This window comes from Lutra lutra, chromosome 12 (genome assembly GCF_902655055.1).
Source record: "Lutra lutra chromosome 12, mLutLut1.2, whole genome shotgun sequence".
In the NCBI taxonomy this organism is placed as follows: domain Eukaryota; kingdom Metazoa; phylum Chordata; class Mammalia; order Carnivora; family Mustelidae; genus Lutra; species Lutra lutra.
Window position 1 is genome coordinate 14,034,131 of NC_062289.1, and position 520,697 is coordinate 14,554,827.

At 41.4% G+C, this 520,697-nt stretch overlaps 4 protein-coding genes, 3 long non-coding RNA genes, 1 other non-coding gene and 4 pseudogenes across 39 annotated transcripts; 4 read left to right on the forward strand and 8 right to left on the reverse strand.

Moving 5' to 3' along the window:
- Nucleotides 1-27,129: 27,129 nt before the first annotated feature.
- LOC125081823 (uncharacterized) lies at nt 27,130-33,923 on the reverse strand. Its single transcript, XR_007121793.1, has 3 exons — nt 31,177-33,923; nt 29,836-30,011; nt 27,130-28,844 (listed from the first exon to the last, which is right to left on the reverse strand). It is a non-coding gene; the product is annotated as an uncharacterized LOC125081823 (long non-coding RNA).
- A 1,077-nt stretch (nt 33,924-35,000) lies between these two features.
- ZCCHC2 (zinc finger CCHC-type containing 2) lies at nt 35,001-97,930 on the reverse strand. Of its 6 annotated transcripts, none has more exons than XR_007121789.1 (16): nt 96,604-97,929; nt 81,871-81,982; nt 78,817-78,893; nt 76,463-76,534; nt 72,022-72,134; nt 60,254-60,348; nt 57,923-58,006; nt 55,940-55,997; nt 53,788-53,923; nt 52,651-52,715; nt 51,966-52,060; nt 47,477-47,605; nt 41,484-42,977; nt 40,385-40,529; nt 36,068-36,156; nt 35,001-35,236 (listed from the first exon to the last, which is right to left on the reverse strand). XR_007121789.1 is itself a non-coding variant. In XM_047696524.1 (14 exons), the coding sequence occupies exons 1-14, from the start codon at nt 97,561-97,563 to the stop codon at nt 40,462-40,464; spliced, it is 3,558 nt and encodes a 1,185-aa protein (XP_047552480.1). In that variant the 5' UTR covers nt 97,564-97,929; the 3' UTR covers nt 39,223-40,461. The 6 variants fall into 6 exon arrangements, 1 of the variants encoding a protein (XP_047552480.1); XR_007121788.1 differs by having other exon boundaries at nt 35,430-36,156; XR_007121792.1 differs by lacking the exon at nt 40,385-40,529 and having other exon boundaries at nt 96,604-97,930.
- A 55,190-nt stretch (nt 97,931-153,120) lies between these two features.
- LOC125081935 (uncharacterized) lies at nt 153,121-190,380 on the forward strand. 11 transcript variants are annotated; one of them, XR_007121832.1, is made up of 10 exons: nt 153,121-154,551; nt 156,005-156,051; nt 158,029-158,243; nt 158,785-163,969; nt 164,808-165,048; nt 166,085-166,240; nt 167,246-167,329; nt 170,482-172,073; nt 180,084-180,312; nt 181,132-184,822. It is a non-coding gene; the product is annotated as an uncharacterized LOC125081935 (long non-coding RNA). The 11 variants fall into 11 exon arrangements; XR_007121830.1 differs by having other exon boundaries at nt 153,122-154,551; nt 167,246-167,365; XR_007121833.1 differs by having other exon boundaries at nt 153,122-154,551; nt 166,085-166,200.
- On the reverse strand, nt 185,155-185,257 carry LOC125082742 (U6 spliceosomal RNA). Its single transcript, XR_007122068.1, has one exon. It is a non-coding gene; the product is annotated as a U6 spliceosomal RNA (small nuclear RNA).
- A 2,327-nt stretch (nt 190,381-192,707) lies between the features above and the next one.
- On the reverse strand, nt 192,708-197,161 carry LOC125081936 (uncharacterized). The gene is made up of 2 exons (XR_007121834.1): nt 196,073-197,161; nt 192,708-192,911 (listed from the first exon to the last, which is right to left on the reverse strand). It is a non-coding gene; the product is annotated as an uncharacterized LOC125081936 (long non-coding RNA).
- A 132-nt stretch (nt 197,162-197,293) lies between these two features.
- TNFRSF11A (TNF receptor superfamily member 11a) lies at nt 197,294-248,757 on the reverse strand. Of its 5 annotated transcripts, none has more exons than XM_047696877.1 (10): nt 248,643-248,757; nt 227,663-227,744; nt 226,161-226,286; nt 222,179-222,322; nt 218,932-219,025; nt 217,108-217,202; nt 215,765-215,878; nt 212,424-212,476; nt 210,251-211,016; nt 197,294-199,543 (listed from the first exon to the last, which is right to left on the reverse strand). In XM_047696877.1, exons 1-10 carry the CDS (start codon nt 248,715-248,717, stop codon nt 199,197-199,199), a joined length of 1,896 nt encoding a protein of 631 aa, XP_047552833.1. In that variant the 5' UTR covers nt 248,718-248,757; the 3' UTR covers nt 197,294-199,196. The 5 variants fall into 5 exon arrangements, with proteins under 5 accessions (XP_047552833.1, XP_047552832.1, XP_047552836.1 ...); XM_047696876.1 differs by having other exon boundaries at nt 210,251-211,019; XM_047696880.1 differs by lacking the exon at nt 248,643-248,757 and adding an exon at nt 237,818-239,304 and having other exon boundaries at nt 210,251-211,019; nt 218,932-219,020.
- A 1,774-nt stretch (nt 248,758-250,531) lies between these two features.
- LOC125081728 (heterogeneous nuclear ribonucleoprotein A1-like) lies at nt 250,532-251,609 on the forward strand (annotated as a pseudogene).
- Nucleotides 251,610-252,397: 788 nt separating this feature from the next.
- On the reverse strand, nt 252,398-264,795 carry LOC125081729 (tubulin alpha-1C chain-like; annotated as a pseudogene).
- Nucleotides 264,796-267,632: 2,837 nt separating this feature from the next.
- RELCH (RAB11 binding and LisH domain, coiled-coil and HEAT repeat containing) lies at nt 267,633-378,762 on the reverse strand. Of its 7 annotated transcripts, none has more exons than XM_047697108.1 (30): nt 377,995-378,762; nt 354,996-355,085; nt 347,020-347,091; nt 346,853-346,908; nt 346,639-346,752; nt 344,411-344,614; nt 344,218-344,309; nt 343,325-343,609; nt 340,206-340,281; nt 338,644-338,739; nt 338,471-338,494; nt 326,006-326,118; nt 321,606-321,696; nt 318,616-318,687; nt 313,672-313,812; nt 312,715-312,879; nt 310,762-310,909; nt 306,021-306,177; nt 305,197-305,320; nt 303,253-303,301; nt 301,205-301,284; nt 299,377-299,483; nt 298,338-298,437; nt 293,167-293,249; nt 292,326-292,389; nt 290,768-290,906; nt 286,856-286,972; nt 282,067-282,155; nt 278,861-278,931; nt 267,633-267,995 (listed from the first exon to the last, which is right to left on the reverse strand). In XM_047697108.1, the coding sequence occupies exons 1-30, from the start codon at nt 378,521-378,523 to the stop codon at nt 267,938-267,940; spliced, it is 3,606 nt and encodes a 1,201-aa protein (XP_047553064.1). In that variant the 5' UTR covers nt 378,524-378,762; the 3' UTR covers nt 267,633-267,937. The 7 variants fall into 7 exon arrangements, 6 of the variants coding, with proteins under 6 accessions (XP_047553064.1, XP_047553060.1, XP_047553059.1 ...); XM_047697104.1 differs by lacking the exon at nt 267,633-267,995 and adding an exon at nt 271,919-273,638 and having other exon boundaries at nt 301,205-301,275; nt 377,995-378,761; XM_047697103.1 differs by lacking the exons at nt 267,633-267,995; nt 293,167-293,249 and adding exons at nt 271,919-273,638; nt 292,592-292,674 and having other exon boundaries at nt 377,995-378,761.
- Nucleotides 378,763-378,952: 190 nt separating this feature from the next.
- PIGN (phosphatidylinositol glycan anchor biosynthesis class N) lies at nt 378,953-485,225 on the forward strand. Of its 7 annotated transcripts, none has more exons than XM_047697395.1 (32): nt 378,953-378,970; nt 379,050-379,137; nt 381,310-381,459; nt 394,191-394,319; nt 395,094-395,346; nt 397,656-397,777; nt 398,254-398,352; nt 400,469-400,575; nt 405,581-405,705; nt 407,375-407,505; nt 408,887-409,003; nt 409,755-409,795; nt 412,554-412,613; nt 414,552-414,644; nt 415,360-415,415; nt 423,882-423,960; nt 424,903-425,085; nt 430,768-430,907; nt 433,670-433,769; nt 433,874-433,966; nt 435,136-435,227; nt 438,267-438,375; nt 440,849-440,957; nt 450,713-450,815; nt 456,720-456,822; nt 458,808-458,894; nt 461,577-461,632; nt 461,924-461,999; nt 463,839-463,912; nt 473,985-474,027; nt 476,202-476,254; nt 483,174-485,225. In XM_047697395.1, the coding sequence occupies exons 5-32, from the start codon at nt 395,126-395,128 to the stop codon at nt 483,337-483,339; spliced, it is 2,838 nt and encodes a 945-aa protein (XP_047553351.1). In that variant the 5' UTR covers nt 378,953-378,970; nt 379,050-379,137; nt 381,310-381,459; nt 394,191-394,319; nt 395,094-395,125; the 3' UTR covers nt 483,340-485,225. The 7 variants fall into 7 exon arrangements, 6 of the variants coding, with proteins under 6 accessions (XP_047553351.1, XP_047553349.1, XP_047553348.1 ...); XR_007121896.1 differs by lacking the exon at nt 378,953-378,970 and adding an exon at nt 476,622-476,705 and having other exon boundaries at nt 378,983-379,137; nt 483,216-483,417; XM_047697393.1 differs by lacking the exon at nt 378,953-378,970 and having other exon boundaries at nt 378,983-379,164.
- A 19,598-nt stretch (nt 485,226-504,823) lies between these two features.
- Nucleotides 504,824-505,306, reverse strand: LOC125082521 (ubiquitin-conjugating enzyme E2 C-like; annotated as a pseudogene).
- Nucleotides 505,307-518,241: 12,935 nt separating this feature from the next.
- Nucleotides 518,242-518,778, forward strand: LOC125081730 (eukaryotic translation elongation factor 1 epsilon-1-like; annotated as a pseudogene).
- Nucleotides 518,779-520,697: the final 1,919 nt, after the last annotated feature.

The following is a 520,697-nucleotide window of genomic DNA, read 5'->3' on the forward strand; positions in this document are numbered from 1 at the left end:
GACAAGCTTAGAATAACAAGGTAGATTGGGAAAAAGAAAACAACAGATGGAAGACAGAGGATTTCTAGGGCAGTGACACTACTCTAGGATTCTGTCAGGCGGTTACATGTCACGATACATTTGTCCAAACCAACAGAATATACAACACCGAGAGTGAACCGAAGGCATACTAACGGGCTCTGGTGACAATGAGGGGACAGTGAAGGTTCACTGATTGTAACAAGTGTCCCACTCTGGTGGGGGGTGTTCACAGTGAGGGAGGGAGGTTACGGACGCTGGGGGCATGGGCTATGTGGCAAATCCCTGCACCTTCTGCTTAACTTTCTGTGAACCTAAACTGCCTGTTAAAACATAAGAACACACATTTTGCCGCTCCTCCCATCAGCCCAGTGGGGCCTTCTCCCGCACTCTTTGACTCTGCGCTTGGCCATGTGACTTGCTTTGGCACACGGGGGCGTTGGCAGTTTGAAGAAACAGAGGCTTGACTAGCACATGGACATTGGGGCTTGCCTCCCCCTGCTGCGGGAAATCCTGAGACCACCGTGTGAAGAAGCCTGGGCTTGCCGCCTGGAGTCTGACAGACCATGTGCACTGGAGGCCCAGCCCTGCCCCTGGCAGAGGTCCCCCTTCACCATCCAGCCCCAGGAGGCAGGCCAGTGCAGAAGATGCACCCTGCCAACCCACAGCAATTAATCATTGCTGGCTTAAGCCACCATGCTTTGGAGTGGTTGTTAGATAGCAAAAACTACCTGATTTGAGTAGGGACACAAAAAAGCACAGATTTCAAAGGAAAAAAAAATTGATGGATTTAAGGACATCAAAAGTAAAGCTTTCCCTTTAAACCAAGACACCCTGGACAAAGGTAACACACAGGAGATGTACTGGAAGAAAGTATTTTGCAAAACTAGGACAAAAGCTTAAAATCCAGAATATCTAAGAACCTCTTGCAAATCAGCAAGAAAAAAAAAATAGAAAAGTGGGCAAAATGTGAAAAAGAAATTCACAGAAGTGAAACTGGAACGACCAATATATGAGGAGCCTCTCACGCTCATTAATTGGAGAAATGCAGATTGTGTTTAAAATGAGATATGACCTTACAACCATCAGACTAACAAGAACTAAAAAGTTGTGTAATAGGGGCACCTGGGTGGCTCAGTCAGTTAAGTGTCTGCCTTCAGCTCAGGTCATGATCCTGGGATCAACCTCCACATTGGCGGGAGGTGGGAATCCCTGCTCAGCAGGGAGTCAGCTTCTCCCTCTCCTTCTGCTCCTCCCCCTTGCTTGTGTGTGCTCTCTCTCTCTTTCTCTCAAATAAGTAAAATCTTTTAAAAAATAATAAAAATAAAAATAAATAAATACAAAGTTGTTTAACAGCAGGTGCTACCAAGGATGTAGGGAACTGGAACTCTTTGCTGCACTACAAAGGGACAGGAGTCACCTGCCGCCACTCTGAGCATAGCTTATTTCATCTAGTTTACAAACAAAGGTGAAACCAAAACTATTTTATATTCTTACCTGAAAGCAGGCACTCATGCAAGAATCACGGGGTTGTTCTTTGAGTTAAGGGTTTATCATGGCCCTGGTCTTATTACTTCGGTTACACACGGTTGCCCAAACATTATTCTGGATGTGTTGTAAGAGTATTTTCAGTTGAGCAAACATTTAAATTGGTGGACTTATGCACAGCAGTAGATTGTCCTCCTTACCGTGGGTGGGCCCCATCCAATCAGTTGAAGTCCTGGATAGAACAAAGACTGACCTCCAAGAGCAAGAAGGAATTCTCCAGCTTGACAGCCTTCAGGCTGGCACCCCAGCATCGGCTCTTCAACCTGACGGCCCACCCTGTGGATTTTGAACTTGTCAGCCAATTCCTTAAAATAAATCCCCTCTCCATATATACACATCCCATTGGTTCTGTCGGGAGGACCCTAATACGTCAAGGAACTTGTGTAAGGAGCCGATCAGAGAGATCGCCTGAAGAGTTTATGCGGTCAGCTTTTGACGACGGGATTGGTGGGCTGGCTCCGTGATAAGTAACAACATCAGAGACACACAGTGGAAAGAGATGCTCAGACTTCACGTAGGCAGCACTCAGTTTCCGACAAACAGAACTGCTGGTACGAGAGGGAAACATCCCTAAAACAACAAGGACCCACCACCAGTCCCAAAGCTCAGTTTCAACCACAACAATTCACCGGACGGCTCAGCTTGATTTCCCAGGATGTGAGACAATTCCATGGAGGGAAACCAAGCTGATTTAAAAAAATTGGAAACAACTCGATTACGTAGGATCTTTTTTTTTTTTTTAATTTTCCTGGTTTGTTTGTTTTGCTTTTTGCTTTAATCACTTAGTAAGTCCCAGCAAGAATCCTATGTAGGTCAGGTTGGATGCCAGGTTAAACGTTAATGAAATCCCAGGGAAATCTCTGGACTGGGAGTGGGAAGAGAAAGTGGGTCACTCAGGCTGTCGGAATAATAGGACCACAGGGAACGTTTCTCCCTGTTTTAAGCTTCTAATACTGCTGTCATGAAACTGACCAATACATAACCTTTTCTAAATTTACGCATCCTTAGGGACAAACAAACAAACATGCTCATCTTTCCTCTCCACCATGCTTTGGAGAAGCTGGGCTCATGCCCCAGGAGACTAGAATCAAAGCACTTTTTCCTGGTCATTATACACGATTTAACTACAGGCAAAAGAGGACACAAAAAATAATCAGTGCCATAATAGATAGGGAGATGGAAACAGGATTCTAGGGTTGGGAGGAATCTTAGAAATGTGTTTTGTCGATTCCTTCAGCTCTTGGGCCACACGTAAACTCTCAAAGCCCTTAGGGATTACCTCTAAAGACAATGCCTAAACTGTTTTAGAAACTTCTGGAGTCTAAGAATACTTACTGTCAGGAAATCAGCCTGGTGAGTAAGTTCAGGCTCCACTCACACCCATTTCCTCTGGCTCTGAGCTCGGGCAGAGACAGCAGCTGGACACATTCTAGCCCACCCAGGGGCCACAGGTGAAACTTGTCACCAAAATAGTCCCTGCCTCTCCACCCCACCCTCAGCTTTCTCTCCTCTGAGTTAAATACTCTCTTATTGTTTTCATTCTCCGAATTAAACCTACCTGTACTGAATCTTTGCCAAATAGCCCAGGAGGGGGTTGGTTACTGCTGGCTCTAGGGGGACCAACTGTCCCAGTATGCCATGAGCTTCCCCAGACACGGGGCTTCCAGCACTGAAACCAGGAAGGTCCCAAGCAAACGGGGACAGTTCACTGAGCTCGCTCTCCAGGGAGGAGAAATGTCTCCCCCCACCTGAACTCCCACCAGATTTCAAGGAAACTGCTAAAATAATAGATTCATCTCTGTGCCTCCTCAGGGTTTCATGGAGCCCGACTTCTCTCCCTCAGATGCATTGCCCAAAATGTGTCGCTGTTACTGGGAGAACTATGGGCGACGATCCATCCTCTGGTGCTAAAAGGAAGCATCTTGGTTAATGACATGTCACTGCACAGAGACAGGAAGATCCATCCCGAGTGCCCGTGCGTAGCTGTGTTGTGAGCACAGCCCCCCGTCGGGAGGGGATGCGGCAGGGCAGCGGTCCCAGCGGGCAGAGCACCCATAGCGAACTCAGGAACGGACGCGGAGTGTGTGAAGGGGAAGCGCAGCGGAGAATGCCAAGGTGGAGGTTGGTGAGAACAGCCTCAAGCGGTGCAGGAGAGGAAGAACTTACTTCATCTTTTCTTCTCTCCACCCACCAGGGTCCCTGGCTGGGGCCGGCACATTAGACAAAAGCCAGGTTAACGAGGGGGACCTCACAGGAGTGTATTTGCACGAGCATCCCGCAGGCACAGGACAACCCCCAGTGGGGAGTAATTCCAGGGGTGGTTAGACTTGGGCTTATTTCGCATCTTTTTGTTTTTGTTTGAGAGAGCATGACAGAGAGCACGAGCAGGGTGGGGGCAGAGGCAGAGAGAGCAGCAGACTCCCCACTGAGGGGGAAGCCTGACGTGGGGCTCGATCCCAGGACCCTAGGATCACGACTGGAGCCGAAGGCAGACTGCAATCGACTGAGCCACCCAGGCACCCCTATACTGCATCTTAACAAAAGAAAAATACATGTTCACAGAAGTGATCAGACCAAGAAAAGGACTCAGAGTTTCTAGGGAGGCAGATCGTGAGGTTAACATCTGGGGAACCACGGGAAGACAAGGGCTAGGTAGTAATGTGCCGTGTGGGTTCCTCTGCCGTGGTGAAGGTCAGGGTCGAGGGCTAGCTCTGGCGCTTCACTTCTGTCCTTCCCGGCACAGAGGGAGGTGGAACACCTTGACAAATTTCTATCTCCTGCTTGTAGGTGACTAGGGAGGGCAGAGAGCTGTTCTTGTATCTGCTTCTTCTCAATTGCTTTCGGCTCAAAATCATCCTCTGCCAAAGCGGCAGGTTTGGGGGTGGCGCATTCTGCTGCCCTCCAAGGGCTGGAGCAAAGGCAAGACAGGGAAGAAGATCGGGAAGTCCTCAAAGAGAGAAAAAGGAAAAAAAAAAAAAAGGAAGATCATGGGAAGCATGAAGAGAAGCCTGTGTTGGTGGGAGAAGAAGAGACTGCTGCTGCCTTGAGTTCACGCCCCGGGAAGGGGGCGGGGAGGGGAAATCACATCAATTCACTGGGATAGCCCCGCTATCTCTGGATTCCCCTCACACCTTCCTGGGGAAAGGTTCCCAAACTCTAGGATTTCATGGACTAGAAGAAAAGAAAAACGAAAAAAAAAAAAACAAAAAACTCAAGGATTAACTTCAAGCAACAAAGGACATAAAAACTAAAAGTACCTTCGACTGAGCTCATTATTTCCAAAAGCCAAGGACATTGTGCATTCTCAGAGGAAGAAAGCTGTCGTTGGCAAGCCCGAGCCAACAGGCACCCGTCCGACATTGTTCTTATTTCTCCCATTTGGCCAAGGAATGCTGAAAACCTTGCCACAGACTGGTGCCAGGTGTCAGCCTGGCATTTGCGAGGCACTGTTTTGGTGAATCTACACATTCAGCCGTAAGTTTCTTTAGAAAAATGGGAAAAGCTAACACTTCCGGAACGATTCTCAGGGGCCAGCCCCTGAGCCCAGGTGGTATCTCCTGAAATCACAGACATCGCCCAGCGCTGTTTACTGGTCTCGTATTCCAAATAAGGAAACTGAGGCCCGGAAGTATTAAAAAAAAAAAAAAAGTATCCATGGTCAAGTGAGAGAGGAAGGTTTTAGTCCAAGTCCCCTGACTCCGGGGCCAGCATTTTAAACCACGATGCTGCATTTTGTTCCTTAACAGAGGAAGACTTGCAGGACAACTTGGGAGGGTTTTCCCAAGCTCTCCATCAGCTTCCAGCTGAAGACACGCAAGGGTCTCCCCAGGACTATCTCTCCCGAAGCAGAAATACTTAAGAGATTTAAACGCATCAATGCCTGCTTCTGCTTCCTGGCCTCTCCCCTCCACTGGCTTACCTCCCGGTCCCATCTTCCTGCCTGGCCCCAGGTCGGCTCCTTGCCTGACACCCAGGGTGGATCCCGCCTGTTCTCTCCAGTTGCTATTCATATCTCCATCCGTCCAGAGGCTTCCTTCCTGCCTCCCCTTTCTCTTCAAGGTCTTCCCTTTTCGGTGCTTGGCCTTGATGTCTACCTCCGACTGAACCTCACCATCAGAGTTTCAGAGAGATGTTGCCAGGAAGAGCTCCTTTCTCATTTTTTTTTTAAATACAGCGACCTGGTGCCCATCGACAAAGTCTTAGACAAAAGCCAATGCTGGTGACACCAGCCACAGGGGACCAGGTGACTAACTGATGAGAAATTGGACTGTCCTTCTATTCCAACATAGGTCTATTACTGTGTGAATACTTTATCAGTTCACCATTTGTTGATTGGTTTTTTTGAAGATTTTATTTATTTGAGAAAGATAGAGAATGTGAGAGGGGGGATGGTCAGAGGGAGAAGCAGACTCCCTGCTGAGCAGGGAGCCCAATGCGGAACTCGATCCTGGGACTCCGGGATTATGGCCAGAGCTGATGACAGTAGCTTGACCAACTGAGCCGCCCAGGCGCCCTCCTGATTCGGTTTTATTAGCAATCTCATAGCGAGGGAAGCTTTCATGAAGGCTATCTTATACACTTGAGGGAAACGTGCTGCCTTAGTTGACTACGCTGTGTGTATATTAGAACATCGGCATCTAGGCTGGAAGGGAGTCTAAAATCTCCCCCTGACATTGTTCCAGACAGATGAAAAGGCCTCGCAGTTCTAGAAATTTCTAGAGAAGGCTCTTCCATCCTCATTGCTAGGAATTTTTTCTTCCTTTAATCCAAATCCTATCTGCTGTAGTTTAAACGTATTTCTTCTGGGTGCTCTTAGTAAAGCTAAAAATACTACCATCCCTTTTACTTTTTAATGTAGACTTCTTATCTGAAGGAGAAAATTATTTGATCTCTCTGCATTCTCCAACCTTTAGAAGCTAACCTTTCTATCCTCTTTCGTACAGTTGTAGAACTGGGAAGGGACTGCAAATATATCCCATTTAGAGATTCTTAAACCTAGCACTTCAAAGTGCCCCATGGGCCAATGCCATGCCAGGGTCCCATCCCAGCTGTGCCAAGTCAGAATCTTCTCAAGTGGGACTCCAGAATTTATTTTTAACAAGCCCAGGTGATTCTGATGTTGACCTTGTTCAGACAGTCATCTGGGAACCTTGACTCAGTCCATTTCCTTCTTAAATTTCCCCATCCTCCATGGGGAGGGGTCCCCATGGAACCCATCCAATGAGGGCACAACTACTACAACCCAAGAAAACCCTCCCCATGACCAGAGGCACCCCCCCCCCCCGCACCAGTCATTAAAGTCTTTTCCTAAGCTAAAATCTGCCTCTTTGAAGTTTGCATGAGTTATGCTAGGTGTGGTCCTTGGTGTCAGAGTATTTGTAAGTTTCTCCATTAACTTTTCCAACCTCAGTAATATCTGAATCACATTTCCAGGCCAACATTTAAAAAAAAAAAAAAAGTTCGCGGGGGACGCCTGGGTGGCTCAATCGGTTAAGCATCTGCCTCTGGCTGAGGTCATGATTCCAGGGTCCTGGGATCGAACCCCACATCAGGCTCCCTGCTCAGGGGGGAGTCTGCTTCTTCCTCTCTCCCTGCCCCTCTCCCCACTCACGCTCTCTCTCTCTTGCGTGCTCTCCCTCTCTCAAATAAATAAATAAAATCTTTAAAAAAAAAAAGAAAAGGATAAACTGTCCCTTTCTTCAGTAACTGGTCACATGCTCAGGGAAACTACATATCCTTGTATTTGGATACAAAAGCCTTGGTTTAGTCATCAGCACTTTGATGAAAAAGGAATTGTCAAAAGGTCTAGGTCACAGTTCTCAGACTTTAGGGTGAATCAGCACCACCCAAAGGGCCTGTCAAAGCCAATTCCTGGGCCCCACGCCCTGAGTATCTGCTTCAGTAGGTTTGGGGTGGGGCTTGACAATTCTGTTCTCTAGCTGCTGCCACTGGTCCAGAGAACCGCCCACCACCTACCTTTGAGATCCAGGGGCTAAGGAGTACATCCTGAGGGCAGCATTTATTTCCCTGTGGAATGAGAATCTTCCATATCAGAATCAGCTGGCAAAGCTTTCAAAAGTGCCAGTGACTAAAGGACTCAGGATCGCAGCATTGCAACGCACTTTCCACTTAAACCTTCTTGCTAAAATTTGAGACCTCCTCTACTGCGGGTTGGACACTTTAAAGAGCTTTGGAGAGGCCCACGGTTCTCAAAGTGTGGTCCCCGCTCAGCATCGTGAGCATCACCTGAGAACTTGCTGGAGATGCACAGAACATTTGAGCCCCTGGCACAGAGGAAGCCCGTGGGAAGGGCCAGCCCCCCCACCACAACTATTTCCCCTGCTTCTGCTTCTTGCCAGTTTTCTTTTGTTTTATTTTTCACCAGAGAATATGTAAGTTTATTCTTTTGGAGTTTCCTAAATTTCATGGGGTTGACGTGCCAGCTGGGGAAGATGGCCTGGAAAGAATTCTGAGTTTGAAGGAAGCTTTTCTACTATATTGTGGACTTAAAAAAAAAAAAAATGTATTGTGGGAAAAGAACCATAATATAAAACATGCCATCTTCATCATTTTTAAGTGTAGCATTCAGCGGCATGAAACACATTCCCACTGTCGTGCAACCATCACCAACCCCCATCTCTGGAACTGCTCCAAGCCCCCACACCCCCACCCCCGCCCAGACTGCAACGTTGTCCCCATTAAACACGAATTTCCCACCCCCCACCCCCACCCCCACAACCCCTGGCAACCACCAGCCTACTTTCTGTCTCAGTGAAGTTAACCGTTCCAGGTATGGAGTCAAGCAGGACTTGGCATCTTCACTTAGCAGAAGATGCGCCAAGGTCATCCACGTTGCAGGATATGTCAGAGTTTCCTTCCTTTTCCCCCTCTTACTTATTTTCTATGGTGGTTAGAAAACACATCACATCCCCCATCTTAACCATTTCTAAGTGTACCTCTCAGTAGTGTTAAGGGGGTTCACGTGGTTGTGAGCCGGACCTTGGAAACTTTTTCATCTTGCAAAGCGGAAAGTCTCGCCTCAGGAAGCCCCTCCCGGCCACGCCCCCAGCCACACCCCTGCCCCGCCCCTGCCCCGCCCCCAGCCCCAGGCCACCGCCTTTCTACCTTCTGTTTCTAAGGAATTTGAAGACTCTGGGAACCTCAGGTGGGTAGTAGGATCACGCGTTATCATCAGCCTTTTTAGGGCCGGCTCTTTTCAATCAGCATAACGTCCTCAAGGCTCATCCGGGGGGAGCTTGTCAGAATTTCCTTCCTTTTTAAGGCCGGATAATATTCCGCCGTGTGTGGGGCCATTTTGTTTATCCCCCCGTCCACGGACCGGCCTCCGGGTTGCTGCCAGCTTTCGGCCGCCGTGAAGCTCGCCGCGGTGCCCGGAGCGTGCTCCCAGTGCTCTCCGCTGAGCAGCGACGCTCTTCTGGCCGCACACGCGCTCCCTCCCGTTCTTGAGCCCGACACGGGGAAGGCAGGAACGGACTGTGACCTGGAGGGTTCGCAGTGGAGTCCTAGCTCGGGGTGAGTCCCGGGGCCTGGTTAGAAACGCCAGCTTCTGCGGCGGATCCCAGTGGATCCCAGCTCTTCCTGCTGAACCCCTCCCCCAACCCCGAATGTATTCTGCCGCAGAAGCAGGGGCCACACCGACCTTACTACTGTTGGGTTCCGCAGGCCCCGGTCCCTGCCCCGCCGGCAGAGGAGCTCAGTGTATACGCTGATGAGCGAACAACGCTCAGTGCCAGGGGCGCCAGGAGAAGTTTCTAGGTCACAGACTCTCTCGCCTTCGCCCAGGGTCCAGAACCACGGTTTTACCGTAGTCCTTGTTACTTGCTCCGATATGTAATGGGGTCTAGAAGCCCGTTCTCTCCGTTCAGAGCCCTCCCTGCTGTTCCTAGGCCCAGCCCTTTCTTGTTCATGCCATCCCTCTTCCCTGGTCCTGATGGCCACTGGAGTTCTCCGTGGACAGCCCCCTAGTGGACACTCTGGACTTCCAAGTCCATATTCCCACCTCTGGCCTCCAACGCTAGCGGAGTTCCCATCTTGCTTTGTCTTTGGCCCCTGGAGACATGTCTCAGAGTTAAGATGGGCTGAGCCTCCAGCCTGCTCCCTCCTTCTGGGCATCAGGTCTAGCTCCTGTCCTGCAGAAAGTTGGGAGGAGGACCAAACAGATACTTGCTGGGTGACCTGAAGCTCTAGGGCCTTAGAGCAGGCAAGCCACCGCAGTCTAGCATGACTTCTGGGTCGCAGACGACTGTGAAGTACAAAGTCCCCTGGACTTAGAAGGCTCAGGGTTAGGGCCCCAGTAATGGAGTCAGGAGATGTGGAAGGCATCCCATACCACCCTAGGTCCTGGAAGCCCACAGACAGGAGAGATGTTTACCTTCCAAAGCACACTTGTTCATCTGCCTTGGATTTATGGTTCAAGTCTTGTGGTGGGGAATTTAAATACCTAGTGGACAATGAAAGACAGACGATCCCTGTTGGCTCAAATACACCATTTTATAAATGCTAAGCTATCCCTTTGTTCACACTCACCCAACCTGTGCAGCACAAGCTTGATTCTGAGTTGTCAGAGGTTGAGGACGACCACAGTCTCTTGGCATATCAAAGACTCTTGGCCAATCCAGCCAGTCCGGCTCCTGGAGAGTTATACCAGGGGAATCTGGAAGAAAATGTTAAGTGCTGGTGTCGGGAATAAAATCAGTGGAATGTGAAGAATTTAGAATCAAAGCATTTGCCAGAATTCTTCTCTGGATACCCTATAAGATTTGCTGGGTATGCTAGACTAGTGTGTAATTTCTAAAAGTGTTTTTCGTGTACATCTTTAAAATATTTATTGAAAGCTATGGATTCATAGCACTGTACTGAAAGCTCAGGATATGAATGACGCCTTTCGTTGGCCATGCCAAATTTAATTTGTATACTAAGTGAAAGCAGTGACATTTGTGATTTCCAATGCCTCTCGCTTGTCATCAGCACAGTGAAGTATTCAGAATTAATCTCATAGGCAATGTTATTATCCCTAGCTTCTATATTGCTGCATATAAAAGATTAAGGAAAGTTCTATGCTGCAGAACTCATTTTCATACACACACGGCTTAGAAGAAAGAAAAGAATGCTATTTTAAAATGTGTATTTTCAAAGAACAGCAGCTCTCCAAGTGACAAGAGAGCAAACAGAACCGCTTTTAGAATGAAAGGGTAGGGTAAGTCGGAGGCAAGGGACCACACAGGTTTGGATGACGACTACGACACAGTCTTACTCTTAGGCTTGCATCTAGTACAGTGGGTGAGACCAATATACCAAAATAGTAGTGACCATATTTTCTAGATTCAAATTTAGGACGCATGGGCTTGAAAAGAATGGGTGCACTATGAGGGGACTACTGGACCAACTGTTTGGAATGGTAGCAGACTGAGGACATGTGTTGCCATACTTAGAACAGAAGACAGTAAGGAGAGCTCTTGAGGAGTGATGTGTAGTGTCACATGGCTTCACGATGCCATATTGTCCTCAGTGGCCCCGAGATGCCGAGAGCTCAGCACTGACTGCTCGCTGTCCACCCTTCCCCAGGTGCCGAGCCAGGGGCGGCAGGGGACAGTGTCTGTGCCAGCTGCACACTCCCCTCTGGCCAGTCACATGCGTTCAAAACGCGGGAACCAGCCAGGGCTGGATGGTGTCAGAGCCTCGAACACCGAGGTGGCATCAGAAGCCCAGATCTACCACTCATTTCAAGTTCTGGAATAAAAATGTAAAATAATTCTTCACATAATATTTCATACTATTGGAGAAGAAGGAGAAGGAGGCGGAAGATGCAAAGAAAAAGAAGAAGAAGAAGGAAGAAGGAAAAAAAGAGAAAAATCTGTTCGGCCTGAAGGGATTGGTTATTTACATATTGCCAGTGGAACTAAAAATAAGTTTATTCTTGCAGAAAAGGAATCTGAGATTCCATAACAAGGTATCAAACCCTTTACCCCCTTTGACCCCATAGTTTCACTTTGGGAGGCTGTACCTCAAAATTGAAATAGTTTTCAATGAAAACCACTAATACTCAAGAATAAGGAACTATTAATCAATAATATATTTTTAGCTACCAGAGGTTGGGAGGCTATGCTGGTAAATAGAAATGCGTAAAGGAAATAGTGAAGGAAAGAACATGAGTTTGTATGTACATACTGAGTACATCTTTGTAAATTGATGTGTATTATCAATACATACCCAGAGAGAGTATTTGTGCAACAAATAGCTATTTTGTGTTTATTCGGTTTTTTTCTCTAAGTTGCTTGCACTGTTTTGTTTTTTATTTTTGTAAAGCATGGGTATACAAGGGTGTTGTTTGAACCATCACGGTTTCATCTCACTGAGTTTCTTACTGGGTTATGTTCTTGCAAGGCACGATTCACGTAATGTGTTACTATTAAAGGAATGGTCTTTGGTTTATTACCATATTTTGACAAATTACAGGCAATTCAGTGTTGTCTCTTTAATAAAGTCACTCCACAGGGGCGCCTGGGTGGCTCAGTGGGTTAAGCCGCTGCCTTCGGCTCAGGTCATGATCTCAGGGTCCTGGGATCGAGTCCCGCATCGGGCTCTCTGCTCAGCAGAGAGCCTGCTTCTCTCTCTCTCTCTCTCTCTCTGCCTGCCTCTCTGTCTACTTGTGATCTCTCTCTGTCAAATAAATAAATAAAATCTTAAAAAAAAATAAAAATAAAAAAAATAAAGTCACTCCACGGTTTTAGGATACTTTCTTTGGCAGAGGCAGAAGGACAGTCCTATCACTCCCATCACATTCAGGAATATGCTGGCTCTCGGTCCTGGCAGTGTAGGTCACACATGTGAACGTCAGCTGTCATGTGACAGAGCTCAGAAGCGAGGAACTGTTGTGATATTTATGACAGTGTTGTTCCCGAATTATTAATACCGGGCTTCCTGAGCTTTTCAGTCTTAAAAATTAATTACAGCTCCTCTTTTTTTTTTTTTTTTCGAGATTCTATACTGATTGAGAGAGAGAAAGAGTGAGGATGTGCACAAGTGGGGGGAAGGGCAGAGGGAGAGGAAGAGAGAATCTCCAGCAGACTCCAAGCGGAATGCAGAGCCCGACGTGGGGCTTGATCTCGCCACCCTGAGCTCACGACCTGAGCCAAAGTTGGGAGTGGGATTCTCAACCGACTGAGCCACCCAGACACCCCTACTTACATTTCCTCCCTTTTAAATGCCCTCCTTGGAGTCCCTCCCATTCCCCCTCTTGCCTACTCATACTTTCTCAATCAAGACCCCCCAAGGAGCCTGCCGTTGTCTGCAGCTTCTCTCTTTCAGGGGGTTTTTGGTTATGAGACTCAGTAAATGCTTTCCTGAGCTCTCTGCAACACCGAGAGCTGGGGACCACCCGTCTCCTTGGAACTCCCTCCCCCAGCATGTGACCATGTCTGACGTGCAGACGCCGGGAGCAGTGGGTATCGATGACCCGCAAGGTAAGGGCTCCGCAGAGGGGCTTGCCCGGCAAGGCAGGCCACTCCTCATCCCCTAGGCCACACAGCCACCCTCGTCGCCAGCTGAGCACAAAGGAGGGAGTGGATCCCGACAGCCCCTGCTGGGACCCCACCCCACCCCTGCTGGGCCACAGGCAGGTGGTGGCCATTCTGGAAACTTCTGATATAGGATGGACACGATGGCGGAAGCCTGTGGAAACAGTCAGATGCGGCCGCCCCACCCCTGTGCTCTTTCTAACGTCCAAAATATGGAGTTGAGGAGTGGGTCTCTTTGTGGCCAAACCCTTCTTTAGAAAGTTCTGGAATTCCTCCCTCCAGTACTCAGCTTCTACCAGCCAAATGTGCCATCTATGGAAAGCCTTCCATGACGGTGGAGTGGACAATGGCTGCCAGAAAGGGCTGCAGCCAGAACAGGGGTGGGCATGAGGGGCTGCCTCCTCAGCCCCACAGAGGGCTCCAGGCACCCCCGCGGGGCAGCAGCTCCCAGCTCCCGGTCCACAGACTGGAAGGTGGAAAGCAGCTGACACCAAGCAGGTTCTGGGCCTTCCAGCAATACCTCTGGGCTTGGGTTCCGCCTCACAGTCAAGGCTGGTCCTGGCTGCCCTGGTTTCATGGGATAATCTGACTTTGAAGGGCAGCCAGGGAGGGGCCTGGCTGTCCTCCTTGAGGTCCAATGGCTAATGTCCTTGTCACAGACCCTGGAGGGGGGTCTACTCCTGTGCCCGCATCCTGCTCTACTCAAAGGCTCACCTCAGCGAGTAATAGGCGGAGACTGGTCTCTGGGATTCCTGTCTGGACCCATGAGCCCTGGGAATGGCGCTCGGTCCAAATCCCCCACAAAGTCCGGGTCTCTGTGGGCCTTCAGGTAGGACCTGCTTCTGGTGGTGACAAGGAGCACCCGGGATAGAAAACTGAGAACAGAAGGAGGGAGGAGGGAAGGGGTGCTTGTGTGTGCATGGGCCTGTGTGTGCATGTGTGTGTGTGTGCATGTGTGCACGCGCACGTGTGTACAGGTGTGTGTGTGTGTGAGTGAAAGGCTTGGCGGTGAGCTGGTCCGGCAGGCCGACCGACATGTGAACTGGGCAGTTGTGGACCCCACAATCCTGAGGGAACAGCAATACCTGGGTAGACATTCATTGTCTGCCCTTGGGAGCCGGAGAAAGAGCTAGAAAGTCTCTTCTCCCCACACATTTGATTTCCGGGACAGGCAGCCTGCAGAGCCAGCCAGCTGGCAAATGGCTTTGTCCCTCTCAGCTCCCCTGGCTGATGAGAGCTCGGGAGGGGGTCATGGGGGGGCGCTAGAGGCTTCCGGCTCCCTGGGCTAAGCGGCGGCCACGTCTGTGATGCCCGTCTGCAGGAAGGCCTGGCGACTTCCAGAGCTCAGGAGAGAGAGAGACTGATGTCCCCTTTCAGCCCCTGCGGAGATCCTCCCCTCCGCCCACCAAGGGCTGGTGTTAGGAGGTGGGGTCTCTGGGGGGCACTTGAGCCGTGGGGGTGGAACCCAGGGAATGTGGGTGGCGCCTCATAAAGGAGGCTCAGAGCCCCCTCACCCCTGCCGTCCTCCCCGTGAGGACAGAGTGGGAAGCCCGAGGTCTAGGACGACAACGAGGAGGCCTCACCAGAACGGACCATGTGGGCGCCTCATCCTGGACACGCAGCCGCCAGAAACGAAAGAACTTTCTGATGCTTACAAGCCACCCAGTCGGTGGTATTTTGTCGTAATGGCCTGAACAGACCCGGACAAAGCCCAAGTCCAGGCAATTAGCCCACCCGTGCCCCACGCCCCCGGCCACCTCCCGCCTATCGCCTTCGCTCCTCCGGGGGTTTCTCTCCCCACCTCAGGACCTTTGCTTCGGGGTCGGGCTCCTGGCTCCTCTCCTGACTTGTCCTCTCCTCTCACTCCGCTCCTTCTCCTTCCCCTTCCCTCTTCCCGCCGCTGGGAGCTCCTGGTTCTAGCAAATCAGAGCCTGGTGGCTGCAGCCCTGGGAACCTGGCAAAACCCCAAACAGACAGCAGCGCACCCCCTCTCCCCAGTCCCGCCAGAGCCGCCCGCAGCTGGGCTCGGGGGCCACCGCCGTGCAGACCAGCTGCTGCCCATCTGCTGTCATCCCCCCCTTTTTGCCAAGTGACATCTCCCATATCAAAGACACTGCCCAGCTGTCAAAATAAGGGCTCGTCTTTTCATACAGAGGACAGAACTGCAAAGAGATGATGTAAACACGGAAACAAAGTGGAGGAAGGGGCGGTGGCTGGGTGGCCGTCCTCCAAAGTCGCCGTTTTTCCAGAAGCCCGGACCGAAATGACCTTCGCGGGTCCTTAGAACAGCGACTGACAAGCACATCCTTCCAGCCAGAAAGGCCTGTATCAAAGGAAAGCCGAGAAAGGGATGGAGAGTTTGATCTCCAGAGGAGAAAGACGGACAGCATGCAAAGTGTTCAGGACAGAGGGACGGCCAAGCCTGGGAGTTAATCATTCCCTGGGTCCCCGGAGAACAGTGTGTGAGGAGCACACCGGCAGGCAAAGTGAATTCCTAGGTAAGATAACGAGGGAGCCAAGACAGGCAGCCCGGATGCCCGGAGGCAGGAAGTAGGGTGACCTTCTTAAGCCCTGACGGGAGCTCGTCCTCCGTTTCCACAGAAACATCCCTCATGGGCACACCTCCTCCGGAGAATGACAGACTTTCTCACATCAAACTGAAGGCCCTCCTTCTTTGTTCTTGCCCTGTTACCCTAAGCAAACCACTTAAATGTTCTCTGCCTCGGTTTCCCCAGTGGTAAGGTGGGGAATCTGAAGACCAGACCTGGGGATAATTTGGAGGCTCCCAGGAGATCCCGGTTGGGGCCCTCCATGGGGGGTGGCACTGGGTATGGAAATGTGAACCCGCTGGCGGCCTGAGTTTATTTTTAAACGTCGCTGGATTTCATACAACATAATGATAGTCTGCAGTGTGTGCTCAGTGGTGCACACCCCACCCACCACTTCTTCTGTGTCGAAGCCATCCAGCCTCCAGTCAGGCAACAAGGTCAAAATCAGATCCAGGAGGAAAAGCACTCAAACGCTAGGCTCTCATGCTCCCCCGCCCCCTGCCGGCCACCAGCACGGGGAGGCCTGCCCCAGGGGGATCAGTACGCACCGAGGCTTTGGGACTATGGTCTTTTGGGCCCAACTGTAGCTGCTGAGAGCTGCTGTGGAAAAGACACATTCCAAAAGATGTGGTGACCCGAACCCATGGAGATCCAAAATCACTTATCTATCCGCCCGAAGACCCCAGAGAGAGAAATGGAGGGGCAGCCCCCAGAGGTTCTGCGGGGCCCATAGCATCATAATAACCCCCAGCCTAATAAAAAGGGGGCACGTCTCACTCAAACAAGCGCTGCAAGGATTCTTGATCCCTCAGTTAATCCTGAGCACTGAGAACAGAGCCCGGAAGCTGGGTAGTTCTTGCTGGGATGCAGGACCGGCTGAAACGCTGCATAAGCGTCCAGCACGCAGAAGCTCCAGAAGCCACATGGAAGCAGCTAGAAGTCACTGCAGTGCAGAGTGAGGTGGTTAATCTAAGAGCGGAGGTCCAACACCGGGAGGCGAGGATGGTGTCTGCAGACTCAGAGCCAGACTGGGGACAGGTCGCTGTGATGCTGCTGCCCCTGCCATCGCTGGAACGTGTGGGTCCAGGAGGTAAGCGCAGAAGGAGGCTCTCCGTGCCCGTGCAATGAGTCCTTTCTTCCCGGTGTCCTTTGGAATCTATAGCAGCTGTGCCTATAGTAACCAGCTAGTAAGTGGACTGCAGAATGGAGAAAAATATCTAGAAGGGGTATCGCCATAACCAGGGGCAGAAGTGACTCCGCGATGAGCAAGTAGTTTCAGAGCCGGCCCTGCCCTACTGTTCCTGGGGCAATAACTAGCCGTGGCTTTGGATGAGGAGAACGTGCATTTGAAATTCTGCCCTGGGAGACGTGTTATGGGGTCTCTTAGATGCTCGCCTTTCCTAGGAGAAGCAAGCTGTCCCTGCTTTTATCCAGTGTTGGACCCTCTAAGACACTCTCCACAGCGGATCAGAACCGAAGGGGCCCTACCCAAGGACTGCCTTAGCAGATGTGATGGCCAGTCCGCTTCGCTCTTGGATATCAGAGCTAAGAGGCGGTTGGTGATGAAGGGGAATCAGAGACTTGAGGTGTGGAGGTCTGGAGGGAGCAGGTCTGTGAGCAGGTAGACGAAGCTGGCAGGGGACGAGGAGCACCCAGAAGAGGGTGTCCAGGGAGAAGCAGAGGTGCCCAGGGAGCAGGGTCCTGCCGGCCAGTGTGCAGAGCCCTCAGGTCCAGACAGTGACCCATGCTAGTTCTCACCTGTCACGGGTATCCTAAAAATGAATTTTTTAAAAAGTAACCTAAGACTCTTACTAGAGCAGATACATGGGCCCTGCTGGTCTGGGAAATGATAATACTCTACATGGGTGCTAGGAATCCGGTGATCTAGCAGCTGCCTAGAAATCAGGCTTTGGTATCGTCATCAAAGCACGAGAGTCCTGGTTTCTCAGCATATCCAGCCCGAGTACGGTTTAATACCCTAATGACAAGATAGCTGCTTACTTTGACATTCCTTATTCTTGTTATCGTTAGGAAGATTAAGGACTGCTTTTACTGTGATGACTGTTTGGAGAGTCTTCATATTCTCCAGTAAAAAGGGGGCAGGAGAGGAGGAGGAGAAGGCAAATAGAATGTTTCCATCCAGCGTGAAATAACTGCTGGTTTCTTTAGCATCAAATGAGAAGACAAAAAAAGCCAGGTACTCCTGGGGGCCTAGAAAACAAGGCATGTTTGGCAGGAAAGCTTGTTCAAGGTCCTGCTAATTCCCCAGAGGTATCTGTGTCAACCTCTTCAGGCCTCCAGAGCGTTCTACGACATGGCAGGTTCCTGTCAGCTAAAGCCCGCTTGTCTCTCGAGGGTCACTGCTTCCAAGCCCTGGTCCATCAGGACAGCTGTGCTTTCTGCTCCCAGGCAGAAGTCCGGTCTCCAGTTGGAGATGGTTGTTACTTTGGAGCCTGGAAAAGAGCATAAGGCATCCACGGGAGGAACTCCCTGTGGGGCTTGGGGCGCGGGGAAGGGGACGTGTACTTTCTAGCCCCACCGCCACCGGGCTGGCTTTCTGGGGTTGTGTTGGGTGTTCTCAAGAGAGGAGCGCCTGGAAGCTTCCCAGACAGGGCTGACCTGCTGGCAGAGCACACACTGCCAAAGGGCTCCCGGGGAGCCCAGGTGACCTACTTAGCGCTGCTGGGGCGCGGCGGGCGTCCGTTTCTGAGCGCCGGGTGCTCAGAGCCGCGCGCTGCCCACCCCACCGGCCGCCGAGGAGGCCATTCCTTGCCTCTCCACCCGAGTGCCTTCTCCTCCGTCCTGGTGTCCAGGCAGCAGCCAGGGCGGTTTCTGCCCAGGCGGCGAGGTACAGAAATGCCTGCTTGGTCCCCTGGCCCTTGAACACGGGGCCTGGCTAACGGGGTCACATCAGGACCACTGTGCCGTTCTGTTTCAGGACCCACTTCCCGCTCGCCTCAGCTCCGCCTCCGTGAGACAGAGGAGGCCAGAGGGTTGGAGGTAGTGACCGGGGGCCTTTGGATGGGTTTCAAAAAGTCCACAACCCCTGGAAACAGCTGGTGATACCCTGTGGACACGTGAATTGGAGGGACCTGTCAGGCCAGAAGGGTTTAAACCACTGACATAGGGGTCTCCTTATAGGAAAGGAAAGGTGATCGGAGTCATGGAGTCTTCTCGAATAGGAGGTAGACAAGTGACTCCAGTGTTTCCCACCAAGAAGTGTAGAACATTGAGGGGAGTCCAGGCTCCAACATCAGGATCGTGTCCCGTCTCTGTCACCGAGTTGTCTTGTGACTCTGGGTGTTTCTTATCCTCTTTGAGGAAGGACAATTGTGTCCACTAAATACCTGAGACCCTAAGCCCTTCCCCTGGGGTGTGAAGCCTTCTGTGGCTTTGTGCATCCCTTCTGTAACCCCATCTCCCGCTCTCTCCAGTTCCCTCCCACTTCCTACACTGGCATCCTCTCTCCTGAATGTTCTCTTTACCGCCACGTGCAAACCAAACCTGGTGGGGGGGGCAGTCCTGAGGGCAGTGCTGCAGCTGAGGCTCTCAGGTGACCTCCGTGTGGGCCAGGTGCTCCCCTCGCTCTTCCAGGACCCCCTCCCTCCTCCCTGACCCTGCCACACCCCATCCTTCTCTCCTTCTTACTGCCCCTCCATGCCTGGTACTAGGGATCTCCCGAGAAACAGAACCAAGAGTACAGAAAGGTTTATGATGAGGGACAGGTGCGTGCAGTTACAGAGCTTGAGAAGTCTCTCGATCTGGGATGGTGGCCCAGGACCGCAGGTGGGGAGCTCCAGTACAAACCCGAACACCCGAGAACCAGGAGTGCCAATGGTAGCAAAACCCTAGCTTCTGTTCGATCAAACCCTGTGCCCGCTCCGTGTCCCTGCTCACGTGGCGGTCCCGATGGAGACAGACGCCAGCCCCATGGGGCAGTCTTTCCTTAAATGCAGGACCTGAACATGCGGGACCCTTCCTGCTGCCCAGCACACCCGCCCTTCCCTGGCCCCCTCCTGCTTACTTTGCTCCCCACAGACCCCATGTGTCTCTACATCCTCCCTCTCAGCTGCTCATTGGGTTCCAATTTCAGGTGACACATGTCGTTTCTGCAGATTTCATTCCCGCTGCTCTGTCCCCCGGCATCTGTGTCATACCCTGTGCCCTCTCTTGGGGGACAAGGGCCAGCTGCCCCTGCTCGCCTTCACGGCAAAATGATTCCGTTCACGGTCACGGCCACTCACTTTTCTCCTCCCCTTGTTGACTGAAGCCACTTCACTCAGACTCTCATCTGCTCCTCTCTGGAAACTGCCCTTGCCAGAGTCACCAGTGACCTTGAGGAGATCATCAGTGTCAAGCCTCGGTCCTCATCTTAGTGACCGGTCTGCACACCCTCCTTGAGACATGTTCTTCACTTGTCTTCCCAGACTTCACTGTCACCTGCTGCTGGGTCCTTCATCTCCTAGTTGGTGCCACCCCCTGCCCCCCGGCCATTGAAGTGACTGAGGGCTCAGTATTTGGACCTCTTCTCCGTCCACACTGCTAATAATGCCAGCGGCATGGTGATGGCTCCCCAGTGTCCCCCTCCGGCCCAGACCACTCCCCTCAGGCCAGGCTACTACATTTGTGCGTGAGTTTCTAGTGGGCCTGCCCCCCACAGAGTTCTCCCTAACTCACTAAGGTCACCAGCTTCCTGGGAGAATTACCACCAGAGAAATCATGAAGTCACCCTACAAATGACAGACAGGAAGCAACCCTTTGGGTTCCATAAGCAAAGGGAAGGAAAGCTCCAAGAACTGGATGTCGTCAAGGAGAAGGGCTGCCTTCCTGAAGACTGCTTCAGGTGTCGTCAGCAGAGAGATTGTAACAGGAGGAACCCCTTCAAGGTGAAGATGAGCTCATGGAGAAAAACGGGCAAGGCGTGCCCTTCAGAGGTCAGACCAGAACGGAATGGGGGACTCCTCCCCTTGCCAGGGCAGGGACCCCTCCCAAAGCCTGTCTTACAGGAAGCAGTCTATCACTTCTCTGGGCCAGGGGCTATCGTGCCTTCCCTCTTCTCCATGGGAATTTTGTTGTTTCTACTTTGCCACTGTGTGTTGAGTGTGGGGAGTGGGACAGACAACTTACCCGCCTTAATTCACTGGTCACCAGAACACAGGAGCAACATACGGTCTTGAGGGAGAAGAATGTACATGACTAGAGATCCTGGGTGCGAGTTTGTGTTATCCCCCAAGAGAAGGGGATGAGTGTTTCCATGTGTGGGAAGAATGAGATGGTTTGATGACCAAAGGGATGGACTGTGGCAGAGACGGTGCAATATCCTTTCCTTGTAGGGTCACAGGAAAAGCAAGTTTCCCAGTCTCCTCAGTAGTGGGTGGGGCTATATGACCAGCTTAAGTTAATGTAATACAGGCCAAGAGTGGTCCGTAGAAAGTTACCCTTGTGTAATCCCCCCTTTTATCCCCTCCCATGGTGACCATGGAGGCCACATCTCATGGACATCAGTGCCATAGGATGGAAACAACCTAAGTCCCTAACTGACTACATGACACAAAGTCCCGGAACGACCTTCTGACCCTTGTAACATGCGTCCTTTCTCCCACTCCACCTGGGACCACAGTGGACTCGGAGTAAGACTTTTAGAGCATCAGGTCACTGAGCTTTTAGGGTTCTGTGTTAGTTGGCTTACCCTGACTTACACAGAAGGTACTCAGTAATTACAGTGACCGAATGTTCTAATTTCAGAGCCCAAGCTTTTAACCATTGCATTCTCTTGGCTGGCCTTCTGTATGCCATCTCTCTCTCTCTCTTTCTCTCTTTTTCTTTTTAGAGATTTTCATTTATTTATTTGAGAGAGAGAGAGAGAACATGAGCAGGGGGAGAAGGCAGAAGGAGAAGGAGAAGCAGATTCCCTACTGAGCAGGGAGCCCGGACAAGGAGCTCCATCCCAGGACCCTGAGATCATGACCTAAGCTGAAGGCAGATGCTTAACCGAGTGAGCCACCCAGGTGCCCCCCCTCCTTCTTTATAATACAAAATTCTTTTCTGATGTTAAAAGTAGTACCTGCTCAGAATTCAACAACAACAAAAACAAATAAACGGATTAAAAATGGGCACAGGACTTGAACAGGCATTCTCCAAAGGAGATGTACAAATGGCCAACAAGCACATGAAAAGATGCTCTCAACATCATTTGTCATCAGGGAAATTCTAAACCAAAACCCACCACGAGATATCACCCGAGACCTATCAGGACGGCCGTTCTCCAGAACCCAGAAAATATCAAGCACTTGGGAGGATCTGGAGAAATCAGAAGGCTGATGCCCCACTGGTGGGAATGTGAAATGATGCAGATGCAGCGGAAAACAGCACAGCAGTTCCTCAAAAAACTAAAACCAGAACTATCCCATGATCCAGCAATTCCACTTCAGATATATACTGGGCCTCAAAGAGCATTAGCATAACACTGCTAATAACAGTAGCATTAGCCACAACCACCAAAGATGGAAGCAACCCAAGGGTCCACCGAGGAGTGATGGATAAACAAAATGAGGGGTACACATACAACGGAATATTATTCAGCCTTGAAAAGGAAGTAAACTCCAACATGCTACATGGATGCCCCTTGAAGACCTTATGTTCAATGAAATAAGCCAGCCACTATGACAAATGTCGAATGCTCCATTACAGATTCTCCTTAGGGAGGCTCAAATTCACGGAGACAGAAAGTAGAAGGGGTTGAGGGGAAAGGGGAAGGGGGAGTTGCGGTTTAGAGGCTACAGAATTTCAGCTTTCCAAGTTGAAACAGTTGGGAGGTTGGTGGCCCAGTGAACTGGATGTACCCTTGCAGATTGGCTAAGATGGTAAGTTTCATGTTAAGTGTTTTACCACATTAAAATTCTTTGAAAAAGTTATTACATGCTTATTTTTAAAACATGGCAAAATACAAAGGAAGTTTTAAAACACAGTATCCTTGCTCCCTCCGGTAGAGATTACCACTGTTGAGAGTCTTTTTAGGTAGTGCAAGTGGAGTTGTTTTCTAAAACATTGATTCAACAAAATAGAGGGAAAGCCCAGTCTTGGAGAAGAAAGCAGTCCTGCTAGAGAGAGGAGGATTTGCCCACTTTCTGCTTCCAGGCAGACTGGAACAACGCCAGTATTTCTGTCTTCACATTTGAATCTGGTGAATATTGTCTTTGTGACAAGAAGCACAGAGGCCTCCAGCAGAGGCCAGCATTTGGACAAACTATAATTCGTTCTAGATTCAGGACCATACAAATGGATACCTGGGGCATTTCTTTACACACATATTCATTCATTGGATAAATATCTGTTGGTCGTCTCCATATGCTAGACCCCGAGCTACGGGTTCAGGACACAGCAGGAAATAGAAGAGGACACTTACCTTCCAGTTGGGGAGAAAAACTGTAAATAAGTAAACAAACAGAAATTTCAAACAGAGAAGTGTTCTGAAAAAAAAAAAAAAAATAGGACAGGGTGGTGCTATGGAAAGGAAGAGGGAGGGAGGAGGAGACATCTGGGCCGAGATCTGGAAGATGGGAATGAGCCCCCACAGGAAGTGCTGGAGACACAAAAGGACATTACGTCACTCACGTGAACAGACTAGAGGAGTCTGTGGCGATGACGTCAGAACAATGTTTACCTCCGGGAGGACCCTGGCTCAAAGCATGGGGGAGCCTTCCGGCGAGCCGGCGTCTGTTTTCTCTACCTGGGGGAATATATACGTACAGGATTGTGTAAAAGCTCACTGGGCTGCACACTCTAAAGTTTGTGCACTTTCTTATATGAAGGTTGTACTGCAATAAACATCAAATAAAATACCCCCTTCCCAAAAAAGAAAAGAGAGCACAGCGGGGGGCGCGGTGGGGTTTCCAGGCAGAGGGAACAATAAAGCACAAAGCCCTGCAGGGGGCGCTGCCCGGGGACCGAGGAGCGGCGGGGAAGCCCAGCCGGGAGGCGGAGGGAAGGGGCCAAAGCGGGCCACCGTCGCATTAACTGCGGTTATCCCTGGGGAGAGAGCTAAGACTGGGGCTCTGAGACCGGGGATGTTTAACTGGTTTACTCTTTTTTTTGTTTTTAATGTTTTTGAACATGTCTCCATGTGTTCGATGTATCATTTTAAAAATAGATAAATGAGGCCATTTGCGTTTGCTTTGTTTTTTCCTGCCTTTCCATCTGTTGTTCTCAGGAAGTTGATGGCTTTGAAGGGCCTTTCCTCGTCTCAAGGGAAAAGATCCAGGGGTGTGAAGCCCGCCCCACTTCTTCGTATCTGGGCTGCGGTCCTGCCCTGCCCGCTCGGAGGATCATCGTTGCTTGATTCCAGGAAGAACCAGAGGGAACCGTGGCGATGCGGGGGGCGAGGGAGGGGATGTAGGCGAGGGGTTTTGGGGGGGGGGGGATGGCTCCTCGCTTCCTTCCTTCGACATTTACCGAGTGCTTATGTGGACAGACCCGGCTCGTCTCGCAGACGCCCCCAGGTCTAGTCTCTCCCTTCTCCACCCAGGATGGACGCAAACGCTGAGGTCGCAAACCCGAGGCAGATGGCGTAGGATCCTGGGGGGACGGAGAAGGAAGAAGACATCCGAAAGGGAAGATTTCCGGGCCTTGCGGGGCTGCCTGCCGGTGTGGGGAGGCTGCGTCCCCAGCCCCCGGGCAAGGGCCCTTCCTCGCCTTCTTCCAGGCGCGCAGTGGAGACGGCGCGGGGGCGCAGGCAGCGGGGAGGCCGGGCCGCGGGGCGCCTCGGGGACTCGCTCCTGCCGGCCCCCAGGGTGCTCGTGGGCTCGACGCGGCGGGCGGCGGGCGCGGTTGGCTCCTCCTCCTGGGGTCCCCACGGCCTCCCGCAAGGACGACAGTCTGCGGGCCCGGCGGTCTCCGCAATTTCTGGAGTTGGCATCCTCCGTCCCGCACCACGACACTCCCGGGGGCGGCCTCCTCTGGGCGGCTCTCTGGTTCCTAAAAATGGCTTGAAGAGCCTGGGTGGGGGGTACCTTCCCGGGAACCAAGATGCGCCCCTGACGAGGGCACAACCCCCTCTCCCCCCGCCTCGCGGGCTCCAAGAACCTCCTTGGAGCGGGGAGAAGCGACCCCGGGCCGCCCCTGCGCCCTCAAACCGCACGACCTTCTATCCCGGGTTCCACGTGAGGGTCTCATCCCAGGACCACACTGAGGCCTCCGCCCCAACCTATTTTTGTCCAATGCATATTTTCAAGCTTGCTTATTTACGGAGAAGCAGTCAGAGGCTGGATTTGGTCACAAGTCACCACCAGACTTGGGGACAGCAGGAGTCCTCTGTCCCCTCAACTCCTTCTTCAAAAAGGCCCAATTTCTAGGGAAGCCAAACTCTTCGTTCCATTGAATTCTGGAATCAGGGTGAGAATTTCCAAATCGATGAAACCGACTCGGTGAGTGGCCTCATTGCCCCTGCAGTTCCACTCCTGGTCCGGGATAGCAGGCCTCTGGGCACAAAACCGCTGCTCAGCACCATCGGTTTTCTTTGTAATTCTATGTGCATGATTCCACCACTTCAAAACATCATTCTCAGAGGGGCTGTGGCTTCCCCAGGCCACACTGTACAGGGAGACTACTTAGGGGTACACCAAGTTCGAGGAACGCAACTAGAAACTGTGCTCTCCATGGGTACAACTGAAGAAACAAGCATGCTTAACATCAGCCACACAATTATAATTTCTATTTATTTTCCTAATCATCAAAACCTAGATTTCCAGCATCAGAACACCTGGATTCTCCTGGTTCTGGTTTTTTGTTTTTTGTTATTTTCCTAATTCTGTTGAGACCTGGACCCTTCCCATCTCACTCTTATTTCCCTCATCCAGTTTGAAACCACAGACGGCTAGAGGAGATCGAACTTTCTACAATTCTACCATTTGCTGCCTCTGCACCCCTCATTCCTCCTCTCAATTCATTTAGCAGAAGGTTTCCCCCACCTCAGAGCTCAGAGCTTCGGGACCTCCCCTCTTCCCTAACCTCAGCAGCACCTGCCACCTGGCCTCTTTCTAATGGTCTGTCCTGATGGCAGATGCCTGCTTGACAATGTCCCTCCCCTGCGTCATCCATTTTCCCATGTAGACAACAGGGGCAGCGGGCTCTGTGGCCAGAAGAAACATTCGTTTCTATTAGAACTTCCTGTCAGCCTGGAACGAGAGATGCTGTGTCTGTACCAGCCTATTCAATACAACTTTCTGCCATGAAGGGAATGTTCTCATCCAATATGGCGGCCAACTACTGAACGCTGGAAGTGTGGCTAGTGCGACTGAATTTTAAATTTTATTTAAACATTTAAAATGTTTAACAGCTATTTTGAGGTATAAAAGGCATCCGTGAACAGCATATCAAGTGTTAAGATGGATGATTTGACATATATACCGGGATACCATTACCACAATCTAGACAACAAATAAACCTGTCATGTCCAGAAATTTCCTCATGCCCATTTGTATCCCTCCATCCTTGCCCCCCACACTCAGGCAACCACTGATCTGCCTTCTGCAGTCTGTACTCTTTTTTTTTTAAGATTTTATTTATTTATTTGACAGACAGAGATCACAAGCAGGCAGAGAGGCAGGCAGAGAGAAGAAGGGAAGCAGGCTCCCTGCTGAGCAGAGAGCCCAATGCGGGGCTCGATCCCAGGACCTGAGATCATGACCTGAGCTGAAGGCAGAGGCTTTAACCCACTGAGCTACACAGGCACCCCTCATTGCCGTTTTAGCTTTAGTTTCCCTGCTGCCTAATGATGGTGAACATCTTTTCATGGGCTTGATATTGGTATATCTTCTCAAGTAAAGTGTTCTTATCTTTTGCTCATTTTGTAATTTTTTTTTTTTTTGGTATTGAGTTTTGAGGGTTCTTTACAAATTCTAGATGCAAGTCCCTTACCTTATCAAATACATGATGTGCAAATATCTTCTCCCAGTTGATGACTTGTCTTTTCATTTTCTGAGTGTTTTTCAAAGAGCAGAGTTTGAATTCAATGAAGCCCAATTTATTAATTTATTGTTTCTTATGGATCATGTTTTCAGTGTGGCACCTAAGAAATCTTTGCCTAGCCCAAAGTCACAAAGGTTTTTTCCCCTATGTTTTCTACTATAAATTTTATAGTTTTTGTCTTTACATTTAGATGTATGGTCCAATTTGAGTTAAATGGACCATTAAATGTACTATTTGGTATCTGGAGCAAGGTGGGGATTATTCAGTTTTTTGCTTATGTATTTCCAATTGTTTCAACACCATTTGTTGAAATGACTATCCTTTGTCCACTGAATCACCTTGTACCTTTATGGAAAATCAGTTTTGGAGGCGCCTGGGTGGCTCAGTGGGTTAAGCGGCTGCCTTCAGCTCAGGTCATGATCCCAGGTCCAGGGATCGATCGAGTCCCGCATCTGCTCCCTGGTCAGCGGAGAGTCTGCTTCTCCCTCTCTCTCTGCCTACTGCTCTGCCTACTTGTGCTCTCTCTTTCTCTCTCTGTCAAATAAATAAATATATACATCTTTAAAAAAAAAAGAAAATCAGTTTTTGATACACGTGTGGGCCTATATCTGGCCTCTCATATTCCACTGATGAATTAAAATTTAAACTTAAATAATACCTGTGGCCAATGGCTACCAAATTGGACATTTCAGGTTTAAACTGTAAGCATCTCAGAACAGGTGCTATATATAAATCTCACCAGAGAAAACTTTTTGCTTTGCCTTAGGCACCAGAATAATTTTATCTGGACCTTCTTACCATACGACTGCTAAAGTGGAATTAAATTTTCACTGTTTCTCAGAAAGCAGACTTCAATTTTCCTCTTCCAGCTTATTATTGGGTCTTTAAGGGCTGGAGGCCCAAAGAGACAGGGGAACTCCAGGCTCTGAGGTCCCATGTTCAAATCCTGACTTAGAAATTTACTAGCTATGCGGCCATAAGCAAGCTGCTTCACGTTCCTTTCTCAGTTTCTGCATCTATAAAATGGGCATCGTGAGTATAACCTATTTCATAGGATTGTTTCAGAATTAAATAATACATGGAGAGCTTAGGCAAATACCTAGTACATGATAAAGCTTCAAAGCTAGTCATTATTATTATTTCATGTGAAATAAAACACAGCAGCAGAAGAGGGAGACATTGTGTACTTTCTGAACCCCCGTTTCCTGTCTTCAGAGACACTTGGCTGTGTTTTTGTGTGGGTCTCAAACACTTTAGCTTCAGTATATTCCACAGCTGTGCGGGTCCTGGGACCATTATACCCATTTTGCAGATGAGAATTAAGGTACTTAAATATTTGTCCAAAGTCACTCAGCTACAGCAACTACCATTTGAGGCCTGAGCTGAAAACCTGGCTTACTTCTTCTTTTACTACACATATCTCTAAAAATACACTAACGAGGAACTCGGTCTTTTGTGCCCCAAATAAGGTTAAAGGATTCATGAGGAGATGTCACTGCAGGCCCACAGTTACTACTGAATTAATTAATATTCCAGTAATACTGAATTTCAGAGAAGAGACTTTACTCTTCTGAAGAATGAGGACAGGGCGTCTAAATCCAGGTTTCAAGGTTTGTAAACTTTGTGCTTTTAACTTAATGATGTTCAAAGTCAATGGACCTCTAAGCAGCCTGGAAACTTCTGAGATGCCCCTGCTTGGGTCTCTCCTGGGTGTTCCGTGCAGTTGGGCCAGGCTGTGCCCTGGAGTCTGCATGTCACAGGCCCCCAGATGGCCCTTGGATGACACTGGGAGAAGCGCCATGACCCACGGCGCTCCTTGTCTTGCACCGGACCCTTCCAACTTCGTGTGCAACCAGGAATTACTGCCGCATTAGCCAGAGCAAACACACCTCCGGCTTTCCCTTTCCCTCAGGTGGAAAGTCTGATTTAGGGGGAACAGGTTTTGCACCAGCTCGGCAGTCACAATGATTTATTTTCACCTGGGCCATACCCACTGTAGAGAAGCTCACTTTCGCTTTGTCATGTTTTTCCATATAGCCATATTGAAAATATGTCTGTCTTAATACTGAACAGATCCTTTGGTATTGTGAAGTATTGGGACGTCACATCAGCGTGTCGTGAGGAGGGTGGAGTAGGGTGGAGTGGGAGGAGGGTTCTGGAGACCCACAGGAAAAGCCCCTCTCTGGAGCTGAACTTCCTTCCCAGTGCCAAGCACAGATTTTCCATCCTGTGGGAAACAGATGGGATTAGTGGTCTAGCCTATTGTCTTTTCTTCCACCAAGGCCCTATGAAGGTCTGTGCATTTGTGTTCCAGAAAGGAGTCCCATCTGCACCAAGGAGGGACAGGCAGCACCTGCAAACCCAGCCTGGGGCCTGCATTTTAAAACTGACTTACTTATTCTTTTACAACGCATGTCTCCAGAAATGAATGGGGGAGGAACTCAGCCTTTGTATCCCAAATAAGGTGGAAGAAGTTATGAGGGGATGTCACTGTTGGCCTGCATTGTCTGTCTTCCAGGCAAGTAATAAATGGGGTTGGCGGTGGCCCAGACCCTTGAAAGTGCCTGGTTGTCCCTACAAGGAAGGGACTTGGAAGCCCCCAGGGTCTATCCCCGCTGCCAAGTGATCGGTGCCAGCTCCAGGTCAAGGGCTTTGACACCACCGAGGAGTCCACTCCTGGCACACTGCTGACTGTTTAAGGAGGTGCCAAGGGCAACTGCTCTGTGTTGCCTCTGACGAGAATAACGACAGAGTGAAACCCTCTGACTGGTTTCCGTCTCCTAACATTCCCACGTTTCCATTTCGTTGCAGCAGAAGGAACAAAGCACTCACAGAATCAAAAGACAAGGAGCAAATCTGATGAAGGATTCATACCCAAAACATACACAGAACTCTTAAAACTCAACATAAGAAGGCAAACCACCCAGTGTTTAAAAATCAGCAGAAGTTCTGAACAGACACCTACCAAAAAAGATGACAAGCAAGCCGATGAAAGGATGCTCCCCATCACAGGTCATTAGGCATCTGCAGGTTCATACATAACACACCACTGTGGGCAAACTAGAGTGGCTGATAGCACCAAACGCCGGCGAGGATGTGGAGCAACAGGAACTCCCGCACCATACAGGTGGGGATGCAAAATGGACGCCAGACAAAATGGACGCCAGACAAAATGGACGCCAGGTTGGCAGTTTCTTAAAAAACTAAACACATCTTACCGTGTGGTTCAGTGATTACGCTCCTTGGCATTTGTCCAGAAGTTGAAAATGGATGTCCACACAAAACTTGCCTGTGGATGTTTAGGGCAGTTTTATTCATAATTGCCAAATCCTGGGAGCAACCATGATATCCTTCAGCAGGTGTGTGGATATATAAATTGTGGCCCATCCAGACACTGGATTGTTCGGCAAAAAAAGAAAAGAGTTATTATTTCATGAAAAGACATGAAGGGACCAAAAATGCAACTTACGTTGCGAACGAAGCCAATCATTCAGTCACCATAATTACTGAGTACCTTCTGCTAAGTCAGAAGGCTACATTCTGTATGATTCCAACTATATGACATTCTGGAAAAGGTACAACCATGGAGATAATACAATGATCAGTGGTTACTGAGGGTGGGAGGGGAGGATGAAGAGGCAGAGCACAGAGGATTTTTAAGGAACTGTTCTATAGGATGCTACAATGGTGGGGGGCTCCTGGGTGGCTCAGTCAGTTAAGTGTCTACGGTTGGCTCAGGTCATGATCCCAGGGTCCTGGGATAGAAAACCGCATCAGGCTCCCTGCTCAGTGGGGAGCCTGCTTCACCCTCTCCCTCTGCCTCAGACTTGTGCTTGCCGTCTCTCTCTCTCTAATAAATGAATACATTATATTAAAAAAAAAAAAGATGGTGGATGCATGTCACACCTTTGTCAAAACCCACAGGATGTACAACACAGCCATGAACTCTAATGCAATGAACTTTAGTCATTGAAGTATCAATATTGGCTCATCCATTATAAAAAGGAAAGATATAAAATGCACGCATAGGATGATTACAATTTTATGAAATAGAAATAGCTAATACAACGCAATTGAATCCACAGAAAAGAGGCATTTCCAATTTTGGAAGGCGCTAACACAGGAAGGCGGGTTTTGAATAAGAAAACATTCCTGAAGGAAATGGAAGGATGTGTTAGAGCTCCCTATATGCTAGGGCGGGTATTGGCCTTGAACGTATTAACCCGCACAGGGCCCCCTGACAAACCTGTCGTCTGTACCTATGGGTAAGGGAGCTCGCTCAGAGAGAGGCTCCAGCTCCCAGCCCGTCTTGGGATTCAAACAGGTGCATGCCCATCACGAGGACATATTGCCTTAAAAAAAAAACCTAACAATTCGACTGAATTTAAAAAGCTGTGCAGGAACCGCTTTAAAACAAAGCTATAACATCACGTATTTGTTAGTAAACAGATCCTTCTGAAACGCTCGGAAAGTGCTTGCCTAGCGGTTTCAGCGTTGCCCCAAGAAATCGAATCCTGCTGCTCTGTTGGGCGAGGTGAAGGCGAAGTTAGACCACTCACCTTTCTCTCGCTCCATAAATCCTCCGGAGCGGATCAGAGGCGGCTTCCCTGGAGGCCTCGTTGCTCCTGCGGCGGCCCGGGGACTCCTCCGTCCCTGGCTGGTGTGAGGTTGAGTGGTGACTTGTGGGGCAGGTGGGGGTCCCCGGGGACGGAGCCTGGGGCGGGAGGCGGCGGCCGCCCAGGACCGGGCCCGCAGTCGCGACAGCGCCCCCTGCCGGCCGCGGACGGCGCTCGCGCTCAGGCTCAGGCTGGTGCCGGCGGGAGCCAACACCCCGGCGTCGCGGGGAAGGTCTGCTCTGCGCCTCCCGCTCCCCACGGCGTCAGAAGCGGCCCGCGACCGCGCTGCGCGCCCCCGGCCGACCGCGGGACGCGGTTTCCCCGGCCCGTCGGCTCCCTAAGTTCCCAGCAGCAGCTCCAGGCAAGCCTCGTGCCCGTGTCGCCGAGGGGGAGAGGCCCTGGGTCTCTTTCCCTGTTCGTTCGCGGGCCCGCGCCTGCCACGGTCCCCGGCCACCGCCACGGCCAAGCTCCCCGGCCGCGACTCCGGACCCCGTCGGCGTGGGCCACTGATGGCCGATTCTTCCCGCGCGCGGGGGCGGGGGGTATTCTTTTGCTCCTCGGGGCACACCCTCGATCTCCATCTTCGAGTTCTCATGTCAACCTGCTTCGTTGGCTCCGCTTTGCTCCCACTCCCCCCCGCCCCGAACTTGGGTACTTGCGTTCTGTAGGTCTGAGTTTGGGTCGGGGCGAGTCCGGGAACCTGTTTATCGGGTGATGCGGCAGGGGATCCAAGGCCACACTTGGCGACAAACACTGGACTGGCACATGTCACTCAAGCGCCACAAACTCACGGATGAGCAGACGAACTCGTGACCGCCTTCCCCGCCTGCTTCTCCTCCTGCCTCCCCGCCTCCCCGGGGCTCGCGCTCCTTCACCGAGGCTGCCCCAGCTCTGGCGAGCCCCACCTGCCTTCGCTCCCGGCCCAACCGCAGTGGTTCAGCTTTGCCGAGGTTTTCTTCGCCCTGTCTCACCCCTTCGCTAAGGAACATCTGACCTCCTGCTTCCAGGCCCCGTGAAAATGTTGTGGCCTTTGAAGACCCTTCCCCAGTTGCGGGCGGGCAGGCCGAGGTCACCTCTCCACCCTCCCTGTGATCCCGCGGCTGGTCACCAGGTCAGGAGCGAGTGAGAACCCCTTGCCACACTCTGAGGTCCCAGCCAAGGGATGTTTGCAGAGTGGCTGCCGAACTGTGCACGGGCCTTCCCATCAGATGCTATTTTTGTACCAAGGAAACAGAGCACCAAGAAGACGAACCGCAAATTCCACACTCACACATTGGAACTTCAAAGACACTGGAAGGTGCATCTTTATTTAGATGAGGCTGATCTCTGTCGGGGGTCAGCAAGCTTCTTCCATAAAGACGCAGACTGTCGCTATTTCAAGCTCTGTCCTAACTTTCAACTTAGCTGTCCTAGGACGAAAGCTGCCGTAGTAATACATAAATGAGTGTCTGTGTTCCAATGAGCTTTATTGGTAGACATTGAAATTTGAATTTCATATAACTGTCACGTGTCATGAAGAGTTACTCTTTTTCAACCATTTAAAGATATAAAAATCATTCTTATTTGTGGGGCTTAGGTGTCACCAGTCTGCGAGCCATGCCTAACCCCGCGTCCTTCGGCATAAGACTCGTATAGGAGCTTGATTTTTTTTTTTTTTTTTTGACCAAAAAGCCTCGCAAATGAAAAGTTATCAATACAAGCAGAGAAGAACGGAACAACGGCTGGACGGGGGTGAGGAGGAACAGAAAGGGCGCTCCCCTTGCAGCCAGAACTGTTTATGCCGCCATCTAGCGGTCAACTCCCGTGACGTCGGCTCTGAGGGCTCTCCGCCCCGCCAGGACCTGGAAAACATTCTCCCCTCCCATCAGCTCAGGGCCATGGCTGGGGTTTGTGTTCCTGACCACACCCAACAAGGACTTCAAATCCGTTAAACCAAAAGTAAGGGTGAAGGCAAAGAACTCTAAACCTTCAAGAAACCTGTGAAAAAGCAAACTTTAAGTCAGAATTTTGGGATTAGTCCAATTTCTACTACCTTTTCCCAAGCAAGCACTCAGCTTTTGGGTAAGAAAAAGAAAGGTTGGAAGGGCCAGTTGTTCAAGATGACAGAGTTTAAGGCCGAGCCTGCCCGTGAGTCCCGCTGGCCTCCAACACAGGAAGATCTGTACCAACACACAGACATGCCTGCAAAAGTCCTGCAACGTGGGCACAAAGAAGTGGAGGAGCCCAGTGGGTAAGATCCGTGGGTTCCATTCCAGTGTGTCACTGAATTCTCTGTGCCCTGGGTGGTTAGCCTTTATGCCATTTCCCCAACTGTTAAAACGGGGCAAAACACCTACTTCAGAGGGTTGCTGGATGCTGAAATGAGCTAAGGGTATCTTGGCCTCAAGGTATCAGCTACCACGATGAATTTCTTGAGCACCTACTACATGTCAGACATTGAGTGCTCTCTATATTTTGCCAATGAGATCCTTGTAACTGTCTTACAGAGTGAACTCCTTCCTCCATCCTGTAAACAAGCCTGTATATAAACATAAGTAAATAGGTGTACTGTGGCTGGGTGGTGGTGTGGTGTGGAATCATGAAGGGTGTCAGCTCTTCCCCCACGTTCATGTGATTTAAGCATCCAGTACACAACGGAGTGACCATGTGACAAACGTGACCGAACCCTGATGTGCTGGCAAGAATGAGCACTGAGGGGCGCCTGGGTGGCTCAGTGGGTTAAGCCTCTGCCTTCGGCTCAGGTCATGATCTCAGGGTCCTGGGATTGAGTCCCACATCGGGCTCTCTGCTCAGCAGGGAGCCTGCTTCCCTGTCTCTCTCTGCCCGCCTCTCTGTCCACTTGTGATCTCTGTTTGTCAAATAAATAAATAAAATCTTTAAAAAAAAATACTATTAAAAAAAATGAGCACTGAGTAACTGTTAGGTAATGTGGTGGCATTCTTAGAATTTAAGAAGGCTTTCAGGGTGGGTGTGACCCGTCACTGTTCCTGCCTGGAGGTGACCTTGCTGCCGTCACTCTTGGCCTTTGGATTGTTTGTGAATGATGGCAGCTGGTAGAGGGAGTGCCTGGGACCATCTACATGTTGGAGCTTCCAATAACCAGTGGTTACGTGTCTCTTCTGCTTGCCCTGCTACTTTATCTCGCCCATTTCTGAAGGTCTGTAAGTTTACAGCTAATGGAATATTCACATACTGCTCAATTTATCAAGACCCCTGAGGACAATGAAAAACAGAGCTCCAACAGAATATTTGCGCATGTTTAAAACCCCGGATGTTGGGGAGAGTTGCTGCTCCCTGAATGTATCTGAGATAGGCAAATGCTTAGAAGCTAGTTCCCAAAGTCCCAGGGTTTCCGATCTTTGCAAAGCTTCCCTTATCCCACATCTTCAAGTCCCTCAACGAGACACAGAAAAGAGATGTTCGGACCTACCAGGATCCCGGCCCTATCCTCTCTCAGAAACCCAGAGACCCCAGGGCTGTTAAGACCATGGGTCTCTCCGCGGAGACGCACCCGTGAGGGCAGGCAGTGGCACAGGAGGTAAAGCACAAATCTGAAGCCCGGTCTGCACCATCGGTGTGTCTGTGGCACTCACCCCATTTGAACCTCGAGTTCCAAATCTGTGAGATGGGAAGGAGGAAGATCCTATGTCCTCCACATAGTGCTGACCAAGGAGCACAGGGACAAAGTGCAGAGGAAACCATCAGGCACCATCAGTGTGTTTCAAAGGTTTATAATAAACTTTGAATGCGATGACTGAAAGAGGAGATGGCTCGAATTACTTTTATGGCCAGCTGCCTGCGTTCTTTAAGGTTTGGGGCACAGGCTCACAATCTCAAAGGTTTTCTGTCTTTCGTCCAGTTTTCTCTAAATTAGGCCAGTGGGAAAGAACATCTGCTGGCTTGCATTGTCCTTGTCCCCCACCAGGTGGCGCCGCTTCCCAGTTAGCAGTTTCTTTTGGCGAGAGGCTGGCTGAGACCTCCTTTTACACGGATCAAGTTGGAGCTGCAGGAGGAAAAAGAAAAAAAAAATGAGGAACCACCCGGCCCCCCACCACACGCCCCCACCCCACCCAAATTCCAAGCGAGCAAAATGGGAGCTGGGGATAAGAGCGCTGCTGGCGGAGAACTGCAGTCCCCGCCCACGGGGTAGACTGCGGGGCGGAGGGTCTCCGGTGCCTGCGTAGGGATGTGCCCACCTTCCAGAGCAGACAGGAGGAAGCCCGCCGGCCTGTGCTCCCGAGATGGACAGAGTCTGCAAACACGCACGCGGTTCAGGCAACGTGTCCCCACTCCCATCCAGAGGCCTCTCATTTTCAAAATAAGAATTTAAGAATTTGGTTCATTTCTCAAGGTACGGCCAGGAAAGTCGCTCTTGCATGTCATGAGCACAAGAGCTGCAAATCGTAAGCGGCGGCGACATGCGGGTGTCGGACTGGCCTTGGGCGCCCAGACCGCGCCCGCCACTGTGCCAACGGGCGCTCTCTGGGAAAGGACAGTGCTGCCCTCTGTGCACGGTCAGTGTAAAGGGGACCTCGAATGGACCCCTGCCTCTCAGCCCTTGGACACTAGAGTCCATTCTCGTAATAGCTGGTCCCTCAACACCCCTCCCCCAGCCCCCAGTCCCCCACCATGCAAGGAAGGTCCAGAGACAGGGTGACCATGTTTTCCTCATTCCCCCACACCTCATTTCCCTGAAAATAAATGGGCCCTCCTGTGGGGCGCCGGGGTGGGGGAAGTCAGCATTTTTCTTTATTCTTTTGAGATGAACTGATTGAAGGGTTATGGGGTTGAGCTACTGTCCCAGCTTGCCTCCATTTGGTTTCACTGCCTTAACCTTAGAGTGCTTTTGTAATCAGTATGTAGAATTGAAAAAAGGTGTCTTCCAAGCTCAAATGGACGACGCTCTTAAGTGCTAGATGCTACCTGTCAAAAAAAAAAAAAAAAAAAAAAAGATTATTTTACACTGTGCTTTAATCTTTATGGAACCTTCTCAGAAAGATTTGATTTTTAGCACTTACATAAAAAAGTAAATGTGGATTTGCCTTGTAATGTACTTCTTCTACTCCAGTGTCGAATAATTGGGACTGGGCCACTCAACCCAGGGCTGCCACCATTTGGTAAGCTCTCCAACGAGAGCTGATTTTTGAGGACAAGGAATATTTTGTTTTTTGTCAGTGGACAGAGCTGAAGTAGCTAATCTCAACATAAGAACGAACTATGTTGCCAGGTCCTTCACCACCCAGAGGACCAGACCTGCTGCCCTCCTCCCGGACTCAGCTCTCTTTCCCGTCTTCAGGTCTCCTCGCCAACAACCTCCATCCTCCTGATCCTCAAAAGCAAATTTAACAGACATCCAAGTGCCTTCTTGGTGCTATTTCCCAAAGTTGGACCTTTTGCATATATTAAAATACAGTCTTGTTTTCTATTTGGGGAAAATGAAACTCGGAGGCCCAAGGTTCCTTCCACTTGCCTCCTCCGGCCCTGCTTCTCCCCCTGCCTCACCCGCACCCTAACCAGTCTCTGAACGGCCAGACCTTCCTGCCTCCACCAGCCAAGTTTCTGTAAATACCATAGTCAACATGTTCCTCCTCTACTGAAAACCTGGAAACTTCCAATGTTGCATTCCATCAGCCTCAAAACCTCCAACCTGAGTCTGGTTTATCTCTTGAACCACAAACCTCACACCTCTTCTAAAACGTTCCCTCTCCCACACCTGCCTTCATCTCCTCCTCCCGCCTCAGCCACCAAACACTGTCCCTTACAGTCCCATGCCCCCTCCACACGGGGACCCTCCAAGGCCCAGCCCTCTGCACGCTCCCTGCACAGAGCCACGGTTCGCGGGCCTCCCCCGAGCCGAGCCTTCCGCGGTGCCACTGCGTCCGCCCAGGAGGGTGTCGCTATGGACTGTGGGTGGGATGCGGTCCGCATGAGTGCGAAGCATTCGGAAAACGATCTGGCAAATCCTGGAAAACTGAGGATTTGGGAAGGTCCTACAGCCCGGCACTGGCACTCCTGGATTTGAAGCCCAGAGAACCGTCACACACACAAGCCCGGAGACAGTGGCCAAAGCGTGCCCGCGGGAGCGAAAATCGAAAACCAACCGGGTGTGGACAGAACGGCTCAACTGTGTGTGTGTGTACTTCTCCCCTCGGCAGGGAACACTGTGAAGGTAGTGAAGAATAAACCGCGGGACATCAGGCCCGCCACACCCGATGAGCAGAGACCGTCACAGGAGACTACCCGCGACCTGCCTTTTCTGCGAAGCTCAGGAAAGAGCGAGCCAGTGTGGTGTGGGGAGGAGGGCCGAAGGGGTGAGGGGGAAGACGGCAACAGGCAACAATACAGTTTCGGACAGTGGGCTCCTGGGGCAGCAGAGGAAGGAGGAGAAGGGACGAGGGACAGGCAGGGGGCACAGGTGGCAACACGGGTGGCCTGCGCACTAACTGGCAAGCGGTTCCTCACGAGCGCCCCAGCGCAGGTGCATCTGCTGGCTGAGCGGGGAGCTGGCTCCTGGGGCTGCTCAAACCCACTGTCCGAATGGGCCCGGAGGGAGGGAACACTCAGAAGGTGGCTCCGGACAATCGGGCCATCATTCCTGCCTTGTGCGCCCGAGCGCCTGCGCGCCCACGGCTGCGAGTGCTGGGGGACGGCGGAGGGGCCTGGGCCGAGCCCCCGGTCACCGCCGCTAGGCAGGACAGAGCTGTGCACACCCGCGAGGCCAGAGTCTCCCCGTGAATGACTCGGTGTGCAGAAACAGACTAGAGACTGGGTTGGAGAAGACAGAACCGGGGGACACAAGCTACTCCACACTGTCCTGACAGCTGCCTGGAAAACACAATCGTCATAAATCCCAGAGAGTAAATCAGGTCCCTGCACCTGCGGGGCGGGGAGCCTCCATCGGAAACAGCCCTGGGCACACAGCGCGGGCCCTGGGGACAGAAACACAGGCTCTCCTTCCAGTGTCACACAGGTGACCTACAGGGTAAGACTGGTGGGTGGGGGGCAGGGAAGAAACTCAAGAACATCCAAATAGTAAAAAAACAAACAAAAAACTTGGGGATTCGCCACCCCACATTACGGGGGAAATGGGGTGATTCTTTAGAAAGAAAAAACAAATCACCACGTGTGATGTCCTCCTCCTTTCACTTTAACACAATTTGCAATAAACCACAATTCTTAAGCTGTTTTTCATTTTTTTTATTGCTGTTAATTCAAGGAAAAAGGGTTGCATAAAATCCAATCTGTTCTAGAAATATAAGTGGCCTTTCCAGTACATAACATTTCAAATATCAAAGTATATGGTAAACATACAAATAAGAAGAAGGTAACATACCTCCTATGTACAGTACAGTATTTTAAATCATAAAATAAGCTCCGTGAAGTACAACTGGCAAGGGATTCACAATGCGGTCCGCACGTGGCTTATCAAAACTCTCACCGGAACAACTCAACTGCAGCTTAACAATTAATTTAATAATGTGGTCCAAAAATACCCAGATCAAATAAAATATATTTAATCAAAATAATTTCCTTTACTTGAATTTTTCTTTTTAAATTAAAGCTTTCATCTACCCCTGCATCCCCGCCCCTTTCCCCTTTAACTCCCACCCTGAAAGTTAGTTTCAAAACGTGCACCGCTGTTATAAATATAAATGCTACCTGTGAAGCATTAAATGAAGCTTCTTTTGTCTTCAAGTTTTTCCTTTTATCTAGCAATCTGTTAGGCTTCTGCACCAAGACCAAATATTTAAGTCCCTCTGCTGTACACCGACGTTACTCCACACAACAAAAACCTATCCCTTCCGCTCCGTACTGAGGAATGGGAAAACAAAACCGGCCCCGACCCTTATCTCGGACTATACAGTGGTAGTTGCTCATTGCTGTTCAACGCAGCAGTTCCAAAAATACACCCAATCTTCCAGATAATCTCAGTGCACTTTAGGAAATCAAAAATTACCTGGAAGCAATTTAGTACATAGATTGGCTTTAAAAAAAACTTTTTTTTTTTTTAAAACAGCAGCATTAAACTTAGTGACATGACACTGACATGATTAATACCATCTTAACACACTCAGAATTCAGTCTTTCACATTATAATCAAGCATAGTGGTAAACTTATCAAAGTGACTTTGCTACGAGAGCCGGGTTAGGGTACAAACCTGACTTTTGCAGAAACCAGAGCTTCTGCTCAGATTGCAATAAACCATACACATTTTTAAACACAACGTAACACTGCTACAGTTGGTGTGAGAAAAGAAGAACTCTTTACTCAGGTAGTGTCTCTTTAGCACGACACAGTGGTAGACTACAAGTAAGATCGGCTGTCGACTTTCATTACACACAGACACACAGAACAACACTCACACTAGTTTGTTTACTTTATTATGTCTCTCTGAAGCAACAGGCTAAAAAAGTATGATGAAGTAAAAAGTTTTTTGGGTTTTTTGTTTTGTTTTTATTTTTTTATTTTATTTTATATTTTTTTAAGAAAAAGCTCTTTGTCCTCTTCAGACTTCGTATTTTTTTGTTTCATATGGTTTTACTTCTTCCGCTCTCTTCCACTTACTTTAATATTGATTTGGACCACAAGCACTGCATATAGTGTTTACGGGATGCTGTTTGGTACATATATACACACAGTTCAGGGGACTTGATGTGTCCTTTCACAGGAAGGTGAAACATTCCACCCTCGATTTATAGGAAGGGCAGGTCATGGAAGTGGGGACCGATGCGTGGCCAACTGCCCCGGCCACGGGTTGCTGGAAGGAGGGTGGCGGGGTGATGTGTGTCCTTTAGGGGGAAAGTGAGAAGAGTGCGGAAGAAGCAAAATTTCTCTTTTTCAAAACCATATGACTATCACCAGTGTCGTAAAAAAAGGTCAAATACACAGTTTTAAAGATTCAGTAAACATTGCACACAGCAAGTATTCAGTGTAAAAAAAAAAAGCACAGCAAACATTTTCCTTTTGATAGTTTGTCTGGAGGTTTAAGTTACATGTATCATACAGATAAGCCTGTTGTTGAACCAGGAGACCAGAGGCTCAAAAGCAATGCATTCTTTTTTGTTTTGGACATCGGTACAAGAGAAATGAAAAATCCCAACTGCATAGAAATCTAGGAAATGTATAGACAAAGAAACACAAACCAAATACCTTTCCTTTCCTCCCCTCCACACCCCACCATGACTCCCCAACGCGTCAGGGCACTGAGCAGTCAAGCTTTACTTGTTTCAGTCTGCGGGATCCAACGTATCATTAGAAGGGGGGAGGGGAGGTGCGTATCTCAGTCTGTAAGTGCCTAAAACGGGAAAACAGAACTGCTAAGTCACTGCTTACAAGGCAAGGCATCACAAACCACAAGACAGCAAACGGCATGCTCGGCAGAAGGCAGCGTCCTCCGCACTACTATGGTTCCAAAATGGGGAAATAAACTACCTTCAAAAAGTAGTATGAAGTTTGTGCTTTAAGTTCAACCTAAAGCTATCAAACTCGACCTTCCTGTAAAAATGCCAAGTATACACTCGCAATGCAAGCTTTTTTTTTTTTTTTTTTTCAGGGTGAGATTTGGCAAAAAGACAAAAGCCAAATCCAGGCGAAAGAGAACAGTCTGGCGTCTCCGCTGAATGTGCGGTCTTACGCAGACTCATCTAAGAACGTTTTCTTGTTTCTGGTGGTAATAACATTAAACAGAGTTCAAATAATTCCCTTATTCCCAGACCAGCGCTTAAACATTTTGTCCCTTAAAATGCAACAGCATTTTTTTTTTTTTGGAAGCATCCGCTGGAGGGAAAGGGGCAGCATGAGGGAATGTGCGTGAGGCCAGCTGGCTAGGCACTGATCCACTCAAGAGAAACTAGAAATCACACATGTCAGAGGACCACGTGACTTCCTACATCTTCAGTATCTGAAAAGTCTGCTTACTCTAAGCAACAGGATTATAGCTTTAAAAAAAAAGTGCTGCAAGCAAGAGATTTGACATATATAACGCAAATTCCCATGGTACTCCTTCCAAAGTGCCTCAGTGGTTTTATGCTTTCCTTGGAAACTGAATTCCTCTCCCCTTCCTTGCGCTGCGTGCCCTGGGTCTACACTAGGTCTTCCCACTTGCATTTCAGGATTTGTTACCGAAAGCACAACACCCGTAAAGGAACACACACCAGCTCTTTCTGCCACACCGGGGCCACCGTGCTCAGTAAGGCAGGGAGAAACGGGCACACTCAAAAACAAGTCCTCTGGGAGCTCTCATGATTACCTTGTTGACTGGCCTCCATGGACGACTGCTTGCACTCCTGTGCGTAGTGTCCGCTCACGCCACAGTTGTAACATGACACGTTCCCGTTCTTCTTGGGCCCCGAAGCGCTCGTGTTGGCAACGACGTTAGGTGCTGGGTAGACAGGATAGAACCTCCCAAACCCCGCCATCTGCTGCAGGCCGTAGTTGGCTTGGCTCCCCATGACCGGGTCATGCACCAGCCCGTTTGCATATGGAGTCTGAGGCAGAAAGAAAGGAAGTTGGTTTCCGTTGCTCTGATGTGCTTGGTTGAGGTAGCTGCCATTGCAGAGGGACGGCAGAGTGAAGAACGACGGGACTCGGTACATCGGTCCGGGCATCGGGTTGGGATAGTAGTAGCTATTCAGCTGCAGGCTCCCGTTGGTCCCGCAGCTGCACCTGCGCCCACACGAACCGCAAGGGCCCGAGCCCACCTGCTGCGGCGGCAACACCGTCCCGTTAGCGTTCGTGTTTCCCACCGCACTGATGTAGGACGTGCTGTCACTCTGCGCAGTGCTGTGTGTCAAAGCGGGGCTCGGGCTGGGGGCGGGGCCTGGGGTGTGGGTGGGGACGGCGGGCGGCCCGGCGGGCGGGGCCTGACTGAGGCCCGCCCCCGCCGACGGGGTCGACGTGGCCGCCGGGCTGAGCACACTGGAGCTCTGGCTGGGCAGCACGCTGGCGGCGAGGGGCGAGCCGGGCAAGGTGTAGGAAGCTGGTGGCTGGGCGGCTGATAGGCCGGCTGCTGGAAGAACTACCTTCACATTGGTAGGCTGAGGGACGGTCCCCGTGTTTCCCTCGATTTGAGGCACCATTTGATTGAGTCCTACCACCTGGGATGCAGATTTTGTGATGGGGTCCGTGGTAGCAACAGGAGATCCCGGAAAACTACCTGGGCTGTGGACAGGAAGAAAGGCAGTGTTTGGTGATCCAATGCTCAGACTCGCGGGGGGCTGCTGTGGGATGTTAGCTGGGCAACTCTCTGAAGACCCCTGTGGGGGCGGCAACTTTAACCTCTGGATTGTGAGGTGTAAAGCGGGGGTGCTGCTGTGGGGGAGGAAGGCTGACGGAAGAGGTAAAGGGGAAGCCAGTAATTCGAGGTGTTTTTCGGATTCTCCAGTAGAAGCTGCTGGCCCCAGGATTCCAACAGGGGTAGAATTTGTGGATTCCCTTATTGCAGAAATAGCAACAGGACTGGGAACGAGCATCCCTATTGTCTTGCCATCGGCAGATTTGGGTGGAGGAACAACAACGTCAGACTTCTGGGCACCATTGTGCATGACACAGTGTAAAGTTGGCATAAAAGAAATATGCTGATACTTGGGTGCGGTTAGGGGATCTTCTAAAAGGCCTCCGTTGTCGCTTCCTAATGAAGCAATCTGAACAGGTGGCTGGACAGTGACGGTCTGGTTGACAGAACCATAGCCTGTAAACCTGGTTGTTGACGGATTCCCAGAATCCTCAGAATTGCTGTCTGTGTCTAAGGGAAACATATAAATAGATGTTAAAGCATGCATCACTCTCATCCCTTGCTAGAAATAAATTTTATCTTTTTTTTTAACTTTTATTTTACATTTTATTTTTTTTAAAGTAGCTTCTATGCCCAGAGTGGTTCCCAATGCGAGACCCGAACTCACCACCCTGAGATCAAGACCTGAGCTGAGATCAAGAGTCGGACGCTTAACCGATAGAGCCACCCAGGTGCCCCAAATTTTAAGTGTATCTAAAATGAACTCTGAAGTTTAGAACTGGAGGAGATATGTCCCTCGGTTTCCTGACCACCAAGCTGACCTTCATTTAATTTTTTACTTCCTATGGACTTCATTTAAAAAATATAGAGATTCGTTAAAGGCAAAACTATGGTGACAATAAAAAGACCAGTGGACGCCAGGGGTGGGAGTTGAGGGCAGAGACGAAGAGGCAGAGCACAGGGGACTTTCAGGGTGGTGATAATGATCTGTATGATATTATAATGGTAAATACAAGACATTATACATTTGTCTACTGCCACTGAAGGTGTAACCACCAAGAATGAAGCCTTAGGGCACTGTGGGCACTGGGTGATAACGTGTCAATGGATGTTCATGCTTGGTAAAAAGTGCACCACTGGGGCGCCTGGGTGGCTCAGTGGGTTAAGCCGCTGCCTTCGGCTCAGGTCATGATCCCAGGTCCTGGGTTCGAGCCCCACATCGGGCTTTCTGCTCGGCGGGAAGCCTGCTTCCTCCTCTCTCTCTCTGCCTGCCTCTCTGCCTACTTGTGATTTCTCTCTGTCAAATAAATAAATAAAATCTTTAAAAAAAAAAAAAAAGTGCACCATTCCAGTGAGTGCTAGTGATTAACGGGGCAGGCTGTCTACGTGGCAGCAGTACAGGGGAAAGCTCTGTAGTACCTCCCTCTTCATTTTATTGTAAACCAAAAACTGCTCTAAAAAAATTAAGTCTTTACAAAAAAAACCCAAACAAAACCAAACCATGGAGAGATAAGCAACAAAAGGTTAACTGGAGACTGAATGAAGCACAACATAAACAGAGCTTTATTTAATATCACCTTATTACTGGGAAAAGGATTGGGTCTTTTTAACTTTAATCAATTTTAAGCAATGCACTTGATCTGTATTCTGCACTGCCAAACCCAAGGTCTTCACATGGGTTTCACACACATGATGCCATTTAAAGGAGCTCAATTACAAGACTATCCTTCACCCGAGCATCTAGCAGTAGGGAACGGAAGAGAATGGAATAAATATCTGGTAAGTATTCGTACTTTGACATATTTCAGTGGGAAAAAAGAACATTTAAAGCTCCTAGGATAGTCATAGCCCAAATGGTGCTGGAGCACAAGCAGCGAGGCAAACACGAGAGCGCCGCATTTCTCCCGTGGCCAAACAGCAAAGTGGCAAATCCAAAATTACACTTTACATGGCGTTACTGCTACAATCGCTCTTAGGGCTGTATGTAGAAATAGCTTCAATCTAGACTTCCCTTGGGTGTCGTGACTTCTGGTATAAAGAGGGCAAAAGATAAGGTCTAGACCACAATAGGTAGGTATTATAAACCCAGATACTGCAATAATTCGTAGAGAAACCATGCAATTAAATGTAGTGCCTATTTTAACATTTTTTTTTTGCTCATAAATACAAGCAGAACTGCATCATATACATAAAAATGTTTACACATATTAAGGTAAATGCTAGCTATACTCAGCAAAGATGTTAAAAACTTCTGAAACAATACTAAAAACAAATCGTACTAGTAGTCTTTCTCAAGAAAGGTTAAACAGAACCTGCTTAATGACACAGGATGCCAACAGTGTTATTGAATCGATTATAACAATTTAGGAAGAAGAGTTTCAACATATAAGTGATTCTAACATGAACTTCCCTGAGTAACTGAGGTGTTTCTTCCTAAACACTTCAAAACAAAATATATCCAAATATTAGTAACTTATTCAAGGCATTTTATCTGTTCCGTAACACCACAGGAATACACAAAGACCAACATTTAAGTCCAAAGAAGACAGATCATTTTTCAGGTGGTTAACTACATTTCTGTATGAACTGGGCTTTCTTTAAATCTCAAGTCATGGCAAACGGCCCTATGAGTTTAAACAATCCCAAGTGGTTTTCTGAGTATTGTAAGGACTCCTCTAGCTAATGAGAGATGGTCTCTCCCTTTTCTGCACTGGCTTTCAAAAGTAGGAAGTCTCAAAACAAAACCCCATTATGAGCAACAGAACAACAAAGTCACATGCTTTTTAAAGCAACCTTTTCATGCACTCAAAATTCTAAAAATGATTAAAGCTTTTTCCCACAGTGGATATTTTTCCCCCTGCTGGTTTTAGACATTCCAAATGATTCTTCATTGAGGGAAGGTTCAACTGAGTCACTTGAAAACCGAGCCTATCTGAAAACGGCAAGTTCCTCCATCCAGGCTGCCAACTCGCCCTATTGGACGGCAGGAAAGGGAGGCTGCAAAGGAACCCGGGTGCACAGATGTGCTCTTCCCAATTCTGACCAAGGGGCCAAATGTGCACTGTTAGCTCAAGAGCCCCTGGATTATTGGCAAATCCCACAGAATCAAGCAGAGCATGTGAAATGAAACACGCTAAAAGCCTATCTATCTTGGATAAGGCGTAAGAATGCTCTCATTTAACCTTCATAAGAGCTCTGGGCAGTTATGTTCATTTTTTTTTTTTTTCTTTCCCGTTAGCAAAGTGCAGATCAGAAACAGTGTTGCCTCCAATGAGAACTCATGGTCGAGTCACTACATGCTTCCTTGGTAGGATTTCAGAACAACTGCACGGTCGAGACAGGCTGTGAGTGCACATCGTGATGCAGGAGCAACTCCTGCTGTAGCTCCCTAAGACATGATCTGATACTCTAACACAGGAGCAAAGGTCTGGGAAAGCTATACACTGCCCAGCAAGAAGCCACACATGGCTGAAATACTGTGGTGGGAGTATTTACACAAATACTCTTTGTGGCCCAAGAGAAATCAGTTAATACTTCCCACTAGCATGGGTACATCTTATAACCAAAATGTTCCTAATCAGATATTTATAACCAAGATGTTACCAATCAGATGTGTTTATCATGTGTAAAGAATGATATCCTCATTCAATATATACATTTTTGAGATCTCATTTCCAGAATGGTAGGGTAAGGTTCTCTGACACTTCGCTTCTGCATATAAGGAACAAGAATCCTAGCAAAAACTGTCAAAATCAACTTTTTCAGAACTCTAGAAATTAACTAAAGGCTTGCAGCAACCTGAGGAGTGTTTATTCCAGAAAAGCTATTGACTCTCTTAAGAAGAGCAAGCACTGTGGCATTTTACCTTGCCCTAATTCCTATATATTTTCTCTAGCTCAGAAGTAGCTTTATAAAGGAAAAGTTCTGCAGCTACAGTAGCTTTATAAACTAGCAGCCTAGCAGCCACTAGAAAAAGCATGCATTTGGAGCTATCTAAAAGCCCCATCCCCAAAGAGCTGTCACTATTGGCCTAGCAATTAGAGCTCACTCTGTTAACAGCTGCTTACCCATGCGGCATTTGTCACAATCAACCAGCAGCAAATGTTTTAACAACTTGGCTGCCTCAGGCAGTGTTACCACTTGGGGCTAACAAGAGCTTGACCAAAAAACTTTAAAAGAAAAAAAACGAAGAATGAGATGTCCACAAGGAGTTTTAAAAAGCTTCCACATATTCCTAAAAATTTTAAAAGGCCATGCTCGTATCTTGAGCTGTATGTAAGCCCAGGAAAGACCTGAGAAAGCCCTACATTCTTACTTTTGGCTGACTCTGAGCTTCTGTTTAAGGAAGAATTGAGAACATAATACATACAGAAAATAAATAGCAAAATGGCAGATGTGAATCCTATGTTATCAGCAATTACAGTAAAATTAAATGGATTAAACATTCCACTCAAATGGCAGAGATAGGCAAATGGCTAAAAAGCCACAATCCAACTACATGCGGTCTGTAAGATTTACACTTCCGATTCAAAGACATGAATAGGCTTAAAGTAAAAGGACAGAAAAAGAAGTACGCTATAAATAATACCTAAGAGAGCTAGAGTGCTGTATTATTTTCAGATAAAATAGACTTTAAGACAAAAATTGTTATTAGAGACTAAAAAAGGTATTTTATAATGATAAAAGGATCAATCCATTAAGAAGATATGTATATCATAAATAAGTACTTCCAGCAACACACACATTTTTAATTTTTCTACACTGAACTCTTTATTTTATTATGACTGTTTTCTTTCTACTTAATTTCATATGCAGGGAAATAAAGCTTTAAAAAAATCAACACTGCTAGGAACTGCCAAGTCAGTGGTCTATAAGACACCCTTTATACCAATTAAATTTAAAATCAATAATGACATTTATAGAAACATAAAATTATGTATGTCTGACTGATTTTAAGAGACAACATACATTTTCCTCTGCCACCCCCATTTCCCTTCCAGAGAGCAAACCTCTGTCTTTTTCTTCTTCACTCTCAAAGCTTTCTCTTCCATCATGTCGTGGGCTAGAAGGAGAACTGTAACTCTCTGAAGAGGTTTCTCCACATGTGTCATGTCCAGATCCAATGTCCAAATTCACATCTAAAAATAACAATTCTATTTTTTAAAAATCATGTTAAGTAGTTTAAATTAATTTCTAAATTGAACCATTAGAATTAGTTACAGCTATAAAAAATTTTTTCTTTCAGTTTGTCTATAAACACCTAAAAGGCTGGTCCTTGACCTAGGTAAAAATTCATTATTAAAATACAATTTTAATCGAAAATAACAATAACAAATACACTCTTAAAATAAAGGCAGAGGGAACAAGTCAATCTTACTGATTTTTTAAAAAATCAGAGTTTAGTTTCTTTGTAGGGTCTGCTCAGTCCTAGCACATGAAGCCATTATCTAAGTCTAGATCTTTTAGCTTCTCAGAGCTTATTGGAAAATACATTCTTTAATAGAATTCAAGAATAGAACTGACTGCCAAAAATGCTTATTCAGTGAAATCACTGTGCCTGAGTATTTAAAAAGACTCAAATGCTTCCCATCTAGACTGAGCAGCCCCTTGAGTTCTGCCCAGAAATCAGGCCCACATCGAGGTGGGGTAACGGGTGTAGTACAGAACTTGTCATGATCAATCAGTCATATCTGTTTTGGGCACAGAGGAAAGATTATTAGTATACCTAGTACTAGACACTCGTGCACTGGTGCAAACTTAGATAACTCTTCTATTCATTTCCGTAGACTCGGCAGCTAACATAGTTTCTTTCTTGCAGCAAGCACTCAACATGTGTTTAGAGTACAAATCCGCATATAAGGAATTCTGAAGGCATTTCGGAATTATATAGATGAGTGAACCATTTCTATGGCAACCTGGTAGAAGCAGTAAAAGGTAACTGCTTGGACAAAATATGTTTTAGAAAAAAGATACGGTTTGTATAATACTGAACTAGTTAGCTGACTAATCTGTGTCCTTTGAAGGTATTAAATTTATAACAGAGTTAGTACAGTTAAGGATGACCTAGCCTAGCCCACCCACTCCAATGGTAAGGAGACATTAAAGAATAAAGTCATTAAGAATGCAGATGCTGCAGTTCCCTTTGGGTAATAAAATGCCAAACTGCCAAAGGAAAACGGCACAAAATCTTATGAGCCTTTAAGAGTGGCAGAGGAGTGACTTGGGCAAGTCCTAGTTTTACAGAAAAGTAAGCTGGAGTGTACTTACACATGGTAATAGGTTCTGCATTACCAGTCACAACATGATAAGGAAAAGGATGCGAGCCAACACTAACGGCGCTCAGAAGACCATCTAATGCGCCATGGCGGCCAAACAGCCCGGCACCAAACTGGACTGATGAAAGTAAAACCTATACCACTGTGGCGTGTATGGAAATCACGCATATAAATATCTCAAGCAGCAAAATGAACAAAATTAACAATTCTACTGAGGGAATCAAAGATCCAAGGACAGCTCTCACACCAGAAATGGTACACTAAAAGGGAGCCCCTGGAGTAGGATGAGCTGAGATTTGCTCACTAAAACTCAGACAGTGAAACCCCAGTGGAGTCTTTGAAACTTCAAAGCCTAAGTTCTGGAATGTGTTTAAAAAAAAAAAAAAAAAAAAAAAAAAAGAGCAGCTATTTCTCCAAATGCCAATTTATAGAATGATTCACTTTAGATTACATAGCTAGTAGATACTCTCATCACCGAACTGTCAAATATAATCATTTGCAGTTTTTCAGGAGCTATACACATCAATCTATACTAAACATAATCCTCTGTTCGAGGATCCAGAAGGTACAGAGTCTCGAACTTTTCTCATCAGGAATTACGTTATCCTCTGGAGTCAGGAGGCGTGGACGGGGAGGATGAAACAATTATGCTGATGGACGGTCCACCCACTGTCCTTTCGAACAGAAGCATACATTTTTTTAATTTGTTCTCTCTCAAAGGGTAAAAGGTTATACATGCTATTAAGAAGACAAAACCCCAAAACTTGTCATATTCTAGTCTAACAATAAAAATCCGGGTTATTAGTATGTTCGAACCAACAGAAGTTCGGGTGGACCAAAGAAGTATGTAGGTCCGTCAGATGACAGAACCATATTAGAGGAAGCTGGAGATTTTTAAGTCTCTGAAATGTCTTGAAAGAACTACTGAGAGGTCAACTATCTCACAGCCCCTCCAAACTTCCTGGTGCCACAGCCCGCAACGGAAGAACGGGGTGGAAGAAACACAGGTGATACAGTGGGACAAAGTTCTTAACAGCGCAGATGAAGTAAAGCAAACAGCATTTTAGTGGACAGATTTAAAGCTGGAGGTTTTAAAAGCAAATATACTGCAAAGAATACAGATGACAAATAGGATGCCTGCTTTTTTGGGAGGACACAACATGAAGGGAGGCAGTAAGGGACTTCTCTTGCTTCCTTTTGTATCTTTAGAATATTGAACTATATAAATGTATTATTACTCAAGATGGAAGTTAAATTTTAAGATCAAAAATGAGTAATACTCCTCTTGGTTATTTAAGGATGCAGACAACCTCCCCATCAGAGGATCTGGTATTTTCAACTCAAATACAGTTTCTACACTTTAAGACATGCAGGATTTTTCCATAAAGAAAAAAATCTTAAATATATCTTGAGTTTACCGAACGCTTAAAGGTAATTCCTTCTTTATACCCTAATGTTTCAAAGGGACATTAATAAATAGAGGGTTCTGTGTTTTTTTTTTTTTTAAATTGGAGTCGGCAAACATCTGAGCTACATTTGACATCAGTGCCAATTTAGAGATCTTACATACAGTCACACTTCAGGACACAGAATAAGGTTAATCTTAATAATAATAAAAAAAAATCCTGATGTTATATTTTCAGAATACTGGAAAATAAAGAGCCCAAGGAATTGGGAGGTTGGGATGTTATTTAGAAGTTCTTAATAACCTACAGTTATGTTTTCTTCTACCTTCGAATAGGGAAAGGAACTAAATTACGGGGCACCGAGGGGCTCAGCAGGGTGAAATCCTTTTCATGTGCAGCCATATTTAATTCTAACAATCTAGGGAAAGAGGTTCTTACTCCTGTTTTACAAATGAGAAAAATAAGGCTTCGGAGAGGCCACACATTTACAAAACTAGTGGAGTACAACAGTCAAACCTATACTGGGCTGAGATCAAAGTCCACAGAACTTCTCTGCAATGAGGGAGCTAACGAGCAAAAAAGAGCTGTGTGCTTCTTTGGGGAGCAGCAGTTCCCACATTATGTGAGAGACAAGGAACAGGGCAATGTTCTGAGGGTGGCACAAATTTCGACTGGGAAATGACCCAACGTGGTAAGTGATCTAGGAGACAAACATGTGGGCAGTGCAGAAAATGAGCTGGAGGGAGGAAAACCAGAGACAGGGAGATGTGCCGGAAGTAATTTCCAACCATCCACTGACAGAGACCTTTCGTTGTTCTTATTTTAGCTCTTCCTCCTCCTCCTAGCTGCCATTACCAAAGGAAACCTCAAAGACAGTTAAGTGTTACAATAAACTCATCAACAACGTGGGGTTTTTTCCCATGTCATTTTCTCCCCCAAAGACAGTTCAGTTGGCTAATTCAATGAGTTGGCCAGATGAATTTAGAATCAAAATGTAACTCTATTTCCTGTATCAATTTTCAGTCTCTCTGAATAAATGGCTGGCTTAAAAGCAAACTCCATTAAAAATACATATTCTGGTTATTCGTGTTGTATCACAACTGAGTGTGCTAATATTTGAATAAAATTTACATCTAAAAAACCCTTAACTTGTGAGGTCAGTCCACTCAACAAATGTGTTAGGTACACGCATGAACAAAAAACATTCTCCTACCAGTCTACGGCCTTTTATTCTCTTTTATCTTTCCTATTGATAGTAAACATGACCTTGAAAAGTTATCATTGAGCCAGCAGAAAGGACATTTCTCAAATGAATACAAAAGCAAAAAAAGTAAAGAGACCTTAAAATAAAAGTGGGTAAATGGAAACTAGACAAATCTAGCACAATAAAAATCCGAGTGTCTGCGTTCCCCTAAAGCTCCATAAAACCCCATGAAGGGTGGCCAGTAGAACAGGAAAATGTCAACAAGAAACCAAAAAATGACTTTATACAAGAACAAGGACAGGTTTCCACGAGGGTAGAAAAGATCTTCCAGCAGTGACTGGCTTGAGAAGCAGACAAGTGAGGGGCCGGTTGCTACCAGAGGAAGGAGGAGGTGGTAAGTAGAACTGTGGCAAAGGAAAGGTTTACCTCCATTGCTGAATCCTACATCCTCAATTAATGCCATTTATTCAGACACTGCTGTTCGCATCAGTGCGAATTCCAATCAGTGCGAAGTACAGTATCAAGATCTGGCACAACACTCCAATACCTATTATAATGGGTATCATGCTAAATACATTTAGGTGATGGGTATTTAACAGAGAAACTTCCTTACCTTTCACAGAACCACCATGGGCATGTTGAGAAGTGGAGAGTCTAATACCATTTATTCTACTATTCAATCTGTTGTCAGTTTTCTTCATTTTCTCCCTAAAACCAAAGTACACACGTTAGCGACATTTTTTATAAGCTTCTCTAGAGAACACAGTTAAGTAGTATTACTAAAATTCCCCTCAGGGACGCCTGCGTGGCTCAGTCAGTTAAGCGCCTTCAGCTCAGGTCATGATCCCAAGGTCCTGGGATCCAGCCCTGGTTTGGGCTCTCTGCTCAGTGGGGAGCCTGCTTCTCCCTCTGCCTGTCACTACCCCCGCCCCCGGGCTTGTGCTCTCTGTTTCTGACAAATAAATAAATAAATCTTTTAAACAAATAAAATAAAATTCCCCTCAATTTTTTTATAATAAAAAAATTTTTGTAAGCTATAATCTAAATGCAAGATTCACCTTTAATCTGAGAATTCTGAACCTCTCCAAACTGAGCAGATTTGGCAATAGCTTTATTTCAATCATTTGCATTTGTTGATAACTTTGAATTTAAAAAAATTAAGCCCTGCAGTAAAAATAGGAGGAAAACTAGTCGAAAAATACCATCTGTATGATGTCAACTAAACAGGCCCAAAGTCAAACCCCCCATGTTGCCTTTCTTACCAATTTCTATTACTGGAAACATTACATGGAACCTACTTTTCTATTTGTGGCTTTCCTTTCTTCTTATTTATTGATGATAAGCCTCGTTTCTCAGTTGAATGCTAATGGAAAGAATAAAAAGAAATCAAACAGACTAACAATAAACCACACTGTGGAGTTATCCTTCTGAGATCAAACATTCTAATAAATTCTGATTTCTAACCTACTTCCTGAAGATACCTACCTGAAGCACTAAAATCTGCACATTCTCTGGTAACTACTTAATATTAATTTAAGAAAAATACCTACTTTGTTTTTTGCTTTTAAAATGGACCTGTATTCTTTCTTCTGACCACAAGATAAAACACAGTCAAGAAACTGGTAGTTGCTACACCTTCAACAGTATTCTCTTAAAGTCCAGGTTGTTAAAACTTCCAAAAGGTTTTGACAACTTTAAGAAGAGAAGGTGTAGGCACTAAAGTAGCGAGAGAAAAGGTATAATCAAATGAACTCCAAAAATAGGCCATTAAGTAGGACTAAGGTAACATACAATTTCTCAAAATATGCTTCAATGCTTTAGTTTGTAAAAACGCATTCCAGTAAAGGTTAACATTTGGATCTGAGCGTTGGCCAGAAATAAAAACCAGGTTAACCCATCTATTTTCTAGAAAGAACGTGGTTCTCCCCCGAGCTGCAGAGTAAGCACCCCACTGCCTGCAGCGTGACCCCACCTCATGGACACACGGACAGCATTCTGCGCTCTCCCTCCACCAACTCCTAAGAAAGCAGGCGTTTCCTAATGACAGTCAGGACTCAGGGAAAGTACCCCAATGATTCGCGAGGGAAGGTCTGTTTCCAAATTCATGTCACCAGCAAGAAGATGGTGATTGACATGTGACTAATTGTTTCAAAAGCAAAAAAATTTGTTGGCAAAACCATCTAATGTATCCCTACTTAGAATAAACATGACAGGATTTGTATCAAAATGTACTAAATTTTTGAGCAATAAAGGCAATCTCAAGGTATTCCTTCAGACCCCAGAAGAGCTCAGACTTTATATTCCAGTTACATTTACATGTAATCCGACATTTACATTCAAAGTCCGACACTCCACTCTCCGAGATAATAATGCACAGAGGACTCCCCTCTTCTAGAGCAGCGATGTGCAAGGACAGAAACAAAACCCTCCAATACCTGGTCAGCTAAGGCCACACAGTGCTCCGGGTGCGGAATGGTGGTACAGCTCTGCTTCCTCCAATCCACGATTCCATTCTGTTCGGAATATTGCATGGTGAGCCCATCCAATGGAGAACAACTTGTACCAATAGTGCTATCAGAAAAGTTCACAGAAGTATGAAAATCTACCCTCAATAATGGAGCCTACCATATCACAGCATGAAGAAGCTCTGTCTTTAGTATATTATTTTTTTACACAATGCCTAGTGACCTCTCTCAGGGGGAAAAAAAAAAGTATAGTTTATACTAAAAGACTATTACACAGCTATCTAAGAGTTAATTCCTTTCTCTAAGTAAATTAGTAACAAGTGCACGTGGTCTTCAGACTCTCTGCTATGGTCGTCCTGTACCACCCACAGGGGCACGTAGCCCCAAAGGGCGAGGATCACTGAGAGTTGTATATGTCTAAGGCATGTTAAAAGGACAGGATGACATGACTGAAAACCAAAAGAAACATAACAGAAACAGACTCAAAAAGAATCCAGGGAAGGGAGGTACTGAGCAGGGCCTTTAAAATAACAGTGCTTCAGAGGTCACTGACTACAGGACGATGAGACCTTTTGGAAGAATCTTGGAAAATATAAAAAAGAACCAAATTTCAACTCCGGAATTGCAGAAGGAACTGAAAGTAAGAACTCAATGGATGGAAACAGACTAACAGAGTCTGCGAGGAGGAACTTTGGTCAGAAGAAACTAGACTGGAGCACCGAGAGGAAGGAAATACAGAGAACACCGAGAAAGGGACAAGACACACAGGGCACGGTGAGAAGTCTATTATCCAAAGTCGTCCAGGTCTCAGAAAAGAGAACAAGAGAATCAGGCATGAGAGCATGGCTTGGACTTCTCTAACCCCAAAAGGTAACAGGGTTCAGACTTGAGAAGTAGAATTCAGTCAAAGACAGTTACAAACATGTCCTAGGCGAAGTGCTGAAAACCAGACAATGAGAAAATCCTAAAAAGCAAGCAGAGTTTGAAAAGTGCACCAACTTCCAAAGAGCAACAAGAAGACTGAAGCGATGAGGGCTGGCTGTCTTTTAGCACCCCTAGAAAAGCAGGATCTGGGACGGCATGGTTGACAGGGGAGGTGACCCTAGGAAGCAGGAACAATGACTACATGCAAACAGGAAAGGAGGAAAAACCAACGTGAGGGTCCGTTACTGAGGTTGCCAACAGAAGCAGCAGAGGTTCAAAGCAGCTGAGACCTCCCAGAATTGTCTAACCGAAGGATCGGAAGCTGAGAGCTCTGCAGTCAGTTGAGTGCTGAGCCCCGGGGACAAATTAACTTGCATTTCTGGACTGTGCCTGTTTGAGAGCCAACTCAGTCCCCAGACTCAGCAAGTACCCCAAGGGGGAAGGTGGCCAGTCTTACGGCTTAGGCAGCACGGGAGACAACGAGGGGAGCCAGAGCTGGGCTGAGGGGATACCACACGAGTGACCAAAGGCGTTCGACAGCAAGACCGTAAAACTGAGTTTAAAAGTGCTCACAGAAAGTAACCGCCAACCTAGGATCCTATATCCAGTAAAAATACAGACCAAATAAACACTTTTTCCAAGTAAAAACAAAGTGAACGCATCACTGGCAGACAGGATGCAGGAAATACTCCGGTGTTCTGTAGCAAGAAGGAAATCACAGACGATGCTAAGACCCTCAGGCCAGAATGAAGGACCCTGGAATTCTGACCGACGAGTGAGAAAGAGTTTCGCGAGCTCTAAAACACAGGAATAACAATATGTGACATTTACGGTTTATACAGGGAAGAAGGAAAGGGAAGTGACAGGGATTAAAGGTCCTCACGGGGTGAGTGGTGCCAGCACAGTTGACACCAGGCCTGGGTAAGTTACGGACGCAGAATACAATCTCTAGGGTAACCCCCAGAAGAACTGAGAACGGGACAGAACAATCAAGGTCAAGACAAGAGAAAAACAGAATAAAAGCCACCCTACAGCAGAAAGGAGAGAAAGAGAAGGCAACACAGAAAAGGTGGGACACATAACAAGCAAACAGTAGAATGACAGACTTACAGCCAAATGTGTCGGTAATTCAAGTAAATGTGACCCAGTTAATTAAAAATGCACAAAGATATTTACGTTTTAGAAATTAGATACGTACTTCACGAGGGGACTTTTCCCGGTGTGTTTCTTGTGGATTATGGTGTGCTGTAACACGTCTAGAGTAGAGGAAAAAAACAGCTCATTATGCCAAATGCTTCTGCAAGAATCCGAAAGGATGATGCAGCTCATTTACGGGCTGTAACAGTGTCGGCACACCGTGCAGAACACTTCCGAGCATTTTCCACAGAAAATTCCTTAAAGAGGCAGTTTTTTTTTTTTTTTAAGATTTTATTTATTTATTTGACAGACAGAGATCACAAGTAGGCAGAGAGGCAGGCAGAGAGAGAGGGGGAAGCAGGCTCCCCACCGAGCAGAGAGCCCGATCCGGGGCTCGATCCCAGGACCCTGGGATCATGACCTGAGCCGAAGGCAGAGGCCTTAACCCACTGAGCCACCCAGGCGCCCCTAAAGAGGCAGTTTTTAAAAGACATACTGAACTACTGAATTTCCTCAAATATCCTCTCAAATGCGGTCCTGGCCACCTAAGAGCAAACTGGTTTTGTCTGAAACTACGGAAGTTCGCTGTGACGTGCTACTATGAAACGGCGACCTTCCGTTTCAGGCTTTTATTTTAACCGTTAAAAAAATGAAGCGCCTCAAACATTCAAAAAATACCTATCTCTTAATATAAGAAACGCCCACATTCCCCGGCCCCAGGTCTATTCAACTGACTCCTGGACAGCATGGGTCCCCTTACATACAGAGGCTTTTTCTGATGGGTAAGTACAGTACTAGAAACCTATTTGCTCTTCCATATGATTGTCTGAACATTTTCTTCTCGCTAGCCTACTCTATTATAAGAACACAGTAGACAGTACACCTACAATACAAACTATGTGCTAAACACTCTCGGTAAGGCTTCCTGTGAGCTCAGCTGTGGGCGAGTCAGTTCTGCCCAGGATCTACAACGGCATGGGGGTCAGCACCTCTAACCTCCATGTTGTAACAAAAATATATCACAGAAACAACCAAAGGCCTCCTCCATCCCCTCCGACCACCCCCTCCACGGGTGAGCTAGCTGAAACATTCCAGTGCGTGTGATCATTAAGACTTACAGCCCCTGACCTGGTCAGACCCAGGTATTTGCTGTTACACGCAAGGCTGCTGTGAAGACTTCATGTCCCCTGGGCACATGGACAACAATTTTCACAGCAGCAGAACCGCTGGGCAGTAGCATAAAATTAATTACTTCCAACCTCACTGCACAGTGTCAAGTTCCTGTCCAAATTGAGTTGTACCAATTTATATCCCATCTGCGGCAGATCAGAGTTCCCATTACTTCATACCCCTGGAAACGTCACTCGAAAAAGCTTTGCCGATCTGATGAGCATGAAAAGATACCTCACTGTTTTTACAGTGTGCATTTTTCAGGCCGCTTGTGGGGCTAAACACTGTTTAATAGCCATTCAAATTTCTTCCATGAGCTCTCTTTATCTTTTGCCCCATATTTCCAGACTGACATTCTCATTGATTTTTTGAAAGAGTATTTCTAGTGTCTGGATGGAGTCTTTCTCCAACTGTGAGTATCCTCTGAATGTCTTCAAATTGTCTGGTTTGGGGGTCACATGTTCAGTTATTTTAGATTAGAAAGATCTCTGCTACAGTCATGCTCTGCTTTGTCAAGAAAGCTTTCTTGTCCCAGATGATTAACATTTAGAAGTTCAGTTTTATAATTTACATGTTACATTAAGTTTATGTTACATATATTTTGTTATTCACTTGCAGTTTCTGGGCTTGACATAAGTATACATCTAATGAGATAATATTTTTTTCAATCGGAAAGCCAGCCAACATCATCTATTGACTAGTCTATTTTTTATAATGCCACCTGTTACATAAATTATAATTTATAATGCCACCTGTCACATTCCGAGTTCCCAGATGTCTGTTTCTTGGCTCCTTAATCTGTTCTACTGGTCCATTTGCCTCTCCCTATGCCCATATCAGACAGAATGATTTACTCCGGTGAATCCACACTTACCTTCTTCTTGACTTGAAGCTTCTGAACTGTCTTCCTTTAAGTGTTCTAAGATTTTAGAAGTCTTCAGAGAGGACTGTAAGTTATCTGCAGGAAGTATTCAATATCATTAATCTTTAGGAAAACTATAACAAAAGAAAACACACAGAAGGATTCCTTTCTCCCAAGAAGGGGAGAATGGACAGTTAGTGGTAAAGGGAACATTTCTGCTAGCTGGGTCCTTTAAGAAACCCAAGTGACAGAGCATTAAAAACAGGCTCGGGTGCCAGGTGAGAAGCAGCACGAGTGAGTGCTTCCCAACGTCACCGGGGGCTGTGGACTGTAAACCTCTCATGTGCTGTAAACTACTACTTTTATAAAACACGATCCCGTGTGGCCATGTCACGCTGCTCCACAGACTCCGTCTACTGTCACTTTCTATTCTTCTATCACAGAGCAGGGACAAGTGATTCAGAGGCCAACACGGGCCGGTCACCAAACACATTCTCAAAGCCCCGGAAGACTTCTCCATTACGATACAGACCAGTGCGATTCCAGAACTTAAAACTGAAGTCACTTGGGAGTTTAACAATTTTGTTTTCTCAATCGTCAGAATATAGAACACTACACTCTATCCTAGGGAGAATAAGGGTAGAGCAGTCATTCTTTTCAAAAGAAGTGCAAAGGAACTTTGACAACAATGTATTCTTTGGTGAAACAACGGGGTCATCCTGACGAGATTTTCCACAATCCCAAAACATGTATGTTTAATACATTTTCATTTTGCAGCAATCTGATACCTTTAGCGCTGCTCGCGTACTTTAAATACTGTAAAGCTCTCATGATGAGTTTTCTATTATTTAACTAAGCACTACTCATTTGGGCCAGTTTTCCCAGGCAGCCTGCTAAAAATCTGAATGTGAAGTTTAACTGCATGTTTCGATGCTTTTTTAGAATTAAATAGATGCTAGTTAAGGAGTATTCCTTAAAAGTACTTACACTCAGGCCAAGTGGAAGCACTGACTGTTAAATCTGTATAGTGCTATGATGATTAGGATTTTCCTTTAAAAAAAAATACAACTACTGCCACCATTCAGACACAAATTTAACCACAGGGTCGTTCATCTTGTCTTATTAACTTGTCATTGAAAGTCATTCATTCTACTTGCTACTTGTTTAAAATATTTAAGGCACAAGTGCCCCATGAGAGAAACTGTGACAAGTTAGCCCGGGTTATAATATCCAATCATTTTACTTTTTATAACCTCTTTTTCTTCCACCTCAAAATGATGAAATATGCTTTTTCTTTCCCCTTTGGTTATAAGAAAATATGACTTTGTTGAAAGCAGAAGAAAGATTAAAAAAAGCGAAGAGCCACTTGCCAGAGCGGCTGTGCTGGAAGTCAGCACGTTCTCCTAAAGCACACCTCCACGTTCCTGGCAAAATATTTGTTTAAACAGGCAGTTGAGAAAGATGACATAAAATGACGCACAAGGCCAACTGTGATGAAGGATGAGACATCAGGGCAAACACCAACCCACAGGAATAGAAGGAAAAAAAAATGGGGAAATCTTCAGGAGGCAGTATTTCAGTTGGGTCCTAAGACAGATGATTTTAACAGGCTGTGCCAAAAGGAAGGACATTTAAAAGTTCAGGTGCAGAATGAGCCAAGATACCGGGACAGGAAATGGCAGGTGTACTGGGCGGACACCAAGCCAGAGAGACTAGCAAATAAGGTACAAGGAGGCTCATGGCTCCAATTTCAAAGCAAACTTCTGAAGTTGTGAGAAGGGGATTAAGCCACTGATCCCCGCAGTAATCCTGGCACAGGTTAAAGTGAAGGGAGAAGCTAGAACCCGAGAGGGGCGAGCTTGGTGCAGGGCGTGCAGGAAAGGAAGGCTGCACTGCCAACGCCAGGCCCGGGAGGAGGGGCAGAAAGGAAGACCTGCTCTGTCCCTTGCGCCCTGGCCTGCCAGTGACCGAGCACAGAGAGGAAAGGGGAAGAGGGTGAGGCCTGGGTTTCCAGCCTCGGAGGCCAAGGAGGTCATTATGGGAACAGGGGACCCAGGAGGAAAGGAAGACGCTGAGAGGGTCTACACCGTGCGCTGAGAGGGTCTACACCAGGCGCCCGGCAGCACGGCAGCTCCACGACCTGCACACCAGGGTGATGAGACCCGGGAGGACCCAGGGCTGGGACCCACGGGTGGGACAGAGCTGGCTTCCGCCCGGGGGTCAGTCAGATCTGGGACAGCAGCTTTCACGCAGCGTCACGGACGACTACAGAGGTTCCCAACCGAATGCCGCCCTGCCCCGACCGGACCCCGGCACCGGGGACAGGCGAGGGGAGGCGCTTACTGAGGCTGTGCAGGGGGTCCACTGGTCCGGCCTGGAAGAAGCTGTGCACCCGCCGGCTCTGCAGGAAAGCTCGGGAGGCCGTGGAGAAGAGCTGCCTGCGCGCAAGGAGGAGACGGTGTTAGCGCCACGCGGCCAGGTTCAGCCTGGGTGCCCAGGCCAGCGCACGCGGCCCTTTACTTCGGGTTAAAAAAACAGACGGTTTTCCTAAGGAAAAGAGTATTATTTTCTAACGCACTTCCCATAGGAGGAAGTGGACAAAAGAAACCTATTTGCAAAAATCGAATACACAGGTGTATTTTTAATTTTCTGTAATCTAGTGGTAAGGTTGCAATTCTGGCAGAAAAAATATATATACATATGTTATGTCCATCTTTTGCCCAAGTGGTCCAACAGCCATCTTTCTGCTCAGAGTAGAACGGCTGATTCCTTCATTCTTCTTCACAGGTGCTGCTTTTCCTCACCTGCCTGTCCCATGAGGGCACTCCCCCGCCAATCCCCGAACCTAAGAGCCTAGGACGCCAGGGTGCCAGGGGCCTGAACCTGTGGCACGCGGAGGTCTGGGCAGTTACGAGCAGGACTGCATCCTTAGGCAGGACTCACTGATGATTCATTCCGGGGTGCTTCGTACCATGAGTCTGAGCCGTTATCTTTGAAAACCAGCTTTCCTCACATTTTATTAATGTAATTAAGATTTCAGCGGGAAGTCTTCTCGGCAAACGGACCCAGCAACAAGGGGTATAGTTACAGGACAGTCTCCTGGAGAGTTTCCTCAAGGATCTGAACACCAGCCCAACCACTTAAAAGCTGAATCGCCCTGAACCAGTTACTAACCCTTTCAGCTTTACTCCCCTCCTAGGGAAAGACACTACCAGTTCATCAAGGTTAGGACACTCACAGCACACGTAACTGTTCGCCCTGCTCAACAAACACACCTCCTTCCATTACTTCTGAACACATTAAATGCTCATTTAAAATTCTTAAATTTCTCCCCAAGGTGTTTGACCTGTCATTCATATTAATTATAAAGTCATTAGATACCATACCAAGAGATGACCCTGTGGACCAAAATTACCTTGTACATTAGGCAAAATTGCTTCTTGGTATGCAAATGTGGAAATAAATATTCAATTGGAAGACAAACAGGGGAAATGAAGAGATGGGAGGAAAACCGAGCAAGGAGCTGATCTAAATTTCCAGGTCTGAACACATTACCTACAGCTGGGGATTAAAACCCAATGGCAGTGGTGAAACCTATTACCTGGTTACATTTACACACCAGCCTGTCCACTGACAGACAGACACACCTTTAATTCAGGCTTGAGTCCCAAGAGACAGCCTAGATACCACCCATCAATCCACGAACCGAGTGCCGGACCGCTGTGCGAACACTGAGCCACGCAGACAAGCCACACCTGAGATGAAGGCACAGGCCGGAAATCGGCCTCCGCACTAAAGTCAAGGTTTCAGGAATGCAGAACCACAAGATGGTAATCATACCTGTCTATAAAAACCAAACTGGCCATAAACTAACATATTAAATAAGAAAAACAAGATTATATTTGGACAGGACAGAAACCACCCAACCCCAAAGGTACGTTTCAGTGCCATATTTCTCTCTTCCTGATTTACAGTGATCTGGAACTGAACTCACGCGCCATGTCCTGTACCAGCCCCATCTCTACTGCTCCTATAAACTCATTTTCTATTTCCCACGTACAATAATTGCCCCTTCCTCTACAACCGCTCCTTTTCTTAAGTGACATGAATGATAATCATACTTACCCAAAATTCACAAACTGAGAATGAGGTCTTCTCACATCCTATTAATGGTGTTGGGACCACAAACCAGCCACACAAATCAAAGATTTTTTTAAGGGAAATATTGGGGGGGGGAACGTATTCTAAAAATATAGTTTTTGAAGAGTACAGTCTTTTCAAGCAGGATACAAAACCCTAAAACCGTCAGAGAAAAAGACTGATAAATCCTATCTCAGAAAAATGTAAAGTGCCCACATGGTCAAGAAAGAACAACAAACAGGGTTCCTTTCTTTAATCCAACAAATAACTTATAAATCAGTAAGACCAATAAAAAGTGGAAAGGACTGAAAAAGCCATTCACAGGAAAGTGCAAATAGAGACTAACTACAGACTCAAACACAGACTAAAAGAAGATACAGTGTTCGGGGCCCCTGGTGGCTCAGTGAAGGTTAAGCCTCTGCCTTCGGCTCAGGTCATGATCTCAGGGTCCTGGGATTGAGCCCCACATCGGGCTCTCTGCTCAGCGGGGAGCCTGCTTCCTCCTCTCTCTCTGCCTACTTGTGATCTCTCTGTCAAATAAATAAATAAAATCTTAAAAAAAAAAGATATAGTCTTCCTCTCTAAGATTGGCAAAGATGAGAGATGGAGTATATCTTACGTCTGCGGAGTTACAGAGATCCAAATGCAAGGCTTTCTTTCAGGGTATCAAGGGCTGCTACCTCCTTAGAATCCTCAGAAGTAACTTGGAATCATTACATATTTAAAAATGTGTAACTTATGACCAAACAATTTCAATTCTAGAAATATCTCTCACAGATAAACATATCCAAATGTGTTAAGAAACATATGTGGATATTCACTGTAATACTGTTTGTAGTCTCAGAATATTTAGAATCGGAATGGCCATTAAGTACACTCATTATGACACCACTAAAAATAGATTATGTGGCAAATAAAAAGACAGCAATCTTTTTACATGTACCGATGTACTACCATGTCCAATATATTTAATAAAGAGTAAGTGGTAGGAAAGTGTGCATAGGATTTCATTTGCACAGTAAATATGCACAAATACATAAATACAGGGTATGCATCTGCACAGAAAATTTCTGAAAAGTTACATAAAATTTTTTTAAGGAAGGCTATTTCTAGTGACTAAATTTGGAGAAAGGGCAATTCAGGACTTTCTGTATCACACCTTCCTCTACATTCTTCACAAGTAGCTCAAACAACACCTTTATAGTAAAAATGATCTTAAAACACACGCACCCACACACCTCCATGATCATCACTGAGGAGAACCCTAAAAGCTGTTAATAAGAAAGAGTCAGACACATACTTCTTAATTGCCATCTTAGCCAGGAACCAAATTTCTAAAAGTGGCTCCTTATGGAAATATTTTTTCCCCTCTAAAAAAATCTCACACTTAGAAGTTGCAAATACAGTAAAAAATGCTTTTCTGAACCATAAACAGCTGATCTCTGACACCCCAACCCCTGGCAAGACATCAGTATCTCCTACAAAGACATTCTCTTACAATCAATAATGGGACATTAACACTTCATGATAAATTAAGACCTAATCCTCAGACCCCATTAAAGTTTCTCCAACTGACTCCGAAGTGTCCTTTTTACCACCAAGACCCAGTTCAGGTCCTATGCCGCACCCAGCTACCATGGGAGCTCCTCAGCCCTCCCGCGGCTCTCATAGTTTTAAGAGGACAGCCCCTGTGGTTTGTGGAACGGTCACAACTTTGGTTTGTCTGATATGCCCTCACCACCAGATTCATAGCAGGAATCTTAGAGGACTGAGGCTTTGTTTTTTTTGCTACAGCCTATTGTGTGGTGATTCTGATTGACGCCCTCATCACTCACCAAGTTCCGTTCCTGGATTAGAGAGGGACCTGTTAGGCTTCACCACTCTAAAGCCACCCTTCCTCCTTTTAGGAATAATAAACATTACTGTGTGGGAAAGGACTTTGATACTATAAAATATCCTCATTCAATCTACTCATTATTTATTTCAACAAGGACTCGTGGTTTCCTCCTCTATTCAATGTTACTGTTTCATTTATTTTGATGTTCGATTTGCTCCAGATAGGACTATAGGAGCCCCTTCAAGCTGGTGTCTGGAGCCTCGTGACCGAGCCGCTCCACTCCTTGAGCACTGCCAAGCTTTCTGGCCCAGCAGGCCCATCTCGTACTGCTCCTGCGCCAGCGTTATAATCACCTCTTCCTCCGAGGAGCCCTAGTTCTGTGCAGAGCAGAATGGTTACAAGTCAAGCTCTGGGCACCAGGCATTCCCACGGCAACTGGCTGTGGGTGCTTCCAGACCTTCTCAAAGAACAGAGCCAGGGAACACAGGTATACACACACAGCCATTTTTATTTCCATATATATACCCCAAATCACAGGTTCACGTCCCTATCTTCAATTCCAATCAGACGCTCCAGGGTGCATTCTGGCGGTCTTCCTTCCCGTACTGTAACCCCATTCCCCAACAGAAAGACACCTGTGCCTCACGGTTCCTAACATTCTTACATCAGGTCAACCCTGTAGTAATCTATTCCCACTCCTGCTCCCTCCCACCTCCTGTGCAGGTGCCCTCCTGACACCAGCGGAGCTCGAGCACCTGCCGGCCACCTCTCCCACCCTACGAGGCCTCCGAGCACAGTCCCTGTGACTGAATGACGCCTCACTCCACTTAGGGCCCCTTTTCTAGTCCCTTAAGGCGCGTCCTCTGAAAGCGCTGCTGCCTCCGGCCTTGCTCTGAGTGGCTTGAGGACGTATGCGTTCGGGACAGGGAGGGAATCGATGAGGACTGTTAAAAATGACAGTCCTACGAAGAGCCCAGACACTGGGATTACTAAGACTTGAACCACTGCTTAGCACATCTCCTAGAGGTCATATGCATCAAGTTCTAATACCTAAGCTGAATAACAGATGCCTGAGAACACGGACGAGTATTTCAGAAACAGCACCAGCAGCACGAAAACCAGATCTATCAGCTACTAATAAACTCTAAAGTTCTAATAATTAAAAAGTGATCCTGGAACAAAAATGAGATTGTTGAGAGGAAAAATCCAGGAACACAATGTTATCTACTTAGAAATGTAGGAAATCAGTACTATAGGAAAGAATCAATTCATTGTTTGGGAAGAAAAACAGATTTCAATCCTGGCCTCGCTTGGTGAAACAAAATAAATCCAAAACAAACAATAAAAATAACAGAAACTATCACCCCCACAAAATGTAAATTGATCGTGTTTCAAGAGAGGGATAGCTTCAAGCCTGTCGAAGTAAGTGAAGAATATATATGGCCCCAATTCAGAAGCTACCAAGTGAACAGCCGGTCCCATTCCTACTCCCAGAGCCCCTCTTCTTCCCTGGACACAAGCATCTTTATTACTGTGTTTTTCAGAGATATCCTTTGCACACAAACACGTACATATCCTTTAAAATGGTGACATTCTAGTAACTGTTCTCACCTGGCTCTCCCCCAGCACTCCTGAAGGCACCTGCTGCTCTCTGTTGTTCTTCTGCAGTAAGGCCACAGAGCATTCCAATGAATGTTCCATGACATTAAAATGACTCATCCTGTGAGTTAACCAAGTCTCCATCAACATCTAGCTGTTTCTAGTCTTTTCTAGTCAAAAATTACAGCACTTATTTTTGCATGTCAGTGGGAATACTCCTGTATGATAAATTACTAGAAATCTGACAACATCAGCCTAGGCCAGTCAGAATAGCTAGTATCAAAAAGACGAGAAATAACAAGTGTCAGTGAGGATGTGGAGAAAAGGGAACCTCGTGCATTGTTGCTGGGGATGCGAACGGTACAGCCACTATGAGAACAGCACGGAGGGGCCTCAAAATATAAAAAATAGAAATACCGCACAATTCAGATGCCACCTCTGAATATTTACGCAAAGAACATGAAAACGCTAATCTGAGGAGCTATCTGCACCGCTGTACTGAGCGCAGCCTTGTTCACAACAGCCAAGACGCGAAAGCAACCCACGTGCCCATCCACAGGCGAATGGATCGATTCTTGGCTTCAGGCTAAGATCAAGGGAAGAAAGTGTGGTACACAACATGGAATACTACTCAGCCACTAAAAAAAAAAAGAAATCTTGCCATTTGGGACAACATGGATGGACCTAGAGGGGATTACATTAAGCGAAATAAGCCAGAAAGAGAAAGACAAACACCGTATGATTTCACTTATATGTAGAATCTAAAAAACAAATCAACGAAACAACAGAAACATACTCCAATACCGAAAATTGGTGGTTGCCAAGGGAAGAGGGTAGAGGTGTGGGTGAAATAGGCGAAGGCAATTAAGAGGCACAGACTTCCAGTTATAAAATAAGTAAGTCATGGGATGAAGAGTACAGCACAGGGACTAGAGTCAATGATACTATAACTTTGTGTAGTGACAGATGGGGACCACTCATGTTGTCCTGACTGTTATCCTATTATATACATACTTGTCAGACTGCTGTGTTACATGCCTGAAACTAACACAATGTTGTATGACGACTATACTTCAATTAAAACTAAATTTAGGGGGGCACCTGGATGGCTCAGTGGGTTAAGCCTCTGCCCTTGGCTCGGGTCATGATCTTGGGGTCCTGGGATCAAGCCCTGCGTTGGGCTCTCTGCTCGGCAGGGAGCCTGCTTTCCCCCCTCTCTCTGCCTGCCTCTCTGCCTACTTGTGATCTCTCTGTCAAATAAATAAATAAAATCTTTAAAAAATAAAAACAAACTAAACTGAATTTAGGGGTACCAGGGTGGCTCACTTAGCTAAGTATCCAACTTGACTTTGGCTCAGGTCATGATCTCAGGCCTACTTAAGATTTCTTTCTCTTGGGGCGCCTGGGTGGCTCAGTGGGTTAAAGCCCCTGCCTTCGGCTCAGGTCATGATGCCAGGGTCCTGGGATCGAGCACCGCATCTGGCTCTCTGCTCAGTGGGGAGCCTGCTTCCTCCTCTCTCTCTGCCTGCTTCTCTGCCTACTTGTGATCTCTCTCTCTGTGTCAAATAAATAAATAAAATCTTAAAAAAAAAAAAAAAAGATCTCTCTCTCCCTCTCCCTCTGCCCCTCCCCACCCAAAGAAATTTACATTAAAAAAAAAAAAAACTAAATTAAAAATATTTAAAAGTTAGGGCACCTGGGTGGCTCAGTGGGTTAAAGCCTCTGCCTTAGGCTCAGGTCATGATCCCAGGGTCCTGGGATCGAGCCCCACATTGGGCTCTCTGCTCAGCAGGGAGCCTGCTTCCCCCGTCTCTCTGCCTGCCTCTCTGCCTACTTGTGATCTCTTTCAAATAAATAAATAAAATCTTTAAAAAATATATTTAAAATTAGAAAAATATAGTGGCCACCTAAAAAAAATAAAACTCAAATTTTTAACTTACATTTCTGGTTCTGAGCAGCTTTTCATATGTTAAAATGACACCTGAAATTCCAGTTTCTCTGTGCTATTTGTTCATATATGCTCCCATTTTTCTCCCTACTTTGGACTATTAAGTTTTTGTTATCTTAACTGACTTTTATGAGGTTTTTTTTTTAATGAGAAAGAAATTATTACAAGTATTTTTTCTTGAATTTGAGGTTTGTCTTCACTTTGTTTATATTTCCTTTACAGAAATTTGCATTTCTGAGTATTTGAATTTCCATTTTTAATCGTTTCTAGGTATTGTGTGATACTTTGAAAAATCTTTCATACACTTATAAATTTCATGTTTCCTTCCTTGCATTTAAATCTCTGAGCCATGTAGGGTCATCGCAGGGTCCCGGGATCGAGCCCCGCATCGGCATCAGCAGGGAGCCTGCTTTCCCCCCTCTCTCTGCCTGCCCCTCTGCCTACTTGTGATCTCTGTCTGTCAAATAAATAAATAAAATCTTTAGGGGCACCTGGGTGGCTGAGTGAGTTAAGCCGCTGCCTTCGGCTTGGGTCATGATCTCAGGGTCTTGGGATCAAGTCCCGCATTGGGCTCTCAGCTCAGCAGGGAGCCTGCTTCCTTCTCCCTCTCTCTCTGCCTGCCTCTCTGCCTACTTGTGATCTCTTGTCAAATAAATAAATAAAACCTTAAAATAAAATAAAATAAAATCTTTTAAAAAAATAAATCTCTGAGCCATCTAATTTTTTTATTTTTAAAAAATTTTTTATTATTATTTTTTTGTATAAACATATAATGTATTTTTATCCCCAGGGGTACAGGTCTGTGAATCGCCAGGTTTACACACTTCACAGCACTCACCACAGCACATACCCTCCCCAAAGTCCATAACCCCACCCCCCTCTTAGAGTTAATTTTGATGTAAGGAATGACATATGGTTCTAGCCTAACTTTTTCCCCATATGGCTATAGAGATGCACCTAACATTTAACAAACAACCTGGGAATGACTTTGTATTCATGAAGAGATAAACTGAAACACAGAAACATAGACACATAGACCTAATATAGTATTTTAATCTTCATCTAAAAAATCATCACTGAGAAATGTTATACTACTAAAGGTAAGTTGTTAAAAGTCTAAAAACACTAAGACCCACAAAGATAAATGGTAAAGGACAGATGATCTTAAAAAATACACAAATGGCTAAACTTAGAAAAAGATACTGAATTTCACTAACAAAGAAAGTGAACATTAAGCCAGTGAGATAATCATTCTCCTATCAAATGAGGAAATAGTTTTTTAAATGATACTCAAATCTAGCCAAGCTGTAATGAACTAGTAAACTCAAACACTAACAGTAAATACTGTTTATGTAACATTTTCATAAGAAAAATAATAATATATGTATTATCAGGGATCCTAAAAGAGGATCATACTCTGTAAATCAGTAAATCAATTACAAAGACTCTCTCTTCAGTAATAACTCATAAATCTAGAAAGTTTTTTATGCATAAAAATGGTCAAAGCTGTATGGGGGGGTGGAAACTGTTCTTCCCAACAACAAAGAAAGAGTCAAAGAATTACACAGCCAGATGGGACATACTCTGTAGACATTCAAAATAATCTTGAAGAATTAAATAGAAAATCCTTATACTGTGAGAAAGAAAATAGATATAAAACTTGCCTCACTAATATTACAAGCAAAACAAAAAACTAAAAGGAAAATTTAAAATGTCAGTAATAGTTATTTGAGTAACTGTCATCTTTTCATTACTTTTCTGAATTTCCCGAATGTTCTATATTGAGCATCTGTCAGATTTATTAAGAAAGCCCCAAGCTATGGAAACAAACTGAGCGACTCTATAGTGAGCAGTCTGTATACAAATATACTGAGTAAGACTTTACTGTATTTTATCCCCCTCAACAGGAGCAGTATGCAATAGGACTGGGAGTCAATGACTGGTCAGCCGCGGGGTCTCAGGCAAGGTAAAGGCCTCGTAGCCAGCACAGTCCGGCTGGGAACAAACAGACCCCGACGCCAGCACGGACAGGGTGAAAGCGGACTTCCTCCTGGAGATGTCCTAAAGATGCACACTCTGCCGCTCTCCACACCCCACAGCCTGCCAGCTGGCCTCCTCTCCATCTCCTCCTGGGCCGCCCGCCAGGTTCTTGCTCCAGACAGGGTCACAGCTGGAGAAGCTCCCTCCTGAGTCACCTTGGAGGCAGCGGTCTGAGTGCTCCCCACCCCCTACGGCCGGGTGCTCAGCACGTTCCGCGCGGACCAAGAGCACTCCACAGCCCAGTACATCGCAGGACCGAGCCCACTTCCGCGCTGCGGGCTAAGAATCTGCGCCTTAATGAGATCCCCTGGGATGCATGAGCCCCCTGACTTTTGAGTAGCACAGGGGACCCTGGAATTCAACCCCCTCTCCCTCACCATCACCCCCGGAATGCTGGGGGACCACTCCCTGCAGCTCCCGGGCTGTCTCTGAGCCCTCCCGCTGGGTGCGCTGAGCCGCCCCAGAGAGCCAGGTCTTCAATGAACAGCTGTGCACCTCCCTGCTTGGACTAGAAGCCTGCGAGCCCATCCGGGTGGGGGTGCTCCCCTGCCCTATCACGAGGGCTGCGAAGGTGGGGGGAGTCCCCTGCAGCTGCCTTCCAGACACTGCGGCCTCTGTTGTAGTCACGCTCCCACAGTCATACTCAGCGTGGCCCCTGCCTCGCTGTCTCCCCCATTCCTGGTCCTCCAAGGTGTCCAGGACTTTCCAAGCCCACATGGGTGATCAGCCAACACTCTGGGCTCTTAGCCTCGCTGCCTCTTCCCCAGGGATTTCCTCCGTATGTGTCTGTCTCTGCTCGACCCTGGATCTTGTCATTCAATGAGCACACCCCTCTCCTTCCCAGATTTCTGCTTCTCTCCCTCGGGGAGCGAACATCCCCCCTTCTTCCCAGCCCGCCCCATCCTGACAGTGCTGGCTCCCCGGCACAGGGGGAGCGCCAGGCACTGAGCAACACCCCTCTCTGCCCACTCTCGGCCTCGGCAAGGCTACTCCAGAAAAGGGCGCCAGCTGGGGATCGGATGGCGGCGGGAAGCCCCGCTCAAGCCCAGAATCAAGGCCGTATGTTTCAACGCTGCTTTTCCTTAGTTTACTTATTAATAACTGCAAGTCTCCAGGAAAACGGCATTTGTTTCCTCGGCCATTACCGCCCTCATTTCTCTCTCCTAAAGGGAAACATGCACAGAGGGGGAAGTTGCAGCAATTAAACAATCACGGAAACCACACCCCAAACCTCTCAGAGTCACAACCACCGGTCCTGCCTCGGAATTCCCTAATTCAGGCATTTCACACTCTGACCGGCTTCATTACCTGCTTACTCCCACGGCGCTGGATTCTTCAACTGCGGTTCACGCTCCTGTCCGGTTCCCCTATCCTCACACTGGGAAGCTGTCCGTTTTTGGGTTTTTTTTTTTTTATTTTTTTACAGATTTTTATTTATTTGACAGACAGATCACAAGTAGGCAGAGAGGCAGGCAGAGAGAGAGAGGAGGAGGAAGGCTCCCTGCTGAGCAGAGAGTCCCCCATGTGAGGCTCGATCCCAGGACCCTGAGATCATGACCTGAGCCGAAGGCAGAGGCTTTAACCACTGAGTCACCCAGGCGCCCCAAGCTGTCCGTTTTTAAACACTGCACGCACTTCCCTAAACTCCTTTGCCCCGGTGTCCTTTCATCACATCCAAGAAAGTCCTTATCCAACCATCTGCTTTCCTAGCACTTGAACCTGAAATGCTGGAAAGATGTTTTTAAAAATCCACACAGCAGGACAGCCCAAGACCACTATAATTTACTGATATTCCATCTCAAATGGGCTCCACACCCTGGCCAGCCGATGAGGTTTCCTGCATCAGATTGTGCATGTCCCCACACAAGTCCCGGACGTCCCTTCTGCTCTCCAACATTTGGTCCCCACCCTCAGGGTAGCCATTCTTAAGCAGATTCTTACTTTAGGAAAAAATAGAAGCCAATAGGCAAGAGATCCCTCCACTTCCCATCACAAAATAAGCATAGTTACCCACATTCACACCCATCCTGCCCACACAGAGCCCCTGGGCCACCATTACCCCACTTGCCCACAGCACGCTCCGGGAGCTGACCCCAGTGCTGTGCCTGACCCGCCATGTCCCAGCCGTCGCCACTGTAACTTCCCCGCCCTACAGAAGAGCTGGTCTTCAGAGTGTTAATTTCTTTTACTTTCCAACCCTAATAGGTTAGCCTAATCTTACTTACTTGACAACTTAAAATAGAAAACATCTCTAAAGTTGAGCTCTTGGACCAGGAGCTCTTTTAATAAATATTTTATGGGGAAAACAAGAGGGTCACTGTATGTTGGTATATTTTAGAAGCAATTATTTATGATATCGGAGAGCTGAGGAGTCCAGTGATCAAAGTAATTAGTTTGATGTTTCCTAGGGTGAGCCTAGACCCAAATAATACACAGATAAAAGTCCATTTTAAGAAGCACCACAGAAAGTGATCTCCCTTGAACTCCATTCTAAGACCCCCGATGCCCATTATCTCATCTGTGACACCGCTGTCAGTGAACTGTTACCTTAGGATGGGCTCTAGGTCAGGATGTCGCCGTTCTTCCCTTTTCAATGAACCCTGATTCAGGGCTCTTAAGATGGTCTTGTCAAAAGTCTCTGAAGACACTTCCTTTGGGAGCTAGAAAAGAAAAACAGCAAGGCCAATGTTAAGCTTTTCACTTACTGCTAAGTAGGTTACAAACCAGAGGCATAAAAGCAAGATAAATGTCTCTTGCTCAGTCATCGTCCCAAAACAGTTCCTTCTCCAAATCTTCAGGGCACAGGCTCCGTACTGAAGCAGCATTGATTTTACTACTAGGAAACGGTCTTCTGCCTTCTGGGCATACCTCAGGGCTCTGGAACAGGGCAGAACAACCCCGCAGCCTTCAGCACGCTCCTGGGACGTGCCCGCAAACCGCTCACGCTCCAGGTGCCACGTGCCACATGAAGTGACCATCCACACGGAAGCGCTTCAGTGACATGGAACTACATTTTGCCTAGCGTGGCCATGATTATTTTAATCCTCAAGCAGGATTCTGAGAAGTGTTACCCCTGCTTTTACAGTTCCCACCCTCGCGCCTCCTGCTCGGCATCTGAATCTCAAGCAATGCCAGACTGACAGGCCGACGCACCAGATAAAGAATTGGGTGTGAGAGGTGGGGCGAAAACTCTCTGTCTGGCTCACGCACTAACTGAAGGGTGAGTAACCCTCCCCGCCACGTGCCGGTGGTGCCCGCAGAGCGATATACCAGCAGCCACACATACAGAAAATCATGACTTGGCCAAGAAAGGTTTTATTTAAAAACAAAATTTTAAGTCATTTTGTTTATTAAGTAGCTCACTTTTTAAAATTCCTAATGAAGCAATCATTTATAAAACTAACTTCCCAAGTCTTTCAAGAATTCCAAGTTTTAAACTTAGCCTCTGATAACGAGTCTTTACAACGAACTCCTGAATTCCTGGCACTTTTCACTAAAACGAGGAGCAGAAGCGTTAACACAGTCCCCGAGGAGCTGTGGGAAGAGAACAATGTGACAAACTGTCAGCTCACACGCTGCTCTCTCACCGGAGAAGCCCAAGCAAGGACGCTCTCATCAAATCCGCATTTTGAGTCAACAATTCAGGGACAGAAAAGTTAACAAAGACAGCATAAAGTATCACTAATTTTAGGCAGTGAGACTATGGAATCAAGATGTTTTGTCAGAATGAAGCTCTTCCTGGTTCTTTTACCCCGTGGTACGGCGGAAGGGCCTGCCGGCATCTTCACACCCCTGCGCAGAGCGAGGCCTCTGGTCACTATCGGGAAGAAACAGCTCCCGAATCTACACATTTTCCAGAGAAAGGACTATTTCAGTATTTATATTATTTTAATACAGATGCCGTAGTACCCATTTTATGCATGTATTTCCGGAATATCTGTACACAGCCAAAGCGAACCAGCCTCGGTGCAGTCTGTTTCCACCACGGAATCACTGCTGGCCCCTCCAGCGCCGGAAGGCACGAGCACACGTTTCCGCCTGGTCACTGACGGCGCACGTGATGGGCCAGAGCACGGATGTGCAGTCATCAGTATTTGCAAAATGCTTTATTTTCAAGTGGTTTTTATCTTCAATTTCCAAGGACTATTTCCAGTCCTGGAGGAAGGCACATTTGCTAAAAATACAGCTTTAAATCATGTCTCTTCTATTCTAGTCACTTCTGAATTTCCTCACCTCTCGGTCTGTGTTCCAGGCCCAGCCCCCACCCCCGGGCCCCAGCTCAGCCTCGCACCAGCGTAGAGCGTAGGGAAGCATTTCTCCTCGCCAGCACAAGCTTCTCTTTAAAAACTTTGAGGCCTGGGGCGCCTGGATAACTCAGTCAGTTAAGCGACTGCCTTCAGTTCAGGTCATGATCCTGGGGTTCTGGGATCAAGCCCCGCATCAGGCTCCCCATTCAGCGGGGAGTCTGTGTGTCTCCCTCTCCTCCCTGTACATGCTCTGTCACTATCCCTGCCTCTCTCTCTCTCTCAAATAAAATCTTAAGAAAAAAAAAAATTCAAAACACTGAGGCCTAATGGAGAACCATCGTTATCCTTTAGTTTTCGTAACTCTTCTCAGCCATCCCTCATTCATTCAATCAACAAATATTCAAACCCCAACTCTGTCCTTGGTCCTGCTGTAGGCTCTGTGGATACAGCAGTGTAGGAAGCCACGAAGCCTGCCTGCGTGGCGCTTCCAGCCTTGCTGTGAGAAGCAGACAGCTGCCAGACGCAGCTTCAAAGCAGCAGGGGAAGAGGGCCTGGATGCAAGGACAGAGGCTGCCATTTACATGGGAAAAAAGGATTGAAAGCACTGACCTCAGACTCCCTCTTCCACATTATAGCAAACAGTAAGTGCAGTTAAACAGCCTCTACAAAAGTTAAAGGTTGTTAGGATGCACAGGCTGTCAAAAGGACACTTCTGCTCGTAACTTTCATAGACGATTTTAAAAGGTAAAAAGTAGAAAAGATAAATGGTAAACTCGAAAGGATGTTTGAGAAGAGGCAATTAGCTTCTGGAAGCATACAACGTTGCCAATTATTTCATGTAATGATAAGGCATCTGTCCCACTTTAGAAAAATTCTATATTCAAAAGTTAACTAACTAGGGGTATCATTAACTACCATGATTCTGAAGAGTGACTTAGAGGGGGCGGTATTTTCTTCAAGCACTTAAGCTTTTAGAAAAATTGGACAATTGCAAAAAAAATCTGTCAAGACGAAGAACGAGCTGAAGCTTACGGAAACCCAAGAGAAAAGACTCTGCCCGGTGCCAGGCCCGAGGCTGGAGGTCAGTCACGTGCTCTCCATTGAAGTCTCTTGGCAGGACACGGGACAGATGGGTAGCACCCCGATTCCATAACGCCTCAGGGAACTGGCCTTGACACGCGGCAGCCCTGGACCCCCACCGCGCCAACGCCACACGGCAAGACATTTCAGCCTTAGCTCCATCTCCCTGCAACCTACCCCCAGTGTTAGACTCCACCACGGAAAGGGCAACCCAAGAAAAAGAAACGAAGCACGTTGCTCTCTGACCCGTAGGACACCGGTTCATGACTACATGCCCTTCAACTTGGATAGATTTATTCTACTGAGACAGAGAAGTCAGATAGAAATGGGAGAGATTTTTAAAAGCACAGGTGTGGCGGTGGTGCGGGCCAGCCCTTCCCAGCTTCTTCAAAAGGCAGACCGTTAGCCAGGAGCTAGTATCCCTGGGGAGCCAAGGGCCCTCTTCTCTGCACGACAGCACTCCTGCGCCCGGTCCTTCCACCACCCTCTCCTTCCTCACCATGCTGTGGACCGCTGACGGGCCATCCACGTGGGACCTTCACCAACCGAAATGAATGACCCCTCCCCGCGCCGCAGTTAGGTCACCATCTTCAAGTGGCAGAAGGCGCTCTCAGCCCTTAACCAGGAAGGCCCACTTTAAAATAAGCTGAAGGAAGATATTCAAGTTGTCCCTGGGTGTTAGCGGATGAACACTGTGACAGCACATGGAACCATGTCGCCACAGAGCCAGCACCTACCAGGCTGCTCATAACTCTGCCACCTGGCGACACAGTGACTTCTAGCTTTCAGAACGGAGACCCACCACGTGATCTGAAAGACTACCTTTACAGTGACAAGCAGACAACTTAGAAACCAGCATGGTGCTGAAAGTTTCCCATGTTACAGGTTCAGTAACTACATCCCACCTTCACCCAAAAGTTAGGAATGTTTCCTGGCTTCTGGACTTTCTATCTCCTTATTAGCAATACATTTTAAAGTATATTTGCTTATTGAGAAATAGGAAGGTACTGGTTAACCATTTAAGCCCATTTCCTCCTTTTAATATTTAGCTCGACTCATACACACTTCAATAAACTAGAATTTAAAGAAACGGGCAAGCGTTTGACCAAAATGACCTGAGATACCTTTTACCTCTGCAAGTCAATGGAAGATGTTTCCATTATCCCTTATTCTCAACACCCCGGAGAGTCTATCACAGGGTGTGTGTGTGTGTGTGTGCGCGTGTGCGTGTGTGTGTGTGCTGGAACTCAAAGAAGGAACCAAGGGACATAGATTTAAGGAAGTCCACAGAGGGAGCTGAAGAGCTGTTAGGGCTCAGAAGCACAACAAAGGCTGACAAGCCTCCTCACATCGGGCAGACACACCCTTTCACAGGAAGCACCCTCGCAAGCAGCCACCATTAATATACACCTTGGCAAGGAACAAGGAGTAAGGTTCCACTTCTTTTAAATGTGGAAAACCCTTCATTTCCTTATATGGGTCACATAAGAAAACTTGGGTTTAGAATAACATCACATTTTCTATAGGTAACGTTCATGGAGAATTCTAAGTCAACCTTCATATATGTAGTTCAACCTTCCTGGTGTCTGTTTTGATATTAAGGTTTCTGGATTCTACATACTACGTAAAAATCATTTTAACAACAAAATCTGTACTTTTACCTTCAGTAGAAATTCCTGTAGTTCTTGGTGGGTTTTTGTTACTGTTGTGACTGAAAGATCAGACCAATTTACCTGATTAAAAAAAAAACACACACACATATTATATAGTTATTTCTTAGGCAGGAACTGGCTGGAAAAAGCCACATGTAAAACAAAGGGCCTTACTTAAATTTTATTAAAATTAACAACTAGAAGTATAAAGTTAATCTGGCATTGTCATTAATTTCCTCAAAATCGTTAAAATTAACAGCACATTGACATACTCTACTCAAAAAAATGTTTTAATAATTCCTTTCACATCGCATGGTTTTGTTAAAGTTGTCTTTTAAAATGTGACTACATTATAGTAATTTTTCAAAAGGGAGAAGTTGCACGACTCTAAAATGACACTTTTGATGGTATAGATCTATATAGCAAGAAAGATAAAAATTCTATCTCCTAGAAATTATTAAACATAAATTCTTCAGGGAAATAGCTAGAGTTTACTGCCCCTCTTTGATAGTACCACATTGTATTTTTATGGGATATATGGCTTATGAAGAGATTTCATCTTTACCTCAATTCTTTAAAATCTTTTATGGTGGATGGGGCAGGTATGATGACCTCCCATTTCCAGATGGAGAAACTAAAACTCTAACGGTTCCCTTACTGACGTCTGACCCCAAGGAAGCAGAAGAGCCAGACTGAAATCTGTTATGCCACTTTACCTCTTGGACACTTTTAATTCAGTGGACTGGATGGCGGCCCACTAATAATGTCTACTTTACAATTATTTGAGCCAAGTGAAACTTACATTATGCAAATACCTCAGTCTTACCGGCTAGTCACACTGTTATTAATCAGATAGTTAATAATAGATAAGAGATTGTATCTACCAACCCTCAAAGCAAATATCCTCATTAACTGGCACATCTTTTAAGTGATTTTTAATTATTCGAATGTTCGCTGAGCAGCTACTTGTGTCAGACACTGTTCTCAGTGAAAAGGGACACAGGAGTGTACAAGACAGCCGAAGTCTCTGCTGGCTGAGGTTCAGGGTCTGGTGCATTAGACAGATTACAACAAATGAATAGTTAAGACTTCCCCTCGGGGTTCCAGGCTCCAGAGAAAATGAACAGGGCATGGGGCAGGAGTAGGACAGCACATCAGAAGGGTGCCAAGAAAGACCTCACAGGAGGGAGCGTTTGAGCCAGCCTAGGAGTTGAAGGGATGTGAGCTGTGCCATGGTCTGGGAAAGACTGTTCCAGAGCTGGGGATGACAAAGCTTGGAGGAAGGAACAAGCTAAGAGCTCCAGCAACAAACGGAGTACTCGTGTAACTGCCTGAAGAGAGTGCAGTGGCTTCTGCCACGGGTTATCATCACATTAAGGGAAATATGTGGAGTTAAGGACTTAAAATTTGCAATCTGAGGCTACTCCCCGCACGGAGCAGAAGCCAGAGTTCTGATATTCATTCAACAAATGCACTAAGCAAGTCGGATACAGTGGGATGACAAAGGATGAAGAGTCCTGCTCTCCATGAGCTAATAACCTACTGGAGAGGAAAAACGTCACCCAAACAGAAGACCGGGAAGCTGGTGAAGGGAGGATACCGCGGAATGAACGGAAACACACTCTGCTGGGGCATCAGAAATGACTTCATGAGAAAGGCACAGCTAAAGTTTGGCGCGCAATACCTTTGGGGAAGAACTGAAGTGAGCGAGCACAGAAACGTGGCGTCGGTCCGTTGGGCTTCAAGGCGCTCAGTCCAACCTTGGGAGAAAGGGCTAGACAGTGAAGCCCAAGCAGGGAGGAGTAAGGAGGACGTGGACGAGGAATCCACATGACAGTCAACAGGCAAAAAGGAGACATGGGGAGGGACAAAGCTGGACTCTACGGTTAACTAGACAGCTGTCTGAAGGACAGAATGACAGGAAAGCAATTAGAGATAAGAAGACAAGGCGACAAAGGCCAGGGAATAAAACCTTCGTGGAGAAAGAAGAGGAGGAGAAAAATATCAGGGAAAACCATGCCAGGAAAAGACAAGGCCCATGATCTTGATTTAAAAAATACTAGAGAAAACGTTTACTTTTACTTTTAAAGATACATCTTACACCTTAAATCGAAGGCTCTTACTTTTTTTTTTTTAAATAAAATCGTCAAGTAACTTTAATGTGATACAATTAAAAACTTGGCAAACCATGCAGCACATATGAAAACAGGATATTCCCTTAATTAAGACAAACGTACGTATACGTACAGCTTTTTCTTAAATTAGCAAACCTGCTGTAAGTTTTTCCAAAGACCAATTTTCATTTTTCCCAAAAGGTCATTTAACACGGTACATGAGACCCCCATTGGGGCAGAGGGGCTTACTTTGAAGGTGTACTCCCAGTACTTGTCAGCCCTTTTTCTCTGGACTCCTTTCAACATTATCTTCTCAATGTGCACGGCTGAAAGAGAGAAAACAAGAGGACTGGTTCCACAGATGCAGGCTTCGGTCACCCAGTCCGACAAGTGCTAAATGACTAAGCTATTTAGCTTCACCTTTACTACTGGTCTTAAATCATGACGTAAAACTGGAAAGCGCAGAAGCACAGCAACGTGCTATTCATCCGTGAATTTTTTCCTATATCCATTGAGCATGCCGAGGACCTCAGCGGTTCTCCAAGCATCCTGTTAAGCACCAATAAATAAATAAAATACACCTACAGGAAAGATTATTTTTCTAGAGGACCTTCTTCAAAATGTTTGTTATTCCAATTACCGCCAACAGCACTTTATTCAATTTTTCATGCATGGTAGGTGTAAACTAGAAAATACCTAGTTTTTGTTTAAACTGAAAAAAGAACTATGGGGTGCCTGGGTGGTTCAGTGGGTTAAGGCCTCTGCCTTCAGCTCGGGTGGTGATCCCAGGGTCCTGGGATCGAGCCCCGCGGGGCTCTCTGCTCAGCAGGGAACCTGCTTTCCTTCCTCTCTGCCTGCTTGTGATCTCTGTCAAATAAATAAATAAAGTCTTTAAAAAAAAAATAAGTAAACTGAAAAAAGAACTTTCAAATGTAATATGTAAAACTGATAAAAATTTCTTTCCATTTGGGAATTTAAAAATTGTTGTTCTCAACAGGACCCTTAATATCATATAATAGTATTATAAATGTAATGTTATTAATGAACTTCACTGTAAAGCTTCACTATAGCAAAATTTTTCACAACTGACTACACAGATAAAGTAGTGGTCCTATATTACATATGTAATTCTGAATTGAACTAGGTAAGATGCCACCTTATTAATGAAGTAAGTAAATGTGCAAATTCCGGAACTACTCATTTAATACCATCTTTCAGGAAGTAAGTGTCTTTACAAATTGAAAAGAGCCAGGCTACTAACCGTAATACAGGGACTTGAGGGGGAGAAAAAAAAAAGGCAAGAGAAGCTGTTTCTCAGGGTATGAATAGAACAAACAGCATGTAAGCACTAATGAGACTGTAGTCATGAACATGACAAAGGTCACGGGAGTCAGGAGAGGGACTCTACAGACTAGGGTCACTGTTAATTCAGGGGGCAGGAGATGGTGAAGAAAAGGAAAAGGATTTACTCAGAGAGAAAAAAGTTAAAATAGATGAAGAAGAATACACAAAGTAACAGAAGCAGACAGAAGAATTAAGATTGTTATAGACCACGGAGAATGAGCAATGGGGAAACAGGAAACGTAAAGGTACAGAAATTTGGGGGAAAGCAGACACTCCTAACAAAGGAGATACCACCATCATTATTTTGTGCCAAATTTCCATATATACAGTGTTTGGTGGCCCACTTCTAGGAAAAGGGCCCCTCACTGGGTGAGAAATGCTGAGGACGGAAACAAAAGAAAATCTCAAAAGCCAGGTGGGAAGCCTGGAACTCCTCAGATCTGATGCAGTACAACCAAGGCCAGTGCGGGGCAGGGAGGGCTGCCATTTTCTTTCCTATTAAATTATGTAAAGGACAATGCTATTTAATAACAACCATCTGAACCAATCTACGTTCAGAAAATACAAAGCAGCTCTACTTCTGCCAATCCGTGGGCTATGTAAGGGTAGGGGACCACTGGGGCATTATGGGGTAAGGGAATGGGGTTAGGTCTTCAGCCTGATCTCTCAGAATCAAGACGAGCAAGACAAGAGTATGGTGAGGGATGGCCAGTAGGGAGACCCTCCAGCCCTCATAAATTAAAACTAAGGAGCAGAGATCACATGCGTTGGTTCAAAACTAAAGAACGTGAGAAAAATCACCTATAGTACCATCTTGTGGGTGTTAGCATTTTGATGTCATTTTTTGTTTTTCTAAAATGTTTTCTATTAAAAAGAAAAAAAGGACCTTCATTGTAAAAGCAAACTCTGCTTCGGGTCACTCGCACGTGCAATGAGTGTGGCTGAAGGAGGCTATGAGTCAGGTAGTTCTATAGTCTTGAACAGGCTGGAATAGGTAATTATGTAGACTTTTTTAAAATACATTAAACATGCATACCTATTTCTCCTCTTGTGAGGAAAAATGCACTACACAAAAAGGACTATTGTTGGTTCTGAAAGGAGACACACAATGATGTTGATTCGCAGCTGCCATAACCATGTGTGGCGCTTGCTGCACACACTTCACTGGGCCCAGGCTTCGGGGGGCGTCTGTGTTCTCCATTCCAATTTTCCCCTCAGGTTAACTGACTCCCCGAATATTAAGAGAAGTGAATATCTGAACTCCCTTCTTTTCAGATGAAAATGTCCTTTCAATTCCCCCATCCCAGCCCTCTTGATATCTGCCTTACTGTAGGAAGCATGGGTTTGTAAGAAATTTCTTCGCTTTCTTACAGTGAACTTCCATAAAATTTCTTTTTTCAGTAAATGCTGAGCACATTCTCCAGATAAAGCACTCAACCAAATACTTTGGGAAAATGTGAAGGTTTTTGCACTCCAAAAGTACGCAACTAGATTTAAGAAAACCGACCGCAAGGCAGAACCAAGTAAACACAAGCCAGGATGGGCCAAGGGTTGAGAAGCAGGAGCCCAGATGCAGATCCAAAAGGTGGGGGACTGGGGCCTGAGCCAAACTTAGGACCTGGAGGATATCTCTACTCCAAAAAAGAGAGAAGAATTAGAGTTAACCAAGGTAACTAGCACTCTGCAACTTTCCCCTGTAGTTTACAAAACACAAGCATACCAGGAAGCCAGGGTGGCTCAGTCGTTAAGCATCTACCTTCGGTTCAGGTCATAATCCCAGGGTCCTGGGATTGAGCCCTGCCAGCATCAGGATCTCTGCCTGGCAGGAAGCCTACTTCTCCCTGTCTTCTCCCTCTCCCACTGCCCCTGCTTGTGTTCCCTCTCTCACTGTGTCTCTCTGTCAAATAAATAAATACAATCCTTAAAAAAAACTAAACAAAAACAAAAAAACAAGCATACCTTCTCGCTGGGTTCTATGAGGTGCCACAGGAAGTCCATCATGAGGTATTGGGGCTTGTTCTAGTAAACCGGCCTCGTTACTGGGCGTGTAATCACCATGAGCAGAATCGTTCTAGGTGAGAAAGAGGGGCACGTGTTAGTCTACTGCACAGACTAAGAAGAGTCAACTCCACAGAAATAAACCATATTCAAGTCTTATACTTGTAACAGCAACGATTTTAACAGCAATTTTTAGAGCTCAAATAGCTGATTATATGTTACGGGTAGAAAGGCACAAACTGGCACTCATCAGTAAGGAAAAAGAATCAGTATTTATCTTCATTTCACAGTAATATTCTACCCATTATTTCCTGTCTCAATGTTCTTGGGACATATTGCACATTATTACTTGGGACTTCCCAGTAATGTCAATTCAAACCAAAGTGAACCAGAATCAAAGGAACACAGATAAAAGAGTATATCCTTTATGGTAACACCCCATATAACTGAGAATTTTCTTTTTTACATTAATTTCGGAATTTCTATTCACTACTTGATTTTAACAAGATGCTCTGGTAGGAAAAAGTTTTACAAAATGTTAGCATCAGGATCTGCCAAATCTTTTCGAACAAGAATGAGTGTGGCCAGTGGGTTTACCATTAGTCACGGTAAGCCACCTAACAGCGACTGGGCCCTAAATCTGAGTTTGCTCAGCCAATCACTATCCTCCGTGAGCTGGAGGAAGTTTTACTTCTGAGAGAACTGCCTGGAGTCAGGAAGGGTTGCTTATCTCACCACGGCTCTCCAGAACCAAAGCAGCGCATATACTGTTCCTACTACACACTGATTAAGCCAAAAAAAACCAGCCTTAGAACTCTTTATCACCATGTACACCTTACACCTTCACATTCAGAATCTCAAAATACTACTCAGAACAAACCACCCAGTTTCAACAGACAATTACAATTTGACAAACGTGCAATAATATACATTAATTTAAAAAAATTGTGTCAATTTAGAAATGAAGCAAACACAAGACCCAACACTTCCCTAGAATCCTAATTTAAAATATTTTGTTCTGCCATCTTAAAAATATTTTGTTCACGCATGCTGGCCTGACAGCAGGTATGGGCTGCACGTTGACAGCTCTATTTCTGGGAAGAAAGCATCTTATTAGACACTCCTGGGAGCTAAGCTTCAGCCTTACATATAGCTTGTCTTCCCGTAGAAACCCAAGGAAATAAGCATTTGTCTACACAGAACCACTTAATAAGAAGGACAGCACAGCTCTCTTCATCAACATCCAACTTCCAAAACATTTAGCATGATGGCATTCACCGATTTTCAGTATTAATGATTTAAAAAAGGTAGACCGCAAGAATTCTTCTAGCAACAACAAACTTATCTGTTTCCTAACCTAGACCATATAATCAATGACAAAGTCATAAAACAGCACTGGCCTAACACTGCTGTAAATACTTCAAAAAAATCAGTGTAAGTAAGCACTGTACTCCTCTCAAATACTTGTGTTCACTGGAAGTTTAGTTGAGTAAGTCAAACATTTTTTTATAGAATATTTTTCTACACTGCTCATTTGTGATTCATAAATTAAAAATAACACCTTCAAATAGAAATGCAAAATCCGCCAAAAAACAACAACAACAAACAAACAAACCCAGATAGTTTTCATCAGGGAAACGCAAATCAAAATCACACTGAGATACCGCTTCGCACCCATTAAGATGGCTGTTCTCCAAAAAACACAGAACACGACAGTGACTGGTGAGGATGTGGAGGAACTGGAACCCTTGTGCACCCCCCAGAGGAAGGGAAAATAGAGCAGCCTCAGCAGAGGCAGAGCAGCAGTCCCTGAGATACTGAGTTACCACGTGGTCCCGCGACGCTGCTCCCAGGTGGAGAAGCAAGGGACGTGAACAAGTAATTTTTTCATGGCGGCATCACTCCCAACAGCCAAAAGGGAGAAGCTCAAATGTCCACCACTGGGCGAACAGATAAACAGGATGTGGCTTGTGTACACAACTGAATGGGATTCAGCCTACAGAAGGAATAAAACTCGAATACATATTACAATGTAGATGAGTCCTGAGGGCGTGGTGCTAAGTGACATAAGCCTGGCACAAAAACACAAAGTATTATTCCACTCCCATGAAGTACCTAGAATGGTCCCCGTCACCGACAGGAAGCGGAACAGTGGTTACCGGTGCAGGGCTGGGGCACAGAGGAGAATCTGCTTCATGGATGTAGAGGGTCAGTCTGGGATAAAAGAAAAGTCCTGGAAATGGATGATGGCGATGGATGCACAAGAATGTGAATGTATTGAATGCTACTGTACTGTACACTCAAAAAGGTGTGAAAATGGCACATTTTATGTTATACATTTTATAAAAAAAAATAAAAAATTTTTAAAATAATTTTATTATGCTGCCTCCACAAATATTACACTGAAGCAACCATGAGAAAGTAGTCCGCTTCACATTCAATATCAAATTTTTAAGTCTTAAGTTATACTTTTAACAGCCAGTAAAAGGTCTCCTATTCAATAACCTAGGGAGAAAAATGAAGTTCGAGAGTCTTTCCAAGGACCTAAGTTCATCAACCCATGAAAATACCTACTAATTAAGTTTTCTCCCACCCTACATTTCAGCATGCTTCAATGCTATAAAATTATTTAAACTAAGTTCAGAAACTATGTATAAAATTCGCAATTTTATCACTTCAGTAAAAATTTAATCTAACGCCTTTGTGAGCTTCAGAGGTCAGAATCAAGTTTAGGAGTCCCAACAGCGAATGGCTCTCTGTTCTGCTGTCTCCCCTTTCCACATGTCAAATATGCTTCCTTTACTCTCAGTAGGGGGAAGGGTGTCATAAAAGTTGAGAAGCACTGGTTTATGGAATCTTCCAGAGAGACGTTACACTCCCTTTCTCTATTAAGTTCAGATTCCCAGGAAAACGCACTATAGAAGACATGCCAAAACTGGCATTTTACAAAGACTAGTTAGATTAAAGTGTCAGGAACAAGGGAAAAGTGGCGAATTTTTCTCTGCTTGGATCAAAAAATGAAATTTAAAAATTCTAAGCCGGTAAAATATATGCACAGGAACACACAAAAAAACATGAGAATGTGTGTGCTCTCCTCCTTTCTGTAAGTCATCTGAGTAAAGCGTTTTCTGTGCTAAGGTGAGCCTTAAGAGCCTTAAGAGCTCCTAGTTAGCGCAAATCTACGTCAGGTAACACGGCAGGATGGACAGTTCATTCATTCCAGAGATTACTCCAATTTAACTTTTATACATGTATATCCAACACAATTACAGACTTGAGATTTCACCAGTGTGAGGAAAGCCTGTAACAGTCAGTTGCCTGGACAACCCAAAAGAGACTCTTCTGGGGCGCCTGGGTGGCTCAGTGGGTTAAGCCTCTGCCTTCTGCTCAGGTCATGGTCTCAGGATCCTGGGATCGAGCCCCGAGTTGGGCTCTCTGCTCAGCAGGGAGCCTGCTTCCCTTCCTCTCTCTCTGCCTGCCTCTCTGCCTACTGGTGATCTCTCTCTCTCTGTCAAATAAATAAAATCTTAAAAACAAAGCAAAACAAAACAAAAAAAAAATACAAGAGTCTTCTAACATACCATGGAGAACAAAGGTCACAGTGGTCTCCTTTTATTTTAACAAAGGTCAAGCTGTAGATGGAGTTTATTTTAGCTCATCTAACAGTGTTCTGCATGCTTCCTCTTGTCCTTTGATGCAGACTAAATTTAAAAACACCAGGACATTCTCTATTAAAAAATAAAGAAATTCAGAATTTTGTAGCTTTTTTTTTAATGGACTAAATTCTTCAGAAGTTTTTATACACTCATCAAGTGAGACTTTGAATACTAACATTAGTATCTAACCACAACATCTTATTAAGTTTCTGTGGTAAATCAAATAGAGCTAAAAATACTTTGATGGCCCTCCCACTGAAAGGTGGATCTAACCCCCCAGCCGGCTGGTCTCAGCTGGCTTTCCCAGACATGCCTGACCCACAGACTGTGAGGGAAGGAACATTCGGGACTGCTGGGGGCAGGTCCCCAGAAGCCCTGGGGCCTGAGCACCGCCCCCTCCACCCCCAGCCACCACCTACATAGTGCACTTGCCCCGAGGAGGCCGCACTGGCGGGGGCGGGGGGAAGCTATAAGTCCCAGCCACCACCTCCAGACACCCCGCAACCAAGACAAGCCTCCCTCACTCTTCATCGCCCGTCTACACCCCTGGCCCATGGAACTCTGGGAGATAATAATAAAATGGGTCTGGGTTAAGCCACCAAGTCTGGGGATAACTTGTTACACAGTTATAGGTTTGTTCGTTTGTTTTAAGATTTTATTTATTTATTTGACAGAGAGAAGACCACAAGTAGGCAGAGAGACAGGCACAGAGAGAGGGAAAAGCAGGCTCCCCGCTGAGCAGAGAGCCTGACACGGGGCTCGATCCCAGGACCCTGAGACCATGACCTGAGCCGTAGGCAGATGCTTAACCCACTGAGCCACCCAGGCGCCCCTACATAGTCATAGATTTTAAATTCTCTTCTTTCCATCACCAGGGTCCCAACTAAAGCAAGTTATTATTTAAGCAAGATTCACAGAAAGCCTTACTTCGAATGTGAGAAAATGATTAGTTACAAGAAACATGTCCTGAGATGTCCAATTCCATCCATTTTGGTGGAAGAAGAGGGAAGGCGCCAGGGAGAAGGGAAGAGTTCCTTGCTGCCTCTCCAAGAGGCTGCTGAGAAGGGGCAGGCATTTGCCTCATTTCTACTCAACCCACGGTAAAGCCTGGCATCGCCTTCCAGCAACTGAGAAAGGGCAAATGCTGTGCGGGAAGCGGCAGGACCAGTAAGCAGCGCAGGAGAGCCCCGCGGCCAGCACCTGCCGCGCCACAGCTCAGGGGCTGGGGGACAGCACCATGAGAGTTTCTGCTGGGATCGGGGCTCACCTCACTTGTAACTTCTTGTTTCTTCTGGCTAGAAGGTGTAGACAAATGTGGCAGAACGGACCATAAAGCAGGGGTCAATGCACCCTAGCCACTGAATGGGGGGGAGGCCCAAAGTTCGTTGTACCCATGTGTCTTCTCTGCCACCGGAGCCCCCAGACCCGCCGTGGCCACTGCAACTGCAGCTCTGCAAGGTCTCCTCGACGGGACATGAAGTGGTGACCTGTGCAGAGCACGGCTGGATGGCAGCTGGGTGGGTGGAATGAGAGGTAGGAGGGAAACATAATTTCCTACGGATTCTGGAGAGCTCCAGGAATTTATTACGAATTTTAAAAACGATTCAAATTGTTGACATCACTGTCTTTTCCAGTGAACTGAACTAGGAGGATATGCAATTAGCAAAAGAATGCTGATAGGGAAGCCTACTGGGGAGCAGGAGGAGGGCAGCTTTCATCCCAGAAAAATGTCACTGGCCTTGAGGTTTTCCTTGTAAAACTCCCCTCATGTTTCTGCTTTCAACGCCAATAGCGCAGTCTCTAGTAGGCGCCTGTAGCTCACAGGTGGATGGGGGAGGACTATAAACTTAGACCACAAACTGCGAAAGTATGGAAGGCAGGGCTAGGGGGAGGGTGACAGCCTCCCAGCCTAAACCGAAGCTGGGATCCCTCCACCACCTTTAGACCCAGCATCTGTGTTTACCAACCAAGCTTCTGCTTTCCTACTACAGAAGGGAAAAGATCTCCTCTTATTCCCTCGAACTAGGAGGCTAAACCAGGAACAGCAACATCCCCTGGGCTAGGACCCCCCAAACCTTTAAATCCCACCTTACCAGATGTTTCAGGGGAGGTGAACAGAACACACCCCTGTTCACAATCCGGCAGGTCCAGCGAGGAATGTGTTCTCCTCCCCAGCGCATTACACCTGCCAGCTGCCCTTGCCTTCTCTGGCCAATCCAGAGGAGATGAGGCAGGAGGCTCAAAGGGTCCTTGGAAGGAAGCGAGACCGGGGCTCAGAAGCCTGACCGCCCAGGGCACTGTGGGGCCCTCCAGCTCCTGCAGCAGAGCCCCAGCCTTCAGCGCCAGCGGGGAAACGTTCCCGGAACCATGCAGACACACAAGTTACTGTGTTTAAAATGGATCTTTGACAGTGACTAATGGATAGGTTGGTAAATAGGACAGTGCAGAGAAACGCTGTATTAGGACTTGCATTTAATGCCACCTGTTAGAACAGGCACCATCCCCAAACAAACCCACCCAAGACCACTCTCTTCATCAGGTACCCTCTCCTAAGCTTGATGTCCTCTCTCTCAAGCAGCTCCGAACACACACGACGCTGTTCGTGGTGGCTTCTAGGACCACCGCCGAATCACAGTCATGTGACACCCTCCCCTCACGAAAAATAACATGCTGGGGGAAAGTTGGGTTTCCTTAGATATTCCTAACAAGAAGTATAAAAATCCCCCATTCTTAGACTACAGATGGCTCACTTCAGGGAGCAGTTTTTCACTTTCTGATCCTAAGCAGGATACTGGGTCAGCTGGGCATCTGACTCCTCCGCTCCTCAAAAGGATCACAGATTGGAGATCAACACCAGGCGACCACAAACAACTACTTAAGGAAGAGGTTGGCCTACGATGTAGGAGTTCTTCACCCTATCAAAGCACCATCCACAGGTCTGCCCAACTCATGCACGCCCCCCACACAAAAGGCTTAACTTGGCCTATAAATGGCCTGAGTTTGGAATAATAACTAATAAATACAATTACTGACCATTCACCTATTGGAGATTCAGTTCAAATCTATACTGCTCCATGCTTTTACCTAAAGCAGCAACTCCCTTTATCATTTCCAGAACAGTTGTGCCTGTACTACAGAGCTGCAAAGACTGTTATAAAGTAGCCGAGAAGCATAATTCATACAAGGCAAAAAAAACCACTTCCTGATGTACTTTGTCTTAAAACAATTTATCATACTGGTATTTTTCAGAGCCATATCTAAAAAGCCTAAGCATAAGAAATTTTGAGTGAGCTTTTAGGATACATGCATCGCCGACAAAAAAAAAAAAAAAAAAAAAAAAAGAGAGAGAGAGACATGAAGCCTAAGTCTTTGAGGAACTTAAAATTTAGGAGGAAGGTCAATTTTATAAGTTAAGAATATTTCAAAGTAAAGTTTAAAAAAAAAAAAACAGGAAAAAAGTCATAGAAGTACCAAAATTACAGCACAGAATACCCACACTGCTGGCATTCAGAGGCAGCAAAGAATCTTATGAGAAGACAGCCACAGGGACAATTCCAGCAAACATCACACAGGAGCTCTGAATGGAAGATGGGATGTGTGAAGAAAGTGGGAGACAGGGCTTTTAAGACCAAAGACTTACTAGAGGCCAGGTCCCGCAGTCAATGCAAAGTACGTGATGCGATTAAACACTGCTTCAGGAAGACATATCTGGAAGTGGTATCCAATAGGGAAGAGGTGGAAAGGCTGAAAACAGCAGAATTGGTGCTAAATAAAGTCCCAGAAGAAAATGGCACAGCAGGGATGAGGGGAGGAGAGGATTAAGGTTATCAAACCAATCAGAGTGATTAGTTTAATGGTACTGCTGAGAGAATTGGATTAGCCTGGAAGAGTTTGGGTTGTTTTTCCTAAATCAATGATTCATGCTTTTCATACACATCACACATAAAGTGACAGTGGACGTGGCAGAAAGACACACAGCCAGCGCACCCAGACAGATTTTCAATTTCACTGCAACCTGCTGGCAACCCACTCCTTTCCTGCCAAGGCCCTCTGTGACCCAACCCCTACCAGCTCTTCCAACTCTGGCATTTCCGTTCATCCACTGCAACCCGACTGTGCTAGTCCCTCTTTGGACAATGGACAGATCCACGGATATGTACATCTTACTCTTGTTTACCCGGCATTTTCATACATGCGATCGGGGTCATCCTCCCAGCAGTTACATGGAAGGAACGCTGATGTTATCCGATTTCTGCCTGAGCAGCCGGGATCTTGTAAAGACTAAACAACTTGCCAAAGCGACCTGTTTAAAACCTGTGCGTGACCTCAAGTAAGTTAATTCTTGAATAAGCATGAAACATTTTGAATGAGCCAAGACACTGAGGAAGGAATTAAAGGCCAAAGGTTCCCTGGGGCATAGGAAGGACAGGAGGGAAATGTCCTACCAAGGGCCCAGTAGCCTCGCCACGTGTAACAGCAACACGTGACAAGGCACTTCCCTTCTAGAGTGACTGTTTACACAGGCTGCGAGAAGCAGGCTCTGCCACAAGGCCTTCTCTGTGAGGAAGAGGAGCGCTGCTCCACAGTCCTCGGTGATGGAAAAGTCAATAAAGGTGAAGCTCAGTTGGCTTCAAGGCTAGTGCATGTCACTTCTGCCTCTGTCTTTAAAAAAAAAAAAAAAAAATTAAAACATTAAAAGTTTAGCTTAATATTTCTCAAGAAAAGACAAAAATAATAAGCTTAAAAATAGTGAATTTAGTAGCTTCTATTTTAAAGAGCATAAAATGTTCCTTTTTTGTGCATGGATTGCAGGCCGTGCTCTGAAGTAACTAAAAATTATGTAATCTAACAAAAATGCAAAACAGCTTTAAATTATAGGATAGTTTCCTGACTAAATGTGAAAACTGGATAAAGATTTAAAGTAGATTGCGGTTGCATGGGAGTTAATGATCATCCAAAATCAGAATATGTATGTATGTTCCCCATTTCTATCCCTGAACCCGCTATGGAGAAAATATGTATTTTAATAATTTGTGACCCAGAGAAATGCTTCCTTTGGTTTTCTTTTATCTGTGGCATACCAGATCTTTACAATGTAAATATTAAAAATAAATGCCCTAGGGGTGTCTGGCTGGCTAAGGGTCCAATAACTGATTTGGGTTCAGGTCATAATCTCAACTCGGGTCATGATCTCAGGGTCATGGGATTGAGCCTGGACTTGGGTTCCGAGCTCAGCACAGAATATGCATGAGATTCCCTCTCTCTCCCTCTGCTTCCCCGCATGCTCTCTCAAATAGATAAATTTTAAAAAGTTAAAAAGAACTGCCCCAAATAAATGCCTCAAACACTGCCTTTACAATTCCCCATCCTTCCTGAATGCCAATCAATTTAGAGGTATGGTAATGGAGAACAATAAGGAGAATACTATGTAAGTGGGAAGAAAAAAACGAAAGCCCATTCCTGAATACAACTGATAAACACAATGTGGATGGCTACATCTCAGTGGAAAAGGAAAGTGCACTGAGCATCATTCTCAACAGAAGATTTGTACTCAAGACAGTATGTGAATTATTTTGCATGTTACCTCATTAATTCAATTACTACAACCTCAAAAGAAAGTCATTAATGCCATTTCGCAGATAAGATTGAGGCTCAGGAACTTAAGTAGCCTGGCTAATGTCACAGAGTGAATGGCAGAGCAGGAATGTAAGCCAAGTCTACTGCTAAACAGGCAGTCACTCTTCAAGGCCTCTGGTCACCTCTGCAGCATACTTCCTTTCCTGTCCTCTTCCCCACAAAAAAAAATCATAAAAGGTAGTACAAACAAAAGGTGTGTGTGTATAAATATGTATCACACTAGTTAACGTGCGGGAAAGTAGTTTCTTCCTCTCCCTCTCTACCACCCTCTCCTCCTATTGTGGGTCTAAGACTTTCCTTGAGTTCTTGCCTGAGAAAAATCTCTATACAGAAAAACAGAAGTAAATGGAGGATACCGGTAGCTCCCATTTGCTACTAAAATAATCACTAACTCTCAAATTCTAAAAGCCTCTTCCAGGAAAATGGCCTTTATTAACTGAACTGTTCTTATATTTTACTGCAGCCAAACCCATCTAAAATTTCCCACAAAAGATACGGCTGGAGTGCGCCTGGGTGGCTCGGTGGGTTAAAACCTCTGCCTTCAGCTCAGGTCATGATCCCAGGGTGGTGGGATGGAGTTCTGCATTGGGCTCTCTGCTCAGCAGGGAGCCTGCTCTCGCGCGTGCGCGCTCTCTCTCTCTTTCTCTCTCTCTTTCGGCCTGCTTCTCTGCCTACTTGTGACCTCTGTCAAAAAAATTAAAGTCTTAAAAAAAAAAAAAAAAGATACGGCTGGTTCTGTCCCCCACTGGTAATTTGTGAGATGCTATTCCCATTCCTCTTACCACCACCTTCCAAACAAGACTAAACTTTTACTTATAATTGCTAACATTTAGCAAAGATCATGTGCCAGACATTATTCTACAAGTACTCATTCATTTGATCCTAACAATCTCACATGAGCACTGTTATTATCCCCACCGTAGGAGGGAGGAAAGCCTTCTCCACGCCTACGGCTCCAGTGTTGCTATTCAGTTTAAAATCTCCCAGTGGTGGCCAACAATTAAATAAAGGTATTTCTTGTCTGGGAGTTTAGAGTCATTCTTCTTAAAAATCACTTTTAGAAAACATCTTCTTAGTGCCTGATGGCAGGAATCCTGACCACTGACATTTCCCCTCTCATTTTCAGTCATGCTCACACTAGGATTAGTGTTGCCACATACACATTCAAGTTCTCTTACAGTAGGAGCATATATGTTAACACTCTTTTCTTCCAGGCCTCAACACTACCAGTGCATTTTCTGTCCTATCACAATGACTTGCGATACTCTGTCAAGTACCGTATTAATTAACCTATGCTATAAGAAAGTAACAATTTTTTGAGTTTTCTTCATTGATTTTTGTAAGACACACGGCCACTTAATTTTTTTTTATTCAGGTTATGTTTCTTGTGAATTCAAACAACGCTAAATACTATCTACCACACTAAATACTATCTGAAGTTTTCAGTTTCTGTTTTATTCAAGATATTTGCCAAGCAACTATGTTTTGAGGATACTGAAAACACAATCTCCAGAGAAACACCACCACACAAACAATATTAACTACTAACCGCTACTATGATAGTCTATGCATTTTATGCTTTTTTTTCAGCCTTTGTGTTGCTAATTGAGGGTTAAGTCCCCAAAATTAGAATATCCATTTTCAGGAGCAGTTAGGAGAGTCTTTAAGCGTGCAAAGATAGGAAGCTTGGCTCTTCTCTTTTCAATGAAACACCAACAAAACTACATCTTCTAAAATACTTATGCATGGGGCTCCTGGGTGGCTCAGTGGGTTAAAGCCTCTGCCTTCGGCTCAGGTCATGATCCCAGGGTCCTGGGATGGAGCCCCGCACCAGGCTCTCTGCTCAGCAGGGAGCCTGCTTCCTCCTCTCTCTCTCTGCCTGCTTCTCTGCCTACTTGTGATCTCTATCTGTCAAATAAATAAATAAAATCTTTTAAAAAATAATAAAATACTTATGCAGTTTTTTGTCACTATTGCTAACAGGCCATTTACAGTTTGGGTTCCTAATAAGGGATCCCTTTTTAAAACCATTTTTTTTTTTCAGCTAGGCTACGTAGGCAATCTGTAACGTTATCAACACAGCAAACTACATCAATCACACACATGCATACTGCATGCTGAATTTTATCTAAGTGACTGGCAGTCCACAGGAGTTGAAGAAGATGAACTTTATGCACAAGTCTCCTAAAAGCAATATTTAAGTTGTAATCCAATGTAACATTTACTCTAAATCACATAACATTTTCCAAATCACATTTTTAAAAAAGCTCGAGAAATATTACTTTTCAATGTAAAAATCTACTTGAATCTTCCTTCAGTTTTCGAAAATGACCCAATTTGTATATTCTAGCGGTAAGCTTGTGGACTTGTCCCCTCAACTATCAGTTATTATGGTAAACATTAGGTCACTAAACAGCTGCTGGGACTGGTCAACTTGAAAGCATATAATTAACATAAAATTCGTGTTAAAACACAAGTTGCTTTTTTTTTTTTTAGATTTACTTATTTATTTGTCAGAGAGAGAGAGAGACAGCAAAACGTTATTAGTTTCTTACAGAAAACTTCAAAAGAGAAGCTGCTCCATATTAAGTACTGAATACGAGTCTTGAAAGAGCCAGAAACACTAATAGGGGCTTTTATTCTAATGGAAAAATAAATCAGTTCCACTTTATGCGTCTAGTATGGATGAAAGTAGGGAGAAATAGAATGATTCCCAGCCGAAAGTTACACACACGTGTCCAGAAGGTTACTTCCGGGGCAATAAAAGTCGGCCCCACGAGCTCCCCGCGGCCATTCTCAGAGCGCACCATCCACGTGGTTCGCAGCTCTGCCCCGCGCGGGGGCCTATAGCCCGCAGAGGCCGAGGGGAGCCCCGGGGAGGTGCGGCCCCGCCCCAGCCCGCCCTCCCAGGGGCGGAACCGGCGCGCCAGTCACGTGGACGGCCGCAGCCGCCATCTTGCAGGGAAGGGGAGGGGAGGAGCCCCGAGGGACGGGTCCCCAAACGCGTCGGCCTGTCCGCGGCGGCGCGTGACCGGGGGAAGGCGGGGGCCCTCCGACGCGCCACCGCGCGTCCCCGCGAGGGACGTGCCAGACTCGGGCACCTCCCTGCAGACTCGGAGGTGGGCCCTGCCCCACCGGGAGCGTCCCAGCGGCGCAAGGCCGAGCATCAGCGGTCTGGGCTGCGGCGAATCGAGATGCAAATCCATCCACCCCCATCAGCTGCCTTTGGAGTGACAGCTTGGGAGCAACAAGATCGGCGGAAATGTCTTCAAGGCCAGAACTAGCCACAGCTGAGGACCTCGGAGTCCAGGCTACCACGCAGAAAGTGCGGGGTCAGAACAATTTAATGAGACGTGAATGATTTGTTACGGTAACCCTAAGCTACCCGAGGAAAAAGTTCATCACGCCACCAGTGTCTAAAAATAGCCTTCAGCGTCACCTATAGTACGTGTATCCCGTATGATTTATTCTCCTACTTCAACGGATGGCCCCAGCACAGGACACTGCCTGAGAAGTAACGATGGCAGGATGCCCAACCTCACTTTGCCCACTCCTCCCAGCACTCACCGGTAGCCAGAAAAGGCCACACACTGCAGTCCAGATGAAAATCTCATTACTCTAGTATACACGCATATCTCCCTTTCTCTAGTCGCCTTCCGACCCTCTCATTACAAGCAAAATTTAATGGAGGGGAAAAAAAAGACTCCTAGCAGTTAAAATCAGAAATCGGTTATCCTTGTTGGAATGATATGAATGGAATAAAACTGTTCCACTGTGACATTTTCATATACCTACAATCTAAGATCACCTTAACACTATATAATTTAAAGAAAAAAAGATACAAGTATTCCTCCTGATTTCAGGCTTTCTTCTCCAAATATAAGTGGCTTATAGGACTTTTCTGCAATTATTTCAGTGACTAGGCTGAGAGTGGAAAAGGACTTTTATCAACAGTATACACAACTGCATATTAATAGTAAACAGACACTAGAAGACAAAATTTGAAGCTCACCAAAATACTGGATACTAGCATTACTACACTAGAGTCTGATACAATATACCCTAAAATGCGAGTCACTTCACAGAAGCCTCGTTTTTAAAAGGAGGATCTCAGCCTAAATTATCCCTAAATCCCTTCCAGCCCCCAAATTCCTTGATTCAATGGTATTGAGTCCACACAGCCGTTAGAGAAATACAATGCCCAGTTTTAGTTCCAGAGTATTGAATGACAGCAATACATAAGTTGAATTAACTTTCAAGAAAGGAAGCAGAAAAAAATCCCCCTTCCCAATACATCACTCCTGGAGATCACCTAAGTTGAAAAGTATGACAACCAAATTACTACCTTTTAAATGACTGTAAACCACGAAAATAAACCTACTGTACCTAATTTTTTATTCTAACTGAAACCTGCTCTCCTCTCCTCCATTAAATTATTACGATCAAGGACTTTATATTGGGCCTAGATTACTATTAAACTGCTTTCACGGCTCTATAAAATTTCACCTTAATGTTTGAGACAAGTGACTCATCTGAATTCTTGTCTACACTATCGTGTTTAACAACTTTTAGAAAATAACATGTATGCCTACATTAAAGGCCCAGCAAATACCCCCGATTTAAATCTGTAGGCAAGACTCAAGTCCGACAGAAAATAAGTTATGCCAGAGGTAAAAGGTGTAAGCAGCCCGCTCTAGGAGAGGTTTCTTGACCCAGACAACCTGCGCTACGGCTCCTCTAGTTTTTGAGTCAATTCGCAGCTCTCCACATCAAGCTTTCTCTGGGAACACCAAGTTAGCAACAAGAGCCAAAAGCCCTACGACCCCTTTTAATAAAACTCAGGCATTCACTGAGCAAAAAGAGCCCCTTTGTGAAGACAAGGGCAGCACGCCGAGAGCGCACCTTTGGAAACACCTCAGCGAGGGGACAAGGCAGAGCTTTGAAACTGCAACCAGAGCGCCAGATGGCGAGAAAGAGAAGGCGCTGCCCGGGGCTAGACTGAGGCTAACACAGTCACCTCCAGCGCTTCGCCTTTCCAACCACCTGGGGCGGGAGATGCTCTAAGCCAAAAACGTCCTAAGATCCTTCCTCCAAGACGGGGGCCAGGCTGAGAGCTCCATGTTTTCCGTAGCAACTCCGGCACGGAAGAGACTTCTAGAGCATTCTGTTATGGCGGGTGCCTGAGTGTGCATGGGTGGGGGTGGGGGGGTGAGGGTGGGAGAGTGGAACTGAACCGCCCAGCAGAACGAAAATTAGTATTACGGGGCCGGGAGCCGTAGGGTTGGGATTCCGAGCCACCTGGGCTGGGCCAGGCTCGGCCAGGCGGCGTCCGAAAGCCAGGCCGGGGAGGCCGCCGGGGCGGTGACCGCAGCGCGAGTGCCGGCAGGCTCGCGCGCCTTACCTGGGCCCGGGGGCTGGCAAAGTTGCACGGCTCCACCTCCACCTCTGCGTCCTCGGGGCCCCCGCGGAGCGCAGTGCGGAGCCTCTCCAGGTGCTCCCTCAGGGTGACCCGCTGGTGGAAGGAGAACGCCGGGTGCAGCGAAGCCATGGTGAAGAGCAGCAGCAGTTCCTCCTGGGCCCTGAAGCCCAACCCGCCGCCGGGCCGGGGCTCGGCGCCGCTGCCTTCCGGGCCGGAACCGTCCTTCTCCGCGTCCTCCTCGCCTTCGCCGTCCTCCCCGCGCTCGCCGGGCTCGTCCTCCACGCCTCCCCGCGAACCCTCACCCCGAACCGCGCGCAGGCTCTTGAGCACCGAGTCCACCTGGGGCAGGAGGCGGTGCAGGCGGCCGGCGGCCTCACGGTTCTCCGAGCCCAGCAGCGCCAGGTAGACGATGAGGCGCGAGCGCACGGCCGGCTCTCGAAAATCGGCCAGCGGCCCCGGGTCCGAGAGGCCGTTGGCCTTGGCCTCAGAGTCGCGCAGGTAGTGGTAGTCCTTGCGTGCCAGGTCCTCCAGGCACGAGCCGAGGAAGCGCAGCTCCAGCGGGTTGCACAGGTCCAGCAGCCCGCACATGAACTCCAGGCGCTGCGCCGAGCCCAGCACCAGCCCAAACCACTCGTACACTCGTTCCTGCTCGCGCAGCGCCGCCGCGGGCCCGCCGCCTCCGCCGCCGCCCGGCATGCCCACCCCCGCCGCTGCTCCGCCAGCAACAGGCTGCCCTAGCCCCCGGGGCGGCGGCGGAGGCGGCGGCGGCGGCGGCGGGGGGCCCCGCGGCGGGCCCGCGGGCGGCGGCGGCGGGGGACGGCAGTCTCGGCGGCGACGCGGCGGCGCCTTTGCGCCCGGCCGTGCGTCTGCCTCAGGCTCCTCCGCCTCGGGCGGCGGCTCCACGGGGTGCGTCGGCTTCAGCGGCAGCTTCATCCTCAGCATCCTCGGCTAAGGCGGCGCGGACATGCGAGCGGGGGCGGGCAGGCGGGCGGGGCCGGGCGGGGGGGCGGGGGCCGAGGCGGCGGCGCGGCCGTCAGGAGCGGGGCCCCTCCATGCGGCCGGGGGAGGGCCGGGGCCGGGGGCGGGTCTCGGCCGCCGAGGGGGGCGGTGGCCGGCCGGCGGGGTCGCCGGCGTCGTCTTCCCGGGCCGGAGGCGGGGCGTGCCCGCGGCGGCTCCTCCCCCTGGGCTCCGCGCCGGCTCTGGAAGCCCGAGTGCGGGTGGGAGCAAGCAAGCGAGTGTGTTCTCCTTCCTCCTCCCTCTCTCCCGTCGTCCGCCCTGGGCTGGGGCAGGGGCGCCTGAGCGGTTCCCTCGCGAGCCGGTGTGGACCCAGCGGCTGGGAGAGGAGGAGGAGCATCCGGGCCGGGCGGAGATGCTTGCGGGCTCCGCGCAGGTACCTCAGCCAATCAGTGGCCAGAGTCGACGGTTGCGTAGTTCTCCCCGCCCCCCAGGGGCCGCCTCTCAGAGAAGCCACGCCCAACTGCTACCGGACCGGCTCTCCCTCTCTCTCAGCGGCTTCCGCGCGGTCCCAAGAGCAGGTCTTCGCCAGTTTAGGGTCGGACGCGGGTGGGACGGAGGGGCGGTGGCCAGGTGCGCCCGAGCGCGACGAGGGGCATGCGAGGCCCACGTGAGAGGACTGAGGGGGATTGTTTCACGTTTTCCCAGGGCCCTAGGCCGACTTTGGACTCCTGACTCCCCTGCTCTGTCTCCTCGCGGGGGCCGCCGCCCCACCTCGGCCAGCGCCGCCCGGTTTCCTCCGAGGCCGCATCGAGCGTGTCCCGGCAGCGGAGGTTCCTCTGAAGCGAGCGCGCCAAGCCCAAGACGAGCTCGCTCAGCCCTCCACAGTCCGGCCGACTTTCGGGGAGTCGGCAGAGGCAGAATTCCCCGCACAACTTCACAAGGATCGGTGGCGTTGGCTCTCTGAGTTGCGAATTGGGGAGCTGGCTCGGGAGGCAGGGCTGTGGCTGTGGTTGGGGAGCCCGGACGCCTCGAGCCCGAGAAAGCGCCCACGCCGGGTGCTGGCTGCACAGAGCGGAGGTGGGGACGCGCGGCCCCGGGGGCGCAGAGGCGACCCGACCCGAGGGACTTCCGCGGCCTCTGGGCCGAGGGGGGACGCGCTGATGTGGACGCCCCTGGCCTAACGGTTGCCTCTGGTCTGTAACGCTCTCGGGAAATTTTTTGCAAGACAGTTTAGCGAAAGTTCCTCTCCGCCCCCACCCCTCAACCTCCATCTTTTGGGGATCATTTTATTTGCTAAATAACGTTATCGGTGCCTAACACTAACATTTTGGATCCTTGTGCCGGTGTAAATTCCCGGTGATTTCGAGGAACTGAATAAGCTACCTCCTTGACAGGCTTTCAACATTTTTTTTTTTTTTTTTAGTTTTGTTACATATTTAAGGTTTGAGGACCTTTAAAATGTTTCTCTCACATTGTAGGTTTTTTTTTTTTTAACGTAGCCCCAATTTTTAATACCCATCTGGATTTTCTGAGCGTTAATTTTTAAAAGGTGGGTTTGATTTTAAATCCTTAATGTGTTTGTTTTTGTTTTTTTTTTTTAAGATTTTATTTATGTATTTGACAGACAGAGATCATAAGTAGGCAGAGAGGCAGGCAGAGAGAGAGAGAAGGGGAAGGAGACTTCTCGTTTAGCAGAGAGCCCATGCGGGGCTCCATGTGGGGTTCGATTCCAGGACCCTGAGATCAGGGCCTGAGCCGAAGGCAGAGGCTTAACCCACTGAGCCACCCAGGCGCCCCATTAAATCCTTAATGTTTTAAGTCCTATTCCAGCCCAGCTATATAGCAGGAGTATGTAAAAAATAAGAATGACATTGTAACTCTGAAATGTTGGGACATCTATGGGAGAGCATGCCCTTTATCTCACAACTTTATACCCTAAAAAAAAAAAAAAAAAAGTTGTGAGAGCCCTTTATCTCACAACTGTATACCCTAAGAAGCTAATTTATAGTTGAGTAAAGGGCCGCACTGAAGCCCAAGTCAGTTTCAGCAATAAAACAGGGAAAGGGAATTATTTTCAACACATCTGAGATTGGCAAAATATATGAAAGCCATTCTTCCATGAAATTTACCATTTCTTTGCATTCTTTGGCTATAATGTAGAAATCGCTACAATCAGGAGAAACCTTTGTAAAGACTTTTATTAACAGTCCTTGCTCCCTTTTGCTGTCCTCTTCAACTTCCCTGGAATCTTTTACCCTATCTCATCTACCTCCCACATTTCTAAAGCATGGGCTGAAATACTTTAGGCAACCAATAATTCTATTAGCCCAGCTAGATCCTCACAGGCTCCTACTGAGTCACCTGTCTAGATCCAGGTGTCTCATGCAGTAAGATAATATACGTTGGGAGGTGATTTTTATATGTGACCCAGGCAGAAGTTCTTTACAGTTTCCTTGGCAACAAGAAGCCATTTGGTAGGAGCTCTCAGCGATACCTGACCCATGAATTTTATATTAGAATTCAGATTTGTAAAATAAGATGATAACATTTGTCCTTCTATCTACGGCCAATATTAGAAAATGCAGTGATCAGAGCTTTTGCATATATACGACATATATACAGTGATTTAATGATTCTGCTTGTCTTCCGTCAGCTGGACAATTTGCTATTTATACCCCAGTGCATTGTTTCAGACCTCTCTCCATACTGCAACTCACTAGACCAACTCAACTTTTTTTCCACCCTTTAAAAATGAGAGAGAGGAGGGACGCCTGGGTGGCTCAGTTGGTTAAGCAGCTGCCTTCGGCTCAGGTCATGATCCCAGCGTCCTGGGATCGAGTCCCACATCGGGCTCCTTGCTCATCAGGGAGCCTGCTTCTCCCTCTGCCTCTGCCTGCCATTCTGTCTGCCTGTGCTTGCTCTCTCTCCCTCTCTCTCTCTGACAAATAAATAAAGTTAAAAAAAAATTATAAAAATGAGAGAGAGGATACATTCATTGGGCAAGAGGGATGTACTACTACAGTGCCTTTCTGGGAGTGGCCCAGATGGAAGTCCCAGGATACATTCCTTCTACATTTTTTAGCTGGCATTCTTCTGTAAAGAAGAGCTTTCCCTGCACTCTTCTCCACACTTTCTCTTTGAACATTCTTATAGACTTGGATTCTTTTTTTAGTCACTCGGTACCATGCTATTCTTTTTGATACTCAAATTTGGCTACGTGTAGGTATGTTTAGTTGGGAAAAACTACCCAGATGATTGTAATAAGACACCCTAGGAAGGTATTCCTCCCACCAAGCCTACCTATTGAGAAAAGGGCTTCTCAATCTGCTCTAGATTCTCTGGTATTTTACATATTCCCTGGTAATTATTCAGATGGGCCAGATACTGGTACTGTGGTAATGGTGGGTACATTTTTATCTAAGTTGTTCACAGAAGGATATATACCATCAAGGACGTCTTTAAGGACACAGAGTGCTGTTGTCTCTTGTCTCCAGATGATATTGAAGGCATATTCAATATACTATTTAATGCATATTCACTGTGTCTTACTTGCCTCTTTAACTATGAAGCATATTATTGACATTACTGTCAAAATATTTATATGTAAGCAGAAGACTGGTTTCAAGATTCTACTTTGGATTAAGACACTAGCCAGTGATTGAGGATTAAGGAGACTTTGCAACCCTTCCTTTTGTAATCAGGTTACTGTGAGGAATTTCAGTAAAAGCACAGTTAATGGATGGTTCAGAGCAGACTAATCATGATATCAAGTCTATAAGAAGGATGCCCAGATACAGCTACTTCTAGCTCAGATAAAGCAACTAATTTGATCCATACCAAGAATTTGTTCTTTCAGTCTTTGTGAGTGTTGACTTATTTGCTCCCTCTCCCATTACACCTCTCTGTTTCCTCCATTAGAAGATAAGTCTTAATGTGTTTTGTACTTAGTTTTACGTCTTGGTATTTAGAATACAGTAGATGTTAATAAATGTTTGCTGAATAAACAAATGAATGAATAATGCTCTAGGAACCAAAAGTAACTGCCAACTACTCCTGGGGTCACCTGAAAGGGAAAAGAAAACACCTGTGTCCCAATATTGCCAGACCAGTCCCTGAGATTCATTCTGAATGAATTGGCTTAGGTTACACGCCCATTACTGATTATTCACTGGAGCCACAGAAGTGGAGTCAGTTTCCTCGGAACTACGTGGGTTCCCCTCAAAAAATCCAGGGCTGTTGGAAGAAAGCGAGGGAAACGTGGATGACTGGAGAAACAACAAATGTGTGTCCAGTGCCATTGCTCTTACAGTCTATACTTTTGATCACAAGTCGTCATGGATTTAAGGTACCTCAAAAATACATTTTTGTTTAGTTAGATCATGCATTTAAGAGCTATTAAATATTGTTGTTAAAGATTACAGTTAAAAAGCTGATCTTAAGTTCCTGCAAACAACACATAAATTATTCATTGATATATAACTTAAGGAAAAATTAAGTATATATTTAAAATTAAAAAGATAAGTTTTGATAAGACTTACAAAAGCATCTTATAAGACATATTTGATATAGAAATGATCAGTATTGATGCTATGACAGCATTGGCAAGCTGGGAATCCATGCCCAACACTAATGTGTGGCACCTTTCCTGGGAGACTAGTGTTTGGTTGAATTCAGAGTCTCCCTGGAGCTGTGGTTTCATTTGTCAGAGAGATTCTTAGGGACTCAGATGGACCAGATGGCCCAAGTTCTCTCACTTGTACATTGAAATGTGGAGAAGCCCTGGAATCCACAAATCTTTGAAGCCAGTCCAGAAATAAACCTGATTCTAAAGTGGGTTGATTTGGAAAATCCTCAGACTACTGGCTTGTGTTAGAAATTCAGGAACTAGGGGCATCTTGGTGGCAAGGTCAGTTGAGCATCTGACTTGGTTTCAGATCAGGTCCTGATCTCAGGGTTGTGAGATCAAGCCCTGAGCTGGGCTCCATTTGGAGTCTGCTTGGGATTCTCTCTCCCTCTGCTTCTGCCCCTCCCCATCTCCCTCTCTCAAATAAATAAATCTTAAAAAAAAAAATTTCAGGAGCTTGATGACATTAGATACTTGCCTGGTACTCTGGGATGTCTACAAATAGACCTTGTGCCCAACTGTTCAGAAAGGTAAAGGCTGTCTCCCCAGAAAAGACAACACTGCTTCCTAGGCACTGATGGGAAGGTAGAGTTGAAGTGTCCGAAGTTTGGCTTGCTAGATAGAAAATCACTATTCCAGTAGTGGTCTCTGGAATGGAATTTGCTGAATTCATATACTGCTTTAAATATGGTTACATCAAATTACTGGTGAGCTGTTAGTTGTCAACCCAGGTCAAACCCACTATCTCTTATCTTTTTCCTCATAAAAGAAGCCTATTTTTTTTTTCCCCAAGCATCCAGCCTTCTCCCAAAGATCCCATATCCTTTGAGGGACACCTTTGCCGGCTCCATAGATAGATCTTGAGCAGTAACCCAATCAGGAGAGCCCAGATTTCTTGCCAGTGGGTCCAGAAATCTGGAGCTATTGGGATACGTCAAAAGCTACACCACCTTAACTACGTGGTCACAATAAGCATTACTGATAATGGGATAATCTAATACCATATTCTTCCTCCTGTTGTGGATGCCATCGGAAGAACATACTACTTGTAGTTTTCTTGACAAAATGTTTACACTGAATGTAATCATGGTGAAATAAAACAGATCAGATTGTGGGACATGATACAAGACAACTGGCCTGAATCTTAAAAAATATCAATGTCATGAAAGCAAACGTAGGCAGGGGACTACATTGTCCTAAGCTAAAGAAAACTAAAGAGGGGCACCTGGGTGGCTCAGTGGGTTAAGCTTCTGCCTTCAGCTCAGGTCATGATCTTAGGGTCCTGGGATCGAGCCCAAGCATCGGGCTCTGCTCAGCAGGGAGCCTGCTTCCCCCCTCTCTCTCTGCCTGCCTCTCTGCCAGCCTGTGATCTCCCTGTCAAATAAATAAAATACTAAAAAAAAAAAGAAAAGAAAAGAAAACTAAAGAGGCACGATGACTAAATGACCAAAGAGGCATGCCAAGGGGCATGATGACCAAATTAATGATCTGTGATTGGATCCTGGGCTTAAACAAAACAAAAAAACCCTCGGGGCACCTGGGTGGCACAGTTGGAGGAGCATAGGACTCTTGGTTTTAGGTCAGGTGGGGATCTCAGGGTCATGAGATTGAGCCCTGCGTGGAGCCCCTCATTGGGATTCTGGCTCCCTCTCTATCCACCCCTCTTGCTCGTGCTCTCTCGCTTGCTTGCTCTCTCTCTAAAATAAATATTTAAAAAAAAACAAACTCTAAAAGACATTTTGGGGATTATTATGTAAGTTTAAATAGTGACTTTAAAAAAAAAAGATTTTATCTTAGAGAGCCGATGAGTGGGGAGAGGGGCAGAGAGGGAATCGCAGACTCCATGCTGAGCAAGGAGCCAGATGCGGGGCTCCAGCAGAGCTCAATCGCAGGACCCGGGAGATCACTGCCTGAGCCAGAATCAAAAGTTGGACGCTTAACCTACTGAGCCACCCAGGAGCCCCTTAAATACGGACTTCTTGTTAGCCATGGTTGCTTTATCAATAATAACTTTCTTGGGTGACATAATGACCTTGTGGTTATATAGAAAAATGTCCTTGTTTTCAGTTGGTACCTGCTGTAGCATTGACGGTTTAAACGTCATGGTATCCACAACTTATTTAATTAAAAATTAGAGAGAAATAAGTGTGGTAAAACATTGACAATAGGCAAATCTAGGTGAAGGGTATATGGGTGAACATTGAACCATTTCCCCTTTCTGTAGGCGTGATTTTCTTTTCAAAATAAAGTGAGAAAGTGGAGGTTACAAATACAGATCTACAGGATGATTAAAAGGCACAAAGTATATATATTAAATTTATGAATGTTGTTTATCCCATTTCGAATTAACTGGTTTTATAAATGGGACAAAATATTAATCAAAGTCCTCTTTAAAACTATATACAAAATGGAATAGTAAGATTCGTGAAAGGAACAGGGAAGCCTAATGGAGAACTAGTTTTCTAAATTTGTTACCTCCATATATTGACCTCCCCGAAAATTAAAGAGTGAAGCTGGTTAGGATCAACCTGTAATGGCTTGCAGAATCGAAGTGTCCCAAGAGCCAATTTGGCGATGCGTTCCAAAGCAAACCTGGGATCTAGCCAGATGCAAGCAAGGTCATCCTCAGGCAGAAGCATTTCTAAAGAAGGGTGCAAAATAATCTGCTGGAACCAAAATAGAGAAATCTTGGTTAAGTACCAGGAGGATGGTATTCCATGCGGAGCATGTTACAATTAAATTACCTTCATTTTTCTTATCTGCCTTCTACCAAAAGTGATTTAAGGAGATTTCTTATAATCTAACTAGGGAAAATGGAGAGTCAATGCATTTGTTCAGGTTAACGTGAGACTTCCCCGTGTAAACCATCGTTGCATCTGATGGATATGACTTTGCCGTCCCCAAAACGACACACTTTGGCAGGAGAAGACTGAGCTCTTTGGGCTTTTCCCTCACTCCCATGGAAAGTCTTTAAGACCATGTAGTTTTCACCCTAGGATTCTGATTCGGAACCTAATAACCTTTTGATTAGCAATTCAGTTTCCTATTGACTTAATGCTGGGAAACAGGATATCCCTAGAGAATGGAGATATATAATCCTCTCCCAAGGAAGCGACATTTCATACTGAAATAAATACACTGACATTCTGCTTATGATTCTTTGTAGGTTTAGTTAGAGGGGGTCACTCCCCTGAACCTTGTCAATTCTGAGTAAACAAGATCACTTTCTTGGATCCTGGCTTACATACACTACCTTGAGCAGCCCACTATTCTTGTCTGAGATAATTTTAACTTCTACACATTTAGGTCCAAATAATACAATTTAAAGATTTTCTCTTGGAAAAAAAAACTATTTGAAACAAGTTCTTAAAACTCTAAAATTTTAAAAATGTTCCTTAGCAGCTTTAGAGAACAGATTACAAATTTTTATGTGAAGAGGAAAATGTTAAATACTAAAGACTATTACTTAAATCCTGTAAACAACTGATGCTGTATAAGATTTAATTAAGTTTTTAAAATTTACGTTTAGAATACATATATATTATATATATATATATATATAAATAAGTGGTGAATTTTTTTAGTTCATTAAAAAAACTTCAATTAAAAACCACCAATTTCTGATGTAGAAAAATACTTGTTTTATTTTTCACTTTTTCAACTGATTTTGATGGAACTATGTGGATACAAGTGAAGCAAATATAACCTAAATTAAACAGTCCTCTTGCCACACTGATCCCAGAGCACATCTACACATCAGAACACTGGTGCTGTAGACTAACTATAGTTGAAATATTAAAAGAAATATTTATTTTGCTTTTAAACATCAAGTCAGAATTTATTTTTCTTGCATTCAATATTTGTACTTAAAACGTTCAATCAACATTTACAACTTTAAGGTTTTAAAGGTTTTTCTTCAAAATTCTTAAATATTTTGCTATTAAAAAAGGCATGAGAGGGGCACCTGGGTGGCTCAGTGGATTAAGCCTCAGAGTTCTGATTTTGGCTCAGGTCATGATCTTAGGGTCCTGAGACCCTAAACCTCTGGGCTGGGCGTGGAGCTTGCTTAAGATTCTCTCTGCCACCCCCTGTGCCCCGATCCACTCACCCAAATTCACTTTCTCCCTCAAAAAAAAATGTTTTTTAAATAAATAAATAAATAATATATTTATTTATTTATTTGATAGACAGAGAGGTTGAGAGCAGAGCAGGGCAGAGGGAGAGGGACAAGCAGACTCCCTGCCAAGCTGGGAGTGGGGCTGGATTCCAGGACCCTGTCATGACCAAAGCCAAAGGCAGACACTGAACCTACTGAGCCACCCAGGCACGGGGAGAATAGTTTTATTTCACAGAAATGTAAGCTAAGTCCAGACCTTAAGATTTTATCTACATAGATCTACTGATTTTCAGATTGAACTGTGCTCGTGTAAGATTGGCAAACTCGCGGCGAACGTCACCGTTGCTGTTGAAATTCGGAGAGCGCGCAGAACCATTTCAATTCTATCGGAAGGCTTCGCCTGCTGATGTCAGAAGGGGGGATGATAGAAGGACTTCGGCTAAATTGTCCTTTCCTGACTTCTAGCCTCCGAGGAGCCTTGGGCTTCAACTGGCGACCTCAGGCAGTCAGCCACACGGAGGAGATGACTGCCTGGGGCCAAGGGAAGACTCACAGGCACCCCCACCCCCCGCTCCCCTTCTCAAACCCCTCCCCCTTTCTCCTTCCACGCCTCCGCCTCTGACCTCAAGGTCTCCATGTTCAACGTCCAAAGGCCAGGAGGAAAGCCCTTCTGTGGATTCATCCTAGCCTCTGCTCCCACCTGGGAAGGCTCTGGCGAGGGCTGCAGCACCACTCACCTCCCTACACTTCCTGCCCGTGAACTTAACGGAGGGACCAGATGAGCTGACGTCACCTAGCGGCCCGATGACCCAATCGCGCAGAGTGGCCCTGGTTCCCTCCAGCTCCACGTCTTCTGGACTGGCCGGTGTAGTCCCGACTCCGGCGACGTGAAGCCGTCAGAGCAAAGAAATGGCGGGAGAGAAGAATCATTTCGCTGCAGCAAAGCCTGAGTCTTTCTGAACAGCGACAGTGATGAAGACTGGTTATTGGGTATTGAGCTGCATGCTGTCGAACCAATCACTTTAGACATAGTTTCTCTTAATCCTCATAACATTCTTCAGATAAATGCCATTTTATAGATGATTTTATAAACTGGGACTGAGAAGGTGAGCCATTTTCCAAGGTTTCATGCCAGAATGTGACGGAGGCCTGATTCAAACCCTGCTTGGCCCCCCAAAACTGCCTTTCCAACCACTGTACCATCTAGAGAATGTGGAAGACTTTCGATTCAAGGAGCGAAAGGATTTAAAGTAACATTTACCACTAGTTTCCTCACTAGAAAAGCCACAGGTGTTCGCTATTAAAAATCTGAGTAATAAAAAACTTTGATTAATGTTAAGAATTTGAAATTAGCCATCATTCCACTGCCTACAGGTAGCTACTATACATTCCATTTCCAGTATTTTTCTGTGATTGAATGTGTGTGAGCATGCATGTATGTATGTGTGTATATTTGTGCAGAGTATATATGTATTATAAACTAGTTTGGGGGGTGCTACATTTTTATCTTAAGACTATACTGTAGATTTCCCAATTTGGGGGTTGTTCATTGCTAGTATATAGAAATATAATTCATTTTTGTATGTTGATCTTGTATTCCACACTTTGCAGATTTACTCATTTTAGTAGTGTATGTGCGTGTGTGTGTGTGCACGCATGCTTTAAGATTTTCTGTACAGAATCATAAGTCTGTGAATAAAGACAAGTTTTGCGTTTTCCTTTCTGCTAGTGTGCCTTCTTAAATTCTCTATTTGCACTGGCTAGAATTTCTAGTGCAATGTTGAAGAGGTAAGAGTGAAAATCCTTACCTTATTCTCAATCTAGTGGGGGGGGAAATGCAGTCTTTCACTATTGAGTATGATGTTCGCTGTATCTTTTTCTTAAGTGCCATTTATCAGATTATGGAAGTTCCTTTCTATTCCTAGTACGCTGAAGGTTTTTATCCTATATAGGTATTGGATTTTGTCACATGCTTTTTCTGGGTCTTGGAAGTGATCATGTGGTTTTTGTACTTTATTCTATTACATGGTGTATTATATTAAATGATATTTAGATATTGAACCAATCTTGCATGCCTAGGGTAAATCCCACTTGGTCATAATGTATCATTTTTGTTATATGTTGCTGATTTCAGCTCTCTCGCAGGCCGCCTCTCATCATCTAGGCTGCCTGAGTAGAGCTAAGTCACTGGGAGCTGGGAAAAGGGGTGGAGGGAACAGCCCCAGGCTAGAGTGCCACAGACTTCCACTGATCTTACAGAAGTTCAACAGTTGATCGCAACCAAATTCTTCTCAATTTGTTGTAGGACTTGGGTCAATTTACAGAGTTCTGCAATGGCCGTTTTTGATAGTTTTGTCCAATTTCATCAGTGCTTTTTGGGAAAAGGATTTGGCACGCTTCTCCCTCAGTCACTCAGGCACCCCTAACCCCTGCCTTCAGCCACCCCCCAACCCCAGCGGTTTCTGTAGGGACGGGCTATACATCCCTAACTTTTCCCAGTCTACTTTAGTTCATGTTGTTTCCACTTTATGCAAAATGTAGAAACCTTGTGAGGTGTAGGTTCATTGACTGGTGTTAGGTTTATACATAAGTTTGTTCACCTCAAAATACATAGGTTCATTTACCATTTCTTTTTTTTTTTTTTTTTTTTTTTTGACAGAGAGATCACAAGCAGGCAGAGAGGCAGGCAGAGAGAGAGGAGGAAGCAGGCTCCCCGAGAGAGCAGAGAGCCCGATAGGGGCTCGATCCCAGGACTCTGAGATCATGACCTGAGCCGAAGGGAGCGGCTTAACCCACTGAGCCACCCAGGCGCCCCTCATTTACCATTTCTAAGAGGCATATGTAAACACTCAGTCCATCTCCCGTCCTATCCTATACCTATGGGTATCTGCAAAAAAATTTTTAGGGTTTAGCTTGAATAGTCACAAAGCCCCTTTTCATTTAGAAAGCACAAATGCTTTTAATGAAGAAAGAAAATTATAACAAAAACTCTTTACATATGTTATGTATCTGTGAATAACACATGCCTTTTCTTAAGTTTAAAATTCTTGAAAGGACAAGGAAGTCTTTGTGTTTTAGGGACTAGTGCCTAGAATAATAGCTGTAATTCTTTCACCATATAAAAGGTACAGAGGGTTATTTGGGGCGAAGGTATTATGTGCAGAGTGAGTGATCTGTGTGTACTTGTAACACCTTTGCCCCCATGAGATCACACAGAACTGAACTTACATAACTTTTACACCAGGAGAGAACCAGCAGCCACCACTATCTTGTGACTACGTGATCACTAATCATTCATGTCTCTTTGACATGTCAGGAAATGGTATATTTTCCACTCCTGATTGTACTAGTTTGTAGCAATATAATTGAGGAAAAGTTTTTAGGGTGTGGTCTTTGTTTTAGTCATGTTTCCTTTTCGGAGAACAAATAGTTTATTTTTCAATGCTGTCTCTTAGCATTTATAGCATAATATATAGCATAATATATTATTAGCATAATATATATTTTTTTCTCTTGCCCCAAAATTACTTCTTGGAGAGGTATGCTGTTAATTTTCTGCTATGTGTATGTTCACATGTCTGGTTACATGGCATTTATCTATTGTGGAAGGTTAATTTTTAGCAATCCGAGAACATGTTTATCTAACCTACCACGAAGAGGCATGCTAAGTTTGTGCTTTATTCCTTGTCTGGAATGTTGCTTATCTTCTCCTCATTCCTCTAAATCTCACCTGTCCTCAGGGACTGAGCTCACATCTCCTCTTTCAGGAACTCTTCCATGACCATCCCATCCGGAAATGGCCTTTTTCTCTTTCCTTCCTTCCTTCAGCAAATATGTATTGAAGATTCACTCTTTGTAAGACATCATTTAGGCAATAGAAGTTATAGGCAAGTTGTATCAAATCATTTCGCACGTGCAGATATGTGTTTATATCTTATTTTCTCAGTTAAATTGTGAGTTGCTTGGGCTATATCCTCCATCCTATTACTTACATTCCTTATAAAATGTAGTCAGGGGGCGCCCGGGTGGCTCAGTGGGTTAAAGCCTCCGCCTTCGGTTCGGGTCATGATCTCAGCATCCTGGGATGGAGCCCCATATCAGGCTCTCCGCTCAGCAGGGAGCCTGCTCACCCCCCCACCCGCCTCTCTCTTTGCCTACTTGTGATCTCTGTCTGTAAATAAATAAATAAAAATCTTAAAAAAAAAAAATGTAGTCGGGTGCTTCTATTTAGTAAGGGGTAGGGAAGTTTAATTTATATGATGACTACATTTGTAGACTTTCTTTAAAGATACTGAAGTATGCAAGACACAAATAGTTCCAATATTTATATTATTTAATCATTCCACCCCAGATATCTCAATACAGGTATGGAACTAAATTTTGAAACTATTCAAAAATCTGTCACTTTGTCACAGTTACATAATGACTCCCACCTAGCTCCCCTCGTCTCCATTATTTTTCCAGGTTCTGTAAGACTGGTGTGTGTGTGTGTGTGTGTGCATAACCATATAAATATAACACCATATAAAGCATTAAATAATCCCAGCCTGTGTCAGATTCCCAGATAGTGTGCCTGAGAGTGCAGGGCCCAGGAGAAAGAGCATTGTCCCTGAAATTAGGACATAAAGCTTATAATCCCTCACTAATGTCCATCTCCTCCTTTGCAAAATATAGGATATGGGAGGTATTGGGCTGAGTGATTGCTACAATCTCTTAGAGCTCTAAAATTACATGAGCTTCTGCAGTCTGATTCTTTGAATAAAAATCAGGAAGTGGAACATCAGAATTTGCTGTACAAATATAGTCTACATCACTTGCAAATTTTAGCCTGCTGTCTCCTCCTTTTCTAATGTTTATGATGAACCATCTTTGTGAAACCTGTTTTCCCAGTTGAGAAGGCCCTTCTCACCCTGTCTGTGTGTGTGTAAGTCTCACCCTGCTTCAGGTCAGATTCTATCAGTCCCAGAGGGAAGGAACTAACCTGTCTTCTCCAACCATCTGGTCCCCCGAGCCTCCCCGCCCTCTGAGCTACCACACCCTCTACCACCCAGTCCTCTTTTCTCCCCAGTTATTTCTATGTGTAATTCTTGTCTATCCTATAGGACGTGGGCCATATGTTCCATTTCTTTTCATGACTCTGTGTTAAATAAACAAACTGATTAAAGCTTGATTTTTAAATTCAAATATATTAGTAAACTGCTAAAAACCTTTCAGAGGCATAGGTAAAATGAAGGATATTTTCATATAAATTAGGTGTGTAGCAAACTGTCTTAATGGAATATTTGCTTCATATAAGTTTGAAGAACTTGTTTTACCGGTAATACTTATATTAAATAGGCTATTTTGGAGCATAAACTGCTACAACCAATTTGTAAAACAATGTGACAATATGTATCAAGAATCTTAGGGGCGCCTGGGTGGCTCAGGGGGTTAAAGCCTCTGCCTTCGGCTCAGGTCATGATCCCAGTGTCCTGGGATCGAGCCCCGCATCGGGCTCTCTGCTCAGCGGGGAGCCTGCTTCCCCCTCTCTCTCTGTCTGCCTCTCTGTCTATTTGTGATCTCTGTCTGTCAAATAAATAAAAAAATTAAAAAAAAAAAGAATCTTAAAAGTGTTTGTACCTTTTAATATACTTATTTCTGGGAAGGTATTCTAAGGAAATAATCCTAAATCAGAAAAAGAAAAAAAAAAGGCTTTATACGAAAACATGTGCATAATAGCTTAATCTGCAATCTTACTATCCCCAGATAAGTGAATGGGCAAATATATCATATACACATGAGACAATATTATGTAACCATTACAAATGGAGTTCGTAAAATGTGTACCAATACAGGGAAATGCTCTAGCATAATGTTAAGCGAAAAACAACAGGATATAAACGTTTACAAATAGCAAGGTCAAAACAATAAGCAAAGGGGCGTGTGGGTGGCTCCTTCTGCTTAGCACCTGACTCTTGATTTTGGCTCAGGTCGTGATCTCGGGTTCCTGAGATCAAACCCCGTGTGGGACTCAGTGCTGGGCTTGGAGCCTCCTTGGGATTCTCTCTCTCTCCTTCTCGTTCTGCCCCTTCCCACCCCGGCTCATGCTCTCTCTGTACAAAACAAAACAAAAACAAAAATGCAATATGCAAAACTATGAGTAGAAAAAAGAAATGGAGGAGAGTATACTAAAATGCTAAAAGGCGTTATCTTTTTATGGCAAAATTGCAATTTGAATTTCTCCTCTACTTTTTTGCTTTGTTTTCCACATTGTCGAAATTGAGCATACATTCAATTTGGAATGGAAAACAATATAATTTCAAATATGGGGTCACCAAAGATTTAAGTTTCAAGCAGACATTTTTTTAAGAACTCAAATATCTTAGTTATTTAGCATCTGAAGAAGATGTGGTTGTCTAAATAGAAGTTCGATCTTTTCTGTCGCCCTCTGAGTGTCGTCAAGTCTGAAGAGTGATCCAACCACTCGGTCACTAGTTTGAATCTCTTCCTCAAACTTTCTGCTCATGCTGTCCTGTGGAGTCCTTGAACTATTCGCACTTCCACTGAGTTGAGAATAAGCTTTGAAGATAGAGACTCACACCTCCCTTCCTCCACTTGATGGTCAGTATCCCAGCTCAGTCAGGGAGTTTTCAGTCTGTCCTCCACCCCCACACCCCACCCCTGCAAAGAGGCAATGGTTTCTTACGTTTGACTGATCAGGGTGACAGGGATTCTTGGTGATCTTTTGACACGTCAAGAACCACACACAAAATAAGTCAGCCGTGGGACATACACACTGCCGCAGCTATTCGGCAAATTTATGACACTAATAAAGCAAGTGCCTTTTGCTTAATGCTGGACCGAATTTGCCTGGTACTAAGTTTTAAAACTGCTTAAACATCCCGTTTAGGAATATCTGCCTTAGAATAATTCGTGTATTTTAATCAGAAGGAATCACAAAGGAATGATTCTAAGAGGATCAGATACTACCCCTGGAAAGGGAAAGAGAGTATCCTGAGAAACAGAACTGAAACCAAAGTGATAAAAAATGAAACGAAACTGAAACCTAGCCCGCAAAGCTGTTAAAAAAAAAAAAAAAAAAAAAGTCCTGATCTTAACAGAGTCGTAGCAGGTAACTAGATACGAGCCAGTATTATCAAAAGTAAGAGAATTAAATGTCTTAAATTGTCCTAGGTTACATTTCTACTCAAAATGAAACAGGTCACCAGCTGTGTGATCTTGCTAAAGTTACTAAACATCTCTGAGTGTTCGTTTAGTTGTCTGTGAAGATGGGTATGGTAGCACACATCAGCCAAGATTAAATACAGACTCTCAGGGCTGGGAGGGGGGGGCCTTAGGGATTGTCAGGCATGACTCTCTCCCTACCCTCCAACCAGGACAGGGCCTCATTCTAGTCATGCCTCCTCCCAGTCCCTTGACATTCAGGGCCACATCTCTCCTGTCAGGACAGCAAGCTCTCGTAGCAGCCAGTTTCTTCAGGGCCCACTCAGGGCCCAGGCAAACTGAGTCCCAAGCAACATGAGGGACAGGGTGAGAGAAGAAATGCTGAGAGGACATGAAGCTGATCTGGCTTCATAAGACAGCTCTGTGGGGACAGCTGAGGGGGCGAGGTGGCTCGGTCTGTGCACCATCAAGTGATGACCAAGCCAGGCACAGGAGATGGTGATGGGGATCACAGGGTAAGGGTGCCATGCAGACAGGACACAGGACTCAGAAGAGAAGAGCCCTGGGCTTGTCTAAATCCTCTGCCATCACCATCTTGAAACTCTTAATAACCTTTTAATAATTTCATTTTAGGGGCACCTGGGTGGCTCAGTGGGTTAAAGCCTCTGCTTTCGGCTCAGGTCATGATCCCAGGATACTGGGATCGAGCCCTGCATCGGGCTCTCTGCTCAGCGGGGAGCCTGCTTCCCCCTCTCTCTCTGCCTGCCTCTCTGCCTACTTCTGATCTCTGTCTGTCAAATAAATAAAATCTTAAAAAAAAAAAATTTCATTTTACCCTGGCCTCCACCAATTATGTAGCTAGTCCCGGTATGACATCCAAGACCCACTTAGCAGAGCGCTGGGGGAAGGTGAAGAGGGGGACACAGGGAAATCAAGAACTGCCTTAGCATGTGTGACTTTTTCCTATGACCCAGTGAATGGTAGGACAAGGCTGCATTGTTCTTCCTGTACCCTGAGGATGGACTTAGCACCTACAGGATTAATCTGAGGGTTCACGGGGACTGGGATTCATTCCCACAGAGGTAGCTCCACGGAGGTATCTGGGAGCGGGGGCAAGGGCCTGGTTGTTGTCATTTCTCCCCCTGTATTTTGTTGAGGTAAAATTAACGTCACGTAGAAGTAACCATTTTTTAGTTTAAAGTATAGAGTTCAATGGTGTTTGGTACGCTCACAGTGTTGGGCAGTCTTCGCTTCTATCTAGTTCCAAACCATTTTCGTCCCCTCAAAAGGACACCCCATACCCATGAAGCAGTCACTCCCATTCCCCACTTCCCTCAACCCCTGGCAACCACTAATTTGCTTCCCGTGTCTATCGGCTGACCTACCGCGGACGTGCCACAGACACGGAAGCGTGCGCGCTGGGGCCTTGTGTGCCCCACTTCCTTCACTTACCGTCATGTTTTTGAGGTTCACCCACATTGTAGAATGTCGCCCGTAGCCCTGGGGCATTGTGGACCAACTACGTTCCATTGTGTCAACACACCACACTTCGTTCATCCATACCAGCCGCTGACGGACGTGTGGCTTGTTGCCACCTTTTCACTGTCGCAAATAGTGCTGCAATGAACATCTGTGCACAGATAACAAATGTCTGAGTACCTGTTTTCAGGTCTTCTCCAGTACATCCCTGGGATTCTGGGTCATATGGTAATTGTTTCACTTTTCGAGGAACCACCAAACTGTTACCACAGTGGCTGCACCATTTTACCTTCCCACCAGCCATGCAGGAGAGTTGCAGTTTCTCCACCTCCTTGCCAAACCGGTTATCTTCTGTTAACTTTCTTTCTGATTGTAGCCATCCTCACGGATGGGAAGTGGTATTTTGCTGTGGTTTTGATTTGCATTTTCCTAGTGACAAATGATGTTGAACAACTCTTCATGTGCTTGTTGGTCATTTATACATCTGCTTGGAGAAATGTCTATGCCAGTCCTTTGCCCATTTTTGAATTTGGTTGTTTGTCTCTTTGTCACTGAATTCTAAGAGTTCCTTATATGTTTGATACAAGTCCCTTACTGAATATATAATTTGCAAATACTTTCTCCCACTCTGTAGGTCGCCTTTTCACTTTCATAAATAGTCTGTTGATGCACAAAAGCTTACAGTTTTTATGAAATTCAATTTATTTTTCTTTTGTTGCTTGCATTTTTTTTGTCATTTTTAAGGACTCCATTGCCAAACCTAAGGTCAGGAAGATTTACTGCTATGTTTTCCTCTAAGACTTCTACAGTTTTAGTTTCTAAATTTAGGTCTTTGATCCATTCGATGTGATTTTGTATACACTGTAGAACAGAGGCCCAACCTCATTCTTTGGCTTGTGGAGATCCAGCTCTCCCAGTGCCATTTACCAAAAACCCGTTTTATTGGCTTGGCACCCTGGTCAGTTAGCCACAGACTTATGCATTTATGTCTGGACCCTTGATTCTATTCCACTCATCTGTATGTCATAGTTTGAATGGGTGTGGATAAGCATGTGTCAGAATGGGCTGTGATCTGCCTTACACAGAGTCACGATAACACGTCAATAACCTGGACAAAGGTTGAGACACATAGCGCTTGGTAAATGTGAGAAAGAGCAGAGCTTTGAACATTAAGCATAAATACTGCAAACACATGTGCAGAGGCCACAATCTAGGGACTTGTCCAAGAACTTGGAATACAAATATCTAAACAAAGACAAGCTGAGCGGCCTTACTTGGCACACCTGTCCTAGAAGCAATGGTTCTTATCTTGGTGGCTGAACTCATTCTACAAATACAAGTAAACATCTTAGGGAAGGGCAGATCCATCATGAACACTGCAAACAATTCAGAATATGGTGCTCCGTAGGCTAAAACTAGAAAGAAATTACGATGTGTGAACTTGAAGCTACTTTAAATCATCCCCCTGTTTTCCATTTGGTTAACATAACAATTTTTTCTCTCTCTCTAGACAAAATGATCAAACTTTCTAAGAGTAAATTTAGTTCAAATAAATTCAATCAGGTCATCCAAATGACTTATGATTTACTATTTAAATTTTAACTAAGTTAGTATTAATTATATTTTAATGTTATTATTAGTATGTTTATATATTTAATTATAATACATTGTGTTATTCTATTTTCTTAATTATTAGTAATCCCTCATTCATGAAAATGCTTAAAAATAACTCTTTAACTCAACAGTTTATCAAGGGTTTACCTTGTGTGCCCGGCTGGATGACGACATTGGTGTATTCTTTCAGCGAACACTGTCCGAGCACACGCGCACACAGTCTGGGCTCAGGGTGGGGCAGGAGCAGGCCCTGTCTTCCTATAGCTGCTGGGTCCTCGGTTGGTCCTATGAAGGGCACTGAAGCAGAAGTCACTTTTCCAGGGCCCCACCAGCTGCGTCCTGCCCCAGGACTCTGAGCTTACAGCTAGTCAGGCCCACAGGTGTGGGGTCCCCTAGCCTCTCAGCTCAGCCAAGACACATAGGAGCTTCTCCTGTGGAATTCTGCGGGGACGCTAAGGGAACTCTCCAAAGAACAAGAAGAAAGAAGCAAACAACGAAGCAGAGAAAGGGACAAGTTTACGGAACATGGATTATTTATCCCAAGGGAACAGAGTTCTTGATTTCAGTCTCACTAGAAGGGTCTTTTCCTAAACCCCAGTTTTCTACACACCACCCCCTACCTACCATGCTCCTCCCCTTGGCTGCCACAGACTTACAGGTGCCCCGAGGGAGGGACAGGACCTTTCCTGGGGCCTAACAGGCTATTCTCATTAGGTTACAGAACCTTCAGGCTTTCTCCAGGGCTCATTATCTTAGGAATGAACCTCTCTCCAGTCCTTGGCCCACCCCTAACCTTGGCAGGGCTGGGAGGCAGAGGTGCAAGGGGAAGTCACAGGCCATATGTCTGCATATTTAAAAGTCATAAATCAACTAGGAAACTGTCAAATGACACGTCCTCCTTCCTTGATGTAGATGTAACTTCATCATGACATGGATGACAGGTTCCTATTTAACCCTTGAGCACAGCCTACCCCTATTTCTCTTCCTGGTTTGTTCCACAATCTTTCATATCTGTACGTAGACACTCCAGTCAACCATCCCACGTTCTCTACTATTCTTACTACCTTTTGTTGTAATTGTAACTGTAATCGTTTCATGGTAATAATCTACAATATCTCAATAAAAATTAAATTTTTTTTAAAAAGAGGAGGAGTAAAGAATGAAGAGAAAGAGTCTGTGTTGGGGGGGTATGTGTGCAGTATGGCCCACACACCCAAGGGAGAGGTGCCCCTGTGCTAGGCCTGTCTGCTTCATAGGAGCCCCCCCCCCCCACTTAGGACAAGGAGTCCACAAGGAGCCTACTCCTTGTTCCGAGCTCCTCCTTTCCAAACCATGCTCCAGGTAGCCAGGGCCGTGGAGTTCCCTGCCGAAACAGCCTACAGCCCATTTCTGAGACCTGCACAGCCTTTCCCTCTTGCTGTCACTCTGACTGGGTCTTGACCCACTGCCCGTGTGGACACCTTTAGAGCCCCGGGTGGGCCAAGGGGTGGCTGATTGTAAAGACTATGAACAGCATTCGATTCAGCAAATGAAGAGCTAGAATGCTGGTAACCCCGCATGGTGGTGACCCAGGGAGGAACGAGGGCAGGCGCGTTGTTTCTCTCCTCTGGAGCCACAGAATTCTGGAAAGGAGAGCAAGAAGGCAGAGCCAGGCGGGTCTACTCCTTGAGCTCCTGTAAGTGGGACATGGTTCATAAGACACACAAGAAGCAAGATCCACTGTTCTGCTCCTGCCACTCACTGGCCGTCAAGTCCAACATCAGGTACAATCGGAAGATGAAAGCGTATACATCTGCATTTTGCTTCATCATTTCACTCTTCAAATCACAGGTTGACTGTACTTCTCTGGGAAGAAGGGCTGTTGATTTTGGCATCCAGCACCCCACAGTTCCAAGTGCAGTAACATTTTCTAGATCCTTCTGGCTCCACCAGGATGTCTGCCCAGGAGGCCCACAGTGGGGAGGGGCTGCCTCTCGTGCCAAGTCCTGAGACCCGAGAGCTTCCTGAGAAGCACAATAAGCCCACTCTCGGAGGATAAACTGAGCGAGGCTGTTAGGGCATAGGAGGAAGGAGGGCACAGGGGAGAGCAAATTGCTGTGGAAGAAACTTCTGGATTAGTATTCATAATTATCAGTAACAGAATCATCCGTCAGTCATGAAAGTGCTGCATGCTTAGCGTTTGGAGAGCTTCTTTCTCTATTCCCCGCCTAATTTATATTTCACAGCAGACTTTTGGAATTACTGTCTTGCGTCTTTATGCCCTGCTTAGTTTTCCTCCCAAAAGGATTCGAAGCAGCTTATCTCCTTTAAGGTTAATATGTTTGGATCCTAAAACTTTTCAAAATGCATTTGGTTTTGTATCTGCCAACCAAAATGTCTCTTGGGAGATTGTCAGAGAAGGTAAATAATCAAGGAGGGAGAGCCAGAATTGAGCTAGAGGACACTTGCGTCCCAGCGTATTGGAAACATGCTCCTGCTGTGGCCACACTGGGAGAAAAGTCGAGATGCTTTAAAAAATGACTTCTATGGCATTGGTCTGGGGAACAGGGCCTGACACACCGCTGCCTAGAGTCACACAGTGTCCCAGTCGGTGTGTGGCAGCCCTGTGGAAGGGCCAGGGATGTCTGGTGCCCTCTGTCACAAATACCATTTACCATGCGTGCCATGTTGGAAATCACTAGGTCGAGCCACATCTTATGCTTCTCCACCTGGATGGCTCCAAGGGCTCCTCCAGGGCTGGAAAGGGCGCTCATTTGTATTTATGTCCTAAGAACAAGTCATCACGACTGACATGTGGTAGGCACTAAGTAAACGTTGAGCAGAATCTGCAAGTGAGCTTTTTATAGATTCCTCCAAGTCATTTTTAGAATGTTGAGCCCTAAAAGTTTAAGGACAGAACTATTGATCCTGCAGGTGCCAGGTTGACAATAATTTATTAATCCATATTGGGGAGATATTAAGTCTAAAAAGGAGGAGACTGCAGGACAGGACGGTTTTATTCAAACACTAGAAAGTTTGTCCCAGGAGCAAGCTGGGAACCACTGAGTGAAAAACAGAGAAAAGGTGAAGTTTCTTAAGGACAGTATCATGGGCTAGGCCTTCGGGAGCCGGGCATTCTCATTGCTGCTGGAACGAGGGTACAGGCACAATTTTTCTGGGAGAGAATTTGGTAATATGTATGGAAGTTTTAAATATGCATAGAAAATTTGACTCGAGAATCTGGAGTCTCATTTCTAGATTTTGTTCTTTGAAATTTATCAGCATCAAAAAGATATGTGTACATGGGTGTTCAACACAATATTGGTTATAATAATGACACATTTCAAACAACATGAACTTTCTAGATAAATCACGATCTCTAGATACTCAGGTGTATCCATTTCCATTGAATGGAATACTATACAGTGGTTAAAATGGTGTTGTAGAGTTACACTTATTTGAATGAAAATGTTTGTACCATATGGATAAATAGAAAAAGCAAGATACAAATGGCACAATTTTAATTTAATATAAATATATTTGTAGTTGCTAGAGAGATAGAGACAGAGATAGAAATTCATGAGGAATATACATCAAAATGTTGATGGCAGTTATCTCTGTGGGTGTTAGGAATACAACTAATTTAACATTTTTGGTTTTATCTGTTATATCTAAACTTTGAACTCTGGATATGTGATACTGTAATACTAATTCTAATACTAATGCTAATTCTAAAGAAAATTGGGACTGATGAAAACATGCCCCTCCTGTCCGTTAAGTCAATGAGCTTTCTGTTGCCTGAGGTGCTCAGCTGTAGTGGAAACTGTTTCAGGGCCAGATGTTGTAGGAGGAAAGCTGGAACAGAAGAAGCAAAACCACTTCCAACCGTAGATGCTCTGATTCCATGAAGGAAGATGGTGACATTAGAAATTGTGTATAAGTTCTTTTCATGCTTTGTCAGGTAAACATGGTTTTTCAGAAATAATATTTAAAGATTTTTTTTTGCAAGGCTTGTTTTTGATGGTGAGAATATCATTTAAAATCAGAAGTTATATTCTTTGTTTTTTAAACAGAGCAAACCCTTTATTTCCAAGTTTTACATACTTTCCTTAGCAGAGGAAAGAGAGATCAGGAACTCAATGATTTTTATTTTATTTTACTTTTTTTAGTGAGGGAGAGAGCAAGGGGAGGAGGGCAGAGGGAGAGGGAGAGAGAGAATCCTCAAGGAGACTCCACACCCAGCAGAGCCCAATGTGGGGCTCAATCTCATAAGATCTGAGATCGTGACCTGAGCTGAAATCAAGCGTTGGATGTGTAACTGACTGAGCCACCCGGGTGCCCCAGAAGTTATATTCTTAATATATTTGCCTTTTTCTATGATTTCTCAATGAGCAACAAAGTACGAACTGGAATATTCTCATTTTGTTCACTGGTTTGGCACGTAATACATTTGTGTCTGTCTCTGAAAACAGAAGTAATATTCGCCTCTCAGGCCCCTGGGCGCGACGTAAGCTCCGTGAGGCCAGACATTGATTTATGCTGCTCCGGAGCCCGGGACAGTGCCTGGCACACAGAAGGCACTCAGCAAATATTTTGTGAATGAATAAATGGATGTTGGCATGGGAGGATAAGCAACTTGGAAGAAAGCTGCTCTGCAAATACATGCTTTGGGCTGTATTCATTTTAATTACTTTAAAAACATGAATTGGTAAACGGAATTCCAAAACAAAAAGTCATTTTTTTATGCAATCAATTTTTCAAATTACTAAACTTCTTTCAAAGTCAGGTATGGTCTCTCTACAGCTGTATATTTAAAAACTGAAAACCACAGATCATGTTCTAGATCACTACTACTCAACAGAGCTTTCGGCAACAAGAGAAATATTCTCTATCTGCACCCTCCAATATGGCGGTCATTAGCCATGTGATGGCTAATGACGTACTGAGCACGTGAAAAGTGGCTGGTTGAAAAGGAGACGCTGAATGTTAAATAGTATTTAGATTTAGAAAAATTCTTGACCACACAGCCTTCCTAATCTCCAGTAGTACTGCAACATTCTGGACATTCCATACATTTATTTGTATCCAAAATAAGGTTTCCAAGTAAGGTTGTATCCAAATAAGGTTTATTATACAATCCCCATCCTAGCTCTGATTCTAGAGCGCCCTTTTCACCAGCTGACTACTGAGGAATAGGGCTTTGGTGGTGTTAAGATATAAATACAGGATTTTGTTTGTTTTCACTTAAGGATCCCTGTGACATTATCTGCAAAGCAGACCTCGGTGTCTGGGGATTGGGTGAGGCAACCACTCAGGAGGGCCAGCCCACTGCCTTCCCCAGAAGCCTTCATGAAACATTCATGCCAAGTGTTCTTCTTTAATGGACTATTTATCTTAATTCTTCATCTCGTTGATGTGTAACTAACTGTCCTATGGACATTGGTATGATATGGATGGTACCATAGGTCAAATAACAGGAAGCAATTTAGGAGAAAAGCAAAAATGGAGAGAGAAGGCAGTTAAACAATATATTTTTGTGGGACTTAACCGGAAAAAAATTGTTGTGAGGTTTATGAAGAATTATAGCCAGTTGCTGAACGAGGTGCAATCAGAAAACAGCTAAGCTTCAAACACGGGACACTAGAAGCCTTGGCGGCCATTCCTGAGTGCTTTTGATGCTGTATGTCCATTTCCAACCTGTCACTAATTCCTATGTTTCAGATTGAACTCTTCTTCTCCAGTCCCATTGCCAGCATCAGAGTCGAGGACTTCAACCATCTGTCTAACCCCAGTGCCATAGACCGAATGTTGGTCTCCCCCCAAATCCTTATGTTTAAATCTTAATCCCCAATGGGAAGGTATTAGGAGGTGGGGCCTTTGAGACGTGATTAGCTCAAAAATACAGATTCAAAGGGGAACGTGCACTGCAATGTTTATAGCAGCATTATCAACAATAGCCAAACTATGGAAAGAGCCCAAGTGTCCATGGACTGATGAATGGATAAAGAAGATGTGGTGTATATGTACAACGGAATATGACTCAGCCATCAGAGAGAAGAACTCTTGCCATTTACACTGGCATGGATGGAACTCGTGTATTATGCTAAGCGAAACAAGTCAAAGACAGATACCATATGATTTCACACACAGGTGTGATTTAGGAAATGAAACAGATGAACACAGAGCAAGGGGGAAAAAAAAGGAGAGAGACGGGGAAGCAAACCATGACAGACTATTCAAGATAGTGAACAAACTGAAGGTTGATGGAGAAAGGAGGGTGGTGGATGGGCTAAAGGGTCATGATGGACATAAGGGCTAAATGGGTGATGGGCATAAAGGAGGCACTTGTTGTGAGTACTGGGTGTCACGTGTAAGTGCTGAGTCACTAAATTCTGCTCCTGAAACCAATATTACACTAGATGTTAACTAACTAGAATCTAAATAAAAATTTGGAAGAAAAAAAAAAAAAAGAGGCGGGCCTTTGTGAGGTGATTAGGTCCTGAGGACGGAGCTTCATGAATTGGACTAGTGCTTTTTGTGAGACCCAGAGAGCTGCCTCCCTCCTTCTGCCATGTCAGGACACAGGGAGGAGATGGCTGTCTATGAACAGAGAAGCAGACCCTCACCAGACACGGAAGCTGCCAGCGCCTCAATCACGGACTTCCAGCTTCCATAACTGGGAGAGATAAACATCTGTTGTTTATAAGTCACCCAATCTATGGTACTCTGTTACTGGAGCCTGAATGGACTGAGACACCTAGTTCAAAAGTCCTTCTGCAATCCTCTCCCGGGTGAATGTTTCTGGAACAATGCTTTCATCCTTCCCCCAGGAACAGAATGGAATGAATGTCACTCTTCTCACCCAGGGGCTATAATGGCTTGTGTTCCTTCTTGCAACAGGTCCCGATTTGATACCCGATGCGAGGTAAGAATGAATGACTGTCTTTGCTGAGAAAGGAGAGTCCCATCTACCACAAATTGATATGTTGTCCTTGGGCAAGTCGCCTTATCCCTGGGCCTGAGATTACTCATCTAAATTCCTCATCCTAAAATAGCACCATGAGATTCAACATATTTAAGTTCTCATCCAGCCCCCACACAACCACTTTAAAGCATTTGCTTGCCTTTACTCTGAGACAACTTGTTCTGGCCTCATCCTTGGCCTTGGGGTCCCGATAGAAAGGAGCACCATGCTGAGGAGCAATCACTTGCTTTAGTTTTACTCTTTAAAAACTGCGTCCCCTTGGCAGTGACGCAGTCATTAAATTAGAGTGTGTTCTGTTGTTCCCTGGAAGGGCACATGAGTATAACCTCTCTAGCCTTCCAAGCCTTCTCTTTCTCTTTTCTCTTTGTGGCTGGAGGGAAGACGTCCCCCTCCTCATGCCTTCTGACTCATTGAGGCATATTTCCCCACGAGGCTGTGCGACATCGAAGGGCCGCCTCCACTCCCAGCAATGCCTGCAAGAGTTTTCCCCAACAAGATGCCGCATTAGCGTACACTCCAAAGCCTTCTCTTTACTTCATTCCAGATCCCAAAGATCCAACTGATGCAACAAAAAGTTATATTTATCTGTGAGACCCACAAAAGATAGTGTGATAATAAAAGATGATGAAAAAGACAAACACTGGTAACATAGAGATTTGAAAGCTATATGAAATGGTAAGAGAAAAAAATTCATCATGGAACACTAGGAAATCAGCCATGGTAGATTACACTCTCTGGGGGCTGTTCCTCCTCCCTGCCACTCAACTCTTCTCTCCTAAAGCTCTTGTTTCACTGCATTGTGGGTATTTGTTCACATGGCCAATTAACATTGGATTTTGGTTACTCCGGGATAAAAACCAGATTTTGCTTACCTCCACATCTCTAGTCCCCAGTCCGGTGTTTAGAAAACAGTGGATGTTCTATGAAGGTTTACTAATGAGAAGGAGAAGGGAAAGTGTTTCTGAGAGAAGAATAGAGAAAGCCTATTGAGAGAGAAAATTGGAGTCTAGCACATTAACTAAAAGGAACACAATGAGTCTCTGTGCCATAGGAAAGGTTATTTTATGCAGCCGAAATGTCATGTTTTCCTTCCAACTTATTGGAAAGGTACCGAGAATTACCCACGGAATTGGGGTTGGGGGTGGACAGAGAACAGGATGGGGGAACGGGATGGGAAGAACGGGATGAGATTCATTGCAGATGGTGAATTTTAGAGAGGTGTTTTTCACACAGATAGTGTCTGATAGGCTGTAAAAATGAAAGCAAAATAAATTAATCACCAAGTGTGAAAGGACTTTGAGTCTACTAGGAATGATTTGGTTATACTGAGAATTAAGGATGAGTAAAAGAATATGCCCAAATGGATAATGGCCTCTAATAAGAAATGGAGGAAAGAGAGCTTCTACCATCACTACTATCATCACCTCTGCAACACCATCATCCGAGGAGCAGAAAAACCTGTCAGTGTCAGCACACGGGCAAACATTCACATTGGAAGACACACCTTGGAGACAGATGCCCCTTTCATCATTAGATACAAGAGGCAAATGAGGTAGATAGATAATGTGATTTTAGTATCATCATTACTGAGCACCTCCATTAACATAAGATTCCCCAAAGGGTTAGTATTCTGTTAATGTGGAAGAGGATGGATTTCAGGATTTTTATATCTTCTGAAACAGATGGTTATAAATTTAAACTTCAGGAAATACAAGAAGGAAGAAACTCAGTCAAAAAACCTTAAAGTCCTAGTTTCTTATTTTCCAGGCCAAACCCTGCAGTATCATTGTATAAATAGTTCTGAGACTCTCTTCTATTTTTCTTCCTTCCTGGAGATAATCCGCAAAGTGTCTGTCTGGACACATCTAATGGTTAGCCAGATGGCATTCCAAGAATCGCTTTTCTAAAAGTCTGCGATCTCGTCAGATGCATTGGAATGATCTGAGCTGGTGGCAGGGAAGCAGCATTAAGTACAGAAGCTGTGGAATGGAGGGAAGGAAAGAGGATCAAAGAATGCCAAGGGAGGAATATTTACTTTAAAAGGCAGAAGGAACGTTTGAGGGTGAGATGAGAAAACCTTATATGTATTAAGTCTGCCACAATCCTTGTGACGCAGTGTTGCCCTGAGCTAATCTTAACACTATCAACATATCTTAACAGCAGAGTAAATGCTATATTAGGGCTTATAAATATTTCACAATCAGGCTTGTTAACTGCAAGACTTTCCTTGCAGATTTGAAGTGGAACAGCTTTGAAAGGAGATTATAATGGCTTTTAAGGCAAAGCTGACGAGCCTTCCCTTCAGAGAAAGCCAGCTGCTGACTGTTCCAGGAGACCCCAAAGCTCACTTCAGACCCGTGGGCTGACGCTGAAAATGTACCCAGAGCTTTAGTACTTTGATTTAAGGCTGTGCTACCTGTCAAAACACACCCTCCCTACACCACTTTTTCCTTCACGCTCTCCCAGTGGTAAATAGAATAAGTCAGAATAAGCTGCGGACCAGTCACTTAGAGATTAGTGAATGAGCTTCCGTTTCGGTCCTGAGTATAAATTTTTAAGGGTATAATTTAATGTTTTTAATACATTCCCAGGTTTGGTACAACTGTAGCTCTTCTTATGGCTTAGTCGTATTCCACTGTGCAGACATTTCACCTTTGTTGTCCATCCATTGGCAGACACTTGGTTGTTTCTGCTGATTGTGAATGCTGCTGTTAGGAACATTCACGTGCCAGCGTTTGTTTGAGTACTTGCTTTCAGTTCTTCTGAGTATTTATCAGGAGTGGAATTGCAGGGCCATGCAGTAATTCTGTTTATCTTTTCGAGGAACTGCCAAACTGTTTTCCAGAGCGTCTGCACTATTTATTTTATTTTATTTTAGGTTTTATTTATTTTTTAGAGAGCATGCATGCACATGTGCTCACACAAGTCGGGGGAGGGGTTGGAGGGAGGAAAACGTAGAGCGAATCTCTCAAGCAGACTCCATGCTGAACATGGAGGCCTATGCAGGGTTCAATCCCACAACCCCCGAAATCATGTCCCCAGCCAAAAATCAAGAGTTGGCTGTTCAACCGACTGAGTCCCCCAGGCACCCCTGGCTACACTACTTTACATTTCCCCCAGTGATGATGAGGGTTCCCATTTCTCCACATCCCCACCGACACTTGCTATTTTCTATTTTGTTTTGTTTTATAATAGTCATCTAGTTGGTAGAAAGTGGCATCTCATTGTGGTTTGGATTTGTATTTCCATAATAACTAATGATGTTTAACATCTTTCAAGTCCTTTTTGGCCATTTGTATATGTTCTTTGGAGAAGTATCTATTTAAGTCCACTGCCCATTTTTAAGTTGAGTAGTCTGTCTTTTAGTTGTTAAGTTGGGAGAGCTCTTTATGTAGTCTGGATTCTAAGCCTTTATCAAGTATATTATTTACAAGTGTTTTCTCCATTCTATGGATTACCTTTTTATCTTGTTGATAGTATCCTTTAGAGCACAAAGTTTTTAATTTTGATGGAGCCTAATTGTTGCTTGTGGTGTTGGTGTCATTTCTAAGAATTCAGTGACAAATCGGAGGTCAGGAAGATGTACCTTTGTTTTCCTCTAAGATTTTTATGCTATTAGTGCTTACATTTTAGTCTTTGACCCATTTTGAGTTATTTTTTTTCTACGGTATGGGGTAGGATCCAATTGTATCCTTTCACATGCTGATGTCCAGTTGTCCCAGCACCACTCGGTAAAAAGGCCACTCCTCCACCACTGAATGATCTGAGCATCCTGACAAAAATTAATTGACCACAAATGTATGGATTTATTTCTATACTCTCAATTCTAGTCTATCGATCTATACATCTGTCCTTAGGCAAAAGAATGAACCATTACAAACCAAATATACAATAATATAATAGTAGCTATGTAGTTATGATTCTTTGTTTCTTCATATGGCTTTGAGGTATTGCCTAGTGTTCTCTTATTAGAGACTGAAGGACTCCCTTCAGCATTTCTTGTCAGGCAGTCCTACTAGCAATAAACTCTCTCAGTTTTTGTTTATCTGGAAATATCTTATTTCTCTTTCATTTGTGAAGGAAAGTTTTGCCAAATCTTGAATTCTCAGTTGAGAGGTTTTTCTCATTTAGCCCTGCCAAAAGTATCAAAAATGATCAACTCATGGTCTGTCTTGTTTCATCTTCTGCCTCAACACAGATAACATTTTTGAGAACTACAGAAAGAAAAAGGAATCTTAGTGAAATTGAAAAAAAAAAAAAGGTTTGAATTGAATGGAAACAAATGTATGAGATATCGTCAAAGATGTACTTAGAAATGTATAGCCTTAAATGCATGTATTAGGAAAAAAAAAGCAAGGCTGAAAATCAATGACCTAAGTATCTCAAGAAGTTCAAAAGGAACACCAAATTAAACCTTAAGAAAGTAGAAAAGAGGGGCGCCTGGGTGGCTCAGAGGGTTGGGCCTTTGCCTTCGGCTCAGGTCATGATGTCAGGGTCCTGGGATAGAGCCCCACGTTGGCTTCTCTGCTCAGCAGGGAGCCTGCTTCCCCATTTCTATCTGCCTACCTCTCTGCCTACTTGTGATCTCTCTGTCAAAAAAAAAAAAAAAAGTAGAAAAGAAGAAAAAAAAAAATGAAGAGTACAAATTAACAAAGTAAAAAACAAATGTACAGGGGCGCCTGGGTGGCTCAGTGGGTTAAGCCGCTGCCTTCGGCTCAGGTCATGATCTCAGGGTCCTGGGATCGAGTCCTGCATCGGGCTCTCTGCTCAGCAGGGAGCCTGCTTCCCTCTCTCTCTCTCTCTGCCTGCCTCTCCGTCTACTTGTGATCTCTGTCAAATAAATAAATAAAATCTTTAAAAAAAAACAACAAAAAAAACCAAATGTACAATAGAGAAAACCAATAACACCGAAAGCTGGCTCTTTGTCGAGACAAATAAATAGGATAGATCCCTAGCAAAACTGAAAAAGAAAAAAGGGATAGGCACAAACCACTTATATTAGGACTGAGTAGGGAACATTGCTAAATATCTTACAGACTTGAAAAATACAATATAAAAGACCATGAATACCTTTGTACCAATAAATAATAAGAAAATTTAGATCAAATGGACAAATTTCTAGGCAAACATAACTTATCCAAATTTATATAGGATGAAAGAAGAAATCTGACTCTGATGTCTACCCAGGAAACTGAATTGAAGCATTGATTCAAAGAAAACTCTAGGATTAGATGATTTCACTGGTAAAGTCGTTCATATATTTAAGAAAGAAGTAATAAAATACACCTAATTGGAAAAAAAAAAGATAATGGGTGGATGAATATAAAAGGTAAAATAATAAAAATTCTAAAGGCTACTGTAGCACAAAACCTCATGACCTTGGAGTAGACAAAGATTTCTTCTTTTTCTTCCACTTCCACTCCTCCTTCTCCTTCTTATTTTGGGTAGGCAACATATCCAACATGGGGCTTGAACTCACAACCCTGAAATCAAGAGTCACATGTTCTACCCACTGAGCCAGCCAGGTGCCCTAAGAATAGACACAGATTTCTTAAGTAGGAAACAAAAGACACTAATAATAAAGAAAAGACCATATCGTAGTTAAGAACTTCTGTTCAACCCAAGAAACCACTGAAAGAAAAGGCAAGCTACATGGCCAGAGATACATTTGTAATACACACATTTTACAAAGTGTATACTCATTCCCAGAATATATAAAGACCTACAGATCAATTTTTAAAAGTATAGAAAACAATTTAAAAACCGAGCAAAGGACTGATAAGCTTATAAATAGATGATTAACTTCATTAGTCATCATGGTAATGCTAATTAAAACCATCACGGGGATGCCTGCGTGGCTCAGTTGGTAAGTGTCTGTCTTAGGCTCAGGTCTTGATCTCGGTCCTGGGATCAAGCCTCACATTGCCCTGCCTGCTCAGCACAGAGTCTGCTTCTCCCTCTCCCTCTGCCTGCCACTCCCCCTGCTTGTGCTCTTGGTGTCGTGCGCACTCTCTCTGTGTCAAATAAATACAATCTTTAAAAAAAGCCATCATGTGATACCACATCATACCCATCAAAATGGCTAAACAGAAAGAAAACCAAATAACTGATAATACAATACTACAAACTGGTGAAGATGTCAAACAACCAGAACTCTCATATGCTGTAAGAGCACGAATCAGTAAAACTACTTTGGAAAACCCTTTGGCAGTTTCTGCTAAAGTTGAAAACATGCAGACCCTATGATCCAGCATTTTCACTCCTGGGTTCATTCCCAACAGAAATGAATGTGTGTGTGTGTGTGTGTGTGTGTGTGTACTAAAAACGACATGTTTCAGAGTGGTCATGGCAGCATTCTTCATAATTGCCATAAATTGAAACAACCCCAAACACCCATGACAACAGTTCGAGCAGTAAATGAACTGTGATATCCTCATGCAAAGGAAAATTGTGAGAGCAACGAAAACGAATTATTACCACCCACAGCAGCTCTGATGTATCTCATAAGTGTAATACTGAGCAAAAGAAGCCAGGTCTCCAAGGGTATTTATGGTGAAATCTCATTTAATTTACATACAAATGTATATCTGAAGGTCAGAACACGCAGGCAAACTCTAATCCACACTGTAGAAGCCTGGATTACCTGTGAGGGCTCAGCACTGGGAGGACAGGAAACACACTGGAGGGTTTGGGGGTGCTGAGAATGTCGTATTTCCTGTTCTGGGGAGCGGTTCCACTACTGGGTGCTTTGGGAAATTCAACAAGTGGCACAACTGTAAGTTGTGTACTTTTCTTTATGTTGTGCTTCCACTAAAAAAATATTTTAAAAAACAACCAGCGGGGCTCCTAAGTGGCTCAGTCAGCTGAGTGTTCGACTCTTGATTTCGGCTCGGGTCACGATCTTGTGAGATGGAGCCCCACATCGCTCGCTCGCTGGGTGTGGAGTCCGCTTAGGATTCTCTCTCCCTCTGCCCCTCCCCCCACCAAAACCCCAACCAAGCAAACATAGGAACAAAAACCTCATTGTGGCCCTCTGTGCTTTGGCTCCCAGGACCTGAGTCTGGCAAAGGGGCCGTTGTCTAACCTGGGTCTCTCTTTATCTGTTTCCACTTTGCTGTCCTTTTGTCCCGAAGGCAGATGACAAATGACAGATGACAAATAATCAAGCCCTCGCTTCAGAATGTGCTGGAAGCTTCTCATTCCCCTTGTTTCTCCCTTGCATTCCTTCAAACTCGGATGCACCTATTCGTCTTCTGTCTTGCTCTTCTGGTCACACACTACTCTCCCCCTTCCTTTTCATCTTCTGCTCCACCTCTTCTCCGTCATTGTTTTCCATTTCTTGTCTTCACTCCCTCCCTGAAGGAGGTATGTGCAGGAAAGGGGAGTGAGCATGTTGTTTTCATTGACCAAGATTTTGCCTTCTTTGTTGTCCTGTTGAAAAGCAGACAGATTGAAAATATTCACTCTCCCTAAGAAGCACTGTTGCCTTCAGGTTGTTCCCATTTTAGCTTTCCCTAAACGGGAGTGCTGTTAAAATACCAATCATAAGAAAATGTCCCATCTATTATAAATGATTGCCTCTGGATGGCAAGATCTTAGGTGATTTTTATTCTCAGAGGTTGTTTTTTTTTTCCTTAATATGTATACATTTCTGTGTTTTAAATGTTTCTACATTTTTGGTAAAAGATTATTTTCATTAAAATATTAGTAACAACTTGGCACATCAACTCTGTTAGGCTTTGAATTTTGTAAGTTTTGGAAATTAAAGGTTCTAGGAGCAACAAAAATTTTAACCAGTCTCTACTAATGACGTTAGAGAACATCGTGATGGGGTTCTTTTTGCTTTTTGTTGAGTTGTTGATCGGAGATGCCAGGTAAAATATAGGAGGCCCAGTTATAGTTGAAGTTCAGATAAGCAATAAATCTTGGGCATACACGAAAAAATCATTCATTGTTTTGTATTTTTATTTGCTGAACCTAGCAACCTTAACGGTGATGGATCTTTCTCTGTGAGTCACCACCCTCGTGAAAAAAAGAGGTTCACTGCCCTTGCTAAGCATGAGATGGGCAGGCAGGGATGGAGGGAATGTCAAGCTTTAGGCAGAATTCTTCTTTAGGCCTTTCCAGTAATTCTCTCTCTTATGGTGCTGCTCTCCAGCCAGATCTCTGTAAGGGCTAAGCAGTGTTCACTTGGGTTCAAATCCTAGCACCAGCTTTTATTTGCTTGATAATATTGGGCAAGTACCTCAGTATTCATCTATAAAACAGTAATACCACTACCACAAGCTTTCCACGTTATTGTAAACATGAAATAAAATATTCGTGAATTACTTAGCTCAGCGCCCACCATCAAGTTCTCTACAAACAGTGGCTCTTGTTATTTTTTAGAGAGACCGTGTCTCTTTCCTTCACACCACCAAGGAAAGGACATAAGACAAATGCACAAGTGACTCCAATACAAGACACATGATGATGGGGGTGGAAAGAGGGAAGGCACCGTGTTTCAGAAGTTGGGAAGAGAGAGGGCTACCTCTGTTCTTGAGATCGGATGTTTCACACCAACACCTGAACATGAACTGCGATCTAGGAGGCTATGTATGAATTGGGACTAGATTGCAGAATTTGGAATAAGGCCATTCTAGATGGGGACAATGGCTTGAACCAAAACACAGAGATGGAAAAGTAGGGGGCATGGACTGAAAACAGCAAACGATTTTGTTTGAGAAGGAAGAGTGAGGGAAAAGGTCAAGAGGTCTGGTGGCCGTAATGCCTGCCCCAGGGGTCTGATCTTCATTCCACACCCAACACTGTGACAGTAAAGGTGCCTTAGCAGAGCCAAGACAAGACGAGGCTACTCAAGAGATCATTCTGCAGCCATGCACAGAGAGGATGGAAAGGGACATTTCCTAGTGGCCAGGGGTAAGGGTGCTGAGTTCAGGATCCATTGAAATAATGCTGATCTCATGATTCCCTGGCTTTAAACTCAGGTGGCTTCTCACTCATGATCAAGTCTAAAATGCTTTAGGTGCATGCCTGAGGCAGTGTCATAGCCCAAACCCATCCTGGCTTCGGTCAATGCCTCTTGCTGGCTGTCTGGTATCTCCATGCTCTGACCACATGGGCCTCTCTTCAGCTCCTCAGGCTGTCCAGGCCATCCCACGTTTCAGCCATCGCATTGGCTCTTCCCTTTTCCTGACACTCTCCCAGCATGTGGCCCCGGCAGCCCCCACTCGTTCTTCCGATCGCAGCTACACGGACCCTCCTCTGAAAGCTGTCACTGAAGCTCCAGTCGAGTTAGGCCCTCCAGGTTTCTGCTCCCAGAGCACCCAATGGTTTTCCTGGGCACACCCGTTATTATTTACAGGTTTGTAATGAGTTTCCTACCGCCTCTACCTCAAGGAGGGCAGGGACGCAGTGGGCTCGTACACCGCTCACTGGCTTCAAACGCAGAGCAGTAGACTAGCAGTGAATTCTTGTTGACTTCTTCATAACGGTGAACAGTAATGAGATCCCTCCAGTAGGATGATGGCAATGGGCATGATGGAGAGAAGAGGGCAAATGTGAATCTGTAAGTCCAAGCTGGTCCTTCTCCAAATGGAATGTTCTAGAATAAGCCAGGAATGAACTATGGATGGGACCCAATCAGGCCTGCTTCCTGTTTCTGTAAATGCAGCTTTGTTGAAACAGAGCCACGCTCGTTCATTCAGGTGTCACGGAGGGCCCCTTTCTTGCTATGCCACAGGTGGGCACCTGCACCTGACAAAGCTGAAAATACTTACCACCAGGCACTATGCCAAAAAAGTTTGCCAAGCCCTGCTCTGGAAGAACAAGTCGAGGTTCACCATACTAATAACAGTGGTTATCTGTGTGTGGCAGGATTATAGATGAGCTTTAGAGTCTCCTTAATTTTCTGCATTATTCATACTTTCTTCGAAGAACATATATTTTTACAATCCATAAAACAATAAAGGTTATTAAAAATCAGAGTGAGTGCCCCACTCATTCTTTTTAGTTTTTTATTTATAAGTGTTTTATGCTTCTTTCAGGAAAAAAAAATTTTGTTAATTGGAGCAATTTTCTGGGCTGGCTTTGGAGAATGTAGTGAGAGCCCTGAGAGCCAGAGGAAATCCCATTCCCCGCCACTTCCTGCACCAGTGGGACTATGCTTTTCTGCTCTTTGATGAGTCTGGCTTTTGATTCTGAATCTTGATGAACATTTCCATGGAACTTGGAATCCAGTAATTGTGTACCTGCCCTATACTGTACATGCCCATGATTGGCATCTTTATGAGGAAACCACTGAGTAATATTTTCTATATTTTAGTAACAATTATTAATATTAACTAAAACTGCAAAGCAGACACAATTCTAACAGTGAAGATTTTTTTTTAAGTGCTAGCCGATGACTTTCATTAAATCTTTAAACATCTCATAAAAAAAAAGGTCAAATTTCCCATTTAGACAACTCTCTCCTTCCTTTCCTTCCAAAAAGTCCCAAAGTAATTTAAATAAATGATTATTATGGAAATTTTCTGCTAATAATTTTTCATTAACATGAAAACTCTGTGAGAACAAGAATAGTCCTGTCTGCATTGTTCGTGACTGCGTGCTGGCGCACGGAACCATGAGAAACACATAGGCAGAGCTCAATGATAAATATTTGTTGAATGAACGACTACAAGAGAAATAGGTAAGAAAAAACTGGTCCCTAGGCAGAGAAGTCTTCTCCAAAATATGAGAAGAATGCACACTCTTTTTAAAAAAATTAACATATAATGTATTATTTGCCCCAGAGGTACAGGTCTGTGAATCATCAGGCTTACACGATTCACAGCACTCACCACAGCACATACCCTCCCCAATGTCTATCACCCAGCCACCCTATCCCTCCTTCCCAACCCCCAGCAACCCTCAGTTTGTTTCCTGAGATTAAGAATCTCTCATGGTTTGTCTCCCTCCCAATCCCATCTTGTTTTATTTTTTTCCCTCCCTACTCCCCATGACTCCCCACCCTGCCTCTCAAATTCCTCATCTCAGAGATATGATAATTGTCTTTCTCTGATTGACTTATTTCCCTCAGCATAATACCCTCTAGTTCCATCCACGTCATTGCAAATGGCAAGATTTCGGGTTTTTGATGGCTGCATAGTATTCCATTATATATATATATAATATATATACACACACACACATACATATATACACACACATCTTTTTTATCCACTCATCTGTTGATGGACATCCAGGTTCTTTCCATACTTTGGCTATTGTGGACGTTGCTGCTATAAACATTGGGGTGCACGTGCCCCTTCGGATCACTACATTTGTATCTTTAGGGTAAATACCCAGTAGTGCGATTGCTGGGTCACAGGGTAGCTCTGTTTTCAACTTTTTGAGGGACCTCCATGCTGTTCTCCAGAGTGGCAAGAATACACACTCTGGGGGCACCTGGGTGGCTCAGCGGGTTAAGCCGCTGCCTTCGGCTCAGGTCATGATCTCAGGGTCCTGGGATCGAGCCCCGCATCGGGCTCTCTGCTCTGCGGAGAGCCTGTTTCCTCCTCTCTCTCTCTGCCTGCCTCTCTGCCTGCTTGTGATCTCTCTCTGTCAAATAAATAAATAAAATCTTAAAAAAAAAAAAGAATACACACTCTTAAAAACACTTAGAAAATTAAGAAAAAAGGAGAAACAACTCTCTCAACTTGAAAGCTATCATTGTTTTTTGTTTTTTTAATTTAATTTTTTAAAGATTTTATTTATTCATTTGAGAGAGAGACAGAGAGAGAATAAGCAGGGTGAGGGGCAGAGGGAGAGGGAGCAGCAGACTCCCCATGAGCAGGGAGCCCCATATGGGCCTTGGTCCTGGGACTCCAAGATCATGACCTGAGCTGAAGGCAGTCACTTAACTGACTGAGCCACCCCGGTGCCCTGAAAGCTATCCTTGTTATTCAGCTGCATTGTTTTCATCCTTTTTCCACATACATAATTTCTAAATGTCACATTAACTGTATATATGCAATTGTCTTCCTTTTAAAATTAATCTTACAGGGCTGTCTGGGTGGCGCAGTCAGTTAAGTGACCTCCTCTTGGTTTCAGCTCAGATCGTGATCTCGGGCTTGTGGGATTGAGCCCTGCATCCTGCTCTGCACTTGGCATGGAGTCTGTTTGAGGCTGTCTTTCCCTGTCTCTCTGCCCCTGCCCCCCTTCATGTGCAGGATCTCTCTCAAATAAGTAAATCTTTAAAAATAAAATAAAATTATATTAACCTCACAGGATGAGGGTTTTCCATGTAATTTTGAAGTCTGTGTGGACACTAATTTTAATGATGATATGATAAAGTGATTGAATTGCATTATGTTCTCAATAATTCCCAGTTTCTTTTTTTTTTCTTAAGATTTTTTTATTTGACAGAGAGAGAGAGAGAGAGAGAGATGGTGAGAGGGAACACAAGCAGGGGGAGTGTGAGAGGGAGAAGCAGGCTTCCTGCTGAGCAGGGAGCCTGATGAGAGGCTCCATCCCAGGACCCTAGGACCATGACCTGAACCAAAGGCAGATGCTTAACGACTGAGCTACCCAGTTACCCTAGTTCTCAGTTTCTTTTCTTTTGCCATTGTAAAGAACGCCACAATAAGTACCTTTGTGGGTCCAGGCATTTTTTTCAAAGAGCCTGGAGAGCCCGGATTACGTTTGGGTAACAAGTAGCCCCCAGATCTCTGTGCTTTCAGCATTGATGGTTTACTCATTGCTCATGCTGTATGTCCACTGCAGAAATGGGAAAACGGAATGAAGTCTTATAAAACTCAAGTTCCCTTCAATTCAAGGAAGAGTTGCTGAGTGCTTGTCATAAGGCTCCCTGCTAGCCCTGAATGTGCTGAAAAGATTTTCTGATGAGTCACAGATAAACGAAAACTGGCAACGACATTTTCATAACATGCTGTGTAAGAGCAGGAAGAAAAATCAATGAAGGCAAAAGACCATTTTTCTAGTCGAGTCATTCATATGCCATGTCTGCATTGTTTTACTTGTCTCTTTTTCCTATATGCTTTTAAAAACCCTCCTCTGTGCATCAAGGCCAGCCTGGCAGGTCTCTGTGCCAGTGGTATAGCCAGAGCAGACACGATGCCAGGCTCTAGGATCACCAGCCTTGGTTTTGCAACACCCTTGTGCTCCCATGACCTTGAGAGCTGTTGTGAAATTTTCCAAACAAAACACACTTCAAATTACCAAAAACAGTAAAATAACATAAAAATGCCCTTTGAGCAAATATTCGCAGTGCTAGGATTTTCCGAAGGAAATAGTCCACCAAAGGAAAAAAACGATAGACTCACAAAGAAAGACCTTTGTTATAGGTGTTTGTAATGGCAAATGATGGTAGGTAAATTGGAGGATATTTACAAGACCAAGTATCATGAATCAGTAAGCATTTCTAAGTATGAAATTTTCATAGATGCTTATGATTTAAGGTAAAAACAGGGGGGAAGGGATAATACATTTCCATCTATATTCTACAATTATGTATAAAATATTAATACACTCTAAAAGGGACTGGTAGACATGTTGCAATGAGCACTGGGTATTGTATAAGACTGATGAATGACTGACCTCCACCTCTGAAAACAATAATATATCATATGTTAATTACTTAAATTTAAATAAAAAAAACATTTAAATTTAAAAATAAAAACAAATAAATAAAAAATTTTAAAAAGTCTAGTAGGAACTATGGCAAATGGAATGGTTGGTCTGTGAGGTATGGAATTTTGCATTATTTTAAAAGATTTAATATCCCTGTTGTTTTTGTTTTAATATTTGAAATAATTAAGCATTTTTAAAAAATAGAGTAAAGTCCATTCCTGAGAGGGATGCTGGGTCAAACTAATGCTTTTTAAAGTTGGAAACAAAGCCTGAGGTAGGTAACTAATATTGTGCTGGGAAGCTAGTCTGTTAGCTCTCTCGGAAGCATCAGTCCCTCCTTTGCCTGCTGTCCTCTTATTATTCATTACTCAGGACCTGAATTATTTAGATAAAATTTTCTGAAATAGAGCAGTTTGGAGAAAGAACAGCCCTTGGTATCCAATCCTTTGCTACCACTTTCCAAAACTTGCGAAGCGAACAGGTTTGAATCCACGGGCATGCTTCTGTGCAAAATACGTGGGTCTGAGAAACACGAGGCATTTTCCAGAACGGACTACACCCAAGTCTTTCATTTCGTTATGGATTGGGCACCCAGTGGACACCCCACAAATCACTGATGAGTTGTGAAGGAGAAGAAATTATATTGCTCACCGAAGCCCGAGGCGTGGAGGGGCCGTGTGCTCCTGAGCAGCAGGTGTCTTGCAGAGGAAGGCGGGAGGGACAATGGGCTGAGGCCCAGGGTCCCCTGGGGAGAGTGCACGCCATCACAGCCGACCACCCAGGGGGAGCTTCCAGAGCCAGGGCACCCCAGCACCGGTGAAGGGAGGCGAAGAGTACTACTCTGGGGTCTTCCCGTGATTTTCACGCCCATGTTGATGAAAGGTGGCAGGGGTGGTGAATGAAGACCGCAGAAGAGCTGCTGGGCTCACGGAACTCACGGCGCTCTACGACATTCCTTACTGGAAGCTCGCTCCAGCCCCGCTGCCGCAGGGACAGGCTCTTGGAACCACTATGCAACCTTGAGTGAAAAATTCTTTGGAAACCTTCCCATGCTTTGCCATTTGAATCCATGATACACCAACAAGGCCAGAGACTTTTTTTTTTTTTTAAGTACTTTTAACAACTCCCCTGTGTTGCTGTGGGTTTGTTTGTTTTTGGTGTTTTGGGCTTGCCTGGAGCAGATCCAGGTTCCTCACTCGGTCAGCTGGGCGACGGGCACATCATGGCAGCCGGAGCCTTCTGAATCATACCACGGCATCCGTCTGGGCAGCTGGTGGCCACGTGCCACAATGTCACCTTGGCTGCGCTCCTGCAGACAGTGTAGGGGCTGTTGACAGCAGCATCTGCTCTGCTTCTCTGTGCTGAGGCTGAACAGGGAAGGGACCAGCGTGGTTGGAGGGGGACCTGGAGGAGCCTTAAACAGCCAGTTAGCCTCTGCTCAGGGTAGTGAGACTCGATGCACTTGCACTGAGCTATGGCGGTGGGAGTGCTCAGGTCGGGCCGGCTCGAGAAGGCCCAGGTCGGACCGGCCGGTCTGGGTGGCCCAATGGGCCCCACCGGCTCTGTCCCCAGATGTTCGTTTACCCTGCTTTGTTGCAAATTGAGCTGACCTAGGTCTACCCCCTGGGTGATTATAAAGTCTCAATTCCCTTTGCAAAATATTCTGAGGCCCTTAGTAGAGATGAGAGAGCGACTGCTAAATGGGAATAACAGATTAGATGTGGGTCTTCCCTTCTGGGCAGATGATTCCTTCACTGTCCCCTCTCGGCGAAGCCCCAGAAGGCTGGGTTCCCCACTTTCACTTTGCTTCTTAGGGTCTTCTTGAACGAAGAAGCTTACAGAAACAGCAACAACAACAAAACCCCCTTTATTTAAATTATCTGATGTTTCCTTTGCCAAAGATTTAAAAGACGCAAAGATTTCAGAAAACTGTGGGGAATGAGCCTTACTGCCAAGTTGCCGGCAGGAGAGAACACTCTGAGTGGTTTTCAATCGTCTGCTGTAATAAATGATTAATTTCCCCATTATATTACATTAAAGGGATTAGAAATGATACTACCCTCCTTTTATATCCAATTTTATGAGTCACTTGTACAGGGGTGTAGCAGGAGTAATAAAAATGGGCCAGATAGTTAAATAAACCATGTGCCAGCAGTAGGCTTCTGTGTGATGGGAATTTCTGTTAACCCTTCCTGTCCCCTGGGGGAGGGAGATGGAGTCCAAGAAGGGAGGTCCTAGAAGAGAGGCTTTCTTCTGAAACAGAGGCCCCCAGGGCTACAGTGGGATCAGAAGCCAGTGCCCGGGGGCCTCTGGCCTCTGGGGAACCAATCCCACACCCTTCTTTGGTGTAGGGCTTGATGAGCCTTCCCTGAGACCAGGCCAGATCTCCCACAAGCTCCCTGCACTGGTTTCCTAGGGCTGCCATAGGAAATCCCACCAACGAGGAGGTTTAGAACAACAGAAATGGATTCTCTTACAGTTCTGGGGGCCTGAAGTCTACAGTCCAGACTATCTGCAGGGCCATGCTCCCCGTGAAGGTTCTAGGAGGGAACTACTCTAGCTCTCTCTTCCCGCCTCTGGAGGTTCCTGGCTTCTGGTAGAATGACTCCAGTCTCCACATGCTGTTCTCTTTCTGTGCGTATCAGACTCTAAACATCCCCTTTTCCAAGGACATGAATCAAATTAGATTAAGGCCCACTCTCATGTAGGACCCATCATAACTAATTTACATTCTCAACGACACTATGTCTAGCTCAGGTTACCATCCTGAGGGGCCAGGGGCTGGGACTTGAACAGATGAGTTTTGGAGAGACTAAAGAGACACGACACTCATCTAGGTGGGCTTTTTCCAGACACTTCTCTTGCAGATTTAGACTCTCCATCCCAAAGCTGCGGGTAAGTTGCCAGTCCATCAGGTTTGTCAATTCATACCCTGAGACCTGTTCTCCTCCCCAGTCCCCACACCCTTTCAAGAGGAGAAAAACTTGCTTGTGGGAAAGCCCACACACAGGTGAGGAACCCCAAATTTGGTTTGTGTCCTCCCTGTTCTCATTCCCATTTCCTCAGATTATAATCCTTTCCCCAAATCTCCTTTCAAGTCACAATCTGGAATTTACTCACCCTGAAGGAAGGCAGCATGTGACTGTGGAATCTTACTGTTAGGTCTCCCAGTTCACCTGTCCAAGCCCCTTCCACAAATGACCTTGACATATCTGATACCAAAGCCTCAAGCCCAGTGAATGATGTTCATTGTGGAATTCTGGGCCCTGGTGACAAAGAGGGACAGTTTTTGTTTTTTGTTTGTTTTGCCAGGGCAGGAAGGGCTGATCTTAGGGTTCTGAGGTCATGGTCATGAGGTCAACTCATCTAGCTCTGGTGACTATATGTGGGTTTTCTTGCCTTACATTCAAATAACATCTTCCTTGAAGGCTGGGATTCTGAAAAAGGAGGGTGGGTAGGTGGGGAAGGGGTGAACATCCCAGAATTACCTGCAAGGCTAACATAGGATGACTCCCTACCATCATCACTCTGATACACTCTGCCCTTGAGGTGAACAAGTCTATCTGAGCTGTCAGTCGAGTTGGGGGGCAGGGGGCAGTGTACATTGAAATTCTGCTCAGAGAGCTCAGAAAACTTTCGACACTCAGCTCCTCCTCAACCACCACCAGGAAGAGATAGTTTAAGTGAATACAGTGAAATACTTGAGTTCATTTCTGCGTATTTGTTACTGTTTTCTATTTGTTGCCCTTGTTCTTTGTTCCTATTTTTGTCTCCCACTTTTTTTCTACTTTTTGTGGTTTTTAATTGAACATTCCCTATGATTTCATTTTCTCTCTTAGCAAATCAGTTCTATTTCTTTTTTAAACTTTTTTAGTGGTTGCACTAGAATTTGCAATAAATTTTTACAATGAATCCAGGTTCAATTTCAAATATCACTATACCATTTCACAGGTGGTGTGAGGGCCTTCCTCATCCTAATTCCTTCTGCCTGTCCCTTGCAGTCACTCATTTCACTTACATCTAAGTATACATAGTTGAAAACATTGTTGCCATTATTATGTGGAGCAAAATGTTATTTGTTAGATCAGTTAAAAATAAGAAAAATAAAAGTCTGTTATCTTAACTTATTCCTTCTCCGATGTTCTTCCTTTCTTTATCTAAGTCCAAGCTTCTGACCTGGATTATTTTTTCCTTCTCTCTAAGGAATTTCTCTGATGGGGCGCCTCGGTGGCTCAGTTGGCTGGCCATCTGACTCTTGATTTTGGTTCAGGTCATGATCTCAGGATTGTGAGATCCAGTCCCAAACTCACTGGGGGGAGTCTGCTGGGGGTTCTCTCTCCTCCTCTGCTTCTACCTGCCCCTGCTCATGCATGTGCATACACACACTCTCTAAGTAAATAAATAAAATATTTTTTAAAAAAGAACCTCTTTGAACATTTTTTGCAAAGCCAGTCTATTAGTAACAAATTACCTCTATTTTTGTTTCAGAAAGTCTTTGTTTCTCCTTTGCATTTGAGGGCTAATTTTGCAGGCTACAGAAGTCTAGGCTGGTAGTTTCTTTCTTTCTTTCTTTCTTTTTTTTTAGATTTTATTTACTTATTTGTCAGAGAAAGAGAGAGAGAGAACACAAGCAGGGGAGCAACAGGCAGAGGGAGAAGCAGGCTCTCCACTGAGCAGGGAGCCTAACGTGGGTCTTGATCTCAGGACCTTGGGATCATGACCTGAGCCGAAGGCAGATGCTTAACCAACAAAGCCACCCAGGCATCCCTAAGCTGGTGGTTTCTTTCAATGATTTGAATATTTCACTTCACTTTCTTCTTGCTCGCATGATTTCTGAATAGAAGTTGGAGTTAATTCTTATTTTGTTCCTCTATAGGTATTTTTTTCCTCCGCCTTCTGTTGGGATTTTTTTTGTTTTAATTTTGGGCTTTCTGCAATTTGAAAATGATATGCCAAGCTGTAGGGCTTTTGGGTTTTTTTGTTTTTGTTTTTGTTTTGACATTTATCCAGCTTGGTGTTCTCTGAGCTTCCTGAAATCTGTGGTTTGGTGTCTGACATTCATTTGGGGAAATCCTCAGTCATTATTCTTCCAAATATTTCTTCTATTCTTCTATTTCTCTCTTTTCCTTCTGCTATTCCCATTATGCACATTATACCTTTTGTCCTTGTCCCACAGTCCTTGAATATTGGTTTGTTTGTTTTCAGTCTCTGTTCTCTTTGCTTTTCAGTTCTAGAGCATTCTATTGATAGTTCTTCTAGCTCAGAGGTTCTTTCCTCAGCCAAGTCCGGTCTACTAATAAGACCATCAAAAGTGGTCTTCATTGATGTCATGGTGTTTTTCATCTCTAGCATTTCTTTCTGGTTCTTTCTTAGGATGCCCACCTCTCTGCGTATACCACATCTGTTCTTCCCTGCTGTTAACTTCATCCATTAGCACATTCATCACAGTTACTTAAAATTCACAGTCTGATAATTCCAACATCCCTCACATGTCTGGTTCTGATACTTGTTCTGTCTCTTCAAGTTGTATGTTTTCACCTTTTGGTATGCCTTATAATTTTTTTCTAGTTCGCCAGGTGTGGTGTACTGGATAAGAGGAATGGATATGAACAGCTCTTTGGCAATACGGTGGTGGGGTGTGGGGGAGGGAAGTAACCCAGAGTTCTGTGACACATGTCAGTCTTCTAGCGAGCCTCTGTCTCTGGACTGTAAACTACAAAAGCACTTCTCAGTTTTGTTCTCTCCCTTAGGTGTGACACAGTGGAGCGTGTGCACCAGAATTGGTTATTTCTCTTCCCCAGGTCAGCCAGGCTCTGAGAACACCCCAGAAAGTTAGGCTCTGGTAACCAGTCTTTCCTGAGGGCAGGCCTTGTTAAGAACAGAGTGCTCTGGGTGGCTCAGACGTTAGGCATCTGCCTTCAGCTCAGGTCATGATTCCAGGGTCCTGGGATCAAGCCCCGCATCAGGCTCCCTGCTCCACGGGAAGCCTGCTTATCTGAACTCTGATAATGAATATTTAGGCCATTTCTAATCTTTCTTTATCAAAGACAACGGTGCTGTCTATGTTCTTGTACGCACTCTTGGGCAGGTTCTCGTGGGTTTCTCTACGGCTGCGGTCAAAATGGCTACACAGCGTTCACTTTTGGAGATCTTGCCCATCTGCTCCTCAAGAAGGCTGTGTCTTCAAGTGCCTCTGCCTACAGCCTCATCAATTCAGTAGGATAGACTAAGATGTTTTGTAATTTTAGCATTTTGGGATGTGTTTATTGGCCACTGGTGCTGCTTCCTGTGAAGCTCTGCAAGTTCGTACTGTTTTTGCTCATTTTGCTTTTTATGCTGTTTGCCTCAGTTTTGCATGGACAAATTTGAACAGAGTAAGTATCGTGATCAACCCTAAAGGTGGAAAGCCACCCCCCAGGGGCAGCGTTGGTTTGTCTTCATGGTGATGTCAGGCCTTTTTTTTTTCCCCTCAAAGATTTTAGTTATTTAATTGAGACAGAGCGAGAGAGAGAGAGTGCTCACCAGCAGGTAGGGAAGGACAGGAGGAGTAAAGGCAAAGTAAATGAGGACAGAGACAGACAGACAAGTAGACCAAGGGAGGTGGTACCTCGGGAGTTCTCTGCTAAGTTCTTCTATTTTCTGGGTGAATTAAGAAGGGGAGCAGGATGTTGAAGGCTTGAGAAAAGGAGAGAAACAGATATAATATTAATCAACTTTCAAAGGTTTTTATTTTTATTCCTGAAATTTTTATATCCCATGATAAACACCAAAAAAAAAAAAAAAAAAAAAAAAAACCCAAACAAACAAACCCTTAAAATGTTCACTAATGAACAAAAGTGGGATGTCAACACAGTGTTTTCTCTTTGGAATAAACTGCTAACCCGTAAGCCCAGTTTCTCTAGCAAAGAACACCGTCAAGTTCCAGAGGATTTCTACAAACCGCACTCTGTTTACCTTTCTCCAGAAACAAAAGTGACGGAATAGTTACCATCTGCTCGTCCTAAGCTTAAAGTCCAAGTTGTAATATTTATTCTGACTAACCTTCAGGGAATGACAAAGGAATCCTTTAGGGCAAAGGGAAAATTTTAACCGATGACCACACTCTGCAGCAAGTGCTGTGTTTAAGAGAAAAGGCGATGAAACTAGAAGAATACAATACTGCCTGCTTTGCTCTCCTGGAACCGGACCTGGCCTTTTTATAACAGGAGAATCAGAAAAACCTTCCACGGCTGTGAGTCTGGCCACCACCGAACCCGGGCTGCCAAGCGCCGTGGGAGTTTCAAAACTGTTTTGAAGCTGACCGCCCACACTCGCCACCTCCCTGCACCCACTGAATTTCAACACTGGCCTGGTGGTGCAATGTTCATATTCCCCGGCGGAAACTCCTTCCCAGAGGCTATGGGATGGGGCAGGCTTTCTACTAGCAGCTTCCCCCACACTGTGATTTGATAGTGTGTGGCAGACTTAGAAATGTATTTTATCTGAAAATTTATTTTCAGCACAAAATTTGGCCAGGCCGTGCATTTTCTCTTTGGCTCCTTCCCCCACATCCTGTCTCTGGGGCTGCCTGCTGCAAACACCGACAGAAGTCCACCGTGATTTGACCACCATGATTTGCTCAATTTCATTTAAAATGACTATTGACCTTTTCCACCTCCGACCTGTTATCTTTCAGAGCTGATCTAATTTCTGTAGAGATCTGTGCCTGTAGACTCATGTGAATTTGTTAATTGAGTTAGAGCACCGCCAGGCCAGCAGAAGACCTTCACTTGGCTCTGTCCTATGTCTAACCCTGAAGCCCTGGCTCCCATGAAGTTTTATGGGTTGAACACGTGAGAGCTGACGAATTGTGACCCGCATGTGACACTGATGCAGTCATTCCAAGGGGGATGCACTGCTGGGTCTCAGAATTGCAGAACGCACAGGACAGGCCCGGAAGTGGGAGGGCTGGTGACTTCCGAGCGGTGTCCCCTTCTTCTGGAAGCTCTCAAACACCACGTAGTGCTGGCCTGAGGGGCATGACTCAGAACTCTGGACCCAGTCTGGAGATGTGCTCTCCATGCCCAAGGACTGCAGTGTAAACGCTCTTCTCTGCGACTCAGCTGTCATGACCTCTGTGGGCAAGTTCCGCAGCAGGTTCTGTGGGCCAGCACTGTGCAACTAAATGCAAAGGCTTTATCAGCCAAGCTGATGGATGGAGCAGCTGCCACTTCCCAGGGAAACCAGGAGTTTCCCCCTGGGTCAGCAGGGAAGGGTTTCCTGTGAGGATACCACGTGTAAAGTCCTTGGGGATGCAAGGCTTTCTGAGGATGTGAGTTAGCACTGCGAAGCTCACCAGGGCTTCTCTGGTTTGATATAAATAACTCCGCACTAGCAGCAGATGGGACGAGAGCCAAGGAGTAATGAATACTAGGACAAACAAACAGGCCTCCGGGATGCCGGCCCAGCCACTCCAAACCACGGGTGGCAACAGGCTCGGAGGTGGTGGTGGGCGAAATCGTACCGGCAATACTGCCGTAATCCTGCGGCGCAAAGGGAGGGGAGCTCTGGAGAGAATGTGAGCATAGATCACTCGGATCTAGAGCATTCGCTTAAAGGGCCACAGCTCTGAAGCATGTTCACTCGCCTGATTGGATGTTTACACATTAACCAACAAAGCAGGATTTATATACTGGACACTGTTTGCAAGTGCCCTGCTTAAGAGAGAGCAAGAGTCCTGAGACAGCTCCAGAAGCACCCGCGGCCTGCAGAGCTGACAACCCAGTGCACAGTCCCGGGAGCAGAAGGAAGCCCTGAGTTTAGTCTGGCAGTTGTATATACTATAGAACTAACGCCTCTGGAAAACAGATTCCCAGGGCGCCTGGGTGGCTCAGTGGGTTAAGCCGCTGCCTTCGGCTCAGGTCATGATCTCGGGGTCCTGGGATGGAGTCCCGCATCGGGCTCTCTGCTCAGCAGGGAGCCTGCTTCCCTCTCTCTCTCTCTCTCTCTCTCTGCCTGCCTCTCCGTCTACTTGTGATCTCTCTCTGTCAAATAAATAAATAAAATCTTTAAAAAAAAAAAAAAAAAACAGATTCCCGCAAAGGAAGTAAGGGAGAGAGGAGAGTGAGATGAACGGAGAGTGCGACCGTCAGGGAAGAGGCCAATATGGGAGGCAGAGCGGCTTTGAGCTCTGATGTCATAGTCAGCACAGCAGTGGTGAGCCTCGGGACAGACCAGCAGCCAAAGGGGGTAAGGAGCAAAGATGGAGACCCTTGCATTATGCTAGGACAGTTGTCCCACCCTCAGCAGAAGCAAACTCAAGGCCTCTCTGGATAAAAGCATCTCCATGGAAGGTCCCCAGGATTCCGCCCAATGAAGATCAACCAATGAATCCAGAATTAAAGAACATGAAACCTACAAGCAAACGGGCCACCGTGAGTGAGAATCAGCAGAAACTATGAATCCCAGAATTAAACCTCCGTCCTTTAGGTAATGAAATTATCAGACACAAATAGATATAAAATAACCATGGAGCCAATGTAGAAAGTCTGGGGGAAAAAAAAAAAGATCATTAAAGTCGATAAGCAGTAAGAGACCAGAAAAATGACCAGGAAGGTTTTGGAAAGAAAAAAAAAAAAAGATTTAAAAGGTCAATGTGAAAAATGAAAAACAGAATTGTAAAAGTTAAAGACAATGCCCCTTGATGAGGGGTGAGACAGCCAGTTAGACATAGCTGAGGAGGTCACTTTACTCCCTGAACAAATATGTTTTTAATATTTGCCACAAGTCAACTACCATTCTAGGCTGGGAGAATATAGCAATGGACAGAACAGACAAAAGTCCCCGCCCACACATAGATTACAAAATAGATTGTAGCAAGTAAGTGAAATACAGAGCATAATATCCGGAAATGTAACTCAGGGAAGGAGGCTAGAGAGCACTGCCGGTGAGTAGGGCTGTGTTTTAATAAATAGGAAGGACGGAAAAACAGCTTGCCAAGAAGTGGACATGTGGGTGAAGGTTGAAAGAGATGAAGGAACAACACATGGGCATACTGGAGGGAAAAGCACAGCGGGCAAAGGGAACGACAAGTACAGTGGCCGCAGGTACGGATCCAGTTGATCTATGTGACCTCCTGGCAAAGAGGCCAGTGTGGGAGAGTGGGATGGGGGCTCTGAGAGGTAATGGGAGGCAGGTCCTGGGAGCCCTGCAGAGTAAGAGGATGTACCAGCCTGCAATCACACTTTAAAGGCCCATATGAAGTTAGTAGTTATGAATTTAAATTTGAATTTAGCTGTAAAGTATGGCTTGCAATCAATCCCTGGAACAATCCCGGCTTGTCTGGTGTTTTTCCTCCTGTGTCTGGAGTCCTCTCCTCCCCCTCGTCCGTCTTTGGTATTTCCCCTGACCCCTTCTGCCAGATTTATTTGCACCCCCATCCCTGTTCTGACATTGTATCAGACTGACATTGTATCATGGTTACTGTTTTATGCCTTTAACTGGGGACTCTTTAAGGGCCACGAGGTGCCATAGTCAATGAATGCAGCACTCCACAAATTGAACAGTGTCCACACCAGCTTCGGCAGTGCACACACTGGACTGGACTACGCTCCATAAAATCCCACCAGATTATTGCCAGAAAGGACTAAATGTTGACTATTTGTAAGAAGACTCCTTTGGCGCCATTACCAGATTTGGTTTGTCGTTAATTTAAGCATACTGCTGAATGTGCAATCAATATTTTAGTAATTATGTACAAATAGTTCTCGTTATAAATCAAAGTTGTTATTACTGCCTTAAGCTTTGGCTTTGGTAACAAGTCTTTTCTTGGAGACTGTGCTGTTTTCCTGGTGTCAGCTGCCTCGGCTGGGTCCTATGCCATTCTCCTACACAGCAGCATGCTGGGGTTAGCTAGTTAAGGAGGCCGGATCCTGGGACGCCTAGGTGGCTCAGTCGGGTAAGCGTTCAGTTCTTGATTTCAGCTCAGGTCATAATCTCAGAGTCATGGGATCAAGCCCTGCATGGGGCTCCAGGCTCAATGGAGATTCTGGTTGTCCCTCTCCCTACCCCTCTCCCTACTCTCTCACAAGTGCTCTTTCTCTCTCTCAAATGAATGAATGAATGAGTGAATGAATGAATCAATTTTAAAAAGAAGTACGGATCCTACTTCCCTGACCCACCTGGAGTAAATCTTAAGTACCTCGCTCACCAATGAGAAGATCATACCTCCGCTCCTAAATGCAGGACTCCAGCCAGAAGGCCACCGTCATCTCTTACACAAAACTGTCCAAGGAATTACTGAAGCCTAAGATCACTCAACCTGAAGAAAGCTCTGGAACACAAGCTGTAAGGCAGAATTATCCCATCTTGATGTCCTCCTGTCATTGTCCCCTGGTGGCTCACCAGTCCCAGGCTGCTGGCCACATGGAAGGGTGCTTATGGGAGTAGGGGCTACCCTACCCCTTCCCTGGGTAAGGCAGCTTCCATGTGGCAACCCAGCTCTCTAGGTGAGCAGCTCTAAGCAGCCGGGGGACAGGTACACTGGTCAGGTAAGGGGCTCCTGGACTGGCACCCAGGCCAATCAGTTCACACTCCCAGGAGATTCAAACTAGAACAAGATGGCTTAGCCAGCAAAGATGAAGGAAAGCACAAAATCTACCTATTTTTTTCTCCTTTTCCCAAGAAGCATTGGGCTTAGCTATAAACCAAGACAAAAGGTTTTTTTTAGAGAGGGTGTCCTAGGATGAGGAAATCCGTATGTAGCCCAACATTTTCACTACCAAATGGCTCAGCTTTATCTAAACTTGTTCAAAGCATGACAATATATAGTTTTTCATCTTCACCAAGGGATCCCATCTCTGAGTTCTCTGGCATCTCCCTCCAGAACCTTCATGGCCCGCACCCCCACCACACCGGCATAGGACAGAGCTCTACTATTTAGCCCCAAGTCACCGTAATCACCCACATTTCTGGCTATCACGATTTCAACTCCCTAAATGTGTAGTGGGTGGGAAGAAAATCCAGATGTAATCACGAACAAGAGTAGGAAACCGTACTTCAGCAGTCAGCACCCCAGAAGCAGACCCATTCCTACATTTAATTAGAGAGAGCTCTCATCTGAATTGACAGCAGAATCAACACCAGCCACACGCATAATGGTTTGATGTGACTGCTTATAATCAAAGGGGGAAACACTGTCCACCTCTTCATTTTACCTCAGTGTCATGTCTGCTATTATTGTCCACAAAGCCTGTGTTTTCAGCCCAGCACAGACATTGTAAGAGGGCTAACTAGTCCTTTTAAAAGACAAATCAGTGTGTCCAAAGCTCTGCTGTATGCCTCCCTTCTGGTTCAAAGCAACATTTATGTCCCTCTCTGGTGACCCAGACCCATGGAAACCCCACTGGACTTGCTACCCCCCCTGCCCCCCACAAACACACCCATTCTCACATAGGTCCCCGTGAAACACCTGCATATTCTCCTCCCTTCTTGCCTTTGGTTCAAAATAAATTAAGAACCCAATACAAAGATTCTAACAAGAGAGGAAAACAAATACCTAATTTACCAAAAGAACAAGTCCTTTATCCCCTGGGAGGTATGAGTAGCTCATGCCTTCTGCTGAATCAGGGTGCTAAATTAAAAAAAACAAAAACAAAAAACACGTGTAAAATACATACTTAAGTCTTACCTCCGACAGACGACTAATGGGAATTAGGCTGTGTTTTGTTCCCTGTTCAATTCAGAGATAATTATTTACTCAATAAAATTTAAACAGTTATCATAGCATAATTGGAAGCTGAGGGTAGTCTCTTCCTCTCCCCACCCCTTCCCAGCTGCGGCTGACATAGTTACGTAGTAGACAACATGATTATTAGTTTGTTTCTATAGCTTTGTGACAATTTATGGGGAGGAAATCCACAGGCCTCCTCCTTTTTAACAGCCCTCCCTAAACAGCCCCTTGTAAATGCTCGCCTGACCTGAACCGTCACCCTCTTATTTCTAACTGATTTATTTTCTCCACTCCTCAGGAAAGGGAGCTGTTTCTCAAGCTTACTATTTGGGAAGGGGACACCTGTGAGCTAGAAGTTCTCTGCTTTTCATTTCCAAGCTTTTCAGGGCTGAGAGGAGTTTGAACCATCCAAGAGAACCACGGGGCATCTGTCCAGTGGTCTGAGGGTAACCTGGGCACTAAATGGGTTTCAAGATCAGGAATTACAAGGAAGAGATGGGACTTGGGTGGTCACAGGGGACACCTGCCTAGCCTAGCAGGCGAGCTAACTAGAGTCCAGCGATTCTCCAGCTAAGAGCTTGTCAACAGTTAATAGCTCATTAGTAGAAGAGCTGGGTCTGGGTCTAGACCAGGTCATGCTCGCTCCCCTTTACCCCTTCCCCGTGGAGGCAACTACCCTTCTCCCCACCCTGCAGTTTGGCTGTCTCTTGGGCAGCTCTGTGGGTCTCTTCTGACTTTTGAAAGGTACCATCCTCTGTAGGGACAGACTTTCTACAGCATTCTGGGAAATGTGATGCCTAGGAAAGGGCGAGGGGGGGGGATGAATCTAGATTTAGAATAAACCCCCCAAACCACTCCGACGTGTCAAAATGTGGTTCAGGAATCATGAAAACAAGGCCTGTGTTTGGTGCAAGTGTAAAGAATACAAAACGGCCCTTCTTAGAACCCATGTTAAGGTACCAACATTTCAGCCGTGTTCTCTGCTTCTACGTGGCTCCTTCCACTCATGGACAGGCCCCCGAGGCTACGAGGAAGCAGATTCGAGCAGTCCCAAGATTTCAATCTATCTGGGCCGGCCAGCCCTTTGTGCAGCATGACGTATGTAGCTGCTGCCTTTGTTGGAAACCCAGAGCCGAAGCCTCACTGCCTTTTCTCCCCACTCACAAAGGCCTTCCTCCATCTGCATTTTATTGCTACGGATCGAATGGCTGCCATTCCAGGCCGCAGAAATTCCTTGGCTCAGCGGTGCCTCTGAGTCATCCTTAGATAAGAGGAGCAAAGAGGCAGAGGAGCAGGGCACAAGTGGGCTGTGCTCCAGGGAAGGAGGAGGGAAATGAGGCCCAGAGGACCCCCGGACGCAAAGACACTGCAGGCAGGTATTCTGTCCTCCTTTTCACTTGCCTCTGTTGATCCTTCCATTCCTGGGGTTTGCAGATCCCAGCCCCTGCCACCCGGGAGCGCAAGGAGATTGGGCTGTGTTCTGCCTAGAATCTACCAGTGCTCTGAAACTGGCCTCTTTCCAGTCCACCAATGGGGAACAAACAATGCCATGGAGATTTAAATCTTCAGTAAAGAGGACACTTCTTTATTGGAAAAGGTCTTTGTCCTTTCCAAAGGGGATAAAAGATTATAGACCAACTGGTTAAGTTTATGAAAATATATAACATAGGTTGCTAATGCTTTTCTATTATTTTCAGTGATAACTGTAAATTAAGGAAAAGGCAAGAAGACTTGAGGATTTTTCTTCCTGAAAACGAAATATGGATTGTGTCCAGGAGCTCTCAAAAAAAAAAAAATTTCCTTGAAAAATATATCAAACATGAGAAAGACAAATACTTTTGTATTATCTTCTGAGCTGCCAATTGTTAAAGCAGCTTTCTCAGGCAAAATGGCCTGATTCACTGTGTCCTCCCAACCTGGGACCAGACAAGTGAGGGAAGTGCCTGTCAGAGATCTATTTAGCCCAGGTGCAAGGGAAGAGATTGCTCCCCCATCCCCCACCATCCTTCTGCCACTGCTGCTTACAAAGGATCTCATGTTTTACATTTTATGATCACATTTCTTGCACCCAGTGCCCCTCCCACCACTACCTCTCCCAGGCCATTTGCTGGGCCCCAGAGCTCACGGAGCTGCTGTGGGCTGTGGGGCATATGCACAGCACACCACCAAGGGGGTGACTCTGTCTCCTACAAGCCACACCTCACTGCTCATTTGTTTCCTCCCGCAGCCGCAGCTGCTCTTTGAGCAAGACTGCCTCGGGCTCCTCATCGGCAGTACGAGGACAGTTCCACCTAGTCTGGATTTCTTCTCTCCTGAGAGCAGAGCCTGAGTAAAGAATTGGGAGCAGATTTATCCTTTGGAAAGCATACTCATTTCCTAGGGCTGCTGAAACAAAGGACCGCAAACGGATGGCTTACAGGAACAGAAACATATTTTCTTCCAGTTTTAGAGGCCGGAAGTCCAAACCGAGGAGTTGGCAGGATCATGCTCCTTCTGAAGGTTCCAGGGGAGAATCCTTTGGTGCCTCTTCCTGGCTTCTGGTGGTTGCTCACCATCCGTGGCAATTTCCGGCTTGTCACTCATCCCCGCAATCTTTCCTTCTGTCATCACATGGCCTTCTTCTGTGTGTCTCTGTGCACCCTCTTCTGTCTCCTCTAAGGTCACCCTCATTCGATTTTGGGCCCACCTGAACTCTATACGTTTCCACCTCAATCCTTATCTTAATTACATTCTGACGTTCCGAGTGGACACGAAATTTTAGGGAGACATTATTCAACCCAGCTCAGGGCTCCAGGCTCCTTTCAGGTTCTTTCTTAGTTCTGGAATTATCTACTGCTGGCACTGGGGGAGTGGATGCCAGGAGAGGAAATCATCACTGGTGCTCAAAATACCCACTCACCACTTACTCCTGAGTTTCCCCACGAAAAATTTCTAAATCATTTGACTCAATCTTCAAGACTCAATCCCCTGAGAAATGGCAAATATCACTGAGAGATCATTTCTCAAGCTGTGATTCCTGGGGGGAGGGTAGGTGGGGAGCATCAGAGTCATCTGCCTGGTTGGGGTGTCTTACAAAGAACACCTGCTCTGGGATTCTGCAAGAGGTGGGCGTGAAGGTGTGCATGGTGAAGGGGTCCCTTACATAGTAAACCGCCATCACTCTGCAAACGTTTTCTCTATCTCAGCTGTGTAACTTCTGTTTCCAACCAGGATTACCCACTTCCTGGCCATCAGTTGACCTTAGCACTTGTTTGGGGGCTGGGGGAAGATGTGAAGGGAGAAAAGAGAAGATACACCAAGGAGCAGCCCCCTGAAAGGGCAAACCACCGAAATTTCACTCTTCCTCCATTTTCTAGAATATTCAGGCCCAGATGTGTAGCAGGGATGGCAAGTTCAGCTTGGCCCACTATTTGAAATCTGGTGTAAATTATGTGACTGCGTGGCACGCTGTGTTAGGAAAGATTCTGAGGCCGCATCTGTGCTAAGTGGAAAGAGAGCCATGACAGAGTCACCGTCTACCACAAACATCCCCAGGGACTATCAGGCATATGCCACACGCTCGTCATCCCTGGTCTACAGCTTTTTGAGGGGATCAATTCCTAAATATGTTGCTGCCAAACATAGGGAAGAGATTTTTATGTCCTGATATAAAAATATACAAAGTCATAAAAATAAGCTATTGCTATGCTATCACTACTTTTTAATATTTCTAGAGCCATCTTAATGCTCAGTGTACAAATCTTATGATTTTTGAATCATAAATTCTTAGACACAAGGCATGGGGTCAGTTCCTCCTCTGTAGCCGAAGGCATGCTGGGTAGCGGTTGTATAACTAGTGTGACTGGGCCTGGGCCAAGCCTGAGCTCAGCCTCTTGGAGTTGGGGTTAGAGGAGTGAATAGGACAATGGGGATCGGAGGGCTTTCGTCCCAGTCCTGACCCTGCAGGCACCGCCATGGTCATGCATTTCAAGACTGGGCACCTTGGCGTCCCCCTCTGTGAAAGGGGTATAGCCAGTCCACCCCTCCTTTCCCTGATAGGTTGGTGTGCAGTGGGGATGGAACAAGAATGCAGGCCCAGGACAGGCTGGCAATGTCTTTTAGAAATCATTCCTGCACATTCTGAGGCCAGTGCCATGACAAATAAAAATGTTTGCTGAGGAGGGCACTGCCCAGGAAATCCAGCTCTGATGGTTGAAGAAAGCCATCTGGAAGTCTCCAAAGACCAGGGGTTCTGAAGATGCCAAACAAGGAAATGTGACAGTCTGAACAGTCAGCAGTGTCCCTGGGATGGCGTACAAGGAACAATCTGAAGAGGGACTGCCAGGAGCTGTCCTTTTACTGCACTGGCACCACGTGCAGAAGCCCAGGATGGGCGGCCAAGGTCATGTGCCCTCATAGCCAGTGTCTGAGGACATTAGAAGGAGCCTTAGACATGACTCAGTGAAACGTTTGCTTGTGCGCAAGCAGGAGGAAAAGTTTTTGTTCCAAGATCCCACAGCTAATTAGTGGCTGCACGGAGATGAGAATGCCACTCTGCAGATGCCAGGAAGAAGAGAATTTGCAGGATGCTGGAGGGAAGGCCCAGAAGGAGCCCTATATTCCCTGCAAGTAGCTGGCCTTGACCCCAGCGGGATGCAGCTGGGCCCTGATATCCATGGGCCCCTTCCCAGGTAAGGGGGTTGCAGCTTGACTGGGAGAAAATCAACCTGTGGGATTTCAGTTTTTAAATGTTTAATGCTATTTAACGACACCAGCTTGACAGCAAGAAGTTATGAGGTTGTAAGAGCAGAACAGGATGTTCCTGAGATCTGAACCCCAGTGTCGGGGCAGTGAAATTTTAAAACCTGGTCAAACCATCTAAAAGTTGGTCTGCTTTTCACTCGCCATGCACTGGCAATTCTAAATAACATTAGTGACACAGTGTTCTGCCCTGAATAATCTTTTTATTATTTTTTTTAAAGATTTTTATTTATTTGACAGACAGAGATCACAAATAGGCAGAGAGGCAGGCGGGGGAGGGGGGGAAGCATGTGCCATGCCGAGCAGAAGAGCCCGACTCGGGGCTCAATCCCAGGACGCCGAGATCATGACCTGAGCTGAAGGCAGAGGCTCAACCCACTGAGCCACCCAGGCGCCCCTGCCCTGAATAATCTTAAACCCAAATTAGCACATTCGTATTCTTTATCCTTTAAAAAATACTGTATTCCGTATGGGAGTTAACTTAGCACATGGCTTTGTTTCCAAATAGTGGATGAGAAGTAGACAATGCGAGCCCTCATAGACAGAGGCATGGACTTGAGTGACTTTAATCCTGTTGTTGTATGGAACCATGCAGAAATATTTGCAAACTGGCAGGATCGACCTTGAACAAGGCACACAACACTTTAAAATGATTCCTCAAGGTCAGTGCAAAGGAACTGTGGAGAGGACTATGACTTCTGCCAAAAACAAAACAAAACAAAAAGTAAATAAATAGAAAGAGAATCAAATGTAAGGAGGAAATGTTAGGAGGAACAAGCAGAGGTGCCGGTCTGACATTGCCTGGGGAAATTAACAGGGCAGTGTTTGAAGCCTCAGTCAGTTTCTCCAGGAACTAGACAAGAACACAATGGCTCAGATAAGTCCCTATTTGCTGTCATTCGGACACTTTCTCTATTTTTGCACGTGTGAAATTTGAGAACCAAATACAACAGAAATCTGTGATAAATTTCCAGGGGATCGGTTTTTGGCAAAAATTTTTCAACCTAGAGGACATTTGAAATCTGCTAGAATCAGGTGCTTGGGTGTCTCAGTTGGTTAAGCAACTGCCTTCCGCTCAGGTCATGATCCTGGAGTCCCAGGATTGAGTCCCACATCAGGCTCCCGGCTCCACAGGGAGTCTGCTTCTCCTTCTGACCTATCCCCTGTCATGCTGTCTCTCATTCTTTCTCTCTCTCTCAAATAAATAAATAAAATCTTTAAAAAAAAGAAAGAAAGCTGCTAGAATTAGTTCTGTAGGAACAAAGATGTGAACTATCTTGCCCTTTCTGGAATTCGCTGTGACATGGGATTGGTATGTGTCTCTGCCAAGTTTATCCTCATGCTTCAGGCTTTCCTTAACTGCTTGTATGTCTCTTGTTACAGGTAAAAATAAACTTCACAGTCTATCAACTATACTTCAATTTTAAAAGGTGAGAAAACTTTAGAAATTAAAATTAGTAAAAAACATTCCTCAATGAACTATGAGACACACTGACAAATCCGACAATGCTGCCTCTTGAATGTGACTATTTGGGATCGATTTTGATGAAATCACTGACAAGTCTGCAGAAGTCTCAAAGACAAAAACTGTAAGGTTCCATTTGTTCCTAACATATAGGCAAAAGGTTCTCCCTTTTTTTTTTTTTTAAAGATTTTATTTATTTATTTGACAGAGAGAAATCACAAGTAGGCAGAGAGGCAGGCAGAGAGAGAGGAGGAAGCAGGCTCCCTGCTGAGCAGAAAGCCCGATGTGGGGCTCGAACCCAGGACCTGGGATCATGACCTGAGCCGAAGGCAGCAGCTTAACCCACTGAGCCACCCAGGCGCCCCGGTTCTCCCTTTTCTTTAAAGAAAAAAAAAAAGACTGAAAGTATTTACCCCCCCGGGCCCCGCCCATTTTATGATAATATACTATTCATTTACTAATTGACTCGTGTACGTATTTAACTGCCATGATTATGTATGTGAAGTATAATAAAAGAAAAAAATTCATTGTCTGCATTTCTTTCCCTGCCATTACTGGTTTTTCTTTAATTTCATGAGATGACTCAAATGAACTGTATGCTATGGCAGGGGGAGTTGTTAGAAAGAAGCCACCATGGGTGTGACGCGCTCCAGGCCACTGCTGGAGAAGGTACAGCATTCTGGGAGTTTCCGCCCACCCATCCAAGGTAACATTCACTCTTTCAGAGAGCATGGCTACATAATTTTGTAGTAACAACAGCACCAACGTTGATGCTCCCACTTCTCCGGTTACGAGATCGCACGGCAGATCTTGCATCTGCTTCTCAGGTGGCTGCTGAACAAAGAGTCCGCTGAATCCTGTTGGAGGCGGGCACCTCGATTCTGGGGGACATGCCAGCCTCTCCTCGGGTTCTCTTCTTTCAACCCAAGGCCAGCCTGAGGAATTTCTTCAGGCCTGGAAAGCCTGCAGCCTTCCTTCTGTTCCCTTCTCCCTCTGAAATGAAATCTTCTGCCTCCCATGCTCCCTTTCCCTGGATCCTTCTCCGTCCTCCCCCACGGAAGCCTGTGTGGCATGGCGCAGAAAAGCAAGGTCTTGGGGAGGGTGAAAAACAGATCTAATTTTGATAATCCTGGCTCTGCCACTTACTGGCTGTCTGATCTCGGGGGTTTCAATCTCTGAGCCTTGGTTTTTTTTTTATTTATAAGGAGAGGATAATAGCAGATTATGAAAATCAAATGAGTCAGCATATGAGGGGGGCTCAATCCAGTGTTTGCCCTGTAGGCACCAAGACTACGGACTCTAGGGATGGATGGTCTAATGACAGAATTTAAGGGCTCAGCCAACAGTGGAGTTGGGAGGAATTTTAGGGGCAACCTGTCGTCTCTTTTGAAACATCTATTCTGCATTGTCTTAAAGAATCTAACAATTGGTAGGTGGCTTTGGCCTTCCCATTGGGCACCCACATTAAACTCCGATCAGATCTCGTCTCAGGGCCCGCTCTCAAACCGCTGCATTGAGGAGGGTTGTGAGGCTCTGTCTCTGCCCCACGAGAACAAAGGCTGAGCTTGAGCAGCAGCCCCTGCTGTGGCAGAGAGCTGAGAACGCTGGCAAACGGAGCTCCATATTTGCCATCCCTCTGCCTCCCAGCGCGTATCCCACATCCTAAGGCGACGTGTTTAATGAAGGTGTAGAACAAAGTCTGGATATTTAAGCAGGCACAAATACACATTTGGCTTGTTTGAATTCAGATGATGTTTTCCTTGAGCCAGGGCTGCGATCTGAGAGGTGGGCCCAGGCCCAATCTTAAAGAGCTGCTTGGCAACTCTAACTATTGGCAAAAGAGGAAAGAAATGGGTAAATAAAGTTTTAAAAATACGCCAAATGCCAAGCATTCTGTATTTCATTTCCAATGTTTTGTTTACAGATATTTGCTGTATTTCAGGAATTCCAGCAGCAGATACCCAACTATTACAAACCCACCTATTACCTATTACCACCTATTACCCACCTGTTCCTGAGGAGGGCCTCGAGAAATACATTTCCAACAACCTAGACAGAGCGGAGAGCGAAGGAGTCCTCTGGGGTGATGTCAGTGACACCACAAGATCCCTGCTTTCCAGAACACTTACACCACCTTCTTGGTGGTGAATAAATGAGGTAAATCTTATCTAGAGAGAGCAGTTTACAAACATCTGTTGACTTAAAGTTATTGATAATCAGTTTTTCCTCAAGATTAAAGTTTTGATGGAGGAAAAAAACAAGTTTTGATGGAGAAAAAAAGGGAAGAAAGAGGGAGGCCTGTAACATTGATGGGGGAGGAAAGAAGGAAATTCAGGAGAAGAAGGGGAAGGTACCCTGTTTCAGGTTTGTCTACGTCAGTGTCCTGGGGAAGGCTTAAAATGGGTCGTTGCCGCCAAGGCTCCAGCGCCCAGATCATCTGGGGGAAGTCAGCACACCTGGCTTTGTCTTTCTGGGTCCTTCCTCACAGCCATTGAGCTGGCAGACTGGAGGGCAGCAGGGAGCCCTCTGCTCCCTTCCCCACCATTCATAAACCAATAATCACCATCGATGCTGATGAAGGTGGAGAGAATGGGATTCGCTCTAGTTGCACCTGTGGCAAAAATCTACCCTAAAGTATTCAGCAGCTTTGCTTTGGTGATTCATGTGTAATGATTACGTCAATCCCTTGTGTCTGCAGGGCCCTTTTCTCCTCTGAGTTCTGAGAAGAGCAGCAGGAAGAGGAGAAGTTTATTTATTGAGGACCTGCCATATACCAGGCCCTTTGCTAGAAAGTTCAGTGCTTTATTTCCAAGCCTCAGTGTGATATCACAGGGAAAGAATGAAGTTTTCCAACTCACAGTCGAGGAAATTGAGGATTAGGAGGATGTCGTGAGGCTGGTGTTCAAAAGAACCTTTGTTGCTTAGTAAAAGCAATCTTCTGTGGCCAATGCAAACGGGAAGCTCCTTTCAAGGTATATAGTGGTGGCAGCCAAAGAGCTCATCTCGGTTTTAGTAGTCTTTATTTAGTCTCTCTTGTTTTTACGTGGTGCCCGGCTGTATTCCCATGTTGAAACACTTACAGGGATCTCTATGGGCGGAGCCTGTTCAGCTTCTTTTCCTCGTCCAACTAGAAACGCACTTCACTCTGTCATGTCAATCCATCCCATCCTCTCAGCTGGTCACTCTGAGTGTTCCAGAAGGTTGTTAACAGGCACAGATTGTCCCTTCCGTCTAGCCAGGGCCAGATGGCATCGGCTGATGAGACGCCGGCCATGCTCTCTCTGCCCGCTTCAACCACCTCCCTGTCAGGCACTCCGGGCTACCCTGCCTGGGTACTGCTTCCCGTATTACAGCCCCAGGGCCCTGAGAGCCTCCTTTCACTGGTTTCCATCTGACCTTGAGGTTTGCTTGTGTTTATCTGGAACCCTTCAATGAGGGGAAGGTAGGAGGAACCCACCCACAGATGAGCAGTCAGAGGTTCTGTCCAAACTGAAGATCAAGTCAAACATTTGAGGGTAAGTACAGTGGCCTTCTAAAGCTGTCCAGAGCAGTTCAGGGCTGCCCTTTGGAGATTCTCATTCATTCCGGAATTGCCCCGAAACTGCCAGTACTGACCGGGAAGTCAAGGCCTACGCTTCAGCAGAGCTCCATCTAGCGGAACCGCCTTCAACTGCAAGCTTTATGCCGCCAAGGGAGTCCCCGTTGCGTAAGGGATCTGGCACTGGCTTCTTATTTTCGGCTCTGTGTCAACGGGATGATTGGGCATTTCCCAAATCCAAATAAGTCGTGTTAACATATCGTGGATGTAAGCAGGGTGTATGTTAACTGAGAGAGGCTACTTCAAAGCCTGAGAGCTTGAGTTCCACGTCCTCTTGACTCCGGGAGAGCAGAGTGGGATCTTATACTGGGAAGGAGTCTCTGGCTGCTGGAGTAGTGGAGAGGAGTAGGGAAGAAGAGGAGAGAACAAGGCACATGTCCTGGAAATTTCCATGTAAGATCAGGCATGGGCAGATTAAATGAATGCTGTCCTAATGAACACAGAGGCAGACAGATGAGCTGCCTCCCAGGCTTCGGAAGCTGGCTCTCGGCCACCCAGAGGGAAAATCCCCATCTCTCCCCACCCCGCCAGGCAGGCATTGTCAGGACATCCTAAATGTTTAAATTCTTTCTACAATGCCTGTTGCCCAATGTGTTCTGAACATAAATGATTTCAGTCCTTTCATTCCTCTCCTTTAGAGGCAGCTTGCTACAATTTTGTAGGGTTAGAATTTCAGGGAATCAACTGCTCAGATAAACTCTCACCACCCAGCTACCCTGGAACTCCATGAGGAATAGTGTATCGTTTTCTAAGGCTGCTTTAATAAAGTACCACGAACTGGTTAAAGCAATAGAAATGTACCCTCTCCCGGTTTTGGAGGCTGGAACTCCAGGATCCAGGTGTCAGCAGCACGATGCTCTCTGAAGGTGCCAGGAGATAATCTGTGCCTCTCTCCCAGCTTCCTGTGCTTCTGGCCATCCCTGGCCTTCCTTAGCTTGTAGACGTGGCACACGAGCCTCTCCCTGTGGCATTACACCGTGATTTCCCATCCTCTTCCCTCTGTGTGCGCCTGCGTCTTCATGTTCCACTCTTCGTGCGTCTCCTCTGCTCTTCTCATGAAGACACCAGTCACACGGATCAGGGACTCAGCCTCCTCCAGTGTGACCCCATCTTTACCTCCTTCTTGATGCCATCTTGCAAAGATCCTATTTTCAGAGAAGGTCACATTCACAGGTACTGATTGTTACGACTTTAACGTATCTTTTTGGGGACACATTCAACTCATGAGAAATAGGAAGGGACAACAGCAGGCAGAAACCACAAGACCAATGCCAGTGTCGAGGGTGGGGGAGCACAGAGGCAGGGACTCCCCATGGCGGTCGATGGTTGTTTTCTCGAGTTCCCACATTCTTATCCCTCTAGATACCCATTACAGGAGGCTACATTTGCAAACCAGACAAGACCCCAATATCACATACTATTATTAGAATAAGATTCAAAATATATTTTAAACATATGCCATTTATTTTTGGTGGGTGTGCTGGAAATAAATATGACCCATTTTAACACACTCTGTGCATTTTCACTGAAAAAGAGCCAACCAGAAATATGCAGAAACTGGGGCACCTGGGTGGCTCAGTGGGTTAAAGCCTCTGCTTTCGGCTCAGGTCATGATCCCAGGGTCCTGGGATCGAGCCCCGCATAGGGCTCTCTGCTCAGCAGAAAGCCTGCCTCCTCCTCTCTCTCTCTGCCTGCCTCTCTGCCTACTTGTGATCTGTCTGTCAAATAAATAAAAAAAAAAAAAATTAAAAAAAAAAAAGAAATATGCAGAAACTTTCTTCTCAGTCATTTTACCTAGGATTCCTTCTTTCTCTCTCTTTTTTAAATTTACTTATTTGAGAGAGAGAGAGCGAGAGCAGTGGGGACAGGGAGAAGGAGAATCCAGGCAGACTCCCCATTAAGTGTGGAGTCCCACGCAGGGCTGGATCCCATGACCCTGAGATCACTACCTGAGCTGAAACCAAGACTCAGATGCTAAACCAACTGTGCCACCCAGGTGTCCCTCTAGGATTCTTTCTTATCTGCTATGTTATCTATTTGCTAGATAATTCAGTAGATCCTGTTGCACCAAAGCATACAACACTCTTATTCCTTATATTTTTTATAACCCTATTGCCTTATTACTGATAACACAAGCATGTTTGCAACACTTAAGTGCTGTCCTTATAGAAAATCCCTCCTTTCAAATAGACTTAATAGCGACACTGATCACTGGCTGATTGCTTCTAGGGGCCGGACATCACGCTAATTGATTTATATGCATCATTTTATTTACTTCTTAAAATAAGCTTATGCTCTAAGTATCATTTCTACTTTACAGATGAGGAAGCTGAGCTTGGGCAGCAGAGTATCTTGCCCCAAATCACACCAGCTGTTTAGTGGTGAAGCTGGAATCCGGATTCGAGTTCATGATTCAAAGTTGTACTGGGCTACCTTCACATAACATCTTCCACAGTCAGCCTGGCAGATTTTCCTTGGCAAATCTTGCCCCTTTTCCTTACCCCAATCTCTGCCTCACAAGAAGAGCAGCTCAGGTTTAGGTATGTAGACAAATGCCAAATGGTCCAAACCCATTTCAACATTCTCACATTTTACTTTCTTCCTTTTTTTTTTTTTTTAGATTTTTTTTTTATTTATTTGAGAGAGAGCATGAGAGGAGAGAAGGTCAGAGGGAGAAGCAGACTCCCCATGGAGCTGGGAGCCCAGTGCGGGACTTGATCCTGGGACTCTGGGATCATGACCTGAGCTGAAGGCAGTCGCTCAACCACCTGAGCCACCCAGGTGGCCCCCACATATTACTTTTAACCACTAGATGGAAATGTGCCTATTTTCTCATCTCCAAAATATCTTGAGCTCTTTAACAAATACATTTGTGAATTCATCTCTCCTTTTTGGGCCCCTGAAATTCAAGTGGCCACAGAGCCAGAACCACATTATTAGTGAGTCAGAACACAGAGAACTAGGCCAATGAACTACCCTATTCATCACATTATTAAAAGTGACAAACATTCCACAGCAATTCCAGATGGTGGTCGAATCAACAATCAATTTACATACAATAGACACTATAGGGTTAGAAACTACATGAATGTATGTTTCAATTCATAAAGAGCTACATCCGTGTAATAATCATAATAAAAATTATGTATCTAATGAAGGTGAAGAAGAGATGAGCAACTTTAAAAAGGCCCTGGTAGTTTGCTATAAAATCACATGTAATCGTTACGGACTATGTATGGGCAGTGTTTCTGCATGGAACACAGTACATGATGGAGGGGTTGTCGCATCTGCGAGTATGTGCTTGACCTCATCGGGCAATGTGCCAGGCCCAGTGTAAGGTATGGTGTGTACACCGGTGAAGCAGATAACATAGCTCCTGGCTCGTGTCATGGCCTACGCCATGGCAGTTACAACACAGAGAGATCTGCCCTGGGAGTTCTGTATGTGTATATGTGTGTGTATGTATGGGTGTGTATATGGGCATGTATAAACGTATGTGTGTGCTTGTGTGTAGAGAGCTGATTTTCACTATTCATTTGTGAATTCACCTACTCACTAAAATATATTGAAAACCTCCCAAGTCAATACCTGCGCTTCTGTGGTCAGTTGCCGAGATGTGCGGAGTGGTCCAAAACGCGGACCCCTGAAGCGACACGTTCCCAGCTCGGGGTAAACCAGGCGGCGCTACCTGCATGTTTGAGCCATCACGCTGCAAATGCGTCCTTTCTGCCATCTACTTAGCGTCATGTTTCTTGCATTTTTTGGTGCTTTTTGTTGATTTCGCTATTTAAAATGTCCCTGAGTGTAGAGTTGAAGCACTGACCCGTGTCGCTAAGTGCAAGAAGGCCGGGCTGTGCCTCACAGGGAAACCAGGTGGGCTAGAAAAGCCTCCTTCAGGCCTGCGTTATAACGCTATTGGCATGAGCTCAATGTAGTTAATTAACAAGATACATTAAATAAGCTGTCTTTTAGAGGAAACCCACAGAAAGCAAGCTTAAGTACTGACCAGCTGATGAAAGAAAATAGGATCTAAACTCCAAGGAAACTAAACTAACCCTGTGTTTCCCCCAGGAGAAGTGGGGCAGGATTCACGGCGACCTTATGGACCTTTACTACTCTGAATCAGAACAGACTCTTTGTCGTATACACACACAGAGTTATACAGAGTACTGGGAGAATCCCACGTGCTCCTGAGGAACAGAGTATCTACAAAAATCAGTACGGCCGCTCGGCACCCCTCAGATGAGTCGCATGTACACAGATGAGAGGAGGAACGTGGAGGAAGGTAACGACACTCAGTGAAAAGTTATTAGATTAGAAGTTATTAGATTTGAAGAGGACTTCTGATTTGTGGACCAAGTAGTCTGATCTTTGCATCTTTCACTGAAGGCAGGAAGGTACAGATAAGAAGGAGAGGGAAGATAGGAAAACCCATGAGTGTCCCACACCTGAACATGGGGATGGAAGGGTTGGGGAGGGCTGATTTCTGATCCCATGAAGGGACCGTGAAAGAGCAGGGCTAATCGTGTCCTGATAAGCTCCAGGGATGACAACTACAGATGCTACAATTTTCTTATCACTTTTCTGTTATTTTTAATCCTCTCCTCTGTTTTCTGCCCTGGCCAGCACCAAATTACCTTGGATGACTTCAAAAATACTTCTAGTCTTATTTAGAGTTGGAGGAGGGCAAAAGATGTCCAGCGGGCTTCCTCCCTGCAGCGCCTGAGTAAGAGGTGGAAGCCTGGCTAAGAGCAGATGGGGCAGCCACAGAGAGCAGCCAGCCAGTCTGGGCCCCGCTGAAAAGACAAACACGGGGGCATCCCCACCACGCATAGTTCTAAGGCAGCGCCCACAGGCAAATGGTCCTTGGGTTACTTCCCTACGGCCAGCCACACAAGAAGAGCTGGACCTTTTAAGAGCCATGTCAGGAAGTTCCAAAGACTTCAGTGACTGGAGCTTATGAAAAATGCGCGGTCAACTGAGAGGGCCTTGGTGGGTCTCTCAGAGACACGGAACGAGGAAGATGACTCAACAGCCTGAGGGGAGCGTGGCGCCAGCACCTGCTGGAGGGACTACAGAGCTACTCAGAACTAGTCAATAACACTTTTGTTTCTGTATCATAGAAAATGATCTTTCTACCAGGAAGTGGCAAAGAAAAATAAGGCTGGAGATGCAGAACCCAGAGAGCGCGCTAGAGCGAGAGCCGACAGGCCTCCAAGCTCAGGAGAACCAAGTGCGAGGGGCCTGGGAGCCGTTGAGGGGCGGCCTGAAGAGCAGGACCCTGAGAGAGAAATGACAACTCCCAACGACAAATCGGAGGTCCTGCTCTAAGAGAAAGAGGGAAGTGGAATGTATAGACAATAGGTATCGATTCCTGGCTGAAGATGACAGCATGTCACAGAGCAGTCTGCTTTTAGCCCTCAGCATGAGCACGAGGAATGGGTGGTGACAAACCAACCCCATTTCCCCATTTGATAGGATGACAATTACACTAGCCCTGTCATGGGAAACCCAGAGAGCCTGGGGATGTGGATTTTGGCCGAGGCTATCATGGCACCACGTAAACAAGACCGAGAAATGTGAACCAGGGATGATCCCCTCACAACCACAGCCTGGGAGCTCGCCTGGTCAAGAACCTGGGCCCGCTGATAAGAAATCTCCCTCCCGATTCCAAAATGCAGGAAAATGGATGGGATGCCAACTCTGAGCGAGAAGTTGATAAATTACTTCGTCTCTCCTAGTAGAGTTTTGATACCAGGAACACAAAGATGCATTCCTCCCTTGAGTGAGCTCATTCCTCAAAAGATTAAACCCAGTAATTCCACTAAGTTTCCACCAAAAACTTGTACATAAGCATTCATAACATATTACATTCAGCCAAAATGTGGAAACAAGGTCACACGGGTTAAGACAGCTTCCAGCTTATACACCAGGTGGCCTGCTTTATCCTTGTAAGCCTGTGGACTGGCCATATCTAAATGGTTAAGTTTCCGGAAGGTGCGACGTACATCCCATTCTCTCCGACCTCTCCCCTACAAGGACTTTCTGAATTAGATCTGGGCTGTGGCTACTTAAATTATGTGGTGACAGATGCTGACAACACTGATTAATGCCTAGAACTGTTGAATCATTATGTTGTACACCTGAAACTAAGATAACACTGTATGTTAAAGATGCTTCATTCAATTAAAAATTTAAGTTATTTAAAATCAAATAAAATTAAAAATTCATGAGCTCTGTGGCACTCGCCATATTCCAGTGCTCCGTAGCCATTGTGGCTAGTGGCTACCATATTGGACGGACAGGTTCAGAACAGCCATCAACTCAGAAAATTCTGTAGGATAATTCTGATCTAGAAGGTTGTGCCTTCACCTTCTAAAGCATTTCTGATTTTTCACAGGTACCCGAGCTGAGCTGACCTCCTTCTTGATCCTTTAGAATTGAAATCCTGCTGATGTCACGCAAATCATCTCTGTTTTGGACCTTGTCAGAAGTTTGAACCTGCCGTTCACATCGGTCAGCGCCAAGTGGAACATCACACTTCATTTCTTAAGTGGTGACTTTCCTGACGCTGTTGCCAATTTTATATTTTATGCATTACATTTCCTTTTCTGAGTCATATTGATGAATGAAAAACTGTCAGAGTTTTGAGACAAATGTAGGAAAACTAGAGAGAACTGTAAGAGAGATGCATTAGCTGCAGGGTTGGGGGTTGACTGGGCAGACTTCAGCAGACTGGCCATTAGGCAGACCTGGATATGAGTTTGATTATTAATGAGGGCATCATCGATGATAAAGGGGTTGTGACAGCAAGCATTACAAGTAGTCATTATATGCCAGAGTCAACTTAACACACTTTAATCACCACAGCCAATATAATTGATTTCAAAGTCTTCATAGCTTGATACTCAAATAAATTGGTAGTTGGTGAAGCCACGCCCACTGATGGTTTCAGTCTACGGTGGAAAATCCAGTCCTAGCAGAAGATGCTCACAGGGAAGATTTTTTTCTTGTTTCCACCTAAGCCCAAAGACCCCTAATAAAAAGTCTAGATTAGAAATCGCCTTCTCCAAGTGATTTTCTGAGAGTGAACCCTACTCTCCTAGGACACAGCTTTTGACTTCAATTAAACCCTCCTTGAAATGCAGTTTGGTTAGTCAAATAGAGGCACTGTTATCTCCCAGCGACTCTCAGAAGAGCCCCACCAAGGATATTTCCAGGAGATTTTTCCTCAAAGAGGGAACTCTTTGAAAGTTTTGCTCAGATGCCTACAATCTCCCTAAAAGATCACAGGAGAATATTCCCAGCGGAGGTCTGACGTTACGGCACGTGCTAGCCTGGCTGAGAGTTACTGCACATAATTTTATGCAGGAAGGTGCGAGCATGCTTTAGACATCCAAATTAATATTCAGAAATATGAGGTGTGGTAATGAAGAGATTTTGGCAGAAGCAGTTGGGCAGCCCTTGACAATTAGAGTTGAGAAAATATACTGAGATTTCTGGAGCATAAATTATGAAATAACTTTCCAACTTGACATTTACAGAATTTCATATTTTCCAGCATTCCCAAAGAGAAGACAGACGGCCCTCAGAGTCAAGCGTGTCCCTCCATATACTGAGAGGCCAAAGTCAGAGCAGAAAGATGGTATGTGCTGCACGTGGGAGAGATAAGCAAGCAGAGGTGGGTGCTGGTTGACCTCTGTAGTAAAGGCAAATTCTTCAGGCCAACATTACCAATGTTTTAAGAGGTGTAAGACAGGAGGAGGTTAAAGACATTGGATCAATCATTCATTCATGCATTCATCCATTCATTTATTTATTCAATTGCTTGTTTGTTGGTGGCAGAATGAAATTTTCTCTCCCCCTTAAAGCCTTCCTTCCCTCTGCCCTGTGGAGAGAGGGCCTTGGAAAGACAGACAAGCTAGTCAGACATATTAAATGTGATCACGTACATTAGTGATTAATCCTGGTGAGAAGGGCTTGTCTTGTTCATGGCCTGCTCTGAGGAACCTGAAAGTTTTATGACTTGTACTAATGAGGGCAGCAGGGAAGGACCTAGCTCTGCCTTCCTGGATGGTGGAGGAATGTTCCTCATGATTCTGTGGACTGCTGCCAGGATGGAGCCAGGATCCTGGGGAAGGGGTGAGGGTGGAAGGGGAGAAGGAGAGGAAGCAGAGAAAGCGGGGACCCTCTTGGGAGTACATGGAGGAAAGCTCAGTATAGCAGACCCTAAGGGAGAAATAAGGCAATGTCTGGCCCCATCTTCTGGAAGCATGTGTGTTTCTGATTGGCTAGAAACAAGGGTGGTTTCTCTCTGGTAATGGACTGAGCAGCTGGGCCTCAGACCCCGGGGCAGGGAGGGTGGAGGCCAGTCAAGGATGTGTTTATCCATAGGTCCTTGGAGGTCCTTCGTGAGGAGTGTGAGGAATTTCACCGTAGGATCATCTCCTAACTACTGTCTACTAGAAAGGAAGGATTCAGGAGTGAACCAATGGACAGAGACAGCGTGAGAGAAAGAAGCAAATAGTCATTACTATACGTCAGGCACCTATGAAAAACCTAACCTCCCTTAAGAAGATTCCATGAACAGGGGTTTTATAGCAAACTTTTAAAAATCTTATAAATTAGCTTGCTATGGTAGGCAGAATAATGGCCCCCAAAGATGACCAGGTCATAACCCCTGCAATCTATGAAGATGTTATCTCTCATGGCAAAAATGACCATGCAAGTGTGATTAACTCGAGGATCTGGAGATGGGGAAATCATCCCGGATTATCCAGGTGGGCTCAGTGCAACCCCAAAGGTGCTTAGAAGTGAAAGAGGGAAGCCGGAGACTCAGAGGCAGGGGAGATGAAAGCAGAGGTAGGAGTGATGCTCTCACAGCCTCTGAAGATGGAGGAAGGTCCACGAGCCAAGGAATGCGGGTAGAAATGGAAAGAGGAAAAAGGAACAGGTTCTCCCCAAGTCTCCGGAAGGAACTGTCAGATAATACATTTGTGTTGTTTTTAAGCCACAAAGTTTGTGGTCATGTGTTACAGCAGCAATGAGAAATGGATACACCTGCCTTTAACCAAATGACCTTGTTAAGTTTTTATGAGAGGGGTGCCTGGGTGGCTCAGTGGGTTAAGCATCTGCCTTCGGCTCAGGTCACGATCCCAGGGTCCTGGGATGGAGCTCCATGTCGGGCTCCCTGCTCAGTGGGGAGCCTGCTTCTCCCTCTCCGTCTGCTGTGCTCTCTGCTTGTGCTCTCTCACTCTCTGTCAAATTAATAAATAAAACCTTTTTAAAAAATTAAGTTTTTATGAGAAAAGTGAAAAGGATAGATTTTCCTTCCCATTAGAAATATGTAATATTATCTTAGAAAGGCAAAACAAAGCATGATCAATATCTAGGACGTAGCCTAAGTGGATTTCAACTAATTCAACTAAGTGGAATTCTTGCCTGTTAATGTCCTATTTTTACAGCTTGAGAGTATGAAGGGGAGCCCTGTCCTGTCCACACACCAGCCAAAGCAACACCCCTCCTCCCTGCTGTGCCCATATTCAGTTCCCCTCTGCCTAGACTTACTGTCCTGCTGAGTTTCCAATGAGCCCTGCCTCTCCTCAGGGGACCCTTCTAAGGAGATCATCAACATTTTCCTCTTTGGGAAGAATCGGTCAGCAGGCTTTGTGTTTGTCCAGGTGACCGAGGCCCACCCAGCCAAGGATGGGTTATCCAAGCACTGGTCGCAGACCTGCATGGCCCCAAGCTTTATGCCGGTCCCAGGTTTGCTGGAGGAGAACCCCCTGGACTAAGACTTCAGATGTTCCTGAGGGACAGGATCATGTGACTGAGAAATCAACTGTGTCTTATGTCCTGCTGTGAGCTCATGTGAAGGAAATGCAGATATTTTCCCTTCCCCCTTCTAAGGAGGCCACCAGCCCAGTCTTAGCATCCTGGAGAGCTGGGTTTCTCTCATCCCATTAAAATTTTACTTTCAAAATTCTGGGCCAAAGAGCTCAATTGTCCATTGAGGAAAGGAGCTGCGTTTGTTTCTTGTTGCCACTCTAACAAATGACCACAAACTTGGAGGCTTAAAATTACACAGATTTACCCAAAGAAAACAAAAATGCATATTTGAAAAGATATAAGCACCCTATGTTTATAGCAGCCTTATTTACAGTAGCCAAGATATGGAAGCAACCCAAGTGTCCATTGATAGGTGAGTAGATAAGGAAGATGTTTATAAATGTACACACACACACACACCCACACACACACACACACACCTCACACACAATGGAATATCACACAGCCATAACAAAGAATGAGATATTGCCATTTGTGCCAACATGGATGGACCATAGGATATTATGCTAAGTGAAGTAAGTCAGACTGATAAAAACAAATGCCATACGATTTCACTCATAAGTGGAATCTAAAAAAAAAAAAAAAAACCAAAGGAGCAAACAAACAAAAAGCAGAATCATACCTATAAATACAGAGAACAACCTGATGGTTGCCAGAGGGAAGGAGGGGGGTTGGGCAAAATGCGTGAAGGGGAGTGGGAGACACAGGCTTCCAGGTGGGGAATGAGTAAGTCTCGGGAATCAAAGGCACAGCGTAAGGAATAGAGTCAGGGGCGCTGTAATAGTGTCATATGGTCAGAGCTGGGCTACACATGTGGTGCACATGGCAAAACACAGAGAGAAGCTGAATCACTTTGTTGTACCCCTGACACTAATGGAAATGTGTCAACTATGCTCAAATTAAAAATAAATAAATAAATATGTAAAATGACACAAATTTATTTCACAGCTCTGGAGGTCAGAAGTCTGAACTGGGTCTCGCTGGGCAAAAATCAAGCTGTGGACTGGGCTGGGCTCCTTCTGGAGCCTTCAGGAGAACGTTTCCTTGCCTTTTCCTGCTGCCAGAGGCTGCTCCATGGTCCCTGGCCTGCGTCCCCTTCCCCTCACTCACATCACTCCCTCATCTGCTCACATCGGTTACCTCGGCCTCTTCTGTAGTCGGAGACCCACGGCTCAGCCTCCCAAGAGGCCAAGGGGGCTGAGAAAGTGAGGAGTGGTATGGCCCCTGAGACAGGCCTGAGGAGTGGCTTTCCCCTCCCCTCACTCCCTTTGCAGCAGAACTTCTGATGGGATAAGCAGACAGCCAGGCCCAAAGCCACGAAGCTGAAGATCTCTGTGTCTGAGGCTCGCTCGGGAAGAACACGGCCATCCGCCTTCCCACCGGCTCAGGAGCGGACACGGCTCGCGTGGGAGGATCCACAGCACCATTCGGGACGGCCTTCCCCCAGATCTTCTGGACAGACTCACAGCACCCGTGGGAAGCACAACCTGATAGAGAATTTCTTGCTCTTCTTGTCAAGTGGAGACTCAGAACTATGTTTGATTTGGACCAAAAAAAACGGTAACAGGACACGTTCTACTTGCCATGTCGATGCTGCCCCACAGCTGTTCGTGGAGATGAGGCATAACTGACTTTCAAAGCAAATATTCTGATGGGTCAACTTTCCCATGATGTCACGATTATCTGCTGCAAGAGGCCTGGTTTTTGTAAAATGAGTTTTCTAAGCTCCAAGGCTTTTAGGTCCCTTTCTTTTCTACCTTCTGGGCATGGGCAACTCCTGAAAACAACATGCAGACAAGCCTCCAGGTTTGGACTTTTATTCTCCGTAGCTATCAAGAGGGCCGGATTAGAGCCCCCAGGGGCCTGTCATCAGAACTCTCTGCCCTTCCCCCAGTTTTAACGTCCCCCCTGAGCAGAGGTCACAGCGTGCCTTCAGGGTCAGGTGGGAGGGTTAGAGGGATTAGTTGGTCAAACCTGACCAGCTTTGGACTCCAACCATCCATCCACCCGGCGACTGGTCGGGATGAGAGCCCAGACATGTGGCAGGAGGAGCCGGGTCTCACTACGCAGCGACGCAGATCAAACAGGAAAGACGGCTGCATTTATTCAGAAGCGTGAAGGAACATTTGCTATTTGAAACCTGAGGTGCCCGGTGGCAGCGGCTTCTCTGTTTGAAGGGCACCGGCATCGTTCATTTCTATGCAAAAACGAATCCTCTCCTGCTGGGGGGGAGCCGGGGAGGCCGAAGAGTCGCAGCCCCTGCGGTCTGTCGTCACCTGGAGCGGATGGCCTGGTGCTCAGGGCACACGTAGGTGCCCTTGGCTGTGGAGGCAGGCCGGGGGCTGAGTGAAGGCCTCAGGGGCAGCTACGCTGCTTGAGAAAGTACAGGATGGAGTCCAAGGTTAGGGGCAAAGGAAAGCACCAGCTGGGGGAGGGAGTGGCCATGACGGACAAGACACAGAGGCTATGGAGAAAGCTGCGCTGCGAGAAAACTCCAACATCGGGGATTTACGTCATCGATGTCACTTGCACTTCGGCAGGTAACGATCATCTTGAATATTTCCTAGGAGCTTGGGCTGTGCCTGGCACACTCACTGGTTTACCTCATTTCTGTCTCATCATGACCATGATGAAGTGGGTTCTATTAGTATCTCATTTTGGGGATGAGACAGGGAAGCACAGGAGGGTTAAGTAACTTGCTGAAGATTACAAAGCCTTTAGGTGATGAGAACCCCAAGTCTGAGCCAGGGGCCACCCTCCTGAGCACAGAGCCACGTCGCCACAGGCCTGCTGTCAGAGCTGCTGTGCTCGCACACCTCTGCGGTGGGAGGTTCAGCAAAGGAAGCCAACTGGGCACCTGGCTGGGGCAGGCAGCAAAGAGGTAAGAAAGGTCCTGAGGGGCAGGCCTGCTGGGGAGACAGCCAGGCTAGCAAGAGCCCCCCTTGAAGCAGAGGGCCCTATCTCCTGAGGCTGGGAGCCCCACAGACCCTGGGAAAGGGTGTGTGGGGGCTGGGAGGCAGCTTGCAGCTTGGGCTACACGAGGATTTTACGTCATGCTTGACTAGATAGATAAAATTATTACAATTAACATTTTCCAGCTCTCAGATGTTCTTAAAGATTTTATAAATGACATCCTATTGCATTTTTTTGTGTCTTGCTTTTCTCATTCAACTTTTTTTGCAGTTCATCTGTCTTACTGTATGACATTTATATTTATTTTCACTGTTGTACAAGATCCCACAGAACCAAATGTCTGTACCAGAGTGATTTATCTATTGTATTGTTCATGGACAACTGAGTTGTTTCTACTTTGAGACCGGTTAGTGAAATGGCGCTCTGAGCCCGTTTGGTCAGGTACCCTGGTGCATGTCTGCACACATCTCTCTAAGGTGTTGTGATATTGTGATTTATAATAAGAAAAATAGGTTTAGTCTTCATCCTTTTGTGGGCACAGAGTTCATAAAACCCTTGGGATTTCCTAAGTGGTGAGAGCAATAAAGGTGTCTTTTGTGATGTTAATGAGATGCCTTAGGAAGCCCCTAGGTCACCTAAGGATAGGGGTTTGTTGCCAAGGGAATCCAAGAAGTGCCAATGGGTGGAACTTTCAAGTCCACGCTTCCCTCCTTCCCACCTCTGGGAGGTTGATTCAATCACCAATGACCAATAATTTCATCAATCATGCCTATGTAATGAGGCCTCCATAAAAACCCAAAAGGAGAGGGTTCTGAGAGCTTCCTACAGAGGGCATGGAAGCTCCGCTCTTCTTCCCCGTCCCTTACTGTGTGAATTTCTTCCATCTGGCTGTTCCTGAGTTATATCCTTTCGTAATAAACTGGTAATCTAGTGAGTAAAATGTTTTCCTGAGTTCCGTGAGCTCCTCTGTGAGCTCCTCTAGCAAATTAATGACGCCAAGGAGGGGGTCATGGAAACCTCAGATGTACAGCCCTTTGGTCAGAAGAACAGGTGACAACTGGGACTCGGGGTTGGTATCAGAACAGAGGCAGGCAGTCTTATGGGATTGAGCCTTGAACCTGTGGGATCTGATGTGGGAGATCTGCTTGGTGTGGGGGGAAACCCCCCACAGGTCAGAACTGGTGTCAGAATGCAGGTCATAGAGCTGGTGGCAGAAGGTCTAGGTCACAGGGGACGCACAACTTACACTTAGTCATGTAATGCCGAACTGTTCTCCAAGAACCCATCCCTGATTCATTCCCACCAGCAGTGTCAGAAGAGTCTGTATCTTCCTTGTGGATAATTGATATCATTAGAATTGCTCAAATTTTGCCCACCTGCCAGGTATGTAAGAATATATCATTATGGCTTTACTTTGCATTTTCTTAATGAAAAATGACATTGGGTATAGCTTCCCTCATGTTTATCAACTATTCAGACTTTCCCTTTTGCAAAGAGCCTGTTGGCATGTTTTGCTTATTTTTAAAATTTGTGCTTTCTCTTATTTTCTTATTGCTGGAAATTCTTTACGGATTTTGAATACTTTGTTAGTTACCTATATTTCAAACATTTTCTCCCACTCTGTGGTTTTCACTTGTGTTCTCTTTCTGCTGTCTTCGGATGAAGAGAAGTTCTTTCAGCGGTTGAATTTATTAGTCTTTTCCTTATGGTTAGTGCCTGTTGTGTCTTCTTTAGGAAATCCTTCCCTATTCCGTTTCATGACTGTTTCAAAGTTTTATTCATCTCATACATTTGTACCAGTTCTCTTGTTTTCAGTCACACCTTCCTTCTTTCCAAGGCCCTAGGTCCCTGAGCTTCCTGAGATCCTGAAACACCAACAGACCTGGCTCTTGGCTTTGCCCATTACCACAAAGGTTTCAACTTGCTCTGGTCATCCATCTACTTTTCAGCTTCTAAAAATGTCGGTACTTTCATCTTCTTCCCTTTTTTTTTTTTTAAGATTTTATTTATTATTTGTCAGAGAGGGAGAGAGCACAAGCAGGGGGAGCAGCAGGTACAGGGAGAAGCAGGCTCCCCGCTGAGCAAGAAGCCCAATGCAGGACTCAATCCCAGGACGCTGCGGTCATGACCTGAGCCGATGGCAAAGGCTTAACCCACTGAGCCACCCAGGAGTCCCTCATATTCTTTCCTTGTTATCTTTATCCTTGTTGGTTTTTCCCACGTGTGTGTGTGTGTGTTTATGAACACATACATCTTTACTGTCATACTGGTGGGGCTTCAGGAGGGAGAGTGTTCAGATTTCCATGTTTAATCAGAAGTCACAGAGCGCTTCTTATAAAGCAAGCAAAGTTGGGCACAAACTAAACATGCAGCCCCAGAAAGACAGCATGGTCGATCCCTGAGATGAGCTAGCATGCAGCGGTACAACGTTGTGCTACACAGAGGCAGGCTAGTGAGGTAGTGAAGAACACAAAGTTCTGTGTTCCATCCCTCAATTTCCCCATCTGTAAAATGGGATAATAATATGTAGAGATGGTGCAAGGATCAGGTCTAGGATATGTAAAGAAAGATGAACAACTGGGGCGCCTGGGTGGCTCAGCGGGTTAAGCGTCTGCTTTTGGCTCAGTTCGTGATCTCAGGGTCCTGGGATTGAACCCTGCATTGGGCTTCTACTCAGTGGGGAGGCTGCTTCTCCCTCTCCCTCTGCTGCTCCCCTTACTTGTGCTCTCTCTCTCTCTGTCAAATAAATAAATAAAGTCTTTTAAAAAAATTAAAAGAAAGATCAATAACTGTAGGCATATGGTTAGGAGTACATAAGAGTGATTCCTGTGATTAAAGAATGAAGTGGATTTATACTTGGAAATGTGGCAATCTCTCCAATGTATATTACTGGGCTTTAAAAAAGCAGCAAGGTGGGGGTGCCTGGGTGGCTCAGTAGATTAAAGCCTCTGCCTTCGTCTCAGGTCATGATCCCAGGGTCCTGGGATTGAGCCCCGGATCGGGCTCTCTGCTCGGTGGGGAGCCTGCTTCCCCCTCTCTCTCTGCCTGCCTCTCTGCCTACTTGTGATCTCTGTCTGTCAAATAAATAAATAAAATCCTAAAAAAAAAAAAAAGCAGCAAGGTGAAAAACAGTACATATAAGAGAAAAACACATACAAGAAAAGCAGTATTTTACATTTTACAAAGGACAAATGTGTATACCTATATACATAGAACATTTCGGGAAGGATACTCAAGAAATTGTTAACAGTGGTTAGGCTTGGATAGAGGGCAGAGGGGACTTTATATAATGTCTTTCAGTACTCTTTGATTTTTTTCTTCTATCATGTGTGTTACTGTTATAATGAAAAACAAGCAAATTAAAATGTTGAAGCTCTACTTTTATGTATGATTGAAATCTTCCAGAATAACAAGCCCCTTAAATAAAGTAGAGCAAGCAAGTATGTTCATCAGACACTCTCCAAAATCCAGTGCTGAATATTTGGATGACATGAAATAATTCCTTGAAGAAAGCTTCCTTATCGAGCTACATGGTGGTGTTCCCATGGAGGCAGACAGGAGCCACATCATAGAGAACTAGTTCTGTCAGAAAGCTACTGAGTCATAGTATTACTGTAGGATAATGTCTAGGCTCTCAAATGTTTTCTAGAGGCCCTTGTGTTCAATTTCTGGAGCCAATCAAAAACAGTCTTTTTAGGGAACTCCTAGCCTTCTCTACAGTTAACTGCAGGCACAATGACCTTCCCTCTGAGTGAGAACCCAGATTAACTTCTCAATTTCCACTGAAGGTTATCAACCCTACCATCTGCTTACTTGGTTTTCAAATCATATGCATCTGCCTTCATGAGCAATATGGGATCAAGCACTGTAGATTCTCAGCAATGGGTTCGATTTGAACTATCATTTGCCCAGCTCTTATCACTGGATTGGAAAGGTGATAAACAGAGATGATTGCCTATGCAGGTTGCGCATTCCATTTATTTCTTGGAAGTATTTTGCACTTCCTTTGATCAGATTTAGAACAAGAAGCCTTGATACTTGAAGTAAATTTGATTAGCTCATCATGAGATTATCTTTGCTTGCCTTACCTTTTATCTGATGTTGCTATAGGCATTGGCCACACGAAATTTATTTCTGCACTTGCTGTAAAATGTCGTTCACTATACCACCCATTTACAGCCCCACCCGGAAAGGTTTGTTTCAGAAGTTGGGACCCAGAAAACTTTCCTACAACACTACAGAACCAAAGGGACTTCTTCCAATAGTGAAAATCACGTAACTTGGGCATTTCTTTCATTTTCTCAAGGTTTTGGGAAGCTCAGCTCCGTGGCTCAGTCACAGCAACTCTGGTAACCCAAAGAGTTAGTGAGCTTGCATCTCTCTGTTCCTTATTCTTGATTTTCCATTTCACTAATCTTTGTGTATGTCGTTGTCTCTCTGCATCCTTTTTCATTTAGTGGATCTCTTCAAAAGTTTAATAGAGGGGCGCCTGCGTGGCTCAGTCAGTTAAGCATCTGACTCTTAATCTCAGCTCATGTCCTGACCTCAGGGTTGTGAGTCCAAGTCCTGCACTGGGCTCCATGCAGTGGAGCCTACTTAAAAAACAGCAACAATAACAACAACAAACAACTAAAATTTAGTAGATTATATCTCACAGAGGTATACGTTTCTTTGGGCAGCTGGATCTTGATCTTTTTCTTCTGGTGAGGTAATAAGGAGTTTCATGAAGACATGGCATTTGAACCAAGTCTTTGGGGGATAGGAAGGTTTGACAAATGTTGGAAAGAATGTTTCTGGCAGATGTAACAGTGTGAATAAAGAAGTGATGGGAGGAAGGCACAGGCCACCTATGGGAAGTGGGAGGATTTGATCTGGTCAAGCCATGAGATATAAGAAGAGATGAACAGAAACCAAGCTGGAAAGATGGGTGGGCCCAGTTCAGGAGGAGCACACGTTAGGCATTACAGCATAAGAGAAGGATTTTTTTTTTCTCCAAAATAAGGGAAACTACTGTATATATTTCAGGCAGGGCATAAAAACAATGGAGACAGAGTTTAAAGACAAAGGCAAAAGAAGAGGACTGCTAGGGCAAGGTCCCAGCTGATCTGCCATTGAGACGGGACTAAAAGCATCTAGAGAGAACCTGACCTTGGAAAGAACATGGAGGGACAGAATGGCATCAAGCACACAGTCCAGCAGCCAGGCTGTCCTCCAGATTCTGCTGTTATGGATGTTTAAACCATGTTTTTCTTTAGAGATACCTTGGTAAACATAAGTCAAACAATAAATATCACACACTTAACCAGAGCACTGAAATGGGTTCCTAACCGATAAGTGATGAGGGAAGTTCTTTGCTTTTTGTTTGGTTTTGACAGAAGAATTCCAGCCAATAACCGCAGAGAGGATAATGGGGTTGAATGAGTTACCATTTTTGCCCCTTTGAAATGGATCGAGGCTATATTCACAGGCGGATACTGCGAATATCAGGGGATCCTTTGTAGGCAGGAAGGGATGGCATGCCCAGGAAAGAAAGGGCATCATCAAGATGAAAGCTTTCTAATGAAGGGATTGGTGAGAGCCGCTGAATCTGCTGATCTAGGACAAAACAGGCTTTGGGAAACGTGGGACTGTCAGACATAATGTCCCACATGACGAGACGCAATAGGCAGGACATCGCACCGCCTAGGAAGCATTCTTGCCTAAAATAATTGAACATGAATCTAATCATAACTCAAGATGTAAATATTATTTTACATGAGAAACAGCAGGAGGAGGCACTAAATGACACCCTGAGGAAGCAGCCAGCCATATCCAGACTGTGCAACATTCTACAGGACCAAGAACTCATTTTCAAACAAGCCAAATCAATGGCATTATTTTAAAAAAAAAAAAAAAGCGTGTAGCAGAATACAATAAAAGGGATTTAAGAGACATAAAAATCAAATGTAATGCATGGATCTTACCTGGATGCCAACTTGAATTAACCAACCCCACAAGGACATTTTTAAGACAAAAATGTTTGAATATTACATGATGTCAAGGAATTATTGCAAAATTTTAAGTTAAGGATGATGCCATGTTGGTTATCTAAAAATACAAACATCTTTGTCAGGGAGAGAGGCATACTGAAATATTTACACGCCAGTGAAATAACATGATGTTTAGGATTTACTTTAAAACACTCCAGAAAAAAAAATATGCGAATAGGTCAAATAAGATTTGCAAGCTACTGTTAACTATTGAAGCTGGGTGCTCGGTACATGGGGGATTCACTATATTAATCTTTTTACTTTTATACATGTTAGTTTCTGTCATGAAAAGATGCCTATTTTAACAGATTCTTTATGGTGACTAGTTTGAAAAGCCTTTCTATTTTTGTTTTGTGTTTGATGAGAGAAAAGGGTCGTTTTAGTGTATGGTGTATGAATTCAGACAAACGCTAGCCCCAGTGCATGGCCAAGGGACCAAGTGCATATTTTACCGAGTATAAAATGACACTGCCCTGGGGCATCTGGGTGGCAGAGTCGGCTGAGCATCCGACTCTTGGTCACAATCTCAGGGTCATGGGATCTAGCCTGCATTGGGCTCTGCACTCAATACAGAGTCTGCTTGTCCCTCCCCCTCTGCTCCTCCCCTCCCCTCCTGCTGCCACTCATTCGCCCTCTCTCTCAAATAAATGGAAAAAAAATCTTTAAGAGAATGACACTGCTCTGTAGTTATGGTTTGTGGAGATCAGAGATAAATACCTTCCATGACTCTCATGAAGAAAAATTTTTGAACTAAATTAGCTCCTGGCTTCTACTGCATCAGTCCCTGAGACATCGAGGATCATGGTGCCTTCCACGAGCCAAGGGAAGGCTGGCTCCTTACCCCACTTACCTGACAGCATAACCCCAAGGGCCAGGACCGGACATAGCAATGAGCCCCACACTGCCAGTGGAGGTACCTCAGTCTGAAACCTGGTCTGCCAGGTACGGAACATATTGACTCAAACTGTGTTCTTCTATTCAGTCTCTTGGTCAGCAAATATAACGGAGCATCGCTTATGTGCATTCGGAGAAGGCTGGCCTTTTCAAATGGATGGCTAAATCAGATCTCCCCACGCTCCCCCTCAATATCCTCATCACCTCCAGTATCATCGCGATCCTCTCTATTCTGAAACGGCCCAAATGGGAGAGCAGTCTAGGAGACGGAGCCAGTTACCTACCATGCTGGGAAGAACTGGCGCCCGGCGAGGAACGAAGGCCGAGCTCGGTGACATCAGATGTTCTTTTATCTCAAGGAGAGATCCTGTTCATTCTCCGTGGGAGCCACTGGGATGCACCCCCGCGCCCCAGATCCTGTTTAGGGATAAAGGATGGTTTGTCGGAGGCTGGCAGTGTTGCCAGCAGATGCCCCCAGCTGTCATCCCTCTTCAGGGATTACAGGGTCTGAAAAAAGCTATTGTGCCCCAGGGAACCCCACTTCCTTGCAAGCCAATGAGCAAGCGAGCAGTTGACTCAGGAGTATAAAGGCCTTGGCCCCTCAGTGCAACCTAAAAATTCGGAAAAACCAGGCCAGCTTCTGAGCTCCCCACGGAGCTGGCTAATGCTCACCACTTCCTGCCCAGTCCTGCTTCCTTCCTTTCTCTTCCCCAGGTGCCGATCCTGAGAACGCTCCCTAACAAACTTCCAGCAGCTCGTCTCCATCTCAGAGTGAGTGTCCCAGAGAACGCAACCCGCAACACCTGCGATGGAACCACTCTCCAGAAGACTTTGGTAGATGCCCTCAAAAGAGCTGTCCTGCTGCAAACCAGCGGCTGTTAGGAGACGGGAAGCTGCGCCTAACTCCTGCTTCCTCCTGCCTTCTCAAGCCGCTCAGAAACAGGTGCTTGGGGGCGGGCGGGCGGGCGGGGGCACAGAGAAAACAAGTCACTGATATCCACTGCCCGAAACAACTGCTCTCCACCCCACAGAAAGGTATGCAGATGCATTGCTGTCAACATCTCAATTAACTACCTCTTTGCTGAAATTAATTATTTGCTTAAATTACTTGGATATAGGGGCATCTGGATGGCTCAGTCGGTTAAGTATCCAACTCTTGATTTCAGCTCAGGTCATGATCTCGGGGTCCTGGGATCCGGCCCCGAATTGGGCTCCCTGCTCGGTGGGGAGTCTGCTTGTCTCCATCTCCCTCTGCCCCTCCCCCTGCTCCCATGCTCTCTCTCAGATAATAAACCTTTAAAAAAATAAATTACTTAGATACAAATATTAAATGGTTGCCTTACATAAAAGCACTTATTATGGGAGCAATGTTATTCCTTCTGCTACCTCCCTCATGTGGACCACCTACACCCTGGGGTAAGATGAGCAGGTATCACCCCCAGGACAAAGACAAAAAATGGGAACAGAAGTGTCTATCTTTTTTTTTTCTTTTAGAAGTATCTTTTTTTTTTTAAGATTTTATTTATTTGACAGAGAGCAAGCACAAGCGGGGGCGGGGGGATGGCAGAGGCAGAGGGAGAACCGGGCTCCCCACTGCAGGGAGACCAATGCAGGGCTAGATCCCAGAACCCTGGCATCAGGACCTGAGCGGAGCCAGACACTCAACTGACTTAGCCACCCAGGATTCGCCAGAATTTTCTATCTTGAATGCCACTAGCTCTATGAGCCTCGTTTCTTGTGTTCACTGCTGTCCCTGGTACAGAACCTTGCACTCAACAGAAGCTCATTAAGTATTCATTTAATGCAAGAAAGAAAGGCGATGCCACCTTTGCCACGTGCCTCTTCTTGCTGTCCAGACCACGACACCGTCTATTCTGTCCCGGAACCTTGCGCTGTTTGATGGAAGCTATTCTGTGTTCATCTCGGTCTCCCCGCTCCCTGTCACCGAGTCTGGTACACAGTAGGTGCTCAGGAAGGTATGTCTTGGAAAAACGTTCCGCAGCCCAAGAGCAGTGTTTAATCATCTATCACTGAGTCACAGCTAACCTCAAAGCTTTACCAACCCACTGGATGGCTCAGTGGGTTAAGCATCTACCTTCGGCTCAGGTCATGATCCCGGAGTCGTGGGATCAAGCCCCGCATCAGGCTCTCTGCTCAGCAGGGAGCCTGCTTCCTCCCCGCTCTCTGCCTGTCTCTTTCTCTGCTTGTGATCTCTCTCTCTGTCAAATAAATTAATAAAATATTAAAAAAACTAAAAACCTTACCAGCTTAAAATGGCCATCGTTACCTGCTCGCCATTCTGGGCTTGGCTGGCCGGTCCTCTGTGGGGCTACTCAGGAGACTGCAGGGTCTGAGAAACCTTCGCTTGAAAGCCGGGGGCCACTGGCCAGAAGCCTCTGTCCTCGACCCTACGACCTCTTCCGCAGACAAGGGCAAGAGCCGCTCCCCCGCAGGTAGAAGCCCCAGCACCTGGTGTGTCCAGCGACTGCGGGGCTCACACCGCCGGCCCACAGCGGCCATTACCGGTCACGTGACCCCGCCCCGCGGCGATGTGGGCGGGGCTGACGCCAGGTGCAATACACCGGCGGAGAGATTCATTAGAGTCTGTAAGTCGTGCCTCTACCTCTGGTCCCCAAGTTAACCCAGGCTTAGGCACTTAGGGCCAGAATTCTGGAAGAATTGTCTTCCAGGGGTTCCTAGATGATTGGATCTTGGATTTAGTCAGAGGCAGTCAATCAAACAACAACAACAACAACAAAATGACTAAGGAATAGTTGGGCAAAACCCTAAGGAGGAGCTCGGTGCAAACCATTGGACTGCCCCCGACAGCGGCAGCAGGTAATTGGTGGTAATTGCCACAGTGAAGAACAACCACCTCCTCTGACTCAGGCCGGCTCAGGCGTTCTATCTCCTCCTAGACCTCTAAATGTAAGGGGCCTGGCCACCTAGACTGGGGAGGGGAGTGACTCTGCTAACAACGAGGGCTGGGGCTGTGAATGAAGGGATCCGAAGAAAGGGTTCAGGGGCAGGTCTGGGACCTGGACGCAGAAAAGTCTCAGCCCATACCCTTGGCTGCTGAATTGGTCAGCAAAGGACAGTGGCTGCTCCCAGCCCTCCTACGTCCTAGTGCTTGGCTCACTATGTACCCTGAAACCTCAGAGCTCAGCACCTAGTCCTCTCTCCATGCATCTCTTGGAACCCCTGATTGTACTCTGCTCTGAGTAATTAGTAAAATTAGTTTGTAGTAATTATATCATTTCTCTTCTCATCCCCTTTAACATAGTATCAACACTTATGCAAATTGGGGATATTATCGATAATCAAGTATTTATATAACATCTGCTGTGAGACAGAAATCAACTGAATTAAGAATTTTCAAGGTGATCTGTTTCAATTCTGGAGACTTCCAGAACTCCTAGGTCCTAGCTGGGAAGTGATTTATTTGGGAAGTATGGAGGGAGAAGTGTTGTCCACGGCTACTAATAAACCAGGAGAGGTGAATTCGTGTTTGCATGCATTACAAATCAAGGACAAGTTAGGATCAGGATAGACCACCCTGGGGTTAATCGTGTAGAGATACATTTACTCCTGTCCTGGCTGTTAGGTTCTTTGGGGCAGTGCTGTCCACAGTAGGAAGATAGGAGGTGGGAGCACCTCCTCTTTCAAAATAAAGTCATGTTTATAGGTATCCCATTTATAGGACTCCAACATATTTTGAGGAAACACAATTCAACCCACATACCACCCCCCTCCACAGGCCATATGTCTGGGAAAAGCCTTTCTTCAGTAGCAGCTGGGACAGGAATGCCTAAGAGACTCAGAGCCCCATCTAAGATTTGGTCCAGAAGTCTCTGAAATCCTGGAGGAAAAAACTGACCCCCAAATTCTAAACCTTTAGTGGTTCTCCATTGGGCTGAATTCCAACTAGAGGCTAGAAGTCACCTTTGGGAGTGCAGATGATTCTTTGGGGAAAAATACACTGATTGCCCTTTTATATATGCAAATGAAAGCATGTATCCTGTTCTGAAATAGGACGACTCAAGGTAAAGGCATTTTTATTATAAGATAAAAATCTGTCTTCATAAATCTATAAAGTGATTCTGGGGGAAGCAGTTAGGCTTGGATTCTGGGTAGGGTAGAAATGGTTTTGAGTGCCTTCCTTTGCTTGGGGTGGGGATGGGAGAAGTGGATGGTGGCTGGGAGTAAGAGGCTAAGGAGCGAGTGACCCTGAAGCCGTAGGGATGTGTTGGAGCTAGCTCCTGTAAATTTGGGCTCCTGTAAAATTGTAAAATTGTCAGGGATTTTGCAAGCTGGTTGATAAGCACAGCCATCATTAGAAATCAAATTATGTAGGGGCACCTGGCTGGCTCAGTCGGTAGAGCATGTGACTCTTGACCATTGGGGTCGAGAGTCTGAGCCCCACACACTGGGAATCAGACTCCTCTAGCCCGTTGCTAAGCATCTACCAACACACGGCTGGCAGGGGGACACCGTGGAGGCTCTGGGAGTTGTCCTGTTTCCAAGGCTGTTTGTTTCCTCTGCACCCGGAAAGGGGAATCAAGGAGCAGGCTAGTGTCTGAGCCCAGGGCAAATTAACATAGAGGAGCCCAGCAGCAGGGCAAGCAGGTGACAAGGTGGCAGGAGGCGACGTGTACGTGGCGTGCAGCTCAAGCCACATGGCTGACCTCCAGCGGTTCATAAGCTAGGTGAGCTCAGCGCTCGCAACTGAGCTCTGCGGGCCCAGCTCCATTCTGAAGCCCCCAGATAAAAAAGAATATATAAACATAGCTTGTGTATTCTCAGAAACCATCTCACAAGGGAACATCAGAAAGGACGGAGTTTCCCACCATCCCACTGGCAGGGGCTCCCGCTATGGTCTGGAAGCGTGAAAACCTCTCAGTTCCGGAAAGTCAACTGCGGTCTTCCTGACAGGCTTTCTCAAGACCTACAATGACCAACTGTGCCCCAGGACCCTCCAAGAGGGGACCATTTGTAGCATTTCCCAAAGTTAGCTGTGCACAAAATATCTCAGGGGCTAACCCTCCATGAAAACAGACTTTGGGAATCTCTAACCTAGACACATGTACATTATGGAAAATGACCTGACCCGGCACAGCTCAGTGATCCTGAAAGAAGGAGGTGCTTGTTACTTTCCCCACTCATGACTGTGCTCAGGTGGGCCCACCCTTAGCGCCCTTCCTCCTCACCCCGTCCCCCAAAGTACACGAGGGGAAGAAATCTTTTTGCAATAATCTACTGAGGAGCAGCAAACTGCAGGATATCGGCAACTCCATCATGTGGCCAAAAACATCAATGAGGGTCAGGGTCGCCAAAGTTAGCAAATAAAAATATAGGATGTTCCATTAAATCTGCATTTCAGGGGCACCTGGGTGGCTCAGTGGGTTAAGCATCTGCCTTCAGCTCAGGCCATGATCTCAAGGTCCTGGGATGGAGCCCCGCATCGGGTTCTCTGCTCAGCGGGGAGCCTGCTTCCCCCACTCTCTCTGCCTGCCTCTCTGCCTACTTGTGATCTCTGTCTGTCAAATAAATAAATAAAATCTTTTTTAAAAATCTGTATTTCAGATAAACAAGGAATAATTTTTAATATCTGCACATCCCATGTACTATTTGGGAATTACAAATACTAAAGACATATTTAGTTGTTTCTCTGAAAATTTAAGAGGGCATCAGATATTTTCTTGGGATCTCAAGGGAGGACAGGGCTTTGGGGGCCAGACAGATCTGGCAGGACTTTAAGTTTGGCCACCTAATTAGCAACATGAGGCAGTGAAGCAACCTCTTCACGAATTTGCGTGTCATCCTTGCTCAGAGGCCACGCTAATCTTCTCTGTATCGTCCCGATTTTAGTACATGTCCCAAGAGAGGCCTGAAGCAACTTCTCAGACACTGTGTTTCCCAGCTATGCGCAAGTATGAGAGATAATACTTCCTTCATGGGGCGGGGGTTAGAATTAAATTTGAAACTTCACAAAATGGACTCTGGCCCATAGTAGCCCCAGGTCCACTTTCTCCACATAGTTTCTCTTTCATTTGGGGTTAAACTTTGAGGAAACACTTCTACTGCTGGACTCCTAAGGGCTGTCGGGAGCACAGAGCCACTCCTAAGACTTGCACTGCCAACCTTGCAACTTCTTTGGGGTTTTGGTAGTTCAGAGTCAGGACCCGATGGACAGTTGCCTTCTCATCATTCCTGGGACGGCCCTTCAGACCCAAAGAAACTTGAAGACTTCTAGAAACCATGGTGAGACTAAACCGGTAGCCCCTTGTCTACCTAGTCATTGAAAGGTTCAGTGAGATTCTACCAGAACAGTGAGCTAATATCTTCACAGAAGCCTCCCTGTGCTGTGGGACGACAGGCCAGGGAGGAGGACGAACCTGCTCAGACCGTTCTCCTGTGTCTTTCCCACTACCCTGTAGTGGACACATCACCATTTTGCTCTCAATTTTGCTGAAGGAAAACCTCAGAATTGATGCCCCCCCCCAAGATGGTGACTACTTCAAGCTGTCTTTGTCTTAGTATTTGTCTTGATGTGGGTGCATGTAATTATCTTGATTCCAGAGTTATTTCTCTAATTATGTTCCATTTGGATTCATGCTCATTATGTAATGTTTAGAGTATGCCTGGGTTGAGTGGAAAGAAAATTGGGGCTTGGGAAGTGAGGGGAATTAGAGGCAAAGGTGGAGCAAGTCGGTGTTCTAAAATGCTTGTGTATAGTTCTGGAAGTAGATAATCCATAGGTAGAATATACACAGCTAACTCAAAAAAAAAAAAAAAAAAAAGCCATTTCCTGCAAGAGAAATAAGAACAGTCCAAGGTTGCCATTGTTCTAATTCTGGCTTTGGTTTTCCCCAGAGCACAGGAATCTTCACCATCTTTTCAAAACAACGTTAAGGAAGTCGAATGCTTCCTTTTAAAGAAAATACCACCTCATTTGAATGCTTAAAAATACCTGTTGAGCATAGGATCATTTGCTATCCCACCTACCGCTTGGGTATCAAGGATGTTTGTAAAAGTTTTAATTAAATAGTAATGGGGGAAAAGCCATAATTTAAGGGTGCAATTACCCAGAAAAACACTTTGTTTTATTATTAACTTCTGCAGATTGATCTAAAACATAAACAGAAGCCTTGCTTTTAGGTAACAAAACAAAACTCTGCCAGGCATTAGCAACTACTTTTTTTTTTTTTTAAGATTTTATTTATTTATTTGTCAGAGAGAGAGAGGGGGAGAGAGCAAGCACAGGCAGACAGAATGGCAGGCAGAGGCAGAGGGAAAAGCAGGCTCCCTGATGAGCAAGGAGCCCGATGTGGGACTCGATCCCAGGACGCTGGGATCATGACCTGAGCTGAAGGCAGCTGCTTAACCAACTGAGCCACCCAGGCATCCCTAGCAACTACTTGTAACTGTTTCTAGAGTCAGTTTGTGGACAGTATCCGGGGCTCGTAAGTATGGGGAGCGCCTGGATCTCTCCTACACCGGTGTACCATAAGCGTATGCTCACCACGCAGTCCAGCCCGGAAACCGTGTCCACACGATAACCTGTATGTGAAGGTTTACAGCAGAGTTATTCATCATTACCCCAAGCTAGAAAGAAGCCAAATGTCGCTCAGTTGGCAAACGGATAAACAAACTACTGTAAAGTAAATACTACTCAGTGATAAAAAGGAACAAACTACGAACACAGGCAGAAACAAGCCCTGTGCCAAGAGAAAGAGGCCAGACTCTAATGGGTACACACCACACGGTTCCATTGATCCTGGCAAAGACAAAGCTGTAGGGATGGAGAACAGAGCAGAGATCGCCGGGGCAGGGGTGGGGAGGAAAGACTGACTACAAAGGACCAGGGGGAACTTTGGCAATGACACAAATGCTCTGTGTTTCAACTGTGGCGTGGTTTAATGCATTTGTCAGAGTTTATAGAATTGTCGATGTAGGAAAGGTAAATTTTACTGCAGGTCAATTACACTGTCTCCATGAAACTGATTTAAAAAAACAGTCATTTTGTGACTTCCTAATAATCATGCTGATGTTGAATAAACTTTCATGAATACCCCCGATGCAAACATGGGTGGGCCGGGTGGATGGGTCCTTTGCTCTTCAAATATCTAGCAGAGGTGGTACACTGTACCTGCTTTCCTCTGTCTGAGAAGAAGGCAATGCACTCAGTTGACAGGGCCCATGACTGACCTGTCATGCTCTTAAAGGACAGTGGCCTCCATCTGTCCCTTTTGGAAAAGCTCCTCTGTCCCACGGATGTCGTCTCCACATCGTCCATGCCATCCATGGACCCTGAGACGTGGATGCGTCAAGTAATCACCGGGGTTATACTTGTTTGCTTGACTTTAAAGATCTCTTAACTATGTCATGGTGGCTGTTCCATCATTCATCATAAATACTGCAATAAATGTACAGTCACTGACACAGATCTACAGAGTCCAGAAGCACACACGTGGTGGGAGGCAGTCATGGGTAAATGCCCACCGGGGGCTTGCTCGGGGGTGGGGGTGTTTGATCGTCCTTCTGACACGTCCCATGAATCGACACTTGCTCTCGAAGCTAAAAGAGGATAAACAGTATCACCCTACTCAAAGAATGGAATCTCTTTGGGGGCATAGGGCCCATAGACTGTATGCTTAGAATATAAGGTATCTAATGCCACGTTTTAGGGCTCACTGTCGAATCTGAGAAACTAAGTCTGATTATCATGAAAAGCTATTTTAAAGATATTTTCATTACTGGCTTCCTTCGCCCGCACTGGCGCAGCTCCATGCACGTCATTTCACTGATGTGCTGAAAACAGGACACCTCAGAGAAAGCAAAACATAGATCTTCGTGACCAGCTGGCCACAGGATCGTTACAAAAGCGGGCGGGAACTCACCCTTTGGGGCTTGAGTGCAAAATCCACACACTGGCTTTGTGAGCCTGTGGAGATGATTAGCCTCCTGACCCTTATCCTGTTGTGTAACAGAGATTGAGGTCACCTCATAGACTTCAATGTTATATCATTTAATCACCTCATATGATTAAATGACATAACACTATGACATATGACATAACGCATGTACGTTACTCAGCATGTCGCTTCAGCAAATGGTGGCTGTTTGCCCAGCTGACGTGAAGGGAGGCTTCGTCTTCCCTCACACTCTCTTCTTCCCCTAACAGAATTGCCAGCGGTTGCTGCTGTTGCTTCTTCCCCACCGGCAGCCACAAGTGGACGTATTTACAATGGGAATTTAAGGTCAAGAGCAGAGGCTCCAGTCAGTGTGGAGAGACCCCGGGCTCTGCATTAAATGACAGTTTAGCGTCTGGCAAGGATCCTGGTCAGAGTCCTGGGCCCCTGGCTGTGCTGATGGCCCTGACATTGGAACTCTTGTGGGGCCTAAGGTTTGTTTCTTTTATTGACAGGAATTATTTTCCCCCAGATTTATTGGGATAGAATTGTCATACAACACTGTGTGTGTTTAAGGCATACAACATGCTGATCTGATACGTGTGTGTGTGTGTGTGTGTGTGTGTATCGTGAAGTTATTACAGTAAGGCTAGTTAGTACTTCCGCCCCCTCACAAATTACTATTTGGTCTGTATGAGTATGTGGGGAGAACATTCAAGAGCTATTGTCTTAGCCACTTTCAAATCCTTCATATGGTGTTTTTACCTATAGTCATCAAGCTGTATGTTAAACCCCCAGAAGTCATTCATCTTGTAACTGAGAGTTTGTACCCTTTGACCCACATCTCCCCATTTCCCCCTACCCCGCCTCAAACTCCCGCGACCACCATTCTAGTCCCTGTTTCTATGAGTCTTACTTTTTTAGATTCTGCATATAAGTGAGAGCATACAATATTGGTCTTTTTCTGACTTAGTTGACTTAGCATAACACCCTCAAGGTCTATCCATGTTGTACAAATGGCAGGATTTCCTTCTATTTTATGGCTGCTTCATATATCATCAGGGATTATTGCTCTATCCTTCCTTTGCTTTCTGAACCATGGCCAGCTCCGGGATAATAAAAATGCCTGTTTTAAAAAGGAAGGAAGACGCACAAAGAATCCTTATCTAAATAGCTCCATTTCCCCCCCAGCTTCTCCAGAGAAGACCCTTAAATTGTCAAGACTTCCAAATAGAAAAATATATCTTTTCTTGAGTCATTAACAATAGCAGAAATTGGAAGAGAAAAAATTCCTACAGTAATCTCATCCCTGTGTTTGATGTGTTTGTATTTGTCATTGGACCTAAGCAGTCTGGGGTGACACCTGGGTCAGGGTGCACACGTGGTCCAGCCTCCTCCGTCCTCTTCTGGACACATTCCTGCCACACACCTGACCATCCCAGGTGGCCTCCTCTTGTGTTAGTGACCCTCCTTGGCCACAGCTGATTGGGCTGACCCATATAAGCTATGAATGATACTCTGATTCAGTAGTTACGTTGCAGTGACCAGAGTCTATCTCGTGGAATTTGGACCTGTCATATTTATAAACTGGACAGTTTATATACTGTACATATGAACACACAAAGCTCATATATTACACACATGCACGCACATATCTATATGGCCAGTGGGTAATGGATACTGAGAACGCAAGGATCTGGGAGTGAAGACTGGGGAAGAGAGTAGCCATTATACACAGTGCACATAGCAAGGTCATGAGGAGAGACTGGGAGGTATGGAGGGAGAAGAACAGAGCGGCAGTGTCTGGAGCTACCACAATCCCTCCCTTCCAGCACTTGGGGGTTCACTTTCCCCTGCCGTCTTGAGATCCCTCCCTCACTTGACCTGACTTCTCCAGAGTGGGTTCCTAACTCCTGAAACCTTCACACAAGCCACTGATGCAGTCAGAAATGGGTGTTCGTTTCAAGTACCATGGAGTAAGGCTTAAAAAAAACATTTTTTTTTTAATTTGAGAGAGAGAGAACGTGTGCAGGAGAATTTGGGGAGGGGCAGAGGGAGAGAGACCTCAAGCAGATTCCCTGCTGAATGCGGGGGGACACAGCGCTCAATCCCATGACCCTGAGATTATGACCTGAGCCGAGATCAGCTGTCAGGTGCATAACAGACTGAGCCACCCAGATGCCCCTAAAAGACCATTTATTTATTTATTTATTTATTTTCCTAAAAGATCATTTAAAGACAGTACTATGGGTCCATACACACTGCCAGTGGCTGAAATGGTGAGGTGGAGTCCAAACCGTGCCCTTCGTGTCTGAGGGGGTCCATCCCAGGGAGGGTGGGGTCTGCATTCACCATGCGGTGAAGCGGTATGCCCACTGGTGCAAGAGGAACAAATAGGGTAATTTCTAGGAAAAGGCCAAGTTCTAAAAGAGCCATCGGTAGAAGGTTAACCTCTAGCAAGAAGATCTCACCACAGCCCCCTCTGCAGCTGGGGACCCCTGGGATGGGGGAAGGGAAAATGGAAGATGAGGAGGAAGGGACAAGAAGGAAGACGGACAGAGGGAAGGAGGAGACGAAGCAAGGAAGGCTCTAAGTGTTCTGGAGACAAGTGTTGAGGCAGGGAGGGACAGAGGAGTCATTGAGGGAACAATAAGAAATGTGGGACCCACATGGGAGGATGGAAAGGGGGAGGGGCACCAAGGGCCTGGGGCCCAAGGTGGAGAGTTGAGAATGGCTTGAGCAAGAGGAAAAGAGAAAGAAAGAGACACAGAATGAGAAACCACAGAAAAGAGGTCAGGGAAGTTAGAGAGGAATAGTGGGAGAGGATGGGAAAGGGCAGCCAGAGATACTCCCTGGTTCTGATGCTTTCTCCCCATCTAGCTCTTGTCATAGCCTCTCCCTATCTAGACTGTCCTCATTTTTTGATTGGTCCAAAGGGAACAGATTTTCCTTCCAAATACCATCCCCCAAGAGGTTGAGAAAGGCTCGTGAGCTCAGCAGTGCACGGTCACAGCCCCTGGTCACTGTCCAGCTCTGTCCCACTCATAGAGATAATGTGGACTGCTGAGGGAGGGGAGGCCCCAGGGTTAAAATCACATTCACCTTGCTCATGCACAGCCTTTGTCTCTAGAGCTGAGTCAGAGGTGGCTGGACCTCAGGAGCCCCCACCTGTCTGGCCCAACCCTTTACCACCAGCATGAGAGCCCCTTGGGAGTCCTTGGTGTCCCTCCTGCTGGGGGACCTCACTAAGATGCTCCTGATCCTTTAAGAAGCTCGTTGGTGCTGACCCTTTCAGGAGGCTGCTTGACTTCCCTGAGCCCCAGCACTAGCTCTGCAGACCAAGCCCATTTTTATAGGGGACAACAGCTCCTTTTACCTTCCAGACACTGTCTAGCCCTACATTCAGGCGACTGACAATCTTTCTCAAGGCCGCCTGCTCTCTGTTTCCACACAGAGAAGATAGGAGTTTGTCTTTATTTTTTTTCTTCTTATTCAGTCACTCATTATTTTAGTATTATGAATATAAAAATAATGAAATCAGAAAATATCAATAGAAAAACATTCCATCTTTCCTCAACCAATAAAAAGACATTTACGTCGGCATGCTTATCACGAAACTCACAATTTCCATGGGTGAACGTGTTCCCTAGAAGTGTGCCTGCTTCACTCCAGAAAGCCTTATAGGATGTGACAGTGCACGGAACAAGGGGTGGCTCTCGGCCCTGACACTGGGAGTCCCACTGTGAAGAGAGTTTTCATTGTGGAAACATTTACTCTGAATAAATATTATTGGTGGTATACATCTCCTGAAACAGAAATTTTTTAGAAAATAAAAAATTTTAATGTCTTTATTTTTCACAAACAGTAGTAAATACAGAATCCCCTAAAAGCCCTAAATACCTATATATTCTTGTATCCAGAATACAGAAGAACTTTCAAAACTCAATAATAAATAACGCAATTAAAAAGTGGGCAAAATGGGTGCCTGGCTGGCTTAGTCGGTAGAGGGAGCGACTCTATCTTGGGATTGAGAGGTCAAGCCTCACACTGGGCACAGAGCTTAGTTAAAAAGGAGAATAGACTAGAATAAAATCAAATAGGTAGGCAAAAGATTTGAACACATGCTTCACCAAACAAGAGATAAAGATGACCAAATGAGCATATGAAGAGATGCTCCATCATGGACTGCAGATTAAAGCCACAATGAGACACACTATACATCTAGCAGAACGGCTCAAATTAAAAGAGTCAAACAACTGACGATACCAAGTGCTGATGAGAATGTGAAGCAACTGGCACTCCCATTCATTGTTGACGTGAGTGTGGAACGGCCCAGCTACTCAGAAAAACAGTTTTGCAATTCCATGCATATATTTACTACATGACCTCACAATCCCACTCCTAGCAGAAATGAAACCATGTCCACTCAAGTTTTTAGAGCAACTTTATTTGTCATTGCCCCACATTGGAAGGAATCTGAAGGTTGGTGAATAGATAAACGGTGGTGCATCAGCGATCAGAATGAGCCAACTTCGGATACCCCCAACAACTGGGATGCAGCCCAAGGGTGTTATGCTAGAAGCCAAACTCAAATGGCTTCCATTCAGATGACATTCCGGAAAAGGCAATACTATAGGGACAGAGAACAGAGAGCGGTTGCCAGGGTGTGGGGGTAACACAAAGAGGATTGATTACAAAAGGAAACAGGAAATTTTAGGGGGCTGAAAATAGTCTCTGTCTTGATTGTGGTGGTTACACAACCATAAATTTTTGTCAAAACTTATACTAAAACTGTATCTCTAAAATGGGTAAATCTTACTGGATATAAATCACAAACTCAATAAACCTGATATGAAAAATTATGTTTGTTTTTTCCACTGAAAGAGTAGATATTTAAAGAAAGCTCTTTTAAGAACCTTAAATATATAATTTTTTTCTGGTGGTGGTTTCTTTGTCATTGAAATAGACCATGAAAGCCAGTAAGTTGAATTTGCTTTTCCATTTTAGGGTAAGGTGTTTCACTGCCTCTGCCTAAATTAAGACAACTTGTCAGTCTCATCACAAGAATGTGGTTTTTCTCATGACTCATGTCCACATAGACTGTTTTCAGGACTACACCTGCCCATAAGAAATCAACGGCCTGGGTCAGAGGGGAGGGCTCCAGTCCCCTCCCAGAGGGGCTCGGGTCTATATTGCCATGTTGTCCTAGCCGGTGGCCGATTTATTATGCTTCCCCAACTGGAAGAAAAGGAAATAGCCTTTCAACCTGCACATCCCAGTATCCCCCACCTCCACCAATGTCAGAGGCCAGGAGAGAAAGGTCCTCCAGCACCCATTCTAATTGTACTGGCCAGTGAAGGCGGTACACTGGGGGGCTACTGGGCATAAGCCCCCTTCCCTCTATGTGTGATGTCAGAAGATGACAACTTTGGATCAGCTGCCACAGTCTTGTGAAATTACAATGGAAAAGGTGCACCCCTTTGGTCTTGTTTCAAAGAGTGGGAAGGTGTCCGAAGCGGGGGGCAGAGTGATAGTTACGTGGCCCGACACAGGAAGTGGACGTGATGTCTGAGGCCACCGCTGTGCCCAGGAATGGACAGCTGTAAGAGACCACAGGGGGTGCTGTGTAACAGCTGGGTCTCTACCACTACCATCTTCTAGGAGTTCTGCCGGGGCGTGGCTGTCCGTCATCCCATCTCACCTTTGCCCCAGCCCTGTAAACCAGTATGGTTATCTTCAATTCACACACGTGGGAAACAGAGCTAAGGAGAGCAGCGGCACGAGGGAAGGCGGTAAGCCGGAGGGCTGAATCTCGACTCCAGGTCTGCCTGCGACTCTTCAATTTGTTCCATCACACGGGGGAGTGGGGGTATGCCTCCAGGGCCTCGCGGTAGGATGAAGTTACTGGAAACGTCCTGGAATTTGTCATTTTAACTTTTTATGTTATTGGTAATCTTATTAGTGAAAATCTTAAGTGAAGATTCTTCAGGGTAAGTGTTCTTGCATGTCAGTGTTACTAAGGGGAATGGAGGAAACAGATGCAAACTAAGCAGGAGTTTCAACTTTGCCCTGATACCTGGGATCAAGGTAACTGGGCAGGAACGAGGTGGACAGACAGAAAGACAGACAGAGAGAGTCAGACTCCCAAGAGCATGAGGAGCCAGGCTGAAGGGGATCATCGAGGGTCACAGTCAGAGGTCGCTTAGGTGTCCCTCCCCGCTCAGAAATGTATTATGTGCTCCCCTTGCTCAAACCTTGGGAAACGCTGGGTTACTTTCCCAAGGGAGGCAGTTCCTTAGTGGGGCCAGCCATGGGGATGTCGGGCCAGGGTCTCCAGCATCTGTGGCCCCCTGCACCTCTGGCCTTGGCTTCAGTGATTCCACCTGACATGCTGTGCCCGCTGCTGGCCCCACTACGGCCCAATTTTAGGGCCCCACCTCTTTTTGGCAAGGCTCTAGTCCTCGCAGGGCAGTCTATTCACCAGCCGGCACAGCCCCCTTCCTTGGCCTCGGTTGGGGGGTAGGGATGGCAGTGGGGGTTGCACTGTGGCAGGAATTCCTCAGATAATCTCTGTTCCCAGCAGCTCCTCTGGTGCCCTGGGGCAGAGCAACACCCAAGGTCTTCCCCAGCTCTCTAGGAGGTCCCCAGATGCCTTGGGACTCTCCAGCTGGCTTCACCTCCTTTCTCAGGGATGCTCAGGGCCAAGTGTAAATAAAAACGATGACTCACCAACTGAATGTTTAGGCCTTTGAATACTTATTCCCTCCCCTCAAAGAGGGTTATGCAACTGGTGCCCAGAGCACCCCCCAGCTCCCCGGAGCAGATGGCCAAGGGGAGGCATGTATCCTGAGACTGTCAAAGAGCCAGTGTTTCAAAATGACACCTCTTCCACCCGAGACAGAACCCCTCGCTCAAGCTCGCTCTTGTGACCAGTACCTCACCATGGTTTGTTGAGTCAGCATAAAGGGCGAGGGGGACATCTTTTATCTGTTTCTATACCAGGTTCCTCTATAGTCTTCTTGACTTTGCAGTAGTCGCTCTTCAATGACCTGTGCCACTAGAATGCAGTAGTACAGTTGACACAGGACCCCAACCATGGATATTTGGCTTTGGAAGGAACTTCAGTCCTTAAATATGGATGTAGGGGTCTCTCTGTTGGAATGTGATCACTGGAGACGGAAGCACCCCTTGGGGGCTGGGAACATCCCTCTCTTATTCCCAGATGTGCTCTGGGAGCATTTCACTCCACACCATTTTATTCTGAACAACACTCCAGTGTAGACGGATGGTAAAAGGGACTCATTCTTCCCCTCCTTGCATCCATCCCTCTCCCTCTCTCACGCTGCTCCTCTTCCCACTAAGAGCTGGGGCTGTCTCCCCCAACTCCTGAACCTGAGCTGCCCCTGTGTCTTGCTCTGGCCAAAAGAGTGTGGCAGAAGTCACAGCATACCAGTTCGAGCACTGGGATGCTTGCTCTCTCAGAAACCTGCCACCACCAGAGCGCAAGGCCAGACTAGCTCACTGGGAGGCTGAGGGAGCACATGGGGAGAGCTCAGTCTGGCCCCTGCTAACCCCAGCCAGCCAGCCAGCCAGCCTGCCTGCACATGGGTAAGCAAGGCTTACCAGGCTCATCCAGGCCTGAAGAACCACCCAAGTGGGACCAACCCACAGAATAAATGGTGGTTGCTTTAAGCCACTATGTCTTGGGGTGCTTGGTACATAGCAGAAACCCCTTCCTCCTACCACAGGAAGGTTCCAGGACATCACATTCAAATTGTTCTTTGCACTTACAGGTAGAGAGAGAAATGCATTCTGCCTTCTTCAGGTAGTGGAGGTAAATGTGGGCGGGAGACCCTATACTCCACTTCCCTTTCCACTCTTTCACTGCACAGCCAACCTGTATTTTAAAGAATTTCTTAGGAGATCAACAGTCGATATATCATCAAAGCAAAGCCTTTTCTGTCCCAACTCTGTTGCTGAGGGTTCCACCGAAAAGAAACAATATAACCAACATCTGACACCACAGCAGACCACAGAGAGCAGAAATAAGTCACATCAATTATTTTGCAAAGAGCCCTGTTCAAGCAACCATGAAAAAAATTTTTTTTATGGTGAACTCTGAGTTTAATAATCTCTTTATCACATTCCCCAAACAATTTTTCATTATTGTCTTCATTTTATTCTGTTTACATCTGTCATATACATCTCTGTAATACATAGACACAGACTTCTATTTGCCATACATTTCTACCACTTAATTGTCTTTGGATCAATATCGACCGTAGGGATCAGGGTGAGAAAGAATACTACCTTTTTCTGAAGGTAGATTCTTAATGTGTTTATTTAGCACCTTTTATTTAAGGAGCTCAAGATACTTAAACATTCACTGTAGCATCCTTTTGTTACCTCTGAGTAAGGAAAGTGTCAAAAATGATCACTAGTGCTTTTTTATAAAAAGAAATAGGAAAGTACAGAAAGGTGAAAATAGGATCCATGAGATGATGACAGTCGTAGTAGAAACTTGGGTCTTTAGCTTAGCATTCTACTCTGCGAACCACATTTTGTCTGTTAAACACACTCCATATCAAAATGTATAATAGTTTCTTCCATTTTTATGCCATGTCTCTTTGGAAGGATGTTAACTAAATGGGCAGAACAAACAGTAGATTCCCACAAACTAATCATCCCTGCAATGCAGTTACTTCCTGCAGCTTTTTACGTAAGCTAAGGAGTCCCATAAATTAGAGAGCCACCCTTTGCTTCTCCACTAAAAATTATAATTGAGGGGTGCCTGGGCAGCTCAGTTGGTGAAGCATCTGACTCTTGATTTCAGCTCAGGTCATGATCTCAGGGTGGTTAAACTGAGCCCCACGTTGGGCTCTGCGGCGGGCATGGAGCCTGCTTGAGATTCTCTTTCCCTCTCCCTCTGCCCTGCCCCCCCAATCATTCTCACTTTCTCTCTCTCTCTCTCTCTCTCTCTCTCCTTCTCTCTCTCAAAAAACAAAACAAAACAAAACAAAATAAAATCATAATCGCTATTATTCCAGCGTTTCCAAGAGATCTGCCACCAGTAGGGAGAAATCAGTGACCAAAGGTCATTCCTTCAGCCGGGCACCTGTGGCCATTTAATTCTGGACACTGACCACTATTAGCACTCTTAAAACCTATCAGAACCACAAAATTAATTTAATATGTTTAGGTATTTTAACTTTTCTTTGGTATATGAGAATACTCACTGACCACAACAGATGGAAGAAGTCAGGTACTTCCTTTTAATCTGACTCACGCTGTGTGTTTCCTCACGAGAGAGCTGATCTTAGAGAAAAGTATCTCTGTGATAAGTTTTCTTAAATTCACAATATGAGGATTTGGTTTTTAAATAAGATGCTTTGGAAAATAGCAGAAATATTTTCCATTTCTACAAGACTAAATTACAGATGCACAATTATTTAGGAAGAAAATAGGGCCTATTGCCTAAACACACTTAACGTTGTTCTTACCTAGAAAAAGAAAATGCAAATTAACATTTTGGCTTTATCCCTCTTTCTTTTTTTTTTTTAATTTTATTTATTTATTTATTTGAGAGGGAACGAGCAGGAGAGGGGCAGAGGGAGAGAGGAAATTTCAAGCAGAGTTGGAGACCCTGAGATCATGACCTGAGTAGGAACCAAGGGTGGGATGCTTAACTGACTGAGTCACCCAGGTGCTCCATCCCTTCTTTCCTGAACTTTCCTGGCAGCTGCTTGTCACCCTGTACTCAGGCTATCCCGTGTCCTATTCATTTCCCATGTATTTTTGAGAGAGACATCAAGAATAAGAATGCCAAGCTGCACCAACTTGGATTTTAGAAAGTTAGTTACCAAAGTACGTGATTGCTTCTGCTGGAAGGAGCAAATACATTCATCTCAGGGATGAGCCATCTGGGGGTGAGGGAAAGAAGGACACATTACAACTTAGTTCTGCCTGCAGATTGACTGAAACTTAGAAACATTCAGGGGAAAAGTAGGGTTTCCCTTTTTCCTTCCTTTAAAGAAAATGAGAACACAAAAAAATTTTTCAAAAACGAAAAGCCCTTCGATTTGCTCCCTGAGCCTCCCTCTAGACTTCACAGTCCTGGCCTTTTCACCAAAAGTGCTTAGTACAGACCTCCCTGCCCCCGCCCCAAAAACCCATCACCAAAATACGGGCAACTTTTCAAGAAGGGGTGCAAAAAATATGTAAAGAAGACCAGCACCCTTAGGAGAATTTTCAAGAAAACCCTTACATAGTAAAAACAAAAGGGGGAAGAGTATTAAGACAATGTTACGGAAATGAAATACAAATACAAGGGGGGGGGAGCAGACCCAAAGGGAACAATCATTAAAACATATGCCATAAAGAGACAAACTAATGATGAAATGATAATGGGGAATAGGATGGGACGGAGGAAAACCGAAAACCCTGAAAGGAGGTAAAAAGTGGAGCGACGTGTACCTGTGTCATCAGTTGATACGTGACTGTGGGTATCAGTAAATGCTCATAACAAATGCAGGTTTTTAAAAAGTGCCCGATTCTACAGAGTACGGCGGGCGCTGACTGTCAGGTCATCCCACGCAGATGTACCGAGAGGGAGCGCCGTCGGGGAGCAGATCCGCGCCCCCGCCGCGCCCCGCCCCGGCGCAGGTGCGCGCGGTCCCCAGGCCCCGCCCAGGCGGCAGGTGCGCGCGGTCCCCAGGCCCCGCCCAGGCGCAGGTGCGAGGGCCCCGCCCCCACTCCCGGCCCGCCCCCGTCCGCGCGCAGGGGCAGGCGCTCCTGGCTCCAGGACGCGGCCCCTGTGGTGCCCGCAGAGGACCGGTCCGAGGTCCGGAGGTCGGCGCCCACCCCCGGGCAAGGCGGCTCTAAGGGGCGCCGAGAGCCGCTGCGGGTCCCCGGGTGCTCAGCGCCGCGCCCCTGCCGCGCCGGCCTCGGCCTCCCCCTGCTCCTGCACCGGCCGCGAGGCCTTGTCGGGCCCGGGGGCGCCGCGCTCCTGCAGCCCCCCGCTCGGGCGCGCGTCCAGGCCGGCACACGGGTCGGGAAAGCGCGGCCCGAGGCCGGCGAACGAGTCGCAGCGCGGCGAGCTCTCCTCCTGCACCGGGTGGCCCACCGGCTCCCCCGCGCCGCTGCCCGGCCCCGCCGGGCCCTCCTGGGAGTTCTGGCTGACGTAGACCACGATGATGTCGCCCTTGAAGTTCATCACCTGCCCGCTGGAAATAAACGTGGAGTTACTGTTTCCAGTCACATTTCCTGCAGGGGGAGAAGGAGAGAGAACACGCAGAAGGTGAGTCATGGGTTCTTGGTGAGAACCTGGTCTTGTGAGGGAAGTTTCCCAAGGAAACAGGCTGTTCCGGCAGCGGCCTCCCCTCGCCGACACCGTCTCAAAGCGCAGGGACACTCGCAGCGGTTCCTTCATGTGTCAGCTCACCAGGCCCACCGCGGCTGAGGAAGGGAGGTGGGGGGGAGAAGGCGAAAGAGAAGCAAGACTACGGGCCATGCTCCAGTTTCGTCGTCTGCCACGCGGGACTCATGACACCGGCAGGAGAGCGCAGCAGGTGTCAGGCTGTAACAGGTGCGGCGGTTACCTGGGAAAAGGTGTGCGTGCGGAGATCCCAGGGCAGCAAACAGACAGCGGCCTGGCTGCGGTCAGATGCATCAGTGAGGAAACGCGCTGCTGGAGGGAAGGTTGTTGCTTGATAGGACCCTGGAGCCCAGGAGCCCAGCCTCCCCTGTGACCAGACTGTCACACCTCTGAACCTTCCAAGGAGGTCCCTAACAGTTCAGCCCTGGAGGGCCATGGGTCCACCCAGGCTCAGTATTTAGCAGAGGTTAAATCAATTTCCTTAACACCTTTAACTCTTGGAACAAAAGAGATTCATAAGACTAAAATGGAAGAAAAGAAATCCTATAAATCACTCTTTCCTTCTGAACCCTGAGGTGTGTTTTGTCCCTATGGGGTTCTACCATCACCTCTTTGTGGGTGACTAGGTTTGATCAGTCTTTAATTGGTGAGCCTTTTGGGAAACAAATAGAAAGTTCAACAAGGGAAGTCGCTACTCTTATTTCTCTTCTATTTTAAAAACTGGTATCTAGAAACGTCCCAGGGGAAAATGAATGCTATAAACCAAGCAGATGCAGAAATGTCCCAACACTCAGTATCAGAAACAGAATCTTTCATTCTGAGAAGAGGGAACATCAAAATGGCTCCTCACTGTTAACGTCCTCATCTTTTTTTCTCAATTACTGTGACCCAGCTTCATAATAATTTATACAAATTAGCTTTCTAGCACTACTCCACACGAAGAGATTTCCCCCATATTCAGAAGGCAAGTTTTGGATAGTTTGACTAAAATACCAACAGTCTACAGGAAAATCCCACTGGGGAGACTTCCTTCCACCCCCAAGGTACCTTGAGAGGAGCTGAGATGAAGACCCAGTGACCCAGGGAACTACCAGGATTTTAAATGAAAACAGATTTCAAGTGCGAGCGACAAATCGGAAAGATTTATGACTCATGCTATTTCTGCCACAGGCCGTTGTATGGGGTATACTTCAAGATGGTGGTGGGATTTATTTGCCTAATAAACCCCCCAGCAACATGGGGGAGGCCAGCTAGTGTTTCCATTCACCGGCTAGCTGGATCACTCCACGTCCTTTGGAATTTATCAGCAAGTGCTCCTAACATATGATGTACTCTACACTAGGGGTCTACTTTCTAGTATGTCTATGCCTTTTTTCTCCCACCAGTTACCAAGTTAGTTCTCAGTTCTGTTTTCACCGGGTGAACTCATTAGGAAATCTAATTAACTATCTAGTTTCTAATGTGGTAAGATGTAGGTGTGATAAAGGAGGGGAAGTGTTTCTGTAAAAACTCAAGTGAGTGCAAGGACCCAAATAAAAGTGAGTCAGTCATTCAACGCAAAACAAAAGACAATATCCACAAATGGCTGAACTGCTACGGTGACACGGACAAGAGAACTGTTGAGAAAAAGAAAACACATGAAAACTGCAGAAGGGTCTTGCACTCAAATTTGCTTTGCAAATTTCTACAATTTCTCATTCCACACTAAAGACAGAGAGAGTGCAAGTTAAGATCATGAGGTTAATGTAAAAACAAACAAACAAACAAACAAAAAACCTATCATCGGCCAACATATATGGCCCCTTACTAAAAATAATCCATGTGAATGTTAAGTTTTGCGTTTTAAGTTTAAAAAGATGCCCAAGACATGAGACTTGTAAATGACTTCTCCAAGTAACTCAGCAACTACTGACCCTGGGCTGATACCAGGGCCTCTCCTGTGGCGGCTGCGGGAGGAGAGAGCGCCATGACACTGAAGTCTTCCCAGTGGAGAGATCACTAGTTAGTAACAGACATCAAAGTGAGAAATTAACAACAGTATGAAGATACCATCAACATTCTATTCTAATTGAAACATACCATGTTTTTTTAAATAAAAGCAGCAATTTAAAAAGTTGTTTAAAGGTGTGATTTTCTGCATATAGTTCCTCCAGTCTGTTATTAGAACATCACTGGCTGCTGGTTCTGCTGGTCTCAGTAGAATGGAGAGCTACACAGAGGGCATCGCTAGCCACTATGTGATTGGCTTATGGCTTTGAATTTAATCTCCCATCTTCTTCATCCTCTTCATACGGAGATTTATCCATTTATGTCATGGTACATATGATTTCTCCCTCGTTTTAATTAAAATTTTTTTCCCCAACAAATCATCCTCATGAATCCACTGTTGCTGACCTTCTTCCTGGCCAGAATCTTCAGTTTGTCTGAGCTCAAGTCAAAGCCCATTTTTTCTTATCATCTTGCACATCAAGATCTTGTTTAATTATGCACATTAAGAATTTCATCCCATGCCAATTTGCCTCATGGCAAACAATATCTTTGATATATTCCATAGGATCTATATTCTTTTTTTTTTTTCATCTAAAATGGAACTCAAAACTTTTCACCTGAGATATATTTAAACATTTCAGAATCCTTTGACTCAGAGTGGATCAAGAATATTCTTTTGGGGCTAGGGTAGAGACAGACTGGCGGGGATGGACAAGAACAAGGCCTTTAAATTCCTGACAATTAGGATGTAAAGAAAAGGTATCTAGAAGGAGTGTAAGATTCTAAAGCAGTGTTATTTTTTGGGGGGTGCCTGGGTGGCTCAGTGGGTTAAAGCCTCTGCCTTCGGCTCAGGTCATGATCCCAGGGTCCTGGGATTGAGTCCCACCTCGGGCTCTCCGCTCAGTGGGGAGCCTGCTTCCTCCTCTCTCTCTGCCTGCCTCTCTGCCTACTTGTGATCTCTCTCTGTGTCAAATAAATAAATAAAATATATTTTTTTTTAAAAAGCAATTTTCTTTTTCACATTTTTTTTTAACTCAAGGTACAATTAATGACAAAGACGTCCTTCGATTAAGTCCGAGTGCATTCTGTCCATGCTGACTTTTATGAGAGTAGTAAACTGACATAGCCTGGAGTTCCTTAAAAAGCTCTACTGATCTGCCAATGACAGTAAGGGGCAGCAGAACCGTCTTCAGGGGCACGTGACCTGTGTGGTTAATGGCGCCCTACCCTCAGAAGGCCATGCTTGATTTAATGCTCTGCTGTCATCTTGGACTGCACATGGACACCTCGTGTTCTCATGTCTCACTGGGCTCTGGAAGTAATGTAGCAGGACCGAGTGGCTGACAGCTCTTAGGACTGCTGCTCTGGGGTCTTCCCCCACTTCGATGCTTTAATTTAGTGTGACTCATTTTGGAGGTAACCTCTTCTAAGTTGGAGATCTTTCAGTATTGCAGAAGTATTTGTGAATCTGACTTTCTGTACCGATACAGAACTCGAGGTTTGGGAAGACACCGAGTCGCAAAGGCTATCTACCGGGGCCACTGAAACGTGAATCCTTTGATATAGTTCCCTGATGCTTAAGCCACTTGTTATTTGCTGTGGAAACATCTGACACCGACTTTCTGGTGTAGCACTGATGCTCGTCCCTTTGAGAAAAAGTCTAGGATGGTATCAGTGCTACCTCTGATGCTTTGCCTACAGCCTCGAGTTTTGGTTTCTTTAGAGTGCAATGAGAACCAAGCCACCTGCCAAGCAGTCTGAGTGCAGAATCCTTCTAGAGCTGTCTTCCCTCAACCTTCACAGTTGTCTCACCCACCTCAGCTTCCACAGCAAACAGATTTTGGATTCACTCTTTGAATAGTCCAGAAGCACTGAACGGTTTTCACAGAAACGGTTCTCATGCTTTTCAAACTCACTTGTTTTTACCAGCTCACCAGTTTCAATAGGATCAGCTCACAGACCTGGGGCAGGGAACACCCACGGATTTAGTAAGCACGGCCATTCGCCAAGTGGGAGCAGAAGGGCCTGGGTATTCATTAGGTGTGAGTGCTCCCAATCCAGAATTTGCTGAGCGCTCCCCCCACGCCAGGCTGGCTGCATTGCAAACACCAGCTCCTCGCTACTGGCATGGGGGCATTCCAGGCTGACTTCTCTCTTCCCCCTCCCCCCTCCACCACTGCCTTAAGAAGGGAAACTGTCAAAGAGCCTTCTTTTCTCATGGCTTGTCCTAATGCAGACTCACCTGCCAGTCATCTAATAATGTCAATGTCATCCTAGTGTTGTGGTCTCTGAAGAGCAGAAGGTGCTCAGTGCTGACTAAAGGGATGAGGTTTCAGCAGCTGTCCAAGTCCAGGAGGGTAAGTGGGGACAGAGGAGAGAGCAGGGGTCTGGAAGCTCTGGTCTGGTCCTGCTCAGCCCGCCCTAGCTGTGGGATTTGGGACAAGCCCTTCTAACAACCTCTCCAGATGTCAGCCTGATCGTTTGTGAAATGAGGATCAAGTTGCAAGCCCTTTTAGCCTGGCAGGTGCAGCCGCACAGAGCAGCACGTAACACCTGTTAAATGAAAGAATGAATGAATGAATGAATGAATGAACGCCCGCAGGATGGTGTAGGGGTCAAATGAGGTGAGAGGTTTGAAAATGCTGGGGAACCACCGACAATGAGGCGCAGGCGCGCTGATGCCGTTACTTCTCCTGGCAGGTGGGACTCCCAGGGAAAGAGATGGGAGGAATGTGCCGGGCAGTAATGTTATTTTTCCATGCGTGTCTTGTTGGAAGATCTCAACATGTCTTGAAGACCAAGAGGGCATTTTCCTCCAGAAACCCAAGCAACTTTTTCTTTGCCAAACTAATTCATCATTTTGACTGTCACTGGTTTGAACCCTCACCATATGGTTCTGCCCTAAAGCCCATGGTCTCGTCTCTCCTCACACGAGTCAGCGATGACTTGCCTGTGGCATGGGCGTGGATCAAGGTTTAGAATGAGTCAGTAATAGCCTTCTCCTGTATATGCCTCAGTCCTGAACTGTCCTTCTCAATAGCAAATGCGCTTTCTAGCTTTTAGGACAGGAAGGTGTTATAGGGTTAGGCAAGCCGACTAGAGAGGACGAATCAGTGGGTCCCCGTGTCAGCAAGCTATGTGATCGTGCAGGCACTGTGGGGCCTCCTTTTGGGCATGGCTGGATGGCTTCTATAGTTGATATCTGCCCCAAAGGGATAACTCTTTCCACTGAGGGCCAAGGAAGCCCTGGATTGTTCTGCGGTTGAGGTGGGGCCCAGCCCTTGTTGGCAGCTGGTAAGGGGAAATATGAAAAGGGAAGGAAGGTGTAGATGAGGCTTATTCAAGATGCCTTATAAAGGCCTGAGACTTTTAGTCTAGTCAGCCTCCAGGAGGACAAGGCAAAGCCCATCACTCCCCCTTTCCTTTCCTTCCTCAGCTGCCCTTCTGATACCTTTCCCCTGGTAGGCTGCCCCTGGCATTGATTTTAACTTTACTGCCACTTGAGAAAAAGATGGGGTTGGAGGTATATGAAGGAAAGAACTTTCCTCCCAAATGAACCAGGGATAGTGAAGACAGTACCTCCTGGAGACAGCTGGGGCAAGGGAGGGGACTCACCGGCCAAGGTAGGCATCACTCCCACAGACCTTAGCGTTCCTGCCCATGCAAACTTCTGGGCCTGGCCTGGCCACAGCCCCTCACTCAGCCAGAGTAGTCAGCTCTCCCAGACCCTTATTCTGTGGCACACTGGAGGGTCTCCGACACACAGTGAACAGAGGAAATCAGTATCGATGGCATCGATGTAATGGCAGCAGAGCAGTGGGGTAAGGAGCGGGCCTCACAGGCAGAGGGTAGGTGAGCAGCGTCTCCTCATCTCTCAAGACAAGGTGACTGGGAATTGTATTCGAAGTGGGATTTGAGCCAGAATGACACGAGGATTCTTATGAAATTAGAAATTTTGAAGAATTTCTAACATTTAAAATGGGTTGGCTGGGTTTACATTAATACTTACTGGAACTTAACTAGAAAATTTTTCAGGTAACTCGAGATGGTTAAAAACAGCATTGATGTCAACAGAAACAATGGACAAATGAAGTGTCCATCCTAATCAGAAAGAGGTCTACACTTGCCTAAGTCCTGCTTGACATGGTCCCTCCATGGAGTCTCTCTTTCTCAGGCAGAGAAAACAAGGTTCGTTTTAAGAACTCAATCTCTGAGAGAATTCACATTTTTAAGCAAGGTAATGCACACTCTTCTTCCCAAAAGCTTATTATGTTGTTTAAAATGCATAACGTGTGAATATTAAATCACAAGAACTATAGCAAATAATACCACCCAATTGTCATGTAGATTTTTCTCCCAAGGAACAGAACTAAAAATATACACAAATACACTCAAACTACCCAGGCTACACTGAGTTCTTTTGGAATTTTTTAAAAACTTATTTTATATTTAACCCATATGCTTCTCATGTGATTTTCCTTTTTATGGAAATGCAAGTGCTGTTTTAGGCATTTGGAAGAAACGGAGTATATGATGATAAGGGAAGGGAAGAAGTATTTAATAGTTCCATTCTGAATCATGCTTGAAAGTTACTTAGAATGGCTTACGAATGAAACTCTTCCAAAACGAGCCCATTAGAACAGAGAGAAAGCAAGCAGGACTGAATTAAAGTATACAGTAAACACATTTTTTCATATATTTTGAAAGAATGCATTGACTTTCAGTACCAATGAATATTGCCAAACAACCAAATAAGAAAACATCCTTTTTAACTTATAGGGTCAATGAGCTAATACTTGCCCTTATTAGTACTTAGCTAAAAGCAAAACACAAGCTCGTGGATGGCATTCCAACAAGAAAGAAAAGGAAGTTAGAACTAGATAGAGCACTGTCTATTGCTTGGGGGTCGGGGAGGGAAAGAGAAGAAAATTAAGGTAGGAGAAACTTTATCTGTCTTTTCAGGATGGAAATGGATGGTCAAAGATAGTTACTTCAAGAGAGGGGGACCCAGGGATGGGAGACCAACCGAGGCTAGGGAGACACGGAATCAGGTAGTGCCTTTCAACCGCCAGTGCCCTGGGCTCCCAGGAATCAGCCTTGGCGTGTCACTGCCTCTTGCATGAACCAGCTCACCTTGCCTCCTCTACCCAGGAGACTGAGGTCCGTCCAGGAGAGCTCATGCCAGTCCTTCCATGCCCTGCTTTGCCTCCAGCTCCCAGAACAGACTGAAGATGCGGGAGGCTGAGAGTGAGTTTAGGGAACAGACACGGAGGTATGGTCTCCTGTTCCTCTAGTTACCCATGACTCACTGAATGAATGAGCTTCACACCCTGTGACTAAGCTGCCTTGGAGACACTGGAAAGATCAGGTGTGGAGAAGGTCATGGAAATTCCCACTGAATGGTGTGCTACCCAGAGCCCCCTTGTTGATAAAGGCGTGCGCCAGCAGGGCTCAGTGAGAAAGACGGAAAGCGCACAGAAGTGGGGGGGAGGGTGCCCGAGCAGCCAGCACACCTGCCCTCCCTGGTTCAGAAGTAGCACTGGAGCAGTGACTTGAAGGAAGGACAGGAGGAGTGGGCGTTCTGGGAAAGGGGACAGTGTGGGTGCAAGGCAGTTCACACAAGCAGAAACACATGAAAGAGCAGAAGAGGCAGGTGAGAGATGACTGTAGGAAAAGGGGCTGGCTCTGGCCAAAACTTAGGTGGGGGGATGGGAGGGGAGAGCAGGCCAAGGGGTCGGGTGACAAGCGGGGCTGGGTGGGGAACGGGGGAGGGGAGGGGTGGTAGGTAGAGGGGAAGGGGCAGCAGGCTGTCCAAGGCCTTGCTGTCTCCAGTTACTGATTTCTTCAGTTGTCCATTCCCTGACCTCAATCTGTACGTGTTTTGCAGGTTTTCCCAGTCTCCAGGGCTCAGTAGACCCTCAGTAAAGATGTGATAGAAAAACAAACAGGCAGCTGCTGTTCCTTGCTAACCACTGTGGACCCCGTAAATAAACACCTGTTTCCAGCTCAGAAGTGGCCAACACAAGAAAGTGGTTTCGGGAGCCAAAAGCAAGTCCCCGGCCACTACAGACACGTTGGTTGTCAGAAGTGATTCTTTCTTTCCCATGAACTTCTTTTCTGGATACAGTGAGAATTCTCCAAACTCCAGGTGAAAGGATTTATAACCAAGGTGGCCGCAATCATGTCCTCAGGACAGTAATGTAAGATGTAAATTAGGAAATGGTTTTATAAGACATAACTGAACACGTTTTCCCCTTATTGGTCTTCACATAAATCTCACTGTTCTTGGAAGGTTATAACATTGCTGGAATAGCTTTAACAGTGGATATTATTTTTAAAAGTTACCCTTGTAGAACTGTTTGAAGAACCATCATTTTCTTCAAAGGGATGCTGAGAGCCCAGGAGCTACTCCTCCCTACTGAGGAAGTGCCCAATCATGTCATTTTCTCAGAAACCGCTTGATTTGGTTGTGTGTGTGTTTTTAAATAACCCACAAATAAAAAACTAAAACCTAACAAAAAAGGCCACCTCTAGTGGCTTTCAGGAGATCAAACAGGATTAGGCTCCCTCTCATCTGTCACCCAAGCTCCACACTCTTTCACAGATTTTATAGAACATAAATAATGACACTCTTAAAAAAAAAAAAAAAGAGCAAAAAAGCAATGATGAGAAAGTGCTATTTTGACCAGAAACCAGAAGGCCTGTTCATGTAGAAGTAATTATGGAGAGAACAGCACAGCTTAAAAAATCAATCTGGCCGCTGCTTCTCCTCAGGCGAGAATGAGTTTGGCCCTCTTGCTGGCATCCGCAGGCAGACTCTCCACGGATGTTTTGCATGGCTAAGCACCAGACGAAAGAGAAGAGAAAGCAGTGTAAACTTTCTGCAAATTAACACCATTTACTTGATGACACACTTTCCCCCCTCCTTTCCTCCATGACTAGCTGTTTAGTACCCGAGAAAGAAACGGTAATGAAAACCAGACTAGGGCACTGTTTTCACTCTTCGTAGGAGAGCACAGATCTGGCTCTTGGCTGCATGACACTAAGGGGGAAACATAGCTCTTTAAATTTGGGCAACTCTTTCCTTCTAGCAGCTGCTGACAATGTTCACACAGTGGCTAACATCACCTTCCTGGTGTCACTCACTGAAAAACTGGTCTGCCCCTGGCCATGGTACCAGGACACGGTCACTGCCACACTCAGCTCTGGCCTCCCCACGCCCCCAGCCCCCAAAACCTGCATTCTGTACGTCTTTATGACCAACAGATAGACAATCAACCACGGAAAGAAAAATTGAATTATACAAAGGAACAGGAGGACCAAACTTTTAGTTACAGAAATTCCTTGAAATCTTAGGGTGGAGGTCTTTGAAAGGAAAAAAAAAAAAAAAAAAACCAACAAATCAGTTCTTTGAAAAAAAAAAAAAAATCCCCAAATGTATCTTCTCCTTTCAGCCTGACTGAGAACTGATGTTATAGAATTTACACATCAGTGAATTTGTATAGTTGCAGCAAAACCACCAAGCCTGGGAGACCGATGAAAGTACATTGTTCTGCCAAACAAGCCAGGAGCCATCATCAACACGAGGCAGAAGAGTCTCCATTCAGGGCAGAATCTAGCTACCCCTGGGTTATAAAATAATTCAAACAGCAGCTGCCAGCACTGCTTGTGGCCTAAAGAAAGAGGCAGAAGCGAAAAAGAAAAGGCATCCCAGGATAAAGCAGGTCCGCAAATGGGCTCTTTTCCTTTTTTCTCTTTGAGGGTGGGAGGATTCTGTGAAGCCCCTTAAATAGCATATACCCATATATTCATTTTTCTGGAGCGAGTGTCTGTAGCTGTCAGAAGATTCTTCAAGAGATCCCCGAGCCCCGGTGTGGTAAACAGTCCCCGGAACCCTCACCATCGGCGGCAGAGTTCCTTCTAGCTACAACATAAAACAGATGGTGTTTTACCCTTGTGTGGGGAAAAGAAGTTCTACTATTGTAACTGGTGGGTTATTCATGCTCAAGCGGCACAGTAGTGATAAACCTCTACCACGATTTTCATTTGCAAAATGATCCTCCTGGTTCCCTACTACCCGCGGCGCTTGTAAAAGGGCCTTCGCCTACAAAGCATTCGAGGACAGTTTTACTGCATCGTTAACTTGGTATAGAACCCACAAGCTACTCTGAATAAAAACTAATTAATTAAGGATTAACGAAACAATGCTGTTTGTCCCCCCGACCATCATAAAGTTTTTCTCAGGGGAGATCTGAGGTAGAGGCTGCTTTAAAAACACCACCAAACCCCAGCGATCTGAGGGAACACCTCAATGTCAGCCAACCCCGACGTCCATGCTGCCTTCGGAGGGTGGGTGCTGGGTGCGGGGCACACGGAAGCAAAGAGACACCCCCTGGGGTCGGGCAGGGTCACAGTCCACAGCCTGCACATGGGCGTTGAATCAAAACCCACCCTGCCAAGAGGCCTATCAGGAGAAAAGGTTCCAAGGGAATCTTCCCCGTGTTCGCATCCTTCCCCAGATGGTCTGGGACACTGGCCTGCAGACGCTGCCCCAGGAACAGGCCTCTTGTCTCTGAAGCAAGAGACACACCAGGAGCATCACTTACCAGAGGCAGGTGGCAGGTCACCGGAGGCGCTTCCAGACCCGGGGCCTCCCCTCGAGGCTCCGGGAAGCCTGGCGTCGGCCCCGTCGGCGGCCTGTCTGGCCCCGTCCGCCGCGTCCTCGGGCGGGAGGCCCATGCCGTAGGCGCACTGGGGCCAGGGGCCGCTGCTCGCGGAAGCCAGGAGCGGGTGCCGGGCCTCCCCGGGCGGGTTTCCGCAGTTTGCGCAGCCATCAGCCGAGCTGGAGCTGGCTGCCCAGTGGGGGCAGTGGCCGCCCTCCACTTCTTTTTGCAAGTACTTTTCGGAGTCCATGGGAGTCCAGTCAGTCCCGCCCAGGGGCTCTGCGAAGTGGCCGCTCTCAGAATCGGCCAGGCTGTCTGTCCCAGTGAAGCACTGGCTTAAACTGTCATTCTCCCCCACCTCCAGGGGCTCGGGGAAAGGCGGGGTGGACTTGCTCCCAGGCTGAGTGAGGAACAGCGAAGAAGAGTCTGGGGTCTGGGAGGGCCTGTCCACATACTCGTCTTCCATGGGAATCTGCCGGAAGGGGTCCCCCTCGATCTCGCTGACCAGGGTGAGCATCCCGGCTTCCTGGCCTTGCGCACCAGGCCCGGTGCCTGCACACGGCCCCGCACAGAGACCGCCACCGTCGGGACAACACATATCTTCAGAGAACATCTTCTCTTCCAGAGTCAGCAGTAAGACACCATCACAAATTTCACGCTGACTAGAGGCCTCCATAGGAGTGCTGCTGAAATTGTTGCCCGAGGACTCCTGCTGATGTAAATTCAGAAGGCAGAAGTATTAATACCCAGAGTTATTAGGACATGTTTCTGCTAAACATGGCTGGAGATGGTTTAGAGTAATTATTTCCACCACAACAAGTATAGATGGAAACCTCCTTATGGCACTTTATTTGTGTTATTTAAGATTACAGAGTCAGGGAGAACCCTGAAATAGAATATGGGAACCAGAGAATCAAACTGCATTTCAAACGAATAGCGTGTTCACACTGAAGCAAAGCGAAGACCTAACTCAAATAACTTTACAACACGGTATTTTGTCCATATATTCAATCTAAATTAAAAAAAAAAAAACGTAAACAAAAAAGGAACTCTAGTTAGCAGTTTTGGTTTTTTGTGTAGTACAGTTCAAACATTCTGAAACTACTTTCTGTGTATTCTGGCATTGAGGAATTGAGTAAATATATTGAGAATAACAGGAACCAGGCTTCGTCCTGTTAGAGAAGGAAGATTCAAATCCAGGTAAGGGAGAGATGGAATGAATCCTGTGGTGTTGGAACTGAACCTGGAAGAATCAGGATGACCTCATGGTTTAAAATTTATATTTAAATTCTATATATTTAAATATATCTATTGTCTGCGGTATATATCTTTATACCGCAGACAATAGATATATTTAAATATATAGAATTTAAATATAAATTTATATTTATATATCTTTATACCACAGACAATAGATCCGTGGAACATGATGGGATAATCAAAGACATTTTTAATATCACATGTGGATCAGATAATAGTTTGTATCATGATTAAATATCTTGCTTTTGATAAATGTACTATGGTTATGTAAGAGAATGTGCTTTTTCTCAAGAAATCCACACTGAAGTATTTAAAGGTACAGGAGCGTGATGTCTGTCATTCACTTTAAAATAGTCCCTGAATAAAAACACACACATACACACTTACAGATAGCAAATGATAATGCACTGTGATAGTGTAAGCAGTTGGTGGGTCTGAGTTTAGAGTGTGTGGGAGGTTGGGTTTTTGGGTTTTTTTTTTTTTGTTTTTTTGTACTATTCTCACTGCTTTTCTATAATTTTGATTATATCAAAATGAAAAGTTACCAAAATAACTAAAGAGTAGAGGGAAATGGCAGCTCCTTCCTCCTTGGCACCTGTCCTAGGCAATCAAGATTGGCGCTAGAACAACATAAATAATGTATGCTCACAGCTATGATGGGGGAAGGAAATAGAAAGAAAAGAGCATTTACCACGGGCGCCCACTTGGGCTTTGGCGGGGGGATCAGTCCTGGGATTCGAGGTTCCATCCCTAAAGGAAGGACCCTGTTTACAGCGGGGCTCGAGGTTTGACTAACAGCCACATCAGCCTAAACCATTAAAAGGGTGTTAAGGAGGCTCTTAAGATTTAAATTTACCTTATTTCCACTTAGGCGGCCGCAAGCCTCATTGACCCAGTGCCACAAATTAGCTAGAAAAACAAAGTAAGGATAAGAACTTCATATTACTTCGTCTAATTCAGTATTATCGATCACTATGCCAGTTCAATATTTCTTTAAACACAGTCCTCTGAAAGTCTTTCGGGGAGAGTCCCTGCGAGTGAAAACATTTAAAAGAAAAATCAACCAATTCAAAGACGACTCCTCCCCCAAACAGAACTTTCTGATCTATGGAAAGCAAAGTATCCTCCGCTACTGTTGCACTGAATTCCTCTGGGCACACTCAGAGCTGGAGGCATCCCCATTCCCTTCACCACTTTCCCGTGACTAGGAGGGCAGGACGGAGCTAGGCACTGAGGGGCAATGATGAAGACACAGGCCTAGGGCACTGCCCTTCCAGGAAACCCACGGATGTACGCATGTACGACAAAGGAAGAGTGCAGTTCCAGGCCGGAAGGCTGTCAGACCCCACTGAGTGCCGGGGGCCCCAAATCCTTTTCCACTATACCCTGTTGCTTCCCAGGAGAAACAGTACGTTCTGTAGCATCCACAATGCACGTCTCCATTAAGTTTTAAAAACAGAAGCGATGAGGGCGTTTGGGTGGCTTAGTCGGTTTAAGCGGCTGCCTTAGGCTCGGGTCCTGATCTCCCAGTCCCGGGATTGAGCCCCAGGTGGGGCTCCCTGCTCAGTAGGGAGCCTGCTTCTCCCTCTGCCTCCTCCCTGCTCATGCTCGCTCTCTCAAATAAATAAATAAATAGAATCTTTAAAAAAAAAAAAAAAGCAGAACTACTTCGGCTCAGGTCATGATCCCAGGGTCCTGGGATCAAGCCCTTCATTGGGCTCTCTGCTCTGCAGGGAGCTTGCTTCCTCCTCTCTCTCTGCCTACTTGTGATCTCTGTCTCTCAAATAAATAAATAAAATATTTATTTTAAAAAAAAGCAGAACTGATGAAACTTTTAAAAAGTCAAATCTACAAACTGAAAAAATATCTATGAATTTGTGTTCTACAAACATAAAAAAGTTTCCCCCCCTTCCACTGACTATTTGATGCTGAATTCACTATAAACATGGAAGCAGGAGCTGTCCACGCTCCAGAAGATAATCAGGTCACGGTCCCAGCTGATGATCCATACCCCCTGACCTTGCCCAGTTCACATCACTTCTCTGAGTCTCCTTTTCTTCATCATAAAAGGGGAGAGAGTGGTGCCTGCCTCGTGGGGCTGCTGTGATTTCGTGAGTACATTAAGTGGAGCTGGTACAGAATAAATGTTCAATATATGTCAGCTATTGTTATCATCTTTGTTACTATTCTTGCTTCCTTTCTCTAGTTTCGAAATTACATAAAGTTACCCCAAATTAAAGGAAACTTGTCGCTCTTCCCTTGTAGGGATCCGTACCAGATAATCTCAAATGATACTAAAAAAATGACATTTGTGCACGAGGAGATATTCATAATTACTAAGCTCATCTCTCTCCTGGATGACAGCAAACACCCTCCCAACTCGTGGGTCTCCATCCAGTCTTACTGTACCCCTGAATTTCTTTTCTATCCTACAACCAGAGGGCTAGTTTTCCTTCTGTTTGCGAAGCACCAGGAGCAAATTCCCTAACCAAGCCTGGGGGGCTGCGCCATCTGGCTGCGCCTTCCTCTCCTGTGCTGTCTCACACTGGCTCTGGCTTTCTGTCCAGCTGCACAAACCTTAGCCCGTTCCAACCGGCTTTCATATCTCAGCACCTGGTCTCCTCTGGGAGGCCCTTCCTGGCTGCACAATCAGACGACCCCGTCATCTGCTGGTCTGGGGCTCTGGAACTTCGCTTGCAGTCCTCGGCCTCAGTCTGGGGGCTTCATGCTGCCCTGACCGCTTCTTCGACAAGGGCACTCACTGTGCCACTCGGTAAGGAGCCCCCAGGACTGGTCCTACCCAGGGGGGCCAATAAACTGGGGCCCCCCATGAATGGATAAAGAGAGGGTTAACAGCTCTATGTCTTGATTCAGTAACTGGTAGGCCCATTGTCCTTCTCACTGATAAGATATGGCAGGAAGAGATTATTATAGAGACAAAAAAAAAAAAAAAATCAGAACTCTGTGAATCCCACATAAACAGGACACCACCAGCGAGCCTCACCGTTGGACCATGCAGTTTCTAATCCCTAGTTAGCAGGTGGCTAGGGAAGTGGAGCGGCATTAAATAAAAATACTCAATAGGGGCGCCTGGGTGGCTCAGTGGATTAAAGCCTCTGCCTTCGGCCTGGGTCGTGATCCCAGGGTCCTGGGATCGAGCCCCGCATTGGGCTCTCTGCTCAGCGGGGAGCCTGCTTCCTCCTCTCTCTGCCTGCCTCTCTGCCGACTTGTGATCTCTGTCTGTCAAATAAATAAATAAAATCTTTAAAAATAAATAAAAATACTCAATAATGAGTCGACTCTTAAAAAAAAGCCATTTAACACTGTTCTCTACTTAACATGGCCATCTTCAAACACCATCTTCCCTCTTTAAAAACCTCTGCTGGCCCAGGTGTAATACAGAGCGTGCCGCTGTGGGAAAGGAGCACGATAGGCAGGCTTTCAGAAGTCCACGCGCGGGACACAGGAGACCTGATCACATCGCAGCGAGGTGGAGGTGGACGTGATACCCTGCACAGCCAGAAGGGGAGAAAGGATAACGAGACAGCAGTGCTCTGAGAGGAGAAGAGCTGACCACGAAAGCATGACAAAAATCTCTCAAGGAACCCTTTCTTTAAAATGACTCTCTTGGGGTGGCTCAGTGGGTTAAAGCCTCTGCCTTCGGCTCAGCTCATGATCTCAGGGTCCTGGGATTGAGCCCCACATGGGGCTCCCTGCTCAGCAGGAAGCCTGCCTTTCCTGCTCTGTGCCCTCCTCCTCCTCCTGCTCTCTCTCTCTCTCTCTCTCAAATGAATAAATAAATAAATGAAATCTTGAAAAAAATGACACTGTTAGCTTCATGTAAATGTCAAATACGTCGTGACATTAAACCCACTGGTATTCCTGGATAGAGGTGACCCGCTCACACTGATGGTGCCTGACCTCCCTGACAGGAACACACAGCTTACGAGGCATCCGTGTTCCGAACCCAGCATATTCTGTGTGCTTACACATCAACAGGCACCATAGGTTTTTGTTTATTTTTTTGACTGGAGAACAATGAATTAGGTATAAAGGGTATTTCTTCTTAGTTTAACAGCAACCGTGTGGAGATCCTTACTCAAGGGGGGGTCACCAGGTAGTGATGAGCACACATATCTAGAAATGTATCTCCTTTCTTTAAGCTTAATTTTCAAAAAACCAGCGTGGACACAGTACCTGTTAGTGCTTTCCCTTTTTTCTTATAGTAAACACCAAAGATGACAGCGGCAACCAAAGCCACGGAGATGAAGAGAAGCAGAATAATTAAACTGGGCAAGTAAATCAGGGGCTCTGTATTGAAAGACAATGAGAAAAAGGGGTTAAAGAGTAATTAATTCTCTGATTATCTTCACTTTTGTTTGAAAAAAAAAAAAAAAACCTTTGGGGGCGCCTGGGTGGCTCAGTGGGTTAAAGCCTCTGCCTTTGGCTCAGGTTATGATCCCAGGATTCTAGGATCGAGCCCCACATGGGGCTCTATGCTCAGCGGGGAGCCTGCTTCCCCGCACCCCCCCACCTTTCTGCCTACTTGTGATATCTATCAAATAAATAAAATATTTTTAAAAAAAAGAAAAAAATAACTTTCTATTCCCTCTCTTATTTTTAATGTTATCTTTTTAAATGGTCTTTCTTATAGGCTACTCTGTGTAACCCCATATCCAGAATGCTTAGATACCCTCCTATTTCCCAAATGTCAAAATCTAAACGCTTGATGTTCTTAGTTCGGTAACCCTATTAATCTGTGGCCTGGGTCCTTCCTGCCATGTGTCCGTTTCTAGCACTGCCATGTCTGGACCCACCTCTGCACTGTCTCACGCCCCTGGGCAACCAAGAACTGTCCATGAACTCCACCATGAACTGTCAACTCTATTAGGCTTTGAAATTGTACTTCAGGTTAACTTGATCTACAAAATGTGCCATGTAAACCGCTAGCTATATTCTAACTCTGGTTGGTGACCCAAATCTCCCACAGACACCCCTACTGGGCCCTCCACAATCCTGCCACACTGGGGCATTTTAATTTATGTTTGTAGTTCCATTTCTGTTCTTTCTTTTTTAAAAAAAATATATATGAATACTTTATTATTCAGAATATAAGTATATTCAGTATATTCAGAATTCTCTGAAGTTACCCACTTCAGAGTAGAAATTTCCAAATACACAACATATCTGGAGTTAAAATACTGATAAAAGTGACCACGGGGGGCACCTGGGTGGCTCAGTGGGTTAAAGCCTCTGCCTTCAGCTCAGGTCATGATCCCAGGGTCCTGGGATCGAGCCCCACATCGGGCTCTCTGCTCAGCGGGGAGCCTGCTTCCTCCTCTCTCTCTGCCTGCCTCTCCGCCTACTGTCTGCCTGTCAAATAAATAAATAAAATCTTTAAAAAAAAAAGTGACCACGGATAAAATGGGATGACGAGGGACCAGTGAACCCCTTCAGACACAGCATGTAGTTCAGGAGAAATCTAGAATTGCTGACTAGACTGGGCACAGCTACAGCCAACCCACTCTGTTTAAACATACCTCTTGGTGGCTTTGCAGATGGCAGAGAAGAACTACAAACCACATCTGACTTATCAGTCCCGTGACGTGCTTCTGTCTCTCCAAGAATGCTACAGCTGTGGAGGTAAAGGTAGTCAACTGCTTTGCTTTTCTAATCTTGCTTAAAACAAAACAAAACAAAACAAAACATGGCACAAAGGGCTCTACTCCGCTAGATTGCTAGCTTCCCCCGGAGAAGAACTGAGAGGTCTTCCTGGATGTTTGAATCCCCAGTGTCTGTCTACACGTGGACCAATGAATAAGCAAAAGTAACCACTACCAGGGTTCTCCAAGAACCACTCTGACACTATGATGCGAAAGAGAGTACACTTGTGTCTTCAGTGAAGAAGATGCCAAGTGCTTCAGCTGCCTTTGTCTGAGTGATAAACTTTGGATGAAAGCTCTTTAGAAGCTGAAAACACAAAAAATCTTTTCAACATAAAACTTGGATAAATGGGGACGCCTGGGTGGCTCAGTTGGTTAAGCGGCTGCCTTCGGCTCAGGTCATGATCCCAGCGTCCTGGGATCGAGTCCCATATCGGGCTCCTTGCTCGGCAGGGAACCTGCTTCTCCCTCTGTCTCTGCCTGCCTCTCTGCCAACTTGTGATCTCTCTCTCTCTCTCTCTGACAAATAAATAAATAAAATCTTAAAAAAAAAAACTTGGATAAATGAATCAGAAAATAAGTATCTAATGAGAACCAATATATTCCCGGTGGGGAACACCTGGGTGGCTCCGTTGGTTAAATGTCTGACTCTTGATTTCGGCTCAGGTCATGATCTCAGGGAAGTGAAATCGAGCCCCGTGTCAGGCTCTGCACTCAGCAGGGAGTCTGCTCGAAGATTTTTCTCTCTCCCTCCCCCTTAGCCCCTCCCCCCCTTTAAAATAAATACATAAATACATCTTTAAAAAATATATTGGGACTATATTAGTATTTAATAAGCATGCAATGGAAGGACCCAAAAATTCCACTATATATACATATATATATAATTCCACATATAATTCCACTGTATAATGCATATAATTCTATTATATATGCATATTATGTATATATATATATATATATGTATATACACATACACTCACATTAAGTGTGAAACCCAGTATATAGATGAGATGATTCATTGCAGAATTAGTTCTTACCACAACAGACTAGAAACTACCGGAACGACTACCTATAGGGAATTTACTAAGTAAAACTACGGTATGTCTCTATGGTACATCCCCACCAAAATAAATTATGGTACAAACCAAGAGTTGGCAGCAAATGTTTTCTAAGCTACAAGAAGCCACAAAGATCTAAGTGAACAAATATGGAATGAGCTTCCTTTAGCATATATTATGTTAAAAAAAACCCAAGGTGTTGAGAATATGCAAACATTTCTATAAACAGGAGGCTTCTATATGCACACACACTACACACACACACACACACACACACACACGTTTCTGGATCAATAAACTGGTGGCGCGGTGGGAGTGTCGAGTGAAGGATAATGAACATCGTAAATCATTTTCAAGTAACTAAGGGTAGGAAAAGGACAAAAGAAGCTGCAACTGGAAGTCAAAGATTTGGTCCGTCTGAATCTGAAAAGTCACACAGAGCTCCTGTCGCCCGTGAAGCTGGAGATGAGTTGGCCTGGTTGATTTTCCTCCTGCTGAACTGACAGACTTTTCCCATTCTGAAAATGGGTTTGAGCAGAAGCCTCACCAAACGCAGTCAGTCTGGCTTCAACCTAGATGAGACAGTGTAGGTCGAGATTAGAAATCAGCACACTCTCCTGGCTCCCCTGTTGCCACTTACTTGGTCCAAGGTTTGCATTTCTCGGTGGACGAAAAGGTGTCGGAGAAGTAGCCTACCAGGCAGGGCTTGCAAATCGTGTCCTTGTTGAGCTGCACTGTCAAAAAAACGAACGGACAAAAGAACAAGCGAAACAAACAAGGACACTTAGAGATCGGCCAGGACGATGTTCCAGAGGACCAGAGACCTTTTCCCACCATTAAGGCAAACTTCCTGTCCTGACTCCTTCTGACCAGATAAATCTTACCAGTCCAAACACAAGAGTGACTGTAACACACTTTTCTCAAACAAAAACATTAACAAAAACACCCCCCCCCGATAAACCCCTATAAATCTCTCTCTTAAATCAAGAGTTGGCAGCAAAATGTTTTCTAGAAAGGGCCATATGATAAATATTTCAGGTTTTGCGGGCCCTCTGATCTCTGCTGTAATTACTTGCAGCATGAGAGATAATACGCAAACGAAGAGACGTGCCTGTGTTCCACTAACACTCTATTTACATCAACACAAGGGGTAGAATGGATTTTGGACCCCTGCCACAAGCCACAGCAGTGAGAGCAGGAATTGATCCTGGTTAGGAAGCTTTCTCCAGCTCTCTCACCTTCCTCATCAACTACATTATCAAAATAGGACATGTCTCCAACTTCCTACATCTATTAGCCTCACTGCAACTGACACGTGATGGCCCTTTGGTAATTCCAATAAAGAAGAACATTGGCTTCCACGTGGTACCATAATCAGGCAATTGACTGGTGCCCAAACCACAATTTACTCTTGACATTAGTAGCGCTTCTGTGATTTATTGTCATAACTAAAACACTAAAATAAGGAATTACATTTTCTTGGTCCAAAGTCAAAAATGGGAAGTGCATTCTTAATTTCTGCAATTGCCTCAGTAAGCAGGGTGCCCCCCTCAATCCAGTAATCTGAGTCACCTTGTAATGATCTTCACAAAAGCCCAGTTAACATCTAGCTGCTCACATGAATTCAAATGGCTTTTTACAATATTAACACACTCTAGAAGGGTAACCCCTAAAAACAAAGCAACTTCCTAAGGAGCCACGAGTTACATGTAGGTTTAAGGGCATTAAATTAAATTCAATGCACTTATTTCCCATTAACTCTTCGAAGCACTGACCTGCCAGGGGCATCCTGCAGGTTCTCCTTTCCCTTTCCCCCTGACACAATCACCCTGTTCCCATTTTACAAAGAAGGCGCTGCTCACCCACTCCAAATCCCGCTATGTTAAAAAAAACAAAAACAAAAACAAAACAAAACCCATAACAAATCAAAATACTGCTAAGAGCAAAGCTCCCATGATTCAGAGCACTACGATACGGAAAGGCTCTTGGCCTTGTCTTAGAATCAAATTCATAAGGAAGTTGGCTGTCATCAGGAGATTTATTTTAACAATTAAAAAATCAGGAGGCGCCTGGGTGGCTCAGTTGGTTAAGCATTGGACTCATGATTTTGGCTCAGATCGTGATCTCAGGGTCATGAGATGGAGCCCCAAGTCAGGCTCTGCCCTCAGCTGGGAGTCTACTTGAAGATTCTCTCTCTCAGCTCCTCCCCCCTAGTCCTCTCTCTCTCTCTTTAAAAAAAAAAAAAAATTAAGTCAGACTTTTTCCAAGAGAAAGCTCATCTGGCTTGGTTGATACATTTGGTAATAAGGACTGACGGTACCAGTGAGACTCTGATGGACATTTTCCTCTGTACGAATTCAAATGAATAGTATCTTAATTCTCCTACCCCCATCCAAGTCTTCTGGGTTAAAACAAGATGCCTCTAAGTGAAAGATTAACAGGTATGGATAACCATTTGTTACACCTTGAAAAAACTGCTTGGGGTACTTTCCAGAAATCAGGAAGGTAAAGAACTCTATAAGAACTACTTTTCTGGCAAAAAGATACTATTTCTTTACTCTTAACAAAACTGAGAACACAACTGAGTTCTTAACTGAGAGATGATTAAAAACAGCTTTTAGGGCATCTGGGTGCCTCAGTCATTAAGCGTCTGCCTTGGGCTCAGGTCATGATCCTGGGGTCCTGGGGTTGAGCCCCACATTGGGCTCCCTGCTCAGCGGGAGGCTTGCTTCTCCCTCTCTCACTTCCCCTGCTTGTGTTCCCTCTCTCGCTATGTCTCTCACTGTCAAATAAATAAAATCTTCAAAAACAAAAATATTAAAAATTAAAAAATAAAAACAGCTTCTGATGTCACACCACTGTGTCCTGGACATGTAATTCAGAAAGTGTTGAAAGAGCTGACACACACTCCTCTACCGGAAGGCTTCCTTAGCCATTCAGTTATTTATGTGAGCGAGTTTCTCAGCATTTAGTGGAAACAGAATTAATGTTGAAATCTGTTACATTTCAGCAATAAATAATATTCAACCATGAATATATGAATCAGGAAAAAGCACTCAATATTAAGTTCGTAAAGCGTTTACAACTATAATATAGCAAAATATAGCACTTTTTGACAATCCTGTAATAACTGTAAAACAACTTAGTCTGGAAGTGTTTTAACTCTTAGAACCTTGAATCACAGGAAATTTTTTAAAATTACGATCCCAAATGGGTGCATAATTTTGATGTGAAAGTGCATGAAAAGGTGATTAGTAAAAGCCCTCCAAGCATAAAACCCTTTAGGGTAAAATTCTCCTGGGAAGGTGAAATGGATACAAATCCAAGGAGGGACGAGAACTGCACACATCTTGCAACGGTGAAGGACGATGAGTGCATTTTAACAAGGATGATGGTGTTATCAAATTGCTACGGTGTTTGGATTCCGCCGAATTCCATTTTTAAAAGTGTTACTGCTGTTAAAATTCCTTGGAAACGAATTCCTTAGCAACTCTTTAAGTTGGCAATAAAAAACGTTAGCTGCCGACTTAAAAATCTGCCAGGGGCGCATGGCTCTTCAGAATTCTTCCAAGGGGGCGGGGGGCATGTGTGTGCCAGTTAAAAAAAAAAAAAAAGTCTGAGGCCCCCTGCATTACCCCTGCCCGCCTAAGGGGGGATCCCCAGGTTTCCCAGATGGAGGAGCGTTCCGGGGAGCACGTGGACCGCGCGCTCCCATTCCCCTGGAAGAGGGTCACGTGGCCCTTCTCCGGGTGCCCCTCGAGCTGCCCCAGCGCCACCGGGTTCCCCGGAGCGCGAGTGATGCAGGGACGCCCCTCAAAGCCCGCTCTGACCCTGGCCGAAGCACACGACTCGGCGAGGGCCACGGGCCACGCGACCCGAACCCGTACCCGGGAGCTGAGCGCCGAAGCCCGGGGCGCACTCCGCGTTGCGGCGGCAGCAGTCGCAGTCGGCGCTCCAGTGGTAGCCGGCGGTGCAGGCGCAGCGCCGCGGGGCCGTCCGGTTGCCGGGCTCCACCGCCACCAGGGCCTTGCCTGCGGGAGACAGAGACACGGCTGCTCAGGCTGCTCGCCTTCCGCCTCCAGCAACCCCCGGCCCGCGAGCAACTCCCCAGCAGCCTGGCTGCGCAGGACAGTAGGTTTCGAGAAGCCCCTTCCTGTGCTGGCACTAAAACATCCCAGCGGGGCTGGTTCTCTACTCCACTCCTAATAACTAAGAGTCTTGTGGGTTTTTAATAGTTTTAAGGCTAGGAGGAGGATTAAGAACTGGGGAGTGGAGGATCCTTGGCTCTTTTGGCTAATGCAAAATAGACTGCACAGTTTCTTGGTTTTTAGTAAATTCAAATGTGAGACATATTCTGAACAGGAATGCTAGACTGAACCTAGGAGTGTAGAGTTCTGGAGACTGGGGATTCATCTTGGGATCCTGCAGGACCATGGGTGTACTGAGAGTTGTGGGAACAGGGGTCACAGGTAATTAGAAAAGGGAATGCGTTTACAGAGGCCGACCCTGATGGCACACTGGGAAGTGAATCCCCCCCCCCCCCACCCACCGCCGCCCCGTTACTTAGGGTCATCCGTGTGTTACTTGTCTCTCATCTCACAACACATAGCAAAGTGCTCTCCTTCTTGTCCCAAATCTCCTGCCCTTTCCAGTTTTGGTGAAATAGAGGTCATGCTGACACAGAGTCTATCTTCATTATTTGTTGCCTCCTATTTGCAATTTCACCCACTCACTAACATTTCAGTGTGACCCGCAAATCAGTGCTCATGGTACTCTGGCAGTCAATTTTGGACACATGCAGAACGGTGGAAATTTCCAGCCATGGGCTGGACATGCATGCTCTCAGCTGTGGTCAAACAAGGTCACACTCTGCCTTCTCACTATAGCTCTTAGACTGGAAGTAAGCTTCCTTTTTGTGGTCTACTTAGTGTTCCATTTTGGGCATTTCTGTGCTTTTTGTTAGTGATTCCACTGCTCACGATGGCCCACGGTCACAGTGCTGAAGTGCTGTATGTTGTTTCCAGGACCAAGAAGGCTGTGATGTGTCTCATGAGCAAATACATGTTAGATAAACTTTGTTCAGGCATGAGTTACAGCACTGTTGGTTCTAAGTTCAATGTTAATGAATCAAAGTATTTGCTAAGGTGTTTTTAAACAGAAACACACATAAAACAAGTTTATATGTGGATCAGTTCACCAAAATGTGACCAGAGGCTCATAGGAACCTAACCCTGTATTTCCCTTAGGAGCAATGGTTTAGTATTTGCTAGTTCAGAACACTGACATTATTCTATGACTAACAAGAATCAACCTGCACACACACACATACACACGCACAATGAAACACAATAATACTATTTGAAACAGACCTTCCACCCCTACAGGACCCCATCGCTCCTGGATTGTTCCATAACCCATGGACTTATACTCCTCAGTACTTATAGGAGTCTGTTATGGAGTGATGTTTGTGTCCCCTCAGAACTCATGTTGAAATCCTAACCCCCAAAGTGATGGTCCTAGGAGGCGTAGCCTTTGGGAGGTGGTAAGGCCATGAGGTTGGAGGGCACACGAGTGGGATTTGTACCTTTACAAAAGAGACAGTAGAGAGCTTGCTTCCTCCCTCTCTGTTCTCCATCATGTGGAGACACAGCAAGAAAATAGTGTCTTGAAATCCTAACACGGGTTCTCACCAAGAACCCAACCATGCTGGCACCCTGTCTCCCATGTCCAGCATCCATGAGAAATAAATGTTTGTTGTGTAAGCTCCTCAGTCTGTGCTGTTCTGTTATAGAAGCTTGAACAGACTAGGACAGAGTTCCAAGGGACAGATAAACAGGCAAACCAGAACCCTGTCTCCTTTGCTGTCTCAAGTTACTACCAGCAGGGAGGGGACGTTTCCTATTTCCATTCCTTTCAGACCAGAGCATGGCAAACCTGGAGAACTCTTCCTGTGTCCCTCCTGGGTCCATCCTGGGAGGCCCAGGTCACTGGTGCAGCACGAAGGCCACTCTACCTAAACATGTGCTTAACGCCCAGAACAGACACAGACAAGGGTCACTTCTTTGGAAAATTCTAGTCCCACAGCCCCACTTAGTTGTGAGTGAACACAAGCCTGTGTGGTGGTGAACAATTCTGACATGTTTTTAAATATCTTAATGTACCAGGTTTGGGGCTTTAATCGACTTTGGCAGTAGACAGAATGAATCTTTATTTCCAAGAGACAGCAGTGAGTCAAGGTCATTACTAAGCAATGGGAAAGAAAAAAGATTTGATCAGATGCTTCTGCTCAGTGGAGTTTCCATGTTACTTTCTGCGGCCAAAATCTGCCAGCTGTCTCTAACCCACTAGAAAGTTATGATGTTTAAAAATCTACTTCACTCCTAGTTCTTTCCACTGAAAAGAACCTATAAACAAGGATCAGTCCGGTAGCAGTGAACCTCCCTAGCACCCAGACTGAGGTCGCTAAATAAGATGTTCTGTGGTAAGCAATCACGAATTCTTAAAGAAATGACTGATTCGAGGTTTGAGGCAGGGAATGTCCAGGATGAACCTGGAAGCAAGGAGAACTCTTAAGGTCACCTGGGGTCACATCAAAGACTGGTCAGGGGGATGGGGGGTCCCTGGAAGTGGTGTGACAATCCGAGCATCCATACAACGAGGAACTATAATAGATTAAAACACCTCAAATATGTCTGAATGGCTGAGTTTATCACAGTCATAAAAATCCTTTGGAGAAGCGTAGAGATCAAGTTATCTTGAAAAGTGGTAAATAAAGCGACAAGCATTCATTCTGCCTTTCCTGTATAGACTGTACTTCAGGGAGATGGATAGCTGCCCAGGAAAGCTTCCCTTCATAAAGTATCCAGCCATTCGTGAAGGAGGAATGATAGAAGGTCATCTACCTACAGCTCCTCATGAAAATGGGTCTAGGCCATGATGGTCAACAGCTGCTCAGGTCACAAGAAGAGAGATAAGCAGTTTCTATATGACCCTGACGTAACTAGATTATGCCAACTGTGACACGGTTTTGCAAAATAAATAAATAAATAAATAGATAAATAGATAAATAGATAGATAAATAGATAAATAAATAAATAAATAAATAAATACTACAAACCAGCTTCTCACCAGCCTTCTAGATCCAACAACCACTCATAGGAAATATAGGAGACAGAAAAATACGTTAAATGACACCAAGGAGTGCAAAATCAGCAAAAATCAGACTGTGACCTACAGGATTCCTGTAACCCACAGGACTGACAATATGGTCTCTCTAACAGAGAGATTAAAACAAAAAAGAAAAAAAAAGAGGGAAATGAACCCCTAAGTTAAGGGACATATTTTGATTCTGATTCTTACAATTAAATTATAATTAAAAAATTTTTGAGTAGAAAACAAACAAAAAACTATAGCAGCCCTGTAAGATCAAACTGTAGAGTTAGGAAGACACTTAAGGTTCAGGAAAAAGTCCCGAGAGTCAGATCTGGCTTTGAGTTCAGCTTCTCATTTGTTAACCTTGGAAAAGTAACTGAACCTCTTCTGATCTCTCTTTCTCCCTCTTTAAAATGGAATAACTGTGGCTACTTGGCAGGGTTTCTGTGGAAATTAAATAATACAACATACACAGAAACATTGTGGCAAGATTTTGTCAACTGTAACACGTGTGCTCCGTGATTACACTGAGACACAATTATATTCCAGAAAGAAGGTTCTAAATGAAGAATGTTAATACAATGCTTCTGGGATCTGAAGCACTTACCTCTGGGGGTCCACGGTCAAAGACTTCTTCCTATACCCTCCAAAAGAGAGAGCACTACTGTATCTAAAAATAGCACTTATCCACACTCCCTGCTGACATGACTGACTCACCTGTGTCACAAACTTTATGCAGCAGACACTTATCTTCCTCATTCCAGGTGTCTAAGTATTCATCTGGGCCACAGGGCAAGCATATACTTTCCGAGGTAGTAGTGCATTTAGAAGACATGTACTTTCCTTCAATTAAAAGAAAAAAAAATGCACCAGTGAAAAATACCCCCCTAAAATAACAACAGAAATACAGCAATTTACCGGACCATTTAAATGACTGTGATCCTAGGAAGTCCCCTAACACAGTCTGGTACACGGAATGGGGACACGTATCAGTGATGGGCTCCTCAGGCTGCCCAGCTGGCTAAAACAACCTCCCCTAGGGGCGCCTGGGTAGCTCAGTTGGTTAAGCGTCTGCCTCCGGCTCAGGTCACACTCCTGGGGTCGTGGGATCAAGCCCCACCTCGGGCTCCCTGCTCAGTGGGGAGTCTGCTTCTCCTTCTCCCTCTGCCCCTCCCCCTGCTTGTGCTCTCTTGGTCAAATAAATAAAATCTTTAAAAAAAGTAAACAATCTCCGCTAGGTTGGCTGTGTCTATATGGTCACAGCCACATTTTAGTTCATCTCAGTAAAAGATCACCCTTCCCACCACACACCTCTGCTGACCAAGGAAAAGATGATGGTTTTCAAACATGCCTATAACATTTTGAGGGCCTCCCTAGGGGCTAAGCAAGAATTTCATTGCACCCCTGTCCTCCCATCTTCAAGATCCCCTCTACTGCCAATTTGGAGTGTTAACTTCCTTTGTCCTACATCTACCGTGGGCCCTCAATTAACAGAATGACCAGAGTAACACACACACACACACACACACACACGCACGCACACACGCACACACTCGCATATACACACACATGCACGCTCCCAAAAATCACTGGATCTTAGTTCTACATATCCGAGAAATATTTATAGCTTGAATAGCTAAAGGATCCTGATGTCCTGATGTAATTAACCACCGCTTCTAGAACAATGAGTGAGTGAGGAAGAACCTGCGGACTCAGGACTTCACTGAGGCCGTAGAAACACTCGGCCGTGTTCTGGCAGAGCAGCTTTGGGGGGAGGTGAGCAGTCCTGCCTCTCAACAGGGGTGCGAGGAGAAGGTATAACAGGGATTAGGCAATTTGCAGCAGCAACAACTCCAGTATGGTTATTCCCCCCAAGAAATTTTTCTGTAAAATACTTTTAAATAAGAGGTGCATTTTATATGTTGAAAGTTTGAATTGCAAAGTGCTAAAATATATAAACTATAACCTCGCTTTCTCAAGAAATAATGTTTTGGAAAACCATATTCCAGCATAAATTAAGTACTAGCTTCTACAACCGCTTTTAAGGGATGTTATCTATCGAAAGGTTTTTGTCTTCAGAGGGACACATTACTCCCTGCCACTATCCAACTGCTTTTTCTTAAGCAGGCAGCGTTGAAATTATCCCTTGAATTTAAAAGATAAAATGAAAGCCCCATCCACTTCTGAGGAACGAGGAGAGAGGGCTCAGAAATACACACCCGGCTCACACTTGTTACAGCATCGTCCAAAATGCTCATAATGCCTCTCACGGGTACACGGAGGGGTGATCTGAAAAGTCACCTGAAAAAAAATTGACATCAGACAGAGAGTTTGCACAAGTCCCTTCGAGATAAAATGAAAAGCGAATCACTGAATTCCATTTCTGAAAAGCATAAGAAAATACAATAAACAGTCTTGAAACTGCTCTATGTGACATTACCTCCCCCCAGAATGTCACTTTCCTGCACTAGCCCGTTCCCCACTAAGAACGTTTAAAGCCGACTGATACTGGCTTAAAAATCCATTAAAACATTTAAAAATATTCTGGTTACGGGGCGCCTGGGTGGCTCAGTTGGTTACGTGTTCAACTCTTGGTTTCTGCTCAGGTCCTGCCTAATCTCGGGGTCCTGGGATCAATCTGGCAGTCTGCTTGGTGCTCAGCGAGGAGTCTACTGGAGGAGCCTCTCCCTCCCCTCTCTACCCCTTCTGCTGCCCAGGCTCTCCCTCTCTCTTTCTCTCTCTCTAAAATAAATAAGTCTTTTAAAAAAATATCTGGTAATATGATGGATTATAGTCCCAAATTTGGTCACAAGACTGTAGGAGAGCATAAGGAGGACCCTTACTATAGGTATCATATACCAGGGATGTCAAATTTGGTCTTACACACTTCCTCTGATTTTTAATACTGCTTACCTTTTAAAATTTAAACCTTCTGAGAATGTCTTAAAGCAGGACAGCAGGATGTCATAGGAACCCTGCAGGGTTGGAGCCCGGAGCCTGGCTGAAGGAGTCCTCACCGCCTGCTGGCTGAGGGACTCCCTCACAAGCTGTTTAAGCTTTTTGAGCCTCTGTATAACTCTAGTACAAATATAATTTCCAAATCCACCCATCTAGGTAAAGCAAAGCAAAACAAAAAGCCAAGTCCCCTACCGTCACTCAGAGATTCTTATCACTTTGTCACAGAAAAGCTCTTCTCTGCATCAGCTTTCTCGGAGTGAGAGAAACAACAACAGTGCTGTGGACAGGTGGTCACATTGGACACTGAGCCGGACGACCACCCAGCAGGGGGTCTGGCTGAACAGACACGAGGTGCTCCAGACCAAGGACCAAGATCCCTCCCGAGTCTTAGGGATCCCGAGTTACAAGCCTTGCCCTCAAGGGGCTTACACATGCCAGGGGGCTTACATCCCTCTGCCCCCACCCAGGGGCAGACGGGCCCCTGCCTCAGCTAGAGAAGGTCAGGGAGAGTGTCCTAAGGGCCGTGATAAGTGAGCTCTGTCTTACAGGATACGGAGAAATCAGAGGAGGGAAAAGCAACCGGCAGGGGAAGGAGGGGTGGGGAAGACCACTTAAAATGGAGTGAACAGGGGACGCCGGGGTGGCTCAGTGGGTTAAGCGTCTGCCTTCAGCTCAGGTCATGATCCCGGGGTCCTGGGATCGAATCCCGCATCAGGCTCCTTGCCTGGTGGGGAGCCTGCTTCTCTCTCTCCCTCTGCCTGCTTGTGCCCTCTGTCTCTGTCAAATAAATAAATAAAATCTTTTTAAAAAATGGTGTGAACAGGTCAGACAGAGCCACTGAGGCCTTCTGTGGCACATGGGATGGGGGTGGCAGCAGAGGCCCATCAGCAGATGGTGAGAGCCCAGACAGAGCTCACAGAGGGCTCGCCCGATGGACTGGATTGAAGGTGTAGAAATCACAGAGCTTAGAAGAAGCCATGCAGCCCCAGAAGACCTCAGTTCTGAAGAGAGCCCCACACCCAGAAAGCCCGAGGTCAACGACAAGGTCAGTGTGCTCGCATAGCCTGCTGCGCCGGGATGTGGGCCAGGTCGGCCCGGCGCTCCCCATGGGCATGGGCTCCCATGCTGGGGGCTCTGCGCCGCGGCCATGGGACAAGGGCTGAAGGACAAAACCAGCAAGGACGACTGCACAGAAACCACCCCTTCTTCCCCTTCTCTGTCCCTTTCCGTGTTTAGAGGCAGCCGCGTCTCGGTGGGCAGCCCTGGTGTGCCTCGCACAGCAACGCATGGAGGAGAGACGAGCCGAAGCAACACAGAAAAGCTGGACGCGGCCCGTGCGAATCCTGCCCCATCGGCCTGGGCTGAGCCTAACGGCGTGTGAGCGCTCCTGTGCCCCGACGAGAGGCCAACAGGAGACGCGTGTGGTTGGGCCTCGCTTCTGCTGATAAAGGTTATCAATTGCTTCTGCCCCGTTCGAAAGCTCCAACAGTCTCTGTGAGATAAGCTCGGGCTTTATGGTACACACGGAGAGGTTCTTTTTAGGGGAATTTGGTGAGAGGGCTACCCTGTGACCTGGCGGGCTGCTGAGCACGCTGTCACAAGCCTCCTGGCGCTGCCCTGGGCTCCACAGCGCGGTCCCGTCGAGCACTATCGGATGTGAGCAGGTGGACGGCTTGTCGGCCCGTCCGGGAGCGTGGCCGGGATCCACTCAGCCTGCTGTCTAACCCGGGGCGTTATACCTCCTGGCAAGAAGGGGAAGGTCTACGAACTCCAGAAGTGACCAGGTGTCGTAGCTCTTAAACAGAGTTTCAAACTGTCCCTTCGATTCCATTCCTCGCTCCTAAGCTTACTGTGACTCTATACCTGGATGTGTCTTCTTTTTAAAAAATCAATAGATAACTCACATAAAATTCACCCTTTGAGAGGGTACATGACAGTGGTTTTAATATATTCACAGGGCCGTGCAAATACCACTGCTATATAATTCTAGAACATTTGTATCACCCCCAAAACAACATATCTGCTTGACAGAGCTCTAGGGTTATGGCTCTTTTCAGAAGCAGCAGCCGTTCTGCCGCTGGAAAACTTGCAGTGGTGAGGCAGAAAATGAATCGGAGGTACAGCTGAAACAGAATGTTATCTTGTTCTTGGGCACATTCTGCACTTTGCAGTGTGGTTTCAGACCTTCACGATGGCAACACAAATACAGCGCAACAGGCCACATGCGCAGACACATGTGTTTAAAGAACTATGGTTTGGGGGTTAACAAAAAGAATCTGACAATTTTCTTGAGGACGGCTGCACATTCAGGAGAAGGCAAGCCATGCCTTTGTCTTCCTTCCCCTTCCCCGCTGGCTCTCTTCCGACTTTCCTTCCCTCCTTTTCCGGAGACGCAGCTCCAGGCTGAAGCCTCTCACTAGAGGACCTCGCAGCTCCCCAGACCCAGCGCCGTGTGTCACCGTGGCTGCCTTGTGCTAGTCTCACCCTGACCCGTGCTCCGCTCCCAGGAACAGGCTCCGGGCTGCTCTCTGAACCACAGTACCTGTGCTTATAATGATTAGGAAATCCAAATCTCTGATTTGCTGGCCTGCTGCTGGTCCCCTGGGGACTTGTCTCATCTCACGGAGCTGCAGGCCAGACTAGGTCTACCTGTCTGCCTCCCAGCTTCCAAGTCCCCGAGGCCTGCCTGCTAGGGCTTGGTTTCTAGTTAGCCTGCGCTAGATCTCCTTCATGCACTGGAGCTCCTTTATGCCAGTCTCCTTCTGCCTGGATGCCTTGCCAGGTACACCCTTTCAACGCCATGTTTCGGTGTGAATGAATGGATGCCCGCCAGCCCCTCCCAGTCCCATCCTTCCTTTTGCCTACAGAGTTGGGTTCTGATGTCTCCCATCTCACCAGGCCTCTGGAGTCCCTGCTGGTCCTCAAGCCTTCCCTTCCAACTGCTCAGAACTGGGGTCTGAGGCCACCCTCCAAGACCAAGCTCTCTGTTGTGAGGTGGTGGCTATTATGATCCGTAGCAATGGTAGTAAGGCAGTAATTTGATAAAAAGCTGTTCCTGCTCCAGTGTTACAGAACCACACTCCCCTGGGGAATAGGGGATCTTAGCCTAAGGCCACAGTTAATGGGGTGATTTCTTGGTCTACCTACAGTCTTCTTGTTTGCTCAAGACCCAGCAGCAGAAGGCCTTTGGTAACTGAATTGAGATACACAACCTTCTAGTATCTGGATCTTTATTTCCAGTTCTTCTTTAAGTTTGACTTGTTTCCTTCTAAAACAATAGAGCTTTTGAACGATCATTGTCTTCATTAAACAAATAAAATGGAACCACCTTTTAAATTTCTAGTTATTAGGTGTGCCTGGGTGGTTCAGTCGGTTGAGCGTCAGGACTCTTGTTTCTGCTCAGGTCGTGAGCACAGGGTCATGACCTCAGGATCGTGATCTCAGGTTCGTGAGTTCCAGCCCCATGTCCAGCTCCACACTCAGTACTGAGTCTGCCGGAGAGTCGGCCTTCCTCTCCTCTCCCCTCATGCAGGCGCTCTCATTCTCTCTCGCTCAAATAATAAACAAACAAATGTCTAGTTATTAAAGAATACAGTCATGTGATATAAAATCCAAAAGTAACCACAGGCTTCGAGGGAAGTCTCCCCGTCACTCTTCTCCCAACCACTTCTCCCAGTAGGACCAGTGCAACCGTTCCCCTGTGCATCCCAGGCAGGTGTAGGGGAGAAGTGACCTGGGATCCACCGGGGAAACTGTTCTACAAAACAGCTGATCTGGAGGTCAGCCTGGGGTAAGTCTGTTCACAGCACTTGTGTTTGGTGAATAATACAACAGTACTTATACTTCTTAGTGGGGATAAGAAAAACCAGCCATGTATCGACAGGGTCCTACTACAGTTCTTTTTTTTTTTTTTTTTAAAGATTTATTTATTTATTTATTTGACAGAAAGAGAGATCACAAGTAGGTAGAGAGGCAGGCAGAAAGAGAAGGGAGAAGCAGGCTCCCCGCTGAGCAGAGAGCCCGATGCAGGCCTCGATCCCAGGACCCTGAGATCATGACCTGAACCGAAGGCAGAGGCTTAACCCACTGAGCCACCCAGGTGTCTGCTTACTACAGTTCTTAATGAACTACTAACACGATGTCTGGCCCACAGTTTATGTCAACTAACCTTGTTCTCTGCTACAGAGAATTAATAAAGAACATGAGAGTCTGTTTATGGCAAATACGCTTTCCGTTGCCCACCCACCCGCATACATTCCTTGGAAAGTCCTAAAAAAAGGAGTTAAAATGGCAAGACGTGACACTTAATTGATTTGCCTTCTGTTGCTTTACTTTCTTGTATGTTTTGTGTCACGTGCATATTTTTTTTGAGGCGTACAGGCTGCTGTTTATTCTGACAGATGGCAGACTTGACTGGAAGAAGCATGTCCACAGTTGGTACAAAGACTTTGGGGGGCAGGGGGAAGATAATAAATTGTAAATCAGGTTTCTCTGTATAAAGCTGCGTGGATTTATTTCCCAATGCAAAGCCACATAGGGTCCAATTCTGAAAAAAACGGAAACTGAAGAAACACAACCTCTCTACCAGTGGAGTGACAGAGACCCGTGGGTCTGTATCTAGATCCTTTCGGGAAGGTTGACTTAAATACTTATTTTTTGTGCTGTTAAGCAACCCAACTGTAGTGAAAGTCATCACAGAAACTAAAATTACTTTCTGGCTCTACTGAAGACTCATGCTGGGCGCCTGGGTGGCTCAGTGGGTTAAGCTGCTGCCTTCGGCTCAGGTCATGATCTCGGGGTCCTGGGATCGAGTCCCGCATCGGGCTCTCTGCTCAGCAGGGAGCCTGCTTCCCTTCCTCTCTCTCTCTGCCTGCCTCTCTGCCTACTTGTGATCTCTCTCTCTGTCAAATAAATAAATAAATAAATAAATCTTTAAAAAAAAAAAAAACCTTTAAAAAAAAGACTCATGCTGACATCTAACAGAGCAGAAAGAAGCTTGGCCCCTTCTGTCAGATCAAGGGAAAAAAGAACCCAACCCAGAAAAACAAATGAGGGATTTCCCATAGATTTCATTCTATAAAATATCATCTGTGACTCTATTTGAGAAATTTGGCTATAATTTAAGTAAAGATGGTATCAGATTTCTGAATGCTGCAGAATTGAGAGATGTGGTTTTTGTTAACAGAGAAACTATGAAATGTGAAACTAACACCTCACTTAATAGTCCCGCTGCCCTTGAGAAAAAGTGTCCTTAAAGAAAGTCACCATTGAAACTGCTCCTGCTCAGAGCGGAGTACCGGGGACAAGGGAGCTGTGTCCCTCAGAACACCAAGACAGCTGGTGTACCAGCATGGTCTCACGCCAGGAAACTGTCCCTGAAGACTTTGTTTCTAGAAACAAATAAGTGACAAACAAGAGGTAACAGCAATAAAGATGACTGAACAGATCAGAGCAACCTAGCAAACACTGTTGCTCCTTGAGCGTTTCCTTGAGCGATGACTTCTCTCCACTGGCTGCGAAGGCAGGCCAGAGAGGTCCTCCCCTCACAGCTGTCTCAGAGGGTCAGTACCCTTCCCATGGAGATGCTCTGAGGAACCCTGAGGCTTACTCCTTTCTTAGTTCCTCTCCTCCAGAAGTCTCCCGATGCTCTTCTCTACTCTATCTGTCCTCCATCATGGCACAGTCATACGTCTACTGATAAAAAGAAAGCATCCTACCCTCATGCTTCTTGGTTAAAAGTTCATAACCAGAAGTGGAAATGACACAGAAGTCATTTGTAGCTCAGAGGTCCAGTAAGACAGAAAAAAGAAAAATGAAATATTAACTAAAATAAAGTCTGACATGCCAGCATTCAGGAATTCAGCAGAACAGAGGGAAGGATGAACAGAACAGAACGGGGGGACATGGGAAGAGGGGAGCATGGGACCGGGAGGAAGGGCCTGGCCAGGCCACCGCACTGGTTAGGGCAGTGGGCTCCAGCGTTCTCCCACCCAGTGCTCAGAACTGAGCTTTCTGTTTGGCTGGGATAGTAGGTGCTTGACATTGCTTCAGTAAAACTGGCCACCTTTCTACAACCTGAGGACAAGGGGGAGGGCAATTCTAAGCCTTAGTCTTCTCACCTGTAAGATGGGGCTAATCATCGCGCACCTCCCGCTGCAGTGAGGATCACATGTGATCACCCATGCAAACGAGGCAGCAGTACTCCGAAAAATTAAGGCTCCGCTTCCCCCCGTTGAAGCTGAGATGTCTCTACTAACTTGTGGAAGAACGAGTGAGGTAACCAACCGCCTTATTCGCTCAGCACAATGGCAGTGCCTGGGCCAGTGGCCAGTGATGGGGGCGCTGGATTCCACCGTGCCTACCTCGGCAGGCCTGGTAAGCATCCATCACTTAGATCAGATCATTCCCTAAGGAGGTAAAGGGAAGACTGTAACCAGAAAAGGGGAAGAGGATAGAAAAGGGAAGGAGGGGACCTGCAGGAAAATTCTGAAGACCTGGCAGTTTCCCTGAATGTACCAAGGTGGGTGACTGGGGGAAAAAAATGTTGTGGGTTTTTTTTTTAAGGTTTTATTTATTTATTTGAAAGAGAGAGAGCAAGAGAGAGCATGAGCTGGGGTGTGACGATGGTGGGGGGGGGGCAGAAAAGCAGACTCCCCGCTAAGCAGGGAGCCCGATAAGAGGCTCGATCCCAGGATTCCGGGATCATGACCTGAGCCCATAAAGCCAGACACTTAACCGACTGAGCCACGCAGGCACCTGGGAAAAAAAAATGCCCTTTTTAAAAGCATATTTGATTTCACATAAAGAAGTGTTTTCTCATAGGATTGAAATTGTGACAAGTGGTCAGACTCATCTCAGTGGTTTTCTGTCTGGGGGGTTCAGTCCGTGACACGGGGTGCACTTGGATAAGGGCAGAGACAGTTTACTCAGGGCGGCTGCTGATAAAGTGGCTGCTAGATTTTATCTGCCAATGATTTCTGTTAACTAGGACATAACTGAGTTATGACCAAATGCCTTCTACACATTTTCATTTTAAATAAACTGATAGAAGTTCAAGCTTGGAGATTTACAGAGTATCAGCCTCATTTTCCTTTTGTACAAACAAAAGCTTCAGATTCCACACTTCAGAACAATGTTACACAGGCACCTAGGAAGACAATAGCTTATAAAGGCACAAAGAGAAGAAAGGGGCAGCTTTTGGGGAACCCCCCCATACACACCAACAGATCACCTAGCATACTGCCCTCACCTGGGAGATACTGAGCTATGGGACCACTGAAAACTTGGAGACACCGTTGAACCAGCCAGGTACATGGCCCAAGTCAGAACAGAAGTGGGTACAGAGAATCAGAGGGTCTGAACAGAAAATGCCCTGAGTGTTTAAAATATAATTCATTTCACAGAAATATAGTTTACACACAACTCTTGGGGGGGGGATCTGCTAAAATTGAGGCTCAAGTATTCTCTGATTAATTAACATCAAAAGATGTGTCTAATGTGTTTGATTGTGAAGGACATTATGACTGTCACAGATGCTCTGCTAATTGACCTGCTATTAAAGGATCTGGAACAGGGGACACCTGGGTGGCTCAGTCCATTAAGCATCTGCCTTCAGCTTGGGTCATGATCCTGGGGTCCTGGGACAGAGCCCCATGTCAGGCTCCCTGCTCAGCGGGGAGCCTGCTTCTCCATCCCCCTCTGTCCTCCCAACCCCCATGCCGCTCTGGCTCTCTCTCTCTCAAATAAAATCTTGAAAGGATCTGGAACATTCTAAGATGCATTTTATGAATATGTTTCCAGTAACAAAGAGGACGTAAAACTCAGACTCGAAGGATATTCATCACAGCTGGTCAACTCCCACTGTCTCACTGAAAATAACAAATATGAATCAACCCCGTCCCCACACAGAGACCACACTCCATGATGCGGTTGTGATTCATTTACTCACTGTGCAAATAACAGCATAAGGCCAGTCACTCCTTTGCCTGTTATTCGCTGTGCTTATGACCAGAAGACAATCCTGCTCTAGTCTAGGGTTTAATACTAGATGGCAGCTATCACTTTGAAAGCTATGCTATCATCAGACCCCCAAAGGTGTCTTTACTGAGCCCTCATACTTGGGCAAGGGATTGGCTGGGTGCGGGACTAAAGAAATTAGCCCATCCCTGGCCTCTCAAATTGCTTAGCACCGGACACAGGCACAGAGAGACGGACAACTGTAATAGAGACCCACGAAACAGAGCAAGAGCGCTGCATGTACTGGAAAGATCCAAGTACACTGAGTCCCTGCATTTGACCCGCCCTGGTCACGGGCAGGGAAGGAGAGAGAGCTCGGCCCGGGCTTCATCTTCCCCAGCTCCAGGACTGGGAAGAGATCACAGAGGGAGGCACACAAACCCCAGAGGGCAGGGGTGAGGGGGGCAGGGCTGAGGGGTGCAGGCAGAGCAGGGAGAAGCGAAGGCTGGTGCTGGGGCAGGTAGGCAGAGGAGGAAGCAGAGGGAGCCCTGGGGAGGAGTGTCCTTGCTTAGCGTCCACAGGAGAACACCGAGGACGGGCTAACACAGAACGCAGTCTGGGTCTGCGAGGTGATGTGATGAGCCTGGGAGGGGAACTGCGGGTCAGATGACATTGGTGGAGACCCGGATAAAGGAAGGGAAGAAGCCAAGTTCACAGCAAGTGTCGAGAGAAGGAGGATTGTCTGTGGGCATGAGGAGCGTTTGCAGAACTCCAAGAAGTGTGCAAGGCCGGGTCAGGAAGAGCAGCACGGCACGGCCCGAAGGCCTGGTGTGGTGAGGGGAGGGCCGTACAGGAAGTCACACAACTCATTACATAATCACCCAGATCTCAAGGTAACGTGCCCCTGCAGCGCCCGGACTGGGTGGCACTGACTGCCGGCTCCTGGCCGACGGTGACGGACACCGTCAAGGCTTAAATAACCAGCGCTTCACGCTATTTTCGTCACCGGGCTGGGATGACAACATCTGCCATCAGAGGTGAACTTTTTAGAATTTTTAACTGTGGGAAGGTGCACATGATGTAAAATTTGCTATCTTTGTCATTTCAGATTTATTTCTTTTTATTTGAGAGAGAGAGAGCGCGCACACGTGGACACAGCGGGAGGGTCGAGGGAGAGAGACTCTCAAGCAGACTCCCCGCTGAGCATGGACCCCCCCCCCACCCCCACCGTGGGGCTCGAGTCCACGACCCTGAGATCACAACCTGAGCTAAAATCAAGAGTCAGACAATCAACTGACTGAGCCACCCAGGTGTTCCCCAAGAATTTACTCTCTTAACCACTTTGCTGTAAGATTTTTTTAGGAATAGATATTAGGCTCAGAAAAAAATATCTGACTTAGGTCAAGCGTGATGAATAAAAAATTAAAAAAAAAAAATCCCAAAAACGTAGAGGAACTTACGGCCTATTCGATATCTTGACATACTGGCCATTTCGACTCAGCAAGCATTCGGTGAGTGACTTCATCAGCTATCTTGGAAGGCGTGTGTGGCCCCATCAGCATCGCCCCCCCACCACCTGGGTTCCAGGTGTGCTCTTCAAGGAAAACCAGGAGCACGGTGGCCGTGCTCACTCTCTCCTCCCTCAGAAAGGGGCCCATCAAAGCTCTATTGATTTCTGCTCAGCCCTCTTCCTTGCTTTCCTCACAATACAGTCATTATCTCTGTTCCTTGAAAAGAAAACATACGGCCCAAGGGAAAATGAAGAAATAACCTTGCATTTCAAAACTCCAATTGCAAGTGTCTTTGTCTCCCAGACAGATAAAGAGGGAAACAAGTTCGCAGCTGTGGGCTACTTGAAAGGAAAGTGCAAGGACCCTTTGTTTCCTAAACACAGTAATTAGGAAGGCTTTGACTTGTCCTTGTATTATCAACGGGAGAGGCTCCAGTGAATTCCCCTTTTTTCTCCTAGTGCCCGCCTTTTCCTTCCCTTTCCTTTCTTTTTACTTTTCTTCCTTTCTCTGTCTGTTTCTTTCTTTCTTTCTTTCTCTCAACATCCTGATTTTTCTAAGCTTGCATTCATTTGAGATGAGAGCTACTTCTCCGTTCTGCCCACAGCTAAAGTCAGCGGCCCCGGTGCTTCCAGAGCGCGCTGGCCTGCAGAAGGCCAAGCCTCCTTCCAGGCCCAGCCTTCACTCTGAGGATGCACCAAGCTACTAAGACCACGAGCGCCCAACGCGGCCAGAGAAAGGACTAGCTGGTCTCTGGCCCTCAGAGTGAAGTCCAGTGCTTCTCAAACGTGCACAGAATTACCCAGAAATCGGATGGCTTCAGTAGGTCTGGGGCAGGCCCTGAGATCCTGCATTTCTAACAGGCTCCGGGTTCTGCTGCAGCTGGTCTCTGTGTGGCAAGGTCAGAGATCATGTTAAAGACCAAGATCCAGAACTTTCTCATATCCCCAAACACCACACAGTCATCTCCATCCGTATAATGGATACTGAGAACCACCTCCCACTGCTGGATACAGACACCATTTATCTTGAGTGGGAGTGAAGGAAGAGTCGGCCCTTAGGACACACTGCCTGTGTGCCAGGCACTATGCTGGCGGCTTTCCTTTCTGTCACTTCCCGCGTCCTGAAAGAAGACAGAGTAACCGGCTGAAAGGGTTAGGGGTGCAGCAAAGGCACGTAGCAAATGCTCAGATTCTTGTTGAACTGACGAATCATTTTTCCTGAAGGACCGCTGTGAGCTCCTAACTTCCCTTTCCAGAAGACACAATCGTTTTCTCCGAGCTCTGGATTAAACTCAAACTTCCAAGCATGGGCTTAGAAGAGTTCCACCAATTTGGGGCAAAGTGAGAGCCACCTTGAGGGAAGGTGGTTGCAAAACTGAGCTTAGAAATCTCTTCCTGGCCTCCAATTCTCCTTTCTAATAGGGACAGGAGAACATAGATCTGCCCAACCAGCACACGACACAGCTGGCCCAGCCTCAGGCCCAGGAATGGGTGCCCCTGGCCCTTTTCCTGAAGTCCCTCTGCATTCCTGGGGCAAGCAGAGCGAGCGGCCTGTTGCTCACCCCTTCTGCACACCCCGGACTGTGAGGGCCGCTCTGCACCCTTAGGATAACAACCAGTCAGCGGTACATTCTGATCCTTTGCCCGTTTGCAATTTGACATATATATATATATATATATATATATATATATATATATATATATATATAACCTTAAGGGCCTGGTCACCCGGACCCACCTGGGCCATGGAACTCGTCTGAACTCATCGGAAGGGGGCAATGTTTTGTTTTGTTTTAAAGATTTTACTTATTTATTTGACAGAGAGATCACAAATAGGCAGAGAGGCAGGCAGAGAGTGGGAGGGAGAAGCAGTCTCACTGCTGAGCAGAGAGCTCAATGCAGGGCTCAATCCCAGGACCCTGAGATCCTGACCTAAGCTGAAGGCAGAGGCTTTAACCCACTGAGCCACCCAGGCGCCCCGTGGGGGGCAATGTTTTATGATTTCATTTAAAAATTTTTAAACATTGGAGCCATTAGAAATTAAGGGTTAACTTTTAAGACAGATTTCAGGTATGCTCCCACTGAACTCAGCTGTCCCTGTGTCTGGTCCTCCATTGTCAGAGGTCTGGGGTCTGTGTCCAAGTTTCTTGCTACTAGGTATGGGTAATACAAACCCCACTGGGGACTCCTCCTCTCACGCTAAGGGAAAGCTCAAGACGTGATGGTGACCAGAGGCTAGGTATGTTCTGGCTCTCCTGTTTGGAGCTTTTCTCTTACTACTTAGGGCGGTGACTTCTACAACACTGAAAGATGGCCATTCAGAATAGGAAGGATTCAGAAGCGTGCTGTGGTAGAGACACCAAAACTGGAGTCAGGTCATTTGGGCCAAGAGAGGTGTCCCCAGATCCACTGTGAATATAGTAATGCTAAGCCTTAGAGAACCTTTAAAAAGATAATAGAGCTACATTTCACCTGTCTCCCCTCCCCCTACCTCACTGGCACAGAGCGGGACAGGTGGCAAGACGGGGACACACTCAGGACGGTGAGCGATAGCCTGGTGTATTCCCGGGGGCGGCGGAGGGGGGGAACACAGAGAAGTCAGAGATATCTCTGCACCAGGAAGTGGCAGGGGTGATTCAAAATGTCACATTTTTTTTCCTCCTGAGTCAGGGATCAACTGGCCAGGGACCCTGGGCTGGGTACTCAGAGTGCTGGTTTAAAACCTGACCTGCTTAAAGTCACAGCGTTTTTCTTTTTGCATAACAACAGTTAACAGAAGAAAGCTCTCCTGAGGGAGCAGGCTGGTTATGGTATTTCCAAAGACACTGGAAAGCTTGCTTCTGTCCCAGCACTCCTGGAGCGTCTTGCTCTGGTCCCCGGCTGGTTGTGCAGTGGGCTGCATGAGCGCTTTCCCTGAGCGGGGGAAGGCCCTGCCTCTGGAGGGGCCCTTAGGAGCTCCAGCTCCACCACTTACAGGCTGTGCGACCCGGGGCTCCTTGGGCCTCCCTCTCCCCTCTCTCCTGCCCAAGTGAGGATTAGAGTGAATGCACCAAGCACAGCCTGGCACACAGAAGGGGTCCAACAGATGGCAGGTGTTTTTAATATAACCAATCCCACAATGTTAACGTAGAGCTGGCTCAGAACCTTTTTAGGGAATCCCAGGGTTTCCAGCAGGGGTTCTCAAGCTTACTGGTGCCTCCGAATCCCCTGGAGAGATTGTTTGACAGGATTGCCTCCAGAAGTTCTGATTCGGTGACATGGGGTAGGGCCTGGGAATGTGCATGTCTAACAAGCTCCCAAGTAGTGGGGATGCTGGACCCAGGGACCACACTGCGCACGGGGTAGCGTCCCAGCTCCTGAGGCTTGTCCCCACAGCCCTTCACGATGAGTCAGCTCACACTCCCTCCACTGCCAAGTCGGCCTGACCCTTTCCTGGTCTCTCTGGCCAGCCCTGTACTCCAGACATCAGGACTGGACTCAGCTTTCCCCTGTCTCCCGTGCCCCTTCCCCTGCTGCCTGCCCTCAGAGACAGCCCCACTCTCTAGGACCAGGTCAGGAACCACGTGCTCGGTTCTCCACTCCGTCCCTCCGCCCTGCCCCGTGCTCCTGGCCATCTACTAGGTTCCTCTTTTGTAGGGATTTAGACCCTCAGAATCGCAAGGAGTGCGGACTGCCTTGTCTCGTCTGCCTTCCCAGATGGGGAGCCTTCCGGGTCAAGGGCATGTGGCAGAGGTCTGATGTTTTCCACGGGGTCTTCTGGCCTTCTGTGTATATGTTTGTGATGTTTGTGAGTTTTTGCCACTAAGTACTAAATCAGGATCCACTGAATTGAAAGGAAAAAAAGCTGACAGAGAGGTTCAAGGAACCAGAATGAATAACTCTGGGCAGAGGGAAGTTGTGGGTAACAATCTTCAACAATGGAAACATTAAAATAAAGAACATTGACCAACTGATCTTTACCCCTCTGAAAGAACAAATTTGAGGAAATGGGGTCAAATTGTGACATGTTCGATCTAGGTCGGCTATAGGGAAGTTCCCGATATTGGGAATTATGAACAGCGAGCTGGCTTAGCGAAGGCGGATATGAAAAATCTCCAGTCTGCTCGAAGATGGAACAGATTCTCGATTCCCGGGTAAGTTTTAGACGTGATTCTGCCTTAATATCTTGGGTACAAAGTTGAGAGGAGGGAAGGGCCCTGTATACAGGTTTCTTTCAACTGGACACGGGTTTGGCAGCTGCTCGAGCTACTTAAAGATACACACTGTCAAGGTCGCTGCTACCCGCATTTCAAAGAGTAACAAATATTTTTAAAAAATCAATACCTTGGGGAAGTGGTTGGTTTTCCAACTCAGGGGTGTCATGGGAACCCACGAGGGCCAACCCTGCGCGGCCAGTAGGATTTATGCAACACCGCAGGCCTCCCTGCCCACTTGCCAGGTTTAACCATCACATTCACGAAAAGTTAGAGAGTTTTTCTTCCTCATTTTTAATGGAAAGTCTTCAAATTTCTGGTGGCGGGAGGAAGTGGCCCTTGCACTCTCCACAGAGAACAGGAAATGTAATGAGTTATTATTATTCTGATAAACTGGAAGGATAGTTTTTGCAGTCGGTTCTTCCTTCCACTTTGAAACCTGGCAGCTTTCTGACTGTGCTGCTGCCCGCCGCCGGGCCTCCGTGTCACCTGCTCGGCTAGATTTGGGGGCGAGGCAGAAGGGAGCTGGGTAGAGAGAAAGGGAAACGCTTCTCGTAGGCACCACAGTCCACTGGGAAAATATGTTTTTTTTAAGTGCTAAGGATTTGCTGCACCCTGGTTCCAAGGTAAATACAGTTTCTATTTAGGAGCAGGTGACATATTTGAGGCCAGTGCGGGAGGACCGCAGGTCAGGTCACACCTGTTTTAATGATGGACCCTCTGGGATCCCTGGCCCCTTATCTCTCTCTCGCCTGAGTCTGAGAGTTTCAGATTCTGCCGACATCCTGAACTTCTGATTCCAAGACACCTTTAAGTCAGGAAATGGCTCTAAATTCCAGAGCACACTAATTTCCCGTGGACTCCAGTGCCTTGGGGGCTCTTAGCTTGTTTACCTCGCTGGAGGGTGATGAACTTTGTCTCTCCACACAGTAAAATAATCCAAAGCAGCTGGGATTCAATGGCCTAAAATTCATTTCTTGCTGGTTTAGGAAAAAAAAAATCCTTCTTGACTTGAACCTGAAACAGAAGTCTCCTTAATGAGCTGTGAGAAACACAGTTCAAATGGTCAGCTATTTTACTCTGACACCCATCACATCTTTTTTTTTTTTTTTTTTAAGTTATCGGTCCAACCACATCCTTTGCCCCTGTATTGTGGGCGCCTAGCACCACTCGGCTAGCTCTGAAATCACTCCTGCATTTGGCTTCTCCTTTCTCTTGCCACTACACCGACCTGATTCCAGCCTTCACTGGCTCTCCCCGCAAACCAGGGCAGTGGCCTCCTTACTGCCCCCTGAACCTACTCCCCACCCCCCTCCTTGTAACATGCAAATCTGAGCATGACCCTCTCCAGCCCACAGTGCAGCCAGATAAAATCTGAACTATTTTGCTTGCACAGAAGTCTCTCCAGGGCTGGCTCTCTCTCCCTCTCCCCACATGCCCTTGGGAGTCCTGGAGTGGAGTCCTTTTTAGAGTTCCCTGAAAACCCTGCAGTGTCACGTCTCCCGGCATCAGCCGCCCTGGGTCCCCCAGCCCAAATGCTGCCCCCTTGTCCCTCCTTCTGGGCTTTAGATGTACATGACTGGACCGTGAGGAAGAAGGAGCTATTCTCTCAAGCAGGTTAAAGCGCTCCTTGTCCCAGGTGCCCACCACACTTGGAAAATGCTCCCAGTAAACAGGCCTCCTCCGCGAATCTCTGTGTGCAGATCTAGCTGTGCGCCTCCCGGAGAAGGGGTGTGGGGGGGGGGGGGTGGCTATGGCCCTGGTCTCTGTCTCCTCCGCCTGTTGCAGAGTGTCCCACATGCCGTAGTAAGTGCTCATTTTGTTGAAATACATGAACACAGATTCGGTGTCACTTCTGACTCTTGGGTCCCCTGTCCTGAATACGGCAGCCCGCAGACAGGAAAGGCTGGGAGAGGAGGGGCCCAGGCGGCGAATGCCGATGTCAGGTTATGGGCACACATCCCTAAAGTGTGTGCTTCAAACTGCTGACCGTGGGGGGGGGGGGGGGCGTGCTGCTGTGAGAACGGCAGAGGCAGAAACAGCAGCGCCAGCCCGCCCGCCCTTGACTTCAGAGACAGCGGGGAAGCCTGCCAGGGGCGCGCGGGCAGGTCGGTCTCGGTGGCAGGAAACAGACCGAGCGCGCCTCTCAGAATGAGGACAGAGATATGGGGCCGTGCGTAATCTCACTCGCCACCCACTGGGGGCTCAACCTCAAAAGCTCACTACGAACTTTAGACCGACCAAATCTTTTGTTTTGCTGAAGCCCACTGTCTCACTCTTGGTTTCTCCCCGCTCAGTGTTCTCGGGGCAGAAAAAATGAAAGGAGTTTCTAGCGGTGGACCCTGCGGGAAGCCCACCCCATTGCAAGCAGAGAGAAGCACAAAGAGAAAGGGACTGACTTCTGCCGACCAGGTGGAGAACCTGGCGGTGCCTGCTGCTGGGGGGGGGGGGGGGGGGGCACTCACGTGCTGGGCAGAATGCTCCCCAGACCAGCTCTGGGCGCGCGGAGGCGAGGTCAGCTTGCCTTGGGCCCCGTGAGGGGTGCTTCCCTTGTGCCCTAGGGTCAGGATGCTGCTGGGAGACGGCAGACTGGCAGTCTGGGGAGGCCACCCGACCCGGCGGGCAGGTGCCCTTGGGAGTGAATCACCTGGAGAGCCAATGACCATCAGGGTGCAGACCCATATCAGCAAAAAAAAAAAAAAAAAAACCAAACCAACACAAAACAAAAATGGCCTAGACAACAGACAACACCTCTGGCACCTTAGACACAACGTGTGGGAAAAACAGTATTAGTTTTTCTCCGTACTTCAAAAATAGGAAAATACAACGGGGGAAATTTTAATACTGACATGGTGATAAAGTCCACGCAGCACCTTCTCAACACAACACTCTCTGCAAAGGAGGCCCTGGTCTGGAACTCCCCTTTTCATGGCCTCATAAAGCACTGATTTATTGACCTTCAAAGATACACCTTTATTGTTTCAGTTTTCCTGGTGTACGAATTTCTGGTAGATAACTGAAAAAGCAAAGCTCATATTTCCTTATCAACACAGAGAATGTGTTTATATTACAGATCTGTCGTGGCGGGGGAGGGGGAGTAGTGGGAAGGAAGTAGCAGGCGAGGCATTCGAAATACTTTGTTATCAACAGAATGGACTAAAAGACCACCGATCTACACGTTTGTGGTTCTCCAAAGTATTAACCTATAGCCAAGTCTTCTCTCTAGGATAGGAGGGGGCAGGAGGACAGCGAGCAGGTGCCTCTCCAAAGCCTACAGCTCCCCTCTAGGGGATTTCCTCCGTGGGGTCTCCCCACAGGCTTTTCCAGGGCCCTGTGGCTTCTCTGTCTCTGATCACTCTACCTTACCACCTCAGCAAAGGCCATATGAAAGCTAGCTCAGAAACTGTAGGTGTTTAATGTCTTGTCTGTTGTGGGTTTTCCTGAATTAAGTGCTTTGTAGTATTTATAAAGTCATTTAAAAAAAAGTGAGTTTTTTTAATCTTTGGTTTTTTTTTAAGATTCCTTTAAGCCTGAACCACTCACACCACCCTCCTGACTAGAAAGCTTCCTTTCCCCAACAGCCTCTTGGCTTCAATCCCTCTCTGGCCCTTGATTTCCTGTCCATGCTGTAAAGACTACTCAGGAAAAACCCCTTCCTCCAGAAGTCCACCCTGATTGCTCTAGCTGTACTGGTTCCCTCCTGCTCTCCACCCCCACGCTGCACTTCCTTGATCACATGCTGCCTTATTATTATTACAGGTTCACCTGTCTAGTCCTCTGACTAGACAGTGGCCTGTGAACGCTGTTGTCTCCGTCCTGTTTCTCATGAGCCCAGTGTCACAAGCCATAAACCTTTGTTGGCCTGGGTCTGAATGAGTCTGCTCTTAGGTCTTAGATAACTGGGGACAAAAACCAGCTTCATCTAATCAGTGACCTTAGCAAAAACAGCAGCGAGCTTCTCTATTTTCTTACTTGGAATAAACAGCAGAACTATCAACATAAAAACATAAAGTGTTGTTGTCTGTGGGCAAATACTGAAAACAAATTCCCTCACAGATACAGGCAGACAGAGGTTTTAAAAGGCAAAACTTGGGGCGCCTGGGTGGCTCAGTGGGTTAAAGCCTCTGCCTTCAGCTCAGGTCATGATCCCAGAGTCCGAGATCGAGCCCCGCTTCGGGCTCTCTGCTCAGCAGGGAGCCTGCTTCCTCATCTCTCTCTCTGCCTGCCTCTCTGCCTACTTGTGATCTCTGTCAAATAAACAAATAAAATCTTAAAAAATAAATAAAAGGCAAAACTTTCAGCTTTCCAGGGACATTTCTATCTATCTACCATAATGTCAATGAAACGAAATAGTTTCATTCAAAAAAAAGTCATAAATAAAGCACTTTCTAGAAGCCAGGTTTGCCAGCGATTTTATAGAAAGCAATATCCCTTGCCTCTCATTTAGCATTCTTCAAGCCTTGCCCAGGGTGTGGTGGCTAATGCCAGTGGACTACCGATGCCATTCCCCTTTTTGAACACGTAGAATAGGTTGGCCCACGAAGCAGTCATGAGACATGCAGAGAGCCACATGCCGCGAGAACAAACCACGTTACCGTCTGTGGATCATAACCGCCGCTGTTCCAACACCTAGCTCCACCTTGCAGAACGGAGGGATTCCCACTGGCGACACTGGGCACAAACTCCTATCATTCGATTGGAATTGTCTAAGTATCATTGGTTTCCTGTTTAGGGGTGTTTCAAAACTGCACCGAATTCAAGCGGCCAAAAGGGAAAGGGAGGGGAAACAGCACTTGTTGAAAGCTATCTCCGAAAAACAGATTTGTTTTGGTAGCATCAGCGGCTCATATCAGACCTACCGTGTCGAATGAGTAGATGTTATGTGCATAGTTTTTGCAATAGCAGCATGAGATGCGTTTTTGAAACTGAAGACTGGGTAGGTTTTTCTCAGGTAGCTAACTGTTCAAAGGAGGCAGCACCCTGTCCAACCTGTCCGGCACTTCATTAAGCAACACCTGACATGCTTAAAATGAAAAAATTCCATTAGGTTTTTCCGCCTTCTTTTCCCTCAATCATTCTAAGAGACCCATACCCATAGGAGCGGAATAGAATGCACCTTCCAGAGAGTTCTCTGCTGGAGCCTACAACACATTCCTATTACTTTTGTCAAGACTTCAAATCCCAAGCCAGCTTCCCCACACCCCAAACACACGGGGTTCTGGGCCCTTCTGCCTCAATCTGACGGTAACAGAGAAGGGAAATCTGAAACTGCTGAAAACCAAGAAAACCACCACCATTTACTCTTCCCTCTGAGGAACTTCCAAGTATACAAGGTTTTTATAGCATTTGCTATATATATATGGGGTTGCTGCTCTGTAGCTCTCCTCCAGGAGGACAGAAAATTAGTAACCAGTTTATTTACTGGCAACGGTACTGAGTGATGCGGTCACGAAACTTCTTTCTGAAAACCAGGCGGCAACAAGGATCTGAGGGGAGGTTCATCTCCCGACACGTCGCCCTCTTCACGCTAAAGCCATGCAGCCCTCCCAAGGGCAAGGACTGATGGCCCGGGCTGGGGGGGCGGAGCCCCGGGGGCATCCCGGGCTGGGGAGCCCCAGCGAGGATGAGCCCGGCGCCGCTGGGCTTGCCTGCGTCCCAGCCCCAGTCTGAGCCGAGCTCGCGCACAACAGGGCGCAGTTCGGGCTCCCCCCGCCCCCGCCCCCAGAGCCTGAAGCACCCCATGGGCCTTGGTTTCTCCAACAGCCAACAGTGCTCTGTCCTAAAGTCATCAAAGTTGTTTCCAAGGACAGGTGATTCTAGGGTTATTCCGGGCCAGAGCCTGAGCTGGTGGACCTGAAGCTGTTGGGGGAGGGGGGGACATAAAAAACAGGATGGGGGGCATAAAAAGGAAATCTTCTGTCAGCTTTCCCGTAGAAACTGCCAAATTCGGTTTCATCGCGCGCTCCAGGCATCCCCATGAGGCGACTGGCCTTGCTCTCTTGGTCTTCGGATGACCAGGGAAACTGAGGCGGGGCGAGGGTGCGAAGCCGGGTGGAGGGCCCGGCCCAGCGCTCCCGAGGGGCTCAGACTGGCCCGGAAGCACAGGTTGGACACGGGAGCGCTCGGCCAAGGCGGGCACGTCCGCGGCTCCGAACTTTCCCGCTCGCTGACAGCTTGCGCGGGAGACGCGGGCCTTGCCGCCCCGCAGCGGCCTGGGAACCTGGATAACTGACCTCAAAGCCCGCCGCGAAGTGGACGTTCGGAAGCCCGAGTCCGGGTGCGGGGGTCCCACGACCCCGGGTTCTGCCCCCCAACACCCCTCCACTCGCCCTCCCGTCGCTCCACCGTCCAAGCCGCGGAGCCCCTTTCCGCCGCCTCCCGCGTCTCCGCCCGGGTCCCAGGACGCCTCGCAGCCCCGGCGCCCGGGTGCCTCCCCGGCTCCCGAGAAGGCGTCGCGTGCCGGCCCCGGTGAGCAGGGAGCGGGAGCCGGAGCCGGAGCCGGAGCCGGGGCCGAAGCCGGGGCCGGGGCCGGGACCGGAGCCGGAGCGGGAACGGGAGCGGCAGCGGCCTCGGCCTCCTTACCTGCAGCGGGCCGAGCAGCGCGCAGACGGTGAGCAGCGCGGGCAGCGGGCGGCGCCGCCGGGCGCGCGGGGCCATGGCGCGGTGGGCGGGCGGGCGCCGCGCTCTGCGGCCTCTGCGGCCCGGGCTGCGCGGCTGTCTGGGACCCGGGGGTCGGCCCGCCCCGCCGCCGCCCCGCCCCGCCCCGCCCCGCCCCGCCCCGCCACCTGTCCCCGCCCGCCCGCACGGCGCCTCCTCCGGCCGGGGCCGGGGCCGCGCCCGCCAGGTGGTGCCCGAGCGCAAAGCGCTCTTCTTCCGACCCTCGGGTGCGCGGGCGGACCCCGGCGGCTGGGAGGTGAGGGTGGCGGGGACGATCGGAGGGTTGGCCGCCCCGCCGTCCGCACCCTCTGCGGCATCGCCCGGAGCTTCCACGCCCCGGCTCTTCCTGCCGCCGGTGGCCGCACGGGCTGGCCTGGCCTGCGCCGTAGTCCGCGTTCTGGCACGGACCAGTCTGCGCCCAGACCTCCTGGGCCGGCTTCCCGGGGACGGACGGCAGCGGCGGCCGCTTGGAGCCCGCGCGCTCGGCCCTGGTAGACCGGGCCTCCCCGGCGAAGGTGGATGCCCCGCCACCCTGGAATTAACCAGAAGAGGCTCGACCTTCGGTGGGGATTTCATGGACGGCTGCTCAAAGGTCACCGCGGTATACCGTCCCGCGCGCTTCCTACCAGCCTCCTTCAGAGTTTCCCGGCCCGAAGCCGGTTTTTCTTGCCTCGCCTTCAGGATCTTTCTCCGGGGTGCCAGCCGCCACCCTGTTCCCGCCCCCGCCAAGACACCCGCCTTGCCGCGTCCCTCTCCAGGTCTAGAAGCGGCCACTGCTCGGGGCGCTGCACCTGTTCTCATCTGCTTGTCCTCGCTTGGGAGGGCATCTTCCCTCACACGGCGCTGGACGCGCACACACACCCGCTGCTTTGAATAGATAACTTTTTGCTTGAAAATACGTGTCCGGTGTTCTGTAGTTCTTGAGTGCCAGAACTATCGACTTGCCTTACTTCTGGCCCAGCGCATGGTGTAGCCTAGTGAATGTTCTCTGTGATCTTCCGCCGCTGTTAGGTGAGGTGGGTTTTCAACGTCAATTAGGTCAAATTGCTTGAAATATCATTTTCTACTTGTTCTGAGAAAACTGGAAATTTACAGTAACTGTGGGTTTATTTCTTTTTCCCTTTCGGTTCTCAACCTCCCCGCCCCCCTTGTTTTTAAAGCTCAGACTATAGGCATAAACATCTCGAATTATTACGTCTTCTTGATGAATTGACTTTTCATCATTATTATAGGTCCTCCTTGACCCATGATAAAACTTTGGGTTCTGAGGTGCTGGGTGGCTCAGTTGGTTAAGCATTTGCCTTCCCTCAGGTCATGATCCCAGGGTCCTGGGATTGAGCCCAGCCTGGGTCCTCCCTGCTCAGTGGGGAGCCTGCTTTTCCCTGTGCTCCCCACATGTGTGCTCTTCTCTCAAATAAATAAATAAATAAATATCTTAAAAAAAAAAAAAAAAGAAAAACCTTTCAGTTCTGAAGTCTACTTTCATATTAGTTATATAGCCACTTCACCTTTCTTATGAATAGCATTTACATGGGACATATCATCCTTTTTTTTTTAAATATTTTATTTATTTATTTGAAACAGAGAGAGAGAGATCATAAGTATGCAGAGAGGCAGGCACAGAGAGAGAGAGGAGAAAGCAGGCTCCCCGCTGAGCAGAGAGCCCGAAGCAGGCCTCGATCCCAGGACCCTGAGATCATGACCTGAGCCGAAGGCAGAGGCTTAACCCACTGAGCCACCCAGGCGCCCTCATCCTTTTTTTTAACATTTAAAATAGAAACTTAAAAGGAAACATCAGCCTTTTCTGCCCATGGATGCTGGCGAGTAAGCATCGTAAAAGTCTCTCCTCCAACGTCAGGCCTAAGTCAGAGTCTCCCAAAGAGCCTGAAGAGCTGTGGAAACTCTTCATGAGAGCTCTGAGCTTTGAAACAACTGACGAGAGTCGGAGGAGCCATTTTGAACAACGAGGAAAGCTCACGGACTGTGTGGTAATGAGAGACCCAAACACCAAGCGGAACAGAGGCTTTGGGCTGTTTGTCGGGTTTGCCACTGTGAAGGAGGGAAATGCAGCCATGAATGCAAGGCCACATAAGGGGAATGATCTCAAGAGAAGATTCTTGAAGACCTGGTGCCCACTTAACTGTTAAAAAAAGATTTTTGTGGGTGGCATAAAGAAGGCACTGAAGAGCATCATCTAAGAGATTGTTTTGAACAGTGTGAGAACATCGAAATCATGAAACATCATGAAATCATGACTGACTGAGGCAGTGGCAACGAGACAGGCTTTGCTTTGTAACACTTGGTGACCATGACTCTGAAGACAAGACTGTCATTCAAAAATACCACACTGTGAATGGCCACAACTGGGAAGTAAGGGAAGCCCTAGCTAACTAAGCACGAGATGGCTCGTGCTTCATCCAGCCAAAGAGGTGGAAGTGGTTCTGGAGACTTTGCTGGTGGCCATGGAGGTGGTTTTGGTGGAAAAGACCACTTTGGTCATGGAGGGAACTTCAATGGGCATGGTGGCTTTGGTGGCAGTTGTGGTGGTGGCAGGTATGGTGGCAGCGGGAAAGGCTATGATGGATTTGGTAATGTTGGAAGGAGTTTTGGAAGTGGCGGAAGTTAGAATGAGTTTGGCAATGACAACAATCAATCTTCAAATTTTGGGCCCTTGAAAGGAGGAAATTGTGGAGGCAGAATGTGCCTCTGGCATCTATGGTGGTGGAAGCTGATCCTTCGCCAAACCACGAAACCAAGGTGGCTGTGGTGGTTCCCGCAGCAGTGGTAGCTAATGGCAGTGGCAGACGGTTTCCATTCCTGCCAGGAAGCAAAGCTGAGCAGGAGAGGAGAGCCAGAGAAGCAACGTGGAAACCACTTACACCAGATCTGTGAACTCAGCCAAGCACAGTGGTAGTGGGGCCGAGCTGCTACAAAGAAGACATGTTTCAGACAATACTCAGGTGTATGGGCAAAAAACTTGAGGACCGTATTTGTAATTGTCTAACAGGTTATTTTAGTTTCTATCCTGTGGAAAATGTAAAGCATTCCAAAAAAGGTCTTTAGGGGTTTTTTTGTTGTTGTTGTTTTTGTTTGTTTGTTTGTTTTTTGGTTTTTTTTGCACCCATGCTGTTGATTGCTAAATGTAATTGTCTAATCATGATACTGAATAAATGTGTTTTTGTAAAAAAAAATGTGCTGTGTGAAATTAGTCTACTTGGAGTCATCTTGGTAAACTACCCCAATAGGGTGAAGTTAGAATTCCTTGAGGGAGATGCCAGGTTCCATTTGAAATTTACTTGCAAACTGCTTGGGCACAGAAGCCATTGTCTCCACAAACTTTGGTGTTGTTGAACTGACAGTTAATGTGTTGTGACCTGGAGTTCACCATTAAAAGGGTCGCCTAAGGAAAGTCATGGATATTTGGTTATTTGGCTAGTATGATTGTTGGTACATGCTATGCAATATATCTAAATTGAATTATGGTATCAGATAAAATTATAGATGGGATTAAAGCTTGTGTATCATTCATTGTGTGTAATCAATAAGTGATTTAATATCCTCTTGATAATAGAAAAAAAAATCACTTTTGTTGACAAGTTAAGGCCACAATGGACAGCTTCACAGAACAATGGAAATAGGACAGTCCCAAGACAAGAGAGTGCAAAATTTCAGCAGACAGGTTAGTACTCTTCACCTTCATCCTCTCCCTGAGTACTACCCACTCCATCCTCCTCATAATCCTTCTCAGGGGCAGCCATGTCCTCATGGGCCTTAGAAAAATTTCTTCTGCCATGCCCTCATCCACATACCAGTGAACAAAGGCGAGATTGCCATACAGCAGATCAACCTTGTGGTCCAGGTGAGCCCAGTCCTCAGCAATGGCTATGGTGTTGCCCAGCAGGCACGAAGCTCACTGTACTTTAGCCAGATCTCCACCAGGTACTACAGTGGGAGGCTGGTAATTAATGACAACTTGGAAGCCAGTAGGACGCTAGTCCACAAACTGGATGGTATACTTGGTCTTGATGGTGGCAATAGCAACATTGACATCTTTGGGAATCTTGTCGCCATGACACAACAGGCAGCAAGCCATGTGTTTACCACAGCAGGGGGCACATTTCCCCATCTGTTGGCTGGCTCAGAGCATGTGTCTGTGGTTTCTGCTACAGTTAGCTGTTCTTGGTAGGCTTTCTCAGCAGACATAACAGGGACACATGTGGCCGGAGAGAAGTAAATGTGGCAATAAAGGCACCAGGTTGGTCAAATCAACAAATCTGAGGGAAGCAGTGATGGAGGACACAATTTGACCTATCAGCTTACTTAGGTTAGTGCAGGTTGGGCATTCAGTATTGAGGTTTCTATGATAGATGTCATAGATGGGCTCGTTGTCTCCCATGAAGGCACAATCAGAGTGCTCCACGGTTTGGGGAGTGAGGATGGAGTTGTGGGGCTCAACTGCAGCTGTGAAAGCCTGGGGGCTGGGTAAATGGAGAACTCCAGCTTGGACTTCTCTCCAGAATTGACAGGTTCTATTAGCAGGGAATTGAACCTAGAACCAGTACCACTACGAAAGCTGTGGGAAAACAAGAAGCCCTGAAAATCTGTGCCCTGGTCTGAATTTGGTCCAAGGTGAGGTCAATGATCTCCTTGCCAATGGTGTAGTGCCTAGGGCCATAATTATTCGTAGCATCTTTCTTGCCTGGGATGAGCTACTCAGGGTGGAAGAGCTCATGGTAGGTGTTGGTACAAACTTCATCAGTGATGGTGGGCTTCGGGTCTACAAACACTGCCCTACCAACACCTGTCTCAATGAAAGAGTCATCTCCTCCCCCAGCGGTGTCACTTGGCATCTGGCCTTCAGGTTGGACACCTGTTCCAGGCAATGGAGTTCCCAGTAGTCATTGCCCATCTGCACACCAGCCAGGCCACCACAGATAGAGATGCCTGATACTTGTAGGGCTCTGCAGGGCGGGAGAAGGCAAGGGGATGGTGACAAGGACCTCTCACTGACAGACTACCAGGGATTCTGGAGGAGAAGCGGTGAGACACAGGCCAGCCTAGAGGGCCCCAATATATCACCCTCCCTCCCTACCATGCTCTCAGCCAAGTGGCCAGAGGGTGGACACTGGACCTCACGCAAGCCTCCGCAGCCCCACCTCTGAGTCCCTGGGACGCTGGCCCCACATGGTTGTCTTGGCCTGAAGGTGTATGATGCTGCTTGTGGAGTTCAAAGGTTCAAAGGAAACTCCTCTGAAGGAGCCAGAACTAGGAAGGGGAAAGGATATCCTGAGGCCACAGAAGGGCCAGTGGGGTGAGGACAAGGATGGAGACGGCTATTGGAAGGTTAAGAAAGGTGAAGCATCTGCCCTGTCCTCAGTGGGTTTCAGGGGGTGTGTCAGGTAGGCAAAGCCCAGGTGACTAGAGGCACCAGGTAAAGTAAGTCATGGGCAGAGTCCTGGGAGTGCAGAGCCTCCAGCTCCGTCATGTCCCTGGGCCCCGGACCCTCTATTTCAATTTATATCTATGTAACGTGACAGCATATAATTGGGTCTTGTTTTTTCATGTTATCCATTTTGACAGGCTCTATCTTTTGAGTTTTCAGATCATTCACATTTAATGTGACTATACAGGTGGTGAAATTCGAGTCTACTGTCTTGCTATTTGTTTTCTGTTTGTTCCGTCTTTGTTCCAATGTTTTCATCTTCTTTTGGGCTCTTAGGATTCCATTTTGTCTCACTGTTAGCTTACTTTATATACCTGCTTATTTGTTTTAGCTCTGGGTTTACAACATGCATCTGTAACTTGTCACAGTCCACCTTCAGATACAAGTCTGTCACCTGACGTATAGTGTAAGGACTGTAGAGCAGCACACTTCCAATTCCCCCTCCCAGCTTTGTGCTCGTCAGACCCCTTGTTTTGCGTTGTAACTCCCGACTCTGCAGACTGCCCAGCTACTTCGGGGTTTCTGGAAAGCGCTCTGACAGTGTTGCCTTTAAAAAAATTAGAAGTGCAGGGGCTCCTGGGTGGCTCAGTGGGTTAAGCCTCTGCCTTTGGCTTGGGTCATGATCTCAGGGTCCTGGGATTGAGCCCCGCATTGGGCTCTCTGCTCAGTGGGGAGCCTGCTTCCCGCCCACCCCCCCGCCTGACTCTCTGCCTACATGTGATCTGTCTCTTTAAAAATAAATAAATAAATATATAAATAAAAAAATAAAAAAATTAGAAGTGCAAATATCCTCTAAAAAAGCAATTCCATGTCTTGGACTCTAATATATAAAGACATAAAGAGAGATATACAAGGATGCCTATTTACCTTAGCATTTTTGTAAAACCAAAAAAAGAGGAAAATGTGAGTGTTCATGGAGAAATGGTAGAAAAAATTCTAGTCCCTTGTAGTTTAGAGTATAAGGCAGCTGGTTTCGGAAAGATGTCTATCATATACTAAGTAAAAGAAGCAAGTTACAGAGTAATATCCCCTGTTTGTAAACAATTATAAACATGATTTTATCCATAGATGTAAAGGAGGTTTCTAGAAAGACAATAATAATAGCAAACACTAATAGCATACTTAAGCATGCAAGTTCATTTAATCCTTGCCACAGCCTTGTAAGGAATATTATTATTATTATTAGTCCCATTTTACAGATGAGGAAACTGAGGCACAGTGTGGTTAACAACTTGCCTTAGGGTCACTTGCCAATGTGGCAGAACTGGGATTCAAACCCTGGTTATCTGGCTCTCGAGTGTTATCCTGACTCACTAAGCACCAATTTTGAGTATCAGGTGAGCTGATGAAGAGAAAGGAGAAAATAACAACTTTATTTAGTTATCTGGACTACTGTTGTCTGGAATATGGAGAAAGGCTTTCTAGAAAAAGTAATGGTGTGAAAGCCAGATGAGATTAGGATTTTGCTACAAGGAACTGACTCGTGGAGAGGGTACTTTCACTGTGGCGCTTCATGAGAAATACCAAGGCTTATTCCTGGCACATTTCCAACATTACCCCCTTCTTTTCTCAAAAAAGATTAAAGGACTTAAACTTCTGCTTGGAAAGCCCCAGAGGTGAGTGTGCTGGTTTTGGAAGCACTTTGAACAATAGAATGCCCATGTTAACACATTAAACCTACTAGCAAAAAAAGAGCTTAATTAAAAAAAAACAAAATTACTCTTTGGAGACTCTATTTCTATATTCACAGAAGTATCACTCATATAATTCAAATATTTTATAAATATTAATGTAGAATACCATTTGTTAACAAAATCCACTAAAACGGACATGAGGATGTCCTCTTTCCTATAAAAACAACATTTATTGTTAGGAACATGAAAGTTATTTCAAATACTGTTTTTTTCTCTTAAGCAAAGGACGTACATATTACAGTCAGGTTGTTCATCATTTACAGAAACTAGTTTAAACGTTGCTTATGATTTAAGAAACCCCACATTTACCAGCACATGTACAATTAAATTTTGGTTATATGTAATAAATAAAAATACATTTTAGGCAAAAGATATTTTACTATATAGTAAAGTTAAATGTTTCTGATTTAAAAAAGTAATCAGCTGACAATGAATTGTACTTATTTGTACTAAGGAAAAACAAAGTACATTATCCAAATACAGGAATCATAGGTTTACATGAAAACTCTTCTATATGGATATAGTGTGCGTCTCACCCTGGAAATCCCCACCACTTCCCACTTCTGCAAGAACTCTTCAGTTTTCAGAATCAAAAAGGTAACATAAAAATGTAGCTATCATTTTTGTTTCTAGTGGATGGCTTTTAAGTCTTATATTACAGTTTAATGTAATATTTTAATCTTAATGTAACATTTTAATCTTCATTTAAGCAGCAGCAAAAAGACATGATCTTCTTAACAAAATCCTTATTTTTTGACATGGTGATATCAAATAGTTACTGTTACTGTGGTAAGGAGCTAAGGAGAATACATTTAAAAAGCGAAGTTATTAAATAAATGTAGGGCTTTACAAATCTTTCTTGCAGTGAAAACTTACTAATAAACACAAACGTTTTCCTTACCTACCCTGTTATGCTCTGCTCTTCTTCTCATCTTGCCCATAAAACACTTTTTAAACAAAAGTAAGGCATTGATAAATGAGTGTTGATTCAGAGATAAATTAAGGCACAATACTATCCGTAACGATACCTGAACAGAACACGAGAATTTATGAGAAATTTTGAACTGTATACATGGAAACCTATCTTGCTTGCTTTGGTAGACAAGAATTTTTTTTTTTTTTAGTTCTATGGATTTGGATATTCAAAATAAATGAATTTCTGAACTGAACTGTAAAATTAGTCGTTATCACTATTGTTTGGATATTTTGTTATAGATAAAATGGTTTCAAGTGAAACAGAGAGAGAATTTCTATTTCCTCTACTTCCCTTCTTCTTAACCCTACTTTAATCATTCGAGGGACAAAGCAGCTGTATGTCCCTTACATATGAACACAAGGACAGGTATTCTCCTATGTGCCGATGGCCACTTCTGCTTTCAGACTGGTCAGGTTCAGACTGGCCATAATAGACAACTCATGCTTCTGTCTAGATGGAGACAGAACAGTTTCTTTTCAGCAATACTTTTATTGAAGTAGATCACACATCAAGTGTACAGCGTGGCCAATTATCATGAAATGAAGATGTACGCGGAGCCAGCACCCAAATTATGAAGTAGAACAGAACCCCCAAAGCCCCTTTAATCATTACCCCCTCATCTTTCTTGATAGATTTAATTAGAATACCAGTGATTCATTTTGTCTGCTTTAGGGCTTTATATAAATGGAGTCTGCACCGTAGTATTATCTTGTGCATAATTTTTTTAAAAGATTTTATTTATTTATTTGACAGAGAGAGAGATCACAAGTAGGCAGAGAGGCAGGCAGAGAGAGAGGAGGAAGCAGGTTCCCTGCTGAGCAGAGAGCCCGATATGGGGCTCGATCCCAGGACCCTGGGATCATGACCTACGCCAAAGGCAGAGGCTTTACCCCACTGATCCACCCAGGCACCCCTTGTGCATAGTTTTTGCTCATGTTTGTGGGAGTCGTCTAGCTCATGACTGCATGATTTCCATGGAATCATGGAAATAGATGAATATGGAATAGATCCCTTTTCAGTTGTCATTTTACTGGTGAAGGATATTTGGGTTATTTCTCGTGTTGGTGGAATTAGGTTACTGATATTTAGTTTAAGAGTTTTCATATCGAAGAGATTGGCCCGTCATTATCCTTTTTGAATTGGGTCAATTTATGGTGTCGGGATGTTGCTGAGCAAGACTGTGAAATATATGGAAAAACTCTGAAAGGACGTGTAAGAATGCCTTTATTTTCTTCTTAAATATTTGGTAGAACTCACTGAAGAAGCCATATGGGCACTGGGTTTCTTTGTGGTATAGTTTGAAGTCACAAGGTTAGATTCTTTAATAGATCTAGAACTACTGAGATTTTGTTTCTTCTTGTGTTGGGTTTTTAAAGTTTTTGTTTTTTTAAAGAAGTCTCCATGCCCAACATGTAGCTTGAACCCACAACCTTGAGATCAAGAGTCACATGTTCTACTGACTGAGCCAGCCAGGTGCCCCTTTGTGTTGGTAACAGGAATATGTCCTTCTATCTTAACTTTTTAATTTTATTGGAATGTAGGATCATTTTCCTTTTGCTTGAATAATTTCTTACGGTTTTTCATTAGGTGCGGGTCTGCTGATAAAAAAATTGTGGTTTTGGGGGGAGGTGTGTGTGCAAGTGTTGTCTAAAAATATCTTAGTTCACCTTCATTGTAAAAGGTATTTTTGCGGAGTATAGAATTCTAGGGTAGCAGTTATTTTCTTTCAGCATTTTATTTATTTATTTAATTTTTATTTTAAGTAGGCTTCACACCCAGTGTGATCACGACCCAGAGATCAAGAGTCGCATGCGCCACCCACTGGGCCAACCAGGTGCCCCTCTTTCAGCTTTTTAAAGACATCATTCTTTTGTTCCTATTGGTAAGTAAACTATCAGTCTTATAATTGCTGCTTTTCGGATTTTCTCTTTGTATTTGGTTTTCAGCAGGTTTACTATGACATATGTAGACTTAGTTTTCTTGGAATCTATCCCTAGTTTGTGATTCGTTGACCTTCGTGATGGTTCGTCAGTTTGAGAGGATTCTTGGCCATTTTGCTTTTTAAATAATATTTCTACCCATTCTTTCTTTTCTCCTTCATATGACTTTTGCTCTCTTTTCTGTGTTTTGCATTTAAAAAAAAAAAATCTGTGCCGCTTCCCATTTCCAGTTCTGCACACAGGGAGTTGCCACTCTGTCCTAACAACAAGTGAAAGTCCAGACACACTGAAAAATCAACAAATCTTCTCAAATCCATAAGCGAAGTGAGGTCACAGGGCACACTGCTGCCCCCCAAGTTAGAAACTGACAGGCAAACCCAGAGAATCCCAGAAACTCGTGAGCTGAAATTGCCTGGGACCCAGTGCTGGGCAGGAAAACCCCAACGGCAATGGATGAATTGCTGAAGCCTCAGAGGGGGCAGGTCTGAGCGTAAAAACTCTAGGAGGACCCAGTTGTAGAGGGCTCCCCCTACTTCTGTAAGTTTTACTTTCAGGAGCTCAACCAGGTCCTCACAGTAAATATCAGAGAAATCTCCTGTGCTTCTGGCAGAGGGAGAGGAAAAGGAACCATTTTGAACTGGTTTTTCTGAACAAGGCCTGCCCTCAGGGGAAACTATTTAGCCCGAGCCTAACTGATGGGTCTTATCAGAGCCTAACTAACCTGGTGAAGGGGGTTATCAAATTCCAGCCTACTCTCACCCACCTGTCCCCCTAAGGGGGAGAGAAAAACTGAGAAACGCTTGTTAAGTTCACAGTCCAGGGGCACAGGCTTGCAAAAGGCTGAGGCCTTAATCGTAGAGGCATGGAATATTGGCTGCCTCCTGCACACCTTACTGCCACATTATTAAAGTTCTATTTACAGTAGTTCCATTTACGCAGCACACAGTATCTGGCTATCAAGGAAAAGTTGCAAGGCATACCAAATGGCAAAAATATAATTTGAAGAGACAGAACAAGCAGCAGAACCAGGCCTGGCAGGGATATGGGCATTACAGACGGGGAGCTGAAAATCAACTATGACGGATGTGCTAAGGACTCTAATGGATAAAGCAGACAGCATGCAAGGACAGACGAGTGCTGTAAGCAGAGATGAAAATCCCAAGAAAGAACCAAAAAGGAACACTGGAGATGAAGTACACTGCACAGAAAGGGAGAATGCCTTTAATGGGCTTATTAATAGATTGGATATGGCTGAGGAAAGAATCTCTGAACTTGACGATATCTCAACAGAAACTTCCAGAAATGAAAAGCAAACCGAAAACACTGGGCGGGGGGGGGGGGGGGGGGGGGGGGGGTGGGGAGGGGAACAATAGCCCAGAACACAATATCCAAAACTCCGGGACAACTAAAAACTTATGTGTGATGGGCATACCAGAAGGAGAAGAAAGAGAGAAAGAAAACAGAAGAAATCTTTAAAACAATAATGACTGAGGATTCCCCCAAATTAATATCAGACACCAAACCACGGGTCTAAGAATCCCAGAGAATGCCAATCAGCATAAATGCCAGACAAAATACACATAAGCATATTATTTTCAAATTACAGAAAGTCAAAGATAAAGAAAAAGTCCTGAAAGACAGAGGGGGAAAAAGGTCTTACCTACAGAGATAAGAACTACTTCCAACTTCTCCTCAGAAACCATGCAAGTAAGAGAAGAGTGCAGAGACGAAAAAGTATTGAGAGAAATAACTAACTTAGAACTCTGTAACCTGTGAAATTACCCTTCAAAAGTGAAGGAGAAATAAAGACTTTCTCAGGTAAACAAAAATTGAATGTATTTGTTGCTACCAGACTTGCCTTACAAGAAATGTTAACAGAGAGAAGGCAAATAGTATTGGTCAGAAACTCAGATTTATATGAAGAAAGGAAAACCATTAAAGAAAGAATAAGTGAAGGTAAAATAAAAACGTTTTCTTTCCTTACTCTAAAAGATAAGTGTTTTCTTTTCTTTTTTTTTTAAGATTTTATTTATTTATTTGACAGACAGAGATCACAAGTAGGCAGAGAGGCAGGCAGAGAGAGAGGAAGGGAAACAGGCTCCCTGCTGAGCAGAGAGCCCGATGTGGGGCTCGATCCCAGAACCCCGGGATCATGACCTGAGCCGGAGGCAGAGGCTTAACCCACTGAGCCACCCAGGGGCCCCAATAACAGTTTTTTCAAAATACATCATTTATTATGATTTATGTATGCTTATGTATACTTTGTTGATTTATGTATGCTTATGTATATATTATATATATATGCTAATATATGCTTATATATAAGTGAAATGAATGACAGCATAATACAAGGAATGAAAGGAATTAGGTTTTTTTGTTATTATAAGTTATTTACACTGCCTTTGAAGCATTCTAGTGTTCAGTGAGATTGGACTTGGATTAGCTGTAAATATATATTAGAAACTCTGATTAAAAACGGAAAATTGATATGCTAAGAAAGGAAAGAAAATGGAAACATTTAAAATTATAATTTATAACCACAAAAAGAAGAAAAACAAGACAAAAATATGGACAAAGAGCAAAATGAATAGAAAACATAACAAATATGGTAAATATTAATCCAACTGTATCAATGCTTTGAACCTCAATGATCTAAATGTACCAGTCAAAAGAGAGTCTCAGAGTAGATAAAAAAACAAGACTGAACTATTTGTTATCTACCAGAAACCTACTTTAAAAACACATAAAGATTAAAAGTAAATAGATGGAGAAAGATATACCATGCTAACACCAATTAAAAAAAGCAAGAGTAGCTGTATTAATTTCAGACAGAGCAGACTTCAGACAAAAGAGTTATCAGGGATAAAGAGGGGCATTATGTAATAATAAAGGGGTAAATTCTTTAAGAAGACCTAACAATCCTAAGATGGTATGTGCCTAACAACTGAGTGTCAAAATATGTGAGGCAAAAACTGATAGAACTGCAAGGAGAAATAGATGAATCCGAAATAAGTCAATTGGAGAAAGACAACTATCATATGATCTCCCTGATATGAGGAAGTCGAGAAGCAACATGGGGGTTTGGGAGGAAAAGAATAAATGAAACAAGATGGGATCGGGAGGGAGACAAACCATAAGAGACTCTTAATCTCACAAAACAAACTGAGGGTTGCCGGGGGGAGGAGGGTAGGAAGAGGGTGGTGGGGTTATGGACATTGGGGAGAGTATGTGCTATGGTGAGTGCTGTGAAGTGTGTAAACCTGGTGATTCACAGACCTGTACTCCTGAGGCTAATAATACATTATATGTTTAAAAAAAAAAAAGAAATAGATGAATCTATTATTACAGTTGGAGACCTCAACTGTCTCAAAAACGGACATAAAATCAATATGGACATAGTTGAACTCAATAATATCATCTCTCAACTGGATATAATTGACATCTGTAAACTACTTCATCCAGTGACAGCAGAAAACACATTCTTCACAAGCTCACACGGAACATTCACCAAGATAGACCATATTCTGGGCCATAAAACACATTTTAACAAATTCAAAAGAATGGAAATCAGAAAATGTCAGCTCTCAGATCACAATGGAATTAAACTAGAAATCAGTAACAGAAAGATAAGTGGAATATCCCAAAATATGTGAAGACTAAAAAAAATTCTACATAATGCATGGGGTCAAAGAAGAAATCTCAAGAGAAAGTACAAAATATTTTAAACTAAATGAAAATGAAAACACAGCTTATTAAAATTTGTAGGAGCAGCAAAACAGTACTTAGTGCGAAACTTAAAGCACTGAATACACAGATCAGAAAAGGAAGATCTAAAATCAGTCACCTAAGCTTCTACCTTAAGAAACTACAAAAAGGGGGCGCCTGGGTGGCTCAGTGGGTTAAGCCTCTGCCTTCGGTTCAGGTCATGATCTCAGGGTCCTGGTATCATGACCTGAACCGAAGGCAGAGGCTTAACCCGCATCGGGCTCTCTGCTCAGCGGGGAGCCTGCTTCCCACCCCGCCTCTGCCTGCCTCTGTGCCTACTTGTGATCTCTCTCCCTCTGTCAAATAAATAAATAAAATCTTAAAAAAAAAAAAAGAAACTACAAAAAGAACAAATTAAATCCAAAGTAAAAAGAAGAAAGAAACAATAAGAGTTAGAACCACAAACAAACCAAAAACAATGAAATTGAAAACAGGAAATCAACAGAAAAAAATAAACATAATCAAAAGCTGGTTCTTTGAAAAGATCAATAAAACCAAGAGGCCACTAGCCAGGCTAACTAAGAAAAACAGAGAGAGAGAGAGAGAGAGAGAGGACACAAATTACTACTATCAGAAATGAAAGAGGATGTGGACATCACTACAGAGCCCATGGACATTAAAAGGATAATAATAAAGGAATACCGTGAATAACTCTATGCACATACATTTGACAATTTAGATGAAATGGACCAATTCCAGGGCGCCTGGCTGGCTCAGTTGGTAGAGCATATGACTCTTGATCTTGGGGTGGTGAGTTCAAGCCCCATGTTAGGTGTAGGGATTACTTACATAAAAAAGAAGACACTAATCAATTCCTTGATACAATCTGCCAAAACTCAGAATCAGAATAGGCCTATATTTATTAAAGAAATTGAATCAAAATACTAAGAACTTTTCAAAATAGAAAGCACTAGGTCCAGATGTGTTCACTGATAAATTCTTATCAAAATTTAAAGAAGATATTATACCAATTTTCTGCGGTCTTTCAGAAGATAGAAACTGAGAGAATACTTAACTCATTCTCTGAGACCAGCATTATCCTAATACTAAAACTAGACATACACATTACAAGAAAACTACAGACCAGTATGTCCCATGAACAGACCCCCACACAGTCAAAAATCTGCTATATATAACTTTTGACTTCCCTCAAACCTAACTACTAACAGTCCACTATTGACTGAAAGCCTTACCAATAACATAAACAGTTGACTAACACATATTTTGTATGTTACATGTATAATATGCCATATTCTTACAATATAGTAAGCTAGAGAAAAAACAATGTTATTAAGAAAATCATAAGGAAGAAAAAATACATTTATAGCTCTAGACTGTAAAAGAATTCCACATATAAGTGGACTTGTGCAGTTCAAGCCCATGTTGTTCAAGGGTCAAGTGTAATTGAATACTGGCTCGCCCTAAGACACCACCTTTCCTGCTAAGCTTCAAAGTGGAGGCTTTTCATTTTTGTTCTCAAAAACTTCTGTACCTTACAGCCTGGAGGTAGGATAGGTATCTTATTTGCTTTTCATTTTTACTCCCCAAAGAAGTATCTTTCCAGTTCACCTACTTGAATATTTTCACTAAAACGTATTTTTAAAATTTTATTGGGACCCATCCCTCGGATTATTATTCACTCCCCCCCCTCACTCCAGTATTTCCTTTCTCCCTTTCTCCAGTTTGGATTCTATGGTCCATCGCTATAATCATTGCTTCACAAGTAGCTTTCAAGTCCTTGTCCTTTCTCCTCCTCTTAAGCATCTAGAAAAACCCAGCCCTGTTTATACTTCTCTGATATTTCACACCTGCTCTTGAATAGTTGCTCCTGGCTGGAGAAAAAGAATTCACTTGTGTTAACTAGGTCTCTTTAAATTCACAATTACTGTTCTCAAATGGGCTTTCAAAATTGCTTAGCAATCCTTCAATTCCCTCAGTAATTCATCCTGCCATTCACAGAGACAACCATGTTGTCTTCTTTCTCCTCAAACATTTAACTTTCCATATGCCAGCCCAGTTGATTTCCATGCTTCATACTTCACTGAGAAAATAGAAGGAATTAAGTGGAAACTCCCTAATCTTCCCACCACGAAATCTACCCAATCACCTCCACGTGCATCTGTTCTCTGCCTTCTCCCCTATTATAATGGAAGCCAGTCCCTCCATTTGTTCTCTGAATCACAACCTCTCTCGCCTTCCCAAGGACTTTGGTTGCACGATTTTTGCTTGTTACTGCTGCTGTATCATCATCCTCTTTCATTTTACTGGCTTATTCTCATTCGTGAACACGACTGATTTCTCCTATTACAAAATAAGACTAAAAAAACCCTAAAATGACCTGTTATTTTCTAGCTGCCAGTAGCTCTGCTCCCTTTCATGGCAAAATGTCTTAAAAGAGCCGTCATCTCTAGTCACAGTCTCTCTTTCACCCACTCCAATCAGGTTTGCATTCTTATCAATGCACTGAAACTACTGTTGAGGTTATCTTCCAGTGGGTTTCAGATCCAACCTCATCTCTACCTGTGAGTAGAAACTGACCCTCCTTAGAAGGTTCTTTGCTGGGGCACCTGGGTGGCTCAGTGGGTTAAGCCTCTGCCTTCGTCTCCCGTCATGATCTCAAGGTTCTGGGATCGAGCCCCGCATCGGGCTCTGCTCAGCAGGGAGCCTGCTTCCTCCTCTCTCTCTGCCTGCCTCTCTGCCTACTTGTGATCTCTGTCAAATAAATAAATAAAATCTTAAAAAAAATGTTCTTTGCTTCCATGAAACCACTCTCTTGGTTTCCCTCCTATCTCACTGTATATTCCTTCCAATTCTTTTAGTAGTTGTTCTTGCTCTGTTGGATTTTGAAGTATGGGGAGTGTCCCAGGGTTCAGATTTGGATCCTCTTCTCCACGGTTCCTCTCTCCCCAGGCCATCTCATATAGTCCCATGGCTTTATCCAAATATTGATGACTCCATAGTCTAGCCTGAGATCCATTTAACTTAAAAAAAAAGTTTTTTTTATTAACATACAATGTATTATTAGCCCCAGGGGTACAGGTCTGTGAATCGCCAGGTTTACACTCTTCACAGCACTCACCACAGCACATACCCTCCCCAATGTTCATAACCCAACCACCCTCTTCCTACCCTCTTCCCCCCAGCAACCTTCAGTTTGTTTTGTGAGATTAAGAGTTTCTTATGGTTTGTCTCCCTCCTGATCCCATCTTGTTTCATTTTTTCCTTCCCTACCCCTCAAGCCCACCACATTGCCTCTCAAATTCTCCATATCAGGGAGATCATAAGATAATTGCCTTTCTCTGATTGACTTATTTCGCTCAGCATAATACCCTCTACTTCCATCCACGTCTTTGCAAATGCCAAGATTTCATTTCTTTTGATGGCTGCACAGTATTCCATAGTGTGTGTGTGTGTGTGTGTGTGTGTGTGTGTGTGTATACACACACCACATCTTCTTTATCCATTCATCTGTTGATGGACATCTAGGTTCTTTCCATAGTTGGCTATTGTGGACATTGCTGCTATAAATATTTGGGTGCATGTGCCCCTTCGGATCACTACATTTGTATCTTTAGGGTAAATACCCAGTAGTGCGATTGCTGGGTTGCAGGGTAGCTCTATTTTCGATTTTTTGAGGAACTTCCATGCTGTTTTCCAGAGTGGTTGCACCAGCTTGCATTCCACCAACAGTGTAGGAGGGTTCCCCTTTCTCTGCATCCTCGCCAGCATCTGTCATTTCCTGAATTGTTAATTTTAGCCATTCTGACTGGTGTGAGGTGATATCTCATTGTGGTTTTGATTTGTATTTCCCTGATGCTGAGTGATGTGGAGCACTTTTTCATGTGTCTGTTGGCCATCTGGATGTCTTCTTTGCAGAAATGTCTGTTCATGCCCTCTGCCCATTTCTTGATTGGATTATTTGTTCTTTGGGTGTTGAGTTTGATAAGTTCTTTATAGATTTTGGATAGTAGCCCTTTATCTGATATGTCGTTTGCAAATATCTTCTCCCATTCTGTCAGCTGTCTTTTTGGTTTTGTTGAGTGTTTCCTTTGCTCTGCAAAAGCTTTTGATCTTGATGAAGTCCCAATAGTTCATTAGATAACTAACTTCTTCCTTAACATTTCCATAGGTAGCGCTCAGATATCTTGAATTTAACCTATCTAGAACAAAAATGTAGATTAACCCCCCAAACTTGTTCTTTATTTCCTCACTATTGTCAGCATCCATTATTTTATTCTGTTATTGCGGTCAGAAATCTCAGCAACATGTTTGGTTTACCCCTTTCCTTCCCTCTTCACACTCAAACTGTCAGGCCAGTTCTGCTTCCAACTATGTTGCAGATCTGATCCTTTCCCTCCATTTTCGCTCAGGCTGCCATCCTCTCTTGCTTAGGCTACTGCATTCAATAGCTTCTGCCTTCAGCCTCTACTCATCTCCTTTTCAAAAGCATCTTACAAAGCACAAGTATATCCAATATAAATTGGATTAAGCCAGTCTACTATTCAATTACTATTCAACTATTCCAAGGCTCCCCTTTCTAACTTCTAATCAGAGTGTACAAAGCTCTCTATGATCTGGCTATATCCATCTCCAACTTCATCTTTTGATAGTGGCTCAACCATATTGGTCATTTTTTTCCCCAGTTCCTTGAACACAACAGTTTCTCATCTCATTGCCTGTGCACACACTGCTCTTTTTTCTTTTATGTGAAAACATGTTTAAAGCCTATTCTTCCTGGTTTTCAGGTAAATTGTTACCTCACAGATGTCTTCAAAGCAAACCATAAAGATAATTCCCCTAACTAAAGTACGTCTTCCTCAGCCCTACTTTCTCAACCTGTTTGTTTCCTTGTCTGGCTGTTAAGCTCTGTCTTGTCAGTCTCATTCATGCTTAGCACAAAACAGGTCCTCCACAGATGTATGCTGAATGGAGAATGACTTTACAATCTTTAAAAAGGGATGGCTTCTCTACACGGACAGATCACTTGGAAGACTTGGTGAGGTCTGTTGGTAAGAGGTGCTGTGCAGAGAGCCAGATATGAATAGAAACTCTGCAGAGCTTTTTAGACCATACACACATGGCACAATTCTTTTTTGCACTTTTATTTATTCCATATATATTCTACCTTGGATATAAATAAGGACATTATGAGGAACAAAGTCAAATATTTTGCTGAGGTCAAAATATGCACAAGACTACACAATCCCCCTGATCCACAACATATAATAGCTCTATGAAAAGGACTGTAGGTTAGTTTGTCCTGTAGGCTCAGTAAATTCGTCCTGTTCTGGGGGTCTCATCCTTTTAATCTACTTGGCAACCTTGCATGGAATTGGTATCAAGCTCACAATTCATTAATTCATTCAGTTAATGTTGAGTACTTATCATACACCAGGCATTCTTCAAATACCGGAGACATATTGAAAAGGATAGACAACATTCTCTCTCATGGAGCTGAGTCTAGTGAAAGAGACAGACAATAAAAAACAAGAAAATGAGTACTGAGAAGAATAACTATTTAAGAAAAAAACAGGGAGATCTTAGGGAATTATAGGGGTTACTTTGGACTGAGTAGTCAGAAAAGGCCAACCTGAAGAGGCTTTATATAGATTTAGAATGGTAGTCCATATTTTGTCTTATCTTTTGGCTTCTCATTTTTGAAAATCAGGAGATTTATCCATTTCTAGTCTGTCGCCTCTCCATGATTTTCTTGAGGATTATTACACTACAACACCGTGCCTTCAGTAGAATGACAGAACAAAATGGTCTCCAAATTTGGTTTGTAGCATTTACCTCCTAAGATGTGAAAACTTTCGTAATGTTTTCAAGAAACCAGATTCTGACTTTTAAAATCAATGGTCAATGGTTAACTGAAGAGTTTCCTTCTCTTAGATAACACTAGGAACCGATTATTTTCAAGCAATGGCAGTTCTTATTTTTCTTCCCTTAGTATGAAAAGTTTAGTTATAAGGAACTTCAAATAACATACCAAAGAAAGCTATAAATTACTATAAGAATCAAATATATACTAAAAGAAACGAGTGAAGTTGCAAAGGGTAAATAAAATATTTTATAAAGTCTAAATAATGTAATAAAAATTAATTTATTGGACTAATTTACTTATTAAGCTTTTGAAAAAAATTAATTTCAAGTTTTGGTAAGCAAAAAGTAAAATAACCTTACCAGTCTTCACTAGGTTGGAAACTCTGGGAATGGTTAAAGTAGGCAAAAGTAACAATCAAAAGTGGTTTCTGCCTTCTATTGCAATTTTAGGTAAGTGATGCATGTCATGGTAACCTATACACTTATTAGAACACGGAAGTATCGGGGAGGAGGTTATACACAGTTACCCATGCTTTAGTTATTCAGGGGCTTATTTTAAATCCAATTTGAACTTTCCTGATACTAAGTGCTAACATACTTTGAGGTTTACTATTGTGTAATTTTCATTAAGTCCTGTAAGGAATAGAGAGCATGTTATTATTTCCATGCTTTTTTATTCTAAGACAAAAAAGAACTTACTAGAAAGGAAATGATATTTATAAAATTCATATAAAAATGAAATTAGGAAATGATTTACATTATGAAAAGCATTCACCTGAGGCTCAATACTTAATACATGACAGGGAGATTTATGAATAGAGGAAGCTAAAAATTTAAAGAATTGTCAATTATCAGAAATGTAGCATATCCTAAAAATATCTAAGGTTGGAAATGCCAACAATTTAAAAAGAGGCTGTTTTTCCAGTAAGAATAGTTTTTAAAAATTTTATTTTTAAATTTATTTTTATGTATTTTAAGAGTTTATTTATTCATTTGAGAGAGAGACAAAGAGAGAGCACGAGCAGGGGGAGGCAGAGGCAGAAGAAGAAAAAGACTCCCTGCTGAGCTGGGAGTCAGACATGGGGCTTGATCCCAGAACCTGGAGATCATGACCTGAGCCAAAGTCAGAAGCTTAACCATCTGAGCCACCCAGGTGCCCCTAAAAATTTTGAAAAGTAGACTGTCAACAAATGATAACCCTAAATAAAAATCACTGACTAAAAATTTAATATCTATTACATATAACCCAAAATGCCAGCTTAGACAACATAAATTTTACTACATTGAAATTCCTCAAGAAATCTATTCATGCAATGATCTAACTGAAAAAAATATAACGGATTAGTCTTTAATGTATTAAAAGGATATTAAAATAGTAATATACTTTTCTTTCTTTCTTTCTCTCTCTCTTTTTTTTTTTAAGATTTTATTTATTTATTTGACAAAGATACAGCGAGAGAGGGAACACAAGCAGGGGAAGTGGGAGAGAGAGAAACAGGCTTCCTGACAAGGAGGGAGCCCGATGTGGGGCTCGATCCCAGGACCCTGGGATCATGACCTGAGCCCAAGGAAGACGCTTAACGACTGAGCCACCCAGGCACCCCAATAATATACTTTTCTATATAGATATGCTTTGGACAGAATTTTACAGCTATTACTGAAGACTCTTAAGGAAAGTAAATAAATTACATCTGTCACCACCCTGAACCAAAGGAAATATTTATATACTATCAAAATTATTTACATACTATCACTTAAATATATATATTTATATATTACATATAATATACATTTACTATATATAGTATAGTTATATACTATAGCTTATATTGTGTTGAGTTCACATTATCTATCATGTACTTTATGATTGGTGTGGTCTTACAGTGAACAGGAATTTTTAAAGATTTTTCTTAAACATGCAAACAAAGTAAACTATAAAGAAGGCAAAGTTTCCTGTAGTTAGTTCTGATGGGAAAATCTGAAAGACTGATGTGCCACTCAGAGATTGTGACTGGAGTGCAAATTCCATAGACGAAATGCATGCAGAACATCCATTTGTAGTGTGAAAATAGCCTAAAATACAATTATTTTGCCAAGATGCAGAAATCTACCAGATACATTATTTTTATTACTAGCAAACACCTTTAATCTATTATTTTTTAAACATACTGAAATAAAATAGTAATGAAAACAAGCTTACTGTTAAGTTACATGAGAACTTTCAAACACATTATCTATTCATATGAAAAGCTAAATTTATTTCATAGTTTGCTTATAAAAGAGTTAACATCCAAGACAAAGTTGGAATTTTGTGACCTAGCCAATCTGGAGAATTTTTGGAATTAGAATTGCTAATTACAAAACTCTTCAAACATACATTCTTTATACAAAAATAGTTAAGGAACTGGTAACTAGCACAAAATGTTCACTGTAGTTAGCTCTCACAGGTCAAAGATCAACAAGGTGATGTCTGGAGATAGTTCTGTCCTTAAAGTTCAAATAATGGTCTAAAATAGGTTATTTTAAAAATTGGGATCATGACAAGACAAATCAATACATAGCCATTTCATCGCCCCCAAACTTTATCAGAGACTATTTATTTGAACCAGTATTTCTTTCCTGTTAAAAAAGGAATTTGATAGCAACTTGAATCGAGACTCTATTAAAATTATTTACAATTTCATTCAGGCTGCAAGTCTGTTTGGTGTTCAGCAAAGTAATCTTTCAGAAGGGGGGACTGGTGCAAACAAATGAAGTCAAGGACATCCACATATAAAGTTAGATACTGCTACCATTCAAGCATAGTTCTTGGAGTAATTCAGCAAAATTGCTAGCTATGGCATTTCTGAGTTTCTGAAAATTTTTAATTTCTGGCTTGCTTTAGAAACACAGGCATAATTTCAAATTAGCTTTAAATCAAGTTTACTTTGCAAACTTAGTTTTTTGTTAAGTCAAATATTTAAATCTGTACTGTTTTTATTTCTGTGTAAAAAGAGTGAGTATGGGGATTTTATGGCCAGTTTTGGAAGAACACACTCAGTTTCAGAGATTAGTGTGATTAGTCTATCTGGTCTTTAAAGAATCATAGTTTGCCTTAAAAATCATTGTGAAAATAAACATGAAGTCTTACTGACATTAAGATACTTAACAGCATAATAAGGGAGACTCCCTTGAAATATACTGTGTATCTTACTAGATGTTGCCTTTTAAAGAAAACACTAGCATTTAGACAAATGGATTCACAAACTGATAAAAATTATCACAATAAAAATATTTCTATTCATACATTTGGTAACGAATATATTTATTTTACTGTATTTCAAAGCAAATGAGAGCCATAACAGTTCCTTTAAACTGTCTCTGAAATATATTCATTTTAGAGCAACAATCTTTTTTTAGTAAAAGTAAATTAACTAGTAATTTATATAATTATATTCCTTAAATAACGTAGTACATTTTAATGAATACATTCTTTCTCATTTCCTTTTGCTTGGATACAGAATATATAGTGCTTCAAAATGAAAATAAATACACATAGCCAGAAACAAAACAAAAACAAATATGCAAAAACATTTTATTTATAATAGATCAACATTTTTGACATGAAAGGTAGCCACTTTCAATTTCTCAGGAATGCCTAGAATCCAACAGTTTCTGAAAGACTAGTTAATTTTAACAATTGTGTCACTACAGGTAAAAGAAATAATTTCAGAATGAACTTTTTAAATGGCTTTGTTTATGGCAACTCATTTTATAAGCTTGACTGTGTGGTAAGCTATCTTTTCCAGAAGTGAATGTAATCCAACTATGTTCCAAGTGTATTAAAACAGTTTATACAACAAACACGAGAATCGCCTATATGCATCAACTGTGCTCAAACAAGAATTCTCTTTACCAAAATATTCATTTTTCAAAAAGGCCTCACATTACCCCCTCAAACCAATTATCTCCTTCTATGTCCAGTCCCACTCTTTTCTACTTCAAGTTGCATTACTGCAGAGACAACTGTCCAATTCCAGTGGAGCTGTACACTGACTTAAGACTCTATGTAATATATATCAAACACAAGAATAGTCACTGACTGTAAGGGACAAGGTGTTAACTAACCAACAGTAATTTAGCTCATGTCAGTTTTAGTTTATAGGGAAAAAAGCAGCCCCCAAATGTCCTTAACTTTTCGGTACTTCTCTGTAACACACAGAATGAAAAGATAATCTCTGAAATCAAAATCATTAGAATATATTTTAAATAAAATATTTCATATAAGTCAGTGTTAAATTTCAAATTCAAACCATATTTTCCTGTGTACTTAAATTTGGGGGAAGAATTTCACAATTATTAGCTCTTCTTACCTACGTTTACTTCTGAGTATTAAAATCTACTACATATCAGTTTTCAAAATTCACCTTGGTTACTACCCCCCGTGTTTATGTGCTGTCTTTCCTCAGGTAAGTCCATTATATGCATGTAAGTGCTGGGGAGGTTTGAATAGCACTTAAAGAATATTCACGAGAGCTCTGAAATGTGGAAGGTTTCATTATAATCTACTTACTGTAGGATCTGTAACTCAAATTCATCACAGCATTATAAAATACTGTGTGAACGGAATGTACACAATTCCTACAGACACAAAAACTGAAGTCCAAAAGGCACAGAGTAATGCTGGTGGCTCTTTCTAGTCAGTTAAGAAACAATAAAAAGTCTGCATTATTCTTTCATAATTTAAATACTTAAGTAATCTCCACTTTTATTACTTTATAACAATGACTTCAAATTTACATTATTTTAAGTACCATTGTAATAGCTTAGTGTATAATACAGATATTTGCTAATATCCCATCCAAAAATTAAAAAAAAAACAACTCTTCACTATATATATATATATGTGTGTGTGTGTAAAAAAAATTATTCCGAAAGACAAGAACATAGAAGAGGGACTTGGTACAGACTATAAACCCAATTTTCTATCACCACAGTTATAACTCCAAAATTAACAGATATACAGCAATAATCAAAAGCAGTGCAAATATCTTTGGAGGTTAGGATAAAATTATAATGCAAGAACATACAACAAGAAATAAAAAAGGCAAGTACTTCAAGTACAAGGAAGCAGTCTGCTTGAGTCCATCTTAGTGTTTACTGGGGCTTCCTTCCGGCTTTTACTTCTTTCTCTGAAACACATTGGCCAACATGGCACCTGATGTTGTCAACTGGCCCATTTTGTTCAAGAACTTGGTCTTCGTATCTTCACTCACCAAGCTTGCAGCAATTGACATTGAGCTAGGAAAGAAATTTTAAAGTTCAAGTAAAGCAGTTAAAAAACTAGAATATCCATTTTTTTCATTTCTTCAGTAGTAATAATGTTAATAAATACCTTCTGAGCCAGTATCACAAAGGGGAAGCTAGTATTTACAGACAGAAGTTTCTATGAACCTACTAGGTTAGGAGCTTCACATTCGTTGTGCATATTAAAGGTAACAGTAGGGTGTAGAGGTTAGAAGCAAGTCTGCAGTGAGACTGAATCTTGGCTCTGTCATTTGGCAGCTTTGTGACCCTGGGCAAGTTATCTGATCTCATCTGTAAAGTAATCCTCATCTGTAAAATGGAGATAAGTCTATTACCTACCTCACAGGTCTATTAAGAATTATACAAGTGTACATAGTGCTTATTAGTAGTGCCAGGCATGTAATAACATGCTGTAACTATAAGTAGTTACTCTTCTTCTCATCACCATCACTTCGTTTAATTCTTATAGCAACCCTGGAAGATAGATACTATCCCTATTTTCACAAATAAGTATATTAAATCATACTGAGGTTTTATAAACTGTTCTGATAACAATCCTATGACATATTACTTTTGGGAGGACAGGGCACAATGTCCTCAACTGCCACTTGCATTAGTTTCAATCAACAATTTAAAATCAATTTCTTCTTTCTTTTTGAACAACCTTCTGTGTAGGGAGTAAACACATCTAAATAACTACTAAAGATTGCTAATTTATCATAATACCAAACAGAACACTGATCAAGTGCAATTTTCCAGTGATCCAACAATAAACCCAGTTTGCTGGCCCTGTAGCCTTGGCCAATATGCTTTAGATTACTCTGATTCAATTTCTTAAACTGAAAAATACAGATTGCGATGACTGCGGCAATCTGTATTTGCAGATTGCATTTGCAGGACCAAAGGAGAGAATATGTTTGACCATGTCAAGGGCAGTGAACGGAGAGATGCAGGAGCCCGGGACCTGTCCAGTGAAACTGCAGATGAAGTATGTGCTGCCATCAAGCGCTTCTGGTTTTCTTAGTCCTTAAAGGTGTGCGCTGTGAATTACTGTTAAATGCCAGATCATGACCCCCATCTTTAAAATCTCTTCTCCCCACAGCTCTTCTGCCGGCACACCAACCTGGCCTCTCCCTTGTCTCCTGCTGCATTCTCTTCCCACAAAGTAATCCTCCATAAGTTTCGGCATTTGGCTCCTGGTTCTTCAATTACAAAACTCACTATTGAAACTTTCTCTTGAAGTTTCAAGTATCATCTCTATAAGGAGTTTGGAAAAAGTGTCCTATTACTGTTGTTTGTAGATAAGCTAACATGAAGCTTTTTTACCTCCAAACTTTAGAAATGATCCACTGTTTTTATTTCCTTATTTGTTAGTGGTTTTAACATTCTCCTTTCCTCCCAACAGCGAATATAATGGCTCCCTGTCTTCTATTTAAAACACATCACCAGGAGTGCCTGGCTGGCTCAGTCAGAAGAGCATGTGACTCTTGGTCTTGGGGTCATGAGCTGGAGCCTCACACTGGGTGTAGAGATTAAATAAATTAAACTTAAAAAAAAAATAATAAAAGCAATCATCAAATCCTCTGATTTTATTCTATGAAACATCTATCATTTATTTTTATTTCCACTGACAATACCTTCCAACTGAATTATTCCAAGTCTTAGATCTGGTCTTCTTCCATGATCAGATTAACTTCTGAAATAATCACTTCTTCATATCCTATCCCTTCTCACAAATCTTCAATGGCTACTTACTACCTACAAGATAAATTGTGCTTGGCATTCAAGATACACAGCAATCTATTTGTGTGTGTGTGTGCGCGCGCGTGTGTGTGTTTAACCAACAATTAACGCTCAATTTCTAGATCCCCCTGCATCAAGCCTGCTGAGTTTGTGTTCAAAACATTTTTAACTTATCTCTTCCTTTCTATCTGGTGTCTAACCAATCTTTAAATCCCAGTTCAAGTCCTAGATTTTCTCTAATGCCTTTCCTTAATGTACCAAGTTTACAGTTTTGTTTTCTTTCTGTAGAACAATACTGTAAGCTGAAAGGTAAGTATGATTTTAGTTTGCATTGAGAAAAACAGGATGCATGGGTCAGATAATACTTGAGTATTATTAAGTTTGGTTTTTTTTAAGATTTTATTTATTTATTTGACAGAGAGAGACACAGCAAGAGAAGGAACACAAGCAGGGGGAGTGGGAGAGCGAGAAGCAGCCTTCCCGCTGAGCAGGGAGTCTGATGAGGGACTACATCCCAGGACCCTGGGATCATGACCTGAGCCAAAGGCAACCGCTTAATGACTGAGCCACCCAGGTGCCCCGAGTATTATCAAGTTTTAATGATAGTCTAACCAGAGGGCAACAAAGATGTTAAAGCGTCTGGGACGTTCAGTCTGGAGAAGAGTAGATTCAGAAGACTTAACAGATACCAATGTTACATGTAAAAAATTAGATATGAATATATATCGCATAGCTGTATATATTTGTATAGCTCTACTAATATACATCACAGTCACCTGGAGAAGTACTGAAAATAGAGATGTCTTGTCCTAACCCCAGTTATTCTGATTCTTTCCATACGGTATAAAGGATACGGGCATCTACTTTACACAAAGCTTTCCAACAGAGAACCATTATATTACAGCATTTTTTTCTGAAAAGAAAGTTTACATTTTTATCAGTTTTACAAAGGGGTCTTAACAACCCCCCATCTCTTTGCCAGATGATGAAACCTATTTTAGAGAGGAAACGTAATAGGAAGGAAGACTAACTCAGGATAAGAGTAATCTGTAAAAAATAGAGTTGTTAAAAAAGAAATGGGCTGCCTTGTAAGGTTATATTGTCTCTTTCCTGCAAGTTTTCAAGGAAATCTCAGATCTTTCTTTTGCAACTCATATCAAACCAGTTGCCGTTTCTTATTCTGCGTCTGCAGAACCTCTTATACCTGACTGATCTTCAAAACTATTTATATCCTAGAATGTTTCTCTCTCCCTCCATACCATTCCATTTTGCAAATTAATGTCGAAAGGACTTGGGAAGTCAACTTGAGAAGCCTTACAATGGCCAAAGATGGGATAATTTGACATCAAAAGATACTAAGTGCAATACACTGAATTGTATCAGGTATTTGATAATACATGAGTTTATGATACTTGAGCAAAAAAAACCACCTAACTAGTCACCATCAGAAGATGAATCAATTCATTATTTTAGAAAACTGGTAAGTAAAGAAAAAGAACTGAACATTTACCTTGCCTTTACCATAAAAAACTGTATCACTGGGTAATCATAGTACATATAGTACATATGGGGGAAGGTTTCTTCCCTGAAGTATTCTAGCTCACAAATGAAGAAGGAATGACAGAATTAGAGTAATGTATTTAGTAACAGTTAACCAATTAGTACAGCCAGGTACTGATCATTAACAGATGCTAATACCACTGAAACAAAGAGAGAAGTAGACACTGTCTCCCTCACGATGAAAACACACCTCCTCCTACGAAGCAGTCTTGCAAAATAAAGAAACATGCCCTGAATATGGTGAAGCCTCTAGATCTAGACCCAACCACCAAATTTATTTAGGAAATACAGAGGAACATGTTAAAACAACAAGAGGGAAATGCAATCGGCCAAATTCAGACTGTGGGGACCTCTACAGAACAAAGACTCAATTTCTTCAATAAGTACATGAAGAAAAAACGAAATAGAAGGGGAACCTATTGATTAAAAGAGACTGAAGAGACATGTCAATTAGTTGCAATGAATGGAATTCTGGATCCTGACTCAAAGAAACAGACTGTAAAGAAAAAAAACAAATTGCTAATGATGTTTATAAAACAATCAGAAATTTAAACACAGGCCAGATAACTGATAAAATTAAGAAGTAGTTATTTTGGTTTTAATGACATTATGTTTGTTTTAAAAAATAGCATTGGTCTTTCAGAAATGCATACCGGAATATAGGAGGGGGATGGATGAGATAAAATTGACCATGAGTTGATAATTACTGAAGCTGAGGGATGAGTACATGGGAATTCACTACATAATTTATTCTGTGCTTATTTGAAATTACCTAAAAGTTTAAAAAAATAATATAGAAGATTTGAGTAATGGGAAAATATGATTATAAAAATAAACTTTTTTTAAAGGACATTCATATAACTGAAACAATCTTGGGAAGTTATGAAGGTATTTTTCTCTTTCTTAATTCCTGCATGCTAATTAATGAAATTTCATTTAGAATGCATTTCACATATACTTCTTAATTTTGTACCCAAACTTTTTACATTTTCAACTGATAAGGCACCAGATAATCTTAACACTAAATGTATGACAAATGAACAGAAGCATTTGCTTTGGCATTAATTTTATGGATTATGTGTTTGGAACTGAAGTCTATCGAAGTACTTTTACTGTTTTAACTCTCCATGGCTACAATGGTAGGAAAGTTCTAACATCCCAGGAGGCTCAAGAAAGGGCTCTGACACACAGTAAGAAGTAAAAAACTGGATGTGTACGTGTGTGTGGGAGAAGTTGGGGGTGTGAAGAGGTAAGTGTGTGTCTGGGTACCTAGCCTGATAGGATAACACACTTATTCCTAGTAGTCACCTTTATAAAGGAAAAACCTTTGAGCTTTTTATGCCTAACAGAGTCCATTTAAGATTAACTGCTCAAGGTTACATCAATAAGAGGTAAGAGTACACACAGTCTATCTGTAAATTACTTCCTCTCCTGAATGCCCACCTTTACTCTTCCACATCTATGCTTGTATTTTAACTTCAATGAATCTTCGAATTCAAGTTAGTTTGGTTAGGAGAACATTCACAAGTTTATAATCCTTTATGCAATGAATCAAGTTACACCTTATAATTCTTGTCATAAATTTCTAAGAAACTATTTTGACCAGTGATTCCCAAATCTGGCTACCTATCCTATTGTCTTTAGCTTTTAAACATACAGATCCCTAGGCTGAATCAGACTGTTGAGAGGATGGCACAGAGCACGGGGTAGAGATGTAAATTTTAAATTCCCCAGATAATTCTGATACATGGTTTATAAACTAGCATTTGATAACCACTGATTTAAATAATTTTCTTACCTTCCAAAAGTGACTAAAGAGTAACACAAAATAAAACACCATACCCATCTATAGAAAATTTAGATAGAGAAATTAAGGTCAATATAAAGTCTTAAAAAGAAAATTAATGTCTTACCCTTGAGGCTCTTGGACTGTCTTGTTCTCTACTTTTTGTTCACACTCTTTTATCATGGAACTTAAAATGACCTGATTAAAAAAAAATGACTTTAGTGAAATACTATTATTTAATCTAAACTTTTTAATTTAATTTTTAGTATTACCACAAACTAGTGTTAATTAAAAGTATCAAGTTTTAGCAGTCACTTTGTTAAAGAAATTCACATTAGATTGCTATATTACGTGCAGAAATAGTTTTAAAAGACCTTAATCAGGGGCGTCTGGGTGGCTCAGTGGGTTAAGCCTCTGCCTCTGGTTCATTTATGATCTCAGGGTCCTGGTATCAAGTCCCGCATCAGGCTCTCTGCTCAGCAGGGAGCCTGCTTCCCCCCTTTCTCTGCCTGCCTCTTTACTTATGATCTCTCTCTCTCTAACAAATAAATAAAATCTTTAAAAAAAAAAAGGACCTCAATCATATAACCTAATAACTGATTTTGATTTTCACTAACCTTCCTAACTCTGACTTCAATTCTCCCTTAGTTTTTCCTACCATCTAATGGTAAAAATAAAATTGGTGTACCTCTATACATTTAACATATATATATTCCATGATCACACACATTTTTCCCCAGTAAAAGCTGCTTTGCTTTCTCCACGTTGCAAATAGTAAGATGCTCTATTTTAATGTCTAGAGCAGGGACCAGGTATAAGTCTGTGGTTACTAAAGTGTAACTCGGAATACAATGGGCACCTAAGAGTTAACATCATTTTTTCAGGGAGACCCAGTGAGTGATGGAAAGGGTGGAGGGATCTAAGCTGCTCCTCTAAGCTGGTAACCACACCAGAAACTGAATATCTTCCTGAATATTCCTGGCCCATGTTCGGGCATGGAGGTCACTAAACAACAAATATTTACTGTCACCTACTATGTGCCAGGCACTTTTTTAGATACAAAGAATGCACAAACAAAACAGAGAGCATTCCCACCTTATGGAGAGCATTTTCTTGAAAATAAATATAAAAAATAGGTAAGTTATGTAGTATATTAGAAGGTGATAGGGCTTTGGAAAGAGTATTGAATAAAATATAGGGTGCTAGGAGGCCAAGGTGAAGAATGTTACAATTTACATGGAGGTATCCCAAGCAGTCTTCATGGAAATGACATTTAAGGAAAAGCCTGAAGGAGATGAAGGAACAAGTGTTTTAGACACCAGGAAAAGGCTGAGCAAAGGCTCCATCTAGGTCAGAGTACGCCTATCACATTCTAGGAAAGGAGGCCAGACTGGTGGATCCAGAGTGAGCAAAGAAGAGGGTAGAAGATGAGGTCTGAGATGTGAAGGAGGAGAGAGCCAGATCTTAGATTGCCTTGCAGATTACAGTAAGGACTTTGGTTACAAATGAGACTTTTGTCATATGCATGTTAGATCTAGATTAATCATTTTTGAATCTTTTCTGATTTTCCACTCTCTCATCTCACAGATTATAGATTTTGTTTGTTTAGCTAGTTTCTGCTTTATTGTGTTTGGGGGGCGTTTTTGTACTTTTTCTTCTGCTCCCTGAATTGTCTGTTTCCTCCAGTACCCTCTTTCTTGCATATATGTTTTCATCTCTGTCTTTGATGTTAGAGGGTTTTCCTCAAATGGTTGGTGGTCCTGGGATGTCCACTAAAGACTGGGGCACTAAAGTGCTGATTACAATTCTTTTCATGCACGAGTAACTTCACTTTAAGGTAAACTGGGCACAAACAAACTGTCTATCTTCTTCCCCTATGGGTATAATCCTGACTACCAGCATTTTTGGACCCAAGAAGGGGAAAGATAACAAAGTCTGCCTTCACTTAATTTCCCCCTTCTCGTTATAGCACTCATTCCTGTTCTCAGCTACATGTGATATAACCCAAGTTCAAAAAGTAAAGCTCCAGAATTCTACGAAAGTCGGAAAGGGAATCTGGGAGTCTGATCCTTTGAACAACTTTTAACCACTCCTACTTTCAGTCCAATCTACCCTAATGGAGTGGTGAAATATGGCTTAAAACATCATTTCTTCTGTCCTGCAGGCTTAGCCTTCATCTTGGATGCAAAAATCCTCAACAAAATGCTAGCAAACTAAATTCAACTTCATATAAAAGGAATTATGCACCATAACTAAGTGGTTATTTATTGTAAGAATTTATTGTAGATTTATTGTAAGAATACAAAGGTTGATTTAATGTCCAAGAATCCATTAGTGTAAAACAATGAATCAAGAGATTAAAAGAAACAACCACGTAATCTTCTCAACTAGGGAAGAAAAAAGACATCTGACAATATTCTAGACTCCTTCATGATAAAACATCAACCAGCTGACAATAAAAGGAGCCTCCTCAACCTGACAGAAGGCAACTACAAATATACCAAGCAAAGATTGAAAAAACTGCACGGAGAAAAAGGTAATTCCCAATCATAATTTTAATAGGTATTTTAAGAGCTAGCAGAAGAAGCAGACCACAAAAAACTGATAAAAACATAGGAGAATTAAATCTCAATTTACCTTATTAAACAAAACCCATGGATCAATTAATAAGAGAAATGAGAATCCAATTTGAACTGAATGATAATGAAGATACAATGTAGCAAATGCACAGGATGTGGCTAAAGGAATACACAGAGCCTTAAATTCATGTATCGAAAAAGAAAAGTTTTAAAGTAAATAATCTAAGCTTCCTCTGTAAAAAGCTGGAAAAACAGAAAAAAAAAAAAAAAACCTACCATGATAATGGTTGATAAAACAGGCTGAAAATACAGAATAGGAAATAAATGATAAATGGTTTTGGAGGAAACAAGAAGACAAACAGAATAAAAGAGTTATAAGGAAATGTGAGACAGAAAACGCAAACTTGGGCTTCTAAGAAAGTTAATGGTCAGAGATCCAATTGCATTAGCATTTTACAGATTAAAAAGCATTTCATGTACATTAGCTCATGAGATTCTAATTACATTCAGTGAATGACAGCATGTAATCCCAACTATACAGAATTAAACAGAGGATCGAAGATGTTAATGGAGTTTTTCAAGATCTCCTAACCAGTAAGTAAAGCTGTAAAATGACCCTACACTAGATTTAAAAGAATTAAGCACAACGTATCATAATCGTGCCTCACATAAAGAGTGCAAGTCTGTAGGAGACAGTAAAACATATGAAGCCGGCACAGATAATCACAGTGGCTTAGTCATCATGGAGGCTTACCTCATGCTCTGGAGAAAGATGTTCCATGTCAGTCCGTAAACATCTGAGACCAGGTAAAAAGTGATTAACCATTAAATCCTCTGAAATGACTTGAGACAGGCAGTTAAGGGAATTAAAAACCAAATGTATTTCCAAAAGAACAACAAAATAATAAAAATTATGCCTAAGGCATGCAGATCACTTAGAGCAAACAGGTTTCCCTCAAGCATGATTCTCATTTGTTGAGTTAATCACTTACCAAGAGTCAATTGTGTTTAACCCCACAAATCCCTTTATGTCAGTGGTCTTCATTATTGTAACACTACATAATTTAATTACGTTATGTAAACGCATGCGATAAGTGTAAAAATTAAATCGTGTAATTTAGTTGGATGCTTAAATGAGTATGAAAAGTAAGAAAATTAATGTTTCCATGACAACTAAGTTGAAAAGTTTAAAAGAACTGGTAAAGGCCAGTTGCTTAAAATGGTGCTATTTAATTATGTCTGGGTAAACAACTGTAAAAGATTAGGAAAAAGATAAAAAAACTAAAAAAGGTCTACACCCAGTATTAAAAATGTTTCTGAATCCTCTTTAAAGAAACCTAAACTGGGGCGCCTGGGTGGCTCAGTGGGTTAAGCCTCTGCCTTCAGCTCAGGTCATGATCCCAGGGTCCTGGGATCGAGCCCCGCATCAGGCTCTCTGCTCAGCGGGGAGCCTGCATCCTCCTCTCTCTCTGCCTGCCTCTCTGCCTACTTATGATCTCTCTGTCAAATAAATAAATAAAATCTAAAAAAAAAAAAAAAAAGAAACTTAAACTGAAAATCACAATTATATTATGGGTGGGGTTTATCTAACAAAGATAATATTTAAGTCTACGAAGCAGACTCACACAAAAGAAAGACCTCAGTCCCATGTCGAAAGATTGGTAAAGGAAAGATTATGTATTTTAAGTTAAAGTAAGTTATATAAACCATTTTCTTGATTTCCTGCTTTAACCATCCTATTAAACTGGTCTACTGTTGGTCCTAATTGAATTGGATAAGAGAACTTTTACTATAGTAACATAGGTTTAGTACTAGTTATATTTGGTGGTCACTTCAGAATTTTAGTTGATTATCCTGACATTCAAAGGGATGAAGAAAGTAGATATATTTCTCAAGAAAACAATTCCCTTTGTTTATTCACAGCACATTCTTAGCTTAACATAGTTGTTAGCCATCTAAAAATAATTCTTATTTAGTATTATATATACCATATTGAAGTGAAAAATGCAGGTGAGTTCCCTTATAAAGATGAGTTAACTAGTCTTTTTGAAAAAAAAAAAAGAGTTATAATGAATTTCATTAATTTAAAAAAATCAGTATTAATACATAACTTTTGCCTTAAAAGTGCAGTTATGACCAGGGCGCCTAGGTGGCTCAGTCAGTTAAGTGTCTGCCTTTGGCTCAGGTCATGATCCCAGGGTTCTGGGATGGAACCACGCATTGGGATCCCTGCTCAGTGGGGAGTTTGCTTCTGCTTCTCCCTCTCTCCAAGCCTGTGCTTGTTTGCTCTCACTCTCTCTCTCAAATACATAAAATCTTGGAAACAAATATATATTTATGACCTAAATAAACATAAAACAAATACAATTTTGAATACTGTTTGTAAATAAGACTCCTATAATGAGTGGCTTATTATTTAGAAGGACTAAAAATATAGACATCATTTGGTTGAACTAATCCCTATAGTCCTAGAGAGGGCTGCAACATAATGGCTATATAGTCTTGTTCTCTACATCTTGGGAAAGCACCACCAACATGTAACTGTGAGGGACCCTTCAGTTAGTAGTTAAGAGTCTGACTGGGGTGCCTGGATGGCTCAGTTGGTTAAGCCACTGAATCTTGACTTCGGCTCAGGTCATGATTATGAAACCAATCTAATCAGGGTTATGAAGCCAAGCCTTGCATTGGGCTATCCACTGGCTGTGGGGCCTCCTTAAGCTTCTCTCTCCTTCTCCCTCTGCACCACTCCCCTACCTGGCTCACACTCTCTCACTCTCTCAAAAAAAAAAAAAAAAAAAAAGAGTCTGATCTAGAGAAATACGGGCATGGATTAAGAAGCGTAGATGGCCTTATTTGGAGGTAAATAGTTACATCTCCTCCTCTTTCTACTCACTGTTCGGTTATACCTTTTCCCTATGGAATCACACAATCTTTCTTAAGGGTTGGAAACTTAAAGAGCTCATTTTTTCCTATCTGATATATTATCCTATCTCATCTGTGAATGATGGCCATAAACGCTCTAACTGCTAATAATGACAGGACATTCATAGTTTAGATCACTCCATTTTTAAATAGCTAAATTAGAAAGTTTTTCTTAAAAAGACTTTTTAAAAGATAGACTTATTTATTCTAAGAGAGAAAGCGCACAGAGGGACAGAAGGAGAGGGAGATAGAAAGAAGCAGACTCCCTGCTGAGCACAGAGCCCAACAAGGGCTTCCGTGACCCTGTCATGAGATCATGACCCAAGCCGAAGTCAAGAGGTGTATGCTTAACTGACTGAACCACACAGGCGCCCCCAGAAAGTTTTTCTTATAAAATCAGACTCTTTGTAACCTTCTTATCAGTGTTAGCTCTATACCTGAGTTACACAGTATGCCTAAACTTGCTTCTACGTAACATTTAAAATAATTTTTGAATTATTTTTTCATCCCTAAGCTAGCTCTTCTTTGGGTTAAACATTTCTAAATTCCTTTGAATTTTTTAAAAACATGACTTTTTGACTTATTGCTATACTTAATGTTAAAAGCTATAGTTTTTCCATGTCCTTATTAAAGTATGATGTCAGTGTTGAAAGGAATATTCTTGTGCTCTATCAACTCAGAATTCAATGGAACCTCAGAACGGATTTGGATCATAGAACAATGTGATTTTATTGTGGCCATACTGCACTCTGTTGACAAAAGTACACGTTATGACTCATGTAGAACTAACACTTTAAGTAACTGAAGTGGGTCTATTGTTCAGATGTTCTTCCTTTTACTGTATTGGTGTAAAGACTTAATTATATTTATTCTATATTGTGAGCACACTTAAACACACAATAATATTCTTTCTATACAGATTCTATGTGCTTTAGAAGCCACTGCCTTGCCTACTTGGAATATCTGGTTTTATATAGCTACAATTTTTGATCTTTTAACCTTCTAGTTTCCCTTGAGGCATACTCCTTTAGAAACTCTCTGCTATACAAGGTTATACATAATTTTTTGCTTCAGTTTCTAAACATCTATTTTCACAAAGTCTAGGGAAATTATAAACATAGCAGTATTTTTTTGCTTTGGAATACAAACTTTGACATGCCATTATTACTTTCTTGAAAGAGTCTTGTTACTTCTCCATTAGTAAAGAGTTCTTCCTTGCCAGTTCAGAATATCACTTCCTCTTTTTGCTTCCTCTATCTTCTCTAAGTAGAAAATGCCAACAAGATAAATCAAGAATAATAGTAAGTTCTCCTTTTAGTAGAAATAAACTTAGAGAAGATATATGGATAGTCGAAGTACCAAATTACCAAAATATGGTGTCTCTGCCACTTTATAATCTGTATTATAAAAAACACAGTTTACATCATCCACATGAACAGGTAATCTATAGTCGTTTCCTAAAAATAAAATGTTCTCAAATACTAATCCAACCTCAAGTTTTAACATATCCCAAAGGACAAACAGCTCCTTAACAGCTCTATGTTTCTACTTTCCCTGCTTCATTTGTTCAAATTAAGACCTCCCACTAGAATGTTCCAGTCAAGAATCCAGTGCCAATCAGTGGTATTTTGGAACATATATATTTCATTTAAAATGACTTGTTCACTTGACTTATCACCTCAAACTGGTATATAATACTATGGAACAATAAATATTAATCCTGAACCTTCCTTTGTCCTCTGTTTTCTCCTAGGAACCTCTCTCTACTGTAATTTTTTCTGTTACAATCAGAATTCTCTGAGTATGTTGTCTAGCCTATACTTTTATAGTTCTGTTTGCATATTCAGCCTTTCACTCCTTTTTCAATCTCTTATTTCCTCTTTCTTGACCTCGCCTGCTTTTTAATGGGAGAGCAGAGAAGCTGGCGCTCACTCTGCCCATCTTTATCTTTACTTCCTTCTTCGTTTTTTTTTTACTAGGTCAAGGATAGTAAAGAGAACATGTAACAGGACAGCTAAAGTTCTTTGTTCTAGTCACAGTTTTGCTTTCAACTATAAAAAACAGAAGAAGTCACTAATGGCTTTAAGCTTTAGTTTAATCATTTAAGTTTAATCATTAATAAAATGTAGTGGTTGACATGGGTTAGATGATCTTTGAGTTTTCCTTCAGTTGCACCATCACTGGAGGTGATCAGCCATGTCGGCACTATGCCTCCACGCTATGGAGAGTGATATCTCTCCATAGCATTTCACAGGATACAGATGGTTAAACATTCATTGAGAAACCTAAATGCCAGAACACATACAATGCTTCCTTCCTTTTGATTAAGAGAAGCTTCAGCTATAACTCATTTCTTGCTCAGTTACATTGCCAATTAACATAGATAAAACTTTTGTCAGTGTTTCAAAATTATAGAACATATAAGCACAGAGGATTTAAAATCATCTTTTAAAATTAGGAGTGGCTAGAATATGTGGTGGGGCAAGTCAAACCAAATTTTAATTTTCTATAACCATTATGTAAGTTGAAGAAAAAAATATTACCTTTCAAACTTTAACAAAAGAGGTTCACTGTAAGAATGGTTATATAAATATAGATACACATTAATAAAGCAAGGATACAACAACAGGAAAGTGCACTGTAGGCTTCAAAAAGATGGGTAGCAATATCCAGTCTTTTAGAATCCACAATTTGTAAATTGTTCACCAAGGCTAACTTATGCAAGTGTGGTATAACAACTGAAAAAAGAAAAAGAAATTGTTAGATTTCTGCACACACTATACTCATACATTAAACAAAAATACTCATACATTAAACATAAAACTCATACTATACTCATACATTAAACAAAATTTTTTTCATTTTAAAATTTTTAAAATTTCATTTTAATTCTGGATGATTTCAAATCCTTCACTTACTTTTTCTTACTAGAAAGGAAAGTATGTTATTTCAGAATAACATTTGGAAGGAACAGACCATAGCACTGTCACTATAACCTAAATATGAGGGTGTCTACAGGTTATTTGGCCTCACTGAAATTAAATTTCCCAATTTGAAAGATGAAAACCAAATAAACAAATGTAAACAATTGACCTCTTGTGTTATTATTATCTTTACAATTAAGTTTCTTTCTAAAAATCAGGTATTATCACTGCTACTAAACAAAGGACAAATACAGTATACTTATTCTTTTTCAATATCAAATTATTTCACTCCATAAAACAATTCTTAGCTTTAGTTTCTCAAATTCTTAGAAAGACCAATGTCAAATAGCACCGATGGTTTAGTTCGAGTCACTCAAAGGGCTCAATATCACCTTCTGTCTCAATGAATAAGATAAAATTTCAAAAATATAAACAAAAATACTAAAATAAAAGTGATGGCCCAAGAAACAGTATCCAATGCAGTAGCAATAAGCACCTCTCAGGCCTAAAACTGTGTTTCCTAAATACCACTTCCCAATAAAACCAGGGTTCCCTGAAGAAATGGTTGCAGGGCTAGTGACTATTAAAGTATTGCTCACAGGACCCTTTCTAATCTCTGCTTGGTTAGGGAACCCAAAACACCACTCATAAGCACATACTTCTGACCAACTGTAGTGACTTCTTTCATGTTTGCATTGAGTTTATGTATGAGAAATAATGTGAAAGCCACAATATTCCCCTAGAAAAACCTCCTGCTTCCTAATTAACTGACATTATAATCACAAGTTTTACACTTATGTTAGTAAATGGCCCAAAAATGAAACAAACAAACCAACCATGAAAACTATGAATTAACAATGGCCATTTTTAGGGTATTTTGACTTATCAAAATTAATAACAAGATACTTAAAAGGAGCTCTCGAAAAAAACTGGGAGACAAAAACTTCAAACATTCATTGATTTCCCACTGAATTCACTGAAACTCCAATTCACTAACTGGCACGCTTAGACCTCAACAAAATGGTGGCTCTAAGACAGTCTCTCTAAGAATCTTTGAGATTCACTTCCCCTCAGCCTTTAGAATGTTCCTTGAACTTCTTTTTCTATTGACACATGCCTCTTTATTCCTTCTGCTCCTTTTCTGACCTCCTAAGCAAGTAATCCTTTCCTTAATGTTTTTCTCAGAAACTCAATAACCATACTGCACAATAACCCCTTAAAGTTGCTTAACTAGAAAACAAATCTATATAAGTTACATTAAACTCTAGAGCCCATTAAAGGCTCTTGATCTAAGAGCCTCCTAAAGCTCAGAAGATAGACAAAAATTTATTCCAGAATTCAACATTTCATTACATACATAGTATCCTAGTTACCGTATCTGTAGCAATTAATTTATTTAACTGATAACTCCTCAGATAGAAAAGATGGTTAAAAGATTTACTAACCAAGATATATGTAATTCTACAACTGACCTTCAGTGGGCAAAGCAAATAGGAAAATGTATAACATAAGGTCGTTGCAGAAGCCTTTGGGCTTAAGGGCAGATTAGACAGAGTCTACACTACAAACAAAATCAATCCATAGGAGACTTTATAAAAATTGATTTCAATAAACTTTCCAAAAATATTTGGGGTAGATCCAACAGCCAAAGTAAAGGGAATCTTATCCTTTCTTTTTGTAAATGGGCTCAGAACTGAAATAAAGAACTTCTAAAAAAAAAAAAACCCCAACTAATCTGAAATGTAAAAGTGCCATGTTAGAAAATCTCCAGCATATGACTGAACATTTTCAGAGGGCTTTATAAAGTAAAAAAGCTGAGAAGAAACAACAACAAAAGACTGAATTGTGTTCCAAATAAAACCAATGGCCTCTGAAAAAAAATCAAGACCAAAATGTCCTGTGATAATGAGGAGTTGGGAAAGAAAAAAAGTCCACTGGCTTCTGTTCTCTAAGAAATAGAATGACGAATACCCAAAACGCCACTCCAAGGAAGATACTACAACTCAACAATTCTCTCACCTTCTTCTAAACTCCTAAAAAGCAACGGTCTATGAATAAAGATGGGTATCAGTATGGAATTCTTGTCAAGAGGACTTCTACTCGACCACTAAATTATTAACATAGTACATTAAAGTCCTCAGGGTAAAGTTTTAAAGTAAAACGAAAGCCACTAGGCAATAAGTACAAAAGAAAACAAAAGGTTTTTTTGTCTTAAATGGGGGAAAAAAATCTGGTTGTACCAGAATGTGAAAGAAGATTGTGTTAAGACATATCTGTGGGTATACATTAAATTGTAGAAGGCCGCAGGGATAACAAGTGGTTTATTACACCTATTCAAGCAGTGGAACATCTATCGTCAATATTCCCAAGACAACCTTTGTTATTTTGGGACCTTTATAAAAAGAAAATGTCTTTCTTCTCAGCAATGCATAAACCTTTCTTTTGAATGTGCATAAGAAGGTTAGACCATGTTCTAGAGAGTTACTAACTTAACAACATGGGCACACACCAAAGGCTCGTTGCCTACTTAGCCAATTCCTTGATCTGAAAGCCAGGACTTAAGTCTCTCCACTTCAGAACAATGACAGCCTCAATAAAGCTGGTCAAAGTACCTTTACAGTTTTTACTAGAATCGCCTATAAATCCGATGTTACGGTATGTGGAACTATCCCTATTGCTAGCTAAAATGCCAAATCTTTTCCTGTTAACTAATCATGAAATATTGCTATTTTCTCATGTCATCAACATTACCCATTAAAAAATCACTTCGGGATTATGTTTCTGTAGCTCAGTAAGTGTTATGCCCTCAAAAGACCTTTTGGACAATGCTGTCCAATTCCTAACAATATTTTTTGTTGATGACACTTCCATTAAAAATATCAGGCCAGATATGTAACAACTAGACTGTGGGAGAGTCCAATTTTGTTCTAGATACCAAAATGACTTTAAGAAGCCAAACTTGTGGTCCTCTCTAGGGCATATCAAATTGCTAAAAATTAAAGGACTGAAGAAGTATAGCAGTGATAACTGACATATGCTTTTGGAGTAATAATTACTGGATACTTTGATGCCACTAAAAGAAATTCCCGTCATAAAGGCTGAGGCCTACAGTAAAAGAGATACTACAGAAACTAGAGAAAATGCTTTAGCAGATAATTATGTAAATTATTAGTGGATGAACAAGCTGTGCATTAAAACAAAATCATTGATCATAGCTGAATGGCATGGCAAGTGGAAGAAAAGCATATTTTTCTTAAGAACATGATTAGAAACATAAAAATTTCCTTAAAAATGAGAATTAAATAGTAAGTTTTAAATAGAACACAGTATAGTATTTTGAAATTTAGTTATTTTAAAATGTCTTAAAAATAACTTGAAATTGTTTATGAGTTACTTTTCATGTGTTACAGCGTCAGTATATAGTATAAAAATTATCCAGTAATAGTCTTACTGATCAGTTCACAATAGTCAAATTTGGTTCACTTTTAGCTTTCAGTATACGAAAGATAAAGTGGAGAAGGGCTTTAACAAGGACAAATCCTGAGAGAAGCTTCTGGCTTTGATCTTACATTACAATTCAGGAAAAAAAGGTAGAAAACTGTAACTTACACTCATCTCGGAACCTCGGTTCTGCATTAGGCCCAACTCTACCAAACGTTTTTATGATCTCTGTATGCAAAGAATACTGGTCTTGGTACTGAGGATCTTCCAGAAAAGAAGCCAACTGCATTTTCACCCTTTCCAGCAACTTAAAATTGGACATTGTACAGTTATTTCACAGAATATTAAAAATAGAGTAGAGCTGTTACAGAGAATGTTATACATTAATCATGCTTGCAACATGGATTCAAATGATTATATCAACATGACATGAATAATTTGCAATTAAACAAGTACTTATTTAGTCTTTTGGTTCAGAAAGTTTTTATATTTTTGTTTATGCTTGTTAATTCTTCTTTTTTTATTTTTTTTGAAAATATAAATATTCCCTAACAAACTGTAAAAACAAAAACGCCCACAGTAGAGAAAAACATAAATTTTATAATGATTTTGTATCTACATTTTAATTCTTAAAACCAATCACAGTGTAAATTACCCAATTATTCACCTTCTGAAAGCAGTGAGTCATTAATGACTTATATCTTACTCACATTTCCCTAAAAGACATTTTTATTTTAGGATTTAAGAACATGTTGAAATTCTGCCAAGACTGCAAGCTTTGCAGAATGACACTTTTTAATGTTGCTTCACCAGTGAAATATATAAGGAAAAAATGGAAAACGTACCCCCCCAAAACTAAGTTGTTTAATTTGTTATTAAAAAAATCTTTATGACAAAGGAACTTCATAAAATAGTGTTTCCTTTTTTGGGGGGAGGTAAAATGTCTGTTTCCATTTAAGTGGCTATGTAATACGTGCACAAATGATTTATTTTCTATCTGTAGAGTTTTTCATTTGTATAAGACATGTCCAATTTGATAATAAAGAACGAAATTCTGATACTAATTTTAAGAAGTGTCTTACAGTTAATGTTGCAGACAGAATGTAATAAACTTGAAATTAAATCACAAGATTCTAAATCAAAATACCCTGTTAGGGAGAAAGAACTTGATAATCTCCTGAAGCAGGCCTAACAGAGGGCTGTCACAGTTCTATGCACTGCAGTGACACGATACCAGCCCACTAGACTTGCACTTTGGTATCAGTGACACAGTTATGAGAACAGAGGTGCCCTCTAGCCTCCATTTGGGAAACTGAAATAGGTCTGTGTTCCTAAAGTTATCTGGCAAAATTGTCTTCAAATCTGTGCAAACTGGTAATCAGGAATTTGTGTCGACTATCTAGAAGTCTACTGGAGAACAGAAGGCTTTCTGCTTTGAAGGTTATTCAAAACTGCAATACTCAGCTAGGCTTAAAATGGAACATCTAAGAGTTGGCTTATATTTAATTTTCTAATTGAGGAGGAAGATGGAGATTTCCTTAGGATATGAAGATATACTTTGGGTAAGGCTCTCATATTTTCCGTACTGAGATATTCCTCTGGCCCATAACGAACTAAGAGATAAACTAAAAGGTATAATGCTCCCTGCCCCCCACCACTGGATGCATGTATGTAATGTATCATCACCTCAACAGTACACAGATAGTAAATTTCAAGAATTTCCTACCTCTCTCTGAATAACTGTTTCCATAATAGTGCCAAAGGCCGGAATTGTGGCAATTCTGACAGAGCTGTTAGAATTAAAAAAGAAAGAAACTGAAACTTTCTTTGAGATGAAAAACTGATTATTAAAATGCATATCAAAGTAAGTACAAGGTAAATATACTGTATTAGTCTCTAGCAATGACAAATTAAATTTAAAAAAAAGCAGACCAAGAAGAATGCTCAAAAAGACAGACAGGGTAACTTAAGGTCGCAGTCTGTGGAACTCACAATTCAGGATCACTGGACAAGGTAACAAGGGCCGGAGCAACCCGCTTGTCAACTAACGCTTCACTCATGCCTCGAAGAGTCAGCTGTAAACCAGTCAACATGCAATAAAAAATGGTTTGGTAAACTGGAATGAGAACTGGGTTAGCTGTGACTGAGGATGGGCAGGCAGACTCATTGGTCTTTCTTGGTTTAGTCACCCACATGAGACATTAAAATGTTAAGCCTTTGGTTCATGCCACTATACTTACTGGTAACAACATGTTAGTGAGATTAGCAGAGCATCCTTTCTTGGCTTGGAAGAAATAGTCCATCAGCATATTCTAAGTTTTGGAAATGTTTATTGAGAATGATATTAATGTATTCTTTTCATGTATGGCCTCCAAATGTGATGGCTGACATTCAAAGAAAAGATACATGAACAGTATAATAAAGTTTAAAATCAAGTGAATATAATCCAATATTATTATTTTAAAGAGATAAATATATTCTTTAATGGATTTAAAAGCTGATGGTTATTTCTCGACAGGCACATTTTGAAAGGGATGCTGAATGTAAAAGGCAGGGATGACACTTACATTTCAGGGTCACTGGAGAGAGTAATGAGAGCAGGAACAACCCTCTGAGCTACCAGAGTTTCATTCACCCCCTTCACCAACAGCTGATTGGTCAGCGTGGGGGGTATTCACAGGTGATGCATGGAAAGAGCAAACAGTGCCACGGGAAGAAGAAAGGAACAACCAAGAGAAAGAGAGAAAACACAAAAGCAAAACCAAAATTAGAAGCTAAGCAAATATTGCTTCTAGAGTGCTTTATAAAGGCAGAGAATGCTTAGGAAGAGAATAAAGCTTAAATAGCCTAGCAGTCCACGAAAACAGAGTTTGTCACCAATTCGATGGCAGTTTGTACTTTTGGTCAAAGTATCCAGGCAATTTTTGTGTTCAATTAAATACAATTTTTAAAAAAACCTTTTCTTTCTTTTTTTTTTTTTAAACTTAAAAAGAAGATATATACTGGATTCTATGGTTAAAATTGTTGAAGTAAATCTGGTGTCATTTTGTTATGACCAACAAGGTACAAACTGGACCGTTTTTAAACCAAACTCAAATGGCCAGCAGACACCACTGAACTGCTCTGATTGTTCCATGGCATGTCAACATAAAAATCCAGGACAATTCCCAACCTTTTACATCACACAGTTTTCTCTTTTGAGGTACAGAGACATAATGCAGCCTAAGTGGAAAGTACTATGTCTGGGAATTGGATCTGGGTTCAGACTCTACCTCTCCACTTAGCCATGTGGCCTTAGACATGTTACATAATCTCTTGAAACTCAGTTTTCTCATCCAAACGTGGTGATATTGTTATTTATCTTAAAGGATCATTGTGCTACTAATAACTACACGTAATATACCTAAGTACTGCATCTGACAAAGATTATGCATTCAAGAAATGTGAGTTTAACTATTATGAGTACTCCAAGATATAAGATTTATGATGTATTTGAATGAAGAAATTATTAATTAAAAAATTGTTTTGGCCGGTCCAAGTTGTTAACATTTACAGTTATTTTACATTTCTCTAAAAGCTCAAATGAATAGGAAAAATATGATAAGCACAATTAGACCAACCTATTTCTATGCTCTAATGTAAAATAATCCATTTAGCAACCAACCCTAAATCTAGAAGAAGAGGACAATATTGGGCAGCATACATTTGGTTTTAAAAGGGCAACATCCTAATCCTACATTCTCAATTTCAGAATTTAAAAAACAAATGAATCCTAAACACCAATCAGTCTGCACCGTGTAAGGGATCTAGGCCTCATGGAAGATGGACGATGCCATGAATTTTTAGTAACAAAAACCTAACACTGTGTGCATGTTAACACATTCCCCCTATAACCATATCAGAGATAGCAGAACTCACTTTACATGGGATTCTTAATTTAATTCTTAATTCTATTTAACAACTGATTGACTTTAAAATCTACTTCCACATTCTGAAATAACTTTTATAAAAATCCATGGATAATTAGGTTGGAATAAAATGACAAAGGAACTTTCGCTACCACCTTAAATATAGTAGATATCAAGCAGAAAGAAATAGTGGAAAGAAGTTCAAATACTGTTAAATAAAACTTTCTTCTCTGTACCACTTTATAAATAAGATAGCTTGGATTTGAATCAATAAAGTGTATTTTAAAGTCTGCTATCTTGTGCCAGCCAAAAAGCATTTTAAAAAGGCGGGGGGATAATCTAGGGGACAAGTTAATTTTTCATTGCTCTGCAGTTTTAAGTATAATTTCTTTATTAAGCTAGAAAAAAAAAGGGAAAATTTAAGAGCTATCGCTTGTTATACATTTTACATACAATGTATTGTTTGACCTTTTTTTTTTTTTTTTTTTTTACGATTTTATTTATTTACTTGAGAGCATAAGCAGGGGGAATGGCAGAGGGAGAGGGAGAAGCTGGCTCCCCACTGAGCAGAGAGCCCCACACAGGGATTGATCCCATGACCCTGGGATAATGGCCTGAGCGGAGGTAGCTGCTTAATCAGTTGAGCTACCCAAGTGCCCCTCGTTTGAACCTTAAACCTGGTGAGCCAAGTACAATGACTAATATCAGTGTTTTAACATATGAAGAAACGGAGTCTTAGGGAAGAAGTTAAGTAACCTGTCCAGGGTTTTGGAGGCAATAGGCAGTTAGAAAACGGACTCAGCCACATGGGTCTCACAAGCCTCAGTGGTCTTTGAGCTGGCTACTACTGCTACATGCTTAGCTAGTATGAGGAATCATTCCATGAAGTTCTTTTCTGCATCTTTTGGGAAATCCATTATGTCATATGACAGTTTCCTTATAAATCAATTTCAATAACAATCTGTCACTTCAAAAAGTAACATACTACCTCTTATTTAACAATGACAGACTGAATTTCCCTTTTGTCCTGCTGTCTGAAAACTTAAGAGCTGCATTTAGCATATAATTTCACTAAGTATCTCCTATTATGTCCTTGGTATATCCATTTCTTGCTTTCTTCTCAACAGTTTCTGGCCTCACATTAAAAATTTTCTTTTGTTATAAATGTCCCGCTTTTTACGTTTTTATTTTGAATTAACTTGATTGGCAGGGGGAAGCAAGCACAATTGTAAATTATGAAGTATTAGCTTAAAAAAACCTAATGAAACATACTTATTCTTTCAGTACGATTTTGTTCAAAATAAGGTTCGTTGACAAAAAAGTAACTATTTTTTTAAGATTTATTTACTTATTTTTAAAGATTTTATTTATTTATTTATTTATTTGACAGACAGAGATCACAAGTAGGCAGAGAGGCAGGCAGAGAGAGAAGGGGAAGCAGGCTCCCCGCTGAGCAGAGAGCCCCACGTGGGGCTTGATACCGGGACCCTGCGATCATGACCCAAGCTGAAGGCAGAGGCTTTAACCCACTGAGCCACCCAGGCGCCCCTATTTATTTATTTATTTTAGAAAGAGAGAGCAAACAGGGGGAGGGGCAGAGGGAGAGCAAGAAAGAGAATCCTTAAGCAGAGGCCCTGCTGAGGCTGGAGCCTGATTCGGGGCCCCATCCCAGGACCCTGACATCATGACCTAAGTTGCACTCAACTGACTGAGCCACCCAGGCTCCCCAAAAAAATAACTTTATTTTTTTCTACTGATGACTTTTACTGGCATGATCACTGAAAAATTTTTTATCATAAATGAGTTTGAAAAAATATTGAAATAAATTTCTCAAATTTGACTCAGAAGTTCATAATCAACCTGAAAGAACACTGAAAACTGCTGGAGCACAGGTACAGCTTCCAACCCAGCACTGACCGCAACCGTAGAAACCAAAGCCAGGCAAAAGCCACATATAAGAAATAAGACAGAAAAAAAACCAAAAATAGAGAAAATAGAGAGGATGTTTCATTTTATTTGCTTAAATTTTTTCATTTATATGGTATACTTTGCCAGTGCATACATAATTTGAAAAACAAATGGTTTAAGAGAAAGAAGTAGCTTTTAGGGTCTTAGAATAAAATCCTATGGGAAGAGTATATTAAAGACAGTTCTTTATATAAAAGGATGCTTTTTTCTTTCGTGAATGACTTTTTTCCCAGCATACTGAATAATCAAAATTATTTATACTCACAAGGAACTTTTATTACAGAGCAAACTGATTTTTTATTTGGCATTCAACTCGACAAAGAACACTTGAACATAGTTTTTTTTTTTAATCAAATATGTATAATAATGGAGGGACTAACACGGACAGAGGATGTTCAACCTCCTTGGCAAGACTGGAATTTTCTTTAGATTTCACAAATCTATTTTCTGTATTTAAAAGTTTGCTTAGATACATATTTTAAACATACCAATGCTCTATTCTTCAAATGACAATTTATCTTAAATTGTGGAAAAATTCTGAAATTCAGGAAAAATTATCCAAAGGACTGAATTAACCAATTCTCTTTATGGAAATAAATGCTTTTTTTTTTTTTTTTAATTTATTTATTTGAGAGACAGAGAGAGAGCATGAGAGGGGAAGTCAGAGGGAGAAGCAGACTCCCCATGGAGCTGGGACCCCGATGTGGGACTCGATCCCAGGACTCCGGGATCATGACCTGAGCCGAAGGCAGTTGCTTAACCAACTGAGCCACCCAGGCGCCCCGATGCTTTAAGATATTTTAAGAATCACATGCATATTAGGGATAATTTTAGCTTAGATAGATATATGTTCCCTAATCTATATGTTACTTTTGTGAAATAGCATGATAAGAAAAAAAGAATAATGTTAATGACGGTTAACATTTACTTTGTTTAATATGTGCCAGACACTGTTTTAAGGGCTTTACAAGTACAAATTGATTTCATATTAACAAAAATCTTTTGAGATGAACACTTATTATTATCATCTTCATTGTGCAGATGAGGAAACTAAGGCACAGAGAAGTCTGAACTTGCTGCTAAGTGGCAGAGACAGACACTGAACCCAGGCAGTCAGGCTCTATGGCAAGACTCAGTAGCAAAAAGAAATAAGGAACACTCTGTATCAACTTTAGCCTTCAAATATAAGTTCTAGAGATAGAAATCAATCAATATAAAATAATCAAATAGGTTATAGAATAATTTCCCCTATGATGGCTATTTCAATTTTCAGAAGATAGGCATTTTAATTTTCATACTTAACTTGGGTTGGTGGCAATTTAAGAAAATCTAGTTAAACAGACTCTTTTAATAAGTCAATGGGCAGTTAAGGTACAGGGATGTTATTCTAAATATGACATGTGAGAAAATAAGTAGAAGTAGTAAATAAAGTAAATATTTTCATATTTGCAATAACTGACTTTTTTAATGTGATTAATGAATCCAACTATAATTTACAACTTTAAATATATCTCATATTGTTTTAGTTTATTTTAGTAGCTGTTTTATCTCTATAAATAGAAAAGTATAATCAGAAAGATTTATAAAGGATGGAAATTAAGTAAGATTTAAAAGAAAATATGAGAAATAGAATTGATAATAGAATAACATCCAAGGAACCAAGGCAGCTAGAAAACATTCTTAAATATATCAAAGCTAAATTTCTGCCCCATCACACAGTACACAACTAGATACTGTTTATTGCCAAAAAATACACATCAACATAACATAGTATTCAAAACCTTTTTAAAAAAACATTCCCTTCTCCTTCTTCCAAACAAAATCATTATAATCTGAACCGAGAGAAGTATTTATTTACATACCTCGAACATTCTAGCAGCAGTACATCTCACAAGTGCTGATGTATGGACAACACCATACCACAGAACAGTTAACAGTAACTCATGGTAGGCTGGATTTGCACTGAAAGAAAAAACTTGGTGTTAAAAGTGAGAGCCACAGTGCCTTACTGGTGTACTGAAAAATACTATATTTATAAATAATATTAATGACAAAAACATTGACAAATCATATGAAATTATCTGTGTAGATTTAATAGGTTACATCCAAGATTCTTTAAAAAAGGAAGTCACCTCACAAAGCCACAAACTTTTAGCATATTCAGGAATTATAATTTTAGGTTCTACAAACATTTGCAATTACAACAGAAATTTCAACTGTTTAATAGCATAGAAGTTAAAATTATTAAAAAAAAATAAAGAAAAAGAAAATTTACCTAGGAGGAAAAAAAGATAGGGCACTGGACTAAGAGATGAGTAAGTTAAACCTCTGTGGGGCTTAATTTCTCTATCTACAAAAATTGGGGAAGCTATGCATGTCCTTATTTATGTCGTATGTTTACTGTAGGATCAAATCAGATCAACTCAAATCATGTACAGGGAAGGATAAGTTGGCTGTGAAGCCTATCTAAATGTAAGGCTGTATTGCTATTAAGTGCAGAGAAAAAACTACAATAGCAGCTGAATGATATGATTACAAGCAGGATTACAGAAATCATAATGAACTGGCTTTTACTTGGGGCTCCTTTTACAGTTTTGGAAAACTAAATTTTCTTCAAATCTGAACTTTATTTCTCCAATCACTTCCAAGAAAACATCTGTAGTCTTTCCCCATTCTTTTATTACAATGTATTGATTACAAAATATTAAGAATGTACAAATAAGCAAAACCAGAAACCAAAAAAAAAAAAAAACACAAACCCAAAAACCTTAGGCCTCAAAACCCAAAAGATTTGGTGTGTATGCCAATATTTTTAGACTCAAATTATGTATTCCATAAATCCAATTTAAAAAACTTTATATGAGTTTAAAAAAAACAACAACTATAAGCTATTATTTTTACCCCAGTTCCACAAAAGAAGCCTTCAGGCTATCAAGAGGAGCATGAGATAATGAAAGCAGGGTCATTACATCTTCTAAGAATCCAACTAACAGTTTTCGGTCTTCTTCCTACAGAGGAAAAAGACTGATAATGAATTTCTAACCAAGTAAGTAGAACTAAAATAATAATTTCCTGCCAAAATTAGAAAATTTCATCAAATATGGGGAAATATCCAATCTTAGAAGCATTTTAATTAAAGCTATTTATTCAGCATATCTATGACCACAATGGTATGAGGACAAGGACTATCCTGATTTATAGATTTAGACCTGTGCTGTCCAATATGGTAGCCACTCACCACATGTGATTATTTATAAAATTTAAATTTAGATTAAAAATTAAGTACAATAAGGGTGCCTCGGTGGCTCAGTCGTTATACATCTGCCTTCAGCTCAGGTCATGATCCTAGGGTCCTGAGATCAAGCCCCGAATTGCACTCCCTGCTCAGTAGGGAGCCTCCTTTCCTCCTCCCTCTCCCCCTGCTTATGTTCCCTCTCTCATTGTCTCTGTCAAATGAATAAATGAATAAATAAATCTTTAAAAAAGTTAAGTATAAAAGATTCAGTTCCTTAGCACTATTCAAGTGCTTAATAGCCACATGTGGCTAGTGTCTTCCTTATTGGACAGCTCAGATACAGATTATGTCTGCTGTTGCAAAAAATTTTATAAGACAGTCCTGGTTTAGAACATAATAAGGCATATTTTAAAATTAAAATTAATTTTTACCAACTTCAGTTCTCATTAATTTTGACACTAAATACTTAAATACAAACTAGTAAAAGTTATCCCTTTAACAGAAAATCCATTTCCTAAAAATTATCTTTGCAATGTCTTAGTGGTGAGAAGCTACATGCTTGGTGAAATATAGACTACTGTGTTCTTAAAAGACTGTATTTTGAAATTGTAAGATGGCTCAAAACTGTTTTTGGAAGAAGAGTACAATAAATATGAATTGTTTTACTTTGAATTCAAAGGACAAAAGAAACCTTAGGTATTGATAGGGGAAAACTCAGCAAAAAAGGCCTTCCTTTTTGATTCTTACACTCTGATTTCTATTTATTTAAAAAAAAAATTTTTTTTAAAGTAATCTCTACAACCAATGTGGGACTCTAACTCATGACCCTTAGGATCAAGAGTCACATGCTGTACTGACTGAGCCAGTCAGGTGTCCCTCACAATCTAATCTCTAAAAATGCTTTATCCTGAATCTATACTTTCACCTTACTGGTGAGACTGCCTCACACTTAAAAATGACTAATAAACCTTAATACAAGATCATACTGTTTCCTTAAAATAAGGTTAAGTAGAGTGTGGTGGTCTGTTATACTGTGACCCGCAATGAACCACAGCTCCTGATTCATGTCCTTGTTTAGTTCCCTCCTCTTCAATTTGGGCTGGGCCTATAACTTGCTATAATCAAGAGACAGCAACAGAAGTGATGTGCTGATTCTAGGTCTAAGCCTTAGCCTAGTAGATGCTGCTTTTGCACTCTTAGGAGCCCTAAGCTACCATGTATTAGGTCTGGCTCTGCTGCTCTAGAAGTCCCGTGGGAAGAGAGAAACCCCAAGACTGTACTTGGAGACTGAAGCTTGGTCACCCTAGCTGAGCTGACTTATTCAAATATGCTCTCCACTAATAAATTACTTACTGAATAAGACAAATATTTAAATTTTGTTTTCCTTTATGGGTACCACTTTTATTTGTACACACATTAAAAAGGCATAATGTTAAGTATCTTTCTAAACAGAAAGTGCTTTTACATTTTCTAGTCAAAGAATTTTTCCCTTACCTGAATATAACATGTAAGGACTCCTGTTGCATAAATGGGGACAGTAGCTTTAGTGAGGACCCCATTTCCTGCTGAGGAATCTAAAATCATTAAAATAATTTTAAAAATCTGAGCATATTTTAAATGTAAAGCAAAAAGTTACAATACAAATTATACTTAAAATTCCAACTGGCTAAAAGGTTTACTCACAAATATTATCATTACTTTGGAAAATGATTTTGATTAAAACATATATCCAATGGTGGTTGTAAAAATACAACTTAGTACTTTTTATAAAGCCATTAGCTAAACATTTTTGGTAGATGGGAAAGAACTTTAATAACCAAAATGAGATGCTATACTTCCATTTCCATACTCAGAAGTCAGTGCTTTCCTGAAGTCTCCCAAGTGCCAATCCATAAAATCAGGTCTTCTTAAATTTTTATACTTTCAATTTACAATAAAACTTAAAGGCCCTTAGGTAAAAGGCACCTATGTATGTACTATTTATCTGCTTCTAGATATGAGACACTACCTAGTTTCCTAGGACCAGTCTAGTTCCAGAGCACCTCCTCCATTTTCTATAGCGATTTTCAGCCAGATAACCCTGATTATTTCCAATGGGAAAATTCAGGCTAAGTAAAGCGGTAGAAGAGAGGAAAGCGTTTAACCCTAGGAGAGTACCCTGCAACTATTTTAAGAGAAGATAAAACCACCTGTAGATGCTTTCAAAAAAGCACTTCTAGAGATGGTGTGACATTATTTGTTGTACCAACATCTCTTGCTTATTGTTCCTTAGGCACTACTTTAAGTCCTTTATATTTGATTTTACATACTCCCAAATTATTTGTTACATTTTTCTTTTTTTATATTGCTCCAAATTCTTTCAGAAAGTAGTATGTAGTATATAAAGAAATTTAACTAACTGCCCTGAAAGAATTATAACAAAAAAGAAAGTTCCATTTTCACATCAATTAGTATTCGAGGTTTGCTTATTCTCTTAATAAGATTAATTTTTTTTCCTTGGGGGTAATACTGATACGCTACTTGAGAGTTAAATCTGAGGCTAGGAACATAGGTCTAAATTGGATTCAGAGATACAGACTGTATATAGAGGGATTAATAATCTCTTCCTACATGAACAGCTAACATTCAGAGCTAACTGAATAATTCTTAAAGCTGTCAGTTTCTAAACTATGTAAATATTCTTCACTAATTTATCATCAGAATTAATAACTGAACAGATAATACCAACTACTAGGCATTCCAAACATCAATCCTTTTTAAAAAATACAAATTTTAGGAAGCATCTGTCAAAAAAAAATCTCACGCTTTATTCTTCTCTCTGAGGACAGCCCAAGGTGGAGTTTTGTAGATCACTCAAACCAAATCACTAAGGCAGGACTGAACTGAACTGAGATAAGAATTATCCATATATCCCAAATCAACCAAGTTAAAAAAAAAAAAAAGAGGGAGGCTGTACATTTTCCCTTCTAACATTTTTCAATTCTTAGGAACTAGAAAAATACATAGGGACATAAGATCCATAAAGAAATGAGTTCTTAGGCCAATGGTGCTATAACTAGACTTCTTAAGACAGATGAGTGAAAACTATCAACAGAGGCTAGAACTCCCCATTCAAGCACGTAGTTTCATTTTAAAAATGTTTATGCATACCACACATTCTCTTCCACTATATTTGTTTTAATTTTAAAAGTTTTAAATAACTAATTATGACGTAGAGGCCCTTTATTTTATAATTTTCAGTATCTTGAATATACCACTTCAAACCTATAAGGGTACAAGTACTCAGTTTGAGAAACTCAACCTTAGGTCAGTTTAATTACAAAGAAGCAGATATTTATAATCAAATTAGCAAAGATTAATCTCACCACAATCTCACAAGAAAGAGATTAGATGTGACACAGCTGTAAAACCAAGAAACAATTTTCCTTTTCACGTGTACTTTCACATGTACTTGCTAGTTTACAATGTGCATATAACAAATATAGTATTTTTCCTGAGTGAAGAGATTCAATTGTTTTTAAAAGTAATAACAATGAACCTACCAATGTTTTCTTCAGACAGTCTTAAAATCTCCTGGAACTGAGGTTTTACCTAAGCAACCCAAAGAAGATACAAAATTTTAGATCCAATGTATCAACTGATGATTAAATTAAGTAAAATGTTTACTACTATTGCTACTATTTATTTGCTTTGCTTTATAGACTATTAGAGTGGTAAGAAATATAACAATTTCTAAGAGGCTTAGAATAAAATAAAAGGCAAGTTACTGAAAACAACACCTTTAGAGAAAAAGTATTTTCAAAATCAATTCAAGTCAGTAAGTTTTTCTCAAGGGCCTTTGGTTTCCTTCACTAAATTAAGATAATTTCCAAGATGATTTTCAGTGCTTGAAGTAGATACCTCCTAAAACTGAACTTGATGGTAGAAAGGTTATTTAGGTAAATATTACTATATGACTAGATTTATTTTTTAAACATTTGCTTATTTAAAAGGAATGAAAAGGAAATTCCATTCATTTAATGTATTCAATAAGTAATATATTCATCACTTAATATCAATCTGCTTAGATTTTAACTTCCTTAAAATATAAATTTAAACATCAAATACAGAATTTAATTATAATTTTTAAGTTAGAGTAAATGCTTATTTCAGTTTTTTTATTAACATTATCACAAATTTCAGATTTCAGGCCACTGAAGCCAACCACTTAACTGCTAAATGCTAAAGCAGACTCCTACTTACTTCTTTTTCTTCTCTCCTTTTTAAAATAATAGCCACTTCTTTCAGAGTTGTCAAACAATTTGCTTACCAATGTAGACAACCATAAGATCAAATTATATTTAACAATTAGATGTTAGTGAAAAACGTAAGATGATCCTGTTTCTTCTACAGTGGCATCAAGGTCTGCTTTTTGCCCTCCTATCAGCAGGTCAGCATAATAACTTACATATTCAACTTAAGCTGAGGTGAAGCCTCCATTAAAAGATTAATCTAGAGAATCATAGAACAAAGACACTGAAGTGATTTTTCATTTCACACACGGAAGTGACTTGATTTCACACAGGCCCAGACAACTTAATTATTTATTATGGGTCACAAACATAATAATGTTATAACCCATTTTCTGAATTTCGCCCAGTCTGCTATACCAAACTACTTTACTTTAAATATTTCAGGAACTACAGAGTAAAGTAACTGTTAGTAGTAAAGAGCTGCACAAAATTCTTACCTTTTAAACATCTTGTTTAGCATTTGATTATAGCAATTGTATCTTTCAATGTTTTTATCAGGTCTCTAAAGAACTGGCTTAATAATATTCCAGCACGACAAACGGATTAAAGAGGAAATTGGGATCTACGGGCATTCCGGTTTTAATTGTCTAAAACTATAAAATAACCTGGATGTGCAAACGTGACAAACAGTACTGCTGGCAGTGACTGAAAGATGCAGCCTTAATCTCAAGTGTCCCTGCTATTCTAAGAGCTGGATCCTTGCGGCGAGTTCTCTGTATAAGCTACTTTGGTTCCACCATCGCCTGGAGTTTTGACCAAAGTGTGCTGAGCAAACAGCCACCCCCTGAATCTGGGGTAGATGGTAAAACAGGAGGAGCACATAGAAGAATTGCAGTTGAGTTCCCTAACTGATACCTATGCTGGAAATCTTCAAGATATCTACAGTGAGTAGATCTTATATCCAAATCTGGATACAAACTAAGTTTAGGCTAAATCATCTGAAAACCAGTAAAGATGAGAACACTAAATCATCTGAGAGTAAAGATGAGAATACTAACTCATCTGAAAACAGGTAAAGATGAGAATACTACTGACTAGAATTTTCTTTTACTATTGTGTTTTTCTAAGATATTAAAAGATAATTAGGCTAAAGGAAGGGGGCTCATGCTTTTATTTACTCTGTTACAGCATTAATTAACACATTACATTTCTGTATCTCTTGCACATAAGAAAACATGGAATACAAGTTTTTACCTTAGTGTTTGTAAAAATTTTGCCAAATGTCCGGCAAAGGCGCCAGAAAAATCTGGAGAATTCATGGACACAGGCAGTTGAAGTAACATTAATTTTGCCAACTATTTCTATAAGTTGTGGCAACCTAAATGTGAAAGGAAAGAAAAATAGGCAGGGGATACATATAAATTTCTGTTTCCTTGCTAATTTCTGAAACAAGCAAATCTAACAACCTCTTGTTTTACTTTTGTTTTCTTTTTTTTTCTATGCCCAGCATGGAGCCCAACATGGGGCTTGAACTCACAGCCCTGAGATCAAGACCTAACTGAGCCACCCAGGCACCTACTGATTTGCTTTTCATAGTCAGCAAACTTGCAAATCAAAGGAGTAGTCTGAGATGCTTTGGAAGGTTTTAAGCTTATATTCTGTTCTATAAACTGCTTCTATATTTTTACTGCTTGCCATAAAATGGTAGCATTCTAACTATGAAGTTGAGACATAAACTACTGGATTTGATGCTTCACATAAGAGCTTGGCTAATGTGGCATCCATTTTAGCTTCAACAATGAGAAAGTGGATGTAGTTTAAAATCCATCACGACTATTGGACAACAACAAGGCAGCAGATAGGTCATTCTGACTAGTTCAGCAGCACCATTTGCATAGAAAATAACTACATATCCAGTAGTATAAATCTCCTCTCCGAAAGAAGTTTACCACAGATAATGCCAATTATGTTGTTATATTTTTTATATTTTGTCCCTCAGTGCCAAGGCTAAACACAGTGAGCTATCTTCCATTCAACTCACAGAGGTGTATGAAATGAAAAGGGAGGCAGTAACTTACAACTGATTGACAACCCATAGTAAAGTCTCCCAGCCTGTTGTCCCCTCGTGTTCCAGCTGGTAATCATAAAGTTGCAGTAGCACTGCCAATTGCTCACGACTTCCGATTATTGTAGATACATCTTGAAGAGGCGACATAGGCCGAGGGAACCTAGTCACTAGAAATAATAGAAGCAAAATAAATCATGTGAAAATGGCCATTTGTGAAATTAACTGTTCTGTCCAAAGGAAACTAAGATTCTGCCTCCTGATATTTAATTACCTTATTATGAACTTCATCTTTTTTTGTTTATTTTATTTTTATTTTTTTAATAATTTATTTTTATTTTTTTTATAAACATATAATGTATTATTAGCCCCAGGGGTAGCTGTCTGTGAACTGCCAGGTTTACACACTTCACAGCACTCACCATAGCACATACCCTCCCCAATGTCCATAAAAACTTTACCTTTTTTAAGAAAAAAAAAAACAAAAAACAAACAAAAAAAAACAAATTCTTGTCACATGTGAATGAATTAAACAAATCTCAAAAATTAAGATTTTATGAAACTAAATAGTTAATAAGCAAATACTGTAATGACAAAGTTTGCTAATGAAGAGTAAAATTTAATTTAGGTTAAATTAAAATTGGCCCAAAGATGTCAGACAAAATACATATTTGAATTCAATTAAAAAAAACAGAAATACTTGTTAAACCTACCAGATTGTTTATAACTATGAAATAGTAAATATGACAAATATGATTCCTTCAGGCAGTAAGCAACTAATAGATTAATACTGGGGAAATAATGAATACCAGAGGATAGTGACATAAAATACATTAAAGCTTGAGCCGAACAGGTTTCTTACATATTTAATCTCTAATATTAAATACTTAATTTAAAAAATTTCCAAAGTTTGAGAAATATTAGCTTAATATAAAGTATAAAAACCAGTGACCAGAAAGATAAGGCAAAATATACTATAAATATTATAACCAGAGAGGGTCCCAAGAATATATGTTAAAAATTTGGGGGAAAACTGAAGAACTTATAAAATTATGTAAATAAAACATGAAGATATAACCAACATATTTTAAATTTACAAACATATCAATAAAATTTATGATCTTACAGATCCTAATAGATCCCAAATTATTAAGAGAACACTTTTTGATGGCTATTAAATGAATAATGCATGCCAACACCTCATTCACTGTTAGTCAGAAACTCCTGTATAGTGACTAATACCCTAAAAAGACACAAATATACAGAATTGTCTCAAACATATTAATGGCTTAATAATTATTATTAAACTTAAGAAAACATGAAATACACATAATTTTCAAAAAGGCTCAAAGACAAAATTAAGATGTTATTATCTTTTTATGCTGCCCAAGGCTTTTAACAATGTGTTACGGACAGATCAGATAAAAGTCATCCCTTGCTAGCCAGACTCTCCTATTTGGTCCCCCACCCCGAAGATTTTATTTATTTATTTGACACAGAGAGAGAGATCACAAGCAGGCAGAGCACCAGGCGGGGGTGGGGTGGAAGCAGGCTCCCCACTGAGCAGAGAGCCCGATGTGGGGCTCGATCCCAGGACCCCGAGATCATGACCTGAGCTGAAGGCAGAGGCTTAACCCACTGAGCTACCCAGGTGCCCCTGGACTCTCCTATTTGTTATCATAATATATCAACCAACAAATAAATGAGTTTGGGTAATATGGTATTTCTCACTATCTGGAATTTCTGCCAGAATTCTCACTGTATCTCAACCCATGAGTCATACAAATATGAATTGTGAGGGATATTTGTATTTCATATAGAAATATATCATGTCAAAGCATATCTGATATAATTTCAAACAGGATTATATCATATTTGGAACAATCTGCTATACTATGATAGAATTAATGTTATTTCTTCAAAAACACTAACAAATTATTGAAAAAGAATCAAACAGTTTATTTATTTATTTATTTGACGCAGAGAGAAAGAGAGAGAGCACAGGTAGGCAGAGAGGTAGGCAGAGGAGTAGACAGAGGGAGAGGGAGAAGCAGGCTCCCCGCCGAGCAGGGAGCCTGTTGCGGTTGCGGGGCTCGATCCCAAGACCCTGGAATCATGACCGGAGCCAAAGGCAGACTCTTAACCACTGAGCTACCCAGGTGCCCCTAATCGAACAGTTTAAAGTAAAATAGATACATCAAAATTAATTATAGGGAAAGTGAGGTCTAAAAAGATTTAAAGGTAGGTCCAGTAGAAGCAAAATAATGTCAAGAAATAAGCAATTACTTGAATAACTCAGTTATTATAGGTAAGTAATCAGAATGGTTCAAGAGTCTCAAAACAGGATTCTGGTTTTTTTTTTTTTAATTTTTTATTTTTAAAGATTTTATTTATTTATCTGACAGAGAGAGATCACAAGTAGGCAGAGAGGCAGGTGGAGAGAGAGAGAAAGGGAAGCAGGCCCCCAGCTGAGCAGAGAGACCGATGCGGGACTCCATCCCAGGACCCTGAGATCATGACCTAAGCCAAAGGCAGAGGCTTAACCCACTGAGCCATCCAGGTGCCCAACATGATTCTGTTTAAGAGGACTTTTTAAAATATGAGCATCTAGGGGGCGCCTGGGTGGCTCAGTGGGTTAAGCCGCTGCCTTCAGCTCAGGTCATGATCTCAGGGTCCTGGGATCGAGCCCCGCATCGGGCTCTCTGCTCAGCAGGAAGCCTGCTTCCTCCTCTCTCTCTGCCTGCCTCTCTGCCTGCTTGTGATCTCTCTCTGTCAAATAAATAAATAAAATCTTTAAAAAAAAAAAAATATGAGCATCTAACTTATAACAATATAGAAAGGTCCCTAGAATGGCATTTTAATTGGCTGGCAAAATACCAGCATTTTATTGTCAATAAAATAACCACAATTATCCAGCAACCTAACAGTTGTTAGAACTCTTTAATATGTTTTCCTCTCACGAGAATACAAGTTCAATGATGGCAGAAAGTTGTGTCTATTTTATTCATGAATGATCCAAAGTGTTTAAAATAGTGCCCGACATAAAGATTAGCTAATGTTGTAGAGTAAACTGGTAAGAAAAATATTTGTGTGGGTTAAAAAGAAAAGATTATTTTTGGCCTGAAGACATAGTCACAAGAAAAGTTCACATAAATGATAGAAGAAATATATTCAGGATGTTAAAGCACTTGTTTGGACAATTTTCATCTACTCTCCAGCACCTGGCTGGCAAAAGGTAACATTCAAGAGTCATTTGTTAAATACATGAAGGAAAGGATGATAGCAAATGTTATAGGTTGAACTATGTATGTATCCCCCGACAACAAAAAAATTCCTATGAAGTTCTAATCCCTAGAATCTCAGAATATGACCTTATTTGGAAATAGTACTGTTGCAGATATAATTAGATAAGATAAAGTCATACTGGAGTCAGGTGGGCCTTTAGTCCAATATGACTGATCTTATAAAAGGGGAAAATTTGGACATAGAGACAGACACACACAGAGGAAGCATGGAGTGTGGAAATGAAAGCAGGGATCAGGGTGATGGCATCTATACGCAAAAGAATGACCAAGACTGCCAGCAAACCATCAGAAGCAAGGAGAGAGGCATGGACCAAATTTTTCCTCAGAGCCATCAGAAGGAACCAACCCTATTGACAAATTGATCTGAAACCTCTAGCTTTCAGAACAGCAAGACAATAAATTTCAGTTAGTGGTATTTTGTTATCGCAGCCTTAGCAAACCAATATGGCAAGACAGAAAAAGAAAGATGGAATTAGAAGTAGGAAAGCCCCTAGGCAGACAAGGAACCTTAATACATGAAGGGGTAGAACCCGAAGCAGACGGCTGTGAATGCTTTAGGAAGACCTTTCTTAAAAGTCTGAATTTTCCTTCTCCTCAATAATATTTTGAACTGTTAAATTAACTCTACTCCATCCATTCTCAATTTTTCCAGTAAAACATTCAATGATTCGTGTATTCTATGATTTGTGTATTCTTGGGACACAGCTTCATATCCCAAAGATTAAAGGTAGCCCACAGTTTACATGAAAACTACAATTCTTAAAAACATTAAGTGTCTGTTGATGTTCTCAGTGTTATTCTTTTGTCTATCAGAAGCCAGTCAGAGACATGGACAATTTCATAAATCTGAAGATGTTGCAAAGGGATCTCCTACAAAGTGACATTGATAGGTGGACACTGAGAGGAGACCGGCTTTTGCTATCAATGTCACAATTTCTGAAACTAAGATATATTCCTTCTTTGGAGAAAAAAAAAGAATCTGCTACAAATGCTTATATTCCTATCAAGGACAAGTAGAAAAGAGTAATTAAATTTACCTTCCCCTACTGAAAGTAAGATGAAACAATGAGGCAGAAAAAATTATAAAGAAAGTGGAAATGACAAGCTTCATAAAGTGGCACTAGTAACTGTTCAGTGATCTTTTCATTGATTCAGCTCTATTAATGAAAGAAAACTTACTTCGGCCACTGGAAAAAAGGTTATAAAAAGACTATAGGATTGGAACGAAAGTACAAATATTATAAAATAATACCATGAGGCTTTTCATAAAAGATGAAGCCACAGTTTAACTTAGCTATCATACAATCTATGACCACGAGATTCCACACATGTATTTTAATAATCAGGCTGTCATATAAAGTGATTTTTAGAAGTTTAAATAAAAACAATTCTTTGGGAAGCTAAGCTGCTAATGTTCTACATCTTCCTTTCATAATTTAAGTTCAGTACCTTCTATCTGTGGCACTTCACCATGAAGCTTGGCTTTGCTGGAGAAAGGTGCATTCTGTAGCACTAATGCAAAGAGAGATGGGATCAAGGACTGCAAAGCAGAAAGATACATGTGGAGCTTATGTTCATCCAGCCCGTGCTCTCCTTCCTGAAACATAAGGAGGTGGAAGCTAGTTTTAGTTTTCTGAAATTAGGTATTTATAATGCTCTTCCTCTCTGTGCTATGAATAAAACATTTAAAGATCTGTATGGTAGACTCATAGCATAGCACCTAACGGAGATGTCCATGAATCTTTTCTTAATTTCTTTTCTTTTTTTTCTTAATTTCTCTAAGTACATGAAAATGTGAAGAAGCACTAAGGCACTATAAAAGTAATATAATTTTTTATATTGAAAACTTTACGGTGGACATCATCATTTCCATTTGTATGAAACTTCTTTTATAGGGTTTTTTTTTCTTTTAAGAGGATCTTATCCTTTGAAATTTTGTAAGTCGGGATAAAGAAATTAGAGTGAGCCACATGAATCATTTTAAATGTTCAATGGTTAAACCAGCAGCAGTGCTTGCTATTTTCCTTTGACTTCCAATCTTTTACAGATTTGGTGTCGTCTATATTTGCCAGCACTGAAAGCATTTTAAAATAATTCAAAGCACAGATGAAATGTAGGAGAAAAAATTTCAAAAGGAAACAAAAGAAAGAGAAAACAGAAAGAAAAAAAGAGTAAAAGGATCGGTATGGAGCACAGAAACCAAATGTTAAAGTAGAAAATAGAATCATTAGAGACAAAAGTGTTTACTGCTATTCAAATCCACTTGCAATGTCATTACTATGCTGTAAAATAACCAACTGTGTCAAAAATACTGGAATCATGAGTTACATACCATCAACTTCTAAATTAGTTAATCTCTTCATGGAAGAATTACCTATGCTGAATACTACAGATATGTTTAACAGCAAAATGGAATTAACCATGTTATGAAATGGAAAAAGAAAAACAAAGGTATGGATAATTTTCAGGTAGAAGGAATGTAAACATTAAAAAAAGTGCTTTAAAAAATTTTCTAGGTTTCACAGAAAGATATACTTCAGTCTAGTTATCCATAGTTTTTTAATACCCATTTTTAAATTTACAGAAAAAAACAGCTCAATTTTTAAAATTAAATAAATATGTGTGGATACATATAAGACTGTCTATAGAGTAGTTACGAGGCAAGAGCCTTATAGATTCTTTAAAATCTAGGGGCAGAACGGTAAGAGTTTGGTATCAGTGACCCAAACCTGTCATTTAGCGGCTATAAGACCTTGGGCAGGCTCCCTCAATGCTCAGTTTCCACACCAAAACCAAAATAAAATTCAAAAAGTTGTAAGAATGAAATAATAATGTTTTATTTATAAGGTATTTACTCAAATGCACATAAGAGCCATTAAAGAAACGTTAGTTTTTCTTCTAGACCCTAAAAGGGACCTTTAGTATAAAAATTAAATCAAGAAGTTACTACCTTTTTTTCAACTTTTCTTCCTTTTTTTACTCAGTTAAAAAAAGTGTTTAATGAACTACTGCGGTGAGGGAAACACAGTTAAAGCATTTGACATCGTGTAAGAAAGCTTTAGAGACTAGTATTTGAGTCAGCTCTGCATTCCGGGAACTGGAGCTGATACATTACCCCAAATCTTTAAATCTTCAGAAGAGACAAGGCAGAGCTAGCTTTCTCAATAACGTACAAGTGAGTTCCACAAAGGTGCTACTTCATTTCCTTTTTCATCTGGCTTTTGCAAAGCAGAACTTCCTCAAATCTCTCTTGGCTCCACTCCAATAAGAATCTTTAACTGGTAAATTATCAGAATGTTCAGCCAAGTGGTACTTTCTGTCTTGCTCTCCAGCATTCTTTCAAGATGATTTAGAACACACCTTTTAATTTCTGTAAACTGTATACATAAAGAAAGCATTTACCCTGAGAAGTTTTTCTATCTTGTTCAGCAATGTAGGTATAAGATGAGACTGTAAATTTCCAAGTTCTGTAGTCCAGGCAGCGTAAGCCGGTAAAAATACTTGATGTGTTGCACTAACTACTCTTTCTGAGGGATCACCCAAGGCTGACAGCAACAATTCAAAACCCTGCCAAAAAGAAACAGGTAAAATTAAGATTTTTTTTTTTTTAAAGATTTTATTTATTTATTTGACAGACAGAGATCACAAGTAGGCAGAGAGGCAGGCAGAGAGAGGAAGGGAAGCAGGCTCCCTGCTAAGCAGAGAGCCCGACGCGGGGCTCGATCCCAGGACCCTGAGAAGATTTTTAAAAGAATAAACTTCCAAAAAAAAAGCTCCTCAATAAAAAAGCAGTAAGTATACACTGCAGTACATTTAGAAAACATTTAAGCAAGAAAGCAAGCCATCCATAATCCTATCATTCCTATTTTCTTGAAAGAAAATGTCACATATCCACTGATGTGGAAACCAAAGAGAAAAGGTGGTAAATATGGCATGCATGTTGCCAATGTCCTGCCACAAAACTATGGTGGAGATTGTTTTTTTTTTTTTTTTTTAAAGATTTTATTTATTTATTTGACAGAGAGAAGTCACAAGTAGGCAGAGAGGCAGGCAGAGAGAGAGGAGGAAGCAGGCTCCCTGCCGAGCAGAAAGCCCGATGTGGGGCTCAAACCCAGGACCTGGGATCATGACCTGAGCCGAAGGCTGCGGCTTAACCCACTGAGCCACCCAGGCGCCCCTATGGAGGAGATTGTAAATGAATCCTAGCACTCTTTCTTCTGAACTGAAGAAGTAAAACAAGGCAGCTGTAAGCTGACATACCTGCCATTCCTACTATGTATTATTGAGTAGCTGAATCTGGAATATTAACTTATTTGGAATTTTGTAACGGAATAAATGGGTTCATTCTGAAAAACATACCTGTTGATATTTGTCTGGATCATCAATGTATCCCATAATGATACCGAGGCTTTTGATCACAGCTTCTCTTACTAAATCTGCCTTATCTTCCATTAACATTTGTTGCAACATTGAGAGAACCAACGAGCTACGTATTTCTTTCTGAAAGCAAACAAAAACATGTTTTTACTATTTATTTTATGCTAGCAGCAGAAAAGCACAGAAAATAATAAGATGGACATCCACATATTCTACACCCAGATTAAATACATTCATATTTTGCTGGTTTTTTGTCTTCATTTTCCAAAGACCTAAGACATTACAGATACAGCTTGTCTGATTCTCTTCACCCTCTCCCTCTTCCTCCATCCTCCCTAAAGATAACATCTACCTTGAATTTGGTATCATCTTCCAACATGTTTTTCTATCTACTAAATATGTGCAAATCCTTCAAATCCTATAGCACATAGTAGCAGGCACTTTTGGCAAATGAACAAAGTCAACGCTGCATTAAATGGAAAATGACTCTGCTATTAATACCTGTCTTTAACTCAGAGAGGAACTCTCAGAGTTTTAATAACAGCAGAGATTACAAATATTTCTCCGTTAATCAAAAACATTTGTCTTGGGTAGGAGTGTGGAAACATTCTAAAATCCTGGTGTTCCTAATTTTGAAGAACTAAGAAAAAAACAAGATGATAAAATATGAGAGCAAACTTCAAAAATACTTCAAAGGGAACTGCATTGCTAATCTCAGATGCTACTCTTTAATGTCAACCACTGCTGTATCTTAATTTCACACAATTTTTTCTTTTGTTTGTTAAAGAATGTTTTAGCCCAGTGAATTCTGGAACACTGAAAAGAAATAAAATTAAAAAAAAAATGAATGTTTTAGTCTAATTAATGGCTGAAGATAAAATAAAGAGCTATCATTATATAAATTCTTGCCCTTACTTCCTTTCTCTGGACCATTATTACAGTTTGATCAGTTTACAAAATTCTTCAAATCTAAACTTGTTTAGGTCCTTTTCACATCTAATGGTTAGAATACAATAAAGACAGAGGATGTGACCATTTTCATAAATTTACAGTATAATTTTAGTATGCAGAGCAAGGTCTAACAGTCATCTTTAAATGACTTTTTTTTTTTTTAAAGATTTTATTTATTTATTTGACAGACAGAAATTACAAGTAGGCAGAGAGGCAGGCAGAGAGAGAAGGGGAGCAGGCTCCCCTTGAGAGCAGAGAGCCCGATGTGGCGCTCGATCCCAGGACCCTGAGATCGTGACCTGAGCCGAAGGCAAGGCTTTAACCCACTGAGCCACCCAGGTGCCCCTAAATGGCCTAGTTTTTGGTTTGACTTCCTAGAAACTAAAATATATGTAATTTTACCAAATTTTGGTCACATTTAGCTTGGTGAATATGTATTTTAGTACAGCCTTATTTACTTATCCTCTAGGATAAAAACTGCCCCCAAACTATCTTGGAGATCTTAAAAGGGCTTCTGGATTGGTATCAGCCTCGGCAGCAGGATGGAGATAAGTGAACTGCAGCTGGGTATTTGCTTCACATTGGTCTGGGCTGAGGTCAAGTGCGGCAGTTAGCTTCAGTATGCCATAGGGAACCCAAAGGCCAAGTCAGGAGGCGTTACTCCATTTAAGCCATGACCACGCTGAGATTTTACTGTTAGCAACTGTGGTGGGTTATAAGGCAAAGGAAGATCCATTGAGGAAACATTAAGTCTATTACTAATACTGCTTAACATTCTAATATCCGGGGCAGTGTAGAATAGCTTATTTATCCCGTTCATGCATGTGATGTTCATCTCTGCTTGGAACAGTAAATAAAAGGATGCTCAAAACTGACTCATGTATATCTATCTACATGATTTATCACAACACCAAGATACCAGTTTTCTCTTATGAGATGGGAAAATATTAAAAAAGATTTCATCATGTCCAGTTCCTGGAGAAGGTATGTGAAAATAGGAACTCCAGTGAACTGATGATAGGAGTATAAATCTGTGCAGTCTGGGTCGGAGCCAATTAACACTGTCAAAATAAAAGAATGCAAATGCTAAAAGAAGCAAAATGTGGAGGTATTGACAGAATTGAAATTTAAAAATACAAGTTACCCATACAAGAACCTACCAATAGTATCTACTGTCAGGGATACAGAATATTATTATATATAGTATGATTAATTTTGGGTAAGAAAAATTCAAATATAAAAATGCAAACTGGAATATGCATAAATTTTTATTTTCTCCAAGAACTGATGAAAAACTTTTAACAGTATATGGATATCTTTGGAGAGAATGACTAGGTAGGCCACAGAAGCAGTCTTTGATTTTCATTTTGTTCTTTTCTATACCATATGAAAACTTATTTTTAATAAAATAAAAAGAAATATTACTGGAAGTGAAACTATGGACTAGTCTTTTCTTCTTTATATTTTTCTGAATTAAAAAAATAAGAAATTTTACTTTTAAAAAAGACAACCAAGTCATCTTGGTTTCTCACTCTTCACCAAAGAATATGAGGTTAACAGTAAGTATGACATAAATGGCTCATGCATTATCATACAATTCCATTTTTTATATCATTTTTAAGAACAATCTTACAAAACTGACCATTTAAGGCAAGGGCCAACAAACTCTGTAAAAGGCCAGATGGTACGTGCTTTTGGCTTTGGGGGCTGTGAGGTCTCTGTTGCTACTACTCAACTCTGCTGTTACAGTGTGAAAGCAGACATAGACAATACATAAACAAATGGGTATGTGTTCTGATAAAATTTTATTTACAAAAACAGGCTATGGACTAGATTTGGTCTCCAGACTGTAGTTTGTCAAGTCCTCCTTTAAACTACAGTTGTTAAAATTAAAATAACGATGATGTCACCTCATTCCTCTACCTACTCTGGACTTATGGGAAGATATCTAAAAGAGCCTAACAGTCCAAAGGTTCTCATCTTTTTGGCGGAAGGATTCCTTTAGTCATTTAAAAATTAGTGAGCACTGCAAACTGCTTTATTTGGGTAGGTAATATCTACCGACATTTATCGTATTAGAAATTACACTAAGAAATTTAAAAACAACAGTAAAATCATTTAAGGTTAGCAACATATAAACATTTTAATGAAAATAACCTTATATGGGGCATCTGAGTGGCTCAGTGAGTTAAAGCCTCTGCGTTCGGCTCAGGTCACGATCCCTGGGTCCTGGAATAGAGCCCGGCATCAGGTTCTCTGCTCTGCAGGGAGCCTGCCTTCCCCCTCACCCAGCCTGCCTCTTTGCCTACTTGTGATCTCTGTCTGTCAAATAAATAAAAGATCTTTGAAAATAACTTTATAAGACAAAAAAATTGGTGAGAATGGTGCTTTATATTTTGCTGCAAATCACTTTAATGTCTGACTTAAAAGAAGACAGGTAGATTCTCTGCTCTGCATTCCACTGATATGATACATTGCTTCAGTTGAAGTTTTTAAGAAAATCTGGCCCCACAAAGACATGTAATTGAAAAAGGGAGCATTTTAATAGCCTTTCCTGATGAGAATATATATTTTAATTCTACACTAAAACTGGACAAGTGGTAGTTTCTTAAAGGTTAGATGCAATGTAGAATCTGAAACCATGATGTTGTTCCTTGCTAATAAACTCTAAATTCTGGCATATTAAATTCCACTAGTCAGGGCACCTGGGTGGCTCAGTCTGTTAAGTGTCTGCCTTTAGCTCAGGTCATGATCTCAGGGTCCTAGGATTGAACCCCACACTGGGCTCCCTGCTCAGCAGGGAGTCTGCTTCTCCCTCTTCCTCTGCCTGTGCACCTCCGCTTATTCCCTGCTCTCTGTCAAATAAATAAATGAAATCTTAAAAAAAAAATTCCACTAGTCTTTCTTGAACTTTGCCCCTCTTTTTACCCATGTGTGATTTTGAGCAGTATGCACTGGTCACTTGGGAAACATTGTACCACACACTCCCTCAGATGCTCTTCAATACTGACACTTTTTATTATAATCTCAAAAAATCACATTTGTTAATATCACCAGTCAGAAATGTATTTATATACTTAGAAGCTGTGGAGCCCATGGTGGCAGATAATAAGTTTTCCAAAATTCTTGTTCTCACTTCAAAGTTGCAATTTTATTATTGGCAATAAATACCATCTACTTTTTTTTTTTCCATAAAGTGACAAGCTCATTTCACTCATTTCCATAAAAAAGTCTGCTAAATACAAGAGCTTGTGTGTTAGTGGTTGCTCAAGTAAAATCAGCATCTCATAAAAAAAGGCAACTAGTTCAAATCACAACTCAAGCCTATTTGAAATGCTTTTCCTGAAATCGCCGTTATACCTCAGGATACAGCAAAAGGCATTGATATTAGTATTTTCTATTCTGTCACACAAAATATTAAAAAGACACATAATCAAGGGTCAAAATTTAGTAGAATTAATAATTTTATTGATTTCATCAAGGTTATTTTTAAGTGAAACTGGCTTCTTCTGAGTGCATGGCAGTGAAGCATACATTACATTATCAGTATATTTGGGGGTGACTGCCTTGATCAGTCCTAATGCACTGGCACTGTTGCCCATTACAGCTTTTGCACTGATCATGTAAATGTAAACACAGAGATAAAGATGAAAAATATTTTAATGTTATGAAAGTAATTTTCAACTCATGGACCTCTTTGAAAGTATCTCAAAGAACCTCCCAGGGTGCTCGAACCACAAACTTTGAGAACTTCTGATAACTTAATATATTTAAGACTCATGCAAAATGGTTAATATACCTGTCTGCAAAGCTACATTATATCAATATGAGCCTTATCTTTTTAGCTCATCTTCTTCCTTTATTAGGATAGCATGCCCTGGGATAATTTGAATTAAAATGAATAAGTCACTTGAAAAAAGGTTTCTCTATTACTAAACGGAAAAAAAGTTTTTAAGAAAAAATGACAATTCTTACGGGAAGGTAAGGTGCCAATGCTCCACAGGATTCTGCCACGAGCAGTCGTCTTTCTGGGTATTTGTGGTTAATCTAGAGTAAAAAATACACAAATCAAGCATGAACAACATAATCTCCTTTCCTCCAACAGGGAATTACTTCTCACAATAAATCCTGTTAAGAATGCGATAAAGCACCTTTTTTTTTTTTTTTCCCACTTCTGGGAATCCCTGTGTGCCTATAATTGAATCAGGAATAAGGGAATCAGAGAGAGCCTTAAAAATGAGGTCACAGGGGTTATCTGTTAAAGAAAAAAGGATAAAGCAAAGATGAAAACATGGCATGGCGTCTAGAGGTAGTGGGCTTACCTACAACTAGGCTTTCCTTAAGATGTCAGAAGCACCTTTCTCCATCCCTAGCAACATTAGTTTATTTTTAAATTTGAAAAACTCAGCTTCTGGATATTATAGATATGGCTTATAATATGTGCCAGGAGTGACTCATCAATTCTTTTTAACTAAGGGATTAGGAAGTAAGTTAATCAATGATTTAACCAGAGCCCTTGACTAGTAATATGATTTTGTTTTTAACATAAGCAGACTTCAATCCATTCCTGTTTGTATATGCAAGATGAAAGGGTTCTGCTGCTGTGATGGCTACACTGAACCATAACAAAAAATAACAAAAAAAAATGACACATACTGGGTTTTGTTCCCATATGTCTTCTTCATAGAATATAAATCTTTCCTTGACTGGAAAAGAAGTATATCTGTTCTCATATTCCCATATGAAAAGGTGACATAATTCATTAATGTATTGGATGCCTAAAATTAAGAAAAGAAATTACATAGCAATCTACTGGGCAACAAACAGGAGGTAGTCGGCTAGACAGATCCCCGATATCCATGTTTATTCAAGTAATAGAAAAGATGGTGGTAAAGATGTTTATAACTAATATCTGTAAAATAAATTTTCCAGAAATAGTAACTTCAAAGCAGAATGGTTTGAATGTCAAAGTATGTTATATGTAAACTTTCATTTTGCTTTTCTTTAGTCTAGCTCAATGAGTCTTAAAATTAAATGTACATACAAAAATCAACTTTATCTCTCTATACTGTAACAAATAGAAAATAAAATTAAGAAAATTCTATTTACAATAGTATCAAAAAGAATAAAATATTTAGGAACAAATTAAACAAAAAAAGTACAAAAATTATATTCTGAAAGCAACAAAACATTTTTGAAAGAAAATTGAAAAGAACTAAATAGATGGAAAGACATCCTAAATTCATGGGTTAGATGGCTCATTATTGTTAGCATGGTGAGATACTCTCCACACTGATCTATAGATAAAATGCAATCCTTATGAAAATTCCAGATGCCTTATATGCAGAAATGGTAAGTTCATCCTAAAATTCACATGGAAATTCAAGGGACCTGGAATAGCCAAAACAAACTTGAACTAAGAGAACTAAGTTCAAAGGTATTTGGAGTTTCTTTTTGGGGTGATAAAACTGTTCTAAAATTGACTGTGGTGGGAGCGCCTATGTGGTGCAGTTGGTTAAGCAGCTTCCTTCAGCTCAGGTCATGATCCTGGGGTCCTGGGATTGAGCCCCGCATCGGGCTCCCTGCTCAGCAGGAGTCTGTATCTCCCTCTGTCCTCCCTTGCCAACGCTCTCTTTCTGTCAAGCTCTCTCTCTAAAATAATAAGTAAAATCTTAAAAAAAAAACTGATTGTGGTGATGGTTGTACAACTCTGTGGGTATACTAAAAAGCACTAAATTGTACACTTTAAATCGGTATATAATATCTATCTCAATAGTGCTTAACAACAACAAAAAAAAGAAATGGAAAAAACGATTAGTAATTGTATGTACCTGTGAATAACTGTACAGAATTATAAATTTAAAATTGTATATGCTGTTCCCAAGTTTGACTTTCAATAATTAGAGCCTCACACCCTAAATTAGTATGCACTGTAATCTAGGTGACATGAGGAGACTGTCAGAGACAAGAGGACCTTTTATAATGTTCAGTTTAGATATTTTATCTAGATAAAACTCAACTACATTTTAAAGAAAAAAAATGAAAACTCAAAAAACTAGGAATAGAATTCCAAAGAGCCATATGCTTTAGTGATATTCTAGAGACCAATAATAAGAATAAATGACTATGCTATTTATAAATAAGGCCATGAAATCTGTCTTTATAAGAAAGAAATCCAACTTTTTTTTAAGATGGATAAGTAAGCCACTCAATGACCTAAACACCAAGTCTAGAAAGTCAATGCCTGTGAGTTCTCCACAGGACTGGAATATTAAAATTCAATATAAAACCAAAAGTATTGGGAGTAATTGGGTGAGCTGGATTATAAATACAAAAACCTCCCACATCAACGGTTTATACTTTATATTCTGTATATATTTGCAATATATACAAATGTATAATACGTATGTTATTTCTCCCACCCCCTCCACACACACATGAAAACACGCATTGGCCTCGCTCTCCCTTGAACCCACCTCAGAGCTTTTGTATTTATACTAACTCACTTCATTCAAATCCTTGCCTAATCATTCCTTTCTCAGATTCCTGCTCTAACCACCCTTCTAAAAGAGCATTCTCCATCACTCTCTAATCCTTATTCTGCTTTATTTTTGTTCATAATTTATAATATAAGACATACCATTTATTTCTTTACTCTTATCTCCCCACTAAAAGGTCTTTGTCTTTTGTTCAGCACTGTATGTATTTTGTTCATTACTGTATGTAATGACTACAGCAGTATGTGGCAATGAAACTAGTGTTTCTTAACTATTTGCTGGAAGACTGAAGAAAGCAAAGCATCCCAGAGCATTCTTAAGTGCTATGAAATTACTGTGCCGGACTACAGATACAGGAGCATAATTTAGATTCCACATATTTCCTATTGGCATTTAAAAGAGAAAATAAGAACACTTATAACAGGTTAGAATATAACAATGAGGGGAAAACCCAATACAGTTATTTACCTGTTCCCAACACTGTGGTAAAAGTTCAGCCTCTACGCGTGTTGGTCCAACATGACGTGCAAATGCCACACAACCCGTCAGTATCATCTGCCTGAAAAATAACATAAATAAACACTTGTAATCGCATGAGAAAGCACAACTTGCTAAGGGTTAAAAAGAGCCAGCTCTGTAATTCATATAACATACAACACTTTTGTACAATCAAATTGGACTTTTCCAACAATGGACTAGGCTGCCACCAAGAAAACGAGTTAGTTAAGATTCCTTCCTCCAGCAGTGACAGCACCATTTGTGAGACACTGAAAGTATTCTCTGTTGGTGTGACGCTTAATCTCATACCTCCTAAATTAACTTCCTATACATGCATTCTGAGATACTATGTCTAATGCTTTAGCTTCTACCGAATTTCAGTTTCTAGACACTAAAACAGCCATCATTATTTCCCCAATGTTTCTATAATTATAATCTAAAAACGATATTTCTTAAATCGGAATTTTATACACAAGATAAATGGGGTAGGCAGCTTCTGACGTGGCTCCCAATGTTGTCTATCTCTTGATATTCATGCTCTTAGGTCATTCCATATCCTTGAGTATAGACTGGACTTAATGATTTGCTTTCAATGAACAGAATAATGGCCAAAGTGATGGGATGTCACTTCTGAGATTAGGTTACAGAAGTCTGTGATGTCCATCTTTGGGACCCTCTCTACTGCCTTCTCAGCTGGCATGCTTTGATGAAGTATGTGAGGCCCCACAGCAAGGAACTTAAGGAAACTCTGGCTGAAAACCGCTAAGAAACTATTCAACTATTTGAGTAAGCTCAGAAGCAAATCCTTTCAGATTGAGCCTTGACAGGACGACAGCCTCAGCCAACACTTGATTATAGCCTTATTTAGAGACCCTGAAGCAGAGGACCCAGATTAACCACTTTTTTGGGGGGTAATTTGTTACAGAATCAGTATATAGATAATATAGTAACTTCACTTGAATTGACAAATTTGAAACTTAAGAAAGTATAAAGCTTTAAATATGACTTTTCACTCTTCCAAATGAAGTTCATTTTAAATGACTTTAAAATGCAAAATTATAAACTTTTCCTCTTTTATCTAGTTCAAAACAGTAAAACCTCATGGGGGAAAAAAGTATGTTTTCAATACATGTTTTAAAGTACGCAGCTTCTAAGAAAAACAAATTAGAATGTTTAATTCATATTAATTATAGAAACAGCACTTTAAGCCCAGGCATTGCCCATTGCTACTTCTCAAAATAAGTCAACTTAACTTAAACTGCAAAATGACCTTAAATTTTTTCTCAGATTAGAAGAGTAACGGCAGACAAAGAGTACCTGGACAACAATGAGGAAAGTATTGAGCCAGTATATCTTTGTTGCACACTGCCCCTTATTCTCATTTTTATCTGGTATTTTTATCTATCCGATTCCCCTTTATATGTATATTATTGTCTTCTATGCCTATTTCTCAACTTTCCCTTTGCTTTTCTATTTTTTTCTACCTTGGAGAGGCAAACAAAGCGAATAAAAGAAAACGGGGGGGTGTCTGGGTGGCTCAGGATTAAGCCTCTACCTTCAGCTTGGTCATAATCTCAGCCCTGCATCGGGCTCTCTGCTCAGCAGGGAGCCTGCTTCCCCCTATCTCTCTGCCTGCCTCTCTGTTTACTTATGATCTCTTTCTCTCTCTGTCAAATGAATAAATAAAATCTTCAAGAAAAAAAAAAAAAAAGAAAGAAAATGGGAAAGGAAATTCTAAGATATACAGACAGAATTTTAGCTGCCTGTCCCCCAGTGGAAATTGCATGAATTTAGGTAAAATGTAGGCATTTCAACATTTGCAAGAAGTATACACTTGTATGAAAACTTCATGTGAAATAACTTTAATCATGAGCCACTGTCTACATACTAAAGATGTATAAACTTGTTGAAAAAAATGTTAGGCCCCTCAAGGCAAACTTCTTAGCTAACAAGAATTAATTTTAAAAAGTATGACAATTTTGAAATACAGGTTGAAAACAGAAGAGGTCAGACGGCCTATTAACAGATTATTAACGGCACTGGAAACAGGCTTCTGTTATGGTAAAAATTAATGTTCACTTGGGGCACCTGGGTGGCTCAGTTGGTTAAGCATCCAACTGTTGACTTCTGCTCAGGTCATGATCTCAGGGTGCTAAGAGCACCTGTGTGGAGCTCCATGCTCAGCAGGGAGCCTGCTTGAGATTCTCTCTCCCTCTCCCTCCTCTGCCCCCAACTCACACACATTCTCTTTCTCTCTAAAATAAACAAATAAATCTTTAAAAAAAAATTAACATTCCCACTTGTAGAAAAATCACAGGACAGGGACCGTTTAACTAGTATTTGATGCAGGTAGAAATATGGTGTCAATTATAGTTGTTAGCAAAGAATAGGCAAAAAGCACCAATACTAAGCATAATATTAAGTTTTTCTTAGGATATAATCGAAGAAGCCTGAGGTTCATTAGGTAAGGAAAAGTAACAATTAATTATATGGTAAATATATTATACTTTGTTAATTATATACACAGTGAGTCAACTGATAGGCATATTTTAATAAGTACTTGTGTATCTGAAAGGTGAAAAATTTAAATGTGAACCTGAGTGCTGAATTCCTGTCATATCAGGTAAATTCATTATTTTGTAGGAAAGTAATAACAAAAGTTTATTTCTCTCTTTCAAAGAAACATGCAAACCAAAGCTGTTTCACATTTTAAATAAACAAAGACAAAATTCTAAAATATATTCAAAAGATATTAATGTTTTTCATGTTGGAATAGATCTTCAAATCTAAAGAGAATAAAAGGTCCAAACCTGAAGTAAGGCTACTTTTGGCCACCAGGTGGCAGCTATTAGCTTCACATGTGGAGTCTATGAAAACAGGCTAGAGATCTCGAGGCTTTTGCCTTGTAAATTTAAAAATAATGTAATCAATGGTATTTAGTTATTAATCAAGTCATGAAGATAGGGAATAGTATTTTTATCTGACTTTACTTAAATTCAATTAATTAACATATAGCATTATCATTAGTTTCAGATGTACTTTAGTTATTCATCAGTTGCGTATTAAACCCAGTGCTCATTAAATCACATGCCCTTAATGCCCATCACCCAGTTAAACACCATCCCTCCACTCTGGCCACCCAGCAACCCTCAGTTTGTTTCCTAGAGTTAATAGTCTGGGAATAGTATTTTTCAACGTGAAAATAGAATATTACTTTTCCTAAACAGCACCATCAAATTATTCTACAAAATTTTCAGTTTGCAATGAATAGTGATTTAATTTGCTTTCTTTCTATTTGACCAGCCTGTGAGGTGTTGGTGCAGATTCATCCTGAATGGATCCTGAAAGGACATGTTTCTCTGCTTGCCCAGGTATATTTTGGTAAGAAGGGGAAAGAGATATATACTCATAAGGTTTTAAAGTCTGTGTGACTGTTTTTATTCTCAGAGTTGAGAGATAATTTGTATTTAAAATTTTTGAGCTTTACTTGTTCTATGGTTCACTCTTAAGATTTTCCAACATTTTCAGATGAGGTAAAAATGTTGACAATCAGTGAAATGAGTACTGAATATATAAAGTTACCTAATCATAAGGTACTACTGTTTTGCAAAAGTATTCATTAAAATAGAAAATTGTAACACAGAAAAACATTTCAACTGCCCAATTTTACCCATCCATTGCTTCTTTAACCCATTGACCCACAAGGATGTTTTGTTCATGTTCACATTTGCATAGCTTTTCACTTTTATTTAAAGGTTTTATTCTCTGTGGTAAACATCATCGTTGCTTGACCAAAACCTTTTACCAACTCTTCTGGAAAGTCACCCTGATGTGTATGCCTTCACTACTCTCAGATATAACTCATTTCTTCACTCAGGTATCAATAGTTGAGATTTGAGTCACAACTAACAAAACAAAATACTGTATTCCTGTAGCCACACAGTTAACTGGTTTAAAAATAGCCCAGTGATGCAGAAATTCATATATTAAATATTTAACTTCTGTAGAGAAGTCATGATATATCTAGTTCATCTGTGGGAAAAGGGGGAATATTAAGCAATTCTTTGAAAGCAAAAGTGAAAGACAAAGGCGAAGAGATATCTGAATCAGAAGTCTAAAGGTAACTAAAATAAAAGTGTACAAATCCAACATGAGTAACTGGAATAATAAGAATGGAAACACTGAAAAAAAAAAAAAAAAAAAAAAGGAAACACTGCAGAACTCTGAATGGGGCCAATGTTTCCTCTGCGTATTAAAATAAATACTGGGACAGAAAGAAGGCACTTAGATTAAAATGCTAATCATGATGCCAAATGAGTAAAATTAATAAATCAACATTATGTGTTTCCCAAAGAAGTAGTCATACCTACCTTTGCTCATCATCTGGCCTCTTGATCAAATTGAAAAGTATGTGGAGAAGCTGGTCTCTTTCTTTAGGCTCAGGATGCAGGCACGCTGTACACAATATGAGGGGGATCAACTCCTGAAGAAATATGAAGGTGGAAAAATGCAAAGTAAAAATGCATTGCAAAATATTCATTCCCCCCCCCCCCAGAGTATTCTTAAATGGACATTTAAAATGAAATAAACCTCAACATACAAAAGAGCAAATTCTAATTTTGTAAAATAAGTAATTCAAGAAAAAACACTGAAACATATATTTATGTGTTGGTTGTAGAGAAAGTGTGAATCACACCGTAATCAAGTTACTAAAGATTCAACGAACCTTACTTCCTCATCCAGTCCTTTCTAATGGTCTACTAGCTTTTGCACTAAGTAACATTCTATCTTACTTTAAGCTGATACGGTAATTTTAATTTTGAAAGTGTTTTAAAAAAAACTTGCAGAAGTTAACTATATTTTAAAATTTAAAAAGCTAACAGAAAATGAAGACAACTCATCCCACTTCCATAAATACAATATTAGGTCTTAATTAAGACTACCTATAATTAAAAATTTTGTACCCTTCCCACATAACCCCATGGCTAATTAAAAAGAAAACCATTTCCACGGGTGCCAAACGCTCTCAGCATTGCCATAGAAGTATTAGTAGAAATATTTTATGTTCAAATGGAAATTTTAGTAATATTTTATTTGTTGCACATTCAACATGCAGAGGTAAATTCAGTATTTTGTATAAAAGTAATAACAAAAGTTTACTTCTCTCTCCCCAAGAAATATGTAAATCAAAGTTGTTCCACATTTTAAATAAAATAAGACAAAATTCTAAAATACATTCAAAAGATATTAATGTTTTTCATTTTGGAACAGATTTTCAAATCTAATGAGAATAAAGGTCCAAAAGTGTTAAATATTTTTCTAAGTTGTAAAAATAATATTCTATAGTTAATCTAAGGAAATCCGTGTGATGTAATAAGAACAGAATGATTACTCCCACCATTTCTTTTTCCCATCTATCTTCCTACCCACCAAAAAGTGCTAGTAGATTTAAAACAGAAACTGATGGGGGCGCCTAGGTAACCCAGTAGGTTAAGCGTCTGCCTTTGGCTCAGGTCATGATCCCAGGGTCCTGGAATGGAGCCCAGCATAAGGCTCCCTGCCTGGAGGGGAGTCGACTTCTTCCTCTCCCTCTACCCCTCCACTCTACTTGTGCTCTCTCTCAAATAAATAAATAGAATCTTAAAAAAATAAATATAAAAGGAACTGATCACTATGTAATAAGGTACAATATCCTGTAGAAAAGGCTACACTGTAGAAGTATCTTCCCATTCTGAAGATGCTCCCTTAGAAAAGGATAATAAAATTTTTAGCAGAGTTGAAACTACAGCTTAGAGGAATGACTACAAGTCCCTTCCCATTATTTCTAAAGTCTTTATGTACTATTTTAAAATTATAATTACCTGGTACAAATCTTTAATTGAAGGTACAAAGATATAGATAAGAGCTAAGAATAAATCTGATATGAGCTGATCTGATAGGAGCTGACTGAGAAGTAAGAACAAATTTAAAACATTTATTTTGTCATCTTTGTATTTGGGCCCTCTGTAGATTTTACATTAGTGAGCAAATGAAAAGCAAAACTAATAAAAAGTAATAAGGGAAAAAAATTTTGTACTGGGAATGGAAGAAAAGTATAGATCTTATGTTGTTAAGTAATGTTTTTGCCAGAGATTTGAGGTGATGCTTGAAGCATTAGTCTTGACTTTGTAGGAGAAAAATAAACAACCTTTGATGAAATACTAGAGTAGGAGATTATTAATAACAAGGACTATCCTAATCCTTAGAGGATTCCATTTGGACTACTAAGAGCCAACGATACTCATGAGAGGACTGAGACGTTGCATCAGCATATCCCAGTGAGAGAAGAACCTTAAAGATGAAAAAGCAGTTATTCTAGAAGGCACTAACAAAAGGAGAAAAAATATTAATGCATGAAAAGCAAGAAAGACTCTAAATATTTTATTCGTATTTTCCCCTCATGTGAGATCTTTCCTGAGTTTTCTTGCTTCTCCTCAACCTTCTTCCTGTTTCCATTGTCTCTACATACATACTCTTCCATTCTCCTCCTACTGTATTTCTCTTTAAAGTTTTGTAATGTAGATATTTGTTATAATTGCAAATGCATACTATATACACTGTTGAAAATATAAAGTACAATTATTTAGTTTTATCTGAAAACAAGCATAGCAAAATAATTGCTACTATTTATTCTTTGTGCCTTTCATTTTGAGATCCTTAATTAAAGAGGAAGGTTATATCCTACATTAATATAAAGAATCTTTTAACTGAAATATGGCTGTTAGATGTGCCAAACCTGAAAACCTAATGAAAAATCACAAACTTCTCTGATTTTTAGTTTCTTCAAGTAAAACATAAAAAGAATTAAGATCAGGGCAGAAATGGGAAATATTTCATATACAATCTGCAATTTCCTTCTTTATTGCTAATGCAGAATTATTAATTTTTCCTCGTGAGATCAAAGCTGGGCTCACTAAGCCTTAGCACTTACTGAAGCACTTCTCAACACAGCAGCTATTACCAACCAATCCGAACTGACACATGCGAGGAAAACCTGTCACTTCTTGTACCCTTATGAATTTACCTTCTTGTATGCTTATGAATTTAGGACTTTGAAGGAAAATACTTTTCACTTTTCTGAATCACAGTAATAAGTTATATTGCCGTTTGCTTTTATTTCTTGCTGGTAAAATTAACAACATATGGGAAGTCATTGCCAATCATTTTTGGATATTCCATGCCCAGGAGAGTTGAGTACATCTTGGCACATTAATGGCTCAAACAGTTATAACTCAGTGTATAAAGTAGGTCAGTCTCTTCCTCTTAAAGAAATATAGAGCTGAGAAGAGGCCCAGTAAGTGATGGCAGAAAAAAGTGGAAAGAGTAGTCTGTTTCTCACAGGATCATCAAGGATTTTAATTGCTAAGTTATGACTGGCTCCAAATATCTTAGTTATTCACAAGTTCTATTTGTACAAATTCATTCATTTATTCAAAAGTTCTATTTGTACCACCCTTGAAATAAAGAATTCTGGGGGCACCTGGGTGGCTCAGTGGGTTAAGCCGCTGCCTTCGGCTCAGGTCGTGATCTCGGGGTCCTGGGATTGAGCCCCGCATCGGGCTTTCTGCTCAGCAATGAGCCTGCTTCTCCCTCTCTCTCTCTCTCTGCCTGCTTCTCTGCCTACTTGTGATCTCTGTCAAATAAATAAATAAAATCTTTAAAAAAAAAATCCTTTAAAAAAAAATTCTGTACATATGTATGTATATTCACATTTATTTACTGTGAATTCATCTCTTTCAAGCTTATGAAGTATTAATATATCCACATCATAATCTATTAAGTCTGTATTCACCATTTTCACACTATTCATAAATATATAGATATGAACCAATATTCTCTCTTCGGTATCATGTCTCCAACGAAGAGGTCTAGTGTTTTAAAAACTTTCCTTATAATTCTTGAATGAAACATTTAAAAAGTGATAGCTAAATTTCCTTCAGGAGGCAAGGTGGTAGCTTTTTTTTTTTCCCCCAAGGTGATGGTGGTTTAAAAATGACTTTAAATGCTTACATACAAAAAATGTATTGAGAATAGGAGAGCAATGTCAGATATCTTATCTAAAGCTCAAGAATGTTTCACATGGGATGCATAGGTGGCTCTGTTGGTTAAGCATCAGGTCATGATGCTGGGGCCCCCAGTGCAGGGTTCCCTGCTCAGTGGGGAGCCTGCTTCTCCTTCTCCTCTACCCCTGCTTGTGCTCTCTTTCACTCTCTTGCTCTCAAATATATAAATAATCTTAAAAAAAAAAAAGGAATTTTTCACATGAAAAGATCCTTAAGCAAATCAGATTTAATACTGCACGTTGATAAAAAAAAAATAGTAATAACCATGCTAAGAAAATACTATCGCTTTGGTAACATTATATTCAAAAGGTAGTGGCCCTCCAACCACACACAAAAAGTTACTGAGTCCATACCTCAAGGCAACAGAAATCTTAAATATTTTATTTAAAACATGCTTTAGCAACTGGTAGTACTCAATAAGTGTGTACTGAAGTGAAATATAAAACAGATGTCCTACTAATTACTAGGGAGGAAATCAGTACAGTAATCCTACTGTAGTACATATTCCATTACTTTATTGTCATTTTGGAAAAGATATTTGTAAGGCCTTTAGAATTCATTAATCTAAAAGGCTTAGTTATTTACATTTTACTCAAGTAAATGACTTTTACAGTTTTAATAACAAAGCTAGTTCTCTCTACATGAAGGATTTCCCACCTCTCCAATCTTAGGTTGCCAAAAGGATTTGGTAGGGCATTAAATAGTTCAGTTTCACAACTAAAACAAAATAACTTCTAATGATAACAAAGAAATCACTTTAGAGGTAGGAAACATCTTTAGAGAATTTTACGTTTGATTTTTGTGAGTATTTTTACTTAACTTTCTTAGTCTTACGAAGATTGGTGTGTTCAGACAACAGAAAGGGGGAGGCGGGGAGAGGAAGTACCTAAAAAGGATCTAAAACAACCTGAGGGATTAGATGTTGGGCGGGGAAATGAAGGCAAATTTTAACTTTAAAAAAAGCCTGGAAATGTTGATTAGACAAGGGCTTCAAGATCTGTAAGGAACTCTAAAACAGAAATGGAAGCATTACATTTAGATCAGATGCCAAGGAGGAAATGTTTGAGTGCTTCAGGTCAACAAGAAAAATTTTACCGTTCTAGAAAGGTTAACATATTAGTCCAGTAAACTATAGTTCACTGCTTGCCCTCATTTTTCCATTAAATTATTTCCTATAAGTAAAGCTTCATTTAAAAATTTTAGGTAGCTGTTATCTTAAAATTTTCCATTTTGTCTTTTGCCTAGATGTTAAGCAATACCAAATTACAATTTAAATTCAAGTTATAATAAGGGTACACCCTCCGATTTAGATTTTCAGTTGAAACTTGTCAGGGTGTTGACAGTAATACGTTTAAAAAAGAAAGAGGGGCGCCTGGCTGGCTCAGTTGGTAGAACATGAGACTCCTGATCTCTGGGTTCTGATTTCAAGCCCCATAATGGGCATAGAGCTTACTTAAAAAAATTAAAAGAAATAAAGAAAGGAAGGAAGGAGGGAGAGAAGGAAGAGAAAGGAAGGACATTACAAAGACTCACATAAGAAATAAAAAGATTACTCACCTCTGGAAAAGCTCTATACTTCAAGGGTCCCTAAAGTATCTATTCTCAAAATTATTATCTAAGGCTTATTATTATCTACCTTAGAATTATTCCTAAGGTTCAACCTTCAGAAAGCCTAATTAAAAATACGTGAATGACTTTAAACCCCTGATACTGCTGGGGCACCTGGGCTCAGTTGGTTAAGCATCTGCCTTCAGCTCCGGTCATGAAATCAAGCTCTGCATTGGGCTCCCTGCACATTCAGCAGGGAGTCTACTCCTCCCCACACCTTTCCAAAATAAATCTTAAAAAAAAAAAAAAAAAAAAAAGTTATACTGCTAAAAAGCACGTGATTTACTTCCAAAATTAATATACACATAAAAACACACATTAAACAGGTAAAGGAAATGGACAAATCCTATCTACTTCACCATACTACCTATTTTACTTTACTTATCTACTATTCTTTTGTATAACTCTTGAAGGGGTTCAGAACAAGTCTTCCCAAAATATCCCATTTTGGCATGTAGACTATTTTGAGCTGAAGGAGATCAAGATCCAGCAGACCCAAGAAAAACTTTCACCTCTTCTTTAAACTACCAAAAAGAATTTAGATAGGGGACCTGGCCCCAAAAGAGAGCTACTTCCAAGAAACAGGTATTTTATCTGAATGATTTATCTATATGAAAAGACAAACACCTAACTACCAAACATCTGCTCTTCTTACTGTCCTGTGAATCACCCTCCTCCCCATTCTTACACCATCAGCTCAAGACTGCATGTAAGCCTAATTGCCCAGCTTGTCCTTGGGTCTTATATTGCTATGGGGCCCCTATATACATAGGTAATTGAATTTATTTTTCTCCTACAAATCTGTCCTATGTTAATTTCATTATTAGACTAGCTAAAGAACTTGGAAGGGTAAAAGTTAAACCTTTTCCTACCAGTCTCATACAGTTATAATTACCTGGGCTATTATCACTCCTAAGTTAAAAAATGCATCATGGAGCAAACATGAATGAGCGAAGTTTGGTTTCTCAGAAGACAGGCAGATCTTTAGAGACAATACTACATTTAAAACTTTTAGGAAGGGGCACCAGGGTGGCTGAGTCATGTAAGTGTCAGATTCTTGGTTTCAGCTGGGTCGTGGTCTTGAGGTCACGGGATGCCCCTCCACAAGCTCTGTGCTCAGGGTGCAGTCTGCTGAGATTATCTCCCTCTCTCTCCCTCTGTTCCTCCCCCTGCTCATGAGGCGCTCCCACTCTCTCAAAAATAAATAAATAAAATTTAAAAAAAATTTTTTTAGGGAATTGGTTCTCTCCTTTGCCCCTTTTTTTCTAGCTTAATGAGACATATTTTATATATCATAAAAATTCAAGTGTACATTCAGTGGTTTTTAGTATATGTAGAGTCGTGCAACTACCACCAATCTAATTTTGGAACAATTTCAACATCTCAAAAAGAAAGCTTGGACTCATTCCCCATTTCCACTTGCTCATCCCCATTCCAGGCCCAGACTTCTCCTTTGCTTTTCCGAGTCAGCTTTCCTTGGCATAGAATGAAAATAAAAATTAAATTTAGATGTATTATTTAAAAATGCTTTTTAGAAGTAATCTGTTATGAAATCTTATTTTTAAATTACAGAATTTTCCCTTCAAGTGCATTTAAAGCAGAGACTGAAAAATCAACTTCTTTAGCCTATATACATACATTTATTCTGTAATTTGGTTTGAAAGATTCAAGTTCTTCAATGAACCCATTAAGATGAACTACTACATAAGCCACAAATAGAAAATTTGTTCATGATTTTTTTTTCCTCCCCAAATCAACAGGTAAGTAGGTCTTTTGAAACACTTTTTAAAAAAGATTACCATTACTTAACAATAGATAGGAGGACATTTTTTTCACTTTTAATTATCTCTGAAATTGGGGTATACTTTATAATGGAAAATGTTATAATTTCATGGGACTTCTTCTTTCTTAAAGGGGCATAATTGTTATAATTAATGGCGTCTTAGATCTGAAACATTATGGTACATTAAATTTAAAAAATGTAATAATTGTGACCTAAAGATTTAATGAGTTTGTTACTTTTCTTTTAAAAAACAAAACAAATAACACTAATATCTATATTCACTATGCTTTCCACTTTTATAAAAAATAAAAAGTTTAATTTATTAGATAGCTTTAATTAAATTTTATGTCACTCCCTTTAAAACAATGGGTCAAAAACCACTTAAGTGGATCATGAAGAGCATTCTTTTTTTTTATTAAATTTTTAAAATTTTAAATTAACATATAATGTATTATTAGCCCCAGAGGTACAGGTCTGTGAATCACCAGGTTTACACACTTCACAGCACTCACCATAGCATATACCTTCCCCAATGGCCATAACCCCACCACCCTCTCTCTACCACCCCCACCCCCCCACCCCTCAGTTTGTTTTGTGAGATTAAGAGTCTCTTATGGTTTGTCTCCCTCTTGATCCCATCTTGTTTCATTTATTGTGAAGAGCATTCTTTTCTTTTTTATTGTTTATTTAGGCATTATTGTTTAAAAATATTTATAAAATTATGTTTGATATTGATTGTCTTCTATTTTAACTTTTCATAATTAGTAAAGGCAATACTGGTTTGTCAAACTTTCATTTTAATTATATATATGTATTATATACTGGCACATGACATAAAATGTCTTATTAAGTGTGGCCAATAAAGTCTGAAAAACACTAATTTAAAACATGTTTAGAAGACTATAAAAAGACTAGGTATTATGCAGCCTTAAGAACAAGGAAGTTCTTTATATACTGACATAGAGTGATACAAAAATATAATGTTAAATGGAAAAAAAGCAAAGTAAAGAATAGTACATAGAAGTGTAGTACCATTTGTATAAATCATGGAAGAAAGATCATGTATTTGAGTTTGCTTACATGCACAAAATATTTCTGAAAAAATACAATGCAGCGCTACAGTATTTGGAGACTTCAATTCCCTAGTTTCAATAATGGATGAGCAACTAAACAGATCAGTAAGGAAGCAGAGGACCTGAACACTATAAAATAATTAAATCTAATAGACATATATAAAACACCCTGACAACAGCAAAAGATTTATTTTTCAAGTGCATATTAAACATTCTCAAGAATAGACCAGATGTTAGGCCAGGCAATTCTCAGTTAGTGTTAAAACTATAGACCAATATAGATCAGAAATTTTTAGATGCAAAAATGTGGAAAAAAATACTAACACCCAATCCTAACAATCCAGAGAAGGATTATACACTGAGACCTAGTGGGATTTATCCCAGGAATGCAAGGCTGGTTCAATATATGAAAAATCAATAACATATTATACTACATCAATAGAACAAAGGGAAAATAACTATCATCTGAATTGATGGAGAAAAAGCATCTGACAGAATTCAACATCCTTTCATGATAAAAACACTGCAAACTATGAATAGAAGAAAACGTCCTTAATATGATAAAAGGCATTTATGAAAAGCCCATACCCAGTATCATACTCAATGGTGAAAAACTGAAAGGTTTCCCCACAAAATCAGGAACAAAACAAAAAATATCTGTTTTCTCAAAACACTGCTATTCAACATTGTACTTTAAGTCCTAGCCAGAGAAATTAAGCAAGAGAAATAAAAGCTATCCAAAATTGGAAAGGAAGATTTATAGATAATGTCACTCCAGATAAAGAAAATCACATTAGAATCCACAAAAGAACTACTAGAACTAATAAACTAATTCAACAAAGTTGCAAGGTAAGAGATTACCACACAAATATCAGTTCTGTTTCTATAAACCAGCAATGAACAATCTGAATGGAAATTAAGGGGAAATTCCATTTACAATACCATCCAAAACAATAAAAATACTTAAGAATAAATTAAAACAAGGAAGTGAAGAAAAAAAAAGTAACAAAAGGAACACCTGGGTGACTCAGTAGGTTAAACATCAGACTCTTTGGGCTCAGGGTGTGATTTCATGGGTCAAGGGAAGGAGCCCAGTATTAGGCTTTGTGCTTAGCAAGGAGACTACCTGAAAGATTCTCTCCCTTTGCCCCTCTCACACCCACACATGCACCCTTTTTCTCTCTAAAATAAATAAATAAACCTTTAAAAAACCTAAAATAAGGGAAGTGAAGGATTTACACATAGAAAACTACAAAACACTGCTGGAAAAATTTAAAAACATAAATAAATGAAAAGAATCCCATGTTCATGAATTAGAAGAATTACTGCCATTTGAATGGCAGTACTCCTTGGTGCCTGGGTGGCTCAGTTGGTTAAGTGTCTGCCTTCATCCCCAGTCAGGTCATGATCCCAGAGTCCGGGGAGTGAGCCTCGCATCAGGCTCCCTGCTCAGCGAGCAGTCTGCTTCTTCCTCTGTCCCTCCTCTCCTCTCTCACTCTCTCTCTCAAATAAATTGATAAAATCTTAAAAAAAAAAAAAAAAGAATGGCAGTACTCCCTAAAGTGATCTATAAAATTCAAGGCAATTCCTTTCAAAATTCCAATGATGTTTACTGCAGAATGAAAGTGGAGTATTAAATTCCTAAGGAACTGCAAGGGGCCTTGAAAAGGTAAATATTGAAAAAGGAAAAAAAACTTAGTGAATTCATACTTTCCAATTTCAAAACTTAGTACAAAGCTACAGTAATCAAAATAGTGTGGTTGGTACAGGCGTAGGGATAAACATAAAGACCAACAGAACAGGACTAACAGTCTAGAAAGAAATCCAAACATCTGCTGACAACTAATTTTTGACAAAGGTGCCACGACTATTCAATGGGAAAACATTTCAACAACTAGTGCTGGGACAACTGGACAATCACATGAAAGGAATAAAAATAGACCCATGCCTTATTCCATATACAAATACAAAATGGATCAATGACCTAAATATAAGAGCTAAAGCTATAAAACTATTAGAAAGAAGCATAGGGGATAAATCTTCTTGGCCTCAGACTTGGCAAGAGATTCTTAGATTTGACACCAAAAACACAAGCAACAAAAGAAAAACATTTAAATGTCCATCAAAGGACATTATAAAAATGTGAAAAGACAACTTACCAAATGGAAGGAAATATGTGCAAATCATATATAAAATAAGGGCTTAATATTCAGAATTGTAAGAACTCTTACAACTCAAAAACAAAGACAAACAACCTAGTTAAAAAATGGGCAAAGGACTTAACAGAATATACTAGAAACTAGTAACATTTATTGCATGTGGAATGGTGGCTCAGTGACAAGGGAAGAGTTTTTGTTGTTTATCTTTTTATATTTAAAAGAAGTTAACCATGTAAATGTGTTACATAACCAAAACCTTAAATCAAGTTTCTAATGATTTATTTATATAACCAGCTAGGATATTATTATGACCAGTTTACTGAAGGGCATTTTAATTGTATTTACATATTAATAAAAAGGCTTATCCTGATAAAAGATTATATAAAACTTGAGAAATAAGAAAAAATCAAAATTTTAATCCTTTAATCACAAGACCTTTTTAAAAATATGTATTTAAGGAATTAAGGTGAAATATTAAATAAAGGTAATCTAATATCAAAGCATAAAATGAAATAGAAGTTTTGTCCTTTCATGCCCTGGGATTGGTTTCAAACCAAACCAAGATAAACTTCATTATTTATCAATTTAATTTCAAGAGAATACAACTTTGATATATTATAAATGGTAAATTTTCTGATAAAATAATGTACAAATAATTAAATCAACAAAGATAAACGATCACTTCCTTCATGAAATTATAAGTATATATTTTTTAAATACAAAAAACTTAAACCAGCCATAAAAGTAAACAACATACCACAAACGAAATGTGTATATGTATAAATATATATGGTTACATATATATTTATATATATAGTGTATCTGATTACTGATGATGCAAATTTATAAATATTTCATGCAGTACAATCAGATTTTAGTGGTAGAATCTTTTATGATAAAAAAAGGGAAAATTAAAATAAGGCTTAAACTGCATCTCATAACAATTAGGTTTCTGTACTATTTTAAATATTATCTTAAGGAAACATAGTAAAAGGGATGCAAACATTAATGCATTGCATGGATTATGTTACAAGCTAAAAAAGGAAAAGAAGCTCAAACACCATTCTGCCAGGCAGAACTGCAAAACAATCTGAAATTGGACACTGATCCTTCAAGATACAGGAATCTTCCACACTTAACGAATATCTCACAACTATTTTTATATATTAGGTAAAATAAAACCACCAGTAAGAAAGCAGTCTTTTAAAATTTTCAATTCAAAACACCTAGAGGAATAAGCATTTTTAATATAAGTTTTACATGTAAGTTTCTACATACAAGTTTTCTTGAGGATCAGTACAAATTTCTTATGCTAAACGGATAATTAAGGATAAGCTTTATATGGGTTTTGCCAATGCACTGTGTACCTATCATACTGTAGGTCCCAAGAATTATGATTGAAATCAGGTAAATATTAAGAGGATAACAGAAGACTTAAAGGATATATTCTAAAATATTCTTAACCCATTTTTTATAAAAAATATTTTGTTAACTGGAAGTCATGTTTATAAACTGAATAGTTCAAATAAATTATTAAACTTGGTTACAAATAAATCATCCACTATCATTTAAATTAGATTATGGATAACTTTTTATTGCTCTTTTCTTGGCTAAATATAACTCTAAAGATAACTCCTTACATTATGGCTCATAACAGAGGCTATCTGTACTAAAAGATATTGGCTACTGTATTTTGGATATTTTAAGCATCTGTCAGTAACAGAGTTAACTATAAGAAAAGAAAAAGAAGGTACTTTCAAAAGTTATTGTCAATACTATAACTATCCTATCATTGTAAGACAAGTGTGATTATTGACAAACAAATATAATAAAACTAACATTTATAAGGTCATTACAAGTACATTTAGGAAAAAAGTTACATTATTAGTCCCAGTTATTTTCAATATGAAGAGGGTCTATTTTTGTATACATATCAAGCATATCATATCAAAAGCAGAGATAAAATAAATTAGTTAACTGGTAATGTAAAAAACATACAGTATTCATGGCACATAAATGGACCTACAGTAATAGTTAGTGTTGCAGAAGCTAATGATGCTTTAAGCACAATTGGAAAAACATGAATACCATGCAGTTTTACTGAACTCACCTGACAGAGGTGTAAAACCATTTTCTAGGAGCAGAGATGCATGCACAAAAGTAAGAATATGATTGCAAGTAATAGACTTTAACAAAATAAAAATATAACACTAAACTTCAAAATGACAGAAAATGGACAACATGATGGAATTACTGGGATGAAAATACTTTTATGTGTCTCACCTCTCTCTTTGCCAGCAGCACATTAGGAACAATGTGTGGCAGGCAGCGCCCCAGCATTAACATAACGCTCTTCTCACTGTCTGCAATCCGAGACACCTAGAGAACCAAAGAATTAATAAATGATGACAGTGTAGAACTTCCATGAATGATGGTTCTTAAAGTTTAGAACCTGCTTTAGACCCTGCCACCTCTGCTCCAAGCACGCATCCAAAATTCCATCTGCTGATGGCAATGGTAATAACAAGGACACCCCATCAACAAGAACAAGAACTGTGTTCCACATAGGATAAACACTTCTGTAAGCATGAAATGGGTTAAAAACACCAGGAAGAAGCAAGGGGGAATCCAAGGAGCCCTACTAGGCTACAGTTCTGGGAATAACTACAGATAACATAGGACAGACGTAGCTTCAGTGGCTTTTCTTTTATTCTTGAAAAGATGCCCTACAAAGCTAGGATCTATGCCTACGGCAAGAGTTGGTAGAGTGAAGCTGCATACAAGAGGTGGCCCCAGAGGCCAACCTACTCTTGCTGTGAGGATTGCCAGAAATATAACCAAACCATCCTCTAGCTCTTTTCTATTAGCAATGACATTGTGAAACTGAAGCCCAAAAGAGGTCGAGTGGAATCAACCACAACACAACAACTAAAAAGGGGAAAAGTATAAAGATAGAAAAAAAATAATAAAATATCCTGTCAAGATGAACCTCCAACAATTACAAAGCACTCGGGGAAAACTAATCTGAGAGCTAACAAACTCAGCCATCAAAGATAACCACTGCTGGGGCACCTAGGTGGCTCAGTCAATTAAGCAACTGTCTTCAACCCAGTTCATGATCTCAGGCCCTGGGGTTCAGTCCAGCGTCGTCTAGCAATGTGTGGCTCCCTGCTCAGTGGGGAGTCTGCTTCTTGGTCTCCCTCTGCCCCTCCACCGCACTTGTGCTCTCTCTCTCTCAAATAAATAAAATCTTACGAAAAAAAAGAGATAACCACGCCTAATGAAATAATGGAGTGATCTAAAAATAACTGAAATATAAACACTATGTACACTTATACTGGTTTCCAAACTATAACCAAAAGAGGCATATTACCATGTCAGACATAACAAATTAAAAATAGACTACAAGGGACGCCTGGGTGGCTCAGTTGGTTAAGCTGCTGCCTTCAGCTCAGGTCATGATTCCAGCGTCCTGGGATCGAGTCCCACATCAGGCTCCTTGCTCGGCAGGGAGCCTGCTTCTCCCTCTGCCTCTGCTGCCACTCTGTCTGCCTGTGCGCTCGCTCTCTCTCTCTCTCTCTCTCTGACAAATAAATAAATAAAATCTTAAAAAAAAAAAAAAAAAGACTACAAAAGGTCACTTTAATACTAAACCAAACTTTAATTGAAAGGCCAGAAGTGATCAACTACCTTTCTTAAAAGAAAGGAATTATTTCTTAGAGCATTCTTTAAAAAAATAGATGTTTATTTGAAATGGAGTCTTACCACAGCTGCTTTTGGATGAGATACTGAGAAGAAAAACCAACTATTTTAAGACAGTTCCAAGAATATATGATATAATTTACCTCTGATCCTAAGCGACTATCTGCTGACATTCGACAAAAAGAGAGTAGAGCTTGGTGGAAAGCAGGAGACAATTTCCTAGAAGAAAAATTGGATGAAAAGGGGACAATACCAAACAGTTACCATTGGCATGTAGGAGAAGGTAAGTCGCGTGTTTTAACTCCAAAACCTGCATTAATACTGCCCCACAAATGCTAACTGAATTTTTCAACCAACAATGACTTGAAGCATACTTCCCTAGAGAATTACAGAGGGGAAAAAAATTAGCAATAACTGATTTTTAAAATGTTTGATGTTATATGAACGAACAACCATAAACGTCAACAGATCAAACCTGAAATGTAGAACAGGTCAATGATTACAGAAAGTATTTGCAAAATCTGAAACGAGGACTTTTTTCTCCCTGATTCTCTCTGGTTCCAGAAAAGTAAACAGTGGATACAAAGGTGCTGGCAGGAATTAGTTTTGCAGACCTCTCTAATGATAATGATAAACCTTAATATTAGAAGCCCACATAAAGAGGTAAAAATCAGAGATAAATGAAGCAGAGACTCAGTCAACCTTCACAGTATATTGTATTTTTTGTAATTGAAAATATTAACTTTTTAATGTTTAAAAAATGAGTTTAAAACATTCGTATCTCCAAAACAACACTAGTTTCTATGTAGTAGTATTCATAAAAATATGACTAAGTTGTGCTGTATGTGTTCAATCCACAAAGAAAAGGTCTAACCCTAAAAGTTACAAAACAGAGGCCATTTAGTATACACACTACAAAGTGATCAGTAATTTCTATGATCATAGAGAGTAATGTACCAAAGCTTAAGTCTATCTGCTCATCCATGTTCCTTCTCCCATATTCTTTCAGTGGAACAGCCATGATCCATCTAATCAACCAACCCAGAAACCACAAATCAGCCTTTATCTTTCCCTTTCATTTAACCCCAAATTCAATCAAGCTTTTACCTTCTAACTATCTTACATTCTATTTACTTCTTTCTAACACAAGTCAGGCCTCAATCATTGCTTACCCGGATTCTTCTAAGAGATGCCCTATTAGTCTTCTTTCCTCCCATCTTGCTACCCTCCAACACCTCTACATTAGAGGACTCTTTCTAAAACTTAGATACATACCATCATGTCCCAGCTCTCTAAAATGAGTTAACATGGCTTATATGACTTAGTCTTTGCTTAAACCTTACTAAATTCTTCTTAGTTCCCCAAAATGTGTGGTATTCTCGTAGCCCATGCTATCCTTTCTTTTCTTTTTTTTTTTTTAAAGATTTTATTTATTTATTTGACAGACAGAGATCACAAGTAGGCGGAGAGGCAGGCAGAGAGAGGAGGAAGCAGGCTCCCCGCTGAGAGGAGAGCCCGATTCGGGGCTCGATCCTAGGACCCTGGGATCATGACCTGAGCCAAAGGCAGAGGATTAACCCACTCAGCCACCCAGGCGTCCCCCATGCTATCCTTTCTTGATGAGAACACTCTTCCTCCTACCTCTTTATTTGGTTAACTTCTATTTAGTTGTCAGGCCTCAGGTTAGACACTTCTTCCCTGAAAACTTCCCTGTTCTGATGACTAGGTTAGGTGTCCTGACTGTGTGTCCCTAAAGAAAGCTGAACTTCTCTTATATTACTATTTTTCATACTTTTATTAAGATTGTCTGATTGTTGGCTCTCTCATACTATAATGTTTGTGACTGAAGGGGTTACCACATGTTTTGCCTTCCATTATATTCCTTGTTAACACTGCCTAGCACATAGTTAAGAGCTAAAAAATTAGTTGAACATATTTAATAACCATCTTTCTCCAGAAAGTGGCTTTGTATATCAAAAGAGATATATGGAGGTACTCCTAAACACTAAAGAACTACTACAAATGCCATGATTGCTGAGTATTGTAACAGATTTTTGACTCTATCTTACCCAGACTAGCAAAAATACATTTTGAAGACTGGGCCATATGTACTTCAACTTTGTAACATCTCTAATACCTAAAGAAAAATGTGGCTTAGTAGGTATACAAAAAGTTGTGGTTCATCAGTGAAAAGATTTGTTTAAAAAAAAAAAAAACTTCTTACCAATAGTGAATACCTCTAAATCTAAAAGAAATCAGACATACTCTCCAAAATCTCCCAACACTAGGTGTGCCACCTGTCTGTTTAATAGGAGGAAGCATGACTTGTGGCTCAGAATCGCACCATAGGATATTTGTGAAGATGAAATAAGTGCAGGTACAGAAAGAATTTAGAACTGTGCTTAGAATATAAGAAAAGAGCAGAGTAAATATTCCTTTCTAAAATGATTTTTTCACATTACAACCTAAAAAATTTTAAAATTATATTTTGTCTCCTCCATTAGAAAACCTGATCGTAATTTAGATAACGTAATTTAGATAACCACCATTATCTCATCTGATTTCAATTACTGAGACCCATAAAAATTAAGTAAACGAATCAAGAGAAGACTAATGATATAGTATTAGTAATTGAAGCAGACACAGGAAAAAGGACTAGGAGCAGAAATAATTCCCCTGTTTACACTGGTAACTATGCAGTATCAAAACCTTCTACTGAGTCTGTTAATGACTGAACAGAGAAAAGGTAAAAATCACTGGCTACAGGGGCGCCTGGGTGGCTCAGCTGGTTCAGTGTCGACTCTTGGTTTCCGCTCAGGTTGTGATTTCAGGATTGTGAGATAGAGCCCTGTACTTGCTCTGTGCTTAGCAGGGAGTCTGCTTCATATTCTCATTCCTCTTCCTCTGCCCCTCCTGCTTGTGTATACGTGCATGCTCTTTCCCTCTCTCAAATAATTAATTAAATCTTAAAAAAAAAATCACTGGCTGAGTTTATAGCACATAGAACATACATATTATTTTGTGGGTTTAAGTACTCTGCTAAGATAGAAGATACCCCACTTATGTTTTAACCCTCTTTAATGTAATTGAACTTAGCAATTACTTTGTGATATGTTTTTGAGACATGTATCTTGTGTTAAGTTCATGCCAAATGTAAAAATTCATACATCTGACCTGCAAAACAAGAAATGAAGCTCTTCCAGTTTCGCAAGGTATTAAAATAACTGAAAGATACATTTCCAAACATACGTTGCATACTAACCTATTAGGTTTATCAAAATGGACTGTGTTTTTACTTGATGGAGAAGAAGATGGCATTTCTTCTTTTTCTCTCCTGGGGACAGAATTTGGGAAATTCTCCTTAGGAATAGTGGAATCAACTTCATCTGACTTTGAAAGATGGTTATCTTTGTCTTTTTGCTTGTCTGAGCTACTTATAACTGGATTCTGTCCACTGTCTTCAGAGTCTTTATGATCCAAAGAAGGTTGAACAGAGTCACAAACTACTGGGATAGCAAAGTGTTCATTTTTGAGGAAGTCCATTTCACTGTAGAAAGAAAGAGAAATTATCAGAGAACAACTATATTCTTAAAACTTTGGAAATAGCATAAACCTCATACTAGGTTTCATGCATTAAGAAGTATAACATATTGACAGAAAATTGTTCAGCAACTGATTAAGCTTTTCTGTACTTTATAAAGGAATGCTTCATATACCTAAAAGTATAACTACAAACTCTTTATCAATGAAGCATAAAAATGGCCTTATAAACTCTGTTTTGAATTGGCATTTAACTTTCCTTTCTGTATTTGCAAAATGGGAATAATTCTATCTAACCCACAGGATTATAATAAGAATTAAATGAAATAATCAGTGGGAAATATTTACAACATTAGTGTGAAGAAGTTATTTTATTAATGCTGACACAACCATGGGGAACCAATTACATGATTACTACAATGACTTAATAACATTTTTTGGGGAAAAGAGCATATTAAATATTTAAAACAAATATAAGACTTTCTTTAGAAGTATCAGAATATGAAAAATTATGTCTTACAACTGAAATACTATCTTATATATTTATATAATCTGTCAATTTTTTGTAAAAAACTTTAAGAGGTTTTTTTAAAGAAATGATGATTAAGTACTAACCTTTCAAGTCTTCTGATTTGCTCCATCAAAGACCATTTCTCACTATTTAATAAACTAATTTTATCTTCTAATTTCTGTACTAGCAAGGAGTTCTAAAATCAAAATAAGAGAAAAACAGAAACTCAAGATCTCATAGCATGCTTTTACACAATTTAAATACTTTTTGTGGACTTGACTAGTTAATGCTGCTCACCTCTACAGTCTGAGGAGTTTCAAGGCTTGTAGGAAGGCTGCCTAAAACTGGTGTAAGAGCCTCTAATTCATCTTCTTCTACACCACTGGCCACATCCACAAGATCTTTCCCAGTGACTTGATGATTTCCAAAATCTCGGTAGAGTTGCAGTAAGTCTGGAGGTTTTGGAATGTTTAATCCTACATCATCCCAGAGTTCAAAATCCTAAAAGATAAATAATAATAATAATATTAAACAAAACTTGAAGAAATTTTACCCTGCATTTTTGAGATTCATTTTATTCCTTATAGCAAATATCTTGAGAACCCAACACAATCATAGTTTTGTTGTAATGTTGAAGTGTATGTTCCAAGTGTGAAAACATTATTGTTAAACTTACAACTTCCACTGTCTAATATTATTCTTGTAAGTTTCCTGATATTCTAGGTAAACAGGTTTAACTGTTTTAGATGTCAAAATGTTGCACATTTAATCTTGTTATTAAATCTCTCAAAAATGTAAACTCTTAACTTTCAAGATTGTGTTAATTTTCAAGCTTGTAAAATATACTTAAGTATCTGCATGAAGTCATACAACATGTCTATATTAAGAAAAATCTTAGTTTGTAAGTTGTACCCATTATTTAAAAGTAAAATAATTGACAGCATTAATATTTTATTCCTCCTTTCTTTATTATTCTAACCTATCTATATTTAGTGTGATCTCTGGTGGGTAAGCAAGCAATTTAATTTGCTTGCCTTCTTGCTATAGCTGTTTGAATCTAATTTACATTATTAAAAATGCTTCTGACAATTTTCAGAATCCAAAGAGCTGTTCTTCAATTTGTTATATATAAAACATTCTCTTGAATTCAGTCTAATACAATTTTATTACTAAAGTTCAAAAAGCATAGCACCTCAAGCACTCTATGAGCAAAGATTTTTTGAAGAGCTTTATAAAATTCCAGATTAATCACAGTAATTAATTTATGCAAATATATTGTCTACCATTCTCTCTTTCTCTAATACATCAAAATAAAGTATTAATTTGATATCTTGCAACTTATTTATTTATACTTTATTTGGGAAGTCCACTTTGAGAAACTATGGCATATTCATTTGAATGTTCTAAATGTGACCTTTGTATTCCTTTGAAGCTTTATTTGAATAAGGAAAATAGCCATTATTGAGGCTTAAGTCTGAGGCAAATATAAGGGAGCTATTAAAAGCAGGGGCTTTGGAGAAATCAGACCTAAGGTGAAATTCATATTTGCTCTGTTTATCATTGTTATAAATTAATTTGAAACTTAAACAGGCCATCTGTAAAACGGATATAATACTCACCTCTTAGGGTTTTTGTAAGGATAAAATGTCTATTAAGATCTTAACACAATGCTTGGCCTACAATAAGAACTGAACAAATTTAAGCTTTTAAAAACAGTTATTAAATGACTACTACACATATTATTCAAATGTCCATTTATCCATCTATATTCATCAAACATTTATTAGCTATCTACCATGTGCTTAGAAAAAAGAATATATACTGTCTCCGCTCAGGGGCTTTCACAATTCCAGAGTGAGGACATAAATAGGTACACTTTTTAGTATTATAGATATTATAATTAAAGAGCTGTGAAGAATTCAGAGAAAGGAGTCAGTTTCTGTACTGAGGTAGAAGGAAAGGTTTTGGAAAGGTAATGACCTGTGTACTCTCTTGGAAAAGGCTTAGGTATTTACAAGGCACATGGCAATGAAAGGATAAGGGAACTAATTATTTCAGAGACAAGGGTAAGAATGAACAAAAGCACAAAACCCTAAAGGAACCAGATATGTTGAGGGGGATGCGAGCCCTTCTGTTTGGCAAGATTATAATGAATAAGCAAAAGATAACACTGGAGAGGCAGGTAGAGGATAAGCTAAAAACAAAGTTGAGAGTGCTTATAAATTCAGAATTGATAAGGAAGGAGTTAAAGCAGTAGGTAGGAGAGATGACTGACATGAAAATGGGGAGATTCAGAAGGCAGAGATACAGATGTAGCGGAAGAAAGACAGCGACATAGTTGAGTGTGGCAATGGGAGCATGGCCAAAAAATACCAGACTGTGTGGGCAGAGAAGTGTCTGGTAACTAGAGTTATAGAATTTTACCGTACGTATGACTTAAAAAATTAAAGAAACTAGATGAAAGAGAAAATAAATACACTATAAGTTAATAAGGAAACAAATCACTGTAAAAAAAAAAATTGTACCTGATCATCATTTTCATCTGAAAAGGTTATTGATGTAAGCTTGTAGTTATTCTTCAATAAAAATTCATTGACTAAGAAGTTTAGAGCTCTCTTTTCAAGAGGTTTGATTGGTTCCTACAGGCAAAAAGAAGACACAATATTATAAGTTTCCTTTCTTCAATACTTGCGCTACCATTTTATGTGGAAGATACTTTTAGGTCTGTCATTCACCCACCTGAATTTCAGGACTGGATTTGTAATTTTTTCGTTCCTGTAAAGGAACTTCGTGTTCTGGTGGAAAAAAATATAAATAACACTTTACTATTTTACATCTGAAAATATCTCAGCTACTTCTACATTGTCAAAGTAGAAAAAGTCTCAAAAAAGTTTTATGTACACCACCTGCAGCCTTTGTCAGGTTGGCTCGGAGGGCCTGAATGGTCTCCTTGGCTTTCCGTAGTTCAAACTCCAGGACTGGACAGGGATTTGGAATAAACACACACAGGCATCCAACCAAGAAAAGGGAAACAAAATTAAAAAATAAAAAGCAAGGATGGGTATGAAAAAAAAATACAATTTGTATTGAAAACAGAAAGCATGCAATCTTTATGAAATTTGTGAACGCATGCAGCAGAGTTGGTTTGCAAGCAAACTGGTGAATGTTTTCCATAGTTTTTGAATTCAGGGGACTGCTTATCAAACGTTCTAGCTGTCTGACAGGGAATAGCTCTATTTAAAAATAAAACCTACGGCATACTCTCATTTAGGTAAATAAAAATACTGGTAATCTGGGTGCTTGTACTTCACTCAGTGTAGGTAAGAAAATGCAATGGAATATTTCCAGGTGAAATAATTTTAGGGGAAAAGACACAAATTTAGACCAAGTCCAAGCAAATATACCTAAAGAAGTCCTTAGTATTAAAAAAGAAAAAGGCATCTTTAAATGCATTATCTAGAATAATGTTATATATCAATATACAGAAACATTAGTGACTATATCCCTTCATTAAGATGTTGAAGGAACATGGCTTGAATATTTAATAAATGTTGGGATGGCTTAAGTTTTTCTACAAAGTTATGCTATCTACAAATAAGCATAGATATTGTAAATACCTATCTTTAAAAATGTTCCTATGGTTTTAGAGCTAAAGGGTTAAAACAGTTTGTTTTTTTCATTTCTATTTAAGACCATCCTAAAGTGTATGTGTACAATTCTAGAAGTATAGTACCTAAGGATGTTATGTAAAATTAAATAGGACTTCAAAGTTTCTGGTAACTCTCCAAATAGGTATCTCTTAGTGTTAAGAGACACTAACTAGTGAAACTCAAAGACTTCTCTTGTTACTGATAAGATAAACATGAATATTGAGGAAACATTTTTAAAAGCTCTTTAAAATGTTTCATTGCCAGCAAGATTTAACTAAATGCGTCTTAACTGGCAACTTTCTTTAAAATATATAATAAATATTGCTCTGAAGAAAAAGCAAGCTTAGCTGTGGGGAAAAAGGCCATTTCCATGAAGTAAAGCTCTGGGAAAATAAAGTAATCTTTGTCACAATTGGATATTAAACAAAATTATGGTATTTAAATAGTTCTGCATAAAAACTAGCAAATTAAAAAGTTTAAAGATGGCAATTTTTTTTCCTGATTGACTAATAAACAGAAAAAAGAAGATGACAAATGAGATGCTATCGGAGGCAACAAAGTTATAAAAATATATGGAAAAATTAGGATTCACTCAGTTTGCACATTTCCATTAAAACCTTAAGATGTAATTGAATCACATCTAGTACATGAAGGCCAATTATTTTGATGCACAGAAGCTCACTGCAGCAACATGAAGGCACAACGAAAAGTCAGAAGACATGTATGTTACTAGTTCTTTTTTGGTAGTTAGCAATGCTGATCTGCAAACATTTCTGTGCAACAAAGTTAAACATTTTCCCTAAAACACTTCGGGAAACAGAGTTTGTCTTTAAAGTCAGACTGTACACATTCAGTGTGTAAGTACAAAATAGGTTTACTTTCTTTTTTTAATTTCAAGTTCTAAGTAATTGATTTTGATCTAAAAATGTTTAATGGTACCTTAGGTAAAATCAGTATATATATTATGCTTTCAGTATCACTTACAATTTACTAAGACATATTACAGAACAATTGCAGATCAGAAATGCCTGCACCAGGATGATAGAAATATGAAAAAAATAAATTGAAAAAAAAAAAAAAGGGTTAAAACACAAACTGTGAAAAACTCAAATTCAATTGGTGAAAAGTTTAGGTGACTAAGAGCAAAACACTGAATGATCAAGGCACAGAAAGCCAGAAAAACCCATGTCAGACGGCAAGAATTTATATTTTTATGCACATCTACAAATACATTGCCAAATGTCACTAAAAATTACTAACGCTTTGAAAAGATAGTGCTTATCAAAATGAATTCACTCTGCTGCATGTTTCTTAATATACAATATAGACTGTAAAAGACAAAGGCATATCATTGAAGCTATAAGCATATCTCTATAAAGGCACAGTATGATCAAGTAATTACAATTACATGAGAAAGTTTCACAAGAAAGGTCTGAACAGCTATATTCACATATATATGAATTTGTCTCTTATTAAAAATATTGTATTAAAGCTCAAAATTAATTATCCTATAAAGAGATGCATTGTACCAAACAATCTCCAAGTACTTTTCAAATATTTTAATTCTTCATAAAAATGTTTAAAAACAAAATAAAATGTAAAAAACAAAAAACAACAAAAAAAACCTGTAGGAAACAACTACCTACCTGCTCACTCCACTATCTCAATCCTCTACTACTAGTCTAACCCTATTGACAGCAATTTTATTGGAATTAAACTAATAACTGCAAAGATGTAGGTATATTCTAATGTTACATATTATAGTCTTACCAAAATAATTAATGAATTTCAGTATAAGCATCTCTAGATTAGTTGAAATTACCATCTTCCAACAGTGGGTGGAAAACTAGTATTCAGTTAGAGGTACCTGAGTGTTTAAAGATCATGTTCTCATGACTTTACATGAAAGGTAAAATGTTAAATTTCAAAGCAGGAAAAAAAAAAAAGCAATCCCCTGTGTCCCAATCAATATATCACTATATTATCTTGAAATATTTGCTAGTCTTTGATCATCTTGGCACGAAACTCAAAACATTATTTTGGAAAAAATTTTCCATGACTCAGACATGACAAGAGTCAAGGACTTTCTCATTCCCATTCCTGTTCACTGTTGAAGAGTTCAAATCAAAAAGGCTGAGTCAAGGTCCTTCCCATAGTAGACATGAAACCATCTTCTTTCCAGTCAGAATTTCCTGGATTTCTTTCTTTCTTTCTTTTCTTTTTTTTTTTTTTTTTTTTTTACTATAAAGTGATTTGACTTCATAATAAAATACCACTTCCCCACTTTAAAATATTTATTTTATAATCCCAGGAATGGTTCTAAGAAATAGGAAAATTATTTTAAGAATCTCGAGTTAGAATAGAAATCTATTCCTAAAAATGATACAACAATCCTAAGAGAGTACCATTACCTCCCTTCCTGGGTTTAGAAAATTCTTGCCTATTAGAGACTTCAGAAAGGAATAGTACTGTTAGGCCTCTTAGTAGATAGTGAAAAATAAATGAATGGAAGCAAGAAGCAATCTTTGTAGTTTACAGATATTTAGTTTTCTATATTCATGTTTATCCGGGGAAAAATTCTCTTCCCCGAATCTTACAGATTCCTTTATCACTCATCTCAAAGCTGGTGTTTTTCAGAGTACCATCTTTGCCCATTTCTTACCCTACATATCCCAATGGGATGATATCCAGTCTTATGGTTTTAACTTTGACAAGTACGCTGAAGATTCAAAAATCGTTAAACCTTTTCCTGAAGATACAGACCTATCTAATTATATCTAGGACATGCCCACCTGAATGTCTCATAAGTTTTGCATTTGATCTGTCCATATGAATCTCATCATCTTCCTCTCATATCTGTTCTCCTTCTTCTGCCTGCAGCCTCTCTCCATTAATGGCACCACTATCAATGCAGATACCCAAACAGGAAACCTGGAATTACTCTTCACTTATCCCTTGTGCTTACTCAGTCCACATTAATCAAATATCCAAGCCATATTAATTCCAACCCTTGAGTAACCCCTCCTAAAAAACCATTCATCTCAACTGTCTCTGCAATTTTCCTAGTTCAGACCTTTATGACTTATCACATAAACTGTAACATCCTTCAGTCATATTAAAAGCTTGTTACCTTTAAAGCCTTGCTTGAGCATCTACCTCATTAAAATCATGAAGACTTAAGTAAGGCTCAAAATAAGAAAAACAAAAAGTACTACTAATAGGAAGTATAAATATCTGTACTAGGGGAGAAATACATCAGGAAACAAATAGGTTTCTTTAATCTGGTAAATCTGTATATGTAAATTGCAGGCCAATAGCTGACAGATCAGAGGACTATTGATGCTGCTTCTAAATCAGCGAATAGGCCAGGTTATTCCCAGGCACAAACCTGAAAGCCATTTTAGAATGTCTACTAGATTATGTAAGGTTTACAGAGGTTTCAAATGTCTATTTTGTTCATTATTATTAACAGAACAGCTTAATACCTTGAGTATTCAATAAGCACTCAACAAATATTAGTCAAGTAAATGGATATTCAGAGACTCTGATGTTGAAAGACAGATCATATGAAACGGGAGACAGGGTTATAGGTGGTCCCAAACTTAACAAGGCCCTTACCACCATTTCTAAAGTACTGAACATTTATTTATATTACAGATATAGACATTTTTCAGGACAAATTCCTTGAGAGTGGAAACTTTATTTCATGTTTCTATATCTAGTACCTAACACATAGCAGATGCTCGGGATGTCTAAAATAAATTTTCAAATGGCAATCCTAATATTTAGAATGTGCATGTCCCTTGCTATCTTTAAGAAAACTTGAAAATATAAGAGGTACACTGTACACACAAAGTAACACTAGATTTCTTTAATAACATACAGAAAGCTCAGTTAGGTTAAGCTCAGTTTGGTCTGGTGTCTACCACTTTTTAAATAATTTTTATGTGAAAATATACACTTCTAAATTTAGAAACAGAAAATACTTAAACTGAAAAACTTTTTAAAAATTTACTTCTTTTAAAAGAAAATGGCTATGCTGAAATAGTCTTGTATGGGAAAGACATAATTTGGCTATCCACCCATAGGAATGTACAGATGGGTGGAAACCATGGCCTGGTACTAAAAGATATATTGTGGACTCTGGAATAAGAACTTATGTGTCCACATCCCAACCCCTTATCATTTGGAGGCTACCGGGCAAATTGGTCAATCGTGGTGAGCCTCAGTGTCCTGATCTATAAAATAAGGATATCATGACCTATTCTTCAGAACTGTGAACAAGAATAAAAAATAAAATATTGTATACAAACCACCCCACCATAGTGCCTGACACAGAGCAGATGCTCAATAAATTTTAGTTCATTCAGAGATGTCTTCCTCTTTGAAGGAAAACTTATGTAGACTTGATAAAAGAACCTGATTTTTAATTTAGGAAAAAGATGGTAAGAATGATGCTGAAAAAAAACATAAAGTATCCTAAACAGCAGCCCCTGAATAAAGGTTGGACCAGACCCTACATTTACATGGTGGGACAATGGACTCAATCAATACCTGTCTTATCTATAATCTCCCTCTGCCCAAGACAGGTAAAGAAAGATTTAATAAAGAAATTTCTAGAGGGTGGTTGAGTTATGGACATTGGGGAGGGTATGTGATACGGTGAGTACTATGAAGTGTGTAAGCCTGACGATTTACAGACCTGAACCCCTTGGGCAAATAATACATTATATGTTAATAAAAATAATAATAATTTAAAAAAAGAAATTTCTGTTCTTTCTTAGTGAGGTTTACATGTGATCCAATCACAGATGACAGGATCTTTTCTGGATTACTGGTTCTTTAGATAAGCTTTTAAGTTACTACCAATGGTTAGTGAAGAGCCACAAATCTTTTTAGAAAGTTTCACTCACATATCACACATTTGATTCAATTACAGCTTATCATAAAGAATGCTACAAGTCTGAAAGTAATTCTCTTATAGTAACATATGTTTTCCTTCCCTTTTCCAATTAAGATAAAAGGTTTATTTATATATTATATATATATTATTATTTATATAATAATCAAAAATTACTTTAGCTCCCCAAACCTAGAGACAGAGTATAAGCTTTAGATTACAAATACAAGGTTAAAACCACCATGTATATATAACATTTCATTCTTAGTTACGCTTGGTTATAACATCTTGCTTTTACATCAATAATGTTTCCCTAATTAGAAACACTAAAACACCTAAATAACAAGAATAATGAACCTCTTAAATCTGACTAAATCTTAAAATTTAGGTTTTCAAATGGAAATTAAAGGAAAAAATAATTATGTGATCTATTTTTGGGTAGAACTTACTTGCTAATTATATAACCATTTGAACAGTAATACAAATATACAAAACCAGATATATTTGGTTAGTCTAAGAAACTACCATGTATTTAATACTTAACATATAACATAAAATATCTTATATCTAACATATACGACATAATTATATAACATAATGTGACTTAACAAAGGATAAAATAAGTAGGATAAATTAGTCCTAAAGTTATACAAATGATTTCCATTTGATTTGTTAATTTTTAGATAAAACTGATGTGATTTACTGTTTTGATATAAGTCAGTAAATAATGCTTCTGACTAAATCATGATTTAATATTGGGAGCCACATTAAACTCTTCCAATGATTTCCCATTCAACTGACACCACTACTATCTACACTATTGAATCCTCTCTTCTGCTGAAACAGTTACATTATTTTTTTCCTAACTAATAAAATACCATCTGAGATTTATTATATGTGCTGCCGAAGCAAGCATCCAACTGAGATTTAAAATTATTCTAATATTTCTATTCTTGGGTAATGAGTGAAAGTCATATATTGAAATGTCATTTTTAACCAGGTTAAACCTCATCCTTCCTGCTATGACATACTATATGGCATAGTCAGTTGCGGACTCTGTTGCTGGGCTATCTGAATTTGAATCTAAATTCTAGCCTTGCCACTAAAGCCTTAAATAATCCTTCTGAGTGTTTCAGTCTCCTGGGGTGGAGAGGATGATGACAACTCTATAAGTCAATGATTTAATACACATTTAGAACGGTGATTAGAATAGAGCAAGTGCTACACAAAAATTAGTACTCACTTTTATTCATAATGACCACAACAGGAAAACATTTGGTAGACTGTAACAAACTTGTTCCAGTAAATGGAAGAAAAATTCATGGTCAAGAAAGTAATCCACATTATGGGTACTTCCTGATAATCATATTGCCCCCATGGGTCCCATCTGTCCCATGTGGTATCCTTCCTCCTCCAGGAGTGCCACCATTCTGGTGGAGATCAAACTACCTAACTGATGTCTGTCTGCTTTCCCCATCTAAGAGCCAATATCCTATGAAAACTACAATTCCTGCAAAGCACTCAAGAATGTCTTCAATGACAGAGAGCCACAGCTTTGAAGCACCTGACAGGTACCAAACATTTGACACTAAAGGAGCCAGGGCTGCTACCCTGATAATTTCCAGGGTGTACCCCGACCAGAATCTATGTGGCTTCATTAGATGTAGGCAGAGCAGGTGGGAAGGTAGAAAGGCGAGGAGAGAAGGAGCTTGGTATGAGTAACCAAGCATTTAGAAAGAATGTGGGTCTTCTTATTGGAATAAACAAGGTCCTGGAGGCCCGTGTTATACCAAGTATTAACCCTTTATTTTTGGCTTACAGGAAAGTTAAGGGAAATTTTTAGAGAGATGCTATAATGGATAGGGAGCACCCAGACATCTCAAGACAAAGCTTTATTCACCAGCCAACATAGAAGTATTTCAACCCATTTTTACAATCAGTAGAGTTTTGTTGATATACAACACCTAAATATCAGCCCTAGTTTGGAAGATCAAAGGAGCGAGGAAGACAAGGTCCAACTCACCTTGTACTGAACTCTGGCTAATTTAAACCTGCTTTAAACCAGTTAGAGAACTACATGGTTGTAAACTGTTGGTCACAAGCAGAACTCAGCAAATTATAGGTATGCATAACCAGAAACTCACAGCACAACTATAAGAAGAAGTTGAGGGTTCAGATGTTCCCTGTAGCCAATAAATTAGTAACATACTTTTGTGTAATAACTACATAATTATATTCACATACCAAATCGTAGAAGGAAGAAATTCCTCAAGTCACTTTATTATTTCTTGAATGTCAAAGAATCCAAATCTATCTTTACAATGTTACTCACCTGCCACTCTCTCATCTGTTTCCCTGTTACCATCATCTGAGTATCTTGCAAAGTCTAAAGAATCAAGAGTACTGATGCTTCCAGCTCGATCTGTAATAATGAGAAAAATAACAAAAACTTACTTTTAATTGTCAAGATAAAACATTGGAAATCATTTACCTATGATTATTTTTAGCTTATAAAACTATGATTCTAAATTCTACTAAAACAATAAACTAAGATAGAAATGCTCAAATCAACTAAGCTACCTTAAAATAACTCAAGTTTCTCTGCCTAAATCTCTGGCTAACTCCTGAACAATGCACACACAGGGTAGACTGAAACCAGTCCAACTAAAGACGAAAAAACCCCAAACAAACAAACAAACAAACAAACAAACAAAATCAACCTGAAATGAAATTTGAGCTATTGTATGAGAGTTTGCAGACTGAATTCAAGAAAAAACTTATGAAAAAACACAACACTGTTTGAAAAAATAGAACAGAATCCCATCTCCACAGCATAACACATATTTGTCCACCATACAGTCCAAACTACTTGATACACAAGAACCAATAAAATGTGACTCAGTGTCAAGACTAAACACAATCAATAGGGACCAACTCGAAGATAATCTAGATGTTGGAATTAGCAGACAAGTTTTTAAAATAACTACTAGGGGCACCTGGGTGTCTCAGTGAGTTAAGCCTCTATCTTCAGCCCAGGTCATGATCTCAGGGTCCTGGGATTGAGCCCTGCATCAGGCTCTCTGCTCAGCAAGGAGCCTGGTTCTCCCTCTCTCTGCCTGCCTCTCTGCCTACTTGTGATCTCTCTCTCTGTCAAATAAATAAATAAAATCTTTAAAAATAAATAAATAAGTAACAAAATAAATAAAATAACAACTAAAACTGTGCTTAGTAAACTAAGATTTTAAAATAACTACTAAGGGGTGCCTGGGTGGCTCAGTGATTAAGCATCTGCCTTCAGCTTGGGTTATGATCCTGGGGTCCTGGGATCCAGTCCTGTGTCTGGCTCCCTGATTGATAGCCTCCTTCTTCCTCTCCTACTCTCTCTGCTTTCTCTCTCTCTTCCTTCCTCCCTCTCTGTGTGAAATAAATAAAATCTTTAAAAACAAAATAAAATAAAAAAACTACCAAAACTATGCCCAGTAAAGGAATATATGCACACAATGAAAGAAGAAAACCTTAGCATAAAAATAGACTACAAAAATACTAATGGAAACTAAAAGAAAAAGTTATCTGAAATTTAAAATTCTCGAAACAGTTTAAAAACAAAATGGAAGTAACTGAGGAAGGAGTCAGTGACTTGCAAGATAGATTAATAGAAATTATCCTAACTCAAGAACAGAGAGGAAAAAAGATTGAAAAAAAAATTAAAAGAGCCTCACGGTAGGACAGAACAATAGCAAATGATCTGACATACGTGAAATCATAGTCAACAATAGGTAAGACAAGAGATGAGACAGATACAAATTCAAGAGGCTCAAAGAACACCAATAAAGATAAAGAGAACAGAAATTTAGGCACATAATCAAATTGCTGAAGATCAAAAATGAAAAGAAAATATTAAAAGCAGCCAGAGAAAAACAGTATTTTACATATGGGGGACAGTGATTTGAATGACTGGTGATTTCTCATAAAAACTTCATGAAACCAAAGGCATCCAGATTGGAAAGAAAGAAGTAAAACTATTTATATTTTAAATATTAAAAAACTAAGGAATCTACTAAAAGATAAACAGACCTAAGAAATAAGTTTATCAAAGCTGAAGAACACTGGGGTGCCTGGGTGGCTCAAGTAGGTTAAAGCCTCTGCCTTTGGCTCAGGTTATGATCCCAGGGTCCTGGGATCAAGCCCGGCATCAGGCTCTCTGCTCAGAAGGGACCCTGCTTCCTGCTCTCTCTCTGCCTGCCTCTCTGCCTACTCGTGATCTCTGCCAAATAAATAAATAAAATCTTTTTTTTTTTTAAAAAAAGCTGCAGAACACAAGATCAGCACATAAAATTCAAATTTTTATACACTAGCAATGAACAATCCTAAGGCAAATTTTTTTTAAAAATTTGATTTATAATAACACTCAAAAGAATAAAATACTTAAGAAAGACACCCCCATGGGGCGCCTGGGTGTCTCAGTGGGTTAAGCCTCTGCCTTTGGCCCAGGTCATGATCTCAGGGTCCTGGGATCGAGCCCCCCATCAGGCTCTCTGCTCAGCAGGGAGCCTACTTCCCCTTCTACCTCTGCCTGCCTCTCTGCCTACTTGTGATCTTTCTCTCTATCAAATAAGTAAATAAAATCTTAAAAAAAAAAGGAAGACACCCCCAAGCTTATAGATGAGAATATCCATGCTAAGACAATAAAAATCCATAATACACAGATTCAATGGAAACCCTGCAATCCCTATTAAAAAAAAAAAAAAAAAATCCCTGCTGACTTTTTCCCACTTCTTTGAGAATACTGAGAAACTGATCCTAAAGCATGGACATGAAAAAGTCTCAGAAAAGTCAATTTTTTTAAGTTTATTTATTTAAGTAATCTCTATATCCAATGTGGGCTCGAACTCATGACCCCACGACCAAGAGCCACATGCTCTTCTGACTGAGAAAGGCTCTTTTGGTTTTCCCAAAGCCAAAGTAATCTTGAAAAAAGAATAAGGATAGAAGAATCATACTTCTTGATTTTAGACTTAAACAGCATTTTTCAACAAATGGTATTGAGCTAAGCAGATATCCACATGCCAAAGAAGGCAAGTGGATCATTATTGTATACCATAAGCGAAAAGGAAAAATGGATCACAGACCTAAATATAATAGTGAACACTATAAAACTTTAGTAGGAAATGTGGAGGGAAATCTTTGTGGCCTTGTCTTCGGCAATGATTTCTCAGATATAACACAAAAGCATAAGCAACGTGATAGGCAGAAAAATTCTAATCCCTTATTATCTGTGACTATGTTATCTTACATAGATGGAACTAAGATTGCTAATCAGCTGATCTTAAAGAGATTATCTTGGATTATTCAGGTTGGGCCAAGGTAATATCAAAGGTCTTTAAAAGTGGAAAAGGGCCATAAGCCAAGGAATATAGGCAGCCTCGAGAAGCTATTTTAAAGATTTTATTTATTCACTTGACAGAGATCAGGAGTAGGCAGAGATGCAGGCAGAGAGCCTTATGCGGGGCTAGATCCCAGGACCCTGAGCTGAAGGTGGAGGCTTTAACCCACTGAACCACCCAAGCACCCCTAGAAGCTATTTTAAAAGGCTTCCCCTAGAACCTCCTGAAAAAACACAGGCCTGCCAACACTTTAACTTCAGCCCATTTAGGCTATCACAAAACCCATTTTGGATTTCTGAACTACAGAACTGCGAGATAATAAATAATAAAAATAGTCTGTGTTGTTCTAAGATACCGTATTTGTTTTCTTTTTTTTTTTTTAGCAGCCATAGGAAACTAATACAAGTGATAAACAAATGAACTGATAAACTGGATTTCATCAAAATGAAAAACATTTGTGCTTTAATGGATAAAGGAGAGGTGATATGTATCTATATATGTCATATGGATATATGTATATCATATATAATCATATACATATGTACATATGACGGAATATTATTTAACAATAAAGAATGAAATCTTGCCATTTGCAACAACATGGATAGATCTAGAGACTATAATGTTAAATGAAATAAGTCAGTCAGAGAAAGACAGATACCATATGATTTCACTCATATGTGGAACAAATGAACAAAGGAAAAAAAAAAGAGAGAGAGAGACAAACCAAAAAACTCTTTCATTACAGACACCAGACAGTTACCAGAGGGGAGGTAGGTGGTGGGATAAATGAAGTAGGTGAAAGGGATTAATTGTATACTTATCTTGTTGAGCAGTGAGTAATATGTGGAAGTAATGAATCACTATATTGTACACCTGACACTAATAGAACACTTCATGTTAACTATACTGGAATTAAAAAAAAAAACACCATTTAGAAAGTGAAAACAACCCACAAAATGTGGGGAAATACTTGCAAATTAAGCATCTGATAAAGGACTTAAATTTACAAATACAAAGCACTCTTCTAACTTAATAAAAAAAGAGCACAACTTCAAAATGGGCAAAAGATTTAAACACCCATTTTTCCAAATAAGATACATAAAATGGCTAATGAGTACACTGACGGATACTCAACATCATTAGTCATTAGGGAAACGAAAACCAAACCACAATGAGTTACCACTTCAAACCCACTAGATGGCTATAATAAAAAAGACAGATATAACAAGTGTTTCAGAGGATGTGGAAAAAGCAGAACCTATATATTTTCCTGGTTGGAATGTAAAATGGCTCAAGTCCTTAGGAAAAGTTCGGCAGTTTCTCACAAGTTAAACATAGAATTCCAATATAGTATATACCCTTGGTATATACCCAAGAGACTGGAAACCTATATTCATACAAAAACTTGTTCATGGATGTTCATTCACAACATTATTCACAATGGCAATAAAACACAAAGGAATCAAATGTCCATCAACTAATGAATGAAAAAATAAAATGTGGTATAACCATACAATGGAGTATTAGTTACACATGCAACAACATATATAAACCCTGAAAACATCCTAAGTGAAAGAAGTCAGACCCATAAGGTCAGATATTGTATGATTTCACTCATATAAAATGTCTAGAATAGGCAAATCCATAAAACACAAAATAAATTAGTGGCTTGCCAGGTGCTGTTGATACAGAAGAGTGAGTAGTGACTACTAATGGGTACAGGATTTCTTTCAGGGTGATGAAAATGTTCTGGAATACAGAATAATAATGACTGAACAATTTTGTAAATATACACTAAAACTACTTAACTGTATACTTTAAAATGGTGAATTTGGGGTATTATACCAATACTTTTATGAATTACATCTACTTTTCAAGTGTTGGCCAAGATGCACAGAAATTGGAACCCTTGTATATTGCTGGTGGGAATGTAAAATGGTACAGCTACTTTGGAAAACAGTTAGCAATTCTTTAGAAGGCTAAACATTTGAGTTATCATATGACTCAAGCAATTCCTCTTCCATCCAAAACAAATGAAAACATATGTTCACACAAAATCTTATACATGATCTATTTCATAGCAGCATTATACACAACGGCAAAAGAGAAGAAACAACAAAATGCCTGTTAATGGATGAACAGAGAAATAAAACGTAGTATATACGTCCATACAATTGAATGTTATTTCCCAATAAAAAGGACTGAAATACTGATACATGTTACAACATGATTAAGCTTGAATATATGCTAAGTTAAAGAAGTCAGTCACAAAAGAGCCACATATTCTATGTAAGAAATGTACAAAATAGGCAAATCTATGGCAGCAGTAGATTAAATAATTTCCTAGGGCTGGAGGGTGAGGGCAAATAGAATGTGTGATAATGGGTGAGACATTTCTTTTCGGGTCGATGGAGATGATCTAAAATTAGATTAGGTGATAGTTGCCCAATTTGATAAATATACTAAAAACAATTGAACTATACACTCTAAATGGGTAAATTTTAAGATACATAAATTCTAAGTAAAATTAATACTTTAAAAAAGGCGCAACAGCGTTGCAGTGCAATGAGAAAAAATGTAATTCAAATTCTGTATTCAACAAAAATATCCTTCCAAAATGAAGGCAAGATAAACTTAAGCAGTTCCCTAAATAATTTTCACAAAGGTCCTTATGCCTTAAGATGTTCCTAAGAAGAATTTTAAGAAAAGAAAGAAAAAAACCACAGTTCTGTGGGTGCATGATAGCTCAGGTTTTATAGTACCCATCAATATAACAAAGATCCATAGAAGTCCTGAGTTAAAGCAAAATAAGATAACTTTTCCCAAAATCATTTGTCCACCACATTCCTTTTTTGAGTAATATCTATTTATTATCACAAGGAAATAATGTTACTCAGAACACACTGTGAAAAATGTTAAACTGCTTTCCCTATTTTTTGTAATTAAAATTTTTCATTTGTTAAGGGAAATAATGCATTAGAACAGGAGTCGGCCAGCTAAAGCCTGAGTCCAATGTGGCCTGAGTCCTGTTTTTATATGATCCCCAAGCCAAGGGCGGCCTTAATGTTTTTAAAGGGTTTTTATCCCTTATTCATTTACTAAACATTTATGGAGCACCTAATCTGTACCAGGTGCTGTTGTAGATTTGGGGTACACAGCAGTGAAAAAGCTGATAAAGAAATAGTGTGCCAAAAGATACCCTGCAGAAAAGAAAACAGTAGAGAAGGGAAAATTAGTTTATAGAAAAACATCTCAACTATATTAAATTTAAACATGCAGAACTGGTTACAGTTGAACACTCAGCTTTCCAAGGAAGGTGGTTCCTCAGTAAAAACTGACTAAGCTTTCTACTCTTTCTGAGATAGTACACAACTGCCTAGCATTCTTACTCAGAAGACATTGTAGAATTTTGCAAGTGTTGGTGTCATTATTATAAAAAATATTGCTGTTTTACTATATAGGAAACAAAAGAAATAGAAACTCAAGTATTCAACTTAGGGCAAGACTTACTGAACTGCACTTAATACTTGAAAATACTTCCTATCCTCTTACAATTTGTCAGCCACCCTCTTCAGTGGGGGTATTCAGTGTCAGCAAGACCGGTACGGTCCCTGTTCTTAGAAAACATTCTACAGTGGGGAAGAGAACAGTACGTAAGTTAAAAAAAGAAAATCAATTAATTCAGATGATCAAAATGGTATAAAGAAAATAAAACGAGACAAAGCCAGGGGTGCCTGGGTAGCTCAGTCACTTAAGCATCTGCCTTCAGCTCAGGTCATGATCTCAGGGTCCTGGGATTGAGAGCCCCTGTCAGGCTCCCTGCTCTGCGTGGAGTCTGATTCTCCCTCTGTCCTTCCCCCTGCTTGTGCTCTCTCCCTGTCTCTCTCTCAAATAAATAAATAAAATCTTAAAAAAAAAAAAAAAAGACAAGGCCTGAGTAGTAGGTAGGTTGGGGTATAATACTGTGTACTCCGATAAAGCCCTTTTCTGAAGAGATGAGAATAGGTAAGAGTTTCAGGCAGACCTGGGGCAGTAACAACAGAGACTAGCGTAAATAATCGGAAAACCACTGTGAACAGTTTGAATTCTATTTCAAGTACAAAGGGAAACAACAAAGCACACAATTTTTAATCACTTAACCAATTTTTAATCAAAATCATTTTGGCTTACATATGCTTAATATATGCTACAAGGAAAGTGATCTGTGGAGAGACCAATTAAGTTAGACAGTGTTATGCTAAGTGAAATAAATCAGTCTGAGAAAGACAAATACCCTATGATTTCACTCAGATGTGGAATTTAAAAAACAAAACAAATGAGCAAAAGCAAAAAAAACAAAAAAAGAGTAGTGGGGAGACAAAGCCAAGTACAGACTTTCAACTCTAGAGAACAAACTGATGGTTACTAGATGGGGGAAACGGGGGGTTGTAAACAGGGGATGGGGATTAAAGAGGGTACTTGTCCTGAGGAGCACCAGGAGTTGCTTGGAAATGATGAATCACTCTATTGTACACCTGAAACTAATATTACACTGTATGTTAACTGGAATGTAAGTAAAAACTTAAATTATAAGAAAAGAGGCTATTATGGTCACGTGGGTAAGAGACAGTTAAGATTTAAACTAGAATAGCGGCAGTAGAAGTGTGAGTAGAAGTCAGATTCAGGTCATGCTTTTAATGCAGAACTACATGTCCGGCTAATACAATGGATGTGGGTTTAAGTAAAAGAGAAAACAAAATTATTCCTGAAGACTTCATTTACTGAATTTGTAATGATACAAAAGGTGAATAGAGTTTCAGAGGTTCTGTGTTTTAAGTGCACTGTGGTGATGGGTCCCTAAGGGTCCCTAAACAGAAAGCTCAATGTTAATATTCTCACTTGGGTGAAGAAATCAAAGTGGATACTTATTATGGATGACCTAACTAGCTAATGCAAAAAAAAAAAACCAAAAACAAAACAAAACAAAACAAAAAAAACACGACAAATTAGAGGCTAGGTCAAGGTTTTTTTTTTTTATTAAAATATTACTTTAAAAAGTACTTAACTATATATTGATCTAAGGAATTAGATTATCTCTGTTCAGAAAGCAGAATCAGGACAAATGAATGTAAATTACAGAAACACAGATCTGGACCTCATGTAGGGCTCCCTAACTTCCCTATTTTTTTTTTTGTAAGTTTATTTATTTATTTAAGTAATCTCTATTCCTAACATGGGACTTGAACTCATGACCCTGAAAATTAAGAGTCGCATGCTCCTCCAATTGAGCCAGCCAGGTGCCCCCCACCATCTTCTTTTAAAAAAATTAGTACACGTCAATAACTGAAATGACTCACTTCAAATAAAACCATGTCATTATCAATCTACCTTATCTTTGAATTCCTGTTAAGGTAAACGAAGGGAAATTCTATATATAACGCTCTTCTTAGACTGAGTCTTGGGGCAGCTGGGTGGCTCAGTGGGTTGAGCATCTGCCTTTGTTTGGCTCAAGTCATGATCCCAGGGTCCTGAAATCGAGCCCTGCTCCCTGAAATTGCAAGGAGCCTGCCTCTCCCTCTCCTCCTGCTTGTGCTCTCTCTGTCTCTCAATTAAAAAAAAAAGAACATGAGGGGGAGGAGTCAAGATGGCGGAGAAGTAGCAGGCTGAGAATACATCAGGTAGCAGATCAGCTAGATAGCTTATCAAACCATTGCAAACACCTACAAATCCAAAGGGAGATCGAAGAGAAGAAGAACAGCAATTCTACAAACAGAAAATCGACCACTTTCTGAAAGATGCAGGGCGCCTGGGTGGCGCAGTGGGTTAAGCCTCTGCCTTCGGCTTAGGTCATGATCTCAGCATCCTGGGATGGAGTCCTGCATCACGCTCTCTGCTGAGCAGAGAGCCTGCTTCCCCCCTCTCTCTCTGCCTGCCTCTCTGCCTACTTGTGATTTCTCTCTCTGTGTGTCAAATAGACAAATAAAATCTTAAAAAAAAAAAAAAATGGATGCACAAAGAAACAAAACAAGACAAAAAAGAACATTGTGTTTCTATTCAGGGAAGCATTTAATTTTCTTGCAATTTAATTGTATCCGATAAATAATAATTTGCTATTATGTTTTAAGACAGCATAAGCAAAAATGGCAAAAAAAAACCCAAGTAATACAGTATTCCTCATTATAGCATAATCTCTTTTAAGCACAAGCCAAGAAATATCAAAAACAATAGGAACCACCAAAGTATCAAAAGTTCATATTAAAGGGGCTGTCTCAGTTGGTAGAGTATGCAAACTCTTGATCTCGGGTTCTTGAGTTTGACCCCACACTGGGTGGAGAGATTACTTAAAAAAGAAAGTTCACATTAAAAATGGGCTTAACTCAGGAACATTACTCAGCAATTTAAAAAAAAAACAACACTATGATATATACAACATGAGTGAATCTCAATGCTGAATGAAAGAAGACTTACACAAGAGTACACACTGTATAAGTTCACTTAAGTGGTGTTTTAGACCAGACAATAGTAATTTGTAGCAGGAAAAAAATCACAATACTGGTTCCTGGAGTGCGGGGCTAACAGGGAAAGAGCATGATGGAACTTTTGGGGGAGATATGTATTAATAGGAGTTTGGGTTATCACAGGTGCATTCTTTTGTCGAAACTCATCAGATGGGACACTTAAAATTTACATATCTTGTTGTCTTTAAATTTTACCTGAATAGAAAAGATTCTAAATATTGAGCTCTTAGTAATGACATGCATACTAAAGATTTTAAAAGATATCCACAGCTTAGTTTGAAATGCATAAAGATAGGATGGATTTTTAGATGAATAGAGGATTGGAGAAATATCTAGATATGAGCCAAAGCAAGTAGAGTAGAAGGTGAACTGTGTAATCTAGTGGTGGGTATATGGGTATTAAAATTCTCTCAACTTTTCTTTAAGTTTGAAATTTTCAAAATGTGGGAAAAAATAAAACTTGTTAAGTTAAACATTGATAGGATTCACGGACTCCTAGATTTTAATAATTAAAGCTGTAATATTGGAAATAGCTACTATTTTCGTCTTAAATGACACAAAAAATTGTTTAAATGTTTTCCCTCTACTGTTTGAAATTGAGGCTTATGTGGTGAGAATTTGCCAGATCATTAAGGTTATCGATACATATTACTTAAAAGGCTTCCAAAAATAAGTACATATAACAATCTAAGTTCCAGTTTATAACAGTCTAAGTTCCAGCAGTTTATAATGCCAATGGTTGGTATTATTTTTAATCTCACCAATTTTAACACACTATCAAACTGTATCTTGCTTTATTATGCATCTCTGATTGCTGGTGAACTTGATCACTCTTTGAAAAATAAGTGTGTGTGTGAATTTTTAATTCACATTCTTTGACCTTATAGCTAACATCTAGATTTTCCTGATATATTAGTTTATCTGGCCATTACTGCCCTAACCAGAAACTCAACTTTTAAGAACTACATCCTCTATTCTTAGTCACATGTCTTAGCTCCTCATTCTGATGTCTCCAATGTGTGTATTAAAACATGCACACCCAACAGGATCAACTTTTATCAAACAATATTCTGATATTGTGACATCAGTCCTCACTGTCTTACTTCTGATTTCATGAACATTAAGGATGATGTTGATTGTTGATTTCAGATAAATATTTTTATTATGTTAAGTATTCATCTACTGTTAGTTTTCTAGTTTTTTTCTTTCTCCTCCTATTCATGTTTGATCATACATATAGGTCTAGATTAGAGCTGTTTAACCACCATACATTATTCCTCCATTATACTGTTATTATTTCTCTGAAAGTTTCAAAGTTATCTAACAATAGGAGAGTCCTTGGGGAAAACAAACACCTAGTTTAATTTTCAACTTGGTATTATTATGGCCATTGAAAAATATTTTGGTCCAAGCCAACAGCTTCATATTTTCCAAAAAAGAACATTTGACACCTTTCTAAATAATAACTATGATGTCACAAAAGTAAAAAATCTCCTAATTCATTAAAATTTATCCTACCATGTCAACAAAAGAAAAAAACTACTAATAAGGACAGTAATTTCAATTTTGACTGAACTAAATTATAACAGATTTTGTAAATACAATGTACTTTGGATTTTCAGACTAGTAACAGGTAATCAATCCTATAGTCCTAAGAGAAATCTGCTTCTGTAGATCCAGCCACAAGGTTAAGTGCCTTTCTAAGTACTCTAAAAGAGAGAACTTGAAAACTACTCCTTTTATTTAGAAAGAATGTACCATATTCTAATATAAAGTATACCACAAAGCATTTCTTCAAATTCTAGGATTGTGTAACTTCTTAATAATTCATTTCATAACTTAAGAAACTGAATGGCCCAGAAGTTTCATCATAGCAGGCAAACTGGTAAAACCTGTATGTAGGTTTTAACTTAGGTCCAAGAACTAAATCATTATACACAGTGTGACTTTAAAGATGCATATTAATTTTATAAATCACATGCAAAAGTCTCACTTATATTTACATTAAATATTTTAGCACTGATGCAGGATGTACTTTTACAACAGTTCAAAAAATTAGTTTCAGATCCTTGAAAAAGTATTTTTTTTAAAGATTTTATTTATTCATTTGACAGAGAGAGAGATCACAAGTAGGCAGAGAAGCAGGCAGAGAGAGGGGGAAGCAGGCCCCCTGCTGAGCAAAGAGCCCGTTGTGGGGCTTGATCCCAGGACCCTGAAATTATGACAGGCTTTAACCCACTGAGCCACCCAGGTGCCTGAAAAAGTATTTTTTATGGAAATTATATAGTACTTTAAAATCTAAATGTAATTGAACAGCTGCTGATTGGTAAAGAGTACTGGTTAATTCAATTAAACATTTACTGATCAACTACTGTGTACCAGGTTACTGACAGCAAGGTATAATAAGGTATTAAAGGATAATTTTAAAGGATGTGATACAAAAGTCCATGTAGGTGTGTTGTGCATGCTTATTAAATATTTCTGTAGACACATAGAATAAGTTATTAATAGTAATTGACTCAGATGAGTAGAATTAAAATTTTCATTACATACTCTTTACTTTGTATTTTGGCTGGCATTCTACCCTCAAAGACATATAATACTTTTTATAATATGAGCATTTAATAAGTAAAAAGTAATGAAAACACCCAATTCCTAACGAAAGGATAGGGAGTAAAGTATTACCAGACAATTAGCTTTTTATTTCAATTCTTTCAGTAAAGGTGATTTACTGAACCATGCCTAAATAAATCTATGTCATAATACATAACAAAGAAATGCACATTATAGAAATTCAATAAAAGAAAGATAATAAATTTCCCTTAAAAGTAATTATCTTTAAACCTGAGACCATGTAAAAACACTTTAATATACTATCTGCCTAAATTAATTATGGACCTTAGAGATCTGTCAAAGGCAAAACTTATAATTTCTGATGCTCAGTTCTCCTCCAGTGCTAGGGCTAACTTCACTGACTCCCATGTTGAAAATATCTGAGAGCAAGAAGGAATCCCAGAGATAGTCCAACCCCCTCATTTTTACAGATAAGAATACAGAGTTATGTATTCATTCAGTATTTACTAACCCTTAGTGGGAAATATAAAATCCGGTAAGATTTGGTCCTTGCCTTAAATAAGCTTATAAACCACTGGAATTAAGTCATGTACACAGATAACAACGATACACAATTAGACCATTGTATGTTAAAGGTTTAAATAAACTAATCTGAGAGTAAGCCAGTAGAAATCCAATCTCTCAGCTTGCAGTCTGCTGTCCTCTCCTCTTTGTCAGAAGATTCCACAATGAACTAGACTTCCAAAAGACTGAAAATTAGGAAGAGATTTAAATGTTGAAATTTTATAACGAACTATTTACTTAAGCTAAAATTTCTACAGCATGGGATGATTTTACCATAAGAACTGTCAGGCAAAGAGAAGGATTATTAAAAGCCATTATCAATAATTGTATGTTTAACATGTCTAGAATACTTATTCTGTGCCAGATACTTTCCATGGACAACTTTATTTAACCTCATAACAAGCCCTGCAAGAGGAGAGGAGTCATTGGCATCTGCTTTTTTAAAGATTCTTTGAGAGAGAGAGAGAGAGCGTGAACACATACATGTGGGCACGGGGGCAGCACTGGGTGGTAGGGGGGTTGTGTGGCTGGGAATCCTCAAGCAGACTCCCTGCTGAGCACAGAGCCCAATGCAGGGCTTGGTCCCAGGACCCTGAGATCATGACTGGAGCAGAAATCAAGAGTCCTATGCTCAAATGACTGAGCCCCCCAGGTGCCCTGCCATCTGCTTTCTACAGGAGAAGAAACAGAGTATGCAGAGTGCTGCAATTAGAAAGTAGCAGACTAGAAATGCAAAGTTGAGCTCTCTGATTTGGAGGCCTGAGCTCTAAACCGTTAAGTTTCTTCAATAATACCTAAGAGTATGTAGGTTCAGACCTCCTAGATTCCAGGTAAGTTAGGCTTGATACTGTGAATGGCTTCAGAAAGATCAGACTTGACTCAGCTTTGCTCAGACAGAGTTGAGGGAATAGGCTATAGACTATAGGAAAAGGCTAATTTTCACAAGGAATATTCTAAACTCATATATTTACAGGAAATGACTACCTACCTACAGATCATTTCTTTAACACAGCTTCAACATTTACTCAAAGCTTTTTTGCAGGCACAATGTTAGGCACTGTGCATTAGGGGAAAAAAAGGTCATTAGAAAGACATGTAAATTCACAAGTCTCTATATAATTAATTTCCGTAAGTGGAACAGATTTTTAAAAATGCCACAAGTTAGAGGATTCAGAGCTCACTATGGGCTGGAGAAGCTTCAGGGAGAGGAAGGAACATAAACTGGACCTTCCTTTAAGGATACATAAAATCTGGGGCGGCGGGGGGGGGAAGGACAACAAGGAATAAGCATTCTCAGAGAAGGAAAAGGATACGAAGTCATAAAAATATAAAACATGCTTAAGGGACATTGAGTAAACAATGTAAGTATACTAAAAGTTTTGTGTATGGACAACATGGCTGAAAAGGCAAGAAGAAACAACATTTTAGAAAGAACTCTATTATACATATCCATGATAAAATATTTTATAGTTACTTCTATCATACTATGCAAAAACTGGCAAAAAATTAAAATTTCTAAACAGGTTTAAAAATTCTTTTTTTCTGTATGTAATATATGATTTTGCTAATAAGAGTTGGAAAAAGTTGCTTTAGACAGGAGGAAGCAATTTTAAAAGGTTTTAGCTGGAATGACATGAATAAATAGCTTTTAAAATCAAGTAAGAACAAGAATGGAAGAAGAGATTAAAAGCACATGAACCAGTTAATAAGGTTAAAACTAATGGTCCAGATATGAGCTAAATGCCTTAACTAAGGCAGCACACAAGCAAAGAACTGATAGAGGGTCAGAAATAACACAGAAAATATGATGACACTACTTTGAGTGAGCAAACTTATCCACCTACAACAGGACCAACTGGTTGCCAAAACAAATGAACATCATTTCTGATTGCTGGGAATTTTTGAAATACTGGGTGGGAAAATCTGGAAGAAAGCTACACCCATGATTGCAACTGTGGTCTCCTCCTTGAGGCTTTAGTCATGCTCCATGACTACACCATAAACTCAGATGTAACCATGCAGCAAAACTACAAGATGGAAAAAGAGAACACAAACAAATTCAGCCTTGTAAGATTATTTCATTCAGAAGAACAATTAGTGACTACATCTGGCTTTAATTTGAGACTCAGCTGATCCTGGTCTACGGCCCAAATATCCTACAATCACATGTTAAGACATGCATGTCCTGAGTTAGATTAAGTTAAGTGCTGTGTAACATGGACATCTTGAATTAAGTGAAGCTTTAGGCAGACTATACACCTCTGTCTTAGTGTGGTGCTACAGTTTGTCACTTCGAAGGTTCTTTTTTTTTTTTTTTTAAAGATTTTTATTTATTTATTTGACAGACAGAGATCACAAGCAGGAAGAGAGGCAGGCAGAGAGAGAGAGGGAAGCAGGCTCCCCACCGAGCAGAGAGCCCGATGTGGGGCTCAATCCCAGGACTCCAGGACCATGACCGGAGCCGAAGGCAGAGGCTTGACCCACTGAGCCACCCAGGCGCCCCTCGAAGGTTCTTTAAATGGTTAGTTTTAGCCTACCTGACCCGCCTCCTGCATTAAGGAGAATGGCGGATCATACACTAACATGACCTAAGAATTCTTGATGAGCTATTTTAAAGGTGACATAAAAACAGCAGCTGTGGTGTAATGGAAAGAATGCAGACTTTGAAGTTAGTGATCTGGGCTGGAATCTGAGTCCTGCCACTAAAGACATGATTTGTGGTAAAACAGAAAAGGGCATAAAAGAAAGGTAAGCCCCTGTGCCTACCTCCCAATCAGCAATCCTCCTCGGTGGCATCAATCATTGTTTACACTCTTCTGTATGTATCTTTTAAATTACACGAGGCATATGGAAATTTTTCCCTTTTTGTACATCAACGGAAACATATACATACTGGCTGCATCCTAAATTACTCAATTTATAATATATCTTGGTGATCATTCTACATCAGCACATATAGACTATTCTGTTTTAATTAACTAATCCTTTAGTGTTGCATTTAGGTTGTTTTCAATTTTTCTTTTTTTTAAGATTTATTCATTTATTTATTTAAAAGGGAGAAAAAGCATGCAAGTGAGCAGGGGAGGGGCAGAGGGAGAGGGAAACCAGCAGACTTCCTGCTGAGGAAGAAACCCAACATGGAGCTCGATCCCTGAGATCATAACTTGTGTCAAAATCAAGAGTGGAGGGGCGCCATGGCTCAGTGGGTTAAAGCCCCTGCCTTTGGCTCAGGTCATGATCCCAGGGTCCTGGGATTGAGCCCTGCATCAGGCTCTCTGCTCCGCAGGGAGCCTGCTTCCTCCTCTCTCTCTCTCTCTCTGCCTGCCTCTCTGCCTACTTGTGATCTCTGTCAAATAAATAAGTAAAATCTTTAAAAAAAAAAAAAAAAAGTGTGGAATGCTTGGGGTGCCCGGGTGGCTCAGTGGGTTAAAGCCTCTGCCTTTGGCTCAGGTCATGATCCCAGGGTCCTGGGATCGAGCCCTGCATTGGGCTCTCTGCTCAGCAGGGAGCCTGCTTCCTCCTCTCTCTCTGCCCACCTCTCTGCTTAGTTGTGATCTCTGTCAAATAAATAAATAAAATCTCAAAAAAAAAAAGAGTGGAATACTAAACCGACTGACTGAGCCATCCAGGTGCCCTAGGTTGTTTTCAATCTTTAATACCTTTACTTATAAATGATATTTTAAAAACCTTGGTTCAATTATTTTAATGCAAATGAGCATGGATGTCTATAAAACATTACAGAAATGGAAGTAGAGATTAAAGAGTATTTTTAAAATGTGATTGATTATCACCAAATTATTCTCAAGTGTGTGACCCCAACAGTGCATGAGTATACTTTTACCTTCCAAACTTTGTATCACACGTCTATTTTTATCAAAACTACACTCAAAAGATAATATTGCTTATAAAAAATTTGTTAGGAAGAGTCCAGTGAGACCACAGATTCAAAAATTACCTATCGATACAGGCTACCTTTTTGATATGGACATTGTATTCAAAGGTTTAGGAGACAAAAATCAGTATTCTTACTATTATGACTTATTAAAGGGCACAAAATGCAAATATTCATCATTAAGAACAATGATAAAATGGACTAGAAATTTTGAGGATACATTCATAACTCGTCATTCCACCTTACCTTCCTGGATTAACTCTCCTCACTCACACATCTCCCTCTGACGGAAAAAAGAAAAAAAAAAGTTTCGATTCTTACCATGATTGTAAAGAATGTCTTTAATAAAAAACTACTACTGACTAGAAAAATGAGAAACTTTAAGGCTGCTGCTAGGTCCTTTTCTAATTCCACTTCCACACACATACAGAGAATATTTATAGGACACCCATACAACGCAATAAAAAGCTATTGGTATAGGGGTTCCTGGATGGCTCAGTAGGTTAAGTGTCAGGCTCTTGATTTTGGCTCAGGTCATGATCTTAGGGTCATAAGACTGAGACCCCCTGGGGCTCCACATTGGGTGTGGAGCCTGCTTGAGATTCTCTCTCTCTTCTTCTCCCTCTGCCCCATTCCTGCTGCTTAAATGTACCCATCTGCTCTCAAATGAATAAATAAACAAAAGTTTTCTTTATTAATCCTTATATTTGTAAGATATATAATTTGCAAGCAAAAAAGGATTTTTTACAGTTAATTTTTGCAAGTTTAATTAATACATGATATTCAATATAAGGTAACCAAAAAGGTAGACAAATTCCAGACAAAAATGAAGAAATAACTTATTATTCAAAATAAAATAAAACTAAAGCAAATCCCCAAAAATCAAAGGCGGCACTGTGTTCAAAATATGGACAAATAGCAAAACACTATTTACTTAAATATTAATAAATATATTTCTAGTATAAATAATTTACAAACCATAATTTATCCTCAAATCTCATAGTACTTATAGGTCAAAGCCAGTAAAAACAATAGGCTGTTAACATATAAGACCTTTCTCAACTGATATTTGTGGGTTTTTTATTATAGATTTATGTATTTCATAAAGAGAGAGAGAGCTGAGGCAGGGATGGGCAGAGGGAGGAGAAACTTCAGCAGACTCCATGCTCAGCATGGAGTCCCATGCAGTCCTCTACCTCAGGACCCTGAGATCAGAACACTGGGATCACGACCTGAGCAGAAATTAAGAGTCCCACGCTTAATTGACTGTGCCACCCAGGCACCCCTCAAATGATATTTGTAATTTAAACATAAAACTACATTTTTAGACCAAGACAAATGTTTTTCATCATAAGATCATGGGTGAGAGAGGCATAGTTAAAAGCCATAAAAAAATTAACTAAATTAACCAAACTTCGTTTTTAACCTAAAAATAGCAAACAAAATGAAAATTACACAAATTGACAAGTTTTTTCCAATGAAGTTTTTTAAAAAACAAACAAGCATATATTCTGAAGATCACTAACTTTCCTTCTGACAAATAGTATAATTTTAATTTTTGACAGGAATAAGGCCTGTTTTCCTTGATTAATAGTCTTATCTTGGTTCCTCTCAGCCAAAATACCACAATGGTTTGAAACATCACACTGCATTTTTCCAAGTACCCATATGGAATCATTTTATTTAGCAGAGAGCCAGATAATGGGAAACCATTCCCAGATGTTTTAAATAAGGCAAAATATAAAATAAATATTATCTTTTCTTTACCCTCACTTCCTTTTCCTTTTCCTCACACAAGATAAAGTGTCTAAATAGGGCCAAATAATAAAGTAACTAGTCAAAATTTCACTTTCTCCACAAGGGCCATTTCATTACCACAATCAACAGTAATTCTTCTATATCTGAATGCTTACACTACTATCTGTATGACAGACGACTATTCTACGGTTCTGTCATGTGTTGGTCTTGTCTCTTCTCCAAGAACATAAGCTCAAGGACCTCACTAAACATCACTTGGATTCCTACAATCCTGATTACATAATTTAATATACTGATAAACATAAAATACTGAATACCAACTATATTCAAGTCACTATGCTAGCCAGTGACAATATCTGATTAAATTTTTATCAGAATTAATAATAATGTTGAAAGTACTAGACAGATATAGGCAAGAAAAATGGCAAGTTATGCAACAGATAAATTTGGGAATGTACAGGATCCAGAAAATAGTAGAAAGTCTCATTCAGCTAAAAGCAGTGAACCCAAAAATATCAGAGATATTTTATTAATGTTTTCTTTCTCAGAAGCCAGAGGAAGCACTAAACTCAAATTCAACCCAACAAGGGCAGAACTACTTTGTAAAGTGGAAGAGATGGGAATGCTGGAGGATGGTAAATCTTGACATGTTAGCATTGGTGATACTGAAAAAAGAACACTGAGAACAATGAGATGTGTAAACTTTGTGAGTTCTGAGAAAAGACAGGTAGGATCATGAAACGGAAAATTTTAAAAAGAAGGAAAATGACTCAAGAAGGCTGTAGGGTCACAAATGAAATTATCACATTCATTCATAAATGCCTGCCTCCTCACAAGCTACCTTATAAAAACTTGAAGACATGGTAAATACAGATTAAAAGAAATCCATCACTGAAAGGTATTAAGTTACTTGTTTTTCCCATTTGATCACCTACTGTCTGTACTATAAAAAAAAAAAAAAAAGCTGGGCTCATCTATGAAATTACAGTCCAATTTTAATTAGTTCTCTAAGACTTCAAGAGGAACCAGCATTACTCGGACAAAGATAGTACAATCTGTTCAGTGTTAATCAATGACATTGCCTCAATTTTTATCTTTCAATCTAACTGAAAAGCAAAATAATTACTAAATGAATATTTATTCCGGCCCATTTGGCAAAAATACAGAGGAAAAAAGAAATACATATATATAATGTGTGTGTATAAAGATATAATTAGTTCACCAAATAGATCTAGTAGAAATCTCACAAAGATGCTACAATTTAACGAACAATGAAACTTCCTTAGATCATTTGCTAGAAGTAAATTTTTTAGTTAATACAAATCTATGGGGCACCTGGTGGCTCAGTCTGTTGACCAACCGACTCCTGATTTCGGCGTGTCTTGATCTCAAGCCCCACATTTGGGTTCCACGCTCAACTCCTGGAGTCTGCTTGAGAGTCTCTCTCTCCCTCTCCCTCTGCCTCCCCTCCCCCATCCCACTCATGCTCCCAAATGCTCCCTCTAAATAAATAAATAAGTAAATAAAATCTTAAAAAAAAAAATTCTTCTACTGAAAATACCAAACTTATAAAGCTATAATTCTTTTACCATTTGAATGTTTTATAAATATGGATTACTCTTCCACCCAAGGAAAAAAGGTTCAATACAGTATGAAGACTTCTTAAAGTATTTTAATAGCACAACCATACAACTTACCTAGGTCAACAGACTTTCAGTAAATAATACAGTAAGTCTTTTTTCTTTTTTTTTTAAATGACTCAGTAAATCTTGCAAAATTAAATTGTTTTTAGACATCAGAGAAAGAAAGAAACTACTTTTGGTTATATATTTATTATTTTTTGAAGTATTATGAAGTTTCATATCAAACACATATCAATCAAAATATATACAAAAAGAAATAAAAATAATTTAATGTTTTAGATAATCCGTACTCTCAATCTTAACACTGTTTATAATGAACTATGACGCTCTTATTGAGTATTATAAAATCATAATCCAATTAGTAGTGATCAACATGCTACACTTGAATATAGGGGACATTTAAAAGGAGGCAGTAGCTCAATCCTAGAGAAACACCCTCTGAATTCCTAAAATATAATTTGTGCAATCAGGGGCTTAGTTAAAATCTTCAAAACATGGTACTAAGTACAGACTTACAGACTTATATTAATATTTATCTATTTTCTAACTGGATTAAGACGCTTACAGGCACTGATATTTTGAAATATACAATGCATTTGTATTTAAGATGTACTGAAGTTCATGCTATGTGTGCACATTTATAGAAAGAGTATTTAAGAAATATTTCTTCTTTTTATAACTTTAATTAAAATACAGTCTTGTCATCACAAAACTAAATTAAAAGCTAAAACCCTAAAACTTCTAGAAGAAAATTTCTGCAACCTGGGATTGGCAAATATTTTTTATGTAGGACACAAAAAACATGAATCACTAATGAAAAAGAACTGATTAACTGAACTTGAAAAAATGTAGAAAACAAAGAAACAAAAATGTAGAAAACAACACAGCAAACCATACTGGGAAAAATATCTACAAAACACTATAAAGTTTTTCAAAACTCATCAAACTTTATCTTGAAACAGGTGCATTTTATGTATGCAATCTTACATCAAAGTTGATGATAAAAATTATAGTGGCTATCAATATAAAGCTATATGAAACAGTTAAGTCCAATGTTTACTTTTTAAAATATATGCATGAAAAAGACAGGCCAGGCATATATCATTGGCAAGATTACAGATAACTTATTTTTTTCTCTTTTGCTCATTTCCTTTTTGTTAATTTGAAAATGCTACTTGAGTCTAAATTATACACTTGATCTTAGCCAAAAGGCCGAGAAGCGACAGAGTCTAAATTATAAATGTAAGTATCTCTTTTTTTTTTAAGATGTATTTATTTCAGAGAGAAAGAGAGAGAGAGAGAGAGAACACACACACATATAGGGGAGAGAACAGTGAGAGAGAATCCCAAGCAGACTCCCCGCTGAGCAGGGACCCCCACCCCCCATGCAGCGCAGACTTCACCACCAGCAATCACCACCCCAGCTTAAACTAAGAATCTGATGCCCAGTCAACTGACCCACCTAGGTGCTCCATAACGATTTCTATATACAAAAAGTTTTAATGAGAAATTTTCAGTATGAACAGTGATATCAAACTGTAATAAGGAGGCACAGAAATTCTTTCAAATAGAATGAAGTCATGAAGTAAGGAATAACGTATTTCATTTTATTAACATGGTAGAAAACCATAGCAGATGCAATTAAGTTATGTTCAACAATACGCCAGGGGCTGTACAAAGTGTGAGGAATATGAGGATATCCCTCAAGAAGTGACTATTTAATGGAGAAAAATGATCCTGTCAACAAATCAAATACAAAATAATTAGACTATAGTTTACATATGAAAGCGCAATGAAACAGCAACTAAGGGGAAAAAAAGAGAGAGAAAGACAGATGCAACTAACTAAACATGGGGAGTGTGGGAAGCATTTACAAAGGTGACATTTAGGCTACCCAGCAATGAGAAAAATCTCTTCCTGAAATGATTATCCTACAGACCGAGTAAGGAACTTACACCTACTGAGAAAATTCCACATGAAAGAGGGAAATCTGCCCAAGATTCACCAGGACAGAAAATGTACTCTTTGCACTTGCATTACATCTAGATTTGGCAATAGAAGTCTCTGACACCATTCAAAAGTACAAAGACAAAATAATCAGTTAAACTACAAGCTAAAAATTGTACATTTAACATCTGTTAGTAAATTCCAGTTGGCCTCCTCTGATAACATTAAAACTTCTCATACCATTAGGAAGGGAAAATCCAAGATGCTTCCCAAAACTGAATCTGGGAATCCAGAATACATCCCTAATAGTACGTTTTCAAGCTCAAAGAAACGCTTATAAATATATGATGGATGGGGTAAACAATTACTCTGTACTGCTAAGAATGATTATAACGCGGTAAAAAAGTAAATTCGTAAATTATGCAGAGAAAAAAAGACTGCGAGGTAGTGGGACCACAAGATAGACCACAGGCAGAACCTGTCCACCCTACTCCTTGTATTTTCCGTCATTTTGGAAACTTCTTGCAGTTAAGGCATCGAAATGGAATTAAAAAGACTTTACTTAAACACATTTTGGGCAGCAGAAAACCCAGTTTTTGAGTGAGAAAGTCATTCCAAAGTAAAGGGACTTTGGGGGATCTGACTGTGCGTAAAGAACATTCCCTATTTTTCCCCCTCTTGACTTTGAGTCAAGGAATTACTGCAAGCAATTTAAGAAACACTATTTCCTGGTAGAGGTGATTTAGGAGATTGGAGGAAAAAGAAAAACGATTAAAGCGATAAGTTGCAAGGGAGACTTCTGCAGTCCCATAACAGCCAGCGAACTGGAAACTGGTATTTTTTTGATACCGAAGCCAACGGAGGAACCAGGAGCAAGTCGAAGTCCAGCCAAAGGTTGGCGGCACACAGAGAACAACCGGTGCCAGATCCTTTTGCTTCCACCGCAAAAGACTCCCACCCCCCCTCCAACTCTCTCTAAAATGTTCCTAATACTCACTACCCGCCCAGAAACACCTCCTCCCGGACAATCCTGACCATCCTGCGGGAGTGACAGGCTGTGTTCACTTACTGAGCTGTCCCCCGCCAGACGTCGTACTCGGTTCCCGACCTCCTCCGCCTCCAACGCCGGCTGCTCCAGGGATCCCCGGCGCCCCCATCCCCGGCGGGGTCCCACTCTGCCTTTCGAAGTTGCCTGGATTGGAGAAGTAGTCGCGCAGCCGAGGCAGTTCTCGGCCGCTCTCTAACAGCTCGGTGTGCAGCTCCAGGGCGGTCAGCAAGTATTGATCGCGCAACAGCTGAGCCGCGATCGCATCAATTGACAGTCGGGCAGGGGTCTCCCCGCAGCCCCCCATTGCCACCGCAGCCGCCGACACCTCCCCAGGGAGCCCTGGCCGCGCACTGCTCCCTAAGGCCACGGGATCTTGGGGCGATAGCGAGTCCGCAGAGCCAGGATCTAGGCCGCTCCCGGAACCCAGCCGAAGTCCTGCCCGCCGCTCCTCGGTCGCCGCTACCTCGTCGTCGTCCTCGTCCGAATCGCTGAGGAATGGATTCACACCGCCGCCACCACTGCCACTACCTCCAGGCGCCATTGCCGCCATCTTATCCTGTCAGGACTGTGGGCGCCTCCCTAACTGGCTTTGACAGGCCGCAGCCTGGATTCCCCCTAAGCCTCAGCGGGCACTGAGCACCTCCACAATCCTGGCCTGGCCACTCCCCACCCGGAGACCAGAGTAGGCTCGGAGGCAGGAGGTCCGGACGCAACAGAACCCGCTACTCAGCCACTGCTGCACCAGCAGCGCGGCTCTGCAGGCGTCTTCCTGGTCTCAGTCTCGCGAGAAAGGGTGCGAGTCCTGCCCCTCTCCCCGCCCAAGCCCTGCCCCAGCCCCGCCCGTTCTCAACACCAGTGAGCGAAGATTGAAAGCCCCGCTCCCCGCTCAAAGGCAAAACCCCGCCCCCACTCCTGTTTGATTGGCCGGAGGTGGAGAGAGGGGCTGGAATTACCGACGGCTGGCTCTAGAATTATCGCGAGAGCAGGCTCCCGGCAGGTAGGTTTCGGGGGGCGTTCCGTAGTTGAGAGGCAGTTATGACGGTGGCTTAGGAGCGTTCTCTCCCCTCTCCTTTCAGGGGTCAAAGGGGAACTCTGCGCGAGAGCTGGATTCTGCCTTTGCGCCGAGGAGGCCTCCTTCTCGAGATAACGCCTGAAAAGCCCCAGGTAAAGCCCGGGGACCAGAGCGCAGAGGTGCGGTGGCACCAAAACTGGCCTCACGCCCGCGGGCGCGCTGCTTCCCTGGCGCTCTTCACTTTTTCTGTTGTTCGCAGCTGGTGGGTGGTACTGTCTTCGCACGTGTAGCAGGTGTCCAGGGCAGTACTTAGAATTTGACTTCCTTTCTCTTCCCTTCCCAGTCAAGTGCCCGATCGCTCTGGAGGCCTGGCGACGGCACCGGCTGCTTGAACTTCTGAAAGACCGCCTTCTAGCCTCCGAGTTAGTGCTGTGAAAGGGCGGGGCGTGCTGGGCTGTGGGAGGTGGAGGAAGTAACCGGACAGAACTCTATAGAGTTTTGGATTTCGTTGGATTTGTGGATAGATACCCTGAATGAGCACTTAGCATTTAAAACACGGTTTGCACAACAGGGACCCTTGAAAGTGTTAAATGCAGCCCCATCAGTAGAGAGGTAATGCAAACTTAAGCCTAGAGACTCTCAACGACCTGGTCAGGTCAACTCCATTATAAGTATTCAAAGGAATTTTTAAAATCAGTTTTCTTCTTGGGCGCCTGAGTGGCTCAGTGGGTTAAAGCCTCTGCCTTCGGCTCAGGTCATAATCCCAGAGTCCTGGGATCGGTCCCGCATCAGGCTCTCTGCTGAGCAGGGAGCCTGCCTCTCCGTCTCTCTCTGCCTGTCTCTCTGCCTACTTGTGATCTCTCTTTCTCTGTGTGTCAAATAAATAAATAGATAAAAAATCTTTTTAAAAAATAATAAAAGAATAAAATAAAATCAGTTTTCTTATGTGCAAAGCCATTCTTCTCGCACTAGCCTTCCAGCCTTTCTGGCTTGGCCATTTAGGCTGGAATTAAGGTATTGACTGTGGAACATATTTATTTTAAAGCTTGGATGCTTTGCACAGTTTTATTTTCCTTTATCAAATGTTAGCACTAAATTTTGGAAGTTCCACCTTTATCTTTTAGGTCATTCCTTGACTACAGTGCAAGGTGGTAAAGGGGATGTTAGTTTCTAGTCAAATGGTATTGGAATGCTAGTCCTAAGATCTATTTTCTTCACACATAAATTGCTGCTTTTGCAAGGTTTTAAATTTCCTTTCTTTCCGTATAGCTCCCTGTAAGCGCCAAGATAAATAGGTAGCAGTAATTTTGTTATCGGGTGAATTACATGTTAACCTGAAGTAGTAAAGTATCTCCTTTAGCTCTGTGGAAAAATAAAAACAGAGCATTCTTATATAACCATAGGTCAGGTTATTGGCTTACATGTGAAAGTATGCCAACGGTTAAGTGTAGGCTTTAATTTCAGTTTACCCAGGCTCAGAAAACTTAAATTTTCATTTGAATGAGGCTTTGGGTTTTTTCTTCTGTTTTTGCTGGAAACTTTTTTTTTTTTAAACATGGTTAGTACTAAGAATTCAAAATATTTTTTTTTTATAGAACATGAGCTCCTAATGTTTGAATTCTAAGTATTTTCCTATGCTATATATATGGAAGAAAAACATGAAAAAAGAATCCCCAATCTTAGAAAAATAGTATCAAGATAGCCAATGCTATATCCTGTTATTGTTTGTTAGCAAAAAAGGATTGCTTATACTTATTGTAGTTGAGTTTGCCAGAGAGATTGAAAATGGAATCAATTTCTGGAATGGAGAAATGGGAGGGAATAGTGAATGGTATGAAAAGGGCATGGTTGGAAATGTATTATTTATATACAATATTTCCATCTCTGTAATGGAATTTTTAGAAATCCCCTGCACTTAGGGTCCCTGAAGAAGATAGTCCTTGTCTGGCAGAAGTGCCTAGAGTTCATATTTCAATTCTGCCAATTATTTGCTGTAACACCTTAAGTTACTTAACTTCTCTTAGTCTCATTTAACATTTGTCTGTCAGGGGGATTAATGAAAGTACACAGCATTAGGAATGTGCTTGTCACAGTACGTGGTACCCTATACCATAAATGTTATGGTCAGTTATAGGTAGTGCAATATTAGTATATATTGAAAGTATTGAGAGGTTTTTAAAAATAAAACAAGAAAAATTTCAACTATTCAGCCACTAAACCTGGAAAAAGCAATTAAGTCAGTAGGGTACAAAGGGAGTATCTTTAATTTAGGGTCTGATTTCTAAAATGTAATTTGAAAATATATTTAAAATATGTTTTCTCAGAGAGCTGTAAGAAGTTGGATGAAGAAGTGCTTCCATGATTGACTTCCTGTATAAATCTGTAGTTTCCTGATTCTACTTCGTATCCTATAATCATGGACTTGTTTATATGACCTTCCCAGCCCATAACAGATCAACTGGCCAGTTTTCTCAGTAAGTACTTTTCTTTTCCACAGTATATAGAGGTGTACTTATCAATAAAACTTCTTAAGAAGTAGCACATACTGGGGCACTAGTGTGGCTCAGTGGGTTAAGCCTCTGCCTTTGGCTCAGGTCATGATCTCAGGGTCCTAGGATTGAGTCCTGCATCCAGCTTTCTGCTCAGCAGGGAGGCTGCTTCCTTCTCTCTCTCTCTGCCTACTTGTGATCTCTCTCTGTCAAATAAATAAATAAAATCTTAAAAAAAAAAAAAAAGAAGTAGCACATACTAGAATGTTAATAATTGCTAATCTCTGCTTATAATAATTTATTAATATGGTTGGGAAATTTTCTCCTTAGCAAAACTTACATTAATGTAGGTCTTTGCAGCTAAAATTTGAATAATGAAGATAGTCATTGAACTTTGTATTTTAGCAATAAAACGTTAAAGATTTTTTATGCTTGTAAACAAACACTTCAAATATTTTAAAGATTTTATTTATTTATTTGACAGACAGAGATCACAAGTAGGCAGAGGCAGGCAGAGAGAGAGAGCGTGGAGGAAGCAGGCTCCCCGCTGAGCAAAGAGCCTGATGTGGGACTCAGTCCCAGGATCCTGGGATCATGACCTGAGCCGAAGGCAGAGGCTTTAACCCACTGAGCCATGCAGGCACCCCAACACTTCAAATATTTTAGGGCTTAAAAACTAATTTATGGTTTTAACAGTCTTAAAATAATCACAGGTAACATTTTAAATGCAGATTTTTGGTTAATGTGAAATTTTAGAAATATGTAATCTTTAAATTGTTTTTTAATGCCTGTAAACATTCCACAGGTATAAGCTAAATAACTTTTATTGGTACATGGATATGTATGTTTTAAAATTTTTAGTAGTTATTCATTTGTTTTGAGAGATTTCCAAACAATTCAACCATGACAAAGTTATCTTCAGTAAATCTGAATAAAATGTGGTTCTCTTTAAAGAGCAATGTTAATAAAATTACTTAATATACATGTGCTTGGCAATAATAAAATAATTAGTATGCGAAGGATGATATTTTGGAATCCAATTTTATGTATAGTAAATGACTCAAGCATATAAGTTTGATTTTTGTTTTTTTTTTTAAGTATCCTGAATCTTCACAATTCAAGTGTTTGTTCTGGGGAAGTAAAAAGAAAAACAAGGCAGCCTCTAGTGGCTTTAGTGCATATTACATGTACCTTTGAAATGATAATCCTAAATTTCTGCAGCACATATCTGAGTCCTTACCAAGCCCATAGGACTGTGATGAGTGCTGGAGGAGCTCTGTCTTGCTGTCGTGGAATTACAGTTAAGTGATAGAGACAGACATTAATCCAAATGGTAAAAACCGAAGTATGTATTTATAAACTTGAAGTAAAGGCTCTGGTTTTTGGTTCGGACTGCATCATTTCTGGGGAAGTGATGCTTGAAAGTGCAAGGAGGTGTCGTGAGACAATGGAGTGAGAGAGGATAGAGGGGGTGGGTTGGAAGTGCAATTTATGCAGAGGTCTTAATACCAGTAGGAAGCATGGGCTCCTGACCAATATGGTGCGATGCCATAAAGCAAAGAGGAGGGCCATGGGACAAGGCTAGAAAGGGAGGGAAAGACCAGTCCATGTAACACCTTCTGTGTTGTATTAAGGATTCTACTTTTGATTATGATGGGGGAGAGGCACTAAAGGGTTTTACCCAAGGGATGAGGTGTTCCTATATGCATTCTGAAAAAAGCAAAATAAAAAAGTAATATGTGGCTATACAACTGAAGAATGGGTTATAAAGAATGACTGACTGCCAAGTTTTCTGATTGGTATACCTGAGTAGAAGGTGGTGCCATCTCCAGAGACTGTAAACACTGGAGAGTTAGGAGGTTTACTACCTAAACAAGGTTCACGGGGAATATCATGAGTTTGGTTTTAAACATACTCAGTTTGTGTCTCAGGTGGATGTGTTAAGGTTGGAATTACATATATGGATTTGGAGCTATCTGTTAAGACTTTCACATATAAGTGCTAGCTGACACCAGGGGTAGGGTCAAAAAAGCCTAGACAGTGGGGTGCCTTGCTGGCTCAGTTGGGGGAGCATGCAACTCTTGATCTCATGGTGGTGAGTTTGAGCCCATGTTGGGTGTCTAGATTACTTAAAAATGAAGTCTTGGGGCTCCTGGGTGGCTCAGTGGGTTAAAGCCTCTGCCTTCTGCTCAGGTAATGATCCCAGGGTCCTGGGATGGAGCCCTGCATCGGGCTCTCTGCTCAGCAGGAGCCTGCCTACCCCCCCCCCCCCCGCCTGCCTCTCTGCCTACTTGTGATCTCTGTCAAATAAATAAATAAAATCTTTAAAAAAAAAATGAAGTCTTGAAAAAAGTCTAGACAAAAAGTACAAGAGTAAGAATAAAAGAAACCCTAGGACCAAATTTTGAGTAATTCCAAAATTCATTTACCAGATAGAGACCCCTCAATATTGGACAGAGAAGTAGGACAAAAACTGGAGCAATGTTCACAAAAGCTAAGAAATGATGGCTGTTTAAGAAAGAAGTCATGGTTAAGGAAGACAAATTGAATGGAAGATAGAAGACTAAAAAAAAGCCACCAGTTTTTTAATATTGGCTACATTAGTAGAATAATTCCACAATAGTGGAAGTTTTTTCTCTGATATAGTGGAAAACAAAGGCTCAAATTGTTTGAGTTTTAGAGGATCAGGGAAAAAGAGATCATATTATTTTCGAGAATTTTGGCTGTGTTGGGGAGAAAAGGGCAGCCAATGCCTTTAACAACATTCTTTATTAATCCTTTATTTGTAAGATACATTTTTGGCATAGGTGTGGCTTGACTTGTTTACCATACTGTATAATGTTTCCCTGAACAAAAACTATATCTGTTCCTCTTGTTAGATAGTTTCCAACTTTTATGATACAAAGAGCAAAAGACAAGAATTGCATTTAAAGTTTTGTTGTTTTTTTTTTGCCTGTATTTGTATTTGATATAGAATTTACCTTAAGACAGTCTCAAGTGGTAGCTATACTAGTGCTTCCATCAGGTAATTAAAAGCTTCAAACTAGATCTCTGTCTCACACCACATACAAATAAATTCTAGATAATGCCAGGTGAAAAGCAAAAATCTTAAACTTAGAATTTAGTTCTAATTTAAAACTATTTTTATGTGACATTAAAACAAGGGAAGTTTTCTTATGGAAAACACAAAAAAACTTACTCCAGAAAGAATAAATTTGGTAAATTATACTGTATTAAAGTTATAAAACTTCTATTTAACAAAAAGCCCATAAACAGATTTGTGTTTGCTTTGTTGAATGTGTGTTGCAAATAAATATCTATGTGTCTATATCTATATAGAGAGAGATACACAGGTACACATGTATATAATGTACAAGTCCAGGAAAAAAGGCCAGCAAGCATAATCTTTTGGGATCAAAGGATACGGACACGCAGTTGAAAGGATAGGAAACCCAGTTGGCCAGTAAAAACATGAAAAGATACTCACTCTGAGTAGTAATCAGGCAAATAGATACTCAAACAACAGGATGCCATTTCATCCTGTGTAGGTTGCCATAAGGTAAATATGATAGTAACAGTCAATTATGGGGATTTAGAGAAAACATGAATTCTCATACACTGCTGGTGACACTTTGCTACTATCTTGTAAAGTGGAGAATATAGGTTTACTCCAGCAATTCCACTTAATAGAGATGATTTTCAAATTTATTTGTACGTAAAATAGTTTGAAATACTTTTTTTCACTATCACATGCTGTATTCATACAATGTACATGCATGCATGTGCACACATAGAGAGAAAATAAAATACTTTTTCAGAATCATCATTTACCTTCCTACTTCTGAAGTACTTTATTGTGATATATTCTCTATCCTACCCTGTTCTATTTCATTTTTTTTAAAGGAGCTAATTGCAATCCACCAAATTAATTTTGTGAGGGATCATCATTCTGTTTGTCATTCTGAAAATCTCCCAAGTTTACCATGAGAGATGGGCTAAATTGCAGCATTCTTTGTAGTAATGACAATCGGGGACAATGTCTATCAAGATCATTTTCAAATAAATTGTAGTATAGTTATATAATAGAATATATGTCTAAATCTTTAAAATAATATATAAATTTTTGATAGTGCTGGCTAGAATAGGCTCATAAAAGGAATAATGGCTTGCATGTATACTGATAAAAATTATTTTCTAAGTAGGATGGGGAAAGCATGAGTGCAAATATTAGTGATTATAATGTTAATCTAATCTTGTAGAATGAGAGCTTTTATCTTTTTAAAAGATTTTATTTATTTATTTGTCAGAGAGATAGAGAGAGTACAGGCATGTAGAGTGGCAGCCAGAGGCAGAGGGAGAAGCAGGTTCCCTGCGGAGCAAGGAGCCCCATGTGGGGCTTGATCCCAGGAAGCTGGAATCATGAGCTGAAGGCAGCCACTTAACTGACTGAGCCACCCAGGCATCCCAGAATGAGAGCTTTTAATCCCATTATTGACTGAGTTTAAAACGTATACCCTCCCTGTAGAAGAATTCAAATAATCTATGTAGGTACTTCATGCTCTCAGAAGATAAGAGTATAACTCAGTATAACTCCCTACTCCTTAAGTATTGTTTGTACATATAGCAGCTTCCTTCCAAAGAGTACAATATGAAATCATTAAATTTACAGTGGAGAAACCTGACAAACACGACCTCGGTCAGAGGATCAAGTTTAATATCATTTGTCAAAAAGCCTTGTTGATGGCATACACCCCTGGTAAGATGTGATAAAAATGGCACCTTACACGTGGTTTTCCTTCCTCTTCTCTTCCATAACCCCATTCTAATCATGAGAAAAATATCAGACAAATTCCTACAAGAGAAGTCTCCTACAATATACCTGACTAGAACTCTTCAGAACTTGCAAGGTCATCAAAACAGGCAAACTCTGAGAAATTGTCCCAGCCAACAGATGCCTAAGGAGACATGATAAGTAACTGTACTGTGATATTCTGGAACAGACAAAGGATGTTAGATATGAAGAAAAAAAAATTGAATTCTTCTCAAGTACATAGCTGGGTATGAATCCTCTAAATAAATAGCAACTCCTGTTGGTTTACTAGCCATGAGGGAATTTGAAAATTAGTTCTTTTATGGCATTTGTAAAGTCACATGTAGTTTTCACTTGAAAGTGACATATATCATGATGGAAAAAATATACACCCCAAAATAATAAGTATAAAGAAACAAATGAACTAGTGAACTAATAACCTGGCTTAATAGTTTTCCTGATGATATTCTGTTGTGTGCAGATCCCAGCTACTTCCTTACAGTTTTAACTGGCAGTATTTTCTCTTCCCATGGCAGGTGAACAGAGCCCAAGAGAACTGCGAAACACCATCTTTAAATAATAAGCTCTTTAGTATGGCTTATGCTGATGTAAACACTTAAAGGCTACAAGTTTAGTAAATAACCTTTATTTACAAGAACACAGGTTACATGAAATCAGAGCTGTCCACGAAATTTGTGGCGGTTATAACTATGACACTAGTCAGTGTTATCTTTTGAGTACAGACTTAGGCTTCAGATTAATTTTTTTTCTATTTATGCTCCAAGTTCATTTTTTTCTACTCTTTTTAGATCCATAGAAAAGTTTCAAAAATAGTACACTTATTGTACACCCTCCACACTGTACCTAATGTAGACATCTTATGTAACCACCATGTAGTTATCAAAACCGGGACTTTAACATTTGTACAAAACTATGAACTAATCTACACTTCTTAGTTGACATTCACCAGTTTTTCCACTCTTGTCTATTTTCTGACCCGGGATCCAGTTCAGGTTTCCTTATTGTGTTTGGTTATGTCTCTTCAGCCTTCATTCTGTGACTACTCCTCAGTCTTTCCTTGTCTTTCATGACCATGATACTTTTGAAGAGTACTGGTCCATTATTTTGCAGCCTGTTTCTCAATTTGAGTCTGTCTGATATACTCCCATAAATAGATCACGGTTTGCATTTTTGGCAATACCGCATATTCTTTTACCAAAAATGTGCTGTGCTATGCCGTTCTTAGTGCACTGTATTAGGATTACATGATGTTAATATGTCTTATTACTGGTTATGTTAACTTTGACCACTTGGTAAAGTGGTGTCTGAGGGTTTCTCCATTGTAAGTTAGTGTTTTACCCTTCGTAATTAATATATATTTGGGAGAGATTTCTTTGAGACTGCAAATAACCTGTTTGGCTCACACTTTGACCCACTGAGTTTAGCATTTATCAGTGCATCTTGCTGGTAACAAGTATTACTGTGGTGTTTGTCTAGTTGTAATTTTATATTTTTCTCATTCCTTCTCCATGTATTAATTGGAATTCTTCTGTGGAAAGGAGGTGTGAGATTCTAAGATCATTAATATCTCATTGCATTCTGGTGGAGATTCTTAAGTTATTACCTGATGAAGTAATTTCTAACACAATTTTTTTTAAAGATTTTATTTATTTATTTGACAGAGATCACAAGTAAGCGGAGAGGCAGGCGGAGAGAGAGGAGGAAGCAGGCTACCCGCTGAGCAGAGAGCCCGATGCGGGGCTCAATCCCAGGACTCTGGGATCATGACCTGAGCTGAAGGCAGAGGCTTTAACCCACTAAGCCACCCAGGTGCCCCTCTAACATGATTTTTGAGAAAAAATATCAACTATATTCTCATTTGATTTTCCTTCCTGAAATTCTTTTAGATATTCTCATTTCACCTTATCTTTCTTATGTTGAATTAAATTATTTAAAACTAAGGATCACTTGAAAATGGGTTAGAAAGTACATGACTTTTAGGGTTAAGGCCTATGTATAAAATTTGTAAGGACCCATTAGAATAAAATATAATGACTAGTGAAATTTAGTATGATTTGTAGAGTGCAATCTATAAGATCATTACTTTGAGGAAGGGAAGAATTTGAATCATGTAGTTTAGTAGCGAACCCATTTGTGGGTTGTTGGCATGGTCCAGGTGAGGACCTGATGAACTAAAGTGGTGGTTGTGAATGTGGAGTAAGAAACACAGGCCCTTTCGGAAATAGAACCCAGGGGTTGCTCGGTCGGTTAAGCGTCTGCCTTCAGCTCGGGTCATGATCCCAGGGTCCTGGGATTGAGCCCCATGTCGGGCTCCATCCTCAGCCGGAAGCCTGCTTCTCCCTTTCCCACTCCCCCTGCTTGTGTTCCCTCTCTCGCTGTGTGTGTCTCTCTCTCAAATAAATAAATAAAATCTTTAAAAAAAAAAAAAAAGGAGAAAAGAAGAAAGAAAGAAATAGAACCCAGAGGCTCCTGGATGGCTCAGTCGGCTGAGTGACCAACTCTTGATTTTGGCTGGGGGCGTGATCTCTGGGTTGTGGGATCCAGCCCCATGTAGGACTCTGCACTGAGTGTGGAACCTGCTTAAGAGTCTTTCTTTTCCTCTCTGCTCTTCCCCTCCACTCACACTCTCTCTCTCAAGAAAGAAAGAATGAATGAATGAATGAATGAAAGGGAAATAGAGAACCCAACTGTGACACTGAAAAATATTAAATAAATATATAGTGCTTGTATCATTAATATTTGGTGGTAATGAATATTACAAGTCTAATCAGGAACTTATAAAAATTGATTTGACTGAAACAGGAAAATACAGTATACCTTTTTCATTTTTACTGCTTTCTTTTAAAATAATGTAAACTCAACTATTTAAAGTTTGATTTAAAAAATAAAAATAAAAATCGAGTGCTTTATAATCTAGAGTATTCCTAATGCTTTACATTTGTATGGTGCCATGTCTTAGTTACTTCACACTAGACTCCTGCCATGGAATAAGGCTGATGGTATCTTTTTTTATGGATAAGGAAGCTAAGACAGGGAGTGACGTGAATGGGATCCTGCTGTTCTTACATAACAGAGTGTGATTTTTACCTTAGCTCTTAGAGCTGTAGGAAGGTCAAAGCTCTCAAATGTCCAAATTTTAGTTTGATAACTTCAGTAAGCTTTTGGGTAGTGGAAAATTTACATGTTCCTTAAACACATAGACTTTGTTTGATACATTATTCAGAAAGCTGTGTAATAGCAATGGAGAAAAAAAGAAAGAACATTAAGTCCAGGGAGTTAGTTGTAAATGCAAATGAAAGTGGGAAATGACATAGATGTTGGCTTATTTATAACCGTGATAGAAAGTACTAACGTTTCCATGATAAAGAGATTTTTAAGTCATTGTGAGCTTGGGCTGCTTGGGTGGCTCAGTCGGTTAAGCGGCTGCCTTCGGCTCAGGTCATGATCCCAGGGTCTTGGGATCGATCCCCACATCTGGATCCACATTCAGGGGGAACATGCTTTTCCCTCTTCTTCTGTGCCCCCCCCCAACTTGTGCTCTTTCTCTGTATCTCTCTCTCTTTCTGTCAAATGAATAAAGTCTTTAAAAAGAATATATAAATCAGTGAGCTTCTGTACATCCAGATATACCATATGTGCTTTAGCTCTGACTAGAATTTAAGATCTAACTGAAATGAAGTAAGTACTTGAAAAGCAACTTACTTTGAACAACTGAATAAGATACCTGGTAGACTGTGTCCTGGAATGGAAGATAGGAAAAAAGGAAAATAATTGAATATAATATTATGAATGATTTTAGACCAATAAGTTTAATAATTTGGATGAAATCAACAAATTTCTTAAAAGGTATAACTACCAAAACTCACTCAACAATTAGTAAATCTGAATATCCCTAAAATATATGAAGAAATTGAATCTAGAGTTAAAAACCTTCCCACAAAGAAAACTCCAAGCAAGTAGTTTCACCAGTGAATTCAGTTACACAGTAAAGGAAGAAATAATACAAATTCTACACAAACTCTTCCAAAAAGTAAAAGAGGTAGCAACACTTCCAAAGTCATTGTCTGATACCAAGACCAGAGAAAGACAAGAATTACAAGAAAAGAAAATTAGAGTCTAATATATTTTCATAAACATTGATTTAGAATGCTAGATTATATTTTTAGCAAATGAAATCTAACAGTCTGTAAAAGGATGACACTTAATGACCAAGTAGGGTTTATTCTGGGAATGCAAGCTTGGTTTAACATTTGTAATTCAATTAGTGTAATCCACCACATTAAGAGACTGAACTAGAAAAACCAAATGATCATGATCATCTCAAAAGATCCAACAAAAAGCATGTGACAATATCCAGCATCCGTTCATGATTTTAAACTCCACATATGGGAGTGAAAGCAAACTTCTTTAACTTAATAAAGGAAACTTCCCAAACCTGGAAGACTGACAACTTTCACCCTAGAGTTGGAAGGCAAGCATTTCTGTTGTTACCACTTCTGTTTGACATCGTACTAGAGGTCCTAGTGGTACAGGAAGCATGAGACAAAGATAAAAGACACTTATAATGACAAGGAAGAAGTCCTTCATTCATAGGTGATAATAATTATCTCTGTAGAAAATCAAAAGGTATCTACATAAAAGCTACTATATAACAGTTTTTCAGTGTTGCAGGTTACCAGGCGAATGTATAAAAATCGGTGATTTAAGAACTAACAAAGGGAAATTGAAATACAAAATAGCATTTACAATAATACCAAAAAATTAAAAAAATATGTAGGGGTGAATTACACAAGCATGAGGAGAGTTTTGAGGGTAATGGGTATGTTTATTATCTTGACTGTTTATTGTACATTTTAAATCTGTACAGTCTATTATAGACCAGTTATGCCTCAGTAGAGCTTTAAATATGCTATAAAGAATATTATTGGGGCATTTCAAAAAAGTTGTGGTGTACAGATGGTAGATGAGATAAAATACTGACATTGAACATACTGAAGTTGACAATTGCTGTCTCTGTAAGAGAATATCATTGTTCTCAGGAAATAAGCACTGAAATATTTAGGGGTTAAGGGCCGCTGTGTGTGTAATTTATCTTCAAATGGTTCCGAAACAGTATTACGTGATTTTATACACATGTGTGAGTAAGATAGACAAAGGGGTGAGGTAGACATGAGGGGTAAGATAGACAAAGCAGGGGAAGGGCAAGAGGAAAAACGACAAAGCAAACAAATGTTAGCATAGATGTATGTGGCTAAAGGATATGTGGGTTTTTGTACCATTATGCTTGCAACTTTTTTCTCAGCTTGAAATTATTTTCAAATAACAAGTATTAAAAATCTGTATTAAAGTAAGTGCTATCATTTATAAAAATTCCTTATGTAGGACCCAAAATAGGTAACTAAAAGAAAAATTAATCGAACTTAACCAAAATTTAAAAAGTACTGCTCTTTGGAAAATACTGAAAAATAAAAAGGAGGAAAAAAAAGAGTATTAAAAAAACATGTCCATTAAACACATGAGAAGTTGTTTGACATCTTTGGTTATCAGAGAAATGTAAATCAAAACCACAGTAGGTTACAAGTACGTTCCCACATACAGAAAAAGCAAAATTAAATGGGCTACAGTACCAAATATTTTTGGCAAATATATGGAGCAACTGGGGCTCTCAGACATTTCTGGCCTGGAGGACATCATACTAGCTGAAATAAGCCGTCGGAGAAAGACAAATACTGTACAATTCATCCTCTGTGAGATACCTAAGACAGTCAGACTCACAGAAGCAGAAAGGAGAATGCTGGTCGCCAGGGTCTGGTGGGGGAGGAGAAATGGGAGTTGTTCAGCAGCTATAAAATCTCAGGTACCCAAGATGAGTAAGTTCTAGACATCTGCTGTACAGTCTACAGTTATCAGTATTGTATTGTGCACTTGAAAATAGATAAAGGGTAGATCTCCCATGTTAAGTGTTCTTACCAGAATTAAAAAAACAACAACAACAACAACCATATAGCTAAGGAAAATAGCAGTAGAGCAATTAGGCGAAAGTTGATGCTTTGCTATAAAACAAAGTTTGAGACTTGGTTTCTCTGAGATTTACATCCATTAGATTAGATTTTTATTTTATTTTTTTTAAAAGATTTTATTTATTTATTTGACAGAGACCACAAGTAGGCAGAGAGAGAAGGGGAAGCAGGCTCCCCGCTGAGCAGAGAGCCCGATGCGGGGCTCAATCCCAGGACCCTGGGATCATGACCTGAGCCGAAGGGAGAGGCTTTAACCCACTGAGCCACCCAGGCGCCCCTAGATTAGATTTTTAAAGTCAACAAGGATGGCAAATAAATTTTTCTCACATGATCAATCCAACTTCATGTACATCAGAAACAATAATATTAGCCAATAGTTAATGAGTACTGACTGTAGTAGGCACTCTTTTGCATATTTTACACATATTACCTCAATTCTTTTTTCTTTTTTCTTTTTTTTTTAAAGATTTTGTTTATTTGACAGACAGAGATCACAAGTAGGCAGAGAAGCAGGCAGAGAGAGGGGGAAGCAGGCTCTCTGCTGAGCAGAGAGCCCGATGTGGGGCTCGATCCCAGGACCCTGAGATCATGACCTGAGCCGAAGGCAGAGGCTTTAACCCACTGAGCCACCCAGGCACCCCTCTTTTTTCTTTTTTTTAAAGATTTTGTTTGAGAGAGAGAGAGCACAGTATGGAGCAGAGGGAGAAGCAGACCTTCCACTGAGCAGGTAACGTGACAGTGGGGCTTGATCTTGGGACCCTGAGATCATTACCTGAACCGAAGGCAGACGCTCAATGACTGAGCCACCCAGGTTCCCCACATTAAACACGTAATGTGAAATGTCTAAAAGTTAGCATAAAAATTATATTAAAAGTTAATCATGTTGACATTTTTAATAATGAAAAAATGGAAAACAACTCCGTGTTTACCAGTGTGGAGGTGATCAGGAAAATTAAGGCATGCCCACTGAATAGAGCATGTGATGGTAAATGATGTGTGAGAAGAGTTTTTTTAAAAAAACAAATGTTCATGTATGATAAAGAAAAAAATCAATACGTGAAATTGTGAGCCTTTATAAAAATGTAGATTAGATAAAAACTAAGGAATGTAACAGATTTTTCTTTAGGTGGTAAAATCATAAGTAATTTTTCTTTATTTTCCAAACTTACCACAGTGATTGTTTAACTTTTCCACTTTTTTTTGTTTTTTAAAGATTTATTCATTTATTTTAGAGAGAGAGAGTACAGAGGTAGGGGCAGAGGGCGAGGGAGAGAGAGTCTTGAGCAGCCTCTGTGCACGGAGCTTGGAGCCCAATGCAGGGCTCAATTCCACAACCCCGAGATCACAGCCTGAGCCGAAACCAAGCCTTTGCCACCCAGGCACCCTGTGATTGTTTGATTTTTATATTCAGAATACAATTATTAAGATAATGCTTGCTATGTAGTTGAAGCTCATGTATACTAGAAAAAGCAAAATATTCTGAGAGTTGTGCCTTAGGTTGCAGAATAGCATCTACTCACTAAGGGACTTTTATACTTTGTGGAATATCTTTGATCCTTATGTGACTCTTAAATCTCTTGGGGAAAAAAGTGGCCCATAATTTGGCCATTTACTTTATTTTACATTCTTTTTATGATGTGCTTAACTTTGACAAGGTTTTGGTTTTTTGTTTGTTTGTTTGCTTGTTTATTTGGCTGTCCTTTCCTCCCATGATGTAATTCTTCAGGCCAGGAAGAATAAGGTGTGTCTCTATTTAAAATTATTTCATCTTTGGTGTTTTTCAGCCAAGTGTCGCTGTGTGTAACCAATGTTAGTTATATTACAAAAAGACAAGTTGAGAGTATTTTGTTGTTTTTAATCTGCAGGGAGATTCACCAACAAAAGTAAATTATAGACTGGCTTGAAAAGCATTCCCATGGACTTGATCTTGGCAGTTAATGGCATACTGTCATACAGTATTATTTAAATGTTTCATGTTGCTTAGTTTTCCTTCTATAAGTATGTGTAAGTTTATCAGATCTGTGACTACGTCTTCTTGGTGTTCTCTCTTGTACTCCACACAACATTATGTACAGAATATATGCAAGAGCATTTTAATTGAATTTGTAAATATAACTTGCACTTTCGTTGGTTCAGGGAACTAAAAGTCTTCCTTTAATGAGTGTACATTTTTTGAAACACATGGAATTTAACTACCTTTTCCTTCCTGTAAGTTATTTAAATGAACAAAAATGCATATAATCTGTCAGGACTATCTAGAAGTCTCCTGAGCTGATAACCAAAAGTCCAAAAAAAAAAAAAAAAAAAATCCTCAGACTTTAAGTAATGTTAAATTCCAGGAGTATTAATGGTGGTCATATGGACAACCAAGACCATCATGAATTATATTTTCTATTTTATATAGGATTTGATTTGACTGGACCCAGACCCATTTTAGGACTCATTTATATATGTTTTGGACCCTATGTTAGTTTTTATGAGCTTAGTATAGACTTAAATTTATTATAAATAGTTTAGTGGTATTAATTGGGTATTATACTTGAACTTTCTCTTTTTGTGTGAGTGTATTTTATCATGTATTTTATTTCAGTATTACCTCATTATTAAATAATGTTTATTGTTGCTATCATAAATGAAAGTGAAGTTGTAAATTAGGTAAAATTTTAAAATATATGTTCAGAGTATATGCAGTCATCAAAATATGTGAAAATATATATAATTTCATTAAGGTTTACCCAAATTTAATTTAATTTTGTTCCCTCTTTCAGTTTTTCTTGAAGATTAATTAGTTACACTGGATATGCTGCTCTTCTTTATTTTGGGATTGCTTGTACATTTTGTGTTCTTCGGCTCCATCTTTGATATTTATTTTACATCTCCTTTGGTTCATGGAATGACTCCTCAGTTTACACCATTACCTCCTCCAGCAAAAAGATTAGTACTGTTTGTTGCTGATGGCCTGCGGGCAGATGCACTTTATGAATTCGATGAAAATGGAAATCCTAGAGCGCCATTTATTAGGTAAGCATGTCAACTGATACAAAGACCTTTCTGGAAAGTGTTATCTTGACACTTTTATCTCATGTTGGACACAGAAGTGATGATGAGAAAGAGAATAGGACACATACACATCTGCTTTTGTCTTATGGATTAACAAATTTATTTCCTCCTAGGAGTTAGGTATGACTTTAGCTGCTTGGCTTAACTTGTCCTAACTTCCCAAACCTGATTTACAACTCACTATATTATCTTTTTCTTATAAAATAAACTTGTTACATTTTTAAAATAATGACAAACATAAATATTAATGAATTGCTAATTATAGTGTTTAACTTAAAAATAGAGTTCAACTGAAAACAGACTTATAAAATACATAAAGCCCTTCTAAGTTTATGTCACTGTTAATTGTGATTTCAGATTTTATGAAGTGGCTTTGAAAAGAAATGTTTAATTTTTTTAAACTTATGGGGTTCCTACAAATAATTGCTATTTTTCTGATTAGTGACAGGTCCCTCAAAAGCCCTTCTTCATGCTGGTATAGAGAGATTAAAACTCAAATTCAAATGGAAACTTATCTAAAGTATTCCATTTTCTCCTGTTCTCATCTACCGTCATTACTTTTATCCTTTACTGTGTTTGTTTTCTTTATAGTACTTGGCATGAGCAGATTCTATGCAAGCTGGGCCTCTGCTTTGTATACTACTTTATTTCCAGTTCTTAGAACACAGTAGGCAATTAAATATTTGTTGACTGCTAGAAGAATGAATGAACTTGGAATTCTGTTGAATTTCCAGAAATTTGTGGTGGCTCAAAGAAATGCATACCATATTAAAGGATAAAAATAATTAAGTGATCAACACAGGGCAGCGGAAAAATATGAGTAGGAAAATAAGAGCAAACCAGAGTTAAGTTCGGGTCACAAAAATTTGTCACATAATTTCTACAAATAATTTAAAATTGGGGTAATATATTTGGAAGAATTTCTTAGCTGTCACAGAAAGGAGAGAAATATAGTTCATTGCAAATTAAGAACAAAGTAGACCAGTTATTAGAAGGTGAGCTTTCCTGGTAGCACTTACTTCTTTGGCTGGTGGGTAGCAGGCCAAGAGCTTATGTAGTTCATGTGCCTTGTCCTGTATGCCATCATGTTTTTACAATTTCAGAAATCTAGTTTCTTTTAAACCTTTTTGTGAAAGATTTTATTTGTTCTTCACTTCGGTTTTTAAAAAATATGATCTGAACTGATCAAAACGTTTTTAAACAGAGATATCCGAATTTCTTTATACCTCCTTCTTCGTGTTGAACTTCGGTTTTTGTTAAATAACTGAAGAAGTTAAAAAATATTTCTCCCATAACAAGTGGTACACTGGTTTTCAAACTTCTACTTATTATGCATGCGTTTTACCAAAATTGATTTTAGGATGAGGTAAGTCAGTAATAAAGAGTATCTAAACCAGTACTCACAGTTACCCTTTGCGGGGGCAAGGATCACCCCCGGAAGCTGTTACCGATGTAGTCATTGTTTGATAGCTTGTTGCTCTACTGCTTTCTCACGTGCCTTGGCATTGCTAGTCAGTCCTTTGCTTTCATTGCAAAGGATACTGATACATTTTAGCAAAAGAATGCTTTTGCCTGTTTTAGTCTCAAATTTAGGAATATAATTTAACTCCTAATTAGGAGTCTAGCTGTTTCCCCACCTTTAATTTTTTTATTTTGAGAATTTTTCAACACAGAAATTGAAAGGATTATATATATGATGAAATCTGTATACCTTATCCTAGATTGAACAATTTTTAATTGTTTTCATATTTGCATCCACTCTCTCAATACACATGCACACTTACACACACCTGCTTAAATTTTTAATTATTCTTTTTCTGACTAATTTGAAGGAAAGATCTCATGACACTTGACCACTGAACACTTAAGCATGTATCACGTAAAAACAAGGACTTTTCTCCTACAGGACTGCAATACCCCATCACACCCGGTAAAATTTGACATTTATAGAACAATATTGTGTATGTTGGTTGTTTCTCGTGTAACAAACCATCTGAATACTTTGTGGTTTCATACAAAAATCGTGTATTTTGACTCATAGTTCTGTGTTGTGGCCAGATGGTTCTTTGTCTCGCCTAAGCTCATTTATGCTGCTGAATCCACCTAGTTGGAGGGTTGGGACTGGGCTCAGCTGGGATCAGAAAGATTCCTCACCTTGTTAAATTGTGACTCGCTGTTTGTTTTTTATTCCTTCTGTAATAATCTTGTTTTTCTAACACTCTAATAGGATTTAATCAAAGTCTGTGCTATTGATCTCTAATATCTTTTAGGAATATCATAATGCATGAAGGCAGCTGGGGCATATCTCATACACGCGTGCCAACTGAGTCTCGGCCAGGTCACGTAGCCCTGATAGCTGGGTTTTATGAAGATGTCAGTGCAGTTGCCAAAGGTATTATCTATGTGGATGACTTTATTATGTGATAAACATATTGCATATATACCGCTTCTTTAACACTGAATTATGACACAAAGTGAAGTGTGTTTTGGCATACTTTTGGCAAGTATTTTAGCTTGCTTTACTCATAAACACATGCTGGTGTTGATTCAAGAATTAAGCTTTGGTCTTTTATCATTCTGTGCTACTGAAACAATCTGGATGGATCCATGGTTTTCCTCAATGTTAACTCTCAAAAGTTCAAAAGCGATTCTTTGGTTTAGTAAGAAGTAAATTATCTATTGTAAGCTTTTTAAAAAAAATGGTATAATACATGTAACATAAAATCTGTTACTAGTTTTGCATTTGTTCTGTAATTAATTCTCATTATTACTATTTGAAGAATACTTCTTTAGGGGCTCTACTAATACTTCACCATATATATGTTACTGTTGTTACTATTTGCTTTTTTTTTTTTCAATGACATGAAGGATGGAAGGAAAATCCTGTGGGATTTGATTCTCTTATTAATGAAAGCAAGTACACATGGAGCTGGGGAAGCCCAGATATCTTGACTATGTTTGCCAAAGGTAGGAGTCATTGATTATATTTTCCTTAGATGGTAATGAAATAAACCAGTATGGTAATTTTTGTGTATTGCCTACTATATTTTATTGATTTTTGAGATACTTTTTTTTACATATTTAACATCTCTGACATAGGAACATATATTACAATGGATAGACATGTCCGTTTGATTTTTTCTTTTAGTTGTACTTGAAATACTGGCACATCATATAGTTGTTGGTATCTTGAGTTTAATGAAGTGGTATATGGCTCTCACATTTAATCACTTATAATCCTGAACAATTTAGCTGACTTCTCTGAACTTCAGTTTGCCTTTTGTAAAATGTGATGATAATAATAATTTCTATCTCATAGGTTTGTTTTTAGGCAAATTAGATAATTCCTGTGAAATATTTAGCTATGTGCTTATCATGTAATTTTTCATTATGATGATGGTTTTGATGTCTGGTTCATTTTACTTTAATGATTTATGAAGTTTGTAGATATTCACAAAGATTTAAATGCTATAACTTATAATTCCTATTTTCATATATTCGAGATAATGCCGTTTGGATTTGTTCTGTTTGTTTCTGTGCACTGATTACAAAATTCATTAATATTATTTTTCTGAAATTATTGGACTCCACTTGAAGTTTGTGTCATTAAATGCTTTTTAGTGAGAGTAGAATGACTGGTCATTTCACTTGATAAAAAGGTTTTGTAACATTATACTTAGCCATAGGTCTTAATAATTGGCATTATTGAATATTATTGTATGTCCTGAAAGCAAAATATATATTCAGAATTTTACATATGATATTCATAGAACATAATTGTATAGGTCATGGTAAAAAAACCTCAAACTAGGGGCGCCTGGGTGGCTCAGTGGGTTAAGCCTCTGCCTTTGGCTAAGGTCATGATCCCAGGGTCCCACATCAGGCTCTCTGCTCCTCGGGGATCCTGCTTCCTCCTCTCTCTCTGCCTGCCTCTCTGCCTACTTGTGAGCTCTGTCTGTCAAATAAATAAATAAAATCTTTAAAAACAAACAAAAAACCCTCAAACTATTTATCACACACACACACACACACACACACACACACACACACACACACTCCTTTCTTTGGAAAAGAAAGCTTTTGGGGGGACTGGTGGTGGTGAGGGTGGATTAAGTTGCTATGATTCACCAAGCTTACCTTCTTGCTTCTGGCGGTAGCTGATAAGATGTAAGACTAACACCTGAATCAGAAACAATCCCATAGGAATGTTCCGTTGATGGTAACCAACAAACTCACTCAGATCCATACTTAGGATGTGGAAAGTGGAATGACTGAGTGGTGGTTGTGTCATTGGAACTGCTATTGCTATTATAAGAGATCATTATTACTTTGTTATATCTCTTCCTCATGACCTGTAAGAGCCTATCTCAGGATCACTAAGTTGATTAGATTCTTAATTAAATCTTCTAAGTGTGTAAGATTAATATATTTGTTGACCCCTTCAAAGAATTTAACAATGGATAATATTTATTCCCTTATATTGAGAAAAATACACATTTTATGAATAAGATAAGGGAAATTTTTGAATTTTCTTCTTGCTTTACAAAGTACCAAATGACTTCATCTATTTTAGGTTGTAGTGTTCCAAGACAGATAAATTTGTGAAGTTTAATCTGTACAGGGAGACAGACTTTGGTGTTTATTTTTGTGGTGTTGTGTATTAGCACTGTGACTTTGGCTAAATTAATTAACTTATATGTAGTGTATCTTTAAAATTAAGAATGTTACTGTGAGAACAAAAAACAACAGCATGTTAAAGTACAAGTCATGGGGGCGCCTGGGTGGCTCAGTGGGTTAAGCCTCTGCCTTCAGCTCAGGTCATGATCTCAGGGTCCTGGAATCGAGCCCCGAATCGGGCTCTCTGCTCAGGGGGGAGCCTGCTCTCCCCCACCCCGCCCCCGCCTGCCTCTCTGCCTACTTGTGATCTCTCTCTGTCAAATAAATAAATAGAATCTTAAAAAAAAAAAGTCTAAGTCAAAGTCCATGGCACATGAAATAAAATGTTCATTATTCCTCCTTTCTCTTCCCCATTATAATTTTGTTATAATTGTTAAAAAAATTTTTCCCCAAATTTCCTTTTCAGGTGTTGGTGGAGACCATATTTATACATATAGCTATGATGCTGAGAGTGAGGATTTTGGTGCCCAAGATGTAACAAAACTAGATACTTGGGTTTTTGATCATGTGAAGGTGAGCACTATTGAGTTGATCATCTCCAGCACATGTATTTGTACCCAAAGTACTAGACACTGATTTGTTGTAAATACATCTTAATTTTTTCCTACTTGCTTAAACATGAAAGTTCTATATTTGTAGCATACTATTTTAAAAAGACTAGATTCTCAGAAATTACACATTCTACAATAAACAGTTAATGGAAGTTTTTAAAAAATAATTTAAAATATATAACTTTTTTAAATTCCATGTTTCTGACAATTCAGTGGGCTCCATAGATTGGAATTCAGGGAACTTTATTTCATTCCTATTTGCTGAATAATCCTAGGTAAACCTTGATCATTCTTTGACCATACAATAGTCTCTTATAGTGGTAAGATCATGTAAGATGTATGAAAACTGCTTTTGAAAATGCTATTCAAATGTAATGCTTTGAAAACAGGATTTTTAAAAAATTGTACTTTAGAGAAAGATAAAAACAAATTAGCAAATTCGTCATCACAAAATATCCATGAGTTTCTCTAAGAAATAAAGTTGTTTGGACTATTTGATAGTAATAATTATCACAATTTTCACCAGGAATCCAATAGAATTTACATTTGAAAAATTGTTTGAAAATCTCACTTGTGGATAATGGCTTCCTTTCTTCCTGTCCATTGTTTCTCATTTACATATTACAACTTACAAGTTGTAATATATAAAGAAAGAAACATTCATTGTAAGAAATATTCATTGATTGACCCTTAATGGTTCTTCTTTTTACCAGTAGTGTCTTTTGAACTGACATTGTGGACTTCTCCATGATATAGTCATTTTTGTTAGTTAGTTTGTAAATATATCCTTAGTGTATGTCTGCATTTTTCTTCTTACTTACTTAGCAGGAATTAAGTGTTCAGTACATTCTTTGATAAACCCTATTTCCTTCATCAAGATCTTTCTTCTTGAAATTTTTCTTTTTTCATTTAACACATACTTTTGTCATCAGGAAACACTTGAAGTTAAATAAAATCTCTTTAAGAAAATAATTGACAGGGGCGCTTGGGTGGCTTAGTGGGTTGAGCCTCTGCCTTTGGCTCGGGTCATGATCCCAGGGTCCTGGGATCCAGCGGGCATCGGTCTCTCTGCTCAGCGGGGAGCCTGCTTCTTCCTCTCTCTCTCTCTCTGCCTGCCTCTCTGCCTACTTGTGACCTCTCTCTCTGTCAAATAAATAAAATATTTTTTTTTAAAAAAGGAAACAATTGACAAATTTTACTTTGCTAATTATTGCTTCTTAATATCATCTACTTATGTTAGCATCCCTGAAAGGCATTTGGCTGCAATTTCATGTACACAGCTAAAAAATGCTCCAGATTCAGGGTTTGATTCCTTGTGTATGGGCAGATACAGCTTATGGCTGGCCTGATTTTATGTCTTCTTTCCTTTCTTTATCTCAATACTGCTAGTCCTCGGAAAAAATGATTTGCCCGTGACTTCATAAAATATGGTTTATATGTATAGTAATAACAGTAACACGAAATCATCAGCAGTGAGAAATGGTATGAAGGAAAAATACAGGGACTAAGAATATACCTTTAGAAAATTGTTTTCTAGACAGTTAGGAGAAGGCTTTTCTGAGAGTTTTGAGGTGATCTCAGAAGTCTAGGAGACAAAGTTGGATGGACCTGGATTGCCCATGAAAAAAGAATATTTCAAGTGAACAGCAATATATGTGAAATCTTGGGCACTGAAGGACAAGCCAGCATAATAGATTTGAGGAACTGAAGGAAGTTAAGTTGGCAGGAGTATCACTGGGAGCAAGATCTGAGGGGAGGCTAGACAGAGAGTCAGGGGTCTTACCTGGACTTGTGCCTGGGCCAGAGACTCATGCTTAATCCAAGCAAAACAAATCCATGTAAATGTCTACTTACTTTTTTTTTTTAATGTGGTGAAATACCTATCACATAAAATTTGCCATTTTAGCCATTTTTAAGCAGACAGGTTCAATAGTGTTAAGTATATTCACATCATTGTGCATCCAATCTCCAGAACTTTTTCATCTTGCAAGACTGAAAGTCTGCGGTCATTAAACAAATTCCCATTCCCCACCCCACCCCCAGCCTCTGGCAACTACTATTCTACTTTCTGTTTCTTTGCAGTTGTACCTATATATCTATGTTTTGTATCTAAATAGCTCATATAAATGCAACCATGCTGTGTTTGTCCTTTGTGAGTGGCTTATTTCACTTAACATCATGTCCTTAAGCTTCATTTGTGTTGAATCTATTTGCTTTTTAAAATTCTGTGCAGGGGCGCCTGCATGACCCAGTCACATAAGCATCTGCCGTTCATGATCCCGGGGTCCTGGGGTGGAGCCCCACTGCAGGGAGTCTGCTTCTCCCTCTGTCTCTCCCCTATGGCTTGTACTCTCTCTCTCACTCACACACTCAGTCTCAAATAAATAAAGAAAAATCTTTAAAAATAAATAAAATAAAGAAAACGCTGTTTGTGAACCATCTCCTTTATTAAGCCTTCCGTGACTTCCCTTTGCTTCACTTTGCTTCCCGCTAGACTTAGATAACCCTCTTCTATATTCCCTTGACACCTCTATCTTAACTACTTTATTATGCCACAGCATCGGCATATCCCCCTTCAATTCTATATACATCTTGTTGGTAGAGATGCTGACTTTTCCTCATTGTTAACTCAGTTCTTAATTTTTTCCTCAAAGATTTTATTTATTTATTTGACAGAGATCACAAGTAGGCAGAGAGACAGACAGAGAGGGCGGAGAAGCAGACTCCCCGCTGAGCAGAGAGCCCGATGATGCCAGGCTGGATCCTAGGACCCTGAGATCATGACCTGAGCCGAAGGCAGAGGCTTAACCCACTGAGCCCACCAGGCGTGCTGTTAACTCAGTTCTTGTCAAGGAATTGTCTAGTACAGAGATAAAAATATTAGCTTAGATTAGTTTAAGTTCTGTTTAATAAGGAAAAAAATTCGGCTTAAAAGTTTACTTTTATCTCAGTAAAGATAATGCCAGAAGTAGGCAGCCCAAGATTGTTGCAGTACCTGACTGTTGTAATGGTTCCACAGTCTCATTAAGACCTGGTCTCTTGAATTTCTCCTCTGTCCTCTGAGCTTGAGTTTTATCTTCAAGAGATGCCATTATTTCAGTGTTTTAGGACAACAGTGCAAGGAATCAGAAAGGACCTTCTTTCCTACTAAGTTATATTTATTTCACAGAGCCTTAGGTCTTCATAGTCTTTTGACTGAAATACTTGATTTATATCTCGTTGGCCACAACCACTAAGGCACATCTAGCTGTATGAGAGGATGGGAGATAGGTAGCTTCTAAGGTTGAGCATTGGCACGTCTCATGAAATCACAGGTTTTTACTCAGAAAAAGAGAGTACAGGTTGGGATAGTCATCTAGTAGTCTCCCTTGATGCATAACAAATATTTGTTGAGTGTAGAAATGAATGAGTGCCTTTCCAAGGTGATGAGAAAAAGTGGGGGCTGATACTCACTAGCAAACGAAATACAGAAGGGAAAGTAGCTTCAGGTATGTTTCACCTCTTGTGTCCAAAAGACGAACTTTTAAAAAGCCCATAGGAATCTAACTGGTTGAGCTCTACAAGATTAGTATTTCATAGTTTCCAGGTCTTGTGTCCATATACGAATGAACAGCACTTCTGACACCCTGGAGTATTTTTTTTTTACCAGTCGTGGAACAAATTCTAACTTAAGTTGCTAGGTTTGGGGGTTTTGTCAGCTTTCAATGATATCATTAGAAATTAACTCCTTTCTTTTGAAGAACTTGCCACTTCTCTCTTGATTGAAGACTTCTTAGAGGGGACGCCTGGGTGCCTCAGTCAGTTAAGCGGCTGCCTTCGGCTCAGGTCATGATCCCAGCGTCCTGGGATCAAGTCCCACATCGGGCTCCTTGCTCGGCGGGGAGCCTGCTTCTCCCTCTGCCTCTGCCTGCCTCTCTGCCTACCTGTGCGTGCTCGCTCTCTCTCTCAATCTCTCTGACAAATAAATAAATAAAATCTTTAAAACAAAAAACTTAGGGGCTAAGTAGAATGTATATGAAAACTAGGGCATGGTTTTATGCTTTTAAGGAGGGTGGTAGCAGGTTACTTATTGTGTTTTTTAATTTACTTCTATTTTTGAATAGCAGGCTTCTCTAATGGCACCAATTGTTTTTTTTTAATATTTGTAATAATGAAGAATTATTTCAAGAAGTACTTCAGACTTGTATTGGACAATTAAATAGCTCTTGTTAAAGTTACCATTACTAGATGGTTAGAGACATTTATATGAACAATAATTATGTATCTTGGCCTAGCCTGTTGACTTATCTAAAATAATTTGAAAGTATTCCCCACAGGTACTTGTTTACATGTTCATGTGTATGTAAGTAGCAATTTAATCCTTTGTCTTAGGATGTTTTGAATCCAGCTTGTCATTATGAAATTAATATAGTAATTTTTGACCTGTATTTTATTAAGTTAGGGTATTTCTATCATACAGTGTGAAGAACAGATTCTAGTCTTGGGCGGAGGAGAGTGTTCGGAAGCTATTCACAGTGTCCTGAGTGAGCAGTTATGGTTGGACTCGTTGGACTAGGGTGGTAGTCTCGACAGGACAGCAAGAAGTAGTCCAGCTCTGAAAACATTTAAAAATGATAAAATGTTCCTAAAATGTTGTCTCTAGTACTGTTTTGCTTGGCTCTTGTCAAAATATCTCTTCAACCTGCTGTATTTTATTCGGTGCTTATGAAATCTTCATGAAATCAAGATCCCCCTTCTATAACCTTTCCTTGGCCCACGTCTAGCCCAGAAAATAGCTCACTCGTTATTCGGATGTTGCTGTCTGAACTGACAATAAGAACTTTGTATTGGTAGGTCCTGAGGACAAATTTAAACAAAATAAGATAGTTTAATTTTATTGTTACATATAAATGTAATTAAATGTTTTTATCAGAATTATTTTTTAAAACAAATGAACTAAATTTCTTTAACTGATTTGTTACATATAGGAATTCTTTCATGCTGCCAGAAACAACCAATCTTTGTTTTCTAAAGTAAATGAAGAAAAAATAGTCTTTTTCTTACATTTGTTAGGAATAGATACAAATGGACATGCTCATCGGCCAACATCGAGGTAATTTTAATGCTGTGTTTGATTTTGTGTTTTTGAGGGACTTAGCTATTCTGTTTAAACTTTTAAAGTATTATAATTTGGGGGTGCACCTAGGTGGCTCAGTTGGTTGGGAATCTGCCTTCGGCTCAGGTCATGATCCCAGGGTTCTGGGATCAGCCCCACATCGAGCTCCCTGCTCAGTGGGGAGCCTACTTCTTCTTCCTCTTCCTCTGCCTGCTGCTCCCCCTGCATGTGCTCTCTCTCTCTCTCTGTCAAATAAATAATTAAAATCTTTTTTTTTAAAAAGTATTATAATATTTTGTAGTTATCACATTACTTATATTCCATATTCTTGATTTATCAAGACAGGAGAAAAACTATATGTTTTAGAAATATTTCAGGAAAACTTGAGGGGGGGAAAGCATTTATATGGTGTTAATATTTATATCCCGAAAAGATGTAATTAGCTATTCTTTGTGTGTTCCATTTAATCAGTATTGTATCTAGCAAATATATAAAGTTTTATGTACTATATTTCAGTAGCACTCCGGTATAGAACAGCAAATATTTTTCTCAGTTTTGCAGACCATAAGAGGAAGAATCCATGTTCTACTTCTATTCTCTACTTAGAATTTGGTTTAGGTAAATCTAACTGTAACTCTAAAGCCTATTGGTTAGCTGCCAGGAATGAATGCCTCATGCTCCCCTTCTTGAACGTGATGGACTGTTGTAAGTGATAGAGCTCATACCAAAGCAACCTGTTCAACTGAATGGAGTGCTTAAATATAATTTATTTAGCATGTTATGTTAACGTCTTATGTCACAAACACTCTAAGGGATGGAAACATTTTATACTTGTAACAGTGATACTTACCTATTAATACAACAAGAACAATATAGATTGCATTATAAGAGACATGAACTTGTAAGTCATGATACATTTGAGATATAAGAAGCATTCATTAAGATATATTTGCTAGGATAGGGGGGTATTCTTTTAAACTATTTCTGAAGACTATTTCATATTCTTTTGCTTCTTTAAAAGGAGAGAATAGGGACACCTGGGTGGCTCAGTGCGTTAAGCCTCTGCCTTCAGCTCAGGTCATGATCTCAGGGTCCTGGGATTGAGTCCTGCATCGGGCGCTCTGCTTGGCAGGGAGTCTGCTTCCTCCTCTCTCTCTGTCTGCCTCTCTACCTACTTGTGATCTCTGTCAAATAAATAAAATCTTAAAAAAAAAAAAAAGTAGAGAATAGTATTTTTAACAATCTCAAGAGCTCTGATTTTAAACTACTAATGATGAAGTCTAAGAGTATTTTAGGAGGGATTCCCGGTGGCTCAGTCAGTTAAATGTCTGCCTTCAGCTCAGGTCATGATCCCGGGATCCTGGGATCGAGTCCCACATTGGGCTCCCTGCTCAGTCAGGAGTCTACTTCTCCGTCTGTCTGCTGCTGCTCCTGCTTGTGTGTGCTTTCTCTCTCTCTCTCATTCTCTTACAAATAAATGAGTAAAGTCTTAAAAAAGTGTTTTGGGAGTGATGTACTCTATTTTGACTGATGAATTTAAATAAAAAATTAAAAAAAATTAAATATCAGGAGTTACCAACTTTAGGTGTAATTAGTTGATGTTGATGAAATTTGAGTTTTCCAAATTATTGTAATTTAATTTGTTCTTCTTTTTCTTTTTAAACAGGGAATATAAGGACAACATTAAAGTAGTTGATGACGGAATAAAAGAAATTGTGTCCATGCTTGAACATTTTTATGGAAATGATGGGAAAACGGCATTTATCTTTACCTCTGACCATGGGATGACAGACTGGGGTTAGTCTGTCTTTAAACAACATGTACTTTATGATTAAAGTAGTGGTAAATATAGCTTGCAGGTATCTTGTAATGTTGAAAAGGATTAGATGTCTTAGTATATGCAAAGTGTCTAGCACACAATTGTCTGCTTAATATATTAATGTAAAAAAAAACTGGTCTTATGTAAGGAATCTTTCTTCTAGCTACAAAAGGAATATATTCTCATTTAAATGAGAAATTAGAGGACAGTGTGGAAAAGAAAACAAAAAGTATCTATCCTATTATTTATCTTACTAGAGTTAACTGTAAGTGACAGCAAACAGGGTGAGGTTAAAGTGGTATCACCAGGGACCCTAGGGCTACTGAAAGTCTCCCCTAGATGAGCTTATCATCCCTGTGAGATTCCCAAGGCAAACACAGTGTGTGCACAGAGAATGCAAAGATGAGGTGTGGGTCCCCAAATCACAGTACAGGATTCTAGCAAGCTGGTACCACTCTATAAAGGCCCTTTGGCTACACCAACCAGACTGGCCTGGAATAATCTCATCAAAGAGGTTTTGCCGTCCTCTCCAGAACAGATCTGGCCTTGACTGACTGCTCGCCTTACACAGAGCTGCTCTAGTGGCATCTCCTCCAAGTCTTATTGTGAATATTCTTCTGCTTTCAACCAATCAACAGATACTTGTGCTCGCTTCGGCAGCACATATACCAATCAACAGATACTCTTTTTGTTTTTGTTTTTCTTTTTGTTTTTTTTTTTGCCTGTTTGTTGTGGATGCTCTGACTTGCTTTGGGAATATTTTAAAACTACCTAATGAAGAGTTGTAAGCATTTGGGAGTGTAGTGTCTAGAAGTAGAATCACATATGGATCAACTCTTTAAAATTAAGTATTGGGCCCCTGGGTGGCTCAGTGGGTTAAGCCGCTGCCTTCGGCTCAGGTCATGATCTCGGGGTCCTGGGATCGAGTCCCGCATCCGGCTCTCTGCTCAGCAGGGAGCCTGCTTCCCTTCCTCTCTCTCTCTGCCTGCCTCTCTGCCTACTTGTGATCTCTCTCTCTGTCAAATAAATAAATAAATCTTTAAAAAAAAATAAAAATAAAATAAAGTATTTAGGGACGCCTGGGTGGCTCAGTTGGTTGAGCAGCTGCCTTCGGCTCGGGTCATGATCCCAGCGTCCTGGGATCAAGTCCCACATCAGGCTCCTTGCTCGTTAGGGAGCCTGCTTCTCCCTCTGCCTCTGCCTGCCATTCTGTCTGCCTGTGCTCGCTCTCTCTCCCTCTCTCTCTCTGACAAATAAATAAATAAAAACATAAAATAAAATAAAATTAAGTATTTAAAAAAATATTTAGTTGTAAGTTAGTTCTTGCTTGTCTTCTTACTCTTGGAGTCTTATTTGTAGGTTTCCATGGCGCTGGTCATCCTTCAGAGACTTTAACTCCGTTTGTCACTTGGGGAGCTGGAATCAAGTATCCCCAAAAAGTATCAGCGCAGAAATTTGATGATGCATTTTTGAAAGGTATAAACATTTATCTTTATTGTTTTTATAAATATAACAATTTAAAATAAAACCAAAGTTTAACTTTAAAAGATTACTTTTCAAGTTATATAAAAAATATTTTAGAACACTTTTGGTAATATATCTTAAAATCATTAAATCAAGACATGGTCTCTCATCATCTGTTTTGATGACTAATGAAATTTCTGAATTTATATGTAGGAAAATAGGGGAATGAGATATCTCTGAAGGTGATTTTAATAATAATTCACTATCGTATTTTAACATTTGGATTAGTGACAGTAGGAATATCACAGCTACAGTTTTAAGTATTTTGCAAGCAACTGCCATTTGAGAAAAAAGCAAGGCTTGGGTTGACTAACAGACTATCAATCGTGTTAATTACTCCCTGGAGCAGGACTGTCGTTAGTTGTAGTCACGCTGACAGCTGTTATCATTGCGCGTTTTACTTCCTTCTTCCCTTCCTTGGCCTTTTGATGTTTTGGAACAATTGTCTGCAAATGAGCATTTTGGAAGTTTAATAAATCATCACAGAAAACATCCAAATATTTATTTTAAAGCTATTCTTTTAAAATTCTAGTTTTAAAAATATACAGCTCTGCCTGTTTAAGTGCCCTTTTTATTCATAGTTGGCTTAAAATAGATTTTCCCAATACTTTAGTTTGACATTATGCCTTGATCTCTCTTAATAATGAAACTATTTTTTTTTTTTAAGTCTTAACACCAGCTTTTGTGTCTAATTGTGTTTCAGAATGGAAATTAGAGAACTGGAAAAGGCAAGATATCCATCAGGTATTCAGTTCAATTTAATCACTTTCAAGTTTAATTTTATCTCCTATAGGAAGTTTAGACCAAAAAAAAAAAAAATCTGAAAAACAGTATTAATAATGATGATGATAATAAAGGATTTTTCCAAACATTTCAATTACCAAGGGAAATCCTTCTAGTGCAAATATTTTAACTCAACTGATCTTTCTTCTGGCAAAATAAAAAAGCTTCAAGTAAAACTGAAAGAAGGCTCCCTCCAAATAACGTTGGCTAATTAAAGAATTATTATGTAAATTGAAATCTGCATATCTGTTCAATTTCTATGATTTCTTGTCACGGTTGCCTTGCTTAGTTGCTTTAAGCATAGAGCTAATAAATAATAAAACCCTAATTATGGGTTTTTTCCTTCTAGTATGTGAGTTACCATTTCTTTTTTTATTAACACATATTTTAATTCTACCCAGGATGCTTACAAATGCAATGGAAAAAAGATGACAAAATATAGCTAACTTAGCTAGAAACCTTAGATTGCAGGAAAACACACGGCCAAACTAATCAAGTTAGACCAGTAACATTGTGTATAAATATGAAGCATGGAATTTTCATTGTTGAAGATACGCTCTGTAAACAACCATTTTCACTATTTGTAGAAGGCATGGCATTATTGGTACATGGCCTCCAAGATGGTGGGAATATTTTACCTTCTCCAGGTCACTTCAAAAGCCAGCATTTCTTATTATAGTGGATAAACCAAAGTTCAGCATCTCATTTTCAGGCCTATGATTGCAGAACCCTGTTCTCTATCAGCATATTAAGAATGGTCTTTTCTGTCAGGATGGCTGCATATCACCCAAATAAATGGAAATATATAAAACTAGAATAGCAACTTAATTAATTTTGCAGTAAAAATCACCATCAGAGGAATAGGGAATATCTTGAAGATCATAAACCATGTTTTACTTATAGCCAGACTGGATTATAATTTAAAACTAAATGTAGATTCAGCTATTGCTCTCTGAATGCTCCTACTTCAAATCTACATTAGGTGAGAATTTCTTTATTCATTCCTTCCACCAACATTGATATGTGTCTATAGTGTGTTTAAACATTGTGTAGACATTAGTATTAAACATGTATAAGGGATATAATGATGAATAAAAGCAGACAAAATGCCTGCCCTGGGAAGCTTAGAGTTTGGGGTGAGAACAGAGAGTAACCAAATTATTATACAAATAAATGTAAAATTACAGCTATGCTAAGTACTACAAAAGAGGACTGTGAAGCCAGGAAGAGTGTAGAGTGGATGTATCTGGTAGACGGTACGGTCAACAAAGCCTTCTTGAGACATTGAGGATTGAGCTGAGACCGAAGAATAAGTAGGAGTTATCAGGCATGTGATACTCCCTCTCCCTTTCCAGGCAGAGGCAGCATCACGTACACAGAGCTCTGGTAAGAGGATACATGGCACATTAAAGGATCACAGCATAGAACAACCGGGACTGTGGTATGATGTCTGGGTAGGCGTTAGATCCCTCAGGGTCTTATGGGCCTATGGACTTAATCCTAAAGCTTGGGGAAGACCTTGAAGTATTTGAAGCTTAGAGAGTGATAGAATCTATCTTTTTGCGAAAGGATTTCTCAGGCTGCAGCATGGAGAAGAGATTAGAAGAGGCCAACAGTGGACTCTGGGGGAAAGGGAGAAGGTGATTAGAAGCCATTGGAGTTTTCCCATTTTCTATGTTGGTACTTCATAAAGAGAGTCCAGATGGTAAAGAGTGAGAAGCATTGAGAGCCTGGGACCAAACTCCAACTTTAAATGGGGAACTAGAGATGGTATCTGGAAAAGAGCCACAGTGAAATTGAAGACACTCAGTGGAGTGTGGTGTTACAGAAGCCGAGAAGGGAATGGTCTACACAGTGCTGCTGAGAGGCCAAGTAATTAAAATAACCACAACAGCATTTGTAGCTACCATTTATTGCATGATTATTATGTGCCAGGTACTTTATAAATTTAATCTCATTTAATTATGCCATAACTCTGTAAGGGACAGTTCTTTTAAATAAATAAACGATAAGGAAATAAGTAAATAAATGATAAGTTAACCTGCCCAAGGTCTCAGAGATTGCAGGCAAGGATTTGGAACTGGGTATTCTGACATCTAAGCACTTTACTGCCTGAAAAATTATAAGGACTACTATAAAAACAGTCAATCAGATTTAGAAAAACAGAGGACGTTAGTTCTCTAAGGAGTGGTCTTTGGGATGGGTGAAGGGTCATAAAGGAAGTTGGAGTGGGCTGAGGCGAGATGGGGAATCGGGGAAGTGGAGGTAAGGGCACAAACAACTCTCCAGGAAGCTGGGGGTTATATCATTTCTGGGCTTCAGTTGCTGGCCGAACCTTCTGGTGTACACTTTCTCTTTAGTTGATCTATACTTTTCTGGAGTCGGTGTGTACTATTGCGATTTACTTTTTATCTAGTAAAGGCGTCCTTTGCATGATACTGAACAACTACTATATAAACTAGTCAAGTTCTTAGCTATCAGGGTGGGTAACTTTTTGTTTTAACATGTTTTACATTTGGGGCTCTTTCAAATTTATTTTTGTATACATTGATACAGCTGTAACAAATATTTTTAGAGTTGATATCTATTGTATGTTAAATGTTTGAAGGTTATAGATTATAATGAACATCATGATTATAGTCCAAAATATAGTGCATTAAATTATTTAATTTTCTTATTAATGTCTGTAAACTTAGAATTGAACTTTTTCTGTCTGTAGGCTGATGTTGCACCACTGATGGCTTCTCTTATTGGAGTTCCCTTTCCCCTTAATTCAGTGGTAAGGAGTAAAAGTTTTTTTATCAATTCTCAGGAAAAAAAAAAGTGTACAGGAAAATTTACTTTTTTATGTCTTTCTGAATAATTTTTGGTTACATTTAAAACTGTATTTCCCTCTCTAAGTATATAATAATACTTCATAAGTGTGTGTATTATATAACCTACAACATGGAGCACTGGTGTAATAGTTTTTCTTTAAAGTTTTTTTATTTTCTGGGGCGCCTGGGTGGCTCAGTGGCTTAAAGCCTCTGCCTTCGGCTCAGGTCATGATCCCAGGGTCCTGGGATCGAGCCCCACATCGGGCTCTCTACTCTTTGGGGAGCCTGCTTCCTCCTCTCTCTCTCTGCCTGCCTCTCTGCCTACTTGTGATCTTTGTCTGTCAAATAAATAAATAAAATCTTTTAAAAAATTTTTTTTTAATTTTCTAAAATGTGTAGAAATTTATCTTTATATTTCAGTTATAATTGGTAAAAATATATAAATAATTTTTATTACAAGCAGCAGAAACTTAATCCACTTAAAGGGGATTTATTAAGAAGATATTGCTGGGTTGTTGAATCATAGCGGTGCTCAAAAACCAGGCTTAGAAATGGACAGGCACTGAGACAACAGCAGAGAGTTGGAAGAAAGAACCGGCAGTTGCAGCCAGGGCACCATCACTAGGGGAGGAGAGTTTTACACCTGTTGTACCTTTTGTTCCTTGACTCCCAAGAGTCAAATTCCAGTGCTTACCATTTGAGTGGGCTGGCCTTATTTGTCTACCCTTCAGTAAAGGAAGGTGGGCTCCATCAGAAACCTACTATATTATATCCAGTGGGGGAGAATTTTTTTTTTTCCTTCCAAGAATTTTATTTAAATTCAAGTTAGTTAACATATGGTATAGTATTAGATTCAGGAGTAGAATTTAGTGATTCATCACTTACATGTAACACCTAGTGCTCATCACAAGTGCCCTCCTTAATGCCCATCACCCATTTAAACCATCCCCTCCAGTGCCCCTTCAAAGCCCTCGGTTTGTTCTCTATAGTTGAATTATGGTTTGTCTCTCTCTCTCTGTTCTTAATCTTACTTTGGTTTTCCTTCCCTTCCCCTGTTTTCATCTGTTTTGTTTCTTAAATTCCACAGTGGGGAAGATTTCTAAACATAGAATGGTAATGCTGTAAAGAATGGGAACTGGATGCTGAAAAGCCAAAATATATATTCCCACCAGCCATTCTTATTAGCTCTTCAAATGAAACTTTAAAAAATATTATGTTGGGGCGCCTGGATGGCTCAGTGGGATGGGGCCTCTGCCTTCGGCTCAGGTCGTGGTCCCGGGGTTCTGGGATCGAGCCCTGTGTCGGGCTCTCTGCTCGGCGGGGAGCCTGCCTCTTTCTCTCTGCCTATTTTGATCTCTGTCAAGTGAATACATAAAATCTTAAAAAAAAAAAATGTCATCTAACTCAGAACTCTGAGAAGATGATCCTTATACTCATACTTATGACTATATGTGTATAACTGAAAAAAAAGTTTCACAGAACAGTCTTTTACTGTGCATGGTATACTCTCAATTTTCTTATTAGGCCTTTTTTCCCCCCTTAAGTATACTGGTTGTGGCCCACCATAGTGATTTTTCATGTGTCCAAAGCATTTCATTCACTTCCTAGCACACAGTAGTCTTTTGATATATACTGGGTTTTATTGAACCTGTTTCATCTCTTTGCTTTATACAACTTATTATATCTACTTTGTAGAAAAAATAATAGAACATTTTTCAATTACGATTTTTAAAAAGATATTTTGCTTAATTATTTCAGTAAGTTACTCATCTACCTGTCTTGTCTTTAGTGCTTCTTTATTAGTCTATTTTGTTTTATAAGAATAGCTTGAGCTATTAATACTAATAATAGTATGCTAATAATATTAATACTAATATTAAACCACTGTTTATTGTTTACAGGGTATCCTTCCTATAGATTATCTTAACAACACTGATCTCTTCAGGGCAGAGAGCATGTTTACAAATGCAATGCAGATTCTTGAACAATTCAAGGTAAAATAAGACACACACAATGGATACTACTACAACTTTAAAACCAAATATATTAAGTGAAAATATTTGATTCTGTGTTTTAAGAAATTATTTTCTATAATTTATTATCTTTAAATTTTGTGTATTTGACTAGTGTCATAAAGTTTAACATTTGTGAGGTACACATTCCATGAATGAGTTTGAGGTGTAAAATTACTTTTGATAAATATCTCTAATTGTAAGACTATCACATGTGCTTATAAAGACTACACTCCAACTCTGTTGATTGGAATTTGCCTCACAGAAGTAGTAGTAGAGATTGCAACATTTGTCGTCATTTCACGTACATTACCATATACATTAAGCTAAGTGAAGAAGTAACAATTTAAAGGAAACTTTGTTATCCTTAATACTGTTAATGCAGCTTGTTTTGTTTTCTAAGAGTAAAAGAAGTATTAATTACTTTACAATATGTTATTTTGCAAGCTTGCAAGTATTAATTACATTACAATATGTTATTTTGCAAGAAGCTTGGTATGATTAATTCTCAGGTTATTGTGATAATTGAAATTTCTGTTTAAATATTTATGGAGTAATGTAGTAACATAAAATTCCATTTAGTTTCAAAGTAATAAGTATCCCCAATGAGACATTTTAATGATGTTTGTATCTCAAGATGAAACTAATTTTTTTCTCATTTATAACATATTAAAATATTTTTCTATCTGGTTCCCAGGTGAAAATGACCCAGAAAAAAGAAGCTATTTTACCATTTTTTTTCACACCATTTAAGTAAGTCTCATATTTTTCATTAACTTGTAGAAGGAATTTTTTAATGAGTTTGAGTACTACTGACAGGATAGAATACTTAGAAACTTTGTCTTTTTTGTTTATATTAGTGCAGACTCCAAAACAAAAGCCTCTTCTATTATTTTTGTAAATAATGGGCCAGTTGCCAGATGCTTTTGAATGGCTAATAAAGGAGATAAAGGAACCCGGAGAGATGTGGGAGACATTAAGATCATTGAACAGGGCCTGCCTGGGAAGGTGTGGGGAATCTTGGTTTGGTTGATTGGGAGGTGGTGTTACCATTATGGCTTGTAGAAAGAAAGATGAGATGGTTTTATGGGCAAGGATGAATGCTTCTGAGTTTAGCCTACATCAAAGATATCAATTAATTAGTTAGAACTAATTGGAAATTAGTTAGAAATAAAATTTATGTAAGAAGTTAGGGACTTGGGGCGCCTGGGTGGCTCAGTGGGTTAAGCCGCTGCCTTCGGCTCAGGTCATGATCTCAGGGTCCTGGGATCGAGTCCCGCATCGGGCTCTCTGCTCAGCGGGGAGCCTGCTCCCTCCTCTCTCTCCGCCTGCCTCTCTCTCTACTTGTGATCTCTCTCTGTCAAATAAATAAATAAAATCTTTAAAAAAAAAAAAAAAGAAGTTAGGGACTTGGATCTCTACGTAGAGATGAAAGTTGTTTGCGTAGATTGGAGATATCAGCATGGTGGAGTTAGCTGCTGCACATGTAGGAGGCCCTAGGAGAACTTAGAAAGTGACAAGAAAAAGCCCATGACATAATTCTGGGAGACCATGATAACTACTGGATGGGTGAGGAGGAGAGCAGCCTGTGGTGGGCAGCAGGATTTTGCTGTCCTAGATCTCTCTTCCTTGGATTAGTAGAGGGGAGATATGAGTCACAACCCTGGCTCCGCACTTCTGAGGTGAAGCAGGGTGCTTTATTTAGCCTTCTTTGTTCCTCCTCCTCAAGGGTCATTTTCAGTTAGCAAGGATTTGCATTTAATTATGAAGGATTTGGTCTTGACCAAAATACACAGAAACTCCTTGAAATGTGGGTGTTAGGAATGCATTTGAATGACTTCATTGGTTATTTTTGACAACTTCTGTAGTGCTAGTGTGGTATTCATAAACTAGAAAGGCTTAAGTATTGCCTTACTCTCTGAATAATGTGATTACCTCCTTGACTTTGTGTGTGTGTATTTGTGTGAATAGAAGATAAAAAAAACAAACAAACAAACAAGGGCCATATGGGTGGCTCAGTAGGTTAAATAAGCCTCTGCCTTCAGCTCAGGTCATGATCTCAGGGTCCTGGGATTGAGCCCCACATCAGGCTCTCTGCTCATCAGGGAGTCTGCTTCCCTCTCTCTCTCTCTGCCTTTCTCTGCCTGCTTGTTATCTCTGTCTGTCAAATAAATAAATCTTTTAAAAAATTTAAAAAAAAAAACAAGCAAAATTAGGGCTTTGCAACTTATTATCATATGAAATTAATTACCCTAAATATTATATAATATATATCAAAGGTAGAATTATCTTTGGAGAGTGTCCCTAATTGTAGGATTATCACATGTACTTATAAAGACTATAAACCAAGTCTTTACTGATTGGAACTTGCCCCATCTTATCTCATATACATGTCTTATGCATCTTTTTATCTGTAGTGTGGTACAGTCAGAGCATAATAAAATAAATGAATAAGAAATATATTATTGGGCGCCTGGGTGGCTCAGTGGGTTAAGCCGCTGCCTTCGGCTCAGGTCATGATCTCGGAGTCCTGGGATCGAGTCCCGCATCGGGCTCTCTGCTCAGCAGGGAGCCTGCTTCCTCCTCTCTCTCTGCCTGCCTCTCTGCCTGCTTGTGATCTCTCTCTGTCAAATAAATAAATAAAATCTTTAAAAAAAAAAAAAAAAAAAAGAAATATATTATCAATTCCTGGTATGAAGAAAATACATAGGACATTGGAAGCAAGACTTAGTTTAGACCAGCCATTCTAAAAGGACTGGTCAGGGAAGATGTACTCTTGTGTACAGGGCTCAGGTGCACACTGCCTACCTTCTTCCACTAGGCCTGCTGGCTGACCGTGAACTTACTGTGCTCTGATGCTCAACTTCTGCCTGTAGAGCCACTGCTGGCCTTGTGTCCTCGGGGGTCCTGCAGCATGCTTGATTCCTCCCCAGTGGTCACCCACTCTGAGCAAAGCCCCCAGGCCTGCCTGTGCACCTCTCTGGCTGAAAATCACCATTTATCAAAAGCCTGCAATATGACCAAGAAGTACCTAAGAGCACATGAAGAACTGACTCCTGAGAAAATAATTTAAGGCATAGAAAAGAACCTAAAAATGTTAAAGTTCTCAGAAATATCCAAGAAGCTATTGTATCCGTAAAACAAAAAAAGCCCACACTTCACAAAAGAGAAAGAGTTCAAAATGAAAATTTTAAAAAGAGAAATGCAACTAAAAATGTACAGAATAATACATTGTACAAGAATAGAACAACTGGGAGACAAACCCTCCAAATGAGAATAGCCAAATGAAATGAATTTTAATATATGGATTGGATAAGAAGCTGGAGGAAACATGATGACACACATGGATGGCGTACATTTCTTCATCCCCTGAAACAAGGACAAGTGGAAACTTCAGGGAAAAGAAAATATTTTGTACAAGAAAGCCTGCTTCAAACATGAAGCAACCTAATATGTCAGGTGATTTCGAACAGCTGCTGGGAGGATGAGAAAGAGAATTCATTTGAACAGTGGCACATAGATTAAAGCTTCAATGAAATAGGCAAGAAAATCTAATCATAGCATAAAACTTAGCTACTCAGTGAACAGTATTTAAAAACCCATAATAGAGCAAATACTGGTTTTCAGTTTCTAGAGTCAAACCTTAGACAAAGCAAGGAAGACTTAATTGCAATTATAGAACAGAATGTAAATGTTCCCCGTCTTGACAGTGTCCATGTAAGGGTTACAAGTTGGAAGGCAGAGAAGGAAAGAAATGTAAGTGGAATAGTAGTGATGCTTTATTCTCATAAAACAGAACGTGGAAATTCTGGATATAGTTGAGAAAGTAAGACAGAGATGTAGGTATTACATTACTAAAGTGACCAATGTAGGGGCGCCTGGCTTGCTTAGTTGATAGAGCGTATGACTCTTGATCCAGGGATTGTGAATTCAAGCCCCATGTTGGGGGTACAGCTTGCTTAAAAATGAAGTGAACAGGGGCACCTGGGTGGCTCAATTGGTTAAGTGTCTTCCTTTGGCTCAGGTCACAGTCTCAGAGTCGTGAGATTGAGCCCCACATTGGGCTCCCTGCTTGGTGGGAGCCTGCTTCTCCCTCTCCCTGTCGCTCCCCCTGCTGTTCTCTCTCTCTCTCTCTCAAATAAATAAGTAAAATCCTTTGACAAGTAAAGTGACCAATGTAGCAAACAGAAAACGTAAAGATAGTAATATAACCGTATGGGTGGGGAGGAGACAGCGGGAACAGGCAGAGTCAGTGCGGAGTCCACAGAAAATGCCTCAGGTCATCTAGTCAAGAAATAGCAATAAAAGCATATTATTAAGAAACATGGAGGTGACTACCAGAATAACAAAAATAGGTGTAAAAGTTTTTATCTCTGGGTTGGGGAACTGAGAGATGAGAAGGGTGGGGCAGGGGTTTGTTGGTTGTCTTATGTCCTCTGTACTGTTTTTTTTTTTAATTATGTGCCTATAGTACTTTGATAAAGCCTATATTTTTAAAAAGAACAAAATGAATAAGTATTTTAATCACCAGCACAAATGATCAAGTGAGATCATAAAAATAATGGGCATCAGTAAAGTAATGTATTCTTCCATATAAATATTAGAATCAGTATCTTGAGTTATTAGAAAAATTCTTTGGTTATTATACGATATTTAGGAAGTAATTTGGTGAGGATTGACATTTCTACAATATAAAGTATTACTACCCAACATTTACTTATTTATATCCTCCGTTATGTCCTTAAGTAAAATTTTATATTTTCCCCATAATATACATTTTTCATTGTTTTATTCCTGCGTAATTTATTTGTTATGAGTAGTATCTTCTTTTTATTACATATGTTCAGTATCCCAGGAAAAACAGTTATTGCCATTTACTGTCTTGAGTACAGGGGACTCTCTATATTTCTCTAATCCAGTGAATTTACTCATGTTTACACCATCCGTTTTCTTCCAGTCACCTTTATGTATACACTTAATATTAGCATTATCCACTTAGAAACTGTATCAAGTAAATGGTGGCATATAAACATCCTCATAGATGAAAGAATACAGTTGTCACAGATCCTTTTTGCAAAACAGTTCGTTTTTGTTGCAGACAGGTGTTCAGTGAAACCCTTCCCTCTTGAATAAGTAACATATTTCCCTTTTTCTTCTTAGAAATATATAATTCACTCATCAATTCTTAAGTTTGAGAAAATTTATCTAGGATATTGACATGTGCAGTCATAGTTTTGAGATTTTACTTAATATGATCAATTTCACCAGCATCACTAGATTTTATGTTTAATGATATCTCTCCACCATTCTTCCATTGTCTTATTTAGTCTTGTCTAGCATGAATAATTTATGGGTAATGTAATAATTCCTGGGGTGATGAAATAGCAAACGTTTTAAGATGTGAGAAAAATTAATTGCTAAGATCCTTTAACCTATCTTACACTTGTAAAAGAGTCCAATGGATCCATTTGGTAATTGGATATCCTATGTTATCCTATTCTTTATAAATTAAGTAGATATTATCTTTTATATCTTAAAGACCTCTAGAGAAAAAGTAAAGTCATGAAATAACCTATTCTGACAAGTACAACTCAACAAACTCAAGCCTCGTGCTATGCCAAGGGATAACCAGCAGGTGGCGCTACATGACTAGGAGAGGCATAAAAGTTTTGCCTACATCTTAGTACCTCAAAAGGGAGGAAATACACTTTGTATTTGGAAACTGTAGACTATAGAGGACAAAGTAAGGTCAGAATAACTTTAAAGGAAAACAATTACATGAAATGAGAAAAGAACAAGAAAGGTCTCTTAAGGAGTATTTCAGAAGAAAATGAAATGGGAAAGAAATATTATACCTTGCCAACCGAAGCAAAAATAGCTGTTCTCTTTTACTTAAAAGTCACTATATAAACTCGGGATAGTTAAACTTTAACGAAATATTGTAATATGTTTTCTACCAAAATGGCAAAAGCTGTTTGGGTTCTTTTTATATGTTTGTTTCTTTTGGCTGATGTGGATTAAAATTCCTCCCTTAGACCAAATTTAAATACTGATTTTAATGGGACTCTTTCTACCACTTCACCCATCTGGCTTACTAATTATTTATTAGAAATGCAATTTTCTCTTTCAAAATTGAAATTCTTCTTTTAAAAAAAGTAACTTTTATATATCACATACATACATAGAAAATGTTTATTTACTCAGTTATGACTTAAAAGATGAAAATAAGATTCTATATCAATGGTCAGTGTAAAGGAACACAGATTATTCTAGAAATAACTTAACCCTTCTCTGTCTTTATCTTCTTCAAATATTTTTCCTTTAATCTAAATAGATGTTCTAAAAAGCAATAGGCTAGATATCACTAGCTATCTCTAAAATGTCATGAATAAATGCAAGCAAAAAATTTTGTAATAAAAATCTGAGGAGACGTGGAAGGTAAATACTTCAGAGGGCAGCATTTTAAGGAGATCTTTTTCCTCCAAACACTAGTCACCCTTAATAATTGATGATAAAATTCTTAATAATCCTAAGCATGGTTTATTTCTTCTGCAGTGTTCAAATAACTGAAAAAAGTTGGAATAGTAGCAATCACAGCAGAGAAATGTGCACAATTAGTACTCATTCTTTTTTTCTTTTTACTGAAGTATGAAGTGCTGGTAATAGATTGTTTTAAAACTTGATGTTTTCAATGTAAAAAATTTAGTCAATAAAGAAAAATTTTTCATATACGTTACTATGTAGACACACACTGTCACCATTCTCATCAAATATTACTTCTGCCAAATTCTCTCTCCTTCCCTCTACAGGATTCTAATTACATGTATAAATATTAGGGCTATTTACAATGACTTGTATGTTGTTTGGGGGTTTTTAAATAGTCTTTTCTGTGCTTTTCATTCTTTCTGCTCTTCAAAGTTCAGGCAGGACATTTTCTAGTGACCTGTCTTCTGATACACCAACTCTCTTTCCTACTTTGTCCAGTTTGCTGCTACTGAGTTCTGAGTCTCAGTTAGTACATTTTTTTTCAGTTGTAGAATTTCTATTTCATTTTTTTAATTTTTTAAAAATATTTTATTTATTTATTTGACAGACCACAAGTAGGCAGAGAGGCAGGTAGTGGGGTGGGGGGAAGCAGGCTCCCTGCTGAGCAGAGAGCCCTATTCGGGGCTCGATCCCAGGACCCTGAGATCATGACTTGAAGCGAAAGCAGAGGCTTAACCCACTGAGCCACCCAGGTGCCCTTCCATTTCAATAATTTTAAAAATAGATTCCAGTTCTTCGGTGCAGTTTTCTATCTTGCTTTTTATTATTGAATGTATTAACCACAGTTATTTTCAGGTGGACCTGATAACACCACCAATAAGCTCGTGATTTGTGAGTCTGCCTCCGCTGTCTTTTTTCATTCGGTCCTGTTGTTGAGTCTGGTGATTTTTAGATGAATGCTTATCATTGTATAGTAAAAGTTTTGGAAGGTCTGGATTATCTCATTCTCCAGAGCGGTTTCATCTTATCCTGACAGGCCCAGAGTGGCAGCTGCCTCAAGGCTGTGTTGCGTCTGTCGTCTTCCCTCACCTCTGGTCTGTGTCTGCTCTTAGAGTGTAGCCTCCCAGGGATCTCAGTGGAAGGCGTTTGTTATCCAGAGTCCTTCCTTAGTGGCTCCTGAACACCAGTTTTTGTCTCTTCTCTTCTATATCCTGACACTGCCAAAACTTCTGACCTTTCTTTCAGGGGCTTTCTTCAAAGCTTTTTGTTCTGTTGTCCTGCACAGCTGAAGAATTTGCTGGATGCCCAGCTTATTCCCCTTCTCACCAGGACATGGCCTTTGTTTCTGTACCTGAATTCCCCACATAGATTAGAATAGAAGTTGTCGCTTATAAAAGTTCCTTAAGACTTCACCTCAGAATCTGTATTAAATTAGTTTAAATAAATTCCAGATAGCTTTTTATTTGTGTGTTGGTTTTTTTTTTTTTAATCCAGAATGAAAATTGTATTTTACTCTCTTATTTGTTTCCTCAAGTCCTGGCTGCATTAGCAGCCACAGATTTTATGTTTTATCTCTGCAGCCTTAATAGGATTACCAAAGGCTCTATTGGGTTCTCTATCTCCTGGTATCAGCTCTATGCCCAAGTTCTCAGCCTTTTGCCCAAAATAAGTATGGCAGATGCTCTAAAGGTTACACTTCGTAGAATGCTGGTCTACTTCTCTGGTTTGCTTCTCTCTAGGATCTTAACTCTTCAATTCTTGATGGTCTCAGCAGCTCTCCAGCACCTTCAAAGTGATTTTTAATTTTATTTTATCAGGCTTTCTAGTTGTTCCTGGTGGGAGCATTGATATATGCAAGCTTTTCCATCATAGCTAGAAACTGTGCTTAAACTTTAATGTTCTAATTATTTTCTTAAAAAATAAAGGCTCATTAGTAAAATATGAATGAAAAAGTAATGTATACACACAATGAAAATTATATAAGCAATAATAAAATGTTACTGCTCCTGAGTCTTAGTCTTTTTCCCTGGAGACAAAGTTGCAGTTTCTCATACAACTTTCATATATATCCCTCTTCAAACGTGCTGAAAAAAATAAAGAATATAACAAAAATCTTTTACACACAAGCAGGTTTAAGAAATGTTATGTGGTAAAAATAAGGACAAGGAAATGACATAAAGAGAAACGAAAGGTAAGGGAACAGAAAACGTATATGGTGTAGTATAAGAATGGTAAGGAGATTCAAATTATTTTCTAACTTTCATTGTTGGTTTGGACTGCCTGGAGTTTCTGACAATTCTCGGGCCCTGTGTAGCTCCAGGGAACAGAGAGCCATAAGGGATTTGCCTTGTCTGTTGTGTGCAGATGAGCACAGGACTGCTGAGCGGTGAAACCAAGCCACTAATTTGCTGTTCCACTAATTACATTGATTTAGTCAGAATTTCTTTGTTATCTAGAGTATTCCAGATCTCCAAAATGATGGATCATATGACTCTTGTAAGTGTGGTGTGGAGTTGAAACTTGGAGTCAAGAAAACGAAGTTTAACCAAAGCTATTTTTTGGGAGAGTTCAGATAATGAGCAAGATTACAATTAGCTTTTGGTTTCTTTCTTTTCTTGTTTTGTTTTGTTTCATTTATTTTCTCAACCATCACCGTCCTTTTATTTTTCAGTTAAGAAAAAAATATATCACTGAAATGAGGAAACATTTTAAACCTAACCTTTTCTTTTGCAGGTTGCTTTCTGAATCTAAACAGCTAAACATTTTAAGAAAAGCAAGATCATATATAAAGCAGAGAAAGTATGATGAAGCAGTAAGTACGCAGGCCTTGTCTATATAAATAGCTAGTCGTCGTTTTGGGTGTGGGGAGGGGCAAGGTGCACGATGGAGAGCAAAGTGGGCAGGTCAGGGAGCTTTCCTAAACCATTAAGGAAGGACTGAATTTTCTAAGTAGCTGCTTTAGCCATGGAATGCTTCTGTTATTTCAAATATTATCGGGGTAAACTTTTTTAGGTTAGCATTAAAAATGAACGATTGCCATTTTCTTTAATGAGAAAGTATAGTCCCAATTTTCTGTAACCCTACTTAAGTGCATAACATTTCAGAACATGGCATACATTTATTACATTTGAAATTATCTATCCACTATCAGAAGTCTAACGGTTCATACTGAAGTTCTCAACAACTACCCCACTATGTTTTCCATTAATTTTCTTTTTATTAAATGGTCATAATTTTAAAGAAGGAGAGAGTTCTATTTTCAGTTTCTCAAAGATTGCCTAAGCAGAATACCATGCATTTCTAATGCTCATTTTGTTATGGTTTTAAAACAGGGAGCTATGTGTTTTTCTGTTTTAGTGATGCTTTATAACTGACATACTTGGGTAATCTGGTATGAGAAAATAAAACTTGATACAAATGTGGATATCTCTGCTATTTGGGATCAATATTAGAGAGACTTCATTTCTTTTTTTTTTGTATGTATGTCACCGGTAGATATTTCTACAAAGTGAATCATTTTAAATCACTACACAAATCATAGTTTACACTGAAAATGCCCTTCCTTACCAAGATTCAAAATCATTCTATTCAGGAATTTTTCTTGTACTTTCCAAGAAGATCCTTGAGTAATTAAAATCTGTTCTTGATCCATCATTTACAGTTATATACTCTAATTTTAACAATTTTTTTGCCTTTAAAACTTGGGTTTTCTGGTTCTTCCCATGTGGCAAGTTATGTTTTCCTTTCTCCGTAGGTCTCCCTTTGCAAGGAGCTGATTCATCTTGCACTGAAAGGCTTGTCCTATTATCATACTTACGACAGATTCTTCTTGGGTGTCAATGTTGTTCTTGGTTTTGTGGGATGGACGTCTTATGCTTCTTTGTTGATCATCAAGTCTCATTCCAACCTTACTAGAGGTGTTAGCAAAGAAGTTAAGGTATGTTCCGAAAATATAATGAAGATTCAGATAATGGTGTAAAATCACTAGGACCGGGGAAAGAAATTGAATCAAATCAGCTGTTACGAGTTCATACGATGTGCAAGTCGTACTAAGCTGACTCTTACCTTTCATTGGCTTTTGTCGTTTTGAGTCTTTTTTTTTTTTTCTCAGTTATCTTTATTTCTCTGGTTGGGGAAAGGGTATATTAATAATAATGGCCCTGTAACTTAAGAGGGCTATAAAGATAACTTACAATTTAAATCCTTCTATGACATTAACTGTTGATTTTCTATTCCTTTTAATAATTATTTAGCATGTTATAAGCATCCCATATCTTTCTAGTACAGGTGGTCAGAAAACGACTTCAAAGCAATATATTTAATTTTACCTGCTATCAAAAGTTTAAAAGCTAGAAAACAATAAAATCACTTACTAAAAATGCCCCTTTAAAAATAATATATGAGCTTTTCTGGAACTATTCTTACCTTCTTGCAACTTTCTGAAATTCTTAATGCAAATTCTCAGAACTTTCTATTTATCCTTGTTTTAAGAATCCTGGTTTTAAGAATTAAGTAATTTACTGTACTTTCAATAAAAAAAAACAAACAAAAAGCTTTAATAGTACTTCATATAACTGAGTAAATATAAAAGCACATATATGGTTTTACTATATTAAAACACTATACTCTTTTAAAATATATTGCCAATTATCATTTATTAGGGAGAATATGCCATTTCCATTTCCTTTACTTCATTTGAATCCTCTATAAAGTAATATATCTGGATGATATATTATTGATACTAACAGTGCAAACATTTCCAGTAGTAACTTTTTCCAATTTTATATTTCATTTTTCTGTAATGAGGGAAGGAAGAACAGTAGTGTTTATTCCAGTTTTATTTTTTTTTTAAGATTTTACTTATTTATTTGACGGAGAGAGATCACAAGTAGGCAGAGCAGCAGGCAGAGAGAGGGGGAAGCAGGCTCCCCGCCGAGCAGAGAACCCGATGCGGGGCTTGATCCCAGGACCCTGAGATCATGACCTGAGCTGAAGGCAGAGACTTAACCCACTGAGCCACTCACGCACCCCTATTCCAGTTTTTTATAGTGCTTTAGTGCATCTTAACATTTTCCCTCAAGTAATTTTCATTATTTGAATGTATGTAAAATGGACAAGGACAAGAATAATTTTTGACATGGTACCAAAAGAAACAGAACCAGCTGTGTTTTAGCAATGGCATTCTGCTGGGTACTATAATGCTAGAAGTAGGCATTATAATTTTGTTTTACAAAAGAGGAAACCAAAGCTGTTTAAATATTTTTCAAAAGGCCACTGAGCTAGGATGTAGAGGAATTGAGATTTGAATTCAAAACAGTCTTGGGCCAGACACTGCTTTTTCATGTTTATTTTGATATTCGGAGAATAGTTGAGAAAAGATAATGAAGTCTTTAGATTGATGAATCAACACAGTTTCATGGGTGATAGTTCTCCTGTATTCATTCATCTGATAATGCAGTGAATGTTTAATTGAGTGTACAGTATTATGCAAGCTACTGCCTAGGCTGTCCAAAAAAAATATAAAATCCAGATTCTGCCCTCAAGGAGCCTGGAATTAAGTAAAGTAGGTAAGAGATGTACCCACATAATCACCTTGTCAGATGTAGGTCACTATACTACACGACATTGGAAAAGACAGTTTTAACATTTAACAACTTCAGTATATATTGTTTGTGATACAAAGACCATTGTATTTTAAAAGAGGGGCGCTCACTTTAGCGAGGGTGATGATAACAGGAAAATGTAAGTCCTGGTGGAAATTTAACAAGTATAGGGAGCAGATGAGAATCGAAGCAAATTGAATGATATAAACAGAGGCAGAGTTGGGAAAATGTATGATTATGCTGGGATAATAAGGAATATTTATTGAGCCCCAGTATCCCAGGACTGTCTTGGGTGCTTTACATGTGTTATTCAATTAAGCTTAACACTACTCTAAATTTGGTGGTTGTGATTCTCATAAATACAGATGGGGGGATACATGTTTTCTTCAAGGACAATGGGTATGAAATAGCTAACATTTTCTGATACTTAAATTCAGGCTCTTTCATACTGCTTTCAAAATAAATAGTTCAATTTGGGGAGAATGCAGAAGGTTGGTTCAAGGGACTAATGAAAGATCATACCAATAGTTTAGATTACACTGAAATAATCCAAGGCCTCAGATGGTGGACTCTAGACTTCAAACCATTACTGAGGAGTTGGTGCATTCGTTAGCATTAAACCAGAGTGAAAGAACCAGTGGGATCTATACATTAGGAGATTTTGTGTAAGGAATTGGCTTATGTGATTGTGGGGGCAGTTAGGCGAGTCCCAAGTCCATAGGTCAGGCCCTCAGGAGGGGCAGACTGGAGCTGGTGGGCAGGAGCCAAAGCCACACTCACTGGTTACACTTCTTCTATAGGGAAGCCACCACTGTGCCCTTAAAGCTTTTCAACTGATTGAAGCCGGCCCACCCCAATTGCAGAGGATAGTCTCCCTTACATAAATTCAGCTGATTGTGGACTTTAATCACATCTACAAGATATGCTAATAGCAACACCTAGATCAGTGTTTGGAGAACTGGGGACGGTCACCTAGCCAAGCTGACACAAAACCGACCATTACCGTTAAGGTTATGAAAAGTATTTTGAACGCTTTCGTTTTGTTTGCAAAAACATTCTGATTCCTCTTTGGTGAGAGTTCGTAACCCAGGGAAGAGATGCAGTCTTGACAGTTTTGAAGGAAGAATAAAATGCCAGTGGGTCCCTAGCCTTAACCGAAGGCGGGTCTGGAGAGCAGCTAGGAGGTCAGATAAAGCCCAGCTGTGCCCAGCAGTGCATGTGTTAGAATGCGGTGCCTGCAGTGGGGTGTAGGGAGGCTTCGCAGGGGACGTTGTTGCCAAAGTGAAGTCTTTTTTTTTTTTTTGAAAGTTTTTATTTATTTATTTGAGAGAGAGAGTGAGAGCACAAGCACGGGGTGGGGGGCAAAGGGAGAGGGAGAAGCAGACTCCCCACTAAGCAGAGAGCCCAATGTGCGGCTTGATCCCAGGACCCTCGATCATGACCTAAGCCAAAGGCAGATGCTTAACCAACTGAGCCACCCAGGTGCCCCCAAAGTGAAGTCTTAAAGGGTGAATAGGATAGCTCAGTAGGAAAAGGGAAGAGGACACACAGACAGAGCAGCATGGGCCAGCTGAGGAGGGAGGTAGTATGGCCTCCTGAGTTCCTGAGTATAGAGGGCCTGCAGGGGAGGGAGCCATGGGTTTGCAACACATACGATCCTCATTGCCAGCTGAGGAAACAGGGCTTTAGACTAAATGGGTTAGTCAAAGGGATGGGCAACTATGAGGACAGCATTGGAATTAAATTTAGGTCTGACTCCAAAATTTATGTCCCTTCTCCATGACAGTGTCATCCAAATTAAACAAGTCGTTTTTAATGTATCACCATTACAGGCAGTGAACATCTTCTTTTCTTCAAGTGTAATTTGCTATAGCCCCTCTTCGTTGTATTCTGCAGGTAGCTTCTAGATACTCTTCTCCTCTGCTTCTTTGCCAGTTCAAATGTTACTTGCTTTAGAACTAACTATCTGGGGCGCCTGGGTGGCTCAGTGGGTTAAGCCGCTGCCTTCGGCTCAGGTCATGATCTCAGGGTCCTGGGATCGAGCCCCGCATCGGGTTCTCTGCTCAGCAGGGAGCCTGCTTCCTCCTCTCTCTGCCTGCCTCTCTGCCTGCTTGTGATCTCTCTGTCAAATAAATAAATAAAATCTTTAAAAAAAAAAAAGAACTAAATATCTGTATCTTGCCATATGCTTGCCTTTATTTTCCTATTACCTAATAAAAATCCCCAAATATTAATCCCTTAAACCAAGTCTCATGATACCATCTCGACCTGTATGGTTCGAAACCCTTGAAGGCCAGCACCTAGCACAGAGCACAGCATAGAGAGTGCAGCTTAGTAAGTGTTTGCTGGACAAAGAACTGGTCCTAATGCCTCCACGTGGCTCATTACCATCAGGTGTGTCTTGAGGGTGGGGAGGCGGTGGGGAGTCAATGATAAAGGAGAAAATGCCCCCCACTCTTATTATTAAAAAGCCTTTCAATCTCTACTTCAGCTGAACTGAATTCTTCATGACTTCATTTCCTACAAGCGGATGTCATTGGTAATATCTATTTTAGGTATCAAAGGGTTAGATTATTACACCATATTATACTGACTCCAGAAAATCCCTGGAATTTTTAAAAAATACCCTTTTCAACTTCTTTTGTTATTATTTTACTATTCTCAAGATGATGTGAAACCAGTCTCACCTCTTAGAATGAATACATGCCCGGCCACCTTCAGCTTGTAGACTCCAGCCACCCGCTTGTCTTAGAGATGTGTGCCTTGCTGTGGGACCTCCCTTGCTGTCTCTCACATCTCCATCTCCAGTGCTGTTACTCACTTACACGTTTCTGTAGTGCCTTTTGGGACTAACACAAAGAAATAAGGGAGGAGAAAGTAAAAATGAAGGTAATAAAAGCAACGGTTATTACTAGGCATTAATGACATTCCAGACATTTTGCTAAGCTCTGCATAACCTAAACATTATCAACCATGATAAGCAGATATGGAATTATTCTTCTCATTTTATAAATGGCATGAAATTAAGTCTCACTACAGTTTTGTACTTTGCTCATGGTTGTGTATGGTTGTACATAGAGCAAGTGACTGAGCCAGATTTTGAGTTCTGATCTGTGTAGTCCTAAACTCTTCATCACACCACTGGTGTTTCACCTTCCTTTTCACAACGATGTCCTTAGTTTATCCTTATTTCTTATTTCCTTTCTGATGACATTTTATGCCAGTAAGGAGGAATTATAAGGAGGAAAAAAATCTCTTGTCTCCCTCCTCTGCAATTCCTCTACTCCACTGAGTAATTCTTAATTCTCACCTTACTTAGCTTTGGCTAGCAATGCAAGAGGAAAACAGAGACAAAACGAGGACAGACAAAAGGTAATGCCGTATTACCCCTCCATTCCTGGGTTTTTCCTCTGGTGCTGTCCCAGCTTTCCGTAGATGCATTCTTTTTCCAATCACTGGAATGTCTGTCCCTGAAACTTGCTTCATTACTCCTGGCCCAGAGCACCCGTGGGCCCTCGTGGCCCATGGAGGCCATCACAGGTGGCTTACATTGAGGAACTCCTTTTTTGTCTGGCAGGTAGTTGGGAAGAGAAGATATGACTGAATGAACACACTGTGGTTGGGCAATGGGGAGAGGAGCGTGGGCAGCATGTCGAGTTGGAGTTTGAATAGACAGAAGCATTGTTCCAAAAGATTAAGTCCCACAGTTTATTGTGCGTTAAATGGGCTTCTGTGAGCTGGTCAGGGAGCTCAGTCAACATTTTTAAGATTGTTACTAAAGAGAAATATGTTCAGAGTTCCAAACAAGTTACTTGCAAACAAACTAGAGGAACACGATCACCTTTAAATTACAGCAATGCCAGGATATCCAGCTTTTTTTTCTGTAATGATACTTCTCCAATGACAAAAAAAATTTTTTAATGCAGTTCTTCAATTAATCAGGTAGTGGTATGGTTTTAAGAACCTATCAATTAATATGAATTTAGAAGTGTTTTAATGTTCTGTTTGATTTTCAGAAACCAAGCCACCTCCTGGCATGTAGTTTTACAGCTCTTGGTGTTTTAGTAGCATTTTTCCTGCTGATTCAAGACTGTCCCTGGACTTACTACGTATATTGTTTGTTGCCCATCCCCATATGGTATGCTGTGCTGAGAGAGTAAGTAACACACCTTACTGTCTTATTTTACACTTCTTTGACAGTTTAATTTGTATTTAAAGTGCATGAGATTTCTATGGCATAAATCATCAAAGATATTTATAATACCCTCCAATCTCTGAGCCTTCTCACTTCATTTGTAGCAGCACAAATGTTGCATATAAACATCCTTTTTGTTTTGCCTTTCCCTTTTGACTTCATCTTTATTGCCCTGGGGTACTATTGACCTTGTCCCCTCTTTTTGTATCCTCTATAAATAAGAAAAATCTGGACGACAAATAGGGTAATTAATATTGATGGTACTTTGCCAGAAATAACTTCTATTTTGAATTAGTCTCATTATCTGAGATCCCAGCATATCTTCATGTTTCATAAGGAAATGTACATATGTTTTCTTTCCACACATTTTCCCCCTTCTTTTTGTAGCTATCATTTCAACCTAGATAAATGGAACTTTGTAATTAAATCCAGGCCTGTAATGTATACCTACAGAGAGTGGTAGATATTATTCACATGGGCCATGGTTTCTTCCTTTAAGCACCTCCTTACAACCTGGAAGTAAGAGGGAAACTTACTTACCATTAGAGAAGACATCAGAGGTAGAGCTCTCAGGCGAGTTTTAAGCACTTTAAAATAAAACCACCCAAATATTGGGCTGGTTCGTGTTCATAGGCAGCAAGGGTCATGTTGCACATTATGGTGACCTCTATATTTGCACCAGTAACCTAGAATTTAAACTTGGTCTTGGGCATCCAGGCATCCTCTGAGAAAACCAGACCCCAAGAGCACACCAGGGAGAGAGAGCCAAGACTTAGTAAGGGTATTTTCAGGGTTGGCCAACATATTTGTCAAGACACGATGTGTATTTTTATTCTAATTTTTATTAACTCCAGCTTTGACCACATTTTCTATCCTTTAAAAACATTAAGTATTTAAAAATATTAACATATTAAAATATCAAAAATAAAAATTAATATTAAAATGTTTACTATTTTAAACATTTAAAAGTATAAGACAAAAAGACACTAACAAAAGGATATAGTGTTGCATCTCCATTTGAAAGGACTAGGATTACTACATATATATACTTAAATCAGATTTTTTTCTCGTGTCATTTATTCTGGTTTAAAAATTTTATTTATTTATTTATTTTTTAAAGAGTTTATTTATTCGACAGAGAGAGAGAGATCATAAGTAGGCAGAGAGTAGATCATAAGTAGGCAGAGAGAGGGGAAAGCAGGCTCCCCGTTGAGCAGAGAGCCCAACCAGGCACCCCCTGGTTTAAAAATTTTTAGAATGGAAGTTTTATCCTTGCAGAAAATTCTATTCTACTACAGAACCTCTCCTGAATTATTAAATGTCTTCATTATGAAGATGACGTATGTATTTAAACTTTAAGAGGGAAGGTGATTTTGAATGTACGTTGTGTTCTATCTTTATCTTTTTGATAGGTTATATAGAAAATAAAACATAAAAATTCACTTTTTCTATAAGATCTTCTAAATGATTTACAGAATCATCTCTTGTTTCCCTATACTTATTCACTGTTGAAAACAAAAGAAGCATTCTCCTTTGGACTGGTGTTATATTTACTTAGTAGTTTGATAACTTTATGTGGCCATTGTTTTCAGTCAGGAAAAGATCATAAACTAAATGATACTGACCTTTTATAATTACTTGCTTAATCACTACAAATGCTAAAAAATTTTTTCCAGTCATAAAATGTAAAGTACTCAAGTATGTAATACATTTTTAACGGTTATGGATTCACATTTAATTACAATGAGTGTACAATTAGCAGCATCTTAAATTGGGTTTGGAAAAGGTTATTTAGTTCAGAGAAAAAGTGCAGTTAAGATTTTCTCTACCTAGATTAGGAAAACCTATACTCATTTTATTAAGATATTTGAGATTTCAGTATAAGATTAGCCTTGGTGAATTTAAAAATTTTTCCGGTTTTTGTCCATTTGGGTTCATTGTATTTTATTTCTGATCATATATCTCTAATTTTATATACTCATGTGTAGCCTAAGATCAAACATTTATTTATTTATCATTAATGTTTATTTTTATTTTTATTTTTTTATTTAAAGGTTTTTATTTATTTAACAGAGAGAGACACAGGGAGAGAGAGGGAACACAAGCAGGGGGAGTGGGAGAGGGAGAAGCAGGCTTCCTGCTGAGCAAGGAGCCTGATGTGGGGCTCAATCCCAGAACCCTGGGATCATGACCTGAGCCAAAGGCAGACACTTAACAACTGAGCCACCCAGGTGCCCCTAATGTTTATTTATTTTTTTTTAAAGATTTTATTTATTCATTTGACAGAGAGAGATCACAAGTAGGCAGAGAGGCAGGCAGAGAGAGAGGAGGAAGCAGGCTCCCCACTGAGCAGAGAGCCCGATGCGGGGCTCAATCCCAGGACCCTGAGATCATGACCTGAGCCGAAGGCAGCGGCTCAACCCGCTGAGCCACCCAGGTGCCCCCCTAATGTTTATTTTTAAAACAAATTTTTGTGATCATTATCAAATTCAGAAATTATACTTTTTCCTAAAATACTTCTAGCTTTCAAAAAAATGACTTAAGTGAAGAAGCCATTGAGAGAAATTTGTTAGAGATTATACTAGTTTTTGAATAACCTATGAATTGAAAAGTCAGTCCCTGATTTCTAGGTTTGCCCAGTTTTTATTTTTTACCATACTAACCTAAAGTTTTGTTCACTATATAGTATAAATAATCTTTTTGTAAATAATCTTGTCAAACAGGTTTCGAGTCATTCAAGATTTTGTCTTATCCCTGTTGACCTTTCCTCCAAGTCAGTTGGTTGCCTACCTGTTCATCTTTACCCTGGGAATTGAAGTATTAGTGAGTAATTTACCGCATTACAGCATTTTCAGATCTCTTTCATACATATGTAACTCCTTTTAAATGACCTCATTTTTCATTTCTTCTTTCGAATGCATTGCTAGGTTCTCAGTTTTTTCTACCGCTACATGCTCACCGCTGGACTTGTAGCTTTTGCGTGTTGGCCATTTATCACTCAGCTACGGACTCGAGCAAAGGTACAAGTACTTGTTTTGACATCGGATAGATGAGCCACTACTTTGTTTTGATATGTGTTTAACTCAGGGAATTGTTCGTTTTTAGAGAAAAGGGTAGAACGTGTCCTTACATAAAGAGCCTGGTCCTTTTGACAGGAGGACTGAGGTTACCTTTAAGTGATTCACATAGACTTTCATATCAAAATGAATTGGTCATGCGATGATTGAAATACTCTGAGGCAGAACTGGTATGTCCTTCTCTAAATTGCTTCCTAGATTCCATTAGCCTCAAATATCTAAAGGATGGTATTGTCTAGAGCTGTCCAGCAGCTTAGGAGGCAGTGCTCGGAACTCAAGTCAGAGGAGGCACCTTTACCCCAGCCCTGAGAATTGGCTCATGTTTCCACTTTGATACTTTTTTTTTTTTTAAGATTTTATTTATTTGACAGACAGAGATCACGAGTAGGCAGAGAGGCAGGCAGAGAGAGAGGAGGAAGCAGGCTCCCTGCTGAGCAGAAAGCCTGATGTGGGGCTCGATCCCAGGACCCTGAGATCATGACCTGAGCTGAAAGCAGAGGCTTAACCCACTGAGCCACTCACGTGTCCCTTTGATACTTTTTTGATGGAGGTAACAGGAGGATAGAAATATCTTCTTTCCACCCTATGAGAACTTAGAAGATTCTCCAACTAAAGGAGTGATTGATAATTTTGTATCTTAATTTAATTGCAGAAGTAATTCTACTTCCTTCCCTCCTGAGCTCAATCACTTAATTACGATTGCAGGCCAGCTTTCCTTTAGATGCCATCAGTATATGGTGTCTCTTAAGTTGATTGAAGCCCGTGCTGTGAAATATGACCCAGGTTTAAATCCTGGCTGTTTCATTTGCTGGTCATAGACCTGGTACCACTGATAAACTTTAACATCTCTGAGCTCCGTTTCCTCATCTGAAGTATTGTGAGTAATATAACCCACCTTATGAGGTTACTGTGGGAAGGTAATCAGATAATGCTCATATTATACCTAATACAGTACCTATCACATGACACATCCGCCACCCAGAGGAACTGTTTTACAGTTTAAACAGCTCTAAGGTTTTGCATGTAGTCTTCACAGCCATATAGCCTGTGAAACACTAAAGACAGTTTTCTTTACCACACTTGTCTAAAGATAACTTTTTTATTTATTTTAGAGCATCTCACTGAGTTGGATTTTCTTCTCTTTGCTCCTGGCAGTGTTCCCACTGATGCCTGTTGTAGGACGAAAGCCAGATATCTTTCTAGTGTACGGACAATATTTTAACTTATTTTCTTTTCAACATAATTGTTTTTCTCAATCCACACCATGAGATCTGAACCTAATCTTGGTCATGAGTTTCAAAATAAACTAATGAATAAAAGTTAAAATACTAATATCAAACAATTAGAGATTTTGGCTCGGGCTCTGGGGAGCATTTAGGCTCCTTGGAGATGATTCTGGGCCTTCAAAAAAATGAAATTGGACCAAACACTGATAATTTAAAATGCCAAATAAAAAAAAAAGTCTAGAAGCTTTTGTATATTGAGGAATCAGTAAAAAGGTTTCATATGAAAAAATGTTCTGTTTGCCAAAAATGAAAATATCTATAACCCATTGATGCAATCTTCATCTTTGCCTTTGAGCACGTCCACACTTTATAGTCTTAGAATAATGAAATTGTCTCCTATTCTAATCCGCATGTAATGATCTCTAGGGGAGGAAGCTCTGTACCTTGACAACTTTACCATATCTAACCACTTAAACTGTTAGAAAATTCTGTATACATGCATGCTGCCATCACACTTATTTCTTCTCAATATATCCCAAATACATCTCTAAAATAATTGATTACCTTTGCTTTTAAATTATTATCAAGAAATCCACTGGCTGTGTATGTATGTGCATGTGCCTGTGTGTGCTTGACAAGCTAAATGATCTGTATTTCATGTAACATTTCCTTTCATTTTCTAATCATGCAATTATCTTTGCTACTTTGTTTTGAACTCTTTATAAGCCAACTTTTTTAACATTTTAACCTAATCTTTAATTGATGAGGGTAGATCTTTTTTAGCTGAAGGAATGATATTTTTTAAATGATTTCTTTTAAGTATATGTTAATTTTTGGTTATGTTATTTATATGATATTTATCAGTGTAAAATCCGTTTATTAGTAGAGCCCAAAATAATTGTATTGAATTCTAAGACCATACTTCTAAGCCATAATTTATTAGAGTTACGAAGTAAAAACATTTTCTATCTGTCATAAACTATAATAGTATGTAAGAAGATGAATTCAAATATTTTCATTTATTTCTTGTTTCGTATTTCTGTGTGAGCTCTCCTATTGTCTCTTTATAAAGCCCCTTTCCCCACTTTGGTCAGTCTGCCTTTCTGTCCTGCTCAAGCAGTGTTGGCATAGTTGAGCAGAATTTATATACTAAAAGGAGAAGAGATTATATAAATAGTCTCCATAGAAATTTGCCACTTGCATATTTTGCTAAAGATGATTTCAAGATGCAAACGTGTTAAAACATGAGAAATCTAATTTGTATTTTTAAAAATTATGTTTTTTCCCTCTATGCTTCTTAATTTAAATTCCTCAGTGATTTAAGTTTGTGCTGGTATTTTAGTAGCTATGTTTGCAACTTCTTTACTTTGACTCCTGGTTCATGGAGAAATTTCTACTCACCATTTGATGTTTCACATCACCTCCCTTCTTTAGAAACTTACCAAGACAGATATGTGAAACATTTAAGGATAAAATTAAAGGAAAAATAAAATATAAAAAATAACAATAACTCTTACTTAAGTCTCTATTTTTGCCAGTGGATTACTTACTTAAGTCTCTATATTTGCCAGTGAATTAAAATACCAAATTATTTTTTTAAAAGGAAAAGCAAACAAAGAATCTTGATCATAGATGGCTATTTTCATAAGTTTTAATGGTAATCCATGTTGAATGTATAACTACTTTTTCCCCTTAAAAGAATCAAAACAAAAACAAAAACAAGCAAGTATTTTCCTAGGAATTCCTGCTTTGCATTCATTTTTAGCCCTGCTTTTTGCTTTCTTATTTCTCTTTAACCAACTCCTTTTCTCTTAGTTTTTGTATTGCCTGCTTCCAGACTGTGTCCTTAACCTTATTTCAGTTGTCCTATGTTACTCAGATTTTTAGGAGGCGAGAAATATAGCTTAATATTAGTATACCATTTCCTTGGTGTCAGTTTCCTTCAGCTTCAGGAACCACACCATACCTGGTGTTCTTGAAAAAGTGTAATTTATCAGGCACTGGGTGACTCAGGCTGTTAAGCATCCAAGTCTTGATTTTAGCTCAAGTCTTGAGGTTCAGGTCTCAGGTTGTGAGATCAAGCCAGCCCATGTCAAATTCCCAACTGGGTGTGGAACCTGCTAAATATTCTCTCTGTCCCTCTACTTCTGCCCCTCCACACCCTCCTCCCTCCCTCTCTTAAAAAAAAAAAAGTGTAATTTCTTGTTTCTTTACCGTACAGATGCCTCACCTGCATGCCGCCTTGGTGATCCCCTTGGTGATCCCCGTCCTGCCCTTCCTTTAGCCTCGGGCAGCTGAGGAAAGTGCCAAGATCAATGCTAGAAGGAAACATGTTGTCCTCTTAACAATAGTAGGGAATAGAAATGTTGATCCTTTTTGTGTGAATTAGTGCTCGTAGTCAGAAAATTTATGTTGTAGATACTGATGATATGTACGTATAACTATTTTTTATGTTGTTTTCTGTAAATTTATCCAAGTCAGGCTAAGAATTATGATAGCTGGTATGTATAAAAGTTTAAAAAATCAAAATAATCAACAGATTAAAAAATTTAAAAGTTCAAAAAGTCAAAGTAAAGAAATAAGGTAAAGATAACTAAAAAATTGTGAGAAATGAAAAATAACCCCATCCCTACTGCATCTTTTTTTTTTTTAAAGATTTTATTTATTTGTTTATTTGTCAGAGTGAGAGAGCACAAGCAGAGGGAGGGGCAGACAGAGAGAGAAGCAGGCTCCCCACTGAGCAAGGAGCCCAATGCAGGACTCAATCCCAGGACTCTGGGATCATGACCTGAACCAAAGGGAGATACTTAACCATCTGAGCCACCCAGGCATCCCCTACTGCATCTTCATCCTGTGATTTTTATTCCTGTTATACCAACATATCTGTTTTGCTCCTTCATCTTGATAAAACCAAATGACTAATAGGGTCTACATTAGAGTAAATATCTGACATGTTTATATGTGTTCTAGTAACTATCTTAAGAAAAATTAAAGTTGTGAATTGTGCTTTAAAACAGAATGGGTGCCGGCTTGCTGGTTCTCCTGCTATCCCTGTGTGTTGTAACATCTCTCTTAAAAAGAAAAGATCATTTTATAAATGAAGAGCTGCTGTTACATCTATTTCAGGTCAGTTACAGGTTTTCAACACCGTGTTATACTAATGATAGACCAAATGGATCTTACTGTTGTATATAATGATATTGTTCTTTTATTTTTTTTTTTTTAAGATTTTTATTTATTTATTTGACAGAGATCAGAAGTAGGCAGAGAGAGAGAGAGAGGAGGAAGCAGGCTCCCCGCTGAGCAGAGAGCCCGATGCAGGGCTTGATCCCAGAACCCTGGGATCCTGACCTTGAGCCGAAGGCAGAGGCTTTAACCCACTGAGCCACCCAGGCACCCCTTAATGATGTTGTTCTTAAGATGCCATCATATTTACATTGCTTGGTGCCTGCCAGCTGAAAAGAAAGTTCTCTAAGATATTACATGGAAATATATTCTCTAAGAGGTATGAAATAGCCAAAAGGTCAGCAGGAGGCAGCCCAAAGATGCCAAGAGAGCAGAGGTTAGGGAGATATAAGAGGCATCCGTATTGACCAAAAAGCTGAGCTGTAAACAGCCTCCTTTGGTCTGAGATTCTGTATAGCCCCTTCGAGTCAGGGGAAGGGTCATCTTTGACGTGAGAGCAGCCTCTGAGTATGTGTATATAAAAAATAGCCAGTTTAATGCTTCAGATGATGTGCCAGGGAAAGTAGACGTCACCTTGGTTGCTGGCTTTGGTGTGGTGAAAAGAACTTTGAACTTGAGGTTTCAAAATCAGGTCAGTTCCCAGTTACAATGCATACTAGATGTGAGTTTTTCAGTGATATAGGTTCAGTCTGTTTGTTTTTAAACTGTAGGGATAATATAGAGTTGTGAGCATGGAAACTACTTGTTTGGTTTTCTTACAAAAAAAAAAATAAATAAAAGAACACATCCAGAACACTGACAAAAGAACACTTAGAGGAGTCTTCTCGAAAAACTTCCTCCGAACAAAGCTGGGGTGATAGAAAGTAGTGCCAAAAACACTCTAAAATAAAAGCATAACAACACTTAAAAGATGTTATTTTATTCTTGGAGAACAACAGAGAACATATAAAATGAGAAGAAATATTTTGTCAAATGTTCTGTCAAAACAAAGGAACATACATTTCATTTTAAATGGTACACTGACTGGCTTTCCACTGAAGCCCATAGGTAGCTTTGACGGAATTCATCTATAATTATGACTACTTTGGCAGAAGTGAATTTTCTGGATCCCACTCTAAAGGACCAAGTATGTTAAAATTCTTACAGTCTTTGCTGGAAATACCCCTGAGTTGGCAAATCTGTTATGAAATTTTTTTTTACATTACCTTTATTAATTTGAATTAATTGCTCTACTGTATAGCATATTTTTGGTGATTCCAAGATAAATATCTTTTGACATATTAACATCTCTGACATGAGACTGTGTCTTGCAATTGAAAGGATCCTAGGATTGGGTCATAGCTTTATCAATAATTGTTTTTCTAAAATTCTTTTTTCAATTTTTTTTCTGAATTCACTGAAAATATAAGAGAAATTAAAGGTACCTCAAGGGTTGGTGATGAGGTTGCTAATCTGATCTCTAGAGGAGATTTACAGCCAATTATGTCATTTCTTAAAAATAGCAAATAACCCATGAGTTCAGAGGTTGGCAAATAATTTTCTAGAGCTCCAGGTTATAAATATTTTCAGCTGTGGGTCATATGGAGTCTGTTGTAAATTCTCAGCTCTACCACTGTAGCGTATGCGGAGCTGTAGACTACACATGAATGAATGAATGTAGATTACACATAAGTGACTAAGTTTCAAGAAAACAGTATTTCTAGGAACAGGCCACCAGCCTACAAGCCATAGTTTACCAGTTCTCCACATTTATGTATATTCTCTGAAGAATATTGTGTTCCTTGTGTTCCCAGTACCAGGTGAACATTCAGACCCCAAATATGTATTGAGTCAGTGGATATGACTGGGTGAGAGCCACAGGTAGAAGGCACTCAACCATATGGCACCGTCTCATTTCCATGAGTTAAGAAATCTTCAACATTGGGGCGCCTGGGTGACTCAGTGGGTTAAGCCGCTGCCTTCGGCTCAGGTCATGATCTCAGGGTCCTGGGATCGAGTCCCACATCGGGCTCTCTGCTCAGCGAGAAGCCTGCTTCCCTCTCTCTCTCTCTCTCTGCCTTCCTCTCCGTCTACTTGTGATCTCTCTCTGTCAAATAAATAAAATCTTAAAAAAAAAAAAAAGAAATCTTCGACATTAATAATGAGTATTTCTAAATAGATATGGTGTGATCACATATATCAGACTACTCTTGAAAATGTAAAATGCCTTATTTTGTCCTTGTAAAAGAGGGCCTTTGCTTACTACCAGAGCTCTATCCTATACCCTTGGCTGTGAGATGGTGAGCTGGTCCAATTTCAGTAGCTTTGGGGCTAGATTCCTGTTGTTCAAGCAATTTTCTAAGGATTCTTTTTATATATAAATTAGTCTTTCACTACCTTCTCTTCTACTGGTGTGTTTTGTATTTACTTTCAGATGCTGAGCATTGTGCTGTCCATGTATGTTGTGTATACGACCCATGATAGTTTGCTCAAGAAACAAGGACTGCCTCTTTTTAACCAGATCATTAGCTGGATAACATTAGGTAAGAGGGCAATCAAACCAGATGAGTTAATGTTATTATATCAAGTCATATCTTAAAATTGTCCATTTACATCTGTATTATTGTTACTGAAAGAAATAATTTTGTTGAATGAAAATAATAATAACCAGCTATGATTTCTATCTCATGCTGGGATTTGACAAAGAAAATTAGAACCTCTGTGACCATTCATGTGTTAATAAGAATTACTTGATAGAATATTATTTACCTGATAATAAGGCTATATTTATTCACATTTGATAAAACCCTAAGGGAATCCCGAAGAGGAGAGATTCTTATGCTGAAATTTCCTGTCAATTCATAAATTCTCCATTCTTATACAGGCACTAGGAAACAGTTCAGTTTTAACCTGGATTTCCCTTTCTGAAAATAACATTGATTAGTCACCTCCCAACACATTACACCTTTTTTAAAGCCAGTTAAATGTTTCAAAACACATTTCTCTATAGTACCTTTTTGTAAGGATCCTGAAATACACATGTGAAGGAAACAGAAGTAATTTAAGGACTTACAGTTTTCCTTCCAACTAGAAGACAAGACAGGCAAACTTGAATCTAGGTTTTTCCTTTAAAAAAAAAAAAAAAAGACATTTTGTGATGCCTATGGATAAATGTAACATGCAGTTTCACCCCTCTGGGTTTTTGGGTTTTTTTTTTAATGATTTTTGTTGTTCATAATTAAGAAAAAGATCTTTGGATGGAACTTTACCTTAAAAATGATGGAGGCTGTTTTGCAGGCTTCCCATTAAATTTCTTGACTTAATAAGATTATCATTTATATTCATTTTGCATGAACAATATTGATGACCGCTCCTTGATTTAAAAACAAAGCGTGTTCAGTTTGTACTGTGTTCTGGCACTGCACTCCTCTGTTCCCTGAGAATAATAAAGGTAGATCAAATCCCTGCCTGTTTGGAACTTACATAGTACATGGAAGAGGTGGGTAATATTTCCAGTGAGGTGACTATTAGTAATGATCTCTCTCACATGACGTTAGTTTTTAAATCCCCAGAAAAAAACGGAAACTATAAATGGGAACTGTGGTATTAAAGGGAAGTCTTTCTGTCATAGTGCATAACTTCACGAATGCAGTCATATACAACACACACCAGCAGATAAACAATATACGGCAGATAGGAGGTCCCATGTCCATAGAAGCAATGTAGCCATTGCTCATTCCTTTCTAGGGCAGCCTGGCTCACCTCCTTAGTATTCTTACCTACCTAGGGATAAATTACAGTGAAGAGCAGCAAAGAAAACACAACTTGTGTGCATTTCATTATATCTCATTTTTAAACATCTAAAACTTCCAAAAAGGTTTAAAAAAAAAGAACATTTACCAGAATTATAGAAAGCCTCCTTCACTTCATGTGCTTGTCCCTCATCTGTATTTATGAATATATGTATGGGTAACATTTTTTAGATACCATATTCAGTATTTTTATTTATTCTGCCATCCTTATATTAATTTTTCAGTTGACCTAGCAATGATCATGGCATTTTTTCTTTCTTTGTCTTTTATGACATTGACATTTTTGAAGAATATAACCCAACTGCAACCCCCACCCCACAATGGACTGTTACTCAGTTTGAATTTGTCTGCTGTTTTCTTGTAATTAAATTGAGGTTATGCATTATTGGTCAGAATACTGTATAAGTGATGCTGTGCCCTTCCTCGGGTCACGTTTGGAGGCACATGATCTCTATCTGTCCTTCATTGTTGATGTTAATTTCCATCACCCTATCAAGGTGTTTCCCAGTGTTTTCACTGTACATAAGTTGTCAGTGGGGACACACTCTAAGACTAACAAATATCCTCATCAGAATTTACCCCTAGGTGTAGCATCCATTTGTAAATCTTTACTGATCCAGTCTTTGGACTCCTACGGCATTTACCAGAGGTTCTCAGCATTCTCTATGAATCTTCCCTTGTTTCCTTTTCATTCATTGATTCATTCACTCATTCATTCATTTATCTATTTATTGTTATTGTGGTCACATGAGCACCTATTTTTTTCAAAGATTTATAACTCATTACTGTTGATACTTTGGTGCCCAAATTGTCCCAGACTTGGCTAGAGGTAGCACCTTCGAGCTAGCTTGTAGACACCCACCCTCCCTTAATTTTTTTGAGTACTTTCTTATTTTCTGGCATTAAGAAGATGTTTACCTTATAAGGTTTGCTTTATATCCACACTGTCCAAGCTCTAGAATCAGTTATTTCTCTGAGGAAACATAGCTGGTTTTATTGGGTGAATGGTTTTAGGCACCAAGATCTGAGTGCTGTATGTACCCATCATGCCTGGGGTATCTTTGCTTCTTTACTCTTCAATGGACAGAACTAAGAAATACATGCTTTCATATACATAAAACTTCTCTTACATATAGATTCATATGCACACATTAACACACATGTATATGCATGTTAACATGCATATACACATACCTATACATATTTCAGGAATCATAAGTTCACACTGATACCTATATTTCTATCTGTTCTTTCTTGCCTTACCCCATTCCATATTTATATGTTCCTCCCATGAAGATAACCAACCCTGGCTCCCAACAACATCAACATGTGTACTCATTGGTTCAGTCCTATAGTACATCAAAGCAGTTTCAGGAGTGTTTCACTCATACCATCACAAGAAACAAACTTAATATTATTCGAGATTTGCTTGTAATTCTCACTCTGCCCCCACACTTCACCTTGCCCAAGACCAAGGGTTCATGGTTAAATATTGTGTTCATATTTATTTGGATTTGCCTGCCTGCCTCCCTCCATCCCTTCCTCCATTTTGTTCACTGCGATCATGATATTTATTAGAAATACAACAAGGTTTGTTTGTTTCAGTTTGCTGTTTTGGTATTTTTTTTTTCTTTCCTGTTCTTTTTTATGTAATTCTTTAGGTATGTAGGATAGTCACACACTTCCAAACATAAAAATTATACAAAAGGTTATACTCAAAGAAGTGCTACCTGTGGTACTTTCACCCCATTCTCCTGTACCCCTAATCCTTCATGGGCTATGACCTTCATTGCTTTCTGGTTATCCTTTATGTGTTTCTCTTTGCACTGATAGACATAAGTATGTTTTCTTATATTTCCTCCTTTGTTACACAAAAGGGGTAGCATTTTACATATCCTCTTTTGTATTATGCATCTTTCCCTTAATACCTCTTGGTAATCACTTCATATCAATTCTTAGAGCTCTTTTGCCTACAAATGATTTTTATCTTTGTGTAATTGGTCTTTTTTTAATGCATCTGAATTTTTAGACATTTAGAAAGCCTTTTCTTGAAACCTAGGTTATGGAGGAATTCACTCATATTTCCTTCTTATACTTGCATACTTTGACATTTTACATTTCAATCCTTGATATATTTAGAGTTAATTATTCTAAATATATGGTTTAAGGAAAGGATTTCATTTAATTTTTTTCCAAATAGCCATCCAGTATCATTAATACTTAATTTGCCCCAGTGACTTGAGATATAACACTTCTATGTCATACTATACACTGGCCTATTTCTAGACTTTCTGTACTATTCTAATTATGTCTATTCATGTGCCAATAATATACTGTTTTATTACAGACTTCATAGTATATTTCAATAAAGTCTGAACTTTAGGATCTACTTGCTCAAACTTCAAAAAAAGCCCACTGGAAATTTTATTGAGATCATATTAAATATGTCAGTTAACTTCGGGAAGAAATTTTTTTTTTTAAGATTTTATTTATTTATTTGACAGACAGAGACCACAAGTAGGCAGAGAGGCAGGCAAAGAGAGAAGAAGAGAAGCAGGCTCCCCGCTGAGCAGAGAGCCCGATGCGGGGCTCGATCCCAGGATCCTGGGATCACGACCTGAGCCGAAGGCAGAAGCTTTAACCCACTGAGCCACCCAGGCGCCCCGGGAAGACATATCTTAATCATGAGTAATGTTGAGACATTCTAACCAAGAACAAGGGATGTCTTTCCACTTGCTCCAGTCTACTTTTGTGCCTCTAAGAGTAGTCTTTATTGTTTTCTTCATATGGGCCTTACATATTTCTTGTTAAGTATATTGCTAAGTGTTTTATCTGCCTTTTTTGCTATTATAAAAGGGTTTTTCTCACTCATTTTAGCTTCTAATTATTATTGAGATGAGTTGCTACTGATTTTACATGTTGATTTTATATTCTATTTTTTTTTACTGAATTCTTTCATTTTTTGAGTTAGGTTTCTCATTGACTCTCTAGGATTTTCCAAGTATACTATCATGCCATTTACAAATTAGAGGTATATTTCCCTCCTTTTCAGTTCCTAGTCGTCTAATTGTTTCCTTTAGTCCATTTGTACTCGGTAGTATCTCCAGAACAATGTTAAATAAGTGGAGATAGTGAACTGCCTTGATTTTTTTTTTTTCCCCTTGACCTTAGTGGGAATGCCTCTGGAGTTTCCCCATTAAGGCAGATGCTGGCTTTAGGATTGAGGTACATATATTTGTCATGTTAAAGAAAGTACATGCATTCTTGTTTTATTTAGAGTTCTTATTAGGAGTGCATGGGTGTTGAATTTTGTGAAAGGCTTTTTCATCATCTGTAGAGATAATAATGTGATTTTTCTTCTTAGACCTATTAATATGGCCTGTTGATATTACCAAGTTACAAGTATTGAACTGTCCTTGCATTCTCCATATAAACCCCTAAGACACATTTTATTATACTGTATTATTTTCTTAACATTGTGTTGGAGTCCATTTGATAGTATTTTTCCATCAGTATTCATAAATGATATTGACCTTTAATTTTTTTTGTTCTCTATGTATCAGCTTTAGGTATCAATATTAAACTTCTTCATAAAAAAATAAGTTTCTCTTTGATTTCTGTACTCTGAAATAATTTAGACAACTACTTGGGCCTATCTATTCTATAAAGTTTCGGAAGAATTACCCCTTGAAACTACCCAAACCTAGTTCTTTGTTAGGTAGTTCCCTGATAACTTCCTGTTTTTCTTATATGAAATTGGCCTGTTTTAAGTTTTTTTAACTCTGCTAGGGTTAGTTTGGGAAACCATATTTGCCTAAGGAATTAAACACTTCTTCTAGATTTTCACATTTATTTGTATAGAGGGATGCAAAGTAATCTCTTAATGATTTAAAATATTCCTTCTGTATCATTGGACATTTCCTTCATCATTTATTTTGTGTATTCGCACTTTTCCCCTTTTCTTTGATTAACTTAGCTAGTAGTTTGTCCTTTTTGTTTATTTTCTCAGAGTTTGGATTTTGATTTATTAATTTGTATTTCTACTCACTACCTCTTTAATTTTTGTATTATTTTCAACTTCTGTTTCATTGCATTGTGCGTGAGATTGTTGTTAGTACTATTTCCACATTATGGAACCTACTGATACTTTCTTTGTGCTCTAGTGTATGTGATAAAGATTCTATATGTACTTGAGAAGAAAGTATAGTCTCTCTCACAAGACTGTACTATTTAGTATATATCCAGAATATCTACTTTGTTGGTTATGTGGTTTTATATTCTTGTTTTTCATCAATTTATCCTATTATATTGAGAGTGGGGTGTCACAGTTTTCTGTTATTAGTATGCCTCCACATATTACTTTTTGTACCTTATATAAATTTTGTTTTATGCAGGTAGTTGATATGTTCTTTGTAGCAAAATTCATGACTTACGTCGTCACTGTGGAATGTGGCTTTAACATCACAAGGTGCCCCTCTTTGTCTTGTTCATTGCTTTTTGGCCTGAAATGTACTTTATCTGGTATCGGGATTGCAACCCTGAATTTCTTACTCTTAAGTTTGCCTAGTCCTTGCCTTATTTTTAGTCTTTTGAATCACTGTGTTTTAAGTCTTTCTCTTATTCAGCATAGAGTTGGGTTTTGCTATGTCTGCCAATTTGAATTTTTTTCTATTAAGTGCAAATATTCATGGTTAAGCTTGATCTCAGTATTTTCTTATGTTGTGGCTATGTGCATATTGTGCTGTACTTCCTGCGCTTCTCTCCAAATTTGAATGTCCTGCATCATTTTATTTATTGTCCTTACTGATTTTGTCATTGTTTTGGGAGGGTTGAGATTCTGTCTACCGCTTTTCTCCAAATACATAAATGTTTCTCTCGGCAGTTGTTTTATTTTTATTTATTTATTTGCTTATTTTTCAGAAGAATTTATTTATTTATTTATTTTCAATTATTGAGATATAACTGGCACATAACATTGTATAAGGTAAGGGAATACAGTGTGTTGATTTGATGCATTTATGTATTGCAACATGATTACTGCTGTAGTGTTAGCTAACACTTCTGTCATGCCACGTAATCATCTCTTTTTTGTGGTGAGAACAATTAGATCTAGTCTCTTTGCAACTTTGAAGTTTATAATACAGTATTATTGATTATAATTGCTTTGCTTTGTCTTGGACCTCTAGGACTTATTTATCTAATGGTTAAATTTCTACCTTTAAACATCTTTCCCGGGCACCTGGGTGGCTCAGTGGGTTAAGCCTCTGCCTTCGGCTCAGGTCATGATCTCAGGGTCCTGGGATCGAGCCCCGCATCGGGCTTTCTGCTTGGCAGGGAGTCTGCTTCTGCCTCTCTCTCTTTCTCTGCCTGCCTCTCTGCCTACTTGTGAGCTCTCTCTCTTGTCAAATAAATGAAAAATTAATCTTTAAAAAAAAAAAAATAAACATCTTTCCAATTCCAACACCACCCAGCTCCTGATAACCACCATTCTACTCTGTTTTTATGAGTGTAGCCTTTTTAGATTCCACATATAGGTGATATAATACAATATTATCTGCCTGGCTTATCTTACTAAGCGTAGTGATCCTTGGGATTGTCACAAATGACAGGATTTCCTTCTTTCTCATTATTGAATAATATTCCATTCTATATATATATAGACCACATTTTCTTTATCCATTCTTCCATTGACTGATACTTAGATTATTTCCATGCCTTGGCTACTGTGCATAATGCTACAGTAAACATGAGTGTACAGATACCTCTTCAAGATCTTGTTTTCAGTTCTTTTGGATAAATACCCAGAAGTGGGATCATCAGATAATATGGTAGTTCTATTTTTAATTTTCTGAGGAGTCTCCATACTATATTCATAGTGGCTGCACCATTTTATATTCCACCAACAGTGCACAAGGCTTCCAATTCTCCTACATCCTTCTCAGCTCTGGTTATTTTCTGTTTCTGTTTGTCTGTTTTATAATGGCCATTCTACCATGTGTGAGGTGATATCTCATTGTGGTTTTCATTTGCATTTCTTGATGGTTAGTGATATTGAACATCTTTTCATGTACTTGTTGGCCATTTGGATGTCTTCTTTGGAGTAATATCTATCTAGTTCCTCTGTCCATTTTTTAAATTAATGAGTTGTGTGAGTTCTTTATACTTTTTAGATGTAACCCCTTATCTGATATATAGTTTGCAAATATTTTGTCTTATTCCACAGGTTGACTTTTCATTTTGTTGTTTCTTTTGACATGCAAAACTTTTTCATTTGATGTAGTCCCACGTTTCATTTTTACTTTTGTTGCTTGTGCTCTGGGTGTCATATAAAAAAAATTATTGCTGAGAATAATGTTATCCTAAATGTTATTCCCATATTTTCTTCTAGGAGTTTTGTGCTTGAGTCTTTAATCCATTAATTATTGTGAGTGGTGTAAGATAGTGGTCCAATTTGATTTTTTTGCATGTAGTTATCTAGTTTTCTCAACACCATTTGTTGAAGAAGCTATCCTTTCCCCAGTGAGTGTTCTTGGCTCCCTTGCCAAATATTGACTGTGTATGTGGGGGTTTATTTCTAGGCAAAAAATATATTTCATTTGAGAGAGATAGAGTGTACAAAGGGAGAGGCAAGCTCCCCACTGAACAGGGAGCCCAATGTGGGGCTCGATCCCAGGACCCTGGGATCATGACCTGAGCCAGAGGTAGATGCTTAACTGACTGAGCCATCCACATGCCTCTGAACATATATTTTAAATAAGACATTTAGTCCTTGAGATTGAGAGAACTAGGTACTAGAGGATGCCTACCAAGTGCTGTAAGGCATGAAATAGTTGACTTATAGGTAGGTCAGCAGATTCTCCAGAGATCTCTTCCAGGCACTAATTCACCTAGTCTAGTTCCAGTGAGCACTTTTTGCTAATGTGCTGAGATCTCCAAATGGATTGTATGTCATAAAACTGGTTCTAACATATGTCATTCAGAATGGGGACTCTTATTTCCCCCTCATCAATTTTTTAGACAAACATAAAACAAGGATAGAAAATAGAGTTTTACAGAAGAGATCTCATTTGAATTGGCTTTTATAATAAATATTAAAATGTTGCTTTTTTCTGTTAAAATATGTATCAGGTGAAGATAACAGTATCGGAACTACACATCTGAAAAAGATCAGAAGCTATTTGTCTAGGGGACTATTGATATAACTTTCAGAGTCTTACATCCTGCAGTGACTTGACTTTGAAGGGGATTGTCTTTAAATTTAACTTATTAGTAGACATTGGTTAGTAATAATAATAGCAGCTCAGAGTTATTAAGCACCTATTATATCCCTCGCACTATGCTCAGGGAGCATTTTACAGGTGAAGTTGTATTTAAACCTCACAAGAATTTATTTGTATCCTCACTACTTGACAGATAGGAATACTGCTTAGATGGGTTAATAAACTTGCCCCATGGTTAAAAAGTTAATAATGAATCAGCCAGGATTTTATCCCAAGTTGTCTGTCTCCATACTCCGGAGTGTTTAACTCCAGGCATGTTTTCTGCCTGACTAGGATGATGAGGAACTTAGGCATATTTCCTTCCCAAAATAGAAATGGGGAGTTAATGTTTGCTGCCCTCCTACTGAAGTACTTGCTTTCTTGTCCTGGAGGGGAAGATTACTTCATTACTCTTATTACAACTCTCATGTGGGGAAATCCTCTTTTATTTTTTGTTTTCTGAGTGGCACGCTACCGCTCTCAATACATATACTTTGCAGTGGGAAAACTTGGGAGCAGGAGAAGGAGGTTAGGAAAAATCAATTTCTGGGGAATAAGTTGCCTTTTAGCTATATGCCTAATTAAGAGAAATTTGCTAAATCTTGAGCAACATGTTGTATTATATTTTTTATTATTTATATCAAATAACAAATTACTCATTTAGTGAGCAAGGCTAAATAAAATTGAGAAGATCTGAGCCAAAATATGGTAAAAATAATGAAATGTAATTTTAATTAAAAATGTGAAGTTTCATCGCTTCTAGGTCTTTTGGCTAAGACCAAGTGTAAAAATGCAAAGTTTCAGGGGTGCCTTGGTAGCTCATTTGGTTAGGCCCCTGACTCTTGATGTCCACTCAAGTCATGATCTTGGGGTTGTGGGATCAAGCCTCGTATTGTAGGGCTCTGCACTTATCCAGGAATCTGCTTGTGCCTCTCCCCTCTGGCCCTCCTTCCCAGCACCACCCCCTCAACTCCTCCGCATACACGCACGCACCTGTGCTTGCGTGCTCGCTTGCTCGCTCTCTCTCTCTCTCTCTCTCAAATAAGTAAGATCTTTTTTAGGAAATGTGAAGTTTCAAATTTCTTACAAAAATGATTAGGATAAGTATAGCCCATTTGAGAGGTCACAGAAACAATAAATTCTATAAATGACACTAGAATTGGTGTTTCTAAACTCATATACATTGTGTTTGTCGTACTGACACGGCCCTGCTTTGTTTCACTGCAGCCTCTTCCTTCGTCCTACCGCTGCTGAGTCCGACAAGTCTCTTTGAGCGGCTGTTCAGCATACTTCTTTCCTCCATGTCAGCCTACCTGCTGCTAAGCACAGGGTATGAACTGTTTTTAAAATTTAATTTTTAGTAGCAAGCTTTAAATGATCTTGACATTTCTCTTTGAATATTTTACCTCTGGAGATGAAAAATGTATAAATCTTGGGGAATAAATTATACATATTTTCTGCTTCATAAGAACTATATATAAGTTGATCGTAAATCTTCTGCTTTCTTTTTCATATGTTCATAGTATTACCTGTTGTCTTTGTCTTTCCGTTCGTTTCCTGAAGATGCTAAAATCTCATTTCACTACCACGTTAAAAGTTCTGATTGATTATGGAGAAATTTGAAGTCTCAAACAATGAGTTAGGAGAGCTGTAGCATTGTTACATTCCTTTCCTGCACTTCAAATTATACCTTGATTTGTTCATTCTTATTTGAATATACCTTTTATTTTTACTCTTACATATATTTGGTCCAAATATTCTTTAGATTCAGAAACTTTCAGAATATTTTCCCAGAACTTAAAGAATCCCTTTTTATTTAAGATTTAAATTTTCTTGCAAAACAAAAACTAGCAGCTTGCTTTGGGGTAGATCCTGAAGGGATCTCTAGAAGTCAGTGAAGCAGTGATACAATCTCCCCACCTGCTTTGAAGAAAAGCATTCTTTACTTTGAATTTTATTTCATCCTTATTTAAATGCTTATGAAGTGTACATTTTAACAACATTGTATAGAACAGACAAATCAGATTACCACCACTCAAAGATAGCTCAAAATTTGGCCCAAATAAAGGATCTTAATCCCAACTAGACTAACCCTGGGAATTGACTATTGTGCTATCAACAGATTATTCCCAGTTTAGATAATTTTGTAAAGCCATTTTGGGTCCAAGACTTGGGTTCATTCTTTGAGAAACTTAGTTGGCCTAATTTAGAATTAGAGGGTTGTTCTAAAAAATCGTTTCATAATAGGCCGTAACATCCTAAGTGAACTAGGCCCCAGGAGTTCTTGTCCCCAGATAAGAGATGGTCCAGTAGGGTACAAAACCTTCTCCTGCCAAAGCTCCCCACACCTCCTGCCTTGTTTTCTCCCTGCATAACCAGATCTGACGCACAGATACAGATGTGAAGATATAATGGAACATGGAAACATGGAAAGCAACATGGAAATTTTCACCAGTTACCTAATAAGATTTTAAGAGGGGCTTGGTTTGAGACTTAGAATTTTGAACTTTCAAATAAAACTTGAAGTCTATCAGCATATTCTTACTCAAGAGTGATAAACATAATGAGGCTTTTAAACTGTTCACTCTTGGGGCGCCTGCATGGCTCAGTTGGTTACGTGTCCAACTCTTGACCTCGGCCCACATCTTAATCTCAGGGTTGTGGGTTCAAGCCCTGTGTTGGGTTCCATAAAACCTACTTAAAAACAAAAACAAAACTGTTCACTCTTTCCCCCTTTATTGGTGAAATTTCAGGATAAATAATTTACAATTAGATTCCATCAAACTATATATGAATTAGTTTTTAGTCTAGATGAGAAGGCAAAAGCTAAAATAATTTCTATTGTAACTCACCATTTTGGGGTGACATGAGTTTCTTTAAGATATCTTACCTAGAGGTTGCCTTAAGAAAGTATACATTTGAGAGGGTCCAGAAATATGTGCCAAATTCTACAGTCACTTAATAATCAGTAAGCCCTTTTCTTTCTTGAGCCTTCACATTCTAAAGCAGCAAACAAATTTGAAGGAATATATAGAAGATTTAAGAAATACAAATCTAGGAATGGATCTGGTTTCCTGGATTAGAAAGGAAGGAAGGAAAGAAGAACAGATGATTAAAGTTGAATTTTGAGTGAAAAAATATTTCGGAATGTATAATGAGTTAGTCATATAACTTACCTTGGGGATAAATATGATAGTATTTTAAATCAACGGTTTCATAGTCATAAAGATACCAAAACATATTATCAGAAGTACATTTAATTTATTTTAAGAAAATCTGAAAGGAAAAATTCATGTATAAAAACAACAGTAATGATGAGTATAACCTTATTAGTGAATATATTAAGAAATACATTATTCAACATCAGAAAGTGTATTTACCTTTGCAGAAAAATGCAACAGAGATAGCCTGAAACAGCACAGTCTAACATTTTCAATTAGCACAGTTTTCAATTTCAAATCAGTTTTGCAAAACTTGTAGCCCACCTGATTGTTCTACATAACTATTTTGGACAATCCGGAGGATTCTCTATGTAAATTAGTGAATAGTCAGATATATAAGATATTGAAAGAAATGCAGTTTTATTACTTTACAGAAAATACAGTAATAGAAATCCTAAATTATAACAATGTATCCTTGATTTAATGAATAAAGAAGATTCATTTTAATCAGCATTTCATTATTTTTATGCAAATGGAGGCTATTGAAATGTTTGAAAGTAGTTCTCTTAAGTTTGTTAAACATTTCTTGCCAAAGTTGTATTTATTTTATCCCTTTGCTTAACAAACTATGATACAAAGCTAAATGCCTTTTCTGCCCTGCTGAATTTGCACAGAGACCAAACTAGGAAATACTAATTTTGTTTTACTATGTACACTGTGAACCTGTGATGACATTTTATTGGTATTTCAGTTTATTAATTCAAATATGCAGACTTTATACAAGATATTGTCTAAAGAAATAGAGTCCCATAGGAAGATTGTCTTTATCACATTTATTCATCCACATTTTAGCAGATGAAAATGATTATAGTTTATAGTTTCTGAAAGGAAATAAATCTGTAGCACCATTTGTAGAACTATGAAATTTGTGTTTTCATATATTAGGAAAGAATTCTTTCATATATAATTGCAATTATTTTTAAAAATCTTGGTCCTCTTTTGCTTAGAGTACACACCTTCTTCATTCAATTAATCAACAGTTGTTTTTTCTTTCCCATCTCCAGTGTCCCGAACACTAGACTGATAAAAAGGCAGCACAATTAGCTTACCCCAGGTGTCTAATAGAGTTGTAAGCTGCTATAAAGTAAGGACTTTATTTTACAATGTTAGGCACTCACAGAATGCAATAGTTAAGTTATTGTGACTTAATTAGGCTGGGAATTGTAAGATATAAAGAATGGCTAGGGAAAGAATTTGAGGAGGGCAGCTGAATTTGTGCCATCAGGGACTCCTGTGGAAGTTGAACTAAATTTTAAAGAATGGCTAAGATACAGGTATTCTACGTCAACATTTGTTTTTCAATTATTTTTTTGAAAACCATTATAAACATAGTATTGATCGCATTTTGGAAAGTATGGATAAAGGGGAAAATCATCTATTAACCCTACGCATCCTGCTGATATTCTGATTTATTTCTTCCAGTCTTACCTCTGTTTGTCTTTTTAACATAGTATTAATCATAGTCCATGTACTTACTATTTTATCTTTTTTCTACATAATATTATTTTAAGATTTATTCATTTCTTTATTTGAGAGAGAGAGAGAGAGTGAGGGGGGCAGGGGCAGCAGGAAAGGGAGAGAGTCATAAGCAGACTCCACACTGAGCACAGAGCGCAACTTCACAACCCTGAGATCACGACCTGAGTCAAATCAGGAGTCGGATCTTCACCAACTATGCTACCCAGATGCCCCATACCTAACATTATTTTAGAAGCATTGTCCCGGGTGGCTCATAGGCTTCCTAACCATCATTTTAATAAATATTTAATATTCTGTGATGTGGATGAGCCTTAATTTATTTAGCCATTCCTCTATTTTTGGTCATTTTATTTATTTACATTTTTATTATAATATTTTGAGTTACGTTTTTGTGCAAGCTTTCTATATAGTTTCTATTACTTCCTTTGTTCATTTCTCACATGTAGTATAGGTGGTCATAGAGTATGAATTTATTTTTTATTTATTTTTTTTACTTCTTCAGAAGTAAAAAAATTAAAAAAAAATTTTTTTTTTTTTACTGTCTTCAGAACAGTGCCAGTTTATAATATCACCAGCAACTGATGAGCGGTCCTATCCCTCACAGTATTTAGTATTTTCATTTTAAATAAGAACATCAGTGGCTATTTTAATAGGTCAAAAATGGTACAGCTTTGTATACATTTTCTGCATCTCTTTGACTAATGATACTTTCTCATGTATATATTGTCTGTTCATATATTTGGGTATTCTACATTTTATATGCCAGGTGATTTTTGTATGCTTTCTGAATCCAGATACTTCCTTCTCCCTGGTCTTCAGTTTTTATTTTTATGATCAGTGATATAATTTAAAGCATTTTGCTTCTTTTGTCGTCTCATGTTTGGGAAGTGGCACCGAATGGAACAGAGTTCAGTAGGTGAAATAGTTGAGGAGCGCCTGGCTGGCTCAGTAGGTTAAGCGTCTGCCTTCGCTCTGGTCATGATCCCAGAGTCCTGGGATCAACTCCTGCATCTGGCTCCTTGCTGGGCAGGGAGCCTACAGCTCCCTCTGCTTGTGCTCTGTCTCTGTTTTTCTCTCTCTCTCAAATAAATAAATAAAATCTTTAAAAAAAAAAAAAAGGTGGAAAAAGTTGAGAGAAATAAAGTTGTTTTGTTTGGTTTGGTTAGTTTGATTTTGTTTAGTAACTCCGGCTTAAGCAAGTGACTCAGCGAATACTTACTAGCTGGGCCTGCAGTGGTGACAAGACTGACACAGTCAGAGCCTTTCCAGACTGGCAAGAAAGGCGTGTCAGTGAACATGTGATTAAAATGGTGGTTGAAGAACTGTAACAGGGTATTTGAGGGATAACAAAGGTGACACATTTATCCCTAGGTAGACTGGAAGAGGATTAAAAAAGACTTCTGTCACTGGCTTATCTCATGAACATTTCTCCTTGGTCCATATTATAATCACCATTAAACTAGCCAAGAGAGTGGGGCGCCTGGGTGGCTCAGTGGGTTAAGCCGCTGCCTTCGGCTCAGGTCATGATCTCGGAGTCCTGGGATCGAGCCCCGCATCGGGCTCTCTGCTCTCTCGGGGAGCCTGCTTCCTCCTCTCTCTCTGCCTGCCTTTCTGCCTGCTTGTGATCTCTCTGTCAAATTAAAAAAATAAATAAATAAATAAATAAAAATAAACTAGCCAAGAGATGTACCATACGTTATTTAATCACTCCCTAGCTTGTTTCCTGTCTTTGTTTTTGTCTTTCCCTTCTGTAGACAGTATTACAACAAACATCTCCATATGAGAATTCTAGTGCCCATAGTGGATTATCGTCTCAGGGTAAATTCCTAGAAGTGACATCACTGGATTATGTTCTATGAATATTTTTGAGATTCTTGATGTAGAGTGTCGGATTGCCTTCCAGAAATTGTTTATTCCTATGTAGAGAGTGTGAGAGTTAGTTTTCATTATACTCTTGTTGACATTATTTTTATTTACTAGATAAATGTGATAAGTGAATGTGTTATCTTCCTATTGTTTTAGTTTCCATATCAGTTATCAGTAAGGTCAAACATTTTCATGTGTTTATTGGTTCTTTTTTTTTTTTTTCTTTCTTGGAGATTTAGGTCCATATCACACCGCCCCCCCCCCTTTTTTTTTTAATTTGGAACATTGGTCTTGCTCTTCGGGGTATATTAATGATTTTAACTCAGGCATTGTCTTTTTACCTCCATCTTAATGTTTTCTTTCCTTTTTTGTGTATTTACCTTATGAGTGATTTCTAAATATCTCAACTATTTTTAAAAATTAAAATGATCTCAAGATTTAATAAATTTCAAAAAAAGATGGTGTTGGAGTTGATATTTAAATATTCCTTTCCTTTCCCACTTTCTTCTTCTGGAGAGCCTAGAAAATTTAAACTTTGTGATTTTGTGACTTTGAAGTATTATCAAGGTTGTTTTAATTTTGCATAAATTTGCATTTTTACTTGTTTAATGTTTTTTTCTTTTTTTTTTCCACCTCCCACTGCCACCCCAAATCCCCTTGTCCTTTAGGTATGAAGCTCTCTTTCCATTAGTATTGTCATGCTTAATGTTTGTATGGATACAGGTGGAACAAGAAACCCTGCAGCAACCCAGTGTTTCCTATAAACAGAAGGTAGCTTGTCAAAATCATTGTTGCGTTTATTTGAGAATATTAAAATATTCTCTATTCTGTACAAAAGTTGCAGTGTTTTTTCATCAAAAACTGTGCACCATTTAAGACAGTCATAATTAATGATTAATAATCAAGTTAAGCAGTTTATAAGAAAATTGTTCATTTACAATAGAAAAGCATGATTTTATACTTTTATAGGCATTAAATAGGTTGGGTTATTCTTAGAGATTATTTGAGAATCCCTGATGTACAAAAACATCAATGGAGATGAAGGAGTGGAGGAGAAAGAATGCTCTTTATCGTATTTTCCTCTGTTTTCATATCTCATTTTTCTTTCTCTCAATTTATTATAGTCACAAGAATATTTATGTTGTCACAAGTCAGTGCATGAATTTGATCATTAGACAACATTTGTATTTGCAGTGTTGTTTTTCTCTTTCTAGTGGTCCTACTCCAAATTGTTTTTTCTGCCACCCTAGTGATCATGGCCTCAGTCCAAATCTTAGGCCGTTTATTCAACACAGTACATTTTGAATTGGCTAAAAGCCAGCTAAATTTTAAATCTTTTTTTTTTTTTAAGATTTTATTTATTTATTTGTCAGAGAGAGAGAGAGAGAGAGCGAGCACGCGAGCACAGGCAGACAGAGTGGCAGGCAGAGGCAGAGGGAGAAGCTGGCTCCCCACAGAACAAGGAGCCCGATAAAAGCCAGCTAAATTTTAAGGACACATTTATCATACTGAGCTATGGAGTTAAATTGATGTCTCTTGCCTTTATTTTAGAGCTGAAGGTAATTATAAACCATTGGTGGTAGAATATTTACACTTTAACTGCAGTCAGATAAAATGAATATTGCAGAAAAACACCTTCATAGTTGGTCCATTGATCCGTCCATAACCAGTTCCAGTTGAGCTTACAGAGTAATTGGTCATTTAAAATAATTAATTTCAATAATGAGGAAACTGTATTGAAGTATATTAAATAATTACTGGTTTTTAACATTAAGCCCCGGAATATTAAAAACAGTACATGAAAACAGTTTTGTTCAGATTCTAGTAAATGGTCAGACTGTCCTTAATAGTAAATATTAAATATTTTAGTATTAAATAAATACTAAATCTAAAAATGTGATTCATTGTCATTTTTTAAATTCTGTTTTTTTAACAGAAAGCAGGTATTTCTTTTTATAGGAAGGAGTTTAAAGCATCCAAAGAACTTAGTGGAAAATTACATAGATAGTGGAGGAGGGGAAAGTTTCCCCATGAGTTTTTCTGTTTGCGGGAGAAGGGGATTAATCAAAAGTGCATCCTTCTTGTTGAAATTGAGTGACTGAAATTGAATGGCTCAGTCGTTGGACATCTGCCTTCAGCTCAGGTCATGATCCCAAGGTCCTGAGATCAAGCCCAGCTTCAGGCTCCCTGCTCAGTGGGAAGCCTGCTTCTCCCTCTCCCACTACCCCACCTTGTGTTCCCTCTGTCACTGTGTCTCTCTCTGTTAAATAATAAATAAAATATTTTTTTTTAATTGAGTGACTTTCTATTTTACCAAAAATAGGAATATTTTGCATTTGTATATAGAGAAAATAACAGAAGAACAAAGAAACAAATATTTGATTTTATCATGTTTTTTTAATATGATACTGTAGCTGGGTTTTAGAATATCAGGACACTGAGAAATCAGGACTTAAAGAGTTCTATAGGGATTTAAAAGTGAAGCATTTATACAGGATAAGGAAAAGCCCAATTCTCCCTTTTATTACACGTTCAGCAATACTACAGCTCTGTTTTAGCATATTATTAGCAAGGTATTCTAACTTTTAGCAGATTGTATTAAGATGTAATTAAACTATAGGAACAGCTTTATTGTTAATTAATTTTGTCAGTGCAGGATAACTTTCCAGCTATTGTTCCAGACTGGAAGTTTGCCTTTGAGGGTAGGAGTAAGCGAATTGTCCTTGTGTGCTCATGTATTTCTTACTGTCTCACAGGTCACCAGTCTCCAGTTCACCTGCAGTCCTGATATTACCCAGTTTCGACAGCTCTATCTGGATGATGTCCGCAGGGCCTTTTTCCTTGTATCCTTTGTTTGGACTTCTAAGGTGCTGTAACCTGCCATGTAGTAGAGTAAGGCGGTACTTCTGCTGCTCACGCCCACTTGGGGGCCATTTAACTCCCTCTCAGCCATAATTTTCTCATATAATCCACATCTTTAAAAAATGTTGAAACTGTAGAAGAGCATGCAGAATGATATAACAAGCAAACGTACATGTGTATATTCCCGCCATCTAAGAGATCAACAATTACTATGTTGTTACACATCACACATTTTTTAAAAAATGAAAACATTACCGCTAAAGCTAAAGTTTTTTTTTTTTTTTTTCAATTCCGGACTCCACTCTAATTTCCCTCATCTAGATGAAACCACTATAATGAGTTTGGTTTGTACTTTCTATGTGTGTTTTATACTGTGTTCATGTTCTATGGCATCTACTTCACAAGGTTTTTGAATCACGTCAGAGGCAACATTGCGTGAAAATTGTTAGAAGTTTGAAAGACAGTACAGCAGAATAAAGTCACATTTGGGAAGGCTGGCTGACTGGCTTCAAGAAATTTGGAGGGAGGTATTATTTCCTTTGACCTTACCGTGGTGCTGTCCTTCTTCCTCTTGCTTTTGTCCTCGGTTTTGCTCGCTCTCTTTGCGGACTCCTTGCACTCACCCTCGACCAAGCGACGCTTCTTCCCTTGTACCTTCCCTTGAACCCTGCCTCCCCCTGAAGTATAATTTTATTTTGTCTTTGTTTACTACCAAGCTCCTTAAAAGAAAAATCTGTAGTTGCTGCTACCATTTCCTCTCCACTTATGTACTGTATCTCCAAGCCTTGAGCAGTGCCTGGCACATGGTAGCTCTGTGAATACATGCACCTGGCCCTGCCAAGGCTGTGCCGTCAGTGGTCCGCAGGGGCTCCCTGACGGCACAGTCCGGGCTTCGAGTTCACTTGACCTCTTACAACATTCAACTCTGTTGACTTCTCTTCCTTTTCCGTTTCCCTCCAGGACATGATTCAGGTTCTCCTCTTAGCTTTTATATCATCTATCTTCTCCTTCACAATAGCATACTCTTTCTTTGTCTGATCTTGAAAGATGTTCTTCTCCAAGCTCTACCCTTAACCTTCTCCCCTTACCCTGCCTAGATGCTGTCACCCTCTCCTACAGCTTTGACTGACACCTCCGTGCAGACAACTCTGAGATTTACTTCTCCAGCCTTGACTCTCTTGACCTCATGAGCTATATGTCTAATAACCTGCTGGGCATCAACAAATGTATGTCCCAAAGTGACTTACAACCACCCACCCCTCTCCAAAGTCTCTCTAACAGGCCTCATCTTATTGAATGGCATCACCATATTCCCAGTCACCCAGGCCATCAAACTTGTCATATTTAACTACTTCTTATCCAGTTCTAAGGTCCCACTGTCTCCCCTCTTTCTCCATCTCTGCTCCCACTGCATCAGTTCAGACCTTCCTTGCCCCTGACATGAACTACTGAAATAGCTTTCCAATTGTGTTTCCTGCTTGTAATTACTTATCTCCCTGATTTGAATATCTCACTGTCACTTGTGTTTCTTGTATTGGTCATCTAAAGTGTTTCTGGCTTTTCGTTGTCTCCACAGTAAAATTCAAGGCTTGTTATTGATATGCCACCAATCTGTGTTCCTGCTTTATCTTCCATTGTATCTTTCAGTAAACCCTAAGCTTCTATGATACCTCTCAATGTTTCTTGACTACGTCTTTTATTTTCCCCGTTTACCTTAAAATGCCTCTCACATACTCTGTATATCCTCATAATCCTAGTTACTGTGTGAGCACTTTGAGACTATTTTATTCATACTTATGTTCTTAGTGTCTAATTTTGCCTCTGACATATACTAGACAATAAAGGTTGGTTGGTTGGTTAGTTGATTGGTTGAGTGACTAGATCCTTGACTACATGTGAGGTTCAAGTCACCAACTCAAATGCCACCTTTTCACTGAAAGTTGTCATAATTCATACATCCTCATCAGTGTTTCTTTACCACTTTTGTGTATATGTCTCTAATAATAAAATAGCCGACATTTATTGAGTCCTGTCAACGGGCCAGGCAGTATTTTCTAGTGCTTTCCTAGCAGTTAGTTCTTAAGACACCAACAGGATTAATATTTACCTTTTACTGCTGCACTAAAACAAATAGAAGATTAAAAAGTGTCCAAAAGATGTCTAACATTTTCTCCTGTCTCATTCTCCATTGAATTATTTGAGAACGTGGTCTCTTACTTTTCTCTGAGCCTTCCAAAGAACTAGCAGTTTCACATGTATTGGGCACACAGCAAGTATGTATGAGCTGAAACAATATTTCTCCTAAAAATATCTATCTCATGCACTAGGTCCCTGTTCTTGTGAGAAAATCACCAGTGGCCAGCTCCAGATACAATACTCTGATTTGCTTTTGCTAGAGAAGAGGAAAATGCCCTCCCAAAGACTCTAGTGACAAGGATAACCTCTCACGCCTCCGGTTCTTAGCACATTTCCTCTTCAGTCTGGTTCTTTCAAAATGCATTCACAAGGAGGTATAATGGAACATTCGCTTGCGACAGTTTATGCCCACATGTACAGGGTAAAAATCAAGTTACCCTCATGGTAGAATAGAAATACCTTTTCTAAATGAAGGAGAAATTTGTATGAATTCTGACTTGTTTCGGCATTTCCTTAACTGTATTTAGGTTTTCTTCTTAGTGACAGCATTTTTTGGAACTGGGAACATAGCTTCTATTAACAGGTAATTCTAAATGAAAAGAGCATATTTATAATGAAAGATAATACAAATTAGGATTTTGTTCTGTACCGTGGTTTTTTATACTGAAGGGTATTTTGGAGATTGGTATGTTATTGGTGCATAGAGATCTACCTCATTCATTTTAGTGGTTCCCTGATATTCTTGATACAATGTGTGCTTGTGTTTTAGTAAGAGTAGTTTCAGAAAGTTAGTTTAAACATCCTTTTTAGTAGAACATTCTTTTAAAGTTACAATGTGAATTCTAAAATCTTTTTCCTTATGTTGGTTCCTTAGCTTTGATCTTGCCTCTGTCTATTGCTTTCTGACGGTGTTTAGTCCTTTTATGATGGGAGCCCTGATGATGTGGAAGGTTAGTTTTCTTATTTTCCTGTTTTCTTAAGATATTGATTATCAATTCATCGTGACATTAAGATTATGTAACATTATATGACTTTAAGACTATGAAGTCATTGTGACAGAGTGAAATAGCATAGAAAGAAGATACCTTCACAGACGATGCTGAATCGGAGTTGGGACCCTTTAGCTTTTACTCGAAAATACAGTTAACCTTTTTGCTTTATCCTTAAGCCCATTTAAATTCCAGAGTACAGATTCTGTGTAACTCCTGGGAAGTCCTATCACAGACGATTAAAACCCGTGGGGAAGGGCAGTGCAGATCAGAACTGCAGTACTCCCAAAGATTCTGTATGCTCCCCACGAGACTACCCACATGTTGTGATCTTTTCTCATCATCCATGTACCTGGAATTAATTGATTGACTCCACATATCTGTCACTGAGTGCTTGCATTCAGTAATGCAGCAGGCACCAGCTGGGTGCTGACCACACCAAGATAATGACAAATTCCTCAGCTTTGGAGGTTCAGACTCCTATGGAATGTAATTCACGTTCTTCCCTTTCTTCTGTCTCATTCCCTCTGCCACAAGTGCCTGGCACATTTTATGGAATTGGTATATATCTGGCTAAAATCTAATTACCTTCTGTCAGATCACATAAGTACTAATTGTTAAAAGTATGCTTCTCTTAATTGGATTACTCTCCTTTTTTATTACTGCATTAATAATTAATAAATATGGGACTATATTTGAAATAGGACCTTTAAAGTGATAATTAAGGTAAAATTAAGGTTACCAAATGTAACCTTAGGAAATGTTAAAAAGATGTTTTTCTCATGTTCCAATTTCTATTGCGTTATTTTATTTTTTTATATTTACCTGTTGAGTTATTTTTTTGTTGTTGTTGAGTTATTTTAAAACATGCATTATTTCTTGAACTTTCATTTATGTTTTTGAATGATAGTTGCTCATTTCTTACTTTACTGGAGGCCATCGGCCTTTCATTAAAAATAAAAAAAAGTAAAGAAAAACAAAAGTTTAAAGTAGAATATTAGATCTTTATTCTCCAGCCTCATTCAGAGCTTTCCTGAAATAATGCACTGGATGGCTCTTTTTGACTAATGTGGCCAGAAGTGAAGGTTCTCCTAAACTATTTTAGTCTATGTTCTTCACTTGAAGGAATCTTACACAGTGCTGAACACCATTTCTTTTCCATATTTTTTCTTTTTTATTATACATCAAGTATATATATATATTTTTTTTAATTGGTTATTAAAAGCAGTATCTCATAATATTGACAGCATTAGCTCTGGATTATGGGTTTTCAACCAGTATAAATTATGATATATTTTCCTCAATTTTTTAACAAATACTTTACAGTGAATATGAATTATATAATCAGAAATAAAGTTGTATTAAGATAAATGTACCAGGAGATCATGTTTATAGAGTTATAGTATCAAGTGACCAGATGGATTCAGGGATCTGTGACTCAAATTATCAAGCTCTATAATTTATCTGATTTGGGCATTTTGTGCCTCTCATACTCTCTCAGAAACATTTGAACATGGTCATTAATTATTATAATGAGAACAAAAATTTGTATCGGGTTTTATTTGGAATAAGTGTTGATATTTATCTTTCTATGCTATATACAGTATTGATATAGATTTTTAAATCCGTTTCATCAATATTCTATGTGACATCGATGTCATGGTTTTATTTCAGAGTTTGCTCTTCACTAATAGAGATAAAATTCATTTGAGAGTTGAAATACTGCAGAAATAACATTTATTTTTAAGTTTTTCAAATGTTTCAGCTACCCACAGCATGTTTTTTTGTCCTTTTAAACAGATTTTAATCCCCTTTGTTCTTGTGATGTGTGCTTTTGAAGCAGTTCAGCTAACTACCCAGTTATCATCAAAAAGGTAAAGTGAATGTTTAAGAAGTGTTGGACTTGCCCATGTTCAGGCAGTAAGAGTAGGTATGTGATTGCTACAGTGCAGTAGCAAAGGTTGTTTATTACAAAAATGAGAGAAAAATGTTGTACCTTATAGCCAGAGTTCAGCTGTCATTAGAGGAAATTAGTTGATTAGAGCCCCAGCAGACAAATATGCTTTCTTTTTTTTTTTTTTTTTTAAGATTTTATTTATTTATTTGTCATAGAGAAGCGAGAGTGAGCACAGGCAGACAGAGTGGCAGGCAGAGGCAGAGGGAGAAGCAGGCTCCCTGCCAAGCAAGGAGCCCGATGTGGGACTCGATCCCAGGACGCTGGGATCATGACCTGAGCCGAAGGCAGCTGCTTAACTAACTGAGCCACCCAGGCGTCCCACAAATATGCTTTCTTAAGAATAAAATGTTATTAGAATATTATTCAAGCCAGTGAAGAGCTTCCCTAGAAAACAGTAAAACATAAATGTTAAATTATAGTTAATGACTTGTTTATTATAGATATAACTGTGGTTACAAAACACAAGGGATATCATTCTGTTTTCTTTTGGGTTATTTCTTAAATATGTATGAGATAAATGTACTAACATTATTTCATTTTACTTTAAGTCAGCTGTTCTACATGTCAATAATTTAAATAGCTTCTTAGTCTTATTTTTTACATATTTGACAAGTGGAATGGGAATTATTCTTTCTAAGTTTTGAGGAATTTCTGGAGCAGTCAGTCTTAAGCAATCACGACTCAAAGAAAAGCTATCAACTAAACTATTTGCTGTTTTTAACTAATAAAATTGTCTCATCAGCACAGGATTGATCAGTCTCTCTGAAAGACACTTGAGATAAAGCTTCTTAGCAGTTCCGTTATTCTTGAATCAAACTGGCATATTCAGTGCTGAAAGAAACAACTAATATTAGCATAAATTTGCATGTTCTTTTTGATGAGTTTAAGCTAGAACTGGGTTTAGCATATTATGATGCATATGCCATAATAACAAGTATAATTTTAAAAGGTTTTCTTCCACTGTTTAAAAATAGTAGAAATTTCTTTCTAGTTTAATTTAGTATTTTGTAGGATATTTACATAAATTTTAACAGTGAAGCATTTATACCTTGTCAGTATCACATAAAAAATAGTTACTTAGATGCAATTAAAAACTGGTAAATGACACGTACTTTCTTGCATCTCTGTTAGTGGATACATTTTTTTTTAGCAGGGATTTTAAGGTTTAACTCAGAGGAACTGGTAACATGTGGAATGAGAAGTAGAAGTGTGTTAAGGATCTGCCTTCTGCTCAGGTCATGATCTCGGGGTCCTGGGGTCGGGCTCCCTGCTCAGTGGGGAGTCTGTTTCTCCCTCTCCCTCTGCCCACCCCGCCCCCGCCACTTATTTTCTCTCTCTGTCAAATAAATAAAATCTTTAAAAAAATACTTTTGAAAAAAAATGATGCCTTTGGTTATAACTAATGAAAATCTAACCTATCCCCTCCTATCAGGGAAACAGTTTCTTTCCCAAATGCCTCATCCAACAGATTTCAGATCATGTCTGAATGAACTCTGACGAGCACACATTCATTCTAACCTGGAAGGTGATTAGAGAGCAAGAAGTAGTAGTTTGGAATGGGTGTGGGAAACAGACAATCTCAAGGGCCTGTTAGAGTTGAGAAAGGTATTTTGAGGCTAATCCCACTTCACAGTTTGAGATGACCTGGAACTTCCTCACCTTTAGAAAGCAACAAAGCACAGGAGAGCTGGGGAACAGCTGAGAAAGAGAAGAAGGTTTTAGGACTACAGAAGTATTTGACAATCAACCAAATAAGGAGACCTAAAAGGGATAATTTTCTGTTCTATATTTGATTACATACTCAAATATACAAGCGAGCCATGGATAAACAGTAGTGATTGAAAAAAGAATTTGGGGAGGTCAAATTGTCAGTAGTGTGATCTAGCAACCAAAAAGCTAGCTTCTCATGCCCTGTACTAACTGAAATGAATATAAGATGTTTTGACAATGTCATTTAAAATATACTATTCTGTTTTACTAGATGTTTTGATCTTCGGGATAGTATGCTTCCATATTTAGGAATTCAAATTTGAATCAGAATTCTATCTATATTGAATCACTTTTATTGCAAGAGCATTTTCTAGTGTAAACTATATTAAGCCACCTTAATTTTTAAATTAATTTTATATGAAGTGAATATTGTAAAATTTCTTAACAAAGAGGGGTGCCTGTGTTATTAAGCGTCTGCCTTTGGCTCAGGTCATGATCCCCAGGGTCCTGGGATCGAGCCCTGCATCAGGCTCCCTGCTCAGCGGGAAGCCTGCTTCTCCTCCCACTCCCCCTGCTTGTGTTCCCCCTCTCTCTGTCACTCTCTGTCAAATAAATAAAATCTTTTAAAATTTTTCTTAACAAAGAAATTTGGGTTCAGTTATTAATTTTTGTCTATCTTAAAATCCATGAATTTTAGTTTGTGCTGGTGTGATTTCTTTTGATGGTCATTATCTTCAGCAGGTCTAACTAGTTTACCTGGGTCAGAGTATAGAGGGGTTTTTGTCAAGAAGATTTGCTTCTTCCATCATTAATTTGTCACTTATAGATTTTACCCTGGTGGTTTTAGCTTTCTCTGGTGTTATTTGGTGGTTTAGGAACAATTTTGTAGTGTTCTATGGAACCAAAAGGTAGAAGTTCTCATATGTCTATAAGAAATGTCACAATGTGTAGTAGTAGCCATTTTCATTTTTATTTTATGCTGATTATGTCTACCATTCATTTAGCATATAATGTTTTGAGTTTCTATTACAAACGGCCACTGTTCTAGCTGCTGGTAATACAGTCATGAATAGAGCTTACCATCTACTCAGTGAGATGAATAAGAAATAAAACAGTTGCCATAAAATGTCAGATTGTGTTAAATGTCAGGAAGAAAAATAGATTGAAGGGGAGGCATTTAAGCAGAGACTGAAATAAACACAGAGTGTACCATGAAACTATACAAGAAAGCACTTTCAGGTAGAGGGTGTGGAGCATACACAGGGCGTGAGGTGACACTGGGTGTAGAGTGTTCACAGAGCAGCAGGAGGGCTGCCCATAAGCAGAGTGTGCTAGCAGAATTGTAGGAAGGACGGTTGGAGAGAGAGGCAGGGGCCAGATCATAGGAGGCCATTTTGGCCATAGTTTGGACTTCGGAATTTTTCCTAGTTGTGGCAAGAAGCAATTGGAAGGTCTCAAAGACTCCGTTGTCTGTTCTATGGCTAATACCCGTAGGAGGACGAGAGTAAAAGCAGGGAAGTGGATGGAGGTGACTATTGGAGGTGAATGACCTTAGTGGGTTGAGGTGACTATTGGAGGTGAATGACCTTAGTGGGTTGGTGGAGGTGATAAGAGGCAACACTCATTATCATTTATATAAAAACCCAGTAGCATGCATTTATTTCTTGAGTTAAGGAGTACTCCTGGGACGGTCTCAAAAGATCTAGGTGCTCAGTAGCTTGAAAACAAGAGATAAAATATCAAAACTAACCAGCCTTTAATAGAAATATTATTTCCAGAACAAGAAGAGTAATAATCCCATCCTACTTTCATAGTAATTTGATCACCATAAGTGTTAAACACTGTCACATTTATACCTTCCCATCAGAACAATATATGAATAAGCAAGGGAGACGAAGGACACATTCAGGAGGAAATGGCAAGCATGCCAAAGGCTTCCAGAGTAGATAGTGCCTTGGGGAGACAATGTACATCATGGCTAGGAGAACAGGTTCTGAGGCCAGACTTGCTATGTTGAAATTCTGCCCTTGGGGCACCTGGGTGGCTCAGTCAGTTTAGCATCTGCCTTCACTTCGGGTCATGGTGCTGGACCCCCAGGATCAAGCCCTGTATCGGGCTCCCGGTTCAGCAGGGAGTCTGCTTCTCCCTCCTCCTCTGCTTCTCCCCAGCTCGTGTGCTCGTGCTCTCTCTCTCTGTCTCTCTCAAATACTGTCTCTCTCAAATAAATAAAATCTTTAAAAAAAAAAAAAAAAAGGAAAAGAAAGTTGCCCTCTCACTAGCTGTGTATTCTTGGACAACTTCTCTGTTCCTTAGTCTCCACATACTACTTCAAAATTTGCTCTGGAAAAGCTTTTTCCTTCTTGTTAATTGAGTGTTAGATCAGACATCATATTCTCTAATGAACTTTTCTTACCCAGCTGCCATCGCCTCAAATTCCTAGCTAAAGTTAGGTAACTCATACAGTGATGGAACTTTTTTTTTTTTTTTTTAAGATTTATTTATTTGAGAGAGAGAGAGAGGGAGGGAGAGAGAGAGCACACCTGCAGGGGGAAGGGGCAAAGGCAGAGGGAGAGGGAGAGAGAAACATCAGCAGACTGCGCACTGACTGTGGAGCCTGGTGCAGGGCTCCATCTCATGACCCTGAGATCACAACCTGAGCTGAAACCAAGGTTTGGATGCTTAACTGACTGTGCCATCTAGATGCCCCATGATGAACTATTTCTTACTTTTCTATTTCACACCCTATTGTGGGCTCAGTTGTGTGCCCTCCCCCATCCCCATACCAACAAAGCATATGCTGAATGGGACTATATTTTAGATAGAACCTTCAAGGAGATAATTAAGGCAAAATGAGGTCATGGTGGGCCTTAGTCCAATATAAATGGTGTCTTTATAGGAAGAGATTGGAACGTCCCCACACACACAGAGGAGAGACCATGTGAACAAAAGGGAGAACATGGCCATCTCCAAGCCAAGGAAAGAAGTCTCAGAATGAGAGCACTCTGCCAACACCTTGACCTCAGACTCAGCCTCCAAAACTACAAAAGAATGCGTTGCTGTTCTTGAACTCCCCGGTCTGTGGTTCTTTGTTATGACAGCCCAAGCAAACTAATACACATCCTATGAACTCTGAAAGGGCAGAGATTCTATCTTTCACTGTGTCTTTAATTTTATCTAAAGTTTTTGGTACAAGGAATGAAAAAGAAACCAGTATATATTAGGCACCTACCATATGCAGGCACTGTTTTAGATACTTTACATAGAGTACTTAATTTTCTTAACAGCGCTATGAAGCAGGTATTACTCTGCCCATTCTACAGATAAGGAAACTGAGGTTGAGAAGATAGTAAGTACCCTAATCAGGTGTGTCTTACTTTGAAAGGGTTGCAGAACATCATCTGTGTCCTACAATAAAATGTGGTTTTAGAAAAACATCTAAAAATGTCAAACCAAACTTCAAAAAAGATACTTAAAAGTCTATTGCATTTAAATTGCATTTTTTTTGTTTCAAGTTTTTATTTAAATTCTAGTTAGTTAACATACAGTGTAATATTGGTTTCAGGAGTAGAATTTAGTGATTTATCTCTTACATAACACCTAGTGGTTATCACAAGTGCCCTCCTTAATACCCATCCCCCATTTAGCCCATCACCTGCCCACCTTCCCTCCATTGGCCCTCAGTTTGTTCTCTATCATAAGAGTCTCTTATGGTTTGCCTCCCTCTCTTTCTTCCCCCAACCATGTTCATCTGTTTTGTTTCTTAAATTCCACATACAAGTGAAATCATATGCTATTTGTCTTTCTCTGACTTGTTTTGCTTAGTGTAATACACTCTAGTTCCATCCACATCATTGCAAATGGCAAGATTTCATTTTTTTTGATGACTGAGTAATAGTCCATTGTATGCACATATACCACATCCTCTTTAGCCATTCATCACTCAATGGACATCTGGGCTCTTTCCATAATTTGGCTGTTGTTGATAACGCTGCTATAAACATCAGGGTGCATGTGTCCCTTCAAAACAGTATTTTGGGGCGCCTGGGTGGCTCAGTGGGTTAAGCCGCTGCCTTCGGCTCAGGTCATGATCTCAGGGTCCTGGGATCGAGTCCCGCATCGGGCTCTCTGCTCAGCAGAGAACCTGCTTCCTCCTCTCTCTCTCTCTCTCTCTCTGCCTGCCTCTCTGCCTACTTGTGATCTCTCTCTGTGAAATAAATAAATAAAATCTTTAAAAAAAAAAAAAAAAACAAAAAACAGTATTTTGTGTCCTTTGAGGGTAGTTCTATTTTTCACTTTTCGAGGAACCTCTATGTTGTTTTCCAGAGAAGCTGCACCAGTCTGCATTTCCACTAACAGTGTAAGAGGGTTTCCCCTTTCTCTGCATCCTCGCCAACATTTGTTGTTTCCTGTGTTAATTTTAGCCATTCTGACATGTGTGAGGTGGTATCTCATTATAGTTTTGATTTTTATTTCCCTGATGATAAGTGATGTTGAGCATCTTTTCATGTGTCTGTTAACTGTCTATCTGTCTTCTTTGGAAAAATGTCTATTCTTGTCTTCTGCCTATTTCTTAACTAGATTATTTGTTTTTTGGGGGTGTTGAGTTTGATAAGTTCTTTGTAGATTTTGGATACTAACTCTATCAGATATGTCATTTGCAAATATCTGCTCCCATTCCTAAGATTGCCTTTTAGTTTTGTTGATTGTTTCCTTCACTGTGCAGAAGCTTTTTGTTTCTTTTCTTTTCTTTCTTTCTTTTTTTTTTTTTTTTTTTTTTGTGTGAGAGAGGAAGAGTGAAAAAGGGAGAGAAGGAGAGAGGGGGTGAAGGGCAAAGAAGAGGGAAAGAGAACATCTTCAGCAGGCTCCATACCCTGTGCAGAACCCGACGAGGGGCTTGATCTCACAACCCTGAGCTCATGACCTGAGCCAAAATCAAGAATCAGACACTCAACCAACTGAGCCACTTGGGCACCCCAAGAACCTTTTTATCTTGAAGACCCAGTAGTTCATTTTTGCTTTTGTTTCCCTTGCCTCTCATCATGTGTCTATTGCTATGGCCAATGTCAAAGCCTGTGTTTTCCTCTAGGATTTTGATGGATTCCTGTCTCACATTTAGGTGTTTCCATTCATTTTGAATTTACTTTTGTGTCTGGTGTAAGAAAGTGGTTCAGTTTCATTCTTCTGCTTGTTGCTGTCTAGTTTTCCCAACACCATTTGTTGAGGAGACTTTTTTCCATTGGATGATATTCTTTCCTGCTTTGTCAAAGATTAGCTGACCATAGTGTTGTGGGTCCATTTCTGGATTTTTCTGTTCTGTTCCATTGATCTGTGTGTCTGTTTTGGTGCCAGTACCATCCTGTCTTAATCCTTGCAGCTTTGTAATAGAGCTTGAGTCTGGAATTGTGATGCTTCCAGCTTTGCTTCTCTTTTTCAAGACTGCTTTGGCTGTTTGGGGTCTTTTGTGGTTCCATACAAATTTTAGAATTGTTTGTTCTAGCTCTGAAAAATGCTGGGGGTATTTTGGTAGGGATTGCATTAAATGTGTAGATTGCTTTGTGTTTCTTTTTTTCTTCTTGTCTCAGAAGAACCAGAGCCATAGGGTGGAATTTTTATTTCACTGATTTTGATTCAAAGAAGGAAAGCATTTTGTAATTGGGGCTGTGTAAGTCAGAGTGGATTCAGTAACTGGAACCATTAAAGCCCATGCTAGGCAGAGCTTTCCCTGGGACTTACTTTGAGAATTGGTGCTTTGTTCAGAAGGCTTTACCGAATGACCATTGTGTTCTCCACATGCTCTTAGTTTAACACACTTACTATATGTCTGTTATGTCAGACTTGTTTTAAATGATACATAACACTTCAGTTAGATATGGTAAGTCTGGCTTGTGCTATATGTCTGTGTATGTGAACTATTGAGTGACATTTCTATATTTTAGACCTATAGTTTGAAAAACAATTATGTCTAAAAGAAGTCAAGGATGATTTCAGAACAAGCGTACTGACTCTAGACTAGTTGAAATGGAACTGTGTGATGCAATTCAGTGACTGGTCACATGAGTTTCCCTGGAGGAAAGACTGTTTTAGAACATTAAACTTGTAAATGAGATGAGAGAAATCTAAGCTTTCTTGCAGCTCTGTATTGTATATAGAAATTTTAAATATCTGAGAATACTTTTCATTTTTGTTTTCTGTTTGGGCTTAAGAGGAAAGTACTAGATGACAAAAATTATTGCATTTTTCCCTTTTATTACCCAATTGTTATGATACCTTAGTGGAGGAGGGAAATTTGTCCATTTCTTCTGCAAATAAAAAAGCTAAGTTTCTGTATTACATATGAACATTAAGTTCTTCGTTGCCTTGTTAAGGAAATCACGTAGGCATGCTGTGACTTTTTTTTTAAATCTCAACCAAAATTTTACACCTTACATAAAAATTAACTCAAAAGAGACCGCAGATTCAAACTTTTAGGAAAAGCATAAGAAAAAATCTTTTGAGGTTTGGGCTAGGAAAGAGTTAGACTTGACACCAAAACCATGATCCATGTAAGGAAAAATTGATAAGTTGGACTTAATCAAAATTAAAAGCTTTTGCTCTACAGAAAAGAAGATTCTATTAAGAGAATGAAAAGAGAAGCTACATAACGGCAGAGAATATTTGCTTACAAACTATGTATCTGACCAAGGACTACTATCCAAAATATATAAAGAACTCTCAAAACTCAACAGTAAACACCAAACAGTTTAAAGAGAAAATGAGCAAAAGACCTGAGGGCGTATATAGATGGCAGTTGAAGCTGTTCAGCATTGTTAATGGTGAAGGAAATGCATATTAAAACCACGGTGAGATATCATTACACAGTGACCAGAATAGCTAAAAATCAAAAGTAGTGACATCAAATGCTGGTAAAGATGCAAAGAAATTGCTCTCATATATTGCGGAACATATATTACATAACTGCTCTGAAAAGAGTTTCATTTCCTTTTTTTTTTTTTCAGGATTTTATTATTTGTCAGAGAGAGAGAGAGAGAGCACAAGCAGGGGATGCAGCAGGCAGAGGGAGAAGCAGGCTCCCTGCTGAGCAAGGAGCCCGATGTGAGACACCATCTCAGGACCCTGGAATCATGACCTGAGCCGAAGGCAGGCATTTAATGGACTGAGCCACCCAGGCATCCCATAGAGTTTTAGTTTCTTACTAAACCAAACTTGCAACTGCCATAAGATCCAACAGTTACACTCTGTGGTATTTTTCCTAGAGAAGTTAGAACTTATGTTTGCATAAAAAACTCTACTCAAGTATTTATAGCAGCTTTATTTGTAAAGTCTTTCAGTGTTTGAATGGTTAAGCAGACTGTGGTACATCCATAAATGGAGGACTACTCAGCAATAAAAAGGATCAAACTACTGATACATTGCAGTTCTGTAGATGAATCTCAAGGGAATTATGCTGAGTGAAAAATACAATCCCAACAGGTTACAAGTGTTACGTAAATGATTCCACTTACACAACACTCTCGAAACAACAGAATTATAGGAATGGAGAACAGATTAGTGGTTTTCAGGGGTTAGGGGTTAGGCAGGAGGTCGTTGCAGGGATGATAGACGTTGCTATAGAACAGTATCATGAGGGATGTTGTAACGATGGAAACATTCTGTATCTTGACCGTATCAGTGTCAATATCCTAGTTGTGATATTGTACTGTAGTTTTATAAGATATTACCTTGGGGGAAACTAGGCCAGGTGTACATGAGATCCCTCTCTATTTTTTCTTTGAATTCCATGTGATTATCTCAAAATTTAAAATTTCATTAAAAATCATAATTCTGGGTACCTGGGTGGCTTAGTTGGTTAAGGTCCAACACTTGATTTCAGCTCAGGTCATGATCTCAGGTTCGTGAGATCATGCCCTGCATTGGGCTCTGAACTGAACATGGAGCCTACTTGGGATTCTCTCTCTCCTTTTGCCCTTTCCCCCACCCTTTCCTCCTCTCCCACTGTCTCTCCAAAGTAAATAAATAATAATAAATAAAAATCATAATTCACATCCCTTTCCTATCATTGAAATACATATTCAAAATATTAAATACCATCTTTGAATTCCAGACCATCACTGTGGGACAGTCGCCCATTAGAATGTGAAAAGAGCCCTTCTCTAAAATAGTATTTTCAGAAGTAAAAATACTAATAAAGGATTATCTGATTATTCTCATTTTTATTTTAATGTGCTTTAAAAATGTGCCTGTTGTAGTACATGTAAACTTTCTTTATTTTTTTTCCCCAGGCTTTTTCTCATGGTTCTCATCATATCAGACATTATGGCTTTGGTAAGGCATTATTAGATATTCAGTATAAATAAGATTGAGAAAGTTAAGTGCTGATTTAATTTAATCAAGGGAAATCTGAATGCATTTCTGCGCATGAAATCTTTAGATATTAAGTTTTAAGTGCTGGCATAAATTACACATATAAATTACTTTCTTTTCATGTGACTTATGCAAGAAGGGTGTTCTTCTGAAGGTGTCAAAAGTCTTACTTGATTTATTTGCATCTGTCATTTTATACCTAGTCTTCCATGGTGCATTGTGTCTGAAATGAGCCTTCCATAGGAAGTTCACAGAAAAAGCTAACTTTAGATTTAGGTAATACATCATTTTCCTACTTGAAATGTTGATTGTTCTAACCCTTCTCTAAGACTGAGAAAACGGAGGGAAGGAAGGAAGGAAAGAAGAAATAGAGCTTTTCAAGTGGGAAGATGTTACCAAGTTAATGACTCTCCTAAGTGAGTTCTGAGTAAGGAGCATACAGGTGGGCCTCTTGTATGTAGTATATTAAGAAAAAGAATCTACTTTACACCTACAAGTTTGGGGGTTCTCAAAACTACCCTCAGGTTTGATAATTCACTGGAAGGACACAACTCATGGAAAACAATTATATTCACAGTTATGGTTTATTATAGGAAAGGATACAGATTAAAGTTATCCAAGGGAAGAGATTCTGAAGGCAGAGTCTAGGAAGGGTCCAGCTGTGGAATTCTGGTCCTCCCCTCCGTGTGGAGTCAGGACGGCATTACTCTTCCAGCATTGGTGTGTGATGCTCATAGGGAGTGTTGCTAACGAGGCTCACAAGAGCCATGGTGTCAACTTTTTAATGGAGATCAATCACATTTTGTTTCCATGACTGACCTTTAACGTTCAGTCCTTCTAGGGGTGGAACTGATACCACATGGCCCAAAGCCCCCAATATAAATCATGTTATTAGACAGTCTAATGGCTAAGGCCCCCCCAGGCAAAATACTCCCATTAAGCATGACATTCCATGGGCCTAGAAATCACTCCAGGCAGCTGGAATGTATTCTCTTCTCTTTAGATTAAGCTCGTTCTTCACTGTATAATATCCTATGCCAGAACAGATGAGAGACACCAAATGGACTAACTTCCCAATCAGATTCTTAGTCACTTGGTTTAGGTGAGAGCATTTTTTGTGTTCTGTTGAACTGGGTATCCGGTATGTGTCTGAAATGGACAATACATAATAATGTTAGAAAAAATCAGCTTTCAGTTTTCCTCACAAAGTGGCAAATGAGTAAGACAGGTTAATAGAAAGGAATTTAATTCTCTGATTAATTTTATAAACAGATTGCATTCTTTAGCTTACAAAGCCATTTGTGGCCTCGCTTCTGCTTACTTGACCAACATCATCTCAAACCTTGTTCTCTCCACACCAGGCTCCTCACCTCGACCTGCCGCTACCTCTGGAATCCCGACATTTATATAGGTTTCTCCCTCTGTCAGAAACATACTCTCCTCTGATCTCCTCAGACTCCTCTTTCATCTGACTCCTACTTTTTGCTTAGATCTGTAGACTTTTTATTGGGACAGCCTTCCCTTATACTCCATCTGGGTTATGTACCCCTTCCTTTGTGTTCCCATAATTGCCTGTCTTTTCCAGTGTTAACACTCATCACACACACACACACACACACTGATAATTTGATTGAATTATTCACTGGATTATATAATTCCCAAAAGAGTGTTTATCTCAAGGACCTAATACAGTGATTAGCACATGGTAGGCTGTCAGTAGATATTTGTTAATAAATGGATGATATGGCTATTTTTCACTGAGGTCTTTGGTATTGTTATTGTCTTTTATTAAAATCAGTAGAGCCTGCAACTGATTTAAGGGCCTTGAGTTCAAGCCTCACGTTGGGCTTAGAGCTTACTTATAAAAATTAAGTTCGTTATCTTTATTTTTAGCTATTCATAAATGTCACTTTTGTGTTCATTTGAGTGGTGATGCTTATGTCTTTCTTTTAGGCCATTGCTCATTTTAGTCCAAGCAGAAATTTCTGTAAAGAGCATATTCTTATGGATTCTAATCATATAGTAGTTATGAGAGGTCAAAAGTCTGAAACTCATAATCCTAAAATAACACTGTTTTTCATCTGAATCAAAATCCCTTTGTTTTTAATGGAGCTATATTTTGTTTTCTTTTACAGCATTTTTTCTTCTTGGTCAAGGATTATGGCAGCTGGCTTGACATTGGAACAAGGTGCTGTATATATTCACATTGAAATTCTTTTTTTTTTTTTTTTAAGATTTTATTTATTTGACTGAGAGAGATCACAAGTAGACAGAGAGGCAGGCAGAGAGAGAGAGAGGGAAGCAGGCTCCCTGCTGAGCAAAGAGCCTGTTGTGGGACTCGATCCCAGGACCCTGAGATCATGACCTGAGCCGAAGGCAGCGGCTTAACCCACTGAGCCACCCAGGCACCCCACATTGAAATTCTTAAGAATATAGTGAAAAAAATAATAACTTGACATCTTAGTAGAAGGTACCAATTTGATTTTTGAGGTAAACATAACAAGTAGCAATTATTTTAAGCCTGGGGAAGTGAGACATGTCTCTCCATTTCTTAGCATTAACACTTTAGCACATGTTTTCTTGGGATGATGTGAGGATAGATGCTAACTCTGGAGAGAATGATAGGACGGCGGGAAGGTGTAAGAGAAACTGTTTGAATCTGATCTGGGTTTTCCGAGTCTGTCCTCATAATCTCCCGGTCTTTCAGTGGCAGTATGAACTTTGTGTGGCAATTTAAATTGAGTGCAATCGTTATCTGCCTCTTAGAATCTTTAATATGAGAACATTTAACATGTGAGACCTTACAACAGTGTTCTAGTATAATCTGAACAAAACGTCAGTTTTTTCTTTATTATGATTTGAGTGCGAATGATTGCCATAATCTGTTAAATTTCTTCTGTGAGAGAAAGAAAGCAAAGTCGATCTTTTTGCCTTTTTTGCTTTCAAATGCATTCGGAAGCAATACACACATTTTTATAGACAGATTTTATTTCATTTAATCAATATTTATTTAGTACTTGTGTTGCTGGGAAGTGCGTCGGTTTGGGTGGGATTGTGTTAGACAACCTCTCCTCTGTTCCTGCCTCTTAGGCAGCTCATTCCTGGTCCTGCTTTCTCATTTATAGACACGTTTGCCTCCCTGCCTCATCTGATTTGAATCTCCTTCATTCCATATGTGCCAGGCATGTAAAAGGTGTCCCTACATCATTTTGTTGTCATTGCTCCTAAGCTTGATGCTTAGGGAAAGTTTTGATGTCTCCTTCTCTCTCCAGCCCTCTGATCCCAAAGTATCCAGACAAGATAGTGGGTCAGAGCTCTAGACCACAGGCTCTCTGCACATGACACCGACAGCGAGTGACTTAATCCCTCTCATCCCCCCCGTCCCCTGCCCCCAGTCTTGTGTGGTTGTCTGAATGCGTGACTCCACGTGGAGCACCAAGCACAGCATCCAGCACCTAAGAAGTTTCCGGAAAGGCAGCTATTACTATTGATGTTATTCTGTGGTTCTATCGTCTGTCCTTCGGGCTGTTTCTTGTGTTTCTCCTTACTCTCCCCGACATTTGATTAATTTTCTTTGATTTTAGACATACGCCAGAATTTTGTTTGGAATGTATTCTCATAAAATATAGTGTTTTCGTGTGTGAGACTTTTTATTTTTATTCTTTTAAGACTTTTTATTTTTACTTGTAAAATAGAGAAGATACAAAACTTACCATCTTACCTTTTTTTAAGTGTACAGTTCAGCAACAGTAAGTATATTCACTCTGTTGAGTGATATCGCCGTCACCCGTCCCCAGAACTGGGAGCTAGGGTAGGCTTGACTGTAAAAGGGAATGTGGGAACTTTTGGGGTGATGGAAATATTCTCTATCTTAACAGGATGTGAGGGTATTTACATGGTGTACCAAGTGTCAGTACTCATCAGACTGGAAGCTTAAAGTGGTTCCATTTTCTTACATATAAATTATTCCTCAAAGATGACTCATAAGGAAAAACAGAATAAAAATTAACAGAAGAAAAAATAACTAAGAGTGAAGTGAGAAGGATAGAGTATAAGTAGGCTCAGTTTTCCTCTTTCCTAGCAGGGACTTTATAGATAATGTTTTATTGTTTGTTTATTTATTTATTTATTTATTTATTAATAGATAATGTTTTAAATTGATATATCAATGAATAGCAACATAAAGATACTAATTCATGGTAAGGAGGTAACCCTCAGAAGATCTAAAAAGAGAAGTGGCCAAAGCAGTTGTCTTGAGGAGTGGGGAAGGAGAAACGAGGATTCTCGGTTTTCATCCTAAATCTTCCTCCAGTACTGTATGTTTTTCGTACTGCATGTTTGACTCTGATAAAAATCAGAGGGAAAGGAATAAACGAAATGGGAGGTCAGGAAGCAGAGTTTAAGTGTAGACCACTCTTTCAAGCTTCACTAGAAAGGAAAGGAGAAATATGGGCAGTAACACATGGAACTCCCTCGCCTCTCCCTGAGAATTGATTGTCCTTTCATTTCACTCGGGAGTGTGAGGAGTGATACTACAGCTGGAAGGAGTGCGTGTCCCTCGATACAGCAATTCTGATCACGTTCTGTCACAGCTGGGGTTCTGGAGCCAGTACAGGAGCCCACATGGAGTAAGCTCATTGACAGAGTCGAGTCGAGGCAGAGACTTAGCCACAAGGTCAGAGCCAGGCTATGCATTGCAACACAGGGTCTACACGGCCAGCAGCTGGTTGTTCGAGACGGGAGCCCAAAAGACACGATGAACGCAATTCAGAGACCGGGGAATCACTTTACGTTAGATAAAGGCAAAGTAAGACAGAAGCTTGAACTTGAATAGGAGGTGCAGGATGTCCATCAAAGGATTGCCCCAGTCACACCTCTGCTACAGATGACCAACCTTTGGGATGTGCTGCAGTGTTTTAAGGATCTCCCAGCATATTATTTCATGCGATCTTTATCATAACGCTGTAAAGTTGTTACTCTTCACAGTGGACATATTACTGTCTTCATTGTAGAGGTGAGAACACTGTGGCCCCTTTTAGAGATGAGGAGATTGTGACTTGCTTCTGTCACAAACCGGTAAATGGAGGAGCAGGTGCGGAGGACAGCGCTTCGGTAGGCAAGGCGGCAGAGTCCCCGCTGCCCCGCATTGCCTCTACTTACAGGGAATTTCCCGAAGTCTTGGTTTGTGATGCTCATAACCTCATTGTTAAAAGTCGCTTTGTGTCTGATCCTGTGTGTGATTGTTGCAAAGGAACCATTCACTGCAGAGTTTTGGTAATATATGTTTAGGATTTAAAGGAGAAAGAAATATTGATTAAGAGGGAATGAGCCAGAAGTAGCTGATTATGTCCTTTGATGTACAGAAGTTTTAAATTTTTGTGTAATCCAGTTTATCTATTTTTATTTTTGTTACCTGTGCCTGCTTGATCCTTTTTTAAAAAGAGGCGTTGAGCTGTTGCAAAATGTATATTTAACATCTAGCATGACGTCCTCCCTGGCACTTGCATGCTACCTCCACGCCTATTTCTTGCATTCCTTTACACAACCATCATGGGAATAAAGTGCTCATCAGAGCACAAAATAATTACAGAAAGAGAGACTAGAGGTGCATAAGACAAACATTGAGCATCATTCAAACCAAGGGAAACACAATGGTACATCAGCCCTTGCGGTTTGAGAATGCTTTGATCACCCCCCATTCTGCAGTACTAATCATGAGAAAAGGACGTTAACTCCATATTTCAGTACTGTAATTTATTGATGATACTTATTAAAATATTATTTAATTGATTCATGGTATACAGGGTAAAAACTATGCTTTAGGAATATTTTGTGGTAATAGTACTTTTTATAATGGGAGCTGCCCTCCACACACAGTGACAAGTGCCAGGTTAACCTGGAACAGTCCTTGTTTATGTCTGTTGTCATGGTGCACTCGTTACCCCCACCCCCACAAAATCCAGAGGGGCTGGAAAGGTGATAAAGGCATAGCCAGTTAGTAAGTAAGGCTAAACCACAGTTCATTTCAGTCTCAGTGCTCCGTCCTCGTAGATCTGACTCCCATAGGTGAAATGGGTTGCTTGTCCTGAGAGGCTTCTCGAAGGTGGGTGGAATGGGGGACTTCAGAGCTCAGGTTCTGTTTACCAGGCTGAAAGCAGTGAATGGTCCTCCATAAATTCCCCACATAGTCTTCTGGTCATCCCTGCTGAATTACCTCCTAGCTCTGTTGTTTGTCTTGTATCTTAATGTCCAAAAAATGCCCTCTTAACGAAGAAAGATGATTGCAGAGGGGAGGTGGGGGATGGCAGGGGTTGGGATAAGGAAACAAAATGAAATCCAAGTTAGAAAAATTGGGCTTCTAAATGGAATTGCCTGGATTGAGGCTGCAGGGGGATGTTTTTTATTTGCTGCTGCTCCTGTTGATAAGTTAGAATTCTAGAATCTTCTCTGTGTATCCTGTGTAGCAGTGATGGCATGTACCACCTTGGGGAACCATGTGGGGCAGGTCTGATGAGCACAAGTGGTTCATGCATGTTCATCAGCATCTAATTTATTGCCAGGAAAAGGCTTGGATAATGGCTGGAAAACATGCTTCAAGATTCACAGCTAAAGCACCATATAATAGGGTTCACATTATCAAGACTTCATTTTTGTACTTTATCCTGCATTCTGTTTGTGAGAATGTTGCTTTTAAGTTGTGGGTTTCTAATTATTCCTGCGTGAATGTGTACATGAAAAGTTGAGATTTTTTTTGTCATGTTGTAGGTATTACTAAATTAAATGGCAGTTTGTTTAATGGGATCTAGAGTTACTTGAATTGTGTTCCTGTGGTGGTTTCCTTTTGTGGCAAATTTGATTTCTAAACTCCTTTTTATTAGTAATATAGTTAATAACTTTAGCCGTAACATGCCTGTTATATACAGGAATGGAATGTTGTCATTTTGTCCTTACTGCTTGGTTGCCTTATGAATACAGAAGCAGTAAGAACATGTCCCAGAATTCTAGAGAGGAGTGGGAGTTCACCAACCCCATGACTGTGGTCTGCACGTGTCTGTAATGGTCGTAGTGTCATCGTGGTGATCGCAGTGGGTTTTCAAAATCAGTTTGGGAGTTCCTCAGCTGTTAGTTTCAGGTTAGCAAATAAGTAGTAGCTACTTTAAAAATGAAGATTGTATTATTAGGGGATGAGACAGTATTTGTGTTTATGGGTATAGTCCAATATGTTTAAAAATGCATCTTCGGAGCAGATTTTACCAGAATTAAACTGAGGCTCTTAAAGGAATATACCCCAGTCAGTAGAGTTGGCTAAGCCTGGGGCTGGGAGCTCAGTGGTTTTCTAGAGAACCTTGTGGCATCAGGTGTTCTTTGAACAGCCATGTGAAAAATATCCTGCCCAGGCCATAAAACTGGGTTGGGCTGTCAGAGCTACAATTTAATATTTTCTTCTTTTGATCTTTTACACTGTGTCTTCATTCATAGTGAGTTGTAAACTTCACAGAGTCCTGCCTTTTATATGGCATCCTAAAAGAAGTGCATTTCATAAACTAGAGAAAAAGTTCCTTTGAGATAATCTTCATAACTATAAAAACATTTAAATTTATGCTCTAAGTGTATTTGGTATGAGGTGAATAGAGTCAGCGTCACCGGTTTGATTGGTTTGATGGTGGTGTTCGTTTGGACATTGTTTCCTGTGTGCACTATTTATACTTTATTAAAATACAAATAACAGCTAAAGTATCATTTCTATCTAGATATGATAACTTCTCATTATGTTCAATACTATTTTAATACCCTCCTAAATGTAATTAATAAGTGCCATAAAACACCTTTGCTCTTATAATAAATACTAAGCTTTATGAAAATCAGTGATTCTCAGACTTTTTCTTCTCCTACATCTGACAGAGATGACCTGCTTCTGTTGCCCTTTACCCTGATTGAAAAGTACAGTCAGCTTGTTAGCACCCCTTATACCAGCTCAAACAGGCCTTCCTGGGGCCTCTGTATGTCCCTCTGGGCAGAGACCCTGTCCCTCTACCATCACATGGGGGCACCTTGAGAATATCTGACGTCCAGATGGTCCTGGGAGAGAGCGGGAACAGTTGAACTCCTTTCAACTTGAAATTGGGTGCTCCTTTAACTCTGCTCTACTAAGATGACACCGAGACTTGATTGATAGAAAATATCACAAGCTGAATGAATGCCTTATGGCTCCATTGCTTGAAGATGATGAGCTTCACAACTATTTCCTACCAATAATGTTAGCTTAAATCAGCCCAGAGTTTGTGATTTCAGGCAACTGTAAAGAGATAAGTGATCTGTGAAATACCTTTTATGGATAGACTTCCACTAAATTTGAGGATAGCCGCCTACCTACTGGCTTTATGAAACTTACTAAGAAATCAAGTCATATTTAATATTATTTATATTAAAGTAATTTAAAATGTTAAGACTGTTTCAGGTAATTTAAAGTATTAAAAGTGATAAAAGTTCTAAAAGAGCAAAATCTGGGAGCTTTGGCCTGGAGATTAATGACGAAATGTATCCTTTTTCCTTTTTGCAGATGCTTTGACTATAAAACTTTTACTTCCCTGAATTTGAATCTGGGTAACGTGTGTGTGTGTGTGTGTGTGTGTGTGTGTGTGTGTGTGTGTGTGTGGTAGTTTTGGTAAAGTACTTCTAACTTCTGTCAAAGCATAGAATGGCCCGCTTTAAAATGTCAGAATACTTAACCTGGGGACAGTAACCTTGTAATGGTGACAAAGACACAGGCACTGCCAGTATCAGTCAGACATTTTATAACATTACAGTTGTTGGAGAAATCTCAAAATACTCTTTATGCTCATCACTATTTATATAACCAATTTGTTTTTTTTAATTTGACATCTATTTCAAAAATCATTGGTGGGGGGTGCCTGCCTGGCTGGCTCAGTCGGAAGAGCATGGGACTCTTGGTCTTGGGGTAGTGAGTTCGAGCTCCACGTTGAATGTAGAGCCTAAAATAAGTAAATAAACTTGAAAAGATCATTGGTATCTTTTGTAATTCTGTGTATTTTATGTATACATTTAGAATCATTATTTAGAGGTATCTTATGTTCCTTCCCATACAGGTTCTCTCTTCCTGTAACATGTTTCTTTTTCTCCTTCTGTAGCATCAGCCACTACGTGATTGTCATGTCTATGACCATCGTTCTGGTGTTTCTCAATGGCCTGGCACACCTGCTCATGACCAAGAAACTTGAACTCTGTGGCAAACCCAAAAGCCACCTCATATGATACTACTGTCGCCATCATTCAACATCTGGATCCTGTTTCTCACTCGCCTTTTAAACCAAACTCTTATCGAGGATTCTGTAGGAAAATGGATGTTGATATACAGCATGTTCTGCTCCTACCAAGAAAATGATATGTAGAATTCTGAATTTACAGCTTGTCCGGAATAAAGGAGCTTCCATTTTCTTTAGGTTTGTACACGTGGAATAGTGGTCATATCTGTGGCAAAGCATAGTAAGCTTTCTCCGTTTGCATTTTCTTCCTTTAGCTGGCATCTCTTCTCTCTGATGTTTCAGACCACCTGTAACAGTCTGGTCACCAATGGGGCAACTCCCCACCCACTCGAAGGAGGGTGTGCTCCTGTGGGGAAGGTCGCAATCACATTCAATGACAGAGAACCTTGACGGGAGTCACCAGGTGATACCTGAAATATTTATCAGCTCCCAGCACTGGTTTTGCAAGTAGTTCTATCTACTAAGTGCTAACACTAGAAAGACAATCAGGATCTGTCACTCCTGAAGCCTCAGTGGAAACGGTGCTGCCAGGTGTTTGTCATTGTCCTTAGTGAGCAGCAGGACTGTCTCTGCGCTGTTCCAGGGTGTTCCTCGTGTACCGGCCAGCTGCAGGTTTGACCTTCACTCCTTTTTTTTTTCCCCCATTTCTGGATTCCCATTGGAATTTCAGGTGATGGAAAGGTAGAAAATGCTTGGTATTTGTATCTAGTTCAGGGGAAAATTTTTTAAGGGAAAATATTTCATTGTAGACTCAGTATCTGTTACCCCCCATACCTTTTATCATGTATTATTTCAACAGAATTCTTGAAGTCAATGGTTAAACTGACACTACCACAGAAATCATTGTTGACATTGCTTATTTTTCATGTTGTAAGATTCTAGCCCAAAGGCCTAGAGTCCTCTCATTTAATTTAGATTTCCATCTGTAAACTAATTCTAATGGACAAAATATTTTGAGAGTAATTTTTATTTGGATTTTTCATAAAGTGACCTTTATATAGCACTGTAGAGTTGGCCTTTTGCCCACGGTGTGCCTGTCAGTTTTTGGCTGATGGTAAGCTTTGCTGGTCTGAGTCCCATTTTAAAAAAATAATTGCTTTTGAATTAAATTATAGCATTGCTAACTCACATTAATGATGAAGAAGCCCTCTACAAATTACTAGATTTTTCAAATTGGCAAGTGAGTGAGCAAATACAATTTGGAAAATTCGAAAGTCAGTTTGGCAAAATGTGCTTCCTAAATTTCTGCTTCTGATGAAGTGTGGTTATAATTTGTGTGTGGTAGGACTTCATGGTACACCAATGACAGCACCATAGTAAGAAAAGAAAGAGATCAGTGTCACTATAGGATAACATACATCAGTCTGTAATATACAATTTCTATCAACAACTAAGAAACTACTGTTAGCAGGTGATGACATTGGCAAATATAAAACCCATGAACTCTAAAATGTCTCGGAGTATTTAATCTGTTTTTAAACAAGTCAGAGAAAACTGACTTTATAAACACTAGTGCTAAATTTAACTCCTTTATATCCTATCTACCTTCCATCTTTTCCCAGATTTTCACACAGGGGAATTAATGAATATTTTATTATGGCATTGTAAAAGGTGCTCAGTGCTTTACCTTTATTTCGTTCTTCAAAGCACATCTTTTCCTAATATGGTTTGGAGTCAGTGTGCGCTTGCAAAGCAGGCATATGTCCTTGTGGCACAGGCTGGCGTTGCTGTGCTGTTTATTGGGAGCCTCAGACTCGCTTGGGAAGAGTTTGCTAGATGGGCCTTTTCTGTTTGTGCAGCTTGTCAAATACCTTGAAGTGTTTTGAAATGCATATTTTTATATTAATAACAAAAAATAAATATGATTTAAATATGTTTCTGTTTAAGGCATTTACTTTTTCATTCTGTTAATACCAGATCTCCAAATCAAAACTTAAGACATTTGCTGGTTCGTATTTGCTTAAATTAGGAATTCCTATAATAATTAAAGGGTGTATGTCAGATTGAGAAAATACTGAACAAAAAAGCCATGGACCGTGAATAAATCTTGGAGCATAGTCTAAGGACTTCAGAAGCTAAGTGCATCTATCCATAATTAACGTTTTAGTTCTCTGTATTATTATATTTAGTGTGTACTATTTAGAACATAAAAGGCTTTTTTATTTTTTTTAGCGAAATGTTATAAATGGTAATATATTTTCATAATAATGCCTGCAAAATGATCTAACAATGATGGAGCTGGACTACGGACCCAGATACCTATTCATCACTCACCATATTGTTTCTCCTGAAAAATTCAATCCTGTTTTCAGCCAATTCACATATCAGGAGTATATATGTCTCCCATCCCCACAAACGACTTTTATACACTTGCAGTAGGTTAAGGACTCCTTTGCTCCCCTACCTTTGATACATACTTCTGCCATCAAAAATGTTATTTCTGATGGAGCTGGCGTGGGGGGAGGAGGAAGGGTTAAGGTGGTAGGGGGCGGACTGTCTCCAGAGGCAGTATCTCTGCAGGGTTCCAGCTCTCCCGGGGAGAACCTGGGGTGCTCCTAGATAAACCCTAGACATCCTAAACATCTGATCCAGGGGGCTGACGGCTATGGGCTAAAGTGACTCAAGTCATTTGGAGGGGACCTCCTTTTGGCAGTTCCTAGGACTCCCTTTTTTTTTTTTTAAGATTTTATTTATTTATTTGTCAGAGAGAGAGGGAAAGAAAGCGAGCAAGCACAAGCAGACAGAGTGGCGGGCAGAGGCAGAGGGAGAAGCAGGCCCCCTGCCGAGCAAGGAGCCCAATGTGGGACTTGATCCCAGGATGCTGGGATCATGACCTGAGCGGAAGGCAGCTGCCTAACCAACTCAGCCACCCAGGCATTCCTGGAGGACTCCCTTTAAGAGGCCAGAGAGAACTTGGTAATTTCTCACCTTTTCAGAGTCATTCTTTATATATCTACATTTTCTCCATCTCTTGTAAAATGCTTTGAAGTGGGATTGTTATGGTGTATGTTTTCAGTACTATGGTAATATCTTGTAGCATTTTTGCATCAAGGGATGTTAAAAAGGTAGGTGAGACTTCTGCACTTAATACTCATTCTGGGGGGTGCCTGGGTGGCTCAGTGGGTTAAGCCTTTCCTTCTGCTCAGGTCATGATCTCAGGGTCCTGGGATCGAGCCCCACATCGGGCTCTCTGCTCAGCGGCGAGCCTGCTTTCTCCTCTCTCTCTCTGCCTGCCTCTCTGCCTACTTGTGATCTCTGTCTGTCAAATAAATAAATAAAATCTTTAAAAAAAAATACTCATGCTGTAACAAGAGCATTTGAGAAGTAATGTATCACTTACTAACTTATTAATGCAAACATCACTGTTTTTCAACTCCTCCCCCTTGGAACAGCAGTATTTACTTGGGACATAGCAGTTCTCAAAGTATATCTCTTAGAACATCGGTTCTTTAGGATTTCCAAGGAATCCTTTCTTGTGATACAAAGAGATGTCATCATAAAAAGGGATCTCTGATCAAATACAGTTGAGAAGTACTTAGTCAAATGAAGTTAAATAGGCATATTTATTATAGTACTTAAGGAATTTAACTTGGTCTATGCATTGTAAAGGGAGAAGAAGAGCGGTATGCCAGCAATTTCCACTTGCTTGGCTGCAGACCCTCCTTCAATTCTCCCTTCTAGCTGGTAAGCACGCTTCAGAAATGTCACCATATACTTTCACACTTAAAACCTCAGTTTGTCACAGTTTTGGAAAACAGTGTTCTGTGCTTAATTGAATCTGTTTTCTGGAGAAAATCTTAACCCTTAGTGTGGGAAAACTTTAAAATTGTACCTGCCTTTTTATAAATTGTGCTTTCTGACCATGTAGTCTCCCATGTGGGACCCTCGCGTACTACCATACGACATCCAGTTCATCCCTGATCATCAGATAGCCCTGAAGGAACTTGGACTAGGTCTTTATACCTTATATTTTACAGTCTTTACCAGAAAAATACACTCACAGCAAATATTGGCTTGTTCTCTTGTGATCTGTCCCTGTAGGAGCTGATTAGTAGTTAAAGTTTTTACGCCTTCCTTGGTTTTTCTGTTTTACTTATTTCTCTCCTGCCCTTCACTACTCATGTCACTCCTCTCTCTTAGCCATGTTAGAAGCTGGTGTGGATCCACATAATGGATTGTCTTCATGAATAGTTCCCATCAGCTCTTCCATTCAGTGTAGATAGGGTGAGTGGATGGTGCTCAGCTGGGCCAGTGTCTGCTTGGCATTCTCTCCTGTGGGGTCACTGAGCCTCCATTGCTAACTGTGTGTGTCTGGCAGGAGCCAAGTGGGGTTTTTCTTCCCTCACCACAGTTGACTAGTTTAGAGGTGCACATCTGACACAAGCTGGGCCATTCTGAGTTCTTTGCAAGATTCTCAAGCTAGAAAGGAGAGAAACTTTCTAAGATTCAAAGTTGAGGACTTCTTGATAGCTAGGTTGGATGAAGCTACTCTAGACGCCTCCTGAAAGGTAACCTTCCATCACATGCTTACTTAGCCAATAAAAAGAGGGATTATTTTTACTATCATTTCTAAGGACATGGTGGATAATGACAAGTCCAGAGCTTCACTTAAAATGCTTAGTTTTGTATATTCTTTTTCCTTCTGCTTTCTAAGCTGGAAATCAGTGGGACAGAATGGTTCAGTGATGTTCTTTGCAGGTCTGTTTGGCTCTGCCCTCTGCTGCCTGGCTTCTCTTGGTTCCAGCCATCTTGTAAACCTTCCCATTCATTTTCAAAAAAAAATTGCATTTCTGTTACTTGCAGCCAAGAACTTTAATGGATATGCATGCTTTGAATGTGTTCGTAAATGATCTCTTAATGTTCAGTGCAATTTCTTTTTTTTTTAAGATTTTGTTTATTTGTGAGAGAGAGTGAGCATGAGCAAGGGGGAGGGGCAAAGGGAGAGGGAGAAGCAGACTCCCTGCTGAGAAAGAGCCTGCCTTGGGGCTCCATCCCAGGACCCTGAGATCATGACCTGAGCCAAAGGCAAAGGCTTAACTGACTGAGCAACCCAGGCGCCCCTGTTTAGTGCAATTTCTAATTATGACTTTTTTAAAAATTTGTGATAAAACTTAGCCCTTACAATGTGCTGGCACGATTTAAATGCTTTACAAATACTAAACTATTTAATCCTCGTAAGAACCCTATGAAGTAGATAATATGCTATTTTATAGATGGGAAAACTGAAACACAGGGTGATTTTATAAATAATTTGCCTAAGATCCCACAACTAGTATGAGAGTGGCTGGCTGGCTGGCTGGCTTGCTTTGTTTTTACATTTTAAACAGACGGTTTCTGCCAAAACATTATATCCTGGAATCTGCGTAAAAGTATTTGTATATTTTCACTTCTGAAAGCATCCTGTAATAAACAGGTGACTACTCAGTGGTATGTGTATACTAGAGCGTAAACAGTGTAATTAGGAAAACATACTTTGGAAGTTGCCTACACGTGTGCAGTTGGCATGGGGCTCGCTCGCACCAGATTCTTAACATTTGAGGCATATGCCAGCTGTCTTCCAAATGGTATATAAAGCAAAAGGAGCAAGTTTCCTCACTTTTTAAAAAAATTAGCATTAAAAGAAGAAGGGGAATTATTTGCCATCTATTTTCAAGCACTTGAAGTTTTGTGGAGACCTTGAAGTCCAGAGTACGCTTAGTTTAGTGGGTCAAATTGTGACACACACACCACCACCCCACTCCCCACCTCCCACCCCACCCCAGCCCCCCGAAAGAGAGGTCCGCATCCTAATCCCTGGGACCTGTGAATGTGATTTTATCTAGAAAAAGGGTCACTGCAGATATAATTAAGGATTTTGAGATGAAATCATCCTAGATTATCCAGGGGAGGCCATAAATCCAAAAGTGTCCTTGTGAGAGAAGAGATGACGAGAGGAAAAGGCCACATGAAGGCAGTGATGTGGCCACAAGCCAGGGAAGCCACCAGAAGCTGGGAGAGGTGAGGAAGGATCTTTGCTCCAGGCCTTCAGAGGGAAGGTGGCCCTGCCAACACCTGAATTATAACTTCTGGCCTCCAGAACTATGAGAGAATAAATTTTCATTGTCTTAAGCCACCCAGTTGGTGATAATTCGTTATGGCAGCCCTAGGAAACTAATACATTTGGGGAGGTTAACTTTACAGAATCAGACTGAATCATAGCACTTGCATGGCTAACTCATAAGATTTACTGGATCATGAGTTGGAGTACCATAGTTCACCCTAAAATGTGAGTATAAAGATATCAGCACATAAATGTAGAGGTGGAATTAATTATTCTTTCATGTCAAGATTGCTGATTATTTTTTCCGGAACATTTCAGCCATGTTTTTTTGGAGGTACTAAAGAGATCCTTAGATTTTCCTTTTCCCTTCAGTATCTTTGGTATTTAAGCATCTGGATTCAGTTGAAACCAGAAAGTTGAAAGCTTGTCATAAATCTGGTCGTCTTTTAAACCATTGCCCTCGGGCCTACTAGAGAGGAGCCTTACTCTCCTTAACACTGTGGCATCCATGACCTAATCCAGAATGCGGGAGGGAATTTTCCCACAGGAGCTCTGGACACAAATCCTCTCAGTCTTGATCCAGATTTGGCGTGAATTAGACATGCCACCACAGGCCCCGTGACAGGGCCTGGCACCGTCACAAGAACATTCCTCGAACCTTTGAGTGAAGCCTTCAAATGATGTTTCCTTTGTTAAAGCACGAATTTTGTGTAATGTTAACTGACATTCTGGTTTATAAGATCTTATCTCTTGTCAGTCTGATGGTTGGAGCTGCTGTTCTTAATGCTTCCAAGGGCCTCAGAGCCTGACCAAACTCACTGGGGTCTAAGACGGGAAACTAATGAGGTGAGGGCTTGTTAGCCATCCCCTGGATCTCTGCATTGGAGAGCTTGTGTGGCCAGAGGCTTACTGATTTCCGTATTTTACCTGGTGGGCCTGCTCCTTCGAAGGTGGCTGACCTCGGGGGCAGAGCTAGCGAGGCCTGGAGCTTGGCCTAACACAGTGAAGCTTTGCTGTGAACTGAAGACGCCTGGGATCCCGGAGATGTGGTGCCTCCGGCAGAGAACCGTCTGCTCTCTCTTCTCGTTCCTAGTGACCCACCTCCCAGCTTTTCTGAGTGGCAGCTTGAGGTTTTGGCCTTGCTCCTGAGTAAATCCTGAGGTGTTAGCAGTCACCAATGCCAAATACCCTATCCCCCTATTCAACAAATTCTGCTTTTTGAGATTGAGCGAGTTCAGCTGGCTGTTAACAGAGTGAAAGTGCTCTCCTTCAAAAAGGAAAGTTTCCCTCCTTTCATGCATCCGTCCTGCCCAACCATTCCTCATTCAGCCCAGCACTGCCCCTGGGTCTCCCTACAAGAAGCTTTCCTTGAGCACTTGTGTGTGAGCTCGAAGGTTGGATGAAGGAACCTGAAATGGTTAAAACCCAGCACTGACTTTACAATCCCAATCTCAGGCTTTACAGGTGGTTAGAAAAGCTGGCAGGAGTGAGGCCAAAAGAGAGAGAGGGAAAGATCAAAGGCGTTCTCTGGATCAGTCTACCCGAGAGGGCAGAAAAAATGAAAAATGATGTCAAGCCATCAGATGAAACAGGTCTTTTTCCTCCAACACTTTTTATTGCCCGCCTTGCGTCCCAATCAAAATTGTGTTACCACTTGGGAGATCTCTGTAGAAGACAAAGACGCAGAAGGCGCATGGTAGGGACTCTCACCGGAGTGACCAGCAGCCTCCATATCGCCCCATCGCTGGCTTGCCTGAGTCTGTGCTGTGCTTGAATTTTCCCTGGTCTTGGCTTGTGGCCACCATGTTCTAGCCTTACAATGTCGGTGCTGCATTTCGCATGGGGAGATGATGTTCGTCACGCATCCAAAGGACAAGCACGGGGAATTGCTTTTGGGGAATCAGGGTGACGTTGCTATCTATGAAGAATTTTTTCCTTTTATAACTTCCTTACTTGGGAGGCACACCAAAACCCTTGGCTTTGTTAGATCCATATTCTAGGGAGCTAAGAAAACAGAATTGGGCAGTTGCTGTACAATAAACTGTAACACGTCTTACTTGGAAAAACTCCAGCAACTTTATTCTACATGAAAATGTGAATCATATGCAAAATGGCACTTCATGCAGAATTGTTATCCTTTATTGGACAATGCTTTTCAGTTTGAATAATTAAAATCACAGTATGGACAAGGAGTAGAAACTTGCTTCCAAAAATGTAAGCAGGAAATTCACAAAAGTTTGTCAAGACTTTTTGCCTGCTCCTGCCACCTCCATAAATAGCATTTCCTTCTATAACAATAACAACTGCAATATTGTTAAAGCCTTTTAATTTCTTCTGTTTCTTTTTAGAGTAGATGGTCTAAATGGCCTAAGCCTGTCAAGATGGTTTGATTCATTGTTTCAGAATTGCTGACCTGTGGGGGGAATAAAGGGCTCAGGAGAGTAAAGTCAGTGATTCTCTCTGCTGTGTGGCTGCCCTTGTAGGTTTCTGCTATAACAACTGGCAAATAGAGACTCCCCTGGGGGGCAGGTATATAACCCCAAAAAGCCTTAACACCTGTCAGGCATTCTTATCCTCATCATCACTGTTAGTAGGGGCAGAGGAAAGAGTTGGAAGCGAATTTGCCAGGATCTCTCTGTAGATCATAGAATCTAGTGCTAGCAACAGCCTGGCGGCAGGAGAGCAGAGTGTAAATGAGGATATTGAAATTTAATATGTGATGTTGGAAAAAGGTATTTTAAATAAAAATAAGTACTTATCATCGTGTCTTTTAAAAAGCTTGTGCCTCAGGGGGAAAACCCTGATTTGCACACTTGCAGTCATTCTGGTTTCACATTCGGTCTGTGATGACAAAAGTGTCAACCTCCTTATTCCTCTGACAACTTCTGATGGGTCTGTCCAGTCCCAAAGCAATTCATTCTGGGATATCTTTTAACAGGAGTGGCAGTGGCGGGTCCAAGGCTACGAAGGCTGAGGGGACTCTCCGAGTAAGGAGAACATATTGTATATATTGGGAGGTAATAAGACATCAAACGCTATGTTACAGTTACCCAAGAAATTTTTAAAAGTAGATTATTCTCCAATTTGGAAGGTTCGGCTTTAAGAGGGGCCTGTAGGTTATTTAACTTGGCTTCATGCCAGCGTCGGTATAATCTGTCATTGTTAGCTCTCGGGGCAGTAGAGTCTGTAATAATCAGACACATAAAGTTTCCACTTGCTTTTGAAATTCAGGGGGAGCTAAGAATGCTTAAGCATGTACCGTTCCTTAGAGTTTATGATCCTGGGTCTTGTTCAAATTAACTGCAAAAATTGAGGAGTAGGCAAAAATTGATTTTCGCCTACTTTTAAATGATCTATTGAAAAGGGATAAAATAGCATGAACCATTTATATCTCAATAGTCACTTTTCTGGAAACTAGAATACTATTTCTGATCACCTAAGTATTCTGTGGAATTCTTTTGTGTGTTCATAAAACACAGACACTCAGTAAACAACGGTTTACTGAGTTCTTACCGTGTGCCACTCACAGTCCGTGAATGACAGACATATAAACTGATTGCTGAGCTGTCATGATCTGTGTGACAGAACTAATATATGTCCCAAGATCTACGGGAGTCCAGAGGGAAACTGATAACTTCAGACAAGGTGGAAAAATTGGGGGAGATTTCACAGATGTAATATTTGAAGTAGGCCTTGTTGGGGCCGTTATCATTAACTTGGAGGAGTTTAAGATACCGGAACTGTAATAGTGTTAGGTAAAAGACTAACTGAGATTGAATTTAGACAGGGGGCAGTGGTGGGAAGTGTATTTGAAATCTTGGCCAGACTTATTGAATTGACAGTAATTACACAAATTGTGAATTTTACAGGTCCAGCTCCTCAGTCCCCAGGTCAATAGGTAAATAACAGATACACATCCTGTTTGGTGATCAATCACGTTACTTCTTCTGAAGTCTGTCACTGATCAGTCCTGGTGGAGGACCTCTTTGAGAATGGGCTGGTTTACAGTATCTCCTAAATAAAATCAGGGCTTCCAAATTTCAATGTTTTCTCTGCTACAATGTACCCCACTGAGTGTGCGAGCAACACTTGGCTCTCTTCATGTCACCCAGTGGGACAGAAGCTCAGAAAAAGGACACAGTTATGTTACTCTGGCTAAGTTATTGCCATGGTAATAAGCTGTCTTTTTTTTTTTTAAGATTTTATTTATTTATTTGACAGAGAGAGATCACAAGTAGGCAGATAGGCAGGCAGAGAGAGAGAGGAGAAAGCAGGCTCCCCGCCAAGCAGAGAGCCCGATGCGGGACCTGATCCAGGACCCCGAGATCATGACCTGAGCTGAAGGCAGAGGCTCAACCCACTTAGCCATCCAGGCGCCCCATAAGCTGTCTTTTGTCCTGCATGTCTCTGTGTCTATGAAGCGGTGCTGAGATACCTTGTTAGCTTGCAGTCAGCATGAGATCTCAAAAGCTTTCACGGTTCCTGACGTAACATATGCCACAATTTGTTTATTTATCCATCTTTTAATGGACATTTGGGTTTTTTCCTGTTTGGAGTTTTTATAAATACATCTGCTGTAGACACGTAGGTCTTTGAACATGTGAACATATACTTCCTTTTCTCTTGGGTAAATACCTAGGAGTAGAATGGCTAGACCATATAGTAGGTGTATGTTTATTTTTTTAAATATATTTTCAAGCTATATTCCAAAATATTTGTAACAATTTTTATTCCCATCAAAAGAGTGTGAGAGTCCCAGTTCTTCCGTATCTTTGCCAACATTTGACATGGTCAGTATTTTTTAAATTTTAACCACTCCAGGGGCGCCTGGGTGGCTCAGTCAGTTAAGCGTGCATCTCTTGGTTTCTGCTCAGGATATGATCTCATGAGTTCATGAGATCAAGTCTCACATCGGGCTCCACACTCAGTGAGGAGTATGCTTGAAGATTCTCTAACTCTGCCACTCCCCCTACTCACAGGCTTTCTCTCATATAAATCTTTAAAAAAATAAATATTGACCTTCTAATAGGTGTGTAGTGGTATCTTATTGTGGTTTTAATTTCTCTAATGACTCATGTGTCACTATGCTGATGTCCATATATCTTCTTTGATGAAGTGTCTCTTCAAACATTTTGCCCATTAAAAGATATTAAAATATATATATATATATAGCTGTTTTAAGGTCTTTATCTGCTAATTCTATCATCTCTGTCATTCTCAATCTTTCAACTAGCTATTTTTCTCTTGGTTATGGATCATATCTTGCCGCTTCTTCACATGTCTACATGTCTAGAAATTCTTGGTTGTATGCTACAAATCACAGATGCTACATAGTTGAGTGTTTAGATTCTCTTGCTTCTCTAATACAGTGTTGAATTTTGTTCTGGCTGGTAGTGAATTTGCAGATCACCTTAATATGTTCAAGGGCTGGTTTAGAGCCGTGTTAGTGTAGGTCTAGAACAGCCTCTCTGGGGTCTGTCTTGAGTGCCTGAGGCCAGTGACGTTCCTCCACTCTGATTGGTCAGTCCTTGAGCATGTCATGGACCTATGCAGGCTCCAGTATTTGTTAAACCCCCAGTTCTACAGTGTCTTTGGTCAGCCTCATGGAGTCTTTTCCTAAGATGAATAGCCTGGTATTTAGCTGAAGCCTCAAGGGGAACTCCCCCATCCCCCCTGCAGATATCTGGAACTCCCCCTGTGAAGCTCCCTTCTCTATGTACCTTGCCCTGCACTCTCCAACTGTCTTACTAATCCAAACTTCCAATTTCTGTCTCCTCAGCTTTGCAAGACCCCTGTGCTCTGTTTGGCTTCCTCCTCGTGCCACAGTCTAGAAAGTGTCTGTAGAAAGGGTATCATGGGACTTATCTCTCAGGAATCATGGTCTTGTGCTGCCTTTTGCCTGACTTCTGGAAACTGTAATTCCATGTATTTTGTTCACTCTTAACAATTGTTTGCTGTAGGAGGGCTAGTCTAGGACCTGTTAATCTGCCGTGGCCAGAAGCAGAATCCCAAATGTGCTGTAATGAGGAATTCCATTTAGAAAAGTGGGTTTGGGAAGGCCTCCCTAAGGAACAGATGATGACTTGGGGGGTCAAGCAGTGGAGCAGTGGGTCACCTGGGCCTCCTGATTGGGCCCTCCTTTGCCTCCTAACTGGTTCCTCTGAGATAAAGTAGGAAAGGTTTATTTGGATGAATCTAAAGACATTTTGCCTTGTTTTTGGTTTTCAGGAAAATCATCAAGCTAAAATGTGTCTAGAGCTAGTTCCTGGCAAGTTCCCCTATCTCTTTACATTCAGGACATGATTTTTGTTTTTTAAGCTATGTGTTTTGTTGGTCTAGAAAGTAAAAATTTTAATGTGGTTAATGAAATGTCTTGAAGACACATTCAAGTTTGAAAATGATCTCCATCTCTGGCAAAAAAGTGGAACTAACCCTGCAAACACTAAAGGCATCAGTTACATAGACTCTCACTTTGTGTCAAGAAGTGAGTTGACTCAGGGTTGTCTGGGTGGCTCAGTCGGTTGAACATTCAGCTCTTGGTTTCAGCTCAAGTCATGATCCTAGGGTCGTGGGATCAAGCCCTGCATCAGGCTCTGCACTCAGCGGGGAGTCTGCTTGAGAGTCTCTTTCTCCCTCTGCCCCTCCCACTTCTGTGTTCTCTCTCTCTCTCCCTCTCTCTCAAAACAAATAAATCTTTAAAATATATATATTAAAAAAAAAGAAATGAGATGACTGGGTTCAGATATTTAATATGCCTTCTATAACTGCTACTCAGGGCCAGGTCCTTGACACCTCAGGCTGTGTGTGTTTGTGTGTATGCTGTATGTGTATGTATGTGTGTTGTATGTGTGTGTGTTTTCTTCCTTAAACCAGGGAGTTAGACTAGGTTTTTTTCTGGTTTCAAGGCGATGAGGACAAGGTCTTTGTTATATGCACCTGCTTTCAGAATTAGTCAGCAGATGTGGATTTGAACCTTGCTACTGCTCCCTCTGGAGCCCCAAGTTTCTCATCTTAAAAACTGCAATACAAGGGGCGCCTGGGTGGCTCAGTGGGTTAAGCCTTTGCCTTTGGCTCAGGTCATGATCTAAAGGTCCTGGGATAGAGCCCCTCATTGGGCTCTCTGCTCAGCAGGGAGCCTGCTTCCACCTCTCTCTCTGCCTGCCTCTCTGCCTACTTGTGATCTCAGTGTGTCAAATAAATAAATAAATAAATAAAATCTTAAAAAAAAAAACAACAACCCCACTGCAATACTGTTATGGCTATTCTGAGGACAAGTGAGAAAAGCAATGGGGCCTGAGGCCTGATGCAAGGTAGAAGTCTGTAGTAGACCCGAAAAAATGAGAGTTCTAGAGTAATGAGTAAGCAGTATACAGCTTGTGTATACCAAGTTAGTAGTTCTGCAAGTTCAGGCTCCCAGCCACGTGTAGCCTAGTCAATGTAAGGCTTAAAGAAGACAGGAATAATCCCAAGCACTTAAAAAGTGAAGGAGGCAATGATTTGTACATGTGTACAGATCAAATGGAATAGTTCCACCGAACATGCGCACAAGTGATTCCCTGAGGGCTGGCAAGTGCAGCCAACAGCTGTTTCTATTCTGGTCTTCAACTTGCTCTGTCCCTCTGTTAGCCTCCTAGCTCCACCAGAAATCGCAGGTATTCCTGGGGGCCCTTGTGAGGTTCCTGTCCCAGGGGAAGCAGGAGTCCACTCTGCTTTCTCTGTACGTTCTCAGAGATTCCTCTGTTCTTGACTTCATGTTCTCATGCCCATTCCTTCCCAGACAGTTGAGGGTTGGTTTCTTGAGCTTTTAGCTATTGTTAAAGGCTCTTACTGCTCTTCTCTCATGGGGGAAAGGAATCAATAGGGGAAAACAGGTAAACTCTTATAAAGACTCTGTTGTTTGCTGACCCAGTATCAATTATCTTTCCCTTTTTTTATTATTAACTGAACCTCAGTTTTGTTCAGGGTGGCCCAGTGAAACATTGACTTGTCTTTGTGGCCAATGAGATAGAAGAGCAAATTGCCTGGTGAGGCTTTTGGGAATATGCTCTTTATAAAGGGGCAGACTCAATGGACCATGACTTTTGGACTTTCCTTTCACCTCTTCTGGAATGCGGAAACACGGCCTGGAAGTGGAGGATGCTTTTCACAAATGTGGTGCTGAAGGTCCTGCTCAGTCTGAAAGTGAAGGAGCGGACAGCTAGAAATAGGGCAGTTACTGGTAGTACAATGGAGACACCAGCCCAGCCCAGGATGACACCCCCTGGATTCCTTCTTATATGAAAACAATAACCCCCCGCTTTATTTAAGCCACTGTTTAGTTGGGTTTTCCATTTCTTTCAGTATGCAAGTCTAGGTGACTCTCCTTTAAACTGAGATAAATAGGGGTACCTGGGTGGCTCAGTGGATTAAAGCCTCGGTCTTCGGTTCAGGTCACGATCCTAGGGTCCTGGGATCAAGCCCCGCAGCATCGGGCTCTTTGCTCAGCAGGGAGCCTGCTTCCTCCTCTCTCTCTGCCTGCCTCTCTGCCTACTTGTGATCTCTGTCTGTCAAATAATAAATAAAATCTTAAATTGAGATAAATATTTGGTTCTATACATGGGACATAGAACAAGAGATTCTGTACCTCTTTGGCGTAGGAGGTATGTAAGCAAAGGCTTGGTGGTCATTACTCAGGGATGCCTTAAAGGGTCCTTCAGGAAGTGCAGGGTTGAATTTGGCAGAAAAGTCGAATCTAATTTATAAAGAAAATAATTCGAGGGGCACCTGGCTGGCTTAGTCAATAGAGCATGCAACTCTTGATCTGGTGATTGTGAGTTTGAGCCCCACACTGGGTATAGAGATTACATAAAAAAATAAATAAAATAAAAAAAAAAGAAAATCATTTGAGGTAAAGGTGGCTTCTGGCACCTCAAAGTGAGATGGAGAAGGGAAATTAGCAGAGGAGAAAAACCATAAAAAATCCTGCACCCTACAGCTAACACAATTAATAGTGAAATATTATAGGCTTCCTACCTGTGATTAGGAAGGAGACAAGAAGCCTGATACTGACTTCTCTACTTCTATTGAACATTGTACTGGAGGAACATCGAAACTTAAATAATACATTTTACAATAATAACTCAAAACATCAGATGCCTAGGAACAAACGTGTTAAGAGGTTTTTTTTTATTGTTTTATAAAAGCTATATAATATCATCAGAAGAAATTAAAATTGAAATATATAGAAGGATTTACCATGTTTGTGGATTGGAAGACAAAGAGACAATGTTCTAAAATTGTAATTCTTCCCAAAGTAATTTATAGGTTCAGTGCAATTCCAATCAAAATCCCAGCAGGTCATTTTAGGGAAATTGGCAAGTTGATTCTAAACTTTATATGGAAATGCAAAGCGCCAACAATAGTGAAGAAACTGGCAAATTTATTCTAAAGCCACAATTACTATGATGTTGGTACAAGATGAACCAATAGAACAATAGGAAAGAATAGAATATTCAGGAGTAAACTCACATAAATAAAGATCCTTTATTTATGGGAAAAAGCGACGTTGTAAGAGCAGTGAGAGAAAGGCAGTTTTTTCACTATAAATGGTGTCATGGCAATTGGATACCCATATGGGAATAAAATGTGTCCTGACTTCTACATCACACCATATTTAAAAAGTCAGTTCCAAGTAAATTGTAAAGAAAGGAAAATCATAATGCTACTAGAAGATAATATAGGCACAAAATTCACCAGTTATACAGGGAAATGCTGATGTTTTGGATTTACATTAAAATTAAGAGCTATTCATAAAGAGATTCCATTATGTTAGGCAAAGGGGAAACTAAAGCGAGATAATCTTTTTTTTAAGGTTTTATTTATTTGACAGAGATCACAAGTAGAGAGGCAGGCAGAGGAGAGGCAGGGGAAGCAGGTTCCCTGCTTAAAGAGAGCCCGATGCGGGGATCGATCCCAGAAGCCTGGGATCATGACCCAAGCCAAAGGCCGAGGCCTTAATCCACTGAGCCACGCAAGTGCCCCTAAAGCGAGATGATCTTTTTAACACATGTGATTGGCAAAGGGCTTATACCAAGAACACGGAGTTTCCTCAAATCCACAAGGAAAAGGGCACAAGCTAGTTAACAAGAGACTCACTGATACTAAGTAACTTTTTCAGATACGTAACAACATACAGCAAACCCCTTCCAACCGCAGACTCGCTTCCCGTGATCTCAGTTACCCGGAGAATCACAGCCGGAAGCTGAGGGTCCGCCTCGGACGCAGCGTCTGAACGTGGGTGGGAGTTTGACGCTACGTCATACGTCACCCGCTACGTCATCCTCCTCGTGTCATCTCAGCATGTCTCCGTCGCACCTTTTTACTATTATTATTATTATTATTATTTTTTTTTTTTTTTTTGACAGAGAGAGGTCACAAGTAGACAAAGAGGCAGGCGGAGAGGGAGCGAGGGAAGCAGGCTCCCTGCTGAGCAAAGAGCCTGATGCGGGGCTCGATCCCAGGACCCTGAGATCATGACCTGAGCCGAAGGCAGCGGCTTAACCCACTGAGCCACCCAGGCGCCCCACTATTATTATTATTTTTAAGAAGGCGGGGGGCTGGTGGGGGAGAGGGACAGGGAGAGATTCCCGAGCAGGCTCCACGCCCAGGCCACTAGGGAGCTGAAGGCGGGCTCCTTCTTTCCACCTGAGCTCAGGACCTGAGCCGAAACTAAGAGTCGCGCGCCTGACTGCCTTCGCCACCCAGGCGCCCTGTCATGTGATCAGTTCATGTCATCACATGAACGAAGGTGAGTACATACAGCTGACCCGCGGGACAACACTCCCACCCCCATCCCCCCCCCCCCCGCAAGTCAAAAATCCACGTGTAACTTTGACCTCGCAGAATTGAACTACTCATAGCCTGCTGATGATGGAAGCAGGGGCCGAGAACGCGAGCAGACGATTAACACAGCACTGTATACTGCGCTCGTGTAGTCAGGTAAGCCAGAGAAAAGAAAACGTTAAGAAATCAGAAGAGAAAAGATATGCACAGTACTGTACTGTATTTATAAAAAATAAAATCCATGTATCAGTTGGACGCCGTAAGTTCAAACCTGCGTTTTTCAAGGGTCAACTGTATAGAAATAGTTTGAGAGATGGACCACCTTCACACAACTGTGATTACGGTATATTGTTACAATTGTTTCATTTTATTATTGGTTATTGTTGTTAATCCCTTACTGTGCCTAATTTAAAAATGGGGCTTTATCCTAGGTATGTATGTATAGGGAAAAAATATGGTAGATATAGGGTTCAGTACTATCTGTGGTCTTAGGTATCCTGGGGTCTTGGGAACCATCCCTTATGGATAAGGAGGAACTAGGGTAGCAGTGTTTAACGGCAGAGGCTCTCTACTAAGGTCATCTGAGTTCAGATCCTCGGTGTGCTTTTTACTTTTTTTATTTTATTTTTAAAGATTTTATTTATTTATTTGACAGACAGAGACCACAAGTAGGCAGAGAGGCAGGCAGAGAGAGGAAGGGAGGCAGGCTCCCTGCTTTGCAGACAGCCTGATGTGGGGCTTGATCCCAGGACCCCAGGATCATGACCTGAGCCCAAGGCAGAGGCTTTAACCCACTGAGCCACCCAGGCGCCCCCACGCTGTGCCTTTTATTAGCCGGTTGCCTTGCTGTAAGTGTTATAGCTTCTTGTGCCTCAGTGTCCTGCTAATAATAGTATGTATATTTTCAGGTTGTTGTGAGGCTATTAAAAGCAAAACTCTGAGAACAGTTACAGGCCCTTTTTGTTAACTGCAGCAATGCTTATCACAATTATCAGGGATTAACCTTTGTCTTCATCCAAAACTCATCTCTTGCCTACTACACTATATGGGCTTCAGGAAATGTTTGCTGTTCAACTTCCAAATCACTAAAACCTTGACTGTTCAACCATAACCCTCATCCACTGTTCAGTAGTATTATTATTGGATCAACACTTTATTATAAAGGTACTCACTCATTAAAAAGTATTGGAGTAATACAAAGATGATGAGGGTAAGAATAACTTTTATTTAATACTTACTGCATGCCAGACATTAGTCTAAGCACTTAACACATTATTTCCCCTTTACTCACCACATAAGGACTTCAAAGGAGATACTATTTTTTTTTAAGATTTTATTTTATTTATTTATTTTTTTTTTTAAAGATTTTATTTATTTATTTGACAGAGAGAGATCACAAGCAGGCAGAGAGGCAGGCGGAGAGAGAGAGGAGGAAGCAGGCTCCCTGCTGAGCAGAGAGCCCGATGCGGGGCTCGATCCCAGGACCCTGAGATCATGACCTGAGCCGAAGGCAGCGGCTTAACCCACTGAGCCACCCAGGCGCCCCTATTTTATTTTTTTAAAGTAATCTTCATACCCAAGATCAGGCTCAAACTCACAACCTTGAGATCAAGAGTTGCATGCTCTCCCAATCAAGCCAGTTGGTCACCCCAACGTAGGTACTATGATTATCCTCATTTTAAATGAGAGGAAACTGAGGCACACAAGGTTTAAGAAACTTGCCCAAGGTTGTAAAGCTGCTTAGGGTAGATCAGTACTTAACTCTGTTGATCTCGATACCTTTCTATAAGAGTAGTCAGATAGCACTTAACTCATTTAAAAAAAAATGAAGCATTTACATAATGAAGTATAACATCATTCTTTAGCATTCTCAAGGATGCAGAGGATACTCAAAAATGTAATTGAAACTATGGATGTTAATAAGCAATTCATATTATATGTGTATAAGTAAACTGCAATGATGCATTACCTATGAGTAGAAAAACACAAGCAAGCAATACACTAAGACAATAATAGCAGTTATTTCCATTGGGGATTAGAGTTCGTTTTATTTTCTTTTGTAACCTATTTTGTATTTTTCAATTTTTCTACAATAATTGTACTGCCTGTGTTACTGTTGTAAGAAAAAATATTAGAGAAAATCGTATATTGCCAAAATTTCCAAATGCTGATTGAAAACTAAAAACTGCGGGCTGTCTTCAGCCCTACCGAGTCTTTGTGACACACTTAGTGGCTCAACTGTCTTTCAAAGCCAAATTTTGGGGCAAAAATTCTGTTTCCAGATGTCAAGGCTATTTCCACATTTAACCTCATATTGGAACAGACTTCATAGATCTGATCGTCCATCTTCTGGGTTGCAAAATAGCCAAGCCACTTCTTTTTATTGCCCCACTGAGAAAAGGCCCATGTGGGAAGGGTCATACAAGGCTAGGGGAGGCACTCACCTTGGGCAGCAAGTGAGAATGTCAAAGAGACAGGCGATTGAAAATCAATGTCATTGTTCAATCTGTGGGCAAAAGACTTCCTGCATGAATTTGAGATTATGACTGATGGCAGGAGACAAGTGGGGAGCTGCGGTGGGCAGTCAGTTCTAGTCAAGAAGGTAAGCTTTGGGGAAAGGTCCTGAGCTGGGAGATTGATGTGGGAGAGCTGGTTTTCTGAGAGAGGGGGAGGGGTCTGAGTAGTCTCCAGAATTGCAGGGTTATCCAGGGAGCTCCCTGGAAGGACCTGGAAGTGTTTAGTAGGCTCCGGGTCCTACCTCTAGGAAACCCAGCCTAAGGCAGAGTCTGGCAGAGAAGAGGTAAAGACACTGTTTTGGCTGCAGCATCTCATACAAATTCGCTGCAACTAGCACGGAATGGACCAAACCAGAATGAAGACAGTTGCAATAAGGTCCTGATGTGAACTGCGGGTATGGACAGAGCTGGGAATCCTGAGTCTCTAACAAGCTCCCTTTCCTTGCCACTGTGACGCTGGCAGTGAGATGATGCGGGTGCAAGCAAACAAGTAGGACAGTCCGTCCGTCCACCAGCGCCGTTCTCCCCATCCTTAGCACTCGCTGCCACCGTGCAAGACAGATTCACACTGTCTTCCTCTTCTTCCTCCCTCTTCCCTCTGTAGGCTCTGATGGTTCTGAGGCTTTGCTTCTTCTCTCTGAGTCTGTCTGATTATTTCTTTCAATCATATTATGCATTTTCTTGGAACAGACCTTACTCTGAAAAAAGGACCAGGAGAAGCAGAGACAGATGGAGAAACATGAAGGAGAAACTGTCCAAATTTGGCCAAAGCCAGGACTTGGCAAGACATGTGAGTGAAAATGACCTGGAGGTTTTTCAGCCAGAGGAGTAGCTGGGGCCTTGGGTAGCTGCATATTCTCATCAGTGGCTTTGCTTCTTTCTGTGCTCACCTCAGTTAGGAGCCCATACAGGGTCCATCCGTACTCTCAGGGGCTGGTCTGTGGGCACAAATGCTGGTGGTTGATAAGGGTTTGGGCCTTTAGTAGAGAGAAGTTCTCTACACAACTTTTCATACAGATGGTTGAATTTCTTACACACATACACAACACAGTGAAATTTCTTAACATTATAGGTGGCTATGTTTTAGGGAAAAAAATGACAAAACTAAGGTTTATACGGCTTGATTTGGAATCTGGCCTTTCAGGATCAGGCCTTCATTTCTAGAATGCGTGATATACCAAACAAATATCGACAGGTACCTGGCCTTGGCATCCTGCCATGGTGGGCTATTTAAACTGATTGAGCAAACTTGTTCACAGAATGTGCTAGAGGCTCTGCTTCGGCCCAACTACTGAGACTATAGGGAATTTACTGCACCATACGGTCTACTCGTGTATATGTTTGAAAGTTTCCAGGTTAGAAAGTTCAAATTTTCCCTTTGTGTCTGGTGGTATTGGAATGTTGGAATGGCTACAAGCCCTTTGGTGATGGGGCTTAGCGGAAGTTGAGTTGGAGATACCTTTAGTTTGGGTTTAGTGGGATATATTGTGTTCTTTTGTAGTTTCTTTTGTGTATGTCGGCGTTATCTCTATCCCCCTGGTGCAGGAGTGGCTTTGAAAAATGCTCCTACTGCCTAGTGTGCTGACTTAACTGGCATCAAGACACAAAAGTGTTACTCAGAAATCAAATCATGATATTAAGGTATCTGTCTCATGGCACACAGCACCAGAGGTACATGAGAGTAAAAGAGAAAGTTTGAAAAGCAGTCTGGAAAAATCCTTCTTACCACCAGATGTGTAAAATAATACATTCTTCCTGTGAAATTCAACTCTTTGATACCTTATCAAAATTGGAAGTTTTCTCCTAATCAGGAATACAAGAGAAAGCAATTATATATGTACTGCATATTTTAAATCCTTTTAAAAAGAAGGATTGTCCAAAATCAAAGTTAGAAGATTTTTTTGGTGAAAATAACCCCCATGTATTTGTTTAATATATTTATCACAAAGGCTCAGCCAGAGATTTAATTTAAAAAACAGAAACAACACAAAAATGACACCACAGCTTAAGATACAGAGTCCTAGACAGAAATGAAGGAAAGGACAGACCATTTAAGGAGAAAATAAAAAGACAACACAAGAAGAGAGGCCGGACAGTCAGGGTTCTTGGCTGGAGACCTGTTTCAAGTAGGTTTCTTGTAGACACTTCTTAAAGGCTGTGGGGTTTTCCCCCAGCTCAGCAGCATGTGTGTGCAAAGGGCTATCAGTGTTGGGTTCCCTGGATGGAGAGCGGGTTGGTTCTTCAAGATGTCCAGGCAGGTGTGGTAGCAGGCGTGAGGAATTTCGCCATGGGTGTGGTGTCAGCGTAGCTGTTGGGGAGCTCCAGGGGGAGCTCACTGTAGCTCAGGTCTCCATGCACTGTGCCAGGTGCTCTATGGATCGACCCCACCTGTTCAAAAAGGTTCTCTGGTCCAGGGAAGACAGAAATTCCTTTGTCCCCAGGCATCCTGGGGGTCATCAGCTCCTGCTGAGGCCTCTTGCCCACGGGGCCCCGGGCAGTGACCCCGCTGGGCTTGGCTCCTCTGCGGTTGCAGGCGGCGGCCACACTGACAGCAGCAGGTCGGGGTTCTGGGAGGCCATCCAGGCAGCTTGGGCAGGGAGACAGCAACTTGGAGAGCATGGCTGCCACCCAAATTTGGAAAATTCTTGTGTTGGTGGAGCTCAGACTGCTAACTGGGTTACAAACAGCAAGGAAGCCTGTTTGTGAATACACCAATTTTATGCATTTTATGCATATAAACTAAAAATAAATTGAAAATGGAGATCAGTCATGCTAGAAGGAAGAATGACTGTTTTTCTATTTTCTCTGTGGAAATTATTGTAGAAAATAATTGTAATATGAAAAGCTGACTGAAAATGGTGCAGCCAGAAAATGTAAGGATAAAAGTATTATAGAGGTGTATCAACAGTGAAATAATTTAAACTGTGATTTATTGTATTTGGCAGTTTTTAAAAATGTCATTTGATGTCATCTCTTTTCCCCATTCTAAATGTATATTTTAACGTATAATTTAAATTTTTATTTATAATCTTTTTCATTAAGACACCCCCTTCCCAATTGTATAAACTTCAGGTGCTACAGTGTCCACTCCTGCTTAGTTTTCTTCACTGATTCCTCCTTTTCTCTCTGATTTCCAAACATTGGAAAACCCCAGGGCCCAGTTTCTTAAACTCTTCCTCTCTGGATTCACTCCCCGAGTATATAGGTGTTCAGGGTCTAACCAGAGAAGCACAACCACAATGGAATTGGGATTTATTGTTGGAATAAGACCTTATACAGTTGGGAAGGAAGGTCTGAAAGGGGGCAGGAAGGGATGGGAGCAGACTTCCTAACTAGGAACCACTGGGGTGGGAGACAGAGTTGGGGCTTCCAAAGGCACATCCATCTGCTACCGTGGGACTGAGAGTTGGAGAAGTCTATACAGAAGGCCATTACCTCTGAGTCTGGTGGTAGGGCTGGGGCTACTATTGGCCAGGAGGGCCAACAGTTGGGAAGAGGATTTGCAGAGAAGATGCAGAGTGGGAGAGAAGAGCCTGAGCTGGAGTTCAGCAGTACCTCTGTCAGCATCGAACCACACACCCTTCAGAGAGTCGTGATGGCCGCCTCACTTCTGCCTGGCAATTTCATGCACATATCTTTTTTGGTCAGTGCTAATCTGAAATCATACAAGGAAAAAGATTTTGGGATATACTTCAGTTCAGCCAAGTGAACACAGTTCAGAAGCACATACTAGGTAATCTCACTTTGTCTCATTGCTTTAATTCTACCCATACTCTGATGATTCACAAATTTTTAATCCTTGGAATTATAGGCCTTCTCCGGAATATAGGAATACAGATTTATGTCTAATTCCCTCCTTACATCACCACTTGGATATTTAGTAGACTTTTCAAACTTAAGATATTAAAAAAAAAAAAAAAATGAGATCCTTATCTTCTTTCCTAAACCTATTCTTTCTAAAATCTTCCTCTGAGGTCCAGGTGTTCTGGCTAAAAATCTCAGGATTGCCTTTACTCCTCTGTCTCCCACCCAACAAGTAATTGATCAAAAAATCCCACATTCGCTGTTCCTTCAAGAAATATCCATGACCTACTACTTCTGTTATGGGCTGGAAAATTGTCACCGCTCCCTGAGAGATTCATCCCCTGCCCCTAGAATCTGTGAATATTACCTGAAATGGCTTTAAAAGAGCAGGGGTACGTGGCTAGGGTGAGCATCAGTTAAGGATCTTGAGGTGGGGAGAATATCTGGATTATTCCAGTGAGACCTAAATGCAATCTCATGTATCCTTAAGGAGGAGGCAAGGGAGATTTGCAAACCCCACCCCCACAAGAAGAGAAAGGGATGTGAAGATAGAGCAAAGAGAGATTGGAAGATGTCAGCCTTGAAGATTAGAATGATGTGGCCACAAGTCAAGGAATGCCCGTAGCTACCGGAAGCTCCCAGAGGCAAGAAGTGGAATTTAGGGAGTGCACAGCTTTGCTAACACATAGATTGGGGTCCAGTGATACTGATTTTGGACCTCTGAACTCCAGAACAGGGAAAATAAATTTCTATTGGCTTAAGCACCACGTTTGTGATTGTTTGTTACAGCAGCCACCAAAACCAATACCATTTTTTACCATTTCCTCTCTGGCAACCGTATTGCAGAGCGCCACCATCTCTTTCTGGATTATTCCAGCAGCCTCCTATCTAACTGACCTCTCTGCTTGTCACTGCCCCACTCCCTATGGTCTGGTCCCACCACAGCTGCTAGAGTATACCTTTAAAAATGTAATTCAGGAGATGCCTGGAAGGCTCAGTTGGTTGAACATCCGACTCTTGTTTTCAGCCCAGGTCATGATCTCCGTGTCCTGGGATTGAGCCCTGTGTCAGGCTCTGTGCTCAGCAGAGAATCTGTTTGAGATTCTTTCTTTCCTTCTCCCCCTCCCCCTCTCACTCACTCTCTGTGTAAAATCAATAAAATAAAATCTTTTTTAAAAAAGATGTTAGATGTAATTCAGATCAGGTCACTCATTTTTCAAAACCTTCCACTTGTTTCCCTTCTCATACAGAGTACAATACATAATTCTCACAACCAGCTTACAGAGCTGTAACTCGACCCCTTTTTAACCTGTCTGACTTTATCTCCTACATTCCACCATAGTAATATAGTTTCCTCGATGTTCCTTGAGCATATCAGGTGTGTTGCTGCCTCAGGATTTTTGCACTTGCTCTTCCCTCTCCCCACCTCCCATGGGCTTACATCTTCACTTGATAGATGAAACCTTTTCTGACTACTCTTAAAAACATCAGCCATCCAACCTCACTCACTCACACATCTTTTTTTTTTTAAAGATTTTATTTATTTATTTGATAGAGATCACAAGTAGGCCAAGAGGCAGGGAGAGAGAGTAAGAGGGAAGCAAGCTCCCTGCTGAGCAGAGAGCCTGACGCGGAACTCGATCCCAGGACCCTGGAATCATGACCTGAGCCGAAGGCAGCGGCTTAACCCGCTGAGCCACCCAGGCGCCCTCACTCACACATCTTAATGCTCTTCCCTTCTTACTTCCTCCACAGCCATATTAAATTCTGACATATGTATTCTTACGGAGTTGTTTAATTCTCCACCCTCCCCCATTAGAATATAAGATCTGTGAGGGCAGGGATATCTACCAGGGATTTGTGTGTGTGTGTGTGTGTGTGTGTATTTTTTTTTTTTAATTTTTAAAATTTATTTTCAACGTAACAGTATTCATTGTTTTTGCACCACACCCAGTGCTCCATGCATCCCGTGCCCTCTCCAATACCCACCACCTGGTTCCCCCAACCTCCCACCCCCCACCCCTTCAAAATACCAGGGATTTTTTTTTCACTGTTTTATCCCCAATGCCTAGATAGGTCTATAGCACATTAATGGATGCTGAATAGTATTTGTTGAAGGAATAAATTATGCAAGAATGCTTAGTTAGATTTTTTTTTAAATTTATTAACTAATTTATTTGAGAGAGAGTATGAGGAAGAGAAGAGAGGGAGAAGTAGACTCCCTGCTGAGAGCCCGACCCAGGGCTCAATCCCAGGACCCTGGTATCAGGACTGGAGCCAAAGGCAGATGCTTAACCAACTAAGCCACCCAGTTAGCTTTATATTACAAACATTTTACTCCATTAAAAGGTCTTACACTGAGCTGTAATCAGCAATCACCCAACTCATTCCTTGGTTTCATTAATATTCTCTGGAGATGATAACGCTTCCAGTTTCCCAAATGTCACTCTGGTCAGGAACTGAACCATATGTTGGATTCAGTTGTAATGTAAATAATGGAACTATCATGCATTCCGGAAATGAAGGCATTCTCTCCATTTCTGTGTTTTTCCCATCCCTCTACTTTAAACTGGAAGGAAAGGCTTGAGTGGGAATTTAGTATTCCTTTAAGGGGTTTTCCCAATCCAATAGTCTTTGATCCTGGCTGTGGGTTTAATAAGCACCATTCCTCTCATCCATCCGCCTCTTCTAATTTTTCCTCCCCCAGTCATTTCCTGTCACAGCAACCCTTTCAAAATTAAACTCCAATTCTAAAACAAATGAAGCAAAGGCAGGAAGGGGGGGGGATGAATCACAGCATATGGGAACAGTTTTGTTTGAAAGCATGATCAGCACTCTTTGCAAACAAGCTGTGACCATATGCAGCAGGGTGGGCATAGAAGGAGTTTTAAAAGACAAGTGATAAACTGTGAGAAGTGTCTGAGTTACAAAGAAAAAGCCCATTAATGATTGGTTTGATAGTAAGAAGTAATACCTTGAAAGAAGTCTCTTTCTAAGGACATAGATATTTCTGTGCCTTTTTATAAATCGAAAGATTGCAAAGAGGTGGCCTGTAGTCAGTTAAAATTCTTGCCCTGAAGTAGCAGAGCGGCTATGAATAATAATAACTGGTTAGGACTTGTTTCTTGGCTAAAACCAAGATCACTTGAATTCAGATTTATTGGTATACCAACAGAAGTTATTTTTAGAACCAGATCTGTTGCCTTTAGGTGCTCATCCCTAAGGAAGAGAGAAAAGAGATGTAAACGATGTGTGTGTGTGTGTGTGTGTTTCTTTTATTGATTGTCTCAGTCAGTAAATAACTGACTTCTGACTAAAAGCCCGGCACTGTGCAAGCCCTGGACATTCAATATGGAACAAAAATCCTGGGTATTATATGGTAAGCAAAAATCATCACAGTCCCTACCTTCATGAAGTTTACAGTCCAGGGGGAGCATAGCCAGTATCAAATGGCCACAGAAGCAAATGAAAAATAACAACTGTGGCTTATTGTCATTTGTGCCGTCACGGAGGGCAACAGTACTGATCCTATGAGACACTGATGGGAAGCCTGAGCTGGTCTGGGCAGTCAGGAGAGGCTTCCCTCTGGTGATGATGGACTTGCAGCTGAGAGGTTATTTAAGAGGGGACAAGGGTGTGCGAAGAATTCAGGGCAGAAAAGGTGATATGTGCGATTGTCCTGGAACAGGCGGGGTTGCAGTTTTATTTAAGGACAATGAAGGGAAATGTGTCTGGAGCTTGACCGTGAGAAGTCAAGAAGCAGAAAATAGAGGGGTATGACTGCCCAGTGTCTTGTGGGCTATGTTAAGGATTTTGATCTCTCAAGGAGAAGCCATTGGAAAGGGGGACAGGGCAGCTGTAAGAGCACACAACACCCCCCCCAGCTCCCTCTTATATCCCTTCATTTTTGGGTCATAGAGAACGTGCTGTAGGAAGGTAGAAGTGGTAAAAATTGGTTATGTTGAATCAATCTTTGATTTAACAAATATTATGAGTGATTATGGGGTACATACTGTTCTAGGTCCTAGGGTAAAAAAGATGAACGAGAGACTTACTGATCACCCCTCATAAGGCTTACCGTCTAGGATGCAACATGCGTGATAAAGATAGTCCCATGAATAAATCATTGCAATTTACATAATGCACCAGAAGAACAACAGAGGATGCTCTGAGCTCAAGTGACAGGGTCCTCGCCTTGGGTGGAACTAACTAAGGAACTCGGGGAAGCTCTCCTCTGAGGGTTAGGCTGACTAACTATTGTCAGTAGGATCATTGGAAAGTTACTGAAAACTTCAATTTGCCTTTTATTTTCTACTCCTAATCCCTTATTTCATTAGGTGACCTTGACTTTCATGTTTTCTCTCTATGTATATAAATGGCAGTGAGTAGGTAGCAAGGCACCTGTGTTTCTGGAAGAAATGCAAAAGCCCATTTATTCTGAGTGCCAAGTCTGGGACATACTTGGTGGTAAATGAAACAATGAACTATGAGATCATTGGGCAGCTCTGATTTTGTTCTGTCTATATATAATCCACCAGGAGGGTAGTAGTATTGATATTTCTAAATTAACACCCTTTTCCTTAGTAAACCAATTACTTCCAACATGTTACAGTTCATCACTTCAAACTAGTTTTTTTTTCTTTTCCAATCAGTTGAAGACAGAAAATCCATAAGCAGTTTATCAGTGTGTGATGCTGTTTGCATTTCTGTGCTTTGCATTTCTGTGCTTCTCCCAATTTGGATTTTCATCATTCTTTGTACTCTTAGCCCAATCTCTGCACAAATTCATGTATTTATGTGAAAACAAGCAGCAATTCTTGTCTATAAATGTAGCCTGGAAACCAGCCAGAGCATACTTACTAGAAACTTCGGGTGTGGTTGATTATTCCTGAAGATAAAGCCCAGTATTGTTATTCTTCTGAATTGACCTGACCCTTTACCGAAAGGGCCAACCCTGTGCATACAGTGGAACTGTATGTGCTGATTGACAAAGAACCACTGTAGCATGGTTTGAATTCTATCTGAACCACTTAAAAGTATATATCTATTTAATATACTTGATAATTCTGATTTAATTTCATATCAATCATTTAGCAGTATTTATCATGCGTAAGTTACTTAAATTCTCCAAGTTTCCTTTTTTCTTTAGTAAAGTAGGAATAATTGTATCCATTTTGCCCTTTTGGCCTAGTTGTGAAATTAAATGTGAAAATCTTTGTGATTATTCTTTGTAAATTCAGTATTTATGTGCAGGAGGCCATTATTTGTATCATTGACCCCAATTTTTCACCGCTTCCTGTAACTAAGCCATTGGACATGTGGTTTTGCAAACCCCTTTCTAAAGAGGGGGGTATCTTTCCCTGCCTCTTGACTTTAGTTTGGATATCTTACTTGCTTTGGTCCTTAGAGTATGGTCAAAGGGACAGTGTGCAGTTCTGAGCCTAGATCTAAAGAAGCCTCATACGTTTCTGCCTGTGTTTGTGTGCTCTGCCAATTGCCATGAGAAGAATATGTCCCTGGTCCCTCGAAGAAGATGAGGGACATGTGGAGCAGAGCCACTCCAGTCCAGCTGCCCCAGCTCTGCCAAGCCTAAACCAGCTGGCTCCCATTTGACCTGCAGATATGTGGGTTAAGTCCATCCCCGTCAGCAGAACACCCAGCCAAGCCATGTGAATGAAATAAATGTGTTATTATGTAGCACTGAGGTTTTGATGTAGTTTTTAATATACAGTCAATTAAACACCCATTGGTTCACTAAGACTAGGTTATCTTCTAGGGAAAAGGACAGAGATTTCAGTTTTGAATGGATTTTTCCTTCTGTCCCTGTGCTTTTCTATGTTTTCCTTTCTTGGCCCAATTTCCAAAAGTAAATTGTTCAAGAGTTGCAAATATGAAATTCTCTGTATGGCACCTCAGATTATCTGAGTAAAAAGCTCAGTAGAAATCTAACAAATAATGTTTTGGTGAAAATGTTTACTTCTAACTGAGATGTAGATGAGGAATTCTGTTAGGATCACATGCTTTCTTGTTTATTGTCTCTTATAAATAGACTGATCGACAAGTTTATGCAAAAGGCAGGAACAGGGCATGATACTTCACCAAGAGCCTTAGTGTGTCACCCAGCTTTGGGAGCCTTTTAGGATAATTCTAAGCTAACAATTCAATATAACACATATTAAATATATACCACATGTAAGGCAAATGTAAGGTCCTAGGGAAACTGAAATGAACAAGACATAGTAGCTCCCTTCTAATGATCTAGTAAAGGAAATGACATGCAAATTACTCATGATACCATATCTCATTAATTCTGTAACACTTTTTTTTTGGTACTTTTTCATATGTTGAAATCGATGGTTTGTCATAGTTAATAGTGTTTTTTTCATTCTGTGGTATGTAGGTAGGATAATGATGCAGGTTATACTTGATATCCTCTTATAGCCAAGAAAATACAGAAATAAGTTGCTCTGAGAACAGTGTATACACTGTGTCATATGATCAAAAAGCAAGGAGGTGTTACTTCTAGAAAACACAGAGGGAGACCTCATGGGGGGAGAAGCCCATGAGATGGATTTCAGTAAGAAAAAGTATGGGAATAAAGACCACACAGGTAAGTTGATTCCTAAACTTTCTTTTTTTTTTTTTAAGATTTTATTTATTTATTTATTTGACAGAGATCACAAGTAGGCAGAGAGGCAGGCAGAGAGTGGGGCGGGGGGTGGGGGGAGAAGGCTTCCTGCCAAGCAGAGAACCCGATGTGGGGCTCCATCCCAGGACCCTGGGATCATGACCTGAGCCGAAAGCAGAGGCTTTAACCCACTGAGCCACCCAGGCACCCCGATTCCTAAACTTTCTGTCACCAAGGACTACTTTTATTGCTTATCTCTTCTCCTGTTCAGTGTTGTTGTTGTCAAAATGACTTTGTCATGATAAATAAATTTGCATTTATCAAGAGATACTTTACTTCTCCATTTCATAGTAAAAACCATACATTACTGGTAATCAGAATTTCTTTTTTTTTTTTTAAGATTTACTTATTTATTTTGAGAGAGAGAGAGAGACAGAAGAGAGAGAAAGAGCGTGTGGCGGGGGAGGGGTTGAGGGAGAGAGAGAATATGGAGCAGACTCCCCACTGTGCACGTAGCCTGATGTGGGGCACAGTGTCATGACCCTGAGATAATGACCTGAGTTGAAATCAAGAGTTGGACACATAACTGACTGAGCCACCCTGGATCCTATTAATCATAATTTCTAATCAGAGGAGATAATCAGTATTCTCAGATTAAGTTAGCATTTTTGGCCAGAACCTAAGAAATTTAACATTTTAGTCTCTGAAGTTATTGTTCCAGGAAACTTTAATTTGTACTAGGATTTTTGAAATATTGACAAGAATTCATCCTAGATGGGAACACCACTTTACATGAAAAATTCATCATAAGAAAACAGATAGACATGGGACCCATGCTTTGTGATCCTTAATATGGTCTGCCTGGTGCTTTGAGTGAAAGAGGAAAGATTAGAGAAGATGAGACAGGAATTATGAGAGGACCAGCTCATAGAGAGTCTTGAATGTCATACTTAGGAATTTAGACTTTTATTATAACTATCTCTGAAAACATCATTAGCTTGAGTATAAAAGGACAAATAGAATGAATTTGGTTTCCAAAAAAAAAAAAGGAAGAAGAAGAAAAAGAAAAAGAAGAAGAACTTATATATAAGAAATAAAACCTGGATGACTAAATTCCCACCAGAAGAACACAGACACGCCATAGCTTGTTTGCTCACCTATAGTGCACCAGCTGCCAATAAGACAGGTGTAGGAGGAATGCATAAGCAGCACCATCAATTCTATCTTTCTGTTGTGAGGATTCTAAGCAAAGTATTGTGTAATAGTCAAAGCTTAAATTCTGGAGTTAGACAACCTAGGTGCATGTTCTGACTCTATTGCATTCTAGTTCTGTGGCTTTAGGTGAGTTATTGAAGATCTTTGACCTTCAGTTTTCTTTTTCATAAATGGAGAAAATGGAATTATCAATATTAGCTGATATTTGTAAGAATGATGTAATTTTTGTAAGTTGTCTGGTGCATAGTTACCAGGACTCAGCACTTAATTAGTTTCTTTTAGAACTTGTTTAGAAATCCAAAAGGATGTGTGAAGCCGAGGCAAGAAAAAAATTAAATTTCCTTACCTTCCACAGCACACTGACAAGTCCTTGAGACAGGCAGAGTGACAGTCCTCTCAGAACTCAGCTGCCTCGCTGTTAATACTTTGCTAAGGGCAAAAGGCAATCTTAGCCTGACCCCCAGGATCCTGTAAGTCTACTTCAGCATTAAAATTCAGTTGGAAACTTCTTTTATCTCTACTCACAAAATATATGTTGGCAATCATCCCCAAGCATATGATCCCTAATATACATCTGAAGGGTCTCATGACTAAGTTTTTATTAGACGGTAACAAATGACCTTTTATCAACAATAACTAGCCCCTCAAAGTCATGGAAACCTTGCTTCTAAAATTCCTTAGCGATTTCCGCTATCCCTAACCCCCTCCCAACTTGAAAGTACATAGTGGGCCACTCTGCATGCCCCAGGGCAACTCTTTCTGCCCATGGGTCCTGTCCCTGTGCTGTCATAAAACCACCTTTTGCACCAGAGACATCTCAAGAATTCTTTCTTGGCCGTTGGCTCTGAACCCCAACATCTTTCCTACATCAAAAAGACTGCATAGTGGTGTAGAACCATAAATTCAGTCTTCTCTCTTCTCATCATGTCCTAAGATGCCAAACTGGCTGGTAATCAAAACCCTAAGGAGAAAACATATGCTCCAGACACCAGCTTTGTCTTGGCAATGATCTGCGTTTAACTTGACGGTAAATAGGAGGTGACAGCTGAATCTGGTGTGGAGATTCCAGGAGGGTGGTTCTCCAGGAGGACTTTAACTAGAAGCTCATCTGTTGCAAATAAATTGTTGTTGTAAATACCGGAGAGTAGGCGGTAGAGGGTCTTGCAGAAGAAAGTCCTGGAATTCCTGGACAGGGCTGAAAATAAAAAGTGAGAATAATGTTGATAGTGTATCCTATTGATGAGATATCTACCTCTACTCCACAAGTTTCTTTAGCAATTCCTTTTAATCTGCCATATCTGAAATTGGCACTGTCCAAAGTTTTTTTTCCATGAATGTGCTTAAATATATGCTGAACAATAAAAATTATACCTTATCTTTGTCATGCGTTTTTGGACTATTTAATGTCCTTTCATCTTTACAATTTCATGTTTCCCGTATGACCTTTTGAAGAAAGTGGGGTATTACTATCCCCCTTTTCCATATGAGGAATCTAAAGTGGCACGTGGCCCAGGGAGCCTACTTAATTAATGGTCACGGTTAGTAAGTGGAAGAGGGTCCTGCATTTTGACTGACATTTGAGTCTACTGGATCTTTGTCTTTATATGAAGATTTCTGTTTTCTCAGTAAACAGTAATAGTCATGATCCATCCCCTTTTTGGAGGATTTTTCCTCTGATATTAATTATATTTTCTTATTCAACAGTTTTATTTCAGGCCTTGCTGCTTCTAGGGTCACAAGAGACTAACATTTGCTATTTTTCATCCTGCATAGTTTCGGGAGGACGTTATGGAAAATTGGCAGCGTATCACTTCCTTCATCCGGTTTGATCCCAGGCTTTCTGGAGACTAGAGACTTGAACTTCTCATCTGTGAGAGTGGGATGAGGGTTGAATTATTGAGCACCTGGTCAGAGTTAGATTTCTCTCTCTCTTTTTTTTTTTTCACATCTTATGTCTGTTCACCTTTTGATCTTTACTGACTAGGACATTGGCTATCACACAATTGATTCCCTTCCTTTTATTCTCTGGAAACTGTCAAATAGAGTAAAATTCACTGTCCTTCACAAGGAACAAAACTCTCTTCTCTGGTTCAGAGAGTGTCACATTCCTTCCATGTTACTCAGCATTTTACAGTCACTTTGAGGCATAGAACACCACCACCCCATTTTTGTCCCTTCTCATTTTAAACAGGAAATCACCTCTGAGAAACCCTTGGGTGAAGAAAAACAATAGTTTGAAATCTTACTTAAGACATCTCATGAAAGTTACAGTAGCTTTTTGCAAAAACCTGTGTTCTCATTCTTTTACTCTAATTCTATTCAGATAGTAACAGCATTTTATTAGCAATCGTGTCAATGATTGGTCAAATCACCTCTCTAACGTTTCAAAAGGGCCAGTTTGCTTATCTCCATTACAAGCCATCCTCAAATTTAGTGGCTTATAACAACAGTCATTCATTTGCTTATGATTTTGTAATTCGGGCAGGCAAAAGAAGTCGTTGGGGTAGTGGTTCTAGTCATCTCTCTCAGAGTTTCTCATGCAGCTGTTGTGGCCTGGAGGCTTGAATGGGGCAGGGATGTTCAAGATAATTTCTGTACTAAGTTGAAAAGTACCTCCCAGAATTTCATGTTTACCCAGAACCACAGAATGTGATGTTATTTGGAAAAGGGTCTTTGCAGATGTAATTAGCTAAAATAAGATCATGCTAGAGTAGAATGGGCCCTAACTCAAAATGACCACTGTCCTTCTAAGACGAGAAGAGGAAGAATGCCATGTAACAAGAGACACATATTAGAGTCATGTCACCGTAAGTCAAGGAACCCCGAAGATTGCTGGCAGTCATCAGAAGCTGGAAGAAGAACACATTCTCCCTCAGATCCTCCAGAAGGAAGCAGCCCTGCTGACCAGTTTGATGTTGCACTTGTAGCCTCCAGAAGTGTAAGTGAATAAATTTTCTATTGTTTTAAGCCACCCAGTCACAGCAGCCCTGGGAAATGAAGGTGAATCTGCCTTAAAATCCAGGTAAATCTTAGTTGGAATTGCTGAAATGGCTGGGGACTGACCAGCCCCACCTCACTGCCCCAAACTCTCATCCCCCTGCCATCTCTCCTGGTCTCTCCCTCCATGTGGTCTCTCCACCAGAGTAGCTGGGCCTCTTTATGTGATGGCTTCATGTTGCAAAAGAGTGAAAGTGGAACATACCAGACATCTTCTGGATTAGGCCCAGAGCTATCCCTAGCTTCCTTCTGCCATGTTCTGTTGGTTAAGGCACACTGCTGAGCCGCTCAGGTTCAGGAGGAGGAAACAGACTCCACTTGTCAATGGAGAGTGGCACACATACATGGGGATGAAGGAATCGTTGATGTCCATCTTTGGAGTCAGTCTACAAGGACTGTAGCTACCTGAGTTTGAATGAGTATTTTATTCCGTGATACACCTCTTAGCACAAGTTATTATGTAGGCTTAACAAGACTTCTTAGGCTTAACAAGACTAAGGATCTTCTAAATGTTCAAGTCATATCTTTGAATGTCAGCCAGCCTACGCCTCTGTATCAGCTCCTCCCAGCTGGGCAAGCAGAGGTGCAGGGGTCAGGCAGCCCACACTGAGATTCTAGGATCTAGGATTCAGCATGGGAGTGGGGTGCAGTTGCCCGTGGGAGAGGTACCGTGGCATTATTTGTGTCAGAAATGATTGTTTCCGTGAGGTCAGTTCTGACCACAGTCCATACTACTCTCCAAACTAGAGCTTTAGGATGACAGTGCCTTTCAGTGAAAGGTTGTAATGTTGACACAAACGAGACAATGCATATGACCAGGTGAAAGAGAAGTTGCTGTAAGAATAAAAATCCACCGCCAAGGCCCCTGCCATGAGCTCCTGCTGGAAGATGGCAGCTGCAGAGCTGACACTGCTGGAGAAGTCCCCGGGGCAGAAGAAAGGGAACAAAGACAGTGCTCAGAGCGAGCTCCAGGTTCCAGTTCTTCAAACAAACAATGGTCCACGTCCAACAGGACTGACTACTACCAGCTTGTCTTGTCAAGCAGGTGAACAAAGAAGATTTGCTTGGGAGCGCTGCAAAAGAAAAAGCAATTGTTCAGCAGTGGTTGGAATACAGAGTAACTCAAGTACATGGACACTACAATAAAGGCAGTATCCATCTCCGTTGGAGGATCTTAATGTCCGTCTTGAAGATAAAGTCTACCTTACAGGATTTAACTCTACCTTAGCAGATATCCTACTGTACTACAGACTTCATCGCTTTAGAGTTGACCTGACAGTTCCCGAAAAGGAGAAACATCTTAATGTGTCTTGCTGGTTTTGTCACATTCAACACTATCTAGGGATTAGGGAACATCTGTCTGTTGTCCTCTTTATCAAGAACAGGCTATATACTAATTCCCACTAGAAGCTATTCATGACATAGAAGCATGATCACAAATATTTTAAATGGAAAGTGTATTCTGGACTAGAGAACCAAGATAAATAGATACACAGTCATTCTTTATTGGCTGAAGTTGATGGAATAAACATGTCTGAAAAAAAAAAATCAATGGCTGAAACTTGAGAGTTTTAGAGGGCACAGGTATTGAACTTGAGTTCGTTTGAATTCTAAATCCCTGTACTTCCACTACAAACTGAAGTGGAAGTATTTTATGAAGTACTAAAATGTCTGTGGAAGAACTTAAAAGATGGGTTAAAAAAAGGAGCTATAACTTAATGTTATTAAGAAATGGAATGACATTGTAGGGTAACGCAATATGTCTCTTTCTCAGGCAACATAACTTTTTTCTCTTAAAAATATATTATTGAGGGTGCCTGAGTGGCTCAGTGGGTTTAAGCCTCTGCCTTCGGCTCAGGTCATGATCTCAGGGTCCTGGGTTCGAGTTCCGCATCGGGCTCTCTGCTCGGCGGGGAGCCTGCTTCTTCCTTTCTTTCTCTGCCTGCCTTTCTGCCTACTTGTGATCTCTCTGTGTCAAATAAATAAAATATATTTTTTTAGAGATTTTATTTATTTATTTGACAGGTAGCGTTCACAAGTAGGCAGAGAGGCAGGCAGAGAAAGAGAGGAGGAAGCAGCCTCCCCGCCGAGCAGAGAGCCCGATGTGGGGCTCGATCCCAGGACCCTGAGATCATGACCTGAGCCGAAGGTGGAGGCTTTAATCCACTGAGCCACCCAGGCGCCCTATAAATAAAATATTTTAAAATATATACATATTATTGATATCTGACAACACAAAAAAAGATATGTATTCTACATGTAAATAATAATATAGGGGCACTTGTGTGGCTCGGTCAGTTGAGCATCTGACTCTTGGTTTTGGCTCAGGTTATGATCTCATGGTCATGAGATGAGCTCGCGTTGGGCTCCACACTCAGTGCAGAGTCTGCTTGGAATTCTCTCCCCCTCTCCCTCTGCCCCTCCTTCTCTTTCTCTCACTCTCTCTCTCTAAAATAAATAAATAAATCTTTAAAATGATAATAATAGTATAAAGTGTGGACCCACACCTAACATAAGAAGTGGAACATTGACAATATCATTGCCTCAAACTTCTTCCCCTTCTCCATCTAGAAGATCTTCATCTAGGGACACCTGGCTGGCTCAGTTAGAGGAGCCTGTGACTCTTGATCTTGGGGTCATGTGTCTGAGCCCCACATTGGGTGTAGAGATTACTTAAATAAGTGAAACTTAAAAAAAAAATAGATCTCTATCTGATCTTTAACCACAAGTCTGAATTTTGTTTTATCATCGCCTGTTTTATCATTGGTTGTTAGGGAAACTAGATCTTCAGGTTTGAATTAAAAGGGGGAAATCTTGCTTGGCTACTAGTTAACTCCAAAACAGTTTTCTGGTTATTAGCATATTAACTCATCCGCTCTTTGCACATCCTATAAAAGTGTGGCATCGACACCTACATGATAAGCAGCCTCTAGAAGCGCAGTGATTTCCTGACTGCTGGGTTTGCGATAAGGCCTCTCGGTTAACCAGATGCAATAGCTTCCTTCATCTGGTCTCACACAGGCACTGTAAGCCCAGGATACACTCAAAGATTTTCCTTCTCATTCTGTTGTTAAATTGCATCTCTGTCTTCTTCTTGGGTGTCGGGGTCAGCTGTACTCCAGCTTGCATCTGTAGATTCTAGAAGACTGGGGAGTCTAAAGCGTTTTGGGCCTGAAAATGTGACAGCCATGGGGCTGTAGCAGCGGAAGTGTGTGATGTAATTTGCATAATCTGTTTTCCAAGAAAATCACAGCAGCATGGAAAAGTTTATCAGGAATATGCCAGATCTCAGAGGTAAAGAGTCTGCCTGGGATATATTTGCTGTG

Excerpts from the sequence above, each read along its gene's own strand:
- RELCH (XM_047697103.1), bottom strand. The coding sequence starts at position 378,523 with ATGGCGGCAATGGCGCCTGGAGGTAGTGGCAGTGGTGGCGGCGGTGTG. Across the intron at positions 340,282-343,324 it reads CATTTTGATAAACCTAATAG|GAAATTGTCTCCTGCTTTCC; the intron begins GTTAGTATGCAA and ends TTTTTCTTCTAG. Across the intron at positions 338,740-340,205 it reads ATAGTCGCTTAGGATCAGAG|GTGTCTCGGATTGCAGACAG; the intron begins GTAAATTATATC and ends TTGGTTCTCTAG.
- TNFRSF11A (XM_047696876.1), bottom strand. The coding sequence starts at position 248,717 with ATGGCCCCGCGCGCCCGGCGGCGCCGCCCGCTGCCCGCGCTGCTCACC. Across the intron at positions 227,745-248,642 it reads CGCTGCTCGGCCCGCTGCAG|GTGACTTTTCAGATCACCCC; the intron begins GTAAGGAGGCCG and ends ATTTTTTTTCAG. Across the intron at positions 211,020-212,423 it reads GCCGCCTAAGTGGAAATAAG|CAGGAGTCCTCGGGCAACAA; the intron begins GTAAATTTAAAT and ends AATTTACATCAG.
- ZCCHC2 (XM_047696524.1), bottom strand. The coding sequence starts at position 97,563 with ATGCTGAGGATGAAGCTGCCGCTGAAGCCGACGCACCCCGTGGAGCCG. Across the intron at positions 58,007-60,253 it reads GGACCCCCTGCACAGCCTCA|ATAACTTACAGTCCTCTCTG; the intron begins GTAAGCGCCTCC and ends TACTTCCTGCAG. Across the intron at positions 52,061-52,650 it reads GGAAAGCCACAAATAGAAAA|GGAGAAAATGAAGAAAACTG; the intron begins GTAGGTTCCATG and ends CTTTGGTTTTAG.
- PIGN (XM_047697395.1), top strand. The coding sequence starts at position 395,126 with ATGCTGCTCTTCTTTATTTTGGGATTGCTTGTACATTTTGTGTTCTTC. Across the intron at positions 398,353-400,468 it reads CTTGACTATGTTTGCCAAAG|GTGTTGGTGGAGACCATATT; the intron begins GTAGGAGTCATT and ends TTTCCTTTTCAG. Across the intron at positions 415,416-423,881 it reads TTTTTTTTCACACCATTTAA|GTTGCTTTCTGAATCTAAAC; the intron begins GTAAGTCTCATA and ends TTTCTTTTGCAG.